Source organism: Carassius gibelio, chromosome A4 (genome assembly GCF_023724105.1).
Source record: "Carassius gibelio isolate Cgi1373 ecotype wild population from Czech Republic chromosome A4, carGib1.2-hapl.c, whole genome shotgun sequence".
NCBI lineage: Eukaryota > Metazoa > Chordata > Actinopteri > Cypriniformes > Cyprinidae > Carassius > Carassius gibelio.
This window is the reverse complement of record NC_068374.1, coordinates 15,153,177-15,713,305: the sequence shown is the minus strand read 5'-3', so window position 1 is coordinate 15,713,305 and position 560,129 is coordinate 15,153,177. Positions and strand designations below refer to the sequence as shown.

The window sequence follows — 560,129 nt, the reverse complement described above, 5'->3', positions numbered from 1 at the left end:
AACTGAAACTTGGTCCGGTCTCGTCAGTTAACTTTTATGGGTGAGAATATTGCCGACGTCAATTAAAATACTGACTCGTATGCCAGATGAATCTAAAAAAAATCATGACTCATCATTCTTGTATTTGATTACCGTTATTAATAAGTCTTTACATTTGTCCAATCCACAGGCCATTATGTCTCAAGGACTGAGGCGTGCACCAAAAAAGAAAAATTATGCAGACTACATCCAAGGTAAGTGCCATTTTCACCTTTCAGTTTCTTTTACAACTTTGTTGATGCAGGTCAAAATCGCAGAATAAATTTTATACCATGGCCATATTACAATTGTTTTTAGATATCAGCTCATCAGACTCCTTGATCCCATCACCACCACCACCACAGAACCACCGAGGTAGTTGTGCTGTTTTTTTTTTTTTTTCTTTAAATACATTAATGCTGATTGCATATTATATAATATAACAAATCAGTATACATTTAAATTTGTAAATAGGCCATTTTAATCACCTTATTTGTTATATTAAAGATCATCAGGTGGCATGTGAATATTTCACGAGCAATAACAGTCCTTTTTCTGTGCTGTCAGTCAGAATTCTGTGGCTGTTCCATTAAATGCTTTTGCATAATATATAATTGTTTTAAGAAATACTATAAAAAAAAACATAAGTGTTTACATCTCATTTACATTATTGTAATATATTCCTTTCATGTTATAGTTTGTACTTTCCCTGAGCCACCCAAAAAATATGATATGGCCTCCAAACCTAGCACTGCCTCAGGTACACAAAACACATTATAGTATATTTATTATTTTGGCAACGTGCACAGAAGTTTAATTTCAATTCACTTGTTTTGCTTTATATATATATATATATATATATATATATATATATATATATATATATATTTTATAATATAAAAAAATACTTATTTTATTTTTTAATTAATTATTGATGCTTATACTATTCTTTTTATTACCAAAAAATAAGAAGGGAAATAAGCCGATGAAGAGGGTCCATTCAAAAATGGGTAAGGTCATTAATCGTACTTGTAAAATAAGTGGTTATGGTATGGATATTGGCCATTTCATTCAAATGTGTTTGCCCTAAGAAATGCTCATGGATCATTGCTGCTTCAATCACTTGCCTTATAATAGTGAATAGTGTATGTAATAGAGCAAAAAAAAAAAAAAAGCTTAAATGCTCTTATTTTGAATGGGTGAATTTTAGGCATTCTGTGTAAAGCATTTTACTATAAAAAAAATATTATATTTCTTATTTATTTTGCTAGATCCAGCAATAATCTTTTCTGAGGACCTTTTTTCAACTCCACCTACTACAAATCCTTGTAAGTAGACTTTTTGAAAATATAAATTAGTAATTTTTTCACATTTTCTTGTCTAGAAAATTGTTTTAAAGTTTATACTTGCTTGCATAATATTCAAAGTGTAACCATAGTGTAGTATTGAGAACAATTATTTATTGAAATCTTTCACTAGGTGCTATGAGTCCATTGGATGACCACGAAATGTCTACACAATCAAGTAGGATATATAATGTAGACAGACCTAACTGTAAACTCAGTTTATTTTTTAATGTTGTGCAGTATTAACAGGGTGCAGTTAGCTTTATATGCTACACTCAGCTACCTTCTACTCATTTCTCAATTTATCAAATATGGAGTATGATTTAAATTTCAATACAAGCATTGACCACTTACAAATGACTTCTGACTGTGTTTCTTGCAATAAACCCAAGAAATACATGTACTGAAAATTATTAGCAATATTGTTTTTAAATTAACCGTGGATGGATATATTTAACACTCGATTGGATGAATGGAGAAATTAATGAAAGGTGACAGAGCACTGTATATAGAGTTAAATGCTCACTGTTAGGAGTTCAACAAAGCTCTCAGGCCATATAATTGTTTTTTTTTTTTTTAGGTTGTCAACAAACTCCACAACGCCTCTCTCCAATTATTGAACTAAGTAAAGAAAAATATTCAAATTAAATAATGAGTAGCCCTAAGTAGCATACTGGTATTTCATCCATAGCTGTTTTAAAATAATACATTATGCTTTCTGTGACTATAAAGGCACTCCACACTCCATGGACTCAACTAGAATTGATACGCCAAAAAGTAAGATGTGCTTTGATTATTGTTGTTTGTTGACTATAAAAGTCCTGTCGAGATAAATTGCATTCACTTGAGAAATTAACAAACTCATTATTTCAGAAAAATAGAGCTCTGTATTTCGAACTCAATGACTTCTCATTAATTCACAAAAACAGAGCAGCTTTATTTTTTATTAGATGAATGCAATACAATCTTGATGTACTGTATCTCTAATTCCAATGTTTTTTTTTCAGGGACTAAGCAGGCATTCAGGGGTCGTTTTTTGGATTTAACAATATGCACCTCAACCCCAGGTTAATGGAAAAAACAAAACTGATATGTCAGGACAAAGCATAACATATTTTTTATTTATTTTTTTGGGTGGTGAAATAGTACACTAGCAAATTTTTTAAATGTCATTACTCATTACAGCTTTCAGGACAGAGCGCCAATCCAGGACTCCTCAAAGCAGAATTTCCCAAGGTTAGTATGGACATGTTTTGCTAGAGTAGTCAGATTCTGATCTGAATAGTCCAAATAATAGTATATTGGTACTTAATTGCAGCTTCCAGGACTGAGCGCCAATCCAGAAGTCCTCAAGTCAGAAACCCACAAGGTTAGTATGGACATGTTTTGCTAAAGTAGTCAGATTCTAATCTGAATAGTCCAAATAATCATATATTGGTACTTAATTGCAGCTTCCAGGACTGAGCGCCAATCCAGGACTCCTCAAAGCAGAATTTCCCAAGGTTAGTATGGACATGTTTTGCTAGAGTAGTCAGATTCTGATCTGAATAGTCCAAATAATCATATATTGGTACTTAATTGCAGCTTCCAGGACTGAGCGCCAATCCAGGACTCCTCAAAGCAGAATTTCCCAAGGTTAGTATGGACATGTTTTGCCAGAGTAGTCAGATTCTGATCTGAATAGTCCAAATAATAGTATATTGGTACTTAATTGCAGCTTCCAGGACTGAGCGCCAATCCAGAAGTCCTCAAGTCATAAACCCACAAGGTTAGTATGGACATGTTTTGCCAGAGTAGTCAGATTCTGATCTGAATAGTCCAAATAATAGTATATTGGTACTTAATTGCAGCTTCCAGGACTGAGCGCCAATCCAGGACTCCTCAAAGCAGAATTTCCCAAGGTTAGTATGGACATGTTTTGCCAGAGTAGTCAGAATTTGATCTGAATAGTCCAAATAATAGTATATTGGTACTTAAATGCAGCTTCCAGGACTGAGCGCCAATCCAGGACTCCTCAAAGCAGAATTTCCCAAGGTTAGTATGGACATGTTTTGCCAGAGTAGTCAGATTCTGATTTGAATAGTCCAAATAATAGTATATTGGTACTTAATTGCAGCTTCCAGGACTGAGCGCCAATCCAGGACTCCTCAAAGCAGAATTTCCCAAGGTTAGTATGGACATGTTTTGCCAGAGTAGTCAGATTCTGATCTGAATAGTCCAAATAATAGTATATTGGTACTTAATTGCAGCTTCCAGGACTGAGCGCCAGTCCAGAAGTCCTCAAGTCAGAAACCCACAAGGTTAGTATGGACATGTTTTGCTAGAGTAGTCAGATTCTAATCTGAATAGTCCAAATAATCATATATTGGTACTTAATTGCAGCTTCCAGGACTGAGCGCCAATCCAGGACTCCTCAAAGCAGAATTTCCCAAGGTTAGTATGGACATGTTTTGCTAGAGTAGTCAGATTCTGATCTGAATAGTCCAAATAATCATATATTGGTACTTAATTGCAGCTTCCAGGACTGAGCGCCAATCCAGGACTCCTCAAAGCAGAATTTCCCAAGGTTAGTATGGACATGTTTTGCTAGAGTAGTCAGATTCTGATCTGAATAGTCCAAATAATCATATATTGGTACTTAATTGCAGCTTCCAGGACTGAGCGCCAATCCAGGACTCCTCAAAGCAGAATTTCCCAAGGTTAGTATGGACATGTTTTGCTAGAGTAGTCAGATTCTGATCTGAATAGTCCAAATAATAGTATATTGGTACTTAATTGCAGCTTCCAGGACTGAGCGCCAATCCGGAAGTCCTCAAGTCAGAAACCCACAAGGTTAGTATGGACATACTTATGAGATTAGCTTTTTGCCATGTCTGTTACATGTTTTTGCTTCCTTTTTCTTTCTTTTTTTTAACAGAAAAGAAAGACAGGTTTCCAATGACAGACAAAAGTAAGTATCAATACATTGTTACTATAATATTTTTTGAAATTTTCCTGAATCATGACCGTGGGAGTAATTAAAGATTATTCACTTTATCTTTTATCTTCTGGTTGATAGCTGGCCACAGTTCTTTTCCTTGATGTCCAATATAGATGAGAAGGCAGTGATTTGTTAAAATTCTCATTCAAAATTTTTGTTATTGATGTTTAGGAGTTGTCATACCTCAGTATTGTGATGCAATTTTTTATTGTACTTTAAATTAACACAATGCCTTTGTTGCATTTAGGATTTCAAAAAAAGGTTTTGACACAACTTTTAGAAATAAAAGATGAACTGCGAAGAATAGGGAAAATTGTGGAACCAGAAACTGGGTTCCACATGTCAACCTTGGGCACTGAAGATGAGTTCGAGTACTTAGAGAGGCAGCTTGAAAGTGGGAATACACGGGCAGCAATGGTAAAAAACTAACAAACCAAAAAACACTCCAAAGCAACTTTTCCACACTAAAATGCTCATCTTTGACAGTCTAAAATTAATTTGAAATATAATATGCAATGTATGACTGAACCATGGCTTGTTGCATACTATCAGACTATTGAGGCAAAAAAAAACACAATATCATTGTACATTAAGATTGAGTTGAAACAATTCGTTTTAAATGGGCAATAATTATAAAATAATAATTGATTTAAATTGAAAAATCATAAAAAGTATCCAGCACTATAAAAATTTTGATCTGCTGAAATAAGAGTTTTATAGGGTCAGTGATGGAAAACTTGCAGGTCAATGGGCATCAACCTTTAAGGTTGGTAAATACTTTGAAAATGAAGCATATACTGTAATACTAACTGCCAAGTACTGACATTGGCTTGTGTTGTTCAGGTGACACAGTTGTGTAAAATTGGAGGAAAAAACTTCAAAGACAGTACAAGAAGAATGCTGGACAGGTAAAGCCTACAAATTATGCAACATTTATCAAACAATCTGGTGTCGATACTGAATAAGAATTTTATGTGGTCAATACGCAAATTAGAGATTTAAAAAAGTCTTCCTTTAACGTTACTTTTGAAATGTCAGTTTTTAGCCGCAATAGTTAACCACTTTATTTTGTATTATACTGTAGTGTTTTCAAAAATTCCCTGATGTCTACATTCAACATGAAAGGAGGAGGTCCACTACAGAAGAAGTCCTTTCAATCAACTGCCTTATTCTCAGTCATCAGAGGTATGCATGTCTGTTTAGGCTAATTAACAGTGAAATTCTCTCTCTGTCTCTCTCACTGTGTGTGTGTGTGTGTGTGTGTGTGTGTGTATATACAGTGTTGGTCAAGTTACTTAAAAAAAAGTAATTAGTTATAGTTACTAGTTACTTCTCACAAAAAGTAACTGTATATGTGTGTGTATGTATGTATGTGTATATATATATATATATATATATATATATATATATATATATATATATATATATATATATATATATATATATATATATATATATGCCTTGTACAGAATTGTTCAATACGTGTATCGTTACACGCCGTATTGCATCACCATTACACGAGCAAAAATGTTCAATTATTGATATTAATTATAATATTGGTAAAAATTATTGTCTATATTGATATAAATTATATAGTCTCAATCTATATTCTGTTAACTCTATCAAATCATCCTAGCAAAAGTGATTGACTAATTAGTTAAAAAGGATTGTCAACAATGTTTTTCTTGAGCAATAATTCTTTCCTTTTTCTCATTTGGCAGACGCAGTGATGACTAGCTTTCCATCAGCTACGGAATTGGAAATAAAAACTGCAATTTCAAATCATTTCAAACAAGCAACAGGGAGGGCAGGGGGTGGGGGTTATGGGTCTAAAGTCAACAGTTAATTCTTAAAAATGAATTGTTTTACATATTTTTCCAGTGTTTTATTTGTTCATTTTTATGTTTGAATGTTGTCCAAGTTGTTGTTGTCTATATAATTGTTCAAAATAAATCCCTTTATATTCAATTAGTTTGGATGGATTTTCATTTATGAGAACCTGTTATATTTGAGTGAAAAGAATCCTTATGCCTCATTTTGTTGTCTATTACATGTATATGTAGTGTAATTGATGACTAGTCTATTCTTGGGCTATGTTTAGACGTCTATTGGACGTATAAATATAGTCGTTCAATAGCTGTCTGGTTGTCTATTCTTGGGCTATGGTTAGACGTCTATTAGACGTATATATGTAGTCATTCAATAGCTGTCTATTCTTGGGGTATGTTTAGACGTCTATTAGATTTTCACTGACAGCCCAAAATTAGCCTCGATTTAGCCTAGACGTCTGGGCTGTGTTTAGACGGCTATTAGACGTCTATTAGACGCGAAATTGCTTGCTGGGTTTGGTCTAAACATGTGAAAGTAACTGAGTATAATTATCATTTTAATAACTGTAATTAAATTAAACTGATACAACATACACCAGTGATCGTCGAGTTGCGATTTGACTGCTCACACTATATGTGGGGAATCAACCGAATCAACACGTAGGATCCATTAGAACACGGATGTTTGTGGCTGTTTCAGAATAAACATGCTTTCCCGGAATAAACGCACTGCTTTGGTGATATGCGCAATTCTGTGTGCTGAAACGTCAAAAAAGAAAAAAAGGCGTCGGCGTATCTAGACATGCAAGTGGCTCGGAAGACGTGGCCTATATGGTTTATCCATTTTGCAACACGAACTGGAGGTAAGCAGGCGTTTTCTTCCCTCTTTTATTTATTTTATTTTTCTTTGCCATAACTCCACAAGTTTTCCCTCCATTACTTCAGTCCACACTACACGCTGTGTCACCATGGTTTCGCGCATGCGCAGTGAGGGAAACGCGGAAAACGGTTCGTAGCCCTGCTTCAATAGTGTGATACCTCACGAGAGGCGACCAAAATTTCTGACATGTCAGAAATCCATCCGACCAACCAATTGCTGGTCGGGAGAGGTTAATCGCCTCTCGTTTCCCCTTGTACACTGCACGAACACTGCACGACAAATGACGCACGAAAATGCTGAAAATCGGCACGACCCGGAAAAAATTAGCACGATTCAGAATTCGGCTCAAAATCGGATGAAAATCGCACAGTGTATGCACAGTGATGAGCAGGTCGCACAGTGACCTGCTCATCACAACAGCTGTTTACATAACATTTATGCATTTAGCAGACACTTCTATCCGAAGCAACTTACAGTGCATTCAGGCTATACATTCTTTTATCAGTAAGCTCTCTTATCAGTATGCTCTCTTTTTGAGCAATGTTGCTTGGGCATTTTCCCACTGAGAGTGAACAATACATTTCTAGATTGGTTGTAGGCCTTCTGTCTCACCTGGTTGCACATTGATGGCATCAGTGAAGAAATTCATAAAGTTATTACTATTAAATGTTGGTGGAATATTTAAATTTTGTGGTGTCTGGTTATTTGTTAATTTAGCCACTGTGCTAAATAAAAACCTTGGATTGTTTTGGTTATTTTCTATGAGTTTGTGGAAATGCTCTGCCCTAGCAGTTTTTAGAGCCTGTCTATAACTGGACATACTGTTTTTCCATGCAATTCTAAAAACTTCCAAGTTAGTTTTTCTCCATTCGTGTTCAAGACTACGAGTTTCTTTCTTGAGAGAGTGAGTATTACTGTTATACCATGGCACAGTACGTTTTTCTCTAACCTTTTTCAATTTGATGGGGGCAACAGTTTCTAATGTATTAGAGAAGATAAAATTTTCATAAAACCCGAACTGAAACATAAAACTTATTAAAATGTGTATGTAATTGAAAATAATGTATGGAGCAACATGAAAACAACAGGGGTCTCATTCATAAGCGTTGCGTATGCACAAAATAGACATAGAAATTGCGTACGCATTTATTTATGCACATATCGGGATTTATAAAAAACTGTACGGACATTATAAACCATTCGTACGAACTCTTTTTCATGGAGTGAGAAAATGAAGTAAACAACGACTTTAAACTCTGTTTTCATGTCGATATATACATTTACATTAAATATTCCACTCACATTAAAAGAGATTAACACTGAAATTACATAATTTTACAAACATAAAAAAAGAATTTGCTTACAAAAAACGACCCGTTTGGACTACAGCCCTCTAGTTCCTGTAGTAATGACGTCACTAAAACAGTTTTTTGACTAACCTCCGCCCACATGAATTTACAACAGGGGGCGTGGTCTTGTTGTGCTCCGACGGAGAAGAAGGAAGAGCTGCGTTTGTTTTTGCCATGTCATTGAAACGCTGTTATTTTCATCTCTGAGTCCAATCATCTTTGTTTGGGCTTCCCAGGGACGCTGTACTTGGACATTAATGGTTACAATTTATGTTTAACTCGGTTCCGGAAATGTATAATCCACATGTAAAACTATGTGCAGCAAATTTTGCTGAGGACAGCCTGCTGAGGACAACTTTCTCAATCAGTTTAATGCCGGATTCGCACAAAGATTATTCTTGAAAGATGGAGCAGTTTCCTCTTTGTCTGGAGAAGGCGTTGTTTATGGACCACAACCGGTAAGTGTATTTTATTATTTAAGTTGGTGCGTTTAACAGTTTCTGTAATTTATTACACAAAGGGCAACGCTGTTTAGCTTTGTTAACTAGATGTTAGGGCTGTGCAAAAAACGAATGCGATGTTCATGCGCATCTCGTCAGTAAAAACACTCCTGTGATTATAAATACATCTGCAGCACGTGTGTTCTAGTCCAATCACGTTTCCAGGAGGGCAGCGTGCTCTAAGCTGCTGTCGAATCACAACACAGGAACCTCTGGCCCAATCAGAACTCGTTACGTTTTTCTGAAGGAGGGACTTATAGAACAAGGAAGTCATTTGCCCGTTTTTATGACAGTGAAAACAGCGGTATACAGATGAATTGTGTGAAAAATACTGTTTTTTTACACGCTAAACATGAACACATGTTATATTGCACACTGTAAACACAATCAAAGCTTCAAAAAAGTGCTTAAAACGGGACCTTTAAACTAAACTACAGACCACGTTATGATAAATATTTTAGTGAGAACAATGATCAATGATGCACGCTTACTGTGATATTATGGCGGACACTGCTGGATTACTGTATAACCGTAGCTGCACGGAGGTGTTAATATCATGTAAAGTCATCTTACTACATTATGGAAAATTCCACTATATTTGAAGGACAAAACTAGGAAAAAATGGTAAGATTTTAATGTTTCCTTTTTACAATACTTTATCAGTGATGCGCCGAATCAGACAATTCAATGCAATTAATATGCGTTTTATTTGTTTCCACTAAAATATGTTTATCTCATAAGCAAAACTGCATACAAAATATCTTAGAACTATTGGAAACCATTTTGTTTTAATGGGTATTTTCATGTATTTATTCTTAAACATAGCAGGGATACTATTTCCCTACTGTCTCTGTGTTAAACAGTGTCACGTGCATGGGAATTCGCATGGAAATGAGGTTATGGGTAGTAAAACAAGGCGTTGTAAGCTCCATATATGGTGATTTCGGGGAGGAGATGAGATGGAAATGCACGTACGCACAACCTTCCCTTGACTGGGATTTATAAAGAGATTTTTGCGCAGATTCTGGTGTGCGCATGGTTTTATAAATCTGAAAACTTTTGGCCATCTAATCTAGCTTTTGTGCATACGTAAAATTTTAGGATGAAATCTATTGAGAGTTTTATAAATGAGACCCCAGAAGATCAATGTATGACATGTATCAAGTGTATGCTTAAAAGTTCAGAATATCTATTTCTTTCTGTCTGCTGCCACCTATCCTTTTACATGCCATAGAATTATGAGGCTTGAAATTCCTTCCATGTCATTTCCAGTGTCATGCCTCTGACTTTTTATAAGGCGAGGACTTTAGCTGGGCAGTAAATGTATTTTCCTGCCACTCCTGGAAACCCTTTGTGAATATATTTGCTGTTTGGGCGCTGGTTTAGCTCTATGCAACAGAAACGGCACATTTTGCCCTGAGGTTGAGGGTCCGGGAGTTTTTCCTGTTTTTTTAGGCTTTGTCCTACACTCTGCGCTTTGTTAATTGCAGTTCAAGCTGGATTTGTCAGTCTCTCTGCAGAATAGGCTTTAAAAACCTTTGTGGAGCAGTAGAGTAACATCTAACAGGTCCTTGTTGATAAGTGATGAACTGAGGATCCATCACTTTGGTAGAGAAATTTTGGCTGCCCAGACGAAATCTTTTTGCATGTTTTTTGGCTGCTGCTGTTGCTACTCCTGCTGATGTGGCAATATGTCCTGTACTATTTTCTATACATTCTTCCGTGTAACTGGCTTTTCAGATGCTGGCTGTGCAGGATCTGCTGGATGCACAATGGCTGTTTGCAGTTCTACAACTGGCACATGGATAGTCTCACTGTCGTCAGTTAAACTTTGTTTTTGTGTCTCCAAAAGTTTTCTGGCCTGGTGTTCAGCGATGAACTTGTGTTTACCTGTTTAGCCAGGTGCTTTATTTACTGTGTTATATGGTATTTGGTTGTGGGCTGAAGCAGACTCTTTGGATCCTCTGGCAGACCAATGGACCATTGCTGCATAGTCATGATCCACAATCTACATGTCTTTCTGTTCATGGTAATTGTCTAGGAGGCCATCGATAGCCTCCTTCATTGGTGATGTCCAGGGTTTGTGTCCAAGACAGACACTCGTCCATCAGTCTTGACTGGCCAAGTGCAGACACTCCTTGGTGAGGACTGCAAAGGCAGAGGTGGAGTATTTGAGGTTTCTGGAGAAAGAAAATGTTATTTGTTAATTTACTAATTTATGGAGCTGATTTTGGTTCTGCAGTGCTCCTGTATGTGCTGTTTGGTGGGATTGGCCACAGAACCAATCCCAACCTTAGGTCCTCCTAATCCACCACTGAAAAAGCTGCAGAAGGAGAGGAGCTGGCAGAAAGTGCTAAAAAGTGGGTGCACTGTAAAAAGGTTGCTGTAAATTTTACAGTAACTTACTGGCAGCTGGATGTAACTGTAATTTTATTTACAGTAATAATAATGCATACTGTATTAATATTTACAGTATGAGTACTGTATTTTTATTTACAGTACTAGAATTGATTTCATATTACTCAATTAGACTTTTTTTGTAGATCTGAGTTTAGCTTCATTTGCTTTATTATTACAACATTAATTTAATTTTAATCTACATGTCACAGGTAAGGTTGCAATAAAGTTTATAAAACAGATTTAATCGCAGCAGTCAAAGTTTTATTTAACATAGAACTCAAAATACTCAAAAAAAAAACAAAGCAACAAAACCAAACAGAGTATAAAAAGACAAACCAATTAATGAAATTAACAACAGGTGTAACTGATGTTTAACGAATTAAAAACCACTAGCTGTAAACTATACGTTTTTTACTCCCCCAAAAATTCATAAGTTCTCATAAACATTTGTCATTTAAATATGCTGTTTCATTGTTTAACATTTAAGAAGTTCAACAAATTAACATTTAACCAATGTTACAAGTTTAACATTTTACAAGTTAATTAGTTCTCATGGACATTTGTCATAAAAATGTGTTTCATTGTTTAACCATTTCATTATTTAACATTTACTATCCATTTAATATCCATTTGATATTAACATTTAATATCCAAATCCGTTAAAGGATTTTTAGGCTGCATTAATTAGGTAAACTGGAACCGGAACACTTCACATAACACCGTACTTTCTACATCATTAGAAGAATGGCATCTATGCTAATATTTGTCTGTTTCTCTCTTGTTCCGAGGTCACCGTGGCCACCAGATCCAGTCTGTGTCCAGATCAGAGGGTCACTGCAGTCACCCGGATCCAGTACGTATCCAGACCAGATGGTGGATCAGCACCTAGAAAGGACCTCTACTGCCCTGAAAGACAGCGGAGACCAGGACAACTAGAGCCCCAGATACAGATCCCCTGTAAAGACCTTGTCTCAGAGGAGCACCAGGACAAGACCACAGGAAACAGATGATTCTTCTGCACAATCTGACTTTGCTGCAGCCTGGAATTGAACTACTGGTTTCGTCTGGTCAGAGGAGAACTGGCCCCCCAACTGAGCCTGGTTTCTCCCAAGGTTTTTTTCTCCATTCTGTCACCGATGGAGTTTCGGTTCCTTGCCGCTGTCGCCTCTGGCTTGCTTAGTTGGGGTCACTTCATCTACAGCGATATCATTGACTTGATTGCAAATTAAAACAGACACTATTTCAACTGAACAGAGATGACATAACTGAATTCAATGATGAACTGCCTTTAACTATCATTTTGCATTATTGAGACACTGTTTTCCAAATGAATGTTGTTCAGTGCTTTGGCGCAATGTATTTTGTTTAAAGCACTATATAAATAAAATAAAGGTAAAGGTGATTTACTTTAAAAAGTACATTCTACAAATGTGTTTGAATTGATCCTGTGTATTTGTAACATGGCTAAAAATGTAAACATGCTGAAAAGCAGAATAAGCCATTACAAAAATCAACAGTAGAAACATGTTTTAGTCGTGTTTTCTTTCAATAATTTTGCCAGTTGAATTCAACAAGCTCTCTGATGTAAGATGCCACAAGGGGATTCAGGCTGGCGATTTTTCTCTGCACCCTTTTTCCAGATGCCCGGCTGGTCTGTGAGTTTGATTTTGGTTTATTCTCAGAATGAACCTGCAAGCACAAGAAAAAACATATTTATCAAACCACTGATTTCCCAGCAGTCATAACATGGTGCTGTATGCACTTTGATGTTAATAAAAGCAACATGTACTATATATGTAGACAGATTATAAACAGATTAGACAGATTATAATGATATTTTGTGAGGTTGCAATTAAAATGAGGGACACTTTTTTAGTGATTATAAAGGGACAGCTCTTTGCGTGCTTTCTGCCATGTCAAATCAAACATAGTAGCCTATTTTTTAGTTTTTCTGTTAAAATTAACAGGGGTTTGTGGATTTAGATAATTTATTGGGAATGTTTATGCTCGGATGTGTTGTCACTAGACCACTGGTTCTCAAACATTTTAGAGTTGTACCCCATTAGGCTTTTAACATCCATCTGCGTAACCCCTCTCTGCAGTTACACCTTTTTCAGTAAGGGACAATATTTGCTCCTAATATTTAGTTTTTTTACATTTACAATCCCTTTATAAAATAAATAATGCTTTAAATAAAAAATAAAATTCAACAGAGAAATATGCAATGATGGTAAAAACAAAGTGATGCTTAAATATTAAATTAAAACCCCCAGTATGTGGCGACAAGTCACTATTATTATGAGTGAGGCATTCATTAATTCAGTAAGGAATCAAATGCCTTAAATTATGAATGAATAATTGAATTATTGGCTCTCAGAATTTATTCAAAGCCATATATTCATTCACAAACACTGCTGTGTGGTGCTGTTCTGCAATAGCTTTCGTTGGAGCTATTTTTTGTAGCGAAAAATACCGACTATTACTGTGTTTAAAATGAACATCACTTAATATTAATACCTTTCGTTTGTTGAACTGTTGTATAAATCAATGTCACATTAGCAATCGAGTGGATATTCGTATTAAACACAGGAACTCACGCAGGGAATTTTTTTGTATTGAAGAGAGTTTGAATCTTAAATCGTAAGCTAGTAAGTCAGTCAAGTCAAAATTTATATATGAAGAGCTCTTTTCCAAAAATAAAAAATAAAAAAAGTTTGTCATGTCATTTTGCTGTGTACTGAACCTATTTGCTGCTCCATCAACATGAACGAGTCATTATCTGGTTCAGCTCTGTGTTCATCTTCAGTTCTCTCTTCACATCAGTTCAGTCAGTGTACTGTTTGAGTAAATGAATTACTCCGGGATATTGGTTTATTTTAACTCAGATGGGATGTGGTGTTTTTCACATTAGAGCTTAAGATCTTTCCCCATACCCGATGGGACCCGACGGGTTTGGTCGGGTTCGGGCTTAATTTCTATCATGTTACTCGGGCCGGGCTCGGGCTTGCGCTCCGGTTTGCGAGGTAAACGAGCGGTCATGTGATGTGATTCGATTAGCGCGAGAAAGATGCGAAAATGGATGCTGAGTAGGTGAAACCAGGGGTGGTTCTAGGGTGAGTGGAGATCCGGGGCTTAGCCCAGAAAAATCCATGTATTTGACTTTTTATTTTAATAAATCAGAAAGATTTACCTTGTTTAAAATATACAAAAACAAAACAACAAAAAACTATTTTAAAACATTTTATTTAAAGTTTATCCCTTGTATCCTGACACATATGCTGATGTTGTGTCTCTATCTCACTTTTATTTTTTGTCTCTGTTTTATTTTATTTTCCAATCAAGTCTGACTGGCTACACTCGTCCTGGTAGAACAGGGATAAGAAGCAAACTATATGCTATACGCTAATGTTGGCATTATTCTTTTATTAAAGTCCACATGAAATCAAAATTGAGTATATATTTACTTTGTTCGCCTAAATTAATCGTTTTGTGCTGAACAATTCATCCATGCGAGTCAATCCACACAAAAAAAAATGTTGGCTTCATAAAATTGATTTAAATGCCCCTCCCCTTTGCATTGGAGGACCTTCACTGATGACGTAGGCTTGAGGAATTTGGTGTCTGCTTAATCCGTAATCACGCCCCTCCAACTGACAGTAGACAGGCTGCTATCGCAAGCCGTTTTATCATTTAAAACTTTTTTTTGACTATCCATAAATATAATTTCAGATATGAGCAATTGTAATTCAAGATATCTATATTGCATTTATGACTCGTCGTAATTGGAATAAAGATATCTACAATGTGATTATGACTAGTCATGATACACATTCCAGATATCTACAATGCTATTGCGACTAGTCATAATCTTCCATTGACTTCCATTGAAAAATATTTGCAGATATCTTCAAATGAGTTTTGACTAGTCGTAATTCCAATTCAAGATATCTTTAAATATGATTTGTCTAGTTGAAACTCCAATTAAAGATATCTCAAATTACAATTTGACTAGTGATAATTCAGTTAGAGATATCTTCAAATGAGTTTTGACTAGTCGTAATCCCAATTCAAGATATCTTTAAATATGATTTGCCTAGTCAAAATACAAAATACAATTTAAGATATCTTAATTTTTTTTTTTTTAAAGATATCCACAATACATTTGTAGATATCTGCAATTAATTTATGAATAGTCAAAATACAGCTGTAGATATCTAGAATTTGAATTTTGACTAGGCAAATCATATTTAAAGATATCTTGAATTGGTATTATGACTAGTCAAAACCCATTTAAAGATATCTTCAATTTAATTATGGATATCCAAATCAGATTTTTGACTAGGAAGATCTTTCTTTGTAGATATCTGCATTTAGCTTTGTGACTAGGACAAATCTCAATAGAGATATCTTGAATAAACATTCTGCCCAGTCAAAAAAAAAGAAGATATCTTTAATAGTGTATTCAAATCACCCTTTGCTAATCCCCGCCTTTTCTTTCTTGCCAGCCAATAGGCATATGCCATTTCAAAACACACCGGTCTTCAGGAGCGCGCCAAAGAAGTATGACGACTTGCATACTCTGGATTGATCTTTTACCGGTACGAAAATGACTGTAAAAATAATTGTATAACGTTACGTTATTAACACTTGAATTATAACTGTATTATTTGATAACGCAAATCACGGGCCTGTTTTGCGTTAATGTCAATTAACTCCTAGATTGTCTGAGAGGTAATTAGGCCGACCTATATTTGTCAGAATGCTGGCTTTTTGTTTTTCCTGGTGGATTAACGTTAACTCCTTATCGTAACCCGAAGTAATTCACATCCATTTTTTAAAGTTTGCTGTTGTAAGAATAATGTAGTTATACGATCAAATTAATATATCAGGAAGTGACTGGTTTTCTAATGCAATTGTAGGTTATGAATTAATGTTCATCCATATTTTTTTCATGTAACGTTAAGTTATATATGCTTCCGTTCTTTTCATTAAGCCATTAAAATTGGAAATGTCTTTAAAGGTTATACAGTTTTGTTCAAAATAATAGCAGTACAATGTGACTAACCAGAATAATCAAGGTTTTTCGTATATTTTTTTATTGCTACGTGGCAAACAAGTTACCAGTAGGTTCAGTAGATTGTCAGAAAACAAACAAGACCCAGCATTCATGATATGCACGCTCTTAAGGCTGTGCAATTGGGCAATTAGTTGAAAGGGGTGTCTTCAAAAAAATAGCAATGTCTACCTTTGACTGTACAAACTCAAAACTATTTTGTACAAACATTTTTTTTTCTGGGATTTAGCAATCCTGTGAATCACTAAACTAATATTTAGTTGTACGACCACAGTTTTTTAAAACTGCTTGACATCTGTGTGGCATGGAGTCAACCAACTTGTGGCACCTCTCAGCTGTTATTCCACTCCATGATTCTTTAACAACATTCCACAATTCATTCACATTTCTTGGTTTTGCTTCAGAAACAGCATTTTTGATATCACCCCACAAGTTCTCAATTGGATTAAGGTCTGGAGATTGGGCTGGCCACTCCATAACATTAATTTTGTTGGTTTGGAACCAAGACTTTGCCCGTTTACTAGTGTGTTTTGGGTCATTGTCTTGTTGAAACAACCATTTCAAGGGCATGTCCTCTTCAGCATAGGGCAACATGACCTCTTCAAGTATTTTAACATATGCAAACTGATCCATGATCCCTGGTATGCGATAAATAGGCCCAACACCATAGTAGGAGAAACATGCCCATATCATGATGCTTGCACCTCCATGCTTCACTGTCTTCACTGTGTACTGTGGCTTGAATTCAGAGTTTGGGGGTCGTCTCACAAACTGCCTGTGGCCCTTGGACCCAAAAAGAACAATTTTACTCTCATCAGTCCACAAAATGTTCCTCCATTTCTCTTTAGGCCAGTTGATGTGTTCTTTGGCAAATTGTAACCTCTTCTGCACATGACTTTTTTTTAACAGAGGGACTTTGCGGGGGATTCTTGAAAATAGATTAGCTTCACACAGACGTCTTCTAACTGTCACAGTACTTACAGGTAACTCCAGACTGTCTTTGATCATCCTGGAGGTGATCATTGGCTGAGCCTTTGCCATTCTGGTTATTCTTCTATCCATTTTGATGGTTGTCTTCCGTTTTCTTCCACGTCTCTCTGGTTTTTCTCTCCATTTTAAGGCATTGGAGATCATTTTAGCTGAACAGCCTATCATTTTTTGCACCTCTTTATAGGTTTTCCCCTCTCTAATCAACTTTTTAATCAAAGTACGCTGTTCTTCTGAACAATGTCTTGAACGACCCATTTTCCTCAGCTTTCAAATGCATGTTCAACAAGTGTTGGCTTCATCCTTAAATAGGGGCCACCTGATTCACACCTGTTTCTTCACAAAATTGATGACCTCAGTGATTGAATGCCACACTGCTATTTTTTTGAACACAACTAATTCAACTAATTGCCCAATTGCACAGCCTTAAGAGCGTGCATATCATGAATGCTGGGTCTCATTTGTTTTCTGAGAATCTACTGAACCTACTGGTAACTTGTTTGCCACGTAGCAATAAAAAAATATACGAAAAACCTTGATTATTCTGGTTAGTCACATTGTACTGCTATTATTTTGAACAATACTGTAAGTGCAAGTGACAATGTAAATTGGATATTTTATGTATTTATGATGAGTCCAATTCTCTCGTTAAAAATGCTATTGTGTCTGTCTGCATCGCCCTATTTCCTTTCACGGTTATGTATATCATTTTTACTTGTCTTTAGTTATGAAATTGTGGCATTTTTGCGAACGGATAAACCACAGAAAAGATCATGGCATTCTTAAAGATCAACCGTTCTTTAAGTCAACAAGATAACTTTAACTAAACAATCAGGGATCGATTTATGATAAATTTGTTAACAGGAATCAGTCATTTTTTCCATATGTTTTATGAAAACTCATCTTAGGGAGACTAATCATTAAGTCCAGTCTAGTTTATTTCAGAATAATTAATTAAACCTATAACAACGCTTTAGTTTTGTAAAATGTTTCTTATGTCTATGCAACAAATCTATGTGATTTTTAACTTTTCTTTTTATCTCTTTAATTGTTCTGTGAACAGGTTTCTGCATCTTTTGGTGTATTGCATTAGTACACAAAACAAAACTATTCTGCATAGGTGAATAGTTTTATTATTACTTTATTTAATGGACTGCCTAGGATAATATTTGTGGTCAAACTGAAATACATGATGGCAAGTTTTAATAATTTTTTGTCCTATATGGTTTGACCTATTTTAAGAAAATTTTCTAACGCATGTAATGTTTCTCTCAGTTTTCTGTCAGCCAACAAGACAGCTTACCATGTCATCAGAGCAAGAACCTCCGTCAGCTATATTTGACAGAGTTTTTAATACAATTTCAAGAGCCAGACGAGAGCTTTCAAATAACAATAATGATGACCTACTTTCTTCAACTAGACGCCTTTTCCTGCGTCAGGTGCATCAACTTCGCAGTAAGTTGGGGTGTGCTATGTTAGTATTAGCATAATTAACAGTGACTATGATATTAGTTAACTACCAGTGGTCATGATTTTAGTTAACTGTGTACTTCTGCATGTATGCCAGGAACACCGGGGAGGCCGGTGTCTGGCAGACCCACCTTTTCCTCCTTCCTGGCCCAGATATTGAGGTTTTACCCTCTACAACAGAGCTTGAACGGTTTGCACAGTTGGGTTTAGGTAAATGTGTAGTTGATACATAAGAATGTTAAAGATAAAACAGGGTTTTTCCTGGGCTTAAAAGAGCTACTGGGCTAGCAATTCCAAAATATATGGAAATAAACCTTTTGTAATAATAATTTATTCTGTATATTCATGAAATAAAAAGTAATCACTGTTGGGACAGTGGCATTAGAATCACAAAAGCTGTCTATTACTTAATGTGACAAATCTTAATGCAGCAGTCAGCTATTAAAAGGGGCAAAGATTAATATTGATAAATATTTTAAATGCAGGAAAAACTCTGTAGCAGCAAGTGTTTTTATTGTTAACCAAACTTTATAGTGATCTGCATTTTACATAACCTCAGGTTTTGCTACAGTGTATGATCAATTGATGAGCTCTGTTTTTTTTTGTTTTATGTTGTTAATATGTACAATCGATTTTATAGGTAGACCAGTGCAGGAAACATCTGGGACAGGAACCCAAAGATCAAAAATTCCACTAAATTGGACTCTGTCTGAATTAAATAACTTTGTCTGCCAGTGCTACCCAAATGTGAGTTTAAACTTAATAGGTTTCCATTTGGCAAGAGCAGGCAAAGGACGCAAGATCCAAAAAGTTCATGTAAATTCTATGAGGGATTTAAAAAAAGCAGTTGGCAAAAGCAGGCTCTATATTGTCCCACGAGCTGAAGTTTTGCAGGTATGACTTTGCAGAACAAAGGCACAATACTCAAATGAAAGATCCATTTCTTTATGATATGACAAATAGAATTGGATTTTAATTTAACCTTAATGTACATTTAAAGGGGTCTTATTATGCTCTTTTACAAAGTCTTGATTTAGTTTTGGGGGTGTACTGGAACAGGTTCTCATACTAGGTTGTTCGAAAAACACATTATTTTTCACATATTTTACATTATTAAAACACCTCTCTCCCCAGTCTGGCATGAACAGCTCGAAGAGTTCCTGCATCAAATGAAGGCCCGCCTTCTGAAATACGAAATGTGCTGTGATTGGTTAGTTGGGTCAGTGTGTGCTGTGATTAGTTAGCTGGGCAAGTGTGTGTTGTGATTGGCGCCTGCTTGGGAAATGTAATGCCCCTTACCATAACCGCCTGCCAGCTTCAGTGTAAATATTGTCAGAATCAAATCAATCTGAGCGTAATTTAAACCCGGATGATTGTAACCACTCTAAATTTGTCTGTCTTGGGAAAGCTAGCGTGTCTCTGACACAGTAATAACACTCAATAACCTTCTCTAGTTCAGCTCAACCAGGTTTTGTCCCATATGTCAATATCTGTGATATCACAAATCCCGGAAAATATGCGTTGTAGTCCAAACGAGTCATTCGTTGCACTTTTTGAAAAGTGATTTCTGTTAAATAAAATCTCCTTTTGAATTGGACTTTGAGCTTTGTAACTTTGCAGATCTTTCGTATGCTCAAACAGCATCATTACAGACTAACTAAAGATGAAAAAGTGAAAAAGCATAATAGGACCCCTTTAAAAGGTTACATTTTAGTTCACATTCTTTGCTTTCAATTAAAGCTGCAGTCCATAACTTTTGACGCTCTAGCGGTTAATAAACAGAACTGCGTGCATCTTGCGGAAGAACACTGTAGCTGGAGCTACTTCTCTGTTTATGGGTGTACTCACACTAGGCACGGTTGCCATGAACCGGGCCCGAGTACGATTGTCCCCCCTCCCCACTCCCCCTCTGGGGGCACGAGTCCAACTGAACCGTGCCCTGGCCCACCTCTTCCAAGCGGGCCAGGGCCGGCCAATCGAGCCGCGCCCGGGCACGATTCGGAGCACTCACACTAGTCAAACGAAAAACAAAAAAAATATATAAATTGTTTTGCAAAAAAAATGTCACCTATTAAGTCAGAGGCCACAATGACAGGTGGTCATTTTATTGCAAAACAATTTATATATTTTACATGGTTTATACATGTTATTGCCTGCCTGTTTTTTAAAAGTATTTCAAAATGAGAATTATTTGAAATTGAGAAATTGAGAAATTGATATTTGTAACCTAGCATTAGTGACTAATTCATAGTTTTTTTTATTGTTGTATTTTTGTCCTTTTTCATTTCAGGAAATACATTGTGACCCGATAAACTTTACCCAGCCATTAGAAGCTCCAACCTTTGCTCAGTCTTCAATGGATCTGTTGTCAGTCCAGGCTCCAGTTGTTCCACCCTCTAATGGCTCCGCCCTCTGTCCACCCTCTGGTGGCTCCGCCCTCTGCCCACCCTCTGGTGGCTCCGCCCTCTGTCCACCCTCTGGTGGCTCCGCCCTTTGCCCACCCTCTGGTGGCTCCGCCCTCTGTCCACCCTCTGGTGGCTCCGCCCTTTGCCCACCCTCTGGTGACTCTGCCCTCTGTCCACCCTCTAATAGCTAAGAGATGAGCACACCATTTAAAGATGCCTGTGTAGTGCCTTTTTACAAAGAAAAAAAATGTTAGATTGCAGTATAGTGGAACACAAAATAAGACTGAAACCTGTCCAATCTATATCTCTTGCAGGGTTGACCTACAAACCATTCTAAAAAAACTGCTAAGTAAAGTGGATGGAAACCTCTGCCCAACAGCGAACCAAATCAACATATGCAGAGAAAACATACTGCAGTGCAGTCTACAAGCATTCAAGCGGCGAAGATTTAACCCAGAAGCAAAACTGGATATAATTTTTGTTGATGCTGAGCAGAATGGTGAAGGGGCAGTGGATGAAGGTGGCCCGTCAAGAGAATACATGCGGCTGTTGATGCGAGCCATCCATCAGTCAAATATTTTCCAGGGCCATGAGAAAGATCGGAGTTTGGCTCTTGATACTCAAGGTCAGTACGCCTGCCAAAACAAAATACTGACTGATTTTAAATGAATCTAGTTAGTCAGTGATTCAATTACCCATTCATAAAGACAGTCAGTTTTATATTTAAAACATTAAGCCTGTGATGATTAGGGGAAATTTTGTAACTCTTTTTCTTCTTTTCTTTACTTAAGCTTTGCTGACTAGGTTATACACACTAATTGGGAAGATGATTGCTGTGTGTGTTGTCCATGGAGGAGTTGGCCCACATTTCTTCTCTGAAAGGCTTTTTCAGCAGATCTGTGGTATTCCAACATCCCCTGCCTTGATGGATGAGGTTGGAGATCATATATTGAGGGAGCAACTAATCAAGGTGACGGGATGCTTAAGAATTGAAATTAAACTTAACCAGTTAATACTTGTTTTGCCACCCCCCCCCCACCCCCCCACCCACACACACACACACACACACACACATTTGTTAAATTGCTTTTTTGGAACTGTTTTAGGTACAGGAAGCAACAACTGTTCTGGAGGCAAATTGTGCCATTTCAGAGGCAGCAGACAGTTTAAGTATCATTGGTGCCTTGAGATACGTATCAAGCCTGACAGAAAAGAACTCTCTTGTCCAGTCGGATGTGGAGTTCTTTGTGAATGGAAGACTGCAAGCTGCCTTGGAACAGTAACAGTGCCTCTCCTTTCCTGAAAATATATATAAGCATCATTATATAGCATCATTAGCTTGAAACTTATTTTGAATGCTATGCTTGTTACACAGGTTTTCAGAAGGGTTACTCTTGGTTTACTGGATGAGATGCAGAAAAATTCAGCATTGTTTTATGACTTGTTCGTCAGTGATGAGAAGCTCCTCCAGGCAAAGGACCTCTGCAGTCTTTTTAATGTAAACTTCTCCCCACAAGGCAGCAACAGCAGGGCTAGAGAAAACCAGACCATATGCCACAGGAGAGACTGGTTGATAGATGTTGAAGGTATGTCATGATTTGATGTAATGTTACAGGTACACTATGGTTTTTGGAAGCTTTAGGTAACTTTAGGTTTTTTTTTTTTTTTTTTCAAATTGATATAATGAGCAAGTAAATCATGAATCCATCTTCAAAACTGCATGCGTCTTATCCTGAATCACTATGACTATAGTAAGTGTTTATATTCAGACTGTGCTGATCCAAATGGGACTCTTACCCCTGTGGTGTAAGCCATTACCTGCATGACTTGTTATATACATAAACAGAGAGAAATATCTCCCGCTAGTGTTATTGCACAAGACAATGCAGTTTTATTAATCGCTTAGAGTGCCAAGGTTATGTAGTGTACCTTTTAAGCCTCTGATAATAATCAGATAATGAAATAGTGAAAAATCGAAAATCTTAAAAATCAGTGACCGATTTAAAGAAAGCAAACGTACATTTTGAAAAATGATCTTATTTGTGATCATTCTAACCATTGTGTAGAACAAACAACTTGAATTTTTCTAGAATCTAGAAATCTTGCAGTTAGATGTTATCATAACTAGAGACAGGCTATCTAGCTCTATTTATATTACAAATGTGAAATAATTGCACTTAACACACATTCTTTATGAAGTTAGAGTATTTCCTCTACATGTTTTGCAGAAGGGGAGTGTAATGCAGTCACTCTGGAGATGATCATGGAGTTTGCCACTGGAGCCTCCACAGTGCCACCGCTGCGTTTCCCCCACCACCCACAAATAGAGTTTCTCCATCAAGATGGAAAAATTTTCCCAGAGGCCAATACTTGCCTCATTGTACTTCGCCTGCCAATACACACCGATTATGAAATATTCAAGAAACACATGACAGAAGGAATTGTGCAGAGCCCAGGTTTTGGTGTTGCCTGAACTAGTTTTAATCTAGACTAGAAAAGTTTTTTTTTTTAAAAAGAGAGAGAGAGAAATTGGTCATGATCTACACAGTCATAATGGATATCTAATTTTTCGTAAAACTGTTTTAATGTTAGCTTTTCATATAAAGTACATAAAATAACTTTAGGTGCAGTTACTGCAGAGTGGACCTTATTGTTACCTTTAAGAAGCACTGTTACATCAAATACATGTTTGAAATGTGCATCCGTTCCTAAAGAAAAGTCATTGTTTTTCATTATGCTTGTTTCCTGTTACATTACTCAGATTATGGTTCAAGACATGTTTAATTTTTGTCCACTTTTCATTTAAACTTTGTTCAAGGTCATTGACTACTGAAAGTAAGAAATGTTCAAGAAACACATGACAGAAGGAATTGTGCAGAGCCCAGGTTTTGGTGTGGCCTGAACTAGTTTTACAAGTAAGACAGAAAAAAAAAAAATAGAAATTAGTCATGATTTGCACAGACATAATGGAAATCTCTTTTCTTTATTTTTGTACACTTGTTTTTCATTTGAACTTTGTTCAATGTATGACTACTAAAATCAAATCAAACTTAATGTTCAACAGACTGTTGCCATGTTACAGTTACAATCACATTAAAATGTTACAAAAGAAAGAGTCTAACTGTCACACACCTGGACTCATTTAGTGTTTTTGCCCCAGTGACCCAGTTTCTGTCTTCCGTGTTTAGTTTGATTAGTTCCCAGGTGTGTCTATTATCTTCCTCATGTGTTCCATGTCCCTGTTAATTTAGTTATTCCATCCACCTGTGTTTCCCCATTATCCTCTGTACATAAGCCTTGTCCTTTCAGTTCTGTTTTGTCGGGTCTACTTGTTACCAACTTGCTACTAACTCACTCACTTACGCGTGTCTATCGCTGTGCTCCATGAGTTGTATATATTAAAAGCCTTATTTCGTTTATCCTCGGCTCCGTGTTTCTTCCGGCAGCGTAAACCGTGACAGAAGACCCGACCCCCAAAAAAGAAAGTATAAAACTGTGTGTTTTTCCCTCCGTTTTGTTTTCGTTTGTTCTACAGTCTTTTCTTTTCGTAGTTTCTATGGATCCCCTCTATAGCCCCGGATTCCTCCTCCTCATGCTGGAGCAGGAAGGACGTTCTCTCGAGGATCATACCAGACGGTTTCTTCTATTAGCCAATGACACCAGCTACCCGGACGACGCGCTCTGCACCTTCTACAACACCAGCCTGAACTCCAAGTGCAGAGCGTTGTCGCCCGAAGATGGTCCTCGGGAGGATTTTGCCGCATTCGTGGAGTGGACTCTGGCGAGAAATGGCTCACCTTTCACCGTCTGCCCGATCGAGGATCTCGCCAGTCCCACTCCCTACCCAGAGACCAGCCAGCCACCAACTCGCTACACGGAGCCAGAGCCCGCCGCAGAGCCCGAGCCATCCACTGACAGGGAACAGGATCTCGAGAGCGCGACTGACCAGGTGTGTGAGCCGGCAACACCGTGCGTAGTGGGAGTCCTCGTGGAGATCGAGGGCGTGGAGGAAAGCCCTGCCCACACTCCTGCGACTGAGGGTGAGCTGTATGCAGTCTCTGAAAGTCATATGGAGCAAGTTCTGGATCTGATGGACTGGTCTATGGAGGTAATCCCTAATATTCCTGTTTCTCCGCTGGTTCCGCCCAGCCCTGAGTTTTCTGTTTCTCTGCTGGTTCCGCCCAGCTCTGGATCTTCTGTCCCTCCGCTGGTTCCGCCCAGCTTTGAATCTTCTGTGTGTCCGCTGGTTCCGCCCAGCCCTGAATCTTCTGTGTGTCCGCTGGTTCCGCCCAGCCCTGAATCTTCTGTGTCTCCATGGTTCCGCCCAGCCCTGAATCTTCTGTGTCTCCGCTGGTTCCGCCCAGCCCTGAATCTTCTGTGTCTCCGCTGGTTCCGCCCAGCCCTGAATCTTCTGTGTGTCCGCTGGTTCCGCCCAGCCCTGAATCTTCTGTGTGTCCGCTGGTTCCGCCCAGCTCTGAATCTTCTGTATCTCCTGTGTTCCCTCCCGGCCTCCCTCTCCCACCTCCTCCAGGACCTGCTGGTCCCTCTGCTCCACTTTCGCTGGTTCCGTCCGGCCCTGATCCTCCTGTCCTTCCTCCCATCCTTCTCCTCTCTCCTCCTCCTAGACCAGCCAGTTCCTCGTCATCCCTGCTGGTGCCAGGCAGTCCCGCAGCTCTCCCTCAGTCCGCGCCATCGGGGCGTGATGGTTCGCCGCTGGACTTCCAGTCTCCAGCTCCGCCATGGCGCGTTAAGGCCCTGTCTCCGCCTCCAGCCTCCGAGCCCTGGACTCCTCCTCGGTCCTTCGACCCAGCGGCTCCGCCTTGGCTCTTAGCTCCCTCGTCTCCACCGTGGCCTGTCATCCCACCTGCTCCACCGGGCTCCCTCGTCCCTCCGGCTCCACCTTGGTCAGTCGTCGACCATCCGCCGCCTCGGGACTCCACTCCTCTGGTTCCACCTCGTCATTCCATCCCTCCGGCTCTGTCAGGCTCCTCCTTCCCTCCGGTTCCACCTCCATCCTCGGTCACTCCGGCTCCACAGCGGTCTGCCAGGACCCCGCCTCCGCCTTGGTCGCCTGAGCCTTCTGCTCCACCTAGGCCCTCCGGAACCTCGACGTCACCCTGGCTCTGCGGCTGTGCTGCTCCATTTTGGGCTCCTCACCCACCGGTGCAGTCTCCGCCTGTCGGCCCCCTGGTGTCGTCGCCCCCTCCTTCACCATGGCTCCTCCCGCCGTCGACTCCACCTTGGATCTCCGTACTGGCTGGTCTCTGGTGGACCATCTGGCTCCTCCTGCTCCTTTCTCCTCCCTTGCTCCTCCCTCCGTCGTCTCCTCCCTGGCTCCTTCCTCTGTGGTCCCTGTCTACTGGCCCCCTCCTGGGAGTCCGTCCTCCACCGGAACCTCCTCCCAAGTTACCACACACGCCTTCCTTGGTTGTTTTCTACGGTGCGAGGACGCACCTACAGGGAGGGGGGAGTACTGTCACACACCTGGACTCATTTAGTGTTTTTGCCCCAGTGACCCAGTTTCTGTCTTCCGTGTTTAGTTTGATTAGTTCCCAGGTGTGTCTATTATCTTCCTCATGTGTTCCATGTCCCTGTTAATTTAGTTATTCTATCCACCTGTGTTTCCCCATTATCCTCTGTACATAAGCCTTGTCCTTTCAGTTCTGTTTTGTCGGGTCTACTTGTTACCAACTTGCTACTAACTCACTCACTTACGTGTGTCTATCGCTGTGCTCCATGAGTTGTATATATTAAAAGCCTTATTTCGTTTATCCTCGGCTCCGTGTTTCTTCCGGCAGCGTAAACCGTGACACTAACACTAATTTTCCAAAACATTTGCAATTTCTGCACAACACACATGAAACTTCATCTTCAAATCGGTAATATGGTCAAGAGCATAGGAAACAGTTTCCATTTGCTGCGGAGTAAGGCTTATTTGAGGCTGCTCTACAGTTACAGCTGGGATCTCTTCAGTTTCAGCCGTGGGCAAAGACTCGATGCCATGTTGAGCCAGGAGTTCCTGTAAATTTTCAGGCCTATAGGGATTGTCTCCAAACACATTGTTGATGGCTGTGCTGTCATTTTCCATCCTTGAGAGCATTCCCTCGGTCCATATTTGTGTTGGTGTTTTATTATTTTATGTGCCCAACGCATGGTGATTCCGTGCCTCTCTGAAGTGCTGAAGTCTACTTTGTATATGTGGCAGAAAAACAACGTGGAGTGAAAGTTTGTGAATGTCATTGCTGGGATCCGAAAGTTCAGAATCCTCAAGACTGTAGAACATGTTATAGATTGGTTGCAACACGTGTAAAAATACGTCCCTCCACAAACGCTCAATTCTTTGGTTGTGGACTGATTCAACGGTGATGTGACTCCGGCGCTGAAGTCCTAGTACAAGGTTCATGAAGAAGGCCACTTGTATGTTCTCACCTCCATGATCTGACCTTACCCGAGAGGGTAGGCCATAAAGGCATGTTGCCTGTATAAACTGAGAAAGTACGGTGCTGGCACAGTTATTGGTGTTGCAGTTTAGGTACGTAATCAGTCGTGAATATCCATCAATGGCACCGTGAATCACAAAGCCCCATCTAAAAGGGAATAAAAAGACAATGCAACTAAATTGTTATAAAAAATATATACATTGTGAAGACACTAAAAACAACAGGTTCCACTTTTTCCAGGTTTGCTGCTATGCTAGATGTCCCAAAAGACACTAAATATTTTATTGGAAACAGGTTACCCTATACAACTGTAATCACAAAGCAGGTTTTAATCAAGAAATCAGGAAGTACATATAACTGGAATCATAAGTACTATAGGAGTAATACATATACTACTGGCAACCTAGCATAATTATACTTATTACAATTTGTAATGTATTTATAATTAATATTGACAAAATGGCAGTTTTGTTTTAGTACAGTACACTTATCACAGTACACACTATTTTAAAGCAGCTTTACAAAAAGTCTTAGATCTAAAATGCCATAATGATTTAACTTAAAACAGTTTCGGGCAGGACTATATGTTGATTTATATACTGTAGTATCATGCAATACAACATACACAATGTCAGTTTAGGTACCCACTTTTTAATTCATGACTACACCATTCATTTATTTTTTTATCCATTACTTTAGATTGTAGTACATGATTATTTGTACACTTAGAATAAAGGTTTAGCAGTAAACTAAATTTATCACAACACTTAATAATGTACGAAGTCAATTTTGTTGTGCTGAGTGACAATGTGGCCAAATATTACTGCCTTCACCTACTCTTGTAATTCCAGACAGGCCAAATCTTACTGCATACATTGATATTCAGTTACAACAGCTTTGGAATGGCCTAAACAACAGTGAAAGGAGAACCAACTTTTAATTGAAATTAAACATTCAAGCCGCATATATGGTTGGGGTATTCAGGTGTGCATACACATTTGGCTATAGTTCCCATTAACCTGCAAGAATTGCCTAATGCAGGCCTGCACTGTAACACTATTTTTATGCTGCATTGAAAGAATCTCAACTACCTGTAATTTAACTAACCTTATGAGGTGCATGTTGCCATCAATGTGCCACAGACTGTTGGGAAAGGGCACGTGATACACTCTTCGATACACTCTTAATATAATAAAAATTATATTAATTACTTTATGACCTTTAAAAACAGACTTTAAAGTGAGACCAACAAGGCTTACCTCATTCCCAGAATTTGGATACTGGCACTGAAGTCGTCTTACTACATTTTCAAGTTCTTCATCATCCACTCCTGCCATTCTGCTCCTGACTGACAAACCAAGCAACTTGGACCTCTTGTACAGGAATGAGGAGGAGCACCCCAATATTCTTGCCATCCGCTTCACTGTGTGACCTTGTTTCATTAAAAATTAAATTTGGTCACGTGTTATTTGAATGGCTGGTCTACCTCGTGTACCTGCAATTGAATACAACATTTATTTGTTGTGCTGACATTCAGTTCCTAATGGCAACCAACAATAACATCAGAAAAATAATTACAACATTAGATGACGTTAGATACCAGAACTCATAACTGTTGTGTCACAAGCAGATTGTTTGTTATTTTGTGTGGCAAATTTCAATTACTTTGGCGGGGGTGTTGAATCATTGAACTTTGAATCATTGAACTTGGAAGGCAATATTGAAAAAAAAATAATGTTAAGTGCACTGATCTATAATATATATAGATCAGTGGTTAAGAGTCGCTGTTTCTGTTATTTTTTTAAAGGTAAATAAAATATACTAGAGTGTGATACAAAATGTGGAATGTAAACATGCAAATTAGGTTTTTATGGATTGATAAAATTGTGTGTACCATTTTTTCAGCAGTTTTCTCCATTCAAATAAACTGTTTCTTCACTCTTTATTCCATTCTAAATGTTAAAGCAATAGTTGACCCAAATTTGTCCTGATCCTAATAGCCCCAATCTAAATTCTGTCATCATTTATTAGTTCTTCTGTTGAACATAACATATATATATATATATATATATATATATATATATATATACATACATACATACATACATATATTTATATATATACATACATACATATATTTATATATATATACATATACATACATGTATATATATATATATTAGTGCTGTCAAAATTAGCGCGTTAACCCATTCGATTAATTTGAAATATTTAACGCGTTAAAAAAAAAATAACGCAATTAACGCGGTTGCAGGTTTTTTTTATTTCCGGTTGTGGCCTATGTGCGTTCAACGTGCAAAGAAATATGGATAAGACCAAGGAAGGACTTTTAGACGGAAAGTTTCAGTATAAAACTCTGCCGGATTACTCTTCAGTCTGCCACAAGAAACATTACTCTTCATTAAGTCTGCCACAAGAAACAGCAACATTAAAATCATGAACTCAAATGTCATGGTTTAAAAAAAAAAAAAAATGACTTTTGCAACAGTGCGTAAATCAGACCTTTCTGTGACGCTAACGTTAATAAACTTAAACGAAAATAACGAAATAATTGTGTAGCGGAGTATTTTTTGTACACAGTGCCGCGAACTGTCAATCACTCCTGTACGCGTGCATCACTGTCCTCCTCAGCTGCAGCAACTTGCGCTCTCTCTCTTCATCAAGCTTTAAAACAAAAAGGGGACAAAAAGATCATATTGTCTTTGTGCATAGGCTATAGATTAATTAGATAAATGAATATCTAAATTTGTGTCTTGCCGTCTACGGTATTTTTTTAGAACTTAGAAAAAAGATGCTGCATCCAATGAACAGCCAGCGGGGGCGACTCAACCTCCGCAGACAGTTTTTAATGTTTATCAGACAATAAATACTCAAGATTTTGCTTTAGTATAATTTTCGGGACAATAAGGGCCAGATTAGGGAGTTGGGACAACAGTTTAGATTTCGGGACTGTCCCGAATTTTTCGGTGACGTCTGGTCACCCTACCTGAAAGAGCTGCATTACTTCATTAGCTTGAGTCTGACCTGCAGTGATAGGATTCAAATTTGGTGAGGTGTCAGTCACCCAGCCGGCACATGACCGACCTTCAACGTTGAAATATGGTTGAAATAAGGTCAGTTGTGGTTTCAACGTTGAAACAACGTTGATTCAACGTTTAAAGCTGAATGGTTGAAAAACATCCAGCACATGACCAACTTTCAATGTTGAAATATGGTTGAAATAAGGTCAGTTGTGGTTTCAACGTTGAAACAACGTTGATTCAACGTTTAAAGCTGAATGGTTGAAAAACATCCAGCACATGACCAACTTTCAATGTTGAAATATGGTTGAAATAAGGTCAGTTGTGGTTTCAACGTTGAAACAACGTTGATTCAACGTTTAAAGATGAACTGTTGAAAAACTTCCAGCACATGACCAACTTTCAACATTGAAATATTGCTGAAATAAGGTCAGTTGTTTTAATGAAACAACGTTAAAAATGTTTAATGCTAAATGGTAGAAAAAGGTTAACAAGCTTTTAAATTATTTATATTAAATTATTTAAATTAATTAATTATTTTAATAGCATTTTAAAATATTTTAGTCATGATACCTATTCTAAAATCTAAAGGTATATGTTAAATATTATCATCATTAACAACAATAAAACTATATACATTTCGCTGCTTTATCACACTGAAACAACTCCCATTGGTAGTTTTATTTTATTACTTCTATCATGATTGGTTAATCTGGCTGTCATTCAGGAAACTGGACAATGAATCAGTTCGCGCCTTTCTTCATTTAAAAATATGACCGTTATTGTCGTCTTTCTGTGAGTGAGGCGGCTAACTGTGAGCTGCTGCTCGTTATAACTGACTGCTCTATCGGTCCCGAATTATTTCAAATTTGCCTGTACATTTTTTATTTATTTTGAGCGAATTTGAGTCGTGACATGTCAATGGAGAACAAAAACTGTGAACACAAGAAGGGTCAGGTGTTCTGCGAGGTCCTGAAAACATCCTGGCAAAATGAGGTAAGAAAATCGCTAACGTTATCTTTATTATCTTTTGAAAATAGCAAAGTATTACCAGAGTTTACAAATGGGTAGTTTAAAGGACATGTAACCTGCAGATAAATAAATACCCCTGTGTCTATTTTTGCATTGCTTTATCACAGCTGATCAAGTTAGGTGCTCACCTAATGTGTTGCTGGTAAGAGAGATTTAGAGATGGTTTAGAGATTTTCCCATATTTTCCTGATATGTATCCCATGCATTAGGTGTGTTATATATGTTTGTATTCTTATAATAGTTTCAAAGTGTTTTCTGAAACATATAAGTGCAAATGTCGGTATTTAAATAATATAATTTTGATGAATTAATGAAAATGAATAAATAAATAAAAGGATTGTTTAAAGCCATGTTTCTCAAAGTGTCAGGCCCCCTCTAGTTGTTATGCAGGTGAATCACTAAATTAAACTAATTAATGTTAATACATTTTAACTTAATCTTTGAGTAAGTTTTTTTTTTGCACATTTAAGTATGTTAGAGTTAAAGTACAGTACAGTTTTGTAACTTTTGTTACATAATTACATTTAAAATTACATTTTAATTTAAACTTTTTTTTTTATTTACCTGTGTATGTAAGCACAGTTGTAGTGTTAATGTTCAAACATGGTAAAGTGTCTGACAACAATTAATATTCTTATTAGAATAAAACTGCCTCTTTTTAACTGTAGACCTGTAGCTGAATAGTTTGGTCTACTACGCTGCTGAAATGTAATGTTGGTCATTATGGTGCAACTTAATATTTAATAACAAATATTTTCTGAAGTGGTACTTGGTATAAAAAGTTTGAGAACCAGTGGTTTAAAGAAATGGTATAATATGAAATCCTGCTTTTTAAGAACTTTTCAGTAAACCATTTCTTCTTTCCCCTTGTAGAGTCATCGAGGATCCAGCTTGTTCTTGAAACATTGGTAAGAAATTGTTCATCTGCTACATTGCACTGTCACTTCTGCTAGAGATGCTTTGACCTTTTGTGATAGGTTTTGATTGTACTTAGTTTATTAAAAATTTACTGAATTAGATTTTATTTGTTTTACTACACTGTATTACTAGTGTTCTGATTAAAACAGTGTAACTGGGGGCTCTGAAAACACTGCTTGTGAATAATTTGTTAATATTGTACATTTTCATCTGAATACATTAAATAAGTGTTTAATGAATAGTGTTGTCCACTTTGTTTCCAACCTCACTGTTACTGAACTGTAAAGTGAAAATATTGTGTGATTTATTTTGCATTCAGTTTTCAGTTAAATATATTTCACAATATCAAAGTTATTGTGAAACATTGTGAACATACCTAAACTCACTGGTTAAATCTTATGTTCCCTCCAGAAGTTTGCCCTCTGCAAGTGAACGACGCCTTGTGGTGCCATCCCAAAGAGGTTCAAAATCACTCTCACGGACCTTTTCCTGGACCGTGCCCAGCTGGTGGAATGACCTCCCAATCTCAATCCAAACTGCTGAGTCTTTACTCATTTTCAAGAAACATTTTAAGACTCATCTTTTTCACCGGAACTTAACCAACTAATGCTAGCACTTTTCCTTCTTTTCTTGTCTTTCATATTAAAAAAAAAAAAAAAAAACCTGGCTATGCGTTCTGTACTAGACTAACTGAGACTTGTCATGGCACTTGTATACTGTTGTTGTTCGCTTGTACACCTGACTGCTTCTGTTCTTCTCATTTGTAAGTCACTTTGGATAAAATCGTCTGTTAAATGATTTAAATGTAAATGTTTATACAGGACGGTACAGAAAGTGCACAAGTGGGAGAGAGTGGAGGGGACGGCGTCAGAAAGGACCTAGCGCTGGGACACTTTCAAGGATCACCCGAAGCACAACCACACTGTATACACTAAGGCTGCTGGTTCTAACATTTTAGAGTGCCCTGCGGTAGAAATCTCATTCTGCATTCCCCACGGTAAAGAAGACACAGTCCGGGGGGGTTCCCATTAGAAATCAACTGGTTGAAGGTTCCCTGCTCGTACTGTGCAACACATTTTCACGGCACAGATGTGCACAACTTGAAATGAGACACATTACTAAAACATGTTTTTGACAGAAACTGTAGTTTTCCACCAAAATAAAAGATCCACTGGTTTCAGTCATAAAGGTACAAGGGTTTGTCTTGTAAGTGCTGAAAAAAATATGCATTTTTGTGCCGAATTATTTTACAAAAACCTTTAAATATTATTGTATTTGGATTATTCTACTACATGTTTTTAGCATTACCTCCATGCATACTCTGCATAATAAAGTGTGGGATTATTTTAATCTGTTTTATACAGTATGTTTCCAAAATTGAACGGCTGTTTGACAATTTTGAGCATGTGGTAGTTTATTGAAGTTGTTTGTAAAGCCATTGCTGCCAGTCATTAGATTTTTAGCCTTGCATGTACATTGTTGATCTAAATGCCAACTAGGATCTAGGTGTATTTATACACGGTGCAAGGTACGACGGGGAAACAACGTCGTGTTATCAACGCTGATTAACTTTTCAAAATCAACACCTCATTCAGCTTTCATCCCAGGGCTGCAGCACGACCCTAATTCACACATCATGCAGGTAAGACGGTGAAACAGCGTCGCGATTTCAAGGGTGAATCCACGTCGTGATTTCAACGTTGATCCAATTTGCAAAATCGAAAGGTTATTCAACGTTGATTCAACGTCGGGATTTCAACAGTGAATCAGCGTTGTGATTTCAACCGTACATCAACGTCACGATTTCAACGGTGAATCAACGTCGTGATTTCAACGTTGATCCAATTTGCAAAATCGAAAGGTTTTTCAACGTTGATTCAACCATGGTACCTGACGTTGTTTCAACGTTGAATCAACGTTGAAATGCCGGCTGGGCAGCGAATCATCTGATTCTGATCTTGTTCTTGCAGTATTCAGAGTCTGAAGCCAAGTAAACATATTAAGTGTTGTTGTTAACTGTATTTGATTTTTAACCGAACCGAGTGTGGTGTACACTCACAACGAGTTTCACACACCTTCTCCGGCCACGTTGAGTTGTTGACACATGCGCTATTCACTTGTATAACTTAAGGGTGAATGGGTAATGTAGTTTCTGCTCTGGGTGGGATGAATTAGGAAGCTTGCATTGTGAAGGGCGCTTTGAAAATCGGCAGTGCAGGTAAAAGATTAAAACCTCTATTAAACAGATGTCCAAATGAGCGTACCGGTACGCTACAAGCACGTTCTGGGCGCACGGAGAGGTGGCGGTACGCTCAAGAGGTATATTTGGAAGTGGCGGTACTGAGTACTGGTGCATACCGGCCCACTTAAAGCACTGGCAATGACTATACTTTGGAATTTTTTTGCGGTCCACTTAGATTTCAACATGGAAATCATTTTTGTTTTTTATTGGCATTGATTGTTTTGAAATTCAAATGGCACTTACATGCCTGTGTTTTTATTTCTGTAATAAATATGGCTTTCAAGCCAACAGTTAATTTGGAGGATATTGATGGTTTATTGCAGGTATGTTGTTTACATGAGAAAATCTGTGTTACAAGTTAAACAAAAATTCCAATAAACAATCATATTTTGAATTTAAATAGTTTCTTTGTCTTGAGTTTACATTAATTATTTACATTTTACATTTACATATCCAAAAAGTTTCAGTCTTTTAGTTGCGATTAATCGCGATTAATTTAAAAAAATTGTGCGATTAATTAGTTAATTTTTTTTAATCGATTGACAGCACTAATATATATATATATATACATACATACATATATATATACATACATATACATACATATATATATATATATACATATACATACATATATATATATATACATATACATACATATATATATATATACATATACATACATATATATATATATACATACATATACATACATATATATATATATACATATACATACATATATATATATATATATATATATATATATATACACACACTTTTTATGTTCAACAGAAGAAGAAAAAACTCTTTGAAGGCAAGTGATTGGTCAGTAAGCTTTTATTTTATGCGAAATATCGCTTTAATAACATTATGTAGCCCTACAACTTGTTGTACAGTAATTATATTATCAATATCGAATATATAGGTTTTAACCAGTCTTATAAATCTTACCCGCATTACATTCATTTTCAATTTAGTTAAGCTAAGCGAATACACAGCGTGCACACCGGAGATATACTGTTGTAGGCCTAATGGTTACTTTTAATGCTTCAGTCTGAAGGGCACATGTACATTTTTGTCATTTTTCAGTCAGGATCTATATCATTAATGGTGACCATAAAGCCCAAAATTAAGCATAATAACCAAAGATGAATAAACAAATAGACTAAAAGGAAAACAGGAACTTTTGTAGATGCCTCCTGTATGAGGTTACTGCAAATAAACAAAGATTTTTAAAAGCTTGAAACTCACCTGATCTACTTCGAGGGATGGAGAAAGCACTAGTTCTCTCACTCTGTAAATGTGATGACACCATTGTTCTAATTTCATAGAGACTTGTGTTAAGTTGTTGAAATGTCTCAGGAGATAGGAAATTTGCAATTCGCTGTGCATTTCTTGAGCAATTATCAATCGCACGAAGTTCTCTCTCACCACAACTTCCCTGACGTCGAGCTCTTTCAATTTCTTGGCATTTTCTTGCGATTTTGTCGAGAACCGCAGCCGCCATGGTTTTATTTGCCAATCACATAAAATAAATTGTATGTTGAGAAAGATCTGGGGGGCGGTGGGGAGGAGCTGTGTAAATTTATTCTCACGTCACACAACAGCAGATTCAGGTACAATGGGCTAGTTGCATATCTCCGCCATCTTGGATTTCCGGTCTTGCGAGTGTGTGCGTAGATATTTCCGGTTGTGCTTAAAGTCAGTGCAGAGAACCAGAGAAGTCCAAATATTACCTTCTATATGTTTACAGGATTTATAATATCACTTCATATGCAAATAAGATATACACTGCTATTATCACTATACTACAAATGTTAACTGAGCCAGTGGATTTGAAACTTGTCTATGTTTGGGTCTGGTAAATGAATTAAATACACTAATGTTCACTTCACGAGATGAAAGTTGAACTCATGGTGTGTATACACAGCTATATAATGTATTTTATCTTACCAAATATGTAAATGTACAAATTACTTATTTCACGAAAATGTTTGCATTATTATTATTTTTTTATATATATTAAATATTTACCCCGTGAGACGTGGACTGCGATTTATCTTCAGAAGTATCCATTTCTCAATTGTACATATACATCAGTCTGTTTCATCGTTCATACCACTATCCCCTGTTAAATTTGAAAAACATTAATTATATACATCTAGCCAAGTTTCGTATGTAAGTTTCCCTTACAGTCAATGCGAGCATCACAAGACCGGAAATAAGTATGCTCACACTCGCGTCGCTGAAGCTCACCGGCGCCATCTTGTGCACCTAGCCCATTCAGATATCTTAAAATAGAATTGTGACTAGTCAAAATTGAATTAGAGATATCTCTAATTACATTTCCGTATGTCTGACGCGTCTATTGAAGATATCTGTGACGTAATTACAGATATCTTATATGGAGTTTTGACTAGTCAAATCATATTTAAAGATATCTCTAATCCGATTTCTTACTATTGCAATTATAATTGCAGATATCTCTAATTGTCATTGTGACTAGTCGAATTATAATTATGACTATCCGAATTACAAATGTGACTATCCGAAATTACATTTATGGATAGTCAAAACATGTTTTAAATGATAAAACGGCTTGCGATAGGCTGCCTGTGTGTTTGCTAGCATTGACAGCGCGTGAAAGCCAAGTAGGGGTAACTGTAGCCTGGAGCAATGGGCGTGGCAAAAGGTGGGCGTGTCGAAAGGTTTCTCATTGGTGGAAAGAAAGGTAGGGGGCGTGGCAAAAGGTTTAGCGAAAACTGGCTGTTCCGCCTACCCTTACGAAAATTAACCATGGTTTTACTACAAATAAAACCAAAAAACCATGGTTACTGTAGTTAAACCATGGTAACCACAAATTAACCATGGTTTTGCTATATTAACCATAGTTTAACCATGGTATTTGTAGTAAATCTGTGGTTTTACAAATGGCAGTCAATACGCCAAAAAACCATGGGTTACTACAGTTTTACTATAATAAAACCATGGTTATTTTTCGTAAGGGTAAAGGCGAGCCATACTCTTAATCGCTATTGGCCTATAGATTAATAGAAAGCGATAAATTAAACACATAATCCTATAAAACCAATTGAAATTCATCCAATGTAAAAACTGCGTTAATGATGTAAATAATATTATTTTAAATTACTTTCGAAAGTACCTTCAAAAGGGCTTACTTACGTAATCACCACCGCACTTTTAGGTCTTAGTTTATCAATAATCAAAAACAGATTACAATTATTTTTGAGAATACAAACGTCTCTAAACAAGGTTAGTCTTGCTGCTCTTAAATTAAAGTCATTTAAAGTCAGCAGTATTTGTAAACATTAGTGAACTAACAAGAACAAACAACGTACAGATGTATGTTTATTAACTAACAAAGTTTAATAAATACCATATCAAATGTATTGCTCATAGTTAATTTTAGTTAATACATCAGTCAACAAATGAACCTTTATTGTAAAGTGTTACACTAGAAAACCAGGTTTTGCCTGATAAAAGAAAAATTAGTAAAAATTAAAAACTAATAAATGTAAAAATTAGTCTGAAGAGTTTAGTAACCTTGTTTTAAGTGACATTAACCAATTAAGCAAACAGACACAGGTTTATCCACTAAAACATTTATTTAGCTTTCAGTTTCAGTCAACAATACAAGTAAAAACATAGATAGATAAAGATAGATAGATTCTGTAGTAGCAGTCCATAGAACAGAATTCAGCAAACTTCTGTTTTCTTTGTCTGAATAGAAAGCTGTGAAGACCACGGTATCTACAGCATCACACATCTGCTGAGCTCCAGCTCCACTCTGTATTTCTTCTTCACATCTGGACTGACAGACTTCCAGTAAACCATACCTACACAAGAGAAAAACAAATGTTGAGAGATTCAAAAAATAATTAACCAGTAAGTAGAATAAAATATCCAATAAAAAATGAAGCACAAGTGTCTGAGAGTGCACGTCTGCAGCCAGACCCTTCTCCATTATATTATAATACAACTGTACTACTGAGTCTTCACTGAGTACCAAAAGAACATATGCTTCCTGTGAATGGTTTCTAAAAGAATGGAATCAGGAATAAGTTGACTGGCACTCATCTATACCACAGGTTATACTAATATTTACATTTACATTTATTCATTTAGCAGACGCTTTTATTCAAATCGACTTAAAAATGAGGACAGAGTTGAAGCAATCAAAAACAACAAAAAGAGCAATGATATATAAGAGCTATAACAAGTCTCAGTTAGCTTAACACAGTACACGTAGCAAGGGCTTTTAAATAATATAATAAATAAAAAGAAAACAGATAGAATAGAAAAAGAATAGAGCAAGCTATTTGGTTAATGTGCATGTACCACTCCAACATGTTGAGTTAACTTCAAAAGAGTGAGTGTCCTTCGAGTGCACTTTGGGCAATGGTACAGTCAAGGCATGAGGATCTAATACAAGAGGCAAATCATTCAGAGTAAAGTTACTGACAGAGCTTGTCTCGTCTTCTAATGTTGACAATGTCCCTCTGAAGGAAAGTCATTGTCTTTCTCAGGTGTGGTGGATATGCAATGTTGAAAGCAGAATACATCCACAAGGCTGTTATGAAAGCTTCATCAAGGCTGGTGCACTGACACACATCTGTTCTATCTTCTGTCACCACACTGAGCCCTCGAACTATGATTGCCATTTTACAGTCAGTATCCATCAGGTTTATGGTAGGAAAGGTGTAGCCGGGTCCCCCTTTCATAAAATAAATAAATAAAAAGAATAATATCAACAATAATAATAATAACAATAATGAGAAAAAAAAGAAAACACTTTTCAGATTCATCAGATTCTGTTGCATCCTCTTTGGCTCAGACGGTGTAGCTACATACAGTGCAGAACTGCAGAAACTATCAGAAGCTAATGTATAAGGTTCACAATATACCATGCATTTCATGTTCTTGTATACACAGATAAATCTTACATTGTTTTCTAAAACTATTGCTTTAAATTTTTAACAGATGGGCTAAAAAGGTACAGAATAATAAAATACTACCTGAAAAGATTTGAAACAAGATATTTTACAGTTGATGAGTTTTTTCTTTAATATACTCACTCCAGCAGGTGTCCTTAAGTATGTGTATTTTTTGAGTACATCCTCCACAGACATTCCTTCTGTGCTTTCTCAGCGTCTCCAGGAGCATGTTCCTGTCGTGTGTGGTTTGGTCCATGTGTCTGGATGTGTTTTCTGATACTCACTTTATAAAACATTCAGATGTGCCTCAACAGACACTGAATCCTCCACAACACAAGCTTCCTTCATCAGAACAACAGAAACAGATCATGCTTAGACCGTGACTGATATGGAAAACATCTAAATACTTTTCTGAACAAGGTGTTTTAGGTGTTTTAGTAAAAAAATAATAAAAACATTGAACTTCATTAACATTAAGATGATGGTCAGGCAGTGAAAACTTGACTGATTGTCATTTTCCAGCAAATAAAGATTACAACATCTTGTTACTACAATATTGTGTATGATTATGTTGATAGAGATAAATCAATGGTTTAAAAACAATGTAACTTACAGTCATTTCTTTCTATATTTCTCTGGAAAGGGTTCTTCACATCAGTGTGTTGGCAGCTTGAATATACTCTGCATTAGCTGGAGACCTGGCAGAAAGGTAGAAACAAACTCCAAAATAGAGTTTTTTTTTTTTTGTCTAATCGTCTCCAGATTGTGAATTGATCTTCATACAGTTGCAATAGAGGTGGTAATAATTATTATACTTACAGGATGTATTCTGTACTCTCTTGTACAAAAAGGATGCAGATATAAACAATCATCTCTGAAGGATTCGCCGTCAGTGCGGTCATCGTTTTGTCTCACTGTACATATCTGTCAACAACGATAAACTAATTACTAAAGCTGCAAGATATAACGCAAAGGAAAAAATATCATTGTATTGTAACAAACTTATCTTAAAGGGGGGGTGAAATGCTCGTTTTCACTCAATATCCTGTTAATCTTGAGTACCTATAGAGTAGTACTGCATCCTTCATAACTCCAAAAAGTCTTTAGTTTTATTATATTCATAAGAGAAAGATAGTCTGTACCGATTTTTCCCGGAAAAACACGACTGGCTGGAGGCGTGACGTGTGGGCGGAGCTAAAGAATCACGAAAGCTAGTAGGCTTTTGTTGAGAGCATTTGGAAGCTGTGACACCGTGAGGACAGAACCAACCAAAACAAACCATGGCTAACAGTCAGATTCAGCATATATTTACGATCCAGAATCAGATCCCGAGGCTGAAACTGAACGAGAGCAGCAGCAGCAACGACTCGCTCCGAGGGGGATCGAACCCGGGTCTCGGCATGGGAGGGGACGCACTAACAAGGAGGCAGAGATATTTGAAGCAGTTTTACTCACCGCCTGCGGTTCCAACACGATCGTGACCCTTTTTCGTTGGGACTGCATTATCCTTAAGAAATAAACGATACGCAAATCCGTCGTCAAACTGGGCCATGTTTGTAAAACAAGCATCTTCGAAATGCAGGGAACAAACACAAACACTTGCACAACTCCGTTGATGCTCTGTAAAAATAAACTCCATCCACTGGTCCCTTAATGCTGTTTTTTTGGTAATCTGTGCAGGGTTGTCTTGCCCTGGCAACTACAAATACACTTCTTTTGTGACATTTCGCGACGCTCTCGCTCTGATCACTGAATGCCTCTGCTCTCAGTGCTCTGATCTACGGGTGCGCGCGCTCTTCCGGCAGACGTGACCTAGGACCCATATAAGGAAATTGCGCTCCATCTAACGTCACACAGAGCCATACTCGAAAAAAACTTTCCGAAACTTGTGACAAACCGGAAGGAGTATTTTTGGAACAGAAATACTCCTTCAAACGTACAACTTAATTTTTGAAACTTTGTCCATGTTTAGCATGGGAATCCAACTCTTTAACAGTGTAAAAAACTCAGTATGCATGAAATAGCATTTCACCCCCCCTTTAATATACATATTTGTGGTATATAAAGTATAGATCCACACATAAACGATGAATAATTACCTCAAGTCTTATCGCCGCCACCTTGTCTAAGGAAATTACGTAAATGTATATTTAGCTGCTGATTGGCCAGCAGTAAAACTCCTTCCACCAATGAGAAACCTTTTGTCATGCCCCTACCTTTTGCCACGCCCCAACCTTTTGGCGCACCCATTGCTCCAGGCTGCAGCTACCCCTGTCTCCGTGAAAGGAGAGATGGCGAGGAGGTGCATTTTTGGTTGTGGAACTCACGGAACACTTTTCCCTTTCCCTAAAATTCCCTCGTTACGGTCAAGATGACTCGATTTTTTACATTTCGAGGAAGGAGGGATAACAGAGTGGTCACGGATGTGCTCGAAGCACTTCACGCACGAATGCTTAAAAAATTGGACAGAACACGAAATGGGGTTCGTGAGATATTTGTCATTAACAGATAATGCTGTCCCGTCAGTGTACACCGTTGGTACCTCACAGAGTTTGACGACGGTGAGTTGAAATGAACCATGTCTCATGCAATTGAACACACCTACTTATCTAGATCCAATCAGGTGCTAGTTGGAAAATAAGCCACGCCCACTATTTTTCCTCTTTTATTATTCCGTTTCTCTCGGAAACACTGGAGAAAAGTCGTTTGCAACTTCTGTTTCACGGGGACTTTAATTGTCAGCTGCTAGTGGCGAAGCAAATCCGGAGCCTTTATCTTAATTTAGTTATTGCCAAATACCCATCTTAATTTAAAATTTATCCTAATTTAATTTGTTAAAAAGACTCGTTTTTATTGGTGCGTTGGTCTATTCATAGTCTAAAGGAGCCTATGTCTATTTAGAGTGCCGAGATGTTAAGCTGTCACAGAGGACTTATTTTATTTCTTTAAAAGAGGACGATATTACAAAGATTTTAGAAGTATCAAGTGACACTGAAGAATGGAGTAATGATAAAAGGAATACATTACATTTTAAAATATATTTAAATACAAAACAGTTATTTTAAATTGCAATCATATTTAAAAATATGACTGTTTCTGATCAAATAAATGCAGTCTAAAAGCTTTAGGATAAGAGCTTGTGATGTACAGCCTGGTTGGATTGGCTGCTGCCTAAAATAATTAAACATTATTTACCACTTTATTTACAAAATATTAATCTTCAACACGTTCACGAGAGCACCGCGATACATGTATGTTCTGTTGACACAAGAGCAGACGTTCAGTCAGCTCTCATGTGTCCGTCTGCTGGTAGATGATGACCAACTCTCAGCCATAGTATCAATTAAAAAAAGCATTTTAATAGACTTACCAAGTGCAATCAGTCTTGGGGTACTGGGCAGAGAGAGGCTTCTCTCTCCATCTGCTGGAGTTGCAGTGACCCAAAAGTAGAGAAATTAACAAAAGGGTGGGAGAAATGAATTACATATATAGAGAACATACTTGCATCTTGTTTTAAAATAATTCTCAGTGTGCTCTCCAATCAAGTTTATGCTTATATGTCACTTTGTGATATCTTGTGATACAACCCCTTGACCAGCACAAGTATGTCTGCCTATCTTGCAAAATAGAAGTGTGATCATAAATTGATGATGAAAATTAAAGTGTACCTCAAATGCATGACATATGAATACAAAAACAGTAATAGTCTTTTAGAAATGTCTTATACACTATAATCTTGCCATCTCTTACATCCCCCAGTTTGGTTGTGTGTGCTTACGACGCATGTGTGACTTTAGTGCAGACGGAGTCTGAAAACTACAAAGACAAGTCGGCAAACCTCAATTGAACCTAAAATTAGCCAGGTTCCTATGCATTATAATATGGTGGTTAAAATCTGTAATGCGTTCGCACAGATAACTTGCAGTGTTTGCACACAAACTGCGCAACCATCTTGACTGCTGCTTTTTTAAACAGTATGTTATAGATAGAAATGACAGTTTTCAGTTAATACTAACGTTTTAATATAAGAGTCAACGTTGGTATAATAATCACCAGCTTTTCCTCATTGAATTGATGTTAGCTTACCATTTTTCTCAGATGACTGTAACGTTACCATTGTCATTGGTCAGTTTTTTCGCGGGCATTGTCGCTACTGTAAATCGATTTACAGTAGAGAATATTTACAGAACTAAACTTATATTTTCCCATAATCCTTTGCTATTTACAGTATTATACTGTTGGCACATTTAACAGTATAATACTGTAGATATTACAGTAAAATACTGTTCAAATTACAAAAATCCGTTACAGTGTGATGCTCAGAGGTGCACTCACGTGAAAAACGCCTCAGGCAGTGGAACAAGTCCAGCTTCACCTCGATGTTGTGGTTGAAATGTGACCGTAAGGCACAGGTGTTCTCTAGTGGTCCAGAGGTGGCACCAGCAATAATGGAAGAGGTAGTCTTCCAGGCATCCCAATTTAGAAGTTCACCATGGATGCAGTCTGGGATCTTAAATGGAACACCTCAATCCATAAAATGCAAGGAATAACGATTAAGAAAAATATAGATTAAAAAAAAAAAAAGAAGAAAATAATTGATTTTAAAAAATCACTTGAAAAGAACTGATTTTTTATAAAGCAAAAATGCAAAAATTGCTACACAGGGTGTCAATATCTTGCTGCTCTTTGGGTATTAATATATTTGCTGATTTGGCCCTGCTTCAGCTCTGTGCGACAGAAACGGCCCATTCTGTTTGAGGGTCTGGGAGTTTTTCATTTTCTTCTTGTTGATGAGTATACAAAAGTAATTTACAATTAAATTTAAAATATTGGTCTTGGAAAGTGTTGACATTTCCCAACATCACAGCAGTAATGACTTTATGAACTACTTTACTTCTAAGATTGATACTTTTAGAGATAAAATTGTAACCATTCAGCCGTCAGCTACAGTATCGCATCAGACAGTGCACTATAGACCCCCTGAGGAACAGTTCCACTCATTCTCTACTATAGGACAGGAAGAATTGTATAAACTTGTTAAAACATCTAAACCAACAACATGTATTTCAATTTTATAAAAATACGCTTAAGACAATACAGACAGTAAACTTTATACAAGACATAACGGAATCCAAATGAGGGAGAGAGAGAATGACTGAGAGAGAAAGGACGAGAGAGAGGTTAGAGAGAGAGAGCGTGATCACAGACTAAGCTCAGTTATGCAAACTCACAGACAGTAAACCTTGAAAGACAACAACGAATCAAATCATAGACAAACTTTAAGCAGCATTTAAATCTCCATAGAGAATGATACTTGCACATGTCTCTTGTGACTCTTTGTGCGCTGGAGCAGCGTGAGCGTGGTCTTTGTGGCTAGACGTGTTCTCTCGTGTCTTCCGGGGCTGCAGCGGAATCGCGCGGTATTTGAAAGGTCCAACAAAGCAATGTTTCAGAATTCGTCTTCCTCGTGTGGAGAGGTGAATAGGTGAATAAACTTAGTAACGAAAAGAAACAAAAACAACGGAAATGAAAGCTCCCGAAGGAGCCATGAGAACGGCTGTCCTCTCAGCCACCGTGCTGAGAGGGACGGCGATAGGAGAGCGGACCAAGGCCATGAAGAAGGGCGAGCAGAAGTGCAGAAGAGGGGAAGCGAAGGAGGACTAAGAGTGGGCGGAACTTCCTTGGTCAGTCCTTTATAGCTCGACTGGTTCACGCCTCCATGAACCAATGAACGTCCGTGATCTGAAGCGGGAAAAAGTTCCTTTGTCTCTGGGGAAACACCCACTTTAATAAGTTATAGCTTATCAGATTTCAGCAGTGATATTCTAGCAAGTTTGTAATTCCAGATTAATACATTTTGCATTAATTTCCTTTATATAAGTGAGTCCCTCAAAGCATGATGATTAAACAGATACCAAAAATAACATATATAAAGGATCAAAACATGAAGTTACATTCAAATGCAGAATTACAAACATTTAAAGTTTGATTAACACATGATAAAACTGCAGATACTACAATTTATATGGGGAAACATCTACTGCACAAAAAGGCAAAACTAAATACTAAATACATTTAGAATACATTGAGAAAATGGTACCAGTTAAGCATACATTGAGAAAAGGTACCGGTGAACTGGCTTTTTCCTGTCCTGTTTTCCCAGTGGGATCATAAAGTTTTATGAGCCGGTCAGGGGTAGGGTTACAACCCATGGTTCTATTTGAGAACATTACTCCAAAAACATTTCCCATTTACAAGTCAGCAACTTATAATCCTCGCATAACAGGATTAACCATTTTTATGCAATACACAAACCTATTCAAAATACATATTATTAAGGACTTACATACAGATTGTAAAGAAAAGTTTGTGTGTGTGTGTTTAGGAATGTGGGTGTTTCGTTTCTCCTTTGAGGCTGCTCACGGGTATCCCTGGACAGTCTCAATAGGTGTAATAACTGTCACCCAAGGCAGGATGTTGACATCGCGGCGCTCCAAATGGTGAATTATGTTGTAAAACGAAGGTCCTTGTTTACTCACGTTCTGGTCTTTGAGTACAGAATGTGTTAGAGTCAGGATTCATTAATATGGAACAGATGGCTGAAATACCATCAGCTCATTAGTGTTACATCATGTTAACATATAGATAAATTGAATACAGACCAAAGATAACCTGTTAGATTGTATACGAAAATGTAAACAAATTATATTTTATGTTTAACCACTAAAGAGACATCAGAGTCAGCAGCACATTTCAGAAGGTCTAGCCGAGCTGAGGCTGCTCTTGGCGGATACATGAGGACTGAGCTCCCGTTGATCACGTGGAGCTCATGTCTCCGAGATCGACTGAACACTTTTTTAAATAGGTGCTGTCTTTATAAATAAACCACAAATTTGAGTTTTAAACAACTACATTATCGGCTGAAATACTTTTAAAATTAAATTTCATGACACAATAACAGTAATATTTTGAAAATGATCCGAATAAATGGTGGTTGAACTCAACCAATGGTGCGTGAACTCAACCAATCAGGATGTTTAGCGCCCAAGTCCTGCTTTGCAATGAAAAAGTGCTTTACAAATAAACTTAAATTGAAAAGAATTGAACTAGGAAAGGTAGTATCCTCACAACTAAATTCCTTCTTAGAGAAAAATGGTATATGTGAGGATTTCCAGTCAGGTTTTAGACCGTATCATAGTACTGAGACTCCTCTCCATAGTGTTACAAAAGACCTGCTCTTATCATCTGATCTTGGTTGTATCTCTCTATTAGTGCTATTGGATCTTAGTGCTGTGTTCGACACTATTGACCACAACATTATTTTGCATATAGACTAGAAAACTTGTTGGCATTAATGGAAGTGCATTAGCATGGTTTAAAGGGGGGGTGAAATGCTCGTTTTCACTCAATATCCTGTTAATCTTGAGTACCTATAGAGTAGTACTGCATCCTTCATAACTCCAAAAAGTCTTTATTTTTATTATATTTATAAGAGAAAGATAGTCTGTACCGATTTTTCCCGGAAAAATACGAGCGCCTAGAGGCGTGACGTGTGGGCGGAGCTAAAGAATCACGAGCGCCAGTAGGCTTTTGCGTCGAGAGCGTTTGGAAGCTGTGATATTACCCAGTGCCGTTGAAAAACATATTTAATGGCTCTGACATTGCCTTGAGGAAAAAAACATCATCCAAAATAAACCATGGCTAACAGTCAGATTCAGCCGTTTATTTATGATCCAGAATCAGATCCCGAGGCTGAAACTGAACAAGAGCAGCAGCAGCAACGACTCGCTCCGAGCGGGGCTCGAACCCGGGTCTCCGATGGGAGGCGGACACACTAACAAGGAGGCAGAGATATTTTAAGCAGTTTTACTCACCGCATGCGGTTCCAACACACGATCGTGACCCTTTTTCAATGGGACTGCATTATCCTTAAGAAATAAACGATACGCAAATCCGTCGTCAAACTGGGCCTTGTTTGTAAAACAAGCATCTTCGAAATGCAGGGAACAAACACAAACACTTGCACAACTCCGTTGATGCTCTGTAAAAATAAACTCCGTCCACTGGTCCCTTAATGCTGTTTTTTCTTTGGTAATCTGTGCATGGTTGTCTTGCCCTGGCAACCAAAAACACACTCCTTTTGTGACATTTCGCGACGCTCTCGCTCTGATCAGTGATTGTCTGTGCACAGCCTCTCTCTGCTCTGCTATACGGGAGCGCACGCTCTTCCGGGAGAAGTGCCCTCAGGACCCATATAAGGAAATTCCGCTCCATCTAACGTCACACAGAGCCATACTCGAAAAAAACTTTCCGAAACTTGTGACAAACCGGAAGGAGTATTTTTGGAACAGAAACACTCCTTCAAACGTCCAACTTAATTTTTTAAACTTTGTCCATGTTTAGCATGGGAATCCAACTCTTTAACAGTGTAAAAAACTCAGTATGCATGAAATAGCATTTCACCCCCCCCTTTAAATCATACTTATATGACCGCCATCAATTTGTAGCAGTGAATGAAGAGGTATCATATCGATCACAAGTCCAGTATGGAGTACCTCAAGGTTCAGTACTAGGGCCGATACTCTTCACGCTTTACATGTTACCTACCCTTGGGAGATATCATCAGGAAACACGGTATTAGCTTTCACTAATATGCTGATGATACTCAGCTCTATATTTCTTCGCAGCCTGGCGAAACATACCAATTTGAAAAACGAACAAAATGCATAGTCAATAGAAAAAAACTGGATGATGAGTTATTTTTTACTGCTAAATTCTGAAAAAACAAACAAACAAATGTGTTAATTATAGGACCTAAAAACTCATGTAATCTGCATGTAATAACCTAAGACCCAATGCTGCTCTGTCAATTCTTCGTCATCAGTTAGGAACCTATGTGTGCTATTTTATAACAATCTTTCCTTAGAAAGTTTCACATTTCATCTCAAAAAGAAGGCCTTTGCTCTCAATGTCAAAGGCAGAAATGTTAATCCATGCGTTTATGACCTCAAGATTAGATTATTGTAATGCTTTTTTTGGGTGGTTGTTCTGCACACTTAATAAACAAACTCCAGCTAGTCCAAAATGCAGCAGCTAGAGTTCTTACTAGAACCAGGAAGTATGACCATATTAGCCCGGTCCTGTCCACACTGCACTGGCTCCCTATCAAACATCGTATAGATTTTAAAATATTGCTTATTACTTATAAAGCCCTGAATGGTTTAGCACCTCAGTATTTGAATGAGCTCTTGTTACATTATATTCTTCCATGTCTGCTGCATTCTTAAAACTCAGGCAATTTGATAATACCTAGAATATCAAAATCAACTGTGAGCGACAGATCCTTCTCCTATTTGGCTCCTAAACTCTGGAATAACCTACCTAACATTGTTCGGGAGGCAGACACATTTTTGCAGTTTAAATCTAGATTAAAGTCATATCTCTTTAACCTGGCTTACACATAACATGCTAATGTGCTTATAAAATCCAATGGACTTTTAGGCTGCATTTATTAAGTAAACCGGAACCGGAAACACTTCCCATATCACCCGATGTACTTGCTACATCATTAGAAGATAGGCATCTACGCTAATATTTGTCTGTTTCTCTCTTGTTCTGAGGTCACCATGGCCACCAGATCCAGTCTGTATCCAGATCAGAGGGTCACTGCAGTCACCCGGATCCAGTACGTATCCAGACCAGATGGTGGATCAGCACCTAGAAAGGACCTCTACATCCCTGAAAGACAGCGGAGACCAGGACAACTAGAGCCTCGAATACAGATCCCCTGTAAAGACCTTGTCTCAGATGACCACCGGGACAAAACCACAGGAAACAGATACTTCTGCACAATCTGACTTTGCTGCAGCCTGGAATTGAACTACTGGTTTCGTCTGGTCAGAGGAGAACTGACCCCCAACTGAGCCTGGTTTCTCCCAAGGTTTTTTTTCTCCATTCTGTCACCGATGGAGTTTTGGTTCCTTGCCGCTGTCGCCTCTGGCTTGCTCAGTTGGGGCACACTTCATTTACAGCGAATAATTGCAAATGATTGCACAGGTACTATTAAAACTGAACTGAGATAATGACATCACTGAATTCAAAGATCAACTGCCTTTAACTGTCATTTTACATTATTTACATTTACATTTAATCATTTAGCAGATGCTTTTATCCAAAATCCAAAGCGACTTACAAATGAGAACAATAGAAGCAGTCAGCTCAACAAGAAAACAACAACAGTACACAAGCACCATGACAAGTCTCAGTTAGTCTAGTATAGAACGCATAGCCAGGTTTTTTTTTTATTTTATTTTTATTATTATTAAATGAAAAAGACAAGAAAAGGAAAAGTGCTGGTGTTAGTTGGTTAAGTGCAGGCGAAAAAGATGAGTCTTTAGATGTTTCTTGAAAATGAGTAAAGACTCATCTGTACGAATTGAGATTGGGAGGTCATTCCACCAGCTGGCCACAGTCCAGGAAAAGGTCCATGAAAGTGATTTTGAACTTCTTTGGGATGGCACCACAAGGCGTCGTTCACTTGCAGAGCACAAACTTCTGGAGGGCACATATGATTTAACCAGTGAGTTTAGGTAAGTTGGTGCTGTGCCAGTGGTCGTCTTGCAGGCAAGCATCAGTACCTTGAATTTGATGCGAGCGGCTACTGGTAGCCAGTGTAACCTGATGAGACACTGTTATTGACACACTGTTTTCATAATTAATGTTGATCAGTTGCTTTGACAAAATCTTTTTTGTTTAAAGCGCTATATAAATGAAGGTGACTTGACTTGACTAAAATGCTACCAAAGAAATATTGTGTCCAACCACAGCAGGCCAAAATGGTAAGTACAGTAGTGTGTTAACTGCCTCCTTATTTAATTGTATGAGTTATGACTAGATTTTAATACACATCTTACATTGCCTTCATCCTAAGCTTCATAATAATAAAGCTCAGTGCAATTAGACAGTAGAAATAGTGATTTTTTTCATAATCATTTACAATGGGAGAATGGGTTCAAACCATGTATGATTCAATAGCTATAAAAGAAAACATTGTAAACAAAAAGTGTCACAAAGTTTAATAATGGAACTTTACTTAAGTTTATTTAGACTTCACAGGTGGTCTTAACATACAATCGATTGGGTACCATTTCATGAGTGTGCTGATAAATAGATGAAAATGGATAATGTGGAAATGTGGTGTAAGAGAAAAATCTGATATTACAAAATACGTATGTGAAAGTGAAAGTGACGTGATATTCAGCCAAGTATGGTGACCCATACTCAGAATTCGTGCTCTGCATTTAACCCATCCGAAGTGCACACACAGAGCAGTGAACACACACACTGTGAACACACACCCAGAGCAGTATATTTAAGACTCTGACAAAATCATCCAGGATTAAACACTATATGTTTCGCCTGGAAAAGAAACAGTGATAATTGTATGCATTGTGGCTTTTAAGAAAATGCCCGGCATTTAACAATGCACTGTATTCAAGTAGAAGAACGAGACTTTTATTTTGGTCTGGTGATGTGACGTCATGAGGCTGCGCCGCGCTCCTGTCTCTGTTGTGATTCTTCTGCAGAAAGGTTTGTTTAATAGCGTTTATGGTGTTTAAGTCAATGAAAACTGTTCGTTCAGTTTTGTGGTGTATGCAATCTATGTGACATAAACGAATAATGGATGCAACACTGCAATGCTTAATCTAAAAATGAACAATGTTTTTTTTCACAAATACGTAAAATAAAAGATAACTCTTACTTTCATGCAAAAAGGAAGTCTATTATTCTTATTATTATTTTGCCTACTAATTCCATTAACTTCCACTCTGACTGATTCCCTTGTGTGCTTACTAACTACTGGACTAGGGAGCTAATCGAGATGCAACCAGAGATTTAGTTTATATCTCTGTTTATTATTCTCATCTTAAACAGGACAAAGTAACCAAACATAGGCAAAAGTGAGTGAGATCCACGTGACACACTTTTATAAAGATGGAGTTTATTAAAGAGGAGGGTGAAGATGTGAGGATTGAAGAAACATTCAGAATCAAACATGAAGATGAAGATACTGAGGAACAAACAGGTTGGTTTCATTCTTAAAACTGAACTGAGCAGAAGAGTAGTGCAGTAGAGAAACCCTGAATCACAATGTGGATAAAAAATGTTTTGTAGAGTCTTACTATAATAAATGTCTTAGATTGTTCGTGAAAATAAGTCCTAAGTTTTTTCTCTGATTGGTTACGTTTTCAAAAACTAAAAAAACGTTTTCTCTCTCTTCAAAAACGAAAAGAAGAAACAAATAAAGAAGCAACTAAACGTATAAAGAAGAAAAAAGACTGTCTAACATTAGCTTGTGGGTTTTTTGTTCTTACACACTTTAATACTTTTGTTTTCCTCTACATGTTGCAATTCAGAGCTTCTTCTGAAATAGTATTTTATTTCCCCATACAATTCTCCTAAAATGTTACTAATGATATATTTCTCCCCATCATTTGACCAAAACCTGCAATGGATTCAGTCAGTTTTTTTTTTTTACAAACACTCAATGGTGATTAATAGTTACTTTTAAATAAAAGTGTTGTATTAATTGCCATGTGTAGCTTGAAGCTAATTGTAGCTATAATTTCTATGTTGCCTAAATACGATTATATTTTCATGAAATATTTTATCAAAAGAAATCACACAAGTTTATAAGATTTTTAATTATAGTAATGTAATGTTGCTTTCTTGATGCACTGGTGCGTTTGATCAGGGAGACATCTACAATTGCAGCTGTTATTGGATTGGGAATTAGTGCATTATAATAAGTTTCTTTAAGTTTTGGGTCATAATCTGGAACCCAAAGGACTAGAAACAAAAAAATTTTTCCCTGAAACCTTGAGCTAAAGGGATAGTTTGTATAAAAATTCTAATTCAGTAATTTACTGCCCCTCATGTTCTTCCAGGATACTTTTTGATGTCTCTTGCTTTTTTCCCCTTTAAACTCAGTTAACTTTTATTTGTGTTTTTTCTTTCATCCTAGTCCTGATGCTGCTGAAAGAAGAGAATGAAATGGAAGAGAAAACCCAGTATGAGCAAGATCTTGATTTCATACCTGGAGAAAAATATTTTATTTGCTCACAGGCTCAAAAGTCCCCAAAAAAGGATTCTTCTCGAAAAAGAGCCCAAAATACAGACACTAGAAGTCATTTCACCTGTCAACAGTGTGGGAAAAGTTTCAGTAGAAAAGAAAGCTTTAAAGTCCACATGAGAACTCACACTGGAGAGAAACCTTACACCTGCCAACAGTGTGGAAAAGGTTTCTCTCGAAAAGTAAGCCTTCTAGTTCATATGGGAGTTCACACTGGAGCGTCTCCTTTCACCTGCCAACAGTGTGGAAACAGTTTCACTCAGAGAGGAAGCCTTAAAATGCACATGAGGATTCACACTGGAGAGAGCTCTTTCACCTGCCAACAGTGTGGGAAAAGTTTCATTCGAAAAGGAGGTCTTAAAAGCCACATGGGTGTCCACACTGGAGAGAAGCCCTACACCTGCAAACTGTGTGGAAAGAGTTTTACACACAAAAACACTCTCAATTCCCATATAAAATTTCACACTGGAGAGAGCTCGTTCATTTGCAATCTGTGTGAGAAGAGCTTCTCGCGAAAAGAAAGTCTTAAGAAACACATGCACATTCACACTGGAGAGAAGCCGTACGTATGTTATCAGTGTGGAAGAAGTTTCACACAAAAACCAACTCTTAGTACCCACGTGAGAGGTCACACTGGAGAGAAGCCTTACACCTGCAATCTGTGTGGAAAGAGCTTCTCGCAAAAAGGAAATCTTACCATTCATATGAGAATTCACACCGGAGAAAAGCCTTTTGTTTGTGTTCAGTGCGGCAAGAGTTACAGAAGTAAAGTAAACCTTAATTCCCACATGAAGAATCACTCGCGAAAACTGTTCTAAACGTCATCAATGTGGAAAATGTTTCACACTTACTCTTTGTCAGTGCCAGCTTCACCCAGCCTTCTGGCTCTGCTCCCTTCACTGATTCCATTGGGCTTCCTGGCTCTGTCCGTTTCGCCAAACTCCTCGGCTCCTTCCCTGCTAGCTACTCCCAACCTCCAGCTCTCCCTCGGGCTTCCCAGATCTATGGGACTCTGAGAGTCCCATAGATCTGCTCTACTATCAGCTCTACTATTTGGTAACAAACACTTTAACAGTTGGCCCTAAATTCAAATATTTCTAAATAATAAAGGAATATTATTGAAAAATAATGAATTACAGATAAAGACACAAGGTAAAAACTAGAAGAAGAAAAATTCTATAGAGGTTCTATAAACTCATTAATAATGTTTTCAAAGAAATTTGCAATAATTATATATATTAATTTTTTTTATTATATTGTAAAATAAAACGCATGTATTAAAACAACAATATTGTAACAATACAGTATGTACATTTTCTTTTTTTATATATGAATTATTATTTTCAAACCCAGTATCAGCATTTTGGTGGGTTGCGAGTAAGTAAAGGCCTATGCAGCACTGGTTTCGAAGCGTGTAAATGAATGAAATGAAGTGATCTCAAATGATGATCTAAAATGGTAATTGTGAATTAACAGCTGTTGGTATGCAAATGAGTGCTCTGAAAATGAGAACACTTGTGTCCATCCCTGTGTATGTGTACTAATACATACTCATTAAATGTATTCAAATAAAATACAAAAATATGGCTGTCAATATGTATTTAATTAAAAAACATGTAATTTGTCATTTAAAAAATACAAACAAAATGTACAAGATATAATTTCCCGTGCGAGAGTATTAGTGGTGTTATATAAATTTATATATTAGATCCATATATAAAAGAGAGAAGTGCTTTCCCCTACTATACTATAACATTGCAAAATTATTTTTTGTATTTGGTGTAATGCAATGTGTTTATGTGGTTTGAGGTAAGTAAGTAAATAAAAAATTTTTATATAGCACATTTCACAGATAAAAATCACAAAGTGCTTCACAACAATAGTTAGAATACACAACACTTATAAATACATTACAGCACATAATCAAAATAAACAGGAGTACACATAAGGCCACCCTGCAGTCTAGTTAAAAGCCTCTTTAAAAAGAAGAGTTTTCAACTGGGTTTTAAAATTTTCCACACAATCCAAGCAGCGTATGGAAGGAGGCAAAGCGTTCCACAACCGAGGTGCCACAGCTTGAAACGATCGGTCCCCTCTAGATTTAAAATGTGTAAGGGGGGCAACTAAAAATCTCTGGCCTGTTGATCTCAGACTATGTGAGGACGTACGCAGCTGTATCAGGTCAGAGTTGTATGGGGGCGCCTGTCCTTGTAAGGCTCTAAAAGTTAGAACCAAAATTTTAAAGTGTATTCTAAATTTCACTGGTAGCCAATGAAGAGAAGCTAAAATTGGAGTAATATGTGCCCTTTTTCTCGTGTGGGTTAAAAGCCTAGCAGCAGAATTTTGGACAGTATGGAGACGACAAAGATCCTTCTTATTAAGGCAAATAAAAAGACTGTTACAATAGTCTAAACGAGATGAAATAAAAGCATGAATAATCATCTCCAACTCGGCCTTTGACACCATTTTTTTTCAATTAAATTCAAGTTTATTTGTATAGCGCTTTTTACAATACAAATCGTTATAAAGCAACTTTACAGAAAATTATGTTTCTACAATATTTAGTAGGAGCTAGTAGTTTGTGCACGTTTGACAGGACTTTAGCAAAAATAAAAAATAATAATAATAATACAAGACGTAGTCAGCTAGACGATGAACTATCAATATTAGTAATTAATAGTTATTATATGAGGCAGTCACACATTTAGCAATAATGTTAGTTCTGTTTGTTGATTCAGGGTTAGCATCATTTGGGGTCCTCTGAGGGTCAGCATCATCTCTTCTCAGGTGTTCTGGATCCAGACTGGAGCTTGTGTAAATCCTAATTACAAAACATAGAAACAAAATACAGACATCATTAGCATAGCTGCTGATCCAACAAAGTAAAATTAGTTTAACCCAAGCTAATGAATAAAAATGCACATTTGATCAGATGCAACTACACTCACAATTAAAAAGATACATTATTCGAATGCTTGGCGAAAGAGATGTGTTTTTAATCTAGATTTAAACAGAGAGAGTGTGTCTGAACCCCGAACATTATCAGGAAGGCTATTCCAGAGTTTGGGAGGCAAATGTGAGAAAGCTCTACCTCCTTTAGTGGACTTTGCTATCCTAGGAACTACCAAAAGTCCAGCGTTTTGTGACCTTAGGGTGCGTGATGGGTTGTAACGTGGTAGAAGGCTAGTTAGGTACGCAGGAGCTAAACCATTTAGGGCCTTGTAGGTAAGTAATGATAATTTGTAACTGATATGGAACTTAATAGGTAGCCAGTGCAGAGACTGTAAAATTGGGGTAATATGATCATATTTTCTTGACCTCGTAAGGACTCTAGCTGCTGCATTTTGAACTACCTGTAGCTTGTTTATTGACGAAGCAGGACAACCACCTAGAAGTGCATTACAATAGTCCAGTCTAGAGGTCATGAATGCATGAACTAGCTTTTCTGCATCAGAAACAGATAACATGTTTCGTAGCTTGGCAATGTTTCTAAGATGGAAGAATGCAGTTTTTGTAACATTGGAAATATGATTTTCAAAAGAAAAGATGCTGTCTAATCTAACAGATTTCTGACTGTAGAGGAAGTAACAGTACATCCGTCTAGTTGCAGATGGTAATCTACAAGATTCTGTGTAGTGTTTTTTGGTCCAATAATTAATATCTCTGTCTTATCCGAATTTAATTGGAGAAAATTATTTGTCATCCAATCTTTTACATTTTTAACACACTCTGTTAGCTTAGATAATTGGGAAGTTTCATCTGGTCTTGTTGAGATATATAGCTGAGTATCATCAGCATAACAGTGGAAGCTAATTCCATATTTTCTAATAATATTACCAAGGGGCAACATGTATATTGAAAATAGAAGGGGACCTAGGACGGATCCTTGTGGCACTCCATATTTTACTGATGATAAATGAGATGACACCCCATTTAAGTAGACAAAATGGTAGCGATCGGACAAGTAGGATCTAAACCATCTTAGAGCCTGCCCTTGAATACCGGTATAGTTTTTTAATCGATCTATGAGTATGTCATCATCTATGGTGTCGAACGCAGCACTAAGATCAAGTAAGACTAGAAATGAGATGCAGCCTTGGTCTGACGCAAGGAGCAGGTCCTTTGTAATTTTAACAAGTGCAGTTTCTGTGCTATGGTGGGGCCTAAAACCTGACTGAAATTCTTCATACAGATAATTTTTATGCAGGAAGGTGCTCAATTGAGCAGACAAAACTTTTTCTAAAATTTTAGACATAAATGGAAGATTTGAAATAGGCCTATAATTTGCCAGTACACTAGGATCTAGTTTTGGTTTCTTAATAAGAGGCTTGATAACCGCCAGCTTGAATGGTTTTTGGGACGTGACCTAAAGATAACGAAGAGTTAATGATATTGAGAAGCGGTTCTTCGGCTACAGGTAACAGCTCTTTCAGTAATTTAGTGGGTACAGGATCTAATAATCATGTTGTTGGTTTACATACAGTGATAAGTTTATTTAGCTCTTCTTGTCCTATATTTGTGAAGCACTGCAGTTTATCTTTGGGTGCGATGGATGAGACTGAAGTGCTAGACGCTGTAGAATCTACATTCGCTATTGTATTTCTAATGTTATCTATTTTATCAGTGAAGAAATTCATAAAGTCATTACTATTTAACGTTGGTGGAATATTTGAATCAGGTGGCGTCTGGTAATTTGTTAACTTAGGCACTGTGCTAAATAAAAAACTTGGATTGTTTTGGTTATTTTCAATGAGTTTGTGTATATGCTCTGCCCTAGCAGTTTTTAGAGCCTGTCTATAGCGGGACATACTTTTTTTCCATGCAATTCTAAATACTTCTAAGTTAGTTTTTCTCCATTTGCGTTCAAGACTTACTTTCTTGAGAGAGTGAGTTATTACTGTTATACCATGGTACAGTACGTTTTTCTCTAACCTTTTTCAATTTGATGGGGGCAACAGTTTCTAATGTATTAGAGAAAATAGTGCCCATGTTGTCAGTCATTTCATCTAATTCATGTGTATTTTTGGGTACAAATAGCAGTTGAGATAGATCAGGCAGGTTATTTGCGAATCTTTCTTTGGTGGCTGGAACAATAGTTCTGCCCAGACGGTATCGCTGAGACATATAGTTAATATCAGTTATACGCAGCATGCACGATACAAGGAAATGGTCTGTAATATCATCACTTTGAGGTACAATATCTATAGCAGTAAGATTGATTCCATGCGATATAATTAAATCTAGTGTATGATTAAAACGATGAGTGGGCCCGGTGACATTTTGCTTGACTCCATAAGAGTTTATTAGGTCAGTAAACGCAAGTCCTAATGCATCATTTGCATTATCAACGTGAATATTAAAATCTCCCATGATTAGCACCTTATCAATATAGTGTATAAAGTGTAAGAGGAAGATCTGGAATAAATGAGGGGTTTACTGACAACAAAGGAGGATAAAGACAACAGACTAGATTACATTCAGCATTTAGGTTAGGTTTCTATTACATTGACACATCTACATACAAACATCTAAACACATCAACAATCACGGACGAGGGAGAACTCAACAGAACGGGTATTTAAACAATCAGGAGGTGATGAGGGAACTGGAAACAGGTGGGAAAAATCAATCACTTAACAAAAACAAGAACAGGAAGACCAAAAAAGGAAACAGAAGTTCGCACAGTTCGCCCCCTCCCGGAACGGTGCGTCCTCGCACCGCAAGAGGAATACCAGCGGAGGGAGGGTGGAGGTTCTGGAGGCGGGCGAGGAGCAGGCAGAGAGCAGGTGATGAGGGAGCATGGAGGTAGGGACCAGGGCGGAGTGGATGGAGGGAGGAGCCAGGGAGGAGCCCGGAGCAGGAGGAGCCAGATGGTCCACCAGAGACCAGCCAGGACGGAGATCCATGGTGGAGTTGACGGTGGAAGGAGCCATGGTGAAGGAGGGGTCAACAACACCAGGGGGCCAACAGGCGGAGACTGCACCATTGGGTGAGGAGCCCAAGATGGAGCAGCACAGCCGCAGAGCCAGGGTGACGTCGAGGATCCGGAGGGCCTAGGTGGAGCATAAGGCTCAGGCAACCAAGGCAGAGGCGGGGTTCTGGCAGACCGCTGTGGAGCCGGAGCGACCGAGGATGGAGGTGGAGCCGGAGGGAAGGAGGAGCCTGACAGAGCCGGAGGGATGGAGTGACGAGGTGGAACCAGAGGAGTGGAGTCCCGAGGCGGCGGATGGTCGAGGACTGACCAAGGTGGAGCCGGAGGGACGAGGGAGCTGGTGGAGCAGGTGGGATGCCAGGCCACGTAGCACTTAAGTGTCGGACGATGGAGTCTCCGATGATCACAGCATCGCGTCCTGTCTCGTGGAGGGGAGCGAAGCGGTTTCCGGATGGAGATCTCGAAGGCAGGAGGGGGAGAAGTCGTCGCCTGGGACCCGGCTCGCGTCCTCCGCTGTGGATGCACCCAGGGTCCGTGGTGTCCCGGCGTCGCAGTGAAGGACATCTGGGAAGATCGGATCCTGGGTGCACCAGGCCTGTGCAGAGAAACACACGGAGTAGACGTGGTGGGACTGTTAACAGCACGCTTTATACTTACCCCGGACTTGTGAGCGTCAGCCCGGGATGATTCCAGCGCGGCTCTCCGCTCTCTCAGCTGGGCCTGCCTTACCTCCAGGTCGCGAATCTGCTTCCCCATGGCCGAGCTCGAGCTGCACAGAGTGGAGACATTCATCCGCCATTGAAGCAAGTAACAGTGAGTACAGCAGTGGTAATGTGTGTGAATAGAGTATTAGCAATGTAAGCACAGTTAGCAGCAACCATGCTTGCTGATGCTAACGGGCTAAAAGCTAATAGCGGACCCGGGAGATCAAAATAAAAGTGATAGCGAGGCACTCTGATTGTTTTTGTTTTAGAATACAATAGAGGATATATTCACACGTTATATAAACGGAAACGATGATGTATAAAATTGATTTTTTAAGTTAAAAATAGTCAATGAAAAGAATATAGTGACGGAGCTCAAACGCAGTACAGCCGCCAACAACAAACAGGAAGACACCAAGGCTCTTATCTTAGAAATGTTCCTTAATTGAAAGAAACAGTTTTTAATAAGTTGATTCGAGTGTTTCTCCAGAGACATGGCCGCATCAAAAACAACACCTAAGCTCCTGAGATTCGGCTGAACAGACGAACCTACGGCACCGATATGTTGTTTTATCTGAGGGATGCTCTGCTCACGGGCAATGATTAAAGTTTCAGTCTTGGCTGAATTCAGAATTAGAAAGTTATCATTTAGCCAATTCTTGATCTTACTCAAACAGTTGATTAAAGATGACAATTTATATAACTCAGAAGGCTTAAAAGAACAGTATAACTGAATGTCATCTGCATACAAGTGATAAGAGACATCCTCAAACTGGCTTATTATCTGTCCTAGAGGAAGTATATACAGAAGGAAAAGAATCGGTCCCAGGACAGAACCCTGAGGAACACCACTCGACAAACCTACAGTATCTGACATGATCTGATTTATAAAAACACTAAAACTTCTACCGGTAAGGTAAGATTAAAACCATTTTAAAACTGATCCAGATATCCCTAATAGATCCTGAAGTTTATTAAGCATAATATTGTGATCAATAGTGTCAAAGGCAGATGTAAGGTCCAGTAAAACTAACACTGTATGTTTCCCAGAATCAGCCAGCATCAAAAAACTTTCACCAGTGCAGTTTCCGTAGAATGTTTTTTACGAAACCCTGACTGATATTTGTCGAAAATATCATTTATCTCTAAGAAAGTAGTAAGCTGCTCCGCTACCACTTTCTCTAAAATCTTAGCCATGAAAGGGAGTTTAGATATAGGCCTATAATTTATGGGTTGCAATGGGTCTAAACTGGGCTTTTTAAGAACAGGTTCAACAATAGCATGTTTAAAAAAGTCAGGAACCACACCAGTTAAAAGAGAAGTATTGATAATTTCTACAACACAAGGGCCAATACCATCAAAAACCTGCTTAAACAGCGAAGTCGGGAGAACATCACTATGGCCATAAGAGGGCTTCAACATATCTAGCAGAGTGGTAACATCATGTAATGTCACTAATTTAAAGGAAAAACACGGATGGGAAAGAGCAAAAGTGCAAGCCTTGAGTGCAGGATGAGGTAAAATGCTAACTCTGATATTCTTATTTTCTCAAAGAAGTCAAGGAATACATTACTTTTTGGCAGAGAGAGCTCTGCAATTGAAGAAACAGATGGCGAAACAATAGAATTAATGGTATCAAACAAGAATTTGGGGTTTTAGCACTTTTCAGGAGTTCATTTAGAGAAGCAGTTAATTCCCTAAGATAAAGCCTGTGAACTTCAAGTTTAGTTGTTTTCCATAAGCGCTCTATTTTCCGACGTTTACTTCTACAGCTCTGAATAGATGCATTTATCCACGGACAGGGCTTTTTAATAGAGACAGTATTTGATTTCATAGGAGCCACTTCATCTAAAATTGCTAAACATTGGCTGTTAAAAGACTCAGCATACACATCACTGCAACCCCTTAGCTGGCATGGATCAAACAAAACAGCAAACTTCCCAGCAACATCCTGATTAATAACTCTCCTTTGAGACTTAATTCTTAGAGGTGGGGGGTCCCGAGGGAAGTTCAGGTTAAAGAAAACACAACTATGATCACTCACATGTACATCCTCCACACACACATTTACTATCTCAAGACCTAATGAGAAAACAAGGTCTAGGGTGTGCCCCTTTAAGTGTGTAGGTCCTGAGACATGTTGCGTAAAATTAAAAGAGTAATGGATAAGAGATATCTGTAGCTGCAATACACAACATATCATCAATATGAAGATTAAAATCTCCAATAATTAAAACTTTCTCCAGCTTGATCATAGAGGTTAAAAAGTCAGTAAAATCAGTGAGGAAGATACCTGCAGGACCAGGAGGGCGGTAAATTAACACACAATGAAATATGTTAACAGAACCAACCTTAATCATCTGTGACTCAAAAGAGGAGAAGGTTTCATAGTGGATTTCTCTGCATAGAAATCTGTCACGATACACAACAGCAAGGCCACCGCCTCGGCGAGCCGTTCGAGGTGTCCCAATCACTGAGCAGCCTGCAGAGCACAGCTCATTTAAAAGAACAGCTTCCATATCCTTTTGCCACGTTTCTGTAAGGAACATAAAATCCATCTTTTCCATGGTGAAAAGATCGTTGATGGCATGCATCTTATTAGTGATGGAACGAGCATTGAGCAGCGCTAAACGGAGCGATGATGGCAGACCGGTCTCCTTATTAGCAAGTTGTAGTGGCCGCAAACACCTGGTACAGTCATGTGGTTTCCAGCGGTGTCGTGTGGCCAATCGCTGGTCAGGGAGGTCGGCCACAAGCTGCAGTTTCCTAACTGCGTCTCCACCTCCGCCCCACGATGACAAAAGGGGATCTCGTCCAATGGGCAGGACGAGCTGAGGGCGACCCTGGAACGGAGTGCCACTAGCACATATATCCGGGGGAAAACCGGCAGCAGCCACCGCGGCCGCTGCCCGTAGCGAAGCTTGGGCACCCCCGTCCGCAAAGACAGCCTCATCCCGACCCGAACGCCAGCTCTGCAACCCCTTCTCCTTCATCTCTTCTTGGTATTTCCACGGCCCCGAAGCAAAAGTCATATACACTCCAATGTTCATCAGGGTGTCACGATCGTATATCTGAACAGAGGTGACACAGTGGTTTAAAGGCAAGGAGAAAGTGACCATAAAAGAGACATACACTAACAAATAAAATTGACACATGTGACGCAGCAGCGGCCATGCCAGACAAAGGCGCCATCTTCCCCATAGGTGAATCATCAAATATATATATATATATATATATTCTAATACTATACATTATTGTTCCTCCTATATGCCCGCCTTAAACGCGTTGATTTTTACAAAGCTCTTCATTCTTAAACGAATAACTTTTCAGATAGCTTCGCCACAATGAAACAGCGCGTCTCCACGACAGGACATAAGTAAACGAACGTATTTACTTGATACAAAACTGATTCGGCTTTATTAAAATGTGTGCATGATCTATTCATTAGATAGTCTAAATAGGGTGATATCAGCTAAATTGGGCCACTTTTTGGTAAATCATTTGGGACAATAATACAATAACATATATGCCTATTCCATGTGTATTTATGATTAATAATGAATAACCCCAACCCTGTTTTTTATAATTTTGTGTTGAAATTATGTTATAAAATATAATTATTTAGGCCCTAGAGTTCTTGAAACATCAGTTGTGCCAAAATTTTTTGCATGAGCAGTTTCAGGTAAAATGGGCCAGTCAAACTGCAAAGGGAAATAATAATTTATCATCAATTTTCATTTAAAAAAACAACTGCTTATACAGCCACATAACATTTAATCTGCATTAAATAAACATATTCATATGTGCCATTAAAAGATAAAATACATTTTAGGTGCAAACCCACATATTCAAATGTGCAATTAAAAAAGTCCATTTTGGAACAACATAGATCAGTGAACTGAGGTCAGTTGTGTGTGTGTGTGTGTGTGTGTGTGTGTGTGTGAGAGAGAACAATACATTTAGAACGAAATGTGCAAATTATAAAAATTCACATTAGAAATTGATAACTGATAACTTGTTTGTGTGTGTGTGATGAAAACATTTTTCAAACACAGTCTTTGCAAATGAAACCATCGTCATCACAGATACCATTCTCTTCACCACAGCTCTCGTGAAACCAGGAAGAACATGGATCACATTTTACCCATTCCTCAGTAGCTTTAGGGTCATTTGGGTCACCATAGTGGGTGTTGCAGGCTTTGCAAGGTGATTTGCTTCTCTTGCCATACTTTTTTTTTCTCTTTTGGTTGCTTGCTGCCTGCGTACTTGCTGGCTTGCTTGGCTGATTGCTTGCTGGATTACTTTTTTGTTTAAGCTCCCTTTCCGCCTCCGGAAAGATAGGGCTTCCGCCCTGACGCATGTTCACTGCCAGTCACCTTTCCACTGATGTGTCTTTGCAGTGTGTGGATCGTGGCAAACCCCATGCCCGTGATAAGAGGTGCACACTCACTGTAATTCCTTTCTTCACTCCCTTCCTGTATTCATCTAAGGCCTCCTTCATCCTCTCCTCTTTTCACAGATTGTAGTTGTTTGGCCTTACTTTCCCTCCCTATTTTATCTTTGTATCCTTTCCTCTCTGGTCCTTGCTCCTCCTCTCTTTTCTCTCTTTCTGTCTCCTCTCATTTCCTCTGCATTCCTTTCTCCTCACCTGTTCTCTGACTTCCTGTTTCCTCTGCTTGTCTCCTCTCTCATCCTTCCTCCTCCTCTCTCTCTCCTCTCCTCTCGCTTCCTTCTCATTTGCCATTTTCACTGTAAATAAAATATCTACTACCATTACTACTGTTGGGGGGTCATGGTGAGTGTGTGTGTGTGTGTGTGTGTTTGTGAGTGTTAGGGTTTGACACACACACACACACACACACACACTCACCATGACCCCCGAACAGTAATAATGGTAGTACATATTTTATTTACACACACACTCAAACACATGTGTATCTGTGTTTGTGAGTGACACAGATGATGGCCCATTTTAGCTGAAACCATGTGGCCCATTTTACCTCAGTGGGTTAAGGTAAATTGGGCCGCCAAGAAAAACATCACTTTTTCAAAAAATATGTTCCTATACCACACTAACAACATTATTTCTGATTGATGCCATCAAGACAGATATTATGCATATTTTTTTTATGTGCGTGTTTGCTCTTTTATAGATTTATCATCCTTATAATGGTTTAGTTACATTTGGTATGCCAGGCTACTTACCATGCAACTCTCTTGAAAATAATTATTGCCCCGCCCACCATAGCAACCATAAATCAATTAAATCACCTGTTACTTGTCAAGCACAGTTATGACAATAGTTTGAAATAATTTGTAGTTATTGTTTCTAAATTCCAGAGGGGCTAGGACCCCCAAACCTTAAATGGCCCATTTTACCTGATGGCCCATTTTACCTGATATCACCCTAACTTGATTAATTCAAACTCTTATTTTATAACATTGTAAATCACATATAGTTATTTTTTGCATTTTATTCTATATATTATATTCTGATCCCAAACATTACCCTTTTGCCTTTGAACTCAAACTCTTTCATTAGAAGTACGGTAAATATTTGCAATATTTGCCCTCTTGTGACTTTAGACAGCGGCACGCGAATGGGACATTTATTTTGTTCTGACGTTATGACGTCATTCGTCTGCGCCACGTTCCTGCATGTGTTGTGATTTGGCTGAATAAAGGTTTTGACTTTTTACCGAGCGGCAACCTCACGCTCTCTCTCATGAAGCCAATAAGGAAGTGACTAAAACTGCAATTCATCGACTGGCCGCTTGAGGCTGGCTGCAAAAGGGAGTCAGTCCCATAGACTCCCCATGTTAAAATGCCCAACTTTACAGCAGAAAAAAACATGTTTACAGCCTGGTTCAAAAAATTATTTTGGTCTTTATTGCTAATTTTGCCCTTCATGACAACTGTGAGGGGGGTGAATTTTTTTATAACTCATCCGTTTAAATTATATTAAGCCTTAAAGTTCTGCATAATTAAGGGCGTGGTCACTTGAGTGACAGGTGGATTGCCGCTGCTGACAATTCCGTTGCGCTAGGTGGGCGTGGCTTCAGCAATCAGCTCCCGCCTTTTTGCCCATTTTCGATTATCCGGGAGAGTCGCGTGGTGACGTGCTGCCAAGATGGCGACGGCCCGCTCTGCACACTTTAGGCTTCAAAACCGCTATTGAGGAGTCTATGGGTGAAGTCATGGACACTACGTCCATATTTTTTTACAGTCTATGGTTTTTACACATTTAAAATGTTTAAATCAGTGAAACCCGTTCGTAATTGGGCTTTTTAACAAGCGATGTTAAATGGCTTAATTATGATTCATGTAACATTGAAATGCTTCAACTAACATTAATGAACGTTGTTTTTATGAGTAAAGTGCATGAGCAACAGAAAAGGTGCCTCTCATTTCGTACCACATACTGTTAATCTGTAAAGTAGACATGAAAACGGTTACTTCATTTAGTGATGGAGAAACGGAGCTTTTCGAAACCACGAGTCAAATGAATCAGTTTAATGAAATGATTCACTGTTTCGAATCACCGAACGCCGAGGAGACATGATTGGGTCAATGCAGTGTGAATGCAAACAACGAGTAATGAGCTGATCTGTACAGTAGAGGTCTTCACGGGTCCAAAAATTCTTGCCCGAACCCGACAGAGACCCGTAATGTACTACACCGAACCGACCCGGACCCGTCTATTATTTCAAAAGCTGGACCCGGACCCGTGTAGATCCGAGAAATGCCTACCCGGACCCGACCCGGACCCGTATATTACTTGAAATCTGGACCTGAACCCGCCGGGAAGACACAGACCCGACTGGACCCGACGTTGACATATTCCACCTTAAATTGCTATTACAAGTCAATAAACCTGTTGCGAAGAATACAGCTTTTTGTCTTACCTAATTTAAAGAGCCGTGGTCTCTCTTCCTTGTACCTGACTGCCTGTGATGCATTACAATCCTCCGACAAGAAAGTTATTCATGTTATTCCTCTCGTTATTCCAAGTCCAAGCTGAATCCACTCATTATTTCAGCTTCAAAAGTCCACTTGATGTCACGGTGACGGATGACAAATGCTACTGTGCACATGTACATTCTGACTCGAGTTAATTCGCATAATAACTTACACTGTTTGCCTTTTGAACTATAATAACGATCGCTCGTGCAATGCCATGGCCGCTGACATTATTTATTTACTATAATCTGATCTCTGTGCTCTCTGCTCTGCATCGAGTCTGAATCTGAACCACTAAAACTTTAAGATTAAACGGTTCATTTATAATATTATAAAAATGGGAGAAAATGTAAAACGCGGTTTGGCGGTCGAAGTGTCCCTCACTGCTTGCCATAGAAACATGACTGCACATGCGTGCTAGCTTTAAAATGCCTTAATGCAATTTGAGCGTAATAGAAAACATTCATGTGACAGTTCACCTCAGATTTTGTTGCTGATTTGAAATATATTAAACATGAGTGTGTCAAGTCTGCAAGCATTACCGTGTGTGCACTTGTATATTAACTCTTGAGTCTGCGAGAGAGAGAGAGATCACTTTTTTTGGCTCACTCTTTTCTTTTCCTAATTTTACAAGTTGCAAGTTACAAAAAACACAAGCAGTCTTTGATAACGGCCGGATGTTCTCCGAGTCCGATGACTCCGATCGGCGATCGCACGGGTATTACACACAATGTTAAACAGACCCGGGACCCGAGGTAATAGATTCGGACCCGACCCGGACCCGGCTGATGATTTAAAATATAGACCCGAACCCGTACGGGTCCCGGGTCGGGTCCGGGGTCGACGGGTCTCGGGTGCACTGTGAAGACCTCTACTGTACAGTGTCTTTTGCCAGTTTTCTATTCTAGATCAGTGATGTAATGACAACTTTTATAAACTGCTGTTTTAAAAAAAAATGCAATCTACAAATCTAGTGCTAGTTTACAGTGTTCTTGACTAATCAGGCCATCAACTTTCACTCTGACTGACTCCCCATACTAGTGTGCTGACTACTGGAAGCTGATTGAGATGCACCCAGAGATTTAGTTTCTATATAGTTTCTATATATATATATATATATTTTTTTTTTTTTCGGTTAATTCTCATTTTAAATAGCAGTGTGTCCAAACACAAACGTCTTGTGAAGATTCACGTGACACTATTATAAAGATGGCGATTTTTAATGAGCAAAACGAAGATGTGAAGATTGAAGGAACATTTAGAGTCAAATATGAAGATACTGAGGAGCAAACAGGTTGGTTTACATTCTCATACATAACATCAGTAAGGCTCAACCTCTTCATCAACACCTAATCAAAGATGTGTACCAAAAACTTACAATTTAATTAATATATGAGTAAAAGTAATTATAAAGATTAGTTTGTGATGTCACCATTATTACAGTGATGTGAAACATCAGATTGGATGGAACCATAAGTTTCAATTTTATGGACCGATATGATTAACTATTTTTAATAACAACAAAAAAATCCCTGATTGTGTTCTACAGAAGAAAAAGTATATAGTGGCATTAACGATTACTTGGTGATCGATTTATTGTTGAAAATAATGTAATCGATAAGACTCATTGATATTGATAGTCAAGATAATCACTAGTATCCATTCGTAATCAAAAAAGGGTCTATGTTTTCACCATAGCAAGAATGTTTCTGAAGAGAAGTTTCAGATGGTCAGATAGTGTTGACTTCACTGATCAGGCTTGGGAGGGTTACTTTAAAAATGTATTCCGTTACAGTTACTAATTACTTCATAAAAAAAGTATTCAGTAACGTAATCCAAGTACCACAATAAGAAAGTAATGTAACTGATTACTTTTGGATTACTTCTGGATTACTTCAAGGTCAAATATTATTTTTTTTAAAACAACAACATTTATTAATTAAGAATTTCACAGCCCTGAATTAATATATATGTAAAGGACTATACAGACATCTAGTGCATTGTATTGGTATTACAGATCATTTTGTTTTATTTTGAAGAAAATATAATAAGAAAGAATTTTAAGGAAATGTTTCTTTAACAGGAAAATAGAGAATACAAATTTTTTTTTCAAGCAAATATAATAAGAACACAATTTTTTGATAATGGAAAATGTTTCTTCAACAGGAAAATAGGGAATACAAATTCATTTTTTTTCAATGAAAATATAATAAGAACAATTTTTAGACAATGGGAAATGTTTCTTCAAAAGGAAAATAGAGAATACAAATATATATGTTTTAATCTTTGCAAATATAAAACTAATTTTTAAAAGTGCAAATGCTTCTTTAGGTTGGATGTTGAATCCTTCGCTGAAGAAAGTGTTTTCTTTGTTGGAAGGCACAGTTTGCACTGTTCAACGTTGTTTGCAATTTCTTCTTTTTAAACAAAATAGCAGGGGAATTTCCATGAAATGAACGCGTTTTTGCAGCAGTGATTCAATCTGCGTCTGAGGAGATTGTAGACAGCTGTTATTTGCGCATGCACCAGCGGGTGGCACACGTGACGTGCTTTATATAGTGTTATTATGCCAAAATACTGATTTATTTAGTTTTAAATGAAACCATTGTAATCCTGAAAGTATTCCCCATTTTTTCAAAATGTAACTATAATCTGATTACTAAGTTTTTTGACGTAACTGTAACGGATTACAGTTACTGGATTTTTGTATCCTGATTATCCGTTACATCCGTTACATGTATTCCGTTACTCCCCAACCCTGTCACTGATACCAAGCTCTTGACAGCAATGCTTTATCACTCTTGTGGGGAAGTCATTGCCTAATGGTTAGAGATTCAAACGTGTAGCCCAAAGGTTGTGGGTTCGAGTCTTGTACCGGCAGGGATTGTGGATGGGGGTATTCAGCGCTCTCTCCCATCTTCAATACCACGACTGAGGAGCCCTTGAGCAAGATACCGAACCCTCAACTACAGGCGCCGCAGAAAAACAAAAAAAGGCTGCCCACTGCTCTGGGTGTGTGTGCACTTAGGATGGGATGGACCACATGTCACGTCACTCACAAAACGGTTGGCCTTTTGCTTTTTTGTGTTGTTAAGCTCTGGAGGTGACTTTTAGAATTTTTGTGTTCTTTAAAAGCCCTTAAATTTTTTATTTTGTACAACAAAATGATTGGATTTGTGCTTTTATAATGCATATTTCCTGCAATCCTTACAGTTCATTATAATATTTTTTATTTTAGTTTTATAGTTTTTTTTTTCAGATTTTGTGGAAATATAAAAGTATCATTGTCAAAACAGTAAAACTTAATTAAAGCTGCGGTAGGTAACTTTTGACGCTCTAGCGGTTAATAAACAGAACTGCTTGCGTCTTGCGGAAGAACATTGTAGCCGGAACTACTTCTCTCTGTTTATGTCTATGAAGAATCACAAAGGTACTGGGTTACTCCGCCGCGGTACCCCCGAAGCAATCTAAAATAGTCCGAATATAAGCACTTATTATAGGTGTACCCTAGTGATTCAGGACAAGCTAAAAACACGGTTTGGAAAATGGATTCATGGTGTACTCGCTTATTATATAAATGTTTCTACATTTTGAACACAAACAAAGTTACGGACCGCAGCTCTGATTGGATGTTTCTTACGGGAGCGGATGAATTTCTGCAAATGGCAATAGGACCACTGGGAGGAGCCAGAGGAGCTTGATTTTTTCACAGATTATCTGTCTCATATTCTACTGTCAGGACATAATGACAGGTTTAACAAATATGTAAATAATATATTTTTACAAAAGTTACCTACTGCAGCTTTAAAGGAGAAAAGCATAGAACCTAATACTAAACCCTGTGGAACTCCATATTTCTAAACCTGTGCTATATGAACTTCCAGTCATGTAAAAATTCTGAGCTAGCTTTTCTTTTTTAGGAGCACTCGTAAATAAAAATAATAAAAATTAGGAACACAGTCAAAAAATTAAGGAGAATGTCAAAAATTCAGATGAAAAAAATAAATAGCCTTACCATTCTGAGGCGATTTTTAACTCTGTAATTTTATTACAGTAAAGACTATGTCAGCTTTTATGTCAAATTCAAATATTTATGTGCTTTTTATAATTAAAACAATAAGTAAGTAACAAGTAAGATTCATTTACCATTTATATGAAAACTGTATTAATGTTAATTTGTAGGCTACTAGGTGGGACAGAAGACAAAAATGTGTATTTTCAGATATTTAATGAGGCTCAGAGGTGGCATGAATGTAATTGGTAAATTTATGTTGAGAATAATTTTTTAAACATAATTATTTTAATATAGAAATATGAAACGACAGAAATGATACTTTAAATATTAAACTAAAACTGCCAGTAGGTGGTGGCAGGTCACTGATTTTATCATTGAATAATTATTCAAGTTGATTTGTTCGAATGCCTGATTCCTACAGGAATAAAGCAATTATGAATGGATAATCATGAATCACCGACTTGTTTTAAAACTCACATTTCTTTTAGAGATCCGCAACTGCTCAGCTGTGACTTTTTCAAGCTATTTTCGTTGCCAAAATATAGCAAAATCAGGCAATAAAGTTCCATTATAATCAATACACGTGCAAAAACAAACTTTAAGTAGAAACCAGACTCTTCCTTGATTGCAAACACCAATATGCTGATCGACTCAGTCCCACTGGTGCTCCTAGATATTTTTTCATAGTCGCGCACAGTTGTTTTTAGTGGCGAAACATAGGCTATATATATATTAGGTCCGGGACTCGATTAAAAAAATTAATCTAATTAATTAGAGGCTTTGTAATTAATTAATCGAAATTAATCGCATATAAATCTTTGACCTGAGAACAGTGAGAAGTAATTTTTTTCACATGCATTTATATTAGACCATTGAATAATGACTGAATACATAAGCTTAAGCAACAAAATATTGTTTATTTTTGTTCAACCAAGTCTAGCAGACCAGTGCAATTTTTGCCATGAAGTGTAGCAATAGCATATTTAGAAACAATTTAGAAATAGTACATTTCAGAAATTCAGGAAGCTTATAGGTGCTGGAACCTTCTGTAAAGTGTTTTTTTTTTAAAGTAAAACACAATACTGTTAATTACATTCAGAACATTGGAAACATCTCTCTGTTGCTTCAGAGGCCATAGCATACTAAGTCCAACTCTCAATAACCTTGGCCAAAACAATAAAGAGTTCAACATAAACTGTTGCACAAACAAAATAATACATAGTTCAACATAAAATGTAAAGTCCACGCTAGCAGCTATATGTTTTGCATTGAGGTGATACTTAAGGCTCGATGTGCTGCGCCTGCGGTGATATGCGAACGCGAGTTGGTGCTTCAGTATAATCGGTCCGCCGAAACGCATCCAGTGAGAAACGTTCCGCGGTGCAAAAATAAGTTATTAAAAATGAATTTTTTTTTCTGTAATTAATTAATCTTAGTTAACGCGTTATTTTTTGTGTAATTAATTAATCTCAATGAATATATATTAGTTGTTCCCCCCAGTGTTCAAAACACTGTTTACGACCTTTATTCCTAGAAAAAAGGGGCCCATGTTTGCTTTGGTGCTTTAAAATAATAGTCCACCCAAGAATAAAAATTCTGTCTTAATTTACACATCCTCCATTTGTGTATTGAAAAAAAATACTTTTTGAAGCCAATGGCTACAGTCAACTGTACATTTCACAAACACTGCACAAAATATCTTCTTTTGTGTTCAGTAGCAAAAAGACATTCATACAGATTTGGAATAACTTGAGGGTGAGTAAATTATAACAGAATTTTCATTTTCGAGTGAAACATTCCTTTAATGCATTCAGGTTGGTTTCGATGTCTGTTCCTGTGAGCCATTAAACTTGTGTTAACTTATATTTGTCTTCTTTTTTTTCACATCAGGCCTGATGGTGCTGAAAGTGGAGAGTCAAGAACTGAATAAGATGAAAGCGAAAGATCAATACAAGAAACATGACTTCATGACTGGAGAGAAATCCACTCATAATGAAAATAATTTCTCACAAAAAAGGGCTCAGAAATCCATATCTAATGATTCTTTCACTTGTCATCAATGTGGAAAAAGTTTCACTCAAAAACAAAATATTAAAGTCCACATGAGAATTTACACTGGAGAAAGGCCTTTCACCTGCCAACATTGTGGGCAGAGTTTTACACGTAAAGAAAACCTTAATGCCCACTTGAAAGTTCACACATTTAAATCCAGTTGTCACTCCTGAAAATTGCAGCGTGTATGTGACCATAGAGAAATGCCTTAAAGGGATAGTTCACTTTCAAATTAAATTTTGGTATGTTTTAGCTTACCTCAAGGGCACCAAAGATGTAGGTGTCAATGTGGAACTTTCTTTCCACAGTTCCACATTGAAACTCTGCAGCAGTTTAATTTTTTTATTTTTTAGGTCAAACCGTTCTTGTCTGTGACTCATATAATGGAGGTCTATGGTCACCACCTCAAAGAACCTGCACAGACAAGTCCAAATTAAACAATTCCCCATCGTAAGAACACACTGATGGTCTAAGACACGAAACAAGCGGTATGTGTGAGAAAACGAACAGTATTTATATCGTTTTTACCTCTTGTACACAACCACGTCCAAGTGATCTGAGGGCGCGCGTGCTTCCTGATGTGTGATGTGTGCGCGATCTGGCTTATTAGTCTGCGCAAGCGCGGAAAGTGCTGGAAGTGGTCTGTCTGAAATATAATGGAGAAATTGTAATTAATTAATTGGTTTATAATGCACCCTATAATCGTTGCAATTATAATTAACACAACACATTACTCACTCTATTGACAGCGTGCCATTGGGTCCCTCTGGCCTTAGACGTTGCCTCAAGTTTATACGTGGCAAACTAAACACAACGTGCAAAACGCTCCGTCTCAAAAGCGGAGAAAACTCAGGATCTTCCGTTAGGCAGGTGTGTGATGTGATACTGTCAATGTCCTCGTCGTCTTGTAGTTGTGGCTTTGCTATGTTCCATTCATGACAACATATGCTCTCCACTTCTGTTGGCATCTCACAACACTTGCTACTAAAACACCACCAATTTTGAAGAGATCTCTGTCTGTCTGTGGCTTGAAGACGTGCTGCTGCAGCGGATCGCTCCTGAGGACTTGATCTGTGTATTCTGGTTCAAATAAATATGGTTGTGGAAAAAAATCAACGTTGTCTGTTGATATATCAAAATAGTTTCCATTGCGATTTCCTGTACGTCTAAATATGTTTAGATCTTCAGAGTAAAAGGAAACACTACCGAAATCTCTGTGTAAACAATGAGTGACACGCGTGAGAGATCACTTCCGGCACTTTCCGCGCTTGCGCAGACTAATAAGCCAGAGCGCGCAAACATCAAACGACAACAGGAAGCACGTGCGCCCTCAGATCACATGGACGTGGTTGTGTACAAGAGGTAAAAACAATATAAATACCATTCGTTTTCTCACACAAACCGCTCGTTTCGTTTCTTAGGTCATCAGTGTGTTCTTACGATGGGGAATTGTTTAATTTGGACCTCTCTGTGCATGCTCTTTGAGGTGGTGACCATAGACCTCCATTATAGTCACAGACAAGAAAGGTTTTACCTAAAAATATCAAAATGGAAACTACTGCAGAAACAAAGAAACCTACATCTTGGGTGCCCTTGAAGTAAGCCAAAACATAAAAAAAAATTTAATTTGAAAGTGAACTATCCCTTTAAGAGATACTATACTGAAAGTCATAAAAATCCACAAATAATTTGCCTACTTAAGAATTTAATCTAAAAAAAAAAGTCTACAGAAACATCTTTCATTTCTCAACACAAATTTGTAATTTTCTTTACAAAAAAAATACAACAGAACATGTGACAGATTAATGATCATCTTAGCAGAACTGAAGGAGGAATGATGGAGGCAAAGAGATTGAAGGAAACAAAGCACATCATCACATCAGTCCATGATCAGACATCATGCCACTCATGATTAGAAAGCTCTTGAATCAATGTTAGCACTCTGGCATTTACGAGAGGACAGGCTGTGTTTGTCTTCTCCACTTTAGTCCTCTTCACTAAATTGATAGAAAAAAGTAAAAGTATGCTTTACTGTCAAATCTTCCACATGTACAGCACAAACAAACAGAGAATTGAAATTGTGTTTCTCTCAGACCCTTGGTGCAAACAGATAACACAAACAGTATAGCATAAAAATACAGATAGCTACAGATTAAATTTGAAATACAACTATAATAAAAATGCCTTGTGGTAGAATAAAACAGTCTTAGATGAATTTTGATGCAATGATAGCTCCCAAACGTGATGCACAGTCAGTAATGAGGGTGAAGTCAAGTATTACATTTCCATGCACACACAGCAGGTCCTGAGAAAAGAATCGAGTTGGCGAGAGATTATATATTTCATGTTCGTGCTCCATATTGTTTATTTTCTTCTTAAATTCAAATCCATTCCACATCACACTTGTCTACAGGCTCGTAATTCAAGTGTGCAGTATGCCCTCTACATAAGTCAAGTCAAGTGAACTTTATTTATATGAAGCTTTAAACAAAAAATATTGTGTCAAAGCAACTGAACAACATTCATTAGGAAAAAAGTGTGTCAATAATGCAAAATGATAGTTAAAGGCAGTTCATCATTGAATTCAGTGATGTCATCTCTGTTCAGTTTAAATAGTGTCTGTGCATTTATTTGCGATCAAGTCAACAATATCGCTGTAGATGAAGTGACTCTAACTAAGCAAGCCAGAGGCGACAGCGGCAAGGAACCGAAACTCCATCGGTGACAGAATGGAGAAAAAAACCTTGGGAGAAACCAGGCTCAGTTGGGGGCCAGTTCTCCTCTGACCAGACGAAACCAGTAGTTCAATTCCAGGCTGCAGCAAAGTCAGATTGTGCAGAAGAATCATCTGTTTCCTGTGGTTTTGTCCTGGTGGTCCTCCGAGACAAAGTCTTTAAAGGGGATCTGTATATAGGGGTACAAAACAAATCTATTGTATCTCTTGCTCTGGCTACTGTGTATAGACCACCAGGGCCGTATACAGATTTACAAAAATAATTAGCAGATTTCCTTTTAGACCTATTGGTTACTGTTGATGAAGCGCTAATTGTCAGAGATTTTAATATTCATGTTGATAATAAAAATGATGCATTAGGACTTGTGTTTACTAACCTAATAAACTCTTTTGGAGTCAAGCAAAATGTCACTAGGCCCACTCATTGTTTTAATCATACACTAGACTTAGTTATCTCAAATGCTTTTGAAGAGTGTTTAAATCCAGAGAAATAAAAGTTTTATCTAGTTACATAGACCATGTCCATAGTCGCATTGTGTCGCCTGCCAATGACATCATAACCCTGTGAGTTCCAATTTTGTTTTGAAAAAAAAACATGGAAACACCTAAAACGCTTGAATATATTGTGCATTTTAATAGACCTGTGATGACCGCAAAGAGTAGCGTTATAACAGAACTTTCAAACGTAACCTAGTATGATTAAAACAGCACTGCTTTTGTAGGCAAACATCAATGCCTTGAATTTTATGTGAGCAGCTATTGGTAGCCAGTGTAAACTGATAAACAGAGGTGTGACGTGTATTCTTTTCAGTATTCACGTCTTTCAGGGAAGACCTTGCATTTTCCATCATGACAATGCCAGACCACTTACTGTATGCTGCGTAGAAGGAGGATCCGGGTACAGAAATGGCCAGCTTGCAGTCCAGATCTTTCACCAATAGAAAACATTTGGCACATCATAAAGAGGAAGATGTGACAGAAGACCTAAGACAGTTGAGCAACTAGAAGCCTGTATTAGACAAGAATGGGAAAACATTCCTATTCCTAAACTTGAGCAACTTGTCTCCTTAGTCCCCAGACATTTGCAGACTGTTATAAAAAGAAGAGTGGATGCCACACAGTGGTAAACATTGCCTTGTCCCAACTTTTTTGAGATGTGTTGATGCCATGAAATTTAAAATCAACTTATTTTCCCCTTAAAATTATAAATGTTCTCAGTTGAAACTTCCACATCATTGCATTGTTTTTAATCACAATTTGTACAGTGTCCCAACTTTTTTGGAATCGGGTTTGTACATAATATGTATATATAAAAACACAAACATACATGTTTATATATATTTTTTAATATTTACGTCAATATCGAAATTGTATATAAACACATAATTACAATAAAAAAAGCTTGCAGAACAGTTTTAGATCCGTCACCCTAACATTTATAACAACCTAGTTGCTTTTTCCCCATTGTTTAGGGCCTGTCAAATCAGTTTTAGACAGGATCAGCAGTGACACACTTCTAAAACCAGCTTCCAGGTTTCATCAGATGACCCCCAACAGTCGCCATATTCAAGGCTAGATGAACCAAGATTTACCTGTGCCTTCTCTGACTAAAATCAAATAACAGTGCAATGTCCATTATTTTATTCAGTTTGACCTTTTATTTATAATTTTTCATTTACATTTGGTATATTTAGATGCACAATTTATTTTTTGAAAATCTTAATGAATCCAGTTCAATTTCATATTCTGAAAGTTCAGATTATGTACCATAAACTTTGCAATTCGATTCCCATTAATTTGTGTGTAATGGTCAGGCATGGCCACAAGTGTTCATATGCAAATAACAAAAGAAAATAAAAAGCTTAAAACCAAAATTATAAAAAGGTGGTAAATAAAAGTCAAGTTAAAGTAGACATATCACCCATTTAGAATGTATCTGATATTGGCCACATTAAGAATGTCATATATACATCCTCATCCAAAAGACCATATTTGAGCAGAAAATCTGATGGTGCATATTCAGCTGTAGTATGAATGCAACCTTGATTTCACATAGATGTATTTTCTTTTGCCATTTTAGATTTCCGAACCATTTAAAAGCACAAAAATAACGTCAGTGTTTTAGGTGTATCTGTAAATGGAATGGAAAAATACATTTATTAAACTGTTCATAATAAATCCACTGTCCAGGTGGAATCCGCAAGTTGTTTTTGAAATTGCCCTTTTTATGAACCTCTTACCACACTGAGAAACACTGCAATATCTTTCCAGAATGAGTTTGCAAATGACGAATCAAGTCTTTTTGATGTATGAAACTCTCCTTACATCGAAAACATGTGTAAGGCTTCTCTCCAGTGTGAATCCTCATGTGACTTTTAAGGCCTCCTTTAAGTGTGAAACTCTTTCCACAGTGATGGCACAAGAACGGCTTCTCTCCAGTGTGAATTTTCATGTGATAATTCAGATTTCCTTTTAGTGAGAAGCTCTTCCCACACAGTTCACAGGTGAAAGGGCTCTCTCCGGTATGACTTTTCAGGTGAGTCTTGAGACTGACTTTATGACTGAAGCTCTTTCCACACTGCTGGCATTTAAAAGGCTTCTCTCCAGTGTGAATTAGCATGTGAGTCTTCAGATTTCCTTTTTGTGAGAAGCCCTTCCCACATTGTTGGCAGGTGAAAGGTTTCTCTCCAGTATGAATGAGCATGTGGTAGTTAAGATTTCCTTGATGTGAGAAGCTTTTACCACACTGTTTGCAGGTGTAAGCGTCCTCTTCAGTGTGGATTTTCGTGTGTGTCTTTAAACTTATTTCATGACTGAAGCTCTTTCCACATTGCTGGCACTTGAAAGGCTTCTCTCCGGAGTGAATTATTTTGTGCCTGTCAAGGCGTTTCATGTTAAGAAAACTCCTTCCGCACTCAGGACATTTAAAACACTTCTCTTTTGGATTACCTGTAGTGTGAGAATTGAGGCTTCCTGTCTTTTCAGCTCTTTTTCTTGGGGAAGTCTTTTCAGTCTGTGAGAAGCTTAAAGGTTTTTCTTCAGTTATGAAATCATGATCTTTCTCTTCCATTACATTTACTACTTCACTCTCCTCTTTCAGCACTCTCAGGTCTGTGGATGAAAGAGACAAACAGAAGTTATTATATGATGATTATATGAAAGTATTTATGTGAAAGGGGTTATATGATGCTATTTAAACGTTTTCTTTCTCTTTGAGTGTTACAAGCCCTTGCTGCATGAAGAAGATCTGTAAAGTTGCAAAGACTGAAGTGTCGAATCCAAAGAGATATTCTTTATCAAAGTTAAGACTCTGCCACGCCCCCCATCCCCAAATGGTTCATTGAAACACACCCCCACATGTCTACGTCACTAAGTGGAAACATTTGCATAATGCCGCCCAAATCTTTACACCAAGAAAGAAGCCGTGGTTTCAGTAACCATAGTTAATGTTGAGGCAGCCAAAAGGAGGAGATGCTGTAGGGAGATGCTGTGTATATATAGGCGAAAGCACTTTATTTGGCCTTCTGAAAGTAGATGATTTTTAAGATTACTTACAACAGAACAGCAATGCATTTTATGGACGACCGTTTCGTGAACCTAGGAGAGGAGGTAATTCTGACTTTCCCACGACAATAAGGTGCTGTCGAATCAACTGCTGTAAGTATGTTTTATTAGTTTAAGTTTTTACTATTGACTGCTCAAATGCGGAGTTTTGTGTGTCGTGTGTGTGCAGGCGTATGAGAGAGAGAGAGAGAGAGAGAGAGAGAGACAGGGTCACACAGTGGTGTTAGCTGTCTTAACCGTCCATAACTTGTGTACTGCAAACACATATACGTTTCATCACTGTGTCTGTCACCACTCTGTTCCCCTTTACGGCTTGAATTGATAGTAAAACTATGGACATTATTAACATCTTTAAATTTATTTTGAAAGATGAAGCTTGCGATTATGGAAAAGGGCGTTACATTGCTGACGGTCAGTTGGCCAATCAGAGCAGACTGCGCTTGTCTGAAGGAGGGACTTTGTAGAAAATGACTCGTTTGAGAAAGGCGGGGTGTAGAGGACTACAATAATGTACAGTATTTAATAATGTTTTATTATATTGCCTTTAAGAGTATTTCTCAAAGCACTTAACAACAAAAGCAAACACAACAATTAAGAGCAATATACAAAAATAATGAATAACAATCAGTTAAATGGGACGAATAAAAAAATGTAAAGACTAGATTTGATTTGCTTCCCTGATGTCAGCCGGGAGAGAATTCCACAATTTGTTACAGGCTTAAGATAAAAATGCCTGATCACCCATACACTGTATTCCCGAACAGTATAAAACTTATAAAAAATAAGTGAACTATACTTAAAACTGTGAAATAGTTCATTCAACTTAAAACTTTTAAGTTTGTTCAACGATTTGGGCGTTTTAACTTCCAGAAACTTAAATAAAATAAGTAAAACATGACGTCATCTTATTACCATAGCCTTATTTTTGCCTCTTGGTGGCGGTAATGAGCTTTATTGCGTTCCAATCTGCCAATTCAACAAAGAAGAGTCTCTACACTCAAAAACATTTTAAAGCCTTTTTAATAGATATACAAATATCAATAGTAAAATTTTATCAAATTGAATTTAATGATCCTTACATATTTTAATTGAATAATTGATTAGGGATTGTTCAGTTATTCAATTAAAATATGTATGGGTTATTTAATTCAATTTGATGGAATTTTACTATTAATTGAAATGCATAAATCTAAATTGTAGTGCACTCGGTGCACTTTATTTGCTATTTTTAAAACATATTAGGTAAAACTCTCCAAAACAGACTAGTCAACATGACCATCATGATATGTCCGTTTATTTCATGACTGTAAAAATAACAACGAAGTAAAACGAATTACCAAAGCCTCATATTTGCCTCTTGGTGGCAGTAATGAGCTTTATCGCGTTCCAATCTGCCAACGAAAAGGAAGAGTCTACTTGGTGAACTTTATTTGCATGTTTTTAAAAACATAACATACCAGGTAAAACTATACAAAACGCAACAAAGAGTCAACATATCATTCCATGTCCGTTTATCTCATGTTTTACTCAAATGACTGTAAAAAATAACAACGGACTAAAAATAATTCCCATTTGAAATTGAGCGCTCGGATTTGAACTTGGAAGCCCGCCATGTCATGCAGGAGTCGTTGCCTCAACGTGGTTCTGTGGAATCAGTATCGTTCATCATCGTCATCGTTTCTGTCGTCTGCGGTTTGTTTAGCGCCTATAATCTGGTAAGTACTTCTTAAAACCTTTAAAAAAGTTATTCTAGTAATCTGCATCAGAATGTGACAATATAGTCATCAAACTGAAACTATTGTTGCGTTTAGCGACCTAAAATGATCAGGCACACGTTAGGCCTGATGTTATTTGTGGAGTGATTTATCTAAATTTTAACCATTTAGGGACATAGTTGATGTATGCTCGCAATCGCATTACACGGATATTAATTTGTGGTACTGCTGGTTATCACAGTGCTTGTATTGAAGCTTCTCGGTTACAGAACCTAAATTGAAACAGAAAAAAAATATAGATTAAAACCACTTTAATTCAATATTACTTGTTTTTTATCCAATGCTTAAAATTAAATTAGCTGCAATGGAAGCCACATGTTATAAATTCTGAAATTGTTGTATGACTTTGACATGTCTCTGCCTCACTATTAATTTGTGTTTTTATTTTCTCTACAGGTTAAAACTTGTGAGACCATTTGGGGGTGAAAATACATATGTAAAGACAAAGTATGCAGCATTTTAAAACTGATAACAACTGATTTTAGAGGTTGGCATAGCTCAGGGTTTGCTCATGTCTTGTCATTGTCATGATTTTTCATGATGGATTGGAAATACAGGTTATGTGATTCCTATCCTTGAATTCCTATGTGATTCTCTTACTTTTGTTTTCTTATTTATCGTTTGAATGCTTGCTTTCAGATTGCTGCAGAATTCCACAGAATTATTAATATCAGCTTCAGAAAAACAAGTTCTATGCAAAGCTGGACAAACATACTCCTCGACTGATTGCTGTTTACAGGCAGAAGGCTGCCCATACAGGCAAGGCAGCAGAAACACTGAGAAGCATCTGTAGTGCCTATGATCTTACGGTGAATTTTGTTAATTAAATTTATAGTACAAGTTAATTGGTTAATGGGCACAAGTATTTTACTGCTATCTGGTAATTGTTTAAACCTGGCTTTTAACTTTTTTTTTTTTGCTTTAAATGTCTTCCCTTCTTTCATCTGTACTTTTATCTCTATTTTATTATTTTCTCTTGCATCGCTAAGACTCTATCTTTTTTCATGATCACTACGATATTAACAACAGACGTACAGCTGCACTTCGAGCCCTCCCTGTCTACTTGCGCGAAGATGACTCTGTGATTTTCAAGATGTGGAATGTAGGTTTTTATACATCTCATTTGAATTTTAATGTTATTTATCTGATTATGCTTATTAAGTTCTCTAATGCTTTTCAGACTGAAGAGGTGGATGAGCCAGACATTGCAGTTTCAGCTGTAGCTCTTGTCAGCATGGTGAATGGAGACTCAGGTTCCAATCTTCAGTTTGACCCTGCTGGGATTGCTATTGTGCTGGAAGGTGACATTGTTCTAAGGGACATTTCCAGGTTGGCTGATGCCTTTCTTTTGATGTTTGGTTTGATATATGCATTACATCTCAACTATCCCAAAGAGCTGACCCACACCTTTAACTTCATCCAAAAAGTCTTACTGGGTTTGGATGACTCAAAGCCACTAACACCCAGATTGCTGAGTCTAAAAAATGAGCTACTGATTAAGGAGTAAGAGTAATGGATGTACGAGTGCGATACAATTTATTTTCTGTTCTTTTCAGTTGTTGTGACTACTGTATTTGCCCTATTAAACACTGAGCTCAAGCTTTTAAATTTCCCATTGAAGTGGAGAATTGCATTTTCATTTAAGTATTTACTGGGATTGCGTTACTGAATGCCACTAGCACCCAGATTGCAGTTTAAAAAAATAATTTACTTGTGAGAGTTTTTCCTGCATCTCTGGATGCACTAGTTTTTTACACCTCTGTCCTTTACATTTGTTGTCTCATACAGTTACATTCTAATGTATACAGAGGTCTGTTATAATGCTGCAAAAAATTCCTTTTGCTAAATAAAACGTACTTTCATATATGGAGTTTGAAATTGTCTTCCTTTCTAATGTTTAAGGAATAATACTGTTAATTTTGAGGTCAAATTTCTTTAAAAATTGCAAATTAAGTATTGTATTTATTTTTAAATGTAAAACAAAAATGTAGTACTTTTAATTTGTGATCAATATAAATTGATTCATAAAATACATAGAAGAAAAGTTTATTCAAATCAATAATTTTGAGTTAATCTGTTTTGTGGATTTAAGTGTAACTGACTTAAAACAATACATTTTATCAACTTAAAAGTTTTGAGTTATAAAATGCATACAAAAAGTGTATTCAAATAAATAATTTTGAGTTAATCTGTTCTATGAATTTAAGTGTAACTGACTTAAAACAATTAATTTAATCAACTTAAAAGTTTCGAGGTAATAAGTTTCCACAAATTTTTTGAGTTATCTTAACTTATCGGGGTTTACAGTGTAGAACGCAGATGCGTTTCAGGAACGCCTAAAAGACCACTTTGAGAAGATTGCAAATTACAACTAGGCACATAGGGAATTAAAAGCTCAGCCAAGTACTGAGGAGCCAGACCATGCAGTGCCTTGAATGTTAACATGAGAACTTAAAAATAAATATGAAATTTAAACGGGAGCAAGTGCAACAATTCCAAAACAAGGGTTGTATGATCAACATACCTGGCCCCTAAAAGATTTCTGCTGAATTTTGTAAATGTTGAAGTTTGTTAATAAAACATTTTGAGACTCCAATAAGAAGGGCATAGATGAGAAAAGATAAGTGATTTAACTAACCTTTCAGTGATAGAGAAAGACAGCACAGGTTGTAGCCGTGCATTCGATCTAAAATGAGAGTTTGAGGTCTTAACAGTGTTCAGCACGAAAGGCTCAAATGACAAACTGGGATCAAAAATAACACCCATATTTTTTTATTTACTTTGTAACTCCAGAGCAACACCATCAACAGACAAAGCTAAAGATCCAGCATTACGCAGTTTATGGGGAGAGACAAGAAACATAACTTCTGTTTTGGAACTATTCAAACACAAGAAATTTTCAGACATCCACAACTTAATCTCAGATAGGTAGTGTGAGAGATGGGAAATATTGACATTTTGTCCTGTATTAGAGTCGATGTAAATCTGCATTTGGTCAGCTAAAAATGGTAGTTCAGTTCGAGAGATAACTGCCCAAGAGGAAACAAATAAATGAGGAAAAGCAAGGGACCAAGTAATGAGCCCTGAGGGACACCAGTACAAGACCGACCTCAGATCTGAGTCCATCCATAAAAACAAAATAACTATGATCAGTTAAATAGGATCTGAACCAATCCAGAGCAATCTCAATCACCCCAAAGACAAATTCAAGTTGACTAAGTAATACCGTATGGTCGATGATATCAAAAGCAGTACTTAGGTCAAGAAGGCTAAGAATTGACAGAGATCCAGCATCAGATGCTAATAACAAGTCATTAGTAACTTTGACCAAGGCTGTCTCAGGACTGTGTAGTCTCCGAAAACCCAGACTGGTATGGCTCAAAAAGGTTGTTAACAGCCAGATGATTGTATAATTGAGAAGCAACAACAACCTCTAAATTGTTTTGCCAAAAATTGAAGATTTGATATTGGACAAAATTGTTTAGATTGGTCTACTTAAGTATTTTCCTTTTTTTAGAACAGGGGTGAGAGCAGCACGTTTAAATGCTGTTGGCACAACACCAGTTGACAAAGAATAATTTATAATTGAAAAGAACAGTAAAACAAAGAACACCAAAACAAGATTTAAATAAACTAGTTGGGGATCAACAGGGGATCAAGTACGCAAGTGGTAGCTTTAATTCTAGAAACCTGCACACTGAGTGATTCAGGATGAACTGAAGAAAATCTGGACAGAGGAGTACCAGAAAAAACATTTTAAAAAATTGCGGACACAAGCCGTGTTCGCACTAAAATCTGTGAGAAAAACATTACAGAACTGAACTGATGCTGTCTGAGAGTTAGCTTCTTAACTTTAAGACAGTTATTATGGTGAAAGAGCTGTCTGGGATTATTTTGGTTATTTACAACAATCTGAGAAATGAAAGATGATCTTGCTTTTTCAAGTGCTACTTTATATTGACCCAGTGATGATTTCCAAGCCTGATGAAAAACACCCAAGCTAGATTAACACCGCTTATGCTCCAGTTTGCGGCAAGCAACTTTATTTGAACACAGATCATCACTATACCAAGGAGCCAAGTGTACAAAAGAGACCCAGATACATGAGGAGAAGATGATGTTGAATATCTGCGTCCTGTACTCCGGTGAATGTACCACTTCTGGCGCAGCAGTCCGGCATAGCCAAAGCAATCATAGATGTCTTTGGCCAAAGGATAGTTCAGTTTTAAAGATAAAAGCTGGTGTGCAGTGTAACGTAAAAGCATGTTCAGCGAAGCCGCGTCCACTGTGGCAGAAACCTCATCATAGCATAAATCCTCAGCACATGGGAAAAGCCTCCAGGTCGACACCAGAAGCAGAGAAAATCCAGCGAACATAAACAAATGCCACCACATCACAATGTGAAATGCAAACAATTAAAACAGCAGAGATCATTTAAAACCCACCTGTGAAACGCGCCAGCATACACATTGAACCGGAGGTTCAATACAATACAAAATAATGAAATTCGAAAAATTATGTGTTTTTTGAACATTAAAGCATGTCAACATATTCTGTTGCACCAAATAAACACAATAATGATCTTTAAAAAAGCATCATATGACCCCATTAATAAAATAATGATCTTTTACACTAATGCGTTATCAATGTATGCTGTTTTATAATGTACTACAATACTCAGGTGCAAATATCTGAAAGAAGTTACCCTGTGTATCATTACCTTAACAGAGGCCAGAGACTATTTGCATTATGCCGTCCAAACATTCACGCAAAGCTTATAACAAAGCAAAAGAACTGACATTCACCAAATTCAAATCACAAATACTACTGATGGGGAGAAAAAACGGGTTGAATGTTAACTTTCATTTCCATATAACTATAAATTATTATATAAATTCATCAGAATGCACTGATAAATAAATACTGTGACTAAATCATGTGGTAGTGCGACCAAACTGAGAAAGTTAGTTGCAAAGGAGCGACCAGTGGGAAGAATGAGTCTGAAGCCCTGCACTGTTGATAAATTGTGGATTAATTGTTTTTTACTTAAAGATCCCCTTAAGTGCCTTGAAACAAGCAGCGTTATTCTATGTGGTGATGTAGTTACAAACTGAAACATATCGAGTAGCCCCACCCTTTATTAAAGTAGCCAATAGCATTTATATTATGTCTGCTCGGGTCAGAGACATTGAGCACGGTAAAGCCACATTTGACAGCCACAGTCTAATAGATTACCCGCTAGATTCAATATGAAGCTTGTAGTAAAACAAAATAGTGTTCATAACCATGCTGAGACTTTGTAGTTGCTAGGGATTAGGGCTGGGTTAAAATAATAGATTTTTCGATTAATGTTTTTTTTTAAATATGGTCGATTCACCACTTTTTTCCATATTTATTTCCGAAGACATTGAACACAATATTAGTGTTAATCTAATTACAAATCTTCTCCACTAGATGTCACCCTCTTATGTGCCTTGTGCGATGTTACCAACGAACTTGTCATTCATTCATTCAGTGCTTAAAGCAGTGGTTCTCAACACGCGGCCCGTCACGAATTCAAATGCGGCCCATCATAAGATGAACACACACACACAAAACTTATGCAACTCACTTGAAGAAATTCAGGCTATCAAAAAGCTGTCAATCAAAATGTACTTGTCGGGCTCAGGCCGAAACCTGTAGGGCTCGGGTCCTGTCGGGTTTTACTTTTAAGGCCCGATTACAGCTCTAACAAAAAATCGAATCGAGAATCAAAATCAAATCGATTTGAGAGCTTGTGAATCGAAATCGAATTGATCTGGAACATCTGAATCGATACCCAGCCCTACTAGGGATGCATGATAAATATTGCCTGATATTTAATGTGCATTTTGACTGACAAGCTGCGCCCAACCACAATCACATTTTGTGCATGTTTTGCACAGCTAGTCAGTGAACAATGGCTCTTTGTAGTAAATGCTGCTCCACATGAAATCACGCACGTGTAGAGATTTACCATTGATTACAGAACTGGCTTTACTGACAAAATGGGCATTAAATATCAGGCATGTTTATCGTGAAACCCTAGTAGTAGCAAAAGTTTTGAATAAATGCTGACTTCTCAAAACATTCCCAGAACGTTAGTTTTTGGTTCCCAGAATGTTATTTTTGATAGTTTGTTTATGGCTAGCCAGGAAAGTTTTCTTAACGTTCCCAGAACGTTAGTCTAACATTCTCATAACGTTATTCTAATGCTAATCTAACGTTCCCCTAACATTAGCTTTTGGTTCCCAGAACGTTTTTCTAATGTTTCCCTAACATTAGCTTTTTGTTCCCAGAATGGTTTTATAAACAATTTAAATTCTGCGAGCACGCAACTCTCTGTGGAAGACGGGTGAAAACGTGTGCTGGAGACGCGAGTGCAGATCAGAACACTCTATGCTTAACTCTGGCTCAACACTATAATTTAAATTGCGTTTTGATTGATCTAATTTCTGTATTTTAATAAATGCTGCATTAAACGAACTTCAGGGCTCTGTATAGGCCATTACTCATTAACATCTGTGACGTTTTCATTGGAAAGATTGGAAGTTTTATTGGGTTATAAAAATAATCTGAGAATAATCATAAGTCAACGTTTTGTATAAGTAATTTTTATGTTATTTTAAAAAGAACCACCCTGCATATTTTTTTGTTTACAAAAGAATATAACCTAAAAAAAACATTTCCCTAATGTTTGTATTTTGTTCCCAAAATAAATAAATAAATAAATAACCAAACAGGAACCAAAAACTAACGTTAGGGGAATGTTTTGTGTTTGCTGGATCTGTAGAGCAGTTTGTCTATTTAGGGCTACTGTAGAAACATGTTGACTACTTCCATGTAAGGGCACCCGCGATGTATGTAATTTCATTGGGACTTTAAGAAGAAAGTGGGTTTAACATAACTAAACATTTATTGTTTAAACTTCTTCTGTATTATGGTAATAAATTATTCAATTGTGACATGTCATTATAACAGGTGTCCAACAAAAGGCAGCATTAGTGTTTGTCTGGTCGTGTGAACTCAATATCTCTGTCCACATAAGGCGACCTGATCCATGTCAAATAAAACCACTTTAAGACACAATTAAATTATATTCTTGAATAAAATATTGTTAGGCATAATTTATGTAGAAGTCAAAATTTTAATACGGATCAAATGACAGTTCAGTTCTGAGAATGAAAAACCAACCTATTTGTTCCTCAGTATCTTCTTGTTTCACATTGAATTCTTCAATCTTCACTTCTTCACTCTCCTCTTTAATTAATGCCATCTTTATAATTGTGTCACGTGGATCTCTGCTGCTTCACCGGGAGTTTTTCTGTGTTTGGACGATTTGTCATTTTTAAGATGAGAAAAATTAACAGAAAGAAAAAATAAATCCAAATTAAATCTCTGATTCACGATATAGGGAGCAAAATAAGAAGCACATTTTCTGTTTACGTTACTCATGAGCGGATGCACATTACTCAAAAAAAATTATAATATTGCTGAATGTTAAATAAAATGTTACATTGTTATATTGAATAAGAATTTGTACAGCTTTTTAAAACAACATAAATCGTTTGATGGGGTTGTACGGATTTAAAGACAAGTTTAAATGTTTATAAATTAAAAACACAAACCTTGCATCAACCGAATCACAGACGCTGATACAGGACACAGCCTTATGACGTCATATCGACACACCAAAATAAAAGTCAAGTTCATGCGCTATTGGCACAAATGTTAAAATTACATGCATAAAAATGTAAATAATAAAAAAATACAAATGACAAACAAAAACAAACAAATCTAATTAAAATATCAATCTGTGCAGTTAGTAGCCAGAAGTTACTGTGAATCAGTTTCACCCACTTAAATAAATAATAATAAACCAGCACACACATATGTGCAAAATAACATGCAGAATGGATTAAAAGGACCAGCAAAGTAGCACTACTCCAAGAGTGGACTCATTCTCAGTGTGAAGAGTATTTTGATGAGGCTTGAAAACCTTGAGGCAATAAAATACAACAGTTCCTCCAATCTGATGAAAAAGGTGATGCTTAAATGTGAAACGCATTTTTTTTTTTAAAAAGTGCTTCCTCATGTATAGGGAAAACTGAAGAAGAAAAAAAAATCTTTCCTGAGTGACTCCGATGACTCGATCCCACATGCAGAGAACATCAACAAACTCAGAATGAGAAATTGGTACTGAGGTGTCCATGTGAAACCAATCTTTACTATCATAGAAGAAAAAGAACTCATCCGAAATTGTCATCATCTGGTATTTCCTCTGTTCCCCTGGGTATTTCTCCTGTTTTCTCCTCATGTTCTCCTGGTGTCTGTTTTTGGTCACCATTTCTTCTTTTTTTTCAGAAAGGACTATTGTTTTGTACTTACTATCTGTCAATACAACAGCATGTGGTGGACCCTAGCACAGTATAATGACTTTGTTCTGCAGTTGTGTGGATCCCCCTTCATCATGGGTCAAACAGTCCTAAATGCATTCGTTTGTCTGTTAACAGCTGAGTTGTCTAAGATATTGCATCACATATAACTGCCACTGGGAATACTTATTTCTGGGAATAATCATGAAATGGATGTATTGTAGATTGCATCAGTTTAAAGGTTTGAAACATAGACTGTATAAAAACATGGACGTAGTGTCCATGATGTCACCTGTAGATTCCTGAAGTACAATGTGGGCGCCATCTTGGCAGCGTGTCAACGCGATTTTCTCCTGGATATTCGGAAATGGGCAAAGAGGCAGGAGCTGACTGCTGAAACCATGCCCATCTAGCTTGATGCCAGTGACAGCAGCGGCTATCCATCTGTCGCTCAAGTGGCCATCCTTCCAGAACTTTATGTCTTAATATAATTTATAAGGATGGGTTATTAAAAATTCAAAATTTTTTTGTTAATTAATTCAAATTTATTTTTTTTACCAAGCTGTACAGGCATTTTAACATGGGGAGTCTATGGGGAGTCTAAGGACCCTTTTGGACCCAGCCTTTAGCGGCCATCAATGAATTGCAGTTTTAGTCACTTTCGTGTTAGTCTCAGGCATCACGCCCATGGACCATTGGCTAAATGTCTGATGCATATGGGACACAAAAGTAAAAGTTGACACAAAAGTCGTCATTGGATTGTTTGAATTATACAGAATCTCCTGGAGATGTGTGTGTTGCATTCTTTAACGTTCCACCTGTAAACAAAGATGACGTGCCGCCAAACACCCTCACGAAAGAAGAAAACTGTCCGGTTTACAACTGTGACGATGAAAACTTATCAGGATCAACTAAACGCTGGGTTTTCAAAAGTAGGTGAAATATTTAAAGTTCATGGCATAGAATCTTTAAAATGCTTCTGAGAGTTCTATACACCTGTAATTGTGGCAACATTCACATACCCCGAAGCTGAACAAAACGAACTGTCTGAAGGTCTGGCTACACAAGACTACTTCTGTATGGGCTTCACAAAAGAGAGCGGCAGGTTATTGCTCGGTTTGAAATGAATGGAGTTGGAGGAATCTCTTTATGTTTTTTCCACAGCTGTTGCATCCAGAGGTCCTAAAGAATTTTTATGGCAGCCATAGGCCAATATTTTAGAAATTAGTCTCTTGGCAGGTGAAGGGCAAAAACTGAATGTGGACCAATGAGGAGACCTGTCCTTCCTGGACTTGGTACCAGAGCTCTTCTTCTTGCTGTGGGAAAATATATGTTTTAATATGTTCAGTCTTTATTCTTTTCATTACTGTATAACATATATTATCCTAGTTGTATATGCAAGGCTGAACTACCTCCTGTGTTTCTGTTAAGAAGTGATAAAGAAGTACATGATGCATCTGGGAACTGGGATGTATCCCAATGCTTCAGCAGGCAGAGAGGGAGATTTATGTAGTTGTGATTTTTGTGTTATGAGCCACTTCTCATCTGACACTTGACTTGTAAGTGGCATTAATAATGAGGTATAATAAAGGAAAAGACACTCGTTCTTTGATTTGTTTTATTTTATAAAAGAAGGTGTAACATTAAAATATATTAAAGTGCACATAAACACAAAAAACTCAAGTACATATGGAGGAAGAGGTTCTAGTGGGACAAATCACAGTGCTAGCAGTCCATGTAGAGTTGACACACTGTTTGATTTTTGGAGAGGTGCACGTCAGGCTACAGCGTAGGCTACGGTTTAGGATGTGCTTATGCTTAGGCTACAGCTTGAGGCTACACTCCTCTCTTCCTTCTCTGCTAATGTCTCCACCGCTAAAAGGACATACTGCCATAACAAAATTAACAATTCGTCTAACTCTTGCATGCTTTTAAAACCTTTTTCTTGCTCCTTTGTCCTCCTCCCCCTCCTGCTTAATCTCTAATAGCTGACGACTTTGCCATGTTTTCCATTAATACAATAAAATATATCAGTGCACAATTTTCCATCCCACAATCCGTCAAGCACATCTCACCAGCAAACATTCATTCACATCCTTCTCTTCACTCTCTGAGGCAGAAGTCTCCAAACTTATCCTTTCTAATCATCCTACTGCTTGTCCTCTTGATCCTATTCCATCTCATCTCCTTCAAGCCATTTATCCTGCAGTTGTACCTGCACTCACTCATATCATCAACACATCCCCCCACACTGGTGTCTTTCCCTCATCATTTAGACAGGCACGTATAACTCCGCTACTTAAGAAACCCACCCTCAACCCATCTCTTTTAGAGAACTACAGACCAGTTTCTCTTCTTCCTTTCATTGCAAAAACACTTGAATGAGCTGTGTTCAATCAAGTCTCTGCATTTCTCACACAGAACAACCTCATTGACAGCAACCAATCTGGTTTCAGAAGTGGACATTAAACTAAGACTGCCTTGCTCTCAGTTGTTGAAGCCCTAAGACTGTTGTAACAAGAAATGACTCGAACCAGACAAATTAAAGAGTCCCAAGAAAGATAACCAACCTGTGGCGGAGGCATGGTTTAGCGAAGTCTGCAACGGGAGAGCGAGTGAAGAGACGAGCGGCGATAAGTGGTTCAGGTGAGAAACAAGTAACACCTGGATCTCGTTTCAGTGATTGGCGTGGGGAACCCGCATTTAAGGAGCACGACAGCCGGCGAAAGGAGAGAGAGACGGGGACTCGTGAGCTCAGGAAGCTGGAGAGCGATCGAGCAAGTCAGACGCAGTATTCGTGTCCGAAGTGCTGTTAGAGAGTGCGCGCACCTGCCGCGCTTGTTTGTTTATTTGTTTTGTTTTTGTTTTGGAATAAAGCCTCTCACGAGCCCCGTACGCCGACTCTGGTCTCCTTCCTCTACTCTGATTGAACTTTCATTACACTGGTGCCGAAACCCGGGAGGAAGGAGAGCGTTCGCCATGCGGACTCCGTCAGCTACATCAGCCTCGCCATTTGCGGACATCATATCATCGCTCACGGGCCTGCACCAAGAACACCACCAGGCCCTGCTGGACCTGCGGGCCGACCAAGACCACCGGTTCCAGGCGATGATGCGGGCCCAGCAGGAGGACCGCGAGCTGGTCCGGAGCTTGCTGGACCGGGAGGCTCGGACGGGGACGGCCTCCCCCAGCGCCCCGCCCCCTCACATGCCACTCACCAAGATGGGACCCACTGACGACCCGGAGACTTTCCTTGACTTGTTCGAGCGGACGGCGGAGGCGTGTGGGTGGCCGGTGGACAGCTGGCCCGTACGGGTGATCCCTCTGCTGTTGGGGGAGGCCCAGAAGGCGGCTCAACAACTACCCGTCTCGAACCTCCTGGTCTACGCCGACCTCAGACGAGCCATCCTCCAGAGGGTGGGCCTCAGCCCAGAACAACATCGCCAGCGCTTCCGGTCGCTGGAGCTGGCCGAGGCGGGCCGACCCTTTGTGTTGCCGCAGCAGCTCCGGGACTCGTGCCGCAAATGGCTGTTGGCCGGGGACGGCGACGCAGAATCCATCATCAACGCGGTGGTACTGGAGCAGTTCATCTCCCGCCTTCCAAAGAAGTCCGCCCAGTGGGTCCAGTGCCACCGCCCGGCGTCGCTGGATCTGGCCATCCAACTGGCGGAGGATCAGCTGGCGGCGTGCTCCGGGGTCAGCGAGCCCCTCCCTGCTGTCTCTCTCTCTCTCTCTGTTTCCCCCTCCCCCCCCACTCCGAAATCTCTCCCTCTCCCTAGGTCCCGTTGGGTGGGGCCACCGAGGGCTGCGCCCCGCTGGAGGGTGGCGATGGAGCCTGCAGCCGGGGCCCGAGGTCCCGCACGAGGGATGGCCGCTCCCCAGCGACGGGGGAGTGAAGACACTCCGGCTGCTTCCCCACGTCAATCCCCTGAGCCACTTCCCGCCACTAGGGCAGCGGGGAGACCCGGGCCAGCCTGCTGGCGTGGCGGGGATCCGGGCCACTTTGTGGACAGGTGCCCGATGATGGAGGTGGGGACACTGGTCCGGATCCCGGACGACCCGCAGGCTGCCCCCGATCAAGCCGGGCTGTACCAAATACCCGTGAGTATTAAGGGGGGTACCTATCAGGCTCTGGTGGATTCAGGTTGTAACCAGACCTCCATCCATCAAAGCCTGATACAATCCGGGGCATTGGATACGGGCCGCATGGTTAAGGTGAGGTGTGTGCACGGGGATATAAGGGAATATCCATTAAAAGCCATAGGTATTTAATTTCGGGGCCATAAGCATAGTGTGGAGGTGGCCGTTAGTCCGCGCCTCCGGCATCCGCTAATTTTGGGGACAAATTGGCCAGCGTTTCAGCATTTACTAGGGTGTTTGACAGCGGGTGCCGTCGGGGGAAAGAACCGGCCGGGGGGCGGGGCGAGTGCTCAGGTGGGAGAATCTGTCCCGGGGCCTAGCGGGGCGGTCTCAGGGGAACCGAGCGGCATGGCGAGGAGGCTAAACCTTGCCGGCCGCGATGACTTTCCCCTGGAACAATCCCAGGACGAGACGCTGAAGCATGCCTTCGAGCAGGTCCGCTCGATCGATGGGCGGGTCCTCCACCCTGAGCGTCCGCTATCCCACCCGTATTTTGCTGTTATTAAAGACAGGTTGTATCGAGTGACCCACGACGCTCAGACAAATGAAGATACAACCCAGTTGTTAGTACCGCGGAGCCGTCAGGAAATTCCTTTCCGGACGGCGCATTGTAATCCTATGGCAGGGCACTTAGGAGTAGCAGCAACACTAAATCGTCTAACGACCCGATTCTTTTGGCCGGGCATTCACGAGAACGTGCGCAGGTGGTGCGCGTCTTGTCGGGAAAGTCAGTTGGTAAACCCACCGGCCGTTCCAAAAGCGCCTTTGCGCCCTATTCCTCTAGTGCAGGTCCCCTCCGAGCGAATTGGTATGGACCTGATCGGGCCGTTAGAGCGATCCGCACGGGGACACCGTTTCGCGTTAGTCTTAGTGGATTACGCGACACGGTATCCGGAAGCAGTGGCGCTCCGTAACATCTCAGCCAAAAGTGTGGCGGATGCCTTGTTTCGTTTAATCTCCCGCGTGGGAATCCCAAAAGAGATTCTCACGGACCAGGGCACCGCGTTTATGTCGCGCACGTTAAACGAATTGTACGGATTATTGGGCATTAAAGCGGTGCGTACCAGCGTTTATCACCCACAAATTGACGGTCTGGTTGAACGGTTTAATCGCACATTAAAAACCATGATCCTGAAATTCGTACATGAAGACGCGAAAAATTGGGACCGTTGGCTAGAACCCCTCTTATTTGCTGTGCGCGAAGTCCCCCAAGCCTCCACGAGGTTTTCCCCCTTCGAGCTTCTCTATGGACGTCAGCCCAGGGGGGTGCTAGACGTTCTGAGAGAAACTTGGGAGGACGGACACTCGGATAGCAAAAATGAAATTCAATATGTCCTGGACCTGCGCGCAAAACTCCATACACTGGGGCGGCTCTCTATGGAGAATTTGCTTCAGGCCCAGGGCAGACAAAGCCAGCTATATAACCGGGGAACTAAGCTACGAGAATTTGCACCGGGAGATAAAGTGCTCGTTTTACTGCCAACCTCTAGCTCCAAATTGTTAGCCAAGTAGCAAGGACCATTTGAGGTCACACGGCGGATAGGAGATCTCAATTATGAGGTAGTACGGACAGATAGAGGCGACTCACGGCAAATCTACCATCTCAACCTCCTTAAAAAATGGAGCGGGGAGGAGTCAGTGTTGTTAGCGACGGTAGTGAGTGGGGAGGAGGATCTCGGGCCAGAGGCGATTATTAAAGGAAAACCCCTCGCACTGGCTCTAGGAGGGGACCACCTCTCGCCCTCGCAGCTCACTGACATCGCGCAGTTGCAGGTAGAATTTGCAGACGTGTTTTCGCCCCTACCCGGCCATACGGACCTGATTCAGCACCACATTGAGACAGAGCCGGGAGTCGTAATTCGCAGCCGGCCATATAGATTGCCTGAACACAAAAAAAAAGGTAGTTCAGACCGAATTAGAGGCTATGCTGGGGATGGGAGTAATCGAGGAGTCACACAGCGATTGGGCGAGCCCGATAGTTTTGGTGCCCAAAACGGACGGCTCGGTACGGTTCTGTGTAGACTATCGCAGGGTGAATGCAATTTCCAAATTTGATGCTTATCCAATGCCGCGGATTGACGAGTTGCTCGATCGGTTAGGCACGGCTCGTTTTTATTCGACATTGGACTTAACCAAAGGTTATTGGCAGATCCCCTTATCTCCCATTTCCAAAGAAAAGACCGCCTTCACCACGCCGTTTGGATTACACCAATTTGTTACGCTTCCGTTCGGCTTGTTCGGGGCCCCGGCTACGTTTCAGCGCCTCATGGATCGAGTGCTGCGGCCCCATGCTGCATATGCCGCCGCCTACCTGGATGATATTATCATCTATAGTGGGGACTGGCAGCGGCATATGGAGCATGTGAGGACGGTCCTCAGGGCGCTGAGACTGGCGGGGCTAACGGCTAACCCGAAGAAGTGCGCAGTTGGACGGGTGGAGGTAAAGTATCTGGGCTTCCACTTGGGCCACGGGCAGGTGCGTCCCCAAATTGATAAGACGGCAGCAATTGCAACCTGTCCCAGGCCCAAGACCAAAAAGGAGGTGAGGCAGTTCTTGGGGCTGGCGGGATATTACAGGAGGTTTATTCCTCATTATTCGGACCTCACCAGCCCGTTGACTGACCTCACTAAAAAGGAGGTACCAGATACGGTCCAGTGGACGGAGCCGTGCCAACGGGCCTTTACCCGAGTTAAAGCTGCCCTGTGTGGCGGGCCGCTCCTGCACTCTCCTAACTTTGCTCTCCCCTTTTTTTTGCAGACCGACGTGTCGGACAGGGGGCTGGGCGCGGTCCTGTCCCAGGAGGTGGGGGGGGAAGACCGCCCGGTGCTGTACATTAGTCGGAAGCTCTCCAAGAGAGAGACTAAGTACAGCACCATAGAGAAGGAGTGTTTGGCCATCAGGTGGGCGGTTCTCACCCTTCGTTACTACCTCCTGGGACGGGAGTTCACCCTCTGCTCGGACCACGCGCCCCTCCAGTGGCTCCACCGCATGAAGGATACCAACGCGCGAATCACCCGTTGGTATCTAGCTTTACAGCCATTTAAGTTCAAGGTGATTCACAGGCCGGGGGCGCAGATGGCTGTGGCCGATTTCCTCTCCAGGAATGGGGGGGGGGTGCTGCTGCAGGCCGGATGGCTCCCCGGCCTGAGTCGGGCGGTGGGGGTATGTGGCGGAGGCGTGGTTTAGCGAAGTCTGCAACGGGAGAGCGAGTGAAGAGACGAGCGGCGATAAGTGGTTCAGGTGAGAAACAAGTAACACCTGGATCTCGTTTCAGTGATTGGCGTGGGGAACCCGCATTTAAGGAGCGCGACAGCCGGCGAAAGGAGAGAGAGACGGGGACTCGTGAGCGCAGGAAGCTGGAGAGCGATCGAGCAAGTCAGACGCAGTATTCGTGGCCGAAGTGCTGTTAGAGAGTGCGCGCACCTGCCGCGCTTGTTTGTTTATTTGTTTTGTTTTTTGTTTTGGAATAAAGCCTCTCACGAGCCCCGTACGCCGACTCTGGTCTCCTTCCTCTACTCTGATTGAACTTTCATTACACAACCAACCAACGCTTTCACAGAACAGCTTTCAACATTTACACCACTAGAACAATTATTGACAATTTTTAATCCGCAGAAGAGACTGTCAAAGTTGTTGTTCGCAAGTGAAATGCAACGCTGGACATCACATGAAAAACCATGAGAGTACTACACAAGTTCCATTGACTTCCCCCACCTAGCAGAACCAGACTGAAATTACTAAAGGGGGGGTGGGACTTGTAACCTTTGGTCTCCACAGAATATTCCTATGTCAGAGAATGACAAAGAAACTGTCTTTTGTACATATATATGGACCAAAATGAACTCCAAAATGACTTCTAAATGAATATCATTCCATCGCTTAACTCCATATTAATTTACATGTAACCCACACATTTGACTGTCATGTTATAATCACTTATTGTGTATGTCTTTTGATAACTATGGGAACTTAAGGCTACATAGTCATGCCTAGTATCTATGTAATTGAATCTGCTTGCTTGATATTGTCCTGACAATCAATTATTGGTCAAATCTATCATATTCGTGTTATAGGAATCATGTCCAAAATTAGACCCTGCAAGAGCGTTAAAATTCGGACCCCATGCTTGGTAAGATAAACATATGATTTATGATGCCCCCGAGCCAAGACAATATCTGATTGGTCAAGACAACATTTGAGGTGTGGCCAACAGGCCAGTTTAAATACTTTGGACACCATAAAATCTTGCTTTAGTTGTTAGCTTTGCTTTTGCTACTAGTCATACCTGCTTTTAGTTGTAGCCTTGCTTTTGCTATTAGTCATGCCAGCTTGTAGCTTTGCTTCTTAGCTTTTAGCCATGCTGTTTGTCATCACTGTTCTTTGAGCGCGGCTCTTGCGTGCTTCAGCCTGCACGCCTGCTGCTACTTAGCCACGATGAGAAGAAACACCACCTTGTCAAACTTAATTTCTTTTCTTTTCCGTTTGAGAGTTTCGTGTTCTGAGTTAAGTTTTGTAACGTCGAGCCTCCGACGCCTGACCTCGGGTGCCCCTTCAACTTCAAACAGCCACACAACTCCATCTTCAGCCAACGTCCAACCACGGGCTTCCCAAGACGTCACTTCAGCGACTGGACTTCCAGACAATCAGCGACAACAAAGGGACACCTTCAGGCAATGTACCTTCAGACATTTGTGCTGGTGTATCTAATATAATTTTAATCTCATTGAGGAACTCAATGCGAGGGTTAATTAAGTGATTGATGGCTGTTCATGTCTATGCAATTTAACAAATTGCTGTAAACTTAGGATTCCAGATTTCCATTCTCTTAAACTCATCTTTCCCTAACATTCGATCTTCCTGCAACTTGTGTGAATGTGTGAGTGCGTGCGTTTGTGTTAGATTAGTTTATATGTCTTAGATTTATCTAAATAAAGCCTTATTCATATTGATGAGATATTAATATCCAGCACAGATTTGATGTTAAACGGCTCGTTCAGTGAATCGCAGGGCGTCTCCGTGACCAGCCGTGAAACAGTGATTCTGTTCAAATTCCATTTAAATTATTAAATTATTCACTTTGAGCTAAATTGACCTGTTTCCCTTACACTGTCAAGAGCGGAATCCAAATCTTCAATACTTCTATTGCTTGATCTGTCTGCTGCTTTTGACATGGTTAACCACCAGATCCTCCAATCAACCCTACTGGCAAAGGGCATCTCATGAACCACACTTCAGTTGTTTGAGACTTACTCATCAGATAGGTCCTTCAAAATATCTTTGATAGTTGAGGTGTCCAAGTCACAGTATCTAACAACTGGGGTGCCTCAGGGCTCAGTTCTTGGACCACTTCTCTTCTCTGTCTACATGGCATCATTAGGTTCTGTCATTAGGCTTTTCATACCACTGCTATGCTGATGACACTCAACTCTACCTCTCATTCCATCCTGATGATCCGACGGTAGCTTCTCGCATCCCAGCTTGTCTAACAGACATTTCTTGCTGGATGATGGACCATCACCTTCAACTCAACCTTGCTAAGACAGAACTGCTTGTGGTCCCAGCAAACCCATCATTTCATCACAATTTCACCATCAAGTTAGGCACATCAACCATAACTCCTTCAAAAACAGTCAGAAGCCTTGGAGTTATGATTGATGATCAGCTGACTTTCTCAGATCACATTGCTAAAACTGTCTGGTCCTGCATCTATATCTATCTATCTATCTATCTATATTGCAGTGTGGGGAGCAAACTAGACATGGTGGGTGTGGTGTCAGGCCTTGGAAAGGCTTGGAGCAAGGCATCGAACCCCCAACTGCTCCCTGGGCGCTGCAGCATAAATGGCTGCCCACTGCTCCAGGTGTGTGTTCACAGTGTGTGTGTGTGTTCACTGCTCTGTGTGTGTGCACTTTGGATGGGTTAAATGCAGAGCACAAATTCTGAGTATGGGTCACCATACTTGGCTGAATGTCACTTTCACTTTATTTAACAGAAAATCAAATATCAAACATTTCACAAAATGTCCAAAATGGGGAATAACGTGTCCAAATGTAAAGGAGCATTTAAAATAAGGGGGGCAACAGCGTCTTCACAGAACCTCATCTTCCCTGGCCCATGGCGCTTGAGGGAAAACAGCTTGGCATCCTGGTCCATCTACCTCTCTCACACACCCACTCCTGTCTGGAGCCTGGCTAAATATCCCACGACAGTTATCAAACTATGGAAAAGACAGAAAAAAGAGCAGTCCAAGATCACACCAGCACACTGTGAGAAACTAGTCATGTCCTGCGACCACAGATGTACTGAAGTCATTCAAAGCAAGGGCCTCTGCACTTCCTACTAATTTCTGACAGCTGTAACCCTAAAAAATCTTAGCTACATTTTTGTAATCTTTTGTGCTACAGTGGTTATTGTTCTCTAATTGAAATTCCTTGGTTATTTTTGCAAACATGTCAGTGGATCAGTGGTATGCCTACAGTTAATATTACTTACAATTTTGATGATGAAGATTAGTGTCTCTCCCTTTCGCGACTCATACTCAGAAAAATTTATCTATTAACGTCTTTTCCATTACGGCACTTTTCAACTACATGGTATGGATTGGCACGGTTCACTTTAGGTGGGTTTTTCACTGGGTACAGTACCTGGTACCTCATAAGTCCCAAGTGAATTGTAATATTACCAAAACTTGATGTTTAAACTTCGCTGATCACTGATTGGCCAGAGATAACCGAAATTGCAACACAAACACAACAGGACTACTAGATGTAAATCAGCAAATTTAATGAGAAAAATAAATGAGAATACAGTTAACTATGAATTAAGTCATGATATTAAATGCAAAATGAGATGCATCTTTTCTGATACTCATACATGGATATGCTTTACTCACAAAAATAAAATGTATTATTGCTAGATAAAGCATCACAATGTTATAATTAATTTATTAATTTTACCCAACTTGTAAACTCCATAAAATAGACTGAATGTTTTGTTTTGACAAACACTTTAAAAGCTTAAAATCACTAGCTGAAAAAAAGATGCAGGAAGCCGTGCGACATCACATCGCCAGACCAAAATAAAAGTCCTGCCATAATAGACTTAAATCAATATATAATGAAATACAAGACATACAGTATATATCAATATATATAAAAAATGTTTGTTATGCAAATAGCAATAAGAATTATTATTGTTGTTATTGTTATTATACACCTCAGAAAAAAAGACCATTAATGGGTCAGGCAGAATCAAGCAGAATCACTGAAGCAAAGAGGAACAGCACGAACAAGAAAAAAACAATTAATCTGGGACATGAACATGAAAAGCAACAAACAGCAACCTCAAAAGAAAACTCTCTGTCTGCTTCTTTGTGTCTTGTTGAAAAAATGAAAAGTGAAAACAATTAGCAATTTACCTGTACAAATATACAAACAATATCTCATGTCACTTTTCTTACCATTGTCATCTAAAGACTTCAGGTCATGATGCAAAAAGGTGATCATGATCTCTTTATTCATAAGTTATTATTAATTAATAATTTAATTTCAATATTATTTAACTGTGAATCCTAATTTTGGCTGGACAGTAATGAACCATATGTTCACAACTTATGAATCTTACCTATGTAAGTTAGCGAAAACTGTTTTGATTCAGATCCAAAAGTATGAATATTTATTAAATATTTACAACAAGCAATATTTGACAGATAAGGTTATAACCCCCTTTTTTTAAGATGTCACTTAAAAAGGTCTGTTTGTAACTTTTCCACCCCTGTGGCCTTGCATCCAAAAATGTCTCCTAAACAGCATCTCATATTCAGTACATGCTTAAGTATCTGTAATTCAAATATGAATACATCTGACGTGTTTTATTATGTACCTGTGTTTGTATGTGAATTCCTATGCACTTTTGTGTTTTCAGACAGCAGCGTGTGGTAAAGACTTTTAATTTGGTCTGACAATGTCACGTCATAATGCTGGGTAGCGCTCCTGTGTTTGTTGTGTTCTGGCTGAAGAAAGGTTTGTGCTGCGATTTGACAATTAAAAGAAATAAAAAAATAATCATAATGTAGTGCCTTTAAACATGTGGCTAAAATGTATATTCAATTTCATAGCGTTTCAAAATTACGTATAATGAATTAATTATTATTGAATGTATAGCAGTGCAATGCTTATAAAGATACGTTGATTTATTTGAGTAAAGAGCACCAGTATATAATTAATCGGTTAAAAGGTGCGTCTCATTTCGCTTCCCATCTCGAGAATCGGTTTACAGTAAACACGAATTGGCACTGGCAAAGTAACGTTACTGATGAGAGAATTAAAGACGTCCGAATGAATCGATTCGCAAAATGATTCACTGATTCACGACAGCGCAAATGCAGAGAACACAAACAAACACGTCACATAAACAAAAACAAAGAGTTAACTTTTTTTTTTCCACAAACCAAATGCATATGCTTTTATAAAATGTAATTAATAAGCATTAATATACACTAAAAGCTTACATACGAAATGTCGGTATAAACTGAGTTCTTATTAATGTGTAGCACTAGGTTTGAGTGTTGAGTTAATCAGAGATTTAGTTTGGATTTTTTTTCCTGTTAATTATTCCCATCTTATACATAACTGTCCAATAAAAAAACTCCCTGGTGAAGCAGATGAGATCCACGTGACACACTTTTATAAAGATGGCGTTAATTAAAGAGGAGAGTGAAGATGTGAAGATTGAAGAAGCATTCAGAGTAAAACAAGAAGATACTGAGGAACAAACAGGTTGGTGTTCATTCTCAAAGTGGAAATCTACAGAAATGAATGATATTGTTGAAGTATGTCAGTGTAATTAGAATGTTCATTGCGTCACATGATCATATGGTTCATTCAAATCTGCTTTCACACTTGACTGGTTCAGAGATGGACATGCTCAGTTCTTATATTCACAACAGTTTAGGGTTTTCAAATAGTGTTCAATATTTGTAAAACTTGTTGGACATTGTTAACATATTTCAAATAAAGGAAAAATGAAGTAAAACATACATCAGTCATACAGTAAATTCACCACATTGAGGCAAAGAACCACCACAGTTCTCAATATTAACGCTTGACCACTTGTTTAGGGTAAGTAGATTTTTGAAGGGCTGAGTGATAGAGAATATATATATATATATATATATATATATATATATATATATATATATAAAGTGGTTTTATAACTGCCAGCAATGTTTAAAAATGAAAGAAAGCGAAAATTTAATATTGAGAATATGTTCTGAGATTACAGGAAACACTTTTTTTTTTTTTTTTTTACTAAGTTTTGATACATTATGTTGGTTTTGATGTCTGTTGTTTTGTGCCTTTAAACTAGTGTTAACTTCTGACTTTTTTTTTTAACTTTAGACATGATGGCCCTTAAAGAGGAGAGTCAAGAACTGAATGAAATGGAAGAGAAATCTCAGATTGAGAAACCTTTTTTAATAACTGTAGAAAAATCCACACGGACTAAAAAGAGTTCTTCACGAAGAACAGCGAAAAAGACCAAAGCTAAGAGTTATTTCAGCTGCCAACAGTGTGGAAAAAGCTTCAATCAAAAACAAAACCTTACGATCCACATGAGAGTTCACACTGGAGAGAAGCCTTACAGCTGCCAGCAGTGTGGGAAGTGTTTCAGTCAGAAACAAAACCTTACAGTCCATATGAGACTCCATACCGGAGAGAACTCGGTTCATCTGCAAACAGTGTGGAAAACGTTTCACTAAAAGACAAAACCTTGATATCCACATGAGAATTCACACTGGAGAGAGCTCGTTCACCTGCCAACAGTGTGGGAGCAGTTTCACTCAAAAAGGAAACCTTAAAGTCCACATGAGAGTTCACACCGGAGAGAAACCTTACACCTGCCCTCAGTGTGGACAGAGATTTTCACATAAAAACACTCTTAATTCCCACATGAGAATTCACACGGGAGAGAAGCTGTTCACCTGTGATCAGTGTGAAAAGAGCTTCACAACAGAACTGAACCTTAGATATCACAAGAACGTTCACACTGGAGAGAAGCCGTTTGTATGTGGCCAGTGTGGAAAGCATTTCAGACGGAAAGTAACCCTTAATTACCACTCAAGGATTCACTCAGGAGAAAACTGTTTTAAATGCAAGCAGTGTGGAAAGCGTTTTTGTTATAAAAAAAGCCTCAGCACTCACATGAGTCTTCACACTGGAGAGAAGCCTTACACGTGCAAACGGTGTGGGAAGAGCTTCTCGCTTAAAGGAAATCTTAAGACTCACATGAGACTTCACACCGGAGAGAAGCCCTTTTCGTGTATGCAGTGTGACAGGAGTTTCACGTATCAAAGAGACCTGAAACGTCATTTGCAAACTCATTCTGGACAGAAATCGCAAAGTTCTAAATGTAAAAAGAGGTGTAGAAAAAACAGTAATTTTGAAAATCAACAGTGCATTCACTCTGGAGAAAGGCCATTTAGTGTAACAAAACATTTATTTTGCCATTGCACTTAAAGATACACATGAAAAATCATGAAAACGTGAAGTCCTATGTATGTGCTTTGTGTGGAAAGAGTTTTAAGTGGTTTGGCAAGTTAAAATTGCACCAAGAAAATACGGATCTGTGTCAAATTAAGGACACGTTCTCACCACAGCTGAATGTCTCAAATGTGATTTGTCCACATTTTATGGTCGCTTCGTTTATTTGCATTCTTAACTTTTTTTTTAACTTTGCTCTTTTTTTTTTTTTGCACATGAACACCTGACCATATATTTATGGTTTTAAATTTTGAGGGGTTGTGTTAGACACCCTCCTGTTTATATTGTTATAGAGGCGTCATTACATAAATTGATAAACTGATGTGTCACTAATGTAAATGAGAGATAAATAAAATGACAAACTGAGTGAAATGATGAACATTGGAATGTATTATTTCTAATATATAGTGAGAGAATGCCCTGTAAACATTTCAGTCTGGACTTGAATTTTACTACTTCTGGGGCTCATCTGTAAGAAAAGTCCTGAAGCCATGGATTATTCATATTTTTTTCTTGTAATAACGACTAAGTATATTGGGATCTTGATATAATAAAAGTTGTTTTCTCATGATCACTACATATTTTTTTTCTCATGATGTAGATATGACAAAAGTTTTTTCTCATTACCAGACCTTAATTTTCCTGTCATCTCAACATAACTTAAGTTTTTTACACATTATCACAATATTTTCTCATGATCTCGACATAAAGTTGTTTTCTCGTGATCTGGACATTGCAAAAGTTGTTCTCTTAAGTTACACCACTATGCCAACTGATGGGATTTTGCATATCCACATTTGGGACAGAATAAGGACCTTCTTCCTAATATTTACAAATTGTGCAGTATTTTTTATTATTGACATTTAGTTTATTCATAAATGTTAAATGCTTGAATCAATATTAATCATTTTTTATTGTTTACTCCTGAGAGCTGAGGTTTACATTGTGATTTTCTCAAATACATCAAGGTAAGTGCGCAAAGGTCTCTCTCACACATTCTCTCTCTCTCTCTCTCACACACACACACACACACAATATAATATGCTGTTATACTCCAAATAGCTTCATATACAAGTCAGAAATTAAGCTTTTTTTGCACAGGCCTATCTAAAGGGTTAACGGTCCCACCTAGTGATCAACTGTAAAAATAACAAATGTTACCTCTTCCCAACAGGGAAAACCCTCAACAATCAAGAATCTCACACACACACAAACACTACAATTTGCTGTTATACTCCATATAACTCCATATACAAGCCAGAAACCAAGCCTTTTTTGGCACAGGCCTATCTAAAGGGTTAATGGTCCCACCTAGTGGTCAACTGTAAAATTAACAAATTTTACCTCTTCCCAAAAGGGAAAACCACAAACAATCAAGAATGCATGATTACATGATGTCATGGCTTTGAAATCCAAAAATGTCATTATAATGGGAGTCAATGGGGCAAAAACAGCCACCAACAACAAATTAGGGAGAAAAAAATTAAATATTATGCTGGACAAAAACTAAAAATGCATCAAAGCCAATGTTGCTACTAATCTTTGACATGCCCAAGACAAAAAAAATGTTTTAATCCAGCCACAATTAAGTTTATATTGAAAATAAGTCATTTTGTCTGCAAATTGTGTATCTGTAATTCATAGGAGGGGATTATGCTAATTGTGAACGAGTGTGCAGGAGCGCCCTAATTAAGAATGACGAATTCATAAGCATACACGTTTAACTATCAAATCGGACATTTACAAAGTGTTTGTGAATCCGGAGTTTTCAGGAAGGTCTGATTTATGCCCAAATTACTCCAAATTTACTTAGTGTTTATTTCACTTTAGCAAGAACAAATAAAACATAGCAATTCCAGTTTTAACAGTTGTTTAATATAAAACGTATGGCAACTTTTGTTTGGTCCAAATAATTTGGTAATCGTGAACATATCTACGCACAAACAAAAAAATATATATAAAACAATTTCCAGGTTTCCCTTAAACAAAATAAAACAACATGTTCAATTTAAGAACATGGATTTTGATCCTCTGAACTGAATCCAGTGCTTTAAAACATATCTGAATAGGAATATCCATAGATTTAGTGTTGCCAAAAATGAATCAAATGGCACAAACCATGAGAAAAATATGTTTCCCAAGCTCTTTTGTGAGTAAATATGTGGTTTTACTTCCAAAAAAGAACACTGAAAACAATAAATTTCAACAACACTGGTTGTCCACCAAGCTAAAACTAACGCCGTTTTTTTTTTTTTTAAACATTAATTTTATCTAGGTGTTCCAAATAAACTGCTACTTGTCAAGCATACAACTGCTGTAATTGTACTTGAATTTGATGACAGCAACCTAATTCTTTACAGTTTTAATAGTTTGTTTTTTAGAGACATTACCTTCGGGCTAGCTTTCATATCATCCAGCTCAAGGAATATCTTTTGAAATGCCTCAAAAGTGTTTTTTAGTTCTTTTGGGTAGCTGAGGTTGAGTCCGTATATAAGTCCCATTAGCAATGCACAGGCCCTGGCTACGTCCAGGTCTTGCTGGATTTCCATTCCCTCAATCACAATTGTTGCTCTGGCTGGTTCTAACATTGTGGAACCTCTAGTTATAATAATCTTCATCTCTTCATTGCCAATATCCCCATCATCCTAAGAAAAATAAAACCAATGTCAGAGTTTGAAGTTATCATATTGAAAAACGAGATAAATAAAAAGTACAATGTGCCTGACTTACCAAATGTTCTTTAAACAGATCTTCCTCATTTTCTCTGAGAAATACCACCAATGAACGGATAGTAGCTTCTCTCCTTCCTTCCACAGAATAATCCTGTAAAGGAGAAAAATGTGTTAGACTACTCATCCATCAAAATGGGAGAAACAGTGACTTGTGACAAAATGGGAGAAACAGTGACTACACTATAACAATTATTGATCTCAACCCTCATTAAAATCAAATCGTCAAATAAATTTGTATCATTCATTTAAAAATAAAATTCTGACCACCCTTCAAATATTCCAATATTCACTCTATGGTGACTTCCTTAAAGAATTCACTGTTTTTCTGTAGTATCTAGTAGTGTTGATGAAGCTATGATTGTTGGTGAATTTCAACATTCATACTAAGAAAATTATGCATTATGATAAATATTTACTGGCATTCAAATAGTCAACAACAGACAGACGTCCTTAAAGAATTCTGTATGAGCTAATAGAACATATTTATGCCTTATTCTGCATGACATAATATATCATAACTATATGGTTCTATATACACAGCTATTGAAAAGGTGTTACTTGTAACCTCAGAAGCTCTGAGAGCACAAGTACATGTCAACACATCCCAAAAACTTTGAAGCTGGCTATTATCAAACCCCTTTACATAAAGCCCCAACAAGACCTGATATAACTGGTCAATTAGACTGATTTAAAACCTATTATCTATGGCCAAGATTTTAGAAAAAGTATGTGACGTAAAGCTGATTGCTGATTAGCTGCCTCTAAGGTTTCATTTCAAAGTTTTCTCTTTAGCATGCTACAGAGACAGTAAAGGTATATCTTAACCGAAAGGTATAACTTTTCTAGGGGAGTTCCCAGAAATACACCTTAAGAATCTGCTTAAGGTATACATTCTTACGTGTGACATAACCGGGTGCTGTCCATGGCAGTGGTGCTGAACTGGTTGATATCGATGGCTTGAGAATCAATTCACCCTATGCAGGGACTGCTTTAGTGCGTTATGTCAGAAAGCGGTGTTCTTTATAAAACCAGCACTTCAGAATAGTTGGAACTACATTTATCAAAAGGAAAAAAAAGAGGAGATCCGTCAGCAGCTGAATTACATGGCTGAGGGGGTAGCTGCTCAATTTGCTGCCATGGAAGGCGAAATGTTTTCAGAATTGCAGCTTCTGACAGGGTAAGCCAGAGTACTTGCGTTTTCACGGATGAAATGTGCACAATAAATTGCTACGCGGACAGTGACATCTTTGATTTAGCACAACTATTCCCTGTATCTGTGCCATAGTTAGACCAAACTCTGAACTAATGTACGAATACCAGTGTAATGATCATTTTATTCTTGGAATGAAAACACTTCAGTTAGCCTAATCAAACACTGGGTGAATTACAGCTTCAGAATTATATTCACATAGACTGAGATGTAAAGAAGCTTTCTGCACAGTGGTGGCCACTAGCGGAGTGAACTGTGATAAGTTAAAGCCAAGAGTGGCCCAAACCAACCTTATGAACATATGCCTAAAGGCAGGCTCACACCAATGATAACTATAAAAATAACACTAAAGTTAAATATATAGTTCTAAAACTCGTTCTTAATATTAAAGAATAGCAGAGTCCACACTACAACGATAAAGACACAGAGGTACGATATCGTTGGAATCACTTCCAAAATGATGAACGATACAAACATTGACAGCCAATAAGAATTAATTCTGCTATAACGAGCTCGAGAATTTTAAGTGGCAGATGCACGTGCACTTAGAATAAATAGACAATATGGTTATTTTTATTGTTATTGTTCTTAGTGTGAATATAGTTCTCATCTGAAGTTCTGTTCACTTTCAAACTTCTCTACTTCTGAAGCGATTTGTTGTCCTGATGTACGCTCTATACCTACTGTATACCTACTGTATCTAAGAACGTTTCAGGAAACACACATTAATGTCAAGTACAGATTAAAGTATACATTTCAGAATGACGTAGCATTAATGTGGTTTCGGGAAACACACCTTCTTATTACATTACTCTAAATGATTTAGGACAGGGTCGGACAACTAGCCCCTGGTGGGTCACTGACTTTAATCGGAGTTTAGTTTCCTCCCTAATAAAACACACCTGCCTGTAATTTCTTGAAGACTTCGATTAATATAATTATTTTTTGTGCTTTTGATTATGGATGGACCTAAACTCTACAGGACAGTGGCCCTCCAGGACCGGAGTTGCTCTCCTCTCGTTTATCTCCTTATTACTTATGTGACCTGTTGTGGCACTTTACTTTATCATGTTCACTATATCAATAAAACCTACAATATATGTGGATCCTTTTTTACTGATTGGCTTCTAAACTATGGCATAGCCTTCCTAGCACTGTTTGGGACTCAGACACGCAATTTAGACTAAAGACCAATTTTTTTTCTCAAGCATATATCTAATGATTTCCCACCACACAGCTCAAGCTTTCGTTGCGTTATTCAGGTCTGCTCATGCCGGGAATTAATTCAAATGCATCTACGTTAATATTAGTCTTGCTTCATTCTTTTCTACACTTGGAGGGCCCTTTTTAAAGATCTAAACGCAACATGTACTCAGGGTGTGTCCAAATCCACTTTTGCTATTGTAATGATGGAAAAACGGTTGGCGCACCGGGCGCATGGTCTAAACGGGTTGTCCCTTTTCTCTTGATGAGTAATGGGTGTTTTTTTGGGTGTAACGTGCAATAAACCAGAGTCTCATCTTCCATTCCCTTTAAGAGCCAGTTGCGCTTGTGCCATGACGGATTTGCTGTTTACACGGTGGAATTTGGCAAGCGCGAAGACAGAACGTGTCTCTGAGATGAAACGGAGCTGCTCATGTGCAAGCAAATAGAGCCTAATTCTGATACATGCGATGACTAGCCATTATGACATATATATATATATATATTATTTATTTATTTAGTTAGTCTACAAAAAAATCTTATGCATCGCAATCCTTTAATGTTTAATATTTGGCATGTTTGTGTGCTGCTGTGCATCCCTGTGTTTAATAAGCAGCGTGTACGCTCTTTAATAACGAAGAAAAAACATTGCTCCAGACATTAGACCAGGTTTGAGCTGATCTATGGCACAGTCTATTTTCAGCTCATTAAAATACTGAATACCTGAACTCACCTCTTTTTTTAGACCAGCATGCCCATGGGCGCAAAAATGAGCGCAAATGCATTTGCTAATTAAACGACGTGGCGCTGGACGGGAAAATGCGAAGGTGCCAGATTGAAACTAACAAACACACGTGCGCTGCGCCTTGCGCTGCATTGCGCCAGGTGTGTGATAGGGCCCAGAATATTTATCTTGTGGATACTAGATCCTGGCATATCCAACTCAGACCAAATTTGATGTTGCTTTCCAATGTCTTATAATCCCAACTATAATAAAAATGACAGCTATAATTTAATCCATGCATTTCTATACTTAAAACAAAACCTCACTGATTTCATTATCCACAATATCACAGCAACTTTATTTGACAACTATGATATGCTTATTCAACTTTATCCACAAACATACTTTTACTATAAGATTTCTCAACTGGATAATTGTTAGGGCTGTGTATCGGCAAGAATCTGGCAATACGATACGCATCACGATACAGTGGTTGCAATACGATATATTGTGATACACTGCGATACTGTAAGCAAGGCGATATATTGGGATATCTTATTTTAGGAATAGGATATATATTTTAGGAAAGCTGTCATTAAGAACACACCACCATATGCAAACCTTACCTTAGCAAAAAATAAATACAGAAATATTGTTTAACCAGAACACACTGGGATCTGCATTTGCAATAATCAGTCCCTGTAACAAAGCTGCCTTGAAAAAATGTGCACTCTAAAAAAAAAAAAAAAACTCTACAAATAAAATTCACATGAATTGACCCAACACAGCACCCCCCACCCAACCAACCCAATATCACCTACATGAAAAACACTTATGTTTCTATTTGTAACATTTATTCATACCTCTAGCAGCATGTTCTTAATACGCTGAATACTCATTTTTGAAGACTGTCTTCTTGACAACACCAAGGACATTATTTTAGGAGAGTATTGGTCCAGTTTTGCCATGAACACTGCCTCCAGATTAACAGTGGTGATCCTTTCGAATTCTTCATTTATCTGTAAAAATAAGACAATTTGTTTGCAAAATTTAATGCAATAAAACACATACTGCAAACTATTTTCTAAAAAATATATTTACCTGAGCTGCATGAAAAAGAGCAGGCCATCTGTATTTTATATCATTGACTGGTATTGCTTGACTGACAATTTCCTGCCTGCGAATAGAGAATGTCTTTGCCATTTTTTCACTGATGATCTGATAGTTCATATTCTTCTTCATTTCATTAAGGAGCTCCACCCTTTGATGTTCCAAGCTTTCCTCGGTTTCTCCTAGAGGGTGAGGGGGCAAAAAGTTCACCTCTGCCTTTCTTGGCTTTTTGATATTTTTTGCAGGTGCTTTTTCATGTGCACGCTTCTTTTTGACCGAGTTAACATCGAGTTCAAGGCATCCAAGTCCTCTCAGCTTTGCTCTGTAGTTGCCCATTTTATATTTCAGTCTCTGTCGCCATCCATAGCATCCATTATATGAGCCTGGTTCTTTAAGACAAGGATATTTCTGAATCAGCGCCTCTGCAACATCAGACAACTGCGCGCTTGTTGGGTAGGCAACATACTGAAAGATGTTTTCAGCCAGTTTCTCTAGGATGTCTGGAAGGATTGATGTAAAGTTGAGTTGAATTCCATTCTTCTTGAAAGCTTCACTTGCTGAAGCAAGCACAAGTTCTGTATCATAGGCAAAGCGAGGTACTGGGAATTCAGAAGGCCAACGCTGTGAACGCTGAGTCTTGTGTTCAGATAATGAAAGAATCGGTGTATCCTGCGATCCAGAATTGGAACTGCTGATAGAAGGATAGATGTCGGTCACTGAAGTGTGGACTGAGGTTTGGATGCAGGTCTTTGATGCACTTTTAATGGAACTCTCCACATCAGTAAAAGTCAGCGTAAGTGTGGGAGGTTCAACAATGTGGATCACCTTAACTGTGTCCTTGTCCTTGATGTCACTTGTTGAGGTAAGAGAAAAATATTCCTCTCCGAAATCAGCATCCTTATAATGCAAAGTAAAGTTCCCATTAAGGCCAAATGTCTTCCTCATAATAGACTCAAGTTCACTCACAGTTCCAGGGATTCCATGAGGCAAGTCAAGTTTGCGAATATCATGGTCTTGAAGAATTACGCGAAGTTTGGCTGGACAAGATTTTGGAACATCTGTAAGAGAAACCACATCAATTCAGTTTGAGATACAGAAAATCAAAGGGATGGGGATCGTGCCATATAAACTTCCCTTAGCAGGAAAATCTGCAAAAGTGTTGTCTAAAAGAGAAGAGGAAAGCACCCTTTTTGAAACAAGATTAGTGGTAGGACTGCTAGAATGTTTACAAAACTAGGTGCTGGAACCAACTTCCAGATGACTTAATGAGCCCCCAAAATTGCCATAAGTACAGGCTGAAACCATATGCTTACCTGTACATTCTCACACTATAAATCACTTATTTGCACTGAATATTCTATTCACACTGTGCAGAATGTAAATTCAAAAGTTCGAGTTTTTGTATTTTTTTAAGATTTATCTGCAAGTGTTTGTATAGAACATTCGCAAATAAGACATTTCCATCCAATGAGTCTATAGAACAAAAAATTGTCACTTCCACACTAAGAAAAGTAGGAGAAGCCAATGAATATAATCATTTTCATTAATTATTTGTGCCGTAGAGCAAGCAAATGAAACACAATAAATATGGTCATTGCTTTCATTTATGGATCCCTACTGTTTGACTTTGACAAGAGACTTTGCACTGGCATTTAGGAATGACCATTACAACATTTGAGATGCTGTTGAACAAGATCGGTCTGCTGGTTATTCAGTTTTTCCATCCCATGGCTCAAAGTCACATGATTTTTTTGATGCGTTATTCTGCAAATGCATTTCAATCTCCCATTATTCGCATTAACCCTTTTTCACACAAGTCAAAAACCACCTCAAGCGAGCATAAAAACTTTTCCTCAACATTTGCCATTTCCATCACTTGTTTCTGATGTGATACTTCAAAATGTGCATAAAAAGAGAACAATGGAAACATAGTTATAGACAGATGTCCTCTTGTGCACAAATTCATTACATCTCCAGTTGATTGGAATTTCTTTATTAGTGCTATGTTGGTGGGAATTAGTATTTTCAATGCTTTAGCTATTTTTTACAGACACTTTCAATTTAATGAAACTCAATCCTTTTGTTTGAAGTGTAATGGATATCCAGCAACAGTGATTGGTTCTGAGCAGGTTTTGCTCATCTTAAATGAGCCTAATCTCTGACTGACATTGTGTCTGCACTATGTTGGTTTTAAAGGGGTCATGAACAGAGAAATCAATATTACCTTGACCTTTTGAAATACAAGTGGCACACTGTAATTACATTGTAGTATAAAAACATCTTAAGTTTTAGAACTCAAAACTCTCTCATTAGTCAAGAAACTGCTAATATTAAAGCCAATCGGCCAAAACGAAAGGTTGGGGAATATGCCAATAATTCACACACATAGTGGGTAACCGCTGGTCTATCCAGAATCCAAACGATAAAGATGCCTCCAAAGACAACAAAACGCTACAGTGCAAAGTTGTTGAAAAATTTGCTTTTGCCTTCCTTTTGATCCTAACATTAAAAAAAGTGGATAAACCTTCTTTTTAATGAAGTTCCAGACCGCGTCAGTAAGAACTTGGTCCTTTAATAATAACAATACCTTTTATTTATAGGCGCCTTTCAAGACAATCAAGGACACTGTACAATAAAACAAAACATAAAATGCAAGCATTATAACAACACATTAAGCAAGAAAATAATTAAAAGCAATTCTAAACAAATATGTTTTTATCTGAACTTTAAAATGAGAAATAGAATCCAGCTTTCGAATGTGCAAAGGTAAAGAGTTCCATAGCTTCGGCGCTGCACAACTAAAAGCCCTACCACCAAAGGCACTCATCTTGGAGTTTGGAACAGACAATAAATGTGCAGTAGATGATCTCAATGAGCGCAAAGGAGTATACAGATGGAGAAGATCTGAAAGATAATGGGGTGCAAACAGACCTGTGCCGGTATTCGTAATACGATATATTGCGGTGATTAATATGCACGATATTGTTACCGTGGGCACTTCTAAATACAGTGAATAAATATACATAACAAATTATTCAGAATTTGGAATACATTTTAAGAATATTATTCCCATCAGCTGCTTAAAATGCACAACATCGCTGTATGATGCTTGAAAAAGCGCATGCGCTCTGATGTAAACAAGCACATATGAGAAGCACATGGAGGAACACGTGAGAGACCCGCTGAATGAAAACACATTCACTCTCTGGCAGCAGATGGCGCTTAACACATTGTTAAAATTGAAAGTTGCCACTGTGTTATTAAATGAACTAACATGAACTAAGACTTTTAAGATTTTTTAACAAATATTAATAACTTCTATAGTAAATGTAGCTATTGCTCATTGTTTAGCTGTGCATTTATTGAATGAGAACTATGCGATGTCCGAACTGATTACACTATATTTTATTTATTGCACTGTATTTTATGTAAAATCATTTTCTATTTTTTAAACTGTCAAATTCATTTTAAGTCAATTTTTAAATCATTTTCATTTTCAAGTTCTTAAATTGCTTGTTTTAGTTTTGTGATTATTTTTCTTTTTGACTTTTTTTTTACTTTCTTTTTGAATTACCATTGTGTACCAAATGTGCTATAAATAAACTTGCCTTGCCTTGAATCTTAATGCATTAACTAAGGTTAACTAATGAGGTCTTACTGTAAAGTGACATCTATTGGTTTTTATAGTTCTTTTGCACTTTAATGTGTAAAACATTTAACTTTTAAATATTTTTCTGTATTGCTTTATTTGTTAAAATGTTTAGTTAATTTTGCTATAAGAAAAAAAAAGTTATTAAACCTGTTATACTGTATTATGACCACTTTTTTTTTTTTTAAATGTAATACCGTGGCAATACCGTATACCTTGATAAAAGCATTATCAATTAACCGCAACAGGAAAATTTGATAACGGCATATCCCTAGTGCCAAATCATGAAAAGCTTTGTAGGTAAGAAGTAAAATTTTGTAATGTTCACGATAATAAACAGGAAGTCAATGCAACTTAAAAAGAATAGGAGTTATGTGATCGAAACTACATGAACGGGTAACTATCCTAGCTGCTGAATTCTAAATTAACAATGAATAGGCACTTCATTACTATGTTGAGAGAGTAAAGAACGAAGTCTAGCAATATTGCGTAAATGAAAAAATGCAGAACGTGAAATATTACTGATATGGGAACCAAAAGAAAGCAAACCACCCAGTATAACTCCAAGACTTTTCACCTGGGCAGAAAAATTAACTGAAAAATTATCAATGAACAAAGTAAAGGATTGAGTTTTATAAGACAGACCTTGAACTCACAATGAGGGCTTCTGTCTTATTGGTATTTAATTAAAAAAAAAATGTTAGTCATCCAAATATTAATATCCTGGAGACATTTAGTAAAGTCAGGAGGGGGATGAGAAACATTAGGTCTTGTAGAAATGTACACTTGTGTGTTATCAGCGTATTTTATACCATAGGAACGAAAAATACGACCAATAGGTAGAATAGAAATGATGAATAAAAGTGAACCCAACACCACTCCCTGTGGTATGCCATGATTAACAGAGACAGGATCTGAACGTGTATTTTTAATCTGCACAAATTGTTTGGGTTGAAAGCCTGACTGAAAATGCTCGTAAATGTCATTACTTTGTAAATGCGATTCAAGTTGTGCTGCTACTGTTCTTTCAAGTATTTCTGAAAAAAAAAAGGAGATTAGAAATAGGCCTGTAATTATTTAGATCATTAGGATCAGCGAAGTCTTTTTAAGAATTGGAGTGATAGAAGCTATTTTTAAAGATGAAGGAACAGTAGCAGTTGATAATGACGAACACACAATAGCTATAATAATAGAGGAAACTGAATGGCTACAGGACTTCACTAAAACAGTATGTAAGGGATCGAGTGAACATGTGGAAGTCTAAGACTTCTTGATCTGCTAAGTAATATAATCAACTGAAGGCAGCTCAAAATTAGAGAAAGTACTTGCAGACAAACAAATATAGTTAAGTCCATTTTGATAATCACTAGATATCAACACAGAATTAACCAATTCATAATGTATGCTGTCAATCTTAAGAGTTTAAAAATTAGATTAAGACACACATTGACTAGGAGAAAATAAAACAGTATTGTGAGGTTTCAACAGTAATGAACAAAGTCCATGTATTATACTGTCCATTAGCAATAATATTTGCATAAAATGATGATTTAGCTCTTTCCAATCCTGCCTTGTAGGAAATCAGATGCTCAGAATACATCTGCTTATGTACTCCAAGGCCAATTCTTTTGCACAGTCTCTCCACTTGACCAACCCAAGGCCTTCTGAAGGCGGAGTTCAGAAGTATACATAGGAGAAGGGTTAACAAATGATACATTGCGGGTTTTCAGAGGAGCCACAGTGTTAAGTATTTGAGACAGACTGTTGTTATAGGAGTGTACCAAATCAGATGTAGAAGTAGAAAAACAGCGCTGGTTTACAGCGTAATCAATCATTCCATCCAAAACATTAAGTTCAATATTTTTTATATTACGGAATGAAACAGAGCGTTAAGGTTCAACTCTTGCCAAAGAAAGAGAAATTAAAGAATATAGGCTTCTGATCTGAAATAGGAAATTCAATTGAAGTAAGGTTATGAGGTATAACACCTGAACAGCATACAAGATCTAAGATATGTCCCTTATTATGTATTGGAAAGTTAACATACTGCAAAAGCTTTGCACTGTCCAGAACCAATTTAAAGTCATTATATTGAGTGTTAGCAGTATTATCAAAATGAACATTAAAATCTCCCATCAACCTGGTGTTCTTTTTTATTTCACAGTGGATTCATTTAGAAACAAGGCACAATTTGATTGAGGATTTTCAGAAAGATTGAAACTAAAAGAAGATTCTGTGCCGACTATATTGGATCCGACATTAATGTTGCAACACACAAGTGTGAGTAACTTCTTTTATTATGTAGCCACAATTGCTTTGTCTATTACAGATTGTTTGATATGTACGGAGTATTTATTCGTTTTAAACCTAAAATCACAGCAGCGCCCATCTATGAAGTATGTAGGCTGTTGAAAACAAGTCTTTTATTTATAAATTAAATATATATAATATTAATAAATCCCACAATTATTATTTTAGCCCCTCAAGACACAAAAAAATGATGCATGACCCCTTTAAATGAAGATATAAAAACAAGGCCAGACCGAGTACAAAACACCTGTCAACAGAGAGTGGACTCAGAAAATGTACAGGCCAAAATATTTCTAACCCCCATTAAACAGTATTGAATTTATTTTCTTTAAAAGATAATTATAATATAGTTTACAACTGAGGTTTTAGAAGATGTGAAAGTTATGACAGATGTTTTCTTTAGTGTACAACTTGTGTCTTTGATTTGAACTGTTCGTGTAACTCACTAACAACCAAACAGTTTGATCAAACCATCTATTATGTTGCTGGCCACTGGCTTATTTATGGCTTGATTCGATTAATATTTACCTATATTTATGTCGAGGTATGTTAATATGCCAATATTTTACCTGTAAGCCAAGTGTTTTTTGGTCCTCAGAATTTTATGAAGCTCTGAATATTTTTGCTTCCATGTTGCATAACACAAAAAGTTGAATACTATTTTTCAATTGGATTTATTATGTTTCTTTGTAAAAAGAAGCATTTACAGATGATGCTAACACTGCAACACATAAAAGTTCACTAAAACAGTCAACCTGGAAACAGGTTTGCAAGACATTGGTTTGATACAGTGCTTTAAAAGGATTAGAAGAAAAATAACCACTCATAGACATTAAAAAAATGTAAAGGTAGTCACATTTTACAGATTTGTACAAAAAAAAAAATTTGCTAGTTGCATAGTTAAAAGACAGAAATGAATGGTTTTCATTGTTTTTAAGCTTTAAAGTTGCTATTGGGTAGTTAATAATTCGAAGTTAATAATCATTTTAAACTACTTTTGTCTTATTTTCCCTTAAAGCGTGACAAGTCACAATAACAAATGCCCAATTTGAAAGTAAGATCTTCTCAGGTGCACTTAAAGGTAGTTTTAGTATTTGGCCGCTCATGTGATCTCGACATGTCTGTCCACGAGTCAACCCACTCCAAAACAAACAAAACCGCTTTAATTACAGTGCTAATATGATTCATTACTGTACAGCTCAACAGTTTAGTATGGATCAAATGACTGATTAAGCTTGGAGAAGAAAAACCAACCTGTGTGTTCCTGGGCATCTTCATGTCTGACTCTGAATGTTTCTTCAATCCTCAAATCTTCACTCTCCTCTTTAATAAACTCCATCTTTATAAAAGTGTGTCACGTGGATCTCAGCCTCTTCAGCAGGAAAGTTTGTGTTTGGACACTCTGTTGTGTTTAACATGAGAATAGTTAACAGAAAGAAATGTAAATCCAAACTTAATCTCCATCTCAGTCAGCTCCCTAGTTTAGTAGTCCATGCACTTGTAACTGCCCGATTAGACAAAAATATATAAATAAATAAATAAAATAAACTCAAAACCAGAACTTAAATGAACAAGAACAGAAACTATACACACACGCCATGTTTAGTAATTATTTATATTTGTATTTAATGAACTGAAGATAACAACCCAGTACACTTTAAGAGATGGCACTTTCATGAAAACGTTTGCCATTGGTTTGTAAAAGCTGTAATTAAACGTTTACGTGCACGTTTTGACCAGGTGTCGTCAGAGTTCGGTGATTCGAACGCTTCGAAACACTGAATCATTCGAAGCATTTGGTTCAGTTGACTCTAATTCTCGAAAAGCTCCATGTCCCGTCTCTACTCAGCAGCGCTGAATTCATGTTTACTAGAAACCGAGACGCGCGTTTTCTGTTAACTCGTGCACAGATGCGCGTTACTCACACAAACTAACGATCATTAATGTTAGATAAATTATTGCAGTATTATGTTAAATAATAATAACATTGCTTGTGAAATGCTTATAAAAATATACTAAAGACTTTGCACACATTTAAAAACTTTAAATGGTTAAAAACACAAACCTTTCTCCAGCCGAGTCGCAACAGACGCTGCAGCGCGGCGCAGCTCTATGACGTCACACCACTAGCCCAGAATAAATGTCCCGCTCACACGCTGCTGTCTAAAATCACGAAGGTGCATAGTAATATGCGCACATGCATGCTAGTGATAAAACATATGGCAGCGTATATCAGGGTTTATTTCTTAGTGCAAAGCATATTTAAATACACATTGGGCAGTGATGTGCTTTGACATTCAGTCTAAAAGACAGAATTGTAGTAATGTTTGGGTCCTCAATTTACTGCACCAGGGTCTTATTCACTAACAATTTTTTTTTTATTTGGAAAGAGTATTGTTGAACAAACTAACTAAATATTTTGCAAATAAAATAAATCGTATAAATATTTGGGTCAGATGACTACTCAAAAACTAACAAAAAAAAGTGCAGCATTCAACAGGTAGCGGTGCTATGTTTTATTATTAATTGTACTCCAGGGTGGATAATGCCATGGTGACAGCAAGAACACAAATGTAAGTGGAGTGTTTATTAATTTTATAGTGCAGAGCTAAATGGCTGAAAACTGGTTTCAATTTCAGTTATTTGATTTTAGTTATTTGCAGCAGTAAAAAAAAAAAGGCTCACAAACAGACAGATGGTTGATGTTACAGGACATAAGGTGGTTTGTAAACCAGAGGTGAAACCTTTTATTTTAAATTGAGAGTAGGCACAGGAATCCACCCTATTTAACCAAAGTACACTCAAACTAAAGTACTATACCTTTTACAGTATGTAACATACCAGTAGGGATGCAAATTTCGACAGCTGAAAAGGGCATTATAAGATTTTTGGCTGAAAGGGAAAAAGGTCAAGATATAATAAAAAAAAAAAAAAATCCTATTTATATGTAACTAAATTGAATGTGATTTTGAATGTGATCTGTTAAGCATCATTCATAACAGATCTCAACTACTACAAGCATGGAAATGTTTAGGACTTTTTGATTAAAACAGTTTCATAACTGTTGATTGTTTGGAAATGTATTTTTATTTATTTGTTTTATGTTTATTTATTCTTCTTTATTTCAGTTCTAGTCCAACATATTCATTGCGTTGCATCACTAATAAAAATAAATTGATGATTAAGACTGGGTACCAAATGTGATTCATTGTCAGTAATCAATATCCACTAATAAATAAATATGATATAATCAAAAGCCGTAGAGATTTTGGACTTTTTGATTAAAAGGCTACATTTAAAGGTAGATTGCTGTCCTCAAAGTGTACCACGTTTTTCACAAGGCTTTTTTCTTGTGAAAAAAAAAGAAGAAAAAGCCTGGAGTTCAGGTACGTGTCCCGATTCACTTTCCCTTAACCATTAGCCAGGTTCTAGCAGGTCCACAGATGTCTTGCATGACTGTGCTTTCATTGCTAGCCTGGACCTGCACACTCAGGCATTACTTGAGATGAGAGTAGCAAATACAGCATGAACAAATGAACCCTGCAGGTGTCAATTTCTATGTACACAGCAGGTGACTAGTACATTTTAGTCTTTGACGGCCATTTCAGTTAATGTTAGGAGGCAAATGTTGTTAGGGAGACCAGTGAACAACTGTTGAGTGAAAATTCATGGCCAAAATTTTTACACATCATGGGGCTCCTAAGCACCTTATTTCTGATAGAGGGGCTCCATTTGTAGGTGCATTGTTCAACGAGGTGGTTGAGACACTGCAATTATAGGCTAACAACAGCATACCACTTGTTAACTAATGCTAACGAACGAGTAAACAGCACATTGAAAACTGCCTTCAGAGCCTATGGAGGAGATAAACATAGACCTTAACACAGAGATAAACAAATTTGTTTTACATATGGGGCCTGGGAATGTAATGGTCTGGATGTGCTGTATATCCCTTTAAAAACCTTGTTTTGGATTTTTCCGAGCCCTCTAAGGGTGGATGAGGTGACAGTAGCCTGAATCCTGTTGAGTGCTTATAACGCTATGTAGGTTACATCACATCCCACATAGCAAATGTTTTCTGGCCCAGCTCTGAAATGCTTTGGTAATGTACACACAAACTTTGCCAATAAAGTACACTAAACTAAATTGAAAATCAGCCTTAAAATCCACAAATCATGTAACTGTAATCATGTAACCATGTAAAAAGCGAAGCAGAGAAACATCCAAGATAAGTTTTCCAAAGCATGAAAGGAAAGAGTAAAGATATAAAGTAGCAAGTACGAAATATATGTTTCAAATAAATGTTCTAATTCTAAATATTACTTTTATTGTGTCATTATGTAATTTTAAAAGTATTTCAGGCGAGAACGTAGTTGTTTAAGGGTGTACTCACACTAGCCAGTTTGAACCGTGGCCGGGTGCGTTTGACCACCAAAGCGCGGTTCGTTTGACTAGTGTGAGTGCTCCGAATCATGCCCGGGCACGGCTCGATTAGCCGGCCCTGGCCCGCTTGGAAGAGGTGGGCCAGAGCACGGTTCAGTTGGACTCGGGCGCGGTTCGCATGCAGTGTGAGCGCTAACCGTGCCGGAGCACGGAAGAGGACGCGTTGCGTCACGGTTTTGCGACGCACCAAAACCAACATGGCAGGGAAAGGGTCGCTTTGGTCTAAGACAGTGGTGCAAAACGCATAAAAACTAAAAACTGCAAAGTCCTTGCTGCACTTAAGCTGGTACCTTGCAAACATCCTCATACGAGCAGCACGATTACGTGAACATTTTCGCGCCACTAAGGCGACACATCTGTTTAACAACAGGCTGTGGACCAAACAACACAAAACTATCCACAAAGAAAACAGAGCGATGCACTCCATTGTGTTCAGAGAGCGCCGCTCTTCCTGTTTATCCCGAAACCGTCGCACCATAATGACGTAAGCGTGCTCCGGCACGAATGCTGAAACCCTATATGTGAGTGCAGGCCAGAGGGGGAGTGGGAAGGGGGGACAATCGTACTCGGGCCCGGTTCATGGCAACCGTGCCTAGTGTGAGTACACCCTAAAACTCAAATCTGTGGTTTATTTATAAAGACAGCGCCTATTTAAAAATGTGTTTCGCCGATCTCAGAGACGGTCAGCTCCAGGCGATCAGCGGGAGCTCAGTGATCATGTATCCGCCAAGAGCAGCTAGCCTGGTAATACCAGACTCTGCTACTTCACTTTGCTTCGTAGACAGAGTCTGGAATGGCATAATAGAGAAGTGTTTTCTCTCTCGCTAGGGGGCGCTTGTCTGAAGTTTAAAATCATTGGTTACCCGTAAGCCAATCAGATACGTTTATGACATATATTATGCGCCTGTACAGCCGCATCGAAGCACAGACATCATGCATCGAACTCAAATCTATGATTGAACTTCCACTGTAAACCTGTTGTTAAACACTCTTCTTGTTCTGGCTTCAGTTTGAAAAAGAGTTGAATGTTCTCCATAACAGAGCGAATTGCATCCCGTGTCTCGTTTCCCATTTCCGTGGTCGTTTCGGTTTTTGATTTCTCAAACAGAAAGCTCTGACGCTGTATCAGACTGAGTACAGAAGCGAAATGTATTGAGCGGAAGTAGGAAGTCTGACGTAGTCAGGCTAAAGAGCAGCCTCACCTCGGCTAGACCTTCTGATATGTGCCGCTGGCTCTGATGTCTCTTTAGTGGTTAAACATAAAATATAATTCATTTTGGGTAAATCTAACAGGTTGTCTTTGGTCTGGATTCAATTTATCTATATGTTAAATTGAAAACGAAAAGAGGCAATTGATATAATATTTCATTTAATTGTAATGACTGTATATATACACATTTCCCTGAAATAAGTTCATTTCTGCAGCTGTTATTATGCTGAAATGAAAATGAAAGGAGGCAGTGGTATTTGATATCCCATTTTGTTTTATTGTAAATATATAGTGAGGAAAATTGCAGTAGCCATGGCGAGCTGACTGATGTTATCAAGTACGCTGAAGTTTGCAGATTTACCAGATTTGTGTTGTCACGGAAATCACACTTCCGAGTCAAATGTGCAAAAACCGAACTACGGAGGATGCAAGTCCAAAATACAGCGTACTTTGTATTGAGAAACGTGCAAAGTCCTACGTCACCAGACTATTTGCTTAATCTTCACGGTACTTTAGACTGCGGTGGAAACGCATAAAGCAACAGGTCTGGGGGAGAAATAGATCCTGGGGAAAAAATTCCTGGTACAATTGTTGCGGGTAACTTATGCCGCGTTTTTTGTGGAAACGCGGCATAAGTTGGACATCATAGACCTCTAACCACTCACACAAAACTCTCTAAATTTTGGGATTTTCAAAAAACTTAATTCTGTTTAATTTATAAGCTTGTTTCCTCAAAATACTTTGTTATTACACGGTGTTAGATTCATTAGTCATAACAGAACTTTGTGAGAACGCAATGAAAAAAGAGAGACAACTTTTTGGTTATTATGAGAGCTCTTTGCAAGCTTTCTAGGCAATCCATATAAATGTAGAACCTTGTTTTTCAGTCACACACATGTTGTAAAGTTTCAGGAATGACATCTGTATATTCATGCAGGATTTACTCTCGAAGTAGCAGTGTTTGACATAGTGATAACCGTTGCAGTAGACGGGACAAAATATGTGAAAATGTGCATTAAGACTAGAGCACCCTCAGTACTTTCAGAAGCACCCTCTGTGATTATTTCTGGAACCTGGTTGATGCACTTTTATTGTATAACTATATACAAAAACAACCAAAATACTAATCCACTAAATAAAATAATTGAATACATTTATGTGGCGATGGGGGCCGTGGTGAATTATCTTATTTTGCCTGTGGATATTAAATTTCGAGGGGAAAAACATAGAGTAGAGGTGGCCGTTAATCCGCACCTCAGGCATCCGATAATTTTGGGGACGAATTGGCAAGCGTTTAATAAATTACCGGGGTATTTGTGTTCGGATGTCTCTTGGGGGAAACAAGGGAGGGCTGGAGTAGCGGTTGCGCAGGTGGGAGAGGCTGAACCGGAACCTCCGGGGCCTGTTGCAGGGGAACCGAGTGCTCTCGAACGGAACATCCTCCCTGAGCGCGATGATTTTCCCCTGGAACAGTCCCGCGATGAAACGCTGAAAAATGCCTTTGACCAGGTTCGTTCGATCGACGGGCAGCTTCTCCACCCTGACCAGCCGCTCTCTTATCCTTATTTTTCAATTTTAAAAGATAGGTTGTATCGGGTGACCCAAGACGCCCAGACAAAGCAAGATACAACCCAGTTATTGATACCTAGAAGCCGTCGGGAAATGCTTTTCCAGGCGGCTCATTGTAATCCAATGGCCGGGCATTTAGGGCAAGCGGCTACACTAAACCGTCTCATGGCCCGCTTCTTCTGGCCGGGCATTCACGAGAATGTGCGCAGGTGGTGCGCGGCTTGTCGTGAATATCAGTTGGTGAATCCACCGGCCACCCCAAAAGCACCATTGTGCCCCCTTCCATTAATGCAGGTCCCCTTCGAATGAATTGGCATGGACCTCATCGGGCCATTAGAGTGGTCAGCACGGGGACATCGCTTTGCATTAGTTCTGGTGGACTATGCAACGCGATATCCTGAAGCAGTTTCAATTAATCTCCCGGGTGGGGATCCCAAAGGAGATCCTCACCGATCAGGGCACGGCGTTTATGTCACATACTATTCGCGAGCTTTATGAATTATTGGGCATTAGATCGATTCGAACAAGCGTCTATCACCCACAAACAGACGGGCTGGTCGAACGATTTAATCGCACGTTAAAATCCATGATTCGTAAGTTCGTTCAGGAAGACGCCAAAAATTGGGATAGGTGGCTAGAACCCCTCTTGTTCGCTGTACGGGAGGTCCCGCAAGCCTCCACGGGGTTTTCCCCCTTCAAGCTTCTTTATGGGCGCCAGCCCCGCGGGGTCCTCGACGTCCTTAAGGAAACTTGGGAGGACGGACCTTCTAATAGTAAAAACGAAATTCAATACGTCATGGACTTGAGAACAAAACTCCACACGTTGGGGCGGCTATCCATGGAGAATTTGTTGCAGGCTCAAGACAAACAGAGTCGGTTGTACAACAGGGGGGCTAGACTACGTCAATTTGCACCGGGAGATAAAGTGCTTGTATTACTCCCTACATCTAGTTCAAAGTTACTCGCGAAGTGGCAAGGACCCTTTGAGGTCACACGGCGGGTTGGGGATCTTAACTATGAGGTAGCTCGAACGGATAGGGGCGGGGCACATCAACTATACCACCTCAACCTGTTAAAAAAATGGTCTGAGGCGGAATCAGTGATGCTGGCGACGGTAGTGAGTGGGAAGGAGGATCTCGGTCCAGAAGTGAGTTCAAAATCCCAATCTCTCGCTCTGGCCCCTGGAGGAGACCACCTCTCGCCCTCGCAGCTCACTGACATCAAGTCCCTCCAAGCAGCCTTTGCTGATGTGTTCTCGCCCCTGCCTGGTCGAACGGATCTCATTCAGCACCATGTTGAGACCGAGCCGGGCGTGGTAGTTCGCAGCCGGCCGTATAGATTACCTGAACATAAAAAAAAGGTGGTTCAAGGGGAGTTAGAGGCCATGCTAGAAATGGGAGTAATAGAAGAGTCCAACAGTGACTGGGCGAGCCTGATAGTCTTAGTACCTAAAACAGACAACTCCGTGCGGTTCTGTGTGGATTATAGGAAGGTGAATGCTGTGTCGAAATTCTTTCGTTTGAGCAATCGTTTGCTGTCTATGCCCAGAGGGCATCGTGATTTATTGATTATAGTTAAATAAACGAGCGTCCCAGCAACAAGCCGACTCCTGCCTTCTTCCTTCCTATTAAGACTGTGTTGAACCTTGCTACAATTTACAATTCAAGCACTTACTAAAATAAGTATTAATAAAATAAATAACCACAAAAGGTTGACTGTAATCACTTTTGTGTAAGTGAAGGAAATCTGCTTACAATAGGAGATTAATGCTTGTGCATTACATGGATCACTTAAAATGATGCACACTCGACATTGTCATTAAGATAACGCAATAGAAATCGCCTAAAATTAAGCATAAAGAGAAAAGAAAAAGAAAGCGACCCTAGGCAGCCGCCTACACAGGCCAGGATCCACCACTGCCAGATGCAGTTAGAAATTTACTAAAACATATCGCAAGACATCTTGTAGGGGGGCACCTGGGGTGGCCAGCCAAATTTCAGGGGGGCCGGTGCCACCCATGCTTTTCATGGTGATGAAAAGAAATAAATAAAAAATGAGATAGAAAAAATTTTAAATCTAGTTTTGCATTGCATTTACACAATTAACTTGTGTGGCGAGTGGGGCGGGGCCGAGAGGCGTGGGAACGAGGAGTGAGGCCAGGTGTAGTGATTGGAGATGAGCTACACCTGCGCCCCACCGCCAGTATCGAGTCCCACGTAGGAGATGGAAGGATATAAAACTGGAGTGACGACCGTGAAGGACGAGAGAGGACCAGGCCTGGGACGTTATTTTATGTGTTTGCTTTTATTTGTGCGCCTCAGTCGCCGTGAGGGGCTGACGCGCTGTTTTGTTTATTTTTGAATATTAAAATGTTTTTGATTGTGCGCCGGTTCCCGCCTCCTTCTTCCCGATGAATATGGAGATGTGAATATCGTTACAGTGGTGCCGAAGCCCGGGAGAAGGAGGGACGCGCTGCTGAAGATCCCTCGCCGCTGTGGTGAATCCGCGGTGCCCTCGAGCAGGCGAGGTATGTGCCGCCATGGACGCTCGAGGTGGTGGGCTGGAGCGAGTTGCCGGGGACGGGCGAGCTCGCTGCCGACCGCCCACGATATGGAGGGGCGGCTGCCGTCCGTGAGGGAGCGGAGGAGTCGGCGCCGTTCGCCAGGGGGCCGGAGCCTGCCGCCTCCGTGACGGAATCCGGAGGGGCAGGGAACGGGGGACTCCTGCCGCTGCCCAAAATCGGAGGAGCCGTCGCCGTCCACCGGGCGGCGGAGGAGTGTCGTGCCATCCGCCGAGGGCCGTCCAGTGCCACCGCCGGTCACCGCGGAGGAGATCACCCAGCCGGTGGAGGGCCGAGCAGCAGTGCGTCTGGGAACCGGAATTTTTTTTTTTTTTTTTTCTCTCTCCCCTCTCTCGTCCTTGTCTCTCCTCCTTCCATCTCCTTTTCTCTCGCCTCGTCTGTCCTACCCCCAGGTTCCTGCAGGTCCCCGTGAGCGGTCCCCCCCGGAGGGAAGGGGGGGGGGGAGTAGAGCGCAGTCTCGAGGGTACCCCCCGGCCTGCGAGGGGCGATGGGGGTATGTGGCGAGTGGGGCGGGGCCGAGAGGCGTGGGAACGAGGAGTGAGGCCAGGTGTAGTGATTGGAGATGAGCTACACCTGCGCCCCACCGCCAGTATCGAGTCCCACGTAGGAGATGGAAGGATATAAAACTGGAGTGACGACCGTGAAGGACGAGAGAGGACCAGGCCTGGGACGTTATTTTATGTGTTTGCTTTTATTTGTGCGCGTCAGTCGCCGTGAGGGGCTGACGCGCTGTTTTGTTTATTTTTGAATATTAAAATGTTTTTGATTGTGCGCCGGTTCCCGCCTCCTTCTTCCCGATGAATATGGAGATGTGAATATCGTTACAACTTGTTTTTTAAAATCAGTGAAAAACAAACAAACAAACCAAAATCTAAAATTAAATTAAATATATTTTTGTTTGATATAGACAGCTGTTTGGGGATTTGGGTATATATTTTTTATCCTGAAATCATCACTTTTTTTATTTTTTATTTTTTTGAATCAAAAGTATCCCAATTTTACTAAACCAGAAACTGAGGATTTAATCCAGATCAACTGCATGCCCATTCAAATTCAGATTTTTAAATCAAGTGGATTTTGAATGCAGCTTCCAAAAGACATAAATAGTCATATTAATATTTTTTTTATATGTAATACAATCACACCAGTGTGATTACAACATTCAATGCATCACATTATCAGCTACTTAATTCAAATCTGCGTTCGCTGGCTGGTGCTGAACAAGAGACAGATGAGTTTTTACAGCACTGTGCATTAACCAATCACACACAATGCTGTTGAGCTTATAAATCTATTGACCAATCAGAGGTGTTTAGAAGAGTCATCGCTAAAATGGCAGGATTTTCTTCATTCTCACTGAATAGGCTACCTCTTTCTGGCCAATGTTCTCTTCAGAACCAACTAAAATCTGACCAGATTCATATTTTTATGTTATGAATATTTCAGACCTAAAAATAAAAATAAATAAATAAATCTAAAATATTTCTAAAATAAGTCTAAAATAGAAACTATTATTATTTTAGGATATTCAAAACTATGACATACGGGTTAATTTTTGGTAAGGTTTATTTGTTTATTATTTATTTATTTTTGACTGCTTTTCTTTACGCTTTACTGATTTTAGACACAGTGCATGCATACTATTAGGTTGGACTTTTATGTTGATTTGGCTTTGTGACGTCATGAGGCCGCGCCAGGTTTCTGCATCGATTGAGATTCAACTGAAAAAAGGTTTGTTTTATTTAAAAAAAACATTTAAAGTATTTGAATCGATTTAACTCTTTAGCCAATTTTATAGTTTTTACAAGCATTTTAAAATTAATGTATTTTTATTTAAAGTAAAATTGTAAGCTTTTATTTATCATTTGTGTTGTTTATTTAGGGGGAAAAAGGACAGTCACACACGAGTAACAGAAAAGGTGCGTCTCAAATTCGCTCCCTATATCGTGAATTAGTTTATCGTAAACACAAACTTGGACAGTGGCAAGTAGTGTTGGAAAAGCGGCCTTTTTTTTGTTTATTTTTTTTTAAAATAATTTAACAAATTGCTCCGCGAAAACGATGCGCTGTCCCGAAACGCTGGCGACACCTGCTGGTCACAAGCACTGATCTATTTATTATGTCATATTATATATTATATCTATATTATACATCACTGGTCACAGTGCTACGAATGCAACGTGTACATACAAGAGCAAAGAAAACACAAACATATATGACAAACAATAACAAATGTTTTCATTACATCTTAATCTATTAAAGTAATATTCAAATCATTAAATACCAAATATAAAAAAAAGTAACTAAATATGCAGTGTTCCTTTGCAGTGATAGTAGAACTATGGAGCTGATTGAGACACACCTACAGATTTAGTTTGGATTTATTTTTCTTTCTGTAAAATATTCTCATTTAAAACATGACAGTGTATCCAAATACAGAGAAAAACTCCTGGTGAAGCAGCTGAGGTCACACTTTTATAAAGATGGAGTTTATTAAAGAGGAGAGTGAAGACGTGAAGATTGAAGACACATTCAGAATCAAACAAGAAGACACTGAGGAACAAACAGGTTGGTTTTTATTCTCATTTAGTCCTTATTACAATGTCATCCTCTACAGAAATGTATATCATGAGCTTCTGAACTCAAAATAATGAAAACCATTCATCTATATTTAGGGCTGTCACGATTATGAAATTTGGCTGATGATTAATTGTCTAAAATTAGTCACGATTATTTTGATTAATTTTCTGTTCATAACCATTATTTCCTTATTTTTGGCCCAATGCTAAACTTTTTTTTCCATAACAAACGATGCTTTACTTAGAGGGGTCCTATTATGCTCTTTTACAAAGTTTTGGGGTGTATTAGAATATGCACTCATTCTTGGCGGTTCGAAAAACATTATTTTTTAAATTGTTTAAATTATTACAATGCCTTTCTCCCCAGCTTGGCACAAATGGCTCATTTAGTTCTGGGTTTGATGAAGACCTGCCTTTGAAACGAAGTGTGATGTGATTTGTTAGCTGTCCCAGTGCAATGTGATTGGCGAGCAGCTTAAATGGTGTTTCAGTACTAGGGCTGTGCAAAAAATCGAATGCGATTTTCATGCACATCTCATCAGTAAAGTCGCCCCTTTTATTAGAAGTATTATCTCCAGCACGTGTGTTCAGATCAGGGTTGCCAGGTTTTCACAACAAATCCTGCCCAGTTGCTTCTCAAAACTAGTCCAAAACTAATCGTGATTCCAGGAGGTTCCCCGATAAAAAAAAATTGCTTCCCGGGGTTAAAATATACTTTTTTTTTTGGCATGGTTGTCTTGGTAAAATTCGCATTTTAGGGGCTAAATATCACATCATTGGTATTGGGGTCGCTTCAAACCGTGCACATGAAAAACAACCGCAGACTTGGCAACACTGGTTCAGGTGGAGCAGCTGCTACTACACAGAGCCGTAGTCTACCAACAACTAACACAAAATCGCTTTCAAAATCGACAAAGAATCGCCACCGATTTTAACATTGATTTTGTGTAGTTTGTCAGTGAATTACGGCTCGTTGTAGTAAATGCCAACCAGTGTTGCCAAGTCTGTGGTTGTTTTTCATGTCCGCGGGTCGAAGTGACCCTAATACAAATAACGTGATATTTAGCCGCTAAAATGCGAATTTTACCAAGGGAACCATGCCATAAAACTTATATTTTAACCCCAGAAAGCAATTTTTAATCGGGGAACCTCCTGGAAACGCGATTGGGTTAGTTTGGACTAGTTTTGAGAAGCAACAGGGCAGGATTTGTTGTGAAAACCTGGCAACCCTGATCTGAACACATGTGCTGGAGATAATACTTCTAATAAAAGGAGCGTCTTTACTGATGAGATGTGCATGAAAATCGCATTCGATTTTTTGCAGAGCCCTAACTGTAGGCCTATATAAATTGCAGCCATCAGGGAGCCGCTATTATGCCTGCCATTGAAACTGCTTTTGAGTGTATGATCACTTTGTAGTTTCAGTTCCACTTTCCAGATTTGTGATCACACATACTCTGTTTATATGGAGCTGCAGTACTTACCACACATTTGATAAGATTAGAAGTTTTGTCAGTGGTGCCAAATCTACAAATCATTTGCCATCATCCTCAGTCATCTCTCCTACTGTGTTTATGTGTAAAGTAGGGCCGGGACTCGATGAAAAAAATTAATCTAATTAATTAGAGGCTTTGTAATTAATTAATCGAAATTAATCGCATTTTAATCGCAGCTAAATATTTGACCTGAGAACAGTGAGAAGTAATTTTTTTTTTCACATGGATTTATATTATACCATTGAATAATGACTGAATACATAAGCTTAAGCAACAAAATATTGTTTATTTTTGTTCAACCAAGTCTAGCAGACCAGTGCAATTTTTGCCATGAAGTGTAGCAATAGCATATTTAGAAACAATTTAGAAATAGTACATTTCAGAAATTCAGGAAGCTTATAGGTGCTGGAACCTTCTGTAAAGTGTTTAAGTAATACACAATACTGTCAATTACATTCAGAACATTGGAAACCCTGACTATTAGAAAACATCTCTCTGTTGCTTCAGAGGCCATAACATACTAAGTCCAACTCTTAATAACCTTGGCCAAAACAATAACGAGTTCAACATAAACTGTTGCACCAACAAAATAATACATAGTTCAACATAAAGTGTAAAGTCCACGCTAGCAGCTATATGTTTTGCGTTGAGGTGATACTTGAGGCTCGATGTGTGCTGCAGTGATATGCGAACGCTAGTTGGTGCTCCAGTATAATCGGTCTGCGGAAACTCATCCAGTGAGAAACGTTCCGCGGTGCAAAAATACGTTATTAAAAATGCGGGAATTTTTTTTCTGTAATTAATTAATCTTAGTTAACGCGTTATTTTTTGCGTAATTAATTAATCTCAATTAACGCGTTAAAGTCCCGGCCCTAGTGTAAAGTGAAATTTTATGTACTGTAATGTAACAGGCAACCTAGTGTTGTCAGAAGACCCACTACTTGAGTACCAAGTCGGTATGTACTGGTAGTACCGAGTACCCGGTCAAACCGGTTCTTGATGCACTATCCGAGAGGTGCGTAGATGCGCTCTCTTCATAAAAGCACTGAGACTTGGCAACATCAAAAGGAGGAAACACACCAAACTAACAAAATACTTTAAAGACAGACACCCAGATAAAATAAAAGTTCTAGCATATATTTGTGGCACTAGCCACAATATCAAAACCGATTTCATCACAAACACATTTTCCAAAAGGCTTTGACTTTGTTGAATAAACATGAGTGTCAAAGTTGAATGTTTATATATCACTGTATTTCTGAAGGAATCCGACTGTCTTCAGAAAATTTTGGATGACATTTTCATTTCATCATTCCTGTAATGCCTGAGCAGCATTTGTGTGTGCAGGCTCGGCGCTTGCTTTATTGCAGCCTTTACTGGGGAAACCTCTATCTCTCTCACTCTACAAGCTCCTCCTGATGGCAGAGAAGGAATTTGCCATCTTAAATGCAAGAGCAAGGCTGTGGGAAACTATTTATGAATAGTATTAAATATTTTAATTTGGATGTCGGATTCAAATTAACGCTGGTATTAGAGTGGTTCATTGTTAGCCAATATAATGAGCATTAGAATTAAGTTTCTTTATTAACTATTTAATGCTCCTATAACTTTTATCAGGGTAAAAATTATGTTAGATTTTTAAACACCAGATGCTTTTAAATACATTTTTAATCTAAAATATGTGTGCTAGAGAATGTACCAATGGTTAACATTGTGTCATATCAGTCAGAAAAGCAGTTCTGGGCTTTTATTTTATTATTATTATTATTTTTTACTTAGTTGTTATTCTTGGCTTTAATATCCAAAAGCCCTTTACAATTAAATATGTACACAGTTTGGATTTAATAAAAGTATAGTAAAAAAAAATATATATATATGTTTTTGTGTTTCGCTTTGGTTACCGAAATTGGTACCGAGAACCGTGGATTTTCACTGGGATCGGTACCAAATACTGAGTTTTTGGTACCATGACAACAGTAAGCTGACCGTTAGCAAATGTTATTTATTTTCTCTGCTTTTCTGACTACGGTCACGCTTCGGGCACACCCTCCAGCAGCTGAAAATACCTGCATTTACTATGTACAGATCAGTGCAACGGTAATAATGTAATGTTTATTTCAAAAGTTCTGAAATTCAAAAGGTACTGTAAATCTGCATTGCTGTCGATTTTAATAGTTCTTTATAAATTACTTTATGTATGTCAAAACATGAAGCACTAATGCTCTCAACCAAGTGTTCTAACCACGACCTCGCCCCTCCTCACCCCCAAACCATTCAAATTTATGTACGCAGGAATTATTTTAATTATATTCTAATGGGGTGCTTTGTGACATCACAAAACCCTGGAAAACAGCGCTGTAGTCCAAACGAGCTGTTTGTTGTAGTTCCTGAAAAGGTTTTTTTTTTTTTTAGAAAATGAAATATCTCCCTTTGGAGTGGACTTTGAGATTTGTAACTTAGTAGATTTGTTTTAATGCCCAATCTGGAGTTAACTTTTATGTGTCTTTTTTTGCCTTAGACTCGATGCTGCCAAAAGAGGAGAGTCAAGAATGGAATGATTTAAAGGAAGAGAAAGATCTGGTTGAGAAACAAAATGATTTCATGAATGGAGAAAGATCTTTTAACTGCTTACAGACTTTCACACAGCAAAGTGCTCAAAAAAATGGAACCAGTGTTTATTTAACCTGCCTGCAGTGTGGAAAGAGTTTCACTGAAAAGGGAAACCTTAATGTCCACATGAGAATTCACACTGGAGAAAAGCGTTTCAGCTGCCAACATTGTGGAAAAGGTTTCATTCAAAAAGAAAGTCTTAAAAGCCACATGAGAATTCACACCAGAGAGAAGCCGTACACCTGCCCTCAATGTGGAAAGAGTTTTTCACATAGAGGAACAATTAATGAGCATATGAGGATTCACACTGGAGAGAAGCCGTTCTCATGTGATAAGTGTGATAAGAGCTTCAGGCTTAAAGTAAATCTTTCTGGCCACATGAGGATTCACTCAAGAGAGAACTGTTTTCTATGTCATCAGTGTGGAAGGAGCTTCACAGATGATAAACACCTTCAGAATCATGTAATAACCCACATCGGAGAGCATCCTTTCATGTGCCATCACTGTGGAAAGACTTTATCAAACAATAGAAACCTTAAGATTCACATTAGAGTTCACACTGGGGAGAAACCTTTCACCTGCCTTCAGTGTGGAAAGAATTTCACAGTTAAAGGAAACTTAAAGAGTCACATGAGACTTCACACCGGAGAGAAGCCTTACACCTGTCATCAGTGTGAGAAGAGATTTGCATATCACACCGACTTCAAACGTCATTTGCAAACTCATTCTGGAAAGAAATTGCAGGGTTCCTCAGTGTGACAAGGTTTAGAAAACTGGAAGTCCGTTTAATTGTGATCAGTGTTATATTTACATTTACTCATTTAGCAGACACTTTTATCCAAAGCGTCTTACAAATGAGGATAATAGAAGCAGTCAAAACTAACAAAAGAGCAACAATATATAAGTGTAAATGACTAGTCTTGGTTAGCCTAACGCAGTTCACGTAGGAAGGTAGGTATATGCACATGAGCCTCTTTGAGATAGCACAATGATATGCCAATCACTTGCAGAACACAAGCTTCTAGAGGGCACATAAGTCTGAAGTAATTAATTTAGGTAAAGGGGTGCAGAGCCAGTGCTGGTTCTGTAGGCAGACATTAATGCTTTGAATTTTATGCGAGCAGCTACTTGAAACCAGTGAAAATTTATAATAAGTAATAAATTAATGAACAGAATTAATGAGGTTTCTTCTGTCATCACACTTAAAGAAACCTAAACCTCAAAAGTCATGCAGATGTGAGACATTAATTTTGTTCTTTGTGTAAAAAGAGTTTAACTGGCTCTGTGTTCTACGGAGCCCCACACATGACATGCAAGAAAAAAATGTATAAATTGTGTGCACGATTTACTAATTCTTTCCCTCAATGTACTAAAACGTCCTCTCGATTTACTATTGCATTCACTCGATTTGCTAAATCGTGCACACGATTCACCTAATCGAGGGAACGAATTAGTGAATCATGCGCACTATTAATCGAGGGAACGAAATAGTAAATCGTACACACGATTTAGCCTACTATTTTATTTCCCTGCATGTTATATGTGGGGCTCCTTAGTGTTCTGTGCAGTATTAGTTTTTTCTTTAGTTTCATTTTGATTAGTATACATAGTTCATGTGTGACACCTTTTGGTGAAAAACGTTATTACAGTACTCAATAGAACGCAACAGGAAGCACGTAAAACAATAGAAGAAGAGTCGTTTTCTGTGATCTCCGTTTTGGATGCTGTCTAAGGGCCGTTTCATAGTCAACGCGAGAAACGCGAGCAAGCATCGCGAGCGACGCGCTCCCTTTCATAGTCTAAACAGTGAATGCAAGCGTCACGGGCGATGCGTGTATGCAATACACCGCTCACGCAACAGGGGATAGTAGAGTCGGGTGATATTAGTAGAGTCGGGTGGCGTGATATTCAGATCACAATAGCAACTGAAGAGGAGTGTATTCTGTTGCTGATGAACTATCGTATAAATGTGGATGAATACGTATAAGTTCGCATAATTTTTCCTCTTCGCCCGCCATTGTATTCAAACCTTCTTCTTCTGTAAACACAATATACTTGAATTAATGTACAATACTTGCAATGTCACCCCCACCGACAACGCATAGTATTGCGTGAATCGACGCGTCGTGTATCAAAAACTAGGACGACACATTTGGCTACGCACCGACGCATAATGGCAGCGAAGCATAACGATGCGTAGCCTCGGGGACGCGTATGCGTAAAGATGCGTTGACTATGAAACGGCCCTAATCCTTGGAGTAGATACGACAGTAAGTTATACATTTCATATTGAAAATGACTGCAATAATGTTGTTTTAGTTTAATTAAAAGTTGGTCGTTATTAAGAGGTTTAGAGATTGATGTTTGAATCTGAAAAATAGCGCGATCTAACGGCTAATAAGGTTGCATAGTCACATTTTTCTTCAAAGACATAATTTGGTTGTTTATTTTGTTGTTTAATTCTGTAAATGGGTGTTTGTGAATGTGAAAATGTCCATGTTATTTTGTAAATTGTATTTTTGTGTTTCTTTCAGTTTTACGGTAAAGTGTCCATCACATAAGCACAACGAAGAACGTGTGATGGAGCTTTATTTCTATTAGCAATCTGTCAATCTTCAGAACCTTTTACTCGATCAACAAGAACTTCAAGGAGAGAGGTTCAACTTAAGTGAAGAAGACTTCAGGTCGTCCCAGAGTGTCACATTTTCTCTGATGAAGCTCCCTTCTCAATGTTTATGGCATCTGGAAAATCGGTTGTTCAGAGAAGACAAGGTGAACACTACCATGAGTCCTTTGTTGTGCCAACAGTGAAGCATCCTGAGACCATCCATGTGTAGGGTTGCTTTTCAACCAAAGGAGTGGGCTCTCATATAATAAAGATTTTATATTCTGGACGCTGTTATGCAGGGGCGTAGCCATCTTTTCAGAAGTGAGGGGGACAGAAATTACACACACACACATATTTATATATATATATATATATATATATATATATATATATATATATATATATATATAAAACATTATTATATAAAATTTCTGTAATCTATATAGCCTACTAGTCAACAGTTTTTTAACAGTAAGATTTTTAAAATCTTTTAAAATAGTTTTGAAATAAGTCTCTTCTGCTCACGAAGCCTGCCTTTATTTCGTCCAAAGTACAGCAGAAGCAGTAATATTGTGAAATATATTTACTATTAATAACCGTTTTCTATTTGAATATTTTTAAAAAAATGTAATGTATTCCTGTGATCAAAGGTGTATTTTCAGCATCATTCCTCCAGTCTTCAGTGTCACATTAATCAGAAATCATTCTTAATTTGCTGATTATCAATATTTAAAACAGAGGAGTACATTTTCTTCAGCATTTTTGGATGAATAATTTGAAGGATCCACAGATCAGCATTTTTTTTTTTTTAAATAAATAAATGATAAAAATTAATACTTGTATTTAGCAAGGATTTTTTTAATTGATCAAAAGTGATGATAAAGACAATTTTACAAGAGATTTCTATTTCAGATAAATTGTTCTTCTGAATTGTCTATTCATCAAAGAAACCTGAAAAATTATACTCTGCTGTTTTCGACATTATCATAGAGTTTTTTCTTTTCTTTTTTTAGCAGCAAATCAGAATATCAGAATTATTTCTGATTTTTTCTCTAATTTCTAGATTTTAATTGGCTTAGAAACTCTGAAGATTTCAGTTTAGTTTCAGTTTTCTTGCAAAACTGCTGGACAATAACAAATAATAATTATTTGTTTATACTACAAACAATTGTTATCACATAATAAGGCAGAATAGTTTATATACTGCAATAAATGCTATGTCAATTAGCACTGCATTGTTCATATACTTTGTCACCTGCTGGAGATTTTTTTGGACTTGAAAAAAACAAAACCGAAAACAACTGTTTTCATGCAGCGATAGCTGGAAGCTGTTGTCCATGTTAGGAGTTTCCTGTGCGCGAGTGCACCCTCCGGCTTCGAGTATGAATGAAACACACGCGCTCTGTGATGTTCATCTCGCCTTCTCGGTCCGAAAAACATCAGGTCATGCGTAGACTATCCTGTCTCTTTGAGTTTAAATCTATATTTATTCACACCATTTATTGAAAACCTCTATACTAACACATTTCCCGAAAAAGTGCGAGGGACGAATTTCTGTGATGATAAAAGTGGGGGGGACACGTCCCCCGTAATCTACGCCCCTGCAGTTTTGGACTATAAGACTACAGAGGCACACGTGAACCTTCAATCTTTTTTTTAGGTAGACTGAGTACATTTAAGATGTGTACAGCTGAAATAATGTGTACACAAGAACCCCAAACCATGGTTTTTGCTCCACATGTATATTAGTGTTTTCTTGGATCATGGGAAATTTGAAATGCGTGTGGCTTTCCACACCTAAGATATCGGCAAAAGGTGAGATTTTTATTTCATCACGTTCTTTCCACAACGAAAAGCTTATTCTTTATTTATTATCGTTAAACTTACTTTATGTCATTGCATAGAAACGTGCAAGTATGTCAGTAGTCTCAGTACTCAGATTGGTGTCCTATTGCTTCACATGCTGTTAAATTGTACAGTGTTATGATAATAGGATAAATTGATATTTCCTTGATTGTGATTGGTTGAGCCGTTTTTAAAGCTGTTGTAAGTTACACAACAAACAAACACCTTAGTTTACCTCTGTTTGTTGCTCTGCAGCTACTTTGTTGGAACCACAAATGTTTCTGAGGAACTACATTGTTTAATGGAACTATACTGTTTTATTTATATCATTCCACTTTATTTACTATGTTTTATTCTGTAAAAATGTACTACATATATGGAATAACCGTTTTATTTACACACATGCTACGCTAATTGTTCAAATAATCATATTTGTGATATTTCAACTGTCTATTATTAAAGGAAATTTTTTCTAACATGAATGTTAAAAGGATTATAGCATATATACAAGGTGGTAAAGGGGGTACAGTCGATACACTATAGGTCGCTTTATATACAGTAACGGTTAAATCATAGAAAATAAAATGCATATTCAGAGAATGTGTGTGTTTTGTGTACTGGTATTACCATATATTATGGGGAACAAATGTTCCCAAAAGTATAGTAATACCACTAAATTCTAACCTCATGGGAATTTTTTTTGTTTAATTATTAAAGTTTCAAGTAATGGGTAGATTCCCCAATTCGCTCAGTGCATCAGCATTAAAAGTGAATGATGCAATGCATCGGTTTAAAAAGTGTGCATCGAATACAGGTTGGCATTTGTATCACGATACAATGTTTCTAACATAATTGCAGCAGTAAAAAAAATATTTATTTATAATTACTACTGTATGCGCTTCATTTTATTTACCTGTGTTTGTAATTTGTATGTTTTTTTTTTTTTTACTGAAGAAGCATTTTTCTGAATAAGTACTTAAAGTGTAATTTAAAGGGTAACTAAACCATAAACTAACTTTTTTTAGTTAATGATCTGTAAATGGAAGGGTAAGCGTAAGTTCTACTAGGAAGACTAAATGGCACGTCACATTAAGTGCCAATTAAGGTCTAAACCAATCGGATCTCAACACAAGGTATATAAAAACGCACTACTTGCATTTCATTGTTTCTGCAGATACTGCCGCTGTCATTCAGCGTCTCATCCTAACCAAATGTCACAGCAACCTGTCGTAGTTTGTGATTACTCCGAATCAGATGACGATATTGTGCTACCATCTCCGACGGCTACCGGGCGTAGCATTCGTCTACAAAACCGCGATTCTCCATGGACCAGTGGTCCTCAGAAAAGATTATAAATACACTCCAGGCTGCCGGCATTCCTATTAACCAAGATCTATCAAGGGATGATCTGGTCATTCTGGCATTTAACACGCTGGGTTCCCCACACGATTCACCTGCAGATACAGCTCAGTCATTTTCGGCAACGTCAGGGCAATCCAAAACAACTGGTAGGAAGAGGCCAGCTAAATCTTCTTCTCCCTGCCCAGTAAAGGAACACATGACACTCGCACAGGCATCGCAACCTCCGACCAATTACAGTGCTATCGATGCCAATGCTCAACTTATTCAGGCTGTTCAGATACTGTTAAGGTTCTAGAATCCAAAATGGCTATCTTCGAGAATGCTGCGCCGGTTGCGCTCCAGGTTCTACTCCACCCATCTTTAGTCCAGTCTTCCCTACGGCTCCTCATCTTGCTTTCGGATCCAAAAACCAAATAAGTGCCCCCCTACATCCTCTGGATTACAGGCATCTAACCAGTCGGCTAGCACTTCAAGCCAGGACATCAATGCCCCACCATCGTTGTCACATTATAATCTATCTACTGCAGTTCCAGCACAAGCATTCGGTAGGCGTTTCGTTTCACCCATTGCAGTAACAGTGTCACCCCTAACAAGACAAAATATTTGTAATAATATAAACTCCCTAATCATCGGGAAGAAGGAGGCGGGAACCGGCGCACAATCAAAATACTTTAATAATTCAAAAATAAACAAAACAGCGCGTCAGCCCCTCACGGCGACTGACGCGCACAAATAAAAAGCAAACACATAAAATAATATCCCAGGCCTGGTCCTCTCTCGTCCTTCACGGTCGTCACTCCAGTTTTATATCCTTCCATCTCCTACGTGGGACTCGATACTGGCGGTGGGGCACAGGTGTAGCTCATCTCCAATCACTACACCTGGCCTCACTCCTCGTTCCCACGCCTCTCGGCCCCGCCCCACTCGCCACATACCCCCATCGCCCCTCGCAGGCCGGGGGGTACCCTCGAGACTGCGCTCTACTCCCACCCCCCCCCCTCCCTCCGGGGGGGAGGACCTGCAGGAACCTGGGGGTAGGACAGACGAGGCGAGAGAAAAGGAGATGGAAGGAGGAGCGACAAGGACGAGAGAGGGGAGAGAGGAAAAAAAAATAAAAAATTCCGGTTCCCAGACGCACTGCTGCTCGGCCCTCCACCGGCTGGGTGATCTCCTCCGCGGTGACCGGCGGTGGCACTGGACGGCCCTCGGCGGACGGCACGACACTCCTCCGCCGCCCGGTGGACGGCTCCTCCGATTTTGGGCAGCGGCAGGAGTCCCCCGTTCCCTGCCCCTCCGGATTCCGTCACGGAGGCGGCAGGCTCCGGCCCCCTGGCGAACGGCGCCGACTCCTCCGCTCCCTCACGGACGGCAGCCGCCCCTCCATATCGTGGGCGGTCGGCAGCGAGCTCGCCCGTCCCCGGCAACTCGCTCCAGCCCACCCACTCGAGCGTCCATGGCGGCACATACCTCGCCTGCTCGAGGGCACCGCGGATTCACCACAGCGGCGAGGGATCTTCAGCAGCGCGTCCCTCCTTCTCCCGGGCTTCGGCACCACTGTAATAATATAAACTCCCTAATCATCGGGAAGAAGGAGGCGGGAACCGGCGCACAATCAAAATACTTTAATAATTCAAAAATAAACAAAACAGCGCGTCAGCCCCTCACGGCGACTGACGCGCACAAATAAAAAGCAAACACATAAAATAATATCCCAGGCCTGGTCCTCTCTCGTCCTTCACGGTCGTCACTCCAGTTTTATATCCTTCCATCTCCTACGTGGGACTCGATACTGGCGGTGGGGCGCAGGTGTAGCTCATCTCCAATCACTACACCTGGCCTCACTCCTCGTTCCCACGCCTCTCGGCCCCGCCCCACTCGCCACAATATTATTCAAGGAAAAGACATTAATCTAGCTTCATTGCTGCTTCCTTCACCTGCAATAGACCTTCAAATGGTCGACTGTGGCGTCGTGGCAGTTTACCTCAAGACGTCTGATCCCAGACTGCAACGGAACCTCTCATTTGGTAAATTCGTAATTTCATTCTGTTTTTACAGAGATGTCTTATGTGAAGTGTTTCCTAAACGCAGAGAGGAATTAGACCTTTATTTGGCCATGATGGCAGATTTCAATCAAAGGTATGGTGGTACGCTATTCTACGAATATCATAAATCCCTCCCCGCAAAGTCTGCATCTCTCATTACAATCACGGATACTGAACTCTTAGTTCGTCATTTCAGAGGCCAGAAAATACTGGCATGTCCCATCTGCAGTTCGCACGGTCACTGCACCTTTTTGCCCTAAGACTTACAATAGACAAGAGTACAGACGCTGTCCATGGTCCTGCAGAAGTAAGCAAAATGTCAGATGCTAGAGGGCATCCCATTATGAAATTCAATGGTGAAATTCTACTTTATGCAATAATTTCAATGAATCTGTATGTTCCTTCCCTAACTGTAAAATTTGCTCATATATGTAGTTTTTGCAAGGATCCACACCCGAAATCGGTTTGCCACCGGCTGTTCAAGCCTTTTACCGGAGTGAAAGTCTCTACTCTGAAAAAATTCTGAGTGGTCACCCATCCACTCCTATAAATGTCTCAGTACTCTCTTCTTATCTCTTTTCTCAACCTGAGGATTGTGGATTTCTTAATTACTGGCCTTTCTCAAGGGTTTCGGGTAGGAGTTCTTTCCCCTCTCTCTACTACTTTCGTAGCAAAGAATTTACAGTCTGCTCTCAATGAAAAAAAGAGGTGGTCTCTTTTTTGTTCGAAAAAGAGTTGAATAAAGGTTATGTAATCGGTCCTCTCTCTTCTCCTCCATTTATTCCCTTTAGGGTTAATTCGCTTGGAATTGCTACCCGCAAATATTCAGGGAAAAAACAATTGATTTTCAACATGTCTTCTCCCCATTCTGAATCTATTGCTAGTGTTAACGAAGCAGATATCATGGATGCTTTTAAAATTATTCCAATTCATCCCTCTGATTGGGCTCTTTTTGGCGTCAAATGTAATGCAGAATTTTACTTTGCAGTCAGACTTGCGTTCGGATGCCAGAGTAGTCCAAATACCTCTCAGAAGCGCTGTGTTGGATCCAGATGAACATATGTAAGCTCCCCTTCGTCTTGCACTTACTGGACGATTTTTTTGCTTGTCGATTTTCCTTCTCCTAAAAAGTCCTTGAAACACTTAAACAGGTCTTTAGTGACGTTGGCGTTCCCCTATTTAAAGAGAAGACAGTGGGCCCATCAACATCTCTCTAATTCCTGGGCATCTTACTAAATACGTAAAAAATGCAAGCCTCTCTCCCAATTGAGAAGTTCCTCAGAATTGGATCGATCATGGAGAACTTTTTGTCGCTACGCACCGTTTCAAAATGTGACATGCTTTCGCTTCTCGGTCATCTAAATTATGCCATGAGCATAATCCCCCAAGGCAGATCTTTTATATCTCGTCTGTTAATTTTAGCTCATTCAGTACAAAACCTGTATGATTTGATTCGCTTAGACGAAGAATGTTTGTCCGATCTCAAATTCTGCACTCTGTTGCTAAATAATCAGAACGGCATCTCTTTTTTTCTATAATGACGTTTCAGAATCATCTAATGATTTACAACTTTTCACAGATGCAGCACCTTCTATAGTTTTTTTTTTTTCAAAGGGCAATGGTTCCCTGAAAACTGGCCTAATGATTTTCCTAAACTATCATCAGGTTTTGTCTCATCGGCTCTTCACGAAATCTATCCTGTTGCGATAGCTAGTATTCTTTGGGGCGCAGCTTGGCCCGGAAGCATATAATTATGTTTTGCGATAATGAAGCCACAGTTGCCATTATCAATAAAGGGAGATCTAATTGTCCTCTGATCATGTCAATTCTGAGAAGACTGACTTGGCAGTCAGTCATTCACAATTTTTTCTTTAAAGCTATTCACATTCCTGGTCACTGCAATATGATAGCGGGTGCACTTTCTCGTTTTCGTTTTCAGGTTTTCAGACGTCTATGCCCATCAGCCGAGCAGGATCCTACTCCCTGCCCAAACCTTTCAGAAATTCTGCTAAATTAGATCCCTCCCTTGATGATCTTCTCAATTAGGCCAGACATTATATCACTAAAGGCGTCGCTCCATCTACTCTGAAAGCTTATACATCGGCTTGGTCTCTGTGACTTTTTGTCAGTTTTTCCTATCCTTATTACAACCATCTGCTCGTTTCTATTTTATAACAACGAAACACGAAATTTAAAGATATCCTCTATCAGGAAACTGCTCGCAAGCATTCAGTTTTTTGCCAGATATCATAACCCCGATTATCCAAGTCTTTTTAACGTCCCAGCCGTGCGTTTGCTCCTTAAAGGCATAACAAAATCATCGGTTAAAACCCATGATAAACGCCTACCCATTACTTCTTACAACAGCTAATAACGTCACTACGCAACAGTTTATTTTGTAGTTACATTAGCGTCCTTTTAGAAGCTTTGTTCCTAACAGCTTTCTATGGCTTCATGCGTCCAGGGGAATTCACGTCCGAATCTAAGCATTTCGAATCCTCACGAGATCTGTCTCATTCAGACGTTCGCTTTTCACCTAATTTCTTTACTATTTTCCTTAAGCACTCTAAGAACGACTATATGGGATCAGGAGTATCTCTGTCGCTATATAAAAATTATTACCAGTTTTTCCCTTATTTCTCCATGATTAAATATAAAAAAATTTGTCTCCGCTCTTCTCTCCAATCCCCTCTATTTATTCTACTTAACGGCGCTCCCATAACTAAGGTCTGGTTCAGTTTTCATTAAGCTACGGTTATAAAAACTGCAGCCTGTCTCCACTTCATATCCCCTTTCTCAAATATTGTTATTACCTGAGGCTTAACTTAGCCTGTCTTCTGTGACTTCCCCTCCCCTCTAAGTGCCATTTCATTCTGCCATTTCATTCTGCCATTTCATTCTGCAGCCTGTTTCTCTGGCCTTCCCCTCGCGGCCCGCAGGGGCCGCTTCCATCTGTGGTATGCCTGGGGCCGTTCCCACTGTGTCCCGCTGGGGATTTTTCTGCAGCCTATCGTGGCCCGTATCACTGTCCGGCCTTTTGTTGCCCCTATCACTGTCCGGCCTATCGTGGCCCCTATCACTGTCCGGACTATCGTGGCCCCCATCACTGTCCGGCCTATAGTGGCCCCCATCACTGTCCGGTCTATCGTGGCCCCTGTCACTGTCCGGCCTATTGTGGCTCCTGTAACTTTCCGGCCTATCGTGGCCCCCATCACTGTCAGGCCTATAGTGGCCCCCATCACTGTCAGGCCTATAGTGGCACCCATCACTGTCCGGCCTATCGTGGCCCCTATCACTGTCCGGCCTATCGTGGCCCCTATCACTGTCTGGCCTATCGTGGCCCCTATCACTGTCCGGCCTATCGTGGCCCCTATCACTGTCCGGCCTATCGTGGCCCCCATCACTGTCCGGACTATCGTGGCCCCCATCACTGTCCGGCCTATCGTGGCCCCTATCACTGTCCGGCCTATCGTGGCTGCTATCACTGTCCGGCCTATCGTGGCCCCTATCACTGTTCGGCCTGTTGCGACCTCTCTCTCTCTGAGGCTCTGCGGTCCATTTTCCTTACATATAAGCTAATACTTTAGCTATAATCTGATGTTGTATTTTTATGTCTGGTTAATTATCTCAACTTTATATCTTTCGTTCACAGGATCCTCTAAGAAATACTTCATCAATGTGCGTATTAAATTTTTTATTCTTTCTTTTGGGGTAGGCAGGATTAGCTGGTATCTACAATCTTCAGATCCACGCTACGGATTGGGCCTACGCCAAATTAATTCAGTTTTTTTTTTGTACGTTTTGTAAATAAATACTTCAGTCTTATCTACACCTCCTTTCTTTCTGGCCTTTCTGGTAGAACTTTTTTGACATTTAAGTATAAAGTGTTTTAATTCTGCAATATACAGTGTAAAAACGTCTGAGTGCTGCCCTCTTCAGGTTGAATGGCTACTGGCTACTGCAGTTGATTTTTCCGGATGTTTGCAGTGGTACATGACGTAAGCGGTGGCAGGTGACCTAAGCAGTTTCCAGCTCACCATGCCCCTTGGTACCAACCTTCCTTTGTTTTTTTCCGGAAAGTCTCTTATGCTCACCAAGGCTATATTTATTTACTAAAAATACAGTGAAAACTGGAATATTATGAAATATTGTTCAAACTCATCATGTTTCAAAACTGTATACCATTCAATGTTCTGACGATATTGTTTTCATGTTTGCTTCACTGGGACAATGACAAATAAGAATCTTCAAGATGATAAAAATCTATTAAAAATAATAGTTTTTCAATGTAATCTTTGTATCCATTTTAAGATTTCTGAAATAAGTTTACAGGCCTACCATTTTCGTCAGAAATATGATTTAATGAGGGTCATCACTGAATAAAAAGTGCTGAAATACTCAATCTTGAAGTCCATTATTATTGTCAAAAAACTATATTTTCACCGTATTTGTTTATTAATGTTTTTAATATATAATAATATAATCAATTATTTAATTACATTTATTTTTAAATACTTTAATCATATAAATAATAATTAAGAATATTATTAATATTTGAACATGTGGCATAACCACCTTGCAGGAGCCATTGAAATCATTGCTATTTATAAAATCAAAGTAGCGTAAATTATTTTAAACTGTATAGAACCGAAATTAACTCAAATATTACATTTCAGAGAATGCGTTCACGTGTTTTCTACTAGAATGTTAAAAGATTGTTTCTTTTTATCATGTCTTTATTAATCTTGTCATTGACTGACACAGTTGTCTTATAAACACAAAGATATTTGGAAGAATATTTGTAACCAAGCAGATCTCACACCCCATGATCTACCATTGTAGGAAAAATGATTATGATCATAAAAAAAAACGAGATCTGCTTAGTTACAAACATTCTTCCAAATATCTTTGTGTTTAGCAGAACGTAGAAAGGTATACATGTTTGTAACAAGAGGGTGAGAAAATTATGACTATTTGAATTTTTGGGTGAACTATCCCTTAAACACATTACAGTTGTTTGGCTCATTTCTTGTAACCTCCACCCTCAGCTCTTCCTGGAGCGAGCTTCAGGTGTTCTGCCATCGCTGCATCCATCTCAGAGTCTCCACAGCATCTGAGGGAAGAGAATATCTTTATTTTTTAAATAAATAAAATACTTTTTTTTTTTTTTAGAAATTACATGCACTTATGGTCTACAGCTAAAAAAAAAACAACAACCTTGGAACAAGATGAATGAATAATGAATGAAACATTAGAAAAAGGTAATCAACATGCATTAGATTGTATTTTTATTGTATAAAGGATGTTGTGCTTTAATGTGCTGCCCTTGAGAAAGACCCTTAACTAGGTGTGTAACTGTGAGAAAGTGAACAGGACATTTATTATAAGACAGGTGGGCTGTGATGTCCCCTGAATAAGTAATTAAAACTTTACTTATTTACTTACTGTAAATAAAAATTACATCAATATAAGTAACTTTTAGCCTTCTAACGTTAGCTAACTTTAGCCATACTCAGTGAATTTCAGTTGACAATGTGGGCATCATTTCTCTCGGTTCCTTCGTGTCAAACAAGTAAAACTCAAGCACATTAATCAAACAATACAAAATTTGCTTACCCAACAGTAGATTTTATATCGATACATCTCCCTCCTCGAGTCCTCTCCTCTCCTCGTGGTTGCTCTTGCTCAATGTTCCGGAAGAATGCAAGAATATATAACTGTTTTGTGTTTACATCTTAGCAGCACCGTTTTGGCAATTACATCCAACTCAGACCGAAATGGTGACCGGATATATATCTGTTTTACATGTATATGCATAGTTTCCATAAAAATTATAACAACGAATACATAAAACAGGTTGAAATGATGACCAAATTGCAGAGTGGTTATGCAATCACTTATCCACACTGGGCACTTTGTGATCATAATTTATTTTAACAAGATAAAGTAAATATATTTACTTTGTATTCCATTTTTTTTTCCTGCTAGTCTTGCTTGGATGTCTTTTCACAACCATGACAAGGTGTGTAAGATTTCAGTGGACGTCTATTCACAACCTCTTTAAAACCTCTTAAAAACTACTTGGTGCACTTTAATTATTGCAGTATTAATCAAGGTGTAAGCACAGCTTTTGCATATTCCACAAGGATTTCACACATATTTCACAAGGAGGGTCATGAAGGACGTGTAATGCATGTGTAAAAGACATCCTCTCACAAACGATTCACAACACTGGTAATTATTGAACTATTTGTAGCTAAAAGTCAAAGTAACAATTATACACGAAACCCCATAGAACTATAGACATGTACAAGCGTATCTGAATGCATTAGGAAATGTTCTGTGTTACATATTTCTACCGATTTATGCCATCCTACCGTGACTATTTTTGGCTGGGCACACGACGTCGCCGTCGGACCAATGTTTGCTGGGATGGAGTAAAAAAAAACAAAGTTTGTATTTATGCACTTGCTGCCTTTTGATGGTGAGAAGGACAGAACAAACAAAAACAAGTGGATTTAAACACTTGCATGCCATGGTCATTTGATGGTGAGAAGAGCACCAAGCAACATGAAGTCATGGCTTGACTTGAGTTTTAGAAATTATTATACAGCCTGACCCCTCCAGCAAGTTTATTTGAAGTTGTTGCATTTTGGTTCATAATAAATTATGTTCAAAGTAGATTTTTTACAGAAAAAATGGAAAAGTCTAAGCTGGCTTTACCATCAAGGAAAGACAAGCATTTAACACATAGGCCAATCCATACTTTTCACCATCAAAAGGCACACGTTTTTGTTTACTCCATGTAGCTCTGAGAGCTGAGGTGCATATTTAGATTTTCTTAAATGCATCAAGGTAAGTGCGCAAAGGTCACTTCTGAACCCTTGCAATGGCATAAGGCTTTATCCCTGGAGTCACACCTCTGGCAGGCTGAAGGACGTGTTGTCTCAACCACACTTTGCCCTTTCTCCCAATCCACCCAGATACAGGATCCTCTGAATCCTCCTCCCCTTCAGTGGAACCTGGAGAGGATGATGAGGGTGCCACAACAAAATCAGGATCTGACTCTCCTGAGTCTGTGGTGTCAGTTTGAGAAGACAGTACACAATCTGCACAATCATTTCTAAAACTTTGGTACACATCACAAGCCCTTTCTCATGTTGCTTGCTGCTCTTCTCACCATCAAATGACCAGCAGGATGGCATGCAGTTCAATCCTCTAACCTTATTTTTCGGACTATAAGTCACACCTGAGTATAAGTCGCATCAGTCCAAATATACGTCATGAAGAGGAAAAAAACATAAGTCGTACCTGGACTATAAGTCGCATTCTTTTAGAACCAAGAACCAAGAGAAAACATTACCGTCTACAGCCGCGAGAGGGCGCTCTATGTCTTCAGTGTAGACTACAGGAGCACTGAGCAGCATAGAGCGCTCTCTTGCGGCTGGAGACGGTAATGTTTTCTCTTAGTTAATTTCTCTTGGTTCATGTCAAATTAATTTTGATAAATAAGTCGCACCTGACTATAAGTCGCAGTACCAGCCAAACTATGAAAAAAAGTGTGACTTATAGTCCGGACAATATGGTACCTTGTTTTTGTTGCTGCTTAATATTTTATATGTATAAAATAACACTGTATCTTCACTGTATAAATAGACAGTAGCAGGTTTATTTAGACGGCTGTCTCTTTAAGACCTCATGTACGGATCTAATATAATGTAACCCAGGGCTCTACGCTCACTTTTCTTTTTAGGAGTGCTTGTCCTGTGTTTTTCAATCTGTTCACCCTATTTTCCATGAATTCAATAATGTTCTATGAGTTATTTCTTATAGACATGAAATCTATTGTTTGGTAAAATGATGTATAGACAACAAATGTAAAACTGAATACTCACTTTAAACTATTTGCTTTCTAGAAAATAAATGTGATTAAAAAAAAACAATTCAAATATTTTGTCTATTGTTTAATCACGGTTTTATTTAGGCAAATTCTGTATTATGATTGCTGATTATTGTGTGACATGTCGTAATAACAAATGCCAAACTTGGAAGTAGGAGCTACTCGGGTGCACTTAAAGACAGTAGTTGTAGTATTTGCCTCGTCATTTGATCTCAACGTGTCTGTCCACGAGACACAGGATGTCTAATAGTGAACTCAATTCAGCTTTGAAAATGGAAACTAACCTGTTCGTGTCTCAGTATCTTCATGTTTGACTCTGAATGTTTCTTCAATCTTCATGTCTTCAGTCTCCTCTTTAACAAATGCCATCTGTGTGTTTTTCTGTGTTTGGACACTGTCATGTTTAAGATGAGAACAAATAACAGTAGAAAAAAGCATGTCAGGCAGAGTAAATATCAGTGGTCCTAAATTGATTAAACATTTGTAAAAAGAAAAATAAAAAAAATTCAAACCTACTACAAATTCAAAAGGAACACAAATTATAGACACTTAGGAATATATGATTTAGATTTCATATTTAATGATTTGTAGATTAAATGTAATAATTTATACTTACAAACCTTTGTTTGACATTACAAGTTTGTGATTCATTGTATTCACACCATTTTGACCAGCAGGTGTCGTCAGCGTGCGATGATTCGAGCGCTTCACAAGTGAATTATTTTGTGAAGAAATTGATTCAACTCACTCGCTTTGAAGATCTGTTTCCCCATCACTGCTGGCCAGTGACCAGGGGGCAAGGAACTCGACCGGAAGTTGAAGTCGGGTGGGGGCTGCCATCTTTTAGCAGAACTTCACTTGCGTTAGCATTCCCATTGACTCCCATTCATTTTGGCGTCACTTTGACAGCGAATAACTTTACATCTGAGGCGTTTAAAGACTCAGTTTGTCCATTATTTATTTCTAAAGATAAACGACAATGTATAAAGGGCTCCATTACCTTCTATGTTACATTATGGCCCCGTATAAACAGTTTTTGTAAAAAATAGGCTAACGATTGCATCATAACCACTCGTCTCTCTGTCGCATTACCGTACAGACAGGAGGAGAAGCTCGCAGGCAATTAACTTAATATGGCGTACTGGCGTTACATTTTAAAATACTATACAAAATAATGAATCAGAATACTTACTCCTGCTCACTCACGACAAAGAACTCCCCGCTCAAGCTCGCCGTCTCTGCAAGATTAACGATGGCAGTTTGCACGCACAGCCACTTAGAAGATTTACATCTGTCAGACAGGTTGCTGACGTCGTCAAGCTTCGTTTGAGTCTGCACGTCAGAAACGGAAGTGCTAAAAAAACGCTAAAACTGGGCTTCATTTGTCTCAATTGAGTTCCAATGGGGTCGCTGTGTCCATTTCTTTTACGGTCTATGCCAGTGACCGAAGGTGTATTTATAATAAAACAGATTCACGAAATTAAAAGCTAAATGAAACACACATTTTATGTTGATCATGTCTAAATGTGCTTCAAAAAATAAAAATAAAATATTGAAAAATAAAAAATAAAATAAAAATCTATAACACTGACTTAACTGTTTTGATCGATTTAAACAGCTTAAATGCTTAAGATACAAACTTTTCTTCAGCCGAATCACAAAAGATGCAGGAGCAGGACACCGTCTTATGACGTCATATCTCCAGAAAAAAATAAAAGTCCAATTCACGCGTTGCTATATGTATAAATGTAAATTGGGTCAGAGGAAATCAAAAGAATTTAAATACATGTTTTCCAATGATGTGCAGAAAATATTTGTATTGTAAAAATTAATAATGAAACCCAGATAGCATCTGCAAGATGCATGAAATAAATGTTAAAGCAGAATTAAGAATGCTGTAAACTGCATCTCTTATTCAAATTTACTAGCTCCTGCCCTCTCTTCTATGGAAGCATATGGGTAGCAAAATTCATTTTGAAATGTCATTTGCAAAAGGGAAATGCAATATGTAAAATGGCAATGCATTTCTTTATTTAAATTGAAATTTTTCCATACATATGTGCAACATTTAGTGCAAAATGAAAATTAAATTATATAATTTACATTTGCCATTTCCTACACAAGTTTTAATATGTAAATTACAAAGCATATTGTAACTCTTTATAAATTAGCTAAATTAAAATTTTATTATTTAAATTGATTAAATACGTTTAACATGTCCAAGCAGAAAACTGTAGCAAAATTATAATTTAAAGGCCATTTTTCTTAAATCCGTTTAGAATTACAGACTTGAGATTGCATTTTCATCATGTTACTGCAAGATAATTGTAGCAAAATGCAGTGTGACTTTAAAATGTCATTCTAAGTCAAAAGAGCAGCAAAATGGTTGAAGATGCTGAAGATGGCGCCAGTGTGTGTGGCCAGCCGTCTGTTGCAGCCAGTTGAATGGATGTTTGTCTTGTTTATATAGAAATACTGACTCTCTATTGGTGTATGACACTTACTGGCATTAGATCAGCTATGGAAAATACGGCGAGCTATGTTAATCGGGGTGGAAAAACGATTTACTCCCTTCTCCGCTCCTCCATGGATTACCTGCTTATGCTCTCTCGGGAGAAAGAAGCGATCCAGACGTAGCAGTAAACGAGGTGGTCTGTTGGTGAAAGTGAAGACTTTAATGGCTTTGTTTCCAATTGCGATCCTCGCTGGACTTAAGCAGATATTGACGTGGATTGTCCCTGATACAGCTTCTAGGAATTGTGTACAGATCCTTGCAACATGGGGCCATGCATTATCATTCTGCAACATGAGGTGATGGTTGTGGATGAATAGCACAACAATGGGCCTCAGAATCTTGTCACGGTATCTCTGTGCATTCAAAATGACATCAATCAAATGCACCTGTGTTCATTGTCCATAACATATGTCTGCCCATACCATAACCCCACCACCACCATGGTCCACTCGAATCACAACGCCGACATAAGGATATCGCTCACCCACACGACACCATACACGCTGTCTGCCATCTGCCCTGTACAGTGAAAACCGTGATTTATCCGTAAAGAGAACACATCTCCAGAGTACCAGATACCATTGATTATGAGCATTTTCCCACTCAAGTTGACGACGAGCATGCAGATGAGCTTCCCTGAGACGGTTTCTGACAGTTTGTGCAGAAATTCTTTGGTTATGCAAACTGATTGTTGCAGCAGTTGTCCGGGTGGCTGGTCTCAGACGATCTTGGATTGAAGAAGCTAGATGTGGAGGTCCTAGGCTGGTGTGGTTACACGTGGTCTGCGGTTGTGAGGCCGGTTGGATGTACTGCCAAATTCTCTGGTAGAGAAATGAACATTCAATTCAAGGGCAACAGCTCTGATGGACATTCCTGCAGTCAGCATGCCAATAACATGCTCCCTAAAACTTGTGAAATCTGTGTTTATAATTTATAATTATTTTTCAGTGCATCTTTACTGTTTTAAAGATCGTTATTTTGTGTAAAAGATTATGTTGACTAGAATTGTGCCGATAGACGATAGTATCGTGTATTGACGATAGTCAGAGATCTCGACCATAAGCAGATTTCTCTGTCCATAATCAAGACGGTATTAGGCTAATTTTCCTATTAATGTATTAGATTATAATAATAATAACTATTATTTTTATGTTTATTAGGCGGCTTATTATAATTTGGCTATCAAAAGCTATTTTACTTCAGCACTGCATTTCACACACACACACAGCACGCGAGCACAGGAGGATTAGACCCTGTAGTTGCTGAAGTTGTCCGGATAACGCGTTAAATCCATGAAATTAAAGAGATAGAAAATGAGGAGTTGGTGTCCCACACATTTAATGGCTGGTACACCACAACGCGCTTTTCTCAATCATGAGAGATGAATTCTTTCTTGGCTTACAAATAAAGTAAAGACAAAATAATAAGAAGGTGGCAGAGTGAATTTATCATCCATAGTGGTCCTCACGTAGTCTTTCTCTTAAAGACTGATCACTTAAATTATAACACTCACTATGTGGTGATGACATAGAAGGACTACGTGGGAACCACTATGGATGATGAATTCGCTTTGCCGCCTTGTTATTATTTTCATGCACACCGCACTATAATGTGATGTATGCAAAAAACATAGTTTTAGCCGTTACAAAGTTTCCATCGACAAACAGACTGCATCATCTGCAGATATAAGGTGTTGCACTTTAACAAGTAATCTGAACGGTCTATATATGTGTGCAATATTTTAAACGAGCCCTCACTGACTGAGTTAGTGATTACGGAGTATGTTTTAAAGTATATTTTTTTGGATTATTGGTGATTCCATAGGCTCTCTCTCTCTCGGGCACCTGTGTGGTTTAAAACACCAAATAGTTATGCTATGACAAGAACAAAGAGTCTCTCTCTTGCTCCACCCATGCAGGATAATATTGTGTATCGTCGATCTCACAGGCTGATGATTTGACGATTTGAAAAATGGCCATATTGCCCAATACTAATGTTGACATGCTCTAATGTTCAAAAACATATTATTTTTCAAATACTGTACATTATTGGAGGTCCTCTATAACACACCTCTCTCAAACGGTCACTGATTGGCAGAGTGACACTGTGATTGCATTGTGATTGGCCGATCACTGCAAGCACTTCTTTGAAAATAACACCCCTTTCCATAATTGTGAGCTTCTTCTTTCAAAATAAATGTAAAGGCAGTTAATTATGTCCTTAGTTTTACCAGTGGTGATTGGTGTGTGATTGGAGTAATAATTGAAATTGCATCATACGACCTCTTTAAACTGTTGATGTCTGCCATCTTAATCTTATTCCAGTTTTAAAGTCAGTATTTTTGAACTAAGTCTGGATATTCGGTGCTGTGCACTGTTGTTTATCACCCACCCAAATACAACAAGTACTTATCTATGATTTTTCTGATTTTCTGGCTTGAATCATGCCAAAATATGATCAGGTGTTAATTGCTGGGGATTTTAATATCCATGTGCGCTGTCCCACCAAGACTTTGGCTAAAGCTTTTTTCAATCTTGTGGAGTCCTTTAACTTAACTCAGTTTGTGGATAATTTCACACATAAATTTGGTTTTATCATATGGCTTGCCTATTGGTTATATTCGGTATGACCATATAAGCCCATATCTGTTAACACTGCACTGGCTTCCTATCAAACATCATGTAGATTTTAACATCTTGCTTATTACTTCTAATGACCCGAATGGTTTATCACCTTAGTAATTGAACAAGGTCTTATTGCACTATAGTCCTCCACGTCCTCTGTGTTCTCAAAAATTTGATAATACCTAAAATATCTAAATCAACTGCGGGCGGCAGATCCTTTTCCTATTTACCACCCAAACTCTGGAATAACCTACCTAACATTGTTCAAGAGGCAGATAATATCTAGATTAAAGACCCATTTCTTTAACCTGGCTTACACATAACACTAGGTACTGGGAACACTTCCCATAGCACACAATGTACTTGCTACTTCATTAGAAGAATGGTATCTACACTTATATAAGTCTGTTTCTCTTTTATTCCGAGGTCACCGTAGCCACCAGATCCAGTTTGTATCCAGCCTTGAATGTCAGCGGAGACCAGGATAACTAGGCTTAAAGCTCTTCACATCGGGTAACCACAAGCATGAGCGCTAATGAAGAGCAATGCAAGATAAAGCAAACGCCAAATTAAAAACACGTTTCAGGTTTCAATCGGCCAATATCCTGACGATTATTTTTAATTAATCGACAAAGGTGGATATCGTTATCGAGATTAAAATATGATTAATTGTGCAGCCCTTTCTCTAAAGACGCATCCATGCAGAGAGAGTCGGCAACGTGCATGTCATCTTGCAGCCGACAAGAAATCATTTGTTTATTAATAAATTATAAAAATGTAAACTTTTTCAGAGTTAATAGGTTACTTCTGCCTGAGCTTTGTTGCAAATTTAATGGGTGTGCTTGTTTGGCCACCTACTGTAAGAATGTGTAAGACATTAGGGGTTTTAGCACTTTGTAGTTCTAGGAACTAACCAGCAGGTTAGTTCCTAACATTTAAATTTTACATTTATGCATTTTGCAGATGCTTTTATTGCGTTCAAGCTGACTTTTAATTTATTTAACATGTGTTCCCTGGGAATCAAACATACAACCTTGCGCTGTTAACACAATGCTCTACCATTTGAGCCACAGGAACACTAAAAGAACCAATTTCTCCCTTGGGCCATTTTTCTGGTTGCATTCGCACAAGCAGCAGGAATTCTGGAGCGGCTGACAGCGATGTCTAATTATAACAGAGATGGAGATGTAAACGCACAATTTACATGATTGCAAGAGAAAAAATTTGGGCTAAGAGACTCATTTTTTCATGCCAACTTGCATTGTTATATATCATCGAAGAAGAGAAAAGAATACAACACTGCAGAAAACAAGGAAAATGCTGTTATCGCTGTTATCCATGTTTGTGGAGTAAATGTTTACATGGTTTTTTAAAGATGACGGGTGGCCGGTGTTTTGTGTGTGTTTGGCCAGTCAGCGTATTCTTACGTCACTGATAGTTCCTATAGAACTCTTTTAAACCCTGCTCTGAAGTAGATTTCTGGGGAACTAAAACAGTTCCTAGTACCTGTTGTTCAAAAACGCCAAAAAGGGGGTAGCTCCACAATTAGTTCAGGTACTATGAAAATGTTCCCGCTGTGCGAAAGGCCCTAGTGTTAAGCTATAAGGCAACCCCCAACGAGAAACAGCTCCAGTTGCCAACAGTAGCCAAATTCAGGTTCAGACTGAAAACATGTTTAAAGCAAAAGTTAAATCAGATAATACCACGTTCATTATTTCATTCAGTTTGTCTTTTAATTTCTGAATGCTCATTTACATTGTGGCATTTCACAGCAAGATATAATTTTGTAATAAATTAATATAAATATCATTAATACTAATAATAAAAAAATTAAGTTTAAAACAATCAAATATGAGTGATGAGCTATACATTTTACAAGTAATTTCGCACAATACATATTTCCTGGTGCCATTTTAAATTGCTGAGCCATTTAAAACACTTTCCACATATAGAACACAAATAGGATCTCACATATCCATGACTTTTCAGGTGCGTCTGTAAGTTTGATGCCAGTAGAAATTTTTTATTGCACTGAACATAATCAAATCTCTTTCCTCTGGAGTGAATGCGCAGATGCTTTTTAAAATTACTGCTGTTTCTAAACCTCTTGTTACCCTCAGAAATCGGCAGTTTCTTTAGAGAATGAGTTTGCAAATGACGTTTCAGGTCTCTTTGATAGGTAAAACTCATTTTACACTGAAGACACGTGAAAGGCCTCTCTCCAGTGTGAACCCTTACGTGAGTCTGAAGGTTTCCTTTACGTGAGAAGCTTTTTCCACACTGGAGACAAATATAAGGCTTCTCTCCAGTGTGAACTCTTATGTGAATCTCAAGGTTTGCTGCGTTTATGCAAGACTTGCCACAGTGATGGCACATGAAAGGGTTTGCTCCAGTGTTATTACAGTGGGTTATTACATGATTCTTAAGTTCTTTACTGTCTGGGAAACTCCTTCCACACTGATGACACAGAAAACAGTTCTCTCTCGAGTGAATTCTCACGTGGTAATTAAGCGTTACTTTATGTCTGAAGCTCTTTCCACACTGATCACACGTGTAGGGCTTCTCTCCAGTGTGAATCCTCATGTGAACCTTAAAGTTTCCATTAAGTGTGAAACTCTTTCCACAGAGATGGCACATAAAAGGCTTCTTTCCGGTGTCAGTTTCTACATGATTTTTAAGGCGTTTCCTGTTTGTGAAACTCTTTGGCTTCTCTCCAGTGTGAATTTTGACAGGAGTCTTAAGACCACCCTTTTGTGAGAAGTGAGGTCCAGTGTGACATTTAATGTGGGCATTAAGGGTTCCTTTACGTGTAAAATTCTTTCCACACTGAGAGCATGTGTAAGGCTTCTCTCTGGTGTGAATTCTCATGTGAGTCTTAAGACTTTCTTTTCGCGAGAAGGTGTTTCCACACTGTTTGCAGGTATAAGGCTTCTCTCCAGTGTGAATTCTCATGTGGGTATTAAGGGTTCCTTTGCGTGTAAAACTGTTTCCACACTGAGGGCAAGTATAAGGTTTCTCTCCAGTGTGAAATCTCATGTGAGTCTTAAGACTTCCTTTTTGTGAGAAGTGGTTCCCACACTGTTTGCAGGTGTAACGGTTCTCTCCAGTGTGAATTTTCATGTGGGTTTTAAGGTTGCCTTTATGGGTAAAACCTTTTCCACACTGAGGGCACGTGTAATGCTTCTCATCTGTGTGAATTTTCATGTGGACATTAAGGTTTCCTTTTTGAGTGAAACTTTTTCCACACTGAAAGCAGGTGAAATAACTTCCAGCTGTTTGAGCTCTTTTTTGTGAGGACGTCTGTGTGCAACTAAAAGATCTTTCACCATTTATAAAATCACGATGTTTCTCATACTGGTCTTTCTCTTCTATTTCATTCGATTCTTGACTCTCCTCTTTCAAGGCCATCAAATCTATGATGATGAAAAGGAAAAAAAAAAGACAAACACTAGTAAATGTCATTTTAATGGCACAAAACAACATACATCAAAGCCAACATAAAAACATTAAGGTATCAAAACTACCGTAAAATTTTTTAATTAATATTTATGCTAGATCTTATGAACTAAGCTACAGAAAGAGTTGTTACTAGAAATCTCAGAACCTTTTTTCAGTATTGTTAATTTTAGGACTTTATGAAAAACTGTTCAAACACAGCTTTCCCCAGGAGAACTGGTTTATTATAGAGGTATTACTGCCATTCATGTCTACATTATTTAAAAAAATAGTGTCCCCTTAACTGTTTAGTTTTGCAGAGAAACTATATTTGTGAACCACTTAAGTAGGAATTTAAGCCGAATCGTAATACAGAAGCTTATAACAGTTACATCTCTCTTCTAGTGCTATTAGATCTTTTGAAAACAGACCAGGGCTGTAAAAACAATTACCACATAGCACTTGTGCTACAGAGTTTGAAAGTTTTGTAGCACGACACACAATTGTGTGAATGTTACATCTCTGTAAACAACCACAAGTAGTGCAGTTTAAATAGGCATGTGGCCTTCAAAGGACATTAATATTACATACAGGACACACAAAACTAATAAATATTTTCAGAGAAACATTTATTCATTTGCCCAAAGCAGCAGACTGCAAAAAACATAAAATCTTATGCCTGACATTGTCAATTTTGTTTATATAGCCCGATATCACAATCCAAACAACATCCATTAATGAAAATGTCATGAAATGACCACTTTGACCAGTAGATGGCTGCAGAGGATCACTCATTAGCTCATTTGACAATTATTGTCATGTTTTGCTTTTGGATTACAAAATGACTATTAAAGCTGCAAGCAGCGATGAACGGGCCCTCGCACCCGGGCTCACCGCCATCGTGTGGCTTTAGTAAAAAGGTGAACGTTGAGAAATATGCATTTAATGTCCTAAATATAAGTGGAATATATCAAAGTATATCCCATATATGTGCCAATCTTACCGTTGCCAGCAGGTGGCGCTATCATTATAATGGAATATTGGCCTTCAGAGGTGTTCAGGCCAGGACTCTTATCAAACATGTGAAGTTTGGGGAAGATTGAACATTTTATGCTTGAGTTACAACAACTTCTCTTGCTGTGGCAAGACATCAAATTTTGTCATGGCGCCATGGAAATGCCCTTTAACAAAAACTCAAGATCTCCAAAAGTTAACATTGCACAGGCCTTTAGATTAGACTGACCACAAAATCTATGTTAATCTCAAAATAATTATAGGAGTAGTTTGTTGCAGCGTAAAACATGTCACTTCCTGTTGCCAATAGGTGGCGCTATGACTATAACTGAATGTGGGCATGTAGATCTGTTAAGGGCAGAAATTTTATCTAACATGTGAAGTTTGGGGCAGATTGGACATTGTATGTCTGAGTTACAGCAACTTCCTTTTTCATGGCGAAACATCGAAATTTGTCAGGCCGCCATGGACACGCCCTTTAACGAAATCTAAAGATCTTCGCAATTTAACATCGCAAAGGGCTTAAGATTACACTGACCAGGTTTGGTGTTGATCTGAATAAATCTCTAGGAGGAGTTCGTTAAAGTACAACTCCTGAAAATGGCAAAAACAACGCCAATTTTGCAGAGAAAATTCTAAATATCCGACTTCCTGTTGGGATTCGGATTTCGTACCAAGAGACTTTTTTGTAGGTATTGGTGTGTTACATGTGTATACTGATTTTTGTACATGTACGTGAAACATAGCTCGAGGCGCACTCTGTTGAAAGTGTATAGGTGGCGCTATCGAGCCATTTTGCCACACCTGATGGAATTTTGGCCTTCAGATGTGTTCAGGCCAGGACTCTTATCACACATGTGCAGTTTGGGGAAGATCGGACATTTTATGCCTGAGTTATAACATCTTTTATTCCCATGGCGAGACATCGAACTTCGTGACGGCGCCATGGACACGCCTTTTAACGAAAACTCAAGATCTTCACAACTTAACATCGCACAGGCCTTTAGATTAGACTGACCACAAAAAATACATTGATGTCATAAAATTTCTAGGAGTAGTTCATCGCAGTGTAAAATATGTCACTTCCTGTTGCCAGTAGGTCGCGCTATGACTATAACTGAATATGGGCATGTCAATCTGTTCAGGTCAGGAGTCTCATCAAACATGTGAAGTTTGGGGCAGATTGGTCATTGTATGTCTGAGTTATAGCAACTTCCTGTTTCATGGCGAATCATGGAAATTCGCCAGGCCGCCACGGACACGCCCATTAACGAAAACTCAAAAGCTTCGCAATTTAACATCGCAATGGCCTTCAGATTAGGCAAACCAAATTTGGTGTTGATCTGAATGAATCTCTAGGAGGAGTTCGTTAAAATACAACGCATGGAAATGACAAAAATGACACAAAATTTGCTCATAATATTAGTAATAACCGACTTCCTGTTGGGTTTCGGATTTTGCTCCAAGAGACTTTTTTGTAGGTATTGGAGAGTTACATGTGTATACCGATTTTCATACATGTACATGAAACGTAGCTCGAGGCGCACACCGTTGAACGTGTATAGGTGGCGCTGTTGAGCCATTTTGCCACACCCACTTCTGAAACCCATATCAGACGTAAATTTTCGCCAGTTCTGAGGTGTGTGCAAAGTTTCATGACTTTTTGAGTATGTTTTGGCCCTCAAAAATGCGATTCATTTTGGAGAAGTATAATAATAAATATAGCTGCAAGCAGCGATGGCGGGCTCAAGCCACCAATGCCATCGCCACCCCGGTGGCATCAGGTAAACTGTGCCCAGCGGGCACATGCATTCACAATATCCCTCTGGCAGTGAGGTTTTAAAGGATACGCCAGATAAAGGGTTAATCCGAATCATCTAGACTTTAAAATCACATTCACAGAACAATATATATTTAACTTTAGTAACACTTTACAATAAGATTTCATTTATAAACATTATGTTAATATGAACAATATTTATATAACATTCATTCATGTCAGTTCATATTCCAAAATTAAACATTAAAACATTGTTTTATTGTGATTTTTTTTCCAAGCACATTTGACCAATTCCAAACCATATCAATCTTAATAACTACCATTATTTTTCATTAAATCATTTATGAGTGCTATACAATAGTCCAGGAAAGCTGGAAGAGAAAACCTCCTTATATTCATGTGTGCAGAATTATTAGGCATGTTTTCTTTTACAGATGAAATGCGCTAAAAAAAGAGTTTTAACTCAAACTGTAAAGTCGAAAATTATGAAATACCCATGATAAATATCAAACACACATGCAATACAGAAATGGATAAGTTAAGACTTGACCATTGTACAAAAAATGCTGACTGGGTCATGAGGTCAGAAAAGAAGAAGAAAAAAACAGGTCAAGAAGAACTGACAAAAAGAATTGCAAAATAATTAGGAATTAATGTGAAGATTAATTTTTAGTCAATTCTGCAAGACAGACTTTCAGGAAAGGAGGTGGAATAAAAATGAGCTCCTAAATCTTAATCCCGGATTCTGGAAGATATATTCCTCAAACCATCGGACAAGAGGAGGTGCTGCTGGTCCTTCACGAGTCACTCTAATCTGTTCATAAAGCCTATATATAAAGTCTTAATATATAGTATTTCACAATACTTCATGGTATTCTAATTCAATCATTTTTTGGAATCTTAGATCTCTCAGAACCTGGCACATTGTAATTCTGAGACTCCAGGAAAGTGTCAGTTCTGTAAAATGTTGGCGCTGGAGACTAAATGCTCCCTGATAGTTTCACACCTAATTCATTTAACACACACACACACACACACACACACATTACCCACAGTGACAGAGGGACAGAGTGACATCAGATGTATGATAGTTTTTTTTAATTTTCTATCATCCATATAGTGTTGTATAGTCATGAAACTATGCATATTTCCTCAGAATGACTTGTCTTCTATGTGTACATTTTTTTGAAGTGTTTATAAGCTGCACTTTAAAAAAATAAAATACATTTACTGGTTACTTTTTTACTGTTATTTAAAAAAAAAATCACCACGACAAAACCATTCAAGCTATCCAAAATTCATTCGCACCTCTTCTGTAAGATAAATTCTTTAAACAGTGGTAAAAGAGGATGTGGTGCTGATCCTTCAAGAGTCTCTGAAAACGTATCTGTCCATAAAGCCTATAAAGAATTATTCTTAATATACGGTTCACAATACTTCAGCTTGTTTTTCTAATTAAGTGAGGGTCATTTTATCAGTAAAATACATAAAATTCATATTATTTTTCTTTGAAAGATTTCTATAAATGATTTAAATCATACTTGTTTCTACAATAATTATTTAAAAGTAATCCTATAGCTCCATCTGGTGGCCGTTATTGGTACTAAGAATTGCCAGCTTGATTTATAAGTTATGATAGTTTTAATTTTATGCTGGCTCTTGAAAATGATAAAGCTATGAAACTTACTGTGCTTCCTTCAAATGATGACTTCTACGTATATAAAAAATTATGAATAGTTGGAATTAAACATTTTAAAGATATAGTAAAATAACTATTGTATTTTTTTATGTTACTTTAATAAATCGCTATGGCCACACCATTTAAGGTATCCTAAACCCATTCGAAATTTAACATCTTCAGTATATGGCTTCATGTTAAAACAGTTTGGTGTGAACTACTTGTGTCTTCTTGGAGGAGAATTAATTCATTTACAGGCTGAGTTTATCATAAATCCACAATAACATTTCTGAGTTCTGTATCAATCTGTGTTGTTGTTTGTTTATTTTTATTTTATTTATTTTTCATAGGGAGATAACTGACCCTTTACTCTCCTTTTTAATAAATGTGCTTATAAACCAAGAACAAGCTATTTATAGCTGTATTTATAAACTGCTTACTACTGACTATTAATATTGGGACAAGGCTTTATAAAGAATGAACTGACTATTTACTAATGAGTGCAGTTATTATAAAGTGTTATCAATGCATTTGCTAATATTAACAAATTAGACATTATTTTACAGTGTTATCAAATCCCTTAAATGATTTGTAAATGTTTTGTAATGATTTTATTGACCTACAAGCATTTGTGAAAGTTCTGCTTGTATTACAGCTTAGTCTTGATCTGTGAGCTGAACAGATTTACTGTTACATCCATGAGATTATGTAAATTCAAATAAATATCATGTCACAGGATGTCAGAGGTCAGTATCAAATTAATTTGAAATTATTATTTGCAGCACAAATAAGGTTTGTTAGGATTTTTAAAAATCCCTAAAACTGTCAAAAAAGGATAAGGCCTAAGATTTCTATGTGAGTGGCTAAATTTATTTGTTTTTATAACTATAATGCATAAACTATAAAATTATACAAAATGTATAAAAAAGTACAACAGTTATTCTTTTCCAATGTTTTTTATTTATTTAAACTTTTTTTTTTTTTTTTTTTTGATTTACATTTAAAAAAATTAGCCTACTGCATTCATTCTAAACAGCTTGAATAAAACCTGTTAATATTTATTATAGACCACTGTAACTGTGTATAATCTAACAAACAAGTTTATTATGAAAATAAAAGTGTACACCAGATAAATTGGACGATAAAGAAATTGCTAACAATAGCATAATAGAGCATGTTTTAGGTTTTTAGGCGTTTAGATGCAGAAATGGACAAATCAAATGTAAAATAAAATGTAATTGATTTAATTAAATATAGATTAAGTCTTGTTAGAGCAAAATAATAAATAAATACGTACACATATTAAAAAAGCAGCCAAGATGAATGAGTTTAATTTTTTATATAGATTAAAATTGAAGACAGAAGCAGCTGGTATATGCGGTCACTTAATATTCAAATCCAGTAGATCCACTTCAGATTTATTTCTTAACAGTTTATGTCCACGTGGCTGTTTTCGTTTATATTCGCCAAGCTATTATGTATTTTGAAATAATCTTGTCCTTGATGTGTTCGTTCGTACGACGAAAGGCAGAATCCTGCAGCTCGAGAGATATTCTGCCAGTCGCGTTTTCAAGTAGTCTTGCACACTTAAACGGGTCACAAACACCTGCATTTAGCTCTTGTGTTATAATGGGTGTATTGTGTGCATTTATGGCAATATTTTATTTGAAAAAGCTCTTAAACAAGAATAAATTCGTTTGTTTTGAACTTGTGACACTGTAAGCGCTGATCGGAGGCGGTGATTTCAGATAGGCAGCCGCGAATATTTCATTTTCACACAAACAGTTCAAAAACATCTGAATTTAGCTCTTGGTGTGTTCTAATTGGTGAATTGTGTGATATCGCTTTAATTTTTTATTTGTTAAAGCTATAAAACAAAAATAAACTCGTTTTTCTGAGCTCGTCATTCCACACGCTCATGCTCAGAGCGGTGATTCATCTCTCGTGTTTCTCACGTATCACTGACCACACATCAATTATTAATGCGCCCTGACCCGGTAATAATCATATATGTTGGTTTAGCTTGTCAGTGTGAATTAAATCCAAGTATTATTTTGTATTTTAACCGATTTAAAAATGAAACTAAAAGAGAGTCTCCTCCCTTTCAGTCGAATTTCCCTTTAAGGAATTGAACCTGTAGGGGCGCATTTTCTCTCAGACAATGTAAGTCTCAGCACATAATACTCAAACAGAGGGACAGAGTGAGATGAGATGTCTGACAGTTTTTTAATTTTCTGTTATCCATACAGTGTTGTAAAGTCGTGAAACTATCCATATTTACTCAGAATGACTTTTTTTTTGTATGAAAAAAGGTTTTGAAGTGTTTGGAATTTAAAAATGCAGGACAATTAATAATTCCATTTTTACTGTCATTTATAAAAATCACCACGACAAAACCGTTCAAGCTATCCAAAATCCTTTGGCAATTTAAGTTGTTTAAAATGTTTTGGCATCATGTAGACAAAGTTTGGTGTGTATAGTGTTACTCTCCTCTGAGCAGTATGCATTAATTCACAGCTAAATGTAAAAAAAAATCCACATTCAAATCAAAATAGCTGACTTCCTGTTGATCGTAGCTGATGACTGTGAATTAGAAAGTTGTCCGTCTTGATAAGAACAATTTTTGTACCGAGTTTGGTGTCTGTAGCTAAAACTAACCCCCCCACTTTTGACAAAAGGTGGCGCTATAGAGTGTCTCTTCCATGCCCTCTTATGAACTTTTGCCAGTGTCTAGTTATCATAAATACTGATATGTGTTCTGAATTTCATGAAATTCTAAGTATGTTATATGCCTTAAAATCACCTGAGAAGTATTCAAGTTTGACATGTTGCCACGGCAACAATATTTTTAGATATCAATATCCCCCTAGCAGATTAATATAGGCTGTGTTTTAACATTATTCTGATGAAGTTTGAAGCAAATCGAGTAAAAATAAGATGCTGAATACAAAGCATTTTGAAAATGACACACTTCCTGCTGCCAGTTGGTGGCGCTATAACTTTGACTCCTAATAGTCACATATATGCGATCGACATCATACAATGAATAATCTGATGAAGTTTGATTAAAATCAGGAAATGTATGTGGATGGTATTAGACACTTCCTGTTTCTCATTTCTCGCCATAATTTCAACGCCTCGCCACGAGCAAACCGTTTGAGATATCAAAAATCCCCTGGCAATTTTTCATCCCCATTGTCTTGAGATCATGTTGACTGAGTTTGGCGGCAATCGAGTAAAAAACCTATGACAAGTATTTCAAATTCCAGAGCATATGCTTTTTACATAACTCTAAATAGCTGACTTCCTGTTGGGCGGAGCCTATAACATGCAATACGCAAGTTGTTCGGCACGATGAGATCTAAATGTGTACTGAGTTTCATATTAATACGTGCAAGTATGTGTGAGCTATACATCAACATTTATGACTGTGTTCCAGGGGGCGCTGTAGAGCCCCTGTGCCACGCCCAGGTCCCAGCCTCTGCAGGCTCCTTAAGGCCACAGATTCCAAAGTGTGCGCAAACTTTCAAGAGTTTTTGAGTATGTTAAGGACCCCAAAAGCCCCCACAACTTTGACGACAAATATGAATAATAAACCCCAAATAGCCAACTTCCTGTTGGGCGGAGCCTATGATATGCAATTCGAAAGTTGTTTGTATTGATGAGTTCTATATGTGTACCGAGTTTTGTGCGTCTACGTGCAAGTATGTATGATATATGGCCCTCAGCATTCCAGGGGGCGCTGTAGAGCCCCTGTGCCACGCCCGTGTATCAGTCTCTGCCCGGCCCTAATGGCCGCAGGTTCCAATGTGTGTGCCAATTTTCAAGACTTTTTAAGCATGTTAAGGGCCCCAAAAGCCCCCGAAACCTTGAAGAAAAATAATAATAATAAATAATAAATATAGCTGCAAGCAGCGATGGCGGGCTCAAGCCAACAATGCCATCGCCACCCCGGTGGCATCAGGTAAACTGTGCCCAGCGGGCACATGCATTCACAATATCCCTCTGGCAGTGAGGTTTTAAAGGATATGGCGGTTAAAGGGTTAATCCGAATCATCTAGACTTTAAAATCACATTCACAGAACAATATATATATATATATATATATATATATATATATATATATATATATATATATATATATATATATATATAGTAACACTTTACAATAAGATTTCATTTATAAACATTATGTTAACATGAACAATATTTATATAGCATTCATTCATGTCAGTTAATATTCCAAACTTAAACATTAAAACATTGTTTTATTGTGATTTTTTTTCCAAGCACATTTTACCAATTCCAAGCCATATCAATCTTAATAACTACCATTATTTTTTATTTAATCATTTATGAGTGCTATACAATATTCCAGGAAAGCTGGAAGAGAAAAACTCCTTATATTCATGTGCAGAATTATTAGGCATGTTTTCTTTTACAGATGAAATGCGCTAAAAAAGAGTTTTAACTCAAACTGTTTTAACTCAAAGTCGAAAATTATGAAATACCCATGAGAAATATCAAACACAAATGCAATACAGAAATAGATAAGTTAAGACGTGACCATTGTACAAAAATGCTGACTGGGTCATGAGGTCAGAAAAGAAGAAGAAAAAAAAACAGGTCAAGAAGAACTGAGAAAAATAATTGCAAAATAATTAGGAATTAATGTGAAGATTAATTTTTAGTCAATTCTGCAAGACAGACTTTCAGGAACGGAGGTGGAATAAAAATGAGCTCCTAAATCTTAATCCCGGATTCTGGAAGATATATTCCTCAAACCATCGGACAAGAGGAGGTGGTGCTGGTCCTTCACGAGTCACTCCAATCTGTTCATAAAGCCTATATATAAAGTCTTAATATATAGTATTTCACAATACTTCATGGTATTCTAATTAAATCATTTTTTGGAATCTTTGATTTCTCAGAACCTGACACATTGTAATTCTGAGACTCCAGGAAAGTGGCAGTTCTGTAAAATGTTGGCACTGGAGACTAAATGCTCCCTGATAGTTTCACACCTAATTCACTTAACACACACACAAACACACATTACCCACAGTGACAGAGGGACAGAGTGAGATCAGATGTATGATAGTTTTTTAATTTTCTATCATCCATATAGTGTTGTATAGTCATGAAACCATGCATATTTCCTCAGAATGACTTGTCTTCTATGTGTACATTTTTTTGAAGCGTTTAGAAGCTGCACTTAAAAAAATAAAAGACATTTACTGGTTACTTTTTTACTGTTATTTCAAAAAATCACCATGACAAAACCATTCAAGCCATTCAAAATTCATCCCCACCTGTACTGTTAGATACATTCTTTAAACAGTGGTAAAAGAGGATGTGGTGCTGAACCTTCAAGAGTCACTCAAAACGTATCTGTCCATAAAGCCTATAAAGAATTATTCTTAATATACAGTTCACAATACTTCAGCTTGTTATTCTAATTAAGTGAGGGTCATTTTATCAGTAAAATACATAAAATTCATATTATTTTTCTTTGAAAGATTTCTATAAATGATTTAAATCATACTAGTTTCTACAATAATTATTTAAAAGTAATCCTATAGCTCCAGCTGGTGGCCATTATTGGTACTAAGAATTGCAAGCTTGATTTATATGTTATGATAGTTTTAATTTTATGCTGGCTCTTGAAAATGATAAAGCTATGAAACTTACTGTGCTTCCTTCAAATGATGACTTCTACGTATATAAAAAATTATGAAGAGTTGGAATTAAAAATTTTAAAGATATAGTAAAATAACTATTGTATTTTTTATGTTACTTTAATAAATCGCTATGGCCACACCATTTAAGGTATCCTAAACCCATTCGCAATTTAATATCTTCAGTATATTGGCTTCATGTTAAAAAAGTTTGGTGTGAACTACTTGTGTCTTCTTGGAGGAGAATGGATTCATTTACAGGCTGAGTTTATCATAAATCCACAATAACATTTCTGAGTTCTGTATCAATCTGTTGTTGTTTGTTTATTTTCATTTTTTGTATTTTTCATAGGAAGATAACTGACCCTTTACTCTCCTTTTTAATAAATGTGCTTATAAACCAAGAACAAGCTATTTATAGCTGTATTTATAAACTACTACTGACTATTAATATTGGGACAAGGCTTTATGAAGCATGAACTGACTATTTGCAAATGAGTGAAGTTATTATAAAGTGTTATCAATGCATTTGCTAATGTTAACAAATTAAATATTATTTTACAGTGTTATCAAATCCCTTAAATGATTTGTAAGTGTTTTGTAATGATTTTATTTGCCTACAAGCATTTGTGAAAGTTCTGCTTGCATTACAGCTTAGTCTTGATCTGTGAGCTGAACAGATTTACTGTTACATCCATTAGATTATGTAAATTCAAATAAATATCATGTCACAGGATGTCAGAGGTCAGTATCAAATTAGTTTGAAATTATTATTTGCAGCACAAATAAGGTTTTTTAGGATTTTTAAAAATCCCTAAAACTGTCAGAAAAGGATAAGGCCCAAGATTTCTTTGTGAGTGGCTAAATTTGTTTGTTTTTATAACTATAATGCATAAACTATGAAACTATACAAAATGTATAAAAAAGTACAAGTTATTCTTTTCCAATGTTTTTTATTTAATTTATTTTTATTTTTTTATTTTTTTGGATTTACATTTTACAAAATTAGCCTACGGCAATCATTCTAAACAGCTTGAATAAAACCAGTTAATCTTTATTATAGACCACTGTAACTGTGTATAATCTAACAAACGAGTTTATTATGAAAATAAAGTGTGTACACCAGATAAATTGGACGATAAAGAAATTGCTAACAATAGTATAATAGAGCATGTTTTAGGTTTTTAGGCGTTTAGATGCAGAAATGGACAAATCAAATGTAAAATCAAATGTAATTGATTTAATTAAATATAGATTAAGTCTTGTTAGAGCAAAATAATAAATAAATACGTACACACATTAAAAAAGCAGCCAAGATTAATGAGTTTAATTTTTTATATAGATTAAAATTGAAGACAGAAGCAGCTGGTATATGCGGTCACTTAATATTAAAATCCAGTATATCCACTTCAGATTTATTTCTCAACAGTTTATGTTCACGTGGCTGTTTTCGTTTATATTAGCCAAGCTATTATGTATTTTGAAATAATCTTGTCCGTGATGTGTTCGTTCTTAGGACGAAAGGCAGAATCCTGCAGCTCGAGAGAGAAATGTTATTCTGCCAGTCGCGCTTTCAAATAGTCTTGCGCACTTAAACGGGTCACAAACACCTGCATTTAGCTCGTGTTGTGTTATAATGGATGTATTGTGTGCATTTATGGAAATAATTTATTTTGAAAAGCTCTTAAACAAGAATAAATTCGTTTGTTTTGAACTTGTGACACTGTGCGCGCTGATCGGAGGCGGTGATTTCAGACAGGCAGCCGCGAATATTTCATTTTCACACAAACAGTTCAAAAACATCTTAATTTAGCTCTTGGTGTGCTCTAATTGGTGAATTGTGTGATATCGCTGCAATACTTTATTTTTAATAGCTATAAAACAAGAATAAACTCGTTTTTTTCTGAGCTCATCATTCCACACGCTCCTGCTCAGAGCGGTGATTCATCTCTCGTGTTTCTCACGTATCACTGACCACACATCAATTATTAATGAGTCCTGACCTTATAATAATCATATATGTTGGTTTAGCTTGTCAGTGTGAATTAAATCCAAGTATTTATTTGTATTTTAACCGATTTAAAATCGAAACCAAAAGACAGTCTCCTCCCTTTTTTATTCCGGTAACTGCACCTGTAGGGGCGCTATTTCTCTCAGACAATGGAAGTCTAAGCACACACACTCAAACAGAGGGACAGAGTGATATGAGATGTCTGACAGTTTTTTAATTTTCTGTTATCCATACAGTGTTGTAAAGTCATGAAACTATGCATATTTACTCAGAATAACTTTTTTTCTGTATGAAAAAAGGTTTTGAAGTGTTTGGAATTTAAAAATGCAGGAAAATTAATAATTCCATCTTTATTGTCATTTTAAAAAATCCCCACGACAAAACCATCCAAGCTATCCAAAACCCATTCACAATTTAAGTTCCTCAATGTTTTTTCAACATGTACACCAAGTTTGGTGTGTATAGTGTTACTCTCCTCTGAGCAGTATGCATTAATTCACAGCTAAATGTAAAAAACAATCCACATTCAAATCAAAATAGCCGACTTCCTGTTGGTCGTAGCTGATGACTGTGAATTAGAAAGTTGTCCGTCTTGATAAGAACAATTTTTGTACTGAGTTTGGTGTCTGTAGCTAAAACTAACCCCCCCACTTTTGACAAAAGGTGGCGCTATAGAGTGCCTCTTCCACGCCCTCTTATGAACTTTTGCCAGTGTCTAGCTGTCACTAATACTGATATGTGTTCTGAGTTTGATGAAATTCTAAGCATGTTATATGCCTCAAAATCACCTGAGAAGTATTCCAGTTTGACATGTTGCCACGGCAACAATATTTTTAGATATCAATATCCCCCCAGCAGATTTATATCGGCTGTGTTTTAACATTATTCTGATGAAGTTTGAAGCAAATCGAGTAAAAATAAGATGCTGAATTCAAAGCATTTTGAAAATGACACACTTCCTGCTGCCACTTGGTGGCGCTATAACTTTGACTCCTAATAGTCACATATATGCGATCGACATCATACAATGAATAATCTGATGAAGTTTGATTAAAATTAGGAAATGTATGTGGATGGTATTAGATACTTCCTGTTTCTCATTTCTCGCCATAATTTCAAAGCCTCGCCACGAGCAAACCGTTTGAGATATCAAAAATCCCCTGGCAATTTTTCATCCCCAATGTCTTGAGATCATGTTGACCGAGTTTGGCGGCAATCGAGTAAAAAACCTATGACAAGTATTTCAAATTCCAGAGCATGCGCTTTTTACATAACTCTAAATAGCTGACTTCCTGTTGGGCGGAGCCTATGATATGCAATACGAAAGTTGTTCGGCACGATGAGATCTATATGTGTACTGAGTTTCATATTAATACGTGCAAGTATGTGTGAGCTATACATCAACATTTATAACTGTGATCCAGGGGGCGCCGTAGAGCCCCTGTGCCACGCCCAGGTCTCAGCCTCTGCAGGCTCCTTCAGGCCACAGATTCCAAAGTGTGCGCAAATTTTCAAGAGTTTTTGAGTATGTTAAGGACCCCAAAAGCCCCCACAACTTTGACGACAAATATGAATAATAAACCCCAAATAGCCAACTTCCTGTTGGGCGGAGCCTATGATATGCAATACGAAAGTTGTTTGTATTGATGAGTTCTATATGTGTACCGAGTTTCGTATGTCTATGTGCAAGTATGTATGATATATGGCCCTCCATATTCCAGGGGGCGCTGTAGAGCCCCTGTGCCACGCCCGTGTATCAGTCTCTGCCCGGCCCTAATGGCCGCAGGTTCCAATGTGTGTGCCAATTTTCAAGACTTTTTAAGCATGTTAAGGGCCCCAAAAGCCCCCGAAACCTTGAAGAAAAATAATAATAATAAATAATAATAATAATAATAATAATAACAAATAATCCTAAGGAAAACAATAGGGCTCTCGCCCTCCAGGCTTGAGCCCTAATAATAAATATAGCTGCAAGCAGCGATGGCGGGCTCAAGCCACCAATGCCATCGCCACCCCGGTGGCATCAGGTAAACTGTGCCCAGCGGGCACATGCATTCACAATATCCCTCTGGCAGTGAGGTTTTAAAGGAAATGGCGGTTAAAGGGTTAATCCGAATCATCTAGACTTTAAAGTCGCATTCACAGAACAATATATATATATATATATATAGTAACACTTTACAATAAGATTTCATTTATAAACATTATGTTAACATGAACAATATTTATATAGCATTCATTCATGTCAGTTAATATTCCAAACTTAAACATTAAAACATTGTTTTATTGTGATTTTTTCCCAAGCACATTTTACCAATTCCAAACCATATCAATCTTAATAACTACCATTATTTTTTATTTAATCATTTATGAGTGCTATACAATAGTCCAGGAAAGCTGGAAGAGAAAAACTTCTTATATTCATGTGCAGAATTATTAGGCATGTTTTCTTTTACAGATGAAATGCGCTAAAAAAGAGTTTTAACTCAAACTGTTTTAACTCAAAGTCGAAAATTATGAAATACCCATGAGAAATATCAAACACAAATGCAATACAGAAATGGATAAGTTAAGACTTGACCATTGTACAAAAATGCTGACTGGGTCATGAGGTCAGAAAAGAAGAAGAAAAAAAAAAACAGGTCAAGAAGAACTGACAAAAATAATTGCAAAATAATTAGGAATTAATGTGAAGATTAATTTTTAGTCAATTCTGCAAGACAAACTTTCAGGAAAGGAGGTGGAATAAAAATGAGCTCCTAAATCTTAATCCCGGATTCTGGAAGATATATTCCTCAAACCATCGGACAAGAGTAGGTGCTGCTGGTCCTTCACGAGTCACTCTAATCTGTTCATAAAGCCTATATATAAAGTCTTAATATATAGTATTTCACAATACTTCATGGTATTCTAATTAAATCATTTTTTGGAATCTTAGATCTCTCAGAACCTGACACATTGTAATTCTGAGACTCCAGGAAAGTGGCAGTTCTGTAAAATGTTGGCGCTGGAGACTAAATGCTCCCTGATAGTTTCACACCTAATTCACTTAAGACACACACACACACACACACACACACACACACACACACATTACCCACAGTGACAGAGGGACAGAGTGAGATCAGATGTATGATAGTTTTTTTAATTTTCTATCATCCATATAGTGTTGTATAGTCATGAAACTATGCATATTTCCTCAGAATGACTTGTCTTCTATGTGTACATTTTTTTGAAGTGTTTAGAAGCTGCACTTAAAAAAATAAAAGACATTTACTGGTTACTTTTTTACTGTTATTTCAAAAAATCACCACGACAAAACCATTCAAGCCATTCAAAATTCATCCGCACCTGTACTGTAAGATACATTCTTTAAACTGGTAAAAGAGGATGTGGTGATGATCCTTCAAGAGTCACTCAAAACTTATCTGTCCATAAAGCCTATAAAGAATTATTCTTAATATACAGTTCACAATATTTCAGCTTGTTATTCTAATAAAGTGAGGGTCATTTTATCAGTAAAATACATAAAATTAATATTATTTTTCTTTGAAAGATTTCTATAAATGATTTAAATCATACTTGTTTCTACAATAATTATTTAAAAGTAATCCTATAGCTCCATCTGGTGGCCGTTATTGGTACTAAGAATTGCAAGCTTGATTTATATGTTATGATAGTTTTAATTTTATGCTGGCTCTTGAAAATGATAAAGCTATGAAACTTACTGCGCTTCCTTCAAATGATGACTTCTACATATATAAAAAATTATGAAGAGTTGGAATTAAAAATTTTAAAGATATAGTAAAATAACTATTGTATTTTTTTAATGTTACTTTAATAAATCTCTATGGCCACACCATTTAAGGTATCCTAAACCCATTCACAATTTAACATCTTCAGTATATGGCTTCATGTTAAAAAAATTTGGTGTGAACTACTTGTGTCTTCTTGGAGGAGAATGAATTCATTTACAGGCTGAGTTTATCATAAATCCACAATAACATTTCTGAGTTCTGTATCAATCAGTGTTGTTGTTTGTTTATTTTTATTTTTTTTATTTTTCATAGGAAGATAACTGACCCTTTACTCTCCTTTTTAATAAATGTGCTTATAAACCAAGAACAAGCTATTTATAGCTGTATTTATAAACTGCTTACTACTGACTATTAATATTGGGACAAGGCTTTATAAAGCATGAACTGACTATTTACTAATGAGTGCAGTTATTATAAAGTGTTATCAATGCATTTGCTAATGTTAACAAATTAGACATTATTTTACAGTGTTATCAAATCCCTTAAATGATTTGTAAGTGTTTTGTAATGATTTTATTGACCTACAAGCATTTGTGAAAGTTCTGCTTGCATTACAGCTTAGTCTTGATCTGTGAGCTGAACAGATTTACTGTTACATCCATGAGATTATGTAAATTCAAATAAATATCATGTCACAGGATGTCAGAGGTCAGTATCAAATTAGTTTGAAATTATTATTTGCAGCACAAATAAGGTTTTTTAGGATTTTTAAAAATCCCTAAAACTGTCAGAAAAGGATAAGGCCTAAGATTTCTATGTGAGTGTCTAAATTTGTTTGTTTTTATAACTATAATGCATAAACTATGAAACTATACAAAATGTATAAAAAAGTACAAGTTATTCTTTTCCAATGTTTTTTATTTATTTAATTTTTTCTTTTTTTTTCTTTTTTTTGGATTTACATTTTAAAAAATTAGCCTACGGCAATCATTCTAAACAGCTTGAATAAAACCTGTCAATATTTATTATAGACCACTGTAACTGTGTATAATCTAACAAACAAGTTTATTATGAAAATAAAAGCGTGTACACCAGATAAATTGGACGATAAAGAAATTGCTAACAATAGTATAATAGAGCATGTTTTAGGTTTTTAGGCGTTTAGATGCAGAAATGGACAAATCAAATGTAAAATAAAATGTAATTGATTTAATTAAATATAGATTAAGTCTTGTTAGAGCAAAATAATAAATAAATACGTACACACATTAAAAAAGCAGCCAAGATGAATGAGTTAAATTTTTTATATAGATTAAAATTGAAGACAGAAGCAGCTGGTATATGCGTCACTTAATATTAAAATCCAGTAGATCCACTTCAGATTTATTTCTCAACAGTTTATGTTCACGTGGCTGTTTTCGTTTATATTAGCCAAGCTATTATGTATTTTGAAATAATCTTGTCCGTGATGTGTTCGTTCTTACGACGAAAGGCGGAATCCTGCAGCTCCAGAGATACATGTTATTCTGCCAGTCGCGCTTTCAAATAGTCTTGCACACTTAAACGGGTCACAAACACCTGCATTTAGCTCGTGTTGTGTTATAATGGATGTATTGTGTGCATTTATGGCAATAACTTATTTTAAAAAGCTCTTAAACAAGAATAAATTCGTTAGTTTTGAACTTGTGACACTGTGCGCGCTGATCGGAGGCAGTGATTTCAGATAGGCAGCCGCGAATATTTCATTTTCACACAAACAGTTCAAAAACATCTTAATTTAGCTCTTGGTGTGCTCTAATTGGTGAATTGTGTGATATCGCTGCAATACTTTATTTTTAATAGCTATAAAACAAGAATAAACTCGTTTTTTCTGAGCTCATCATTCCACACGCTCCTGCTCAGAGCGGTGATTCATCTCTCGTGTTTCTCACGTATCACTGACCACACATCAATTATTAATGAGCCCTGACCTGATAATAATCATATATGTTGGTTTAGCTTGTCAGTGTGAATTAAATCCAAGTATTTATTTGTATTTTAACCGATTTAAAAGTGAAACCAAAAGACAGTCTCCTCCCTTTTTTAGTCCGGTAACTGCACCTGTAGGGGCGCTATTTCTCTCAGACAATGGAAGTCTAAGCACACACACTCAAACAGAGGGACAGAGTGAGATGAGATGTCTGACAGTTTTTTTAATTTTCTGTTATCCATACAGTGTTGTAAAGTCATGAAACTATGCATATTTACTCAGAATAACTTTTTTTCTGTATGAAAAAAGGTTTTGAAGTGTTTGGAATTTAAAAATGCAGGAAAATTAATAATTCCATCTTTACTGTCATTTAAAAAAATCACCACGACAAAACCATCCAAGCTATCCAAAACCCATTCACAATTTAAGTTCCTCAATGTTTTTTCAACATGTAGACGAAGTTTGGTGTGTGTAGTGTTACTCTCCTCTGAGCAGTATGCATTAATTCACAGCAAAATGTAAAAAACAATCCACATTCAAATCAAAATAGCCGACTTCCTGTTGGTCGTAGCTGATGACTGTGAATTAGAAAGTTGTCCGTCTTGATAAGAAAAATTTTTGTACTGAGTTTGGTGTCTGTAGCTAAAACTAACCCCCCCACTTTTGACAAAAGGTGGCGCTATAGAGTGCCTCTTCCACGCCCTCTTATGAACTTTTGCCAGTGTCTAGCTGTCACTAATACTGATATGTGTTCTGAGTTTGATGAAATTCTAAGCATGTTATTTGCCTCAAAATCACCTGAGAAGTATTCCAGTTTGACATGTTGCCACGGCAACAATATTTTTAGATATCAATATCCCCCCAGCAGATTTATATCGGCTGTGTTTTAACATTATTCTGATGAAGTTTGAAGCAAATCGAGTAAAAATAAGATGCTGAATTCAAAGCATTTTGAAAATGACACACTTTCTGCTGCCAGTTGGTGGCGCTATAACTTTGACTCCTAATAGTCACATATATGCGATCGACATCATACAACGAATAATCTGATGAAGTTTGATTAAAATCAGGTAATGTATGTGGATGGTATTAGACACTTCCTGTTTCTCATTTCTCGCCATAATTTCAACGCCTCGCCACGAGCAAGCCGTTCGAGATATCAAAAATCCCCTGGCAATTTTTCATCCCCAATGTCTTGAGATCATGTTGACCGAGTTTGGTGGCAATCGGGTAAAAATCCTATGACAAGTATATCAAATTCCAGAGCATGCCCTTTTTACATAACTCTAAATAGCTGACTTCCTGTTGGGCGGAGCCCAATGACATGCAGTACGAAAATTGTTCGGCACAATGAGATCTATATGTGTACTGAGTTTCATATGAATATGTGCAAGTATGTGTGAGCTATACATCAACATTTCTGACTGTGTTCCAGGGGGCGCTGTAGAGCCCTTGTGGCACGCCCGGGTCACAGCCTCTACAGGCTCCTAAAGGGCAAAGATTCCAAAGTGTGTGCAAATTTTCAAGAGTTTTTGAGTATGTTAGGGACCCCAAAAGCCCCCACAACTTTGACGAAAAATATGAATACTAAACCTTAAATAGCCAACTTCCTGTTGGGCGGAGCCTATGACATGCAGTACGAAAGTTGTTTGGTTTGATGAGATCTACATGTGTACCGAGTTTCATGTGTCTACGTGCAAGTATGTATGATATATGGCCCTCAGTATTCCAGGGGGCGCTGTAGAGCCCCTGTGCCACGCCCGTGTATCAGTCTCTGCCCGGCCCTAATGGCCGCAGGTTCCAATCTGTGTGCCAATTTTCAAGAGTTTTCGAGCATGTTAAGGACCCCAAAAGCCCCCGAAACCTTGAAGAAAAATAATAATAATAATAATAATAACAAATAATCCTAAGGAAAACAATAGGGCTCTCGCCCTCCAGGCTTGAGCCCTAATAATAATAACAAATAATCCTAAGGAAAACAATAGGGCTCTCGCCCTCCAGGCTTGAGCCCTAATAATAATAATAATAAACGGAGCAATTCCAAGAGGGTCCTCACACCATCGGTGCTCGGGCCCTAATTAAAACAATTTTTAGCACTTTTGTTGTACTGAAGTATGAAGTACTTTCCAGCATAAGCATGAAAAGTCACTGTCTCATGCCATTTAGAATAAAAAAAATAAGTTAATCATTAATGCTAATAATATATATTATTTTCATAATGCGTTGAATTACTAAAATCAAATCATTTTTGCACAGGTTAATTTTAGAATATTATTTGTCCAGTCTGTTGCCACAGTTATCCCCGTCAATAACAGCAATTTCAGTAGTGACTCTCAGGAGAATTTAGCAGATTCACTACCGTAATCAAATGCATCTGTCACTTCTAAAACTCATCAGTTTACATGGCTGAACGAAACAGCTCTATTTCTGCTGTTCCATAAGCATCACTAACTGTCAGACAATGGATTCTCATGCAGCCTGTCTGGCAGTTTTATTCAGACCAATGTGAAAGCTGGACCAAATTATTGTTGTAAATATTGAATGGTGGATGATAAACAAGCTAATAGGCATTCTAAAAATCTCAACGCTTTGGAAAACAACTTGTTTTATAGCCTATGAATAGGGCTGTGACGGTGGCTGATTTTTACCACAGCGGTAGTCATGGACCAACAACCGCCAGTGGCACGGTGTTTGAAAAAAATGTCAAATATATATAAAATTATTTTACGTAGGGGCAGGGATGGCCATCCACTCACAACTGCTGCTTCTGTCACTTTTTCTCATGACAAGAAGTGTATTTATTCAGTCGCAGTCAGAATGACTGAACAGGAAACGTTTCAGACACGCGCTCCACTTCACTTTATTATCATGTGCAAGTTAAGCAAGCGCGGACGGTCCTGTGCTCAAAGGCGGTGCGCGCTTCCTTTGTGCGTATCCTTTCATATCAGACTGCGAAATAAACTATATGCAAGCAGTGTCGTGGTCAGTTAATTCATGGAATTACCAACAAAGGTGATTAAAGCTGACAAACTCTGCATGCATGTAATATATTTTATATATATTATATACAGGATATATTTATATGAATGACCGTCTAGAAATCACTCATCTAACACATCCTATTTAACCCGTCAGTTCGTGTTTATTTGAGCACTTCTGTCAGTGAACGCCGCCTGCATAACACTAAAATAAATATCAAATAAATAATGCTTATTTAGGCTACAAGAAAGTAGCTCAGGAGAATTTAGCAGATTCACTACCGTAATCAAATGCATCTGTCACTTCTAAAACTCATCAGTTTACGTGGCTGTTGCACGAAACAGCTCTATTTCTGCTGTTCCATAAGCATCACTGGATTCTCATGCAGCCTGTGAGGTAGGCTACTGACACAGAGTTCAAATGTCCTGTATAGACAGACTAAACCTGTCGCAACACGGTGGTGTTTCGTCCGGTTTACTTTTCCGCCACCAAGCAAGCTCAGTAGCTAACTCCTCATCTGCACGAGCTCTCTTTGAAATAGGAATCCGTTGGCATATTTCTTTTTACCATCTTTTATTTATCGCTGTCTCGTTTGTATTTGGCCAGTTTGGTTCACCAAACCTGACCAAGCCAGCGTTTGCGATCACGAGAACTTGTGCAAATGCTGATGGGTGACAAGAATGCAGATGACTCCAGATCGGCGATGTGGTATTTGCTTTCCCAACAAGATCCATCGCCCAACACTAAATTATTTTGCTGAATGCATAAACTGTATTTTCCTGCGCTCAAATCTTCCAATCTAAAGGAAACGCTGTGTTTGAGGTAATTTGTTAATTACCATAGACTTAGAATTTGCAACTATTACAGTTATTACACTTATATACAAATCTTTGTATTATGCTTGCTATAGAGTTTGTGACGTAGCAACTGACCACCGCGGTGCGTGGTTGTCACGGCAACCGTCACAGCCCTACCTATGAAGAATTCTGGAGCAGATAAAATGCTTTTATTTCTTCATTTTGACAACCTTTTCTTAAAATGATCTAAAGGCTAAATGTTAGGTTTAAAAATGTACAACTCTTTTTTTTGTCTATACTTTATTTTAATAGTTTGTAGATAACATTTTATTTTGTAAGTCATCCCCATCAATATTTTTTGTTTGTTCAAAATCTGGCCATGATTTTTAATGTTAATGCAAACAAAAAAGGGCATATTGCTGCTAATTTTATTTGTTTGTTTTCGGCATTAAACTTGGTGAATGGCTATGGTGGGCAACAGGGCTCAGTATTAGGTCCTCTGTTTTTCTCATTATATATGCTACTCCCAAAGGTTATTATGATTTCTTCAATGTTATGTCAGTGATATTCAGTTTTTTATTTCCTCACAACCTGAAAAAAAAAAAACTTAGAGTGAATTAATGATGTTCAAACTGTATTAACTAATCAATACAATCGACAGGGAAAAATAATCAAATTGATTATAGAATAAGTTGTGTCCACACGACACATGGAAAAACATCAAAGTCGTGTCATTTTACAGTAGAGAATAGTACATTTTAGTGGGAAAAAAGTGAAATTTTGAAATGGCTTAATGTGAAGATTAAACTTCAAAAGACTATTATGATTTCATTGAATAAATATGAGTGCTGCACATTTCAAACTATCTATGAGGGCAGAGCTGCTTTGTATACAGCAGTGTCATGTTTATGCTGCTCCAAAAGTGCCACTTACTGGGAGAGACTGAAAATTAATTTTTCAATCAGCCTGTCTGGTTTGTGTAAAATAAATGCATTCATTAGATACAGTTTCATATTTAAGTAACAGAAAATTAATGATTTGCATTCTGTTCAGTTCAGAAGTTGATACTGGGTTTAATTTTACACAAAATAACAAACTATGTTCTAAACTATTTTCTTTTTTTTCTAATTTATTACATAGCATGTTATAATAACTAATTCTTCTAAGGTGTACTTAAAGGCAGCATTAGTGTTTGTTGGGTAATGCAATCTCAACATGACTGTCCACGATGAGACCTGCTCCATATCAATTAAAACCCCTTTAATTAAGGCACTCATATGACATCCTTAAAAATGTCATTAAATACTGTTGAAGAAAACTTAATGAGGATCAAATGAGAGTTAGGCTTTGAGAATTAAAAAAAAACCAACCTGTTTGTTCCTCGATATCTTCATATTTCATTCTGAATGCTTCTTCTATCCGCATGTCTTCACTCTCCTCTTTAATAAACGCCATCTTTATAACTGAATGTCACGTGGATCCCGGTTGCTTCCCCAGGAGTTTTTCTGTTTGTTTGGACACATTGTTATTTTTAAGATGAGAACATAAAAAAGTTCCAAAATAAATCTTAAAAAGTTCTGTACACCACTGGCAGAGGGGGTCAGTCAGAGTGCTAAATAATGGGTCAAACTTAATGATTTACTAAATGAATAATGGACTACTTAACTGAGTGTTGTTTTGTTGTCATTTTTAACAATAGTTGGTGGATATATTTTGAATAAAGTAGAATAGAGTGAAAGTATCCATTATCAGCAGATGTACAAACATGTTCCTGGTGGGCCACTGTACTGATACAACCCTAATTAAACATATTTAAACTTCAGAATTAACAGAAATTTACACTAGAGTGTGCTGGAGCTGAACTCTGCAGGACACTGGCCCTGCAGAAACAGGTCTGGGCACACCTCATTAATGAGCTAAGGTATATATATATATATATATATATATAGTACAGACCAAAAGTTTGGACACACCATCTCATTAAAAGAGTTTTTCTTTATTTTCATGACTATGAAAATTGTAGAGTCACACTGATGGCATCAAGGGCTATTTTATGGAAGCATAGGGGTAGCATTATTCAATTTGGAATGTAATATGCAAAATGACAATGCAATATGTAAAATGGCAATGCATTTCTGTATTTACATTTACATTTTCCAATACATTTGTGCAACGTTTGGTGCAAAATGAAAATTAAATTACATAAGTTGAATTTGCCATTTCATACACCAGTTTTAATATGTAAAATGAATACTAATTTTAACGCTTTATAAGTTGCAAAATTAAAATTAAAATGTATTACAGATATGATTAGATATGTCTAACACGTTCAAGCAAAAACTGTGGCAAAATGATAATTTAAATGCTATTTTTCTTAAATGCATTAACACTCACAGTCAAGACACTTATGATTGCATTTTCATTCAATGACCCGCATTGAATGTAGCAAAATTCAATGTGCACATTGAAAATGCATTCCGAGCCGATCACATCTCCCCCCCCTCCCGTCCTGTCAATCACTGCGTGAACAAGGCGGGGCTTACAGAAGGTCAAGAGACTCAAGTGAGAGAAAATGGACAAGACAGTTGGCCCGTGTACGTTTTGATCATTTCGTTTTATGGCTTCAATATTTCATTCGCATTTGTGGGCGGAGCTGAAACGCTGCTTTCATCTGATTGGTCGAATCGCTCCACTTTCAGCTAGGTCTTTTTATTCTTTAAGGCAGAATAAGAGTCAGTGCGAGTGAAGCACTGTAATGTCTGAAACCACCGCTCACTGTTAATTAGCATAATATTTGAATCAGATATAGTAGCTGGCCACATAATTTGTGCTGCTGAGACCTGCAAGAGAACCCGTTAAATTATTGTATGAATATTGTCCCACTGATAAATACAGTGCAAATAGTTCTGTCTCCTTGGATAACAGTGAAGTGGAAATAAATATAGTTAAATTTATGAAATAAAATGAAATAGGATTTTTTGGGAAGGTAAGTCTGGCCAGTTATACAAGCAACACGAGTCGGACGAGTCTGAAGATCTGAGCTGAATTGGGTGAAACATTTAAGTTCTAGTCTGTGTCATTTAGCCTACTCTCATAATAAATAATAATAATAATGTTAAGTATAGGTATAAGTTGCATCAGTCCAAAAATACGTCATGACGAGGAAAAAAACATATATAAGTCGCACTGGACTATAAGTCGCATTTATTCAGGACCAAGAGAAAACATTACCGTCTACAGCCGCGAGAGGGCGCTCTGGGGTAGGCTACAGGAGCACTGAGCAGCATAGAGCTAATTTTACTATTTTTATTTAGAAATTTAACTATATTAATTTTTACAATTATTTATTATTGTCACACACACACATGACTTAAAAGATGAGAGTGGTTAATGTTACAGGCATGGAACTGTTCAGTCTATTATTGATGTTTATTTCCACTTAACTTTTATCCAAAGAGATATAACTATTTGCACTGTATTTATCAGTGGGACAATATTCATACAATACTACAACCTAGAAATAATTTGCAGGTCTCGACAGCACGAATTATGTGCCCAGCTACTATATCTGATTCAAATATTATGCTAATTAACAGTGAGCGGTGGTTTCAGACATTACAGTGCTTCACTCGCACTGACTCTTATTCTGCCTTAAAGAATAAAAAGACCTAGCTGAAAGCGGAGCGATTCGACCAATCATATGAAAGCAGCGTTTCAGCTCCGCCCACAAATGCGAATGAAATATTGAAGCCATAAACCAAAATGATCAAAACGTACACGGGCCAACTGTCTTGTCCATTTTCTCTCACTTGAGTCTCTTGACCTTCTGTAAGCCCCGCCTTGTTCACGCAGTGATTGACAGGACGGGAGGGGGGGGAGATGTGATCGGCTCGGAATGCATTTTCAATGTGCACATTGAATTTTGCTACATTCAATGCGGGTCATTGAATGAAAATGCAATCATAAGTGTCTTGACTGTGAGTGTTAATGCATTTAAGAAAAATAGCATTTATATTATCATTTTGCCACAGTTTTTGCTTGAACGTGTTAGACATATCTAATCATATCTGTAATACATTTTCATTTTCATTTTGCAACTTATAAAGCGTTAAAATTAGTATTCATTTTACATATTAAAACTGGTGTATGAAATGGCAAATTCAACTTATGTAATTTAATTTTCATTTTCATTTTGCACCAAACGTTGCACAAATGTATTGGAAAATGTAAATGTAAATACAGAAATGCATTGCCATTTTACATATTGCATTGTCATTTTGCATATTACACCCCAAATTGAATAATGCTACCCATATGCTTCCATACTATTTGACCAAGAAGGAGAGTGATGGGGTGCTGCTCCAGATGACCTGGCCTCTATAGTCACCGGACCTGAACCCAATCGAGATGGTTTAGGGGTGAGCTGGACCGCAGACAGAAGGTAAAAGGGCCAACAAGTGCTAAGCATCTCTCGGGGAACTCCTTCAAGACTGTTGGAAGACCATTTCAGGTGACTACCTCTTGAAGCTCATCAAACGAATGCCAAGAGTGTGCAAAGCAGTAATCAAAGCAAAAGGTGGCTACTCTGAAGAACCTACAATATGACATATTTTCAGTTGTTTCACACTTTTTTGTTATGTATATAATTCCATATATAATTCCAGATGTGTTAATTCATAGTTTTGATGCCTTCAGTGTGAATCTACAATTTTCATAGTCATGAAAATAAAGAAAACTCTTTGAATTAGGTGTGTCCAAACTTTTGGTCTGTACTGTACATATATATATATAAATTCTCTCGCACACTTTACTGTCAACTGATTTTACGCGAAATAAGATGAACCCTTTCTGTTAATCAAGCGTAGACTAGCTTTATAGTCACACAAATGATTACAATGCATTTACATCCAATAAATAATCATTTATTTTACATCACTTGTAAGAACAAACAAAAAAATGTCTGGTTTGTATTGATTAAAACGTTTAAAATCACAAACCTTTCTCAGCCGAATCACAACAGATGCAGAAGAGCGGCGCAGCCTTATGACGTCACATAGAAATACCAAAATAAAAGTCCTATACAGGTACATACAAATGTATAGCGCATATACATTGAGTGAGGAGGTTGAATACGTTAGGACACAATTGTCTGAGGTGTTCTGTTTTTTAAGGACGTTTAAATACATGTTCTCCAATTATAATTACTAGTAAAAGAGGTTCTAACTTAATTTAGAATCTTATCTGATTTTGTTCCTGTAAGAAAATAGGACTGGGGCTTGATTCCAAAAATAATTTGATTCAGAATCGATCCTTCTGTTCCAAGGAATTTGGAGTCGACTACACTGGTAGCACTAGCTGGACTTTTTTTCAATAAATATTTGTACCTGTTGCACAATCTAAAACTACAACTAGGTGCAGCTATGCACAGCATCCACACAGACACATTCTACAATTGATTCATGTTGTTGTTATGGTTACAAATTTAACACAATTCACTGGACATTCAACTTTTTTGCACATTATTTACTCCAAATCCTTTTATTACAATATTATTTACAATACTGATTGATATAATGGCATTAAGGTTAACAACAAGATATTGTCAATTGTTAACCCCTTCCATGATACCTCCCACACAGTTTAATAGCTCCTAATAATTACACATGATTTTTGACAACATAAAAATATGAAATGCAATAAAATAGGTGTATAGTAAGGCTGTGTATCACTAATAAAGTCACAAAACAATACGAATCATGATACAAATGCCACGATATGATACATATTACGATACATGACTGCACTGAATTTCACCTCAGCAGATTTGACTAAAACAGCTGTTTATTAAACACTGCATACTATAGCGCCATTGCTAACTAGGCAGAGCAGGCAGTATATTCTATATATTGTTGGGGTATGGGGGTTGTGAGGACCAGGATTAAGAGCCCCTGCAGTAGGAGAAATCTGATGGTAGGAGAAATAGTGATTGTCAAGGATAATGATCTAATCTGGCAAAAATGGCTATTAGGTAGGATTGTTGAAAGGACACTTGATTCAGATGGACTTGTGAGGAGAGTAAATGTTTGCCTGAGTGACAAAACTTTTGGGAAAGAAAATTGTCTGAGTGATAGTTCACCCAAAAAGGAAATCTCTGTCATTAATTACTCACCTTCATATTGTGACAAGACCTTTGTTCATCTTCAGAACACAAATTAAGATATAGACAGTTAGGGAACTACCGTGATTAAGGCACAGAAAAGTAGTAAGGATTTTGTGAGGTCCACGCGCTTGGCCCAAGGATAGTATCCAGTGGTGACTGAAGGTTTCTTGTGTGTTCAGTCTTTTCAGCATGCAGTTATTTAATTTAAAGGGGGGGGTGAAATGCTCGTTTTCACTCAATATCCTGTTAATCTTAAATACCTATAGAGTAGTACTGCATCCTTCATAACTCCAAAAAGTCTTTAGTTTTATTATATTCGTAAGAGAAAGATAGTCTGTACCGATTTTTCCCGGAAAAACACGACTGGCTGGAGGCGTGGCGTGTGGGCGGAGCTGCAGAATCACGAGCGCCTAGGGCTGTATTACTCGAGTCCGGTCTTGGACTCGAGTCCGGACTCGAGACATTTTTCTGTCGTCTCGGACTTGTCTCGGACTCGTTGAATTTGCACTCGGACTTGTCTCGGACTTGGCCATTGGACTCGCCAAGTCTTCTTGTTGGTCTCGACCGAGTCCAGCAAAAAAATAAAAGAAAAAATTTCTCCAAAACCACATTTGCATGATGTCGCGACTGAAAACGTGTGGAAAACGCTAGGAGCGCCGCTCTCCTTATTTCCAAAGCACTCTGTAATCTACGCTTGCGTGGCGTCTGCTGTTGCTGGGCAACCATGAGTTTCAGGAGTTTCAGCAAAGAATAAATGGAATTCCAGCACTTAAAATCACTTGCAGTAGCTCTGTTAATAGATTCATTTAAAAAAATGGCTATCCTTGTACAACTATGATAATCTGTTTCTCCATCTTGCCTTAGCTTTCAGTATTGTTCCGGGAAAGGATGTGCATGACCAGCGGTGCACTTACTGCGACCTGAAAAGTTTAGATGTTTCTAATTTAATTTTCTACCTGTTAGATTGTGTTTTATTTACGTCTACACCTAGATAGCCTTTTTTTTTATCAATAAACGCGTATTAATGTATAGCCTTGTGCAACAATTACATATGTAAATTTTAAAAACTTTATATATGACATTACATATTTACATTTTCATGTAACAGCCAGTATTTGTATCTGTAACAATCACAAAATTTTTCCTATCTGCATTCGGATACAACATCGTACAGTTACTTGATAAGACTGTTATGACTTTTTATACATTTTTTCGTAGTTATCACTGAACAAGTATGTCGTGTTAAACTGAAATAATTATTAATTTCTAAAATAATATTTATCATGCAAGCAGAGAGATGTCATAGTGATCATTTGAACACGACTGAATCCATTCAATGCACACATTCTCATTACGCAGAACACTTTGAGCGAGTCTTAATGTTAATGAACTTCACTAAACAGATGTTTGTGTTCCGCGCAAACCAGCAAAAGGTAAATATGCAAACATGTAGGACAAGTAGACAATGTATCCGTATCGAAGCTGATTATTAGCCTACTCTTGAGAGAGAACTGATTTGGTTTTTGAGAGACTGAGACGCGCAGCGGCTGTTTTGATTGGTGAGCGCGCTGTGCTTATTCCATTCATTCGTATCATATGGTAGCCTAAGCTTTCAATATTTGCCTTTTAAATATATACAAATAATATAACGTATAGCTATGATGTATTATTATAGGTAAAATTACTCTTGCAACGCTCTGATTTCTGAGAGATAAACAGAGAGGCGACAACAATGCGGTGTTTGATTTGCTCTCTTTTCACACATAAAGTTTACATTCATTCACTTCTGGCGCTGATGCCCTGGCTCACCTGTTATCTAGCAAACACCAGACTCTGTCAGCTTTAGCCGAGTATTCAGGCAGAATTATTCCTTGAGCGTTATTCGTTTTTTAAGCCATTATCCATGCCATTCCGAATAAGGAATTCGGCTTCAGGCACAACCCTAATTATTACATATTTTATTTTTACATGCAACATAGATAAGGTCATATAGTTACAGCTCCACGCAATATTGTAATTCTAAAATTCACGTCGTACTTGCAAACACTTTGTATTCATTATGGTTAATGCATGCTGGAGTAGTCGATTGTTTCCGACAGTGCTCGACTAGTCTATGCAAGCCCTAGTACAGTATGACAAAAATTTCGCTGTATTTATGTGCGCATGTCCAGTAGAGCCAAACGTATCCATTCTAGCCTTGCTGTGTGCATTTGTCATATCCCGAGCTTTGCGTGTGTCTGTGCACTGTGCCAATTACGCATTGTCATATACATTTTTGACCACAGATATAATGTCAACAAAAAATAAAGTACATAAAAATTATTTGACCTTACAGTTCCAAACTTTGTTTGTTTATCCAAGTTTAGCTCCCAGGGTCGGACTGGGGGTAAAACCAGTACTGATTACCAGGGCCCCAAAGGAAGAGAGGGCCCTTGAAAAGTATGAATCTGAAATATATATTTTTTACCTGGATATTTTCATGGGTGGGGGCCATGGGGGCCCATCAGGACTGCCTATGCATAGTGCCCAGGATCTTGTTTAACGCCCCTGTTAGCTTTAACCCTAATTATACACACTTGAACCTAATCAAGCTCTTACTAGACACACTAATCTTACAGGTGTTTTAAGGCCAGTTGGAGCTAAACTTTTCAGGACATTGGCCATCCAGGATGTAGTTTGGAGACCCCTGTCCTACAGAGTTGTTACTTTGCACATGCTTTTTGATCATTACAAATAATAATGTAAAATGATTTTCTTAGAATAGGAGATATGCTTTCTCTCACATCACAAACATTATCAGTAGTTAAGTATATGGTCTTGAAGAGGACCCTTTTTTCTTTCATTTGGACTCGGTCTTGGACTTGGACTCGAAACTTTTGGACTTGGACTTGACTTGGACTCGAACCTCTTTGGACTCGGTCTTGACTCGGTCTCGACTAGTCCTGGACTTGGACTTGACTCAACAAAGCCGGACTTGACTACAGCTCTACGAGCGCCAGTAAGCTTTTGCGTTGAGAGCATGTGAAAGCTGTGACATTACCGTGAGGGAAAAACCATCATCCAAAACAAACCATGGCTTACAGTCAGATTCAGCCATTTATTTATGATCCAGAATCAGATCCCGAGGCTGAAACTGAACGAGAGCAGCAGCAGCAACGACTCGCTCCGAGCGGGGCTCGAACCCGGGTCTCTGGCATGGGAGGGGACGCACTAACAAGTAGGCAGAGATATTTTAAGCAGTTTTACTCACCGCCTGCGGTTCCAACACACGATCGTGACCATTTTTCGTTGGGACTGCATTATCCTTAAGAAATAAACGATACGCAAATCCGTAGTCAAACTGGGCCTTGTTTGTAAAACAAGCATCTTCGAAATGCAGGGAACAAATGTGGTGTATTTTGCCGGTTCTCCAAAGAATCGAACTCAGTCAGGGATTTTTCTCTCAGAAGAAAAGACTTTATTTTAAGCAAAACAAAGCCGAGAGGTCCTTGCAAGGAGATCTCCCGAAATGCTAGGTTGCATCTCATTATATACCCTATACCGGGTGTTTCCAAGTAGTCAAACTTTTCCTTATGCTTGCAATTTTGATCCCTCCCTAGGGAGGAGAGGCCCTTACTTGTTTTGGTATAACGAAAGGCCCTTTCTGGCCATATGTTTCTCCTCAGTTCTGAACATTCCAGCACGTAAGCATATTCCTTTTTATATCCATTACCTATAGGATTATAATGGAAAAACAACTAGCAACAAAAATGGCTAGATTCACATTGATTATTCTTGATTGATTAAAATCTTACTAATAAAAATCTTCCACACAAACAAAAACGCTTGCACAACTCCGTTGATGCTCTGTAAAAAATAAACTCCATCCACTGGTCCCTTAATGCTGTTTTTTTTTTTGGTAATCTGTGCAGTGTTGTCTTGCCCTGGCAACCAAAAACACACTTCTTTTGTGACTTTTCGCGACGCTCTCGCTCTGATCAGTGAATGCCTGTGCTCAGCCTCGCTATACGGGAGCGCGCGCTCTTCCAGCAGAAGGACCCATATAAGGAAATTCCGCTCCATCTAACGTCACACAGAGCCATACTCGAAAAAAACTTTCCGAAACTTGTGACAAACCGGAAGGAGTATTTTGGGAACAAAAATACTCCTTCAAACGTACAACTTAATTTTTGAAACTTTGTCCATGTTTAGCATGGGAATCCAACTCTTTAACAGTGTAAAAAACTCAGTATGCATGAAATAGCATTTCACCCCCCCAAGTTCAATTCTAATCTTACTCCATTTTATTATTTAATCTGACTCCATTTTGTTATGAATTCAAATTTAGATTGTCATACAAATTGGTTACTTGACCATTTCTAATTATTTTTATTTTGACATTTAATTATTCTATTTAACTCTACTTCATATTTATTTGTTCATTAGGAATCTACGTCACACAGGGTGCATCCCGTTTTACGTGTGCTCTATCTATCTATGAACATTAGCCAGAGGTTATGTGTCACGGATCGGCAAGGAGGAACTCAAATGCAGACAGGAATCACAACACGAAGGGTTTATTAAACACAAAAAGGGGAAAACAAGGACTAGGGCAGATTCAAAATAACTTAACAGGACTATGTTGACATGATAAACAAAGACTCAAAACACTAGAACACTAACTACAAGTAAACACTCAGGGATATACAAAGACTTCTCAAAGGGGTGACAAGGATACACTCTCTCACAAGGCTGACTAGTAGAAACACATATAAGGAGACAATGAACCGACGAAAGACAGAGCACACTAGGGGATCTAAATAGGGGAACTAATTAAGACACAACAGGTGGCACAGATACTGCAATCACGGCAAGACTAGGATAACAAGGGGGGCGGGGCAAGGGAACGAGACAACACAAGCACATGGCCCAAAGACAAGGCCATGTGCTTGTACACAAAACACGGGTCTGTCATGATCCTGCCTCAAGACCAGAGAAAAGTCAGGACATGAAGGCAGAATCATGACATTATGACTAATACTATCTAATAGGTCGCCCATACTTACCATTCTTTAAATAGTAGTTATGTTAAGCCCCGTACAGTTACCCATGTACAACTTAGTTAAAGCCCAAACCATAATCAGTGCTTATGCTAGTACTATTTGTCAAGACCACGACATTTATATAACTATGTGCAACTTAACTACAGCTAAGACAATAATCAGCGGTTAGGGCTAGGTTTGAGGTTAGGTGTAGTAAGACTGATTTAACACTCATAACCCAAACATATTTCATGTACCGGTAATATATAAAAACTGAAAATATATTAGTCCAGAAATAAGTATTATATAAATATTATATCATTCTTTATGAAACTTAGATACAACCCAAATTCAAAAAAGGTACTTGCAGCAGATTAAAATTAAATATACATTGGACATTGTTCAAAGTGGAGAGTAATTGCAATGTCGCCTTTATTTTTCTGCAATATTTTTAAGCAACATGAAAATCAGTAAAACACTTGGAACCTTAAATACGTGTACTGTGCACTTTTAATTACAAATTAACTGAAATATTGTGCCGTTATAGCTTCTCTGACTGCTCTGCAAGTTAGATGGTCCAATCTAAAGGGGTCAGTCTCATCTGTGGGAGATTGCGGTTTGGAGGCACTTGCTCTTTTCTGATAGTGACTACAGTATATTGTGCAGGATAACACACACAACCACGATATGAGATGCAGACAATACATCCACTATTTTAACATGCAGGCAACTGAATCATGCTGAAATCTGAATCAAATGCTTACTGATGTTCTCAGCATCACTCCCTGCAAATATGTACCACTCGTAAAGAACCTCAATACAAGCAATACATGGTCCTGTCATGACTTCTGTTTAAAAAATATACGCATTTACATACTAGACACTCTGAATGTCGCAGATTCAACTTTCTACCATAGCATTTGCCTTTTTAAAACAAAATTTAATATATTAATCTTTGCATTAACCCCCCCCCCTTTTTTTTTGCCAAACTTGATTTCCCCCTCAACTTTTTGAAAGCTGTTGAAAATTCTTTATCAGTTGGCTTTGCATATACCCACTTCTAAATCCCCTCTGATGCACATCATTCAGTAGTGTCCTGCTTTAGCCAAAATCATGACACACGAATAGCTCATTTAATCGCATGTGAATAAATGCAAATAGGAGTGTGCTGCCATCTTCCTTTAAAATATGTTTGATGATTGCACCTGATGCGCCCACTCCGTCCACTCCTTCACCTGAGATGCTGCCTGTTCATATAAGAGAGCATGTCACAGGAGGCACACAGAGTAGTGCAATAATTATTACTGATTACTAATTGTCACGGTTTTCGCTGCCTGAAGGAACACGGAGCAGAGGATAAACGAAATAAGGCTTTTATTATATCCAACACAGGAGATATCCAACATGGAGCACAGAGGTAGGCACACGTTAGTAGCAAATGAAGCATCAAGTTGCAAGTGAGGAGACCCGACAAAACAGAACTGAAAGGTAAAGGCTTATGTACAGAGGATAATTGGGGAAACACAGGTGGATGGCATGACTAAATTAACAGGGACATGGAACACATGAGGAATAGAATAGACACACCTGGGAACTAATCAAACCAAACACGGAAAGACAGAAACTGGGTCACGGGCAAAAACACATTAAATGAGTCCAGGTGTGACAGTACTCCCCCCTCCCGGTAGGTGCGTCCTCGCACCGTAGAAACAACCGAGGGAGGCGTGGGTGGGAACTTGGGAGGAGGTTCCGGTGGAGGACGGACTCCCAGGAGGGGGCCAGCAGACAGGGACCACGGAGGAAGGAGCCAGGGAGGAGACGACAGAGGGAGGAGCCAGGGAGGAGACAGGAGCAGGAGGAGCCAGATGGTCCACCAGAGACCAGCCAGGACGGAGATCCAAGGTGGAGTCGACGGCGGGAGGAGCCATGGTGAAGGAGGGGTCGACGACACCAGGGGGCCGACAGGCGGAGACTGCACCGGTGGGTGAGGAGCCCAAGATGGAGCAGCACAGCCGCAGAGCCAGGGGGACGTCGAGGTTCCGGAGGGCCTAGGTGGAGCAGACGGCTCAGGCGACCAAGGCGGAGGCGGGGTCCTGGCAGACCGCTGTGGAGCCGGAGCGACCGAGGATGGAGGTGGAACCGGAGGGAAGGAGGAGCCTGACAGAGCCGGAGGGATGGAAAGACGAGGTGGAACCGGAGGAGTGGAGTCCCGAGGCGGCGGATGGTCGACGACTGACCAAGGTGGAGCCGGAGGGACGAGGGAGCCCGGTGGAGCAGGTGGGATGACAGGCCACGGTGGAGACGAGGGAGCTAAGAGCCAAGGCGGAGCCGCTGGGTCGAAGGACCGAGGAGGAGTCCAGGGCTCGGAGGCTGGAGGCGGAGACAGGGCCTTAACGCGCCAAGGCGGAGCTGGAGACTGGCAGTCCAGCGGCGAACCACCGCGCCCCGATGGCGCGGACTGAGGGTGAGCTGCGGGACTGACTGGCACCAGCAGGGATGGCGAGGAACTGGCTGGTCTAGGAGGAGGAGAGAGGAGAAGGATGGGAGGAAGGACAGGAGGATCAGGACTGGACGGAACCAGCGGAAGTGGAGCAGAGGGACCAGCAGGTTTGGGAGGAGGTGGGAGAGGGAGGCTGGGAGGGAATACAGGAGACACAGAAGATTCAGGGCTGGGCGGAACCAGCGGAGACACAGAAGATTCAGGGCTGGGCGGAACCAGCGGTGAAACAGAAAAATCATGGCTGGGCGGAACCAGTGGAGACACAGAAAATTCATGGCTGGGCGGAACCAGCGGAGACACAGAAGATTCAGAGCTGGGCGGAACCAGCGGAGACACAGAAGATTCAGAGCTGGGCGGAACCAGCGGAGACACAGGAAACTCAGGGCTGGGCGGAACCAGCGGAGAAACAGGAAACTCAGGGCTGGGCGGAACCAGCGGAGACACAGGAAACTCAGGGCTGGGCGGAACCAGCGGAGAAACAGAAGATTCAGAGCTGGGCGGAACCAGCGGAGATACAGGAAACTCAGGGCTGGGCGGAACCAGCGGAGAAACAGAAGATTCAGAGCTGGGCGGAACCCGCGGAGACACAGGAAACTCAGGGCTGGGCGGAACCAGCGGAGAAACAGAAGATTCAGAGCTGGGCGGAACCAGCGGAGATACAGGAAACTCAGGGCTGGGCGGAACCAGCGGAGACACAGGAAACTCAGGGCTGGGCGGAACCAGCGGAGAAACAGAAAATTCAGGGCTGGGCGGAACCAGCGGAGAAACAGAAGATTCAGAGCTGGGCGGAACCAGCGGAGATACAGGAAACTCAGGGCTGGGCGGAACCAGCGGAGAAACAGAAAACTCAGGGCTGGGCGGAACCAGCGGAGAAACAGAAAACTCAGGGCTGGGCGGAACCAGCGGAGAAACAGGAAACTCAGGGCTGGGCGGAACCAGCGGAGACACAGGAAACTCAGGGCTGGGCGGAACCAGCGGAGAAACAGAAGATTCAGAGCTGGGCGGAACCAGCGGAGATACAGGAAACTCAGGGCTGGGCGGAACCAGCGGAGAAACAGAAGATTCAGAGCTGGGCGGAACCAGCGGAGACACAGGAAACTCAGGGCTGGGCGGAACCAGCGGAGAAACAGAAGATTCAGAGCTGGGCGGAACCAGCGGAGATACAGAAAACTCAGGGCTGGGCGGAACCAGCGGAGAAACAGAAGATTCAGAGCTGGGCGGAACCAGCGGAGACACAGGAAACTCAGGGCTGGGCGGAACCAGCGGAGAAACAGAAGATTCAGAGCTGGGCGGAACCAGCGGAGACACAGGAAACTCAGGGCTGGGCGGAACCAGCGGAGAAACAGAAAATTCAGGGCTGGGCGGAACCAGCGGAGAAACAGAAAACTCAGGGCTGGGCGGAACCAGCGGAGAAACAGAAAACTCAGGGCTGGGCGGAACCAGCGGAGAAACAGAAAACTCAGGGCTGGGCGGAACCAGCGGAAATGGAGCAGAGGAAATGACTGGAGGAGGTAGGAGTGGGAGACTGAGAGGGTATACAGGGGAATCAGGGCTGGACGGAACCAGCGGGGAAACAGGAAAATTAGGGATTACCTCCATAGACCAGTCCATCAGATCCAGAACTTGCTCCATATGATCTTCAGAGACTGCATACAGCTCACCCTCAGTCGCAGGAGTGTGGGCAGGGCTTTCCTCCACGCCCTCGATCTCCACGAGGACTCCCACGATGCACGGTGTTGCCGGCTCACACACCTGGTCAGTCGCGCTCTCGAGATCCTGTTCCCTGTCAATGGATTGCTCGGGCTCTGCGGCTGCGGTGGGCTCTGGCTCCGTGTAGCGAGTTGGTGGCTGGCTGGTCTCTGGGTAGGGAGTGGGACTGGCGAGATCCTCTATGGGGCTGATGGTGAAAGATGAGCCATTTCTCGCCAGAGTCCACTCCACGTATGCGGCGAAATCCTCCCGAGGACCATCTTCGGGCGACAACGCTCTGCACTTGGAGTTCAGGCTGGTGTTGTAGAAGGTGCAGAGCGCGTCGTCCGGGTAGCTGGTGGCATTAGCTAATAGCAAAAACCGTCTGGTGTGGTCCTCGAGAGAGCGTCCTTTCTGCTCCAGCATGAGGAGGAGGAATCCGGGGCTAGAGAGGGGATCCATCAAACACTACAAAACAAAAAGACTGAGAAAAAACGAAAGCAAAACGGAGGGAAAGACGCAGTTTTAAACTTTCTTTTTTATGGTCGGGTCTTCTGTCACGGTTTTCGCTGCCTGAAGGAACACGGAGCCGAGGATAAACGAAATAAGGCTTTTATTATATCCAACACAGGAGATATCCAACATGGAGCACAGAGGTAGGCACACGTTAGTAGCAAATGAAGCATCAAGTTGCAAGTGAGGAGACCCGACAAAACAGAACTGAAAGGTAAAGGCTTATGTACAGAGGATAATTGGGGAAACACAGGTGGATGGCATGACTAAATTAACAGGGACATGGAACACATGAGGAATAGAATAGACACACCTGGGAACTAATCAAACCAAACACGGAAAGACAGAAACTGGGTCACGGGCAAAAACACATTAAATGAGTCCAGGTGTGACACTAATTTGAATCAGTACAGTAAATTATAATGAAATTAATTCCTTAAAAATCTAAAAAAGCATGTTTTTACAATGAGAAATTTCTTAAACCGGTAAACCTTGTCACATACATATCAGGATTTATAACCAGAACAGGCATAACTATGTGCACAGCGCATGGACAACATGCACTCTTCTAGTGTGTCTACACTGCCATTTACTAACATGCGCAACAGTTTGACAGTGGCTGTGGCAGGCTTTTAGATAGCGGTTAGATATGTCATTATAAACCCTTAAAAAGAGAAAACTTGAATACCGAAAAGCATTAGTTCAACGATAACTGGACAGAATGCATCTCGTTGTAAAAAGAATACAACTTGCATAGGCGCTTCAATACAAAGCATTCAAACTTTAATATCAACTAATACGTACTGTAAGGGATACAGGTCAATTTAGCTCAAAGGAATTCATTTATGATTTTAAAGGGAATTTGATCAGAATCACTGTTTTATGGCTGATCACTGAGACTGCCAGCAATTCATTGGATGAGCCATATAACACCACCTCTGCAATGGATATTAATATCCAAAGTATAGGGAAAACACTATTAATTAGCACAGTAACAAGATCGGCATTAACTTGTACCGTATTTTCCGGACTGTAAGTAACACTTTTTTTCATAGTTTGGCTGGTCCTGCGACTTATAGTCAGGTGCGACTTATTTATCAAAATTAATTCGACATGTACCAAGAGAAATGAACCAAGAGAAAACATTACCATCTACAGCTGCGAGAGGGTCAAATTCATGTCAAATTCATGTCACACCCATTTGGTCCCCACTTGCCTAAAGGGGTTTAAAGTGGGCTTGCACCCACTTTACTTGTTTGTTCTTTGGTGACTAGGGTGACTTGAAATTAATTGAATTGAATTGAATTGAAATTTATTTGACAAGATTATAAAATTGTACAAAATACAAGTATTCCATACACTTTAGAAAAAACTGTTGAGGATAAAAACACAATAAAGCCCTTGGCTTGTTTCCATTGCGGCCCTCGATGTTAAATATAAAGGTTATGTGTACGTGCAGAATAGACAGAACAAACAGTATCTCCTAATCATAATTTATCAATAAAAATCTACTTTTTAACAATATAGTAGAGATAATTCACCAAAAATACAAATCACAACTGATAATAAACATCCCATTAAATGACACAATTTACAATAAAAACTCCACAAAACACACTAACTACCCTCACCAAACAGCCATCTTTTTACCATTCTTTTAAAACTCAAAAAATCTTTTATTCCCTTTATTGAAACTGGTAATTTATTCCATGCTATAGCACTAGTATATAAAAAAGAATTTGTCCTATGTGTCAGACCCATTTTTAAAAATATCACCCTTTTTTCCACAGTCAATATCCCCAACTCCTTAAAACTTTCACTATGTAAATGCGCCCTAGAATGTACTTTCAAAATTATCCGAACTAATTTATTTTGAGCCTTTTGCAATTTATTCTTCAAAACTTGGGAACAACCATTATACCAAAAGGAGGAAGCATAATCAAAATGAGGTTGAATCAAGGCACCTGCTAATAATTTTAAAGAGTGAATGTCTAATAGACCGGCTTGCCTCGCTAAAAACTTAATTTCACCACATATTTTTATAAATGCCTTTCTAGCCATCAAATCACCCCTTAATTTATTATCTATCAAACAGCCCAAATAGTTTACTACAGATTTTACCTCTATGGCCTTACCATTTATCTTAATTAAAAAGGTATCATCCTTATTTAATTTCATTTTAGATGCAAAAAGAATGGCCTCAGTCTTTCCTGCATGTAGGGATAGTTTATAATCTAAAAACCATTTAGACATCTCCTCCTGCTGCAAAGTCATCTTTTCTTCAATGACCCCTTTGTCCTGATGAGATATTAAAACCGCTGCATCATCTGCGTACAGAATAAGTTCCTCTGAGCAAGCTGCTTTAAGATCATTTATATATAAAAGAAAAAAATAAGGGACCTAAAATACTCCCTTGAGGAACTCCAGAGTTAATAAATAAAGGACTAGACAAAATACCTTTAATGTCTACCCTCTGGCATCTATCATCAAGGTAGGACTGAACCCACCTAAGAGAATTCTCATCAAAACCAACTGCCTTTAACTTGTACAGTAAAATTGTGTGGTCTACAGTATCGAATGCTTTCTGTAGGTCCAACATAACCATTCCACAGAATTTACCATTGTCAACCGCTTTCCTTATTTTATCAGTCATATATAATATACAAGTCTCAGTTGAATGTAACTGCCTAAAGCCAGACTGTAAATCATATAAAATATTGTTTTAACTAATATATTTTCCAATTTGGTCATATACAACTCTTTCCAAAATCTTAGACATTGCACCCAAAACAGAGACATGCCTGTAATTAGCCATATTTAACTTACAACCCTTCTTATATAGTGGTATAACTCTTAAACTCCTTTGGTATTATTCCTTGTTCAACTGATAAATTTAAGATATATGCTACATATGAAGCAATTACTCTAGCGGAGTCCCTAAAAAAATTTGCAGGAATATTATCAATCCCAGAAGCTTTATTTGTTTTTATTTCATTTAAACATTTAAAAATCTCACTTTCAGTTACTGGTTTCAACTTCAAAGAATCTTGAATAATTCCACGCTTCCCATAAAAAGATTTCACTTGTGCCTTGTAATAAAAATCAGGCCTCTCTGGAAGTTGGTTATATAATTTATTAGCTAATGATATGAAATAATGATTAAAAGTTTCAGCAACCTCCTTTGGATTAGAAATGAAAACCTCAATTAAACCAATTAAAACCTTAGAAATTGAAATTTAGAGACTTTTTCTTAGAAGCATTTGAATAACCTAAATTCTTTAGCACACCCCATAGCTTTTTTGGCTCATGTCGATTTTCATTTATCTTATTTTTAAAATAATTTCTTTTTGCTTCTCTTATCAAATCCCTAACTTCGTTTCTTCTTAATTTATAAATCTCAAAACTCCTATCTTCCAAATCATTTTAAAACTTTTTAAAACTATCATTCCTTAATTTAATCCTCTGTCATATATCATCATTAATCCAAGGTTCTGATTGCTGTTTAATTCTTACATTCTTATACGGAGCTACCCTGTCTAGTACCTTACTAAATACTTCCTTAAAACCCACCCAAGCTTTATCAACATCTTTGCAATTCAATACACTAGACTAATCAACTTTTCCCAGTAAATCAGAAAATAACTCTGGACAATAATATTTCATCGCTCTCACCGATATTGTATTATGACCATTATATTTTATCTTCTGCACTTTTCTATATATATATATTAAACAATGATCACTTATACAACAATACAACAACACCACTACAGCCTATTATCTTTGTGTCAGATACTAATATCACATCAATAACTGCCTGCGTTTTGGCGTAATTCTAGTTGGCACCGTAATAATTTGTTTCAAAACAAAAAAATCACAAACATTTTAAAAAGACTTATACATCACAGAGTCACTTTTAAACATATCTGTATTTAAATCCCCGCAAATTATAACTTCGGAGTCATGGTGTTTCAAACAATCATTTAAGACCCCCTCCAACAATTCATAAAAATCCCTCTGATCCGGAGGACGATAAAGTGACCCAACTAAAATGGGCTTACTCTTAGGTAATAAAATGTCCACCCACAATAGGCCTCAATAGAAGCACTGGCCAAATCATTTCTATCATTAAACATCAAATCCGATCTGACAAATACACAAACACCACCACCTTTACGATTTCGATCTCTTCTTATCAAATTGTAATTTGCTATTTCAATTTCAGAATCCAGAATCGAACCGTCCAACCAAGTTTCACTACACCCTAGTACCGACAAATTAAGCTGCGAACATAACAGTCTTATCTCAGAGATCTTTGGAAGTATGCTCCTAACATTTAAATGAGCAATAATTAGACCATTTTTGGTCTTCCTTAAGTCAATATCACAAGCAACATCCCCCCGAAATGAGCTAACTGGCTCATCCAGATGCTTGTGCTGCTTTAACAAAACCTGTTTACGCAGCTGGTGGTCCTCGTGCTCCGGGCATGAAAATGCATCAACCAACCTGGAGCAGGCCTCAGTTCCAGCAACCTGATGAATCACCTCCTGCCGTGACACATCTCTAGAATCATCATGCAGGGAAGTTAAATTCTCCCAATGTTCATCAATATAATTCCAACCCGCTGTAATATATGTGTGGTATATTGATGTATATCACCGGACAGAAGTAAACACAGGAATATAATAGTCCCCTTATATCTCCGATTTCTATTTGCTCCACTCTTCCTCATACACGGAACTGACCATGAGTGGCAAATGAACGTCTCATAAACAACGCTTGAGCCAAAACCAAAAAACATTTTTACGTTTCCATTTTCTTGCATCCAAAATTTTAAATGTCCTTCAGTAGATTCCTTCTCACAATAAAATAAGATTAAAAAAACACTGATAAGTAGGAGAACTATTTGCACATAACACCTGCTTGCCACCATCTTGTTATGACGTACTTCAATTAAATGTATTGAGTTACAATTACTCAATCTCAGCATGCTTGATTAAGCTACATGTAAAGTTACTACAAGTTACAAAAAATTGTACAGTAAGTAATTACATAACTCAATAGGCCTACATAGTTACTTTGTGCCTCTGTCATGCAGGACCCATGTGTTCCCAGTTCAAACCCAACTTAGAACATAAATACGCCATGCAGGACCCATATATGTGTTCTCAGTTCAAACCCATGCCCACTTGGCCCATAAATATGCAGCACCCATAATGTAATCCAGTGATGTGCGGGTAAATGTATTAATAACCCACACCCGACCGACGTTTTCAACTAACCCGCCCGCAACTCGGACCGCAAAAAAATAAAAATAAAATATTCTACCTGACCCACTTCCTGACCCGCATTTTTAAAAAGCAGTAAATGCTCATCGTAGCGTCATTGGGCCATAGGAACATAGTCAAAAATAACTAGGCAAAAAAAATAAAAAATTCAGTCGACTTTTTACTTCTACTCCTTACATTTTCACGCAAGTATCTGTACTTTCTACTCCTTACATTTTAAAAATAGCTTCGTTACTGCTATTTCATTTCGGCTTGTTTTCATTCCGGCTTGTCATCATTCAAAAAAAAAAAAAAACTATCCAGATATCGCGCCATCCGGATGGAGTGAATTTGATTGTGGTTGGATGAGAAGCATAAACATATACCATTCCAACACCCTATTGGTTTGGACGCGATCCATCACGCCTGCACATGACACAAATCACATCACACTCCAGCAAGGACATAGCAAGTTTTGGGTTCGTTTATCAAAAAATATATTTCTTAAAAGTAGGGTTGGGTATGGAACCGGTATCCGATTGCCTCAGAGTCAGTCCGCTTAAATTTAATATGAAACCAACATCAGACCGGTCTCCTCCTCGTCTTTCAGCGCGCTCTTCAATCCGCAGACCGCGGCGAAGCAGCGTGAGCTCAAACAGAGACAGAGGACACAAGGTGTGTGTTTATCGATAGATTGTTAGAATATCCGTATCTGTGCAGTTCTTTGTCATAAATACAGTTTACAAAAGGTCACGAAGAAGCAGTCGCTTTCTCTTCTACTGTAAAGTTTTCGCTTGTCACCGCTCATCACACCACAGCTGTTTCCTCCAGCGAAAATCTTGCCCTTAACACATATGAACGAACACATACCTTAGTTACAATTATTTAAATATACTTAATTTAATCATACGTACTTTATACACTAGCTACTGTGCAAAAGTCTTAGGCATGTTAGTATTTTCCAGGGAACGACACTACTAAAGTCAAAGTCTTCTTGCTTTTGTACCGACAACAAATACATACAAAATATGTCAAAATATCCGTCTTGGAAAGTGTGTTCGAAAAAGTCTGTGGTTATGTCTTAATTGAAAGTAAAGAGTTGAGAAAGAAATCTGATGTGTATCCGGATGCACTTCTCTTAAAGTGACCGCGCCTAATTTACTAGCTCTACTGTCAGTGTCTTTAATGTATGAAAATGAAAGTAAATCACTCACTGCTCTTGATTGAATTACTTTGTAGTTTTAACAAGAATTTATCCAAAGTCAATCCAAAAATTAGATAGAATTGATTATATTGTTTTACTAGTGGGTGCAGGACACTAATTCATTTATGTAAGTGTCTGGCAAAATACAGTGATCTGTGAAATATTATACCCAAAATTCTTCATACTGTAGACTACCAGTGAAATTGATTTAAAAAAAAAATGTATTAGGGACCTGACCATGTTTTACTTGTGTTTCTTTCTTTAATTGCTAATGCAACCTTTTCACACCACAGACTGAACAAAATTAAGCATTGCTTGGTAACTGTTCAATAAAGTGTTGATAGTTGTGTAAATATTTTCATACTGACGGTTGTCTGAAGTTTTGGTTGATTCCATTACATATCTTTCTATCAAAGTTATCACACCGTTTAGGCGCTGGTACCGTTTTAAAAGTATCGAAAAGGCACTGAACCCTACTTAAAAGTTATTATTTCTCACTGGCTCATTTACCAAATGGGTGCTTTCTCTTCCTCCTCCACAAATTAAGCTACTGTAGGTAGTTCGGTAGCGAGACGTTTCAATAAATTATCGTTTTCTATTGATGACGCGATTGACAATGTTGTGATAAGTAGGCCCTACCAACTTTGTAACTCCCCTTAAGCTTTTGTTCTTAATGCCATTTTTTCCCTTAAATTACTTTTACATTTATACTTTAAGTAGTTTTTTAAACCAGTACTTTTACACTTTTACTTGAGTAAAAAGCTTGAGTTGATACTTCAACTTCTACAAAAGTTTTTTAAACCCTAGTATCTATACTTCTACTTGAGTAATGAATGGCAATACTTTTGACACCACTGGTCATTTAATTGTTTAGTAATAAACTGGTGTTTTCTGTGTCGCTGCAATGCATCTCGCCAGAACGCCAGAGAAAAATGCACATTTCCAATGGATTACATCATCCGAGAGTAGCCCATTTATTTTGGTTTGAATTTTTTCGTTTAAAAGAAGACATTTCATGCTGTCTGTAATATATAGTCTATATTTCTCAAATCTGTGAGGCATACGCTGAGTTTAGTTTACATGCAATGCGAGTGATCGTGCCGGCTCCTTATTAGCCTACATTGTCTGCTAGGCTATATATTTGCTTCTTATTTATTATAAACGGGCAACTGATTGATAAAACATTGATCAAAATTAAGATACATTTTATACAAAACGAAAATCTTTTAAAAAGAGTTTTCTATAAAACAAAACTTATGAAGTCGTCAAAATCATGTTTTACCAAAAACAGCGATGTTGCTCCCCATGTAGTCTTCTTTGGCACCTCAATCTCTACGTGCAGACTGAGCTCGTGCGTCATGTTCATGCCAGTTATTCAGCCAATATATTGTAGGCCTATGTATTTCAAAAATGTGTCTTGTACTATATAAATGACAAAGGTTTAATTGGCATTTTTATTTCAAAGGACCCGACTGACCGCAAAACGAATATCATTAAAAATATTTTTGGATGACTCGTAACCGCGGGCGACCACAGGCACCCGCTCATTTTGGATCAACCCGCGCATCACTGATGCATTCCCAGTTCAAACCCATGCCCACTTGGACCATAAATATGCCATTCAAGACCCATATATGTGGTCCCAGATAAAACCCATGCCCAATTGGCCCATGCCTGTCCCTTATGGGGCCCATGTAACATATCAGCTCATATGGGCTTGCTATGTGGGACTCATACTACAAAACCTACATGGGACCCGCTGATTTCACCCAGCCAAAGCCCATGCCCACACAGTAACCATGGAACCCGTACTTAACACATCTGGGCCCCACATGTCATTGCTGACTGGGCACATAGCAGTTCAAATACTGACTGATATCTTCCGAAGGTGTGATTTCATATAGTTTATTGTCTTGACCAAGGTGATTGTATGTAGACAGGTTTGCAACCCGTTTTTTTTAAGCAGTTGTAAACAGCGTAGTATAGCTCGATGTTCAGCAGCAGATATCACAGCTGAACAATGCTCTGTTTGAATTTGTTAATATTCTGACAATATATGTTGTTACTTTAATCAGAGGTGGACTGTAAGGAAGTACATTAGTTAAGGATACTGTACATATATGAAGTACTAAGTTATGTTTTATTTTTCTCACAGGAAAGCAGCACTACCAAAATATGGTCTTACACATCATGACGCAATGTTGTAGATTAAACTACCAAACATTATATTTACTAGGCAACTTTAAATTGAATAACCTTGAACATTCAGAAGTAAACTGGAAAATACACAGTGGTGCAGAAGTAATTTTAATGTAAAACCATCCTGACAAATCCTTTTTTAGAACAACACTGTATATACCTTTACTTTTACTCTCAATACCTTAAATGTGTTAGAGTATGCAAGATAACACTATTATTTAAAGAATAGTTCAGCCAAAAATGAAAATTCTGTGATCATTTACTCACCCTTAAGGTGTTCCAGGTTTGGAATTTTCTCTTTAGCTAAGGTTTTAAATGATTAGTAGTTTTTCCCCAATATGGTATTGGTAGTTAATAAAATAATTTTACTAAAGTATCTCAATATTTATTGTACTAATTATTTTGTCACAGCTCTAAACAATTTCTCTTTTCCTTCTTTCTTTAAATCAGAGCAGCCCCCTGTACTGCAGGATAAAGGTGAATGTGGCAGCGCTGGACAGGAGTTTAATGGTTTTGTCCTGAGCAGCGAGGCCCTGACAGTGCTGCTGGATCTTCTGAGAAGTGCCACAATCCAGACACTGGTGTTTCTCTTCTGTCTGCCAGTGGTACATCATACAGATGGTCTCCAGAGTGTTTGACATGTGCCTCATTCCACTGTCACAGCATTGTCCTCCGACTCTCTGAGGAGGTGCTGGTCATTCACCAAGAGATTGACCTCCTGAAGGCCCCAGAACACATGGTGGCAGTGCTGTAAATGGTTGTAAAAAGTACTTTCAGTTATAGAACAATTGTTTTAATGTGTAAAAATATTTACAGGTCAAAAGATAAACAAAAGAATGTTTTGTGAAAAAGTATAAGCTGCATTAAAAAATTTAAAACGTACATAGGTATTTCTCTTTTATTTACATGTGAATATGCAAAACAAAAATACAAAATGTACAGAAAAGTACTCAGGCTTATTTATTAATAAATTACTCACAAAAAAATAAATAATGTATACAACTCATGCATTTCATTTTTAACTTGCATCATAAGAATAAATAAACTACAGAAATTAGGTTGTTTCATTGACAACATCATATTTAAAAAAAAAATACAGAAAAACTGTAATGTACCCATTTTTTTCCCTCCGATTTCTCTTGGCTAATGAAGAATGGCTAATCAATAATGTATTTAAGCATTCTCTCAAGAAGAGAGCACACTCTCTCTGGAGTGATGTCCTCCTTGAGCAGCTTCCACTCACTCCCTCACTCCCGCTGTCCCGGGACACTTAGCAAATAAACCATGCCTGTTAACAACAACAGCACAATGAATTTCAGCAAAGATTTGTCTATTAACTTTGTATTTGTTTAAGTCTTTCCCCAGCAGACTCACTCTCTCCAGAATATTAATAAAACAAGAGAAAATGGAAACACTTATGAAAAATATAAAGCAATCTCAACATTAGAAAATATGAGTGCTTAAGTTTTGTTCAAACATTTGTAGACATATCTTGCATGACAGCACTATAAAAACACATCAAAGGGAAAGACCATTGCATTATATAGTGGCTATCTTATTGTTTGTTTGCTTTATGTAAAAAAACTGGCTTTTAACACTTTCGCTAGGTATTTGGGTAAATGAAATTACATTCCAATGCAAAGTGCTCCAAAAGAACTCTCACCTGGCCTGTTCTTTGAATATAAACACTGCCGTTATATGCGCACAAGTGATTCTGGGATATGGTAGGGTGCAAAGTGTCCATAAGATGTACACTTCATTTTCATGGGAAATGAAGGGCGCATATGAAGTCGCTTTCGAAATTCAATTCGCCACAGTGACGCATTCACACTTCAAATGCGCCCTTTGAAGTATGCATTCTGACTTTGGGACAGTTTACGTCATGGCGCTGTGACGCAATCACACTTCACATCCGCACTTCGGAGTCCACACACTTCAGTTTGGGACACCCTTCGTCACGCCACTTTGATGCATTCACACTTCAAATGCGCACTTCGGAGTCCATGCACTTAAGTTTGGGACACAGCTTATATTAGATGCACCAGTACAGATGTGAGATTGGAGGTGTAACTTGCATCTCCTGTGTAAAGGGGGTTCCATTTGTTGTTGTTGAAAGGGGGGGTGGGGGGTGATGGGGGGTCCCGATGTCGCTGATTGACTGGAAGTTCAGTAGTCGTTGAAGTGATGTCTTTGGAAGCCCATGGTTGGGAGTTGTCTGAAGACGCGGAGATGTTGGCTGGTTGCAGGCGGGCACTCGAGGTCAGACTCAGAGACACGGTGTTACAAAACTTAACTCAGAAGCTGAAACTCTCAACAGAAAAGTTAAATAATAGAAGTAAAGTTTGACGAGACTAGGTGGTGTTTTCTCCTCATCGTGCCTAAGTAGCAGCAGGTGTGCAGGCCGAAGCATGCTGGAACCACGCTAAAAGAATGATAAAAGTCATGACTAAAAGAAAAAGCTAAAAAGCTAAAGCTAAAAGCAAACTTAGATGGTGTCCTAACTTGACCAATTAGAAATAGTCTGCTTTGTCACCATGAGTCTACTGGTGTAAATGTTGAAAGCTGTTCTGTGAAAGAGTTGGCTGGTTAGCTTGCTTCTGACTTGTGGTGCTAGGAATTGATTTACAGCATCCTGTTTCTTGAGCTTTTCTGTGGAATTCGGCTCATCATGTTTCAGCCATGCTCCTGATCAAATCTTTAATTTGTCTGGTTCGGGTCTGATACCCTACACAAACTATAGTTTGAAACACTTTTGGACATATTACACAAAGCTGACTTCATTCCATTTTTTCGATGGGGACATGTTATGTGTATCTGTGTGATTAATTATTTCTGAGTCCGTAGGTGGCGTTGTGGGAGGATTTCTTATGCGAGAATTATGTGACGTCATCGGGGATACCGGATAAAAAGCTCAGAGACGGCAATGGCAGTGCTCTCTTTCTCTCCACTTCCCATTAATCAGCGTCTCTCATTGCCTCTTGGAGGCGGTTTTGTTTGTTTTATGTTAAGCTTAGGTTTAACGTATAAAGTTGTGTTTTGATATTTAGTATATTTCTTACTGTTCAGTTGTGGGTAGTGTATGTATTTATTTATTAGTTCACGTTTGCTTATTTAGTAAGAACTGAGCGAGGGAAGCAGATGTCCGGAAGACTCACCTGTTTTTATTTTTCGGTAGCCAGGTAAGAACTTTACTCCGAGAACAGGTGTAGTTAGGGAACTGTTTTCTTAGCTTCCCTACCCGTGAACTGATTGTTCTCTTTATTATCCATTAGAATGTTTTCTTTATTGTAAATATTATTTGTGAATGTTTGATTTTGAACTTTGTTAATTAAATAGAGACGTCTTGGAACTCACATCAGGGGTTGTGATTCTTCTTTGTTATATGTTCGGCCTGTGTCCTTAGAATTCACGAGCCTTGAAATGGTAATGGGCCGTAACAGGACATCTTAAGAGAAGACGTCTTGGGCCTAATTCCACTGAAAGGATTTTTTTTTAAAGTCAGTGGACTAAATCTGGAGCATGTGAATATGTAGAATATGTGAATACATGTGAAATTAGATTTTTCCATCACCTAAAATATCAGTTTTTGGGTGGCATTAGGAACCGTAGACTGGATGATCTTATCAGCATTCTCATCAAGAAAACAGATGGATAAACCAGGTTTATTCGTGATTTGCAGGCAGTTGGAAGAATGAAAAATGCCTCTTTAAAATCAGGAGAAAAACTTAAGTCAGCCTCTAGATTGGTGGAAAAAGGTTGGCAAGATAGCATTAATCGTATATCCCATGACTCATACCTTTATGAAGTTCCATCAGAACAAACCCCTGGTCTATCCTACAAAGTTTGTCCATCTGAAAGTTTCTGATTTCGCTTACTGATTTGCTGTATTTAATGATTTGATGAGTGAACATGATTCTCAGAAGTTTCCCGCTTTGAATTATCAAATAAGCGCACATGCTAGTGTAATTAAGCAAAATAAGCTTTACTCCATTCTGTGCTTTGACAGAAAAGAGGTAGATGTAAGTGTGCATATGAGAAATGAAGTGAAAGAGACTGCCGTGTTTTGGTTTAGTTTATTTTAATATGTATTGTTTTAAAACTAATCTGAAAAATTCTGTAATCTTTAATTGTAAATTACGCTAAATAAACCATGAACCTTTAACATTACTCTGCTGTCTGAATTAATTCTCTAACAGTGATGTTGTATATTTAAATCGGTTAACTGTAACATTACTTAATTGAGACGACAATGTTTGAAACAATTACAATTCATCTGTTATTGTGTTCACTGGCTCAGTTTACCTATACTTAAACTGACTGATTAAAAATTAGATGACAACATCTGCAACTTGTGGTCCAAATGTATGGGTCAGCAGACTAAAAGGTGATTCCTCGCCCAGTTTTTCCCTTAGCAAGCACTGGAGAGTACAGAGTGTATTCCTGTAAACATAAATGGACAGTTACATGGATTTGTAAGCAAGAATCAAGTATAAAAAATAAAATAAAAAAAATCTATAGATAGAGCTATAAAGAATGAAGTCCCTGGGTCAACATAAGATATTTCACTATTATTATTTTTATTATTATTAATAAAATAAAGTGATTAATTACTGTTTGTCTTATATTAGATGAGCTATAAAGAATAAAGTCCCTGGGTCAACACAAGAATATTTCATTATTATTATTATTATTATTATTATTATTATTATTGTTGTTGTTGCAGTATAGTGATAGATTACTCTTGGTCTTATATAAGATATTGTATTATTATTAAAATAAAATGATTAATTAAGACCAAGAGTACACATTTTAAATGGCACATTTTAAATAATTACTCACTTACCTTTGTGAAATGAAGGAGACGTCAAAGTGCACAATTCAAATAGTGGCGCGCAAGCTGAGGCTGGCACATGTCACTTGACGTGAGTAATCTGATTGGTTGATCAGTTTTACCTTAAGCACCTCCCTTGTTGACCCAGGAACGCATCGAACTCGGCAGAATCAGGACGTGCCTCCATGTCCCCACACTCCGTGATTTAATTAAATCATCCGCCAGTGCCAAAGTCACCCCAACAATGTCTGAATTTGTGAATAAATTGAGGGATAACTTTGCAACAAGATTTGACGAAGGTTCTCTGCAACTGGAAATCATTGACATACAAGTATCATCTGAACTGAAGCAATATGTGTGTGTATAATGAAGGAATGATAGGAAGTGATCACTCTCCAGTATTGTGTAAAATCAACATAAATGTATCTGAAATTAGATGTAGAATAATGTAGAATAAGAAATGGGTATTTGGGAAGGCTGATTGGGGAAAATTCCAGTGGGAAAGTGACAAATATCTGAATCAGATTGAAGATAATTGGGATATAGAAATTCTGGAAAATAAAGTAAGACTGGGTATTATAACAGCAGCATTAGCTCAATTGGGAACACAACTCAAAAAGGAGAAGTGTGGACAATGATTAAAAAGATGGATGGAGAGAGGAGAGATTGGAATTACCATTTCATATGGGAGAATTAAATAGAGCATTGAGAAAAACTTTGAAGACTGCACCAGGAACATATGAATTATGTTATAGCATGTTGAAGCAGTTAAGTGGGGAGGAGAAGAATAAGTTACTGATGCTATACATTAAAGTGTGGGAAGAACGAAGAGTGCCAAAGAGCTGGCAGGAAGCAGTTATTGTTCAAACAAGAAAACTGGGCAAAGATTCTAGTAAGCCAATGAATTACAGACCCATTGCCCTGACTTCTTTTTTTTTTTTACAGGCAAGTCATTAAGAACAGGTTCTTATTTACAATGGCAGCCTGACAAGTGGAATGACCCCTTAGGGAAAGGGAAGTAGGGCTAAAATAAATACAGAACATTAGAAATACATACAGGTTAGCATTTACACAAATACATTTCAAAACATCAAACATCATCATCAATGTATTTACTGTTAATTTTTTTTAAATAAATAAATAATTAATGTAGTGAAGCAACTGCATATGTCCATGAACAAGTATGATATACTAGTTTTGAAGGATGAAATTGGAACTAGTTTATCTAGTTTGAGAATGTTTTGCAGAGCATTCCAGTCGTGAGCGGCAGCAGATTGAAAAGATGTAAGACCAAACGTAGAATTTGGGAATGCTTATTGAACATGAAGTGAGGACCTAGTGTTGTATGTGACAGGCTATGGCTGCAGCAGGTGACCTAAGTAAGGAGGTGAGTGGCCGATATATCTGTAAACTAATGGGAAGGATGGTAAATGGGAGATTAATGTATATTATGGAAAAACAAGGTATGGTGACTGAATGCCAAAGTGGATTTAGGAGATAAAGGGTTACTATGGATGTAGTTATGCTTGGAAGATAAAATAAGAAAAGCTCAAATAAAAAAAGAGACAGTAGTAGCAGTATTTTTTGATTTTGAAAAAGCCTACAGTATTATATGATATTGGGAGAGGGGTTGATGATTAAGTTGCATAGAATGGGAATTAAAGGAATAATTTTTAATTGGGTAAGGATTTTTTGAAAGATAGAACAATTCAGGTTAAAATAGGAACAAATTTGACGAGCAAGCATGTAGCCGAGAATGGAATGCCCCAGGGGAGTGTAATAAGTCCAACATTATTCTCAGTACTGATAAATGACTTATATGTAAATGTTCAAACAGGCATGGGAAGATTGTTTGCGGATGATGAAGCAATATGGAAATAGGAAGAAATGTAGAATATATAATTGAGTAAGTTGAAGATGGTATTCAGCAGGTTGAGAAGTGGAGAATAAAATAGGGTTTTACATTTTCTGTTGAAAATTGAAAACAAGGACAAAAATCAATGAAGGTTTTAATTTAAAACTATACGGAAGTAATTTGGAGAGAGATAATACATTTTGCTTTCAAGAAGTACATTTGATCCAAGGTTAATGTCATGAGGTGACCGAGTCGAAGCGGAACCAAGCCCCGCTGAAGTTGTGTTCCCTCCGGGACGGCGTCATGGTAACATCAGGACGGTTCCGGTTGTGTATCTGTCATCATAACAATGGTGGATAATGACCGAATTGCATCAGGTGTGGAAGATTTAAGCTGGGCAATTGGAGTGTACAAAAGAAAAAGAGAAGAGACAGTTGGGGTGGTTCTCCCTCGAGATAAGTTGTTCTTGGGTGGTGTCGCTGATTTATGGAGGTTTTTGGAGAAGTTGTTGTGAGAGCTCGGCTGTATTAAGGGGGCAACGGCGATTGTGTGAGTACGAGTTGAATACGTCAAATGTTGGAAAGCGAGTGAGATATGGAGATTGAGTGAAGATTGGAGAACACTATCATCATTGGAAGGGATATAAGTAGTATGACATCAGTTTTGATTGAATGTATGCACCTGCACTGAGCTGAAGACGATGTTGTGAAGTGTATTAATTACGAGTGTAATCATCACTTGAGGGTGGTTGGATTGGGTTATCATTGAACTCTTGTTTTTCTTCTTCTGAGTGTGAGCGAGTGTTGAGGAAGCTCTGTATATTGTGCCAGTAAGGAGGCATCCGGATTCCCTCGTTATGTGATGAGAACTGACTCAGTACGACATTGAAAGGATTGATCGTTGGGTGAGTGCTGGTCTTATTGCACTGAGAGAGAGTGGATATGCAGTGCCTGATTTGATGTGTCACACCGTATGTGTGTGGGGATCATATTTACTGACCGCCGTGCACTCCCCATATTTTATTCTAATTCGCTGTCATTGGAGAGGGATTTCAGGTGCTGAATGTAGACATTTCACCTTTACATGTTGGAAGAATGTGCGCACTTTTATAACTTCCTCTGACTGTCTAATAGAGAATTCTTCTGCTAATCTCCCCTTGTGTGATGCCTGCCTGAAGGAGAGACACATTGGACACACCCTCGTCTGTTTTACAGAAATACACTCCAGCCGTGAGCTCTTGTATTGAGGAAAAGCATAAATGGACTTGTATAATTTCCTCTGTCTGTCGAATAGAGAATTCTTCTGCTAATCTCCCCTTGTGTGATGCCTGCCTGAAGGAGAGACACATTGGACACACCCTCGTCTGTTTTACAGAAATACACTCCAGCCGTGAGCTCTTGTATTGAGGAAAAGCATAAATGGACTTGTATAATTTCCTCTGTCTGTCGAATAGAGAATTCTTCTGCTAATGTCCCCTTGTGTGATGCCTGCCTGAAGGAGAGACACATTGGACACACCCTCGTCTGTTTTACAGAAAGACACTCCAGCCGTAAGCTTTGTATTGAGGAAAAACATACATGCACTTGGATAACTTACTCTGTCTATTCAATAGAGAATGCTTCTGTTAATGTCCTCTTATGTGATGCCTTCTAAAAAAGAGACACACATTGAACACACCCCCATTTGCTGTATAGAAACGCACGCTCCAGCCGTAAGCCCTTGCCCCTGTATCAAAAAAAAAATACATATACTTGTGTAACTTACCCTGTCTATTTAATAGAGAATTCCTTTGCCAACGTCCCCTTATGTGATGCCTGCCTGAAGGAGAGACACACATTGGACACATCCTCGTCTGTTTTACAGAAATACACTCCAGCCGTAAGCTCTTGTCTTTGTATTGAGGAAAAGCATAAATGCACTTGTATAACTTCCTCTGTCTGTCTAATAGAGAATTCTTCTGCTAATGTCCCCTTGTGTGATGCCTGCCTGAAGGAGAAACACATTGGACACACCCTCGTCTGTTTTACAGAAAGACACTCCAGCCGTAAGCTCTTGTCTTTGCATTGAGGAAAAACATACATGCACTTGGATAACTTACTCTGTCTATTCAATAGAGAATGCTTCTGTTAATGTCCTCTTATGTGATGCCTGCTTAAGGAGAGACACACATTGAATACACACCCGTTTGCTGTATAGAAACGCACGCTCCAGCCGTAAGCCCTTGCCCCTGTATCAAGAAAAAAATATACATATACTTGCATAACTTACCCTGTCTATTTAATAGAGAATTCCTTTGCCAACGTCCCCTTATGTGATGCCTGCCTGAAGGAGAGACACACATTGGACACATCCCCATCTGCTTTACAGAAACACACTCTAGCTATAAGCTCTGCCTCCGCACTGTGGGAAAGCATGTATGTACTTGGATAACTTATTCTGTTTGTTCGTAGAGGAATCCCTCCGCCAAAGCTCCTCTGGTGGAGTTCTGCTTGAAAAAAGAGACTCGTGTTGGAAGCATTCACGTTGTTCGCTTGGCAGAGGGCCGCTCCCCTTCCTTGTCCCGCTCCGTGCTTTAAAAAGGTATACATACCTGGACATTCACCTGCCTGGTAGAAGATCTCCCCCTTCTGTCCACTAGCTCCCGTGCCGGCCACGGCTTGACAGTCCGACGGTTCGAGAAGTGTTGCTTACCTGGATACTTACCTGTTGGTCGGGCCGGTGGCCGACTTCCGCCTCCCCTAGTCGTTACGTTCTGGCACGAGTTGCCTTGAAGAATTCCACACCTTCCCTTGGGTCAGAGGTTTGGTCCCCGCCCCTGTTGGGGGGCCCAGAAGCTTCATTAGGACTTTTAATTTATTCAGTAAAACTTGTTAAACTTTATTCCACCTGTCTGTCTGGTCTTTGGCACGCTCCTCAAGGTGGTCCTTGGTTTTAGGCGTGGATGCAGTCTGGCTAAATTAGTAGAAGATAGAAGGAATGTGGAGAATAAGTGTAAAAAAGTAATAAATATAATGAGATGATGCTGAATCGCTGAAATATATACATATGTAAGTTTTATAAGGTCAAGAATAGAGAACGGGAGTGTGGAAGATGGATCAGCAGCCAAATCTGTACATGCAAAATTTGATATATTACAGGCTCAAGCATTAAGATTATGCTAGGAGCAGTAAAAACATCACCAGTATGTGCAGTACAGGTGGAAGCAGGAGAAATGGACATTCAATGTGAACAATTGCTGTTAAATTATTGGATTGATCTAAAGAGACATAGAGATGGCCATCCTACTAAGATAGTACTACAAGCTAGCCTGGAAAAAGAAAGGGCTCCAAAGTTTAGTTTTGGATAGATAGGAGATGAGGCAGCTATAGATTTGGGAGTGAGCGAAAAAGAGTTCTGTCCTATTCCTTGACTTTCCAGTATTTAAGACTGAAACCATGGAAGTTGACTTTAAATTACATCAAATCAAAACAGTAACTATAGGTATAGACCTTGTAGCTGAATACTACAAATATGTGGATGATAATTACAGAGACTATATTCAAATGTATACCGATGGGTCAAAATATCCTGAAACAGGAGGGACTGGATCAGCAATTTTTATAGTTAATCAAGGAGGTGAGGAAAGCAAATGAACCACGAATGATCTTAGTCTATATACAGTTGAGTTATATGCTATCATGATGGCATTATAATTGATAAGGATTCCTTTACAGTTTATTAAACAAAGTAAGTAATAATATTGTTTAATTTATTTATGTATTCTCTTTTCATTGTAATGCAACAAAAGCCACAACCACAATCCAACAAACACTACAAAAATACATTCCATGACAAGAAGAACAGGAGTAGGATGAAGAAAGAAAAGCTTATAAACTCCTACCCCATTCTTATATTAAGAAAGTTACAAATTAATTGACCTCACCGACATGACAAAAAAAATAAAATAAAAAACATAACAACTGCAAAAAATAAAAAATAAATAAATAAAGTGGCCCAGACCAGATGTAATCTACTTAAAAAATATATTCTTTTTTTTTTAATCATTAATTCTGCTTAAAAAAAACTAAACAAACGAAAACAACAAAGATGCAATAATGACAACTCTAGCAATGAAAACAACTACGAGACCATTGTTGTTATGGTTTTAACAATTTTAACATTTATCTTTTTACAAGTTAAATATCTTCTGTTTAAACATATTTAAATTTAAGAATATTTGAACAACATTTTAGATCATTTTCTAGAAAATTCCATCTTTTCACACCAAAAATCATTAAAATCATTATTTCTTCTGCTTGTCTCACTATTTACAGTAAAAAAGGGTTTGCAGTCCATGCAGTAACAGGCAGTGTTTTGCTTTATCAACAGTTAATAAAGTTTGTAAAGAAACCCAGTCCTTCAATTTGAGTAGTCCTGACCTCAGAAACAGTCCTGTAGTATGTTCTCTTGGAGCAACTCCATTAATTATTCTTATAACCCTTTTTTGCAAAATTCTTATTGCCTTATAATTTAACATAATCTTTACTTTGCTCAAAATGGCAATGTTTTAACAAATCGTATTTCTTACATAGGCTATGTGTGATTTCCATTAAAATTTTTCATCAATGAGTACTCCTAAAAACCTAAATTCTGACACTCTCTCAATAGTTATTCCATTTAAAGTCAAACATTATCAGGACATTTTTGATTTGTAAACAACATAAATTTTGTTTTACTTAAGTTTAACGACAGCTTATTTTCATTAATCTATTTCTGAAGTAGGACCAATTGTTGTTCAGTAATTTTGATTACTTTTTTTAAATTCTTCCCCGATACAAAAAAATTTGTATCGTCCGCAAAAAGAACAAAACGTTAAATCTTTGATTCATCACAGGTCATTAAAATATAAAGTAAATAATTTAGGCTCCTGCACAGAGCCTTGAGGGACACCACACTGTCTTGTTTTCAACTTAGATTCATGGCCTATATACTCTACATGTTGTCTATTTTTTAAGTAACTAATATTCCAATCTAATACTACACCTCTAATTCCATATGTCTGTAACTTAGATATCAATATACCATGATCAAGAGTGTCAAAGGCCTTTTTAAGGTCAATTAAAATTCCAACTGTGTGATTTTTATTCGCCAATTCTGTAGTAATGTCCTCTGTGATTTTCATCAAAGCCATAGCTGTTGAGCGGATACTTCAAAACCCAAACTGATTATAATGTATCAAAAGCCCTATTCGGACGGGACTAGTTTTCTAAACTACGTTTGAGTTTCGATTCTTACCACCTGACGTCTGTGATTTTCATGTACCAATTCGGACGGGACTAACATCTCCGTGTTTTTTACAGAGGTGGGAGGGTCTGATTTGTGCATTTGGGCGTCACAGATCACGCGCTCTGTATGCGTGCATTGCCTTCATTCAGAATGATTGCCTTAGTATTATTACACAATAAATACTAAATGGCTAGTATAACAAAACCATGTTAATGTGTGGTTCCTTTGGTTTAACTTGTTTTCCTTTTTTGTGTGTGTGTGTAGTAGGCTAAACCTACCGTATGTTTAATTTTCATAAAGGTACATATGTAATTAAAACATTATGTAACATTATGAGTGCATAAATGAATGTGAGTAATCTTACCTGATGCTGATATTACAACAGACGGTATTAACAGTTTACGTGATCTTGCTCTTGATTTTATTAATTTTTTAAATTTATTTATTTGCCCCTAAGCAAATATATCAAACATCCGCGCGGTAAGAGCATCTACGGTAATTCACGTTGGCCAAAACACATGAGGAAATGCGTTGTGAAATAAAATATCACCGGCAATCACAGACATTCGCATTCGGACGGGATTAGTTTTCTCAACATTGACAAAAAAATTAATGAAATTCATCAGCCATTTTTTCACCACTTATCTCGGCGTTCTGTTCATTCATTAAGTATAATGTCTGATTATAATTCATTTTACTGCCCATAACCTCCCTTAAGACTTTCCACATTTTTTTTTATATTACTTTTGTTTTCCATCAACAAGTTTGTATAATCTTTCTTTGCATGTTTCATCATAGTAGCCAACTTATTTTTATAGGCTGATAATATAAGGTGTATATGTAAGTCAAGATAAGAATAGGTTATCTTTAACAGAATATTGCTGTGGCAGGAAGTAGCCATGTTTTTTTTCATTTGTAGTAAACACATGATTAATTTTCATAAGGGCGGGTTATGCCAGGTTGAAGAAACAATATATGTATTAGCTATTTGAATGTAGTAAGTATGAATGGGAAAGAGGACAAATGATAGAAAAAAGGAATTCAGGATCTCAACAAAATGTGCCAGATGTAATAAATTAAGTATTTTTTGATTTTAACTTTATATTATGAAAGTCAAGAACCAATCTACTTTTTTGGAAGACAAATTAACTTTAAATGAGCAGTTTAATTTTCTCCTTGCATCCCCAAATAGGTTTGCTCAGTTAAATTTGTTTCCTAATGCTCCTTGTTGACATCTCTAATGCTTTTAAATCCATGTACAATAAAAGCGCACTCCCAGTATCAACACTGGCACAACATTTTCCACCTTCAGATGGGTTATTTATAGGTTTTCCATTGTGTTAGGAAAATGGCAGGCATCTCTTAAGTTCAATTTAGTATTTGGGGAGCCAAACTTGCAGAACCTGTACTGACGTAAGGGGGTTTTTGTGCAGTAGCAGGTCAATTATAATTCTGAAAAATAATTGCCGAAATGACACTCAAATAGAACTAATGTTTGGACTCTCAGTGAATGACCTCTTTTGAAAACTGTTGGCTTGTGCAACATCTTGGGCGGTTTGTTTCTAGCACAGTTTCAATATTAAAGGGATACTCCACCCCAAATTGAAAATCGTCATCACTTGCCCCCAAGTCGTTCCCAACCCATAAGAGCTTCGTTCATCTTTGGAACACAACTTATTTTGGAGGAAAACCAGGAGGCTTGTGATTGGCCCACAGACTGCCAAGTAAAATGCACTGTCAAGGTCCAGAAAAGCATCCTTGGAGTAGTCAGACTGTGTACGTTCTTCTGTGTCAGCCGCGCCACAAGCTTGTGTTTTCTACATAAATTTACGCCTTGATTTGAAAGAGAACCGTGGCATCCACTAGCATATGCCGTTTGCGTTCAGCAGGTGTTTTTCAAAATGGCGCTAGGGTGATGTGGGGAGAGACAGAGGAGACCATCTGTTGAATAAAGTCTTTGTTTCATTTGTGTACAAAGTGTTCTCATCGCTTCCTAACGTTACGGTTCATCCACTGATGGCAGATGGGTAATTCTGACGGTGCTTTTCATACTTTTCTGGACCTTGACCGACGAGTGTTTTACTTGGGGATGGTCACAGGCCTCCCGGTTTTCATCCAAAATATCTTTAACCCCTTTGCTGTCAAGGATCGTCACCGGCCCCAGATTATTGTTTTACTTTCACAGCACGTTAAACATCACTCTCTTACTTGACCTGGAGAAACTGCGCATCAGTTGAAAGTTTAAAGACTGTAGCTTCAATATTTGACCAATGTTTTGATAAAACAGTGACCGTTATTTAGTAATTTATGTCAGGAGTACAAAATAGGAGCCATTTTTAGAATAGAAATTCACCAAGCATTCATATTCAGTCACGTCTGCAGTGGTTTGTGTTGTCATAGATTCACTGAAAAGCGTCAAATAGGGTTTATAGGCAAAAGTTGCATATACACAGAGATATATTTACTGATGTTTACTTTATATTTCTTCAGACAGAATCATAATTTCTATTCATTTTCCACTGGTTTACGCGATCTGATGGTAATGATCCGCTCCCAGCCCTGTCTCTGTGTGTATAGTCTTCCGTGTGTGCGCTGACAGAGACCGGATTCGCCCGTGTCTTGTCCATCATAACGGTGCATCATATGCCGCCCCGTCCTACCCATGATGCATTTCCTGTACACTTCCGTGTTGATATCTGACCACAACAACACAGAGAAACCTCTGTACCCATGAAATATCCAAATAATAAACACACGATTACGTTAGTTAATGGTTGGTATGCGATTTTCTTGAGATTTGGGGCGTTTTTATAACAATATTAAAAATGTACATCTGAAATGCTAACTTGTGCAGCGATGTAAAAGGCTATAAATAGCAAATTCCACATGTGATCGCAAAAGGAGGTTATTACAAACCTCAGTCAGGGTTTAAAGTGAGTTTTGAGTAAAAGTGTACTAATAATTTCATAAATAGTCTTATGTAGCTTGATGCTAACGTTAGGTCTAATGCAGCTACATAGCAGGTGCAGTTCTTCTTCATAATGCATTTTGTAATAGTTTTGTCAAAGGTTGTAAGAAAATGTTTTGTTGTATTTTTATAGTAAGGCTTTTGATAACAGTGGGGTAAATGTATACTGGAAGTGAAGCGATGTGGCTTGGTAAACCTTGAAATACCAGAACAAAGGCTAAAAGTAGCGAAATAAAAACAAAAGAATGATGATAAATGAAGAATGAGGATTTTGTGTCATACCTGGCCGATGTGTGAAAGGCTCGTTTCGGAAGAACAATAGAATCATGAATGGGGCAGTTTTGCCGGTCCAAACAAGAGATAATCAGGAGTCATAAATCAATTTTGTTAGCCTTTTATGAGCCTTCTCTAAAAACACACATGACATGGTCTTAGAAAAGGTTTCATAAAATTCACACTTTGTGAGATCATATTCTGAAATATCAAAGTATTAGTAGACTTGTGGCTTTAGCTTCATTATGTATCTAAAATCATATCCTACATCATTTAATACACTTCAATAGGTTTTTAATATTTTTATTGACATGTTTGAGCTTATCTCGATTATAACGGTCTGAGTAATTCTGATTCCTGAACAGTAAACTTTGAAGTGTCAGCTTTGTGAACATTATGTATCTAGTAAGAAAGACTCCTAAGCAGCAACCTTTTAATTTTGGTTATGTCATTTGTGTCTCCATGCTGAAAATGAGTGGTGACAAGTAAGGGGTTAAATTGTGTTCCGAAGACGAATGAAGTTTTTACAGGTTTGGAACAACACGGGGGTAGGTAAGTGATTAGTGACACAATTTTGGGGTGAAGTATCCCTTTAATATCACTACTTTGAGTTGCGGACAATTGACACCGTTTCGTGTTTGCTTCAAGACAGTCGAGAATTGATTTCCACTTAAAACTTGAGCTCAGCGATTTGAGTTGTATTTAAAACAAAAGCCGCAAGTAATCCACATAACTTTATATATTCTGAATGTCGGGAACCAAACTACTGTTTGGAAGACAAGTTAAAAAAAATAAAATAAATAATAATAAGGGGAGCCTTGTGCCGCCACAGGTTAGCAACTGGAGGAAGGATTAAGGAATGCACAACCTTACAAAAGGTTGTGGAACCTTGGTTTAATAGTGAGAGGGGAAAGAATAAAAACACTGGGAAGAGGCATGTAATCCCGCATTCTGCCGAACCAAAACAATACCAATAGACAAAAAGACACCTAAGGGTTCTGAAAAGTTTATTAAAAACACTAGATTTACATGACCAGAGTAACTTCTCCACTAGAAACCACAGTCTGCTCCCCAGAGACAGCCTTGATACGAGTGTCTCTTCCTGAAAGAGAGATGTTCAAAGTGAGAATGCACTTCTAAAATGCCCAGTTCCTCTTGTCAAGAGCAAGAACTCACGTTTCCTGGTGCAGCTTTGCTCACAAGAGCCAGATGATGGATGGCACACCTCTGTAGTGCAGTGGATGAAGATCTGACAGGGAAGAAAGAGGCTCAAGTCATAGAATCCACAAGTAGTAAATATACAGATGTTCAAGTAAAGGGGGGCATACGGTTTCCTGCAGAGCAGCCAGTGAGGCTGGATCTACAAATGTGAACATCTTCACAACAAAGCGCTTGTAGTGGGTTGGGAACTGAAGACCAGACGATCCAGTCACTGGAACCAGTGTGGTCAGATAGCGGTCGTCCTGGTAAGGGCATCTGAAAACAAGAGAAAAAAAAAGTTAGAAAGGGTCTCCCAGCAGACTAACTGGATAAAGATTGGCTGTACACTCACCCGTCGATCAGAAGGTCCCACTGGGGGAGACTGAGTGGACTGGGGGTTGAAGTCGTCCAACAACGTCCCAGCGTCAGGACAATGTTGGGGTCGGTCCTCTCCATAATGTGCACCTCAACATACACAGGCTCTCGCAGGACTTTTGTGATGGGATAATCAGCGTCACTGTAATAGGACGTGTAGGCCTCATCCCCTGAGGAACAACACTGGGGTTTAACCAGACTCCAGTTTGAAAGGCTTTAGGCAGACACAGGACAAGACCTTACCTTCAGCACAGCCTTTGGTGACGCATTGGCCATTGGCCAGTCTGAGCTCCACCCTGAGAGGTCCAGGAGCAGCTACTGGTGGAGGTGGAGGAACAGAGTTGACCTCCACAACCAGAGCTTCCACAGAAGTTCCCGAATATCTACACTGGAAGAGAAACCTGGACGACACACAGCGAGCTTGTAGCATTTATCAGGGATTAATGGTCACACCAAGACATGGATCACCTACTCAAAATGACTGTCCCTTGTGATAGAACCATATGGTCCAATCCCCACTTCATACGAGGAGGTCATTCGGTTTTCATACACCACATATCCGCTGTCCTCCTGTGAATAGGAACAGTGTCAGCATCCAGTCCATCACAAGCAAATGCAGAATAAAACCAGTAGCAGCTGCTCACCATCACGCTCGTGCCACATGCGGTCACAGGGAACTGGTATATAGCAAAGGAAGGTGTAGACCCCACAGGAGCACAAGGTGGGTCATTTCCACCCAGTAGATGAACCGTATCCAGACTCAGTCGAGGCAGAGTAACATCTCTAGACACCACTACCACAAACTGACCATCTCTAATACACTGGACGGTCACTAGAACAAGGTACAAGAGCAGGTTAAATTCAGAGAATCAGTTTGACACGAACGGAATAAGATTGAGAACACTTACCCGCCCTTCCATAGAAACACTGCTGTCCGTTAAAGCAGCAGTTGATAGCTTCACACTCAGCACCACTGATCCCAGGTAGACCACATTGGATCTGCTCAGAATCAGCTACAGCTACACATTTATCAAAGGGCTCTGCCTGCACTACTGGCTTCTGAAACTGCTGTTTAACTGGCTTCTGAATCGGAAACTGCGGCTTAGTTAACTGTTGAACAGGCTTCTGAAGTGGAAATTGCGGGTTAGGTAGGTGTTGAACTGGTTTCTGAAGTGGAAACTGCTGGTTAGTTAGCTGTTGAACAGGCTTCTGAAGCGGATACTGCGGCTTAGTTAACTGTTGAACAGGCTTCTGAAGTGGAAATTGCGGGTTAGGTAGGTGTTGAACTGGTTTCTGAAGTGGAAACTGCGGCTTAGTTAGCTGTTGAACTGGCTTCCGAAGCGGAAACTGTTGGTTAGTTAGCTGTTGAACTGGCTTCTGGAGCTGAAACTGCTGGTCAGTCTGCTGCATCATCAGAGCTTGAGCATCCTGAAGCGACTTACTCCACTGTGGAACAGCATGACAGAAAGCACAGACCAACGAAATCTGAACCAAACACCAACTTCCAGCCATTGTTCAACAGCTAAACACAAAGAGGAGACATTGCCCTTTGGTCTTTTTCTATTCTACAGATTTCAGCTAATTAACGATAGTCCCTCCCTCTTCATTAACAACTGAGTGGACAAATCCCAGGGTTGTAAATGGACATGTAAAACCGTTCTGGAGAATTTTTGCCCATACCCAAGCCACGTACCTTTTTATGTAGATATCATTTAAAATATTGTATCAATGCATTCTATGGCACCTTTAACTGGGATTATGAACTCATATTTTGGCCGGAAACAATAGTTTGAATTTCTTAACGATGGATTTGTTTCTTATAAACACAAAGCCTTTCACTTCAAAAGACAGTAATTGATGTGAATTACTTGTGGATTATATTGATATTTATATCAGCTCTTTGGACTTTCGTTCTGATGCCACCCATTCACTGCAGAGGATTCATTGGGGAGCAAGTGATGTAATTCTACATTTTTCCAAATCTTTTCCAATGATAAACTAAAAACCATTTAAAAAGAGAGAGATTTTTATGAATATTCTATATTATTTGAGTCATATCAGGGGCTTTTTTAATGACATTCATTGTCTATCATAGACACACAGTCAAACTTTAATTGTAAAATTGTGAATAAGTGTAGATGAAAATCTCAGATCCTTATCAAGCCTTCCATTGGCTAGTGACATTCCAGAACGTTCTCATTTGTTAATTTGTTGAATCAAAGGTAATCAATCAAGCTGAAAGGGGAGGAGCCGCTTAAATTCAAAGCTGTACTTAATGGCAAAGACGAGGACTGGTGGGTATTGTGTTAACGTTTGTCAGGATGGGTCTTTTGCAATATGTGTTAGTGCTGGTTGTGCTTGTGGTGTTTGATCTGAAGAATGCTTTTGGAAGTTTGAGATCCAGTCAAAGTCCAAAAAGCAAGAAGCATCAATCATATCCAGCTTCCAGAGTGCCTGTTTCTTCTCAAGTGCTCGGAAACACTTTGCAGAAGGCTTCTCTGTCTCAGAGTCTTGACTACAGAGGATTTGCACAAGAGCCTCTTGGTCTTCAGGAGAAGCAGGTGTTGCAGGGTCCAGTGAAGCCTTTGGACTGGAGGTTTCCCACTGTTCCAGAAGTGCCGAGTGAGATGGCGGTGGACTTCCATTTGAGGCAACCTGTGACTCCCAGTAGTGTAGCTATTCAATGCGGTGAGAACCGGGTTCATGTGGAGGTACAGCAGGACTTGTTTAGCAATGGTGAACTGATCCAGCCATCTGGTCTGACTTTGGGAGGATGTCCTGTTGTCGGTTTGGTCCCAGGCTCCAAGGTGCTCTTCTTTGACAATGAACTGCAGGACTGCAATAGTGTGTTGATGGTAAGAGCGGTTAAGTGTTACTAGATTTATTGAACCCTACTAAAAATGGGCCCTTGTTTTGGTATCGACGGTTCCCTGAATCTATATCTGGGGAAAAACTCTTAATAACCGCTTACTCGGGTAACCAAGTGTTATGGCATGACTTGCTAAGATGCCTTTAGGAATGGGGGGGGGGGGGGGGGGGGGGGTTTGGGGAGAATCCTCTAGGTAACAACGTCCGTCTCCTATAGATGACCAAGGATGAGCTTGTCTACACCTTTGCCCTTACCTACACTCCTGAGGCGTTTGCTGGCACTCCGATTACCCGTGCAGGTGGTGCAGTTATTGGTGTTCAATGCCATTATCAAAGGTAAGTGACCTTTTGTGACTCGTGGCATTGCTTGCGGTGGTGGAACTGGAAGCCCGTTTAATTGGTAACTTGAACGGCAGGTTTCAAAATGTCAGCGGTAATGCCTTGAAGCCAACTTGGGTCCCTTATGCCTCAACGGAGGCTGGTGAAGAAGTCTTGCTGTTCTCCCTGAAGCTCATGATGGGTTTGTGCAGTTTCTCTAGACCTCCTGCCTTCTGAACGAGGCTGTGCCTAAGCAGTTCTTCCCTCTTGCAGATGACTGGTCCTTTGAGAGGCCTTCAAACTCTTACTTCCTGGGTGACGTTATTAATGTTGAGGCATCTGTGAAGGTATACAACCACGTCCCTCTGCGTGTGTTTGTGGACAGCTGTGTGGCCACCCAAGTACCTGATGTGAACGCCCTTCCGAGATATTTGTTCATTGAGAATCATGGGTGTGTTCATGTCACCAGATGCTGCAGAGTTGACTTGTTCTCGCGTTTGCTCCTTGTAACCACTTTGTCCCCGACAACTACTTTTCACTCCTTTTTTTTAGATGTCTTGTGGATGCCAAGGTCACAGCTTCCAGCTCGCGCTTCATGCCTCGATCCCAGGAGGACAAAATCCGGTTCCAGCTGGAGGCCTTCATGTTCCAGGGGGGATCCAGTCCTTCTGTATGTATTATGAGTGTTTGGGAGAACGACCTCTCCCATTTGCTTTGGTTTGTGACCCCTTACCCGTGGTGTCTCTTGCAGATCTACATGACGTGTGTTCTGAAGGCCACTCTTGCTTCTGCACCTAGTGACGCGCTCCACAAATCCTGTTCCTTTGCCAATGGGTATGTTCATGCCACTTACGAATACATTAAAGGTGCCATGTCTGATTTTTCGTATTGCAGGTGGCTTGCTGCTGATGGGAACCACCAGGTTTGTGGTTGCTGTGACTCCACATGTGGTCCTGATGGTGGAACTGCTGCTTCTCCTTTTGGAGGTAGGAAGGTGCTTTTAAGCTTGGTTTTTGACCCTTCAAGCACTTAACTCTGGTGTCTGCTTTTTCTAGGCCTTCAGTGGGAAGGGAAGGCCTCGCTCGGTCCTGTAGTGGTTCAAGAGCACAAGAAGACTTTGGCTGGTCTTCAATAAATGTGGGGGAGCAAACTTATTCTTGCTTCGGTTTTTCTTGTCTAGTTTAACCAATTGATTTGAGCGAGGAAGCGGGTAGTCCTACTGTACCTATTCTCTTGCCAGAAGGAAAGGCTCCCTTTTCGCGTTAGGGAAGTTAATAACCCTTTTAAAGGGACCTGCTGTGAGCTCCCTTTTGATGAGTACTGTAAAGGTGGAATACATTGCCCATGATGCTGTAAAGGGACTGCTGTTAATTGGCACTTGTGCCAAGAGTTCTGCGTGAACGTCCACTTCCTTGAAGCACTGCAGATTTTGCGTGCCTCTTATGCAGTGAACTTGATTTCTTCGTGTTGGTAACTTCAAATGAGCAGTTTAATTTTCTCCTTGCATCCCCAAATAGGTTTGCTCAGTTAAATTTGTTTCCTAATGCTCCTTGTTGACATCTCTAATGCTTTTAAATCCATGTACAATAAAAGCGCACTCCCAGTATCAACACTGGCACAACATTTTCCACCTTCAGATGGGTTATTTATAGGTTTTCCATTGTGTTAGGAAAATGGCAGGCATCTCTTAAGTTCAATTTAGTATTTGGGGAGCCAAACTTGCAGAACCTGTACTGACGTAAGGGGGTTTTTGTGCAGTAGCAGGTCAATTATAATTCTGAAAAATAATTGCCGAAATGACACTCAAATAGAACTAATGTTTGGACTCTCAGTGAATGACCTCTTTTGAAAACTGTTGGCTTGTGCAACATCTTGGGCGGTTTGTTTCTAGCACAGTTTCAATATTAAAGGGATACTCCACCCCAAATTGAAAATCGTCATCACTTGCCCCCAAGTCGTTCCCAACCCATAAGAGCTTCGTTCATCTTTGGAACACAACTTATTTTGGAGGAAAACCAGGAGGCTTGTGATTGGCCCACAGACTGCCAAGTAAAATGCACTGTCAAGGTCCAGAAAAGCATCCTTGGAGTAGTCAGACTGCGTACGTTCTTCTGTGTCAGCCGCGCCACAAGCTTGTGTTTTCTACATAAATTTACGCCTTGATTTGAAAGAGAACCGTGGCATCCACTAGCATATGCCGTTTGCGTTCAGCAGGTGTTTTTCAAAATGGCGCTAGGGTGATGTGGGGAGAGACAGAGGAGACCATCTGTTGAATAAAGTCTTTGTTTCATTTGTGTACAAAGTGTTCTCATCGCTTCCTAACGTTACGGTTCATCCACTGATGGCAGATGGGTAATTCTGACGGTGCTTTTCATACTTTTCTGGACCTTGACCGACGAGTGTTTTACTTGGGGATGGTCACAGGCCTCCCGGTTTTCATCCAAAATATCTTTAACCCCTTTGCTGTCAAGGATCGTCACCGGCCCCAGATTATTGTTTTACTTTCACAGCACGTTAAACATCACTCTCTTACTTGACCTGGAGAAACTGCGCATCAGTTGAAAGTTTAAAGACTGTAGCTTCAATATTTGACCAATGTTTTGATAAAACATTGACCGTTATTTAGTAATTTATGTCAGGAGTACAAAATAGGAGCCATTTTTAGAATAGAAATTCACCAAGCATTCATATTCAGTCACGTCTGCAGTGGTTTGTGTTGTCATAGATTCACTGAAAAGCGTCAAATAGGGTTTATAGGCAAAAGTTGCATATACACAGAGATATATTTACTGATGTTTACTTTATATTTCTTCAGACAGAATCATAATTTCTATTCATTTTCCACTGGTTTACGCGATCTGATGGTAATGATCCGCTCCCAGCCCTGTCTCTGTGTGTATAGTCTTCCGTGTGTGCGCTGACAGAGACCGGATTCGCCCGTGTCTTGTCCATCATAACGGTGCATCATATGCCGCCCCGTCCTACCCATGATGCATTTCCTGTACACTTCCGTGTTGATATCTGACCACAACAACACAGAGAAACCTCTGTACCCATGAAATATCCAAATAATAAACACACGATTACGTTAGTTAATGGTTGGTATGCGATTTTCTTGAGATTTGGGGCGTTTTTATAACAATATTAAAAATGTACATCTGAAATGCTAACTTGTGCAGCGATGTAAAAGGCTATAAATAGCAAATTCCACATGTGATCGCAAAAGGAGGTTATTACAAACCTCAGTCAGGGTTTAAAGTGAGTTTTGAGTAAAAGTGTACTAATAATTTCATAAATAGTCTTATGTAGCTTGATGCTAACGTTAGGTCTAATGCAGCTACATAGCAGGTGCAGTTCTTCTTCATAATGCATTTTGTAATAGTTTTGTCAAAGGTTGTAAGAAAATGTTTTGTTGTATTTTTATAGTAAGGCTTTTGATAACAGTGGGGTAAATGTATACTGGAAATGAAGCGATGTGGCTTGGTAAACCTTGAAATACCAGAACAAAGGCTAAAAGTAGCGAAATAAAAACAAAAGAATGATGATAAATGAAGAATGAGGATTTTGTGTCATACCTGGCCGATGTGTGAAAGGCTCGTTTCGGAAGAACAATAGAATCATGAATGGGGCAGTTTTGCCGGTCCAAACAAGAGATAATCAGGAGTCATAAATCAATTTTGTTAGCCTTTTATGAGCCTTCTCTAAAAACACACATGACATGGTCTTAGAAAAGGTTTCATAAAATTCACACTTTGTGAGATCATATTCTGAAATATCAAAGTATTAGTAGACTTGTGGCTTTAGCTTCATTATGTATCTAAAATCATATCCTACATCATTTAATACACTTCAATAGGTTTTTAATATTTTTATTGACATGTTTGAGCTTATCTCGATTATAACGGTCTGAGTAATTCTGATTCCTGAACAGTAAACTTTGAAGTGTCAGCTTTGTGAACATTATGTATCTAGTAAGAAAGACTCCTAAGCAGCAACCTTTTAATTTTGGTTATGTCATTTGTGTCTCCATGCTGAAAATGAGTGGTGACAAGTAAGGGGTTAAATTGTGTTCCGAAGACGAATGAAGTTTTTACAGGTTTGGAACAACACGGGGGTAGGTAAGTGATTAGTGACACAATTTTGGGGTGAAGTATCCCTTTAATATCACTACTTTGAGTTGCGGACAATTGACACCGTTTCGTGTTTGCTTCAAGACAGTCGAGAATTGATTTCCACTTAAAACTTGAGCTCAGCGATTTGAGTTGTATTTAAAACAAAAGCCGCAAGTAATCCACATAACTTTATATATTCTGAATGTCGGGAACCAAACTACTGTTTGGAAGACAAGTTAAAAAAAATAAAATAAATAATAATAAGGGGAGCCTTGTGCCGCCACAGGTTAGCAACTGGAGGAAGGATTAAGGAATGCACAACCTTACAAAAGGTTGTGGAACCTTGGTTTAATAGTGAGAGGGGAAAGAATAAAAACACTGGGAAGAGGCATGTAATCCCGCATTCTGCCGAACCAAAACAATACCAATAGACAAAAAGACACCTAAGGGTTCTGAAAAGTTTATTAAAAACACTAGATTTACATGACCAGAGTAACTTCTCCACTAGAAACCACAGTCTGCTCCCCAGAGACAGCCTTGATACGAGTGTCTCTTCCTGAAAGAGAGATGTTCAAAGTGAGAATGCACTTCTAAAATGCCCAGTTCCTCTTGTCAAGAGCAAGAACTCACGTTTCCTGGTGCAGCTTTGCTCACAAGAGCCAGATGATGGATGGCACACCTCTGTAGTGCAGTGGATGAAGATCTGACAGGGAAGAAAGAGGCTCAAGTCATAGAATCCACAAGTAGTAAATATACAGATGTTCAAGTAAAGGGGGGCATACGGTTTCCTGCAGAGCAGCCAGTGAGGCTGGATCTACAAATGTGAACATCTTCACAACAAAGCGCTTGTAGTGGGTTGGGAACTGAAGACCAGACGATCCAGTCACTGGAACCAGTGTGGTCAGATAGCGGTCGTCCTGGTAAGGGCATCTGAAAACAAGAGAAAAAAAAAGTTAGAAAGGGTCTCCCAGCAGACTAACTGGATAAAGATTGGCTGTACACTCACCCGTCGATCAGAAGGTCCCACTGGGGGAGACTGAGTGGACTGGGGGTTGAAGTCGTCCAACAACGTCCCAGCGTCAGGACAATGTTGGGGTCGGTCCTCTCCATAATGTGCACCTCAACATACACAGGCTCTCGCAGGACTTTTGTGATGGGATAATCAGCGTCACTGTAATAGGACGTGTAGGCCTCATCCCCTGAGGAACAACACTGGGGTTTAACCAGACTCCAGTTTGAAAGGCTTTAGGCAGACACAGGACAAGACCTTACCTTCAGCACAGCCTTTGGTGACGCATTGGCCATTGGCCAGTCTGAGCTCCACCCTGAGAGGTCCAGGAGCAGCTACTGGTGGAGGTGGAGGAACAGAGTTGACCTCCACAACCAGAGCTTCCACAGAAGTTCCCGAATATCTACACTGGAAGAGAAACCTGGACGACACACAGCGAGCTTGTAGCATTTATCAGGGATTAATGGTCACACCAAGACATGGATCACCTACTCAAAATGACTGTCCCTTGTGATAGAACCATATGGTCCAATCCCCACTTCATACGAGGAGGTCATTCGGTTTTCATACACCACATATCCGCTGTCCTCCTGTGAATAGGAACAGTGTCAGCATCCAGTCCATCACAAGCAAATGCAGAATAAAACCAGTAGCAGCTGCTCACCATCACGCTCGTGCCACATGCGGTCACAGGGAACTGGTATATAGCAAAGGAAGGTGTAGACCCCACAGGAGCACAAGGTGGGTCATTTCCACCCAGTAGATGAACCGTATCCAGACTCAGTCGAGGCAGAGTAACATCTCTAGACACCACTACCACAAACTGACCATCTCTAATACACTGGACGGTCACTAGAACAAGGTACAAGAGCAGGTTAAATTCAGAGAATCAGTTTGACACGAACGGAATAAGATTGAGAACACTTACCCGCCCTTCCATAGAAACACTGCTGTCCGTTAAAGCAGCAGTTGATAGCTTCACACTCAGCACCACTGATCCCAGGTAGACCACATTGGATCTGCTCAGAATCAGCTACAGCTACACATTTATCAAAGGGCTCTGCCTGCACTACTGGCTTCTGAAACTGCTGTTTAACTGGCTTCTGAATCGGAAACTGCGGCTTAGTTAACTGTTGAACAGGCTTCTGAAGTGGAAATTGCGGGTTAGGTAGGTGTTGAACTGGTTTCTGAAGTGGAAACTGCTGGTTAGTTAGCTGTTGAACAGGCTTCTGAAGCGGAAACTGCGGCTTAGTTAGCTGTTGAACTGGCTTCCGAAGCGGAAACTGCTGGTTAGTTAGCGGTTGAACAGGCTTCTGAAGCGGATACTGCGGCTTAGTTAACTGTTGAACAGGCTTCTGAAGTGGAAATTGCGGGTTAGGTAGGTGTTGAACTGGTTTCTGAAGTGGAAACTGCGGCTTAGTTAGCTGTTGAACTGGCTTCCGAAGCGGAAACTGTTGGTTAGTTAGCTGTTGAACTGGCTTCTGGAGCTGAAACTGCTGGTCAGTCTGCTGGAGCTGAAACTGCTGGTCAGTCTGCTGCATCATCAGAGCTTGAGCATCCTGAAGCGACTTACTCCACTGTGGAACAGCATGACAGAAAGCACAGACCAACGAAATCTGAACCAAACACCAACTTCCAGCCATTGTTCAACAGCTAAACACAAAGAGGAGACATTGCCCTTTGGTCTTTTTCTATTCTACAGATTTCAGCTAATTAACGATAGTCCCTCCCTCTTCATTAACAACTGAGTGGACAAATCCCAGGGTTGTAAATGGACATGTAAAACCGTTCTGGAGAATTTTTGCCCATACCCAAGCCACGTACCTTTTTATGTAGATATCATTTAAAATATTGTATCAATGCATTCTATGGCACCTTTAACTGGGATTATGAACTCATATTTTGGCCGGAAACAATAGTTTGAATTTCTTAACGATGGATTTGTTTCTTATAAACACAAAGCCTTTCACTTCAAAAGACAGTAATTGATGTGAATTACTTGTGGATTATATTGATATTTATATCAGCTCTTTGGACTTTCGTTCTGATGCCACCCATTCACTGCAGAGGATTCATTGGGGAGCAAGTGATGTAATTCTACATTTTTCCAAATCTTTTCCAATGATAAACTAAAAACCATTTAAAAAGAGAGAGATTTTTATGAATATTCTATATTATTTGAGTCATATCAGGGGCTTTTTTAATTACATTCATTGTCTATCATAGACACACAGTCAAACTTTAATTGTAAAATTGTGAATAAGTGTAGATGAAAATCTCAGATCCTTATCAAGCCTTCCATTGGCTAGTGACATTCCAGAACGTTCTCATTTGTTAATTTGTTGAATCAAAGGTAATCAATCAAGCTGAAAGGGGAGGAGCCGCTTAAATTCAAAGCTGTACTTAATGGCAAAGACGAGGACTGGTGGGTATTGTGTTAACGTTTGTCAGGATGGGTCTTTTGCAATATGTGTTAGTGCTGGTTGTGCTTGTGGTGTTTGATCTGAAGAATGCTTTTGGAAGTTTGAGATCCAGTCAAAGTCCAAAAAGCAAGAAGCATCAATCATATCCAGCTTCCAGAGTGCCTGTTTCTTCTCAAGTGCTCGGAAACACTTTGCAGAAGGCTTCTCTGTCTCAGAGTCTTGACTACAGAGGATTTGCACAAGAGCCTCTTGGTCTTCAGGAGAAGCAGGTGTTGCAGGGTCCAGTGAAGCCTTTGGACTGGAGGTTTCCCACTGTTCCAGAAGTGCCGAGTGAGATGGTGGTGGACTTCCATTTGAGGCAACCTGTGACTCCCAGTAGTGTAGCTATTCAATGCGGTGAGAACCGGGTTCATGTGGAGGTACAGCAGGACTTGTTTAGCAATGGTGAACTGATCCAGCCATCTGGTCTGACTTTGGGAGGATGTCCTGTTGTCGGTTTGGTCCCAGGCTCCAAGGTGCTCTTCTTTGACAATGAACTGCAGGACTGCAATAGTGTGTTGATGGTAAGAGCGGTTAAGTGTTACTAGATTTATTGAACCCTACTAAAAATGGGCCCTTGTTTTGGTATCGACGGTTCCCTGAATCTATATCTGGGGAAAAACTCTTAATAACCGCTTACTCGGGTAACCAAGTGTTATGGCATGACTTGCTAAGATGCCTTTAGGAATGGGGGGGGGGGTTTGGGGAGAATCCTCTAGGTAACAACGTCCGTCTCCTATAGATGACCAAGGATGAGCTTGTCTACACCTTTGCCCTTACCTACACTCCTGAGGCGTTTGCTGGCACTCCGATTACCCGTGCAGGTGGTGCAGTTATTGGTGTTCAATGCCATTATCAAAGGTAAGTGACCTTTTGTGACTCGTGGCATTGCTTGCGGTGGTGGAACTGGAAGCCCGTTTAATTGGTAACTTGAACGGCAGGTTTCAAAATGTCAGCGGTAATGCCTTGAAGCCAACTTGGGTCCCTTATGCCTCAACGGAGGCTGGTGAAGAAGTCTTGCTGTTCTCCCTGAAGCTCATGATGGGTTTGTGCAGTTTCTCTAGACCTCCTGCCTTCTGAACGAGGCTGTGCCTAAGCAGTTCTTCCCTCTTGCAGATGACTGGTCCTTTGAGAGGCCTTCAAACTCTTACTTCCTGGGTGACGTTATTAATGTTGAGGCATCTGTGAAGGTATACAACCACGTCCCTCTGCGTGTGTTTGTGGACAGCTGTGTGGCCACCCAAGTACCTGATGTGAACGCCCTTCCGAGATATTTGTTCATTGAGAATCATGGGTGTGTTCATGTCACCAGATGCTGCAGAGTTGACTTGTTCTCGCGTTTGCTCCTTGTAACCACTTTGTCCCCGACAACTACTTTTCACTCCTTTTTTTTAGATGTCTTGTGGATGCCAAGGTCACAGCTTCCAGCTCGTGCTTCATGCCTCGATCCCAGGAGGACAAAATCCGGTTCCAGCTGGAGGCCTTCATGTTCCAGGGGGGATCCAGTCCTTCTGTATGTATTATGAGTGTTTGGGAGAACGACCTCTCCCATTTGCTTTGGTTTGTGACCCCTTACCCGTGGTGTCTCTTGCAGATCTACATGACGTGTGTTCTGAAGGCCACTCTTGCTTCTGCACCTAGTGACGCGCTCCACAAATCCTGTTCCTTTGCCAATGGGTATGTTCATGCCACTTACGAATACATTAAAGGTGCCATGTCTGATTTTTCGTATTGCAGGTGGCTTGCTGCTGATGGGAACCACCAGGTTTGTGGTTGCTGTGACTCCACATGTGGTCCTGATGGTGGAACTGCTGCTTCTCCTTTTGGAGGTAGGAAGGTGCTTTTAAGCTTGGTTTTTGACCCTTCAAGCACTTAACTCTGGTGTCTGCTTTTTCTAGGCCTTCAGTGGGAAGGGAAGGCCTCGCTCGGTCCTGTAGTGGTTCAAGAGCACAAGAAGACTTTGGCTGGTCTTCAATAAATGTGGGGGAGCAAACTTATTCTTGCTTCGGTTTTTCTTGTCTAGTTTAACCAATTGATTTGAGCGAGGAAGCGGGTAGTCCTACTGTACCTATTCTCTTGCCAGAAGGAAAGGCTCCCTTTTCGCGTTAGGGAAGTTAATAACCCTTTTAAAGGGACCTGCTGTGAGCTCCCTTTTGATGAGTACTGTAAAGGTGGAATACATTGCCCATGATGCTGTAAAGGGACTGCTGTTAATTGGCACTTGTGCCAAGAGTTCTGCGTGAACGTCCACTTCCTTGAAGCACTGCAGATTTTGCGTGCCTCTTATGCAGTGAACTTGATTTCTTCGTGTTGGTAACTTCAAATGAGCAGTTTAATTTTCTCCTTGCATCCCCAAATAGGTTTGCTCAGTTAAATTTGTTTCCTAATGCTCCTTGTTGACATCTCTAATGCTTTTAAATCCATGTACAATAAAAGCGCACTCCCAGTATCAACACTGGCACAACATTTTCCACCTTCAGATGGGTTATTTATAGGTTTTCCATTGTGTTAGGAAAATGGCAGGCATCTCTTAAGTTCAATTTAGTATTTGGGGAGCCAAACTTGCAGAACCTGTACTGACGTAAGGGGGTTTTTGTGCAGTAGCAGGTCAATTATAATTCTGAAAAATAATTGCCGAAATGACACTCAAATAGAACTAATGTTTGGACTCTCAGTGAATGACCTCTTTTGAAAACTGTTGGCTTGTGCAACATCTTGGGCGGTTTGTTTCTAGCACAGTTTCAATATTAAAGGGATACTCCACCCCAAATTGAAAATCGTCATCACTTGCCCCCAAGTCGTTCCCAACCCATAAGAGCTTCGTTCATCTTTGGAACACAACTTATTTTGGAGGAAAACCAGGAGGCTTGTGATTGGCCCACAGACTGCCAAGTAAAATGCACTGTCAAGGTCCAGAAAAGCATCCTTGGAGTAGTCAGACTGTGTACGTTCTTCTGTGTCAGCCGCGCCACAAGCTTGTGTTTTCTACATAAATTTACGCCTTGATTTGAAAGAGAACCGTGGCATCCACTAGCATATGCCGTTTGCGTTCAGCAGGTGTTTTTCAAAATGGCGCTAGGGTGATGTGGGGAGAGACAGAGGAGACCATCTGTTGAATAAAGTCTTTGTTTCATTTGTGTACAAAGTGTTCTCATCGCTTCCTAACGTTACGGTTCATCCACTGATGGCAGATGGGTAATTCTGACGGTGCTTTTCATACTTTTCTGGACCTTGACCGACGAGTGTTTTACTTGGGGATGGTCACAGGCCTCCCGGTTTTCATCCAAAATATCTTTAACCCCTTTGCTGTCAAGGATCGTCACCGGCCCCAGATTATTGTTTTACTTTCACAGCACGTTAAACATCACTCTCTTACTTGACCTGGAGAAACTGCGCATCAGTTGAAAGTTTAAAGACTGTAGCTTCAATATTTGACCAATGTTTTGATAAAACAGTGACCGTTATTTAGTAATTTATGTCAGGAGTACAAAATAGGAGCCATTTTTAGAATAGAAATTCACCAAGCATTCATATTCAGTCACGTCTGCAGTGGTTTGTGTTGTCATAGATTCACTGAAAAGCGTCAAATAGGGTTTATAGGCAAAAGTTGCATATACACAGAGATATATTTACTGATGTTTACTTTATATTTCTTCAGACAGAATCATAATTTCTATTCATTTTCCACTGGTTTACGCGATCTGATGGTAATGATCCGCTCCCAGCCCTGTCTCTGTGTGTATAGTCTTCCGTGTGTGCGCTGACAGAGACCGGATTCGCCCGTGTCTTGTCCATCATAACGGTGCATCATATGCCGCCCCGTCCTACCCATGATGCATTTCCTGTACACTTCCGTGTTGATATCTGACCACAACAACACAGAGAAACCTCTGTACCCATGAAATATCCAAATAATAAACACACGATTACGTTAGTTAATGGTTGGTATGCGATTTTCTTGAGATTTGGGGCGTTTTTATAACAATATTAAAAATGTACATCTGAAATGCTAACTTGTGCAGCGATGTAAAAGGCTATAAATAGCAAATTCCACATGTGATCGCAAAAGGAGGTTATTACAAACCTCAGTCAGGGTTTAAAGTGAGTTTTGAGTAAAAGTGTACTAATAATTTCATAAATAGTCTTATGTAGCTTGATGCTAACGTTAGGTCTAATGCAGCTACATAGCAGGTGCAGTTCTTCTTCATAATGCATTTTGTAATAGTTTTGTCAAAGGTTGTAAGAAAATGTTTTGTTGTATTTTTATAGTAAGGCTTTTGATAACAGTGGGGTAAATGTATACTGGAAGTGAAGCGATGTGGCTTGGTAAACCTTGAAATACCAGAACAAAGGCTAAAAGTAGCGAAATAAAAACAAAAGAATGATGATAAATGAAGAATGAGGATTTTGTGTCATACCTGGCCGATGTGTGAAAGGCTCGTTTCGGAAGAACAATAGAATCATGAATGGGGCAGTTTTGCCGGTCCAAACAAGAGATAATCAGGAGTCATAAATCAATTTTGTTAGCCTTTTATGAGCCTTCTCTAAAAACACACATGACATGGTCTTAGAAAAGGTTTCATAAAATTCACACTTTGTGAGATCATATTCTGAAATATCAAAGTATTAGTAGACTTGTGGCTTTAGCTTCATTATGTATCTAAAATCATATCCTACATCATTTAATACACTTCAATAGGTTTTTAATATTTTTATTGACATGTTTGAGCTTATCTCGATTATAACGGTCTGAGTAATTCTGATTCCTGAACAGTAAACTTTGAAGTGTCAGCTTTGTGAACATTATGTATCTAGTAAGAAAGACTCCTAAGCAGCAACCTTTTAATTTTGGTTATGTCATTTGTGTCTCCATGCTGAAAATGAGTGGTGACAAGTAAGGGGTTAAATTGTGTTCCGAAGACGAATGAAGTTTTTACAGGTTTGGAACAACACGGGGGTAGGTAAGTGATTAGTGACACAATTTTGGGGTGAAGTATCCCTTTAATATCACTACTTTGAGTTGCGGACAATTGACACCGTTTCGTGTTTGCTTCAAGACAGTCGAGAATTGATTTCCACTTAAAACTTGAGCTCAGCGATTTGAGTTGTATTTAAAACAAAAGCCGCAAGTAATCCACATAACTTTATATATTCTGAATGTCGGGAACCAAACTACTGTTTGGAAGACAAGTTAAAAAAAATAAAATAAATAATAATAAGGGGAGCCTTGTGCCGCCACAGGTTAGCAACTGGAGGAAGGATTAAGGAATGCACAACCTTACAAAAGGTTGTGGAACCTTGGTTTAATAGTGAGAGGGGAAAGAATAAAAACACTGGGAAGAGGCATGTAATCCCGCATTCTGCCGAACCAAAACAATACCAATAGACAAAAAGACACCTAAGGGTTCTGAAAAGTTTATTAAAAACACTAGATTTACATGACCAGAGTAACTTCTCCACTAGAAACCACAGTCTGCTCCCCAGAGACAGCCTTGATACGAGTGTCTCTTCCTGAAAGAGAGATGTTCAAAGTGAGAATGCACTTCTAAAATGCCCAGTTCCTCTTGTCAAGAGCAAGAACTCACGTTTCCTGGTGCAGCTTTGCTCACAAGAGCCAGATGATGGATGGCACACCTCTGTAGTGCAGTGGATGAAGATCTGACAGGGAAGAAAGAGGCTCAAGTCATAGAATCCACAAGTAGTAAATATACAGATGTTCAAGTAAAGGGGGGCATACGGTTTCCTGCAGAGCAGCCAGTGAGGCTGGATCTACAAATGTGAACATCTTCACAACAAAGCGCTTGTAGTGGGTTGGGAACTGAAGACCAGACGATCCAGTCACTGGAACCAGTGTGGTCAGATAGCGGTCGTCCTGGTAAGGGCATCTGAAAACAAGAGAAAAAAAAAAGTTAGAAAGGGTCTCCCAGCAGACTAACTGGATAAAGATTGGCTGTACACTCACCCGTCGATCAGAAGGTCCCACTGGGGGAGACTGAGTGGACTGGGGGTTGAAGTCGTCCAACAACGTCCCAGCGTCAGGACAATGTTGGGGTCGGTCCTCTCCATAATGTGCACCTCAACATACACAGGCTCTCGCAGGACTTTTGTGATGGGATAATCAGAGTCACTGTAATAGGACGTGTAGGCCTCATCCCCTGAGGAACAACACTGGGGTTTAACCAGACTCCAGTTTGAAAGGCTTTAGGCAGACACAGGACAAGACCTTACCTTCAGCACAGCCTTTGGTGACGCATTGGCCATTGGCCAGTCTGAGCTCCACCCTGAGAGGTCCAGGAGCAGCTACTGGTGGAGGTGGAGGAACAGAGTTGACCTCCACAACCAGAGCTTCCACAGAAGTTCCCGAATATCTACACTGGAAGAGAAACCTGGACGACACACAGCGAGCTTGTAGCATTTATCAGGGATTAATGGTCACACCAAGACATGGATCACCTACTCAAAATGACTGTCCCTTGTGATAGAACCATATGGTCCAATCCCCACTTCATACGAGGAGGTCATTCGGTTTTCATACACCACATATCCGCTGTCCTCCTGTGAATAGGAACAGTGTCAGCATCCAGTCCATCACAAGCAAATGCAGAATAAAACCAGTAGCAGCTGCTCACCATCACGCTCGTGCCACATGCGGTCACAGGGAACTGGTATATAGCAAAGGAAGGTGTAGACCCCACAGGAGCACAAGGTGGGTCATTTCCACCCAGTAGATGAACCGTATCCAGACTCAGTCGAGGCAGAGTAACATCTCTAGACACCACTACCACAAACTGACCATCTCTAATACACTGGACGGTCACTAGAACAAGGTACAAGAGCAGGTTAAATTCAGAGAATCAGTTTGACACGAACGGAATAAGATTGAGAACACTTACCCGCCCTTCCATAGAAACACTGCTGTCCGTTAAAGCAGCAGTTGATAGCTTCACACTCAGCACCACTGATCCCAGGTAGACCACATTGGATCTGCTCAGAATCAGCTACAGCTACACATTTATCAAAGGGCTCTGCCTGCACTACTGGCTTCTGAAACTGCTGTTTAACTGGCTTCTGAATCGGAAACTGCGGCTTAGTTAACTGTTGAACAGGCTTCTGAAGTGGAAATTGCGGGTTAGGTAGGTGTTGAACTGGTTTCTGAAGTGGAAACTGCTGGTTAGTTAGCTGTTGAACAGGCTTCTGAAGCGGAAACTGCGGCTTAGTTAGCTGTTGAACTGGCTTCCGAAGCGGAAACTGCTGGTTAGTTAGCGGTTGAACAGGCTTCTGAAGCGGATACTGCGGCTTAGTTAACTGTTGAACAGGCTTCTGAAGTGGAAATTGCGGGTTAGGTAGGTGTTGAACTGGTTTCTGAAGTGGAAACTGCGGCTTAGTTAGCTGTTGAACTGGCTTCCGAAGCGGAAACTGTTGGTTAGTTAGCTGTTGAACTGGCTTCTGGAGCTGAAACTGCTGGTCAGTCTGCTGGAGCTGAAACTGCTGGTCAGTCTGCTGCATCATCAGAGCTTGAGCATCCTGAAGCGACTTACTCCACTGTGGAACAGCATGACAGAAAGCACAGACCAACGAAATCTGAACCAAACACCAACTTCCAGCCATTGTTCAACAGCTAAACACAAAGAGGAGACATTGCCCTTTGGTCTTTTTCTATTCTACAGATTTCAGCTAATTAACGATAGTCCCTCCCTCTTCATTAACAACTGAGTGGACAAATCCCAGGGTTGTAAATGGACATGTAAAACCGTTCTGGAGAATTTTTGCCCATACCCAAGCCACGTACCTTTTTATGTAGATATCATTTAAAATATTGTATCAATGCATTCTATGGCACCTTTAACTGGGATTATGAACTCATATTTTGGCCGGAAACAATAGTTTGAATTTCTTAACGATGGATTTGTTTCTTATAAACACAAAGCCTTTCACTTCAAAAGACAGTAATTGATGTGAATTACTTGTGGATTATATTGATATTTATATCAGCTCTTTGGACTTTCGTTCTGATGCCACCCATTCACTGCAGAGGATTCATTGGGGAGCAAGTGATGTAATTCTACATTTTTCCAAATCTTTTCCAATGATAAACTAAAAACCATTTAAAAAGAGAGAGATTTTTATGAATATTCTATATTATTTGAGTCATATCAGGGGCTTTTTTAATTACATTCATTGTCTATCATAGACACACAGTCAAACTTTAATTGTAAAATTGTGAATAAGTGTAGATGAAAATCTCAGATCCTTATCAAGCCTTCCATTGGCTAGTGACATTCCAGAACGTTCTCATTTGTTAATTTGTTGAATCAAAGGTAATCAATCAAGCTGAAAGGGGAGGAGCCGCTTAAATTCAAAGCTGTACTTAATGGCAAAGACGAGGACTGGTGGGTATTGTGTTAACGTTTGTCAGGATGGGTCTTTTGCAATATGTGTTAGTGCTGGTTGTGCTTGTGGTGTTTGATCTGAAGAATGCTTTTGGAAGTTTGAGATCCAGTCAAAGTCCAAAAAGCAAGAAGCATCAATCATATCCAGCTTCCAGAGTGCCTGTTTCTTCTCAAGTGCTCGGAAACACTTTGCAGAAGGCTTCTCTGTCTCAGAGTCTTGACTACAGAGGATTTGCACAAGAGCCTCTTGGTCTTCAGGAGAAGCAGGTGTTGCAGGGTCCAGTGAAGCCTTTGGACTGGAGGTTTCCCACTGTTCCAGAAGTGCCGAGTGAGATGGTGGTGGACTTCCATTTGAGGCAACCTGTGACTCCCAGTAGTGTAGCTATTCAATGCGGTGAGAACCGGGTTCATGTGGAGGTACAGCAGGACTTGTTTAGCAATGGTGAACTGATCCAGCCATCTGGTCTGACTTTGGGAGGATGTCCTGTTGTCGGTTTGGTCCCAGGCTCCAAGGTGCTCTTCTTTGACAATGAACTGCAGGACTGCAATAGTGTGTTGATGGTAAGAGCGGTTAAGTGTTACTAGATTTATTGAACCCTACTAAAAATGGGCCCTTGTTTTGGTATCGACGGTTCCCTGAATCTATATCTGGGGAAAAACTCTTAATAACCGCTTACTCGGGTAACCAAGTGTTATGGCATGACTTGCTAAGATGCCTTTAGGAATGGGGGGGGGGGGGTTTGGGGAGAATCCTCTAGGTAACAACGTCCGTCTCCTATAGATGACCAAGGATGAGCTTGTCTACACCTTTGCCCTTACCTACACTCCTGAGGCGTTTGCTGGCACTCCGATTACCCGTGCAGGTGGTGCAGTTATTGGTGTTCAATGCCATTATCAAAGGTAAGTGACCTTTTGTGACTCGTGGCATTGCTTGCGGTGGTGGAACTGGAAGCCCGTTTAATTGGTAACTTGAACGGCAGGTTTCAAAATGTCAGCGGTAATGCCTTGAAGCCAACTTGGGTCCCTTATGCCTCAACGGAGGCTGGTGAAGAAGTCTTGCTGTTCTCCCTGAAGCTCATGATGGGTTTGTGCAGTTTCTCTAGACCTCCTGCCTTCTGAACGAGGCTGTGCCTAAGCAGTTCTTCCCTCTTGCAGATGACTGGTCCTTTGAGAGGCCTTCAAACTCTTACTTCCTGGGTGACGTTATTAATGTTGAGGCATCTGTGAAGGTATACAACCACGTCCCTCTGCGTGTGTTTGTGGACAGCTGTGTGGCCACCCAAGTACCTGATGTGAACGCCCTTCCGAGATATTTGTTCATTGAGAATCATGGGTGTGTTCATGTCACCAGATGCTGCAGAGTTGACTTGTTCTCGCGTTTGCTCCTTGTAACCACTTTGTCCCCGACAACTACTTTTCACTCCTTTTTTTTAGATGTCTTGTGGATGCCAAGGTCACAGCTTCCAGCTCGCGCTTCATGCCTCGATCCCAGGAGGACAAAATCCGGTTCCAGCTGGAGGCCTTCATGTTCCAGGGGGGATCCAGTCCTTCTGTATGTATTATGAGTGTTTGGGAGAACGACCTCTCCCATTTGCTTTGGTTTGTGACCCCTTACCCGTGGTGTCTCTTGCAGATCTACATGACGTGTGTTCTGAAGGCCACTCTTGCTTCTGCACCTAGTGACGCGCTCCACAAATCCTGTTCCTTTGCCAATGGGTATGTTCATGCCACTTACGAATACATTAAAGGTGCCATGTCTGATTTTTCGTATTGCAGGTGGCTTGCTGCTGATGGGAACCACCAGGTTTGTGGTTGCTGTGACTCCACATGTGGTCCTGATGGTGGAACTGCTGCTTCTCCTTTTGGAGGTAGGAAGGTGCTTTTAAGCTTGGTTTTTGACCCTTCAAGCACTTAACTCTGGTGTCTGCTTTTTCTAGGCCTTCAGTGGGAAGGGAAGGCCTCGCTCGGTCCTGTAGTGGTTCAAGAGCACAAGAAGACTTTGGCTGGTCTTCAATAAATGTGGGGGAGCAAACTTATTCTTGCTTCGGTTTTTCTTGTCTAGTTTAACCAATTGATTTGAGCGAGGAAGCGGGTAGTCCTACTGTACCTATTCTCTTGCCAGAAGGAAAGGCTCCCTTTTCGCGTTAGGGAAGTTAATAACCCTTTTAAAGGGACCTGCTGTGAGCTCCCTTTTGATGAGTACTGTAAAGGTGGAATACATTGCCCATGATGCTGTAAAGGGACTGCTGTTAATTGGCACTTGTGCCAAGAGTTCTGCGTGAACGTCCACTTCCTTGAAGCACTGCAGATTTTGCGTGCCTCTTATGCAGTGAACTTGATTTCTTCGTGTTGGTAACTTCAAATGAGCAGTTTAATTTTCTCCTTGCATCCCCAAATAGGTTTGCTCAGTTAAATTTGTTTCCTAATGCTCCTTGTTGACATCTCTAATGCTTTTAAATCCATGTACAATAAAAGCGCACTCCCAGTATCAACACTGGCACAACATTTTCCACCTTCAGATGGGTTATTTATAGGTTTTCCATTGTGTTAGGAAAATGGCAGGCATCTCTTAAGTTCAATTTAGTATTTGGGGAGCCAAACTTGCAGAACCTGTACTGACGTAAGGGGGTTTTTGTGCAGTAGCAGGTCAATTATAATTCTGAAAAATAATTGCCGAAATGACACTCAAATAGAACTAATGTTTGGACTCTCAGTGAATGACCTCTTTTGAAAACTGTTGGCTTGTGCAACATCTTGGGCGGTTTGTTTCTAGCACAGTTTCAATATTAAAGGGATACTCCACCCCAAATTGAAAATCGTCATCACTTGCCCCCAAGTCGTTCCCAACCCATAAGAGCTTCGTTCATCTTTGGAACACAACTTATTTTGGAGGAAAACCAGGAGGCTTGTGATTGGCCCACAGACTGCCAAGTAAAATGCACTGTCAAGGTCCAGAAAAGCATCCTTGGAGTAGTCAGACTGTGTACGTTCTTCTGTGTCAGCCGCGCCACAAGCTTGTGTTTTCTACATAAATTTACGCCTTGATTTGAAAGAGAACCGTGGCATCCACTAGCATATGCCGTTTGCGTTCAGCAGGTGTTTTTCAAAATGGCGCTAGGGTGATGTGGGGAGAGACAGAGGAGACCATCTGTTGAATAAAGTCTTTGTTTCATTTGTGTACAAAGTGTTCTCATCGCTTCCTAACGTTACGGTTCATCCACTGATGGCAGATGGGTAATTCTGACGGTGCTTTTCATACTTTTCTGGACCTTGACCGACGAGTGTTTTACTTGGGGATGGTCACAGGCCTCCCGGTTTTCATCCAAAATATCTTTAACCCCTTTGCTGTCAAGGATCGTCACCGGCCCCAGATTATTGTTTTACTTTCACAGCACGTTAAACATCACTCTCTTACTTGACCTGGAGAAACTGCGCATCAGTTGAAAGTTTAAAGACTGTAGCTTCAATATTTGACCAATGTTTTGATAAAACAGTGACCGTTATTTAGTAATTTATGTCAGGAGTACAAAATAGGAGCCATTTTTAGAATAGAAATTCACCAAGCATTCATATTCAGTCACGTCTGCAGTGGTTTGTGTTGTCATAGATTCACTGAAAAGCGTCAAATAGGGTTTATAGGCAAAAGTTGCATATACACAGAGATATATTTACTGATGTTTACTTTATATTTCTTCAGACAGAATCATAATTTCTATTCATTTTCCACTGGTTTACGCGATCTGATGGTAATGATCCGCTCCCAGCCCTGTCTCTGTGTGTATAGTCTTCCGTGTGTGCGCTGACAGAGACCGGATTCGCCCGTGTCTTGTCCATCATAACGGTGCATCATATGCCGCCCCGTCCTACCCATGATGCATTTCCTGTACACTTCCGTGTTGATATCTGACCACAACAACACAGAGAAACCTCTGTACCCATGAAATATCCAAATAATAAACACACGATTACGTTAGTTAATGGTTGGTATGCGATTTTCTTGAGATTTGGGGCGTTTTTATAACAATATTAAAAATGTACATCTGAAATGCTAACTTGTGCAGCGATGTAAAAGGCTATAAATAGCAAATTCCACATGTGATCGCAAAAGGAGGTTATTACAAACCTCAGTCAGGGTTTAAAGTGAGTTTTGAGTAAAAGTGTACTAATAATTTCATAAATAGTCTTATGTAGCTTGATGCTAACGTTAGGTCTAATGCAGCTACATAGCAGGTGCAGTTCTTCTTCATAATGCATTTTGTAATAGTTTTGTCAAAGGTTGTAAGAAAATGTTTTGTTGTATTTTTATAGTAAGGCTTTTGATAACAGTGGGGTAAATGTATACTGGAAGTGAAGCGATGTGGCTTGGTAAACCTTGAAATACCAGAACAAAGGCTAAAAGTAGCGAAATAAAAACAAAAGAATGATGATAAATGAAGAATGAGGATTTTGTGTCATACCTGGCCGATGTGTGAAAGGCTCGTTTCGGAAGAACAATAGAATCATGAATGGGGCAGTTTTGCCGGTCCAAACAAGAGATAATCAGGAGTCATAAATCAATTTTGTTAGCCTTTTATGAGCCTTCTCTAAAAACACACATGACATGGTCTTAGAAAAGGTTTCATAAAATTCACACTTTGTGAGATCATATTCTGAAATATCAAAGTATTAGTAGACTTGTGGCTTTAGCTTCATTATGTATCTAAAATCATATCCTACATCATTTAATACACTTCAATAGGTTTTTAATATTTTTATTGACATGTTTGAGCTTATCTCGATTATAACGGTCTGAGTAATTCTGATTCCTGAACAGTAAACTTTGAAGTGTCAGCTTTGTGAACATTATGTATCTAGTAAGAAAGACTCCTAAGCAGCAACCTTTTAATTTTGGTTATGTCATTTGTGTCTCCATGCTGAAAATGAGTGGTGACAAGTAAGGGGTTAAATTGTGTTCCGAAGACGAATGAAGTTTTTACAGGTTTGGAACAACACGGGGGTAGGTAAGTGATTAGTGACACAATTTTGGGGTGAAGTATCCCTTTAATATCACTACTTTGAGTTGCGGACAATTGACACCGTTTCGTGTTTGCTTCAAGACAGTCGAGAATTGATTTCCACTTAAAACTTGAGCTCAGCGATTTGAGTTGTATTTAAAACAAAAGCCGCAAGTAATCCACATAACTTTATATATTCTGAATGTCGGGAACCAAACTACTGTTTGGAAGACAAGTTAAAAAAAAAAAATAAAATAATAATAAGGGGAGCCTTGTGCCGCCACAGGTTAGCAACTGGAGGAAGGATTAAGGAATGCACAACCTTACAAAAGGTTGTGGAACCTTGGTTTAATAGTGAGAGGGGAAAGAATAAAAACACTGGGAAGAGGCATGTAATCCCGCATTCTGCCGAACCAAAACAATACCAATAGACAAAAAGACACCTAAGGGTTCTGAAAAGTTTATTAAAAACACTAGATTTACATGACCAGAGTAACTTCTCCACTAGAAACCACAGTCTGCTCCCCAGAGACAGCCTTGATACGAGTGTCTCTTCCTGAAAGAGAGATGTTCAAAGTGAGAATGCACTTCTAAAATGCCCAGTTCCTCTTGTCAAGAGCAAGAACTCACGTTTCCTGGTGCAGCTTTGCTCACAAGAGCCAGATGATGGATGGCACACCTCTGTAGTGCAGTGGATGAAGATCTGACAGGGAAGAAAGAGGCTCAAGTCATAGAATCCACAAGTAGTAAATATACAGATGTTCAAGTAAAGGGGGGCATACGGTTTCCTGCAGAGCAGCCAGTGAGGCTGGATCTACAAATGTGAACATCTTCACAACAAAGCGCTTGTAGTGGGTTGGGAACTGAAGACCAGACGATCCAGTCACTGGAACCAGTGTGGTCAGATAGCGGTCGTCCTGGTAAGGGCATCTGAAAACAAGAGAAAAAAAAAAGTTAGAAAGGGTCTCCCAGCAGACTAACTGGATAAAGATTGGCTGTACACTCACCCGTCGATCAGAAGGTCCCACTGGGGGAGACTGAGTGGACTGGGGGTTGAAGTCGTCCAACAACGTCCCAGCGTCAGGACAATGTTGGGGTCGGTCCTCTCCATAATGTGCACCTCAACATACACAGGCTCTCGCAGGACTTTTGTGATGGGATAATCAGAGTCACTGTAATAGGACGTGTAGGCCTCATCCCCTGAGGAACAACACTGGGGTTTAACCAGACTCCAGTTTGAAAGGCTTTAGGCAGACACAGGACAAGACCTTACCTTCAGCACAGCCTTTGGTGACGCATTGGCCATTGGCCAGTCTGAGCTCCACCCTGAGAGGTCCAGGAGCAGCTACTGGTGGAGGTGGAGGAACAGAGTTGACCTCCACAACCAGAGCTTCCACAGAAGTTCCCGAATATCTACACTGGAAGAGAAACCTGGACGACACACAGCGAGCTTGTAGCATTTATCAGGGATTAATGGTCACACCAAGACATGGATCACCTACTCAAAATGACTGTCCCTTGTGATAGAACCATATGGTCCAATCCCCACTTCATACGAGGAGGTCATTCGGTTTTCATACACCACATATCCGCTGTCCTCCTGTGAATAGGAACAGTGTCAGCATCCAGTCCATCACAAGCAAATGCAGAATAAAACCAGTAGCAGCTGCTCACCATCACGCTCGTGCCACATGCGGTCACAGGGAACTGGTATATAGCAAAGGAAGGTGTAGACCCCACAGGAGCACAAGGTGGGTCATTTCCACCCAGTAGATGAACCGTATCCAGACTCAGTCGAGGCAGAGTAACATCTCTAGACACCACTACCACAAACTGACCATCTCTAATACACTGGACGGTCACTAGAACAAGGTACAAGAGCAGGTTAAATTCAGAGAATCAGTTTGACACGAACGGAATAAGATTGAGAACACTTACCCGCCCTTCCATAGAAACACTGCTGTCCGTTAAAGCAGCAGTTGATAGCTTCACACTCAGCACCACTGATCCCAGGTAGACCACATTGGATCTGCTCAGAATCAGCTACAGCTACACATTTATCAAAGGGCTCTGCCTGCACTACTGGCTTCTGAAACTGCTGTTTAACTGGCTTCTGAATCGGAAACTGCGGCTTAGTTAACTGTTGAACAGGCTTCTGAAGTGGAAATTGCGGGTTAGGTAGGTGTTGAACTGGTTTCTGAAGTGGAAACTGCTGGTTAGTTAGCTGTTGAACAGGCTTCTGAAGCGGAAACTGCGGCTTAGTTAGCTGTTGAACTGGCTTCCGAAGCGGAAACTGCTGGTTAGTTAGCGGTTGAACAGGCTTCTGAAGCGGATACTGCGGCTTAGTTAACTGTTGAACAGGCTTCTGAAGTGGAAATTGCGGGTTAGGTAGGTGTTGAACTGGTTTCTGAAGTGGAAACTGCGGCTTAGTTAGCTGTTGAACTGGCTTCCGAAGCGGAAACTGTTGGTTAGTTAGCTGTTGAACTGGCTTCTGGAGCTGAAACTGCTGGTCAGTCTGCTGCATCATCAGAGCTTGAGCATCCTGAAGCGACTTACTCCACTGTGGAACAGCATGACAGAAAGCACAGACCAACGAAATCTGAACCAAACACCAACTTCCAGCCATTGTTCAACAGCTAAACACAAAGAGGAGACATTGCCCTTTGGTCTTTTTCTATTCTACAGATTTCAGCTAATTAACGATAGTCCCTCCCTCTTCATTAACAACTGAGTGGACAAATCCCAGGGTTGTAAATGGACATGTAAAACCGTTCTGGAGAATTTTTGCCCATACCCAAGCCACGTACCTTTTTATGTAGATATCATTTAAAATATTGTATCAATGCATTCTATGGCACCTTTAACTGGGATTATGAACTCATATTTTGGCCGGAAACAATAGTTTGAATTTCTTAACGATGGATTTGTTTCTTATAAACACAAAGCCTTTCACTTCAAAAGACAGTAATTGATGTGAATTACTTGTGGATTATATTGATATTTATATCAGCTCTTTGGACTTTCGTTCTGATGCCACCCATTCACTGCAGAGGATTCATTGGGGAGCAAGTGATGTAATTCTACATTTTTCCAAATCTTTTCCAATGATAAACTAAAAACCATTTAAAAAGAGAGAGATTTTTATGAATATTCTATATTATTTGAGTCATATCAGGGGCTTTTTTAATGACATTCATTGTCTATCATAGACACACAGTCAAACTTTAATTGTAAAATTGTGAATAAGTGTAGATGAAAATCTCAGATCCTTATCAAGCCTTCCATTGGCTAGTGACATTCCAGAACGTTCTCATTTGTTAATTTGTTGAATCAAAGGTAATCAATCAAGCTGAAAGGGGAGGAGCCGCTTAAATTCAAAGCTGTACTTAATGGCAAAGACGAGGACTGGTGGGTATTGTGTTAACGTTTGTCAGGATGGGTCTTTTGCAATATGTGTTAGTGCTGGTTGTGCTTGTGGTGTTTGATCTGAAGAATGCTTTTGGAAGTTTGAGATCCAGTCAAAGTCCAAAAAGCAAGAAGCATCAATCATATCCAGCTTCCAGAGTGCCTGTTTCTTCTCAAGTGCTCGGAAACACTTTGCAGAAGGCTTCTCTGTCTCAGAGTCTTGACTACAGAGGATTTGCACAAGAGCCTCTTGGTCTTCAGGAGAAGCAGGTGTTGCAGGGTCCAGTGAAGCCTTTGGACTGGAGGTTTCCCACTGTTCCAGAAGTGCCGAGTGAGATGGCGGTGGACTTCCATTTGAGGCAACCTGTGACTCCCAGTAGTGTAGCTATTCAATGCGGTGAGAACCGGGTTCATGTGGAGGTACAGCAGGACTTGTTTAGCAATGGTGAACTGATCCAGCCATCTGGTCTGACTTTGGGAGGATGTCCTGTTGTCGGTTTGGTCCCAGGCTCCAAGGTGCTCTTCTTTGACAATGAACTGCAGGACTGCAATAGTGTGTTGATGGTAAGAGCGGTTAAGTGTTACTAGATTTATTGAACCCTACTAAAAATGGGCCCTTGTTTTGGTATCGACGGTTCCCTGAATCTATATCTGGGGAAAAACTCTTAATAACCGCTTACTCGGGTAACCAAGTGTTATGGCATGACTTGCTAAGATGCCTTTAGGAATGGGGGGGGGGGGTTTGGGGAGAATCCTCTAGGTAACAACGTCCGTCTCCTATAGATGACCAAGGATGAGCTTGTCTACACCTTTGCCCTTACCTACACTCCTGAGGCGTTTGCTGGCACTCCGATTACCCGTGCAGGTGGTGCAGTTATTGGTGTTCAATGCCATTATCAAAGGTAAGTGACCTTTTGTGACTCGTGGCATTGCTTGCGGTGGTGGAACTGGAAGCCCGTTTAATTGGTAACTTGAACGGCAGGTTTCAAAATGTCAGCGGTAATGCCTTGAAGCCAACTTGGGTCCCTTATGCCTCAACGGAGGCTGGTGAAGAAGTCTTGCTGTTCTCCCTGAAGCTCATGATGGGTTTGTGCAGTTTCTCTAGACCTCCTGCCTTCTGAACGAGGCTGTGCCTAAGCAGTTCTTCCCTCTTGCAGATGACTGGTCCTTTGAGAGGCCTTCAAACTCTTACTTCCTGGGTGACGTTATTAATGTTGAGGCATCTGTGAAGGTATACAACCACGTCCCTCTGCGTGTGTTTGTGGACAGCTGTGTGGCCACCCAAGTACCTGATGTGAACGCCCTTCCGAGATATTTGTTCATTGAGAATCATGGGTGTGTTCATGTCACCAGATGCTGCAGAGTTGACTTGTTCTCGCGTTTGCTCCTTGTAACCACTTTGTCCCCGACAACTACTTTTCACTCCTTTTTTTTAGATGTCTTGTGGATGCCAAGGTCACAGCTTCCAGCTCGCGCTTCATGCCTCGATCCCAGGAGGACAAAATCCGGTTCCAGCTGGAGGCCTTCATGTTCCAGGGGGGATCCAGTCCTTCTGTATGTATTATGAGTGTTTGGGAGAACGACCTCTCCCATTTGCTTTGGTTTGTGACCCCTTACCCGTGGTGTCTCTTGCAGATCTACATGACGTGTGTTCTGAAGGCCACTCTTGCTTCTGCACCTAGTGACGCGCTCCACAAATCCTGTTCCTTTGCCAATGGGTATGTTCATGCCACTTACGAATACATTAAAGGTGCCATGTCTGATTTTTCGTATTGCAGGTGGCTTGCTGCTGATGGGAACCACCAGGTTTGTGGTTGCTGTGACTCCACATGTGGTCCTGATGGTGGAACTGCTGCTTCTCCTTTTGGAGGTAGGAAGGTGCTTTTAAGCTTGGTTTTTGACCCTTCAAGCACTTAACTCTGGTGTCTGCTTTTTCTAGGCCTTCAGTGGGAAGGGAAGGCCTCGCTCGGTCCTGTAGTGGTTCAAGAGCACAAGAAGACTTTGGCTGGTCTTCAATAAATGTGGGGGAGCAAACTTATTCTTGCTTCGGTTTTTCTTGTCTAGTTTAACCAATTGATTTGAGCGAGGAAGCGGGTAGTCCTACTGTACCTATTCTCTTGCCAGAAGGAAAGGCTCCCTTTTCGCGTTAGGGAAGTTAATAACCCTTTTAAAGGGACCTGCTGTGAGCTCCCTTTTGATGAGTACTGTAAAGGTGGAATACATTGCCCATGATGCTGTAAAGGGACTGCTGTTAATTGGCACTTGTGCCAAGAGTTCTGCGTGAACGTCCACTTCCTTGAAGCACTGCAGATTTTGCGTGCCTCTTATGCAGTGAACTTGATTTCTTCGTGTTGGTAACTTCAAATGAGCAGTTTAATTTTCTCCTTGCATCCCCAAATAGGTTTGCTCAGTTAAATTTGTTTCCTAATGCTCCTTGTTGACATCTCTAATGCTTTTAAATCCATGTACAATAAAAGCGCACTCCCAGTATCAACACTGGCACAACATTTTCCACCTTCAGATGGGTTATTTATAGGTTTTCCATTGTGTTAGGAAAATGGCAGGCATCTCTTAAGTTCAATTTAGTATTTGGGGAGCCAAACTTGCAGAACCTGTACTGACGTAAGGGGGTTTTTGTGCAGTAGCAGGTCAATTATAATTCTGAAAAATAATTGCCGAAATGACACTCAAATAGAACTAATTTTTGGACTCTCAGTGAATGACCGATTTTGAAAACTGTTGGCTTGTGCAACATCTTGGGCGGTTTGTTTCTAGCACAGTTTCAATATTAAAGGGATACTCCACCCCAAATTGAAAATCGTCATCACTTGCCCCCAAGTCGTTCCCAACCCATAAGAGCTTCGTTCATCTTTGGAACACAACTTATTTTGGAGGAAAACCAGGAGGCTTGTGATTGGCCCACAGACTGCCAAGTAAAATGCACTGTCAAGGTCCAGAAAAGCATCCTTGGAGTAGTCAGACTGTGTACGTTCTTCTGTGTCAGCCGCGCCACAAGCTTGTGTTTTCTACATAAATTTACGCCTTGATTTGAAAGAGAACCGTGGCATCCACTAGCATATGCCGTTTGCGTTCAGCAGGTGTTTTTCAAAATGGCGCTAGGGTGATGTGGGGAGAGACAGAGGAGACCATCTGTTGAATAAAGTCTTTGTTTCATTTGTGTACAAAGTGTTCTCATCGCTTCCTAACGTTACGGTTCATCCACTGATGGCAGATGGGTAATTCTGACGGTGCTTTTCATACTTTTCTGGACCTTGACCGACGAGTGTTTTACTTGGGGATGGTCACAGGCCTCCCGGTTTTCATCCAAAATATCTTTAACCCCTTTGCTGTCAAGGATCGTCACCGGCCCCAGATTATTGTTTTACTTTCACAGCACGTTAAACATCACTCTCTTACTTGACCTGGAGAAACTGTGCATCAGTTGAAAGTTTAAAGACTGTAGCTTCAATATTTGACCAATGTTTTGATAAAACAGTGACCGTTATTTAGTAATTTATGTCAGGAGTACAAAATAGGAGCCATTTTTAGAATAGAAATTCACCAAGCATTCATATTCAGTCACGTCTGCAGTGGTTTGTGTTGTCATAGATTCACTGAAAAGCGTCAAATAGGGTTTATAGGCAAAAGTTGCATATACACAGAGATATATTTACTGATGTTTACTTTATATTTCTTCAGACAGAATCATAATTTCTATTCATTTTCCACTGGTTTACGCGATCTGATGGTAATGATCCGCTCCCAGCCCTGTCTCTGTGTGTATAGTCTTCCGTGTGTGCGCTGACAGAGACTGGATTCGCCCGTGTCTTGTCCATCATAACGGTGCATCATATGCCGCCCCGTCCTACCCATGATGCATTTCCTGTACACTTCCGTGTTGATATCTGACCACAACAACACAGAGAAACCTCTGTACCCATGAAATATCCAAATAATAAACACACGATTACGTTAGTTAATGGTTGGTATGCGATTTTCTTGAGATTTGGGGCGTTTTTATAACAATATTAAAAATGTACATCTGAAATGCTAACTTGTGCAGCGATGTAAAAGGCTATAAATAGCAAATTCCACATGTGATCGCAAAAGGAGGTTATTACAAACCTCAGTCAGGGTTTAAAGTGAGTTTTGAGTAAAAGTGTACTAATAATTTCATAAATAGTCTTATGTAGCTTGATGCTAACGTTAGGTCTAATGCAGCTACATAGCAGGTGCAGTTCTTCTTCATAATGCATTTTGTAATAGTTTTGTCAAAGGTTGTAAGAAAATGTTTTGTTGTATTTTTATAGTAAGGCTTTTGATAACAGTGGGGTAAATGTATACTGGAAGTGAAGCGATGTGGCTTGGTAAACCTTGAAATACCAGAACAAAGGCTAAAAGTAGCGAAATAAAAACAAAAGAATGATGATAAATGAAGAATGAGGATTTTGTGTCATACCTGGCCGATGTGTGAAAGGCTCGTTTCGGAAGAACAATAGAATCATGAATGGGGCAGTTTTGCCGGTCCAAACAAGAGATAATCAGGAGTCATAAATCAATTTTGTTAGCCTTTTATGAGCCTTCTCTAAAAACACACATGACATGGTCTTAGAAAAGGTTTCATAAAATTCACACTTTGTGAGATCATATTCTGAAATATCAAAGTATTAGTAGACTTGTGGCTTTAGCTTCATTATGTATCTAAAATCATATCCTACATCATTTAATACACTTCAATAGGTTTTTAATATTTTTATTGACATGTTTGAGCTTATCTCGATTATAACGGTCTGAGTAATTCTGATTCCTGAACAGTAAACTTTGAAGTGTCAGCTTTGTGAACATTATGTATCTAGTAAGAAAGACTCCTAAGCAGCAACCTTTTAATTTTGGTTATGTCATTTGTGTCTCCATGCTGAAAATGAGTGGTGACAAGTAAGGGGTTAAATTGTGTTCCGAAGACGAATGAAGTTTTTACAGGTTTGGAACAACACGGGGGTAGGTAAGTGATTAGTGACACAATTTTGGGGTGAAGTATCCCTTTAATATCACTACTTTGAGTTGCGGACAATTGACACCGTTTCGTGTTTGCTTCAAGACAGTCGAGAATTGATTTCCACTTAAAACTTGAGCTCAGCGATTTGAGTTGTATTTAAAACAAAAGCCGCAAGTAATCCACATAACTTTATATATTCTGAATGTCGGGAACCAAACTACTGTTTGGAAGACAAGTTAAAAAAAAAAAAAAAAATAATAATAAGGGGAGCCTTGTGCCGCCACAGGTTAGCAACTGGAGGAAGGATTAAGGAATGCACAACCTTACAAAAGGTTGTGGAACCTTGGTTTAATAGTGAGAGGGGAAAGAATAAAAACACTGGGAAGAGGCATGTAATCCCGCATTCTGCCGAACCAAAACAATACCAATAGACAAAAAGACACCTAAGGGTTCTGAAAAGTTTATTAAAAACACTAGATTTACATGACCAGAGTAACTTCTCCACTAGAAACCACAGTCTGCTCCCCAGAGACAGCCTTGATACGAGTGTCTCTTCCTGAAAGAGAGATGTTCAAAGTGAGAATGCACTTCTAAAATGCCCAGTTCCTCTTGTCAAGAGCAAGAACTCACGTTTCCTGGTGCAGCTTTGCTCACAAGAGCCAGATGATGGATGGCACACCTCTGTAGTGCAGTGGATGAAGATCTGACAGGGAAGAAAGAGGCTCAAGTCATAGAATCCACAAGTAGTAAATATACAGATGTTCAAGTAAAGGGGGGCATACGGTTTCCTGCAGAGCAGCCAGTGAGGCTGGATCTACAAATGTGAACATCTTCACAACAAAGCGCTTGTAGTGGGTTGGGAACTGAAGACCAGACGATCCAGTCACTGGAACCAGTGTGGTCAGATAGCGGTCGTCCTGGTAAGGGCATCTGAAAACAAGAGAAAAAAAAAAAGTTAGAAAGGGTCTCCCAGCAGACTAACTGGATAAAGATTGGCTGTACACTCACCCGTCGATTAGAAGGTCCCACTGGGGGAGACTGAGTGGACTGGGGGTTGAAGTCGTCCAACAACGTCCCAGCGTCAGGACAATGTTGGGGTCGGTCCTCTCCATAATGTGCACCTCAACATACACAGGCTCTCGCAGGACTTTTGTGATGGGATAATCAGCGTCACTGTAATAGGACGTGTAGGCCTCATCCCCTGAGGAACAACACTGGGGTTTAACCAGACTCCAGTTTGAAAGGCTTTAGGCAGACACAGGACAAGACCTTACCTTCAGCACAGCCTTTGGTGACGCATTGGCCATTGGCCAGTCTGAGCTCCACCCTGAGAGGTCCAGGAGCAGCTACTGGTGGAGGTGGAGGAACAGAGTTGACCTCCACAACCAGAGCTTCCACAGAAGTTCCCGAATATCTACACTGGAAGAGAAACCTGGACAACACACAGCGAGCTTGTAGCATTTATCAGGGATTAATGGTCACACCAAGACATGGATCACCTACTCAAAATGACTGTCCCTTGTGATAGAACCATATGGTCCAATCCCCACTTCATACGAGGAGGTCATTCGGTTTTCATACACCACATATCCGCTGTCCTCCTGTGAATAGGAACAGTGTCAGCATCCAGTCCATCACAAGCAAATGCAGAATAAAACCAGTAGCAGCTGCTCACCATCACGCTCGTGCCACATGCGGTCACAGGGAACTGGTATATAGCAAAGGAAGGTGTAGACCCCACAGGAGCACAAGGTGGGTCATTTCCACCCAGTAGATGAACCGTATCCAGACTCAGTCGAGGCAGAGTAACATCTCTAGACACCACTACCACAAACTGACCATCTCTAATACACTGGACGGTCACTAGAACAAGGTACAAGAGCAGGTTAAATTCAGAGAATCAGTTTGACACGAACGGAATAAGATTGAGAACACTTACCCGCCCTTCCATAGAAACACTGCTGTCCGTTAAAGCAGCAGTTGATAGCTTCACACTCAGCACCACTGATCCCAGGTAGACCACATTGGATCTGCTCAGAATCAGCTACAGCTACACATTTATCAAAGGGCTCTGCCTGCACTACTGGCTTCTGAAACTGCTGTTTAACTGGCTTCTGAATCGGAAACTGCGGCTTAGTTAACTGTTGAACAGGCTTCTGAAGTGGAAATTGCGGGTTAGGTAGGTGTTGAACTGGTTTCTGAAGTGGAAACTGCTGGTTAGTTAGCTGTTGAACAGGCTTCTGAAGCGGAAACTGCGGCTTAGTTAGCTGTTGAACTGGCTTCCGAAGCGGAAACTGCTGGTTAGTTAGCGGTTGAACAGGCTTCTGAAGCGGATACTGCGGCTTAGTTAACTGTTGAACAGGCTTCTGAAGTGGAAATTGCGGGTTAGGTAGGTGTTGAACTGGTTTCTGAAGTGGAAACTGCGGCTTAGTTAGCTGTTGAACTGGCTTCCGAAGCGGAAACTGTTGGTTAGTTAGCTGTTGAACTGGCTTCTGGAGCTGAAACTGCTGGTCAGTCTGCTGCATCATCAGAGCTTGAGCATCCTGAAGCGACTTACTCCACTGTGGAACAGCATGACAGAAAGCACAGACCAACGAAATCTGAACCAAACACCAACTTCCAGCCATTGTTCAACAGCTAAACACAAAGAGGAGACATTGCCCTTTGGTCTTTTTCTATTCTACAGATTTCAGCTAATTAACGATAGTCCCTCCCTCTTCATTAACAACTGAGTGGACAAATCCCAGGGTTGTAAATGGACATGTAAAACCGTTCTGGAGAATTTTTGCCCATACCCAAGCCACGTACCTTTTTATGTAGATATCATTTAAAATATTGTATCAATGCATTCTATGGCACCTTTAACTGGGATTATGAACTCATATTTTGGCCGGAAACAATAGTTTGAATTTCTTAACGATGGATTTGTTTCTTATAAACACAAAGCCTTTCACTTCAAAAGACAGTAATTGATGTGAATTACTTGTGGATTATATTGATATTTATATCAGCTCTTTGGACTTTCGTTCTGATGCCACCCATTCACTGCAGAGGATTCATTGGGGAGCAAGTGATGTAATTCTACATTTTTCCAAATCTTTTCCAATGATAAACTAAAAACCATTTAAAAAGAGAGAGATTTTTATGAATATTCTATATTATTTGAGTCATATCAGGGGCTTTTTTAATGACATTCATTGTCTATCATAGACACACAGTCAAACTTTAATTGTAAAATTGTGAATAAGTGTAGATGAAAATCTCAGATCCTTATCAAGCCTTCCATTGGCTAGTGACATTCCAGAACGTTCTCATTTGTTAATTTGTTGAATCAAAGGTAATCAATCAAGCTGAAAGGGGAGGAGCCGCTTAAATTCAAAGCTGTACTTAATGGCAAAGACGAGGACTGGTGGGTATTGTGTTAACGTTTGTCAGGATGGGTCTTTTGCAATATGTGTTAGTGCTGGTTGTGCTTGTGGTGTTTGATCTGAAGAATGCTTTTGGAAGTTTGAGATCCAGTCAAAGTCCAAAAAGCAAGAAGCATCAATCATATCCAGCTTCCAGAGTGCCTGTTTCTTCTCAAGTGCTCGGAAACACTTTGCAGAAGGCTTCTCTGTCTCAGAGTCTTGACTACAGAGGATTTGCACAAGAGCCTCTTGGTCTTCAGGAGAAGCAGGTGTTGCAGGGTCCAGTGAAGCCTTTGGACTGGAGGTTTCCCACTGTTCCAGAAGTGCCGAGTGAGATGGCGGTGGACTTCCATTTGAGGCAACCTGTGACTCCCAGTAGTGTAGCTATTCAATGCGGTGAGAACCGGGTTCATGTGGAGGTACAGCAGGACTTGTTTAGCAATGGTGAACTGATCCAGCCATCTGGTCTGACTTTGGGAGGATGTCCTGTTGTCGGTTTGGTCCCAGGCTCCAAGGTGCTCTTCTTTGACAATGAACTGCAGGACTGCAATAGTGTGTTGATGGTAAGAGCGGTTAAGTGTTACTAGATTTATTGAACCCTACTAAAAATGGGCCCTTGTTTTGGTATCGACGGTTCCCTGAATCTATATCTGGGGAAAAACTCTTAATAACCGCTTACTCGGGTAACCAAGTGTTATGGCATGACTTGCTAAGATGCCTTTAGGAATGGGGGGGGGGGGGTTTGGGGAGAATCCTCTAGGTAACAACGTCCGTCTCCTATAGATGACCAAGGATGAGCTTGTCTACACCTTTGCCCTTACCTACACTCCTGAGGCGTTTGCTGGCACTCCGATTACCCGTGCAGGTGGTGCAGTTATTGGTGTTCAATGCCATTATCAAAGGTAAGTGACCTTTTGTGACTCGTGGCATTGCTTGCGGTGGTGGAACTGGAAGCCCGTTTAATTGGTAACTTGAACGGCAGGTTTCAAAATGTCAGCGGTAATGCCTTGAAGCCAACTTGGGTCCCTTATGCCTCAACGGAGGCTGGTGAAGAAGTCTTGCTGTTCTCCCTGAAGCTCATGATGGGTTTGTGCAGTTTCTCTAGACCTCCTGCCTTCTGAACGAGGCTGTGCCTAAGCAGTTCTTCCCTCTTGCAGATGACTGGTCCTTTGAGAGGCCTTCAAACTCTTACTTCCTGGGTGACGTTATTAATGTTGAGGCATCTGTGAAGGTATACAACCACGTCCCTCTGCGTGTGTTTGTGGACAGCTGTGTGGCCACCCAAGTACCTGATGTGAACGCCCTTCCGAGATATTTGTTCATTGAGAATCATGGGTGTGTTCATGTCACCAGATGCTGCAGAGTTGACTTGTTCTCGCGTTTGCTCCTTGTAACCACTTTGTCCCCGACAACTACTTTTCACTCCTTTTTTTTAGATGTCTTGTGGATGCCAAGGTCACAGCTTCCAGCTCGCGCTTCATGCCTCGATCCCAGGAGGACAAAATCCGGTTCCAGCTGGAGGCCTTCATGTTCCAGGGGGGATCCAGTCCTTCTGTATGTATTATGAGTGTTTGGGAGAACGACCTCTCCCATTTGCTTTGGTTTGTGACCCCTTACCCGTGGTGTCTCTTGCAGATCTACATGACGTGTGTTCTGAAGGCCACTCTTGCTTCTGCACCTAGTGACGCGCTCCACAAATCCTGTTCCTTTGCCAATGGGTATGTTCATGCCACTTACGAATACATTAAAGGTGCCATGTCTGATTTTTCGTATTGCAGGTGGCTTGCTGCTGATGGGAACCACCAGGTTTGTGGTTGCTGTGACTCCACATGTGGTCCTGATGGTGGAACTGCTGCTTCTCCTTTTGGAGGTAGGAAGGTGCTTTTAAGCTTGGTTTTTGACCCTTCAAGCACTTAACTCTGGTGTCTGCTTTTTCTAGGCCTTCAGTGGGAAGGGAAGGCCTCGCTCGGTCCTGTAGTGGTTCAAGAGCACAAGAAGACTTTGGCTGGTCTTCAATAAATGTGGGGGAGCAAACTTATTCTTGCTTCGGTTTTTCTTGTCTAGTTTAACCAATTGATTTGAGCGAGGAAGCGGGTAGTCCTACTGTACCTATTCTCCTGCCAGAAGGAAAGGCTCCCTTTTCGCGTTAGGGAAGTTAATAACCCTTTTAAAGGGACCTGCTGTGAGCTCCCTTTTGATGAGTACTGTAAAGGTGGAATACATTGCCCATGATGCTGTAAAGGGACTGCTGTTAATTGGCACTTGTGCCAAGAGTTCTGCGTGAACGTCCACTTCCTTGAAGCACTGCAGATTTTGCGTGCCTCTTATGCAGTGAACTTGATTTCTTCGTGTTGGTAACTTCAAATGAGCAGTTTAATTTTCTCCTTGCATCCCCAAATAGGTTTGCTCAGTTAAATTTGTTTCCTAATGCTCCTTGTTGACATCTCTAATGCTTTTAAATCCATGTACAATAAAAGCGCACTCCCAGTATCAACACTGGCACAACATTTTCCACCTTCAGATGGGTTATTTATAGGTTTTCCATTGTGTTAGGAAAATGGCAGGCATCTCTTAAGTTCAATTTAGTATTTGGGGAGCCAAACTTGCAGAACCTGTACTGACGTAAGGGGGTTTTTGTGCAGTAGCAGGTCAATTATAATTCTGAAAAATAATTGCCGAAATGACACTCAAATAGAACTAATGTTTGGACTCTCAGTGAATGACCTCTTTTGAAAACTGTTGGCTTGTGCAACATCTTGGGCGGTTTGTTTCTAGCACAGTTTCAATATTAAAGGGATACTCCACCCCAAATTGAAAATCGTCATCACTTGCCCCCAAGTCGTTCCCAACCCATAAGAGCTTCGTTCATCTTTGGAACACAACTTATTTTGGAGGAAAACCAGGAGGCTTGTGATTGGCCCACAGACTGCCAAGTAAAATGCACTGTCAAGGTCCAGAAAAGCATCCTTGGAGTAGTCAGACTGTGTACGTTCTTCTGTGTCAGCCGCGCCACAAGCTTGTGTTTTCTACATAAATTTACGCCTTGATTTGAAAGAGAACCGTGGCATCCACTAGCATATGCCGTTTGCGTTCAGCAGGTGTTTTTCAAAATGGCGCTAGGGTGATGTGGGGAGAGACAGAGGAGACCATCTGTTGAATAAAGTCTTTGTTTCATTTGTGTACAAAGTGTTCTCATCGCTTCCTAACGTTACGGTTCATCCACTGATGGCAGATGGGTAATTCTGACGGTGCTTTTCATACTTTTCTGGACCTTGACCGACGAGTGTTTTACTTGGGGATGGTCACAGGCCTCCCGGTTTTCATCCAAAATATCTTTAACCCCTTTGCTGTCAAGGATCGTCACCGGCCCCAGATTATTGTTTTACTTTCACAGCACGTTAAACATCACTCTCTTACTTGACCTGGAGAAACTGCGCATCAGTTGAAAGTTTAAAGACTGTAGCTTCAATATTTGACCAATGTTTTGATAAAACAGTGACCGTTATTTAGTAATTTATGTCAGGAGTACAAAATAGGAGCCATTTTTAGAATAGAAATTCACCAAGCATTCATATTCAGTCACGTCTGCAGTGGTTTGTGTTGTCATAGATTCACTGAAAAGCGTCAAATAGGGTTTATAGGCAAAAGTTGCATATACACAGAGATATATTTACTGATGTTTACTTTATATTTCTTCAGACAGAATCATAATTTCTATTCATTTTCCACTGGTTTACGCGATCTGATGGTAATGATCCGCTCCCAGCCCTGTCTCTGTGTGTATAGTCTTCCGTGTGTGCGCTGACAGAGACCGGATTCGCCCGTGTCTTGTCCATCATAACGGTGCATCATATGCCGCCCCGTCCTACCCATGATGCATTTCCTGTACACTTCCGTGTTGATATCTGACCACAACAACACAGAGAAACCTCTGTACCCATGAAATATCCAAATAATAAACACACGATTACGTTAGTTAATGGTTGGTATGCGATTTTCTTGAGATTTGGGGCGTTTTTATAACAATATTAAAAATGTACATCTGAAATGCTAACTTGTGCAGCGATGTAAAAGGCTATAAATAGCAAATTCCACATGTGATCGCAAAAGGAGGTTATTACAAACCTCAGTCAGGGTTTAAAGTGAGTTTTGAGTAAAAGTGTACTAATAATTTCATAAATAGTCTTATGTAGCTTGATGCTAACGTTAGGTCTAATGCAGCTACATAGCAGGTGCAGTTCTTCTTCATAATGCATTTTGTAATAGTTTTGTCAAAGGTTGTAAGAAAATGTTTTGTTGTATTTTTATAGTAAGGCTTTTGATAACAGTGGGGTAAATGTATACTGGAAGTGAAGCGATGTGGCTTGTTAAACCTTGAAATACCAGAACAAAGGCTAAAAGTAGCGAAATAAAAACAAAAGAATGATGATAAATGAAGAATGAGGATTTTGTGTCATACCTGGCCGATGTGTGAAAGGCTCGTTTCGGAAGAACAATAGAATCATGAATGGGGCAGTCTTGTTAGCCTTTTATGAGCCTTCTCTAAAAACACACATGACATGGTCTTAGAAAAGGTTTCATAAAATTCACACTTTGTGAGATCATATTCTGAAATATCAAAGTATTAGTAGACTTGTGGCTTTAGCTTCATTATGTATCTAAAATCATATCCTACATCATTTAATACACTTCAATAGGTTTTTAATATTTTTATTGACATGTTTGAGCTTATCTCGATTATAACGGTCTGAGTAATTCTGATTCCTGAACAGTAAACTTTGAAGTGTCAGCTTTGTGAACATTATGTATCTAGTAAGAAAGACTCCTAAGCAGCAACCTTTTAATTTTGGTTATGTCATTTGTGTCTCCATGCTGAAAATGAGTGGTGACAAGTAAGGGGTTAAATTGTGTTCCGAAGACGAATGAAGTTTTTACAGGTTTGGAACAACACGGGGGTAGGTAAGTGATTAGTGACACAATTTTGGGGTGAAGTATCCCTTTAATATCACTACTTTGAGTTGCGGACAATTGACACCATTTCGTGTTTGCTTCAAGACAGTCGAGAATTGATTTCCACTTAAAACTTGAGCTCAGCGATTTGAGTTGTATTTAAAACAAAAGCCGCAAGTAATCCACATAACTTTATATATTCTGAATGTCGGGAACCAAACTACTGTTTGGAAGACAAGTTAAAAAAAATAAAATAAATAATAATAAGGGGAGCCTTGTGCCGCCACAGGTTAGCAACTGGAGGAAGGATTAAGGAATGCACAACCTTACAAAAGGTTGTGGAACCTTGGTTTAATAGTGAGAGGGGAAAGAATAAAAACACTGGGAAGAGGCATGTAATCCCGCATTCTGCCGAACCAAAACAATACCAATAGACAAAAAGACACCTAAGGGTTCTGAAAAGTTTATTAAAAACACTAGATTTACATGACCAGAGTAACTTCTCCACTAGAAACCACAGTCTGCTCCCCAGAGACAGCCTTGATACGAGTGTCTCTTCCTGAAAGAGAGATGTTCAAAGTGAGAATGCACTTCTAAAATGCCCAGTTCCTCTTGTCAAGAGCAAGAACTCACGTTTCCTGGTGCAGCTTTGCTCACAAGAGCCAGATGATGGATGGCACACCTCTGTAGTGCAGTGGATGAAGATCTGACAGGGAAGAAAGAGGCTCAAGTCATAGAATCCACAAGTAGTAAATATACAGATGTTCAAGTAAAGGGGGGCATACGGTTTCCTGCAGAGCAGCCAGTGAGGCTGGATCTACAAATGTGAACATCTTCACAACAAAGCGCTTGTAGTGGGTTGGGAACTGAAGACCAGACGATCCAGTCACTGGAACCAGTGTGGTCAGATAGCGGTCGTCCTGGTAAGGGCATCTGAGAACAAGAGAAAAAAAAAAAGTTAGAAAGGGTCTCCCAGCAGACTAACTGGATAAAGATTGGCTGTACACTCACCCGTCGATCAGAAGGTCCCACTGGGGGAGACTGAGTGGACTGGGGGTTGAAGTCGTCCAACAACGTCCCAGCGTCAGGACAATGTTGGGGTCGGTCCTCTCCATAATGTGCACCTCAACATACACAGGCTCTCGCAGGACTTTTGTGATGGGATAATCAGCGTCACTGTAATAGGACGTGTAGGCCTCATCCTCTGAGGAACAACACTGGGGTTTAACCAGACTCCAGTTTGAAAGGCTTTAGGCAGACACAGGACAAGACCTTACCTTCAGCACAGCCTTTGGTGACGCATTGGCCATTGGCCAGTCTGAGCTCCACCCTGAGAGGTCCAGGAGCAGCTACTGGTGGAGGTGGAGGAACAGAGTTGACCTCCACAACCAGAGCTTCCACAGAAGTTCCCGAATATCTACACTGGAAGAGAAACCTGGACGACACACAGCGAGCTTGTAGCATTTATCAGGGATTAATGGTCACACCAAGACATGGATCACCTACTCAAAATGACTGTCCCTTGTGATAGAACCATATGGTCCAATCCCCACTTCATACGAGGAGGTCATTCGGTTTTCATACACCACATATCCGCTGTCCTCCTGTGAATAGGAACAGTGTCAGCATCCAGTCCATCACAAGCAAATGCAGAATAAAACCAGTAGCAGCTGCTCACCATCACGCTCGTGCCACATGCGGTCACAGGGAACTGGTATATAGCAAAGGAAGGTGTAGACCCCACAGGAGCACAAGGTGGGTCATTTCCACCCAGTAGATGAACCGTATCCAGACTCAGTCGAGGCAGAGTAACATCTCTAGACACCACTACCACAAACTGACCATCTCTAATACACTGGACGGTCACTAGAACAAGGTACAAGAGCAGGTTAAATTCAGAGAATCAGTTTGACACGAACGGAATAAGATTGAGAACACTTACCCGCCCTTCCATAGAAACACTGCTGTCCGTTAAAGCAGCAGTTGATAGCTTCACACTCAGCACCACTGATCCCAGGTAGACCACATTGGATCTGCTCAGAATCAGCTACAGCTACACATTTATCAAAGGGCTCTGCCTGCACTACTGGCTTCTGAAACTGCTGTTTAACTGGCTTCTGAATCGGAAACTGCGGCTTAGTTAACTGTTGAACAGGCTTCTGAAGTGGAAATTGCGGGTTAGGTAGGTGTTGAACTGGTTTCTGAAGTGGAAACTGCTGGTTAGTTAGCTGTTGAACAGGCTTCTGAAGCGGAAACTGCGGCTTAGTTAGCTGTTGAACTGGCTTCCGAAGCGGAAACTGCTGGTTAGTTAGCGGTTGAACAGGCTTCTGAAGCGGATACTGCGGCTTAGTTAACTGTTGAACAGGCTTCTGAAGTGGAAATTGTGGGTTAGGTAGGTGTTGAACTGGTTTCTGAAGTGGAAACTGTGGCTTAGTTAGCTGTTGAACTGGCTTCCGAAGCGGAAACTGTTGGTTAGTTAGCTGTTGAACTGGCTTCTGGAGCTGAAACTGCTGGTCAGTCTGCTGCATCATCAGAGCTTGAGCATCCTGAAGCGACTTACTCCACTGTGGAACAGCATGACAGAAAGCACAGACCAACGAAATCTGAACCAAACACCAACTTCCAGCCATTGTTCAACAGCTAAACACAAAGAGGAGACATTGCCCTTTGGTCTTTTTCTATTCTACAGATTTCAGCTAATTAACGATAGTCCCTCCCTCTTCATTAACAACTGAGTGGACAAATCCCAGGGTTGTAAATGGACATGTAAAACCGTTCTGGAGAATTTTTGCCCATACCCAAGCCACGTACCTTTTTATGTAGATATCATTTAAAATATTGTATCAATGCATTCTATGGCACCTTTAACTGGGATTATGAACTCATATTTTGGCCGGAAACAATAGTTTGAATTTCTTAACGATGGATTTGTTTCTTATAAACACAAAGCCTTTCACTTCAAAAGACAGTAATTGATGTGAATTACTTGTGGATTATATTGATATTTATATCAGCTCTTTGGACTTTCGTTCTGATGCCACCCATTCACTGCAGAGGATTCATTGGGGAGCAAGTGATGTAATTCTACATTTTTCCAAATCTTTTCCAATGATAAACTAAAAACCATTTAAAAAGAGAGAGATTTTTATGAATATTCTATATTATTTGAGTCATATCAGGGGCTTTTTTAATGACATTCATTGTCTATCATAGACACACAGTCAAACTTTAATTGTAAAATTGTGAATAAGTGTAGATGAAAATCTCAGATCCTTATCAAGCCTTCCATTGGCTAGTGACATTCCAGAACGTTCTCATTTGTTAATTTGTTGAATCAAAGGTAATCAATCAAGCTGAAAGGGGAGGAGCCGCTTAAATTCAAAGCTGTACTTAATGGCAAAGACGAGGACTGGTGGGTATTGTGTTAACGTTTGTCAGGATGGGTCTTTTGCAATATGTGTTAGTGCTGGTTGTGCTTGTGGTGTTTGATCTGAAGAATGCTTTTGGAAGTTTGAGATCCAGTCAAAGTCCAAAAAGCAAGAAGCATCAATCATATCCAGCTTCCAGAGTGCCTGTTTCTTCTCAAGTGCTCGGAAACACTTTGCAGAAGGCTTCTCTGTCTCAGAGTCTTGACTACAGAGGATTTGCACAAGAGCCTCTTGGTCTTCAGGAGAAGCAGGTGTTGCAGGGTCCAGTGAAGCCTTTGGACTGGAGGTTTCCCACTGTTCCAGAAGTGCCGAGTGAGATGGCGGTGGACTTCCATTTGAGGCAACCTGTGACTCCCAGTAGTGTAGCTATTCAATGCGGTGAGAACCGGGTTCATGTGGAGGTACAGCAGGACTTGTTTAGCAATGGTGAACTGATCCAGCCATCTGGTCTGACTTTGGGAGGATGTCCTGTTGTCGGTTTGGTCCCAGGCTCCAAGGTGCTCTTCTTTGACAATGAACTGCAGGACTGCAATAGTGTGTTGATGGTAAGAGCGGTTAAGTGTTACTAGATTTATTGAACCCTACTAAAAATGGGCCCTTGTTTTGGTATCGACGGTTCCCTGAATCTATATCTGGGGAAAAACTCTTAATAACCGCTTACTCGGGTAACCAAGTGTTATGGCATGACTTGCTAAGATGCCTTTAGGAATGGGGGGGGTTTGGGGAGAATCCTCTAGGTAACAACGTCCGTCTCCTATAGATGACCAAGGATGAGCTTGTCTACACCTTTGCCCTTACCTACACTCCTGAGGCGTTTGCTGGCACTCCGATTACCCGTGCAGGTGGTGCAGTTATTGGTGTTCAATGCCATTATCAAAGGTAAGTGACCTTTTGTGACTCGTGGCATTGCTTGCGGTGGTGGAACTGGAAGCCCGTTTAATTGGTAACTTGAACGGCAGGTTTCAAAATGTCAGCGGTAATGCCTTGAAGCCAACTTGGGTCCCTTATGCCTCAACGGAGGCTGGTGAAGAAGTCTTGCTGTTCTCCCTGAAGCTCATGATGGGTTTGTGCAGTTTCTCTAGACCTCCTGCCTTCTGAACGAGGCTGTGCCTAAGCAGTTCTTCCCTCTTGCAGATGACTGGTCCTTTGAGAGGCCTTCAAACTCTTACTTCCTGGGTGACGTTATTAATGTTGAGGCATCTGTGAAGGTATACAACCACGTCCCTCTGCGTGTGTTTGTGGACAGCTGTGTGGCCACCCAAGTACCTGATGTGAACGCCCTTCCGAGATATTTGTTCATTGAGAATCATGGGTGTGTTCATGTCACCAGATGCTGCAGAGTTGACTTGTTCTCGCGTTTGCTCCTTGTAACCACTTTGTCCCCGACAACTACTTTTCACTCCTTTTTTTTAGATGTCTTGTGGATGCCAAGGTCACAGCTTCCAGCTCGCGCTTCATGCCTCGATCCCAGGAGGACAAAATCCGGTTCCAGCTGGAGGCCTTCATGTTCCAGGGGGGATCCAGTCCTTCTGTATGTATTATGAGTGTTTGGGAGAACGACCTCTCCCATTTGCTTTGGTTTGTGACCCCTTACCCGTGGTGTCTCTTGCAGATCTACATGACGTGTGTTCTGAAGGCCACTCTTGCTTCTGCACCTAGTGACGCGCTCCACAAATCCTGTTCCTTTGCCAATGGGTATGTTCATGCCACTTACGAATACATTAAAGGTGCCATGTCTGATTTTTCGTATTGCAGGTGGCTTGCTGCTGATGGGAACCACCAGGTTTGTGGTTGCTGTGACTCCACATGTGGTCCTGATGGTGGAACTGCTGCTTCTCCTTTTGGAGGTAGGAAGGTGCTTTTAAGCTTGGTTTTTGACCCTTCAAGCACTTAACTCTGGTGTCTGCTTTTTCTAGGCCTTCAGTGGGAAGGGAAGGCCTCGCTCGGTCCTGTAGTGGTTCAAGAGCACAAGAAGACTTTGGCTGGTCTTCAATAAATGTGGGGGAGCAAACTTATTCTTGCTTCGGTTTTTCTTGTCTAGTTTAACCAATTGATTTGAGCGAGGAAGCGGGTAGTCCTACTGTACCTATTCTCTTGCCAGAAGGAAAGGCTCCCTTTTCGCGTTAGGGAAGTTAATAACCCTTTTAAAGGGACCTGCTGTGAGCTCCCTTTTGATGAGTACTGTAAAGGTGGAATACATTGCCCATGATGCTGTAAAGGGACTGCTGTTAATTGGCACTTGTGCCAAGAGTTCTGCGTGAACGTCCACTTCCTTGAAGCACTGCAGATTTTGCGTGCCTCTTATGCAGTGAACTTGATTTCTTCGTGTTGGTAACTTCAAATGAGCAGTTTAATTTTCTCCTTGCATCCCCAAATAGGTTTGCTCAGTTAAATTTGTTTCCTAATGCTCCTTGTTGACATCTCTAATGCTTTTAAATCCATGTACAATAAAAGCGCACTCCCAGTATCAACACTGGCACAACATTTTCCACCTTCAGATGGGTTATTTATAGGTTTTCCATTGTGTTAGGAAAATGGCAGGCATCTCTTAAGTTCAATTTAGTATTTGGGGAGCCAAACTTGCAGAACCTGTACTGACGTAAGGGGGTTTTTGTGCAGTAGCAGGTCAATTATAATTCTGAAAAATAATTGCCGAAATGACACTCAAATAGAACTAATGTTTGGACTCTCAGTGAATGACCTCTTTTGAAAACTGTTGGCTTGTGCAACATCTTGGGCGGTTTGTTTCTAGCACAGTTTCAATATTAAAGGGATACTCCACCCCAAATTGAAAATCGTCATCACTTGCCCCCAAGTCGTTCCCAACCCATAAGAGCTTCGTTCATCTTTGGAACACAACTTATTTTGGAGGAAAACCAGGAGGCTTGTGATTGGCCCACAGACTGCCAAGTAAAATGCACTGTCAAGGTCCAGAAAAGCATCCTTGGAGTAGTCAGACTGTGTACGTTCTTCTGTGTCAGCCGCGCCACAAGCTTGTGTTTTCTACATAAATTTACGCCTTGATTTGAAAGAGAACCGTGGCATCCACTAGCATATGCCGTTTGCGTTCAGCAGGTGTTTTTCAAAATGGCGCTAGGGTGATGTGGGGAGAGACAGAGGAGACCATCTGTTGAATAAAGTCTTTGTTTCATTTGTGTACAAAGTGTTCTCATCGCTTCCTAACGTTACGGTTCATCCACTGATGGCAGATGGGTAATTCTGACGGTGCTTTTCATACTTTTCTGGACCTTGACCGACGAGTGTTTTACTTGGGGATGGTCACAGGCCTCCCGGTTTTCATCCAAAATATCTTTAACCCCTTTGCTGTCAAGGATCGTCACCGGCCCCAGATTATTGTTTTACTTTCACAGCACGTTAAACATCACTCTCTTACTTGACCTGGAGAAACTGCGCATCAGTTGAAAGTTTAAAGACTGTAGCTTCAATATTTGACCAATGTTTTGATAAAACAGTGACCGTTATTTAGTAATTTATGTCAGGAGTACAAAATAGGAGCCATTTTTAGAATAGAAATTCACCAAGCATTCATATTCAGTCACGTCTGCAGTGGTTTGTGTTGTCATAGATTCACTGAAAAGCGTCAAATAGGGTTTATAGGCAAAAGTTGCATATACACAGAGATATATTTACTGATGTTTACTTTATATTTCTTCAGACAGAATCATAATTTCTATTCATTTTCCACTGGTTTACGCGATCTGATGGTAATGATCCGCTCCCAGCCCTGTCTCTGTGTGTATAGTCTTCCGTGTGTGCGCTGACAGAGACCGGATTCGCCCGTGTCTTGTCCATCATAACGGTGCATCATATGCCGCCCCGTCCTACCCATGATGCATTTCCTGTACACTTCCGTGTTGATATCTGACCACAACAACACAGAGAAACCTCTGTACCCATGAAATATCCAAATAATAAACACACGATTACGTTAGTTAATGGTTGGTATGCGATTTTCTTGAGATTTGGGGCGTTTTTATAACAATATTAAAAATGTACATCTGAAATGCTAACTTGTGCAGCGATGTAAAAGGCTATAAATAGCAAATTCCACATGTGATCGCAAAAGGAGGTTATTACAAACCTCAGTCAGGGTTTAAAGTGAGTTTTGAGTAAAAGTGTACTAATAATTTCATAAATAGTCTTATGTAGCTTGATGCTAACGTTAGGTCTAATGCAGCTACATAGCAGGTGCAGTTCTTCTTCATAATGCATTTTGTAATAGTTTTGTCAAAGGTTGTAAGAAAATGTTTTGTTGTATTTTTATAGTAAGGCTTTTGATAACAGTGGGGTAAATGTATACTGGAAGTGAAGCGATGTGGCTTGGTAAACCTTGAAATACCAGAACAAAGGCTAAAAGTAGCGAAATAAAAACAAAAGAATGATGATAAATGAAGAATGAGGATTTTGTGTCATACCTGGCCGATGTGTGAAAGGCTCGTTTCGGAAGAACAATAGAATCATGAATGGGGCAGTTTTGCCGTTCCAAACAAGAGATAATCAGGAGTCATAAATCAATTTTGTTAGCCTTTTATGAGCCTTCTCTAAAAACACACATGACATGGTCTTAGAAAAGGTTTCATAAAATTCACACTTTGTGAGATCATATTCTGAAATATCAAAGTATTAGTAGACTTGTGGCTTTAGCTTCATTATGTATCTAAAATCATATCCTACATCAATTAATACACTTCAATAGGTTTTTAATATTTTTATTGACATGTTTGAGCTTATCTCGATTATAACGGTCTGAGTAATTCTGATTCCTGAACAGTAAACTTTGAAGTGTCAGCTTTGTGAACATTATGTATCTAGTAAGAAAGACTCCTAAGCAGCAACCTTTTAATTTTGGTTATGTCATTTGTGTCTCCATGCTGAAAATGAGTGGTGACAAGTAAGGGGTTAAATTGTGTTCCGAAGACGAATGAAGTTTTTACAGGTTTGGAACAACACGGGGGTAGGTAAGTGATTAGTGACACAATTTTGGGGTGAAGTATCCCTTTAATATCACTACTTTGAGTTGCGGACAATTGACACCGTTTCGTGTTTGCTTCAAGACAGTCGAGAATTGATTTCCACTTAAAACTTGAGCTCAGCGATTTGAGTTGTATTTAAAACAAAAGCCGCAAGTAATCCACATAACTTTATATATTCTGAATGTCGGGAACCAAACTACTGTTTGGAAGACAAGTTAAAAAAAATAAAATAAATAATAATAAGGGGAGCCTTGTGCCGCCACAGGTTAGCAACTGGAGGAAGGATTAAGGAATGCACAACCTTACAAAAGGTTGTGGGACCTTGGTTTAATAGTGAGAGGGGAAAGAATAAAAACACTGGGAAGAGGCATGTAATCCCGCATTCTGCCGAACCAAAACAATACCAATAGACAAAAAGACACCTAAGGGTTCTGAAAAGTTTATTAAAAACACTAGATTTACATGACCAGAGTAACTTCTCCACTAGAAACCACAGTCTGCTCCCCAGAGACAGCCTTGATACGAGTGTCTCTTCCTGAAAGAGAGATGTTCAAAGTGAGAATGCACTTCTAAAATGCCCAGTTCCTCTTGTCAAGAGCAAGAACTCACGTTTCCTGGTGCAGCTTTGCTCACAAGAGCCAGATGATGGATGGCACACCTCTGTAGTGCAGTGGATGAAGATCTGACAGGGAAGAAAGAGGCTCAAGTCATAGAATCCACAAGTAGTAAATATACAGATGTTCAAGTAAAGGGGGGCATACGGTTTCCTGCAGAGCAGCCAGTGAGGCTGGATCTACAAATGTGAACATCTTCACAACAAAGCGCTTGTAGTGGGTTGGGAACTGAAGACCAGACGATCCAGTCACTGGAACCAGTGTGGTCAGATAGCGGTCGTCCTGGTAAGGGCATCTGAAAACAAGAGAAAAAAAAAGTTAGAAAGGGTCTCCCAGCAGACTAACTGGATAAAGATTGGCTGTACACTCACCCGTCGATCAGAAGGTCCCACTGGGGGAGACTGAGTGGACTGGGGGTTGAAGTCGTCCAACAACGTCCCAGCGTCAGGACAATGTTGGGGTCGGTCCTCTCCATAATGTGCACCTCAACATACACAGGCTCTCGCAGGACTTTTGTGATGGGATAATCAGCGTCACTGTAATAGGACGTGTAGGCCTCATCCCCTGAGGAACAACACTGGGGTTTAACCAGACTCCAGTTTGAAAGGCTTTAGGCAGACACAGGACAAGACCTTACCTTCAGCACAGCCTTTGGTGACGCATTGGCCATTGGCCAGTCTGAGCTCCACCCTGAGAGGTCCAGGAGCAGCTACTGGTGGAGGTGGAGGAACAGAGTTGACCTCCACAACCAGAGCTTCCACAGAAGTTCCCGAATATCTACACTGGAAGAGAAACCTGGACGACACACAGCGAGCTTGTAGCATTTATCAGGGATTAATGGTCACACCAAGACATGGATCACCTACTCAAAATGACTGTCCCTTGTGATAGAACCATATGGTCCAATCCCCACTTCATACGAGGAGGTCATTCGGTTTTCATACACCACATATCCGCTGTCCTCCTGTGAATAGGAACAGTGTCAGCATCCAGTCCATCACAAGCAAATGCAGAATAAAACCAGTAGCAGCTGCTCACCATCACGCTCGTGCCACATGCGGTCACAGGGAACTGGTATATAGCAAAGGAAGGTGTAGACCCCACAGGAGCACAAGGTGGGTCATTTCCACCCAGTAGATGAACCGTATCCAGACTCAGTCGAGGCAGAGTAACATCTCTAGACACCACTACCACAAACTGACCATCTCTAATACACTGGACGGTCACTAGAACAAGGTACAAGAGCAGGTTAAATTCAGAGAATCAGTTTGACACGAACGGAATAAGATTGAGAACACTTACCCGCCCTTCCATAGAAACACTGCTGTCCGTTAAAGCAGCAGTTGATAGCTTCACACTCAGCACCACTGATCCCAGGTAGACCACATTGGATCTGCTCAGAATCAGCTACAGCTACACATTTATCAAAGGGCTCTGCCTGCACTACTGGCTTCTGAAACTGCTGTTTAACTGGCTTCTGAATCGGAAACTGCGGCTTAGTTAACTGTTGAACAGGCTTCTGAAGTGGAAATTGCGGGTTAGGTAGGTGTTGAACTGGTTTCTGAAGTGGAAACTGCTGGTTAGTTAGCTGTTGAACAGGCTTCTGAAGCGGAAACTGCGGCTTAGTTAGCTGTTGAACTGGCTTCCGAAGCGGAAACTGCTGGTTAGTTAGCGGTTGAACAGGCTTCTGAAGCGGATACTGCGGCTTAGTTAACTGTTGAACAGGCTTCTGAAGTGGAAATTGCGGGTTAGGTAGGTGTTGAACTGGTTTCTGAAGTGGAAACTGCTGGTTAGTTAGCTGTTGAACAGGCTTCTGAAGCAGAAACTTTGGCTTAGTTAGCTGTTGAACTGGCTTCCGAAGCGGAAACTGTTGGTTAGTTAGCTGTTGAACTGGCTTCTGGAGCTGAAACTGCTGGTCAGTCTGCTGGAGCTGAAACTGCTGGTCAGTCTGCTGCATCATCAGAGCTTGAGCATCCTGAAGCGACTTACTCCACTGTGGAACAGCATGACAGAAAGCACAGACCAACGAAATCTGAACCAAACACCAACTTCCAGCCATTGTTCAACAGCTAAACACAAAGAGGAGACATTGCCCTTTGGTCTTTTTCTATTCTACAGATTTCAGCTAATTAACGATAGTCCCTCCCTCTTCATTAACAACTGAGTGGACAAATCCCAGGGTTGTAAATGGACATGTAAAACCGTTCTGGAGAATTTTTGCCCATACCCAAGCCACGTACCTTTTTATGTAGATATCATTTAAAATATTGTATCAATGCATTCTATGGCACCTTTAACTGGGATTATGAACTCATATTTTGGCCGGAAACAATAGTTTGAATTTCTTAACGATGGATTTGTTTCTTATAAACACAAAGCCTTTCACTTCAAAAGACAGTAATTGATGTGAATTACTTGTGGATTATATTGATATTTATATCAGCTCTTTGGACTTTCGTTCTGATGCCACCCATTCACTGCAGAGGATTCATTGGGGAGCAAGTGATGTAATTCTACATTTTTCCAAATCTTTTCCAATGATAAACTAAAAACCATTTAAAAAGAGAGAGATTTTTATGAATATTCTATATTATTTGAGTCATATCAGGGGCTTTTTTAATGACATTCATTGTCTATCATAGACACACAGTCAAACTTTAATTGTAAAATTGTGAATAAGTGTAGATGAAAATCTCAGATCCTTATCAAGCCTTCCATTGGCTAGTGACATTCCAGAACTTTCTCATTTGTTAATTTGTTGAATCAAAGGTAATCAATCAAGCTGAAAGGGGAGGAGCCGCTTAAATTCAAAGCTGTACTTAATGGCAAAGACGAGGACTGGTGGGTATTGTGTTAACGTTTGTCAGGATGGGTCTTTTGCAATATGTGTTAGTGCTGGTTGTGCTTGTGGTGTTTGATCTGAAGAATGCTTTTGGAAGTTTGAGATCCAGTCAAAGTCCAAAAAGCAAGAAGCATCAATCATATCCAGCTTCCAGAGTGCCTGTTTCTTCTCAAGTGCTCGGAAACACTTTGCAGAAGGCTTCTCTGTCTCAGAGTCTTGACTACAGAGGATTTGCACAAGAGCCTCTTGGTCTTCAGGAGAAGCAGGTGTTGCAGGGTCCAGTGAAGCCTTTGGACTGGAGGTTTCCCACTGTTCCAGAAGTGCCGAGTGAGATGGCGGTGGACTTCCATTTGAGGCAACCTGTGACTCCCAGTAGTGTAGCTATTCAATGCGGTGAGAACCGGGTTCATGTGGAGGTACAGCAGGACTTGTTTAGCAATGGTGAACTGATCCAGCCATCTGGTCTGACTTTGGGAGGATGTCCTGTTGTCGGTTTGGTCCCAGGCTCCAAGGTGCTCTTCTTTGACAATGAACTGCAGGACTGCAATAGTGTGTTGATGGTAAGAGCGGTTAAGTGTTACTAGATTTATTGAACCCTACTAAAAATGGGCCCTTGTTTTGGTATCGACGGTTCCCTGAATCTATATCTGGGGAAAAACTCTTAATAACCGCTTACTCGGGTAACCAAGTGTTATGGCATGACTTGCTAAGATGCCTTTAGGAATGGGGGGGGGGGGGGGGGGGGTTTGGGGAGAATCCTCTAGGTAACAACGTCCGTCTCCTATAGATGACCAAGGATGAGCTTGTCTACACCTTTGCCCTTACCTACACTCCTGAGGCGTTTGCTGGCACTCCGATTACCCGTGCAGGTGGTGCAGTTATTGGTGTTCAATGCCATTATCAAAGGTAAGTGACCTTTTGTGACTCGTGGCATTGCTTGCGGTGGTGGAACTGGAAGCCCGTTTAATTGGTAACTTGAACGGCAGGTTTCAAAATGTCAGCGGTAATGCCTTGAAGCAAACTTGGGTCCCTTATGCCTCAACGGAGGCTGGTGAAGAAGTCTTGCTGTTCTCCCTGAAGCTCATGATGGGTTTGTGCAGTTTCTCTAGACCTCCTGCCTTCTGAACGAGGCTGTGCCTAAGCAGTTCTTCCCTCTTGCAGATGACTGGTCCTTTGAGAGGCCTTCAAACTCTTACTTCCTGGGTGACGTTATTAATGTTGAGGCATCTGTGAAGGTATACAACCACGTCCCTCTGCGTGTGTTTGTGGACAGCTGTGTGGCCACCCAAGTACCTGATGTGAACGCCCTTCCGAGATATTTGTTCATTGAGAATCATGGGTGTGTTCATGTCACCAGATGCTGCAGAGTTGACTTGTTCTCGCGTTTGCTCCTTGTAACCACTTTGTCCCCGACAACTACTTTTCACTCCTTTTTTTTAGATGTCTTGTGGATGCCAAGGTCACAGCTTCCAGCTCGCGCTTCATGCCTCGATCCCAGGAGGACAAAATCCGGTTCCAGCTGGAGGCCTTCATGTTCCAGGGGGGATCCAGTCCTTCTGTATGTATTATGAGTGTTTGGGAGAACGACCTCTCCCATTTGCTTTGGTTTGTGACCCCTTACCCGTGGTGTCTCTTGCAGATCTACATGACGTGTGTTCTGAAGGCCACTCTTGCTTCTGCACCTAGTGACGCGCTCCACAAATCCTGTTCCTTTGCCAATGGGTATGTTCATGCCACTTACGAATACATTAAAGGTGCCATGTCTGATTTTTCGTATTGCAGGTGGCTTGCTGCTGATGGGAACCACCAGGTTTGTGGTTGCTGTGACTCCACATGTGGTCCTGATGGTGGAACTGCTGCTTCTCCTTTTGGAGGTAGGAAGGTGCTTTTAAGCTTGGTTTTTGACCCTTCAAGCACTTAACTCTGGTGTCTGCTTTTTCTAGGCCTTCAGTGGGAAGGGAAGGCCTCGCTCGGTCCTGTAGTGGTTCAAGAGCACAAGAAGACTTTGGCTGGTCTTCAATAAATGTGGGGGAGCAAACTTATTCTTGCTTCGGTTTTTCTTGTCTAGTTTAACCAATTGATTTGAGCGAGGAAGCGGGTAGTCCTACTGTACCTATTCTCTTGCCAGAAGGAAAGGCTCCCTTTTCGCGTTAGGGAAGTTAATAACCCTTTTAAAGGGACCTGCTGTGAGCTCCCTTTTGATGAGTACTGTAAAGGTGGAATACATTGCCCATGATGCTGTAAAGGGACTGCTGTTAATTGGCACTTGTGCCAAGAGTTCTGCGTGAACGTCCACTTCCTTGAAGCACTGCAGATTTTGCGTGCCTCTTATGCAGTGAACTTGATTTCTTCGTGTTGGTAACTTCAAATGAGCAGTTTAATTTTCTCCTTGCATCCCCAAATAGGTTTGCTCAGTTAAATTTGTTTCCTAATGCTCCTTGTTGACATCTCTAATGCTTTTAAATCCATGTACAATAAAAGCGCACTCCCAGTATCAACACTGGCACAACATTTTCCACCTTCAGATGGGTTATTTATAGGTTTTCCATTGTGTTAGGAAAATGGCAGGCATCTCTTAAGTTCAATTTAGTATTTGGGGAGCCAAACTTGCAGAACCTGTACTGACGTAAGGGGGTTTTTGTGCAGTAGCAGGTCAATTATAATTCTGAAAAATAATTGCTGAAATGACACTCAAATAGAACTAATGTTTGGACTCTCAGTGAATGACCTCTTTTGAAAACTGTTGGCTTGTGCAACATCTTGGGCGGTTTGTTTCTAGCACAGTTTCAATATTAAAGGGATACTCCACCCCAAATTGAAAATCGTCATCACTTGCCCCCAAGTCGTTCCCAACCCATAAGAGCTTCGTTCATCTTTGGAACACAACTTATTTTGGAGGAAAACCAGGAGGCTTGTGATTGGCCCACAGACTGCCAAGTAAAATGCACTGTCAAGGTCCAGAAAAGCATCCTTGGAGTAGTCAGACTGTGTACGTTCTTCTGTGTCAGCCGCGCCACAAGCTTGTGTTTTCTACATAAATTTACGCCTTGATTTGAAAGAGAACCGTGGCATCCACTAGCATATGCCGTTTGCGTTCAGCAGGTGTTTTTCAAAATGGCGCTAGGGTGATGTGGGGAGAGACAGAGGAGACCATCTGTTGAATAAAGTCTTTGTTTCATTTGTGTACAAAGTGTTCTCATCGCTTCCTAACGTTACGGTTCATCCACTGATGGCAGATGGGTAATTCTGACGGTGCTTTTCATACTTTTCTGGACCTTGACCGACGAGTGTTTTACTTGGGGATGGTCACAGGCCTCCCGGTTTTCATCCAAAATATCTTTAACCCCTTTGCTGTCAAGGATCGTCACCGGCCCCAGATTATTGTTTTACTTTCACAGCACGTTAAACATCACTCTCTTACTTGACCTGGAGAAACTGCGCATCAGTTGAAAGTTTAAAGACTGTAGCTTCAATATTTGACCAATGTTTTGATAAAACAGTGACCGTTATTTAGTAATTTATGTCAGGAGTACAAAATAGGAGCCATTTTTAGAATAGAAATTCACCAAGCATTCATATTCAGTCACGTCTGCAGTGGTTTGTGTTGTCATAGATTCACTGAAAAGCGTCAAATAGGGTTTATAGGCAAAAGTTGCATATACACAGAGATATATTTACTGATGTTTACTTTATATTTCTTCAGACAGAATCATAATTTCTATTCATTTTCCACTGGTTTACGCGATCTGATGGTAATGATCCGCTCCCAGCCCTGTCTCTGTGTGTATAGTCTTCCGTGTGTGCGCTGACAGAGACCGGATTCGCCCGTGTCTTGTCCATCATAACGGTGCATCATATGCCGCCCCGTCCTACCCATGATGCATTTCCTGTACACTTCCGTGTTGATATCTGACCACAACAACACAGAGAAACCTCTGTACCCATGAAATATCCAAATAATAAACACACGATTACGTTAGTTAATGGTTGGTATGCGATTTTCTTGAGATTTGGGGCGTTTTTATAACAATATTAAAAATGTACATCTGAAATGCTAACTTGTGCAGCGATGTAAAAGGCTATAAATAGCAAATTCCACATGTGATCGCAAAAGGAGGTTATTACAAACCTCAGTCAGGGTTTAAAGTGAGTTTTGAGTAAAAGTGTACTAATAATTTCATAAATAGTCTTATGTAGCTTGATGCTAACGTTAGGTCTAATGCAGCTACATAGCAGGTGCAGTTCTTCTTCATAATGCATTTTGTAATAGTTTTGTCAAAGGTTGTAAGAAAATGTTTTGTTGTATTTTTATAGTAAGGCTTTTGATAACAGTGGGGTAAATGTATACTGGAAGTGAAGCGATGTGGCTTGGTAAACCTTGAAATACCAGAACAAAGGCTAAAAGTAGCGAAATAAAAACAAAAGAATGATGATAAATGAAGAATGAGGATTTTGTGTCATACCTGGCCGATGTGTGAAAGGCTCGTTTCGGAAGAACAATAGAATCATGAATGGGGCAGTTTTGCCGGTCCAAACAAGAGATAATCAGGAGTCATAAATCAATTTTGTTAGCCTTTTATGAGCCTTCTCTAAAAACACACATGACATGGTCTTAGAAAAGGTTTCATAAAATTCACACTTTGTGAGATCATATTCTGAAATATCAAAGTATTAGTAGACTTGTGGCTTTAGCTTCATTATGTATCTAAAATCATATCCTACATCATTTAATACACTTCAATAGGTTTTTAATATTTTTATTGACATGTTTGAGCTTATCTCGATTATAACGGTCTGAGTAATTCTGATTCCTGAACAGTAAACTTTGAAGTGTCAGCTTTGTGAACATTATGTATCTAGTAAGAAAGACTCCTAAGCAGCAACCTTTTAATTTTGGTTATGTCATTTGTGTCTCCATGCTGAAAATGAGTGGTGACAAGTAAGGGGTTAAATTGTGTTCCGAAGACGAATGAAGTTTTTACAGGTTTGGAACAACACGGGGGTAGGTAAGTGATTAGTGACACAATTTTGGGGTGAAGTATCCCTTTAATATCACTACTTTGAGTTGCGGACAATTGACACCGTTTCGTGTTTGCTTCAAGACAGTCGAGAATTGATTTCCACTTAAAACTTGAGCTCAGCGATTTGAGTTGTATTTAAAACAAAAGCCGCAAGTAATCCACATAACTTTATATATTCTGAATGTCGGGAACCAAACTACTGTTTGGAAGACAAGTTAAAAAAAATAAAATAAATAATAAGGGGAGCCTTGTGCCGCCACAGGTTAGCAACTGGAGGAAGGATTATGGAATGCACAACCTTACAAAAGGTTGTGGGACCTTGGTTTAATAGTGAGAGGGGAAAGAATAAAAACACTGGGAAGAGGCATGTAATCCCGCATTCTGCCGAACCAAAACAATACCAATAGACAAAAAGACACCTAAGGGTTCTGAAAAGTTTATTAAAAACACTAGATTTACATGACCAGAGTAACTTCTCCACTAGAAACCACAGTCTGCTCCCCAGAGACAGCCTTGATACGAGTGTCTCTTCCTGAAAGAGAGATGTTCAAAGTGAGAATGCACTTCTAAAATGCCCAGTTCCTCTTGTCAAGAGCAAGAACTCACGTTTCCTGGTGCAGCTTTGCTCACAAGAGCCAGATGATGGATGGCACACCTCTGTAGTGCAGTGGATGAAGATCTGACAGGGAAGAAAGAGGCTCAAGTCATAGAATCCACAAGTAGTAAATATACAGATGTTCAAGTAAAGGGGGGCATACGGTTTCCTGCAGAGCAGCCAGTGAGGCTGGATCTACAAATGTGAACATCTTCACAACAAAGCGCTTGTAGTGGGTTGGGAACTGAAGACCAGACGATCCAGTCACTGGAACCAGTGTGGTCAGATAGCGGTCGTCCTGGTAAGGGCATCTGAAAACAAGAGAAAAAAAAAGTTAGAAAGGGTCTCCCAGCAGACTAACTGGATAAAGATTGGCTGTACACTCACCCGTCGATCAGAAGGTCCCACTGGGGGAGACTGAGTGGACTGGGGGTTGAAGTCGTCCAACAACGTCCCAGCGTCAGGACAATGTTGGGGTCGGTCCTCTCCATAATGTGCACCTCAACATACACAGGCTCTCGCAGGACTTTTGTGATGGGATAATCAGCGTCACTGTAATAGGACGTGTAGGCCTCATCCCCTGAGGAACAACACTGGGGTTTAACCAGACTCCAGTTTGAAAGGCTTTAGGCAGACACAGGACAAGACCTTACCTTCAGCACAGCCTTTGGTGACGCATTGGCCATTGGCCAGTCTGAGCTCCACCCTGAGAGGTCCAGGAGCAGCTACTGGTGGAGGTGGAGGAACAGAGTTGACCTCCACAACCAGAGCTTCCACAGAAGTTCCCGAATATCTACACTGGAAGAGAAACCTGGACGACACACAGCGAGCTTGTAGCATTTATCAGGGATTAATGGTCACACCAAGACATGGATCACCTACTCAAAATGACTGTCCCTTGTGATAGAACCATATGGTCCAATCCCCACTTCATACGAGGAGGTCATTCGGTTTTCATACACCACATATCCGCTGTCCTCCTGTGAATAGGAACAGTGTCAGCATCCAGTCCATCACAAGCAAATGCAGAATAAAACCAGTAGCAGCTGCTCACCATCACGCTCGTGCCACATGCGGTCACAGGGAACTGGTATATAGCAAAGGAAGGTGTAGACCCCACAGGAGCACAAGGTGGGTCATTTCCACCCAGTAGATGAACCGTATCCAGACTCAGTCGAGGCAGAGTAACATCTCTAGACACCACTACCACAAACTGACCATCTCTAATACACTGGACGGTCACTAGAACAAGGTACAAGAGCAGGTTAAATTCAGAGAATCAGTTTGACACGAACGGAATAAGATTGAGAACACTTACCCGCCCTTCCATAGAAACACTGCTGTCCGTTAAAGCAGCAGTTGATAGCTTCACACTCAGCACCACTGATCCCAGGTAGACCACATTGGATCTGCTCAGAATCAGCTACAGCTACACATTTATCAAAGGGCTCTGCCTGCACTACTGGCTTCTGAAACTGCTGTTTAACTGGCTTCTGAATCGGAAACTGCGGCTTAGTTAACTGTTGAACAGGCTTCTGAAGTGGAAATTGCGGGTTAGGTAGGTGTTGAACTGGTTTCTGAAGTGGAAACTGCTGGTTAGTTAGCTGTTGAACAGGCTTCTGAAGCGGAAACTGCGGCTTAGTTAGCTGTTGAACTGGCTTCCGAAGCGGAAACTGCTGGTTAGTTAGCGGTTGAACAGGCTTCTGAAGCGGATACTGCGGCTTAGTTAACTGTTGAACAGGCTTCTGAAGTGGAAATTGCGGGTTAGGTAGGTGTTGAACTGGTTTCTGAAGTGGAAACTGCGGCTTAGTTAGCTGTTGAACTGGCTTCCGAAGCGGAAACTGTTGGTTAGTTAGCTGTTGAACTGGCTTCTGGAGCTGAAACTGCTGGTCAGTCTGCTGCATCATCAGAGCTTGAGCATCCTGAAGCGACTTACTCCACTGTGGAACAGCATGACAGAAAGCACAGACCAACGAAATCTGAACCAAACACCAACTTCCAGCCATTGTTCAACAGCTAAACACAAAGAGGAGACATTGCCCTTTGGTCTTTTTCTATTCTACAGATTTCAGCTAATTAACGATAGTCCCTCCCTCTTCATTAACAACTGAGTGGACAAATCCCAGGGTTGTAAATGGACATGTAAAACCGTTCTGGAGAATTTTTGCCCATACCCAAGCCACGTACCTTTTTATGTAGATATCATTTAAAATATTGTATCAATGCATTCTATGGCACCTTTAACTGGGATTATGAACTCATATTTTGGCCGGAAACAATAGTTTGAATTTCTTAACGATGGATTTGTTTCTTATAAACACAAAGCCTTTCACTTCAAAAGACAGTAATTGATGTGAATTACTTGTGGATTATATTGATATTTATATCAGCTCTTTGGACTTTCGTTCTGATGCCACCCATTCACTGCAGAGGATTCATTGGGGAGCAAGTGATGTAATTCTACATTTTTCCAAATCTTTTCCAATGATAAACTAAAAACCATTTAAAAAGAGAGAGATTTTTATGAATATTCTATATTATTTGAGTCATATCAGGGGCTTTTTTAATGACATTCATTGTCTATCATAGACACACAGTCAAACTTTAATTGTAAAATTGTGAATAAGTGTAGATGAAAATCTCAGATCCTTATCAAGCCTTCCATTGGCTAGTGACATTCCAGAACGTTCTCATTTGTTAATTTGTTGAATCAAAGGTAATCAATCAAGCTGAAAGGGGAGGAGCCGCTTAAATTCAAAGCTGTACTTAATGGCAAAGACGAGGACTGGTGGGTATTGTGTTAACGTTTGTCAGGATGGGTCTTTTGCAATATGTGTTAGTGCTGGTTGTGCTTGTGGTGTTTGATCTGAAGAATGCTTTTGGAAGTTTGAGATCCAGTCAAAGTCCAAAAAGCAAGAAGCATCAATCATATCCAGCTTCCAGAGTGCCTGTTTCTTCTCAAGTGCTCGGAAACACTTTGCAGAAGGCTTCTCTGTCTCAGAGTCTTGACTACAGAGGATTTGCACAAGAGCCTCTTGGTCTTCAGGAGAAGCAGGTGTTGCAGGGTCCAGTGAAGCCTTTGGACTGGAGGTTTCCCACTGTTCCAGAAGTGCCGAGTGAGATGGCGGTGGACTTCCATTTGAGGCAACCTGTGACTCCCAGTAGTGTAGCTATTCAATGCGGTGAGAACCGGGTTCATGTGGAGGTACAGCAGGACTTGTTTAGCAATGGTGAACTGATCCAGCCATCTGGTCTGACTTTGGGAGGATGTCCTGTTGTCGGTTTGGTCCCAGGCTCCAAGGTGCTCTTCTTTGACAATGAACTGCAGGACTGCAATAGTGTGTTGATGGTAAGAGCGGTTAAGTGTTACTAGATTTATTGAACCCTACTAAAAATGGGCCCTTGTTTTGGTATCGACGGTTCCCTGAATCTATATCTGGGGAAAAACTCTTAATAACCGCTTACTCGGGTAACCAAGTGTTATGGCATGACTTGCTAAGATGCCTTTAGGAATGGGGGGGGTTTGGGGAGAATCCTCTAGGTAACAACGTCCGTCTCCTATAGATGACCAAGGATGAGCTTGTCTACACCTTTGCCCTTACCTACACTCCTGAGGCGTTTGCTGGCACTCCGATTACCCGTGCAGGTGGTGCAGTTATTGGTGTTCAATGCCATTATCAAAGGTAAGTGACCTTTTGTGACTCGTGGCATTGCTTGCGGTGGTGGAACTGGAAGCCCGTTTAATTGGTAACTTGAACGGCAGGTTTCAAAATGTCAGCGGTAATGCCTTGAAGCCAACTTGGGTCCCTTATGCCTCAACGGAGGCTGGTGAAGAAGTCTTGCTGTTCTCCCTGAAGCTCATGATGGGTTTGTGCAGTTTCTCTAGACCTCCTGCCTTCTGAACGAGGCTGTGCCTAAGCAGTTCTTCCCTCTTGCAGATGACTGGTCCTTTGAGAGGCCTTCAAACTCTTACTTCCTGGGTGACGTTATTAATGTTGAGGCATCTGTGAAGGTATACAACCACGTCCCTCTGCGTGTGTTTGTGGACAGCTGTGTGGCCACCCAAGTACCTGATGTGAACGCCCTTCCGAGATATTTGTTCATTGAGAATCATGGGTGTGTTCATGTCACCAGATGCTGCAGAGTTGACTTGTTCTCGCGTTTGCTCCTTGTAACCACTTTGTCCCCGACAACTACTTTTCACTCCTTTTTTTTTAGATGTCTTGTGGATGCCAAGGTCACAGCTTCCAGCTCGCGCTTCATGCCTCGATCCCAGGAGGACAAAATCCGGTTCCAGCTGGAGGCCTTCATGTTCCAGGGGGGATCCAGTCCTTCTGTATGTATTATGAGTGTTTGGGAGAACGACCTCTCCCATTTGCTTTGGTTTGTGACCCCTTACCCGTGGTGTCTCTTGCAGATCTACATGACGTGTGTTCTGAAGGCCACTCTTGCTTCTGCACCTAGTGACGCGCTCCACAAATCCTGTTCCTTTGCCAATGGGTATGTTCATGCCACTTACGAATACATTAAAGGTGCCATGTCTGATTTTTCGTATTGCAGGTGGCTTGCTGCTGATGGGAACCACCAGGTTTGTGGTTGCTGTGACTCCACATGTGGTCCTGATGGTGGAACTGCTGCTTCTCCTTTTGGAGGTAGGAAGGTGCTTTTAAGCTTGGTTTTTGACCCTTCAAGCACTTAACTCTGGTGTCTGCTTTTTCTAGGCCTTCAGTGGGAAGGGAAGGCCTCGCTCGGTCCTGTAGTGGTTCAAGAGCACAAGAAGACTTTGGCTGGTCTTCAATAAATGTGGGGGAGCAAACTTATTCTTGCTTCGGTTTTTCTTGTCTAGTTTAACCAATTGATTTGAGCGAGGAAGCGGGTAGTCCTACTGTACCTATTCTCTTGCCAGAAGGAAAGGCTCCCTTTTCGCGTTAGGGAAGTTAATAACCCTTTTAAAGGGACCTGCTGTGAGCTCCCTTTTGATGAGTACTGTAAAGGTGGAATACATTGCCCATGATGCTGTAAAGGGACTGCTGTTAATTGGCACTTGTGCCAAGAGTTCTGCGTGAACGTCCACTTCCTTGAAGCACTGCAGATTTTGCGTGCCTCTTATGCAGTGAACTTGATTTCTTCGTGTTGGTAACTTCAAATGAGCAGTTTAATTTTCTCCTTGCATCCCCAAATAGGTTTGCTCAGTTAAATTTGTTTCCTAATGCTCCTTGTTGACATCTCTAATGCTTTTAAATCCATGTACAATAAAAGCGCACTCCCAGTATCAACACTGGCACAACATTTTCCACCTTCAGATGGGTTATTTATAGGTTTTCCATTGTGTTAGGAAAATGGCAGGCATCTCTTAAGTTCAATTTAGTATTTGGGGAGCCAAACTTGCAGAACCTGTACTGACGTAAGGGGGTTTTTGTGCAGTAGCAGGTCAATTATAATTCTGAAAAATAATTGCCGAAATGACACTCAAATAGAACTAATGTTTGGACTCTCAGTGAATGACCTCTTTTGAAAACTGTTGGCTTGTGCAACATCTTGGGCGGTTTGTTTCTAGCACAGTTTCAATATTAAAGGGATACTCCACCCCAAATTGAAAATCGTCATCACTTGCCCCCAAGTCGTTCCCAACCCATAAGAGCTTCGTTCATCTTTGGAACACAACTTATTTTGGAGGAAAACCAGGAGGCTTGTGATTGGCCCACAGACTGCCAAGTAAAATGCACTGTCAAGGTCCAGAAAAGCATCCTTGGAGTAGTCAGACTGTGTACGTTCTTCTGTGTCAGCCGCGCCACAAGCTTGTGTTTTCTACATAAATTTACGCCTTGATTTGAAAGAGAACCGTGGCATCCACTAGCATATGCCGTTTGCGTTCAGCAGGTGTTTTTCAAAATGGCGCTAGGGTGATGTGGGGAGAGACAGAGGAGACCATCTGTTGAATAAAGTCTTTGTTTCATTTGTGTACAAAGTGTTCTCATCGCTTCCTAACGTTACGGTTCATCCACTGATGGCAGATGGGTAATTCTGACGGTGCTTTTCATACTTTTCTGGACCTTGACCGACGAGTGTTTTACTTGGGGATGGTCACAGGCCTCCCGGTTTTCATCCAAAATATCTTTAACCCCTTTGCTGTCAAGGATCGTCACCGGCCCCAGATTATTGTTTTACTTTCACAGCACGTTAAACATCACTCTCTTACTTGACCTGGAGAAACTGCGCATCAGTTGAAAGTTTAAAGACTGTAGCTTCAATATTTGACCAATGTTTTGATAAAACAGTGACCGTTATTTAGTAATTTATGTCAGGAGTACAAAATAGGAGCCATTTTTAGAATAGAAATTCACCAAGCATTCATATTCAGTCACGTCTGCAGTGGTTTGTGTTGTCATAGATTCACTGAAAAGCGTCAAATAGGGTTTATAGGCAAAAGTTGCATATACACAGAGATATATTTACTGATGTTTACTTTATATTTCTTCAGACAGAATCATAATTTCTATTCATTTTCCACTGGTTTACGCGATCTGATGGTAATGATCCGCTCCCAGCCCTGTCTCTGTGTGTATAGTCTTCCGTGTGTGCGCTGACAGAGACCGGATTCGCCCGTGTCTTGTCCATCATAACGGTGCATCATATGCCGCCCCGTCCTACCCATGATGCATTTCCTGTACACTTCCGTGTTGATATCTGACCACAACAACACAGAGAAACCTCTGTACCCATGAAATATCCAAATAATAAACACACGATTACGTTAGTTAATGGTTGGTATGCGATTTTCTTGAGATTTGGGGCGTTTTTATAACAATATTAAAAATGTACATCTGAAATGCTAACTTGTGCAGCGATGTAAAAGGCTATAAATAGCAAATTCCACATGTGATCGCAAAAGGAGGTTATTACAAACCTCAGTCAGGGTTTAAAGTGAGTTTTGAGTAAAAGTGTACTAATAATTTCATAAATAGTCTTATGTAGCTTGATGCTAACGTTAGGTCTAATGCAGCTACATAGCAGGTGCAGTTCTTCTTCATAATGCATTTTGTAATAGTTTTGTCAAAGGTTGTAAGAAAATGTTTTGTTGTATTTTTATAGTAAGGCTTTTGATAACAGTGGGGTAAATGTATACTGGAAGTGAAGCGATGTGGCTTGGTAAACCTTGAAATACCAGAACAAAGGCTAAAAGTAGCGAAATAAAAACAAAAGAATGATGATAAATGAAGAATGAGGATTTTGTGTCATACCTGGCCGATGTGTGAAAGGCTCGTTTCGGAAGAACAATAGAATCATGAATGGGGCAGTTTTGCCGGTCCAAACAAGAGATAATCAGGAGTCATAAATCAATTTTGTTAGCCTTTTATGAGCCTTCTCTAAAAACACACATGACATGGTCTTAGAAAAGGTTTCATAAAATTCACACTTTGTGAGATCATATTCTGAAATATCAAAGTATTAGTAGACTTGTGGCTTTAGCTTCATTATGTATCTAAAATCATATCCTACATCATTTAATACACTTCAATAGGTTTTTAATATTTTTATTGACATGTTTGAGCTTATCTCGATTATAACGGTCTGAGTAATTCTGATTCCTGAACAGTAAACTTTGAAGTGTCAGCTTTGTGAACATTATGTATCTAGTAAGAAAGACTCCTAAGCAGCAACCTTTTAATTTTGGTTATGTCATTTGTGTCTCCATGCTGAAAATGAGTGGTGACAAGTAAGGGGTTAAATTGTGTTCCGAAGACGAATGAAGTTTTTACAGGTTTGGAACAACACGGGGGTAGGTAAGTGATTAGTGACACAATTTTGGGGTGAAGTATCCCTTTAATATCACTACTTTGAGTTGCGGACAATTGACACCGTTTCGTGTTTGCTTCAAGACAGTCGAGAATTGATTTCCACTTAAAACTTGAGCTCAGCGATTTGAGTTGTATTTAAAACAAAAGCCGCAAGTAATCCACATAACTTTATATATTCTGAATGTCGGGAACCAAACTACTGTTTGGAAGACAAGTTAAAAAAAATAAAATAAATAATAATAAGGGGAGCCTTGTGCCGCCACAGGTTAGCAACTGGAGGAAGGATTAAGGAATGCACAACCTTACAAAAGGTTGTGGAACCTTGGTTTAATAGTGAGAGGGGAAAGAATAAAAACACTGGGAAGAGGCATGTAATCCCGCATTCTGCCGAACCAAAACAATACCAATAGACAAAAAGACACCTAAGGGTTCTGAAAAGTTTATTAAAAACACTAGATTTACATGACCAGAGTAACTTCTCCACTAGAAACCACAGTCTGCTCCCCAGAGACAGCCTTGATACGAGTGTCTCTTCCTGAAAGAGAGATGTTCAAAGTGAGAATGCACTTCTAAAATGCCCAGTTCCTCTTGTCAAGAGCAAGAACTCACGTTTCCTGGTGCAGCTTTGCTCACAAGAGCCAGATGATGGATGGCACACCTCTGTAGTGCAGTGGATGAAGATCTGACAGGGAAGAAAGAGGCTCAAGTCATAGAATCCACAAGTAGTAAATATACAGATGTTCAAGTAAAGGGGGGCATACGGTTTCCTGCAGAGCAGCCAGTGAGGCTGGATCTACAAATGTGAACATCTTCACAACAAAGCGCTTGTAGTGGGTTGGGAACTGAAGACCAGACGATCCAGTCACTGGAACCAGTGTGGTCAGATAGCGGTCGTCCTGGTAAGGGCATCTGAAAACAAGAGAAAAAAAAAGTTAGAAAGGGTCTCCCAGCAGACTAACTGGATAAAGATTGGCTGTACACTCACCCGTCGATCAGAAGGTCCCACTGGGGGAGACTGAGTGGACTGGGGGTTGAAGTCGTCCAACAACGTCCCAGCGTCAGGACAATGTTGGGGTCGGTCCTCTCCATAATGTGCACCTCAACATACACAGGCTCTCGCAGGACTTTTGTGATGGGATAATCAGCGTCACTGTAATAGGACGTGTAGGCCTCATCCCCTGAGGAACAACACTGGGGTTTAACCAGACTCCAGTTTGAAAGGCTTTAGGCAGACACAGGACAAGACCTTACCTTCAGCACAGCCTTTGGTGACGCATTGGCCATTGGCCAGTCTGAGCTCCACCCTGAGAGGTCCAGGAGCAGCTACTGGTGGAGGTGGAGGAACAGAGTTGACCTCCACAACCAGAGCTTCCACAGAAGTTCCCGAATATCTACACTGGAAGAGAAACCTGGACGACACACAGCGAGCTTGTAGCATTTATCAGGGATTAATGGTCACACCAAGACATGGATCACCTACTCAAAATGACTGTCCCTTGTGATAGAACCATATGGTCCAATCCCCACTTCATACGAGGAGGTCATTCGGTTTTCATACACCACATATCCGCTGTCCTCCTGTGAATAGGAACAGTGTCAGCATCCAGTCCATCACAAGCAAATGCAGAATAAAACCAGTAGCAGCTGCTCACCATCACGCTCGTGCCACATGCGGTCACAGGGAACTGGTATATAGCAAAGGAAGGTGTAGACCCCACAGGAGCACAAGGTGGGTCATTTCCACCCAGTAGATGAACCGTATCCAGACTCAGTCGAGGCAGAGTAACATCTCTAGACACCACTACCACAAACTGACCATCTCTAATACACTGGACGGTCACTAGAACAAGGTACAAGAGCAGGTTAAATTCAGAGAATCAGTTTGACACGAACGGAATAAGATTGAGAACACTTACCCGCCCTTCCATAGAAACACTGCTGTCCGTTAAAGCAGCAGTTGATAGCTTCACACTCAGCACCACTGATCCCAGGTAGACCACATTGGATCTGCTCAGAATCAGCTACAGCTACACATTTATCAAAGGGCTCTGCCTGCACTACTGGCTTCTGAAACTGCTGTTTAACTGGCTTCTGAATCGGAAACTGCGGCTTAGTTAACTGTTGAACAGGCTTCTGAAGTGGAAACTGCGGGTTAGGTAGGTGTTGAACTGGTTTCTGAAGTGGAAACTGCTGGTTAGTTAGCTGTTGAACAGGCTTCTGAAGCGGATACTGCGGCTTAGTTAACTGTTGAACAGGCTTCTGAAGTGGAAATTGCGGGTTAGGTAGGTGTTGAACTGGTTTCTGAAGTGGAAACTGCGGCTTAGTTAGCTGTTGAACTGGCTTCCGAAGCGGAAACTGTTGGTTAGTTAGCTGTTGAACTGGCTTCTGGAGCTGAAACTGCTGGTCAGTCTGCTGCATCATCAGAGCTTGAGCATCCTGAAGCGACTTACTCCACTGTGGCACAGCATGACAGAAAGCACAGACCAACGAAATCTGAACCAAACACCAACTTCCAGCCATTGTTCAACAGCTAAACACAAAGAGGAGACATTGCCCTTTGGTCTTTTTCTATTCTACAGATTTCAGCTAATTAACGATAGTCCCTCCCTCTTCATTAACAACTGAGTGGACAAATCCCAGGGTTGTAAATGGACATGTAAAACCGTTCTGGAGAATTTTTGCCCATACCCAAGCCACGTACCTTTTTATGTAGATATCATTTAAAATATTGTATCAATGCATTCTATGGCACCTTTAACTGGGATTATGAACTCATATTTTGGCCGGAAACAATAGTTTGAATTTCTTAACGATGGATTTGTTTCTTATAAACACAAAGCCTTTCACTTCAAAAGACAGTAATTGATGTGAATTACTTGTGGATTATATTGATATTTATATCAGCTCTTTGGACTTTCGTTCTGATGCCACCCATTCACTGCAGAGGATTCATTGGGGAGCAAGTGATGTAATTCTACATTTTTCCAAATCTTTTCCAATGATAAACTAAAAACCATTTAAAAAGAGAGAGATTTTTATGAATATTCTATATTATTTGAGTCATATCAGGGGCTTTTTTAATGACATTCATTGTCTATCATAGACACACAGTCAAACTTTAATTGTAAAATTGTGAATAAGTGTAGATGAAAATCTCAGATCCTTATCAAGCCTTCCATTGGCTAGTGACATTCCAGAACGTTCTCATTTGTTAATTTGTTGAATCAAAGGTAATCAATCAAGCTGAAAGGGGAGGAGCCGCTTAAATTCAAAGCTGTACTTAATGGCAAAGACGAGGACTGGTGGGTATTGTGTTAACGTTTGTCAGGATGGGTCTTTTGCAATATGTGTTAGTGCTGGTTGTGCTTGTGGTGTTTGATCTGAAGAATGCTTTTGGAAGTTTGAGATCCAGTCAAAGTCCAAAAAGCAAGAAGCATCAATCATATCCAGCTTCCAGAGTGCCTGTTTCTTCTCAAGTGCTCGGAAACACTTTGCAGAAGGCTTCTCTGTCTCAGAGTCTTGACTACAGAGGATTTGCACAAGAGCCTCTTGGTCTTCAGGAGAAGCAGGTGTTGCAGGGTCCAGTGAAGCCTTTGGACTGGAGGTTTCCCACTGTTCCAGAAGTGCCGAGTGAGATGGTGGTGGACTTCCATTTGAGGCAACCTGTGACTCCCAGTAGTGTAGCTATTCAATGCGGTGAGAACCGGGTTCATGTGGAGGTACAGCAGGACTTGTTTAGCAATGGTGAACTGATCCAGCCATCTGGTCTGACTTTGGGAGGATGTCCTGTTGTCGGTTTGGTCCCAGGCTCCAAGGTGCTCTTCTTTGACAATGAACTGCAGGACTGCAATAGTGTGTTGATGGTAAGAGCGGTTAAGTGTTACTAGATTTATTGAACCCTACTAAAAATGGGCCCTTGTTTTGGTATCGACGGTTCCCTGAATCTATATCTGGGGAAAAACTCTTAATAACCGCTTACTCGGGTAACCAAGTGTTATGGCATGACTTGCTAAGATGCCTTTAGGAATGGGGGGGGGGGGGTTTGGGGAGAATCCTCTAGGTAACAACGTCCGTCTCCTATAGATGACCAAGGATGAGCTTGTCTACACCTTTGCCCTTACCTACACTCCTGAGGCGTTTGCTGGCACTCCGATTACCCGTGCAGGTGGTGCAGTTATTGGTGTTCAATGCCATTATCAAAGGTAAGTGACCTTTTGTGACTCGTGGCATTGCTTGCGGTGGTGGAACTGGAAGCCCGTTTAATTGGTAACTTGAACGGCAGGTTTCAAAATGTCAGCGGTAATGCCTTGAAGCCAACTTGGGTCCCTTATGCCTCAACGGAGGCTGGTGAAGAAGTCTTGCTGTTCTCCCTGAAGCTCATGATGGGTTTGTGCAGTTTCTCTAGACCTCCTGCCTTCTGAACGAGGCTGTGCCTAAGCAGTTCTTCCCTCTTGCAGATGACTGGTCCTTTGAGAGGCCTTCAAACTCTTACTTCCTGGGTGACGTTATTAATGTTGAGGCATCTGTGAAGGTATACAACCACGTCCCTCTGCGTGTGTTTGTGGACAGCTGTGTGGCCACCCAAGTACCTGATGTGAACGCCCTTCCGAGATATTTGTTCATTGAGAATCATGGGTGTGTTCATGTCACCAGATGCTGCAGAGTTGACTTGTTCTCGCGTTTGCTCCTTGTAACCACTTTGTCCCCGACAACTACTTTTCACTCCTTTTTTTTAGATGTCTTGTGGATGCCAAGGTCACAGCTTCCAGCTCGCGCTTCATGCCTCGATCCCAGGAGGACAAAATCCGGTTCCAGCTGGAGGCCTTCATGTTCCAGGGGGGATCCAGTCCTTCTGTATGTATTATGAGTGTTTGGGAGAACGACCTCTCCCATTTGCTTTGGTTTGTGACCCCTTACCCGTGGTGTCTCTTGCAGATCTACATGACGTGTGTTCTGAAGGCCACTCTTGCTTCTGCACCTAGTGACGCGCTCCACAAATCCTGTTCCTTTGCCAATGGGTATGTTCATGCCACTTACGAATACATTAAAGGTGCCATGTCTGATTTTTCGTATTGCAGGTGGCTTGCTGCTGATGGGAACCACCAGGTTTGTGGTTGCTGTGACTCCACATGTGGTCCTGATGGTGGAACTGCTGCTTCTCCTTTTGGAGGTAGGAAGGTGCTTTTAAGCTTGGTTTTTGACCCTTCAAGCACTTAACTCTGGTGTCTGCTTTTTCTAGGCCTTCAGTGGGAAGGGAAGGCCTCGCTCGGTCCTGTAGTGGTTCAAGAGCACAAGAAGACTTTGGCTGGTCTTCAATAAATGTGGGGGAGCAAACTTATTCTTGCTTCGGTTTTTCTTGTCTAGTTTAACCAATTGATTTGAGCGAGGAAGCGGGTAGTCCTACTGTACCTATTCTCTTGCCAGAAGGAAAGGCTCCCTTTTCGCGTTAGGGAAGTTAATAACCCTTTTAAAGGGACCTGCTGTGAGCTCCCTTTTGATGAGTACTGTAAAGGTGGAATACATTGCCCATGATGCTGTAAAGGGACTGCTGTTAATTGGCACTTGTGCCAAGAGTTCTGCGTGAACGTCCACTTCCTTGAAGCACTGCAGATTTTGCGTGCCTCTTATGCAGTGAACTTGATTTCTTCGTGTTGGTAACTTCAAATGAGCAGTTTAATTTTCTCCTTGCATCCCCAAATAGGTTTGCTCAGTTAAATTTGTTTCCTAATGCTCCTTGTTGACATCTCTAATGCTTTTAAATCCATGTACAATAAAAGCGCACTCCCAGTATCAACACTGGCACAACATTTTCCACCTTCAGATGGGTTATTTATAGGTTTTCCATTGTGTTAGGAAAATGGCAGGCATCTCTTAAGTTCAATTTAGTATTTGGGGAGCCAAACTTGCAGAACCTGTACTGACGTAAGGGGGTTTTTGTGCAGTAGCAGGTCAATTATAATTCTGAAAAATAATTGCCGAAATGACACTCAAATAGAACTAATGTTTGGACTCTCAGTGAATGACCTCTTTTGAAAACTGTTGGCTTGTGCAACATCTTGGGCGGTTTGTTTCTAGCACAGTTTCAATATTAAAGGGATACTCCACCCCAAATTGAAAATCGTCATCACTTGCCCCCAAGTCGTTCCCAACCCATAAGAGCTTCGTTCATCTTTGGAACACAACTTATTTTGGAGGAAAACCAGGAGGCTTGTGATTGGCCCACAGACTGCCAAGTAAAATGCACTGTCAAGGTCCAGAAAAGCATCCTTGGAGTAGTCAGACTGTGTACGTTCTTCTGTGTCAGCCGCGCCACAAGCTTGTGTTTTCTACATAAATTTACGCCTTGATTTGAAAGAGAACCGTGGCATCCACTAGCATATGCCGTTTGCGTTCAGCAGGTGTTTTTCAAAATGGCGCTAGGGTGATGTGGGGAGAGACAGAGGAGACCATCTGTTGAATAAAGTCTTTGTTTCATTTGTGTACAAAGTGTTCTCATCGCTTCCTAACGTTACGGTTCATCCACTGATGGCAGATGGGTAATTCTGACGGTGCTTTTCATACTTTTCTGGACCTTGACCGACGAGTGTTTTACTTGGGGATGGTCACAGGCCTCCCGGTTTTCATCCAAAATATCTTTAACCCCTTTGCTGTCAAGGATCGTCACCGGCCCCAGATTATTGTTTTACTTTCACAGCACGTTAAACATCACTCTCTTACTTGACCTGGAGAAACTGCGCATCAGTTGAAAGTTTAAAGACTGTAGCTTCAATATTTGACCAATGTTTTGATAAAACAGTGACCGTTATTTAGTAATTTATGTCAGGAGTACAAAATAGGAGCCATTTTTAGAATAGAAATTCACCAAGCATTCATATTCAGTCACGTCTGCAGTGGTTTGTGTTGTCATAGATTCACTGAAAAGCGTCAAATAGGGTTTATAGGCAAAAGTTGCATATACACAGAGATATATTTACTGATGTTTACTTTATATTTCTTCAGACAGAATCATAATTTCTATTCATTTTCCACTGGTTTACGCGATCTGATGGTAATGATCCGCTCCCAGCCCTGTCTCTGTGTGTATAGTCTTCCGTGTGTGCGCTGACAGAGACCGGATTCGCCCGTGTCTTGTCCATCATAACGGTGCATCATATGCCGCCCCGTCCTACCCATGATGCATTTCCTGTACACTTCCGTGTTGATATCTGACCACAACAACACAGAGAAACCTCTGTACCCATGAAATATCCAAATAATAAACACACGATTACGTTAGTTAATGGTTGGTATGCGATTTTCTTGAGATTTGGGGCGTTTTTATAACAATATTAAAAATGTACATCTGAAATGCTAACTTGTGCAGCGATGTAAAAGGCTATAAATAGCAAATTCCACATGTGATCGCAAAAGGAGGTTATTACAAACCTCAGTCAGGGTTTAAAGTGAGTTTTGAGTAAAAGTGTACTAATAATTTCATAAATAGTCTTATGTAGCTTGATGCTAACGTTAGGTCTAATGCAGCTACATAGCAGGTGCAGTTCTTCTTCATAATGCATTTTGTAATAGTTTTGTCAAAGGTTGTAAGAAAATGTTTTGTTGTATTTTTATAGTAAGGCTTTTGATAACAGTGGGGTAAATGTATACTGGAAGTGAAGCGATGTGGCTTGGTAAACCTTGAAATACCAGAACAAAGGCTAAAAGTAGCGAAATAAAAACAAAAGAATGATGATAAATGAAGAATGAGGATTTTGTGTCATACCTGGCCGATGTGTGAAAGGCTCGTTTCGGAAGAACAATAGAATCATGAATGGGGCAGTTTTGCCGGTCCAAACAAGAGATAATCAGGAGTCATAAATCAATTTTGTTAGCCTTTTATGAGCCTTCTCTAAAAACACACATGACATGGTCTTAGAAAAGGTTTCATAAAATTCACACTTTGTGAGATCATATTCTGAAATATCAAAGTATTAGTAGACTTGTGGCTTTAGCTTCATTATGTATCTAAAATCATATCCTACATCATTTAATACACTTCAATAGGTTTTTAATATTTTTATTGACATGTTTGAGCTTATCTCGATTATAACGGTCTGAGTAATTCTGATTCCTGAACAGTAAACTTTGAAGTGTCAGCTTTGTGAACATTATGTATCTAGTAAGAAAGACTCCTAAGCAGCAACCTTTTAATTTTGGTTATGTCATTTGTGTCTCCATGCTGAAAATGAGTGGTGACAAGTAAGGGGTTAAATTGTGTTCCGAAGACGAATGAAGTTTTTACAGGTTTGGAACAACACGGGGGTAGGTAAGTGATTAGTGACACAATTTTGGGGTGAAGTATCCCTTTAATATCACTACTTTGAGTTGCGGACAATTGACACCGTTTCGTGTTTGCTTCAAGACAGTCGAGAATTGATTTCCACTTAAAACTTGAGCTCAGCGATTTGAGTTGTATTTAAAACAAAAGCCGCAAGTAATCCACATAACTTTATATATTCTGAATGTCGGGAACCAAACTACTGTTTGGAAGACAAGTTAAAAAAAATAAAATAAATAATAATAAGGGGAGCCTTGTGCCGCCACAGGTTAGCAACTGGAGGAAGGATTAAGGAATGCACAACCTTACAAAAGGTTGTGGAACCTTGGTTTAATAGTGAGAGGGGAAAGAATAAAAACACTGGGAAGAGGCATGTAATCCCGCATTCTGCCGAACCAAAACAATACCAATAGACAAAAAGACACCTAAGGGTTCTGAAAAGTTTATTAAAAACACTAGATTTACATGACCAGAGTAACTTCTCCACTAGAAACCACAGTCTGCTCCCCAGAGACAGCCTTGATACGAGTGTCTCTTCCTGAAAGAGAGATGTTCAAAGTGAGAATGCACTTCTAAAATGCCCAGTTCCTCTTGTCAAGAGCAAGAACTCACGTTTCCTGGTGCAGCTTTGCTCACAAGAGCCAGATGATGGATGGCACACCTCTGTAGTGCAGTGGATGAAGATCTGACAGGGAAGAAAGAGGCTCAAGTCATAGAATCCACAAGTAGTAAATATACAGATGTTCAAGTAAAGGGGGGCATACGGTTTCCTGCAGAGCAGCCAGTGAGGCTGGATCTACAAATGTGAACATCTTCACAACAAAGCGCTTGTAGTGGGTTGGGAACTGAAGACCAGACGATCCAGTCACTGGAACCAGTGTGGTCAGATAGCGGTCGTCCTGGTAAGGGCATCTGAAAACAAGAGAAAAAAAAAAGTTAGAAAGGGTCTCCCAGCAGACTAACTGGATAAAGATTGGCTGTACACTCACCCGTCGATCAGAAGGTCCCACTGGGGGAGACTGAGTGGACTGGGGGTTGAAGTCGTCCAACAACGTCCCAGCGTCAGGACAATGTTGGGGTCGGTCCTCTCCATAATGTGCACCTCAACATACACAGGCTCTCGCAGGACTTTTGTGATGGGATAATCAGAGTCACTGTAATAGGACGTGTAGGCCTCATCCCCTGAGGAACAACACTGGGGTTTAACCAGACTCCAGTTTGAAAGGCTTTAGGCAGACACAGGACAAGACCTTACCTTCAGCACAGCCTTTGGTGACGCATTGGCCATTGGCCAGTCTGAGCTCCACCCTGAGAGGTCCAGGAGCAGCTACTGGTGGAGGTGGAGGAACAGAGTTGACCTCCACAACCAGAGCTTCCACAGAAGTTCCCGAATATCTACACTGGAAGAGAAACCTGGACGACACACAGCGAGCTTGTAGCATTTATCAGGGATTAATGGTCACACCAAGACATGGATCACCTACTCAAAATGACTGTCCCTTGTGATAGAACCATATGGTCCAATCCCCACTTCATACGAGGAGGTCATTCGGTTTTCATACACCACATATCCGCTGTCCTCCTGTGAATAGGAACAGTGTCAGCATCCAGTCCATCACAAGCAAATGCAGAATAAAACCAGTAGCAGCTGCTCACCATCACGCTCGTGCCACATGCGGTCACAGGGAACTGGTATATAGCAAAGGAAGGTGTAGACCCCACAGGAGCACAAGGTGGGTCATTTCCACCCAGTAGATGAACCGTATCCAGACTCAGTCGAGGCAGAGTAACATCTCTAGACACCACTACCACAAACTGACCATCTCTAATACACTGGACGGTCACTAGAACAAGGTACAAGAGCAGGTTAAATTCAGAGAATCAGTTTGACACGAACGGAATAAGATTGAGAACCCTTACCCGCCCTTCCATAGAAACACTGCTGTCCGTTAAAGCAGCAGTTGATAGCTTCACACTCAGCACCACTGATCCCAGGTAGACCACATTGGATCTGCTCAGAATCAGCTACAGCTACACATTTATCAAAGGGCTCTGCCTGCACTACTGGCTTCTGAAACTGCTGTTTAACTGGCTTCTGAATCGGAAACTGCGGCTTAGTTAACTGTTGAACAGGCTTCTGAAGTGGAAATTGCGGGTTAGGTAGGTGTTGAACTGGTTTCTGAAGTGGAAACTGCTGGTTAGTTAGCTGTTGAACAGGCTTCTGAAGCGGAAACTGCGGCTTAGTTAGCTGTTGAACTGGCTTCCGAAGCGGAAACTGCTGGTTAGTTAGCGGTTGAACAGGCTTCTGAAGCGGATACTGCGGCTTAGTTAACTGTTGAACAGGCTTCTGAAGTGGAAATTGCGGGTTAGGTAGGTGTTGAACTGGTTTCTGAAGTGGAAACTGCGGCTTAGTTAGCTGTTGAACTGGCTTCCGAAGCGGAAACTGTTGGTTAGTTAGCTGTTGAACTGGCTTCTGGAGCTGAAACTGCTGGTCAGTCTGCTGCATCATCAGAGCTTGAGCATCCTGAAGCGACTTACTCCACTGTGGAACAGCATGACAGAAAGCACAGACCAACGAAATCTGAACCAAACACCAACTTCCAGCCATTGTTCAACAGCTAAACACAAAGAGGAGACATTGCCCTTTGGTCTTTTTCTATTCTACAGATTTCAGCTAATTAACGATAGTCCCTCCCTCTTCATTAACAACTGAGTGGACAAATCCCAGGGTTGTAAATGGACATGTAAAACCGTTCTGGAGAATTTTTGCCCATACCCAAGCCACGTACCTTTTTATGTAGATATCATTTAAAATATTGTATCAATGCATTCTATGGCACCTTTAACTGGGATTATGAACTCATATTTTGGCCGGAAACAATAGTTTGAATTTCTTAACGATGGATTTGTTTCTTATAAACACAAAGCCTTTCACTTCAAAAGACAGTAATTGATGTGAATTACTTGTGGATTATATTGATATTTATATCAGCTCTTTGGACTTTCGTTCTGATGCCACCCATTCACTGCAGAGGATTCATTGGGGAGCAAGTGATGTAATTCTACATTTTTCCAAATCTTTTCCAATGATAAACTAAAAACCATTTAAAAAGAGAGAGATTTTTATGAATATTCTATATTATTTGAGTCATATCAGGGGCTTTTTTAATGACATTCATTGTCTATCATAGACACACAGTCAAACTTTAATTGTAAAATTGTGAATAAGTGTAGATGAAAATCTCAGATCCTTATCAAGCCTTCCATTGGCTAGTGACATTCCAGAACGTTCTCATTTGTTAATTTGTTGAATCAAAGGTAATCAATCAAGCTGAAAGGGGAGGAGCCGCTTAAATTCAAAGCTGTACTTAATGGCAAAGACGAGGACTGGTGGGTATTGTGTTAACGTTTGTCAGGATGGGTCTTTTGCAATATGTGTTAGTGCTGGTTGTGCTTGTGGTGTTTGATCTGAAGAATGCTTTTGGAAGTTTGAGATCCAGTCAAAGTCCAAAAAGCAAGAAGCATCAATCATATCCAGCTTCCAGAGTGCCTGTTTCTTCTCAAGTGCTCGGAAACACTTTGCAGAAGGCTTCTCTGTCTCAGAGTCTTGACTACAGAGGATTTGCACAAGAGCCTCTTGGTCTTCAGGAGAAGCAGGTGTTGCAGGGTCCAGTGAAGCCTTTGGACTGGAGGTTTCCCACTGTTCCAGAAGTGCCGAGTGAGATGGCGGTGGACTTCCATTTGAGGCAACCTGTGACTCCCAGTAGTGTAGCTATTCAATGCGGTGAGAACCGGGTTCATGTGGAGGTACAGCAGGACTTGTTTAGCAATGGTGAACTGATCCAGCCATCTGGTCTGACTTTGGGAGGATGTCCTGTTGTCGGTTTGGTCCCAGGCTCCAAGGTGCTCTTCTTTGACAATGAACTGCAGGACTGCAATAGTGTGTTGATGGTAAGAGCGGTTAAGTGTTACTAGATTTATTGAACCCTACTAAAAATGGGCCCTTGTTTTGGTATCGACGGTTCCCTGAATCTATATCTGGGGAAAAACTCTTAATAACCGCTTACTCGGGTAACCAAGTGTTATGGCATGACTTGCTAAGATGCCTTTAGGAATGGGGGGGGGGGGGGGTTTGGGGAGAATCCTCTAGGTAACAACGTCCGTCTCCTATAGATGACCAAGGATGAGCTTGTCTACACCTTTGCCCTTACCTACACTCCTGAGGCGTTTGCTGGCACTCCGATTACCCGTGCAGGTGGTGCAGTTATTGGTGTTCAATGCCATTATCAAAGGTAAGTGACCTTTTGTGACTCGTGGCATTGCTTGCGGTGGTGGAACTGGAAGCCCGTTTAATTGGTAACTTGAACGGCAGGTTTCAAAATGTCAGCGGTAATGCCTTGAAGCCAACTTGGGTCCCTTATGCCTCAACGGAGGCTGGTGAAGAAGTCTTGCTGTTCTCCCTGAAGCTCATGATGGGTTTGTGCAGTTTCTCTAGACCTCCTGCCTTCTGAACGAGGCTGTGCCTAAGCAGTTCTTCCCTCTTGCAGATGACTGGTCCTTTGAGAGGCCTTCAAACTCTTACTTCCTGGGTGAAGTTATTAATGTTGAGGCATCTGTGAAGGTATACAACCACGTCCCTCTGCGTGTGTTTGTGGACAGCTGTGTGGCCACCCAAGTACCTGATGTGAACGCCCTTCCGAGATATTTGTTCATTGAGAATCATGGGTGTGTTCATGTCACCAGATGCTGCAGAGTTGACTTGTTCTCGCGTTTGCTCCTTGTAACCACTTTGTCCCCGACAACTACTTTTCACTCCTTTTTTTTAGATGTCTTGTGGATGCCAAGGTCACAGCTTCCAGCTCGCGCTTCATGCCTCGATCCCAGGAGGACAAAATCCGGTTCCAGCTGGAGGCCTTCATGTTCCAGGGGGGATCCAGTCCTTCTGTATGTATTATGAGTGTTTGGGAGAACGACCTCTCCCATTTGCTTTGGTTTGTGACCCCTTACCCGTGGTGTCTCTTGCAGATCTACATGACGTGTGTTCTGAAGGCCACTCTTGCTTCTGCACCTAGTGACGCGCTCCACAAATCCTGTTCCTTTGCCAATGGGTATGTTCATGCCACTTACGAATACATTAAAGGTGCCATGTCTGATTTTTCGTATTGCAGGTGGCTTGCTGCTGATGGGAACCACCAGGTTTGTGGTTGCTGTGACTCCACATGTGGTCCTGATGGTGGAACTGCTGCTTCTCCTTTTGGAGGTAGGAAGGTGCTTTTAAGCTTGGTTTTTGACCCTTCAAGCACTTAACTCTGGTGTCTGCTTTTTCTAGGCCTTCAGTGGGAAGGGAAGGCCTCGCTCGGTCCTGTAGTGGTTCAAGAGCACAAGAAGACTTTGGCTGGTCTTCAATAAATGTGGGGGAGCAAACTTATTCTTGCTTCGGTTTTTCTTGTCTAGTTTAACCAATTGATTTGAGCGAGGAAGCGGGTAGTCCTACTGTACCTATTCTCTTGCCAGAAGGAAAGGCTCCCTTTTCGCGTTAGGGAAGTTAATAACCCTTTTAAAGGGACCTGCTGTGAGCTCCCTTTTGATGAGTACTGTAAAGGTGGAATACATTGCCCATGATGCTGTAAAGGGACTGCTGTTAATTGGCACTTTTGCCAAGAGTTCTGCGTGAACGTCCACTTCCTTGAAGCACTGCAGATTTTGCGTGCCTCTTATGCAGTGAACTTGATTTCTTCGTGTTGGTAACTTCAAATGAGCAGTTTAATTTTCTCCTTGCATCCCCAAATAGGTTTGCTCAGTTAAATTTGTTTCCTAATGCTCCTTGTTGACATCTCTAATGCTTTTAAATCCATGTACAATAAAAGCGCACTCCCAGTATCAACACTGGCACAACATTTTCCACCTTCAGATGGGTTATTTATAGGTTTTCCATTGTGTTAGGAAAATGGCAGGCATCTCTTAAGTTCAATTTAGTATTTGGGGAGCCAAACTTGCAGAACCTGTACTGACGTAAGGGGGTTTTTGTGCAGTAGCAGGTCAATTATAATTCTGAAAAATAATTGCCGAAATGACACTCAAATAGAACTAATGTTTGGACTCTCAGTGAATGACCTCTTTTGAAAACTGTTGGCTTGTGCAACATCTTGGGCGGTTTGTTTCTAGCACAGTTTCAATATTAAAGGGATACTCCACCCCAAATTGAAAATCGTCATCACTTGCCCCCAAGTCGTTCCCAACCCATAAGAGCTTCGTTCATCTTTGGAACACAACTTATTTTGGAGGAAAACCAGGAGGCTTGTGATTGGCCCACAGACTGCCAAGTAAAATGCACTGTCAAGGTCCAGAAAAGCATCCTTGGAGTAGTCAGACTGTGTACGTTCTTCTGTGTCAGCCGCGCCACAAGCTTGTGTTTTCTACATAAATTTACGCCTTGATTTGAAAGAGAACCGTGGCATCCACTAGCATATGCCGTTTGCGTTCAGCAGGTGTTTTTCAAAATGGCGCTAGGGTGATGTGGGGAGAGACAGAGGAGACCATCTGTTGAATAAAGTCTTTGTTTCATTTGTGTACAAAGTGTTCTCATCGCTTCCTAACGTTACGGTTCATCCACTGATGGCAGATGGGTAATTCTGACGGTGCTTTTCATACTTTTCTGGACCTTGACCGACGAGTGTTTTACTTGGGGATGGTCACAGGCCTCCCGGTTTTCATCCAAAATATCTTTAACCCCTTTGCTGTCAAGGATCGTCACCGGCCCCAGATTATTGTTTTACTTTCACAGCACGTTAAACATCACTCTCTTACTTGACCTGGAGAAACTGCGCATCAGTTGAAAGTTTAAAGACTGTAGCTTCAATATTTGACCAATGTTTTGATAAAACAGTGACCGTTATTTAGTAATTTATGTCAGGAGTACAAAATAGGAGCCATTTTTAGAATAGAAATTCACCAAGCATTCATATTCAGTCACGTCTGCAGTGGTTTGTGTTGTCATAGATTCACTGAAAAGCGTCAAATAGGGTTTATAGGCAAAAGTTGCATATACACAGAGATATATTTACTGATGTTTACTTTATATTTCTTCAGACAGAATCATAATTTCTATTCATTTTCCACTGGTTTACGCGATCTGATGGTAATGATCCGCTCCCAGCCCTGTCTCTGTGTGTATAGTCTTCCGTGTGTGCGCTGACAGAGACCGGATTCGCCCGTGTCTTGTCCATCATAACGGTGCATCATATGCCGCCCCGTCCTACCCATGATGCATTTCCTGTACACTTCCGTGTTGATATCTGACCACAACAACACAGAGAAACCTCTGTACCCATGAAATATCCAAATAATAAACACACGATTACGTTAGTTAATGGTTGGTATGCGATTTTCTTGAGATTTGGGGCGTTTTTATAACAATATTAAAAATGTACATCTGAAATGCTAACTTGTGCAGCGATGTAAAAGGCTATAAATAGCAAATTCCACATGTGATCGCAAAAGGAGGTTATTACAAACCTCAGTCAGGGTTTAAAGTGAGTTTTGAGTAAAAGTGTACTAATAATTTCATAAATAGTCTTATGTAGCTTGATGCTAACGTTAGGTCTAATGCAGCTACATAGCAGGTGCAGTTCTTCTTCATAATGCATTTTGTAATAGTTTTGTCAAAGGTTGTAAGAAAATGTTTTGTTGTATTTTTATAGTAAGGCTTTTGATAACAGTGGGGTAAATGTATACTGGAAGTGAAGCGATGTGGCTTGGTAAACCTTGAAATACCAGAACAAAGGCTAAAAGTAGCGAAATAAAAACAAAAGAATGATGATAAATGAAGAATGAGGATTTTGTGTCATACCTGGCCGATGTGTGAAAGGCTCGTTTCGGAAGAACAATAGAATCATGAATGGGGCAGTTTTGCCGGTCCAAACAAGAGATAATCAGGAGTCATAAATCAATTTTGTTAGCCTTTTATGAGCCTTCTCTAAAAACACACATGACATGGTCTTAGAAAAGGTTTCATAAAATTCACACTTTGTGAGATCATATTCTGAAATATCAAAGTATTAGTAGACTTGTGGCTTTAGCTTCATTATGTATCTAAAATCATATCCTACATCATTTAATACACTTCAATAGGTTTTTAATATTTTTATTGACATGTTTGAGCTTATCTCGATTATAACGGTCTGAGTAATTCTGATTCCTGAACAGTAAACTTTGAAGTGTCAGCTTTGTGAACATTATGTATCTAGTAAGAAAGACTCCTAAGCAGCAACCTTTTAATTTTGGTTATGTCATTTGTGTCTCCATGCTGAAAATGAGTGGTGACAAGTAAGGGGTTAAATTGTGTTCCGAAGACGAATGAAGTTTTTACAGGTTTGGAACAACACGGGGGTAGGTAAGTGATTAGTGACACAATTTTGGGGTGAAGTATCCCTTTAATATCACTACTTTGAGTTGCGGACAATTGACACCGTTTCGTGTTTGCTTCAAGACAGTCGAGAATTGATTTCCACTTAAAACTTGAGCTCAGCGATTTGAGTTGTATTTAAAACAAAAGCCGCAAGTAATCCACATAACTTTATATATTCTGAATGTCGGGAACCAAACTACTGTTTGGAAGACAAGTTAAAAAAAAAAAAAAATAATAATAATAAGGGGAGCCTTGTGCCGCCACAGGTTAGCAACTGGAGGAAGGATTAAGGAATGCACAACCTTACAAAAGGTTGTGGAACCTTGGTTTAATAGTGAGAGGGGAAAGAATAAAAACACTGGGAAGAGGCATGTAATCCCGCATTCTGCCGAACCAAAACAATACCAATAGACAAAAAGACACCTAAGGGTTCTGAAAAGTTTATTAAAAACACTAGATTTACATGACCAGAGTAACTTCTCCACTAGAAACCACAGTCTGCTCCCCAGAGACAGCCTTGATACGAGTGTCTCTTCCTGAAAGAGAGATGTTCAAAGTGAGAATGCACTTCTAAAATGCCCAGTTCCTCTTGTCAAGAGCAAGAACTCACGTTTCCTGGTGCAGCTTTGCTCACAAGAGCCAGATGATGGATGGCACACCTCTGTAGTGCAGTGGATGAAGATCTGACAGGGAAGAAAGAGGCTCAAGTCATAGAATCCACAAGTAGTAAATATACAGATGTTCAAGTAAAGGGGGGCATACGGTTTCCTGCAGAGCAGCCAGTGAGGCTGGATCTACAAATGTGAACATCTTCACAACAAAGCGCTTGTAGTGGGTTGGGAACTGAAGACCAGACGATCCAGTCACTGGAACCAGTGTGGTCAGATAGCGGTCGTCCTGGTAAGGGCATCTGAAAACAAGAGAAAAAAAAAAAAGTTAGAAAGGGTCTCCCAGCAGACTAACTGGATAAAGATTGGCTGTACACTCACCCGTCGATCAGAAGGTCCCACTGGGGGAGACTGAGTGGACTGGGGGTTGAAGTCGTCCAACAACGTCCCAGCGTCAGGACAATGTTGGGGTCGGTCCTCTCCATAATGTGCACCTCAACATACACAGGCTCTCGCAGGACTTTTGTGATGGGATAATCAGCGTCACTGTAATAGGACGTGTAGGCCTCATCCCCTGAGGAACAACACTGGGGTTTAACCAGACTCCAGTTTGAAAGGCTTTAGGCAGACACAGGACAAGACCTTACCTTCAGCACAGCCTTTGGTGACGCATTGGCCATTGGCCAGTCTGAGCTCCACCCTGAGAGGTCCAGGAGCAGCTACTGGTGGAGGTGGAGGAACAGAGTTGACCTCCACAACCAGAGCTTCCACAGAAGTTCCCGAATATCTACACTGGAAGAGAAACCTGGACGACACACAGCGAGCTTGTAGCATTTATCAGGGATTAATGGTCACACCAAGACATGGATCACCTACTCAAAATGACTGTCCCTTGTGATAGAACCATATGGTCCAATCCCCACTTCATACGAGGAGGTCATTCGGTTTTCATACACCACATATCCGCTGTCCTCCTGTGAATAGGAACAGTGTCAGCATCCAGTCCATCACAAGCAAATGCAGAATAAAACCAGTAGCAGCTGCTCACCATCACGCTCGTGCCACATGCGGTCACAGGGAACTGGTATATAGCAAAGGAAGGTGTAGACCCCACAGGAGCACAAGGTGGGTCATTTCCACCCAGTAGATGAACCGTATCCAGACTCAGTCGAGGCAGAGTAACATCTCTAGACACCACTACCACAAACTGACCATCTCTAATACACTGGACGGTCACTAGAACAAGGTACAAGAGCAGGTTAAATTCAGAGAATCAGTTTGACACGAACGGAATAAGATTGAGAACACTTACCCGCCCTTCCATAGAAACACTGCTGTCCGTTAAAGCAGCAGTTGATAGCTTCACACTCAGCACCACTGATCCCAGGTAGACCACATTGGATCTGCTCAGAATCAGCTGATTTCTATTCTAAAAATGGCTCCTATTTTGTACTCCTGACATAAATTACTAAATAACGGTCACTGTTTTATCAAAACATTGGTCAAATATTGAAGCTACAGTCTTTAAACTTTCAACTGATGCGCAGTTTCTCCAGGTCAAGTAAGATGGTAATGATGGTAATGATCCGCTCCCAGCCCTGTCTCTGTGTGTATAGTCTTCCGTGTGTGCGCTGACAGAGACCGGATTCGCCCGTGTCTTGTCCATCATAACGGTGCATCATATGCCGCCCCGTCCTACCCATGATGCATTTCCTGTACACTTCCGTGTTGATATCTGACCACAACAACACAGAGAAACCTCTGTACCCATGAAATATCCAAATAATAAACACACGATTACGTTAGTTAATGGTTGGTATGCGATTTTCTTGAGATTTGGGGCGTTTTTATAACAATATTAAAAATGTACATCTGAAATGCTAACTTGTGCAGCGATGTAAAAGGCTATAAATAGCAAATTCCACATGTGATCGCAAAAGGAGGTTATTACAAACCTCAGTCAGGGTTTAAAGTGAGTTTTGAGTAAAAGTGTACTAATAATTTCATAAATAGTCTTATGTAGCTTGATGCTAACGTTAGGTCTAATGCAGCTACATAGCAGGTGCAGTTCTTCTTCATAATGCATTTTGTAATAGTTTTGTCAAAGGTTGTAAGAAAATGTTTTGTTGTATTTTTATAGTAAGGCTTTTGATAACAGTGGGGTAAATGTATACTGGAAGTGAAGCGATGTGGCTTGGTAAACCTTGAAATACCAGAACAAAGGCTAAAAGTAGCGAAATAAAAACAAAAGAATGATGATAAATGAAGAATGAGGATTTTGTGTCATACCTGGCCGATGTGTGAAAGGCTCGTTTCGGAAGAACAATAGAATCATGAATGGGGCAGTTTTGCCGGTCCAAACAAGAGATAATCAGGAGTCATAAATCAATTTTGTTAGCCTTTTATGAGCCTTCTCTAAAAACACACATGACATGGTCTTAGAAAAGGTTTCATAAAATTCACACTTTGTGAGATCATATTCTGAAATATCAAAGTATTAGTAGACTTGTGGCTTTAGCTTCATTATGTATCTAAAATCATATCCTACATCATTTAATACACTTCAATAGGTTTTTAATATTTTTATTGACATGTTTGAGCTTATCTCGATTATAACGGTCTGAGTAATTCTGATTCCTGAACAGTAAACTTTGAAGTGTCAGCTTTGTGAACATTATGTATCTAGTAAGAAAGACTCCTAAGCAGCAACCTTTTAATTTTGGTTATGTCATTTGTGTCTCCATGCTGAAAATGAGTGGTGACAAGTAAGGGGTTAAATTGTGTTCCGAAGACGAATGAAGTTTTTACAGGTTTGGAACAACACGGGGGTAGGTAAGTGATTAGTGACACAATTTTGGGGTGAAGTATCCCTTTAATATCACTACTTTGAGTTGCGGACAATTGACACCGTTTCGTGTTTGCTTCAAGACAGTCGAGAATTGATTTCCACTTAAAACTTGAGCTCAGCGATTTGAGTTGTATTTAAAACAAAAGCCGCAAGTAATCCACATAACTTTATATATTCTGAATGTCGGGAACCAAACTACTGTTTGGAAGACAAGTTAAAAAAAAAAAAAAATAATAATAATAAGGGGAGCCTTGTGCCGCCACAGGTTAGCAACTGGAGGAAGGATTAAGGAATGCACAACCTTACAAAAGGTTGTGGAACCTTGGTTTAATAGTGAGAGGGGAAAGAATAAAAACACTGGGAAGAGGCATGTAATCCCGCATTCTGCCGAACCAAAACAATACCAATAGACAAAAAGACACCTAAGGGTTCTGAAAAGTTTATTAAAAACACTAGATTTACATGACCAGAGTAACTTCTCCACTAGAAACCACAGTCTGCTCCCCAGAGACAGCCTTGATACGAGTGTCTCTTCCTGAAAGAGAGATGTTCAAAGTGAGAATGCACTTCTAAAATGCCCAGTTCCTCTTGTCAAGAGCAAGAACTCACGTTTCCTGGTGCAGCTTTGCTCACAAGAGCCAGATGATGGATGGCACACCTCTGTAGTGCAGTGGATGAAGATCTGACAGGGAAGAAAGAGGCTCAAGTCATAGAATCCACAAGTAGTAAATATACAGATGTTCAAGTAAAGGGGGGCATACGGTTTCCTGCAGAGCAGCCAGTGAGGCTGGATCTACAAATGTGAACATCTTCACAACAAAGCGCTTGTAGTGGGTTGGGAACTGAAGACCAGACGATCCAGTCACTGGAACCAGTGTGGTCAGATAGCGGTCGTCCTGGTAAGGGCATCTGAAAACAAGAGAAAAAAAAAAAAGTTAGAAAGGGTCTCCCAGCAGACTAACTGGATAAAGATTGGCTGTACACTCACCCGTCGATCAGAAGGTCCCACTGGGGGAGACTGAGTGGACTGGGGGTTGAAGTCGTCCAACAACGTCCCAGCGTCAGGACAATGTTGGGGTCGGTCCTCTCCATAATGTGCACCTCAACATACACAGGCTCTCGCAGGACTTTTGTGATGGGATAATCAGCGTCACTGTAATAGGACGTGTAGGCCTCATCCCCTGAGGAACAACACTGGGGTTTAACCAGACTCCAGTTTGAAAGGCTTTAGGCAGACACAGGACAAGACCTTACCTTCAGCACAGCCTTTGGTGACGCATTGGCCATTGGCCAGTCTGAGCTCCACCCTGAGAGGTCCAGGAGCAGCTACTGGTGGAGGTGGAGGAACAGAGTTGACCTCCACAACCAGAGCTTCCACAGAAGTTCCCGAATATCTACACTGGAAGAGAAACCTGGACGACACACAGCGAGCTTGTAGCATTTATCAGGGATTAATGGTCACACCAAGACATGGATCACCTACTCAAAATGACTGTCCCTTGTGATAGAACCATATGGTCCAATCCCCACTTCATACGAGGAGGTCATTCGGTTTTCATACACCACATATCCGCTGTCCTCCTGTGAATAGGAACAGTGTCAGCATCCAGTCCATCACAAGCAAATGCAGAATAAAACCAGTAGCAGCTGCTCACCATCACGCTCGTGCCACATGCGGTCACAGGGAACTGGTATATAGCAAAGGAAGGTGTAGACCCCACAGGAGCACAAGGTGGGTCATTTCCACCCAGTAGATGAACCGTATCCAGACTCAGTCGAGGCAGAGTAACATCTCTAGACACCACTACCACAAACTGACCATCTCTAATACACTGGACGGTCACTAGAACAAGGTACAAGAGCAGGTTAAATTCAGAGAATCAGTTTGACACGAACGGAATAAGATTGAGAACACTTACCCGCCCTTCCATAGAAACACTGCTGTCCGTTAAAGCAGCAGTTGATAGCTTCACACTCAGCACCACTGATCCCAGGTAGACCACATTGGATCTGCTCAGAATCAGCTACAGCTACACATTTATCAAAGGGCTCTGCCTGCACTACTGGCTTCTGAAACTGCTGTTTAACTGGCTTCTGAATCGGAAACTGCGGCTTAGTTAACTGTTGAACAGGCTTCTGAAGTGGAAATTGCGGGTTAGGTAGGTGTTGAACTGGTTTCTGAAGTGGAAACTGCTGGTTAGTTAGCTGTTGAACAGGCTTCTGAAGCGGAAACTGCGGCTTAGTTAGCTGTTGAACTGGCTTCCGAAGCGGAAACTGCTGGTTAGTTAGCGGTTGAACAGGCTTCTGAAGCGGATACTGCGGCTTAGTTAACTGTTGAACAGGCTTCTGAAGTGGAAATTGCGGGTTAGGTAGGTGTTGAACTGGTTTCTGAAGTGGAAACTGCGGCTTAGTTAGCTGTTGAACTGGCTTCCGAAGCGGAAACTGTTGGTTAGTTAGCTGTTGAACTGGCTTCTGGAGCTGAAACTGCTGGTCAGTCTGCTGCATCATCAGAGCTTGAGCATCCTGAAGCGACTTACTCCACTGTGGAACAGCATGACAGAAAGCACAGACCAACGAAATCTGAACCAAACACCAACTTCCAGCCATTGTTCAACAGCTAAACACAAAGAGGAGACATTGCCCTTTGGTCTTTTTCTATTCTACAGATTTCAGCTAATTAACGATAGTCCCTCCCTCTTCATTAACAACTGAGTGGACAAATCCCAGGGTTGTAAATGGACATGTAAAACCGTTCTGGAGAATTTTTGCCCATACCCAAGCCACGTACCTTTTTATGTAGATATCATTTAAAATATTGTATCAATGCATTCTATGGCACCTTTAACTGGGATTATGAACTCATATTTTGGCCGGAAACAATAGTTTGAATTTCTTAACGATGGATTTGTTTCTTATAAACACAAAGCCTTTCACTTCAAAAGACAGTAATTGATGTGAATTACTTGTGGATTATATTGATATTTATATCAGCTCTTTGGACTTTCGTTCTGATGCCACCCATTCACTGCAGAGGATTCATTGGGGAGCAAGTGATGTAATTCTACATTTTTCCAAATCTTTTCCAATGATAAACTAAAAACCATTTAAAAAGAGAGAGATTTTTATGAATATTCTATATTATTTGAGTCATATCAGGGGCTTTTTTAATGACATTCATTGTCTATCATAGACACACAGTCAAACTTTAATTGTAAAATTGGTGTAATTGTAAGACTGGTGGGTATTGTGTTAACGTTTGTCAGGATGGGTCTTTTGCAATATGTGTTAGTGCTGGTTGTGCTTGTGGTGTTTGATCTGAAGAATGCTTTTGGAAGTTTGAGATCCAGTCAAAGTCCAAAAAGCAAGAAGCATCAATCATATCCAGCTTCCAGAGTGCCTGTTTCTTCTCAAGTGCTCGGAAACACTTTGCAGAAGGCTTCTCTGTCTCAGAGTCTTGACTACAGAGGATTTGCACAAGAGCCTCTTGGTCTTCAGGAGAAGCAGGTGTTGCAGGGTCCAGTGAAGCCTTTGGACTGGAGGTTTCCCACTGTTCCAGAAGTGCCGAGTGAGATGGCGGTGGACTTCCATTTGAGGCAACCTGTGACTCCCAGTAGTGTAGCTATTCAATGCGGTGAGAACCGGGTTCATGTGGAGGTACAGCAGGACTTGTTTAGCAATGGTGAACTGATCCAGCCATCTGGTCTGACTTTGGGAGGATGTCCTGTTGTCGGTTTGGTCCCAGGCTCCAAGGTGCTCTTCTTTGACAATGAACTGCAGGACTGCAATAGTGTGTTGATGGTAAGAGCGGTTAAGTGTTACTAGATTTATTGAACCCTACTAAAAATGGGCCCTTGTTTTGGTATCGACGGTTCCCTGAATCTATATCTGGGGAAAAACTCTTAATAACCGCTTACTCGGGTAACCAAGTGTTATGGCATGACTTGCTAAGATGCCTTTAGGAATGGGGGGGGGGGGGGGGGTTTGGGGAGAATCCTCTAGGTAACAACGTCCGTCTCCTATAGATGACCAAGGATGAGCTTGTCTACACCTTTGCCCTTACCTACACTCCTGAGGCGTTTGCTGGCACTCCGATTACCCGTGCAGGTGGTGCAGTTATTGGTGTTCAATGCCATTATCAAAGGTAAGTGACCTTTTGTGACTCGTGGCATTGCTTGCGGTGGTGGAACTGGAAGCCCGTTTAATTGGTAACTTGAACGGCAGGTTTCAAAATGTCAGCGGTAATGCCTTGAAGCCAACTTGGGTCCCTTATGCCTCAACGGAGGCTGGTGAAGAAGTCTTGCTGTTCTCCCTGAAGCTCATGATGGGTTTGTGCAGTTTCTCTAGACCTCCTGCCTTCTGAACGAGGCTGTGCCTAAGCAGTTCTTCCCTCTTGCAGATGACTGGTCCTTTGAGAGGCCTTCAAACTCTTACTTCCTGGGTGACGTTATTAATGTTGAGGCATCTGTGAAGGTATACAACCACGTCCCTCTGCGTGTGTTTGTGGACAGCTGTGTGGCCACCCAAGTACCTGATGTGAACGCCCTTCCGAGATATTTGTTCATTGAGAATCATGGGTGTGTTCATGTCACCAGATGCTGCAGAGTTGACTTGTTCTCGCGTTTGCTCCTTGTAACCACTTTGTCCCCGACAACTACTTTTCACTCCTTTTTTTTAGATGTCTTGTGGATGCCAAGGTCACAGCTTCCAGCTCGCGCTTCATGCCTCGATCCCAGGAGGACAAAATCCGGTTCCAGCTGGAGGCCTTCATGTTCCAGGGGGGATCCAGTCCTTCTGTATGTATTATGAGTGTTTGGGAGAACGACCTCTCCCATTTGCTTTGGTTTGTGACCCCTTACCCGTGGTGTCTCTTGCAGATCTACATGACGTGTGTTCTGAAGGCCACTCTTGCTTCTGCACCTAGTGACGCGCTCCACAAATCCTGTTCCTTTGCCAATGGGTATGTTCATGCCACTTACGAATACATTAAAGGTGCCATGTCTGATTTTTCGTATTGCAGGTGGCTTGCTGCTGATGGGAACCACCAGGTTTGTGGTTGCTGTGACTCCACATGTGGTCCTGATGGTGGAACTGCTGCTTCTCCTTTTGGAGGTAGGAAGGTGCTTTTAAGCTTGGTTTTTGACCCTTCAAGCACTTAACTCTGGTGTCTGCTTTTTCTAGGCCTTCAGTGGGAAGGGAAGGCCTCGCTCGGTCCTGTAGTGGTTCAAGAGCACAAGAAGACTTTGGCTGGTCTTCAATAAATGTGGGGGAGCAAACTTATTCTTGCTTCGGTTTTTCTTGTCTAGTTTAACCAATTGATTTGAGCGAGGAAGCGGGTAGTCCTACTGTACCTATTCTCTTGCCAGAAGGAAAGGCTCCCTTTTCGCGTTAGGGAAGTTAATAACCCTTTTAAAGGGACCTGCTGTGAGCTCCCTTTTGATGAGTACTGTAAAGGTGGAATACATTGCCCATGATGCTGTAAAGGGACTGCTGTTAATTGGCACTTGTGCCAAGAGTTCTGCGTGAACGTCCACTTCCTTGAAGCACTGCAGATTTTGCGTGCCTCTTATGCAGTGAACTTGATTTCTTCGTGTTGGTAACTTCAAATGAGCAGTTTAATTTTCTCCTTGCATCCCCAAATAGGTTTGCTCAGTTAAATTTGTTTCCTAATGCTCCTTGTTGACATCTCTAATGCTTTTAAATCCATGTACAATAAAAGCGCACTCCCAGTATCAACACTGGCACAACATTTTCCACCTTCAGATGGGTTATTTATAGGTTTTCCATTGTGTTAGGAAAATGGCAGGCATCTCTTAAGTTCAATTTAGTATTTGGGGAGCCAAACTTGCAGAACCTGTACTGACGTAAGGGGGTTTTTGTGCAGTAGCAGGTCAATTATAATTCTGAAAAATAATTGCCGAAATGACACTCAAATAGAACTAATGTTTGGACTCTCAGTGAATGACCTCTTTTGAAAACTGTTGGCTTGTGCAACATCTTGGGCGGTTTGTTTCTAGCACAGTTTCAATATTAAAGGGATACTCCACCCCAAATTGAAAATCGTCATCACTTGCCCCCAAGTCGTTCCCAACCCATAAGAGCTTCGTTCATCTTTGGAACACAACTTATTTTGGAGGAAAACCAGGAGGCTTGTGATTGGCCCACAGACTGCCAAGTAAAATGCACTGTCAAGGTCCAGAAAAGCATCCTTGGAGTAGTCAGACTGTGTACGTTCTTCTGTGTCAGCCGCGCCACAAGCTTGTGTTTTCTACATAAATTTACGCCTTGATTTGAAAGAGAACCGTGGCATCCACTAGCATATGCCGTTTGCGTTCAGCAGGTGTTTTTCAAAATGGCGCTAGGGTGATGTGGGGAGAGACAGAGGAGACCATCTGTTGAATAAAGTCTTTGTTTCATTTGTGTACAAAGTGTTCTCATCGCTTCCTAACGTTACGGTTCATCCACTGATGGCAGATGGGTAATTCTGACGGTGCTTTTCATACTTTTCTGGACCTTGACCGACGAGTGTTTTACTTGGGGATGGTCACAGGCCTCCCGGTTTTCATCCAAAATATCTTTAACCCCTTTGCTGTCAAGGATCGTCACCGGCCCCAGATTATTGTTTTACTTTCACAGCACGTTAAACATCACTCTCTTACTTGACCTGGAGAAACTGCGCATCAGTTGAAAGTTTAAAGACTGTAGCTTCAATATTTGACCAATGTTTTGATAAAACAGTGACCGTTATTTAGTAATTTATGTCAGGAGTACAAAATAGGAGCCATTTTTAGAATAGAAATTCACCAAGCATTCATATTCAGTCACGTCTGCAGTGGTTTGTGTTGTCATAGATTCACTGAAAAGCGTCAAATAGGGTTTATAGGCAAAAGTTGCATATACACAGAGATATATTTACTGATGTTTACTTTATATTTCTTCAGACAGAATCATAATTTCTATTCATTTTCCACTGGTTTACGCGATCTGATGGTAATGATCCGCTGCCAGCCCTGTCTCTGTGTGTATAGTCTTCCGTGTGTGCGCTGACAGAGACCGGATTCGCCCGTGTCTTGTCCATCATAACGGTGCATCATATGCCGCCCCGTCCTACCCATGATGCATTTCCTGTACACTTCCGTGTTGATATCTGACCACAACAACACAGAGAAACCTCTGTACCCATGAAATATCCAAATAATAAACACACGATTACGTTAGTTAATGGTTGGTATGCGATTTTCTTGAGATTTGGGGCGTTTTTATAACAATATTAAAAATGTACATCTGAAATGCTAACTTGTGCAGCGATGTAAAAGGCTATAAATAGCAAATTCCACATGTGATCGCAAAAGGAGGTTATTACAAACCTCAGTCAGGGTTTAAAGTGAGTTTTGAGTAAAAGTGTACTAATAATTTCATAAATAGTCTTATGTAGCTTGATGCTAACGTCAGGTCTAATGCAGCTACATAGCAGGTGCAGTTCTTCTTCATAATGCATTTTGTAATAGTTTTGTCAAAGGTTGTAAGAAAATGTTTTGTTGTATTTTTATAGTAAGGCTTTTGATAACAGTGGGGTAAATGTATACTGGAAGTGAAGCGATGTGGCTTGGTAAACCTTGAAATACCAGAACAAAGGCTAAAAGTAGCGAAATAAAAACAAAAGAATGATGATAAATGAAGAATGAGGATTTTGTGTCATACCTGGCCGATGTGTGAAAGGCTCGTTTCGGAAGAACAATAGAATCATGAATGGGGCAGTTTTGCCGGTCCAAACAAGAGATAATCAGGAGTCATAAATCAATTTTGTTAGCCTTTTATGAGCCTTCTCTAAAAACACACATGACATGGTCTTAGAAAAGGTTTCATAAAATTCACACTTTGTGAGATCATATTCTGAAATATCAAAGTATTAGTAGACTTGTGGCTTTAGCTTCATTATGTATCTAAAATCATATCCTACATCATTTAATACACTTCAATAGGTTTTTAATATTTTTATTGACATGTTTGAGCTTATCTCGATTATAACGGTCTGAGTAATTCTGATTCCTGAACAGTAAACTTTGAAGTGTCAGCTTTGTGAACATTATGTATCTAGTAAGAAAGACTCCTAAGCAGCAACCTTTTAATTTTGGTTATGTCATTTGTGTCTCCATGCTGAAAATGAGTGGTGACAAGTAAGGGGTTAAATTGTGTTCCGAAGACGAATGAAGTTTTTACAGGTTTGGAACAACACGGGGGTAGGTAAGTGATTAGTGACACAATTTTGGGGTGAAGTATCCCTTTAATATCACTACTTTGAGTTGCGGACAATTGACACCGTTTCGTGTTTGCTTCAAGACAGTCGAGAATTGATTTCCACTTAAAACTTGAGCTCAGCGATTTGAGTTGTATTTAAAACAAAAGCCGCAAGTAATCCACATAACTTTATATATTCTGAATGTCGGGAACCAAACTACTGTTTGGAAGACAAGTTAAAAAAAATAAAATAAATAATAATAAGGGGAGCCTTGTGCCGCCCCAGGTTAGCAACTGGAGGAAGGATTAAGGAATGCACAACCTTACAAAAGGTTGTGGAACCTTGGTTTAATAGTGAGAGGGGAAAGAATAAAAACACTGGGAAGAGGCATGTAATCCCGCATTCTGCCGAACCAAAACAATACCAATAGACAAAAAGACACCTAAGGGTTCTGAAAAGTTTATTAAAAACACTAGATTTACATGACCAGAGTAACTTCTCCACTAGAAACCACAGTCTGCTCCCCAGAGACAGCCTTGATACGAGTGTCTCTTCCTGAAAGAGAGATGTTCAAAGTGAGAATGCACTTCTAAAATGCCCAGTTCCTCTTGTCAAGAGCAAGAACTCACGTTTCCTGGTGCAGCTTTGCTCACAAGAGCCAGATGATGGATGGCACACCTCTGTAGTGCAGTGGATGAAGATCTGACAGGGAAGAAAGAGGCTCAAGTCATAGAATCCACAAGTAGTAAATATACAGATGTTCAAGTAAAGGGGGGCATACGGTTTCCTGCAGAGCAGCCAGTGAGGCTGGATCTACAAATGTGAACATCTTCACAACAAAGCGCTTGTAGTGGGTTGGGAACTGAAGACCAGACGATCCAGTCACTGGAACCAGTGTGGTCAGATAGCGGTCGTCCTGGTAAGGGCATCTGAAAACAAGAGAAAAAAAAAAAAGTTAGAAAGGGTCTCCCAGCAGACTAACTGGATAAAGATTGGCTGTACACTCACCCGTCGATCAGAAGGTCCCACTGGGGGAGACTGAGTGGACTGGGGGTTGAAGTCGTCCAACAACGTCCCAGCGTCAGGACAATGTTGGGGTCGGTCCTCTCCATAATGTGCACCTCAACATACACAGGCTCTCGCAGGACTTTTGTGATGGGATAATCAGCGTCACTGTAATAGGACGTGTAGGCCTCATCCCCTGAGGAACAACACTGGGGTTTAACCAGACTCCAGTTTGAAAGGCTTTAGGCAGACACAGGACAAGACCTTACCTTCAGCACAGCCTTTGGTGACGCATTGGCCATTGGCCAGTCTGAGCTCCACCCTGAGAGGTCCAGGAGCAGCTACTGGTGGAGGTGGAGGAACAGAGTTGACCTCCACAACCAGAGCTTCCACAGAAGTTCCCGAATATCTACACTGGAAGAGAAACCTGGACGACACACAGCGAGCTTGTAGCATTTATCAGGGATTAATGGTCACACCAAGACATGGATCACCTACTCAAAATGACTGTCCCTTGTGATAGAACCATATGGTCCAATCCCCACTTCATACGAGGAGGTCATTCGGTTTTCATACACCACATATCCGCTGTCCTCCTGTGAATAGGAACAGTGTCAGCATCCAGTCCATCACAAGCAAATGCAGAATAAAACCAGTAGCAGCTGCTCACCATCACGCTCGTGCCACATGCGGTCACAGGGAACTGGTATATAGCAAAGGAAGGTGTAGACCCCACAGGAGCACAAGGTGGGTCATTTCCACCCAGTAGATGAACCGTATCCAGACTCAGTCGAGGCAGAGTAACATCTCTAGACACCACTACCACAAACTGACCATCTCTAATACACTGGACGGTCACTAGAACAAGGTACAAGAGCAGGTTAAATTCAGAGAATCAGTTTGACACGAACGGAATAAGATTGAGAACACTTACCCGCCCTTCCATAGAAACACTGCTGTCCGTTAAAGCAGCAGTTGATAGCTTCACACTCAGCACCACTGATCCCAGGTAGACCACATTGGATCTGCTCAGAATCAGCTACAGCTACACATTTATCAAAGGGCTCTGCCTGCACTACTGGCTTCTGAAACTGCTGTTTAACTGGCTTCTGAATCGGAAACTGCGGCTTAGTTAACTGTTGAACAGGCTTCTGAAGTGGAAATTGCGGGTTAGGTAGGTGTTGAACTGGTTTCTGAAGTGGAAACTGCTGGTTAGTTAGCTGTTGAACAGGCTTCTGAAGCGGAAACTGCGGCTTAGTTAGCTGTTGAACTGGCTTCCGAAGCGGAAACTGCTGGTTAGTTAGCGGTTGAACAGGCTTCTGAAGCGGATACTGCGGCTTAGTTAACTGTTGAACAGGCTTCTGAAGTGGAAATTGCGGGTTAGGTAGGTGTTGAACTGGTTTCTGAAGTGGAAACTGCGGCTTAGTTAGCTGTTGAACTGGCTTCCGAAGCGGAAACGGTTGGTTAGTTAGCTGTTGAACTGGCTTCTGGAGCTGAAACTGCTGGTCAGTCTGCTGGAGCTGAAACTGCTGGTCAGTCTGCTGCATCATCAGAGCTTGAGCATCCTGAAGCGACTTACTCCACTGTGGAACAGCATGACAGAAAGCACAGACCAACGAAATCTGAACCAAACACCAACTTCCAGCCATTTTTCAACAGCTAAACACAAAGAGGAGACATTGCCCTTTGGTCTTTTTCTATTCTACAGATTTCAGCTAATTAACAATAGTCCCTCCCTCTTCATTAACAACTGAGTGGACAAATCCCAGGGTTGTAAATGGACATGTAAAACCGTTCTGGAGAATTTTTGCCCATACCCAAGCCACGTACCTTTTTATGTAGATATCATTTAAAATATTGTATCAATGCATTCTATGGCACCTTTAACTGGGATTATGAACTCATATTTTGGCCGGAAACAATAGTTTGAATTTCTTAACGATGGATTTGTTTCTTATAAACACAAAGCCTTTCACTTCAAAAGACAGTAATTGATGTGAATTACTTGTGGATTATATTGATATTTATATCAGCTCTTTGGACTTTCGTTCTGATGCCACCCATTCACTGCAGAGGATTCATTGGGGAGCAAGTGATGTAATTCTACATTTTTCCAAATCTTTTCCAATGATAAACTAAAAACCATTTAAAAAGAGAGAGATTTTTATGAATATTCTATATTATTTGAGTCATATCAGGGGCTTTTTTAATGACATTCATTGTCTATCATAGACACACAGTCAAACTTTAATTGTAAAATTGTGAATAAGTGTAGATGAAAATCTCAGATCTTTATCAAGCCTTCCATTGGCTAGTGACATTCCAGAACGTTCTCATTTGTTAATTTGTTGAATCAAAGGTAATCAATCAAGCTGAAAGGGGAGGAGCCGCTTAAATTCAAAGCTGTACTTAATGGCAAAGACGAGGACTGGTGGGTATTGTGTTAACGTTTGTCAGGATGGGTCTTTTGCAATATGTGTTAGTGCTGGTTGTGCTTGTGGTGTTTGATCTGAAGAATGCTTTTGGAAGTTTGAGATCCAGTCAAAGTCCAAAAAGCAAGAAGCATCAATCATATCCAGCTTCCAGAGTGCCTGTTTCTTCTCAAGTGCTCGGAAACACTTTGCAGAAGGCTTCTCTGTCTCAGAGTCTTGACTACAGAGGATTTGCACAAGAGCCTCTTGGTCTTCAGGAGAAGCAGGTGTTGCAGGGTCCAGTGAAGCCTTTGGACTGGAGGTTTCCCACTGTTCCAGAAGTGCCGAGTGAGATGGCGGTGGACTTCCATTTGAGGCAACCTGTGACTCCCAGTAGTGTAGCTATTCAATGCGGTGAGAACCGGGTTCATGTGGAGGTACAGCAGGACTTGTTTAGCAATGGTGAACTGATCCAGCCATCTGGTCTGACTTTGGGAGGATGTCCTGTTGTCGGTTTGGTCCCAGGCTCCAAGGTGCTCTTCTTTGACAATGAACTGCAGGACTGCAATAGTGTGTTGATGGTAAGAGCGGTTAAGTGTTACTAGATTTATTGAACCCTACTAAAAATGGGCCCTTGTTTTGGTATCGACGGTTCCCTGAATCTATATCTGGGGAAAAACTCTTAATAACCGCTTACTCGGGTAACCAAGTGTTATGGCATGACTTGCTAAGATGCCTTTAGGAATGGGGGGGGGGGTTTGGGGAGAATCCTCTAGGTAACAACGTCCGTCTCCTATAGATGACCAAGGATGAGCTTGTCTACACCTTTGCCCTTACCTACACTCCTGAGGCGTTTGCTGGCACTCCGATTACCCGTGCAGGTGGTGCAGTTATTGGTGTTCAATGCCATTATCAAAGGTAAGTGACCTTTTGTGACTCGTGGCATTGCTTGCGGTGGTGGAACTGGAAGCCCGTTTAATTGGTAACTTGAACGGCAGGTTTCAAAATGTCAGCGGTAATGCCTTGAAGCCAACTTGGGTCCCTTATGCCTCAACGGAGGCTGGTGAAGAAGTCTTGCTGTTCTCCCTGAAGCTCATGATGGGTTTGTGCAGTTTCTCTAGACCTCCTGCCTTCTGAACGAGGCTGTGCCTAAGCAGTTCTTCCCTCTTGCAGATGACTGGTCCTTTGAGAGGCCTTCAAACTCTTACTTCCTGGGTGACGTTATTAATGTTGAGGCATCTGTGAAGGTATACAACCACGTCCCTCTGCGTGTGTTTGTGGACAGCTGTGTGGCCACCCAAGTACCTGATGTGAACGCCCTTCCGAGATATTTGTTCATTGAGAATCATGGGTGTGTTCATGTCACCAGATGCTGCAGAGTTGACTTGTTCTCGCGTTTGCTCCTTGTAACCACTTTGTCCCCGACAACTACTTTTCACTCCTTTTTTTTAGATGTCTTGTGGATGCCAAGGTCACAGCTTCCAGCTCGCGCTTCATGCCTCGATCCCAGGAGGACAAAATCCGGTTCCAGCTGGAGGCCTTCATGTTCCAGGGGGGATCCAGTCCTTCTGTATGTATTATGAGTGTTTGGGAGAACGACCTCTCCCATTTGCTTTGGTTTGTGACCCCTTACCCGTGGTGTCTCTTGCAGATCTACATGACGTGTGTTCTGAAGGCCACTCTTGCTTCTGCACCTAGTGACGCGCTCCACAAATCCTGTTCCTTTGCCAATGGGTATGTTCATGCCACTTACGAATACATTAAAGGTGCCATGTCTGATTTTTCGTATTGCAGGTGGCTTGCTGCTGATGGGAACCACCAGGTTTGTGGTTGCTGTGACTCCACATGTGGTCCTGATGGTGGAACTGCTGCTTCTCCTTTTGGAGGTAGGAAGGTGCTTTTAAGCTTGGTTTTTGACCCTTCAAGCACTTAACTCTGGTGTCTGCTTTTTCTAGGCCTTCAGTGGGAAGGGAAGGCCTCGCTCGGTCCTGTAGTGGTTCAAGAGCACAAGAAGACTTTGGCTGGTCTTCAATAAATGTGGGGGAGCAAACTTATTCTTGCTTCGGTTTTTCTTGTCTAGTTTAACCAATTGATTTGAGCGAGGAAGCGGGTAGTCCTACTGTACCTATTCTCTTGCCAGAAGGAAAGGCTCCCTTTTCGCGTTAGGGAAGTTAATAACCCTTTTAAAGGGACCTGCTGTGAGCTCCCTTTTGATGAGTACTGTAAAGGTGGAATACATTGCCCATGATGCTGTAAAGGGACTGCTGTTAATTGGCACTTGTGCCAAGAGTTCTGCGTGAACGTCCACTTCCTTGAAGCACTGCAGATTTTGCGTGCCTCTTATGCAGTGAACTTGATTTCTTCGTGTTGGTAACTTCAAATGAGCAGTTTAATTTTCTCCTTGCATCCCCAAATAGGTTTGCTCAGTTAAATTTGTTTCCTAATGCTCCTTGTTGACATCTCTAATGCTTTTAAATCCATGTACAATAAAAGCGCACTCCCAGTATCAACACTGGCACAACATTTTCCACCTTCAGATGGGTTATTTATAGGTTTTCCATTGTGTTAGGAAAATGGCAGGCATCTCTTAAGTTCAATTTAGTATTTGGGGAGCCAAACTTGCAGAACCTGTACTGACGTAAGGGGGTTTTTGTGCAGTAGCAGGTCAATTATAATTCTGAAAAATAATTGCCGAAATGACACTCAAATAGAACTAATGTTTGGACTCTCAGTGAATGACCTCTTTTGAAAACTGTTGGCTTGTGCAACATCTTGGGCGGTTTGTTTCTAGCACAGTTTCAATATTAAAGGGATACTCCACCCCAAATTGAAAATCGTCATCACTTGCCCCCAAGTCGTTCCCAACCCATAAGAGCTTCGTTCATCTTTGGAACACAACTTATTTTGGAGGAAAACCAGGAGGCTTGTGATTGGCCCACAGACTGCCAAGTAAAATGCACTGTCAAGGTCCAGAAAAGCATCCTTGGAGTAGTCAGACTGTGTACGTTCTTCTGTGTCAGCCGCGCCACAAGCTTGTGTTTTCTACATAAATTTACGCCTTGATTTGAAAGAGAACCGTGGCATCCACTAGCATATGCCGTTTGCGTTCAGCAGGTGTTTTTCAAAATGGCGCTAGGGTGATGTGGGGAGAGACAGAGGAGACCATCTGTTGAATAAAGTCTTTGTTTCATTTGTGTACAAAGTGTTCTCATCGCTTCCTAACGTTACGGTTCATCCACTGATGGCAGATGGGTAATTCTGACGGTGCTTTTCATACTTTTCTGGACCTTGACCGACGAGTGTTTTACTTGGGGATGGTCACAGGCCTCCCGGTTTTCATCCAAAATATCTTTAACCCCTTTGCTGTCAAGGATCGTCACCGGCCCCAGATTATTGTTTTACTTTCACAGCACGTTAAACATCACTCTCTTACTTGACCTGGAGAAACTGCGCATCAGTTGAAAGTTTAAAGACTGTAGCTTCAATATTTGACCAATGTTTTGATAAAACAGTGACCGTTATTTAGTAATTTATGTCAGGAGTACAAAATAGGAGCCATTTTTAGAATAGAAATTCACCAAGCATTCATATTCAGTCACGTCTGCAGTGGTTTGTGTTGTCATAGATTCACTGAAAAGCGTCAAATAGGGTTTATAGGCAAAAGTTGCATATACACAGAGATATATTTACTGATGTTTACTTTATATTTCTTCAGACAGAATCATAATTTCTATTCATTTTCCACTGGTTTACGCGATCTGATGGTAATGATCCGCTCCCAGCCCTGTCTCTGTGTGTATAGTCTTCCGTGTGTGCGCTGACAGAGACTGGATTCGCCCGTGTCTTGTCCATCATAACGGTGCATCATATGCCGCCCCGTCCTACCCATGATGCATTTCCTGTACACTTCCGTGTTGATATCTGACCACAACAACACAGAGAAACCTCTGTACCCATGAAATATCCAAATAATAAACACACGATTACGTTAGTTAATGGTTGGTATGCGATTTTCTTGAGATTTGGGGCGTTTTTATAACAATATTAAAAATGTACATCTGAAATGCTAACTTGTGCAGCGATGTAAAAGGCTATAAATAGCAAATTCCACATGTGATCGCAAAAGGAGGTTATTACAAACCTCAGTCAGGGTTTAAAGTGAGTTTTGAGTAAAAGTGTACTAATAATTTCATAAATAGTCTTATGTAGCTTGATGCTAACGTTAGGTCTAATGCAGCTACATAGCAGGTGCAGTTCTTCTTCATAATGCATTTTGTAATAGTTTTGTCAAAGGTTGTAAGAAAATGTTTTGTTGTATTTTTATAGTAAGGCTTTTGATAACAGTGGGGTAAATGTATACTGGAAGTGAAGCGATGTGGCTTGGTAAACCTTGAAATACCAGAACAAAGGCTAAAAGTAGCGAAATAAAAACAAAAGAATGATGATAAATGAAGAATGAGGATTTTGTGTCATACCTGGCCGATGTGTGAAAGGCTCGTTTCGGAAGAACAATAGAATCATGAATGGGGCAGTTTTGCCGGTCCAAACAAGAGATAATCAGGAGTCATAAATCAATTTTGTTAGCCTTTTATGAGCCTTCTCTAAAAACACACATGACATGGTCTTAGAAAAGGTTTCATAAAATTCACACTTTGTGAGATCATATTCTGAAATATCAAAGTATTAGTAGACTTGTGGCTTTAGCTTCATTATGTATCTAAAATCATATCCTACATCATTTAATACACTTCAATAGGTTTTTAATATTTTTATTGACATGTTTGAGCTTATCTCGATTATAACGGTCTGAGTAATTCTGATTCCTGAACAGTAAACTTTGAAGTGTCAGCTTTGTGAACATTATGTATCTAGTAAGAAAGACTCCTAAGCAGCAACCTTTTAATTTTGGTTATGTCATTTGTGTCTCCATGCTGAAAATGAGTGGTGACAAGTAAGGGGTTAAATTGTGTTCCGAAGACGAATGAAGTTTTTACAGGTTTGGAACAACACGGGGGTAGGTAAGTGATTAGTGACACAATTTTGGGGTGAAGTATCCCTTTAATATCACTACTTTGAGTTGCGGACAATTGACACCGTTTCGTGTTTGCTTCAAGACAGTCGAGAATTGATTTCCACTTAAAACTTGAGCTCAGCGATTTGAGTTGTATTTAAAACAAAAGCCGCAAGTAATCCACATAACTTTATATATTCTGAATGTCGGGAACCAAACTACTGTTTGGAAGACAAGTTAAAAAAAATAAAATAAATAATAATAAGGGGAGCCTTGTGCCGCCACAGGTTAGCAACTGGAGGAAGGATTAAGGAATGCACAACCTTACAAAAGGTTGTGGAACCTTGGTTTAATAGTGAGAGGGGAAAGAATAAAAACACTGGGAAGAGGCATGTAATCCCGCATTCTGCCGAACCAAAACAATACCAATAGACAAAAAGACACCTAAGGGTTCTGAAAAGTTTATTAAAAACACTAGATTTACATGACCAGAGTAACTTCTCCACTAGAAACCACAGTCTGCTCCCCAGAGACAGCCTTGATACGAGTGTCTCTTCCTGAAAGAGAGATGTTCAAAGTGAGAATGCACTTCTAAAATGCCCAGTTCCTCTTGTCAAGAGCAAGAACTCACGTTTCCTGGTGCAGCTTTGCTCACAAGAGCCAGATGATGGATGGCACACCTCTGTAGTGCAGTGGATGAAGATCTGACAGGGAAGAAAGAGGCTCAAGTCATAGAATCCACAAGTAGTAAATATACAGATGTTCAAGTAAAGGGGGGCATACGGTTTCCTGCAGAGCAGCCAGTGAGGCTGGATCTACAAATGTGAACATCTTCACAACAAAGCGCTTGTAGTGGGTTGGGAACTGAAGACCAGACGATCCAGTCACTGGAACCAGTGTGGTCAGATAGCGGTCGTCCTGGTAAGGGCATCTGAAAACAAGAGAAAAAAAAAAAGTTAGAAAGGGTCTCCCAGCAGACTAACTGGATAAAGATTGGCTGTACACTCACCCGTCGATCAGAAGGTCCCACTGGGGGAGACTGAGTGGACTGGGGGTTGAAGTCGTCCAACAACGTCCCAGCGTCAGGACAATGTTGGGGTCGGTCCTCTCCATAATGTGCACCTCAACATACACAGGCTCTCGCAGGACTTTTGTGATGGGATAATCAGCGTCACTGTAATAGGACGTGTAGGCCTCATCCCCTGAGGAACAACACTGGGGTTTAACCAGACTCCAGTTTGAAAGGCTTTAGGCAGACACAGGACAAGACCTTACCTTCAGCACAGCCTTTGGTGACGCATTGGCCATTGGCCAGTCTGAGCTCCACCCTGAGAGGTCCAGGAGCAGCTACTGGTGGAGGTGGAGGAACAGAGTTGACCTCCACAACCAGAGCTTCCACAGAAGTTCCCGAATATCTACACTGGAAGAGAAACCTGGACGACACACAGCGAGCTTGTAGCATTTATCAGGGATTAATGGTCACACCAAGACATGGATCACCTACTCAAAATGACTGTCCCTTGTGATAGAACCATATGGTCCAATCCCCACTTCATACGAGGAGGTCATTCGGTTTTCATACACCACATATCCGCTGTCCTCCTGTGAATAGGAACAGTGTCAGCATCCAGTCCATCACAAGCAAATGCAGAATAAAACCAGTAGCAGCTGCTCACCATCACGCTCGTGCCACATGCGGTCACAGGGAACTGGTATATAGCAAAGGAAGGTGTAGACCCCACAGGAGCACAAGGTGGGTCATTTCCACCCAGTAGATGAACCGTATCCAGACTCAGTCGAGGCAGAGTAACATCTCTAGACACCACTACCACAAACTGACCATCTCTAATACACTGGACGGTCACTAGAACAAGGTACAAGAGCAGGTTAAATTCAGAGAATCAGTTTGACACGAACGGAATAAGATTGAGAACACTTACCCGCCCTTCCATAGAAACACTGCTGTCCGTTAAAGCAGCAGTTGATAGCTTCACACTCAGCACCACTGATCCCAGGTAGACCACATTGGATCTGCTCAGAATCAGCTACAGCTACACATTTATCAAAGGGCTCTGCCTGCACTACTGGCTTCTGAAACTGCTGTTTAACTGGCTTCTGAATCGGAAACTGCGGCTTAGTTAACTGTTGAACAGGCTTCTGAAGTGGAAATTGCGGGTTAGGTAGGTGTTGAACTGGTTTCTGAAGTGGAAACTGCTGGTTAGTTAGCTGTTGAACAGGCTTCTGAAGCGGAAACTGCGGCTTAGTTAGCTGTTGAACTGGCTTCCGAAGCGGAAACTGCTGGTTAGTTAGCGGTTGAACAGGCTTCTGAAGCGGATACTGCGGCTTAGTTAACTGTTGAACAGGCTTCTGAAGTGGAAATTGCGGGTTAGGTAGGTGTTGAACTGGTTTCTGAAGTGGAAACTGCGGCTTAGTTAGCTGTTGAACTGGCTTCCGAAGCGGAAACTGTTGGTTAGTTAGCTGTTGAACTGGCTTCTGGAGCTGAAACTGCTGGTCAGTCTGCTGCATCATCAGAGCTTGAGCATCCTGAAGCGACTTACTCCACTGTGGAACAGCATGACAGAAAGCACAGACCAACGAAATCTGAACCAAACACCAACTTCCAGCCATTGTTCAACAGCTAAACACAAAGAGGAGACATTGCCCTTTGGTCTTTTTCTATTCTACAGATTTCAGCTAATTAACGATAGTCCCTCCCTCTTCATTAACAACTGAGTGGACAAATCCCAGGGTTGTAAATGGACATGTAAAACCGTTCTGGAGAATTTTTGCCCATACCCAAGCCACGTACCTTTTTATGTAGATATCATTTAAAATATTGTATCAATGCATTCTATGGCACCTTTAACTGGGATTATGAACTCATATTTTGGCCGGAAACAATAGTTTGAATTTCTTAACGATGGATTTGTTTCTTATAAACACAAAGCCTTTCACTTCAAAAGACAGTAATTGATGTGAATTACTTGTGGATTATATTGATATTTATATCAGCTCTTTGGACTTTCGTTCTGATGCCACCCATTCACTGCAGAGGATTCATTGGGGAGCAAGTGATGTAATTCTACATTTTTCCAAATCTTTTCCAATGATAAACTAAAAACCATTTAAAAAGAGAGAGATTTTTATGAATATTCTATATTATTTGAGTCATATCAGGGGCTTTTTTAATGACATTCATTGTCTATCATAGACACACAGTCAAACTTTAATTGTAAAATTGTGAATAAGTGTAGATGAAAATCTCAGATCCTTATCAAGCCTTCCATTGGCTAGTGACATTCCAGAACGTTCTCATTTGTTAATTTGTTGAATCAAAGGTAATCAATCAAGCTGAAAGGGGAGGAGCCGCTTAAATTCAAAGCTGTACTTAATGGCAAAGACGAGGACTGGTGGGTATTGTGTTAACGTTTGTCAGGATGGGTCTTTTGCAATATGTGTTAGTGCTGGTTGTGCTTGTGGTGTTTGATCTGAAGAATGCTTTTGGAAGTTTGAGATCCAGTCAAAGTCCAAAAAGCAAGAAGCATCAATCATATCCAGCTTCCAGAGTGCCTGTTTCTTCTCAAGTGCTCGGAAACACTTTGCAGAAGGCTTCTCTGTCTCAGAGTCTTGACTACAGAGGATTTGCACAAGAGCCTCTTGGTCTTCAGGAGAAGCAGGTGTTGCAGGGTCCAGTGAAGCCTTTGGACTGGAGGTTTCCCACTGTTCCAGAAGTGCCGAGTGAGATGGCGGTGGACTTCCATTTGAGGCAACCTGTGACTCCCAGTAGTGTAGCTATTCAATGCGGTGAGAACCGGGTTCATGTGGAGGTACAGCAGGACTTGTTTAGCAATGGTGAACTGATCCAGCCATCTGGTCTGACTTTGGGAGGATGTCCTGTTGTCGGTTTGGTCCCAGGCTCCAAGGTGCTCTTCTTTGACAATGAACTGCAGGACTGCAATAGTGTGTTGATGGTAAGAGCGGTTAAGTGTTACTAGATTTATTGAACCCTACTAAAAATGGGCCCTTGTTTTGGTATCGACGGTTCCCTGAATCTATATCTGGGGAAAAACTCTTAATAACCGCTTACTCGGGTAACCAAGTGTTATGGCATGACTTGCTAAGATGCCTTTAGGAATGGGGGGGGGGGTTTGGGGAGAATCCTCTAGGTAACAACGTCCGTCTCCTATAGATGACCAAGGATGAGCTTGTCTACACCTTTGCCCTTACCTACACTCCTGAGGCGTTTGCTGGCACTCCGATTACCCGTGCAGGTGGTGCAGTTATTGGTGTTCAATGCCATTATCAAAGGTAAGTGACCTTTTGTGACTCGTGGCATTGCTTGCGGTGGTGGAACTGGAAGCCCGTTTAATTGGTAACTTGAACGGCAGGTTTCAAAATGTCAGCGGTAATGCCTTGAAGCCAACTTGGGTCCCTTATGCCTCAACGGAGGCTGGTGAAGAAGTCTTGCTGTTCTCCCTGAAGCTCATGATGGGTTTGTGCAGTTTCTCTAGACCTCCTGCCTTCTGAACGAGGCTGTGCCTAAGCAGTTCTTCCCTCTTGCAGATGACTGGTCCTTTGAGAGTCCTTCAAACTCTTACTTCCTGGGTGACGTTATTAATGTTGAGGCATCTGTGAAGGTATACAACCACGTCCCTCTGCGTGTGTTTGTGGACAGCTGTGTGGCCACCCAAGTACCTGATGTGAACGCCCTTCCGAGATATTTGTTCATTGAGAATCATGGGTGTGTTCATGTCACCAGATGCTGCAGAGTTGACTTGTTCTCGCGTTTGCTCCTTGTAACCACTTTGTCCCCGACAACTACTTTTCACTCCTTTTTTTTAGATGTCTTGTGGATGCCAAGGTCACAGCTTCCAGCTCGCGCTTCATGCCTCGATCCCAGGAGGACAAAATCCGGTTCCAGCTGGAGGCCTTCATGTTCCAGGGGGGATCCAGTCCTTCTGTATGTATTATGAGTGTTTGGGAGAACGACCTCTCCCATTTGCTTTGGTTTGTGACCCCTTACCCGTGGTGTCTCTTGCAGATCTACATGACGTGTGTTCTGAAGGCCACTCTTGCTTCTGCACCTAGTGACGCGCTCCACAAATCCTGTTCCTTTGCCAATGGGTATGTTCATGCCACTTACGAATACATTAAAGGTGCCATGTCTGATTTTTCGTATTGCAGGTGGCTTGCTGCTGATGGGAACCACCAGGTTTGTGGTTGCTGTGACTCCACATGTGGTCCTGATGGTGGAACTGCTGCTTCTCCTTTTGGAGGTAGGAAGGTGCTTTTAAGCTTGGTTTTTGACCCTTCAAGCACTTAACTCTGGTGTCTGCTCTTTCTAGGCCTTCAGTGGGAAGGGAAGGCCTCGCTCGGTCCTGTAGTGGTTCAAGAGCACAAGAAGACTTTGGCTGGTCTTCAATAAATGTGGGGGAGCAAACTTATTCTTGCTTCGGTTTTTCTTGTCTAGTTTAACCAATTGATTTGAGCGAGGAAGCGGGTAGTCCTACTGTACCTATTCTCTTGCCAGAAGGAAAGGCTCCCTTTTCGCGTTAGGGAAGTTAATAACCCTTTTAAAGGGACCTGCTGTGAGCTCCCTTTTGATGAGTACTGTAAAGGTGGAATACATTGCCCATGATGCTGTAAAGGGACTGCTGTTAATTGGCACTTGTGCCAAGAGTTCTGCGTGAACGTCCACTTCCTTGAAGCACTGCAGATTTTGCGTGCCTCTTATGCAGTGAACTTGATTTCTTCGTGTTGGTAACTTCAAATGAGCAGTTTAATTTTCTCCTTGCATCCCCAAATAGGTTTGCTCAGTTAAATTTGTTTCCTAATGCTCCTTGTTGACATCTCTAATGCTTTTAAATCCATGTACAATAAAAGCGCACTCCCAGTATCAACACTGGCACAACATTTTCCACCTTCAGATGGGTTATTTATAGGTTTTCCATTGTGTTAGGAAAATGGCAGGCATCTCTTAAGTTCAATTTAGTATTTGGGGAGCCAAACTTGCAGAACCTGTACTGACGTAAGGGGGTTTTTGTGCAGTAGCAGGTCAATTATAATTCTGAAAAATAATTGCCGAAATGACACTCAAATAGAACTAATGTTTGGACTCTCAGTGAATGACCTCTTTTGAAAACTGTTGGCTTGTGCAACATCTTGGGCGGTTTGTTTCTAGCACAGTTTCAATATTAAAGGGATACTCCACCCCAAATTGAAAATCGTCATCACTTGCCCCCAAGTCGTTCCCAACCCATAAGAGCTTCGTTCATCTTTGGAACACAACTTATTTTGGAGGAAAACCAGGAGGCTTGTGATTGGCCCACAGACTGCCGAGTAAAATGCACTGTCAAGGTCCAGAAAAGCATCCTTGGAGTAGTCAGACTGTGTACGTTCTTCTGTGTCAGCCGCGCCACAAGCTTGTGTTTTCTACATAAATTTACGCCTTGATTTGAAAGAGAACCGTGGCATCCACTAGCATATGCCGTTTGCGTTCAGCAGGTGTTTTTCAAAATGGCGCTAGGGTGATGTGGGGAGAGACAGAGGAGACCATCTGTTGAATAAAGTCTTTGTTTCATTTGTGTACAAAGTGTTCTCATCGCTTCCTAACGTTACGGTTCATCCACTGATGGCAGATGGGTAATTCTGACGGTGCTTTTCATACTTTTCTGGACCTTGACCGACGAGTGTTTTACTTGGGGATGGTCACAGGCCTCCCGGTTTTCATCCAAAATATCTTTAACCCCTTTGCTGTCAAGGATCGTCACCGGCCCCAGATTATTGTTTTACTTTCACAGCACGTTAAACATAACTCTCTTACTTGACCTGGAGAAACTGCGCATCAGTTGAAAGTTTAAAGACTGTAGCTTCAATATTTGACCAATGTTTTGATAAAACAGTGACCGTTATTTAGTAATTTATGTCAGGAGTACAAAATAGGAGCCATTTTTAGAATAGAAATTCACCAAGCATTCATATTCAGTCACGTCTGCAGTGGTTTGTGTTGTCATAGATTCACTGAAAAGCGTCAAATAGGGTTTATAGGCAAAAGTTGCATATACACAGAGATATATTTACTGATGTTTACTTTATATTTCTTCAGACAGAATCATAATTTCTATTCATTTTCCACTGGTTTACGCGATCTGATGGTAATGATCCGCTCCCAGCCCTGTCTCTGTGTGTATAGTCTTCCGTGTGTGCGCTGACAGAGACCGGATTCGCCCGTGTCTTGTCCATCATAACGGTGCATCATATGCCGCCCCGTCCTACCCATGATGCATTTCCTGTACACTTCCGTGTTGATATCTGACCACAACAACACAGAGAAACCTCTGTACCCATGAAATATCCAAATAATAAACACACGATTACGTTAGTTAATGGTTGGTATGCGATTTTCTTGAGATTTGGGGCGTTTTTATAACAATATTAAAAATGTACATCTGAAATGCTAACTTGTGCAGCGATGTAAAAGGCTATAAATAGCAAATTCCACATGTGATCGCAAAAGGAGGTTATTACAAACCTCAGTCAGGGTTTAAAGTGAGTTTTGAGTAAAAGTGTACTAATAATTTCATAAATAGTCTTATGTAGCTTGATGCTAACGTTAGGTCTAATGCAGCTACATAGCAGGTGCAGTTCTTCTTCATAATGCATTTTGTAATAGTTTTGTCAAAGGTTGTAAGAAAATGTTTTGTTGTATTTTTATAGTAAGGCTTTTGATAACAGTGGGGTAAATGTATACTGGAAGTGAAGCGATGTGGCTTGGTAAACCTTGAAATACCAGAACAAAGGCTAAAAGTAGCGAAATAAAAACAAAAGAATGATGATAAATGAAGAATGAGGATTTTGTGTCATACCTGGCCGATGTGTGAAAGGCTCGTTTCGGAAGAACAATAGAATCATGAATGGGGCAGTTTTGCCGGTCCAAACAAGAGATAATCAGGAGTCATAAATCAATTTTGTTAGCCTTTTATGAGCCTTCTCTAAAAACACACATGACATGGTCTTAGAAAAGGTTTCATAAAATTCACACTTTGTGAGATCATATTCTGAAATATCAAAGTATTAGTAGACTTGTGGCTTTAGCTTCATTATGTATCTAAAATCATATCCTACATCATTTAATACACTTCAATAGGTTTTTAATATTTTTATTGACATGTTTGAGCTTATCTCGATTATAACGGTCTGAGTAATTCTGATTCCTGAACAGTAAACTTTGAAGTGTCAGCTTTGTGAACATTATGTATCTAGTAAGAAAGACTCCTAAGCAGCAACCTTTTAATTTTGGTTATGTCATTTGTGTCTCCATGCTGAAAATGAGTGGTGACAAGTAAGGGGTTAAATTGTGTTCCGAAGACGAATGAAGTTTTTACAGGTTTGGAACAACACGGGGGTAGGTAAGTGATTAGTGACACAATTTTGGGGTGAAGTATCCCTTTAATATCACTACTTTGAGTTGCGGACAATTGACACCGTTTCGTGTTTGCTTCAAGACAGTCGAGAATTGATTTCCACTTAAAACTTGAGCTCAGCGATTTGAGTTGTATTTAAAACAAAAGCCGCAAGTAATCCACATAACTTTATATATTCTGAATGTCGGGAACCAAACTACTGTTTGGAAGACAAGTTAAAAAAAATAAAATAAATAATAATAAGGGGAGCCTTGTGCCGCCACAGGTTAGCAACTGGAGGAAGGATTAAGGAATGCACAACCTTACAAAAGGTTGTGGAACCTTGGTTTAATAGTGAGAGGGGAAAGAATAAAAACACTGGGAAGAGGCATGTAATCCCGCATTCTGCCGAACCAAAACAATACCAATAGACAAAAAGACACCTAAGGGTTCTGAAAAGTTTATTAAAAACACTAGATTTACATGACCAGAGTAACTTCTCCACTAGAAACCACAGTCTGCTCCCCAGAGACAGCCTTGATACGAGTGTCTCTTCCTGAAAGAGAGATGTTCAAAGTGAGAATGCACTTCTAAAATGCCCAGTTCCTCTTGTCAAGAGCAAGAACTCACGTTTCCTGGTGCAGCTTTGCTCACAAGAGCCAGATGATGGATGGCACACCTCTGTAGTGCAGTGGATGAAGATCTGACAGGGAAGAAAGAGGCTCAAGTCATAGAATCCACAAGTAGTAAATATACAGATGTTCAAGTAAAGGGGGGCATACGGTTTCCTGCAGAGCAGCCAGTGAGGCTGGATCTACAAATGTGAACATCTTCACAACAAAGCGCTTGTAGTGGGTTGGGAACTGAAGACCAGACGATCCAGTCACTGGAACCAGTGTGGTCAGATAGCGGTCGTCCTGGTAAGGGCATCTGAGAACAAGAGAAAAAAAAAAGTTAGAAAGGGTCTCCCAGCAGACTAACTGGATAAAGATTGGCTGTACACTCACCCGTCGATCAGAAGGTCCCACTGGGGGAGACTGAGTGGACTGGGGGTTGAAGTCGTCCAACAACGTCCCAGCGTCAGGACAATGTTGGGGTCGGTCCTCTCCATAATGTGCACCTCAACATACACAGGCTCTCGCAGGACTTTTGTGATGGGATAATCAGCGTCACTGTAATAGGACGTGTAGGCCTCATCCCCTGAGGAACAACACTGGGGTTTAACCAGACTCCAGTTTGAAAGGCTTTAGGCAGACACAGGACAAGACCTTACCTTCAGCACAGCCTTTGGTGACGCATTGGCCATTGGCCAGTCTGAGCTCCACCCTGAGAGGTCCAGGAGCAGCTACTGGTGGAGGTGGAGGAACAGAGTTGACCTCCACAACCAGAGCTTCCACAGAAGTTCCCGAATATCTACACTGGAAGAGAAACCTGGACGACACACAGCGAGCTTGTAGCATTTATCAGGGATTAATGGTCACACCAAGACATGGATCACCTACTCAAAATGACTGTCCCTTGTGATAGAACCATATGGTCCAATCCCCACTTCATACGAGGAGGTCATTCGGTTTTCATACACCACATATCCGCTGTCCTCCTGTGAATAGGAACAGTGTCAGCATCCAGTCCATCACAAGCAAATGCAGAATAAAACCAGTAGCAGCTGCTCACCATCACGCTCGTGCCACATGCGGTCACAGGGAACTGGTATATAGCAAAGGAAGGTGTAGACCCCACAGGAGCACAAGGTGGGTCATTTCCACCCAGTAGATGAACCGTATCCAGACTCAGTCGAGGCAGAGTAACATCTCTAGACACCACTACCACAAACTGACCATCTCTAATACACTGGACGGTCACTAGAACAAGGTACAAGAGCAGGTTAAATTCAGAGAATCAGTTTGACACGAACGGAATAAGATTGAGAACACTTACCCGCCCTTCCATAGAAACACTGCTGTCCGTTAAAGCAGCAGTTGATAGCTTCACACTCAGCACCACTGATCCCAGGTAGACCACATTGGATCTGCTCAGAATCAGCTACAGCTACACATTTATCAAAGGGCTCTGCCTGCACTACTGGCTTCTGAAACTGCTGTTTAACTGGCTTCTGAATCGGAAACTGCGGCTTAGTTAACTGTTGAACAGGCTTCTGAAGTGGAAATTGCGGGTTAGGTAGGTGTTGAACTGGTTTCTGAAGTGGAAACTGCTGGTTAGTTAGCTGTTGAACAGGCTTCTGAAGCGGAAACTGCGGCTTAGTTAGCTGTTGAACTGGCTTCCGAAGCGGAAACTGCTGGTTAGTTAGCGGTTGAACAGGCTTCTGAAGCGGATACTGCGGCTTAGTTAACTGTTGAACAGGCTTCTGAAGTGGAAATTGCGGGTTAGGTAGGTGTTGAACTGGTTTCTGAAGTGGAAACTGCGGCTTAGTTAGCTGTTGAACTGGCTTCCGAAGCGGAAACTGTTGGTTAGTTAGCTGTTGAACTGGCTTCTGGAGCTGAAACTGCTGGTCAGTCTGCTGCATCATCAGAGCTTGAGCATCCTGAAGCGACTTACTCCACTGTGGAACAGCATGACAGAAAGCACAGACCAACGAAATCTGAACCAAACACCAACTTCCAGCCATTGTTCAACAGCTAAACACAAAGAGGAGACATTGCCCTTTGGTCTTTTTCTATTCTACAGATTTCAGCTAATTAACGATAGTCCCTCCCTCTTCATTAACAACTGAGTGGACAAATCCCAGGGTTGTAAATGGACATGTAAAACCGTTCTGGAGAATTTTTGCCCATACCCAAGCCACGTACCTTTTTATGTAGATATCATTTAAAATATTGTATCAATGCATTCTATGGCACCTTTAACTGGGATTATGAACTCATATTTTGGCCGGAAACAATAGTTTGAATTTCTTAACGATGGATTTGTTTCTTATAAACACAAAGCCTTTCACTTCAAAAGACAGTAATTGATGTGAATTACTTGTGGATTATATTGATATTTATATCAGCTCTTTGGACTTTCGTTCTGATGCCACCCATTCACTGCAGAGGATTCATTGGGGAGCAAGTGATGTAATTCTACATTTTTCCAAATCTTTTCCAATGATAAACTAAAAACCATTTAAAAAGAGAGAGATTTTTATGAATATTCTATATTATTTGAGTCATATCAGGGGCTTTTTTAATGACATTCATTGTCTATCATAGACACACAGTCAAACTTTAATTGTAAAATTGTGAATAAGTGTAGATGAAAATCTCAGATCCTTATCAAGCCTTCCATTGGCTAGTGACATTCCAGAACGTTCTCATTTGTTAATTTGTTGAATCAAAGGTAATCAATCAAGCTGAAAGGGGAGGAGCCGCTTAAATTCAAAGCTGTACTTAATGGCAAAGACGAGGACTGGTGGGTATTGTGTTAACGTTTGTCAGGATGGGTCTTTTGCAATATGTGTTAGTGCTGGTTGTGCTTGTGGTGTTTGATCTGAAGAATGCTTTTGGAAGTTTGAGATCCAGTCAAAGTCCAAAAAGCAAGAAGCATCAATCATATCCAGCTTCCAGAGTGCCTGTTTCTTCTCAAGTGCTCGGAAACACTTTGCAGAAGGCTTCTCTGTCTCAGAGTCTTGACTACAGAGGATTTGCACAAGAGCCTCTTGGTCTTCAGGAGAAGCAGGTGTTGCAGGGTCCAGTGAAGCCTTTGGACTGGAGGTTTCCCACTGTTCCAGAAGTGCCGAGTGAGATGGCGGTGGACTTCCATTTGAGGCAACCTGTGACTCCCAGTAGTGTAGCTATTCAATGCGGTGAGAACCGGGTTCATGTGGAGGTACAGCAGGACTTGTTTAGCAATGGTGAACTGATCCAGCCATCTGGTCTGACTTTGGGAGGATGTCCTGTTGTCGGTTTGGTCCCAGGCTCCAAGGTGCTCTTCTTTGACAATGAACTGCAGGACTGCAATAGTGTGTTGATGGTAAGAGCGGTTAAGTGTTACTAGATTTATTGAACCCTACTAAAAATGGGCCCTTGTTTTGGTATCGACGGTTCCCTGAATCTATATCTGGGGAAAAACTCTTAATAACCGCTTACTCGGGTAACCAAGTGTTATGGCATGACTTGCTAAGATGCCTTTAGGAATGGGGGGGGGTTTGGGGAGAATCCTCTAGGTAACAACGTCCGTCTCCTATAGATGACCAAGGATGAGCTTGTCTACACCTTTGCCCTTACCTACACTCCTGAGGCGTTTGCTGGCACTCCGATTACCCGTGCAGGTGGTGCAGTTATTGGTGTTCAATGCCATTATCAAAGGTAAGTGACCTTTTGTGACTCGTGGCATTGCTTGCGGTGGTGGAACTGGAAGCCCGTTTAATTGGTAACTTGAACGGCAGGTTTCAAAATGTCAGCGGTAATGCCTTGAAGCCAACTTGGGTCCCTTATGCCTCAACGGAGGCTGGTGAAGAAGTCTTGCTGTTCTCCCTGAAGCTCATGATGGGTTTGTGCAGTTTCTCTAGACCTCCTGCCTTCTGAACGAGGCTGTGCCTAAGCAGTTCTTCCCTCTTGCAGATGACTGGTCCTTTGAGAGGCCTTCAAACTCTTACTTCCTGGGTGACGTTATTAATGTTGAGGCATCTGTGAAGGTATACAACCACGTCCCTCTGCGTGTGTTTGTGGACAGCTGTGTGGCCACCCAAGTACCTGATGTGAACGCCCTTCCGAGATATTTGTTCATTGAGAATCATGGGTGTGTTCATGTCACCAGATGCTGCAGAGTTGACTTGTTCTCGCGTTTGCTCCTTGTAACCACTTTGTCCCCGACAACTACTTTTCACTCCTTTTTTTTAGATGTCTTGTGGATGCCAAGGTCACAGCTTCCAGCTCGCGCTTCATGCCTCGATCCCAGGAGGACAAAATCCGGTTCCAGCTGGAGGCCTTCATGTTCCAGGGGGGATCCAGTCCTTCTGTATGTATTATGAGTGTTTGGGAGAACGACCTCTCCCATTTGCTTTGGTTTGTGACCCCTTACCCGTGGTGTCTCTTGCAGATCTACATGACGTGTGTTCTGAAGGCCACTCTTGCTTCTGCACCTAGTGACGCGCTCCACAAATCCTGTTCCTTTGCCAATGGGTATGTTCATGCCACTTACGAATACATTAAAGGTGCCATGTCTGATTTTTCGTATTGCAGGTGGCTTGCTGCTGATGGGAACCACCAGGTTTGTGGTTGCTGTGACTCCACATGTGGTCCTGATGGTGGAACTGCTGCTTCTCCTTTTGGAGGTAGGAAGGTGCTTTTAAGCTTGGTTTTTGACCCTTCAAGCACTTAACTCTGGTGTCTGCTTTTTCTAGGCCTTCAGTGGGAAGGGAAGGCCTCGCTCGGTCCTGTAGTGGTTCAAGAGCACAAGAAGACTTTGGCTGGTCTTCAATAAATGTGGGGGAGCAAACTTATTCTTGCTTCGGTTTTTCTTGTCTAGTTTAACCAATTGATTTGAGCGAGGAAGCGGGTAGTCCTACTGTACCTATTCTCTTGCCAGAAGGAAAGGCTCCCTTTTCGCGTTAGGGAAGTTAATAACCCTTTTAAAGGGACCTGCTGTGAGCTCCCTTTTGATGAGTACTGTAAAGGTGGAATACATTGCCCATGATGCTGTAAAGGGACTGCTGTTAATTGGCACTTGTGCCAAGAGTTCTGCGTGAACGTCCACTTCCTTGAAGCACTGCAGATTTTGCGTGCCTCTTATGCAGTGAACTTGATTTCTTCGTGTTGGTAACTTCAAATGAGCAGTTTAATTTTCTCCTTGCATCCCCAAATAGGTTTGCTCAGTTAAATTTGTTTCCTAATGCTCCTTGTTGACATCTCTAATGCTTTTAAATCCATGTACAATAAAAGCGCACTCCCAGTATCAACACTGGCACAACATTTTCCACCTTCAGATGGGTTATTTATAGGTTTTCCATTGTGTTAGGAAAATGGCAGGCATCTCTTAAGTTCAATTTAGTATTTGGGGAGCCAAACTTGCAGAACCTGTACTGACGTAAGGGGGTTTTTGTGCAGTAGCAGGTCAATTATAATTCTGAAAAATAATTGCCGAAATGACACTCAAATAGAACTAATGTTTGGACTCTCAGTGAATGACCTCTTTTGAAAACTGTTGGCTTGTGCAACATCTTGGGCGGTTTGTTTCTAGCACAGTTTCAATATTAAAGGGATACTCCACCCCAAATTGAAAATCGTCATCACTTGCCCCCAAGTCGTTCCCAACCCATAAGAGCTTCGTTCATCTTTGGAACACAACTTATTTTGGAGGAAAACCAGGAGGCTTGTGATTGGCCCACAGACTGCCAAGTAAAATGCACTGTCAAGGTCCAGAAAAGCATCCTTGGAGTAGTCAGACTGTGTACGTTCTTCTGTGTCAGCCGCGCCACAAGCTTGTGTTTTCTACATAAATTTACGCCTTGATTTGAAAGAGAACCGTGGCATCCACTAGCATATGCCGTTTGCGTTCAGCAGGTGTTTTTCAAAATGGCGCTAGGGTGATGTGGGGAGAGACAGAGGAGACCATCTGTTGAATAAAGTCTTTGTTTCATTTGTGTACAAAGTGTTCTCATCGCTTCCTAACGTTACGGTTCATCCACTGATGGCAGATGGGTAATTCTGACGGTGCTTTTCATACTTTTCTGGACCTTGACCGACGAGTGTTTTACTTGGGGATGGTCACAGGCCTCCCGGTTTTCATCCAAAATATCTTTAACCCCTTTGCTGTCAAGGATCGTCACCGGCCCCAGATTATTGTTTTACTTTCACAGCACGTTAAACATCACTCTCTTACTTGACCTGGAGAAACTGCGCATCAGTTGAAAGTTTAAAGACTGTAGCTTCAATATTTGACCAATGTTTTGATAAAACAGTGACCGTTATTTAGTAATTTATGTCAGGAGTACAAAATAGGAGCCATTTTTAGAATAGAAATTCACCAAGCATTCATATTCAGTCACGTCTGCAGTGGTTTGTGTTGTCATAGATTCACTGAAAAGCGTCAAATAGGGTTTATAGGCAAAAGTTGCATATACACAGAGATATATTTACTGATGTTTACTTTATATTTCTTCAGACAGAATCATAATTTCTATTCATTTTCCACTGGTTTACGCGATCTGATGGTAATGATCCGCTGCCAGCCCTGTCTCTGTGTGTATAGTCTTCCGTGTGTGCGCTGACAGAGACCGGATTCGCCCGTGTCTTGTCCATCATAACGGTGCATCATATGCCGCCCCGTCCTACCCATGATGCATTTCCTGTACACTTCCGTGTTGATATCTGACCACAACAACACAGAGAAACCTCTGTACCCATGAAATATCCAAATAATAAACACACGATTACGTTAGTTAATGGTTGGTATGCGATTTTCTTGAGATTTGGGGCGTTTTTATAACAATATTAAAAATGTACATCTGAAATGCTAACTTGTGCAGCGATGTAAAAGGCTATAAATAGCAAATTCCACATGTGATCGCAAAAGGAGGTTATTACAAACCTCAGTCAGGGTTTAAAGTGAGTTTTGAGTAAAAGTGTACTAATAATTTCATAAATAGTCTTATGTAGCTTGATGCTAACGTCAGGTCTAATGCAGCTACATAGCAGGTGCAGTTCTTCTTCATAATGCATTTTGTAATAGTTTTGTCAAAGGTTGTAAGAAAATGTTTTGTTGTATTTTTATAGTAAGGCTTTTGATAACAGTGGGGTAAATGTATACTGGAAGTGAAGCGATGTGGCTTGGTAAACCTTGAAATACCAGAACAAAGGCTAAAAGTAGCGAAATAAAAACAAAAGAATGATGATAAATGAAGAATGAGGATTTTGTGTCATACCTGGCCGATGTGTGAAAGGCTCGTTTCGGAAGAACAATAGAATCATGAATGGGGCAGTTTTGCCGGTCCAAACAAGAGATAATCAGGAGTCATAAATCAATTTTGTTAGCCTTTTATGAGCCTTCTCTAAAAACACACATGACATGGTCTTAGAAAAGGTTTCATAAAATTCACACTTTGTGAGATCATATTCTGAAATATCAAAGTATTAGTAGACTTGTGGCTTTAGCTTCATTATGTATCTAAAATCATATCCTACATCATTTAATACACTTCAATAGGTTTTTAATATTTTTATTGACATGTTTGAGCTTATCTCGATTATAACGGTCTGAGTAATTCTGATTCCTGAACAGTAAACTTTGAAGTGTCAGCTTTGTGAACATTATGTATCTAGTAAGAAAGACTCCTAAGCAGCAACCTTTTAATTTTGGTTATGTCATTTGTGTCTCCATGCTGAAAATGAGTGGTGACAAGTAAGGGGTTAAATTGTGTTCCGAAGACGAATGAAGTTTTTACAGGTTTGGAACAACACGGGGGTAGGTAAGTGATTAGTGACACAATTTTGGGGTGAAGTATCCCTTTAATATCACTACTTTGAGTTGCGGACAATTGACACCGTTTCGTGTTTGCTTCAAGACAGTCGAGAATTGATTTCCACTTAAAACTTGAGCTCAGCGATTTGAGTTGTATTTAAAACAAAAGCCGCAAGTAATCCACATAACTTTATATATTCTGAATGTCGGGAACCAAACTACTGTTTGGAAGACAAGTTAAAAAAAATAAAATAAATAATAATAAGGGGAGCCTTGTGCCGCCCCAGGTTAGCAACTGGAGGAAGGATTAAGGAATGCACAACCTTACAAAAGGTTGTGGAACCTTGGTTTAATAGTGAGAGGGGAAAGAATAAAAACACTGGGAAGAGGCATGTAATCCCGCATTCTGCCGAACCAAAACAATACCAATAGACAAAAAGACACCTAAGGGTTCTGAAAAGTTTATTAAAAACACTAGATTTACATGACCAGAGTAACTTCTCCACTAGAAACCACAATCTGCTCCCCAGAGACAGCCTTGATACGAGTGTCTCTTCCTGAAAGAGAGATGTTCAAAGTGAGAATGCACTTCTAAAATGCCCAGTTCCTCTTGTCAAGAGCAAGAACTCACGTTTCCTGGTGCAGCTTTGCTCACAAGAGCCAGATGATGGATGGCACACCTCTGTAGTGCAGTGGATGAAGATCTGACAGGGAAGAAAGAGGCTCAAGTCATAGAATCCACAAGTAGTAAATATACAGATGTTCAAGTAAAGGGGGGCATACGGTTTCCTGCAGAGCAGCCAGTGAGGCTGGATCTACAAATGTGAACATCTTCACAACAAAGCGCTTGTAGTGGGTTGGGAACTGAAGACCAGACGATCCAGTCACTGGAACCAGTGTGGTCAGATAGCGGTCGTCCTGGTAAGGGCATCTGAAAACAAGAGAAAAAAAAAGTTAGAAAGGGTCTCCCAGCAGACTAACTGGATAAAGATTGGCTGTACACTCACCCGTCGATCAGAAGGTCCCACTGGGGGAGACTGAGTGGACTGGGGGTTGAAGTCGTCCAACAACGTCCCAGCGTCAGGACAATGTTGGGGTCGGTCCTCTCCATAATGTGCACCTCAACATACACAGGCTCTCGCAGGACTTTTGTGATGGGATAATCAGCGTCACTGTAATAGGACGTGTAGGCCTCATCCCCTGAGGAACAACACTGGGGTTTAACCAGACTCCAGTTTGAAAGGCTTTAGGCAGACACAGGACAAGACCTTACCTTCAGCACAGCCTTTGGTGACGCATTGGCCATTGGCCAGTCTGAGCTCCACCCTGAGAGGTCCAGGAGCAGCTACTGGTGGAGGTGGAGGAACAGAGTTGACCTCCACAACCAGAGCTTCCACAGAAGTTCCCGAATATCTACACTGGAAGAGAAACCTGGACGACACACAGCGAGCTTGTAGCATTTATCAGGGATTAATGGTCACACCAAGACATGGATCACCTACTCAAAATGACTGTCCCTTGTGATAGAACCATATGGTCCAATCCCCACTTCATACGAGGAGGTCATTCGGTTTTCATACACCACATATCCGCTGTCCTCCTGTGAATAGGAACAGTGTCAGCATCCAGTCCATCACAAGCAAATGCAGAATAAAACCAGTAGCAGCTGCTCACCATCACGCTCGTGCCACATGCGGTCACAGGGAACTGGTATATAGCAAAGGAAGGTGTAGACCCCACAGGAGCACAAGGTGGGTCATTTCCACCCAGTAGATGAACCGTATCCAGACTCAGTCGAGGCAGAGTAACATCTCTAGACACCACTACCACAAACTGACCATCTCTAATACACTGGACGGTCACTAGAACAAGGTACAAGAGCAGGTTAAATTCAGAGAATCAGTTTGACACGAACGGAATAAGATTGAGAACACTTACCCGCCCTTCCATAGAAACACTGCTGTCCGTTAAAGCAGCAGTTGATAGCTTCACACTCAGCACCACTGATCCCAGGTAGACCACATTGGATCTGCTCAGAATCAGCTACAGCTACACATTTATCAAAGGGCTCTGCCTGCACTACTGGCTTCTGAAACTGCTGTTTAACTGGCTTCTGAATCGGAAACTGCGGCTTAGTTAACTGTTGAACAGGCTTCTGAAGTGGAAATTGCGGGTTAGGTAGGTGTTGAACTGGTTTCTGAAGTGGAAACTGCTGGTTAGTTAGCTGTTGAACAGGCTTCTGAAGCGGAAACTGCGGCTTAGTTAGCTGTTGAACTGGCTTCCGAAGCGGAAACTGCTGGTTAGTTAGCGGTTGAACAGGCTTCTGAAGCGGATACTGCGGCTTAGTTAACTGTTGAACAGGCTTCTGAAGTGGAAATTGCGGGTTAGGTAGGTGTTGAACTGGTTTCTGAAGTGGAAACTGCGGCTTAGTTAGCTGTTGAACTGGCTTCCGAAGCGGAAACGGTTGGTTAGTTAGCTGTTGAACTGGCTTCTGGAGCTGAAACTGCTGGTCAGTCTGCTGGAGCTGAAACTGCTGGTCAGTCTGCTGCATCATCAGAGCTTGAGCATCCTGAAGCGACTTACTCCACTGTGGAACAGCATGACAGAAAGCACAGACCAACGAAATCTGAACCAAACACCAACTTCCAGCCATTTTTCAACAGCTAAACACAAAGAGGAGACATTGCCCTTTGGTCTTTTTCTATTCTACAGATTTCAGCTAATTAACAATAGTCCCTCCCTCTTCATTAACAACTGAGTGGACAAATCCCAGGGTTGTAAATGGACATGTAAAACCGTTCTGGAGAATTTTTGCCCATACCCAAGCCACGTACCTTTTTATGTAGATATCATTTAAAATATTGTATCAATGCATTCTATGGCACCTTTAACTGGGATTATGAACTCATATTTTGGCCGGAAACAATAGTTTGAATTTCTTAACGATGGATTTGTTTCTTATAAACACAAAGCCTTTCACTTCAAAAGACAGTAATTGATGTGAATTACTTGTGGATTATATTGATATTTATATCAGCTCTTTGGACTTTCGTTCTGATGCCACCCATTCACTGCAGAGGATTCATTGGGGAGCAAGTGATGTAATTCTACATTTTTCCAAATCTTTTCCAATGATAAACTAAAAACCATTTAAAAAGAGAGAGATTTTTATGAATATTCTATATTATTTGAGTCATATCAGGGGCTTTTTTAATGACATTCATTGTCTATCATAGACACACAGTCAAACTTTAATTGTAAAATTGTGAATAAGTGTAGATGAAAATCTCAGATCCTTATCAAGCCTTCCATTGGCTAGTGACATTCCAGAACGTTCTCATTTGTTAATTTGTTGAATCAAAGGTAATCAATCAAGCTGAAAGGGGAGGAGCCGCTTAAATTCAAAGCTGTACTTAATGGCAAAGACGAGGACTGGTGGGTATTGTGTTAACGTTTGTCAGGATGGGTCTTTTGCAATATGTGTTAGTGCTGGTTGTGCTTGTGGTGTTTGATCTGAAGAATGCTTTTGGAAGTTTGAGATCCAGTCAAAGTCCAAAAAGCAAGAAGCATCAATCATATCCAGCTTCCAGAGTGCCTGTTTCTTCTCAAGTGCTCGGAAACACTTTGCAGAAGGCTTCTCTGTCTCAGAGTCTTGACTACAGAGGATTTGCACAAGAGCCTCTTGGTCTTCAGGAGAAGCAGGTGTTGCAGGGTCCAGTGAAGCCTTTGGACTGGAGGTTTCCCACTGTTCCAGAAGTGCCGAGTGAGATGGCGGTGGACTTCCATTTGAGGCAACCTGTGACTCCCAGTAGTGTAGCTATTCAATGCGGTGAGAACCGGGTTCATGTGGAGGTACAGCAGGACTTGTTTAGCAATGGTGAACTGATCCAGCCATCTGGTCTGACTTTGGGAGGATGTCCTGTTGTCGGTTTGGTCCCAGGCTCCAAGGTGCTCTTCTTTGACAATGAACTGCAGGACTGCAATAGTGTGTTGATGGTAAGAGCGGTTAAGTGTTACTAGATTTATTGAACCCTACTAAAAATGGGCCCTTGTTTTGGTATCGACGGTTCCCTGAATCTATATCTGGGGAAAAACTCTTAATAACCGCTTACTCGGGTAACCAAGTGTTATGGCATGACTTGCTAAGATGCCTTTAGGAATGGGGGGGGTTTGGGGAGAATCCTCTAGGTAACAACGTCCGTCTCCTATAGATGACCAAGGATGAGCTTGTCTACACCTTTGCCCTTACCTACACTCCTGAGGCGTTTGCTGGCACTCCGATTACCCGTGCAGGTGGTGCAGTTATTGGTGTTCAATGCCATTATCAAAGGTAAGTGACCTTTTGTGACTCGTGGCATTGCTTGCGGTGGTGGAACTGGAAGCCCGTTTAATTGGTAACTTGAACGGCAGGTTTCAAAATGTCAGCGGTAATGCCTTGAAGCCAACTTGGGTCCCTTATGCCTCAACGGAGGCTGGTGAAGAAGTCTTGCTGTTCTCCCTGAAGCTCATGATGGGTTTGTGCAGTTTCTCTAGACCTCCTGCCTTCTGAACGAGGCTGTGCCTAAGCAGTTCTTCCCTCTTGCAGATGACTGGTCCTTTGAGAGGCCTTCAAACTCTTACTTCCTGGGTGACGTTATTAATGTTGAGGCATCTGTGAAGGTATACAACCACGTCCCTCTGCGTGTGTTTGTGGACAGCTGTGTGGCCACCCAAGTACCTGATGTGAACGCCCTTCCGAGATATTTGTTCATTGAGAATCATGGGTGTGTTCATGTCACCAGATGCTGCAGAGTTGACTTGTTCTCGCGTTTGCTCCTTGTAACCACTTTGTCCCCGACAACTACTTTTCACTCCTTTTTTTTAGATGTCTTGTGGATGCCAAGGTCACAGCTTCCAGCTCGCGCTTCATGCCTCGATCCCAGGAGGACAAAATCCGGTTCCAGCTGGAGGCCTTCATGTTCCAGGGGGGATCCAGTCCTTCTGTATGTATTATGAGTGTTTGGGAGAACGACCTCTCCCATTTGCTTTGGTTTGTGACCCCTTACCCGTGGTGTCTCTTGCAGATCTACATGACGTGTGTTCTGAAGGCCACTCTTGCTTCTGCACCTAGTGACGCGCTCCACAAATCCTGTTCCTTTGCCAATGGGTATGTTCATGCCACTTACGAATACATTAAAGGTGCCATGTCTGATTTTTCGTATTGCAGGTGGCTTGCTGCTGATGGGAACCACCAGGTTTGTGGTTGCTGTGACTCCACATGTGGTCCTGATGGTGGAACTGCTGCTTCTCCTTTTGGAGGTAGGAAGGTGCTTTTAAGCTTGGTTTTTGACCCTTCAAGCACTTAACTCTGGTGTCTGCTTTTTCTAGGCCTTCAGTGGGAAGGGAAGGCCTCGCTCGGTCCTGTAGTGGTTCAAGAGCACAAGAAGACTTTGGCTGGTCTTCAATAAATGTGGGGGAGCAAACTTATTCTTGCTTCGGTTTTTCTTGTCTAGTTTAACCAATTGATTTGAGCGAGGAAGCGGGTAGTCCTACTGTACCTATTCTCTTGCCAGAAGGAAAGGCTCCCTTTTCGCGTTAGGGAAGTTAATAACCCTTTTAAAGGGACCTGCTGTGAGCTCCCTTTTGATGAGTACTGTAAAGGTGGAATACATTGCCCATGATGCTGTAAAGGGACTGCTGTTAATTGGCACTTGTGCCAAGAGTTCTGCGTGAACGTCCACTTCCTTGAAGCACTGCAGATTTTGCGTGCCTCTTATGCAGTGAACTTGATTTCTTCGTGTTGGTAACTTCAAATGAGCAGTTTAATTTTCTCCTTGCATCCCCAAATAGGTTTGCTCAGTTAAATTTGTTTCCTAATGCTCCTTGTTGACATCTCTAATGCTTTTAAATCCATGTACAATAAAAGCGCACTCCCAGTATCAACACTGGCACAACATTTTCCACCTTCAGATGGGTTATTTATAGGTTTTCCATTGTGTTAGGAAAATGGCAGGCATCTCTTAAGTTCAATTTAGTATTTGGGGAGCCAAACTTGCAGAACCTGTACTGACGTAAGGGGGTTTTTGTGCAGTAGCAGGTCAATTATAATTCTGAAAAATAATTGCCGAAATGACACTCAAATAGAACTAATGTTTGGACTCTCAGTGAATGACCTCTTTTGAAAACTGTTGGCTTGTGCAACATCTTGGGCGGTTTGTTTCTAGCACAGTTTCAATATTAAAGGGATACTCCACCCCAAATTGAAAATCGTCATCACTTGCCCCCAAGTCGTTCCCAACCCATAAGAGCTTCGTTCATCTTTGGAACACAACTTATTTTGGAGGAAAACCAGGAGGCTTGTGATTGGCCCACAGACTGCCAAGTAAAATGCACTGTCAAGGTCCAGAAAAGCATCCTTGGAGTAGTCAGACTGTGTACGTTCTTCTGTGTCAGCCGCGCCACAAGCTTGTGTTTTCTACATAAATTTACGCCTTGATTTGAAAGAGAACCGTGGCATCCACTAGCATATGCCGTTTGCGTTCAGCAGGTGTTTTTCAAAATGGCGCTAGGGTGATGTGGGGAGAGACAGAGGAGACCATCTGTTGAATAAAGTCTTTGTTTCATTTGTGTACAAAGTGTTCTCATCGCTTCCTAACGTTACGGTTCATCCACTGATGGCAGATGGGTAATTCTGACGGTGCTTTTCATACTTTTCTGGACCTTGACCGACGAGTGTTTTACTTGGGGATGGTCACAGGCCTCCCGGTTTTCATCCAAAATATCTTTAACCCCTTTGCTGTCAAGGATCGTCACCGGCCCCAGATTATTGTTTTACTTTCACAGCACGTTAAACATCACTCTCTTACTTGACCTGGAGAAACTGCGCATCAGTTGAAAGTTTAAAGACTGTAGCTTCAATATTTGACCAATGTTTTGATAAAACAGTGACCGTTATTTAGTAATTTATGTCAGGAGTACAAAATAGGAGCCATTTTTAGAATAGAAATTCACCAAGCATTCATATTCAGTCACGTCTGCAGTGGTTTGTGTTGTCATAGATTCACTGAAAAGCGTCAAATAGGGTTTATAGGCAAAAGTTGCATATACACAGAGATATATTTACTGATGTTTACTTTATATTTCTTCAGACAGAATCATAATTTCTATTCATTTTCCACTGGTTTACGCGATCTGATGGTAATGATCCGCTCCCAGCCCTGTCTCTGTGTGTATAGTCTTCCGTGTGTGCGCTGACAGAGACCGGATTCGCCCGTGTCTTGTCCATCATAACGGTGCATCATATGCCGCCCCGTCCTACCCATGATGCATTTCCTGTACACTTCCGTGTTGATATCTGACCACAACAACACAGAGAAACCTCTGTACCCATGAAATATCCAAATAATAAACACACGATTACGTTAGTTAATGGTTGGTATGCGATTTTCTTGAGATTTGGGGCGTTTTTATAACAATATTAAAAATGTACATCTGAAATGCTAACTTGTGCAGCGATGTAAAAGGCTATAAATAGCAAATTCCACATGTGATCGCAAAAGGAGGTTATTACAAACCTCAGTCAGGGTTTAAAGTGAGTTTTGAGTAAAAGTGTACTAATAATTTCATAAATAGTCTTATGTAGCTTGATGCTAACGTTAGGTCTAATGCAGCTACATAGCAGGTGCAGTTCTTCTTCATAATGCATTTTGTAATAGTTTTGTCAAAGGTTGTAAGAAAATGTTTTGTTGTATTTTTATAGTAAGGCTTTTGATAACAGTGGGGTAAATGTATACTGGAAGTGAAGCGATGTGGCTTGGTAAACCTTGAAATACCAGAACAAAGGCTAAAAGTAGCGAAATAAAAACAAAAGAATGATGATAAATGAAGAATGAGGATTTTGTGTCATACCTGGCCGATGTGTGAAAGGCTCGTTTCGGAAGAACAATAGAATCATGAATGGGGCAGTTTTGCCGGTCCAAACAAGAGATAATCAGGAGTCATAAATCAATTTTGTTAGCCTTTTATGAGCCTTCTCTAAAAACACACATGACATGGTCTTAGAAAAGGTTTCATAAAATTCACACTTTGTGAGATCATATTCTGAAATATCAAAGTATTAGTAGACTTGTGGCTTTAGCTTCATTATGTATCTAAAATCATATCCTACATCATTTAATACACTTCAATAGGTTTTTAATATTTTTATTGACATGTTTGAGCTTATCTCGATTATAACGGTCTGAGTAATTCTGATTCCTGAACAGTAAACTTTGAAGTGTCAGCTTTGTGAACATTATGTATCTAGTAAGAAAGACTCCTAAGCAGCAACCTTTTAATTTTGGTTATGTCATTTGTGTCTCCATGCTGAAAATGAGTGGTGACAAGTAAGGGGTTAAATTGTGTTCCGAAGACGAATGAAGTTTTTACAGGTTTGGAACAACACGGGGGTAGGTAAGTGATTAGTGACACAATTTTGGGGTGAAGTATCCCTTTAATATCACTACTTTGAGTTGCGGACAATTGACACCGTTTCGTGTTTGCTTCAAGACAGTCGAGAATTGATTTCCACTTAAAACTTGAGCTCAGCGATTTGAGTTGTATTTAAAACAAAAGCCGCAAGTAATCCACATAACTTTATATATTCTGAATGTCGGGAACCAAACTACTGTTTGGAAGACAAGTTAAAAAAAATAAAATAAATAATAAGGGGAGCCTTGTGCCGCCACAGGTTAGCAACTGGAGGAAGGATTAAGGAATGCACAACCTTACAAAAGGTTGTGGAACCTTGGTTTAATAGTGAGAGGGGAAAGAATAAAAACACTGGGAAGAGGCATGTAATCCCGCATTCTGCCGAACCAAAACAATACCAATAGACAAAAAGACACCTAAGGGTTCTGAAAAGTTTATTAAAAACACTAGATTTACATGACCAGAGTAACTTCTCCACTAGAAACCACAGTCTGCTCCCCAGAGACAGCCTTGATACGAGTGTCTCTTCCTGAAAGAGAGATGTTCAAAGTGAGAATGCACTTCTAAAATGCCCAGTTCCTCTTGTCAAGAGCAAGAACTCACGTTTCCTGGTGCAGCTTTGCTCACAAGAGCCAGATGATGGATGGCACACCTCTGTAGTGCAGTGGATGAAGATCTGACAGGGAAGAAAGAGGCTCAAGTCATAGAATCCACAAGTAGTAAATATACAGATGTTCAAGTAAAGGGGGGCATACGGTTTCCTGCAGAGCAGCCAGTGAGGCTGGATCTACAAATGTGAACATCTTCACAACAAAGCGCTTGTAGTGGGTTGGGAACTGAAGACCAGACGATCCAGTCACTGGAACCAGTGTGGTCAGATAGCGGTCGTCCTGGTAAGGGCATCTGAAAACAAGAGAAAAAAAAAAAGTTAGAAAGGGTCTCCCAGCAGACTAACTGGATAAAGATTGGCTGTACACTCACCCGTCGATCAGAAGGTCCCACTGGGGGAGACTGAGTGGACTGGGGGTTGAAGTCGTCCAACAACGTCCCAGCGTCAGGACAATGTTGGGGTCGGTCCTCTCCATAATGTGCACCTCAACATACACAGGCTCTCGCAGGACTTTTGTGATGGGATAATCAGCGTCACTGTAATAGGACGTGTAGGCCTCATCCCCTGAGGAACAACACTGGGGTTTAACCAGACTCCAGTTTGAAAGGCTTTAGGCAGACACAGGACAAGACCTTACCTTCAGCACAGCCTTTGGTGACGCATTGGCCATTGGCCAGTCTGAGCTCCACCCTGAGAGGTCCAGGAGCAGCTACTGGTGGAGGTGGAGGAACAGAGTTGACCTCCACAACCAGAGCTTCCACAGAAGTTCCCGAATATCTACACTGGAAGAGAAACCTGGACGACACACAGCGAGCTTGTAGCATTTATCAGGGATTAATGGTCACACCAAGACATGGATCACCTACTCAAAATGACTGTCCCTTGTGATAGAACCATATGGTCCAATCCCCACTTCATACGAGGAGGTCATTCGGTTTTCATACACCACATATCCGCTGTCCTCCTGTGAATAGGAACAGTGTCAGCATCCAGTCCATCACAAGCAAATGCAGAATAAAACCAGTAGCAGCTGCTCACCATCACGCTCGTGCCACATGCGGTCACAGGGAACTGGTATATAGCAAAGGAAGGTGTAGACCCCACAGGAGCACAAGGTGGGTCATTTCCACCCAGTAGATGAACCGTATCCAGACTCAGTCGAGGCAGAGTAACATCTCTAGACACCACTACCACAAACTGACCATCTCTAATACACTGGACGGTCACTAGAACAAGGTACAAGAGCAGGTTAAATTCAGAGAATCAGTTTGACACGAACGGAATAAGATTGAGAACACTTACCCGCCCTTCCATAGAAACACTGCTGTCCGTTAAAGCAGCAGTTGATAGCTTCACACTCAGCACCACTGATCCCAGGTAGACCACATTGGATCTGCTCAGAATCAGCTACAGCTACACATTTATCAAAGGGCTCTGCCTGCACTACTGGCTTCTGAAACTGCTGTTTAACTGGCTTCTGAATCGGAAACTGCGGCTTAGTTAACTGTTGAACAGGCTTCTGAAGTGGAAATTGCGGGTTAGGTAGGTGTTGAACTGGTTTCTGAAGTGGAAACTGCTGGTTAGTTAGCTGTTGAACAGGCTTCTGAAGCGGAAACTGCGGCTTAGTTAGCTGTTGAACTGGCTTCCGAAGCGGAAACTGCTGGTTAGTTAGCGGTTGAACAGGCTTCTGAAGCGGATACTGCGGCTTAGTTAACTGTTGAACAGGCTTCTGAAGTGGAAATTGCGGGTTAGGTAGGTGTTGAACTGGTTTCTGAAGTGGAAACTGCGGCTTAGTTAGCTGTTGAACTGGCTTCCGAAGCGGAAACTGTTGGTTAGTTAGCTGTTGAACTGGCTTCTGGAGCTGAAACTGCTGGTCAGTCTGCTGCATCATCAGAGCTTGAGCATCCTGAAGCGACTTACTCCACTGTGGAACAGCATGACAGAAAGCACAGACCAACGAAATCTGAACCAAACACCAACTTCCAGCCATTGTTCAACAGCTAAACACAAAGAGGAGACATTGCCCTTTGGTCTTTTTCTATTCTACAGATTTCAGCTAATTAACGATAGTCCCTCCCTCTTCATTAACAACTGAGTGGACAAATCCCAGGGTTGTAAATGGACATGTAAAACCGTTCTGGAGAATTTTTGCCCATACCCAAGCCACGTACCTTTTTATGTAGATATCATTTAAAATATTGTATCAATGCATTCTATGGCACCTTTAACTGGGATTATGAACTCATATTTTGGCCGGAAACAATAGTTTGAATTTCTTAATGATGGATTTGTTTCTTATAAACACAAAGCCTTTCACTTCAAAAGACAGTAATTGATGTGAATTACTTGTGGATTATATTGATATTTATATCAGCTCTTTGGACTTTCGTTCTGATGCCACCCATTCACTGCAGAGGATTCATTGGGGAGCAAGTGATGTAATTCTACATTTTTCCAAATCTTTTCCAATGATAAACTAAAAACCATTTAAAAAGAGAGAGATTTTTATGAATATTCTATATTATTTGAGTCATATCAGGGGCTTTTTTAATGACATTCATTGTCTATCATAGACACACAGTCAAACTTTAATTGTAAAATTGTGAATAAGTGTAGATGAAAATCTCAGATCCTTATCAAGCCTTCCATTGGCTAGTGACATTCCAGAACGTTCTCATTTGTTAATTTGTTGAATCAAAGGTAATCAATCAAGCTGAAAGGGGAGGAGCCGCTTAAATTCAAAGCTGTACTTAATGGCAAAGACGAGGACTGGTGGGTATTGTGTTAACGTTTGTCAGGATGGGTCTTTTGCAATATGTGTTAGTGCTGGTTGTGCTTGTGGTGTTTGATCTGAAGAATGCTTTTGGAAGTTTGAGATCCAGTCAAAGTCCAAAAAGCAAGAAGCATCAATCATATCCAGCTTCCAGAGTGCCTGTTTCTTCTCAAGTGCTCGGAAACACTTTGCAGAAGGCTTCTCTGTCTCAGAGTCTTGACTACAGAGGATTTGCACAAGAGCCTCTTGGTCTTCAGGAGAAGCAGGTGTTGCAGGGTCCAGTGAAGCCTTTGGACTGGAGGTTTCCCACTGTTCCAGAAGTGCCGAGTGAGATGGCGGTGGACTTCCATTTGAGGCAACCTGTGACTCCCAGTAGTGTAGCTATTCAATGCGGTGAGAACCGGGTTCATGTGGAGGTACAGCAGGACTTGTTTAGCAATGGTGAACTGATCCAGCCATCTGGTCTGACTTTGGGAGGATGTCCTGTTGTCGGTTTGGTCCCAGGCTCCAAGGTGCTCTTCTTTGACAATGAACTGCAGGACTGCAATAGTGTGTTGATGGTAAGAGCGGTTAAGTGTTACTAGATTTATTGAACCCTACTAAAAATGGGCCCTTGTTTTGGTATCGACGGTTCCCTGAATCTATATCTGGGGAAAAACTCTTAATAACCGCTTACTCGGGTAACCAAGTGTTATGGCATGACTTGCTAAGATGCCTTTAGGAATGGGGGGGGGGGGGTTTGGGGAGAATCCTCTAGGTAACAACGTCCGTCTCCTATAGATGACCAAGGATGAGCTTGTCTACACCTTTGCCCTTACCTACACTCCTGAGGCGTTTGCTGGCACTCCGATTACCCGTGCAGTTATTGGTGTTCAATGCCATTATCAAAGGTAAGTGACCTTTTGTGACTCGTGGCATTGCTTGCGGTGGTGGAACTGGAAGCCCGTTTAATTGGTAACTTGAACGGGAGGTTTCAAAATGTCAGCGGTAATGCCTTGAAGCCAACTTGGGTCCCTTATGCCTCAACGGAGGCTGGTGAAGAAGTCTTGCTGTTCTCCCTGAAGCTCATGATGGGTTTGTGCAGTTTCTCTAGACCTCCTGCCTTCTGAACGAGGCTGTGCCTAAGCAGTTCTTCCCTCTTGCAGATGACTGGTCCTTTGAGAGGCCTTCAAACTCTTACTTCCTGGGTGACGTTATTAATGTTGAGGCATCTGTGAAGGTATACAACCACGTCCCTCTGCGTGTGTTTGTGGACAGCTGTGTGGCCACCCAAGTACCTGATGTGAACGCCCTTCCGAGATATTTGTTCATTGAGAATCATGGGTGTGTTCATGTCACCAGATGCTGCAGAGTTGACTTGTTCTCGCGTTTGCTCCTTGTAACCACTTTGTCCCCGACAACTACTTTTCACTCCTTTTTTTTAGATGTCTTGTGGATGCCAAGGTCACAGCTTCCAGCTCGCGCTTCATGCCTCGATCCCAGGAGGACAAAATCCGGTTCCAGCTGGAGGCCTTCATGTTCCAGGGGGGATCCAGTCCTTCTGTATGTATTATGAGTGTTTGGGAGAACGACCTCTCCCATTTGCTTTGGTTTGTGACCCCTTACCCGTGGTGTCTCTTGCAGATCTACATGACGTGTGTTCTGAAGGCCACTCTTGCTTCTGCACCTAGTGACGCGCTCCACAAATCCTGTTCCTTTGCCAATGGGTATGTTCATGCCACTTACGAATACACTAAAGGTGCCATGTCTGATTTTTCGTATTGCAGGTGGCTTGCTGCTGATGGGAACCACCAGGTTTGTGGTTGCTGTGACTCCACATGTGGTCCTGATGGTGGAACTGCTGCTTCTCCTTTTGGAGGTAGGAAGGTGCTTTTAAGCTTGGTTTTTGACCCTTCAAGCACTTAACTCTGGTGTCTGCTTTTTCTAGGCCTTCAGTGGGAAGGGAAGGCCTCGCTCGGTCCTGTAGTGGTTCAAGAGCACAAGAAGACTTTGGCTGGTCTTCAATAAATGTGGGGGAGCAAACTTATTCTTGCTTCGGTTTTTCTTGTCTAGTTTAACCAATTGATTTGAGCGAGGAAGCGGGTAGTCCTACTGTACCTATTCTCTTGCCAGAAGGAAAGGCTCCCTTTTCGCGTTAGGGAAGTTAATAACCCTTTTAAAGGGACCTGCTGTGAGCTCCCTTTTGATGAGTACTGTAAAGGTGGAATACATTGCCCATGATGCTGTAAAGGGACTGCTGTTAATTGGCACTTGTGCCAAGAGTTCTGCGTGAACGTCCACTTCCTTGAAGCACTGCAGATTTTGCGTGCCTCTTATGCAGTGAACTTGATTTCTTCGTGTTGGTAACTTCAAATGAGCAGTTTAATTTTCTCCTTGCATCCCCAAATAGGTTTGCTCAGTTAAATTTGTTTCCTAATGCTCCTTGTTGACATCTCTAATGCTTTTAAATCCATGTACAATAAAAGCGCACTCCCAGTATCAACACTGGCACAACATTTTCCACCTTCAGATGGGTTATTTATAGGTTTTCCATTGTGTTAGGAAAATGGCAGGCATCTCTTAAGTTCAATTTAGTATTTGGGGAGCCAAACTTGCAGAACCTGTACTGACGTAAGGGGGTTTTTGTGCAGTAGCAGGTCAATTATAATTCTGAAAAATAATTGCCGAAATGACACTCAAATAGAACTAATGTTTGGACTCTCAGTGAATGACCTCTTTTGAAAACTGTTGGCTTGTGCAACATCTTGGGCGGTTTGTTTCTAGCACAGTTTCAATATTAAAGGGATACTCCACCCCAAATTGAAAATCGTCATCACTTGCCCCCAAGTCGTTCCCAACCCATAAGAGCTTCGTTCATCTTTGGAACACAACTTATTTTGGAGGAAAACCAGGAGGCTTGTGATTGGCCCACAGACTGCCAAGTAAAATGCACTGTCAAGGTCCAGAAAAGCATCCTTGGAGTAGTCAGACTGTGTACGTTCTTCTGTGTCAGCCGCGCCACAAGCTTGTGTTTTCTACATAAATTTACGCCTTGATTTGAAAGAGAACCGTGGCATCCACTAGCATATGCCGTTTGCGTTCAGCAGGTGTTTTTCAAAATGGCGCTAGGGTGATGTGGGGAGAGACAGAGGAGACCATCTGTTGAATAAAGTCTTTGTTTCATTTGTGTACAAAGTGTTCTCATCGCTTCCTAACGTTACGGTTCATCCACTGATGGCAGATGGGTAATTCTGACGGTGCTTTTCATACTTTTCTGGACCTTGACCGACGAGTGTTTTACTTGGGGATGGTCACAGGCCTCCCGGTTTTCATCCAAAATATCTTTAACCCCTTTGCTGTCAAGGATCGTCACCGGCCCCAGATTATTGTTTTACTTTCACAGCACGTTAAACATCACTCTCTTACTTGACCTGGAGAAACTGCGCATCAGTTGAAAGTTTAAAGACTGTAGCTTCAATATTTGACCAATGTTTTGATAAAACAGTGACCGTTATTTAGTAATTTATGTCAGGAGTACAAAATAGGAGCCATTTTTAGAATAGAAATTCACCAAGCATTCATATTCAGTCACGTCTGCAGTGGTTTGTGTTGTCATAGATTCACTGAAAAGCGTCAAATAGGGTTTATAGGCAAAAGTTGCATATACACAGAGATATATTTACTGATGTTTACTTTATATTTCTTCAGACAGAATCATAATTTCTATTCATTTTCCACTGGTTTACGCGATCTGATGGTAATGATCCGCTCCCAGCCCTGTCTCTGTGTGTATAGTCTTCCGTGTGTGCGCTGACAGAGACCGGATTCGCCCGTGTCTTGTCCATCATAACGGTGCATCATATGCCGCCCCGTCCTACCCATGATGCATTTCCTGTACACTTCCGTGTTGATATCTGACCACAACAACACAGAGAAACCTCTGTACCCATGAAATATCCAAATAATAAACACACGATTACGTTAGTTAATGGTTGGTATGCGATTTTCTTGAGATTTGGGGCGTTTTTATAACAATATTAAAAATGTACATCTGAAATGCTAACTTGTGCAGCGATGTAAAAGGCTATAAATAGCAAATTCCACATGTGATCGCAAAAGGAGGTTATTACAAACCTCAGTCAGGGTTTAAAGTGAGTTTTGAGTAAAAGTGTACTAATAATTTCATAAATAGTCTTATGTAGCTTGATGCTAACGTTAGGTCTAATGCAGCTACATAGCAGGTGCAGTTCTTCTTCATAATGCATTTTGTAATAGTTTTGTCAAAGGTTGTAAGAAAATGTTTTGTTGTATTTTTATAGTAAGGCTTTTGATAACAGTGGGGTAAATGTATACTGGAAGTGAAGCGATGTGGCTTGGTAAACCTTGAAATACCAGAACAAAGGCTAAAAGTAGCGAAATAAAAACAAAAGAATGATGATAAATGAAGAATGAGGATTTTGTGTCATACCTGGCCGATGTGTGAAAGGCTCGTTTCGGAAGAACAATAGAATCATGAATGGGGCAGTTTTGCCGGTCCAAACAAGAGATAATCAGGAGTCATAAATCAATTTTGTTAGCCTTTTATGAGCCTTCTCTAAAAACACACATGACATGGTCTTAGAAAAGGTTTCATAAAATTCACACTTTGTGAGATCATATTCTGAAATATCAAAGTATTAGTAGACTTGTGGCTTTAGCTTCATTATGTATCTAAAATCATATCCTACATCATTTAATACACTTCAATAGGTTTTTAATATTTTTATTGACATGTTTGAGCTTATCTCGATTATAACGGTCTGAGTAATTCTGATTCCTGAACAGTAAACTTTGAAGTGTCAGCTTTGTGAACATTATGTATCTAGTAAGAAAGACTCCTAAGCAGCAACCTTTTAATTTTGGTTATGTCATTTGTGTCTCCATGCTGAAAATGAGTGGTGACAAGTAAGGGGTTAAATTGTGTTCCGAAGACGAATGAAGTTTTTACAGGTTTGGAACAACACGGGGGTAGGTAAGTGATTAGTGACACAATTTTGGGGTGAAGTATCCCTTTAATATCACTACTTTGAGTTGCGGACAATTGACACCGTTTCGTGTTTGCTTCAAGACAGTCGAGAATTGATTTCCACTTAAAACTTGAGCTCAGCGATTTGAGTTGTATTTAAAACAAAAGCCGCAAGTAATCCACATAACTTTATATATTCTGAATGTCGGGAACCAAACTACTGTTTGGAAGACAAGTTAAAAAAAATAAAATAAATAATAATAAGGGGAGCCTTGTGCCGCCACAGGTTAGCAACTGGAGGAAGGATTAAGGAATGCACAACCTTACAAAAGGTTGTGGAACCTTGGTTTAATAGTGAGAGGGGAAAGAATAAAAACACTGGGAAGAGGCATGTAATCCCGCATTCTGCCGAACCAAAACAATACCAATAGACAAAAAGACACCTAAGGGTTCTGAAAAGTTTATTAAAAACACTAGATTTACATGACCAGAGTAACTTCTCCACTAGAAACCACAGTCTGCTCCCCAGAGACAGCCTTGATACGAGTGTCTCTTCCTGAAAGAGAGATGTTCAAAGTGAGAATGCACTTCTAAAATGCCCAGTTCCTCTTGTCAAGAGCAAGAACTCACGTTTCCTGGTGCAGCTTTGCTCACAAGAGCCAGATGATGGATGGCACACCTCTGTAGTGCAGTGGATGAAGATCTGACAGGGAAGAAAGAGGCTCAAGTCATAGAATCCACAAGTAGTAAATATACAGATGTTCAAGTAAAGGGGGGCATACGGTTTCCTGCAGAGCAGCCAGTGAGGCTGGATCTACAAATGTGAACATCTTCACAACAAAGCGCTTGTAGTGGGTTGGGAACTGAAGACCAGACGATCCAGTCACTGGAACCAGTGTGGTCAGATAGCGGTCGTCCTGGTAAGGGCATCTGAAAACAAGAGAAAAAAAAAGTTAGAAAGGGTCTCCCAGCAGACTAACTGGATAAAGATTGGCTGTACACTCACCCGTCAATCAGAAGGTCCCACTGGGGGAGACTGAGTGGACTGGGGGTTGAAGTCGTCCAACAACGTCCCAGCGTCAGGACAATGTTGGGGTCGGTCCTCTCCATAATGTGCACCTCAACATACACAGGCTCTCGCAGGACTTTTGTGATGGGATAATCAGCGTCACTGTAATAGGACGTGTAGGCCTCATCCCCTGAGGAACAACACTGGGGTTTAACCAGACTCCAGTTTGAAAGGCTTTAGGCAGACACAGGACAAGACCTTACCTTCAGCACAGCCTTTGGTGACGCATTGGCCATTGGCCAGTCTGAGCTCCACCCTGAGAGGTCCAGGAGCAGCTACTGGTGGAGGTGGAGGAACAGAGTTGACCTCCACAACCAGAGCTTCCACAGAAGTTCCCGAATATCTACACTGGAAGAGAAACCTGGACGACACACAGCGAGCTTGTAGCATTTATCAGGGATTAATGGTCACACCAAGACATGGATCACCTACTCAAAATGACTGTCCCTTGTGATAGAACCATATGGTCCAATCCCCACTTCATACGAGGAGGTCATTCGGTTTTCATACACCACATATCCGCTGTCCTCCTGTGAATAGGAACAGTGTCAGCATCCAGTCCATCACAAGCAAATGCAGAATAAAACCAGTAGCAGCTGCTCACCATCACGCTCGTGCCACATGCGGTCACAGGGAACTGGTATATAGCAAAGGAAGGTGTAGACCCCACAGGAGCACAAGGTGGGTCATTTCCACCCAGTAGATGAACCGTATCCAGACTCAGTCGAGGCAGAGTAACATCTCTAGACACCACTACCACAAACTGACCATCTCTAATACACTGGACGGTCACTAGAACAAGGTACAAGAGCAGGTTAAATTCAGAGAATCAGTTTGACACGAACGGAATAAGATTGAGAACACTTACCCGCCCTTCCATAGAAACACTGCTGTCCGTTAAAGCAGCAGTTGATAGCTTCACACTCAGCACCACTGATCCCAGGTAGACCACATTGGATCTGCTCAGAATCAGCTACAGCTACACATTTATCAAAGGGCTCTGCCTGCACTACTGGCTTCTGAAACTGCTGTTTAACTGGCTTCTGAATCGGAAACTGCGGCTTAGTTAACTGTTGAACAGGCTTCTGAAGTGGAAATTGCGGGTTAGGTAGGTGTTGAACTGGTTTCTGAAGTGGAAACTGCTGGTTAGTTAGCTGTTGAACAGGCTTCTGAAGCGGAAACTGCGGCTTAGTTAGCTGTTGAACTGGCTTCCGAAGCGGAAACTGCTGGTTAGTTAGCGGTTGAACAGGCTTCTGAAGCGGATACTGCGGCTTAGTTAACTGTTGAACAGGCTTCTGAAGTGGAAATTGCGGGTTAGGTAGGTGTTGAACTGGTTTCTGAAGTGGAAACTGCGGCTTAGTTAGCTGTTGAACTGGCTTCCGAAGCGGAAACTGTTGGTTAGTTAGCTGTTGAACTGGCTTCTGGAGCTGAAACTGCTGGTCAGTCTGCTGGAGCTGAAACTGCTGGTCAGTCTGCTGCATCATCAGAGCTTGAGCATCCTGAAGCGACTTACTCCACTGTGGAACAGCATGACAGAAAGCACAGACCAACGAAATCTGAACCAAACACCAACTTCCAGCCATTGTTCAACAGCTAAACACAAAGAGGAGACATTGCCCTTTGGTCTTTTTCTATTCTACAGATTTCAGCTAATTAACGATAGTCCCTCCCTCTTCATTAACAACTGAGTGGACAAATCCCAGGGTTGTAAATGGACATGTAAAACCGTTCTGGAGAATTTTTGCCCATACCCAAGCCACGTACCTTTTTATGTAGATATCATTTAAAATATTGTATCAATGCATTCTATGGCACCTTTAACTGGGATTATGAACTCATATTTTGGCCGGAAACAATAGTTTGAATTTCTTAACGATGGATTTGTTTCTTATAAACACAAAGCCTTTCACTTCAAAAGACAGTAATTGATGTGAATTACTTGTGGATTATATTGATATTTATATCAGCTCTTTGGACTTTCGTTCTGATGCCACCCATTCACTGCAGAGGATTCATTGGGGAGCAAGTGATGTAATTCTACATTTTTCCAAATCTTTTCCAATGATAAACTAAAAACCATTTAAAAAGAGAGAGATTTTTATGAATATTCTATATTATTTGAGTCATATCAGGGGCTTTTTTAATGACATTCATTGTCTATCATAGACACACAGTCAAACTTTAATTGTAAAATTGTGAATAAGTGTAGATGAAAATCTCAGATCCTTATCAAGCCTTCCATTGGCTAGTGACATTCCAGAACGTTCTCATTTGTTAATTTGTTGAATCAAAGGTAATCAATCAAGCTGAAAGGGGAGGAGCCGCTTAAATTCAAAGCTGTACTTAATGGCAAAGACGAGGACTGGTGGGTATTGTGTTAACGTTTGTCAGGATGGGTCTTTTGCAATATGTGTTAGTGCTGGTTGTGCTTGTGGTGTTTGATCTGAAGAATGCTTTTGGAAGTTTGAGATCCAGTCAAAGTCCAAAAAGCAAGAAGCATCAATCATATCCAGCTTCCAGAGTGCCTGTTTCTTCTCAAGTGCTCGGAAACACTTTGCAGAAGGCTTCTCTGTCTCAGAGTCTTGACTACAGAGGATTTGCACAAGAGCCTCTTGGTCTTCAGGAGAAGCAGGTGTTGCAGGGTCCAGTGAAGCCTTTGGACTGGAGGTTTCCCACTGTTCCAGAAGTGCCGAGTGAGATGGCGGTGGACTTCCATTTGAGGCAACCTGTGACTCCCAGTAGTGTAGCTATTCAATGCGGTGAGAACCGGGTTCATGTGGAGGTACAGCAGGACTTGTTTAGCAATGGTGAACTGATCCAGCCATCTGGTCTGACTTTGGGAGGATGTCCTGTTGTCGGTTTGGTCCCAGGCTCCAAGGTGCTCTTCTTTGACAATGAACTGCAGGACTGCAATAGTGTGTTGATGGTAAGAGCGGTTAAGTGTTACTAGATTTATTGAACCCTACTAAAAATGGGCCCTTGTTTTGGTATCGACGGTTCCCTGAATCTATATCTGGGGAAAAACTCTTAATAACCGCTTACTCGGGTAACCAAGTGTTATGGCATGACTTGCTAAGATGCCTTTAGGAATGGGGGGGGGGGGGGGTTTGGGGAGAATCCTCTAGGTAACAACGTCCGTCTCCTATAGATGACCAAGGATGAGCTTGTCTACACCTTTGCCCTTACCTACACTCCTGAGGCGTTTGCTGGCACTCCGATTACCCGTGCAGGTGGTGCAGTTATTGGTGTTCAATGCCATTATCAAAGGTAAGTGACCTTTTGTGACTCGTGGCATTGCTTGCGGTGGTGGAACTGGAAGCCCGTTTAATTGGTAACTTGAACGGCAGGTTTCAAAATGTCAGCGGTAATGCCTTGAAGCCAACTTGGGTCCCTTATGCCTCAACGGAGGCTGGTGAAGAAGTCTTGCTGTTCTCCCTGAAGCTCATGATGGGTTTGTGCAGTTTCTCTAGACCTCCTGCCTTCTGAACGAGGCTGTGCCTAAGCAGTTCTTCCCTCTTGCAGATGACTGGTCCTTTGAGAGGCCTTCAAACTCTTACTTCCTGGGTGACGTTATTAATGTTGAGGCATCTGTGAAGGTATACAACCACGTCCCTCTGCGTGTGTTTGTGGACAGCTGTGTGGCCACCCAAGTACCTGATGTGAACGCCCTTCCGAGATATTTGTTCATTGAGAATCATGGGTGTGTTCATGTCACCAGATGCTGCAGAGTTGACTTGTTCTCGCGTTTGCTCCTTGTAACCACTTTGTCCCCGACAACTACTTTTCACTCCTTTTTTTTAGATGTCTTGTGGATGCCAAGGTGACAGCTTCCAGCTCGCGCTTCATGCCTCGATCCCAGGAGGACAAAATCCGGTTCCAGCTGGAGGCCTTCATGTTCCAGGGGGGATCCAGTCCTTCTGTATGTATTATGAGTGTTTGGGAGAACGACCTCTCCCATTTGCTTTGGTTTGTGACCCCTTACCCGTGGTGTCTCTTGCAGATCTACATGACGTGTGTTCTGAAGGCCACTCTTGCTTCTGCACCTAGTGACGCGCTCCACAAATCCTGTTCCTTTGCCAATGGGTATGTTCATGCCACTTACGAATACATTAAAGGTGCCATGTCTGATTTTTCGTATTGCAGGTGGCTTGCTGCTGATGGGAACCACCAGGTTTGTGGTTGCTGTGACTCCACATGTGGTCCTGATGGTGGAACTGCTGCTTCTCCTTTTGGAGGTAGGAAGGTGCTTTTAAGCTTGGTTTTTGACCCTTCAAGCACTTAACTCTGGTGTCTGCTTTTTCTAGGCCTTCAGTGGGAAGGGAAGGCCTCGCTCGGTCCTGTAGTGGTTCAAGAGCACAAGAAGACTTTGGCTGGTCTTCAATAAATGTGGGGGAGCAAACTTATTCTTGCTTCGGTTTTTCTTGTCTAGTTTAACCAATTGATTTGAGCGAGGAAGCGGGTAGTCCTACTGTACCTATTCTCTTGCCAGAAGGAAAGGCTCCCTTTTCGCGTTAGGGAAGTTAATAACCCTTTTAAAGGGACCTGCTGTGAGCTCCCTTTTGATGAGTACTGTAAAGGTGGAATACATTGCCCATGATGCTGTAAAGGGACTGCTGTTAATTGGCACTTGTGCCAAGAGTTCTGCGTGAACGTCCACTTCCTTGAAGCACTGCAGATTTTGCGTGCCTCTTATGCAGTGAACTTGATTTCTTCGTGTTGGTAACTTCAAATGAGCAGTTTAATTTTCTCCTTGCATCCCCAAATAGGTTTGCTCAGTTAAATTTGTTTCCTAATGCTCCTTGTTGACATCTCTAATGCTTTTAAATCCATGTACAATAAAAGCGCACTCCCAGTATCAACACTGGCACAACATTTTCCACCTTCAGATGGGTTATTTATAGGTTTTCCATTGTGTTAGGAAAATGGCAGGCATCTCTTAAGTTCAATTTAGTATTTGGGGAGCCAAACTTGCAGAACCTGTACTGACGTAAGGGGGTTTTTGTGCAGTAGCAGGTCAATTATAATTCTGAAAAATAATTGCCGAAATGACACTCAAATAGAACTAATGTTTGGACTCTCAGTGAATGACCTCTTTTGAAAACTGTTGGCTTGTGCAACATCTTGGGCGGTTTGTTTCTAGCACAGTTTCAATATTAAAGGGATACTCCACCCCAAATTGAAAATCGTCATCACTTGCCCCCAAGTCGTTCCCAACCCATAAGAGCTTCGTTCATCTTTGGAACACAACTTATTTTGGAGGAAAACCAGGAGGCTTGTGATTGGCCCACAGACTGCCAAGTAAAATGCACTGTCAAGGTCCAGAAAAGCATCCTTGGAGTAGTCAGACTGTGTACGTTCTTCTGTGTCAGCCGCGCCACAAGCTTGTGTTTTCTACATAAATTTACGCCTTGATTTGAAAGAGAACCGTGGCATCCACTAGCATATGCCGTTTGCGTTCAGCAGGTGTTTTTCAAAATGGCGCTAGGGTGATGTGGGGAGAGACAGAGGAGACCATCTGTTGAATAAAGTCTTTGTTTCATTTGTGTACAAAGTGTTCTCATCGCTTCCTAACGTTACGGTTCATCCACTGATGGCAGATGGGTAATTCTGACGGTGCTTTTCATACTTTTCTGGACCTTGACCGACGAGTGTTTTACTTGGGGATGGTCACAGGCCTCCCGGTTTTCATCCAAAATATCTTTAACCCCTTTGCTGTCAAGGATCGTCACCGGCCCCAGATTATTGTTTTACTTTCACAGCACGTTAAACATCACTCTCTTACTTGACCTGGAGAAACTGCGCATCAGTTGAAAGTTTAAAGACTGTAGCTTCAATATTTGACCAATGTTTTGATAAAACAGTGACCGTTATTTAGTAATTTATGTCAGGAGTACAAAATAGGAGCCATTTTTAGAATAGAAATTCACCAAGCATTCATATTCAGTCACGTCTGCAGTGGTTTGTGTTGTCATAGATTCACTGAAAAGCGTCAAATAGGGTTTATAGGCAAAAGTTGCATATACACAGAGATATATTTACTGATGTTTACTTTATATTTCTTCAGACAGAATCATAATTTCTATTCATTTTCCACTGGTTTACGCGATCTGATGGTAATGATCCGCTCCCAGCCCTGTCTCTGTGTGTATAGTCTTCCGTGTGTGCGCTGACAGAGACCGGATTCGCCCGTGTCTTGTCCATCATAACGGTGCATCATATGCCGCCCCGTCCTACCCATGATGCATTTCCTGTACACTTCCGTGTTGATATCTGACCACAACAACACAGAGAAACCTCTGTACCCATGAAATATCCAAATAATAAACACACGATTACGTTAGTTAATGGTTGGTATGCGATTTTCTTGAGATTTGGGGCGTTTTTATAACAATATTAAAAATGTACATCTGAAATGCTAACTTGTGCAGCGATGTAAAAGGCTATAAATAGCAAATTCCACATGTGATCGCAAAAGGAGGTTATTACAAACCTCAGTCAGGGTTTAAAGTGAGTTTTGAGTAAAAGTGTACTAATAATTTCATAAATAGTCTTATGTAGCTTGATGCTAACGTTAGGTCTAATGCAGCTACATAGCAGGTGCAGTTCTTCTTCATAATGCATTTTGTAATAGTTTTGTCAAAGGTTGTAAGAAAATGTTTTGTTGTATTTTTATAGTAAGGCTTTTGATAACAGTGGGGTAAATGTATACTGGAAGTGAAGCGATGTGGCTTGGTAAACCTTGAAATACCAGAACAAAGGCTAAAAGTAGCGAAATAAAAACAAAAGAATGATGATAAATGAAGAATGAGGATTTTGTGTCATACCTGGCCGATGTGTGAAAGGCTCGTTTCGGAAGAACAATAGAATCATGAATGGGGCAGTTTTGCCGGTCCAAACAAGAGATAATCAGGAGTCATAAATCAATTTTGTTAGCCTTTTATGAGCCTTCTCTAAAAACACACATGACATGGTCTTAGAAAAGGTTTCATAAAATTCACACTTTGTGAGATCATATTCTGAAATATCAAAGTATTAGTAGACTTGTGGCTTTAGCTTCATTATGTATCTAAAATCATATCCTACATCATTTAATACACTTCAATAGGTTTTTAATATTTTTATTGACATGTTTGAGCTTATCTCGATTATAACGGTCTGAGTAATTCTGATTCCTGAACAGTAAACTTTGAAGTGTCAGCTTTGTGAACATTATGTATCTAGTAAGAAAGACTCCTAAGCAGCAACCTTTTAATTTTGGTTATGTCATTTGTGTCTCCATGCTGAAAATGAGTGGTGACAAGTAAGGGGTTAAATTGTGTTCCGAAGACGAATGAAGTTTTTACAGGTTTGGAACAACACGGGGGTAGGTAAGTGATTAGTGACACAATTTTGGGGTGAAGTATCCCTTTAATATCACTACTTTGAGTTGCGGACAATTGACACCGTTTCGTGTTTGCTTCAAGACAGTCGAGAATTGATTTCCACTTAAAACTTGAGCTCAGCGATTTGAGTTGTATTTAAAACAAAAGCCGCAAGTAATCCACATAACTTTATATATTCTGAATGTCGGGAACCAAACTACTGTTTGGAAGACAAGTTAAAAAAAATAAAATAAATAATAAGGGGAGCCTTGTGCCGCCACAGGTTAGCAACTGGAGGAAGGATTAAGGAATGCACAACCTTACAAAAGGTTGTGGAACCTTGGTTTAATAGTGAGAGGGGAAAGAATAAAAACACTGGGAAGAGGCATGTAATCCCGCATTCTGCCGAACCAAAACAATACCAATAGACAAAAAGACACCTAAGGGTTCTGAAAAGTTTATTAAAAACACTAGATTTACATGACCAGAGTAACTTCTCCACTAGAAACCACAGTCTGCTCCCCAGAGACAGCCTTGATACGAGTGTCTCTTCCTGAAAGAGAGATGTTCAAAGTGAGAATGCACTTCTAAAATGCCCAGTTCCTCTTGTCAAGAGCAAGAACTCACGTTTCCTGGTGCAGCTTTGCTCACAAGAGCCAGATGATGGATGGCACACCTCTGTAGTGCAGTGGATGAAGATCTGACAGGGAAGAAAGAGGCTCAAGTCATAGAATCCACAAGTAGTAAATATACAGATGTTCAAGTAAAGGGGGGCATACGGTTTCCTGCAGAGCAGCCAGTGAGGCTGGATCTACAAATGTGAACATCTTCACAACAAAGCGCTTGTAGTGGGTTGGGAACTGAAGACCAGACGATCCAGTCACTGGAACCAGTGTGGTCAGATAGCGGTCGTCCTGGTAAGGGCATCTGAAAACAAGAGAAAAAAAAAAAGTTAGAAAGGGTCTCCCAGCAGACTAACTGGATAAAGATTGGCTGTACACTCACCCGTCGATCAGAAGGTCCCACTGGGGGAGACTGAGTGGACTGGGGGTTGAAGTCGTCCAACAACGTCCCAGCGTCAGGACAATGTTGGGGTCGGTCCTCTCCATAATGTGCACCTCAACATACACAGGCTCTCGCAGGACTTTTGTGATGGGATAATCAGCGTCACTGTAATAGGACGTGTAGGCCTCATCCCCTGAGGAACAACACTGGGGTTTAACCAGACTCCAGTTTGAAAGGCTTTAGGCAGACACAGGACAAGACCTTACCTTCAGCACAGCCTTTGGTGACGCATTGGCCATTGGCCAGTCTGAGCTCCACCCTGAGAGGTCCAGGAGCAGCTACTGGTGGAGGTGGAGGAACAGAGTTGACCTCCACAACCAGAGCTTCCACAGAAGTTCCCGAATATCTACACTGGAAGAGAAACCTGGACGACACACAGCGAGCTTGTAGCATTTATCAGGGATTAATGGTCACACCAAGACATGGATCACCTACTCAAAATGACTGTCCCTTGTGATAGAACCATATGGTCCAATCCCCACTTCATACGAGGAGGTCATTCGGTTTTCATACACCACATATCCGCTGTCCTCCTGTGAATAGGAACAGTGTCAGCATCCAGTCCATCACAAGCAAATGCAGAATAAAACCAGTAGCAGCTGCTCACCATCACGCTCGTGCCACATGCGGTCACAGGGAACTGGTATATAGCAAAGGAAGGTGTAGACCCCACAGGAGCACAAGGTGGGTCATTTCCACCCAGTAGATGAACCGTATCCAGACTCAGTCGAGGCAGAGTAACATCTCTAGACACCACTACCACAAACTGACCATCTCTAATACACTGGACGGTCACTAGAACAAGGTACAAGAGCAGGTTAAATTCAGAGAATCAGTTTGACACGAACGGAATAAGATTGAGAACACTTACCCGCCCTTCCATAGAAACACTGCTGTCCGTTAAAGCAGCAGTTGATAGCTTCACACTCAGCACCACTGATCCCAGGTAGACCACATTGGATCTGCTCAGAATCAGCTACAGCTACACATTTATCAAAGGGCTCTGCCTGCACTACTGGCTTCTGAAACTGCTGTTTAACTGGCTTCTGAATCGGAAACTGCGGCTTAGTTAACTGTTGAACAGGCTTCTGAAGTGGAAATTGCGGGTTAGGTAGGTGTTGAACTGGTTTCTGAAGTGGAAACTGCTGGTTAGTTAGCTGTTGAACAGGCTTCTGAAGCGGAAACTGCGGCTTAGTTAGCTGTTGAACTGGCTTCCGAAGCGGAAACTGCTGGTTAGTTAGCGGTTGAACAGGCTTCTGAAGCGGATACTGCGGCTTAGTTAACTGTTGAACAGGCTTCTGAAGTGGAAATTGCGGGTTAGGTAGGTGTTGAACTGGTTTCTGAAGTGGAAACTGCGGCTTAGTTAGCTGTTGAACTGGCTTCCGAAGCGGAAACTGTTGGTTAGTTAGCTGTTGAACTGGCTTCTGGAGCTGAAACTGCTGGTCAGTCTGCTGCATCATCAGAGCTTGAGCATCCTGAAGCGACTTACTCCACTGTGGAACAGCATGACAGAAAGCACAGACCAACGAAATCTGAACCAAACACCAACTTCCAGCCATTGTTCAACAGCTAAACACAAAGAGGAGACATTGCCCTTTGGTCTTTTTCTATTCTACAGATTTCAGCTAATTAACGATAGTCCCTCCCTCTTCATTAACAACTGAGTGGACAAATCCCAGGGTTGTAAATGGACATGTAAAACCGTTCTGGAGAATTTTTGCCCATACCCAAGCCACGTACCTTTTTATGTAGATATCATTTAAAATATTGTATCAATGCATTCTATGGCACCTTTAACTGGGATTATGAACTCATATTTTGGCCGGAAACAATAGTTTGAATTTCTTAACGATGGATTTGTTTCTTATAAACACAAAGCCTTTCACTTCAAAAGACAGTAATTGATGTGAATTACTTGTGGATTATATTGATATTTATATCAGCTCTTTGGACTTTCGTTCTGATGCCACCCATTCACTGCAGAGGATTCATTGGGGAGCAAGTGATGTAATTCTACATTTTTCCAAATCTTTTCCAATGATAAACTAAAAACCATTTAAAAAGAGAGAGATTTTTATGAATATTCTATATTATTTGAGTCATATCAGGGGCTTTTTTAATGACATTCATTGTCTATCATAGACACACAGTCAAACTTTAATTGTAAAATTGTGAATAAGTGTAGATGAAAATCTCAGATCCTTATCAAGCCTTCCATTGGCTAGTGACATTCCAGAACGTTCTCATTTGTTAATTTGTTGAATCAAAGGTAATCAATCAAGCTGAAAGGGGAGGAGCCGCTTAAATTCAAAGCTGTACTTAATGGCAAAGACGAGGACTGGTGGGTATTGTGTTAACGTTTGTCAGGATGGGTCTTTTGCAATATGTGTTAGTGCTGGTTGTGCTTGTGGTGTTTGATCTGAAGAATGCTTTTGGAAGTTTGAGATCCAGTCAAAGTCCAAAAAGCAAGAAGCATCAATCATATCCAGCTTCCAGAGTGCCTGTTTCTTCTCAAGTGCTCGGAAACACTTTGCAGAAGGCTTCTCTGTCTCAGAGTCTTGACTACAGAGGATTTGCACAAGAGCCTCTTGGTCTTCAGGAGAAGCAGGTGTTGCAGGGTCCAGTGAAGCCTTTGGACTGGAGGTTTCCCACTGTTCCAGAAGTGCCGAGTGAGATGGCGGTGGACTTCCATTTGAGGCAACCTGTGACTCCCAGTAGTGTAGCTATTCAATGCGGTGAGAACCGGGTTCATGTGGAGGTACAGCAGGACTTGTTTAGCAATGGTGAACTGATCCAGCCATCTGGTCTGACTTTGGGAGGATGTCCTGTTGTCGGTTTGGTCCCAGGCTCCAAGGTGCTCTTCTTTGACAATGAACTGCAGGACTGCAATAGTGTGTTGATGGTAAGAGCGGTTAAGTGTTACTAGATTTATTGAACCCTACTAAAAATGGGCCCTTGTTTTGGTATCGATGGTTCCCTGAATCTATATCTGGGGAAAAACTCTTAATAACCGCTTACTCGGGTAACCAAGTGTTATGGCATGACTTGCTAAGATGCCTTTAGGAATGGGGGGGGGGGGGGGTTTGGGGAGAATCCTCTAGGTAACAACGTCCGTCTCCTATAGATGACCAAGGATGAGCTTGTCTACACCTTTGCCCTTACCTACACTCCTGAGGCGTTTGCTGGCACTCCGATTACCCGTGCAGGTGGTGCAGTTATTGGTGTTCAATGCCATTATCAAAGGTAAGTGACCTTTTGTGACTCGTGGCATTGCTTGCGGTGGTGGAACTGGAAGCCCGTTTAATTGGTAACTTGAACGGCAGGTTTCAAAATGTCAGCGGTAATGCCTTGAAGCCAACTTGGGTCCCTTATGCCTCAACGGAGGCTGGTGAAGAAGTCTTGCTGTTCTCCCTGAAGCTCATGATGGGTTTGTGCAGTTTCTCTAGACCTCCTGCCTTCTGAACGAGGCTGTGCCTAAGCAGTTCTTCCCTCTTGCAGATGACTGGTCCTTTGAGAGGCCTTCAAACTCTTACTTCCTGGGTGACGTTATTAATGTTGAGGCATCTGTGAAGGTATACAACCACGTCCCTCTGCGTGTGTTTGTGGACAGCTGTGTGGCCACCCAAGTACCTGATGTGAACGCCCTTCCGAGATATTTGTTCATTGAGAATCATGGGTGTGTTCATGTCACCAGATGCTGCAGAGTTGACTTGTTCTCGCGTTTGCTCCTTGTAACCACTTTGTCCCCGACAACTACTTTTCACTCCTTTTTTTTAGATGTCTTGTGGATGCCAAGGTCACAGCTTCCAGCTCGCGCTTCATGCCTCGATCCCAGGAGGACAAAATCCGGTTCCAGCTGGAGGCCTTCATGTTCCAGGGGGGATCCAGTCCTTCTGTATGTATTATGAGTGTTTGGGAGAACGACCTCTCCCATTTGCTTTGGTTTGTGACCCCTTACCCGTGGTGTCTCTTGCAGATCTACATGACGTGTGTTCTGAAGGCCACTCTTGCTTCTGCACCTAGTGACGCGCTCCACAAATCCTGTTCCTTTGCCAATGGGTATGTTCATGCCACTTACGAATACATTAAAGGTGCCATGTCTGATTTTTCGTATTGCAGGTGGCTTGCTGCTGATGGGAACCACCAGGTTTGTGGTTGCTGTGACTCCACATGTGGTCCTGATGGTGGAACTGCTGCTTCTCCTTTTGGAGGTAGGAAGGTGCTTTTAAGCTTGGTTTTTGACCCTTCAAGCACTTAACTCTGGTGTCTGCTTTTTCTAGGCCTTCAGTGGGAAGGGAAGGCCTCGCTCGGTCCTGTAGTGGTTCAAGAGCACAAGAAGACTTTGGCTGGTCTTCAATAAATGTGGGGGAGCAAACTTATTCTTGCTTCGGTTTTTCTTGTCTAGTTTAACCAATTGATTTGAGCGAGGAAGCGGGTAGTCCTACTGTACCTATTCTCTTGCCAGAAGGAAAGGCTCCCTTTTCGCGTTAGGGAAGTTAATAACCCTTTTAAAGGGACCTGCTGTGAGCTCCCTTTTGATGAGTACTGTAAAGGTGGAATACATTGCCCATGATGCTGTAAAGGGACTGCTGTTAATTGGCACTTGTGCCAAGAGTTCTGCGTGAACGTCCACTTCCTTGAAGCACTGCAGATTTTGCGTGCCTCTTATGCAGTGAACTTGATTTCTTCGTGTTGGTAACTTCAAATGAGCAGTTTAATTTTCTCCTTGCATCCCCAAATAGGTTTGCTCAGTTAAATTTGTTTCCTAATGCTCCTTGTTGACATCTCTAATGCTTTTAAATCCATGTACAATAAAAGCGCACTCCCAGTATCAACACTGGCACAACATTTTCCACCTTCAGATGGGTTATTTATAGGTTTTCCATTGTGTTAGGAAAATGGCAGGCATCTCTTAAGTTCAATTTAGTATTTGGGGAGCCAAACTTGCAGAACCTGTACTGACGTAAGGGGGTTTTTGTGCAGTAGCAGGTCAATTATAATTCTGAAAAATAATTGCCGAAATGACACTCAAATAGAACTAATGTTTGGACTCTCAGTGAATGACCTCTTTTGAAAACTGTTGGCTTGTGCAACATCTTGGGCGGTTTGTTTCTAGCACAGTTTCAATATTAAAGGGATACTCCACCCCAAATTGAAAATCGTCATCACTTGCCCCCAAGTCGTTCCCAACCCATAAGAGCTTCGTTCATCTTTGGAACACAACTTATTTTGGAGGAAAACCAGGAGGCTTGTGATTGGCCCACAGACTGCCAAGTAAAATGCACTGTCAAGGTCCAGAAAAGCATCCTTGGAGTAGTCAGACTGTGTACGTTCTTCTGTGTCAGCCGCGCCACAAGCTTGTGTTTTCTACATAAATTTACGCCTTGATTTGAAAGAGAACCGTGGCATCCACTAGCATATGCCGTTTGCGTTCAGCAGGTGTTTTTCAAAATGGCGCTAGGGTGATGTGGGGAGAGACAGAGGAGACCATCTGTTGAATAAAGTCTTTGTTTCATTTGTGTACAAAGTGTTCTCATCGCTTCCTAACGTTACGGTTCATCCACTGATGGCAGATGGGTAATTCTGACGGTGCTTTTCATACTTTTCTGGACCTTGACCGACGAGTGTTTTACTTGGGGATGGTCACAGGCCTCCCGGTTTTCATCCAAAATATCTTTAACCCCTTTGCTGTCAAGGATCGTCACCGGCCCCAGATTATTGTTTTACTTTCACAGCACGTTAAACATCACTCTCTTACTTGACCTGGAGAAACTGCGCATCAGTTGAAAGTTTAAAGACTGTAGCTTCAATATTTGACCAATGTTTTGATAAAACAGTGACCGTTATTTAGTAATTTATGTCAGGAGTACAAAATAGGAGCCATTTTTAGAATAGAAATTCACCAAGCATTCATATTCAGTCACGTCTGCAGTGGTTTGTGTTGTCATAGATTCACTGAAAAGCATCAAATAGGGTTTATAGGCAAAAGTTGCATATACACAGAGATATATTTACTGATGTTTACTTTATATTTCTTCAGACAGAATCATAATTTCTATTCATTTTCCACTGGTTTACGCGATCTGATGGTAATGATCCGCTCCCAGCCCTGTCTCTGTGTGTATAGTCTTCCGTGTGTGCGCTGACAGAGACCGGATTCGCCCGTGTCTTGTCCATCATAACGGTGCATCATATGCCGCCCCGTCCTACCCATGATGCATTTCCTGTACACTTCCGTGTTGATATCTGACCACAACAACACAGAGAAACCTCTGTACCCATGAAATATCCAAATAATAAACACACGATTACGTTAGTTAATGGTTGGTATGCGATTTTCTTGAGATTTGGGGCGTTTTTATAACAATATTAAAAATGTACATCTGAAATGCTAACTTGTGCAGCGATGTAAAAGGCTATAAATAGCAAATTCCACATGTGATCGCAAAAGGAGGTTATTACAAACCTCAGTCAGGGTTTAAAGTGAGTTTTGAGTAAAAGTGTACTAATAATTTCATAAATAGTCTTATGTAGCTTGATGCTAACGTTAGGTCTAATGCAGCTACATAGCAGGTGCAGTTCTTCTTCATAATGCATTTTGTAATAGTTTTGTCAAAGGTTGTAAGAAAATGTTTTGTTGTATTTTTATAGTAAGGCTTTTGATAACAGTGGGGTAAATGTATACTGGAAGTGAAGCGATGTGGCTTGGTAAACCTTGAAATACCAGAACAAAGGCTAAAAGTAGCGAAATAAAAACAAAAGAATGATGATAAATGAAGAATGAGGATTTTGTGTCATACCTGGCCGATGTGTGAAAGGCTCGTTTCGGAAGAACAATAGAATCATGAATGGGGCAGTTTTGCCGGTCCAAACAAGAGATAATCAGGAGTCATAAATCAATTTTGTTAGCCTTTTATGAGCCTTCTCTAAAAACACACATGACATGGTCTTAGAAAAGGTTTCATAAAATTCACACTTTGTGAGATCATATTCTGAAATATCAAAGTATTAGTAGACTTGTGGCTTTAGCTTCATTATGTATCTAAAATCATATCCTACATCATTTAATACACTTCAATAGGTTTTTAATATTTTTATTGACATGTTTGAGCTTATCTCGATTATAACGGTCTGAGTAATTCTGATTCCTGAACAGTAAACTTTGAAGTGTCAGCTTTGTGAACATTATGTATCTAGTAAGAAAGACTCCTAAGCAGCAACCTTTTAATTTTGGTTATGTCATTTGTGTCTCCATGCTGAAAATGAGTGGTGACAAGTAAGGGGTTAAATTGTGTTCCGAAGACGAATGAAGTTTTTACAGGTTTGGAACAACACGGGGGTAGGTAAGTGATTAGTGACACAATTTTGGGGTGAAGTATCCCTTTAATATCACTACTTTGAGTTGCGGACAATTGACACCGTTTCGTGTTTGCTTCAAGACAGTCGAGAATTGATTTCCACTTAAAACTTGAGCTCAGCGATTTGAGTTGTATTTAAAACAAAAGCCGCAAGTAATCCACATAACTTTATATATTCTGAATGTCGGGAACCAAACTACTGTTTGGAAGACAAGTTAAAAAAAATAAAATAAATAATAATAAGGCGAGCCTTGTGCCGCCACAGGTTAGCAACTGGAGGAAGGATTAAGGAATGCACAACCTTACAAAAGGTTGTGGAACCTTGGTTTAATAGTGAGAGGGGAAAGAATAAAAACACTGGGAAGAGGCATGTAATCCCGCATTCTGCCGAACCAAAACAATACCAATAGACAAAAAGACACCTAAGGGTTCTGAAAAGTTTATTAAAAACACTAGATTTACATGACCAGAGTAACTTCTCCACTAGAAACCACAGTCTGCTCCCCAGAGACAGCCTTGATACGAGTGTCTCTTCCTGAAAGAGAGATGTTCAAAGTGAGAATGCACTTCTAAAATGCCCAGTTCCTCTTGTCAAGAGCAAGAACTCACGTTTCCTGGTGCAGCTTTGCTCACAAGAGCCAGATGATGGATGGCACACCTCTGTAGTGCAGTGGATGAAGATCTGACAGGGAAGAAAGAGGCTCAAGTCATAGAATCCACAAGTAGTAAATATACAGATGTTCAAGTAAAGGGGGGCATACGGTTTCCTGCAGAGCAGCCAGTGAGGCTGGATCTACAAATGTGAACATCTTCACAACAAAGCGCTTGTAGTGGGTTGGGAACTGAAGACCAGACGATCCAGTCACTGGAACCAGTGTGGTCAGATAGCGGTCGTCCTGGTAAGGGCATCTGAAAACAAGAGAAAAAAAAAGTTAGAAAGGGTCTCCCAGCAGACTAACTGGATAAAGATTGGCTGTACACTCACCCGTCGATCAGAAGGTCCCACTGGGGGAGACTGAGTGGACTGGGGGTTGAAGTCGTCCAACAACGTCCCAGCGTCAGGACAATGTTGGGGTCGGTCCTCTCCATAATGTGCACCTCAACATACACAGGCTCTCGCAGGACTTTTGTGATGGGATAATCAGCGTCACTGTAATAGGACGTGTAGGCCTCATCCCCTGAGGAACAACACTGGGGTTTAACCAGACTCCAGTTTGAAAGGCTTTAGGCAGACACAGGACAAGACCTTACCTTCAGCACAGCCTTTGGTGACGCATTGGCCATTGGCCAGTCTGAGCTCCACCCTGAGAGGTCCAGGAGCAGCTACTGGTGGAGGTGGAGGAACAGAGTTGACCTCCACAACCAGAGCTTCCACAGAAGTTCCCGAATATCTACACTGGAAGAGAAACCTGGACGACACACAGCGAGCTTGTAGCATTTATCAGGGATTAATGGTCACACCAAGACATGGATCACCTACTCAAAATGACTGTCCCTTGTGATAGAACCATATGGTCCAATCCCCACTTCATACGAGGAGGTCATTCGGTTTTCATACACCACATATCCGCTGTCCTCCTGTGAATAGGAACAGTGTCAGCATCCAGTCCATCACAAGCAAATGCAGAATAAAACCAGTAGCAGCTGCTCACCATCACGCTCGTGCCACATGCGGTCACAGGGAACTGGTATATAGCAAAGGAAGGTGTAGACCCCACAGGAGCACAAGGTGGGTCATTTCCACCCAGTAGATGAACCGTATCCAGACTCAGTCGAGGCAGAGTAACATCTCTAGACACCACTACCACAAACTGACCATCTCTAATACACTGGACGGTCACTAGAACAAGGTACAAGAGCAGGTTAAATTCAGAGAATCAGTTTGACACGAACGGAATAAGATTGAGAACACTTACCCGCCCTTCCATAGAAACACTGCTGTCCGTTAAAGCAGCAGTTGATAGCTTCACACTCAGCACCACTGATCCCAGGTAGACCACATTGGATCTGCTCAGAATCAGCTACAGCTACACATTTATCAAAGGGCTCTGCCTGCACTACTGGCTTCTGAAACTGCTGTTTAACTGGCTTCTGAATCGGAAACTGCGGCTTAGTTAACTGTTGAACAGGCTTCTGAAGTGGAAATTGCGGGTTAGGTAGGTGTTGAACTGGTTTCTGAAGTGGAAACTGCTGGTTAGTTAGCTGTTGAACAGGCTTCTGAAGCGGAAACTGCGGCTTAGTTAGCTGTTGAACTGGCTTCCGAAGCGGAAACTGCTGGTTAGTTAGCGGTTGAACAGGCTTCTGAAGCGGATACTGCGGCTTAGTTAACTGTTGAACAGGCTTCTGAAGTGGAAATTGCGGGTTAGGTAGGTGTTGAACTGGTTTCTGAAGTGGAAACTGCGGCTTAGTTAGCTGTTGAACTGGCTTCCGAAGCGGAAACTGTTGGTTAGTTAGCTGTTGAACTGGCTTCTGGAGCTGAAACTGCTGGTCAGTCTGCTGCATCATCAGAGCTTGAGCATCCTGAAGCGACTTACTCCACTGTGGAACAGCATGACAGAAAGCACAGACCAACGAAATCTGAACCAAACACCAACTTCCAGCCATTGTTCAACAGCTAAACACAAAGAGGAGACATTGCCCTTTGGTCTTTTTCTATTCTACAGATTTCAGCTAATTAACGATAGTCCCTCCCTCTTCATTAACAACTGAGTGGACAAATCCCAGGGTTGTAAATGGACATGTAAAACCGTTCTGGAGAATTTTTGCCCATACCCAAGCCACGTACCTTTTTATGTAGATATCATTTAAAATATTGTATCAATGCATTCTATGGCACCTTTAACTGGGATTATGAACTCATATTTTGGCCGGAAACAATAGTTTGAATTTCTTAACGATGGATTTGTTTCTTATAAACACAAAGCCTTTCACTTCAAAAGACAGTAATTGATGTGAATTACTTGTGGATTATATTGATATTTATATCAGCTCTTTGGACTTTCGTTCTGATGCCACCCATTCACTGCAGAGGATTCATTGGGGAGCAAGTGATGTAATTCTACATTTTTCCAAATCTTTTCCAATGATAAACTAAAAACCATTTAAAAAGAGAGAGATTTTTATGAATATTCTATATTATTTGAGTCATATCAGGGGCTTTTTTAATGACATTCATTGTCTATCATAGACACACAGTCAAACTTTAATTGTAAAATTGTGAATAAGTGTAGATGAAAATCTCAGATCCTTATCAAGCCTTCCATTGGCTAGTGACATTCCAGAACGTTCTCATTTGTTAATTTGTTGAATCAAAGGTAATCAATCAAGCTGAAAGGGGAGGAGCCGCTTAAATTCAAAGCTGTACTTAATGGCAAAGACGAGGACTGGTGGGTATTGTGTTAACGTTTGTCAGGATGGGTCTTTTGCAATATGTGTTAGTGCTGGTTGTGCTTGTGGTGTTTGATCTGAAGAATGCTTTTGGAAGTTTGAGATCCAGTCAAAGTCCAAAAAGCAAGAAGCATCAATCATATCCAGCTTCCAGAGTGCCTGTTTCTTCTCAAGTGCTCGGAAACACTTTGCAGAAGGCTTCTCTGTCTCAGAGTCTTGACTACAGAGGATTTGCACAAGAGCCTCTTGGTCTTCAGGAGAAGCAGGTGTTGCAGGGTCCAGTGAAGCCTTTGGACTGGAGGTTTCCCACTGTTCCAGAAGTGCCGAGTGAGATGGCGGTGGACTTCCATTTGAGGCAACCTGTGACTCCCAGTAGTGTAGCTATTCAATGCGGTGAGAACCGGGTTCATGTGGAGGTACAGCAGGACTTGTTTAGCAATGGTGAACTGATCCAGCCATCTGGTCTGACTTTGGGAGGATGTCCTGTTGTCGGTTTGGTCCCAGGCTCCAAGGTGCTCTTCTTTGACAATGAACTGCAGGACTGCAATAGTGTGTTGATGGTAAGAGCGGTTAAGTGTTACTAGATTTATTGAACCCTACTAAAAATGGGCCCTTGTTTTGGTATCGACGGTTCCCTGAATCTATATCTGGGGAAAAACTCTTAATAACCGCTTACTCGGGTAACCAAGTGTTATGGCATGACTTGCTAAGATGCCTTTAGGAATGGGGGGGGGGGGGGTTTGGGGAGAATCCTCTAGGTAACAACGTCCGTCTCCTATAGATGACCAAGGATGAGCTTGTCTACACCTTTGCCCTTACCTACACTCCTGAGGCGTTTGCTGGCACTCCGATTACCCGTGCAGGTGGTGCAGTTATTGGTGTTCAATGCCATTATCAAAGGTAAGTGACCTTTTGTGACTCGTGGCATTGCTTGCGGTGGTGGAACTGGAAGCCCGTTTAATTGGTAACTTGAACGGCAGGTTTCAAAATGTCAGCGGTAATGCCTTGAAGCCAACTTGGGTCCCTTATGCCTCAACGGAGGCTGGTGAAGAAGTCTTGCTGTTCTCCCTGAAGCTCATGATGGGTTTGTGCAGTTTCTCTAGACCTCCTGCCTTCTGAACGAGGCTGTGCCTAAGCAGTTCTTCCCTCTTGCAGATGACTGGTCCTTTGAGAGGCCTTCAAACTCTTACTTCCTGGGTGACGTTATTAATGTTGAGGCATCTGTGAAGGTATACAACCACGTCCCTCTGCGTGTGTTTGTGGACAGCTGTGTGGCCACCCAAGTACCTGATGTGAACGCCCTTCCGAGATATTTGTTCATTGAGAATCATGGGTGTGTTCATGTCACCAGATGCTGCAGAGTTGACTTGTTCTCGCGTTTGCTCCTTGTAACCACTTTGTCCCCGACAACTACTTTTCACTCCTTTTTTTTAGATGTCTTGTGGATGCCAAGGTGACAGCTTCCAGCTCGCGCTTCATGCCTCGATCCCAGGAGGACAAAATCCGGTTCCAGCTGGAGGCCTTCATGTTCCAGGGGGGATCCAGTCCTTCTGTATGTATTATGAGTGTTTGGGAGAACGACCTCTCCCATTTGCTTTGGTTTGTGACCCCTTACCCGTGGTGTCTCTTGCAGATCTACATGACGTGTGTTCTGAAGGCCACTCTTGCTTCTGCACCTAGTGACGCGCTCCACAAATCCTGTTCCTTTGCCAATGGGTATGTTCATGCCACTTACGAATACATTAAAGGTGCCATGTCTGATTTTTCGTATTGCAGGTGGCTTGCTGCTGATGGGAACCACCAGGTTTGTGGTTGCTGTGACTCCACATGTGGTCCTGATGGTGGAACTGCTGCTTCTCCTTTTGGAGGTAGGAAGGTGCTTTTAAGCTTGGTTTTTGACCCTTCAAGCACTTAACTCTGGTGTCTGCTTTTTCTAGGCCTTCAGTGGGAAGGGAAGGCCTCGCTCGGTCCTGTAGTGGTTCAAGAGCACAAGAAGACTTTGGCTGGTCTTCAATAAATGTGGGGGAGCAAACTTATTCTTGCTTCGGTTTTTCTTGTCTAGTTTAACCAATTGATTTGAGCGAGGAAGCGGGTAGTCCTACTGTACCTATTCTCTTGCCAGAAGGAAAGGCTCCCTTTTCGCGTTAGGGAAGTTAATAACCCTTTTAAAGGGACCTGCTGTGAGCTCCCTTTTGATGAGTACTGTAAAGGTGGAATACATTGCCCATGATGCTGTAAAGGGACTGCTGTTAATTGGCACTTGTGCCAAGAGTTCTGCGTGAACGTCCACTTCCTTGAAGCACTGCAGATTTTGCGTGCCTCTTATGCAGTGAACTTGATTTCTTCGTGTTGGTAACTTCAAATGAGCAGTTTAATTTTCTCCTTGCATCCCCAAATAGGTTTGCTCAGTTAAATTTGTTTCCTAATGCTCCTTGTTGACATCTCTAATGCTTTTAAATCCATGTACAATAAAAGCGCACTCCCAGTATCAACACTGGCACAACATTTTCCACCTTCAGATGGGTTATTTATAGGTTTTCCATTGTGTTAGGAAAATGGCAGGCATCTCTTAAGTTCAATTTAGTATTTGGGGAGCCAAACTTGCAGAACCTGTACTGACGTAAGGGGGTTTTTGTGCAGTAGCAGGTCAATTATAATTCTGAAAAATAATTGCCGAAATGACACTCAAATAGAACTAATGTTTGGACTCTCAGTGAATGACCTCTTTTGAAAACTGTTGGCTTGTGCAACATCTTGGGCGGTTTGTTTCTAGCACAGTTTCAATATTAAAGGGATACTCCACCCCAAATTGAAAATCGTCATCACTTGCCCCCAAGTCGTTCCCAACCCATAAGAGCTTCGTTCATCTTTGGAACACAACTTATTTTGGAGGAAAACCAGGAGGCTTGTGATTGGCCCACAGACTGCCAAGTAAAATGCACTGTCAAGGTCCAGAAAAGCATCCTTGGAGTAGTCAGACTGTGTACGTTCTTCTGTGTCAGCCGCGCCACAAGCTTGTGTTTTCTACATAAATTTACGCCTTGATTTGAAAGAGAACCGTGGCATCCACTAGCATATGCCGTTTGCGTTCAGCAGGTGTTTTTCAAAATGGCGCTAGGGTGATGTGGGGAGAGACAGAGGAGACCATCTGTTGAATAAAGTCTTTGTTTCATTTGTGTACAAAGTGTTCTCATCGCTTCCTAACGTTACGGTTCATCCACTGATGGCAGATGGGTAATTCTGACGGTGCTTTTCATACTTTTCTGGACCTTGACCGACGAGTGTTTTACTTGGGGATGGTCACAGGCCTCCCGGTTTTCATCCAAAATATCTTTAACCCCTTTGCTGTCAAGGATCGTCACCGGCCCCAGATTATTGTTTTACTTTCACAGCACGTTAAACATCACTCTCTTACTTGACCTGGAGAAACTGCGCATCAGTTGAAAGTTTAAAGACTGTAGCTTCAATATTTGACCAATGTTTTGATAAAACAGTGACCGTTATTTAGTAATTTATGTCAGGAGTACAAAATAGGAGCCATTTTTAGAATAGAAATTCACCAAGCATTCATATTCAGTCACGTCTGCAGTGGTTTGTGTTGTCATAGATTCACTGAAAAGCGTCAAATAGGGTTTATAGGCAAAAGTTGCATATACACAGAGATATATTTACTGATGTTTACTTTATATTTCTTCAGACAGAATCATAATTTCTATTCATTTTCCACTGGTTTACGCGATCTGATGGTAATGATCCGCTCCCAGCCCTGTCTCTGTGTGTATAGTCTTCCGTGTGTGCGCTGACAGAGACCGGATTCGCCCGTGTCTTGTCCATCATAACGGTGCATCATATGCCGCCCCGTCCTACCCATGATGCATTTCCTGTACACTTCCGTGTTGATATCTGACCACAACAACACAGAGAAACCTCTGTACCCATGAAATATCCAAATAATAAACACACGATTACGTTAGTTAATGGTTGGTATGCGATTTTCTTGAGATTTGGGGCGTTTTTATAACAATATTAAAAATGTACATCTGAAATGCTAACTTGTGCAGCGATGTAAAAGGCTATAAATAGCAAATTCCACATGTGATCGCAAAAGGAGGTTATTACAAACCTCAGTCAGGGTTTAAAGTGAGTTTTGAGTAAAAGTGTACTAATAATTTCATAAATAGTCTTATGTAGCTTGATGCTAACGTTAGGTCTAATGCAGCTACATAGCAGGTGCAGTTCTTCTTCATAATGCATTTTGTAATAGTTTTGTCAAAGGTTGTAAGAAAATGTTTTGTTGTATTTTTATAGTAAGGCTTTTGATAACAGTGGGGTAAATGTATACTGGAAGTGAAGCGATGTGGCTTGGTAAACCTTGAAATACCAGAACAAAGGCTAAAAGTAGCGAAATAAAAACAAAAGAATGATGATAAATGAAGAATGAGGATTTTGTGTCATACCTGGCCGATGTGTGAAAGGCTCGTTTCGGAAGAACAATAGAATCATGAATGGGGCAGTTTTGCCGGTCCAAACAAGAGATAATCAGGAGTCATAAATCAATTTTGTTAGCCTTTTATGAGCCTTCTCTAAAAACACACATGACATGGTCTTAGAAAAGGTTTCATAAAATTCACACTTTGTGAGATCATATTCTGAAATATCAAAGTATTAGTAGACTTGTGGCTTTAGCTTCATTATGTATCTAAAATCATATCCTACATCATTTAATACACTTCAATAGGTTTTTAATATTTTTATTGACATGTTTGAGCTTATCTCGATTATAACGGTCTGAGTAATTCTGATTCCTGAACAGTAAACTTTGAAGTGTCAGCTTTGTGAACATTATGTATCTAGTAAGAAAGACTCCTAAGCAGCAACCTTTTAATTTTGGTTATGTCATTTGTGTCTCCATGCTGAAAATGAGTGGTGACAAGTAAGGGGTTAAATTGTGTTCCGAAGACGAATGAAGTTTTTACAGGTTTGGAACAACACGGGGGTAGGTAAGTGATTAGTGACACAATTTTGGGGTGAAGTATCCCTTTAATATCACTACTTTGAGTTGCGGACAATTGACACCGTTTCGTGTTTGCTTCAAGACAGTCGAGAATTGATTTCCACTTAAAACTTGAGCTCAGCGATTTGAGTTGTATTTAAAACAAAAGCCGCAAGTAATCCACATAACTTTATATATTCTGAATGTCGGGAACCAAACTACTGTTTGGAAGACAAGTTAAAAAAAATAAAATAAATAATAATAAGGGGAGCCTTGTGCCGCCACAGGTTAGCAACTGGAGGAAGGATTAAGGAATGCACAACCTTACAAAAGGTTGTGGAACCTTGGTTTAATAGTGAGAGGGGAAAGAATAAAAACACTGGGAAGAGGCATGTAATCCCGCATTCTGCCGAACCAAAACAATACCAATAGACAAAAAGACACCTAAGGGTTCTGAAAAGTTTATTAAAAACACTAGATTTACATGACCAGAGTAACTTCTCCACTAGAAACCACAGTCTGCTCCCCAGAGACAGCCTTGATACGAGTGTCTCTTCCTGAAAGAGAGATGTTCAAAGTGAGAATGCACTTCTAAAATGCCCAGTTCCTCTTGTCAAGAGCAAGAACTCACGTTTCCTGGTGCAGCTTTGCTCACAAGAGCCAGATGATGGATGGCACACCTCTGTAGTGCAGTGGATGAAGATCTGACAGGGAAGAAAGAGGCTCAAGTCATAGAATCCACAAGTAGTAAATATACAGATGTTCAAGTAAAGGGGGGCATACGGTTTCCTGCAGAGCAGCCAGTGAGGCTGGATCTACAAATGTGAACATCTTCACAACAAAGCGCTTGTAGTGGGTTGGGAACTGAAGACCAGACGATCCAGTCACTGGAACCAGTGTGGTCAGATAGCGGTCGTCCTGGTAAGGGCATCTGAAAACAAGAGAAAAAAAAAGTTAGAAAGGGTCTCCCAGCAGACTAACTGGATAAAGATTGGCTGTACACTCACCCGTCGATCAGAAGGTCCCACTGGGGGAGACTGAGTGGACTGGGGGTTGAAGTCGTCCAACAACGTCCCAGCGTCAGGACAATGTTGGGGTCGGTCCTCTCCATAATGTGCACCTCAACATACACAGGCTCTCGCAGGACTTTTGTGATGGGATAATCAGCGTCACTGTAATAGGACGTGTAGGCCTCATCCCCTGAGGAACAACACTGGGGTTTAACCAGACTCCAGTTTGAAAGGCTTTAGGCAGACACAGGACAAGACCTTACCTTCAGCACAGCCTTTGGTGACGCATTGGCCATTGGCCAGTCTGAGCTCCACCCTGAGAGGTCCAGGAGCAGCTACTGGTGGAGGTGGAGGAACAGAGTTGACCTCCACAACCAGAGCTTCCACAGAAGTTCCCGAATATCTACACTGGAAGAGAAACCTGGACGACACACAGCGAGCTTGTAGCATTTATCAGGGATTAATGGTCACACCAAGACATGGATCACCTACTCAAAATGACTGTCCCTTGTGATAGAACCATATGGTCCAATCCCCACTTCATACGAGGAGGTCATTCGGTTTTCATACACCACATATCCGCTGTCCTCCTGTGAATAGGAACAGTGTCAGCATCCAGTCCATCACAAGCAAATGCAGAATAAAACCAGTAGCAGCTGCTCACCATCACGCTCGTGCCACATGCGGTCACAGGGAACTGGTATATAGCAAAGGAAGGTGTAGACCCCACAGGAGCACAAGGTGGGTCATTTCCACCCAGTAGATGAACCGTATCCAGACTCAGTCGAGGCAGAGTAACATCTCTAGACACCACTACCACAAACTGACCATCTCTAATACACTGGACGGTCACTAGAACAAGGTACAAGAGCAGGTTAAATTCAGAGAATCAGTTTGACACGAACGGAATAAGATTGAGAACACTTACCCGCCCTTCCATAGAAACACTGCTGTCCGTTAAAGCAGCAGTTGATAGCTTCACACTCAGCACCACTGATCCCAGGTAGACCACATTGGATCTGCTCAGAATCAGCTACAGCTACACATTTATCAAAGGGCTCTGCCTGCACTACTGGCTTCTGAAACTGCTGTTTAACTGGTTTCTGAAGTAGAAACTGCTGGTTAGTTAGCTGTTGAACAGGCTTCTGAAGCGGAAACTGCGGCTTAGTTAGCTGTTGAACTGGCTTCCGAAGCGGAAACTGCTGGTTAGTTAGCGGTTGAACAGGCTTCTGAAGCGGATACTGCGGCTTAGTTAACTGTTGAACAGGCTTCTGAAGTGGAAATTGCGGGTTAGGTAGGTGTTGAACTGGTTTCTGAAGTGGAAACTGCGGCTTAGTTAGCTGTTGAACTGGCTTCCGAAGCGGAAACTGTTGGTTAGTTAGCTGTTGAACTGGCTTCTGGAGCTGAAACTGCTGGTCAGTCTGCTGGAGCTGAAACTGCTGGTCAGTCTGCTGCATCATCAGAGCTTGAGCATCCTGAAGCGACTTACTCCACTGTGGAACAGCATGACAGAAAGCACAGACCAACGAAATCTGAACCAAACACCAACTTCCAGCCATTGTTCAACAGCTAAACACAAAGAGGAGACATTGCCCTTTGGTCTTTTTCTATTCTACAGATTTCAGCTAATTAACGATAGTCCCTCCCTCTTCATTAACAACTGAGTGGACAAATCCCAGGGTTGTAAATGGACATGTAAAACCGTTCTGGAGAATTTTTGCCCATACCCAAGCCACGTACCTTTTTATGTAGATATCATTTAAAATATTGTATCAATGCATTCTATGGCACCTTTAACTGGGATTATGAACTCATATTTTGGCCGGAAACAATAGTTTGAATTTCTTAACGATGGATTTGTTTCTTATAAACACAAAGCCTTTCACTTCAAAAGACAGTAATTGATGTGAATTACTTGTGGATTATATTGATATTTATATCAGCTCTTTGGACTTTCGTTCTGATGCCACCCATTCACTGCAGAGGATTCATTGGGGAGCAAGTGATGTAATTCTACATTTTTCCAAATCTTTTCCAATGATAAACTAAAAACCATTTAAAAAGAGAGAGATTTTTATGAATATTCTATATTATTTGAGTCATATCAGGGGCTTTTTTAATGACATTCATTGTCTATCATAGACACACAGTCAAACTTTAATTGTAAAATTGTGAATAAGTGTAGATGAAAATCTCAGATCCTTATCAAGCCTTCCATTGGCTAGTGACATTCCAGAACGTTCTCATTTGTTAATTTGTTGAATCAAAGGTAATCAATCAAGCTGAAAGGGGAGGAGCCGCTTAAATTCAAAGCTGTACTTAATGGCAAAGACGAGGACTGGTGGGTATTGTGTTAACGTTTGTCAGGATGGGTCTTTTGCAATATGTGTTAGTGCTGGTTGTGCTTGTGGTGTTTGATCTGAAGAATGCTTTTGGAAGTTTGAGATCCAGTCAAAGTCCAAAAAGCAAGAAGCATCAATCATATCCAGCTTCCAGAGTGCCTGTTTCTTCTCAAGTGCTCGGAAACACTTTGCAGAAGGCTTCTCTGTCTCAGAGTCTTGACTACAGAGGATTTGCACAAGAGCCTCTTGGTCTTCAGGAGAAGCAGGTGTTGCAGGGTCCAGTGAAGCCTTTGGACTGGAGGTTTCCCACTGTTCCAGAAGTGCCGAGTGAGATGGCGGTGGACTTCCATTTGAGGCAACCTGTGACTCCCAGTAGTGTAGCTATTCAATGCGGTGAGAACCGGGTTCATGTGGAGGTACAGCAGGACTTGTTTAGCAATGGTGAACTGATCCAGCCATCTGGTCTGACTTTGGGAGGATGTCCTGTTGTCGGTTTGGTCCCAGGCTCCAAGGTGCTCTTCTTTGACAATGAACTGCAGGACTGCAATAGTGTGTTGATGGTAAGAGCGGTTAAGTGTTACTAGATTTATTGAACCCTACTAAAAATGGGCCCTTGTTTTGGTATCGACGGTTCCCTGAATCTATATCTGGGGAAAAACTCTTAATAACCGCTTACTCGGGTAATCAAGTGTTATGGCATGACTTGCTAAGATGCCTTTAGGAATGGGGGGGGGGGGGGGGGGGTTTGGGGAGAATCCTCTAGGTAACAACGTCCGTCTCCTATAGATGACCAAGGATGAGCTTGTCTACACCTTTGCCCTTACCTACACTCCTGAGGCGTTTGCTGGCACTCCGATTACCCGTGCAGGTGGTGCAGTTATTGGTGTTCAATGCCATTATCAAAGGTAAGTGACCTTTTGTGACTCGTGGCATTGCTTGCGGTGGTGGAACTGGAAGCCCGTTTAATTGGTAACTTGAACGGCAGGTTTCAAAATGTCAGCGGTAATGCCTTGAAGCCAACTTGGGTCCCTTATGCCTCAACGGAGGCTGGTGAAGAAGTCTTGCTGTTCTCCCTGAAGCTCATGATGGGTTTGTGCAGTTTCTCTAGACCTCCTGCCTTCTGAACGAGGCTGTGCCTAAGCAGTTCTTCCCTCTTGCAGATGACTGGTCCTTTGAGAGGCCTTCAAACTCTTACTTCCTGGGTGACGTTATTAATGTTGAGGCATCTGTGAAGGTATACAACCACGTCCCTCTGCGTGTGTTTGTGGACAGCTGTGTGGCCACCCAAGTACCTGATGTGAACGCCCTTCCGAGATATTTGTTCATTGAGAATCATGGGTGTGTTCATGTCACCAGATGCTGCAGAGTTGACTTGTTCTCGCGTTTGCTCCTTGTAACCACTTTGTCCCCGACAACTACTTTTCACTCCTTTTTTTTAGATGTCTTGTGGATGCCAAGGTCACAGCTTCCAGCTCGCGCTTCATGCCTCGATCCCAGGAGGACAAAATCCGGTTCCAGCTGGAGGCCTTCATGTTCCAGGGGGGATCCAGTCCTTCTGTATGTATTATGAGTGTTTGGGAGAACGACCTCTCCCATTTGCTTTGGTTTGTGACCCCTTACCCGTGGTGTCTCTTGCAGATCTACATGACGTGTGTTCTGAAGGCCACTCTTGCTTCTGCACCTAGTGACGCGCTCCACAAATCCTGTTCCTTTGCCAATGGGTATGTTCATGCCACTTACGAATACATTAAAGGTGCCATGTCTGATTTTTCATATTGCAGGTGGCTTGCTGCTGATGGGAACCACCAGGTTTGTGGTTGCTGTGACTCCACATGTGGTCCTGATGGTGGAACTGCTGCTTCTCCTTTTGGAGGTAGGAAGGTGCTTTTAAGCTTGGTTTTTGACCCTTCAAGCACTTAACTCTGGTGTCTGCTTTTTCTAGGCCTTCAGTGGGAAGGGAAGGCCTCGCTCGGTCCTGTAGTGGTTCAAGAGCACAAGAAGACTTTGGCTGGTCTTCAATAAATGTGGGGGAGCAAACTTATTCTTGCTTCGGTTTTTCTTGTCTAGTTTAACCAATTGATTTGAGCGAGGAAGCGGGTAGTCCTACTGTACCTATTCTCTTGCCAGAAGGAAAGGCTCCCTTTTCGCGTTAGGGAAGTTAATAACCCTTTTAAAGGGACCTGCTGTGAGCTCCCTTTTGATGAGTACTGTAAAGGTGGAATACATTGCCCATGATGCTGTAAAGGGACTGCTGTTAATTGGCACTTGTGCCAAGAGTTCTGCGTGAACGTCCACTTCCTTGAAGCACTGCAGATTTTGCGTGCCTCTTATGCAGTGAACTTGATTTCTTCGTGTTGGTAACTTCAAATGAGCAGTTTAATTTTCTCCTTGCATCCCCAAATAGGTTTGCTCAGTTAAATTTGTTTCCTAATGCTCCTTGTTGACATCTCTAATGCTTTTAAATCCATGTACAATAAAAGCGCACTCCCAGTATCAACACTGGCACAACATTTTCCACCTTCAGATGGGTTATTTATAGGTTTTCCATTGTGTTAGGAAAATGGCAGGCATCTCTTAAGTTCAATTTAGTATTTGGGGAGCCAAACTTGCAGAACCTGTACTGACGTAAGGGGGTTTTTGTGCAGTAGCAGGTCAATTATAATTCTGAAAAATAATTGCCGAAATGACACTCAAATAGAACTAATGTTTGGACTCTCAGTGAATGACCTCTTTTGAAAACTGTTGGCTTGTGCAACATCTTGGGCGGTTTGTTTCTAGCACAGTTTCAATATTAAAGGGATACTCCACCCCAAATTGAAAATCGTCATCACTTGCCCCCAAGTCGTTCCCAACCCATAAGAGCTTCGTTCATCTTTGGAACACAACTTATTTTGGAGGAAAACCAGGAGGCTTGTGATTGGCCCACAGACTGCCAAGTAAAATGCACTGTCAAGGTCCAGAAAAGCATCCTTGGAGTAGTCAGACTGTGTACGTTCTTCTGTGTCAGCCGCGCCACAAGCTTGTGTTTTCTACATAAATGTACGCCTTGATTTGAAAGAGAACCGTGGCATCCACTAGCATATGCCGTTTGCGTTCAGCAGGTGTTTTTCAAAATGGCGCTAGGGTGATGTGGGGAGAGACAGAGGAGACCATCTGTTGAATAAAGTCTTTGTTTCATTTGTGTACAAAGTGTTCTCATCGCTTCCTAACGTTACGGTTCATCCACTGATGGCAGATGGGTAATTCTGACGGTGCTTTTCATACTTTTCTGGACCTTGACCGACGAGTGTTTTACTTGGGGATGGTCACAGGCCTCCCGGTTTTCATCCAAAATATCTTTAACCCCTTTGCTGTCAAGGATCGTCACCGGCCCCAGATTATTGTTTTACTTTCACAGCACGTTAAACATCACTCTCTTACTTGACCTGGAGAAACTGCGCATCAGTTGAAAGTTTAAAGACTGTAGCTTCAATATTTGACCAATGTTTTGATAAAACAGTGACCGTTATTTAGTAATTTATGTCAGGAGTACAAAATAGGAGCCATTTTTAGAATAGAAATTCACCAAGCATTCATATTCAGTCACGTCTGCAGTGGTTTGTGTTGTCATAGATTCACTGAAAAGCGTCAAATAGGGTTTATAGGCAAAAGTTGCATATACACAGAGATATATTTACTGATGTTTACTTTATATTTCTTCAGACAGAATCATAATTTCTATTCATTTTCCACTGGTTTACGCGATCTGATGGTAATGATCCGCTCCCAGCCCTGTCTCTGTGTGTATAGTCTTCCGTGTGTGCGCTGACAGAGACCGGATTCGCCCGTGTCTTGTCCATCATAACGGTGCATCATATGCCGCCCCGTCCTACCCATGATGCATTTCCTGTACACTTCCGTGTTGATATCTGACCACAACAACACAGAGAAACCTCTGTACCCATGAAATATCCAAATAATAAACACACGATTACGTTAGTTAATGGTTGGTATGCGATTTTCTTGAGATTTGGGGCGTTTTTATAACAATATTAAAAATGTACATCTGAAATGCTAACTTGTGCAGCGATGTAAAAGGCTATAAATAGCAAATTCCACATGTGATCGCAAAAGGAGGTTATTACAAACCTCAGTCAGGGTTTAAAGTGAGTTTTGAGTAAAAGTGTACTAATAATTTCATAAATAGTCTTATGTAGCTTGATGCTAACGTTAGGTCTAATGCAGCTACATAGCAGGTGCAGTTCTTCTTCATAATGCATTTTGTAATAGTTTTGTCAAAGGTTGTAAGAAAATGTTTTGTTGTATTTTTATAGTAAGGCTTTTGATAACAGTGGGGTAAATGTATACTGGAAGTGAAGCGATGTGGCTTGGTAAACCTTGAAATACCAGAACAAAGGCTAAAAGTAGCGAAATAAAAACAAAAGAATGATGATAAATGAAGAATGAGGATTTTGTGTCATACCTGGCCGATGTGTGAAAGGCTCGTTTCGGAAGAACAATAGAATCATGAATGGGGCAGTTTTGCCGGTCCAAACAAGAGATAATCAGGAGTCATAAATCAATTTTGTTAGCCTTTTATGAGCCTTCTCTAAAAACACACATGACATGGTCTTAGAAAAGGTTTCATAAAATTCACACTTTGTGAGATCATATTCTGAAATATCAAAGTATTAGTAGACTTGTGGCTTTAGCTTCATTATGTATCTAAAATCATATCCTACATCATTTAATACACTTCAATAGGTTTTTAATATTTTTATTGACATGTTTGAGCTTATCTCGATTATAACGGTCTGAGTAATTCTGATTCCTGAACAGTAAACTTTGAAGTGTCAGCTTTGTGAACATTATGTATCTAGTAAGAAAGACTCCTAAGCAGCAACCTTTTAATTTTGGTTATGTCATTTGTGTCTCCATGCTGAAAATGAGTGGTGACAAGTAAGGGGTTAAATTGTGTTCCGAAGACGAATGAAGTTTTTACAGGTTTGGAACAACACGGGGGTAGGTAAGTGATTAGTGACACAATTTTGGGGTGAAGTATCCCTTTAATATCACTACTTTGAGTTGCGGACAATTGACACCGTTTCGTGTTTGCTTCAAGACAGTCGAGAATTGATTTCCACTTAAAACTTGAGCTCAGCGATTTGAGTTGTATTTAAAACAAAAGCCGCAAGTAATCCACATAACTTTATATATTCTGAATGTCGGGAACCAAACTACTGTTTGGAAGACAAGTTAAAAAAAATAAAATAAATAATAATAAGGGGAGCCTTGTGCCGCCACAGGTTAGCAACTGGAGGAAGGATTAAGGAATGCACAACCTTACAAAAGGTTGTGGAACCTTGGTTTAATAGTGAGAGGGGAAAGAATAAAAACACTGGGAAGAGGCATGTAATCCCGCATTCTGCCGAACCAAAACAATACCAATAGACAAAAAGACACCTAAGGGTTCTGAAAAGTTTATTAAAAACACTAGATTTACATGACCAGAGTAACTTCTCCACTAGAAACTAGGGATGCACCGAAATTTCGGCCACCGAAAATTATCGGCCGAAAATGGCCTTTTCGGTTTTCGGCCGATAGACTTTTATCACCGAAACAACACGGCCGAAATGTTGTGATGACGCAAACAGAAACCGCGACCTGCACGTGCACCAGCATAGCGCAGACCACGAGCTCCACGCGACATTCACTTAACACCAGTGAGAACATTCTCTTCTTATTCCTTTATTCGCAGCACTAAAGCGTCTCCTAACAAAGAGATTAAGACGGACCACGAAGTAAAAACAAAGAAAAGTACAGTCTTATAAAGTCTGTGAGCACACGTCTCACTGAGATCTTTACGGATCCTCTGCACTTCATCGCGAATGTGTTTGATCCGCGTTATAAAGACCATTACTTGGATGCGGAAATAAGGCAGCGCGCACGAGAAATGATCCAGGCCGCGCTGGATGCGGAGAACCCGCGTGGAGACGGAGAAGCGCCAAGCGCAGGAGACAGATCAGAGCGCAGAAAAGACTCGTCTCTGCACCAGATGAGTGGCATGCACCATCGTTGTCTGATATGTTCAGTGGAATTCTGCAAGAAAGTGCCTCAAATAATAATAATAGGTTGGCTATTTTGTTCTAAGGCTACTATACACACACACACACACACACACACACACACACAGACATATATACATACATAATATCAGATTGTAGCCATATTTATGCTAGATTTTCTGCTAGATTTCTGCTTTAATTTGATAAAAATGTTTAATTATGCCCTGGCCCTATTTAAATACACTCTCTCAAATATTTCTCAAATGTCAGGCAGATGACAAGCTCAACTGCTCAACAGCTAGATGGTTATCTGTCTGAAGTCCCCATCCTCAGAAGTGATAACAGTCTTGCCTACTGGAGAAGTAATGCACTTTCTAGTCCTACATAGAAAAATTTCAAATTTCACTTCACCTAAATGCACTTTGTTTTTATGAGAGAACTGTTCATTTTAAAACCTTTCTGCAGGCCAGTAGGCCTGTACATTATTATTAAATATACACGAGTGGGATACATTTTTAGTTTGAATTTTATTTTCTACTGTGCATTGTTGCAATGTGCTTAATAAATATTTGCATCATTTGTAATTATGTATTTTTATGTTTTTTTTTTTAAAAATAAGTTATGTAATTGTAATTATTTTTGAAACTTTAATATTAATTTATGCAATTGCAATGTCTTAATTTTAGTAAAGTTAGTACACGGTCATAGCAATAAATGCAACGGTACTAATAATTGGCATATTTTCTTTCGGTGTTTCGGTTTCGGTTTTCGGCCTTGGTTTTCTCTTTTTCGGTTTTGGCCAAGAATTTTCATTTCGGTGCATCCCTACTAGAAACCACAGTCTGCTCCCCAGAGACAGCCTTGATACGAGTGTCTCTTCCTGAAAGAGAGATGTTCAAAGTGAGAATGCACTTCTAAAATGCCCAGTTCCTCTTGTCAAGAGCAAGAACTCACGTTTCCTGGTGCAGCTTTGCTCACAAGAGCCAGATGATGGATGGCACACCTCTGTAGTGCAGTGGATGAAGATCTGACAGGGAAGAAAGAGGCTCAAGTCATAGAATCCACAAGTAGTAAATATACAGATGTTCAAGTAAAGGGGGGCATACGGTTTCCTGCAGAGCAGCCAGTGAGGCTGGATCTACAAATGTGAACATCTTCACAACAAAGCGCTTGTAGTGGGTTGGGAACTGAAGACCAGACGATCCAGTCACTGGAACCAGTGTGGTCAGATAGCGGTCGTCCTGGTAAGGGCATCTGAAAACAAGAGAAAAAAAAAAGTTAGAAAGGGTCTCCCAGCAGACTAACTGGATAAAGATTGGCTGTACACTCACCCGTCGATCAGAAGGTCCCACTGGGGGAGACTGAGTGGACTGGGGGTTGAAGTCGTCCAACAACGTCCCAGCGTCAGGACAATGTTGGGGTCGGTCCTCTCCATAATGTGCACCTCAACATACACAGGCTCTCGCAGGACTTTTGTGATGGGATAATCAGCGTCACTGTAATAGGACGTGTAGGCCTCATCCCCTGAGGAACAACACTGGGGTTTAACCAGACTCCAGTTTGAAAGGCTTTAGGCAGACACAGGACAAGACCTTACCTTCAGCACAGCCTTTGGTGACGCATTGGCCATTGGCCAGTCTGAGCTCCACCCTGAGAGGTCCAGGAGCAGCTACTGGTGGAGGTGGAGGAACAGAGTTGACCTCCACAACCAGAGCTTCCACAGAAGTTCCCGAATATCTACACTGGAAGAGAAACCTGGACGACACACAGCGAGCTTGTAGCATTTATCAGGGATTAATGGTCACACCAAGACATGGATCACCTACTCAAAATGACTGTCCCTTGTGATAGAACCATATGGTCCAATCCCCACTTCATACGAGGAGGTCATTCGGTTTTCATACACCACATATCCGCTGTCCTCCTGTGAATAGGAACAGTGTCAGCATCCAGTCCATCACAAGCAAATGCAGAATAAAACCAGTAGCAGCTGCTCACCATCACGCTCGTGCCACATGCGGTCACAGGGAACTGGTATATAGCAAAGGAAGGTGTAGACCCCACAGGAGCACAAGGTGGGTCATTTCCACCCAGTAGATGAACCGTATCCAGACTCAGTCGAGGCAGAGTAACATCTCTAGACACCACTACCACAAACTGACCATCTCTAATACACTGGACGGTCACTAGAACAAGGTACAAGAGCAGGTTAAATTCAGAGAATCAGTTTGACACGAACGGAATAAGATTGAGAACACTTACCCGCCCTTCCATAGAAACACTGCTGTCCGTTAAAGCAGCAGTTGATAGCTTCACACTCAGCACCACTGATCCCAGGTAGACCACATTGGATCTGCTCAGAATCAGCTACAGCTACACATTTATCAAAGGGCTCTGCCTGCACTACTGGCTTCTGAAACTGCTGTTTAACTGGCTTCTGAATCGGAAACTGCGGCTTAGTTAACTGTTGAACAGGCTTCTGAAGTGGAAATTGCGGGTTAGGTAGGTGTTGAACTGGTTTCTGAAGTGGAAACTGCTGGTTAGTTAGCTGTTGAACAGGCTTCTGAAGCGGAAACTGCGGCTTAGTTAGCTGTTGAACTGGCTTCCGAAGCGGAAACTGCTGGTTAGTTAGCGGTTGAACAGGCTTCTGAAGCGGATACTGCGGCTTAGTTAACTGTTGAACAGGCTTCTGAAGTGGAAATTGCGGGTTAGGTAGGTGTTGAACTGGTTTCTGAAGTGGAAACTGCGGCTTAGTTAGCTGTTGAACTGGCTTCCGAAGCGGAAACTGTTGGTTAGTTAGCTGTTGAACTGGCTTCTGGAGCTGAAACTGCTGGTCAGTCTGCTGCATCATCAGAGCTTGAGCATCCTGAAGCGACTTACTCCACTGTGGAACAGCATGACAGAAAGCACAGACCAACGAAATCTGAACCAAACACCAACTTCCAGCCATTGTTCAACAGCTAAACACAAAGAGGAGACATTGCCCTTTGGTCTTTTTCTATTCTACAGATTTCAGCTAATTAACGATAGTCCCTCCCTCTTCATTAACAACTGAGTGGACAAATCCCAGGGTTGTAAATGGACATGTAAAACCGTTCTGGAGAATTTTTGCCCATACCCAAGCCACGTACCTTTTTATGTAGATATCATTTAAAATATTGTATCAATGCATTCTATGGCACCTTTAACTGGGATTATGAACTCATATTTTGGCCGGAAACAATAGTTTGAATTTCTTAACGATGGATTTGTTTCTTATAAACACAAAGCCTTTCACTTCAAAAGACAGTAATTGATGTGAATTACTTGTGGATTATATTGATATTTATATCAGCTCTTTGGACTTTCGTTCTGATGCCACCCATTCACTGCAGAGGATTCATTGGGGAGCAAGTGATGTAATTCTACATTTTTCCAAATCTTTTCCAATGATAAACTAAAAACCATTTAAAAAGAGAGAGATTTTTATGAATATTCTATATTATTTGAGTCATATCAGGGGCTTTTTTAATGACATTCATTGTCTATCATAGACACACAGTCAAACTTTAATTGTAAAATTGTGAATAAGTGTAGATGAAAATCTCAGATCCTTATCAAGCCTTCCATTGGCTAGTGACATTCCAGAACGTTCTCATTTGTTAATTTGTTGAATCAAAGGTAATCAATCAAGCTGAAAGGGGAGGAGCCGCTTAAATTCAAAGCTGTACTTAATGGCAAAGACGAGGACTGGTGGGTATTGTGTTAACGTTTGTCAGGATGGGTCTTTTGCAATATGTGTTAGTGCTGGTTGTGCTTGTGGTGTTTGATCTGAAGAATGCTTTTGGAAGTTTGAGATCCAGTCAAAGTCCAAAAAGCAAGAAGCATCAATCATATCCAGCTTCCAGAGTGCCTGTTTCTTCTCAAGTGCTCGGAAACACTTTGCAGAAGGCTTCTCTGTCTCAGAGTCTTGACTACAGAGGATTTGCACAAGAGCCTCTTGGTCTTCAGGAGAAGCAGGTGTTGCAGGGTCCAGTGAAGCCTTTGGACTGGAGGTTTCCCACTGTTCCAGAAGTGCCGAGTGAGATGGCGGTGGACTTCCATTTGAGGCAACCTGTGACTCCCAGTAGTGTAGCTATTCAATGCGGTGAGAACCGGGTTCATGTGGAGGTACAGCAGGACTTGTTTAGCAATGGTGAACTGATCCAGCCATCTGGTCTGACTTTGGGAGGATGTCCTGTTGTCGGTTTGGTCCCAGGCTCCAAGGTGCTCTTCTTTGACAATGAACTGCAGGACTGCAATAGTGTGTTGATGGTAAGAGCGGTTAAGTGTTACTAGATTTATTGAACCCTACTAAAAATGGGCCCTTGTTTTGGTATCGACGGTTCCCTGAATCTATATCTGGGGAAAAACTCTTAATAACCGCTTACTCGGGTAACCAAGTGTTATGGCATGACTTGCTAAGATGCCTTTAGGAATGGGGGGGGGGGTTTGGGGAGAATCCTCTAGGTAACAACGTCCGTCTCCTATAGATGACCAAGGATGAGCTTGTCTACACCTTTGCCCTTACCTACACTCCTGAGGCGTTTGCTGGCACTCCGATTACCCGTGCAGGTGGTGCAGTTATTGGTGTTCAATGCCATTATCAAAGGTAAGTGACCTTTTGTGACTCGTGGCATTGCTTGCGGTGGTGGAACTGGAAGCCCGTTTAATTGGTAACTTGAACGGCAGGTTTCAAAATGTCAGCGGTAATGCCTTGAAGCCAACTTGGGTCCCTTATGCCTCAACGGAGGCTGGTGAAGAAGTCTTGCTGTTCTCCCTGAAGCTCATGATGGGTTTGTGCAGTTTCTCTAGACCTCCTGCCTTCTGAACGAGGCTGTGCCTAAGCAGTTCTTCCCTCTTGCAGATGACTGGTCCTTTGAGAGGCCTTCAAACTCTTACTTCCTGGGTGACGTTATTAATGTTGAGGCATCTGTGAAGGTATACAACCACGTCCCTCTGCGTGTGTTTGTGGACAGCTGTGTGGCCACCCAAGTACCTGATGTGAACGCCCTTCCGAGATATTTGTTCATTGAGAATCATGGGTGTGTTCATGTCACCAGATGCTGCAGAGTTGACTTGTTCTCGCGTTTGCTCCTTGTAACCACTTTGTCCCCGACAACTACTTTTCACTCCTTTTTTTTAGATGTCTTGTGGATGCCAAGGTCACAGCTTCCAGCTCGCGCTTCATGCCTCGATCCCAGGAGGACAAAATCCGGTTCCAGCTGGAGGCCTTCATGTTCCAGGGGGGATCCAGTCCTTCTGTATGTATTATGAGTGTTTGGGAGAACGACCTCTCCCATTTGCTTTGGTTTGTGACCCCTTACCCGTGGTGTCTCTTGCAGATCTACATGACGTGTGTTCTGAAGGCCACTCTTGCTTCTGCACCTAGTGACGCGCTCCACAAATCCTGTTCCTTTGCCAATGGGTATGTTCATGCCACTTACGAATACATTAAAGGTGCCATGTCTGATTTTTCGTATTGCAGGTGGCTTGCTGCTGATGGGAACCACCAGGTTTGTGGTTGCTGTGACTCCACATGTGGTCCTGATGGTGGAACTGCTGCTTCTCCTTTTGGAGGTAGGAAGGTGCTTTTAAGCTTGGTTTTTGACCCTTCAAGCACTTAACTCTGGTGTCTGCTTTTTCTAGGCCTTCAGTGGGAAGGGAAGGCCTCGCTCGGTCCTGTAGTGGTTCAAGAGCACAAGAAGACTTTGGCTGGTCTTCAATAAATGTGGGGGAGCAAACTTATTCTTGCTTCGGTTTTTCTTGTCTAGTTTAACCAATTGATTTGAGCGAGGAAGCGGGTAGTCCTACTGCACCTATTCTCTTGCCAGAAGGAAAGGCTCCCTTTTCGCGTTAGGGAAGTTAATAACCCTTTTAAAGGGACCTGCTGTGAGCTCCCTTTTGATGAGTACTGTAAAGGTGGAATACATTGCCCATGATGCTGTAAAGGGACTGCTGTTAATTGGCACTTGTGCCAAGAGTTCTGCGTGAACGTCCACTTCCTTGAAGCACTGCAGATTTTGCGTGCCTCTTATGCAGTGAACTTGATTTCTTCGTGTTGGTAACTTCAAATGAGCAGTTTAATTTTCTCCTTGCATCCCCAAATAGGTTTGCTCAGTTAAATTTGTTTCCTAATGCTCCTTGTTGACATCTCTAATGCTTTTAAATCCATGTACAATAAAAGCGCACTCCCAGTATCAACACTGGCACAACATTTTCCACCTTCAGATGGGTTATTTATAGGTTTTCCATTGTGTTAGGAAAATGGCAGGCATCTCTTAAGTTCAATTTAGTATTTGGGGAGCCAAACTTGCAGAACCTGTACTGACGTAAGGGGGTTTTTGTGCAGTAGCAGGTCAATTATAATTCTGAAAAATAATTGCCGAAATGACACTCAAATAGAACTAATGTTTGGACTCTCAGTGAATGACCTCTTTTGAAAACTGTTGGCTTGTGCAACATCTTGGGCGGTTTGTTTCTAGCACAGTTTCAATATTAAAGGGATACTCCACCCCAAATTGAAAATCGTCATCACTTGCCCCCAAGTCGTTCCCAACCCATAAGAGCTTCGTTCATCTTTGGAACACAACTTATTTTGGAGGAAAACCAGGAGGCTTGTGATTGGCCCACAGACTGCCAAGTAAAATGCACTGTCAAGGTCCAGAAAAGCATCCTTGGAGTAGTCAGACTGTGTATGTTCTTCTGTGTCAGCCGCGCCACAAGCTTGTGTTTTCTACATAAATTTACGCCTTGATTTGAAAGAGAACCGTGGCATCCACTAGCATATGCCGTTTGCGTTCAGCAGGTGTTTTTCAAAATGGCGCTAGGGTGATGTGGGGAGAGACAGAGGAGACCATCTGTTGAATAAAGTCTTTGTTTCATTTGTGTACAAAGTGTTCTCATCGCTTCCTAACGTTACGGTTCATCCACTGATGGCAGATGGGTAATTCTGACGGTGCTTTTCATACTTTTCTGGACCTTGACCGACGAGTGTTTTACTTGGGGATGGTCACAGGCCTCCCGGTTTTCATCCAAAATATCTTTAACCCCTTTGCTGTCAAGGATCGTCACCGGCCCCAGATTATTGTTTTACTTTCACAGCACGTTAAACATCACTCTCTTACTTGACCTGGAGAAACTGCGCATCAGTTGAAAGTTTAAAGACTGTAGCTTCAATATTTGACCAATGTTTTGATAAAACAGTGACCGTTATTTAGTAATTTATGTCAGGAGTACAAAATAGGAGCCATTTTTAGAATAGAAATTCACCAAGCATTCATATTCAGTCACGTCTGCAGTGGTTTGTGTTGTCATAGATTCACTGAAAAGCGTCAAATAGGGTTTATAGGCAAAAGTTGCATATACACAGAGATATATTTACTGATGTTTACTTTATATTTCTTCAGACAGAATCATAATTTCTATTCATTTTCCACTGGTTTACGCGATCTGATGGTAATGATCCGCTCCCAGCCCTGTCTCTGTGTGTATAGTCTTCCGTGTGTGCGCTGACAGAGACCGGATTCGCCCGTGTCTTGTCCATCATAACGGTGCATCATATGCCGCCCCGTCCTACCCATGATGCATTTCCTGTACACTTCCGTGTTGATATCTGACCACAACAACACAGAGAAACCTCTGTACCCATGAAATATCCAAATAATAAACACACGATTACGTTAGTTAATGGTTGGTATGCGATTTTCTTGAGATTTGGGGCGTTTTTATAACAATATTAAAAATGTACATCTGAAATGCTAACTTGTGCAGCGATGTAAAAGGCTATAAATAGCAAATTCCACATGTGATCGCAAAAGGAGGTTATTACAAACCTCAGTCAGGGTTTAAAGTGAGTTTTGAGTAAAAGTGTACTAATAATTTCATAAATAGTCTTATGTAGCTTGATGCTAACGTTAGGTCTAATGCAGCTACATAGCAGGTGCAGTTCTTCTTCATAATGCATTTTGTAATAGTTTTGTCAAAGGTTGTAAGAAAATGTTTTGTTGTATTTTTATAGTAAGGCTTTTGATAACAGTGGGGTAAATGTATACTGGAAGTGAAGCGATGTGGCTTGGTAAACCTTGAAATACCAGAACAAAGGCTAAAAGTAGCGAAATAAAAACAAAAGAATGATGATAAATGAAGAATGAGGATTTTGTGTCATACCTGGCCGATGTGTGAAAGGCTCGTTTCGGAAGAACAATAGAATCATGAATGGGGCAGTTTTGCCGGTCCAAACAAGAGATAATCAGGAGTCATAAATCAATTTTGTTAGCCTTTTATGAGCCTTCTCTAAAAACACACATGACATGGTCTTAGAAAAGGTTTCATAAAATTCACACTTTGTGAGATCATATTCTGAAATATCAAAGTATTAGTAGACTTGTGGCTTTAGCTTCATTATGTATCTAAAATCATATCCTACATCATTTAATACACTTCAATAGGTTTTTAATATTTTTATTGACATGTTTGAGCTTATCTCGATTATAACGGTCTGAGTAATTCTGATTCCTGAACAGTAAACTTTGAAGTGTCAGCTTTGTGAACATTATGTATCTAGTAAGAAAGACTCCTAAGCAGCAACCTTTTAATTTTGGTTATGTCATTTGTGTCTCCATGCTGAAAATGAGTGGTGACAAGTAAGGGGTTAAATTGTGTTCCGAAGACGAATGAAGTTTTTACAGGTTTGGAACAACACGGGGGTAGGTAAGTGATTAGTGACACAATTTTGGGGTGAAGTATCCCTTTAATATCACTACTTTGAGTTGCGGACAATTGACACCGTTTCGTGTTTGCTTCAAGACAGTCGAGAATTGATTTCCACTTAAAACTTGAGCTCAGCGATTTGAGTTGTATTTAAAACAAAAGCCGCAAGTAATCCACATAACTTTATATATTCTGAATGTCGGGAACCAAACTACTGTTTGGAAGACAAGTTAAAAAAAATAAAATAAATAATAATAAGGGGAGCCTTGTGCCGCCACAGGTTAGCAACTGGAGGAAGGATTAAGGAATGCACAACCTTACAAAAGGTTGTGGAACCTTGGTTTAATAGTGAGAGGGGAAAGAATAAAAACACTGGGAAGAGGCATGTAATCCCGCATTCTGCCGAACCAAAACAATACCAATAGACAAAAAGACACCTAAGGGTTCTGAAAAGTTTATTAAAAACACTAGATTTACATGACCAGAGTAACTTCTCCACTAGAAACCACAGTCTGCTCCCCAGAGACAGCCTTGATACGAGTGTCTCTTCCTGAAAGAGAGATGTTCAAAGTGAGAATGCACTTCTAAAATGCCCAGTTCCTCTTGTCAAGAGCAAGAACTCACGTTTCCTGGTGCAGCTTTGCTCACAAGAGCCAGATGATGGATGGCACACCTCTGTAGTGCAGTGGATGAAGATCTGACAGGGAAGAAAGAGGCTCAAGTCATAGAATCCACAAGTAGTAAATATACAGATGTTCAAGTAAAGGGGGGCATACGGTTTCCTGCAGAGCAGCCAGTGAGGCTGGATCTACAAATGTGAACATCTTCACAACAAAGCGCTTGTAGTGGGTTGGGAACTGAAGACCAGACGATCCAGTCACTGGAACCAGTGTGGTCAGATAGCGGTCGTCCTGGTAAGGGCATCTGAAAACAAGAGAAAAAAAAAAGTTAGAAAGGGTCTCCCAGCAGACTAACTGGATAAAGATTGGCTGTACACTCACCCGTCGATCAGAAGGTCCCACTGGGGGAGACTGAGTGGACTGGGGGTTGAAGTCGTCCAACAACGTCCCAGCGTCAGGACAATGTTGGGGTCGGTCCTCTCCATAATGTGCACCTCAACATACACAGGCTCTCGCAGGACTTTTGTGATGGGATAATCAGCGTCACTGTAATAGGACGTGTAGGCCTCATCCCCTGAGGAACAACACTGGGGTTTAACCAGACTCCAGTTTGAAAGGCTTTAGGCAGACACAGGACAAGACCTTACCTTCAGCACAGCCTTTGGTGACGCATTGGCCATTGGCCAGTCTGAGCTCCACCCTGAGAGGTCCAGGAGCAGCTACTGGTGGAGGTGGAGGAACAGAGTTGACCTCCACAACCAGAGCTTCCACAGAAGTTCCCGAATATCTACACTGGAAGAGAAACCTGGACGACACACAGCGAGCTTGTAGCATTTATCAGGGATTAATGGTCACACCAAGACATGGATCACCTACTCAAAATGACTGTCCCTTGTGATAGAACCATATGGTCCAATCCCCACTTCATACGAGGAGGTCATTCGGTTTTCATACACCACATATCCGCTGTCCTCCTGTGAATAGGAACAGTGTCAGCATCCAGTCCATCACAAGCAAATGCAGAATAAAACCAGTAGCAGCTGCTCACCATCACGCTCGTGCCACATGCGGTCACAGGGAACTGGTATATAGCAAAGGAAGGTGTAGACCCCACAGGAGCACAAGGTGGGTCATTTCCACCCAGTAGATGAACCGTATCCAGACTCAGTCGAGGCAGAGTAACATCTCTAGACACCACTACCACAAACTGACCATCTCTAATACACTGGACGGTCACTAGAACAAGGTACAAGAGCAGGTTAAATTCAGAGAATCAGTTTGACACGAACGGAATAAGATTGAGAACACTTACCCGCCCTTCCATAGAAACACTGCTGTCCGTTAAAGCAGCAGTTGATAGCTTCACACTCAGCACCACTGATCCCAGGTAGACCACATTGGATCTGCTCAGAATCAGCTACAGCTACACATTTATCAAAGGGCTCTGCCTGCACTACTGGCTTCTGAAACTGCTGTTTAACTGGCTTCTGAATCGGAAACTGCGGCTTAGTTAACTGTTGAACAGGCTTCTGAAGTGGAAATTGCGGGTTAGGTAGGTGTTGAACTGGTTTCTGAAGTGGAAACTGCTGGTTAGTTAGCTGTTGAACAGGCTTCTGAAGCGGAAACTGCGGCTTAGTTAGCTGTTGAACTGGCTTCCGAAGCGGCAACTGCTGGTTAGTTAGCGGTTGAACAGGCTTCTGAAGCGGATACTGCGGCTTAGTTAACTGTTGAACAGGCTTCTGAAGTGGAAATTGCGGGTTAGGTAGGTGTTGAACTGGTTTCTGAAGTGGAAACTGCGGCTTAGTTAGCTGTTGAACTGGCTTCCGAAGCGGAAACTGTTGGTTAGTTAGCTGTTGAACTGGCTTCTGGAGCTGAAACTGCTGGTCAGTCTGCTGGAGCTGAAACTGCTGGTCAGTCTGCTGCATCATCAGAGCTTGAGCATCCTGAAGCGACTTACTCCACTGTGGAACAGCATGACAGAAAGCACAGACCAACGAAATCTGAACCAAACACCAACTTCCAGCCATTGTTCAACAGCTAAACACAAAGAGGAGACATTGCCCTTTGGTCTTTTTCTATTCTACAGATTTCAGCTAATTAACGATAGTCCCTCCCTCTTCATTAACAACTGAGTGGACAAATCCCAGGGTTGTAAATGGACATGTAAAACCGTTCTGGAGAATTTTTGCCCATACCCAAGCCACGTACCTTTTTATGTAGATATCATTTAAAATATTGTATCAATGCATTCTATGGCACCTTTAACTGGGATTATGAACTCATATTTTGGCCGGAAACAATAGTTTGAATTTCTTAACGATGGATTTGTTTCTTATAAACACAAAGCCTTTCACTTCAAAAGACAGTAATTGATGTGAATTACTTGTGGATTATATTGATATTTATATCAGCTCTTTGGACTTTCGTTCTGATGCCACCCATTCACTGCAGAGGATTCATTGGGGAGCAAGTGATGTAATTCTACATTTTTCCAAATCTTTTCCAATGATAAACTAAAAACCATTTAAAAAGAGAGAGATTTTTATGAATATTCTATATTATTTGAGTCATATCAGGGGCTTTTTTAATGACATTCATTGTCTATCATAGACACACAGTCAAACTTTAATTGTAAAATTGTGAATAAGTGTAGATGAAAATCTCAGATCCTTATCAAGCCTTCCATTGGCTAGTGACATTCCAGAACGTTCTCATTTGTTAATTTGTTGAATCAAAGGTAATCAATCAAGCTGAAAGGGGAGGAGCCGCTTAAATTCAAAGCTGTACTTAATGGCAAAGACGAGGACTGGTGGGTATTGTGTTAACGTTTGTCAGGATGGGTCTTTTGCAATATGTGTTAGTGCTGGTTGTGCTTGTGGTGTTTGATCTGAAGAATGCTTTTGGAAGTTTGAGATCCAGTCAAAGTCCAAAAAGCAAGAAGCATCAATCATATCCAGCTTCCAGAGTGCCTGTTTCTTCTCAAGTGCTCGGAAACACTTTGCAGAAGGCTTCTCTGTCTCAGAGTCTTGACTACAGAGGATTTGCACAAGAGCCTCTTGGTCTTCAGGAGAAGCAGGTGTTGCAGGGTCCAGTGAAGCCTTTGGACTGGAGGTTTCCCACTGTTCCAGAAGTGCCGAGTGAGATGGCGGTGGACTTCCATTTGAGGCAACCTGTGACTCCCAGTAGTGTAGCTATTCAATGCGGTGAGAACCGGGTTCATGTGGAGGTACAGCAGGACTTGTTTAGCAATGGTGAACTGATCCAGCCATCTGGTCTGACTTTGGGAGGATGTCCTGTTGTCGGTTTGGTCCCAGGCTCCAAGGTGCTCTTCTTTGACAATGAACTGCAGGACTGCAATAGTGTGTTGATGGTAAGAGCGGTTAAGTGTTACTAGATTTATTGAACCCTACTAAAAATGGGCCCTTGTTTTGGTATCGACGGTTCCCTGAATCTATATCTGGGGAAAAACTCTTAATAACCGCTTACTCGGGTAACCAAGTGTTATGGCATGACTTGCTAAGATGCCTTTAGGAATGGGGGGGGGGGGGGGTTTGGGGAGAATCCTCTAGGTAACAACGTCCGTCTCCTATAGATGACCAAGGATGAGCTTGTCTACACCTTTGCCCTTACCTACACTCCTGAGGCGTTTGCTGGCACTCCGATTACCCGTGCAGGTGGTGCAGTTATTGGTGTTCAATGCCATTATCAAAGGTAAGTGACCTTTTGTGACTCGTGGCATTGCTTGCGGTGGTGGAACTGGAAGCCCGTTTAATTGGTAACTTGAACGGCAGGTTTCAAAATGTCAGCGGTAATGCCTTGAAGCCAACTTGGGTCCCTTATGCCTCAACGGAGGCTGGTGAAGAAGTCTTGCTGTTCTCCCTGAAGCTCATGATGGGTTTGTGCAGTTTCTCTAGACCTCCTGCCTTCTGAACGAGGCTGTGCCTAAGCAGTTCTTCCCTCTTGCAGATGACTGGTCCTTTGAGAGGCCTTCAAACTCTTACTTCCTGGGTGACGTTATTAATGTTGAGGCATCTGTGAAGGTATACAACCACGTCCCTCTGCGTGTGTTTGTGGACAGCTGTGTGGCCACCCAAGTACCTGATGTGAACGCCCTTCCGAGATATTTGTTCATTGAGAATCATGGGTGTGTTCATGTCACCAGATGCTGCAGAGTTGACTTGTTCTCGCGTTTGCTCCTTGTAACCACTTTGTCCCCGACAACTACTTTTCACTCCTTTTTTTTAGATGTCTTGTGGATGCCAAGGTCACAGCTTCCAGCTCGCGCTTCATGCCTCGATCCCAGGAGGACAAAATCCGGTTCCAGCTGGAGGCCTTCATGTTCCAGGGGGGATCCAGTCCTTCTGTATGTATTATGAGTGTTTGGGAGAACGACCTCTCCCATTTGCTTTGGTTTGTGACCCCTTACCCGTGGTGTCTCTTGCAGATCTACATGACGTGTGTTCTGAAGGCCACTCTTGCTTCTGCACCTAGTGACGCGCTCCACAAATCCTGTTCCTTTGCCAATGGGTATGTTCATGCCACTTACGAATACACTAAAGGTGCCATGTCTGATTTTTCGTATTGCAGGTGGCTTGCTGCTGATGGGAACCACCAGGTTTGTGGTTGCTGTGACTCCACATGTGGTCCTGATGGTGGAACTGCTGCTTCTCCTTTTGGAGGTAGGAAGGTGCTTTTAAGCTTGGTTTTTGACCCTTCAAGCACTTAACTCTGGTGTCTGCTTTTTCTAGGCCTTCAGTGGGAAGGGAAGGCCTCGCTCGGTCCTGTAGTGGTTCAAGAGCACAAGAAGACTTTGGCTGGTCTTCAATAAATGTGGGGGAGCAAACTTATTCTTGCTTCGGTTTTTCTTGTCTAGTTTAACCAATTGATTTGAGCGAGGAAGCGGGTAGTCCTACTGTACCTATTCTCTTGCCAGAAGGAAAGGCTCCCTTTTCGCGTTAGGGAAGTTAATAACCCTTTTAAAGGGACCTGCTGTGAGCTCCCTTTTGATGAGTACTGTAAAGGTGGAATACATTGCCCATGATGCTGTAAAGGGACTGCTGTTAATTGGCACTTGTGCCAAGAGTTCTGCGTGAACGTCCACTTCCTTGAAGCACTGCAGATTTTGCGTGCCTCTTATGCAGTGAACTTGATTTCTTCGTGTTGGTAACTTCAAATGAGCAGTTTAATTTTCTCCTTGCATCCCCAAATAGGTTTGCTCAGTTAAATTTGTTTCCTAATGCTCCTTGTTGACATCTCTAATGCTTTTAAATCCATGTACAATAAAAGCGCACTCCCAGTATCAACACTGGCACAACATTTTCCACCTTCAGATGGGTTATTTATAGGTTTTCCATTGTGTTAGGAAAATGGCAGGCATCTCTTAAGTTCAATTTAGTATTTGGGGAGCCAAACTTGCAGAACCTGTACTGACGTAAGGGGGTTTTTGTGCAGTAGCAGGTCAATTATAATTCTGAAAAATAATTGCCGAAATGACACTCAAATAGAACTAATGTTTGGACTCTCAGTGAATGACCTCTTTTGAAAACTGTTGGCTTGTGCAACATCTTGGGCGGTTTGTTTCTAGCACAGTTTCAATATTAAAGGGATACTCCACCCCAAATTGAAAATCGTCATCACTTGCCCCCAAGTCGTTCCCAACCCATAAGAGCTTCGTTCATCTTTGGAACACAACTTATTTTGGAGGAAAACCAGGAGGCTTGTGATTGGCCCACAGACTGCCAAGTAAAATGCACTGTCAAGGTCCAGAAAAGCATCCTTGGAGTAGTCAGACTGTGTACGTTCTTCTGTGTCAGCCGCGCCACAAGCTTGTGTTTTCTACATAAATTTACGCCTTGATTTGAAAGAGAACCGTGGCATCCACTAGCATATGCCGTTTGCGTTCAGCAGGTGTTTTTCAAAATGGCGCTAGGGTGATGTGGGGAGAGACAGAGGAGACCATCTGTTGAATAAAGTCTTTGTTTCATTTGTGTACAAAGTGTTCTCATCGCTTCCTAACATTACGGTTCATCCACTGATGGCAGATGGGTAATTCTGACGGTGCTTTTCATACTTTTCTGGACCTTGACCGACGAGTGTTTTACTTGGGGATGGTCACAGGCCTCCCGGTTTTCATCCAAAATATCTTTAACCCCTTTGCTGTCAAGGATCGTCACCGGCCCCAGATTATTGTTTTACTTTCACAGCACGTTAAACATCACTCTCTTACTTGACCTGGAGAAACTGCGCATCAGTTGAAAGTTTAAAGACTGTAGCTTCAATATTTGACCAATGTTTTGATAAAACAGTGACCGTTATTTAGTAATTTATGTCAGGAGTACAAAATAGGAGCCATTTTTAGAATAGAAATTCACCAAGCATTCATATTCAGTCACGTCTGCAGTGGTTTGTGTTGTCATAGATTCACTGAAAAGCGTCAAATAGGGTTTATAGGCAAAAGTTGCATATACACAGAGATATATTTACTGATGTTTACTTTATATTTCTTCAGACAGAATCATAATTTCTATTCATTTTCCACTGGTTTACGCGATCTGATGGTAATGATCCGCTCCCAGCCCTGTCTCTGTGTGTATAGTCTTCCGTGTGTGCGCTGACAGAGACCGGATTCGCCCGTGTCTTGTCCATCATAACGGTGCATCATATGCCGCCCCGTCCTACCCATGATGCATTTCCTGTACACTTCCGTGTTGATATCTGACCACAACAACACAGAGAAACCTCTGTACCCATGAAATATCCAAATAATAAACACACGATTACGTTAGTTAATGGTTGGTATGCGATTTTCTTGAGATTTGGGGCGTTTTTATAACAATATTAAAAATGTACATCTGAAATGCTAACTTGTGCAGCGATGTAAAAGGCTATAAATAGCAAATTCCACATGTGATCGCAAAAGGAGGTTATTACAAACCTCAGTCAGGGTTTAAAGTGAGTTTTGAGTAAAAGTGTACTAATAATTTCATAAATAGTCTTATGTAGCTTGATGCTAACGTTAGGTCTAATGCAGCTACATAGCAGGTGCAGTTCTTCTTCATAATGCATTTTGTAATAGTTTTGTCAAAGGTTGTAAGAAAATGTTTTGTTGTATTTTTATAGTAAGGCTTTTGATAACAGTGGGGTAAATGTATACTGGAAGTGAAGCGATGTGGCTTGGTAAACCTTGAAATACCAGAACAAAGGCTAAAAGTAGCGAAATAAAAACAAAAGAATGATGATAAATGAAGAATGAGGATTTTGTGTCATACCTGGCCGATGTGTGAAAGGCTCGTTTCGGAAGAACAATAGAATCATGAATGGGGCAGTTTTGCCGGTCCAAACAAGAGATAATCAGGAGTCATAAATCAATTTTGTTAGCCTTTTATGAGCCTTCTCTAAAAACACACATGACATGGTCTTAGAAAAGGTTTCATAAAATTCACACTTTGTGAGATCATATTCTGAAATATCAAAGTATTAGTAGACTTGTGGCTTTAGCTTCATTATGTATCTAAAATCATATCCTACATCATTTAATACACTTCAATAGGTTTTTAATATTTTTATTGACATGTTTGAGCTTATCTCGATTATAACGGTCTGAGTAATTCTGATTCCTGAACAGTAAACTTTGAAGTGTCAGCTTTGTGAACATTATGTATCTAGTAAGAAAGACTCCTAAGCAGCAACCTTTTAATTTTGGTTATGTCATTTGTGTCTCCATGCTGAAAATGAGTGGTGACAAGTAAGGGGTTAAATTGTGTTCCGAAGACGAATGAAGTTTTTACAGGTTTGGAACAACACGGGGGTAGGTAAGTGATTAGTGACACAATTTTGGGGTGAAGTATCCCTTTAATATCACTACTTTGAGTTGCGGACAATTGACACCGTTTCGTGTTTGCTTCAAGACAGTCGAGAATTGATTTCCACTTAAAACTTGAGCTCAGCGATTTGAGTTGTATTTAAAACAAAAGCCGCAAGTAATCCACATAACTTTATATATTCTGAATGTCGGGAACCAAACTACTGTTTGGAAGACAAGTTAAAAAAAATAAAATAAATAATAATAAGGGGAGCCTTGTGCCGCCCCAGGTTAGCAACTGGAGGAAGGATTAAGGAATGCACAACCTTACAAAAGGTTGTGGAACCTTGGTTTAATAGTGAGAGGGGAAAGAATAAAAACACTGGGAAGAGGCATGTAATCCCGCATTCTGCCGAACCAAAACAATACCAATAGACAAAAAGACACCTAAGGGTTCTGAAAAGTTTATTAAAAACACTAGATTTACATGACCAGAGTAACTTCTCCACTAGAAACCACAGTCTGCTCCCCAGAGACAGCCTTGATACGAGTGTCTCTTCCTGAAAGAGAGATGTTCAAAGTGAGAATGCACTTCTAAAATGCCCAGTTCCTCTTGTCAAGAGCAAGAACTCACGTTTCCTGGTGCAGCTTTGCTCACAAGAGCCAGATGATGGATGGCACACCTCTGTAGTGCAGTGGATGAAGATCTGACAGGGAAGAAAGAGGCTCAAGTCATAGAATCCACAAGTAGTAAATATACAGATGTTCAAGTAAAGGGGGGCATACGGTTTCCTGCAGAGCAGCCAGTGAGGCTGGATCTACAAATGTGAACATCTTCACAACAAAGCGCTTGTAGTGGGTTGGGAACTGAAGACCAGACGATCCAGTCACTGGAACCAGTGTGGTCAGATAGCGGTCGTCCTGGTAAGGGCATCTGAAAACAAGAGAAAAAAAAAAGTTAGAAAGGGTCTCCCAGCAGACTAACTGGATAAAGATTGGCTGTACACTCACCCGTCGATCAGAAGGTCCCACTGGGGGAGACTGAGTGGACTGGGGGTTGAAGTCGTCCAACAACGTCCCAGCGTCAGGACAATGTTGGGGTCGGTCCTCTCCATAATGTGCACCTCAACATACACAGGCTCTCGCAGGACTTTTGTGATGGGATAATCAGCGTCACTGTAATAGGACGTGTAGGCCTCATCCCCTGAGGAACAACACTGGGGTTTAACCAGACTCCAGTTTGAAAGGCTTTAGGCAGACACAGGACAAGACCTTACCTTCAGCACAGCCTTTGGTGACGCATTGGCCATTGGCCAGTCTGAGCTCCACCCTGAGAGGTCCAGGAGCAGCTACTGGTGGAGGTGGAGGAACAGAGTTGACCTCCACAACCAGAGCTTCCACAGAAGTTCCCGAATATCTACACTGGAAGAGAAACCTGGACGACACACAGCGAGCTTGTAGCATTTATCAGGGATTAATGGTCACACCAAGACATGGATCACCTACTCAAAATGACTGTCCCTTGTGATAGAACCATATGGTCCAATCCCCACTTCATACGAGGAGGTCATTCGGTTTTCATACACCACATATCCGCTGTCCTCCTGTGAATAGGAACAGTGTCAGCATCCAGTCCATCACAAGCAAATGCAGAATAAAACCAGTAGCAGCTGCTCACCATCACGCTCGTGCCACATGCGGTCACAGGGAACTGGTATATAGCAAAGGAAGGTGTAGACCCCACAGGAGCACAAGGTGGGTCATTTCCACCCAGTAGATGAACCGTATCCAGACTCAGTCGAGGCAGAGTAACATCTCTAGACACCACTACCACAAACTGACCATCTCTAATACACTGGACGGTCACTAGAACAAGGTACAAGAGCAGGTTAAATTCAGAGAATCAGTTTGACACGAACGGAATAAGATTGAGAACACTTACCCGCCCTTCCATAGAAACACTGCTGTCCGTTAAAGCAGCAGTTGATAGCTTCACACTCAGCACCACTGATCCCAGGTAGACCACATTGGATCTGCTCAGAATCAGCTACAGCTACACATTTATCAAAGGGCTCTGCCTGCACTACTGGCTTCTGAAACTGCTGTTTAACTGGCTTCTGAATCGGAAACTGCGGCTTAGTTAACTGTTGAACAGGCTTCTGAAGTGGAAATTGCGGGTTAGGTAGGTGTTGAACTGGTTTCTGAAGTGGAAACTGCTGGTTAGTTAGCTGTTGAACAGGCTTCTGAAGCGGAAACTGCGGCTTAGTTAGCTGTTGAACTGGCTTCCGAAGCGGCAACTGCTGGTTAGTTAGCGGTTGAACAGGCTTCTGAAGCGGATACTGCGGCTTAGTTAACTGTTGAACAGGCTTCTGAAGTGGAAATTGCGGGTTAGGTAGGTGTTGAACTGGTTTCTGAAGTGGAAACTGCGGCTTAGTTAGCTGTTGAACTGGCTTCCGAAGCGGAAACTGTTGGTTAGTTAGCTGTTGAACTGGCTTCTGGAGCTGAAACTGCTGGTCAGTCTGCTGGAGCTGAAACTGCTGGTCAGTCTGCTGCATCATCAGAGCTTGAGCATCCTGAAGCGACTTACTCCACTGTGGAACAGCATGACAGAAAGCACAGACCAACGAAATCTGAACCAAACACCAACTTCCAGCCATTGTTCAACAGCTAAACACAAAGAGGAGACATTGTCCTTTGGTCTTTTTCTATTCTACAGATTTCAGCTAATTAACGATAGTCCCTCCCTCTTCATTAACAACTGAGTGGACAAATCCCAGGGTTGTAAATGGACATGTAAAACCGTTCTGGAGAATTTTTGCCCATACCCAAGCCACGTACCTTTTTATGTAGATATCATTTAAAATATTGTATCAATGCATTCTATGGCACCTTTAACTGGGATTATGAACTCATATTTTGGCCGGAAACAATAGTTTGAATTTCTTAACGATGGATTTGTTTCTTATAAACACAAAGCCTTTCACTTCAAAAGACAGTAATTGATGTGAATTACTTGTGGATTATATTGATATTTATATCAGCTCTTTGGACTTTCGTTCTGATGCCACCCATTCACTGCAGAGGATTCATTGGGGAGCAAGTGATGTAATTCTACATTTTTCCAAATCTTTTCCAATGATAAACTAAAAACCATTTAAAAAGAGAGAGATTTTTATGAATATTCTATATTATTTGAGTCATATCAGGGGCTTTTTTAATGACATTCATTGTCTATCATAGACACACAGTCAAACTTTAATTGTAAAATTGTGAATAAGTGTAGATGAAAATCTCAGATCCTTATCAAGCCTTCCATTGGCTAGTGACATTCCAGAACGTTCTCATTTGTTAATTTGTTGAATCAAAGGTAATCAATCAAGCTGAAAGGGGAGGAGCCGCTTAAATTCAAAGCTGTACTTAATGGCAAAGACGAGGACTGGTGGGTATTGTGTTAACGTTTGTCAGGATGGGTCTTTTGCAATATGTGTTAGTGCTGGTTGTGCTTGTGGTGTTTGATCTGAAGAATGCTTTTGGAAGTTTGAGATCCAGTCAAAGTCCAAAAAGCAAGAAGCATCAATCATATCCAGCTTCCAGAGTGCCTGTTTCTTCTCAAGTGCTCGGAAACACTTTGCAGAAGGCTTCTCTGTCTCAGAGTCTTGACTACAGAGGATTTGCACAAGAGCCTCTTGGTCTTCAGGAGAAGCAGGTGTTGCAGGGTCCAGTGAAGCCTTTGGACTGGAGGTTTCCCACTGTTCCAGAAGTGCCGAGTGAGATGGCGGTGGACTTCCATTTGAGGCAACCTGTGACTCCCAGTAGTGTAGCTATTCAATGCGGTGAGAACCGGGTTCATGTGGAGGTACAGCAGGACTTGTTTAGCAATGGTGAACTGATCCAGCCATCTGGTCTGACTTTGGGAGGATGTCCTGTTGTCGGTTTGGTCCCAGGCTCCAAGGTGCTCTTCTTTGACAATGAACTGCAGGACTGCAATAGTGTGTTGATGGTAAGAGCGGTTAAGTGTTACTAGATTTATTGAACCCTACTAAAAATGGGCCCTTGTTTTGGTATCGACGGTTCCCTGAATCTATATCTGGGGAAAAACTCTTAATAACCGCTTACTCGGGTAACCAAGTGTTATGGCATGACTTGCTAAGATGCCTTTAGGAATGGGGGGGGGGGGGGGGGTTTGGGGAGAATCCTCTAGGTAACAACGTCCGTCTCCTATAGATGACCAAGGATGAGCTTGTCTACACCTTTGCCCTTACCTACACTCCTGAGGCGTTTGCTGGCACTCCGATTACCCGTGCAGGTGGTGCAGTTATTGGTGTTCAATGCCATTATCAAAGGTACGTGACCTTTTGTGACTCGTGGCATTGCTTGCGGTGGTGGAACTGGAAGCCCGTTTAATTGGTAACTTGAACGGCAGGTTTCAAAATGTCAGCGGTAATGCCTTGAAGCCAACTTGGGTCCCTTATGCCTCAACGGAGGCTGGTGAAGAAGTCTTGCTGTTCTCCCTGAAGCTCATGATGGGTTTGTGCAGTTTCTCTAGACCTCCTGCCTTCTGAACGAGGCTGTGCCTAAGCAGTTCTTCCCTCTTGCAGATGACTGGTCCTTTGAGAGGCCTTCAAACTCTTACTTCCTGGGTGACGTTATTAATGTTGAGGCATCTGTGAAGGTATACAACCACGTCCCTCTGCGTGTGTTTGTGGACAGCTGTGTGGCCACCCAAGTACCTGATGTGAACGCCCTTCCGAGATATTTGTTCATTGAGAATCATGGGTGTGTTCATGTCACCAGATGCTGCAGAGTTGACTTGTTCTCGCGTTTGCTCCTTGTAACCACTTTGTCCCCGACAACTACTTTTCACTCCTTTTTTTTAGATGTCTTGTGGATGCCAAGGTCACAGCTTCCAGCTCGCGCTTCATGCCTCGATCCCAGGAGGACAAAATCCGGTTCCAGCTGGAGGCCTTCATGTTCCAGGGGGGATCCAGTCCTTCTGTATGTATTATGAGTGTTTGGGAGAACGACCTCTCCCATTTGCTTTGGTTTGTGACCCCTTACCCGTGGTGTCTCTTGCAGATCTACATGACGTGTGTTCTGAAGGCCACTCTTGCTTCTGCACCTAGTGACGCGCTCCACAAATCCTGTTCCTTTGCCAATGGGTATGTTCATGCCACTTACGAATACATTAAAGGTGCCATGTCTGATTTTTCGTATTGCAGGTGGCTTGCTGCTGATGGGAACCACCAGGTTTGTGGTTGCTGTGACTCCACATGTGGTCCTGATGGTGGAACTGCTGCTTCTCCTTTTGGAGGTAGGAAGGTGCTTTTAAGCTTGGTTTTTGACCCTTCAAGCACTTAACTCTGGTGTCTGCTTTTTCTAGGCCTTCAGTGGGAAGGGAAGGCCTCGCTCGGTCCTGTAGTGGTTCAAGAGCACAAGAAGACTTTGGCTGGTCTTCAATAAATGTGGGGGAGCAAACTTATTCTTGCTTCGGTTTTTCTTGTCTAGTTTAACCAATTGATTTGAGCGAGGAAGCGGGTAGTCCTACTGTACCTATTCTCTTGCCAGAAGGAAAGGCTCCCTTTTCGCGTTAGGGAAGTTAATAACCCTTTTAAAGGGACCTGCTGTGAGCTCCCTTTTGATGAGTACTGTAAAGGTGGAATACATTGCCCATGATGCTGTAAAGGGACTGCTGTTAATTGGCACTTGTGCCAAGAGTTCTGCGTGAACGTCCACTTCCTTGAAGCACTGCAGATTTTGCGTGCCTCTTATGCAGTGAACTTGATTTCTTCGTGTTGGTAACTTCAAATGAGCAGTTTAATTTTCTCCTTGCATCCCCAAATAGGTTTGCTCAGTTAAATTTGTTTCCTAATGCTCCTTGTTGACATCTCTAATGCTTTTAAATCCATGTACAATAAAAGCGCACTCCCAGTATCAACACTGGCACAACATTTTCCACCTTCAGATGGGTTATTTATAGGTTTTCCATTGTGTTAGGAAAATGGCAGGCATCTCTTAAGTTCAATTTAGTATTTGGGGAGCCAAACTTGCAGAACCTGTACTGACGTAAGGGGGTTTTTGTGCAGTAGCAGGTCAATTATAATTCTGAAAAATAATTGCCGAAATGACACTCAAATAGAACTAATGTTTGGACTCTCAGTGAATGACCTCTTTTGAAAACTGTTGGCTTGTGCAACATCTTGGGCGGTTTGTTTCTAGCACAGTTTCAATATTAAAGGGATACTCCACCCCAAATTGAAAATCGTCATCACTTGCCCCCAAGTCGTTCCCAACCCATAAGAGCTTCGTTCATCTTTGGAACACAACTTATTTTGGAGGAAAACCAGGAGGCTTGTGATTGGCCCACAGACTGCCAAGTAAAATGCACTGTCAAGGTCCAGAAAAGCATCCTTGGAGTAGTCAGACTGTGTACGTTCTTCTGTGTCAGCCGCGCCACAAGCTTGTGTTTTCTACATAAATTTACGCCTTGATTTGAAAGAGAACCGTGGCATCCACTAGCATATGCCGTTTGCGTTCAGCAGGTGTTTTTCAAAATGGCGCTAGGGTGATGTGGGGAGAGACAGAGGAGACCATCTGTTGAATAAAGTCTTTGTTTCATTTGTGTACAAAGTGTTCTCATCGCTTCCTAACGTTACGGTTCATCCACTGATGGCAGATGGGTAATTCTGACGGTGCTTTTCATACTTTTCTGGACCTTGACCGACGAGTGTTTTACTTGGGGATGGTCACAGGCCTCCCGGTTTTCATCCAAAATATCTTTAACCCCTTTGCTGTCAAGGATCGTCACCGGCCCCAGATTATTGTTTTACTTTCACAGCACGTTAAACATCACTCTCTTACTTGACCTGGAGAAACTGCGCATCAGTTGAAAGTTTAAAGACTGTAGCTTCAATATTTGACCAATGTTTTGATAAAACAGTGACCGTTATTTAGTAATTTATGTCAGGAGTACAAAATAGGAGCCATTTTTAGAATAGAAATTCACCAAGCATTCATATTCAGTCACGTCTGCAGTGGTTTGTGTTGTCATAGATTCACTGAAAAGCGTCAAATAGGGTTTATAGGCAAAAGTTGCATATACACAGAGATATATTTACTGATGTTTACTTTATATTTCTTCAGACAGAATCATAATTTCTATTCATTTTCCACTGGTTTACGCGATCTGATGGTAATGATCCGCTCCCAGCCCTGTCTCTGTGTGTATAGTCTTCCGTGTGTGCGCTGACAGAGACCGGATTCGCCCGTGTCTTGTCCATCATAACGGTGCATCATATGCCGCCCCGTCCTACCCATGATGCATTTCCTGTACACTTCCGTGTTGATATCTGACCACAACAACACAGAGAAACCTCTGTACCCATGAAATATCCAAATAATAAACACACGATTACGTTAGTTAATGGTTGGTATGCGATTTTCTTGAGATTTGGGGCGTTTTTATAACAATATTAAAAATGTACATCTGAAATGCTAACTTGTGCAGCGATGTAAAAGGCTATAAATAGCAAATTCCACATGTGATCGCAAAAGGAGGTTATTACAAACCTCAGTCAGGGTTTAAAGTGAGTTTTGAGTAAAAGTGTACTAATAATTTCATAAATAGTCTTATGTAGCTTGATGCTAACGTTAGGTCTAATGCAGCTACATAGCAGGTGCAGTTCTTCTTCATAATGCATTTTGTAATAGTTTTGTCAAAGGTTGTAAGAAAATGTTTTGTTGTATTTTTATAGTAAGGCTTTTGATAACAGTGGGGTAAATGTATACTGGAAGTGAAGCGATGTGGCTTGGTAAACCTTGAAATACCAGAACAAAGGCTAAAAGTAGCGAAATAAAAACAAAAGAATGATGATAAATGAAGAATGAGGATTTTGTGTCATACCTGGCCGATGTGTGAAAGGCTCGTTTCGGAAGAACAATAGAATCATGAATGGGGCAGTTTTGCCGGTCCAAACAAGAGATAATCAGGAGTCATAAATCAATTTTGTTAGCCTTTTATGAGCCTTCTCTAAAAACACACATGACATGGTCTTAGAAAAGGTTTCATAAAATTCACACTTTGTGAGATCATATTCTGAAATATCAAAGTATTAGTAGACTTGTGGCTTTAGCTTCATTATGTATCTAAAATCATATCCTACATCATTTAATACACTTCAATAGGTTTTTAATATTTTTATTGACATGTTTGAGCTTATCTCGATTATAACGGTCTGAGTAATTCTGATTCCTGAACAGTAAACTTTGAAGTGTCAGCTTTGTGAACATTATGTATCTAGTAAGAAAGACTCCTAAGCAGCAACCTTTTAATTTTGGTTATGTCATTTGTGTCTCCATGCTGAAAATGACTGGTGACAAGTAAGGGGTTAAATTGTGTTCCGAAGACGAATGAAGTTTTTACAGGTTTGGAACAACACGGGGGTAGGTAAGTGATTAGTGACACAATTTTGGGGTGAAGTATCCCTTTAATATCACTACTTTGAGTTGCGGACAATTGACACCGTTTCGTGTTTGCTTCAAGACAGTCGAGAATTGATTTCCACTTAAAACTTGAGCTCAGCGATTTGAGTTGTATTTAAAACAAAAGCCGCAAGTAATCCACATAACTTTATATATTCTGAATGTCGGGAACCAAACTACTGTTTGGAAGACAAGTTAAAAAAAATAAAATAAATAATAATAAGGGGAGCCTTGTGCCGCCACAGGTTAGCAACTGGAGGAAGGATTAAGGAATGCACAACCTTACAAAAGGTTGTGGAACCTTGGTTTAATAGTGAGAGGGGAAAGAATAAAAACACTGGGAAGAGGCATGTAATCCCGCATTCTGCCGAACCAAAACAATACCAATAGACAAAAAGACACCTAAGGGTTCTGAAAAGTTTATTAAAAACACTAGATTTACATGACCAGAGTAACTTCTCCACTAGAAACCACAGTCTGCTCCCCAGAGACAGCCTTGATACTAGTGTCTCTTCCTGAAAGAGAGATGTTCAAAGTGAGAATGCACTTCTAAAATGCCCAGTTCCTCTTGTCAAGAGCAAGAACTCACGTTTCCTGGTGCAGCTTTGCTCACAAGAGCCAGATGATGGATGGCACACCTCTGTAGTGCAGTGGATGAAGATCTGACAGGGAAGAAAGAGGCTCAAGTCATAGAATCCACAAGTAGTAAATATACAGATGTTCAAGTAAAGGGGGGCATACGGTTTCCTGCAGAGCAGCCAGTGAGGCTGGATCTACAAATGTGAACATCTTCACAACAAAGCGCTTGTAGTGGGTTGGGAACTGAAGACCAGACGATCCAGTCACTGGAACCAGTGTGGTCAGATAGCGGTCGTCCTGGTAAGGGCATCTGAAAACAAGAGAAAAAAAAAGTTAGAAAGGGTCTCCCAGCAGACTAACTGGATAAAGATTGGCTGTACACTCACCCGTCGATCAGAAGGTCCCACTGGGGGAGACTGAGTGGACTGGGGGTTGAAGTAGTCCAACAACGTCCCAGCGTCAGGACAATGTTGGGGTCGGTCCTCTCCATAATGTGCACCTCAACATACACAGGCTCTCGCAGGACTTTTGTGATGGGATAATCAGCGTCACTGTAATAGGACGTGTAGGCCTCATCCCCTGAGGAACAACACTGGGGTTTAACCAGACTCCAGTTTGAAAGGCTTTAGGCAGACACAGGACAAGACCTTACCTTCAGCACAGCCTTTGGTGACGCATTGGCCATTGGCCAGTCTGAGCTCCACCCTGAGAGGTCCAGGAGCAGCTACTGGTGGAGGTGGAGGAACAGAGTTGACCTCCACAACCAGAGCTTCCACAGAAGTTCCCGAATATCTACACTGGAAGAGAAACCTGGACGACACACAGCGAGCTTGTAGCATTTATCAGGGATTAATGGTCACACCAAGACATGGATCACCTACTCAAAATGACTGTCCCTTGTGATAGAACCATATGGTCCAATCCCCACTTCATACGAGGAGGTCATTCGGTTTTCATACACCACATATCCGCTGTCCTCCTGTGAATAGGAACAGTGTCAGCATCCAGTCCATCACAAGCAAATGCAGAATAAAACCAGTAGCAGCTGCTCACCATCACGCTCGTGCCACATGCGGTCACAGGGAACTGGTATATAGCAAAGGAAGGTGTAGACCCCACAGGAGCACAAGGTGGGTCATTTCCACCCAGTAGATGAACCGTATCCAGACTCAGTCGAGGCAGAGTAACATCTCTAGACACCACTACCACAAACTGACCATCTCTAATACACTGGACGGTCACTAGAACAAGGTACAAGAGCAGGTTAAATTCAGAGAATCAGTTTGACACGAACGGAATAAGATTGAGAACACTTACCCGCCCTTCCATAGAAACACTGCTGTCCGTTAAAGCAGCAGTTGATAGCTTCACACTCAGCACCACTGATCCCAGGTAGACCACATTGGATCTGCTCAGAATCAGCTACAGCTACACATTTATCAAAGGGCTCTGCCTGCACTACTGGCTTCTGAAACTGCTGTTTAACTGGCTTCTGAATCGGAAACTGCGGCTTAGTTAACTGTTGAACAGGCTTCTGAAGTGGAAATTGCGGGTTAGGTAGGTGTTGAACTGGTTTCTGAAGTGGAAACTGCTGGTTAGTTAGCTGTTGAACAGGCTTCTGAAGCGGAAACTGCGGCTTAGTTAGCTGTTGAACTGGCTTCCGAAGCGGAAACTGCTGGTTAGTTAGCGGTTGAACAGGCTTCTGAAGCGGATACTGCGGCTTAGTTAACTGTTGAACAGGCTTCTGAAGTGGAAATTGCGGGTTAGGTAGGTGTTGAACTGGTTTCTGAAGTGGAAACTGCGGCTTAGTTAGCTGTTGAACTGGCTTCCGAAGCGGAAACTGTTGGTTAGTTAGCTGTTGAACTGGCTTCTGGAGCTGAAACTGCTGGTCAGTCTGCTGCATCATCAGAGCTTGAGCATCCTGAAGCGACTTACTCCACTGTGGAACAGCATGACAGAAAGCACAGACCAACGAAATCTGAACCAAACACCAACTTCCAGCCATTGTTCAACAGCTAAACACAAAGAGGAGACATTGCCCTTTGGTCTTTTTCTATTCTACAGATTTCAGCTAATTAACGATAGTCCCTCCCTCTTCATTAACAACTGAGTGGACAAATCCCAGGGTTGTAAATGGACATGTAAAACCGTTCTGGAGAATTTTTGCCCATACCCAAGCCACGTACCTTTTTATGTAGATATCATTTAAAATATTGTATCAATGCATTCTATGGCACCTTTAACTGGGATTATGAACTCATATTTTGGCCGGAAACAATAGTTTGAATTTCTTAACGATGGATTTGTTTCTTATAAACACAAAGCCTTTCACTTCAAAAGACAGTAATTGATGTGAATTACTTGTGGATTATATTGATATTTATATCAGCTCTTTGGACTTTCGTTCTGATGCCACCCATTCACTGCAGAGGATTCATTGGGGAGCAAGTGATGTAATTCTACATTTTTCCAAATCTTTTCCAATGATAAACTAAAAACCATTTAAAAAGAGAGAGATTTTTATGAATATTCTATATTATTTGAGTCATATCAGGGGCTTTTTTAATGACATTCATTGTCTATCATAGACACACAGTCAAACTTTAATTGTAAAATTGTGAATAAGTGTAGATGAAAATCTCAGATCCTTATCAAGCCTTCCATTGGCTAGTGACATTCCAGAACGTTCTCATTTGTTAATTTGTTGAATCAAAGGTAATCAATCAAGCTGAAAGGGGAGGAGCCGCTTAAATTCAAAGCTGTACTTAATGGCAAAGACGAGGACTGGTGGGTATTGTGTTAACGTTTGTCAGGATGGGTCTTTTGCAATATGTGTTAGTGCTGGTTGTGCTTGTGGTGTTTGATCTGAAGAATGCTTTTGGAAGTTTGAGATCCAGTCAAAGTCCAAAAAGCAAGAAGCATCAATCATATCCAGCTTCCAGAGTGCCTGTTTCTTCTCAAGTGCTCGGAAACACTTTGCAGAAGGCTTCTCTGTCTCAGAGTCTTGACTACAGAGGATTTGCACAAGAGCCTCTTGGTCTTCAGGAGAAGCAGGTGTTGCAGGGTCCAGTGAAGCCTTTGGACTGGAGGTTTCCCACTGTTCCAGAAGTGCCGAGTGAGATGGCGGTGGACTTCCATTTGAGGCAACCTGTGACTCCCAGTAGTGTAGCTATTCAATGCGGTGAGAACCGGGTTCATGTGGAGGTACAGCAGGACTTGTTTAGCAATGGTGAACTGATCCAGCCATCTGGTCTGACTTTGGGAGGATGTCCTGTTGTCGGTTTGGTCCCAGGCTCCAAGGTGCTCTTCTTTGACAATGAACTGCAGGACTGCAATAGTGTGTTGATGGTAAGAGCGGTTAAGTGTTACTAGATTTATTGAACCCTACTAAAAATGGGCCCTTGTTTTGGTATCGACGGTTCCCTGAATCTATATCTGGGGAAAAACTCTTAATAACCGCTTACTCGGGTAACCAAGTGTTATGGCATGACTTGCTAAGATGCCTTTAGGAATGGGGGGGGGGGGGGGGTTTGGGGAGAATCCTCTAGGTAACAACGTCCGTCTCCTATAGATGACCAAGGATGAGCTTGTCTACACCTTTGCCCTTACCTACACTCCTGAGGCGTTTGCTGGCACTCCGATTACCCGTGCAGGTGGTGCAGTTATTGGTGTTCAATGCCATTATCAAAGGTAAGTGACCTTTTGTGACTCGTGGCATTGCTTGCGGTGGTGGAACTGGAAGCCCGTTTAATTGGTAACTTGAACGGCAGGTTTCAAAATGTCAGCGGTAATGCCTTGAAGCCAACTTGGGTCCCTTATGCCTCAACGGAGGCTGGTGAAGAAGTCTTGCTGTTCTCCCTGAAGCTCATGATGGGTTTGTGCAGTTTCTCTAGACCTCCTGCCTTCTGAACGAGGCTGTGCCTAAGCAGTTCTTCCCTCTTGCAGATGACTGGTCCTTTGAGAGGCCTTCAAACTCTTACTTCCTGGGTGACGTTATTAATGTTGAGGCATCTGTGAAGGTATACAACCACGTCCCTCTGCGTGTGTTTGTGGACAGCTGTGTGGCCACCCAAGTACCTGATGTGAACGCCCTTCCGAGATATTTGTTCATTGAGAATCATGGGTGTGTTCATGTCACCAGATGCTGCAGAGTTGACTTGTTCTCGCGTTTGCTCCTTGTAACCACTTTGTCCCCGACAACTACTTTTCACTCCTTTTTTTTAGATGTCTTGTGGATGCCAAGGTCACAGCTTCCAGCTCGCGCTTCATGCCTCGATCCCAGGAGGACAAAATCCGGTTCCAGCTGGAGGCCTTCATGTTCCAGGGGGGATCCAGTCCTTCTGTATGTATTATGAGTGTTTGGGAGAACGACCTCTCCCATTTGCTTTGGTTTGTGACCCCTTACCCGTGGTGTCTCTTGCAGATCTACATGACGTGTGTTCTGAAGGCCACTCTTGCTTCTGCACCTAGTGACGCGCTCCACAAATCCTGTTCCTTTGCCAATGGGTATGTTCATGCCACTTACGAATACATTAAAGGTGCCATGTCTGATTTTTCGTATTGCAGGTGGCTTGCTGCTGATGGGAACCACCAGGTTTGTGGTTGCTGTGACTCCACATGTGGTCCTGATGGTGGAACTGCTGCTTCTCCTTTTGGAGGTAGGAAGGTGCTTTTAAGCTTGGTTTTTGACCCTTCAAGCACTTAACTCTGGTGTCTGCTTTTTCTAGGCCTTCAGTGGGAAGGGAAGGCCTCGCTCGGTCCTGTAGTGGTTCAAGAGCACAAGAAGACTTTGGCTGGTCTTCAATAAATGTGGGGGAGCAAACTTATTCTTGCTTCGGTTTTTCTTATCTAGTTTAACCAATTGATTTGAGCGAGGAAGCGGGTAGTCCTACTGTACCTATTCTCTTGCCAGAAGGAAAGGCTCCCTTTTCGCGTTAGGGAAGTTAATAACCCTTTTAAAGGGACCTGCTGTGAGCTCCCTTTTGATGAGTACTGTAAAGGTGGAATACATTGCCCATGATGCTGTAAAGGGACTGCTGTTAATTGGCACTTGTGCCAAGAGTTCTGCGTGAACGTCCACTTCCTTGAAGCACTGCAGATTTTGCGTGCCTCTTATGCAGTGAACTTGATTTCTTCGTGTTGGTAACTTCAAATGAGCAGTTTAATTTTCTCCTTGCATCCCCAAATAGGTTTGCTCAGTTAAATTTGTTTCCTAATGCTCCTTGTTGACATCTCTAATGCTTTTAAATCCATGTACAATAAAAGCGCACTCCCAGTATCAACACTGGCACAACATTTTCCACCTTCAGATGGGTTATTTATAGGTTTTCCATTGTGTTAGGAAAATGGCAGGCATCTCTTAAGTTCAATTTAGTATTTGGGGAGCCAAACTTGCAGAACCTGTACTGACGTAAGGGGGTTTTTGTGCAGTAGCAGGTCAATTATAATTCTGAAAAATAATTGCCGAAATGACACTCAAATAGAACTAATGTTTGGACTCTCAGTGAATGACCTCTTTTGAAAACTGTTGGCTTGTGCAACATCTTGGGTGGTTTGTTTCTAGCACAGTTTCAATATTAAAGGGATACTCCACCCCAAATTGAAAATCGTCATCACTTGCCCCCAAGTCGTTCCCAACCCATAAGAGCTTCGTTCATCTTTGGAACACAACTTATTTTGGAGGAAAACCAGGAGGCTTGTGATTGGCCCACAGACTGCCAAGTAAAATGCACTGTCAAGGTCCAGAAAAGCATCCTTGGAGTAGTCAGACTGTGTACGTTCTTCTGTGTCAGCCGCGCCACAAGCTTGTGTTTTCTACATAAATTTACGCCTTGATTTGAAAGAGAACCGTGGCATCCACTAGCATATGCCGTTTGCGTTCAGCAGGTGTTTTTCAAAATGGCGCTAGGGTGATGTGGGGAGAGACAGAGGAGACCATCTGTTGAATAAAGTCTTTGTTTCATTTGTGTACAAAGTGTTCTCATCGCTTCCTAACGTTACGGTTCATCCACTGATGGCAGATGGGTAATTCTGACGGTGCTTTTCATACTTTTCTGGACCTTGACCGACGAGTGTTTTACTTGGGGATGGTCACAGGCCTCCCGGTTTTCATCCAAAATATCTTTAACCCCTTTGCTGTCAAGGATCGTCACCGGCCCCAGATTATTGTTTTACTTTCACAGCACGTTAAACATCACTCTCTTACTTGACCTGGAGAAACTGCGCATCAGTTGAAAGTTTAAAGACTGTAGCTTCAATATTTGACCAATGTTTTGATAAAACAGTGACCGTTATTTAGTAATTTATGTCAGGAGTACAAAATAGGAGCCATTTTTAGAATAGAAATTCACCAAGCATTCATATTCAGTCACGTCTGCAGTGGTTTGTGTTGTCATAGATTCACTGAAAAGCGTCAAATAGGGTTTATAGGCAAAAGTTGCATATACACAGAGATATATTTACTGATGTTTACTTTATATTTCTTCAGACAGAATCATAATTTCTATTCATTTTCCACTGGTTTACGCGATCTGATGGTAATGATCCGCTCCCAGCCCTGTCTCTGTGTGTATAGTCTTCCGTGTGTGCGCTGACAGAGACCGGATTCGCCCGTGTCTTGTCCATCATAACGGTGCATCATATGCCGCCCCGTCCTACCCATGATGCATTTCCTGTACACTTCCGTGTTGATATCTGACCACAACAACACAGAGAAACCTCTGTACCCATGAAATATCCAAATAATAAACACACGATTACGTTAGTTAATGGTTGGTATGCGATTTTCTTGAGATTTGGGGCGTTTTTATAACAATATTAAAAATGTACATCTGAAATGCTAACTTGTGCAGCGATGTAAAAGGCTATAAATAGCAAATTCCACATGTGATCGCAAAAGGAGGTTATTACAAACCTCAGTCAGGGTTTAAAGTGAGTTTTGAGTAAAAGTGTACTAATAATTTCATAAATAGTCTTATGTAGCTTGATGCTAACGTTAGGTCTAATGCAGCTACATAGCAGGTGCAGTTCTTCTTCATAATGCATTTTGTAATAGTTTTGTCAAAGGTTGTAAGAAAATGTTTTGTTGTATTTTTATAGTAAGGCTTTTGATAACAGTGGGGTAAATGTATACTGGAAGTGAAGCGATGTGGCTTGGTAAACCTTGAAATACCAGAACAAAGGCTAAAAGTAGCGAAATAAAAACAAAAGAATGATGATAAATGAAGAATGAGGATTTTGTGTCATACCTGGCCGATGTGTGAAAGGCTCGTTTCGGAAGAACAATAGAATCATGAATGGGGCAGTTTTGCCGGTCCAAACAAGAGATAATCAGGAGTCATAAATCAATTTTGTTAGCCTTTTATGAGCCTTCTCTAAAAACACACATGACATGGTCTTAGAAAAGGTTTCATAAAATTCACACTTTGTGAGATCATATTCTGAAATATCAAAGTATTAGTAGACTTGTGGCTTTAGCTTCATTATGTATCTAAAATCATATCCTACATCATTTAATACACTTCAATAGGTTTTTAATATTTTTATTGACATGTTTGAGCTTATCTCGATTATAACGGTCTGAGTAATTCTGATTCCTGAACAGTAAACTTTGAAGTGTCAGCTTTGTGAACATTATGTATCTAGTAAGAAAGACTCCTAAGCAGCAACCTTTTAATTTTGGTTATGTCATTTGTGTCTCCATGCTGAAAATGAGTGGTGACAAGTAAGGGGTTAAATTGTGTTCCGAAGACGAATGAAGTTTTTACAGGTTTGGAACAACACGGGGGTAGGTAAGTGATTAGTGACACAATTTTGGGGTGAAGTATCCCTTTAATATCACTACTTTGAGTTGCGGACAATTGACACCGTTTCGTGTTTGCTTCAAGACAGTCGAGAATTGATTTCCACTTAAAACTTGAGCTCAGCGATTTGAGTTGTATTTAAAACAAAAGCCGCAAGTAATCCACATAACTTTATATATTCTGAATGTCGGGAACCAAACTACTGTTTGGAAGACAAGTTAAAAAAAATAAAATAAATAATAATAAGGGGAGCCTTGTGCCGCCACAGGTTAGCAACTGGAGGAAGGATTAAGGAATGCACAACCTTACAAAAGGTTGTGGAACCTTGGTTTAATAGTGAGAGGGGAAAGAATAAAAACACTGGGAAGAGGCATGTAATCCCGCATTCTGCCGAACCAAAACAATACCAATAGACAAAAAGACACCTAAGGGTTCTGAAAAGTTTATTAAAAACACTAGATTTACATGACCAGAGTAACTTCTCCACTAGAAACCACAGTCTGCTCCCCAGAGACAGCCTTGATACGAGTGTCTCTTCCTGAAAGAGAGATGTTCAAAGTGAGAATGCACTTCTAAAATGCCCAGTTCCTCTTGTCAAGAGCAAGAACTCACGTTTCCTGGTGCAGCTTTGCTCACAAGAGCCAGATGATGGATGGCACACCTCTGTAGTGCAGTGGATGAAGATCTGACAGGGAAGAAAGAGGCTCAAGTCATAGAATCCACAAGTAGTAAATATACAGATGTTCAAGTAAAGGGGGGCATACGGTTTCCTGCAGAGCAGCCAGTGAGGCTGGATCTACAAATGTGAACATCTTCACAACAAAGCGCTTGTAGTGGGTTGGGAACTGAAGACCAGACGATCCAGTCACTGGAACCAGTGTGGTCAGATAGCGGTCGTCCTGGTAAGGGCATCTGAAAACAAGAGAAAAAAAAAGTTAGAAAGGGTCTCCCAGCAGACTAACTGGATAAAGATTGGCTGTACACTCACCCGTCGATCAGAAGGTCCCACTGGGGGAGACTGAGTGGACTGGGGGTTGAAGTCGTCCAACAACGTCCCAGCGTCAGGACAATGTTGGGGTCGGTCCTCTCCATAATGTGCACCTCAACATACACAGGCTCTCGCAGGACTTTTGTGATGGGATAATCAGCGTCACTGTAATAGGACGTGTAGGCCTCATCCCCTGAGGAACAACACTGGGGTTTAACCAGACTCCAGTTTGAAAGGCTTTAGGCAGACACAGGACAAGACCTTACCTTCAGCACAGCCTTTGGTGACGCATTGGCCATTGGCCAGTCTGAGCTCCACCCTGAGAGGTCCAGGAGCAGCTACTGGTGGAGGTGGAGGAACAGAGTTGACCTCCACAACCAGAGCTTCCACAGAAGTTCCCGAATATCTACACTGGAAGAGAAACCTGGACGACACACAGCGAGCTTGTAGCATTTATCAGGGATTAATGGTCACACCAAGACATGGATCACCTACTCAAAATGACTGTCCCTTGTGATAGAACCATATGGTCCAATCCCCACTTCATACGAGGAGGTCATTCGGTTTTCATACACCACATATCCGCTGTCCTCCTGTGAATAGGAACAGTGTCAGCATCCAGTCCATCACAAGCAAATGCAGAATAAAACCAGTAGCAGCTGCTCACCATCACGCTCGTGCCACATGCGGTCACAGGGAACTGGTATATAGCAAAGGAAGGTGTAGACCCCACAGGAGCACAAGGTGGGTCATTTCCACCCAGTAGATGAACCGTATCCAGACTCAGTCGAGGCAGAGTAACATCTCTAGACACCACTACCACAAACTGACCATCTCTAATACACTGGACGGTCACTAGAACAAGGTACAAGAGCAGGTTAAATTCAGAGAATCAGTTTGACACGAACGGAATAAGATTGAGAACACTTACCCGCCCTTCCATAGAAACACTGCTGTCCGTTAAAGCAGCAGTTGATAGCTTCACACTCAGCACCACTGATCCCAGGTAGACCACATTGGATCTGCTCAGAATCAGCTACAGCTACACATTTATCAAAGGGCTCTGCCTGCACTACTGGCTTCTGAAACTGCTGTTTAACTGGCTTCTGAATCGGAAACTGCGGCTTAGTTAACTGTTGAACAGGCTTCTGAAGTGGAAATTGCGGGTTAGGTAGGTGTTGAACTGGTTTCTGAAGTGGAAACTGCTGGTTAGTTAGCTGTTGAACAGGCTTCTGAAGCGGAAACTGCGGCTTAGTTAGCTGTTGAACTGGCTTCCGAAGCGGAAACTGCTGGTTAGTTAGCGGTTGAACAGGCTTCTGAAGCGGATACTGCGGCTTAGTTAACTGTTGAACAGGCTTCTGAAGTGGAAATTGCGGGTTAGGTAGGTGTTGAACTGGTTTCTGAAGTGGAAACTGCGGCTTAGTTAGCTGTTGAACTGGCTTCCGAAGCGGAAACTGTTGGTTAGTTAGCTGTTGAACTGGCTTCTGGAGCTGAAACTGCTGGTCAGTCTGCTGGAGCTGAAACTGCTGGTCAGTCTGCTGCATCATCAGAGCTTGAGCTAGGGATGGCTGACGCGAAACTAACGTTTCGACACAGTGTCGAGATCCCGAAGCGTAGATGTTTCGAAACACTGCTCCGAACTGTGATTCAAAACACCCATGTCACGTGACTATGGCTAAACGAAGCTTCTGCGCGTTTCATAAGTGTCTCGACCGACAGGTGGCACGCTTGCCGAGTCTGCGTTTGATTGACAGGGGCGGGAACAAACCACACAATCGCACATCTGTCTCAACTGCCACAAAGTTTAAAAGAGGAGTTAATGCACCTTCACCTCGTGGGTTTTTGTGAGAGGAGAAAGATTTTGAGATAGCGTTTACGATTTATTGACATTTATAGTGCGATTTAGTTAGTTATATTTAGGTTACATTTAAGTTAAATATATTTACTGATAAACTAAAGACAGTGACAGATAGTTAGGATAGATATAGTGACACATTTATATAGGCTAAGTTAGATATTGACAGATAGCACAGTAGTTAGAGATATAGAATTTAGATAGATTCATATATATATAGATAGATAGATTCATAGATATATAAATTTATATATAGATTCATATATTAATATATATATATAGAGAGAGAGAGAGAGAGAGATTCATATATATATATATACTTTCATAAATATATAGATTCATAGATAGATAGATATATATAGACATTAATAGAATAGATAGAAATGGAGGCTCCACAGAAGAGATGCCGTAAATCTGTGGTGTGGGAGCATTTCCATTTGGAAACCCCAAATAAAGTGAGATGTATGTATTGTGATAGGCAGCTAGCCTACTTCAACAATACATCATCCATGATGCGCCATTTGAGGAGCACTCATCCTGCCATTTTGCAGTGTGCAGAGGATGGTAACATTCCCCCTGTACCTAGGCCTGCTACTGACACTGCTGGGCCATCTAAACAAGGTATACATTGTTTGATATAATATGTACTTCATGTAACACTGTTTAGAAAGTCCATAGTTTTAAATAGACTTAGGCTTGTGTCCACCAGCCTTACAACGTAACGTCAATCTTTTCCAAAACTCCCAATCATGTTGAAAACAGCTTCACTCTGAATATGTAAATGTAACATCTCACAAACTTAGTCACTGTATTACATAGATATTTTTATAGGCTTGAAGACAACATTTTGGTTTTCCTAATTGTTGTAATTTTATATTGTATTTGATCTGTCTTTGCACACTGAGCATAAACTTTTCCAAACTTGAAAAAGCTTTTATTTTTTTTTAAATTTAGTTTTGTGAAAGTACTTTTAATCTTTTATCTTTATTTTCTTTTAAAAGGCAGACAGAGGGAATTGGATGAGGCTCTTGTAGACATGGTGGTAAAGGATTTGCAGCCCTTCACTATCGTGGAGGATGAGGGTTTCATGGCTTTTGTGAACAAACTTGATCCAAGCTATGTCCTCCCATCCCGGAAGGCACTTAAAACGATGGTAACCGAAAGGTACAACATTTCTAAGGAGAAGACAATGGAGGACCTAAAAAAGGCAGATTTTGTTAGCCTTACAGCTGACATGTGGTCCTCCATTAATATGGACGGATACCTTGGTGTTACTTGCCACTACATAACACCAGAGGCAAAGCTGGCAACTGTTGTACTGGGTGTAAGGAGGTTTTACCAAACACACACAGCCCAGCATCTCATGGAGGCTAAAGCTTTGCTAATGGCCGAGTGGGGAATAACCACCAAAGTTCAGTGTATGGTGACTGATAATGCATCCAACATGATCTTAAGTGCCCAGCTACTGAACCTTCGGCATGTCCCATGTTTTGCCCACAATTTAAATTTAATTGTAAAAAAGGCCCTAGATCAAACCCCACTCATCAATGAAATACGACAGAAAGCCAGAAAGATAGTGGGGTTATTTAGATCCAGCTGCAAAGCAAAGGACAAGCTTGTGGAGATGCAGGGCTTGATGGGCAGACCAGCTCTGAAACTGATGCAGGAGGTGGACACAAGATGGAACAGCACTTACGACATGTTGCAGCGCTTGTATGAGCAACGAGAGCCAGTGGGTGCAGCGCTATCAAATTTAAACAGTGATACTGCTCCGCTGACAAGTTTTGAGTATAACATTATACAAGAATCATTGTCACAACTGCAGCCTTTCAAACTCGCAACGACAGAGTTGTCAGAGGAACAGAGAGTGTCTGCTTCAAAGCTCATACCACTTTACAGGATGTTGCAGCACAAGCTATCGCAGAAAAAAGGCCAATCAGCACAGGAATCAACTGCACAATTAGGTAGGCCACAATGACCATACTACTGTATGTAATGTATTGGCCACAACTGTCATATTATTTTTTATCAATATAACCAATATGGTTTGCTTGTGTTTTGAACAGGCACACACCTGCAAGAAGGTCTGCACTCAAGATGTGGTGGGTACGAGTCATTCAGAGCCTTGGCTCTGGCTACACTGCTGGACCCAAGGTTCAAAAATGTGGGTTTTGGAAATCCTGCCAAAGCCCAGGAGGCTGAAAAGCAGATCACACTGGAGTGTGCTTCGCTGATGCGTTCAAACACAGCAACTCCTGGTAAGCAGTTTCACTCTTCATCTGACATTATGGAGTTATGTCATCTGAATAATTATGTGACTTATACTTCATATATGCTGTCAGTTTAGACTTAGTAACTAATTGTTGTTTTTACTTTCATTCAGAGCCACAGTCAACATCAGGCCCATCATCATCATCATCAACAACAACATCAACAACAGAAACCCAGGACAGTTTATGGGAACTTTTTGATAGTCGTATCCATGAAACCCAGGCGATACACAGTGCCACAGCAGATGCCACAGTAGAAGTTAAAAAGTACCTAAAAGATGCATTTTTGCCAAGAACCCATGATCCACTAAGTTACTGGAAAGAGAGAGCTGTGATTTTTCCTCATTTGTATGTCCTTGCTAAAAAATATCTATGCATGCCAGCAACAAGTGTCCCTTGTGAGAGGATTTTTTCTAAGGCTGGAGAAATTATCAGTAAAAAAAGAAGTAGGCTAAGCCCTTCCACAGCAGAGCAATTAATATTTTTGAATAAAAATCTTTAAAAAAAAAAAAAAAATTAGACCATTGTGGATTTATTTGTTTTATTCATTTTTCATGACCAAAATAACCTAGTTATTATTATGATATAGGATTATATAGGATATTATTATAGGATTTTAAAATATCACCACATTAACGAAAACAAAATATTTTTATTTATTTTTAAATGGCTTGTTGTCAAAGTTGTTTCAGATAACATGGGCAATTGGCCACTAGGTGTCACCGTGGAGACGGGTGTCGGTAAAGTTTCGAAGCCTCGAAACAAATACGGCACTTTGCTTCAACTGTTTCAGTGTTTCATGAAGCCTCGCTCTGCCCACCACTAGCTTGAGCATCCTGAAGCGACTTACTCCACTGTGGAACAGCATGACAGAAAGCACAGACCAACGAAATCTGAACCAAACACCAACTTCCAGCCATTGTTCAACAGCTAAACACAAAGAGGAGACATTGCCCTTTGGTCTTTTTCTATTCTACAGATTTCAGCTAATTAACGATAGTCCCTCCCTCTTCATTAACAACTGAGTGGACAAATCCCAGGGTTGTAAATGGACATGTAAAACCGTTCTGGAGAATTTTTGCCCATACCCAAGCCACGTACCTTTTTATGTAGATATCATTTAAAATATTGTATCAATGCATTCTATGGCACCTTTAACTGGGATTATGAACTCATATTTTGGCCGGAAACAATAGTTTGAATTTCTTAACGATGGATTTGTTTCTTATAAACACAAAGCCTTTCACTTCAAAAGACAGTAATTGATGTGAATTACTTGTGGATTATATTGATATTTATATCAGCTCTTTGGACTTTCGTTCTGATGCCACCCATTCACTGCAGAGGATTCATTGGGGAGCAAGTGATGTAATTCTACATTTTTCCAAATCTTTTCCAATGATAAACTAAAAACCATTTAAAAAGAGAGAGATTTTTATGAATATTCTATATTATTTGAGTCATATCAGGGGCTTTTTTAATGACATTCATTGTCTATCATAGACACACAGTCAAACTTTAATTGTAAAATTGTGAATAAGTGTAGATGAAAATCTCAGATCCTTATCAAGCCTTCCATTGGCTAGTGACATTCCAGAACGTTCTCATTTGTTAATTTGTTGAATCAAAGGTAATCAATCAAGCTGAAAGGGGAGGAGCCGCTTAAATTCAAAGCTGTACTTAATGGCAAAGACGAGGACTGGTGGGTATTGTGTTAACGTTTGTCAGGATGGGTCTTTTGCAATATGTGTTAGTGCTGGTTGTGCTTGTGGTGTTTGATCTGAAGAATGCTTTTGGAAGTTTGAGATCCAGTCAAAGTCCAAAAAGCAAGAAGCATCAATCATATCCAGCTTCCAGAGTGCCTGTTTCTTCTCAAGTGCTCGGAAACACTTTGCAGAAGGCTTCTCTGTCTCAGAGTCTTGACTACAGAGGATTTGCACAAGAGCCTCTTGGTCTTCAGGAGAAGCAGGTGTTGCAGGGTCCAGTGAAGCCTTTGGACTGGAGGTTTCCCACTGTTCCAGAAGTGCCGAGTGAGATGGCGGTGGACTTCCATTTGAGGCAACCTGTGACTCCCAGTAGTGTAGCTATTCAATGCGGTGAGAACCGGGTTCATGTGGAGGTACAGCAGGACTTGTTTAGCAATGGTGAACTGATCCAGCCATCTGGTCTGACTTTGGGAGGATGTCCTGTTGTCGGTTTGGTCCCAGGCTCCAAGGTGCTCTTCTTTGACAATGAACTGCAGGACTGCAATAGTGTGTTGATGGTAAGAGCGGTTAAGTGTTACTAGATTTATTGAACCCTACTAAAAATGGGCCCTTGTTTTGGTATCGACGGTTCCCTGAATCTATATCTGGGGAAAAACTCTTAATAACCGCTTACTCGGGTAACCAAGTGTTATGGCATGACTTGCTAAGATGCCTTTAGGAATGGGGGGGGGGGGGGGGGTTTGGGGAGAATCCTCTAGGTAACAACGTCCGTCTCCTATAGATGACCAAGGATGAGCTTGTCTACACCTTTGCCCTTACCTACACTCCTGAGGCGTTTGCTGGCACTCCGATTACCCGTGCAGGTGGTGCAGTTATTGGTGTTCAATGCCATTATCAAAGGTAAGTGACCTTTTGTGACTCGTGGCATTGCTTGCGGTGGTGGAACTGGAAGCCCGTTTAATTGGTAACTTGAACGGCAGGTTTCAAAATGTCAGCGGTAATGCCTTGAAGCCAACTTGGGTCCCTTATGCCTCAACGGAGGCTGGTGAAGAAGTCTTGCTGTTCTCCCTGAAGCTCATGATGGGTTTGTGCAGTTTCTCTAGACCTCCTGCCTTCTGAACGAGGCTGTGCCTAAGCAGTTCTTCCCTCTTGCAGATGACTGGTCCTTTGAGAGGCCTTCAAACTCTTACTTCCTGGGTGACGTTATTAATGTTGAGGCATCTGTGAAGGTATACAACCACGTCCCTCTGCGTGTGTTTGTGGACAGCTGTGTGGCCACCCAAGTACCTGATGTGAACGCCCTTCCGAGATATTTGTTCATTGAGAATCATGGGTGTGTTCATGTCACCAGATGCTGCAGAGTTGACTTGTTCTCGCGTTTGCTCCTTGTAACCACTTTGTCCCCGACAACTACTTTTCACTCCTTTTTTTTAGATGTCTTGTGGATGCCAAGGTCACAGCTTCCAGCTCGCGCTTCATGCCTCGATCCCAGGAGGACAAAATCCGGTTCCAGCTGGAGGCCTTCATGTTCCAGGGGGGATCCAGTCCTTCTGTATGTATTATGAGTGTTTGGGAGAACGACCTCTCCCATTTGCTTTGGTTTGTGACCCCTTACCCGTGGTGTCTCTTGCAGATCTACATGACGTGTGTTCTGAAGGCCACTCTTGCTTCTGCACCTAGTGACGCGCTCCACAAATCCTGTTCCTTTGCCAATGGGTATGTTCATGCCACTTACGAATACATTAAAGGTGCCATGTCTGATTTTTCGTATTGCAGGTGGCTTGCTGCTGATGGGAACCACCAGGTTTGTGGTTGCTGTGACTCCACATGTGGTCCTGATGGTGGAACTGCTGCTTCTCCTTTTGGAGGTAGGAAGGTGCTTTTAAGCTTGGTTTTTGACCCTTCAAGCACTTAACTCTGGTGTCTGCTTTTTCTAGGCCTTCAGTGGGAAGGGAAGGCCTCGCTCGGTCCTGTAGTGGTTCAAGAGCACAAGAAGACTTTGGCTGGTCTTCAATAAATGTGGGGGAGCAAACTTATTCTTGCTTCGGTTTTTCTTGTCTAGTTTAACCAATTGATTTGAGCGAGGAAGCGGGTAGTCCTACTGTACCTATTCTCTTGCCAGAAGGAAAGGCTCCCTTTTCGCGTTAGGGAAGTTAATAACCCTTTTAAAGGGACCTGCTGTGAGCTCCCTTTTGATGAGTACTGTAAAGGTGGAATACATTGCCCATGATGCTGTAAAGGGACTGCTGTTAATTGGCACTTGTGCCAAGAGTTCTGCGTGAACGTCCACTTCCTTGAAGCACTGCAGATTTTGCGTGCCTCTTATGCAGTGAACTTGATTTCTTCGTGTTGGTAACTTCAAATGAGCAGTTTAATTTTCTCCTTGCATCCCCAAATAGGTTTGCTCAGTTAAATTTGTTTCCTAATGCTCCTTGTTGACATCTCTAATGCTTTTAAATCCATGTACAATAAAAGCGCACTCCCAGTATCAACACTGGCACAACATTTTCCACCTTCAGATGGGTTATTTATAGGTTTTCCATTGTGTTAGGAAAATGGCAGGCATCTCTTAAGTTCAATTTAGTATTTGGGGAGCCAAACTTGCAGAACCTGTACTGACGTAAGGGGGTTTTTGTGCAGTAGCAGGTCAATTATAATTCTGAAAAATAATTGCCGAAATGACACTCAAATAGAACTAATGTTTGGACTCTCAGTGAATGACCTCTTTTGAAAACTGTTGGCTTGTGCAACATCTTGGGCGGTTTGTTTCTAGCACAGTTTCAATATTAAAGGGATACTCCACCCCAAATTGAAAATCGTCATCACTTGCCCCCAAGTCGTTCCCAACCCATAAGAGCTTCGTTCATCTTTGGAACACAACTTATTTTGGAGGAAAACCAGGAGGCTTGTGATTGGCCCACAGACTGCCGAGTAAAATGCACTGTCAAGGTCCAGAAAAGCATCCTTGGAGTAGTCAGACTGTGTACGTTCTTCTGTGTCAGCCGCGCCACAAGCTTGTGTTTTCTACATAAATTTACGCCTTGATTTGAAAGAGAACCGTGGCATCCACTAGCATATGCCGTTTGCGTTCAGCAGGTGTTTTTCAAAATGGCGCTAGGGTGATGTGGGGAGAGACAGAGGAGACCATCTGTTGAATAAAGTCTTTGTTTCATTTGTGTACAAAGTGTTCTCATCGCTTCCTAACGTTACGGTTCATCCACTGATGGCAGATGGGTAATTCTGACGGTGCTTTTCATACTTTTCTGGACCTTGACCGACGAGTGTTTTACTTGGGGATGGTCACAGGCCTCCCGGTTTTCATCCAAAATATCTTTAACCCCTTTGCTGTCAAGGATCGTCACCGGCCCCAGATTATTGTTTTACTTTCACAGCACGTTAAACATCACTCTCTTACTTGACCTGGAGAAACTGCGCATCAGTTGAAAGTTTAAAGACTGTAGCTTCAATATTTGACCAATGTTTTGATAAAACAGTGACCGTTATTTAGTAATTTATGTCAGGAGTACAAAATAGGAGCCATTTTTAGAATAGAAATTCACCAAGCATTCATATTCAGTCACGTCTGCAGTGGTTTGTGTTGTCATAGATTCACTGAAAAGCGTCAAATAGGGTTCATAGGCAAAAGTTGCATATACACAGAGATATATTTACTGATGTTTACTTTATATTTCTTCAGACAGAATCATAATTTCTATTCATTTTCCACTGGTTTACGCGATCTGATGGTAATGATCCGCTCCCAGCCCTGTCTCTGTGTGTATAGTCTTCCGTGTGTGCGCTGACAGAGACCGGATTCGCCCGTGTCTTGTCCATCATAACGGTGCATCATATGCCGCCCCGTCCTACCCATGATGCATTTCCTGTACACTTCCGTGTTGATATCTGACCACAACAACACAGAGAAACCTCTGTACCCATGAAATATCCAAATAATAAACACACGATTACGTTAGTTAATGGTTGGTATGCGATTTTCTTGAGATTTGGGGCGTTTTTATAACAATATTAAAAATGTACATCTGAAATGCTAACTTGTGCAGCGATGTAAAAGGCTATAAATAGCAAATTCCACATGTGATCGCAAAAGGAGGTTATTACAAACCTCAGTCAGGGTTTAAAGTGAGTTTTGAGTAAAAGTGTACTAATAATTTCATAAATAGTCTTATGTAGCTTGATGCTAACGTTAGGTCTAATGCAGCTACATAGCAGGTGCAGTTCTTCTTCATAATGCATTTTGTAATAGTTTTGTCAAAGGTTGTAAGAAAATGTTTTGTTGTATTTTTATAGTAAGGCTTTTGATAACAGTGGGGTAAATGTATACTGGAAGTGAAGCGATGTGGCTTGGTAAACCTTGAAATACCAGAACAAAGGCTAAAAGTAGCGAAATAAAAACAAAAGAATGATGATAAATGAAGAATGAGGATTTTGTGTCATACCTGGCCGATGTGTGAAAGGCTCGTTTCGGAAGAACAATAGAATCATGAATGGGGCAGTTTTGCCGGTCCAAACAAGAGATAATCAGGAGTCATAAATCAATTTTGTTAGCCTTTTATGAGCCTTCTCTAAAAACACACATGACATGGTCTTAGAAAAGGTTTCATAAAATTCACACTTTGTGAGATCATATTCTGAAATATCAAAGTATTAGTAGACTTGTGGCTTTAGCTTCATTATGTATCTAAAATCATATCCTACATCATTTAATACACTTCAATAGGTTTTTAATATTTTTATTGACATGTTTGAGCTTATCTCGATTATAACGGTCTGAGTAATTCTGATTCCTGAACAGTAAACTTTGAAGTGTCAGCTTTGTGAACATTATGTATCTAGTAAGAAAGACTCCTAAGCAGCAACCTTTTAATTTTGGTTATGTCATTTGTGTCTCCATGCTGAAAATGAGTGGTGACAAGTAAGGGGTTAAATTGTGTTCCGAAGACGAATGAAGTTTTTACAGGTTTGGAACAACACGGGGGTAGGTAAGTGATTAGTGACACAATTTTGGGGTGAAGTATCCCTTTAATATCACTACTTTGAGTTGCGGACAATTGACACCGTTTCGTGTTTGCTTCAAGACAGTCGAGAATTGATTTCCACTTAAAACTTGAGCTCAGCGATTTGAGTTGTATTTAAAACAAAAGCCGCAAGTAATCCACATAACTTTATATATTCTGAATGTCGGGAACCAAACTACTGTTTGGAAGACAAGTTAAAAAAAATAAAATAAATAATAATAAGGGGAGCCTTGTGCCGCCCCAGGTTAGCAACTGGAGGAAGGATTAAGGAATGCACAACCTTACAAAAGGTTGTGGAACCTTGGTTTAATAGTGAGAGGGGAAAGAATAAAAACACTGGGAAGAGGCATGTAATCCCGCATTCTGCTGAACCAAAACAATAGACAAAAAGACACCTAAGGGTTCTGAAAAGTTTATTAAAAACACTAGATTTACATGACCAGAGTAACTTCTCCACTAGAAACCACAGTCTGCTCCCCAGAGACAGCCTTGATACGAGTGTCTCTTCCTGAAAGAGAGATGTTCAAAGTGAGAATGCACTTCTAAAATGCCCAGTTCCTCTTGTCAAGAGCAAGAACTCACGTTTCCTGGTGCAGCTTTGCTCACAAGAGCCAGATGATGGATGGCACACCTCTGTAGTGCAGTGGATGAAGATCTGACAGGGAAGAAAGAGGCTCAAGTCATCGAATCCACAAGTAGTAAATATACAGATGTTCAAGTAAAGGGGGGGGGCATACGGTTTCCTGCAGAGCAGCCAGTGAGGCTGGATCTACAAATGTGAACATCTTCACAACAAAGCGCTTGTAGTGGGTTGGGAACTGAAGACCAGACGATCCAGTCACTGGAACCAGTGTGGTCAGATAGCGGTCGTCCTGGTAAGGGCATCTGAAAACAAGAGAAAAAAAAAAAGTTAGAAAGGGTCTCCCAGCAGACTAACTGGATAAAGATTGGCTGTACACTCACCCGTCGATCAGAAGGTCCCACTGGGGGAGACTGAGTGGACTGGGGGTTGAAGTCGTCCAACAACGTCCCAGCGTCAGGACAATGTTGGGGTCGGTCCTCTCCATAATGTGCACCTCAACATACACAGGCTCTCGCAGGACTTTTGTGATGGGATAATCAGCGTCACTGTAATAGGACGTGTAGGCCTCATCCCCTGAGGAACAACACTGGGGTTTAACCAGACTCCAGTTTGAAAGGCTTTAGGCAGACACAGGACAAGACCTTACCTTCAGCACAGCCTTTGGTGACGCATTGGCCATTGGCCAGTCTGAGCTCCACCCTGAGAGGTCCAGGAGCAGCTACTGGTGGAGGTGGAGGAACAGAGTTGACCTCCACAACCAGAGCTTCCACAGAAGTTCCCGAATATCTACACTGGAAGAGAAACCTGGACGACACACAGCGAGCTTGTAGCATTTATCAGGGATTAATGGTCACACCAAGACATGGATCACCTACTCAAAATGACTGTCCCTTGTGATAGAACCATATGGTCCAATCCCCACTTCATACGAGGAGGTCATTCGGTTTTCATACACCACATATCCGCTGTCCTCCTGTGAATAGGAACAGTGTCAGCATCCAGTCCATCACAAGCAAATGCAGAATAAAACCAGTAGCAGCTGCTCACCATCACGCTCGTGCCACATGCGGTCACAGGGAACTGGTATATAGCAAAGGAAGGTGTAGACCCCACAGGAGCACAAGGTGGGTCATTTCCACCCAGTAGATGAACCGTATCCAGACTCAGTCGAGGCAGAGTAACATCTCTAGACACCACTACCACAAACTGACCATCTCTAATACACTGGACGGTCACTAGAACAAGGTACAAGAGCAGGTTAAATTCAGAGAATCAGTTTGACACGAACGGAATAAGATTGAGAACACTTACCCGCCCTTCCATAGAAACACTGCTGTCCGTTAAAGCAGCAGTTGATAGCTTCACACTCAGCACCACTGATCCCAGGTAGACCACATTGGATCTGCTCAGAATCAGCTACAGCTACACATTTATCAAAGGGCTCTGCCTGCACTACTGGCTTCTGAAACTGCTGTTTAACTGGCTTCTGAATCGGAAACTGCGGCTTAGTTAACTGTTGAACAGGCTTCTGAAGTGGAAATTGCGGGTTAGGTAGGTGTTGAACTGGTTTCTGAATCGGAAACTGCTGGTTAGTTAGCTGTTGAACAGGCTTCTGAAGCGGAAACTGCGGCTTAGTTAGCTGTTGAACTGGCTTCCGAAGCGGCAACTGCTGGTTAGTTAGCGGTTGAACAGGCTTCTGAAGCGGATACTGCGGCTTAGTTAACTGTTGAACAGGCTTCTGAAGTGGAAATTGCGGGTTAGGTAGGTGTTGAACTGGTTTCTGAAGTGGAAACTGTGGCTTAGTTAGCTGTTGAACTGGCTTCCGAAGCGGAAACTGTTGGTTAGTTAGCTGTTGAACTGGCTTCTGGAGCTGAAACTGCTGGTCAGTCTGCTGGAGCTGAAACTGCTGGTCAGTCTGCTGCATCATCAGAGCTTGAGCATCCTGAAGCGACTTACTCCACTGTGGAACAGCATGACAGAAAGCACAGACCAACGAAATCTGAACCAAACACCAACTTCCAGCCATTGTTCAACAGCTAAACACAAAGAGGAGACATTGCCCTTTGGTCTTTTTCTATTCTACAGATTTCAGCTAATTAACGATAGTCCCTCCCTCTTCATTAACAACTGAGTGGACAAATCCCAGGGTTGTAAATGGACATGTAAAACCGTTCTGGAGAATTTTTGCCCATACCCAAGCCACGTACCTTTTTATGTAGATATCATTTAAAATATTGTATCAATGCATTCTATGGCACCTTTAACTGGGATTATGAACTCATATTTTGGCCGGAAACAATAGTTTGAATTTCTTAACGATGGATTTGTTTCTTATAAACACAAAGCCTTTCACTTCAAAAGACAGTAATTGATGTGAATTACTTGTGGATTATATTGATATTTATATCAGCTCTTTGGACTTTCGTTCTGATGCCACCCATTCACTGCAGAGGATTCATTGGGGAGCAAGTGATGTAATTCTACATTTTTCCAAATCTTTTCCAATGATAAACTAAAAACCATTTAAAAAGAGAGAGATTTTTATGAATATTCTATATTATTTGAGTCATATCAGGGGCTTTTTTAATGACATTCATTGTCTATCATAGACACACAGTCAAACTTTAATTGTAAAATTGTGAATAAGTGTAGATGAAAATCTCAGATCCTTATCAAGCCTTCCATTGGCTAGTGACATTCCAGAACGTTCTCATTTGTTAATTTGTTGAATCAAAGGTAATCAATCAAGCTGAAAGGGGAGGAGCCGCTTAAATTCAAAGCTGTACTTAATGGCAAAGACGAGGACTGGTGGGTATTGTGTTAACGTTTGTCAGGATGGGTCTTTTGCAATATGTGTTAGTGCTGGTTGTGCTTGTGGTGTTTGATCTGAAGAATGCTTTTGGAAGTTTGAGATCCAGTCAAAGTCCAAAAAGCAAGAAGCATCAATCATATCCAGCTTCCAGAGTGCCTGTTTCTTCTCAAGTGCTCGGAAACACTTTGCAGAAGGCTTCTCTGTCTCAGAGTCTTGACTACAGAGGATTTGCACAAGAGCCTCTTGGTCTTCAGGAGAAGCAGGTGTTGCAGGGTCCAGTGAAGCCTTTGGACTGGAGGTTTCCCACTGTTCCAGAAGTGCCGAGTGAGATGGCGGTGGACTTCCATTTGAGGCAACCTGTGACTCCCAGTAGTGTAGCTATTCAATGCGGTGAGAACCGGGTTCATGTGGAGGTACAGCAGGACTTGTTTAGCAATGGTGAACTGATCCAGCCATCTGGTCTGACTTTGGGAGGATGTCCTGTTGTCGGTTTGGTCCCAGGCTCCAAGGTGCTCTTCTTTGACAATGAACTGCAGGACTGCAATAGTGTGTTGATGGTAAGAGCGGTTAAGTGTTACTAGATTTATTGAACCCTACTAAAAATGGGCCCTTGTTTTGGTATCGACGGTTCCCTGAATCTATATCTGGGGAAAAACTCTTAATAACCGCTTACTCGGGTAACCAAGTGTTATGGCATGACTTGCTAAGATGCCTTTAGGAATGGGGGGGGGGGGGGGGTTTGGGGAGAATCCTCTAGGTAACAACGTCCGTCTCCTATAGATGACCAAGGATGAGCTTGTCTACACCTTTGCCCTTACCTACACTCCTGAGGCGTTTGCTGGCACTCCGATTACCCGTGCAGGTGGTGCAGTTATTGGTGTTCAATGCCATTATCAAAGGTAAGTGACCTTTTGTGACTCGTGGCATTGCTTGCGGTGGTGGAACTGGAAGCCCGTTTAATTGGTAACTTGAACGGCAGGTTTCAAAATGTCAGCGGTAATGCCTTGAAGCCAACTTGGGTCCCTTATGCCTCAACGGAGGCTGGTGAAGAAGTCTTGCTGTTCTCCCTGAAGCTCATGATGGGTTTGTGCAGTTTCTCTAGACCTCCTGCCTTCTGAACGAGGCTGTGCCTAAGCAGTTCTTCCCTCTTGCAGATGACTGGTCCTTTGAGAGGCCTTCAAACTCTTACTTCCTGGGTGACGTTATTAATGTTGAGGCATCTGTGAAGGTATACAACCACGTCCCTCTGCGTGTGTTTGTGGACAGCTGTGTGGCCACCCAAGTACCTGATGTGAACGCCCTTCCGAGATATTTGTTCATTGAGAATCATGGGTGTGTTCATGTCACCAGATGCTGCAGAGTTGACTTGTTCTCGCGTTTGCTCCTTGTAACCACTTTGTCCCCGACAACTACTTTTCACTCCTTTTTTTTAGATGTCTTGTGGATGCCAAGGTCACAGCTTCCAGCTCGCGCTTCATGCCTCGATCCCAGGAGGACAAAATCCGGTTCCAGCTGGAGGCCTTCATGTTCCAGGGGGGATCCAGTCCTTCTGTATGTATTATGAGTGTTTGGGAGAACGACCTCTCCCATTTGCTTTGGTTTGTGACCCCTTACCCGTGGTGTCTCTTGCAGATCTACATGACGTGTGTTCTGAAGGCCACTCTTGCTTCTGCACCTAGTGACGCGCTCCACAAATCCTGTTCCTTTGCCAATGGGTATGTTCATGCCACTTACGAATACATTAAAGGTGCCATGTCTGATTTTTCGTATTGCAGGTGGCTTGCTGCTGATGGGAACCACCAGGTTTGTGGTTGCTGTGACTCCACATGTGGTCCTGATGGTGGAACTGCTGCTTCTCCTTTTGGAGGTAGGAAGGTGCTTTTAAGCTTGGTTTTTGACCCTTCAAGCACTTAACTCTGGTGTCTGCTTTTTCTAGGCCTTCAGTGGGAAGGGAAGGCCTCGCTCGGTCCTGTAGTGGTTCAAGAGCACAAGAAGACTTTGGCTGGTCTTCAATAAATGTGGGGGAGCAAACTTATTCTTGCTTCGGTTTTTCTTGTCTAGTTTAACCAATTGATTTGAGCGAGGAAGCGGGTAGTCCTACTGTACCTATTCTCTTGCCAGAAGGAAAGGCTCCCTTTTCGCGTTAGGGAAGTTAATAACCCTTTTAAAGGGACCTGCTGTGAGCTCCCTTTTGATGAGTACTGTAAAGGTGGAATACATTGCCCATGATGCTGTAAAGGGACTGCTGTTAATTGGCACTTGTGCCAAGAGTTCTGCGTGAACGTCCACTTCCTTGAAGCACTGCAGATTTTGCGTGCCTCTTATGCAGTGAACTTGATTTCTTCGTGTTGGTAACTTCAAATGAGCAGTTTAATTTTCTCCTTGCATCCCCAAATAGGTTTGCTCAGTTAAATTTGTTTCCTAATGCTCCTTGTTGACATCTCTAATGCTTTTAAATCCATGTACAATAAAAGCGCACTCCCAGTATCAACACTGGCACAACATTTTCCACCTTCAGATGGGTTATTTATAGGTTTTCCATTGTGTTAGGAAAATGGCAGGCATCTCTTAAGTTCAATTTAGTATTTGGGGAGCCAAACTTGCAGAACCTGTACTGACGTAAGGGGGTTTTTGTGCAGTAGCAGGTCAATTATAATTCTGAAAAATAATTGCCGAAATGACACTCAAATAGAACTAATGTTTGGACTCTCAGTGAATGACCTCTTTTGAAAACTGTTGGCTTGTGCAACATCTTGGGCGGTTTGTTTCTAGCACAGTTTCAATATTAAAGGGATACTCCACCCCAAATTGAAAATCGTCATCACTTGCCCCCAAGTCGTTCCCAAACCATAAGAGCTTCGTTCATCTTTGGAACACAACTTATTTTGGAGGAAAACCAGGAGGCTTGTGATTGGCCCACAGACTGCCGAGTAAAATGCACTGTCAAGGTCCAGAAAAGCATCCTTGGAGTAGTCAGACTGTGTACGTTCTTCTGTGTCAGCCGCGCCACAAGCTTGTGTTTTCTACATAAATTTACGCCTTGATTTGAAAGAGAACCGTGGCATCCACTAGCATATGCCGTTTGCGTTCAGCAGGTGTTTTTCAAAATGGCGCTAGGGTGATGTGGGGAGAGACAGAGGAGACCATCTGTTGAATAAAGTCTTTGTTTCATTTGTGTACAAAGTGTTCTCATCGCTTCCTAACGTTACGGTTCATCCACTGATGGCAGATGGGTAATTCTGACGGTGCTTTTCATACTTTTCTGGACCTTGACCGACGAGTGTTTTACTTGGGGATGGTCACAGGCCTCCCGGTTTTCATCCAAAATATCTTTAACCCCTTTGCTGTCAAGGATCGTCACCGGCCCCAGATTATTGTTTTACTTTCACAGCACGTTAAACATCACTCTCTTACTTGACCTGGAGAAACTGCGCATCAGTTGAAAGTTTAAAGACTGTAGCTTCAATATTTGACCAATGTTTTGATAAAACAGTGACCGTTATTTAGTAATTTATGTCAGGAGTACAAAATAGGAGCCATTTTTAGAATAGAAATTCACCAAGCATTCATATTCAGTCACGTCTGCAGTGGTTTGTGTTGTCATAGATTCACTGAAAAGCGTCAAATAGGGTTTATAGGCAAAAGTTGCATATACACAGAGATATATTTACTGATGTTTACTTTATATTTCTTCAGACAGAATCATAATTTCTATTCATTTTCCACTGGTTTATGCGATCTGATGGTAATGATCCGCTCCCAGCCCTGTCTCTGTGTGTATAGTCTTCCGTGTGTGCGCTGACAGAGACCGGATTCGCCCGTGTCTTGTCCATCATAACGGTGCATCATATGCCGCCCCGTCCTACCCATGATGCATTTCCTGTACACTTCCGTGTTGATATCTGACCACAACAACACAGAGAAACCTCTGTACCCATGAAATATCCAAATAATAAACACACGATTACGTTAGTTAATGGTTGGTATGCGATTTTCTTGAGATTTGGGGCGTTTTTATAACAATATTAAAAATGTACATCTGAAATGCTAACTTGTGCAGCGATGTAAAAGGCTATAAATAGCAAATTCCACATGTGATCGCAAAAGGAGGTTATTACAAACCTCAGTCAGGGTTTAAAGTGAGTTTTGAGTAAAAGTGTACTAATAATTTCATAAATAGTCTTATGTAGCTTGATGCTAACGTTAGGTCTAATGCAGCTACATAGCAGGTGCAGTTCTTCTTCATAATGCATTTTGTAATAGTTTTGTCAAAGGTTGTAAGAAAATGTTTTGTTGTATTTTTATAGTAAGGCTTTTGATAACAGTGGGGTAAATGTATACTGGAAGTGAAGCGATGTGGCTTGGTAAACCTTGAAATACCAGAACAAAGGCTAAAAGTAGCGAAATAAAAACAAAAGAATGATGATAAATGAAGAATGAGGATTTTGTGTCATACCTGGCCGATGTGTGAAAGGCTCGTTTCGGAAGAACAATAGAATCATGAATGGGGCAGTTTTGCCGGTCCAAACAAGAGATAATCAGGAGTCATAAATCAATTTTGTTAGCCTTTTATGAGCCTTCTCTAAAAACACACATGACATGGTCTTAGAAAAGGTTTCATAAAATTCACACTTTGTGAGATCATATTCTGAAATATCAAAGTATTAGTAGACTTGTGGCTTTAGCTTCATTATGTATCTAAAATCATATCCTACATCATTTAATACACTTCAATAGGTTTTTAATATTTTTATTGACATGTTTGAGCTTATCTCGATTATAACGGTCTGAGTAATTCTGATTCCTGAACAGTAAACTTTGAAGTGTCAGCTTTGTGAACATTATGTATCTAGTAAGAAAGACTCCTAAGCAGCAACCTTTTAATTTTGGTTATGTCATTTGTGTCTCCATGCTGAAAATGAGTGGTGACAAGTAAGGGGTTAAATTGTGTTCCGAAGACGAATGAAGTTTTTACAGGTTTGGAACAACACGGGGGTAGGTAAGTGATTAGTGACACAATTTTGGGGTGAAGTATCCCTTTAATATCACTACTTTGAGTTGCGGACAATTGACACCGTTTCGTGTTTGCTTCAAGACAGTCGAGAATTGATTTCCACTTAAAACTTGAGCTCAGCGATTTGAGTTGTATTTAAAACAAAAGCCGCAAGTAATCCACATAACTTTATATATTCTGAATGTCGGGAACCAAACTACTGTTTGGAAGACAAGTTAAAAAAAAATAAAATAAATAATAATAAGGGGAGCCTTGTGCCGCCCCAGGTTAGCAACTGGAGGAAGGATTAAGGAATGCACAACCTTACAAAAGGTTGTGGAACCTTGGTTTAATAGTGAGAGGGGAAAGAATAAAAACACTGGGAAGAGGCATGTAATCCCGCATTCTGCCGAACCAAAACAATACCAATAGACAAAAAGACACCTAAGGGTTCTGAAAAGTTTATTAAAAACACTAGATTTACATGACCAGAGTAACTTCTCCACTAGAAACCACAGTCTGCTCCCCAGAGACAGCCTTGATACGAGTGTCTCTTCCTGAAAGAGAGATGTTCAAAGTGAGAATGCACTTCTAAAATGCCCAGTTCCTCTTGTCAAGAGCAAGAACTCACGTTTCCTGGTGCAGCTTTGCTCACAAGAGCCAGATGATGGATGGCACACCTCTGTAGTGCAGTGGATGAAGATCTGACAGGGAAGAAAGAGGCTCAAGTCATCGAATCCACAAGTAGTAAATATACAGATGTTCAAGTAAAGGGGGGGGCATACGGTTTCCTGCAGAGCAGCCAGTGAGGCTGGATCTACAAATGTGAACATCTTCACAACAAAGCGCTTGTAGTGGGTTGGGAACTGAAGACCAGACGATCCAGTCACTGGAACCAGTGTGGTCAGATAGCGGTCGTCCTGGTAAGGGCATCTGAAAACAAGAGAAAAAAAAAAGTTAGAAAGGGTCTCCCAGCAGACTAACTGGATAAAGATTGGCTGTACACTCACCCGTCGATCAGAAGGTCCCACTGGGGGAGACTGAGTGGACTGGGGGTTGAAGTCGTCCAACAACGTCCCAGCGTCAGGACAATGTTGGGGTCGGTCCTCTCCATAATGTGCACCTCAACATACACAGGCTCTCGCAGGACTTTTGTGATGGGATAATCAGCGTCACTGTAATAGGACGTGTAGGCCTCATCCCCTGAGGAACAACACTGGGGTTTAACCAGACTCCAGTTTGAAAGGCTTTAGGCAGACACAGGACAAGACCTTACCTTCAGCACAGCCTTTGGTGACGCATTGGCCATTGGCCAGTCTGAGCTCCACCCTGAGAGGTCCAGGAGCAGCTACTGGTGGAGGTGGAGGAACAGAGTTGACCTCCACAACCAGAGCTTCCACAGAAGTTCCCGAATATCTACACTGGAAGAGAAACCTGGACGACACACAGCGAGCTTGTAGCATTTATCAGGGATTAATGGTCACACCAAGACATGGATCACCTACTCAAAATGACTGTCCCTTGTGATAGAACCATATGGTCCAATCCCCACTTCATACGAGGAGGTCATTCGGTTTTCATACACCACATATCCGCTGTCCTCCTGTGAATAGGAACAGTGTCAGCATCCAGTCCATCACAAGCAAATGCAGAATAAAACCAGTAGCAGCTGCTCACCATCACGCTCGTGCCACATGCGGTCACAGGGAACTGGTATATAGCAAAGGAAGGTGTAGACCCCACAGGAGCACAAGGTGGGTCATTTCCACCCAGTAGATGAACCGTATCCAGACTCAGTCGAGGCAGAGTAACATCTCTAGACACCACTACCACAAACTGACCATCTCTAATACACTGGACGGTCACTAGAACAAGGTACAAGAGCAGGTTAAATTCAGAGAATCAGTTTGACACGAACGGAATAAGATTGAGAACACTTACCCGCCCTTCCATAGAAACACTGCTGTCCGTTAAAGCAGCAGTTGATAGCTTCACACTCAGCACCACTGATCCCAGGTAGACCACATTGGATCTGCTCAGAATCAGCTACAGCTACACATTTATCAAAGGGCTCTGCCTGCACTACTGGCTTCTGAAACTGCTGTTTAACTGGCTTCTGAATCAGAAACTGCGGCTTAGTTAACTGTTGAACAGGCTTCTGAAGTGGAAATTGCGGGTTAGGTAGGTGTTGAACTGGCTTCCGAAGCGGAAACTGCTGGTTAGTTAGCGGTTGAACAGGCTTCTGAAGCGGATACTGCGGCTTAGTTAACTGTTGAACAGGCTTCTGAAGTGGAAATTGCGGGTTAGGTAGGTGTTGAACTGGTTTCTGAAGTGGAAACTGCTGGTTAGTTAGCTGTTGAACAGGCTTCTGAAGCGGAAACTGCGGCTTAGTTAGCTGTTGAACTGGCTTCCGAAGCGGAAACTGTTGGTTAGTTAGCTGTTGAACTGGCTTCTGGAGCTGAAACTGCTGGTCAGTCTGCTGGAGCTGAAACTGCTGGTCAGTCTGCTGCATCATCAGAGCTTGAGCATCCTGAAGCGACTTACTCCACTGTGGAACAGCATGACAGAAAGCACAGACCAACGAAATCTGAACCAAACACCAACTTCCAGCCATTGTTCAACAGCTAAACACAAAGAGGAGACATTGCCCTTTGGTCTTTTTCTATTCTACAGATTTCAGCTAATTAACGATAGTCCCTCCCTCTTCATTAACAACTGAGTGGACAAATCCCAGGGTTGTAAATGGACATGTAAAACCGTTCTGGAGAATTTTTGCCCATACCCAAGCCACGTACCTTTTTATGTAGATATCATTTAAAATATTGTATCAATGCATTCTATGGCACCTTTAACTGGGATTATGAACTCATATTTTGGCCGGAAACAATAGTTTGAATTTCTTAACGATGGATTTGTTTCTTATAAACACAAAGCCTTTCACTTCAAAAGACAGTAATTGATGTGAATTACTTGTGGATTATATTGATATTTATATCAGCTCTTTGGACTTTCGTTCTGATGCCACCCATTCACTGCAGAGGATTCATTGGGGAGCAAGTGATGTAATTCTACATTTTTCCAAATCTTTTCCAATGATAAACTAAAAACCATTTAAAAAGAGAGAGATTTTTATGAATATTCTATATTATTTGAGTCATATCAGGGGCTTTTTTAATGACATTCATTGTCTATCATAGACACACAGTCAAACTTTAATTGTAAAATTGTGAATAAGTGTAGATGAAAATCTCAGATCCTTATCAAGCCTTCCATTGGCTAGTGACATTCCAGAACGTTCTCATTTGTTAATTTGTTGAATCAAAGGTAATCAATCAAGCTGAAAGGGGAGGAGCCGCTTAAATTCAAAGCTGTACTTAATGGCAAAGACGAGGACTGGTGGGTATTGTGTTAACGTTTGTCAGGATGGGTCTTTTGCAATATGTGTTAGTGCTGGTTGTGCTTGTGGTGTTTGATCTGAAGAATGCTTTTGGAAGTTTGAGATCCAGTCAAAGTCCAAAAAGCAAGAAGCATCAATCATATCCAGCTTCCAGAGTGCCTGTTTCTTCTCAAGTGCTCGGAAACACTTTGCAGAAGGCTTCTCTGTCTCAGAGTCTTGACTACAGAGGATTTGCACAAGAGCCTCTTGGTCTTCAGGAGAAGCAGGTGTTGCAGGGTCCAGTGAAGCCTTTGGACTGGAGGTTTCCCACTGTTCCAGAAGTGCCGAGTGAGATGGCGGTGGACTTCCATTTGAGGCAACCTGTGACTCCCAGTAGTGTAGCTATTCAATGCGGTGAGAACCGGGTTCATGTGGAGGTACAGCAGGACTTGTTTAGCAATGGTGAACTGATCCAGCCATCTGGTCTGACTTTGGGAGGATGTCCTGTTGTCGGTTTGGTCCCAGGCTCCAAGGTGCTCTTCTTTGACAATGAACTGCAGGACTGCAATAGTGTGTTGATGGTAAGAGCGGTTAAGTGTTACTAGATTTATTGAACCCTATTGAACCCCGACGGTTCCCTGAATCTGTATCTGGGGAAAAACTCTTAATAACCGCTTACTCGGGTAACCAAGTGTTATGGCATGACTTGCTAAGATGCCTTTAGGAATGGGGGGGGTTTGGGAAGAATCCTCTAGGTAACAACGTCCGTCTCCTATAGATGACCAAGGATGAGCTTGTCTACACCTTTGCCCTTACCTACACTCCTGAGGCGTTTGCTGGCACTCCGATTACCCGTGCAGGTGGTGCAGTTATTGGTGTTCAATGCCATTATCAAAGGTAAGTGACCTTTTGTGACTCGTGGCATTGCTTGCGGTGGTGGAACTGGAAGCCCGTTTAATTGGTAACTTGAACGGCAGGTTTCAAAATGTCAGCGGTAATGCCTTGAAGCCAACTTGGGTCCCTTATGCCTCAACGGAGGCTGGTGAAGAAGTCTTGCTGTTCTCCCTGAAGCTCATGATGGGTTTGTGCAGTTTCTCTAGACCTCCTGCCTTCTGAACGAGGCTGTGCCTAAGCAGTTCTTCCCTCTTGCAGATGACTGGTCCTTTGAGAGGCCTTCAAACTCTTACTTCCTGGGTGACGTTATTAATGTTGAGGCATCTGTGAAGGTATACAACCACGTCCCTCTGCGTGTGTTTGTGGACAGCTGTGTGGCCACCCAAGTACCTGATGTGAACGCCCTTCCGAGATATTTGTTCATTGAGAATCATGGGTGTGTTCATGTCACCAGATGCTGCAGAGTTGACTTGTTCTCGCGTTTGCTCCTTGTAACCACTTTGTCCCCGACAACTACTTTTCACTCCTTTTTTTTTAGATGTCTTGTGGATGCCAAGGTCACAGCTTCCAGCTCGCGCTTCATGCCTCGATCCCAGGAGGACAAAATCCGGTTCCAGCTGGAGGCCTTCATGTTCCAGGGGGGATCCAGTCCTTCTGTATGTATTATGAGTGTTTGGGAGAACGACCTCTCCCATTTGCTTTGGTTTGTGACCCCTTACCCGTGGTGTCTCTTGCAGATCTACATGACGTGTGTTCTGAAGGCCACTCTTGCTTCTGCACCTAGTGACGCGCTCCACAAATCCTGTTCCTTTGCCAATGGGTATGTTCATGCCACTTACGAATACATTAAAGGTGCCATGTCTGATTTTTCGTATTGCAGGTGGCTTGCTGCTGATGGGAACCACCAGGTTTGTGGTTGCTGTGACTCCACATGTGGTCCTGATGGTGGAACTGCTGCTTCTCCTTTTGGAGGTAGGAAGGTGCTTTTAAGCTTGGTTTTTGACCCTTCAAGCACTTAACTCTGGTGTCTGCTTTTTCTAGGCCTTCAGTGGGAAGGGAAGGCCTCGCTCGGTCCTGTAGTGGTTCAAGAGCACAAGAAGACTTTGGCTGGTCTTCAATAAATGTGGGGGAGCAAACTTATTCTTGCTTCGGTTTTTCTTGTCTAGTTTAACCAATTGATTTGAGCGAGGAAGCGGGTAGTCCTACTGTACCTATTCTCTTGCCAGAAGGAAAGGCTCCCTTTTCGCGTTAGGGAAGTTAATAACCCTTTTAAAGGGACCTGCTGTGAGCTCCCTTTTGATGAGTACTGTAAAGGTGGAATACATTGCCCATGATGCTGTAAAGGGACTGCTGTTAATTGGCACTTGTGCCAAGAGTTCTGCGTGAACGTCCACTTCCTTGAAGCACTGCAGATTTTGCGTGCCTCTTATGCAGTGAACTTGATTTCTTCGTGTTGGTAACTTCAAATGAGCAGTTTAATTTTCTCCTTGCATCCCCAAATAGGTTTGCTCAGTTAAATTTGTTTCCTAATGCTCCTTGTTGACATCTCTAATGCTTTTAAATCCATGTACAATAAAAGCGCACTCCCAGTATCAACACTGGCACAACATTTTCCACCTTCAGATGGGTTATTTATAGGTTTTCCATTGTGTTAGGAAAATGGCAGGCATCTCTTAAGTTCAATTTAGTATTTGGGGAGCCAAACTTGCAGAACCTGTACTGACGTAAGGGGGTTTTTGTGCAGTAGCAGGTCAATTATAATTCTGAAAAATAATTGCCGAAATGACACTCAAATAGAACTAATGTTTGGACTCTCAGTGAATGACCTCTTTTGAAAACTGTTGGCTTGTGCAACATCTTGGGCGGTTTGTTTCTAGCACAGTTTCAATATTAAAGGGATACTCCACCCCAAATTGAAAATCGTCATCACTTGCCCCCAAGTCGTTCCCAACCCATAAGAGCTTCGTTCATCTTTGGAACACAACTTATTTTGGAGGAAAACCAGGAGGCTTGTGATTGGCCCACAGACTGCCAAGTAAAATGCACTGTCAAGGTCCAGAAAAGCATCCTTGGAGTAGTCAGACTGTGTACGTTCTTCTGTGTCAGCCGCGCCACAAGCTTGTGTTTTCTACATAAATTTACGCCTTGATTTGAAAGAGAACCGTGGCATCCACTAGCATATGCCGTTTGCGTTCAGCAGGTGTTTTTCAAAATGGCGCTAGGGTGATGTGGGGAGAGACAGAGGAGACCATCTGTTGAATAAAGTCTTTGTTTCATTTGTGTACAAAGTGTTCTCATCGCTTCCTAACGTTACGGTTCATCCACTGATGGCAGATGGGTAATTCTGACGGTGCTTTTCATACTTTTCTGGACCTTGACCGACGAGTGTTTTACTTGGGGATGGTCACAGGCCTCCCGGTTTTCATCCAAAATATCTTTAACCCCTTTGCTGTCAAGGATCGTCACCGGCCCCAGATTATTGTTTTACTTTCACAGCACGTTAAACATCACTCTCTTACTTGACCTGGAGAAACTGCGCATCAGTTGAAAGTTTAAAGACTGTAGCTTCAATATTTGACCAATGTTTTGATAAAACAGTGACCGTTATTTAGTAATTTATGTCAGGAGTACAAAATAGGAGCCATTTTTAGAATAGAAATTCACCAAGCATTCATATTCAGTCACGCCTGCAGTGGTTTGTGTTGTCATAGATTCACTGAAAAGCGTCAAATAGGGTTTATAGGCAAAAGTTGCATATACACAGAGATATATTTACTGATGTTTACTTTATATTTCTTCAGACAGAATCATAATTTCTATTCATTTTCCACTGGTTTACGCGATCTGATGGTAATGATCCGCTCCCAGCCCTGTCTCTGTGTGTATAGTCTTCCGTGTGTGCGCTGACAGAGACCGGATTCGCCCGTGTCTTGTCCATCATAACGGTGCATCATATGCCGCCCCGTCCTACCCATGATGCATTTCCTGTACACTTCCGTGTTGATATCTGACCACAACAACACAGAGAAACCTCTGTACCCATGAAATATCCAAATAATAAACACACGATTACGTTAGTTAATGGTTGGTATGCGATTTTCTTGAGATTTGGGGCGTTTTTATAACAATATTAAAAATGTACATCTGAAATGCTAACTTGTGCAGCGATGTAAAAGGCTATAAATAGCAAATTCCACATGTGATCGCAAAAGGAGGTTATTACAAACCTCAGTCAGGGTTTAAAGTGAGTTTTGAGTAAAAGTGTACTAATAATTTCATAAATAGTCTTATGTAGCTTGATGCTAACGTTAGGTCTAATGCAGCTACATAGCAGGTGCAGTTCTTCTTCATAATGCATTTTGTAATAGTTTTGTCAAAGGTTGTAAGAAAATGTTTTGTTGTATTTTTATAGTAAGGCTTTTGATAACAGTGGGGTAAATGTATACTGGAAGTGAAGCGATGTGGCTTGGTAAACCTTGAAATACCAGAACAAAGGCTAAAAGTAGCGAAATAAAAACAAAAGAATGATGATAAATGAAGAATGAGGATTTTGTGTCATACCTGGCCGATGTGTGAAAGGCTCGTTTCGGAAGAACAATAGAATCATGAATGGGGCAGTTTTGCCGGTCCAAACAAGAGATAATCAGGAGTCATAAATCAATTTTGTTAGCCTTTTATGAGCCTTCTCTAAAAACACACATGACATGGTCTTAGAAAAGGTTTCATAAAATTCACACTTTGTGAGATCATATTCTGAAATATCAAAGTATTAGTAGACTTGTGGCTTTAGCTTCATTATGTATCTAAAATCATATCCTACATCATTTAATACACTTCAATAGGTTTTTAATATTTTTATTGACATGTTTGAGCTTATCTCGATTATAACGGTCTGAGTAATTCTGATTCCTGAACAGTAAACTTTGAAGTGTCAGCTTTGTGAACATTATGTATCTAGTAAGAAAGACTCCTAAGCAGCAACCTTTTAATTTTGGTTATGTCATTTGTGTCTCCATGCTGAAAATGAGTGGTGACAAGTAAGGGGTTAAATTGTGTTCCGAAGACGAATGAAGTTTTTACAGGTTTGGAACAACACGGGGGTAGGTAAGTGATTAGTGACACAATTTTGGGGTGAAGTATCCCTTTAATATCACTACTTTGAGTTGCGGACAATTGACACCGTTTCGTGTTTGCTTCAAGACAGTCGAGAATTGATTTCCACTTAAAACTTGAGCTCAGCGATTTGAGTTGTATTTAAAACAAAAGCCGCAAGTAATCCACATAACTTTATATATTCTGAATGTCGGGAACCAAACTACTGTTTGGAAGACAAGTTAAAAAAAATAAAATAAATAATAATAAGGGGAGCCTTGTGCCGCCACAGGTTAGCAACTGGAGGAAGGATTAAGGAATGCACAACCTTACAAAAGGTTGTGGAACCTTGGTTTAATAGTGAGAGGGGAAAGAATAAAAACACTGGGAAGAGGCATGTAATCCCGCATTCTGCCGAACCAAAACAATACCAATAGACAAAAAGACACCTAAGGGTTCTGAAAAGTTTATTAAAAACACTAGATTTACATGACCAGAGTAACTTCTCCACTAGAAACCACAGTCTGCTCCCCAGAGACAGCCTTGATACGAGTGTCTCTTCCTGAAAGAGAGATGTTCAAAGTGAGAATGCACTTCTAAAATGCCCAGTTCCTCTTGTCAAGAGCAAGAACTCACGTTTCCTGGTGCAGCTTTGCTCACAAGAGCCAGATGATGGATGGCACACCTCTGTAGTGCAGTGGATGAAGATCTGACAGGGAAGAAAGAGGCTCAAGTCATAGAATCCACAAGTAGTAAATATACAGATGTTCAAGTAAAGGGGGGCATACGGTTTCCTGCAGAGCAGCCAGTGAGGCTGGATCTACAAATGTGAACATCTTCACAACAAAGCGCTTGTAGTGGGTTGGGAACTGAAGACCAGACGATCCAGTCACTGGAACCAGTGTGGTCAGATAGCGGTCGTCCTGGTAAGGGCATCTGAGAACAAGAGAAAAAAAAAAGTTAGAAAGGGTCTCCCAGCAGACTAACTGGATAAAGATTGGCTGTACACTCACCCGTCGATCAGAAGGTCCCACTGGGGGAGACTGAGTGGACTGGGGGTTGAAGTCGTCCAACAACGTCCCAGCGTCAGGACAATGTTGGGGTCGGTCCTCTCCATAATGTGCACCTCAACATACACAGGCTCTCGCAGGACTTTTGTGATGGGATAATCAGCGTCACTGTAATAGGACGTGTAGGCCTCATCCCCTGAGGAACAACACTGGGGTTTAACCAGACTCCAGTTTGAAAGGCTTTAGGCAGACACAGGACAAGACCTTACCTTCAGCACAGCCTTTGGTGACGCATTGGCCATTGGCCAGTCTGAGCTCCACCCTGAGAGGTCCAGGAGCAGCTACTGGTGGAGGTGGAGGAACAGAGTTGACCTCCACAACCAGAGCTTCCACAGAAGTTCCCGAATATCTACACTGGAAGAGAAACCTGGACGACACACAGCGAGCTTGTAGCATTTATCAGGGATTAATGGTCACACCAAGACATGGATCACCTACTCAAAATGACTGTCCCTTGTGATAGAACCATATGGTCCAATCCCCACTTCATACGAGGAGGTCATTCGGTTTTCATACACCACATATCCGCTGTCCTCCTGTGAATAGGAACAGTGTCAGCATCCAGTCCATCACAAGCAAATGCAGAATAAAACCAGTAGCAGCTGCTCACCATCACGCTCGTGCCACATGCGGTCACAGGGAACTGGTATATAGCAAAGGAAGGTGTAGACCCCACAGGAGCACAAGGTGGGTCATTTCCACCCAGTAGATGAACCGTATCCAGACTCAGTCGAGGCAGAGTAACATCTCTAGACACCACTACCACAAACTGACCATCTCTAATACACTGGACGGTCACTAGAACAAGGTACAAGAGCAGGTTAAATTCAGAGAATCAGTTTGACACGAACGGAATAAGATTGAGAACACTTACCCGCCCTTCCATAGAAACACTGCTGTCCGTTAAAGCAGCAGTTGATAGCTTCACACTCAGCACCACTGATCCCAGGTAGACCACATTGGATCTGCTCAGAATCAGCTACAGCTACACATTTATCAAAGGGCTCTGCCTGCACTACTGGCTTCTGAAACTGCTGTTTAACTGGCTTCTGAATCGGAAACTGCGGCTTAGTTAACTGTTGAACAGGCTTCTGAAGTGGAAATTGCGGGTTAGGTAGGTGTTGAACTGGTTTCTGAAGTGGAAACTGCTGGTTAGTTAGCTGTTGAACAGGCTTCTGAAGCGGAAACTGCGGCTTAGTTAGCTGTTGAACTGGCTTCCGAAGCGGAAACTGCTGGTTAGTTAGCGGTTGAACAGGCTTCTGAAGCGGATACTGCGGCTTAGTTAACTGTTGAACAGGCTTCTGAAGTGGAAATTGCGGGTTAGGTAGGTGTTGAACTGGCTTCCGAAGCGGAAACTGCTGGTTAGTTAGCGGTTGAACAGGCTTCTGAAGCGGATACTGCGGCTTAGTTAACTGTTGAACAGGCTTCTGAAGTGGAAATTGCGGGTTAGGTAGGTGTTGAACTGGTTTCTGAAGTGGAAACTGCTGGTTAGTTAGCTGTTGAACAGGCTTCTGAAGCGGAAACTGCGGCTTAGTTAGCTGTTGAACTGGCTTCCGAAGCGGAAACTGTTGGTTAGTTAGCTGTTGAACTGGCTTCTGGAGCTGAAACTGCTGGTCAGTCTGCTGGAGCTGAAACTGCTGGTCAGTCTGCTGCATCATCAGAGCTTGAGCATCCTGAAGCGACTTACTCCACTGTGGAACAGCATGACAGAAAGCACAGACCAACGAAATCTGAACCAAACACCAACTTCCAGCCATTGTTCAACAGCTAAACACAAAGAGGAGACATTGCCCTTTGGTCTTTTTCTATTCTACAGATTTCAGCTAATTAACGATAGTCCCTCCCTCTTCATTAACAACTGAGTGGACAAATCCCAGGGTTGTAAATGGACATGTAAAACCGTTCTGGAGAATTTTTGCCCATACCCAAGCCACGTACCTTTTTATGTAGATATCATTTAAAATATTGTATCAATGCATTCTATGGCACCTTTAACTGGGATTATGAACTCATATTTTGGCCGGAAACAATAGTTTGAATTTCTTAACGATGGATTTGTTTCTTATAAACACAAAGCCTTTCACTTCAAAAGACAGTAATTGATGTGAATTACTTGTGGATTATATTGATATTTATATCAGCTCTTTGGACTTTCGTTCTGATGCCACCCATTCACTGCAGAGGATTCATTGGGGAGCAAGTGATGTAATTCTACATTTTTCCAAATCTTTTCCAATGATAAACTAAAAACCATTTAAAAAGAGAGAGATTTTTATGAATATTCTATATTATTTGAGTCATATCAGGGGCTTTTTTAATGACATTCATTGTCTATCATAGACACACAGTCAAACTTTAATTGTAAAATTGTGAATAAGTGTAGATGAAAATCTCAGATCCTTATCAAGCCTTCCATTGGCTAGTGACATTCCAGAACGTTCTCATTTGTTAATTTGTTGAATCAAAGGTAATCAATCAAGCTGAAAGGGGAGGAGCCGCTTAAATTCAAAGCTGTACTTAATGGCAAAGACGAGGACTGGTGGGTATTGTGTTAACGTTTGTCAGGATGGGTCTTTTGCAATATGTGTTAGTGCTGGTTGTGCTTGTGGTGTTTGATCTGAAGAATGCTTTTGGAAGTTTGAGATCCAGTCAAAGTCCAAAAAGCAAGAAGCATCAATCATATCCAGCTTCCAGAGTGCCTGTTTCTTCTCAAGTGCTCGGAAACACTTTGCAGAAGGCTTCTCTGTCTCAGAGTCTTGACTACAGAGGATTTGCACAAGAGCCTCTTGGTCTTCAGGAGAAGCAGGTGTTGCAGGGTCCAGTGAAGCCTTTGGACTGGAGGTTTCCCACTGTTCCAGAAGTGCCGAGTGAGATGGCGGTGGACTTCCATTTGAGGCAACCTGTGACTCCCAGTAGTGTAGCTATTCAATGCGGTGAGAACCGGGTTCATGTGGAGGTACAGCAGGACTTGTTTAGCAATGGTGAACTGATCCAGCCATCTGGTCTGACTTTGGGAGGATGTCCTGTTGTCGGTTTGGTCCCAGGCTCCAAGGTGCTCTTCTTTGACAATGAACTGCAGGACTGCAATAGTGTGTTGATGGTAAGAGCGGTTAAGTGTTACTAGATTTATTGAACCCTACTAAAAATGGGCCCTTGTTTTGGTATCGACGGTTCCCTGAATCTATATCTGGGGAAAAACTCTTAATAAGCGCTTACTCGGGTAACCAAGTGTTATGGCATGACTTGCTAAGATGCCTTTAGGAATGGGGGGGGGGGGGGGGGTTTGGGGAGAATCCTCTAGGTAACAACGTCCGTCTCCTATAGATGACCAAGGATGAGCTTGTCTACACCTTTGCCCTTACCTACACTCCTGAGGCGTTTGCTGGCACTCCGATTACCCGTGCAGGTGGTGCAGTTATTGGTGTTCAATGCCATTATCAAAGGTAAGTGACCTTTTGTGACTCGTGGCATTGCTTGCGGTGGTGGAACTGGAAGCCCGTTTAATTGGTAACTTGAACGGCAGGTTTCAAAATGTCAGCGGTAATGCCTTGAAGCCAACTTGGGTCCCTTATGCCTCAACGGAGGCTGGTGAAGAAGTCTTGCTGTTCTCCCTGAAGCTCATGATGGGTTTGTGCAGTTTCTCTAGACCTCCTGCCTTCTGAACGAGGCTGTGCCTAAGCAGTTCTTCCCTCTTGCAGATGACTGGTCCTTTGAGAGGCCTTCAAACTCTTACTTCCTGGGTGACGTTATTAATGTTGAGGCATCTGTGAAGGTATACAACCACGTCCCTCTGCGTGTGTTTGTGGACAGCTGTGTGGCCACCCAAGTACCTGATGTGAACGCCCTTCCGAGATATTTGTTCATTGAGAATCATGGGTGTGTTCATGTCACCAGATGCTGCAGAGTTGACTTGTTCTCGCGTTTGCTCCTTGTAACCACTTTGTCCCCGACAACTACTTTTCACTCCTTTTTTTTAGATGTCTTGTGGATGCCAAGGTCACAGCTTCCAGCTCGCGCTTCATGCCTCGATCCCAGGAGGACAAAATCCGGTTCCAGCTGGAGGCCTTCATGTTCCAGGGGGGATCCAGTCCTTCTGTATGTATTATGAGTGTTTGGGAGAACGACCTCTCCCATTTGCTTTGGTTTGTGACCCCTTACCCGTGGTGTCTCTTGCAGATCTACATGACGTGTGTTCTGAAGGCCACTCTTGCTTCTGCACCTAGTGACGCGCTCCACAAATCCTGTTCCTTTGCCAATGGGTATGTTCATGCCACTTACGAATACATTAAAGGTGCCATGTCTGATTTTTCGTATTGCAGGTGGCTTGCTGCTGATGGGAACCACCAGGTTTGTGGTTGCTGTGACTCCACATGTGGTCCTGATGGTGGAACTGCTGCTTCTCCTTTTGGAGGTAGGAAGGTGCTTTTAAGCTTGGTTTTTGACCCTTCAAGCACTTCACTCTGGTGTCTGCTTTTTCTAGGCCTTCAGTGGGAAGGGAAGGCCTCGCTCGGTCCTGTAGTGGTTCAAGAGCACAAGAAGACTTTGGCTGGTCTTCAATAAATGTGGGGGAGCAAACTTATTCTTGCTTCGGTTTTTCTTGTCTAGTTTAACCAATTGATTTGAGCGAGGAAGCGGGTAGTCCTACTGTACCTATTCTCTTGCCAGAAGGAAAGGCTCCCTTTTCGCGTTAGGGAAGTTAATAACCCTTTTAAAGGGACCTGCTGTGAGCTCCCTTTTGATGAGTACTGTAAAGGTGGAATACATTGCCCATGATGCTGTAAAGGGACTGCTGTTAATTGGCACTTGTGCCAAGAGTTCTGCGTGAACGTCCACTTCCTTGAAGCACTGCAGATTTTGCGTGCCTCTTATGCAGTGAACTTGATTTCTTCGTGTTGGTAACTTCAAATGAGCAGTTTAATTTTCTCCTTGCATCCCCAAATAGGTTTGCTCAGTTAAATTTGTTTCCTAATGCTCCTTGTTGACATCTCTAATGCTTTTAAATCCATGTACAATAAAAGCGCACTCCCAGTATCAACACTGGCACAACATTTTCCACCTTCAGATGGGTTATTTATAGGTTTTCCATTGTGTTAGGAAAATGGCAGGCATCTCTTAAGTTCAATTTAGTATTTGGGGAGCCAAACTTGCAGAACCTGTACTGACGTAAGGGGTTTTTGTGCAGTAGCAGGTCAATTATAATTCTGAAAAATAATTGCCGAAATGACACTCAAATAGAACTAATGTTTGGACTCTCAGTGAATGACCTCTTTTGAAAACTGTTGGCTTGTGCAACATCTTGGGCGGTTTGTTTCTAGCACAGTTTCAATATTAAAGGGATACTCCACCCCAAATTGAAAATCGTCATCACTTGCCCCCAAGTCGTTCCCAACCCATAAGAGCTTCGTTCATCTTTGGAACACAACTTATTTTGGAGGAAAACCAGGAGGCTTGTGATTGGCCCACAGACTGCCAAGTAAAATGCACTGTCAAGGTCCAGAAAAGCATCCTTGGAGTAGTCAGACGGTGTACGTTCTTCTGTGTCAGCCGTGCCACAAGCTTGTGTTTTCTACATAAATTTACGCCTTGATTTGAAAGAGAACCGTGGCATCCACTAGCATATGCCGTTTGCGTTCAGCAGGTGTTTTTCAAAATGGCGCTAGGGTGATGTGGGGAGAGACAGAGGAGACCATCTGTTGAATAAAGTCTTTGTTTCATTTGTGTACAAAGTGTTCTCATCGCTTCCTAACGTTACGGTTCATCCACTGATGGCAGATGGGTAATTCTGACGGTGATTTTTATACTGTTCTGGACCTTGACCGACGAGTGTTTTACTTGGGGATGGTCACAGGCCTCCCGGTTTTCATCCAAAATATCTTTAACCCCTTTGCTGTCAAGGATCGTCACCGGCCCCAGATTATTGTTTTACTTTCACAGCACGTTAAACATCACTCTAATACTTGACCTGGAGAAACTGCGCATCAGTTGAAAGTTTAAAGACTGTAGCTTCAATATTTGACCAATGTTTTGATAAAACAGTGACCGTTATTTAGTAATTTATGTCAGGAGTACAAAATAGGAGTCGTTTTTAAAATAGTTCACCAAGCATTCATATTCAGTCACGTCTTCAGTGGTTTGTGTTCTCATAGATTCACTGTCATAATTTCTATTCATTTTCCACTGATTTACGCGATCTGATGATAATGATCCGCTCCCAGCCCTGTCTCTGTGTGTATAGTCTTCCGTGTGCGCGCTGACAGAGACCGGATTCGCCCGTGTCTTGTCCATCATAACGGTGCGTCATATCCCGCCCGTCCTACCCATGATGCATTTCCTGTACACTTCCGTGTTGATATCTGACCACAACCACACAGAGAAACCTCTGTACCCATGATATATCCAAATAATAAACACATGATTACGTTAGTTAATGGTTGGTATGTGATATTCTTGAGATTTGGGGCGTTTTTATAACGATATTAAAAATGTACATCTGAAATGCTAACTTGTGCAGCGATTTTAAAGGCTATAAATTTTATTCATTATTCATATTTTTACAACCGTAAACTACCAAATTCCACAAGTGATCGCAAAAGGAGGTTATTACAAACACTCAGTCAGGGTTTAAAGTGAGTTTTGAGTAAAAGTGTACTAATAATTTCATAAATAGTCTTATGTAGCTTGATGTTAAAGTTAGCTATAATGCAGCTACATAGCAGGTGCAGTTTTTCTTCATAATGCATTTTGTAATAATTTTGTCAAAGGTTCTAAGAAAATGTTTTGTTGTATTTTTATAGTAAGGCCTTTGATAATTTAATGCAGAATGTAAATTCACATTTTTTTAATAAGTGAAAAAATAAAATAAAAATACTGCACCAGCTGTAGCACCAAAAAAAGATTGCAGATTGGTGCCACCGATAGCTGCCCTTTCCCATCACCTTCCAACGTCCAACAAAACACAGAGTGTGCGCATACATCACGTGATGCTCTAGACTAGACTAGTTCTCATACGCATTTATAGTGGGTTCTGTCACTGAAAATTTAGAATTATCGTATTTTTCAAGGTATGTGACAGAAAATGTATAGATCTATATAATTTATATAGTTTCCAAAAGTCAGCATAATTACAAGTGTGATACACTGTAAAAATGACATCAAACCGTAAACATACTACATGCGACTTTTACATTTTAAACATGTATATTTAACATTGGATATCAGTAATATTAACATCATTGTTACACTGAAGTGAACAAGTTTGTTGAGTAAATGTAACATTTTAAACATGTGAATTCAACATTGGGATTCCGTGATATCTATGCACTGACGAGTTTGCTCAGATAAATTTACATCTGGCTGTTTATTTAACATAACATCAGGGCTTATTTTAATTAGATTATACATAAAGCCTTTTCTGTCGATTTCTCCATAACATAACTATATTGTGAAATATATTGTTATTGTGAAACAGAACCGTGAAACAGAGTTTTGGGTCATACCGCCAAGCTCTAGTCTAGTCTTAAAATGGCATAGCAACCTGTGCTTTAAAAAATATATAGTTATATAAAAATCGAGAATCGAATTGTGACCTTAGAAATTAAAATGTAATCGAATCGAGGATTTGGAGAATCGTGACACCCCTATTGTTGACAAATAAAAACGAGACTAAATAGTGGTTTACAAAAATAAAAACTATGCTAAAATGCCTCTTCATTTTCGTTGACCAAAACTAGACGAAATGTTATAACGTCACGACTCAAGAAGAATGAGCGTGTCGTGCGTGATCCAATAAATTTGAGCTTTGCCAGCTTTGAATTATTGTTTGCGATCTGGTCACCCGATTATCAGCGAATTTAACAATATTATTCCATTAGTTATTCCATTAAAATGTCTCATTGATATTTGACACATTCATAATTAGCATACTTTTGCTGGTTCTTTGTGATAGTTATGTGCGTTATTGGCAGTCACCCTCCGGTTACATGAACGCGTCACCACCACATCAGCACCGAAAACATGGAGATTTTATTTTAGAGAATAATCACACAACCTATTTGATATTTTATAATTAAATAAACTATTGAATATTTTAAAAATCATGACTCATCCCAGCATGGAATCTCGTTTCTTTTCCCAAATCTTCACTCACGTCTCACCATTTTCTAAGGGGATTAATAAATGTTTCTTCTTTGATTCGCTTTTATGTACTTGCATGTCAAATTCTTCTTAACACAGTCTGTGCTTGTAATTAGACATGGCAAGGCCCTGAAGGTATTTGTATGTGCAAGTTACTTTGAATTAAAGCCTAAGCCAAATGACCACTTAAATAAATATTATTTTTTGCACACAAAAAAAAAAAAAAAACGTACCTCTGTAGAAATTCCAGGGTTGATGCAAGTGTAGGTGGATAATTGATGTTAAAGCAATAGTAGCTGGCAAACATCATGCAGAAGGAAGTGATGAAGGAAGAGATGTTCTCGTTCACAATGACTTGATCTACACTCAGCATCATCCTTCTGGAGGAATAACATGACTGTCCTAAAAAAATAAAATAAAACACAGAATCCAACAACAATGTTAACATTTAACATGTCTGTCACTAACTCAAGTGTCAAGTGTAAAAACAGGTGTGTGTGTGTGTGTGTGTGTGTGTGTGTGTGTGTGTGTGTACATGTGAGTGACAAATCCACACAAAAACAAAAAATGAGAGATTGAGGTGCATGTCAGCGTGTGAATGAGAGAGCATGTGTTTGGAAGGCAGGTGTGTGAGATAGACAGGGAGAGAGAAAAAAGTGTGTGAGTGGGGGCGTTTGATGTGAATGGCTGAGACAGACAGCTGCCGCATGAACATTATGAATTCTGGGATAGAAATAAAGAAATCTGGGACAGATTTACATTATTTCTATCCCAGAAATCATCATGTTCATACACCCATCTGTGTCTCTGCCGTTCATCTTAAACGCAGGTGAGTGAGTAAGGTTAACTTACCACACACAACAATTGTGGGAGTCAAGGAAACTCGGTCCATGTCCACTTCGCCAGCCAGACAAGTGTCCTCCACATAATGGAAAATCACATCTTCTTTCTCATCAAAATAAGCCAGCAGAAGCAGCACCATCACCATTGATTAGCAACCAAATTATATTTTAGGATAAAGTAACAGTATTGTATATTGGTGTAAACTGCCTGAAATTATGAAGCTGTTTCATTAAAGCTGCAGATTTACCTAATGCAAAACCATTAATCTATTTGAATATCACATGAAAACATCTTTGATTTTGAGTTGTACCGTTTAGAACTGTTAAGTTTGATACTTTTTCAGGAATATGAATGTTTACCTAATAAATCTGCTAGCAGGAGATGGGATACAATCCAATCTTGTGACAAGCAGTTATGCTGTGGACTACAACTCAATGTATGATCAATGTCAGCATGATTAAGGGTGTGCTTCTCTTTCTTTAATTATCCATCCTCATCAGCCTTAACCCCTCCTACTGAATGCCTTGGAGTAATTGTAGAGTAAGAGAAACATATGCTATGTCAAGTTTAATATTCATGCTCATGAGCTCCTAGAGATCAGCTAAATATTGTAGAATTTTATCAATCAAGGCTAAAGATGAATTGGAGATAATTTTTCATCACCCACTTCCATTTTGGCTCTTGCCTTTAAATAAAATTGACTGAGCTACACCTGTCTGATGTCGACGAAGTCAGCTAAATAACTTGATGAAATGAGAAAAATCAAGTTAAAGTTTTCAGAAAGTTATAAAGCAAAGTCACCTAGCAACATTGCATCTTTGTCTCCACTTTCTTTCTTAATATTAATTACTATATTAAAAATCACAGTATAGCCATTTTATATTTTATTATAAATATTAAATATTAAATATATTAAATTAATATTATTAAAAAAAGAGTAGATCCAAAAAAACAACGACAATAGAAAAAATATAAGAGAAACAAATGCATTACTTTTTATTTTATATCTAAATAAAAAGCATTCAAGCAAGAAAAACAAATTATAAAACTTCAGAAAGTTAATTACTAATAAATTGAATAATAAAACTACAAAAGCAGTTCAATCAAGAGCAGCGATCTTTTCTTTTATTGTTAGATTAAATTTAATTTCCCATTCACACTCATTTTGCCAGCATGGGTCACATACTGTATGTGTGTGTATGTGTGTGTTAGTGTGTGATATTGTGTTTAATAAAAATAACAACAACAATGTTAATAATAGCAATAGTTGTAGTGAAAATTTAAGTCACCAAAAACTTTGATATCCTCTTACAGTACATTAGTGTAAAAAAAGCCACTACAATTATTGTAACATCAACCATCCATTCATCCAGCCGCCAGAGGGCGCCATCTCCTCATTACTGACTGTGCTCTTCTTCTTCCTCCACTTCCTGTAGCTTCCTGTTTAAATCCAGCTCAGTTGTACAACAGATTGCGAAGTATTGCCAGCTAACCCCTGTCTCTACCAAGCGTTTTCTCATTGCCACATTGATTGCCTCGTGTATGTTCTTTGCCTGTTCTTGACCTTGTTTGTTGGATTACGATTTGGATTTGTTTGCTGTACGGACTGCTTGCTGTGATATTGACCTTGCTTGTTATTTGACCACGATTATCTGCCTTATCCTTGTGTGTGGTTTTCTCCACAATAAACATCTCCGCAAATGGATTCAAATACTCAACCGAGTCAGTCATCCTTACAGAATACTTCGCCTGACCAGAATCCAGCGGAGATTTCACAACTTCAGGCCGCCTTTGCTTATCAAAATGAGAGGATTACGGAGTTCCAAGCTCAACTTTCATCTCTGCGAGCCGCTAATGAACATCTCACCCGCTACATACAATCTCTCCCAGCGACTCGACCTGAGGCGGTAAGATTTTCTTTACCAGATAAATTTGATGGCACAGCGGAAAGGTGCAAGGGGTTTCTTCGTCAATGTTCCATTTATTTTGAGAACCAGCCTGAGGCCTTTCTACGTGATACCACTAAATGTTCATTTATGATGTCACTGTTTACTGGCAAAGCTCTCGAATGGGCATCTGCTGTGTGGGATCAAGATGATATGATACGGACCTCATTCGATTATTTTTCGAAGCAGATTACTGAGGTTTTTCAGTACCCAGCTGGAGGGAGAGATGTATCTATGCAGTTGTTGGATTTGTGTCAAGGAAATCGTACTGCTGCAGAATACGCAGTAGATTTTCGCACCATAGCAGAGCAAAGTGGCTGGAATGAGACCGCGCTTAAACCAATCTTTAAGCGAGGTCTTCACCCCAAATTACAATCAGAGATTGCTTGTAAGGACATGGATATGGACTTACAGCAACTTATAACCACCACGATCCGTATTGATAATCTGATACGTAACCATCCCACCTGTCCCCTAACAACTTCAATGTCTGCCACAACTGCTAGTGGCCTGGAACCTGTTGAACCCATGCAAATCGGCCTTACCAAAATCTCAATGGAGGAACGTGAACGACGGCGTGTACAGAGACTATGTTTTTACTGTGGGCAACCAGGTCATCAATGCCGTCACTGCCCCAACAAGCCCACACCATCTAAAGTGAGTATACATTCAGGTAATCTATTCACCAAGTGCTTGACTCTCGTTATGACCATCACTTATGCAAGTTACGTACAATGTGTTTCAGCATTAATTGACTCAGGATCGGCACTGAACCTAATTCACCATGAATTGGTGGCTAAACTCAACATCCCTGTGATCCCTTGCATACCACCGATTCACATCACCGCCATCAACACTCAACCCATTGGCAAAGGTATCACTCATCAAACCATCCCTATTACAGTCAAGATTGGTGTGTTCCACTCTGAAACCCTCTCATTTTATGTTACAACTACACCCCAGCATCCAATAATACTAGGAAATCCCTGGCTAACCATTCACGACCCACAGATTTCTTGGGGTTCCAGAGAACTTACCAAATGGTCACCGTATTGCCACAGTCATTGTCTACAAGGTCATATACCACTTCCATGTCTAACCACAAGTGTTGAAAGTCCAATAACTAACGAAGCAGTTAAGATTCCCCCAGAGTACATTGAATTCCAGGAAGTCTTCAGCAAAGCCAAAGCTGCTACGTTACCTCCACACCGCCATTGGGACTGTGCCATAGACCTATTACCTAACACAGCACCTCCTAAAAGCAAGGTATATCCATTAACTATACCAGAAACGCAGGCCATGGAACAATACATTGAAGAAGCTCTGGAGTCAGACTTTATCCGCCCATCCACATCACCAGCAGCATCTGGATTTTTTTTTGTGGAAAAAAAGGATGGTGGCCTACGCCCCTGTATCGATTATCGTGGTCTAAACTCCATCACTATCAAGAACAGGTACCCACTCCCATTAGTTCCCTCAGCCTTAGAACAATTACGTGAAGCCAAGATTTTTACTAAGCTTGATCTACGAAGTGCCTATAATTTAATCAGGATCAGAGAAGGTGATGAATGGAAGACAGCATTTATCACCACCAGGGGGCACTATGAATACTTGGTAATGCCGTACGGCCTATCCAATTCACCATCTGTGTTTCAATCATTTATCAATGAGATCTTTCGGGACATTCTAAATGACCACATTATCGCCTACATTGATGACATTCTAATATATTCGAAGACACGTGAGCAACATATCCAACATGTGAAAGATGTTCTGTCTCGATTACTGGCAAACCACTTATATGTTAAGACTGAAAAATGTGAATTTCATGTCTCACATACCACTTTTTTAGGCTACAAGATCAGTCATCATGGAGTGGAGATGGACGCAAGGAAGGTTGAGGCAGTTACAGAGTGGCCACGTCCCTCTACGGTAAAGGAAATACAGAGATTCTTAGGATTTGCTAACTTTTACAGGAGATTCATCAGAGACTACAGTACCATTGCAGCACCACTCACTGCTTTGCTTAAGGGGAAACCAAGGAAACTATCATGGACAACGCTTGCCCAGACCGCATTTGATACCCTGAAGACAAGCTTTACCACTGCTCCAATTCTGAAACACCCAAACCCTGACCTACCATTCATAGTGGAAGTAGATGCTTCTGACGTCGGCATCGGAGCAGTTCTATCCCAGAGACAAGGAAACCCTGGTAAAGTTTTTCCATGTGCTTTCTTTTCCAGAAAACTAACCACAGCAGAGAAAAACTATGATGTAGGAAACAAGGAACTACTTTCCATCAAGGAAGCACTGTCTGAGTGGAGACACTGGTTGGAGGAAGCACATCATCCATTTCAGGTGATTACAGATCACAAAAATTTGGAGTATATCAAGAGTGCTAAACGTCTGAACCCGAGGCAGGCTCGGTGGTCATTATTCTTCACAAGATTTCATTTCACAGTAACATATCGCCCAGGAAGCAAGAATGGCAAAGCCGACGCGTTGTCACGAATATATGAGTCAGAGGAAACTTCTTGCTGCCAAGGACCAATTCTACCCCCATCAGTCATTTTGGCACCTATTCGTTGGGATATAATGGAGGAAATTCAAAGAAAACAACTAACAGAACCCACACCATCAGGTTGCCCCCCTAACCGCCAATACGTTCCAGGATCTCTTCGGCAGCGCATCATGCAATGGGTCCATACATCTCTGAGCTCCGGACATCCTGGCATTCAGCGGACAGAGGAACTGGTACGCAATTCATTTTGGTGGCCTAATTTAACAAAGGATGTCTCTTTGTATGTCAAATCTTGCAGCATGTGTGCACAGTCAAAAACACCACGAAAACTTCCAGCTGGTCTCTTGGAACCCTTGCCTATCTCTCGGCGGCCCTGGTCTCATCTGGCAGTGGATTTCGTCACAGATCTACCCAGCTCTAACGGCTGCACCACCATACTGGTAATTGTTGATAGATTTTCTAAGTCCTGTCGTTTGGTTCCACTAAAAGCATTACCCACAGCTATGGAGACAGCACAAGCTTTATTTCAACATGTTTTTCGAATTTATGGCATACCAGAGGATATTGTTTCTGACAGAGGCCCACAATTCACGTCCCGAGTATGGCAAGCCTTCTGCAAACAATTAGACATTAATGTCAGTTTAACATCAGGTTATCACCCTCAAGCAAATGGACAGGTGGAGAGAGTAAACCAAGAAATTGGGCGATATCTTAGATCCTACTGTAGTCAAGAACAGGAACGTTGGAATGAATTCCTACCCTGGGCAGAATATGCAAGAAACTCCCTTACTCACTCATCTACAGGACTCACCCCCTTCAAGTGTGTTTTAGGATATCAACCCCCCATGTTCCCTTGGTCGGGTGAACCTTCAGAAGTTCCGGCAGTGGATGACTGGGTCAGAAGAAGCGAAAGAGTCTGGGACAGCGCTCATGTGAGGCTACAGAGGGCAATCAGAGCCCAGAAAACCCAAGCAGATCGTAGGAGAAGTCCCCACCCAAACTATCAGCCGGGTCAGAGGGTATGGTTATCGACTCGAGATCTACAGTTACGGCTACCCTGCAAAAAGCTCAGTCCACGGTATGTAGGCCCATTTCGGATAATAAAGCAAATTAATCCAGTAACATACAGGATAGAGCTCCCAGCTCATTATCGCATTTCTCCTTCATTTCATGTATCTCTGTTAAAACCCGCTCATCCTGCTTCCGGTCCTGCCTCCGAGGAGAGGGAGCCCCCCCCACCACTGGATGTTGATGGAGCTCCGGCTTACCTGGTCAAGGATATCATAGATTCCAGACGTTGGGGGGGGGCAGACTACAATACCTAGTGGACTGGGAGGGCTACGGCCCAGAAGAAAGATCTTGGGTGGCCGCCAAGGACATATTAGACCCATCATTGACCCGGGATTTCCATCATGCACATCCGGATCGTCCAGCACCTCGACCAAGGGGACGTCCACGAAGAACACCTGGAGGTGTTCCTAGGGGGGAGGAATCTGTAACATCAACCATCCATTCATCCAGCCACCAGAGGGCGCCATCTCCTCATTACTGACTGTGCTCTTCTTCTTCCTCCACTTCCTGTAGCTTCCTGTTTAAATCCAGCTCAGTTGTACAACAGATTGCGAAGTATTGCCAGCTAACCCCTGTCTCTACCAAGCGTTTTCTCATTGCCACATTGATTGCCTCGTGTATGTTCTTTGCCTGTTCTTGACCTTGTTTGTTGGATTACGATTTGGATTTGTTTGCTGTACGGACTGCTTGCTGTGATATTGACCTTGCTTGTTATTTGACCACGATTATCTGCCTTATCCTTGTGTGTGGTTTTCTCCACAATAAACATCTCCGCAAATGGATTCAAATACTCAACCGAGTCAGTCATCCTTACAATTATAATGTTGTGACAGAATTGTTGGTGAGTTTATAATGGAATCCTTTTTTTAATTACATTTATGTGTTCAAGATTTTGAGAAATTTATCACACTATATAAACTTCATTACAGGCAGTTATTACATACTGTATGTGTTATTACACTGAGTTCTACAAAACTGAAATGCTTTTAGTGAATGATTAACACAACATCAGCAATTAGTGTTCACATCTGTAACAAACCTTATTCTTAGTTCATAATTAAAAAAATAATATTTTTAACATATTTTGTTGGTGTTTTAGGGCATTCCAGCAAAACTAGGGAGCGCTCCAACTCTTCCGGTCACCAATCACACCATGGAAGTGATGGAAGGCACTCCACTTCTACTTCTAGACATGGTGAGATAATAAACTTGTTACATAACAATTTTTGTCAACTGATTTTCAGGACAACTGTCCGCAACCTCGGACCGCAAAAAAATTAAAATAAAATATTTTACCCGACCCTCATTTTTTAAAAGTAGTAAATGTGTCGCCCCTTTATATTAATATAATTACTTAAATAGGCTTTAGCCTACAGGATAATTAGCGTTATGACTGCACACATAAGGTTAAAGTAATGATTATGCATGTGTCTAAATTAGCAAGGAGACATTTAATTGTTTAGTAATAAAAAAAAAAAGTTATTCAGCCAATAAAGTGTAGGCCTATATATTTCAAAATCGTGTATAGTACTATATAAATTACAAAGGTTTAATTGTGTATATATATAAATTATGAAATAAGAATAAAGTTTGTTACAGATGTGAACACTGATTGTTATTGTTGTTAAAATCAATTACCACAAGCCTTTTAGTTTTGTAGAACTCAAGTGTAATAACACATGCAATATGTAATTACTGCCTAAAATGAAGTTTATGAAGTGTATATGTGATAATTTTCTCAAAATCTAATAAAATCTTGAGCATATAATGTAATTAAACAAACTATGACAAAAGTATTCCATTATAAACTCACCAACAATTCTGTCACAAAATTGAAATTGTAATTTTTTTTTTACATGTAAAAAACATTTTTATTCTCTTACAGTACCTTTGTGACTTATCATTTATAATACATTTGTTGCTATTGTTTTAGGGCATTCCAGCAAAACTAGGGAGCGCTCCAACTCTTCCGGTCACCGATCACACCATGGAAGTTATAGAAGGCACTTCACTTCTACTTCTAGACATGGTGAGATAATAAATTTGTTTGATTAAATTTGTTGATCAGTTTGATTGTTGATTCCTGTACGGTAATCCCCACTTCACAGTTGTGAAATCTTGGTGTCATTTTTGATCCACAATTATCATTTGAAGCACACATAAAACACATCTCTAAAACTGCATTTTTCCACCTGAGAAACATAGCTCGACTTAGACCTTTTCTCTCTTTTGCAGACACAGAAAGGCTTATACATGCCTTCATAACAACTAGGTTAGATTATTGTAATGCCTTGTTCTCTGGCCTTCCAGCTAAATCGTTGAGCAAGCTTCAGTATATACAAAATTCTGCCGCTCGTGTGCTCACTTGTACTTCTCCTCATGAACACATTACACCGGTTCTTTCATAATTACACTGGCTTCCTGTAAATGTGAGAATTGATTTTAAAATTCTTATTTTAACATACAAGGCACTTCATGGGACTGCACCTGAGTATCTTTGTGAACTCATCAGTCCTTATATTCCATCACGCTCTCTTCGCTCTACTAACTCTCTTTCACTTCACCAACCATAATGTGAGCTAAAGACCATGGGGGAAAGAGCCTTTTCATACAAAGCCCCTAAGCTATGGAATGTACTTCCTCTGCACGTCAGAAATGCACCAACGTTGGGTGATTTTAAAACGTTGATTAAGTCACATTTATTCAAGACTGTCTTTCTCTAATGAATTGTTGTATTGCTTTTGGGGTTTTGTTTTATTTTATTTATTACTTTATTACTGTAGAGCTTTGGGTTCAAGAAAAGCGCATTACAAATAAAATGTATTATTATTATTATTAATATTATTATTATTGTTGGTAACAATTATTGTCAATTGATTTTCAAAACAACTTCAAGAAGTGCTTGACTGTGGTGTGAGATTCCTGTATATCCCAAAGGGGAAACAGAAAGACACCACTTAAGACACGCTATAATGCATACACTTACAGTACTGTTGCAGAAACAGTGTTACATAGTATGTACATCCCCATGAAGATGCCACTGCATATAAAAGGATATGTGCCTACATGTGGCAAGCTGTCTTTATATTGAAATATGAGGTTTTAAAATGTGTAGCAAATAATAATTTATTAACAGAGCAATGTAATATGAATAACAATGTTGATGTAGTAAGGTGCCCATATTGTAAATACAGTTTACATTTATTATTGTTATTTTTGTTGTTTTTATTGTTATTTATTTATTACACTACACTGCCCAGCATAAAATTAAAATTAAAATGATCTATTAATGGATTCATTTTAACAGTTATTATTATATTTCTACCATGTTATATGTTTGGAAACAGTTTTTTTTTTAACTAACAGATGGAGTGTGTAGCTTTTCATTTCTTAACCGTGTCAGTATCATCAGCCGTATAATCAGTATGTTAGCAATTTTTTTGGCTGGGCAGTGTATAATTGTCATAAAAAAGAAGAATGCAATACAGGGATATCTGTACAACAGTCTTATTGCATGTTATGACAGATACATATGGATATCAGCTGGTGAGTTAGTGGTAAAAGGATCAGTGCAGAGGTATGGGAGATAATGGCCACATCTTTTGCAGGTTTGGATTCAGAGGTGTTTGTGTCCCGGATCGGGAGGTTGGATGCAGATTCGTAAGTGACTGAAGAAGGTTGAAGGGATCACTCAGGTAAGTACATACAGGTAGGTCGTCAGGTAAGTGTCCAGAAACGTGCAACAATATCAGGCAATTGATTACTCAGAGCAGGTCAAAAAGGATGTGGTCTTTGGCAGTGACAGGTGCAGGCGATTAAAACTTAGGAGGCTGGGAACAAGTGGGCGGAGTGTGGGGGTCTGGTGCTGAGGATGTTGCTGATTCCACAGGCAGCTCCTGATGATCAAGGTGGATGACGACAGGGATAGCCTCTGCCTCCTGGTGCTAGTATTAATTTCCTCCAGCCAATGTAGCCATTCCTCTAAAGCCAGTTCATAGTCACTGATGTAGTCACGTTCATCAGTGACAGCTTCTTTGAGTAAAAGGCACAAAGATGGCGTTTGTGAGGCTCACCCTGCTGCTGAGATAGTATGGTTACCTACCCCAGAGGTGGATGCATCGACCTCGACGATGAAGAGGAGTCAGAATACACTAGGGTAGGAGCGGTACAGAATCTATCTTGAGTTGGTTGAAGGTGCTGGTATCGTTGGAGTTCCATGTCAGAGGCCCCATGTTTCAACAAGGATATTAGAGGTGAGCAGATCTTACTGAAGTTGTCCTGTAGAAGTTTGCAAACCCCAAGAAGCATTGCAGTTCCTTGATGGATGTGGGCTGTGGCCAATTCTAAACTCGGATCGTATAATTAATTTAACTCTTAGTTTTGCATTAATTTTGATTCATTTTTAACACCAGATTCAGTGACATAAGAGCTGATCTGCGCATTACTGCACATGTCTTCGATGCATTACGGCTCTGACACAGCCACTGGAGCAGATCACGTGTTGTGTTTAAGCCAGCCATGCTGCGACTTGTATCAGAAGTGTCCCAGAAGCAGCTCTCCGTGCTGATTTGCTAATAGTCTTTTTGTGAGTTGGCACCGCGTGGAGGACGGAACAAAATCTCATCAGAGCCGTAAGGGGTAACAGTAACATAATATGCTGATCGTGGGCTGCTTTTAAATTAACATTTATTTATAAAACAAAAAATATTTTTTTGCCAGCTTACTCAGCTTTTTTCACATGTTATACATAAATATTAATACGTAATATTTACAAACACAAAACATTTTTTTAAATATTTTTACTGATGCTAAAATGTACCCTTTAGACATTTTTCAACATTTAAAATGTACAAATCGCTATGTATATTTAGATAAAAAAAATTACAAATATTTACATATCTTTTGTATAATTAAGATGTTCGTATCAATGCATTTTTAGCATTTAATCAATAATTTCGATTTTAGACCTCTTAACCTAACGTTACCCCCCCCCAAACCTAAACCTACCCATTTTACAGCGAATATGCATTTTATCATTTTATTTATAAGCAATTTAGATTTTTACTATTTTAGTAACAATATAGCATTGAAATATTTTTATAGTCGCTAATCCCATTCCTCTAAACCTCAACATAACTATTTCTGTACAGTATAAGCAAAACATGACTGACAGATAAATGCAATTACTATCATTTATTTGTTGCAAAAATGTCAAAAGCAGTACCAAAAGTAATCCAAATGACCATACATTGCAGCCGCAGTCACCTCTAGTGGAATTCAATATGTTTGTGTAAGGTGCAGACTAGAATTGGTTGTTAATCCCTGAAAATATTAAGATATTATATACATTTTGAACATATTTTGTTGGTGTTTCAGGGCATTCCAGCAAAACAAGGGAGCGGTCCAACCCTTCCAGTCACCAGTCAAGCCATGGAAGTGATAGGAGGCACTCCACTTCACATTTTCAATCAACCTTGGATTCATCTCCTGAGTGTTATTCTTCAAGATCTGGTAAGATGTTCAACTTTCATATCAGATTGAAATAGGCCAGGGATAGTCAACGTCTAGGGTGGTTGTTATTCACGTCATTAAATTTTTCTCTCCAGAAAAAAAAAAAGTCTGTATGCATGGGTCAAAGTTTGTATGCATGTGCAAAAATTTTCCTGTCAAGTTTGTTTTTATATAAATCACACCTTTTTGTGTAGCAAGTGCACTATGCCTCCTTCAGGGCAGATTTTGTGCATATGCAACAGTTATAAATGAGGCCCCTGATGTGTTTTCAAAGTGTTCATTTAATTGTTTTGAGCAGTGTAGATACATCCCCATATGTGTAGTACATCATGGTTCCATAGAAAGAATGATCCTCCCTATAATTAGTCTACAAAATTATACGATTTGAGTTTCAAGCACTTTCTCTATTCCCAATGTTACAATTCAAGCCAGAGCAACAGCGGGACATCCCAAATTAAGAAAATGTATCAAATAAAAACGGAGTTATCAAGTATTCTAAATATGGTTTTATGCATAAGGTATAAATAGACAGAAGGCACTTCTACACATTTTAAATCACCCTTGGACTCATCTACTTGAAATCATTTTTCTAGATGTGGTGAGATGTGTAACTGACTTTTTGGGGGTACATAATTTCAAGAGGAATATGGCCAGGTATAACATTTTAATACAGTCAAAGAAGTGCATCTGGATAGTTTTAAGTTCCTGTCTTGAAAATGCAATATGAAAGGTGCAGCTAATTTATCTCTGTCTCTTTTTGTATGAACTGAGTTTTAAATGTTTATTTCAGAAACACCAAGGGCTCCAACTGGTGACAGCATGGATGTATTTCCAATGCCTGTGTCCAGTAAGTATTTACTTTTTCTTGTATGTTTGAAATATTTTTCAGTTCTGGTCTTGAGGACCACTTACTATTAAGAAAGAAGTAGTCATTTTTTAAATATATATCTGTAATAAAATCTTGATGGGAAGTCGTGGCCTAATGGTTAGAGAGTCGGACTCCCAATTGAAGGGTTGTGGGTTCTAGTCTCGGGCCGGACGGAACTGTGGGTGGGGGGAGTGCATGTACAGTTCTCTCTCCACCTTCAATACCACGACTTAGGTGCCCTTGAGCAAGGCATCGAACCCCCAACTGCTCCCCGGGCGCCGCAGCATAAATGGCTGCCCACTGCTCCGGGTGTGTGCTCACAGTGTGTGTGTGTGTGTTCACTGCTCTGTGTGTGTGCATTTCGGATGGGTTAAATGCAGAGCACAAATTCTGAGTATGGGTCACCATACTTGGCTGAATGTCACTTCACTTTCACTTTTTCACTTGATGCCTTTTCAAATGTAATTATTTGGTTTTTGAATATTCAAAAAGGAAGGTACCAATGACCTACTGTGAAGAAGTTGTACAATATTGCAAATAAATATATTACATTGATAAACATTAAATCCATTATTACAGAAGTAATTTTTACAGTTTGAAATACAATTTTTGATATTAATTTGTATTTCCAGAAGTGATTTCCCAAAGTTTGATACCAGGAATTCAAATATTTTCAAGTCAAATTGCACTACTGATATCAAGATTAATCATTTAGTAAAAATATATTTGTTTGTAATTAATTTACTTGTCAAATGTGTTTTTTTTTTTTTTTTTACATTTTAGAATTTCAGAAATGTGTCCTTAAAAAGCTGGTGGAGATCATGCAGGAAGTCAAGAGAATTGGAAGTGCAGAACCTAGTAATTCAACATACCACATTAGACGAATGGAGAAGATAGAAAATAATAATTGGAGGAGAAGCTTCAAAATAATGAAGAGAGACATGTTCTGGTAAAAATATAATTATTTACCAGTATGCTTATTTGTTTCTTTAAATATTAGCTTAATTACAATAAACAGTTATTTACTGTATGTCATTTGTTTAATTAGTCCTTTCAATTTTTTATTCTTCTCATTATTATTATTGTGGATTGAAATTACTGAATTTGCTGCAGGATAAAAAAAAAGTTGTTTTACAGTGAAAACCCACCAATACTCATGATGTATGCAATCATTGTTAGGGAAAGTACATGTAGCGCTTATTCTTTGGCTATTAACCTAATGAAATCTATGGACCAGCGTTTCAGAAGAAACAGATTCGCTGCTGAGAAAGATGCCACAACAACAGTGAATACTCGTTTGAACACACACTGTATTTGCAGGTGAATGACAACAGGTGAATTACATTGGTTGATAACAAATAAAATAAAATGAAATAAAATGTACATATGTATTTCCTTTCCAACCAGAATGTAAGATTTCAACACTTTAGATCTCAGTTTTTTTTTCCTTTGGGTTTCAACAGGGTAAATCCTAAATAAACAACATACAACCCAATTGCACAACAAATGGTTCTTCTCTTTTTTTCTTTTACAATGAAATCCAATCAGAATTAAAGTCCTTGTGAAAGAGTGCTTTGAAAAGTTTTAGGAAAAATAAAATAAAAAAATAAAATAAATAATTGTCCTTTATCTCTGGGTAATGAAAAAGGTCTTCATCCGGAAAAAAAAATAAAAAAAATTAAAAGATGAGGAAAGTTAGTCCTTTTCCTACCATTTGCAGTTGAATCAGTGCGAATACTTCTTCAACAGAAAGATCCAAAAACAACTCGAGGGAGGCTCGCCAGTCCAAACCCTCCTCAAAACCGCTGGAAGGCCAGGACAGATCCAGTATACACAGCAAATTTGGAAAAGACATAACAGAAGAAAAAAACCTGACCAAGGAAATCGTTTAACTCAGAATATTCCAGAATGATGCAGGCACAGCACGCCACATTACAATCGCTCCCTTTACCATCAATCCATCGACCAAACTCATCTATAAGGCTAATTTCTATATTTCTGTTTCCCGGAGCATCGAGACACAGCACTCATCAGGCATCCGTGCACACGAGAGAGAGTTGCCTCTTAACTTCACGCATATACCTCGTGCGAAAACCCGGAAATCAATTCTTACGCAGCGCCAGATACTGCGCTCGTATTGGCTCATCTCAAGTTCAAAACTAATCACCATTGGTCATAGTATTTCTCAAATGAAAATATATGTTTGTATGAAAGTAATATTTTTCTTTTTTTATTGAAATTACTAATTTTGAATACTTTTTAATAACTCTCACGTTATTATAGTGTTATATTAATAACAATATTTTTTCTGTTACTCCACTGGTAACCTGGGTTACATACAACTATCTGTAAATATAATAATATTGAATTTGTGTTCCTAGTCCCTCATGCTCGATGACAGTACACTGTAAAAACTAAAGGTTCCTGGAGGCACCTTTTGGGGTTCTTCACTTCGCCACACCGGTGGAACCGTCTGAAGAGCCTCTAGGCACCGCTCTAAATGGTGGTGGTTCTCTGAGGAACTTTCAATGGTTCCTGGAGGAACCCTTTTATTATGATGGCCAGGAACCACCTGGGGTGCTTCAAGGCACCATTTCAGTTCTTTAATCAACCCCCCAAACCCCCCCCCCCCCCCTCAGTTTATTTGTCCTGCTATTGACCTTTAGAATGATTAAAAATAAAACAAATGCGTATAAAACAGTTTATTGATAAACAACAACAATATCCATAATCACAATACTGCACATCACAGTCCCATTCATTAATACTGCTATAAACAACAACAAAAAAAGCATTTACACCTTGGTTAAAATTAGAAACAAATAAATGTGACTCAATAATCTTAGAACTTTAAAAAAACATTTTATGTACCTAAAACAATGATTTAAATTTTAGAAACAATGCAATTAATAGTAACATATTCTTTCCTGTTCTAAATAGTGGTGACTGATTGGGAGAATTCACACAGGACATTTCAAGAAATTGATAAGCCTCAAGATAGTTGTATTTAACTTAATAAACTAGTTTCTCAGCAGCGTAAGTGGTTATAGTTGGGTTAACTTCGAGAGCAGTGAATGGGAGAGTATCATAAATGTATTTTTGCATTCTCATTTACTCAAATAGCAAAATGAAAAACTCTACAATAGCATTTTCACAACTTTCAACCAAAGGAACAAATCTGACAGCGACTGATAACAGCAGTCAGAAGAGAGAACAATGTCAAATTTAGCATTCCTCTCAAAGACTCTGGATTAGAAACACCCTTGCATTAGCATTAACTATTTTTTTTCTGTAATTTTATATGAATGTGATATAATACAAAGTATAGTGTTATAAATGCACATAATAATAAAAAAAAATCAAAATATACAAACATTGTGAGGATTTACGATGAAAACACAGCTGAAACACATCATCAGTCTTGTGAAAATGGTCCATGATCTCCTCCTGAATGACCAACAGATACAGCAGAAAAACAGTGTGCTTTAGGGTACTTTTAATTGCTTTTCTATATAATGTTGAACAGAACACAGTTACTCATAGTAAGGTGAACTCATGTCGGCAGGTTCATCAGCAAGAAGCTCCTCACCATCAGTAAAGTCTGCAGTGCTGCTCTCATCTAATGGGTTTCCTGTTATTACCACAGCTGTTCTAAGATTATGTGTAGGCTGTTCATTGAAAAAAATAGTGATATACATCAAATTAAATAATAAAATATTTACATTTATTCATTTAGCACAGGTATTTTTTTATTATCTTAAAAATGAGGAACACTACAGGAATTATTTATGTCATATTATTGCATTGAATAATGGTTGTAGACTAATTAAGTACACAATGTGTCTATAATGTGTGTGTGTACACTACATATGTCTACACACATGGACAAACTCATACTTACCTCATCATATACAGTCCAGGACAGCAGGATCATCATGTAACAGGAAGGGCAATGGTATAATTTCTCTAAAATAAAAAAAATAAAAAAGAACTGTTAATAACCTATAAATAGGGTTAAGTGAGGTTAACTAAAGTTCGGGAGCAGGGCCACGCCTCAAACAATCACCTGACTTCCAAACCTCCATATATACCAGGCCACCTCACACCACTCTGCTAGTCTCGTTCTCGAGAACCCACCCTTCCCTCCCTTTCTCATCCATTCAACCAACCTTATCCCACATTATATTTCTATCAGGTTGTATCAGGGGGTCCTCATTGTCTGGCCTAAATATACGCTAGAGAAGGTACCCCCACCCTGAGTCTCCCTGAGCCATCAATTCAAGATTCCCTGATCAACCTGACCATCATCCCATTCCCTCGACCCCTTCATCCTCTTTCTACTCTTCCCCAGTTGCATAGTTGGTTTGTTGCGTGGTCCTAGCTAGTGAAATAATTGAATGTTTTAGAAGGGTTTCTGGTGTGTGTCTGCAACCGTTCACTTGTTTACACACCTGCAAAAGACGGGGTACGTCCAGAGAGGTCTGTTTATTGTCAGTCAGCATCAGACTTCAGCAGCTGTCTGTCCACTGCCTCACAGGTGTCCACTACAGAGCCACATTTCTTCATTAACTGCTGAATAAAAAATAACATATGGGTAGTTTTTTTATTGTTTAATTCAGTTCAGTGTAACAGTGTATCATATATAATTTTGGATTAGGCCAAGCTGAAACACTATTTCAGTTATTTCAATGTCAAATAAATAATTAAATACTTACATGGTGCTGCTCTGTGAAGCTTTTGAGACTTTCAGAGAAGTCATACTGGATTTTCTGAGGAGAGAAAATTATCAAAACCAGTTTAAGTACGTTATGTGCAAATGTAACGTACGTTAACATGGATGTGTAACGTTAACTATTTAACAAACGTAAACGAAAGAGTTACAATCAATAAACACGTAAACAGTGAATAAACACGTAAACATCATGCGTACACCAAACTAATAATTATTGTTTGTTACCTTGTGTTTTTGGTCCCCATTTCGTCCCACAAAGTGCATTAGACTCGTAAGCATCGCGGCTATTAAATTAATGGTTAAAACAAACATACAAAAAAAAAACAAAAAAAAACATACAGTCTAATGTGTCAGTGTAGGAATTAGTATACAAATAATAAACCTGTGTATTTATTTCGGAGTCTTTACTCACCTTGCGCAGCAGCTGTTTCTTACTCTCTTTGATGAATGGAGCCGTTACTTCTTTGTATTTGAAATCGCTCTTCCACGCACGCGCGCGCGAGCAAACAGTAGGAGCGCGAGGACGCGTCCAAACCTCATGCATTTTCTTCTTGACAACAGCTGAACAATTATTTCTGAATAATTTAAACTTATTTTATTAGGCAAATTAAAAAAAAAAAAAAAAAACTCTAAATATTACTATTGTACCGATTGTTATAATTAGAATATTTTTTTCAATCATATTTTTAATGTTTGCTTTAAAGTTTCAAGGTAAACTATCCACCTTCAAATGATTTAACATTTAGCCTATTTCAATGAAACTATTTTATTTATTTGTTTATTTATGTTTTGACAGAACAAGTGTGAAGATTTTTACACTTTTTTTTTTTTTCACATGGAAAGTGCCACAAAAGTCATTGTTCCATCACATTCCTAAAAAGTAATTATTAATAATAATAATAATCAGTCAAATTTCATTTTTGTCACATGAATCTCTTGGTTCTTCCAGATGCTGGCTTTTACAAGTGAGATCTTCCAGGAACCACTTTAATGTTAACAGAGCTTACAGTAACCCTTTTTTAAAATGTGAGTTCCTCCAGGAACCTTCAGAGCACGTTGAGGTCTCAGTGTAATGAAAGGGTGACTCCAGAACCTCAGAACTGGGAACAAAGTGCTTCAAGGATCCCATGAGTTCCTGCACGAACTGCAAAGACTCTAATGGTTCCTCCAGGAACCATATAATGAGAAAAAGAGCTTTGAGGCACTTAAAATACATTTTAAGGTTCCTGGAGTACTCAAAAGGATACCTGAGGCACCTTTAGTTTTTACAGTGGTATAAAAATTCTCTCTCTCTCTCTCTCTCTCTCTCTCTCTCTCTCTCTATATATATATATAGAGAGAGAGAGAGAGTATAAAATTTTGCTTTGCTGAAAATACAGAACTGTTTACTTTAGCACTGTTAACACACATTTGGACGTTTCTTTGAACAATAAAAGTTCGACGGATTAGGTTTGTTTACCATGATAAACTGAATATATTTGTTACCAATATATAGTGATATTTACTTTTTTTTCTACTTAGATTACCCATTTAAGTAAAGTAGGAGGAAAAAATGTCAGAGACTGCTCAACAAAGATTTTGGACAGGTATCCCTTGTTGAAAATCAATAGTACACTAATAAAAGCTTTGTTACTGATAATAAAATAAATTCCTGTTGCCTTGACTCATCACTTCTCTCATGTTCTGTTTGCCTGCTTTATTTTATTTTTCTGTTGTTGGTGGGGCTAGAGGAGGTCTCTAGAGGAATCCATTATACAAAATAAGTAGATGGGAGTCAATGTATCCCTCCATTTATCACTGCATCTCTTCTTAACACCTTTTCTCCCTATCTCCCTCTCACCCCCCACACCCTCTTCTTACAGACTGATGACCAACAATCTAATGTCACAGCTCAACATGATGGGCCATGGCTCAAAAAAAAAATATTTCAGTCAACAGCGCTGTACACCTCTGTGATAGGTATATTCTGATATTACTTTGATTGTGTTTAATGGAATTCACAGTGGTGTGCAAACCATTCAGAATAGACAATGACTAGGAGATTACATTGAACACTAAACAACGAAACAAAGGCCAGTTCACGTTTTCAGTCCTGTATTTGATTCCTTAATATGGTCATGTTCACACGTATGGTTATTTACGGGCGTGACAACTGCATTCTATAGAGGGTTTTCACGGCGCGTCATCAGACCGGAAGTCGGCCATGTTGGAGGCACTCCGCATCACAACAAAGCACGGGCACGGAAGTATATCCCTAACGTCGTCAAGGAAAATGGTTAATTATTGCCGTGTTTCAGGTTGTACTAATAAGACAGATCGAGAAAAACATTTGGAATATTATCGACTTCCAAAAGTTATTAAAAACCAGGGAGAGGAATGCCAGAAATTATTAGAGGAAAGGAGGCGCTTGTGGTTGGCAAAGCTCAACCAAGATCTACGAGGGAAAAATCTGGACAACATCCGAATTTGTTCGGCACATTTCTTGTCAGGTATTGTGAAATGTAACATAACAAATTTTCTATTGTAATGATAATAATATTTGTAATAGTAAATAGTAAAAAAAAATATTGCTTTTATTCTTTTTACTGTGTTCATTTTACTGTAAAGCACTTTGGTAGGACACTTGCTATTTTAAATTTGCAATATAAATAAAGCTGACATTGACATAATATAATCCATATCAAGCTACTGCATGTGGCATTAATGACTTATGTTATTCTTATCGTTCTTAAAATGTGCTGTATTTCTCATTATTTCCCAGGTAAAAAGTCTGACCTTTACCAAAAGGATGACCCAGATTGGGTGCCATCTGTTGGAATGACAGGTCAGCAAGGAGGTTCACCTCAGTCAACCAAAGAAACCAGGAACTCACGCTACAAGCGTAGCATGAACCGAACCCAGCAGAGACTGAAGGCTGAACATGCTGCTGCTGCTGCTGCTGCTGCTTATACTGATGATGACCCCACCACAAGTTATGTCAGCGATAATTTTTGCTGCACAGGGACTCAAACTGAATTGACTGGTGATGCCATTGAGGCTATGACCACTGAACTACAAATTCTTAGAACTGAAAACATTCAGTTGAGCTCTGATGTCGCACATGTGTCCACCTCCTATGACCAAAGTGCCTTTGTTGATAAGGATGAAAAGGTTTTATTTTTCACTGGCCTACCTACATACCAGATACTGCTAGTACTCTTCACATTCCTTAGTCCCCACCTCCCTGTGAGGAAGTCACTTGATAAGTTTAAGCAGTTGATGCTGACATCAATGCGTCTTAGGCTTAATGTTTCCTCAACCTTCCTGTCATATGCATTCAATGTGTCAATAGCCACTGCTTCAAGGATAGTCACTGATGTCATGTTTATTCGCATGAAGCCACTTATCATATGGCCAGACAGAGATCAATTGCAAAAAACCATGCCAATGCAATTCAGGAAACATTCTGGGAAAAAATGTGCTGTTATTATTGACTGTTTTGAGGTTTTTATAGAACGTCCATCTAACCTCATAGCCAGAGCAGAAACATGGTCTTCCTACAAGCACCATAACACAGTTAAATTCTTGATTGGTATTACACCCCAGGGCACAGTCTCCTACATTTCAAATGCATGGGGAGGGAGAGTAAGTGACAAATACATAACTGAAAACTGTGGCTTTTTGGACAACATACTTCCTGGTGATCTAGTTCTTGCTGACCGTGGCTTTAATATTCAGGCCACTTTAGGTTGTAGAATGGCTCATGTAGAAATTCCAGCCTTCACTCGTGGAAAGTCACAGTTAGCTCCTGTTGACTTAGAAACTACAAGGAAAATTGCCCACGTCAGGATTCATGTTGAGCGTGTGATTGGTTGTGTGCGCCAGAAATACACCATTTTGGGTGGAATATTGCCAATGGATTTCTTGATGTGCAAAGATAGTGATGGGTATTGTACCATAGGTAAGATTGGACTTGTCTGTTGTGCTCTGGTGAACTTTTGTCCATCAGTAGTTGATTTTGACTAAAGTATATTTTATATGCACTTTGCCAATAAAAATATAAATTAATCCATTTCTGGACTTGTCTATATAGCCTAAAATGATCTATAAATGATTGTTAATTTGCAGTTATTTGTTATTGTTTTGTTGTGGACAACAACACACAGCATATCACTATCATCAGAAAACAGATTTATTTATCAGAACACTTATAAACTACTATAAATTATACATTATAATATAGTGCAATACACTAACTGTAAACAATTTTGTATGTAACTTGAGTACAACTTTTTTTTTTGTCAGCATAGCTTTACAAAAATCTCAACAACTTGAAATCAAATGCCAGAAATATTTAAAGAGCATGTCACATTTTCAAAAAAAAAAAAAAAAAAGGTGCACAATTCTAAATTAATTAAATGTACTTTAACCTACATTAAAACAAAGTGCATGAAGTTCAAAACTTCACAGCAGCCAACTAAAAAAAGGTTTGTTTTATTACTTTGGAGGTTTCTCTCCTTTTTTTGGCAGAGACTGGGGTAGCTTTTGACACTGTGGGCAATACCATTTTCCCTTTGGTGCAATCTTAACATTAATGCATGAGTAATGAAACCACTTAATATGACATTTTGCATTATCACATAGAATCATCTTTCCAAACTCAACCTGGCCACAGAAACACCAGGTGTTTTCTTGGTCACTGGCACTTGCAGCACAATCAGAGCCATGTGATTCAGATGAGGTAAATTTTCCAGGTTGTGATGACACAGTGGCCATGGTAGAAGAAAGCCTTGTGTAAAACTTGCCAACTAACTCTGCCATAATGGCTGTGTCGAAAATGTTCTTGCTTTTCTGGCATATCATACCCCAGAACTCTTCATCAAATAAAATTTGCTCAACATGCAAATCCTTTTCGGTCCAAACCACAAAATAGGCAGATTCCAGTCTGCACACCCCAAGTTGAGTTTGCACCTGGTAGAAATACTGGTGGTTTCGGTTAAGTGTCAGTTTCCCTTCACTGTCCTTCTCCAAGTAAGATACACTCTCTAACTTGTCACTTTTCACGCAAATGGACATTTCACTTCAATTACACTAACACCACAACAATCACAAGAAACAAAGCCATCAGGAGAAGCACCCAAGAATGGCACACTTGGATTTATGAAGAAACCTGTGTCGTGTACTTTAACATTTTCATGAGATTCCTTATGTACATCTATAAACATGTCACGTGCTAATTTCTCATGATTACATCCCCAGGTAGTGGTTTTTGATGTGAATTTGTATGACTCAGGATAGCACACACTTTTGATAAAGCTTTGTGATGGTTGTTTTGGATCAGTGCAACATGCAGTTTTCATTTTAGATGCTGTAATTCGACCAGCACGAAATCGAAACCACAGTTTAGAGGAGGCTTGATCCCTTGTAGCGGCCTCAACTGCCTTTGCTTGCTCCTCTGATACTGAAATGTCAACATCTTTGCACATGGACAACAGATCACTATAGTCCTCATGAACTGCTTCATCCTTTCTCAATTCAGTCAACACAGGAGGGAAGTTTTCTCCAATCACTTTGGGGACAAAACTGTCAGAGTAAGGTTCAATCAGGGACAAAATAGCAGACTTTGATCCAGTTGCACTAAGAGCACTGAATAATGATGACAGTTCATCACTGGTTGGTGGTTGTGTTTTCCTAACTGTATCAGTAGACATATCCAGGCCCGTCACAACAAGGCAGGCAAACCAAGCAATTGCTTGGGGCCCCGAGCTGACCTGGGGCCCCAAGACAACGACTGGTTAAGAATAAAATGCAACGACACTGTGTGAGCGCCCCTTTGATCGTCAATGCAGTAACATGTAATGACACTGTTATCAGGATCCCCCTCATGGGGGCCCCTCTCAGTTGTCGCTGACAGCAGCAGGCCAACCAAGTCAAGTGATCTCTGCTTTTTTTTTTTTTTATCGAACGGAAGGAATATGGTTACTGTAATATGTTTTTTTTTTTTTTTAGGGGATAAGGAAAACGCAGATCAGAAATCGCAGACTGCAAGGAGTCAGCAGTGTTTTGATTTGAGGGCTCAGGCAAACATAAAGAGAACGTCGTGGCGTGTTTCGATTGCAAGAATCGCGGAATCCAGTCATAAAAATGGAATTTACAGTTTAACGCAGAATGACACGTAATTTGCCAAATTTTGAATGAATGAATTAAAAATAGGTCATTGCGCTTACATCAAACCACGATACGGACTAATATCTGTAAATATTAAGCAGGAACAGTCTGTTTAAATATGAATCCTGCATGTTCTGCGTGTCTCTGTTAATGAAAGGAGCAGCTTCTTCCTTGAAGACGCACTGAAGCGCGCGTGACGCTCGCGGTGATTTCAGTCTCGCGCCTGATGTCTCACTAAATAAGAATGTGAACACATGAACAACATCTACAGAACTGCTCTTAACAAAAACTTTAGTTTGCTTAATTTTCAATAATTAAAAGATAAATTAATGTTTGGTGTTCAATGTGCATCTCAGAAAATGCTTTATTTAAAAACCCACCTGAATGGCACTTAAATGCACTTAATTCATCTGTCAACTTTATTGTCATTGTTGAAAGTACAAGTACAGACAGAGAAACAATTATTAATAATTAAATGTTTTATTTTTTTATGTATGCATTGCATTCTATGCATTTAAAAAAAAAAATCTCAAAAAGGAAACTTAGTTGTTCATTTAACGCACCCCTGAGCTGGTAATAGTGACCTCTTTCAATATGCTAACAGTGAAATGGTAAAACATACTTCACAGGTAATTTCAGATTTTTGTTTCAATTATTTCCCAGCTACACCATCAACTTCATCCTCAACATCAACAGATGCATCACTTCTCAGTGCTGATTTTTCCTCTATAAAGCACAAGGTACCAAAAGCTCTATAATTATAGCTGATATCCTGCACAGCCCAGACTTTAAACTAAGTTTGTGCTGTCATATTATTAGAAGAAAAAAAAAAAACAGTGCAAATCACTATTGAATTCCCACCAAACTATTTATTCAAGCAGTATTTGCACTGTAAACTTTTTTTAATTTATATAAAGTGCGGGTGAACTTAAACTGTATGGCTATGCAGTGGTTCCTGTAGGGGATTGTCGGGGGGCCTCTATGTCCATTTTGCTTGGGGCCCCCAAATTCCTTCAAACGGCCCTGGACATATCACTAGCACTTTGTTCATCAAGTGACTGTCCATGAGCAGCATAATTCATCTTGCCAGCTTTTACTTGAGATCTCTTTGTCACAGTGAAGTCAATCTTCTGGCATTCCCTGTATTCCACCTTTGACAGTGCAGTAGGAAACAGCCAATATGCCTTTTCTTGCGTCACTGTCTTTGAGTCCCTCAACTTCACTGTTTCTTCAATGAGAAACAATAATGCAGCAACATGTGTGCATGTCTCTCCGAGGCCAGCCATACATGTGCAGTGGGCTCCAAGTACACGACCAGACTTTTCAGCGATTATCCAGGGTTTGAGGGGTGTTTCTCGGATTGATTGAGAATGGAGTACCTGAATAAAAGACAAGAAAACCAAATATAAGACTCTAAGAATAACAAAATAGTTTCTCACCACTTATTAAAAAAAAATAAACAAATAACATGTAGGCTTATCTGCATCACTGATTCACAGTTTGAGGCCCCCAGGTGTCTTTAACTGAAGGGTAGGCACATATAAGCTTGATAGCTTCAGCCTACTCTTTTTCAATCTAATTAATAGTGTGTGGTTTTTTGGGGTGTCAGATTGTACATGTGCATTTATATGATAGAATAAAATACTATGAAACTAACTCAGATAGTGTACAGTGTAGATAGCAAACTGGGAGTCTTTGAAATGAAAAAAAAAACATGATTGAGAGTCACTTGGCTACAGCTTGAGTATCGCAATGATATCATACAGTTAAGTATAGGTTGATTAAAGACGTTATTGCATTACTTACTTTGGCCTTCACAATACAATGGTCGTTGATAACTTGGTACTGCGTCTCCCTCACCCATCCACACACCATCTGGTTATAAGCCTCCAAACCCTTGTAAGATTTAAGGTCTTCCGCTGTGTATGGGCTCGGCGAGAAAACCAGGTAGTTGACTATATCGGGATATGCAACTGAAGGAAGAATCACCGGGTCGTCACGGATCCAAGAAGAGGGAGCTAACTCGTAGGGATCTGCACCGCCAATAAATCGTAATTTCTCGACATATCGCGCCTTTTCTTGTGGTCCAAGTCCTTCCCTATATGCCTTTGCATCTTGGGCACGTTTTGTTGAACTTTTCGGTTTATTAGACATGGCTACATTCACTTAAAGTATCCAAAGCGCACTGTACTCCATTGTACTCCGTTAAGTTTTTTACACCGAGTACCTCCACAATGGCCGCGCATCCGGGTTACCGCCCAGAACGTGACGTCAGTGAAAACCCTCTATAAAACATTCATAACTGCATCCTCAGAAATCATGCACTGTGTGAACTCCAGCACAGACGCGCGTCTACATTGTGTTGCGTGTTTTCGTATGTGGTTACGGTTACTTACAGTGCTGGAGAAATGAGCTGCGTCATATGAAAGTTTTAGATCCAGTCTACACCGGAGTTGCTCCCTCCCATCAGTTTAGTGTTCTGTATGCGACTCAAGTTCGCTCTCCACCCAAATTTAAAAGCTGCTGGCGGTTAATTAAGATATGAAGGCCTCCTATGCTCATTTTAACCGGTAAGGTAAGAATTTAGACCAATTAATACAATGTTTTTATGTATTTATTTTCATCTATTTTAAAAGGTGCATGTATATATATATATATATATATATATATATATATATATTTTTTTTTTTTTTTTTTTTTTTTTTTTTGTGGTTAGAAAAATACAACATTAGTCGCCTATTTCATTGAGAAAAGTCATAATGCCGACGCGAATTACAAACATAATACATTTAGTCATTTATATATATATATATATATTTTTAAAGAGTAGAATTAGAATAGTGAGTGCTAAAGTTAGAGGGTCAAATAAATATATGATTAATAATAATAATAATAATAATAAACAATGTAAACATAGGCTATTTAAGTTCCCCTCGCTACACAACAAATCATTTAGAAAATATAAATAAAAGATATAAGAAGCTATATAAATTCACAAGCCAAAACAAATGATCATTTTAGGCTAGAACAAAACTGAAACTAAAGTTGGGTCTCTCATTCGACACAAAATCAAATGTTTCTGTAAATATTTATGTACTTCATTCGCTTCCAATATCCACGTAAAACAAAAATGTTCTACATCAGGGCAGTAAGGTGATAACGCTTAACGGTACAGATTTTACTACATAAACTAACTGTGTATGTTTGTGTTTAAAGTTACTGTTTTTTATTGTGATAATGAACAGACAAACCTTAACTGCACGCACATACGGAGTCAGCGCAATCACTTAAAGATAGATGTTTTTGTTTGTGATTACAGAAGCAGTCAAAAAGTGGGACAGCAAGGCCACCTATCACGTCATTTACAGTGCCGTGGGAAACCTTAAACATACCAGATAGCAAACTGACATAGCAGGCCCGTCGTCAAGGGGGGGCATCGGGGGGCAGTGCCCCCCCAAATGACTTTTTGTGCCCCCCTAAGAGAAGGGTATTCCTGCACAACCGGAGGCTACAGTTACAGGACCGCAATTCTGTGACCGCAGCTTTAGGACCCTAGTATTTTTGTAACAGCGCCACCTACTGTACTGAATCAACACTAATTAAAGATGGACGACGTGGACAGCAACCAGACGGTGAGTATCGATATTTAATTAAGTTTTATTTTATAACGTTTAAACGGTGCAAAGTTTACATAGTGAGAACTGCTACCTATGAATTAATAATTAATTCCCACCAAATTAAGAATTTGTGAGCTAGTTTTATTAATTACTACGACGTTAATTCGTGGCTATGATTTCATAAATTATAATTGTGTTTTAATGACGAAGTATTATAAGTGAATCTAGCCTGCACATTAATTAAACTTATCAGATGACAAGAGCATGGTTGATGTAAGGTTTGTTAGATTTACCTGCAGCTTAATGTATTAGAGTGAATACTGGCTTAATAGTCGTTGTTTTACCATATTTAGGTATAAAATATATTTCATAATTAAACTTCACTGACTGCCTAGTTGCAGTATGTGTTAGCCTGTTGTTTTGGCATTATTTTGCAATGGTAAACTAGGCATTTGGCAATTTTAATAGTTTGTTACAATTTGGTCTAATCTGCAGGTCTATTCCACATACAGTTATACATTGCTATAATGTGTTAGTTTCTGTCATGTTCTGCATGGCCAATATGAAGTGATTTTATGGATTCGATTAGGCTCATTGTAGGACAGATGATTAAAAAAGGCACTAGGGATATTTTCATGATCTCAAAATATTCTAAACAAGTACACTCTCACTTTTCCAAGACACATATAACAATCAAAAAGGGAAATCCCTGCCCGAATTGAAGAGATGCACCACATGCTGCAAGGACTTTCACTTTTCATATATATATATATATATATATATATATATATATATATATATATATATATATATATTCAAGTTGAATATGTTAAACAAATGTTTCTTATTTATCTCTCTCTGTCTCTCGCTCTCTCTTTCTCTAGAGTTGAAGCCTACAGCCATTCTATCCATGCAGCAACTGATGGAAAAGGGGTTCACTTTGGTGCTGTTGTGATGTTGTCACAAAAATGACATGTAAATTCTGTACAGACCAAGAGTTTGGACACACCTTCTCATTCAAAGAGTTTTCTTTATTTTCATGACTATGAAAATTGTAGATTCACACTGAAGGCATCAAAACTATGAATTAACACATGTGGAATTATATATGGAATTATATACATAACAAAAAAGTGTGAAACAACTGAAAATATGTCATATTCTAGGTTTTTCAAAGTAGCCACCTTTTGCTTTTATTACTGCTTTGCACACTCTTGGCATTCTCTTGATGAGCTTCATGAGGTGGTCACCTGAAATGGTCTTCCAACAGTCTTGAAGGAGTTCCCTGAGAGATGCTTAGCACTTGTTGGCCCTTTTGCCTTCTGTCTGCGGTCCAGCTCACCCCTAAACCATCTGGATTGGGTTCAGGTCCAGTGACTGTGGAGGCCATGTCATCTGGCGCAGCACCCCATCACTCTCCTTCTTGATCAAATAGCCCTTGATGCCTTCAGTGTGACTCTATAATATGTATATAAATAAACATTCTTGAATCATTCTTGTGTCTTGTCTTGCTTCTCAACAACTTTTAAAATATTGGCAGTAATTTAGTGACTCCATACGCTGATTCCAACTTTAACTTACCTGATAATGAGCTAATTCACCTTAAGGAAGTGAATCAATATACTGTATAATTCAAGAGACATTTCAAGACTTTTAAGGTTCTTCATTTTTTACAATTGTTTTTAACATTGATATACATCAATTTTACAAAATTGATATTTCATTTATATTTTGTGTAAATTCATGTTTAAATTTAAAATTGTGACTCAAAGCACACTTAGTAATTTAACTCTGCTGCATTTTGAAGCTTACATTTAAAAACATGCTACTGAGATTAATATATTGATGCTATATACAAAGTAACGTGACTGCAAACGTGACTGCAGTTTCAGGAACGCAGTTTACAACAGGATACTAGAACTGCGTTCCTGAAACTGCAGCCATCGCTATATTGGCCAGTACGGTAGGTGGCGCTGTCAGGAAAAACTAGGGTCCTAGAACTGCGGCCCAGATCTGCGGTCCTGAATCTGCAGCCTCCGGTTGTGCAGGAACATACTATTGCCCCCTAAACGTAACGCACAGAACAATTAACCAAACTTGCATTACTGTGCATTCACAGCGCCGGCGTTGAGAGCGTCAAAGTGGCCGGAAGTCATTCATTTTCAATGTAAACCAGCGTCGAGGAGCGGCGCGGCGCGACTTGGCCTTTGAGAGCGTCGAGCAGAGTTGAAATCAAGGCAACTTTATGGTAATGAGCTATGACGCGGTTGGGCAGCAACCAATCGGAACGTAGAAGTCAACCGCTTGAGAGGATTCCAGAGGACGCAGCTCCGATCACGTTCCCAAGCAAAATAGAGGACAGGTTGATTATTGCTGTTTCGCGTTTGCAGTAATCTATGATGTGTCCCTGTTTGCATACCGGGACATAAAAAAAACTAATTAAAAGTGATACGTGGACCAAGGTGTCTGAGATCGTTCATTTTAAGTAAAGGATCTTAATATTTCGTCCACAACAACATTTAATGAGATTAATTAATAACGTTAACCTCCTTGTGGTTAGTCCGCATAAGATCAACAAGTCTGTTAGCTTTGCGGCCACTTTCAATACGCATTCGGTTAACGTCAGAGCGCTCACGAATCTTCCTGCAGTGTTATGAGCAGAACGGCAAGAGCGATTTTTGACGCTGCCGACGCCACTGGTGTGAACGCGCAGTCAGATTTCTGATATTGAATGTTATTAAAATTTAGATTATTGCTCTAATTACGTTGTTTCAGCAGAACTTGGCTCACAGGAACAGTAATCACTACAACGGTAACACTAGAAATGCATAACACATTACCTTCAGAAATGATTCAGACGATTCATTATTCAACGCATTATTACACAGAACATAATTTTAAATATAATTATATTCATAAATGACTGTTAAAACATCCCAAAACAGCACCCAAACCTTGCAAAGACCTACCTCATTAATTATTCAAATACAACAACCAATGGCAAGTCTCCAGCAGCAGACCTTTCAATATGTTATTTTTGTGTTAGTAGTTTTATTAATTCAAATTACAATATGCAGTTTGTGTGTAAGTATATGTATATATAAATCATGCAATTCATTTAGTTAAGCATACAGTATTGTATTGTTTATACGCAATTCCTTTGCGCAGCTGAGCTGCGCGTTGCATGCGATCTCAGAATACATTTTTGGCGGTTTTGGAAATGTTAAGAGACAATAAACAGAGACGTTGAGATCAAACGGTGAAGTATTTTATTTGAATAATTGAACAAAACCAGACTATTGGGGTCTATTTTAGTTATAGCCTAATATGGGTTTATGTTATGGTCCGTCTCAGATCATTAAAAAAAGTGTGCCCCCCTATGAAAATTAAATGCCCCCCCATTTGGTTTGTTCTGGCGACGGCCCTGTGACATAGAATCACCGTAGAATCGACGTTTCTCGCGGCGTTGAAACGACATTGATCTCCGACGTCGATCCAACATCGTTTTGCTCATCGGGTTAACGTTGATCCGACGTCAGGCGCGCCATTCAAAACTAATGGAAAATCGACGCAATTGGTTGTCTTCCCTAACGTTGGATCGACGTCGATTTTTAGTTAGTTGAAACGACGTCAGAGAATCAATACGTTTTCAACATAAAATCGATCTAATTGGTTTGCTTATCTAATGTTGAAACGACGTTGATTTCATTTGGGTAAAACTAATGTACTATTAACATTTTCTGCTTGTTTTACAAATCTAACATACTTACTACTAAATAAATTAGCCTGTATAAGTAAAACTTTATTAAACACATCACATTCAGTCACAATTTCTTTATTATTTATACAATACAGTTTATACACAGTTACAAATACATGTGTAGAGCACAACCCAAGTCTTGCAAATAAAATGCTTTTACACACAAATAGGTATAAAGTATATTATATGCTAATATAAATTGTGTCAAGTAACAAATTAAAAGCTATATGCACTGAATAAAAAAAATAAAAAAAAAGACCAAAGCCGCGTCCGAAATCGCATACTTCCATACTATATAGTAGGCGAAAAACAGTATGCGAAGCAAGTAGTATGTCCGAATTCTCAGTATTCGAAAAACAGTAGGTGAGATGTACCCGGATGGCCTACTACTTCCGGCCGAATTCCGTAGTATGCATAGGATATGTCACTACTCGATCCGTACCGGAAACACGATTTGTACTGCGCATGCGCGGAAATGCGTCTACTTCCGGTCTGTATGACGAAACAATTTACGGCAATTTCTGTAGTTTTAATAATACTGTTGTTATAATAACACTAATAATAAGTTAATGTTTTTATGTGATGTTGACACCTCCCGATCCGTCCCGGAAATAGTCCTTTACTAGTGAAGGACTCCCCAGGCGCTGGACATAGCTGCCACTGCTCCAGGTGTGTGTTCAAGCTGTGTTCACTTCTCACTGTGTGTGTGTGCACTTGGATGGGTTCAATGCAGAGCACCAATTCCGAGTATGGGTTACCATACTTGGCAAATGTCATGACTTTAACTTTGATTAAATATTCGATTAAATTTGCACTTATTAAATCAATTCAGAGAAAAAAAAAAAATACAAATGTGTATACAAGTGTGTGTTTTACATTTAATTATTAATTTTCTAAAGATATGTTTACTTATTTCAGCATACTTTAACAAATGACTGCATATAAGAAACACAAAAAGATATTTTTTCAAATTATTTATTCAAATTCATTCATTCGTTCATTCCCTTCCTCCCTCGTCTACTACAATAATTACTGATTGAGGAACTTGACATTGACTTTCAGGCCTTGTTTATCAACACAGTATGACAAAAATGTTTCCATGTCATCTTGAGACTGAAAAATAAACAAAAAGTCATCCTTTGCTTCCGGGAATTCACTGCTCAGGGCCTTTCTGAGTGCATTTTGTTGATCGTCACTGTTCATCTGCAGAAAAGCAGGCTCTGTCACCTCTCCACAGAATAAGTCTTTGTTATTTTGTACCCAGTACCAAGCTGTATGAAGGTCTCTCACAATGGTGGGCTGTTGCACCTGAATATACAAATATATAATGGCACAAAAAAAATTAAACTATTTATCCAACTTGCATGCAACTCCGTGATATATGACCACAAAAATAATTTACCTTATCAGTGTCCTCTTCAACCACAACTCTTCTGCTGGGTGACTGTTTGGTGGTGGTGGATTTTGACACCCTAAAGACAGGCTCAAGGGTTCCCTGAAGGAGCTGGGATGCTTCTTCGGTCCAGTGTGCAAACCTCTGTCCGTGCCTTTGTAAAATATGTAAATGTATATGCACTCAATTGCTATAACACCTTTCTAGTATAGTATCAGCCGAGTTACTGAAATTTTATCTGTAGAGTCTGTCATACCCTTCAAGGCAAAAGCTCTCCATCAATCACCACTTGCGAATCACTGGCACCTCTTCCTAAGAGTGGAAAACAAAAATAAAAACAAACAAAAAATGCCACATAAAAGTAATTTGGTATATTTTTGTGTAAATATAGCTTACCTCTGTTTTTTACCATCCATCGCTACAGTTATCACTGTCAATCACAGTAATGAATAACTCATGGAAAAATCTAGTGGACTACCTTGTGTTATTATATACACTCGCTTCTGTCATTCTTGAAACAGTATATGTGAGCGTTATGTCCTATACAAACAAAAATGTTCTTCAGATTGTTAATTGATTATGTAGAAAAACCGAGCAAAGTGCACTCCCCTTATAGCGCAGATGAGTTTGACAGTTCACTGTAAATTACTTAGCTGGCCTATCTAAAACCAGGAAATAACCGTAAAGTCCATTAGTAACAATAGGAATTACAAACAAATATCCAATATTTCTCAACCTGGTATTTGATTTCAAACTGTTTTATACAGAGTTTATCAAACACTCTTACTTTTCGATCTGTAGTATGTCCTCAGTCTTGACACATTGACCCTCTGACAAGCTGAGCCTTTGAGGATAGTGGCCACCCCTTTGGAAGAGATGCTGGACACAGTATATGGTCCCTGGTGCTGACTTGTAAATGTGTCTCCCGTCCGTCGTTTCTTGGGGTCCCGTGAGAGCAGAACATCATCACCGGCCTGAACTGAACATACTCGCACAAACTTGCGCTTGCGATTTTGGAATGACTTCTGTTGCATGCTCTGTGCTCTCTCTATGTTGTGAAGAACCTACAAAAAAAAAAAAAAAAACAGTACCCAAAATTAAAACTCATTGAAAAATCCAGAATTCTCTGGTCTCTTGATCTATGGAGTATCAGTCAGGCCAAAATAGAATAAGGAACAAGGTTTAATAATTACAATGTAACAGAGTGAGGGAGAGTGGATTCACATGAAGCAGCAAAAAAAAATTCCTAGGTCTCATTACTTCATTTACCTTTATTTATTCAAATACGTACTGTTTCATTGAGAAGTTTCATCTTATTGACTATGGTGTCTATGTCATCTTCTGGGTCGGCAACTTCAAATCCATCTCCCATGGGACAGGCATTCATGACCTCTGGCAGACGTGGGTGTCGATGGAAAAGGAGGAAGTAGGGACTGTGTCTAGTGGAGTACTGATCACATAAGGAAGCTTTCCATTAACTATTAAGTTTGTATTTATCTATAAGTTTGAAAAACTTCACACTTGACATTAAATAGTTAATAAATTCACCAATTCAGTTTTAACATTGACAACTAACCGTAAATATTATAAATATAATAAGTAAAACCAAACCTGCTTTGCAGTGTTGATTCCATACACCACAGCAGGAAGATGGAGGTCCCAGTCATTGTGGTTGTCATTCACGTACTTCCTGATGGTACACTTGATATTCTGATTAGTTCTTTTATCCTATACATAAATGCATTCATAAAGTTGATGAATAATCATAAGACAACAATAGATCTTACAAGACAGGTATCCAAAGAGCTACCTGCCCGTTGGTTTGGGGATGGTAAGCACTGGAGACGGCATGCTTGATTTTCAGCATACTGAAAATGCTGTCATTGAGCTGCAGAGGGATCATAAGTAAAATGTGCAAGACTCGAGTAACTGTATAAAAAAACATATCCACCTTATTTTTCAACGTGGAAGTAAGCCGTTTTCTGTGAATGTTTGAGACTTCTGCTTCACGGTAGGGAAATAAGGAGAAGAATAAAAATACAGAAAAAACACTTCACCTTGCAGACAAACTCCTTCCCTTGGTCTAATGATTTTCCTAACCATGCCAAACAAGTACAGCTTTGCGGTTATTATTAACGACACTTCAGCTATCGTCTTAGATTGCATAGGTTCCGCAATCACCCACTTGGTGTACAGGTCAGTCATGGTAAGGACATACTTGTTGTTACGTGCCATTTCTGGCAGTGGTCCAATCAAATCCAAACCAAGCACCTCCCACGGTCCTTTTACCTGCATGGCACAAAATAAGCATCAAACAAATGCTGGTAAAACTGTACACAAGGTTGAGACTAGTTTGTTAATCTCATCAGTTTGTTAAAACATTGTATGCAGTACCTTAATAGAATGCAAGACTGGCACAACAGTCTTGATGGGGTCATTCAACTGGCAGCGGTGACAGGATCGGACCTAAAAAAGCAACACAATTTTTTAAAAATTGTTTAAAAAACAGCCACTTGATATGATTTAGTGATGACAATAAATAAAACTTCTAAATCAAGGAGCTATCTAACAATCAGAGGTGGCAAAAATAGACATATTCTTAAATATAGATACTTGCAAGAAAAAAAGTGGAAGTGAAAATAAAGTACCAAATATGTAATACATTACCCATTCTTTCACATCCTGTATAATTGTAGGCCAGTAGTAGCCAGCAATAACCCTGTTTTGAGTGCCTCTGACGCCACTGTGATTGCCAGTGCCAGGGTTATTGTGGCACTCCGTAAGAGCAGACCTCTTCTCCTCCTCTGACAGGACAACTAGCCGCATGTACTGCCTACTGGGGCCGACGTAGAAGAGTCTGTCATCTATTTCAATTGGAAAAAAGAAAAGTCAGAAGAAGCTGCAATTCAATGTAAAAATATCAAAGTACATAAAAGGATACGGGAGCTAAACAAGTTACAGTGAAATACAGTTTTTTTTTTAAATTAAGCACATGGCGCAGGTTGTAAAAGAGTCAATTCTCTTTTTGATTATAAAATCCTTCGTGTACTAATAGTTACCTTTGATGATAAATTACTGCTCTGCACAGTTAAAAAACTATGCAGTTTTATTCCTAATAAGAATATTTATTGTTGTCAGCTACTTTAACATTGTAAATACACAGTTTGACCATTATCAAACTGTAGTAAAAGTAGAAAAAAAGTAAAAAAAAAAACATTTTAATACACGAACGAACTCGTACTCGTTTGGCTTGCGGTCCGTCCTACAGCGAAGCTCTTCTGCCGTCCGTCATGGCATTCACAATTCGCGCGAGCATAGGGTGATGTCATGTGCAAAGGGTCTATACTGTTGTTCTCTTATTAGTAGAATAGGGTTTGTGCACCTCAGAATATGAAATGGTGTAACTGTTGTGTTGTGTTTGCTGGAAAGAATTAGTTAAAAAGAAACATTGTTAGTACTAAAAAAAAATATCTGTGACTTTCAATTTACAAATATGAATGTGTGACTATTCATTACAACATTTCCACTGTCACAGGTGCTCAGGTTTCCTATAATAATACCTTCACAGAATATAATAGTAGTAGTCAGCTATCCATGCAAAGAAGTGTGGTGTACTGTAGGTACAGCTGTCCAGGCCAACATCTGATGTGCTGATCTCTTCAACGGTCATCCCAGGAAACCTTCAATAAAAACAAAATCCATCATATATTACCAATATAACAGGGCTGTACAATCCTGTTCTTGGAGATCTATTTACCTGCAGAATTCAGATCTGACCCTGATCCAACACACACGTCTGTAACTGTCAACTACTTTCACTGATGTGCTGTGAAGTCGATTTGCTGACAAGTTCCTCCCTGAAAGTACATTGATAACACTGTGAAACTGTATTTTCATAGAGGATCGTTTAATAAAGTGACAATATTACTGTAACGGCATCAGAAAGGTGGGAAGTGTCATGATTCTGCCCTCGTGTCCTTGATTTTTCCCTAGTCTTGAGGCAGGATCATGACAGACCCATGTTTTGTGTACAAGCACATGGCTTTGTCTTTGGGCCATGTGCTTGTGTTGTCTCGTTCCCTTGCCCCGCCCCCCTTGTTATCCTAGTCTTGTCGTGATTGTCCTATCTGTATCACCTGTCGTGTCTTAATTAGTTCCCCTATTTAGATCTCCTAGTGTGCTCTGTCTTGCGTTGGTTCATTGTACCACATATGTGATTGTTGCACTGAGATTGTTCCACATTTGTGAGTGTTTACCAGATCGTGAGTGTCTCTAGATGTTTCTGTACCTTTGAAGTCTTTGTATACCATGAGTGTTTATTTGTAGTTAGTGTTTAAGAGTTTGTTTATCGTGTCAATCCCGTCCTGTTAAGTTGTTTAGTTTCTGGCCTAGCCGTTGTTTTCCCCCTCGTGGGTTTTGTTTTCCCCTTTTGTATTTAATAAACCCTGTGTGTTGTGATCCCTGTCTGCACTTGAGTTCCTCCCTTGCCAACCCTGACAGAATGAACCGACCACCAAGGAACTCAGCAGGCAGGAGGGCCTCCGAGCTGCAGCGACAGGCGGATTTCCGGAGGCAGTGCTGGATGTCATCCCCCACCGACAGGAAGGGGGTCACCCTCCCATACTCGCCCGAGGGGGAGTGGATCCTCCAAAATTATGCCCGGCTGTGGGAGAGCCTCTCCCAGGAGGAGCCACAGAGGTCCCCTCCACCTACCCAGCTGCCAACGATTCCAGAGGGTCGTGTCCTGGCCGTGGCAACCCTGGGGGATCAGGCAAGTCCCTCCCAGAATCCTGAGGCACCTCCCACTACCTTCAGTCTCCCCAACAAGCGAGGGAGACGGTTTTCATGGGAGTCAGCCTCGGAATCGTCGGCGTCAGAGTCCGCCCTGCCTGAGACCGAACTTCCCCAACCCGTCTCTGTCCCAGCTGTGACCTCTGCACCGCGGCCTAGGAGGAAGAGGAGGAAGAAGGGGTCTCCCGGTCCTGCGACTCTGTCTCCTCCTGCAGCGGTGAGCGTGCCCGAGCCAGCAGCGGTGAGCGTGCCCGAGCCAGCAGCGGTGAGCGTGCCCGAGCCAGCAGCGGTGACCCTTGAACCCAAACCGGCAAATAAGAGAACTGTTTTCAAGTCTGCAGTCGTGAGGGCGGAGGAGAGAGCCGCGGCCGACTCTGCAGCAGAAACTCTCCTACAGTCTGTCTCCTCTCATAAGGAGATGCCGGTTATCCAACACAGTCTCACCCCTATCCGTCACATACTGCCGTTTGGTCATTTCCCCCTCACGTCCATAAGCAACGTTGAGGGTACCCCCTATTCGTCACTTGATAACGTAGAGGAGGGTCGTCCGATATTTGAATGCAAATCCCTCATCTTTGGATTTTGACGAACCTGGCTTATCCATCTAGCGGTTTTTCTGCGCTGGAAAGTATGGTTTCAGGCGATTAATTTTAATGCTGCTAATATTGTTAATGTATTTTGCAGTAGCATGCTGTGCAAATACTGTTACAATCATTAATTGGTGAAGTGACCATATATTTTATTGGAGCAGAAACCCTGTTCTAAATCGGAATCACGCCTTTTTTCTTTTTTAATATAATTTTGGGCTACATTAAAATGGCATAATTGCAGGACTGCATATTTGCTGTAGGCTTAAACATGCCTTAATTTAAGTGGGATATTTTTAATTGTCGATGGTGTATCTGTTTGCAATGGCTTATAGTGAGCCTACATTGTTTTTTTTTTTTTTTTTTTTTTTTTTTTTTTGCGACCAAAAAAAAAACCAATAGCATACTTTTATAGACCTTTCATCTCAATACTAATTATGAAGTTGTGATAAATAGCCTGCTGCGGAAATGTTTATATTACTTAATATGGACATATCCTTTGGCAAAGAGATGGATGCATTCTGGGGCGTGATGTGTTAAAATGTAATTGCTAACATATACCCATGTTTCCTTAGACATTTCTGCTGACCCCTTTAAAATTTTGAGCGAGGATATAAAATATTAAGACTGTACTTTTTCATTTATGATTTATATTTTGGCGCAATTTTGTGCAGCGCGTCACTGTGTGCGACCATCACAGAAACCATTGCCCAGCGCGATTCCACCATGGTAAGTCACTTACAACAGTCTAATAAGCAAGAGAAATGAATAGGCATTTAAACGGCCAAAATTAATACAATTACGAGTTTATATATATTAAAAAAACGTGGTGTGTACATATATATATATATATATATATATATATATATATATGTGTATATCTATTAATAAACTTATTTTGAACGTGTAAATGCTTATTAATGGATTATTGGGGGATATATATATATATATATATATATATATATATATATATATATATATATATATATATATATATATATATATATATATATATATGTATATGTAGTTTGTATAATATGTAGTCACACAATGACTTTTTAAAATCATTCATTTTTTTTATGATATTGTGATTGCATGTATCAACCAGAGCAGCATTTACTTTACATCTTAGCCTAGTAACGTTAGTTATTCATATTATAATATGTAGTTTGGTGATCTATTATTTTTTTATTTGTTCTTCTCTTTCTCTGCAAGTTCCTTAATCCCTCACCTTTAAAAAAAAAAAAAAAAACAGCACCTCACTACATTAAAAAGGCACTTTTAAGAGCCACATTTGTCTTGTATCTTGTTACTCTCTTTACTGTTGTATTGTTTTCTCTCTCTTGCTGTCTTACTGTCCCCCCCCCCCCCCCATTCCTCTGAGTGTGGTTTTTGTTTGTTTGTTTTGTCTTTTTTTTTTGTCCGTGTGTTTATAGTGTGTTTATCTTTTGTGCCATGTCTGATCCTGAGATGGACTGTCTCCTAAATGAGATGAGTGACCTTGTCGATCAGGCTGAACATCAAGCTCACCTCCAACAGCTCATTAGCATGCACGAGGAAGCAGAGCCATCCACCAGTCAGCCTTCCACCCGTAATCCATCCACCAGCCAGCCATCAAACAGCAAGCAAGATGTTAGGTGGATTAAGAGGGACAGTGATGGAAACATTATTTACAGCAGGCCCAGATCATCCCGGAAACAAGCAGGTACAATTTTTTTATTACATTAATGTTAATTAAAATGTAGACTGCAGATCTAGTTTTGCATCTTGGAATGGTATACAACATGATCAAGTCATGGGTCTGAATTAGAACATATCTGAGGTTATTACGTACCTGTGTCTAGCATCAGGTAAAGTTTGTTTTATTGAGTGTAAAAAGTAAAAAAAAATGTTGCTACAGCAGGTCACAGCCAGAGTCGAAAGACTGGTGTCTCTCATATCAGGGCTCCGGAAACCAGTGCGGAAATGACCAGTGACTTTCTTTCCATTACTGCAGGTGTGTTATTTATTTTGACTTCACTGGTTCAAACAGTATGTTCATTTATTATAAAATGGCCATTGTTCAATGCTATTCTCTTTTATTATAATAAACTACTGTTTTTAAATATTTTGCCTTGTTTTAACAGAGTCCTTCCTTCAAGAGCTTAAAAGCTCACTGTTTGAGGACATACATGAGGATGAAACGGCACTTCAAGCCTCAACAGACTGGTTGACCCGAAAGAACCTCATATCAGGGTGGTGGGAGAAAGAGAGACCCCGACTGGTCAACACCATGGTGGCTCGACAACATGTGGCAACCCGGATCTGCCAACATTGTGGAAATGGTCCAGCCGTTATCCGTTGTTGTGACTGCCGACCACACCCATTCCTCTGTGGCCAGTGTGATGTCAGGGTCCACCGAGGTCACGTGTTCCACAACAGGGATTCGATGACCCATGCATTCTTTAATCCATTGCCTCCCACAACTTGTGTTGTCGAGAGGGTTCTAACCCAGTGTGGTAAGTTGTAGTTCTTAAAAGTCACATTCTTAGACTTGACTGAAAAACTGATAGGTCGAAGAAGCCGTCAAGTACATCTTGTTTAAAATAGTTGCCAGTAAATAAATGTTATTCTTTAATGCTTATCCATGTTTTTTTTTTTTTTTTTTTTTTCAAGAGCGTCTTGTACCTTTGGAGATGCCAGAGACAATATGCGGTTGTCTACGAGTATCGTCCAGTGTCATCGCAGGACAGTCCATAGTTGTGGTTACAATGAATGGTAAGAGGAACTTACTAGGTTTGGGTGGGGGTCAGAATGTGTCTGCAGAATTTCACCCACAGCTATTTGCTGATCACACCTTGTATACTCCCTCATCACAATTATGCACATATACGGATCATGAATATGTTAAATTCATACATGTTACATTGCGCAAGAAATTTTCTTTATCATGGCTGCAAATCTAGAGGTGTCAATAGGTTGTGTGTTCATTTAGATTGGATGGGCCCAAGTATGAGATGGAAAACAATTAACCTTTGTTTGAATGGGGATAGTTAATTTGCCTGACAAAAGTATGACTTCCAATAGAGTGCCTTACAAAATGTTTGTAGAAGTGTCCTCCTGATTCACCTTAGTCACAGGTTCCCATATCAGTTGTCAGAATGACACACTTTGGTCTGTCAGAATTAACGTTGTGTATATATTTCCTTTTTCCAGGGCGATATGATCTCCGATTAGATGCAAAGCATGTGAAGCCACTTGGAGTCCTGGAGTGGATGACCTGATCTGTAATGACTACTGGCCGGCCACTTCTCACTATTCAACTGTGTATGAAACAGATGTCCTTTTTTCTTTTGAAGAGCTGAAGATGGCAGCACCAGGGATATCTAGCCAAGCATTTCTTAGAATGCTGGATCAACGCACTGTTCGCTTTGGCCGTGTAAGTATTTGTGGTAATTGCGTAAATCCATAAATTATACTATGAGGGCATGATGGTGATGATAGTACACATGAACATTTACACTGTTTAGGAAACAAATTGTTAAATTTAGACCCTTTATAAACAACCATAAACTCATGTTCTCTTATCAGCAGTTTGCACTGAGACATTTCTGAAAAAAAAAAACCCAGGTCATTCTGAAGATCTCAACTTCAACTCCATTGGCTACAGACTTTGACATCTCCTCAATTTTATTTCCTGATCCCAGAAATGTTCCCTTGGATTAATGGCCCAAACATAACACAGGCTATATGGAACAATATGGAAGCTGTTGTTGCTCTCTTTGTGTATAGATTTAGACTGAATGTCAAACAATATCCTGTATTTTTAATGGCCAGGTCCCCCAAATACATCAGTGTATAGTGTATGAGTGAAGTCTACACATTGTTTATTTCCTTTGATATGTAGTACTAACATTCCAAAATGTATTTGATCCGTTTTACTGTTCTCCTTTGTTCTCTTTTACTGAACTCTTCTTTGAAACAGAATGGAAACATCACAGCAGACAGCTTCCGGAAAAGCTTCTTGGAGTGGGAAGCTGTCCGATTCGAAGTGGACAAATTATGCCAGGAGGACCACTTTAACTGCCCAGCATGCAGCCCAGACATGCTTGCAGTATCCGTTGATGGAAACCGTAAGCACTACAGATTCAAGAGTGCAGCTAGGTACTGTGTGTGCATGGATGGTCCATTACTTTGAAACTAACTGCTGTGAATTGAAAATCATATGAATATTTAAACTTAACATGTATCTCTTTTATTTAGATCGGAGGAAAAAGCCATCTTTGATGGCGTGTTCATCACGAATGATGATGACGTCGCAAGATTCGTGGACTATGTCCATACCTCAACCAGTCATGTACACTTGCTCAACTTCACTATATTTACCCATAAAACACCAAGTCCTACAGAGCACTTTGTTTGAACAAGTTTGGACTGTTAACCATCTTCCATGTTTTAGGTCTCTGGAAGAGGTGTCTGTGGAGGGCAATGGTCAGCGGCTCATGAAACGTCTCAGAAGTCCTCAGGAAAAACAGACGAGGAGGGCCTGGAACTTGCTGTATGTCGTCATGGGGTTCTCCTTCGTGCCCTCAATATGTTCAGGGGCGAAATCTTTGCCTACCCCCTGTACCTCCAAAAGCAAATGGCCTGTAAGCCAGTTACATTTTTTGCAATGGATGTGGCATGCAAGTACTGGCCTTACCTCCAGAGAGTGACAGAGAAATGCCCTGAGCTTCAGGATCTCCTCAACATGAGGCCATTTCTTTCTGTTTTTCATGCCAAAGCTCATGATTTCAAATGTGAGGTAAGAAAAAATTATTGTCCATTACATTTTCTTTCCCTGAAATCCTGCATAAGATTGTTGCCACTTAGGTTTAGTTTTTTTTTTTTTTTTTTAAAGGTAAAATGGAGTGGAGCATATTAGGAGGGGGCTGGTTCGACTCTTGGCGAAGAGGTGGAGCAGTGCAACGCCTTCCTCTCGAGGATTGCTGTTACGACAAAGCACATGTCAAAAGCGGGTAAGGGAACCAGTAAATTTTGATCCTGATTACACTGGTGAGCCACTTTGAGCTTATGCATATATGCTGACTCTGAAAATATAAATATCTGAATATATTAAACACAAATGGATGGATCGATTACAAGACCATCATCCTATTTTATTTGATGTAAGGATAATAAGGTAGGGCAGTTCGAAAATAAAAACACATCAGAGTAACATTCACCTACTGTCCTGCCATAGTGCTCTATGCCATTTAAATACTGTCCTGCATCACTGTTTCATGCTTTGTCTTCCCTGTCCTGTGCAATTACCTCACCCTTTCATGGGACCGTAATCAAATGGCACAAGACAGCAGATTAGTACCATAGTACTGTAAGTTATGTCTGAAAAGTTTGTGATTCAAGTCTGCACATTTTCTTCTCCTACTGCTACTGGAAAGAAGGGTGAAAATCTCATATTTTTTTTTATTTTTGCAGGACGCATTGACATGCTGACAATCATGGCCATGCGCTGTAACCAAAAGTTTGACAACTTGGCTTCTACCTGTGGCAACCACAGGGACAAAGGACACAATAGATGTTATAGAATTGAGTTTAGACTACGCCACCCTGGGAATTTCACCCAGGGAATAATATACCCGCGCACAGGTTCCCCACTAAAGACAGAAAAACATGGAGACACAGGTATTTATACAAAATTACCAAAAAGTTTATTATAATTTATAATAAAAACCATGCACAGACAAATGACAAACCACAAACGCAATGTTCACAAAAAGGAAGCTGCGGCCTCACGAGAGATGTGTACGTTCCCCTCACACACACACTGCACACTCACTCGCACAGCACAAAGAGCCCCAGTGAAATGATCGGTCACAGCACACGTTGTAGACACCACCACCAAAGATAGGAGGGAAACGATCAATTTCCTAAGCCAAAAAGGCCGCAGCTCCTAAAAAATACAAACACCCACTCCACACCACACACACACAGAAAAGAAGAGATTAATACAAATCTTGAAAAATAAACTTAACAAAATCAACAAAACAACAGTTATTACGTTGTATACATAAATCAACACTTCAAATGAATAAACAATATATGAAATAAATAAATTCACAGATATTATACCAAAAATGACAATTTAGACATGAAAAGTTATACTAAATAAAGAAAACCCCAAAAGAAAGAAAACCACGAGTTGCTTGAGGTTTCAACAAAAAAAAATATAATTTGAGGTCTTATTATATGGGCAAAATATGCACTTAGGAAGTGTGTGTAGGCAAAGATGTACAGCAGTATGTATCAACACATTGTATTACAGCAGTATCAGATGGCCTATAAACAAAACAGCGGTGACACTGCACGAACTGTAGTTCTCCGTAGCTGCGAGGCCAGGCACCCAAAAGGACATTCCCTCAATAGTTTAATACAGTCGTCATTCTCCCACCAAATCACGAACCGTACCTGAAGTCCACAGATGCCCGCACAACAGTCATCCGAATGAAGCCAATTGTAATGAAACGCAAATGGGAAATTGTTGTCCGTCCGGAACGGTCACAGCCGCGTGCAGCAAGCAGGCGCGAGACCCCAAACGACACGCTGAAAGTGTTCACCGCAGCGCGCAGCATGAAGCAAACAGGTGGACGCAGGTTCACAGAGGACGCGCTAAAAAAATGGTCACAGCAGCGCGCAGCAAACAGGTGAGGGTTCACAGAGGACGCGCTGAAAACGGTCACAGCAGCGTGCAGCATAAAGCAAACAGGCGAGCGTTCACAAAAGACGCGCAAGGAGCCTATATGCCAGCGCAAATTAATGACGTCACGTAAACTGCGTGTGGGCTTTCAGCTCATTATGCCACAATCTACCCCACCCTTTTGCAACGTCGCCCCGACGTTGGACTCAACTCCAGGGTCTAAAGACGGAAACTGAACTAGAAATGGCTGCTGATCGAATAGCAGACCCAGAACCTCCTAATGCCCTAGGAAGGTGATGAGGGTTAGAGTGTTGTCCTGCAGTTGTTCGTCTTGGCCTCACCTGACCATTATCTGGCTCAGGGGGGTGTATGACCCCTGGCAAGATGGAAACCAAACTACCACCCCCCACTTCTACCGGATCAGGATCAGGCTCGCTTGGGGCCACTAATGGCATTGTATCAGTAGTGGATGACTCAACCAACGCATTACCTTCTAAGGCTGGCACACCTGCTTCTTGATGCTCCCTTGGGACCACATGCCAGCAATCCACCTCGTCTACCTCCTCATACACCGTCTCTAACAGGGTTGAAGACACCTCACTAGGACTCGACTCTTGAGTTACTACCTGACTCCGTCCTTTCAACAGGGAACGATGGACATGTTTAACCCGATCGGGTTCTTCCCGTGATGCAATAGAGTACACGGCACCGTTATCCTCTGGTGCTTTCACCACATAATAGACTACAGGACTCCACACATCTTGGATTTTATGGCGTCCTCGTCTACCACACTCCTTCAAATACACCATCTGGCCAACCGTCAATGGGACATCCCGAACATGCTGGTCATGGTTCACCTGTCGATGATCTGCCGCAAGCTTTAACCGTGCACTGGCCCCTTCAAAAGCAGCCTGTAGCCTTGCTTGATGTTCTACAATCCACTCATGCACATCTCCAGGAACGACGTCCTGGACCCCTCCAAGCAGGAAATCCACCGGAAGCCGTGGCTCCTGCCCAAACATAAGAAAATATGGGGACTCACCGGTGGTTTGGTGGGGGGTGGTGTTGTAGTAATAGACCACTTGCGGGAGACAAGACGCCCAATCCCTCTTCCTTGAGGGAGGAAGGGTGCGCAACAGATTATGCAAGGTGCGATTAAATCGCTCGCATTGGCCATTACCTGCCGGATGGTAAGGCGTTGTGCGCGACTTCTTGATGTTGTACAATCTACATAACTGCTGAACCAGGATGGACTCAAAGTTACGGCCCTGGTCAGAATGGATTCGACCAGGGACTCCCAACCTATAAAACCATTCCCCTACTAACACCCTAGCAACGGTTTCAGCACGCTGGTCTCGAGTTGGGACAGCCAATGTATATTTAGTAAACACATCTGTCATCACCAAAACGTTCTCTATCCCTGTCCGAGATGCCTCCAAGACAGTGAAATCAATTGCTAGAATCTCATTGGGCCGAGATGCCAACAGATGGCCCATATGACTACGAGCAGCTGGTTGTGTATCTTTAGCAACCTGGCACCGCTCACAATCTCGACACCACTGGGCCACTTCTGCTGCCATACTTGGCCAATAGCAGCGCTGCCTCACCAGTTCAAGAGTGCGCTCTATCCCTTGATGTCCATGCTCCTGATGCAACAGGGTCAACACTTCACTGCGCAGGGAAGAAGGGAGAAGAATTTGAAGAATTTCTTCTCCTCCATCAGAACGAAAAACACGGCGGTACACTACACCTTCTCGATCTACCAACCTATTCCACTGGCGGAGTAAGACCCGTGCTGACTTAGAGAGCCCTCGGCGCTCCTCCCCATTAGGAAAGATCTTACCATCCCAAAACTCTAATACCTCACCAAGGACTCTGTCAGCATGCTGCTGGACTCTAATTTCCTTGGCAGAATAACTAGGTAGAGCGGACATCGCTGCCTGAAGAACGTGGGGACCTATTTCTCCCTGCCTCACAGAACACAGCATCTCCTCTGGTACACTAGTCCCAGGAAGTGCATGATCCAACCCATGACAGCCAGGTGGACCCTGTCTCGATAGAGCGTCAGCATTACGATTACTTCGGCCGGACCTATACTTTATCTCAAAGTCAAATGAGGCAAGCTGTGCGGCCCACCGCTGCTCTGTAGCACCAAGCTTTGCAGAATTCAGGTGACTCAGGGGGTTGTTGTCAGTGTAAACTACACATTTCTGTCCCAACAAATATTCCCTGAATTTCTCTGTCATGGCCCACTTGAGCGCAACAAACTCCAGCTTCATGGAGCTATAATTTGACATGTTGCGCTCAGTGGGCCGTAGACTACGACTCGCATAAGCGATGGGTCGTACCTTGCCCCCCTGCTCCTGAGAGAGCACCGCTCCCAGTCCTCTATGGCTGGCGTCTACTTCTAGAACAAAAGGTCGCGAGAAATCAGCATAGGCCAGGACCGGAGATGTCGTAAGCCTACCTCTCAAACCATCAAAACTTTGTTGGCACTGCTCGGACCATGCCATGCCAAAGCGTTCAACCGTATGCTTCCTGGATTTAGACCCTGCAAATTCTGCCACTAACCGATGTAGAGGGGCAGCCAATTGAGCAAAGCCCTCCACAAAGCGACGATAATAACTCGCGAAACCCAGGAATGAACGCAAGTCCTTGACGGTCTCTGGTCTTCGCCACTGGGCCACTGCCTCAACTTTACTGGGGTCGGTGGACACTCCCTCAGCCGAAATGACATGTCCCAGATATTTCACCTCCTTCTGGAAAAAGGAACACTTCCCTAACCTAGCCTTTAACCCTTCAACCTCCAGACGATGCAAAACCACCTCTAGACGCATCAAATGTTGTGCTACTGATGACGAGAACACTACAATGTCATCAAGATATAGTAATAACGACTGGCACTGCTGGTCTCCAAACAAGCGTTGCATTAGTCGCTGGAAGGTACTGGGGGCATTGCAGAGCCCAAACGGCATACGATTGTACTCAAATAGGCCAAATGGGGTACAAAAGGCGGTCTTCGGCCGATCCCCCTCAGCTACCGGGACTTGGTTATATCCATTAGCCAAGTCCATGGTTGAGAACCAGCAGGCCCCTGACAAGGCATCTAAAGATTCCTCTATGCGAGGCAAGGGAAATGCATCTTTTCGGGTTTTGGCATTTAATTGACGGTAATCTACGCACATGCGTAGGGTACCGTCCTTTTTCTTTACCAGGACTATCGGTGAAGCGTAGGGGCTACAGCTCTCTCTAATCACCCGTGCCTCAAGCAATTGATTAATATGTGCTTTAACCACCTCATACTCAGAGGGCGGGATTCGGCGATAACGCTGCCGAACTGGAACATCGTCCACGAGGGGAATATCATGAGCCAACAAACCAGTGCATCCCAAATCCCCCTCATGGGCTGAGAATACCGACTGGTATCTATGAAGCAACGCCCTCACTTGACTTACCTCCTTCTCCGATAATCCTGGCAATTCTAGAACATTAATCTGTTCCTCCATAGTGAGAACCACCTGGGGACCCGGAGTCTGGACAGTGGCGGCAACAGATCGAATCTCTGCCACATCTGGGGGCAAGCTGACCACAAGCACCTGATCCAACGTTCCTAAAGGGCTACGGGGATAAAGCATGACATCAGAAATCCCAACGTTCACAATGGGCACATATGCAGTACCCCGGATTACTTGAATTAACGCAGGAGACGCCAATAATCCCGCAGGTAACCCCTGCTCGAGTGGCTCAAAGAGCACAGGAGAATCAGAATAGTGCTCAGAGCATGTAGCAGCGACAAATTTCACTGTGCCACCGGGTATACAGCAAGCCCGGTGGCCACGAACTCTGACCCTACCAGCACGACCCTCTACGGGTTCAGTATTAACGTGACAGCAATACTGAAGTGCATGAACCATAATGCTCGGGGCCTGTTTAACAAAAGGCACACTAAACAATGCAGGGCCATGTTGACCAAAGAGCTCCTGGTAACATCGGCGCAAGACATTCATCCCCAATACACCGGGAACTTTGTCACCCATGCCACCAGGAGGATCTCTGACCACCAGAACCCCACACTTAGGCACCAAGCACCCACACAGCTCAATGTCTAACTCTACATAACCAATATATGGAATCTCAAGCCCATTTGCTGCACGCAGCTGCAACCAATGACACATCTTAAGCGCTTCTTGCTCTCCTGGTGCAATATCTCTACGGAAACAGCTCTCTGTAATAGTGGACACCATTGAACCAGTGTCCACCAAACAGGGAACTGAAACCCCACCAAAGACGGCAACAAGATGGGGACAGGACGAAATTAGTAGAGGCATGTTTTCAACGTGATTTAAAACAGAGCCCATTGACACCCCAACCGGACTGTGGCTCTGCAGCCCGGTGGGAACTAGTTTTCCGACTGTTGTGCTGGGCGGGGCTGTCTTCCCCCAGATACGGGTACTACCGCGGAAGGAGGCCAAGGGCGCGGAGAAACCCGGTCACCATCGCATTCTCTAGCGAAGTGACCAGCACGTTGACATCGTCTACATATTACAGGTCCCCTGCGAGGGGAGGGCTTTTGCAAGGAAGAACCCTGTAACTGGGCAAGCCCTTGAGTAAGCTGGCCCAACTGTTCCTGTTGAAGTTTTAACATCTCTTTTCTCATCAAATTCCGATCTGGCCACCAAGCCTCCACCCTCTAACCCAGAACGCCCCTGCATTCCATATTGGACACCATACGCTAACGGGAGGGACTGGCTCCGAGCTCTCGTACCTCCCAACATCCCTTCCCTTTCCCACCTTATCGCTTCACTACGCACATGTAAAAAATTACAGGACGGCTCACGACGAACCAATTGTTTAAGCTCACGGCGCAATGCTGGATCTAAAACAAATTCAACAAACTGGTCACGTAGCAAAACCCCTGCATTTGGCATCGCAGCCGGTGACTGTTGCTTCACCTTCTCCTGAAGGCTCATTAAGGCGAGGGAGAACTCCAACAAGGTCTCCCCCTCCTGTTGCCTACGGGAGAAGAAAGCTTCTTGTAGTGCTACATACGACAAGGAACAACCATACAGGTCACGAAGTGCCACAATAATTTTATCAGGGTCTCCCTTTTCTGCATCAGGACGATGCCTAATTTCCTCTCGAGCTTCCCCCTCTAAATGATCAAAAAGGAAAAAAGCTTTATCGGCCGTGGACAGACAACGGACCCGCATACAGGCCTGTGCTTCCTCAACCCACTCATTAATACCCACTCCTGATTTACCACTAAACTTTGGGCACTTACGGTCCCTGGGGACAAAAACAAACCTATCAACAGCTTCAGTGCCAGCACCGGCCTCTAAAGGCCTAGATGTTGCTGCGTTACTACCCTGCGCATCACTAATGGCACTTACTGAAGGTTGCTGTCCCTGTAGCCTTTCGTTCTCACTCCTCAATTGGGCCACCAGGTCCCGCAGCTCCTGCAACTCAACATCCATATCTAATAATTTTAATTGAGAAAAGAATTATGAATTAAATGCATAAACCTAAACGTAGGGATGTTAGAGAGAAACAGTTTATGACACCGCTGTTTTGTCAAAATGCATACAATCACAAGAAAACAAAATAAATACCCATGTCTCCAAAATCCTGTCAAAATAATAAGCAGACCCTGCCGACTACGCCAAATATGTGGCAACCACAGGGACAAAGGACACAATAGATGTTATAGAATTGAGTTTAGACTACGCCACCCTGGGAATTTCACCCAGGGAATAATATACCCGCGCACAGGTTCCCCACTAAAGACAGAAAAACATGGAGACACAGGTATTTATACAAAATTACCAAAAAGTTTATTATAATTTATAATAAAAACCATGCACAGACAAATGACAAACCACAAACGCAATGTTCACAAAAAGGAAGCTGCGGCCTCACGAGAGATGTGTACGTTCCCCTCACACACACACTGCACACTCACTCGCACAGCACAAAGAGCCCCAGTGAAATGATCGGTCACAGCACACGTTGTAGACACCACCACCAAAGATAGGAGGGAAACGATCAATTTCCTAAGCCAAAAAGGCCGCAGCTCCTAAAAAATACAAACACCCACTCCACACCACACACACACAGAAAAGAAGAGATTAATACAAATCTTGAAAAATAAACTTAACAAAATCAACAAAACAACAGTTATTACGTTGTATACATAAATCAACACTTCAAATGAATAAACAATATATGAAATAAATAAATTCACAGATATTATACCAAAAATGACAATTTAGACATGAAAAGTTATACTAAATAAAGAAAACCCCAAAAGAAAGAAAACCACGAGTTGCTTGAGGTTTCAACAAAAAAAAAATATAATTTGAGGTCTTATTATATGGGCAAAATATGCACTTAGGAAGTGTGTGTAGGCAAAGATGTACAGCAGTATGTATCAACACATTGTATTACAGCAGTATCAGATGGCCTATAAACAAAACAGCGGTGACACTGCACGAACTGTAGTTCTCCGTAGCTGCGAGGCCAGGCACCCAAAAGGACATTCCCTCAATAGTTTAATACAGTCGTCATTCTCCCACCAAATCACGAACCGTACCTGAAGTCCACAGATGCCCGCACAACAGTCATCCGAATGAAGCCAATTGTAATGAAACGCAAATGGGAAATTGTTGTCCGTCCGGAACGGTCACAGCCGCGTGCAGCAAGCAGGCGCGAGACCCCAAACGACACGCTGAAAGTGTTCACCGCAGCGCGCAGCATGAAGCAAACAGGTGGACGCAGGTTCACAGAGGACGCGCTAAAAAAATGGTCACAGCAGCGCGCAGCAAACAGGTGAGGGTTCACAGAGGACGCGCTGAAAACGGTCACAGCAGCGTGCAGCATAAAGCAAACAGGCGAGCGTTCACAAAAGACGCGCAAGGAGCCTATATGCCAGCGCAAATTAATGACGTCACGTAAACTGCGTGTGGGCTTTCAGCTCATTATGCCACATACCCTTGCCCGCCGATATCGGAAGGTAAAGACACCAGTTTTCCCTTATGCAAAAATATAGACAACACTTGCCCAGATATTCAATATATATTAAATGTACGGATGTGTCGTGTCAGTTGTATTTTTTAGTGTCTTGATATACAATATTACATGTTCATATCACATATATTGATAGTCCATGTATATAAGAATATACTGTATTTTATTAGTTCTGTAATAGTGAAGGTACTTCACAACCCTTATCAACAATAGTCAAAATGGTAGGCGTTTCCCTCATTGTCATTTATGTTTGAAGGCCACAATAGCCCTGCAATGCCAGTTGCATAACCTGGAGGCCATGAAAACAGAAATGGACGTCTCCGACAATCAACTGGAGAGGTGGATCATTGATATCAAGGAGTGGGCAGAAGGTAGGATATACTGTTTTATACTGTTTGATATGTGCTTGATGTATCACTTCTGACTTATCTTGGCTGCAATTGCAGACAATAAAGAACCTAACTATACTCAACCTTAGCTACAATTGTAGCCTCTCAGTTACAGAAAAATATAAAAGGGTTTTGAATTTTGCTCATACACAACAAATAAAATTTTTTCATTGAATCAAGAAGCATATTTCTTATTTCTTAATTTCTTCCTCTCAGCAACAACATCCCCAAATGATGCTGATGTTGCCGCTGTTGCCAGCCGAATTGAGGAGCTGGTGGCAAGTGTTAAGAGGAAGTCCCAGCGTCTTTACAAGGATAGTGACGGATGCAAAGGACGTGCCCGAATCCGCCGAAAGATCAGGGAGAAAAAAAAAATCTTAAATTCTGTAGTGGAAAAATATAACACCTTGGTTCCTAATGCAGAAAAACTGACATTGGACACCATTCTATGTGATTCTATGTGTGTTACAATATTTCTGAATGTTTCTAATTAATAAAGGCTCAATGTGTTTTAACATGTAAGGTGAAACGTGGGGCCTGCTTCAAGATGGTATCCGAGGTCTAAAGAGCTTGACATTGAAGAGAACAAGCGAGCAACAGCCTGGCAAAGCATGCAAAGAAATTTTATGTTCAAGTTCTGACTGAAACAGAAATTAACTTTGATAGTCATACAATACGATACCAGTAGTGACTCTGAGCAAGATTAAACATGGCCAGAGTCCTTTTTTCTGCTGTTGTGTGCTGGGGAGGGCCGCTGGGACAGGTTGGTAAGGAAAGCTGGTTCTGTGTTTGGCATGGAGCTGGAGTTAAGTAGCAGTCTTCTGTCATGCTCAACATTGAGGAGGTCCTTTGTCCCCAGGGCAAACCAGCAACTCAATTTCACAGAAAAGGTTAGGGGAGAAATTGACTTTTCAGCATGAGTCTCACCCTGCGCCAACCATTACATCACTTTGTCTATTATCTAGTATCCACTATCCATTTGACTCTTCTTTTTTATATATATATATATATATATAACAACAGAAACTTTATATATCTATTTTAACTTCTTTGTGTTCTTTTTGTTAAGCAGTACTATTATGCTCAGACTCTTTTTTCCATAGTCATATGAAATAGCAAAGTTTTGCACTGATTAAATCCCTGCATTGTTTACTTTTGCACTACCACCACTGCAAATCACTCCACAGCTGCCCATCTTTTATCACAGGGTCAGTCCCTACCAGGTCTTTGTATTCACTTGACATGCTCTTCACTTTTTACATTTGTGATTTTTATGTGTCTGATTTTTGTTATGTGTCTGAGCTATGTATGTTGTTTTTGTGATTGTATAAGCTAATAAATGCTTTCATGCTTTAAGCTTTCATCATGACAATTTTTCCAATTCCTAGATGCATCTTACATCAGAGATAGGCAACTCCGGTCCTGGAGGGCCACTATCCTGCAGAGTTTAGCTCCAACCCTAATTAAACACACCTGAACAAGGCAATCAGTGTTTTCGGGATTACTAGATAGATACAGGCAGGTGAGTTTTTCTGAGGGCTGAAGCTAAACTCTGCAGGATAGTGGCCCTCCAGGACCAGAGTTGCCTATCTCACATGGATACACAGATAACATTTATTCAAAAAGATAATATGACTAAATCTATCAATATTTATGTAGATGTTTACAAGGTATTCAATACATTATTTTAATATAATTTCAGTCTTATTATTGGTAAAACATTACAGTATGCTGTAAGACAGAACACTACAATGTGGGCAGAGTGGGTCACATGTGAGTCCCATATCCTGCAATGCAGGCCAGGGGGTCTTCAACGCCAGTATAGCTTCAATGTACATATTTAGTCAACGGTTTTGTCACCAGCAACAACACTTTGCTCAGTTTTGAACTTTTTGAGTGTAGTTGAAGCCCATTCACAGCAGTCCACCCATCCCAGCCCGGAAGAACTACAAATAACACTAGCCTTGTAACTTGTGTTCTGTGGTGCGCAGCGTTTCTAGTGGAAGCTGTAGTTTTAAAATATAGTGATATTTTCCTCATAAGCAGAAGTTGGCAATGTAGAATTTTGGATATACCCTGTTTTTTTTTTTGGGGGGGGGGGGGGGGGGGGTGGTAGGATGGGGAACACACTGGTGTCATCAGATTTTAAAAATGTAATCGTTAGGTCAAAATAGCTTATTACCATATATGACAGTGTTTACGGTTAAACATTGGACACCATATCTGCATGACAGCTAAGGTCCAAAGCTTTCTATAAAAGCTGGTACTGTGTGTGTAGCCTTCAAACATGTACTGGGTTCAAGGTTCAGAGCAGAGGTCAGTAATTCAAATCAGGAGTAATGTATTCTCTTCAGACTCACATATGTTACTGTTGAGGCTGAGACCTTTCCAGTGATGTGCTTGCTATAGTCCTATGGCAATGTTTTAATTTTTACATATCATGAAGTCCACTTTGCAGGCAATATCCTCCTTTATGGTCCCCAGAGGGATGCCTTGAGTTCAAATGCTTCACACATAAGACTTAAAATATTATTTTATCATACACCCAACATATTAAACAACACAAAGTAAGATGTAGCCAGATTGAAACACATCAAAGCCACAGTCTATTGCTCATCTTTCAACCTACACACAACGCATTATATCATGAAGCTATTGCACAACCACTGCAGCTTAAAGCAACATTATTTACATTTTTTTAACTGAGGTAGGTTTAAATTAGAGCTCATACTTGCAGAGTTGTAAAAAGGTATCAAAAATTTTACTCAAGTGAAAGTACAAGTTTACTCAATTAAAAGAGAACGAAAAATGCAATGGCACAGGTCAAACATGTATATTTAGTTCAACAACAACAATTAAAATGAAACCGCGGGACACTAAAAAATACAAATAGAAGGGAAAGGGATTAAAAGGAAACTCCATCATTTCAACCCTCATGCCATCCTATATGACTTTTATTTATCAGATGAACACAAACTAAGTGTTTAAATTGTGTAAAAATAATTTCTCTTTATATAATGCAAGTGTATGGGAAATCCAAAAATGACACTTGAAAAACTATACACAAAGAAAATATGACAGACCATGCAACCCCATTAATGAATCACTGTCTTCTGAAGTGAAACTATAGGCATATGTAAGAAAAATACAAATACCAATATTTAAATCTTTACCGTCATGTTCCCTTCGTGTGGTTTCTGAAGTGGTCCTGTCCCCTTGCATTATATGGACAAAAAATCTTGCTTGTGTTCATGTGAAGAAAGAAAGTCATGAACATCTGGGATGACAGAGGTTAAGCAAAAAGTGAGAGAATTTAAATTTTTGGGTAAACTATCCCTTTAAAGAGCAAGATGTGATGGAGAGGCTAGAAATATATTCCAGACAGAATACAAGAATGTGTTGAATTAATGAGGAGAGTCCTAGAATTAAAACATACAACGTTAAAGTTTTTAAAGGCCACTTTATATGTGTTGTCTATTCAACAATGTCACTGCTAAAAGGACAATTCATCTTTTAAATGTTTGTTTGGGGCATTTAGAGATTTTTTCTTAACAAATTTTGATAAATAATTATTTGTGACCAATTAGATTAATGAGAAAAGCATGTAATTATTAAGATTAAAAAAACTAGTCACTGACAGTCCTAATTCCTACTTAATGATTCACATAATGACATTGTAAATACAACTTATCCACCACCTGATAAAAACATTACTAAACATGAACAATTAATTTAGCATATAATGTTTATTTAAACACTTTTTTGGAGATTTGTAACATTTAATAAAAAAAATTCCACCAAAAAATTATCATCACAGATTTTATTTGCACTCAGTTTTGTGCATTCAGCTAATAATATAACATAGCTATTGGCTATATCAAAACAGAACAAATTATCAATAAACCTTTTTGGGCGGGAAAATGCAACTTTGCTATATCAATATGCTTCCTCAGATTCGATGGTGAACTTTTGAAGCCAGACATTTACCTGATGAAAGTCATAATTGAAGTAGAAATATGTGTGTTTGATGCATGAAAACAATGATCATAAGTTCTCACGTCAGGCACACGTTTGAGCTTCTGTTTACCATATTTAATGTGCATAAGATAATGTAAAAATATAATGTACTTTTCAATATGAAATAAAATTGTAAGGAGTAAAATGTAGTTGTTTCTTCAGAAATGTAATCAAGTTCAAGTAGTCAGTTTAAACTGTACTTGAGTGAAGTACAAATCCCCAAAAATAATACTTACCTGTAAGTACAGTAATCAAGTAAAATTACTCAAGTATTTTACACCTCTGCATACTTGGCATGGAATAAAAACAAAACCGAGTTAGGGTTAGAATAAGTGGGGACTGAGTGTATTTTATGTATAATGCAACATTTTCCTGATAATTAAGATCAGAAGCCTTTGATCATGAAGACATGAGGCCCACATTGCACAACCAGGCCTTAGATTTCCTACCACTGTCATGGGCCTTAGTAAACCGGCCCACAGTCAAGTCATTCAGTGTGAACAGATTGAGGTCCTTAGTGTCCTGGAACGCTCCCTATTGTCAGGGTAACATAGGAAACCTACCTCTCTCCCTGGTTTTATGACAAGAAAACAATAGACTTTAAAATTATACTGATGGCCAAGCTGGAATTGTTTCTGGCTTTAACAGTTTCCCAGGCTCATGTCTCCGGTCTTTCTGATCTCTTAAGTCTGATCTCTTTATGTCATGCACATACTGTATGTTGATTGTTGACACAGAGGAAGGCTGTCTTTGTATGAGGCAAAGGATATGAAAAAATGGCCTGAGTCTGAAAAATCATTGCTGACCTAGGTACCATTGACGAAAATTGATAAATGTGCCTCTTCTCTTCATTGGGAATGTTTGAAATGTCTTAAGAACTCTCATAATTGTTCTGAACAGACAACCATGAGAACAAAAACAAACAGTGTTGTATGCTAGCGATCAGAGGTAAAAAAGGATTCAGTAATACATCCTGTCACCAGGGATAGGAGCCCATTTACTTTGCTCCAAAATTACCATCAATACTAACTAAAATTTTCATCATAAGTTAGTATAATGCCAATTTGGTACTTGTTCTGGTTGCCTTGGCTTTAGATTTTTTTAGTTGCTAAGATTGGCTTGCTAATCTGCCTTAAGTTGGACGAGGATGTAATTTTCTTCTAAAAAGAAACTTTGTTGTATTATTTTCCTGTTATCACTGTGAAGCTGCTTTGATACAATCTGTATTGTAAAAAGTGCTATAAGCTGTAAATAAAGGTGACTTGACTGTCACTACATGCAACTTTCGTCTCACTTTTCCCATCAAATACAGCACAAAGTCATGACACATTAATTATTCAGTGCAGTCAATGATTGACAGACAAATCATAAAATGTAACAATAGTGAATTTAATTATTGAGAAATATATACAAAACAAATAGTAAAACAGTATTAGTCATCAGGCGAATTTGCTGGGCGGCTCCCAGGTGTCCTCCCAGACTCTGCCACTGTAAAGAGTCCAAAAGTCATCTTACACACAGCATATACAGTACAGCTCACAACTAGTCTTCTGGCTCAAGTTTGAAGATATGTCATCTAAAATAAAGGTTTCCCCTTTTTCTGTGGGATAATTTATTTTGGTTTATTTTATATGGTGTTTGTCAAGCAGCAGTCATTTTGTTCAAGTGAAAACTGGACTCAGTCGCTTGGACACAGTCATCCCTACAGTCAACCATTTTTAAATGGTTAAGCCGTTTTAAAATTGGCTTAACCTTGTTGCTATACAAATACTCACCACAACGGGGTGGGAACAGAAATGTGATTAAAGGCCTCTATGTCGGCCGCAGAGGGGGTCAGCAAAGACGCAATGGCACAACAAAGGCATCTGCATTTAACTATGAATTGGGCTTAAGACCCCCTCAGAGCTGAAGTGGACTAGAAAGTGATTTGCATCATCTCTAAGTGAACTCATAATGTGAACACAAAGAAAGAGTTGTTCACAGGCCTTTTAAATTGGACTACATTTGGTTCATAATGGGAGGTTTCACTTTGTAAAAAGAACTGTATGCTGTTTATCTAACTGTACAGCAAACACTTTATAAAATAGCCCAAACAGAGTGAGCAAATGTATAGGGCAAACAGGTTAGAATGTATTTGCTTCAGATGTCATATGACCAAACTTGAGCCAGATGACTACTTGAAGGCTGGTGTGCACATGTTCTCATGTGTTTAGTTCAGTTCACTTAGATAGTTCCTTGTGCCCAAAACAATTAGCGGTCCCACTTTTACTTCAAAATTCACTTTGAAGGCTGAAAGTTACCAGGTTTTAAAACACTAAGACTGTGTAGCTATTGACTAAATTACATCAGCCATCACTTACCAGGAAGAGCAAGGTAGCCAACGCACTTTCACCTCTGCTGCCTTCCCCTGCAGAAACATGCACACACACACACACACACACACACACACAAACACACGCACACACACACACACACACACACACACACACACACTTAATCAGTTTAGTGAAGTTACTGTAATGGTTTTACCATTCAAATAATGATGTTTTTACTTAGCTCTCTATACTGCTGTTCTTACTTGGAACATCATTAAGTTGACAAGAGTACTTATGTATTTTTTGTAAGCTCAATAAAAAATAAGAATATGCTGTTGCATTCTATTTGCATTGTTGTTTTTGTTTAGGATTTACAGCATGTCCCTTACAAAAAATAAGTTAATTCAAGTTTTCTATTAGTATACTTATTTTAAACAAACAATAAAAAAAGTATACTTTATGCTTAAATTTTATAATTCTCAAAAATATACTTTATGTACTTTGTAGAAGTACAATTATTACACTTAAGTGTACTTGACTTATACTGAGAGAAAAGTCCAATTATATTTGGCCTTTACTTGTACTCTATCTTTTGATCGAGATATACTTAAACTTATAATTAAGTATTCAAAGTATAATTGGCTTTTAGTTTTGTTAACGGTTTTTATCGAGTAGCCTATTAAATAAACTTTTTTTCTGTACATAGTTTTCATATACAGTCTTATGAAACTTGTGAAAATATAATTAAGTTGGCTTGAGAGAGCCAACTTACTGATATTCTATTTAAACTTATTATTATTAAGTTGGCTTGAGAGAGCCAACTTACTGATATTCTATTTAAACTTATTATTATGTTGGCTTGGCAACAAGCCAACATACTGTTATGCTATTTAAACTTCTTCTTTTTCTTCTTATTATTTTTCTGACAGAAATTCTGAACGCAACTCCTCCTAGGGCTTTAAAGCCACAAGCCCCAAACTCGGCAGATACCTGCGGGATAGAGCGGTGGTGTGTGCTATATCTTTTCAGACTGATCAGACTTAAAGTTTTTTTTTTATTAATTTTTAAATGTCAAAATACATTACCCATAGACTTACATTGTCTGAGAAAAATTGCGCCCCTACAGTTGCAATGACATAGGGGCGGAGTCGGGTTTCGTTTCACTTTTAAACTGGTTAAAAATACTGCTGCTCAGCCCAGGCTGTCTACACGGAGCCGAGAACTAGCGAATTCATTCTTATTTAAGACCTTTTAAAAACGCGATTACACGCAATCCACACGTTAGAACACACCAAGAGCTAAATTCAGATGTTTCTGAACTGTTTAAAGTAATAACATGATATATTCGCGGCAGCCAACTGCTCGCGAGCTGGCGATGTATTTCTCTGAACACTTGAAGTCCACAGAGAATTTACAGCCTTTCGCATTAAAACACTGCAGCGAAACGGCACAAAACAATTAGAATAATATATTATATGGTTTTAAAGTAGTTTTGGCCACTGTCACGCTGGTCTTAGCTGGTTTCTAACTGAATCATCATGCTGAACGTCACAGATGAGCTCGGGATGTATTCCTCTGAACACTTGAAGTACACATTTACAGCCTTTCACATTAAAACACTGCAGCGAAACGGCACAAAACAATTAGGAGAATATATTACACATATGAAAATGAGTGTTTATATGTGCTTGTGTTGTGAGATTTCTCTGTCAGGCTTAACGTCGCAGCAATTGCTCAGCGTTGCATAACATGGTAAAGCAGGGAGCTACACTGAGACCATGCATCACTGATTATTTTTGTACCTACTTATGTGTTATGCTATGATTTAATATGACCATTTATTAAAACAGAAATGTGTATTTTAAGAATACGTTTTATAACGTGCTCCGAGCATTCAACACATCAAGTTGGCTTCAGCCCCGAGCTGCGGGAAACTAAACTGAGCCGCTGATGGCGCGTGTGCACGAGAGAGAGCCGCGCGTATCGCGGACAGGGACAGCAACACTGAACAGAGCTGTCGTTCAGGACGTTCACTTCCTCCTGGACCTGAACGAACAAATTCAAATCGCAGTTTAAATAAACAGAAAAAAGAGCGAAAAGCAAAAGAGCTCAATTCAGCAGCGCGGTGTTGTTCAGGGAGCAAGCAGAGACGCGTCTCAAAGTCTTCTTGCTTTTGTACCGACAACAAATACATACAAAATATGTCGAAATACCCGTGTTGGAAAGTGTGTTCGAATAAGTATGTGGTTATGTCTTAAGTGAAAGTAAAGAGTTGCAAAAAAAAATCGGATGTGTATGATCATAATGGATGCGTTTGTCTCTTAAAGGGACCGCGCCTAATTTACTAGCTCTGCTGTCAGAGTCTTTAATGTATGAAAATGAAAGTAAATCACTCACTGCTCTTGACTGATTTACCTTGTAGTACAAGAATTTATCCAAAGTCAATCCAAAAATCAGATAGAATTGTTTTACTAGTGGGTGCAGGCCACTAGTTCATTTATGTAAGTGAGTATGGCAAAATAGTGATCTGTGAAATATTATACCCACAAATTCTTAATACTGTAGGCTACCAGTGAAATTGATTAAAAAAATAATAATTAAGGACCTGCCCATGTTTTCCTTAAGTGTTTCTTTCTTTAATTGTTAATGCAACCTTTTCACACCACAGACTGAACCAAATTAAGCATTTCTTGCTTGGTAACTGTTCAACAAAGTATTGATAGTTGTGTAAATATTGTCATACTGACAGTCTGAAGTTTTGGTTGATTCCATTACATATCTTTTTATCAAAGTTATCCGAAATTATCAATATGAATTTGTTCTGAGTTATTGTCATATATTATTACCAGTTTCTAAACTACAGCAAATAAACTGTGATTATGTGAGAAATGTTGAAGGTGTCTGAATACATTTTGGTTTGATTGTGTATTTTATCTTACAGTGAAGACTATGCAGTGCTATTTTAAATTAACATAAACAAACTTAAAAAAATGTAAACATTATGTAAATAGCACAAATAAATAAATAGAATGAACATACAGTACAAATTAAACAATTTTAAACAGTGTGTAACTGCATCATCTATACAAACCATTGTGCTTGGACCCCTTATGATCTCCTTGATTTAAAATGCATTGTTTCAGTAATCTTGTGTGTCGTTGCCCACAACGCAACGGTGGCAGGACTGTGAAATACATACACGAGAAAAATAGGCATGACTTATTTCACATCCAGCTAGACAACCCTGTCATAGCTGTTATCATAGCCCAGGCTTTTTATTAAAAAAAGAAAACAGCAAGGGAGCATGGAAAAAGACTGTTGCAGGTGTATTTTTTATGGCATTATTATGTGTATTAATTTTGCAGCGGGGCAACTCAATGTTGGGCACACAAGTACTTTGGCTCTTTTGCTCCATGGCCAAGATGGCCAAGCCAACATCAAAGTTAGTTCACTAACTTTTAATTCTAGTTATTATTATTCTTCTGAGACTAAATTTTCTGACTCTAACTCCTCCTAGACCGTTAACTCTACAGACTCCAAACTCAGCCCAGCTCTTCAGACTGATGTCGCCGGGTGTGCTATATCTTTTCTAACTGATCGGACTTATACTTTTCATAAAACTGAAGATTAAAAATCATAAAAATCCCATAGACTTGCATTGAAAAGCCTCTGCTCATCTGAACATTCCGTGAACTCCAACTGTCAAAAATTCAAATCTAAACACACTGAAGCCCATTAGACTCAATCAGACTAACCTATGTACTATTACTAACCCATTCAAACTCATTCAAACTCATCTATCTATCTATATTCAAACTCTATCTATCTATCTATCTATCTATCTATCTATCTATCTATCTATCAAACTCATCTATCTATCTATCTATCTATCTATCTATCTATATTCAAACTCATCTATCTATCTATCTATATTCAAACTCATCTATCTATCTATCTATATTCAAACTCATCTATCTATCTATCTATCTATCTATCTATCTATCTATCTATCTATCTATCTATCTATCTATTCAAACTTATCTATCTATCTATCTATCCTAACAACATGCTAGTCATGCTAAAAATCATGCTAGCAACATGCTAGTCGCATGCTAATCATGCTAAAATCATGCTAGCAACATGCTAATCATGCTAAAATCATGCTAGCAACATGCTAATCATGCTAAAATCATGCTAGTCGCATGCTAATCATGCTAAAATCATGCTAAAATCATGCTAGCAACATGCTAATCATGCTAAAATCATGCTAACAACATGCTAGTCGCCTGCTAATCATGCTAAAATCATGCTAGCAACATGCTAATCATGCTAAAATCATGCTAGCAACATGCTAGTCGCATGCTAATCATGCTAAAATCATGCTAGCAACATGCTAATCATGCTAAAATCATGCTAGCAACATGCTAATCATGCTAAAATCATGCTAGCAATATGCTAGTCGCATGCTAATCATGCTAAAATCATGCTAGCAACGTGCTAGTCATGCTAAAAATCATGCTAGCAACATGCTAGTCGCATGCTAATCATGCTAAAATCATGCTAGCAACATGCTAATCATGCTAAAATCATGCTAGCAACATGCTAATCATGCTAAAATCATGCTAGCAACATGCTAGTCGCATGCTAATCATGTGCTAGTCATGCTAAAAATCATGCTAGCAACATGCTAGTCGCATGCTAATCATGCTAAAATCATGCTAGCAACATGCTAATCATGCTAAAATCATGCTAGCAACATGCTAATCATGCTAAAATCATGCTAGCAACATGCTAGTCGCATGCTAATCATGCTAAAATCATGCTAGCAACATGCTAATCATGCTAAAATCATGCTAGCAACATGCTAATCATGCTAAAATCATGCTAGCAACATGCTAGTCGCATGCTAATCATGCTAAAATCATGCTAGCAACATGCTAATCATGCTAAAATCATGCTAGCAACATGCTAATCATGCTAAAATCATGCTAGCAACATGCTAGTCGCATGCTAATCATGCTAAAATCATGCTAGCAACATGCTAGTCATGCTAAAAATCATGCTAGCAACATGCTAGTCGCATGCTAATCATGCTAAAATCATGCTAGCAACATGCTAATCATGCTAAAATCATGCTAGCAACATGCTAATCATGCTAAAATCATGCTAGCAACATGCTAGTCGCATGCTAATCATGCTAAAATCATGCTAGCAACATGCTAATCATGCTAAAATCATGCTAGCAAAATGCTAGTCGCCTGCTAATCATGCTAAAATCATGCTAGCAAAATGCTAATCATGCTAAAATCATGCTAGCAACATGCTAGTCGCATGCTAATCATGCTAAAATCATGCTAGCAACATGCTAATCATGCTAAAATCATGCTAGCAACATGCTAATCATGCTAAAATCATGCTAGCAACATGCTAGTCGCATGCTAATCATGCTAAAATCATGCTAGCAACATGCTAATCATGCTAAAATAATGCTAGCAACATGCTAGTCGCATGCTAATCATGTTAAAATCATGTTAGCAACATGCTAGTCGCATGCTAGAAACATGCTAATCATGTTAACATCATGCTAGCGACATGCTAGTAACTTGCTAATCATGCTAGCGACATGCTAGTAACTTGCTAATCATGCTAACGACATGGCTAGTCACTTGCTAATTATGCTAGCGACATGCTAGATACCTTGCTAATCATGCTAAGTACATGCTTGTCACATGATAGTCACTTGCTTGTAATGCTAACAATATGTTAATCACTGTCATTTTTATACTTCTTAAACTTAAATCTTTTTAAACTTTTTAAACTTTTCACATTTTCAAACTATCTATCTACCTATATATCTATCTAACTATCTATCTATCTTCTGACTGTCTGTCTATCTATCTATCTATCTATCTATCTATCTATCTATCTATCTATCTCTCTATCTATCTATATATCTATCTAGCTATCTATCTATCTTCTGACTGTGTCTATCTATCTATCTATCTATCTATCTATCTGTCTATCTGTCTATCTATCTATCTATCTCAGACTGAAAACCATCAAACTTAAAACTTTTTAAACTTAAACTTTTCAATCTTTTCAAACTTTTCAAACTTTTCAAACTTTTTCAGACTTTCTGGTCAGGCTTTCTCAAGCCAACTTAAAGTTTGTCTTGACGAACTTTTTTATCTAGTTATTATTATTCTTCCTTTTCTGAGACTAAAACTTCTGACTCTAACTCCTCCTAGAGCTTTAACTCTACAGACTCCAAACTCGCCCCAGCTCTTCAGACTGATCTCCCCGGGTGTGCTATATCTTTTCTAACTGATCGGACTTACGGTTTTCATAAAAATGAAGATTAAAAATCATAAAAACTCCCATAGACTTACATTGAAAAGCCTCTGCTCAACTGAACATTCCGTCAAACTCCAACTGTCAAAAATTCAAATCTAAACACACTGAAGCCCATTAGACTCAATCAGACTAACCTATGTACTATTACTAACCCATTCAAACCAATTCAAACTCATCTATCTATCTATATATCTATCTATATAATCTGACTATTTATATCTATCTATCTATCTATCTATCTATCTATCTATCTATCTATCTAAAATCTGACTGTTTATATCTATCTATCTATCTATCTATCTATCTATCTATCTATCTATCTATCTATATATCTTCATAGCAACACTCTAGCAACTATCCAAACCAACCTAGAAACCACACAGGGTATCCTAGCAACCTCATACCATAAACTTAGCAACCACCCCGGGTACCCTAGCAACCGCATAGCAACACCTTAGCAACCACTCAGGGTACACTAGCAACCGCATAGCAACACCCTAGCAACCATCCCAGATACCCTAGCAACCGCATAGCAACACCCTAGCAACCATCCCAGATACCCTAGCAACCGCATAGCAACACCTTAGCAACCACTCAGGGTACCCTAGCAACCGCATAACAACACCCTAGCAACCATCCCAGATACCCTAGCAACCGCATAGCAACACCTTAGCAACCACTCAGGGTACCCTAGCAACCGCATAGCAACACCCTAGCAACCATCCCAGGTACCCTAGCAACCGCATAGCAACACCTTAGCAACCACTCAGGGTACCCTAGCAACCGCATAGCAACACCCTAGCAACCATCCCGGATACCCTAGCAACCGCATAGCAACACCTTAGCAACCACTCAGGGTACCCTAGCAACCGCATAGCAACACCCTAGCGTACCATCCCAGGTACGCTAGCAACCGCATAGCAACACCTTAGCAACCACTCAGGGTACCCTAGCAACCGCATAGCAACACCCTAGCAACCATCCCAGGTACCCTAGCAACCACATAGCAACACCCTAGCAACCATCCCAGGTACCCTAGTAAACGCATAGCAACACCCTAGCAACCACTCCGGGTACCCTAGCAACCACATAGCAAAACCTTAGCAACCACTCCGGGTACCCTAGCAACTGCATAGCAATTATCAAACTTTTTAACTTAACTTAAAATTTAATTTTAAACTCTTTAAACTGGCCAGGCTTTCTCAAGCCAACTTAAAGTTTGTCTTGACGAACTTTTTTATCTAGTTATTATTATTATTCTTCTGAGACTAAAATTATCAACTCTAACTCCTCCTAGAGCTTTAACTCTACAGACTCCAAACTCGGCCCAGCTCTTCAGACTGATCTCGCCGGGTGTGCTATATCTTTTCTAACTGATCGGACTTACGGTTTTCATAAAACTGAAGATTAAAAATCATAAAAATCCCATAGACTTGCATTGAAAAGCCTCTGCTCATCTGAACATTCCGTGAACTCCAACTGTCAAAAATTCAAATCTAAACACACTGAAGCCCATTAGACTCAATCAGACTAACCTATGTACTATTACTAACCCATTCAAACTCATTCAAACTCATCTATCTATCTATCTATCTATCTATCTATCTATCTATCTATCTATCTATCTATCTATATTCAAACTCATCTATCTATCTTTCTATCTATCTATCTATCTATCTATCTATCTATCTATACATCTTCTGACTCTATTCTTTCTTCTGACTCTATCTATCTATCTATCTATCTATACATCTTCTGACTCTATTCTTTCTTCTGACTCTATCTATCTATGTATCTATCTATCTATCTTCAAACTCATCTATCTATATTAAAACTTATCTATCTATCTATCTATAATCTGATTATATCTATCTATCTATCTATCTATCTTCAAACTCATCTATCTATACTAAAACTTATCTATCTATCTATCTATCTATCTATCTATCTATCTATCTATCTATCTATAATCTGACTATTTATATCTATCTATCTATCTATCTATCTTCAAACTAATCTATCTATATTAAAACTAATGTACCTATCTATCCATCTTCTGACTCTATTCTTTCTATCTATCTTTCTATCTATCTATCATCATCTAACTATCTTTCTTCTGACTCTATCTATCTATCTATCTATCTATCTATCTATCTATCTATCTATCTATCTATCTACCTTCAAACTCATCTATCTATCTATATTAAAACTAATCTATCTATCTATCTATCCATCTTCTGACTCTATTCTTTCTATCTATCTATCTAATACTTCTAATCTATCTATCTATCTGTCTATCTTCTGACTGCGAATCTATCTATCTATCTATCTATTCAAACTCATCTATCTATCTATCTATCTATCTATCTATCTATCTATCTATCTATCTATAATCTGACAGTTTTTAACCTATCTATCTATCTATCTATCTATCTATCTATCTATCTATCTATCTATCTATCTATCTATCTATCTTCATAGCAACACTCTAGTAACTATCCAAACCAACCTAGAAACCACCCAGGGTATCCTAGCAACCTCATACCAAAATCTTAGCAACCACCCCGGGTACCCTAGCAACCACATAGCAACACCTTAGCAACCATTCAGGGTACCCTAGCAACCGCATAGCAACCCCCTAGCAACCATCCCAGATACCCTAGCAACCGCATAGCAACACCTTAGCAACCACTCAGGGTACCCTAGCAACCGCATAGCAACACCCTAGCAACCATCCCAGATACCATAGCAACCGCATAGCAACACCTTAGCAACCACTCAGGGTACCCTAGCAACCGCATAGCAACACCTTAGCAACCACTCAGGGTACCCTAGCAACCGCATAGCAACACCCTAGCAACCATCCCAGTTACCCTAGCAACCGCATAGCAACACCTTAGCAACCACCCCGGGTACCCTAGCAACCGCATAGCAACACCCTAGCAACCATCCCAGATACCCTAGCAACCGCATAGCAACACCTTAGCAACCACTCAGGGTACCCTAGCAACCGGATAACAACACCTTAGCAACCACTCCTGGGGACCCTAGATCTATCTATCTATCTTCTGACTGTGTCTACCTATCTATCTATCTATCTATCTATCTATCTATCTATCTATCTTATCTATCTCAGACTGAAAACCATCAAATTTAAAACTTTTTAAACTTCTTAAACTTTTCAATCTTTTCAAACTTTTCAAACTTTTTCAAACTTTCTGGTCAGGCTTTCTCAAGCCAACTTAAAGTTTGTCTTGACGAACTTTTTTATCTAGTTTAGAATATTGATATAAAACAGATATGTTTCTTATTCAGCATATCTGAAATTTTGTCTAGGCTAGTCCACTGGCATCAATACATCAGAATTTACTTTAATTGTACTTTACTCTTTCCCCACCATTGACTGAATTTTCCAGCTATCCATGTTTTCACAGTCATACGATAGGATCCGCTATGGCACATAATTTAGTACAGAAACTCCAGATCAAAACACACGAGAAGAAAAAGCTGAACCAAGTGATAGTAAATTACTCACACAAATGTAAAATAACATGATCATCAAATATTAAACAGCTTGTAAATCAAAACTGCTTAAAACTGCTTGATCATCGTTCTGAATCTAATCAAGTCGCAGTCTTTAACACAAATTTGATTTTCTCAAATTCTTTGTTTAAAATGTTGCCTTTATGAAACTTACAGACATTCACGTGTGGACAAAAAAGAAAGCATGAAGCTAATAAAATGTTATTAAAATTAAAGTACAGTTAAATGTATAATTCATAAAATTAACTTGAAGTATACTTTTTTTTCTTGTGAGAGGGTTGATAGTTGAAAAAGTTTGATACCTACTGCTCAGTTTCTGTTTTGTCACATTTGGATTGAAAGATGAGACAATATGAGATAATCAGCCTAATGAAAAATATGGTTCTACATCTTACCCCATTCATCCGTCTTTCCAATATTTTATCATATGGATAAATTGTCTGTTGACTGCATTTGCAACCTTAAATGACAAAGGCAAAAAAAAAACTTTGGTTCACTTCAAATGGGTCTGTTTGATTGATTGAGGTGTTCATATATGAATCACTGTTCTTAGTTCACTTTGAGGGCTGAAAGAGACCAAGTGTGAATACACCCTGAGTTTGGTCCAATTAAAAGGGGGCTACATGCAGAAACAACTTTACACCCAATGATATACACATGGGGTACAAAGAATAGAAACAAATATACACATGGGGTGCAAATAATGTCTACTTGCTTTTTGTTTTCTTCTTTTTGGCCAGGGTCGAGGGTGGGGCTTGTGTGGCTCCTGTACCTGTGGCTTAAGGTGCAAGGGGAAAAGATTAAGAATTATATATTCAGTATCTTGGAGAAGTGGCTTAATTAATAGAAGGGGGTGAAATTCACATTGGTTAACTTATTTTATATTAAAGCTGCGGTAGGTAACTTTTGACGCTTAATAAACAGAACTGCTTGCGTCTTGTGGAAGAACATCGTAGCCGGAACTTCTCTGTTTATGTCTATGAAGAATCTCAAAGGTACTGGGTTACTCCGCCGCAGTACCCCCGAAGCAATCTAAAATAGTCCGAATATAAACACTTATTATAGGTGCACCCTAGTTATTCAGGACAAGCCAAAAACACGGTTTGGAAAACGGATTCATGATGTACTCGCTTATTATATACACTTTTCTACATTTTGAACACAAACAAAGTTACGGACCGCAGCTCTGATTGGTTGTTTCTTACCGGGAGCGGATGACTTTTTGCAAATGGCAATAGGACCACTGGGAGGAGCCAGAGGAGCTTGATTTTTTCACAAATTATCTGTCTCATATTCTACTGTCAGGACATAATGACAGGGTTAACAAATGACAGGGTATATATTTTTACAAAAGTTACCTACTCCAGCTTTAATACAATGATACAAAACCATGGGGCCAATTTACAGATGGCGTGTAAGGCAAGATTACTTACTTTGTCTTTTCTTTAGTTGAGGTTGGATGGATGGTGGGGCTTGTCTGTCTTGGCCTGGGCTGGATGGTGGGGCTTAAGGTGCAAGGGAAAAAGGTTGAGAATTTTATATTCAGTATCTTGGAGGAGTGGCTTAATTAATTAAAAGAGGTGAAATTCCCCATTTGTAACTTGTTTTATATTGTGCAGTAATTGCAAAAAAAACATAGGACAAATTTACAGATGTGGTGGAATGCAAGCTTACTTACTTTGTCTTTTCCTTGGTGGTAGAGGCTCCACATGCTGCTGAGCCTGAGAGACGATTGGACATAGTTCAAGTGTAATCAGTTGGTGGTCTTGTGGGATTAGCTGGTCTAGGGGCTGGTCTTGCTGGGGCTGGTCTTGCTGTGGCTGGTCTAGGGGCTGGTCTTGCTGGGGCTGGTCTAGGGGCTGGTCTTGCTGTGGCTGGTCTAGGGGCTGGTCTTGCTGGGGCTGGTCTAGGGGCTGGTCTTGCTGGGGCTGGTCTAGGGGCTGGTCTTGCTGGGGCTGGTCTAGGGGCTGGTCTTGCTGGGGCTGGTCTTGCTGGGGCTGGTCTAGGGGCTGGTCTTGCTGGGGCTGGTCTTGCTGGGGCTGGTCTAGGGGCTGGTCTTGCTGGGGCTGGGGCTCATCTGTTTTGAAGATAGCAAAAATATGACTTCAGTACAAATTGTCAAAGAAATCAACGACAAACACTAATGAACTATACATAAAACTTATCTTACCATCCAGATTGATCATGAAGTCATATGCCCTCTTCATGCTGGTTAAGAAACGTGTGTTGTTTTGCGTCGGTGGCAGATGCGTTACTACATCTGCCATCAACTTGCCTGTGCCCTTGTGCCTCTGGCTGATAAATAATATGGGCATATAGCCCAAGGCAGAAAGTTTTTGGACCTGAAATGAAACAAAGTAATTAACACATTTCCAATATATTTTGTTGCTACATTACTACATATATGGCAGTCCATTTACTATTTAAATACCTAATCTGGCAAAATAATATTTATTAATGCTTTCAAAAAGTGTTAAGTATGTGATGATTAAAGACATATTGTGAAATTAATAAACAGAAATATTAATTCATGTGTATTTCTTAAATTGTAACTGTCAGTAATCGATTTTATTTGAAAATAATTAATCAGATGTTGTGACAGTAATGAAGATGGCGTCTACTCCACACTGACTTTGAATCAGAAACAGAGGACAGTTTACTTGGTGTACTACTTGATTCATAGTTCATCCCTATCCCTAGTCCCTGCCATCAGTTACACAAGTATTTTAAGATAAGTATAAGTCTAGAATATTACCTACTTATGTACATACACCAATGCATTTTCAATATTTTTTTTCACAACAGAAGTACACCTGCATATTGTGTATTGAGAGCTTTTTGGCAAACTGTTTATCAGAGCAGCTTGAATGTGATGTACATTTATCACTTGAGTGTCATGTGTTGCAAAATAAATTTAATAGGGATGTATGGTGTGGTTTTCAAAGTGACTGTCTCTCTAAAATTTCATACTGACAAGATGTGCCAACTTCCAACATCCAGGCACGCATGTGAAGCTTGATACATAGCACACAGCATGGCTGCTATGTCTTCTGTCCATCAACAAACACGGTACCAAATATTGTATGTACTTTAGGCTTAATATTGATTATCACTCAATAAATGAGGCATGAGCATTTTTACTTACAGCTATTTGGGCAGAGGCCACCACCCGAGATGCATTTTTGTTTTTGATGACCCTCTGGCCCCAGTCATCATTAATTTTTGCAGTTTTCAATAACCGCTTGCTTGGCAGTGTGGCAAAACAAGCATTGCAGGTTTTGCGGTTAGCCTGCTGACGGACCTGGCAGCTTGGGCAAGGCCTGAATTTTGGCTTTGTCATTCTGAAATGTACACCCATATAAAAAATATAAATATTAAATATCATACAGGGATCCAAACACACATGAGTACAAGACAGAGCTAGTCAATCTATTAGCATGTGTCATTCAGCAGTAGGCTTTGCTTAACGTATCACTTTTCTAACATTATCAAAGGTAATATATTAGATCTGAATGTTTGCAAGCTGGCAAATTATTTAAGTGCAGAAAAACTATGAAACATAAAGATGCCAAGCGAGCTGTTTGCTTTCCTGTAGTCATAAAACATATTTGAATACCGGCATTCCTCACAAAACTTAAGTTTGATTTACTTAGACTTCATGCAAGCAGCAATATTATCTTATAGGTTGGCCTATATTGTGCAGACTCCTGCAAATTTAATTTGGTGCAATAATCAGGTATTATATGCCAGTCTCTATCCATTAAATTGGTATATTGTGCACTTAAAACAACACCAACAAATTAATCTATATTCTTTGATTCCGACCTTTACACTTTCAGTTGATTAAAGTGACTGAAGAAGAGGCAGCAACCCAGTTCCTCCGTCCCTCTAAAAAACAACCACCACTCAGATGGTAGGGGAGAGAGTCAGGGATGGAGAGAGAGTGAGAGATAGAGAGAGAGTGTGAGAGAGAGAGAGAGTGAGAGATAGAGAGAGAGAGAAATAACAAGACAATAAAAAAATACAAATAAGACAATAAACAAGACAAATGTGGCTCTTAGAAGTGCCTAATGTAATGAGGTGCTGTTTTTTTAAAGGACAGGGATTGAGGAATCTGCAAAAAAAGAGAAGAACAAATCAAAAAAATAGTAGATCACCAAACTACATATTATAATGGATGGATAAACAAAAAGGAATAACACACACACACACAGAGAGATATACGGTATATATATATTTATATATCGCAATAATCCATTAATAAGCATTTACACGTTCAAAATAAGTTTATTAATAGAATGTATATATCTACACACACACCATGTTTTTTAATATATATAAACTCGTAATTGTATTAATTTTGGACGTTTAAATGCCTATTCATTTCTCTTGCTTATTAGACTGTTGTAAGTGACTTACCGTGGTGGAATCGCGCTGGGCAATGGTTTCTGTGATGGTCGCGCACAGTGACGCGCTGCACAAAATTGCGCCAAAATATAAATCATAATGAAAAAGTACAGTCTTAATATTTTATATCCTCGCTCAAAATTTTAAAGGGGTCAGCAGAAATGTCTAAGGAAACATGGGTATATGTTAGCAATTACATTTTAACACATCACGCCCCAGAATGCATCCATCTCTTTGCCAAAGGATATGTCCATATTAAGTAATATAAACATTTCCGCAGCAGGCTATTTATCACAACTTCATAATTAGTATTGAGATGAAAGGTCTATAAAAGTATGCTATTGGTATTTTTTTGTTGTTGAGGTTTTATTTTGAATTTTTTTTTTGGTCGCAAAAAAAACCAACAAAGTAGGCTCACTATAAGCCATTGCAAACAGATATACCATCGACAATTAAAAATATCCCACTTAAATTAAGGCATGTTTAAGCCTACAGTAAATATGCGGTCCTGCAATTATGCCATTTTAATGTAGCCCAAAATTATATCAAAAAGAAAAAAGGCGTGATTCCGATTTAGAACAGGGTTTCTGCTCCAATAAAATATATGGTCACTTCACCAATTAATGATTGTAACAGTATTTGCGCAGCATGCTACTGCAAAATACATTAACATAATATTAGCAGCATACTTTCCAGCGCAGAAAAACCGCTAGATGGATAAGCCAGGTTCGTCAAAATCCAAAGATGAGGGATTTGCATTCAAATATCGGACGACCCTCCTCTACATTGTCAAGTGACGAATAGGGGGTACCCTCAACGTTGCTTATGGACGTGAGGGGGAAATGACCAAACGGCAGTATGTGACGAATAGGGGTGAGACTGTGTTGGGTTATCATAGCTGCTAAAGCCTTGTCTGATTATTTGTCTCGTCTTGTCCAGATCCTAGAAGTCCCCGCCAGTCCTGTCTTGTCCCCAGACCCTGTCCCCAGAAATCCCGGGTGTCCAGCCGTTGTCCCCCCATGTCCTGTTATCCCCCCGTGTCCTGTTATCCCCCTGTGTCCAGTAGATGTTGTCTCACCGTGTCCAGTAGATGTTGTCTCCCCGTGCCCAGTAGATGTTGTCAACCCTTGCCCAGTGGATGTCGTCTCCCCGTGTCCAGCTGTTGTCGTCTCCCCGTGTCCAGTAGATGTTGTCTACCCGCGTCCAGCTGTTGTCCCCCCGCGTCCCGTAAGTGTTGCCCCGCGTCACGTAAGTGTTGCCCCGCGTCCTGTGTCTGCTCCTGTCATGTCCTCTGTCAGTTGTCCCGAGACCCCTCCCCACCCCTCACCACCCAGACCTGCCCGGACCCCTCGTCGTCAGCCTTCGTTCCATCCTCCTAAGACTCCTGCTCCACCCACCCACCCTGGTCTGTCCCCCATGAACTTTGTGGTCCCGCCTCCTCCCCTTTCCTGTTTGTTTTTTTGATTTGTCACCCTAACCCTGCCATTGTGTATTCATGTTTGCCGTTGTTACTATTTGTCATGTCTTGTTGGTTTGTGTCTGTGTCCCAGTCTGTCATGTCAGTCATGTCCCGTGTTTGATGTTCCCTTGAGGAGCGTCTGGAAGCCGCTCCTTAAGGGAGGGGTTCTGTCATGATTCTGCCCTCGTGTCCTTGATTTTTCCCTAGTCTTGAGGCAGGATCATGAGACCCGCGTTTTGTGTACAAGCACATGGCCTTGTCTTTGGGCCATGTGCTTGTGTTGTCTCGTTCCCTTGCCCCACCCCCTTGTTATCCTAGTCTTGTCGTGATTGTCCTATCTGTATCACCTGTCGTGTCTTAATTAGTTCCCCTATTTAGATCTCCTAGTGTGCTCTGTCTTGCGTCGGTTCATTGTACCTCATATGTGATTGTTGCACTGAGATTGTTCCACATTTGTGAGTGTTTACCAGATCGTGAGTGTCTCTAGATGTTTCTGTACCTTTGAAGTCTTTGTATACCATGAGTGTTTATTTGTAGTTAGTGTTTAAGAGTTTATCGTGTCAATCCCGTCCTGTTAAGTTGTTTAGTTTCTGGCCTAGCCGTTGTTTTCCCCCTCGTGGGTTTTGTTTTCCCCTTTTGTATTTAATAAACCCTGTGTGTTGTGATCCCTGTCTGCACTTGAGTTCCTCCCTTGCTAACCCTGACAGGGAAGTGGGAACCGGCGGACAATCAAACATAGCTTTAATAATAAAATAAAGACAAAACATCGTGCCAGCCCCTTGCAGACGACTGTCGCGCACAAACACAAAATAAAGCCCAGGCCTGGTCCTCTCTCGTCCGTCACTGTCATCGCTCTTCTTTGTTTCCTTCGATCTCCTCCGTGGGATGCGAGATCGGTGAGTGGAGCAGGTATCCCTCATTTGTAGGGTTGGGTATCATTTGAATTTTATCGATTTCGATTCCGATTCTGCTTATTGATTCCGATTCTTATCGATTCCTAGTTTAGATTCCAATAAGATAAAAATAAAAAATAAAGTCAAACATTTAAATGTCAAACATGTATTCTATTTTTTACAAAGCATTCTGTTGCAGCTGAATAACATGAGAAAAAATCAGCAGCCTACAAAAAACTGCAAGAGGAATTTTGCCTGTGCGTTAAAAAAAAATACCATAGCAAAAACAACTAGATTATTATACATTTCAAATATTAAAGTGTTAAAGACAAGTAAACAGTCAGTAATAAGATAGGAACAAACAAATCAATAAGCAACATCAAAATTTCAGGTATAGAAACTGTAATTAAAAGTTTAAAAACACCTCATTGTTTTCTTTTTATAAATAAAATAAAGATTAATCAATTAAAGTTATTAAATATATTCAGTCAAGATCAGTGAATGGTTTTCTTTCTCATCTGTTTACGTTCACGTAAGACGAAAACGGCTGTGTTTATGATGATATACTGATGTAGTTTTCTGTTTATTGCTTGACAAATATGAAAGAAGTCAGTTTAGACTCTGAACAACCTTTTCTACAGTGGAAATACACGGAAAAGTCCAAGAACGGACACAAACCAAGAACCCACAGCGCGACTGCTGCTGTCTGTGCACGAGCTTGCGCTTCATGCACGCTGCACACAAACAGGACGCTAATTCTTTCCATTCCTGCACTTAATCGTTTTTAATCAAATTGGAATTTGAAAGCTAGAATCGTTAAGCAGAATCGAAAATGCACACGTCTTATCGAATAAATACATAGGAATACAAGCAGAAAATGAAGGAGCACACCTTAAATCACCCTGAAAACTTACCTTTTAGGGCAATGATTACAATATAAGGATTATTAAGCAGCTTTGCATGTTCATCTATAGTTTCCATCATCTGAAACCTTTGTGAGGTCTGGCATCTTCTGAAGTCTCCACACGCGAGGCTGGAGAAACAGGAAAACAAAAGGAGAAAGATTAGCATAGCTGTTCATATTTCAAACTAAATATTTATTTCATCACATTTAACAGAAGTGAAACATGAGATGTTTTCTTGTGAATACATGTTAAAATGTAATTTAACATTCACAGTGAGCTTGATTGACAGGTGATCTGACCTATCATAACGCCAATACTGCCATCTTGCCTGACAAACAAATTACTATATTTTCTATATTTCGCATCTAAGAGCCTTTCATTTTCTCAAAAATAGGGTGTGCACCTGATAATCCAGTGTGCTTTATGTGTACACTGAGTTCCAAAATCTGTAAAAATGTTGGTGTGCGACTTTGGTAAGCGCTCCGTTTACCTGACTGTCGGACCATTTCCCGCTGACACAGGGACGTAATACGTACACTACGTACACTGGCAGCGATCAACCATGATGAGAGGGAACCCGGCATGTTTGATGAAGAAAGCTGTTCAAAAGCTGTTGCCCAGCTGTTCAATTTCAGACACAGAAGATGAGGACTTTGAGGGATCTGTGGGAGAAGATTGATTAAAAAATAATGTGAGTGTATTGTTAAATAGTAGAATAAAGTTCAACTAAACTCACAGTTTGAGACTGTGCCTTATAATCCAGTGCACCTTATGATGCATAAAATATGGTAGACAGGAAAGTAGATTAACTTCGGTGGACTTAAACTTGAAAAATGTTGTATAAAGACGTGTGACATCTTTTATTTTGTGCTTCAATTAAATATGAATCAATCGGTTCATGTGTGCTGCTTGAACTGAGACACTACAGTGATCTGTAACACATTAAAACAGCACAAAACACTATAGTTTGAATTTCTTAAAAAAAAAAAAAAAAATCCAAATTTAAAAGCTGAAAACTTGTTTCATACCAGAAGTGACCTTCTCTGTCTTCTTCTGTCAGTGTGTTGTCAGTTTCCTCTTTGGTCCAGGATGTATTTTTCGCTGTGTGAGAACAAGGTGTGTACTCTGAGAGCAGCATGGCGTGTTAGACATAGCTACAGTTTTTAAGGAGGGACGGTTGTTTTGCGAAGGGTCAGTTGATTGCTATGATCAAAGCAGATTTTTCAGCATCATTACATCAGTCTTTAGCGTCATATGAACCTCCAGAAATCATTATAATATGCTGCTCTTTGCCAAAGAAACACTTCTGATAAATATGAATGTTAGACTAATGTAGACTACATTTTTAAAAATAAATTCATATTTTTATTCAGCAAGGACACATTAAATTAATCAAAAGTTAGTGTCAAGAAGAATTTTCTATTTATCAAAGAATTCTCTCTCTCTCTCTCTATATATATATATATACACACACACATTCATATATTGAGCAGCACAACTGTTTTCAACATTGTTAATAATCAGAAATGTTTCTTAAGCAGTAAATCATCATATTAGAATGATTTCTGAAGCTCATGTGTCACTGAAGACTGGAGTAATGATGCTGAAAATACAGCTGCACATCACAGAAATAAATTACATTTCACAAAAACTGCTATTTTAAATTGTAATATTATTTCAGAAATTGGTAAGGATAGCATTAGTGTATGTTTGGGGTAAACCTGATAGTCATATGGATCAGTGTGCCTTGGAGATGTTGTTGGACAGGAGGTTTGCTCATCATGGGATGCAGAAGGCCATCAAGCACTAGAAGAATCTAGAAATATAACAAGCAATCTGTCACAGAGCCAACAATATTCAGTATACAATTACCGTTTTATCACAAGAAACCAAGCTACTAGACATGTAGAAAAGAGAAAGAATATGTATTTAATAAATATCCTGAACAGTTTTTATAAATATTTGTTAATCATTAAACGAGATCAAAATGCGTTTGAACTGTGACGCTGATGTAATGACGTCACTGAATAACTGTAACGTTAGTGTATATTTAGGTTAAATAAAAAATCCTATTTTCAATCATCCATTGAAAAACGACAAGCAAATAGTTTACAGAACTGTCAATGCCTCTCATCTACACATAAATGTGTTATTAAAATCCCAATCTCTTTATAAAAGCTCAGTCTATGGAGTTAGCATACATTACCTCCTCTGATAACGGTTAAAATGCTCACGGACTTGTTCGAAAACACTAAACCATTTCTATGAAGTAAATTCAACAGATGCGGGTCAAATACAAGCAAGAGAGATGTCAGGAACAGTGACATATGATATTTGTGCAATTTTAATTTACTAAACTTACCGAAATCAGTGAAAACAGCAGCGAGAAACAGAGCTGCAGCTTGCCAGTCTTGTCGATCGCCCGTTTCCATGCCAACTCCCTCCGCTCCAGTGTTAGAATCTGAATGAACGCGCTCCAATCTTCAGCGCGCGCTCATTAAAACACCCAGAATTTACAGAAACACTCAATCCCCGATGAGCTCATTAAACTAGAAAAAAATATTAACAGGTCCTCCATCCATGACACTGACTCACTGCTGAGCTGCAAGTTTTAATCTGTACAGCTCTTAAAGCTGAGTGGGATTTTTTTAGGCCATATGATATTACCCTACTTTAAAAGCAAGTAAAGAAGGTTCCCTTTTTTTTTTTTACATCATGTGAATGTTGTTGATTATAATGAGAGAACTGGCGTTTAATTGTGAGGACATTTTATTAATTCTTTAGAGTTTCAAAGATTTAATCGTGCCGGTTTAATTTTATTCGTTTCTTGTTTTAGGCAAATTAGGCCTAAATAATGGGAACGAAATTATACACTGCTTCACATTTAAACATGCAACAATTTCTTAATCAGTTTCCAGACAAATGTCTTTTTCCCAATAGGTTATGTCAAAATAAAGGGCAGGTAACGAATAACAAAAATGCATGTTGTTTTATTAAAGGAAAAAATATATATATAAAATATAAATTAAAATATAGGCATAATATATTAAAATATTGACATTTTGCATATTAATCCATGTAGCCTACCCCCCTAAAATAGGCTACCACTTTTAATTCTCGGATGCAAAGTAAACCACAATTTATTTCGAATAATATAACGCATAATTAATATAATATAAATAATACTTCACACCTTTTAAATGTGTCCAATCTTAAATATGGTTTAATACCATGTAGCTTAGAAAATATAAGCACAGACTCTTTCTCTTTCTCGTTCTAAGAAATGCATATAACTTCATAAATACCAAACTTTCTTCTGTGAGTATTAAATATTAAATATATTAAATATTTAAACTATAGTGTTTTTCTTTCATTTTCCGTGACTGAAGCATTCAAATGTAACACATCAGCGAGGCAAAACTGACGTCTATTTGCGAAAATGTGCTTTGATGCGCTTGTTTGATAACTTGTGGTTAAAGCGCCACGCAGCGGTCAAAGGCTGCAAATGCACTTTACACCGCCACCGCGGCGGTAGGAGTGGCGGTAAAAGCGGTGTTTTGGATGTCTAGTTAGTGTTTAGACCCGATATAGTCCAGCTATGTGTAACCCACTTTTAGCCCAAATAACATTTAATCTGGATAAATTTATTTTTTTTGCAAAATAACTTGTGAGATGTATGATATTCCATCATGTACGCAGAGTCTACCGTGATTACAAGTTGTTTGGTTTACTTTATTTTACATGTTATATGTGTAGGCTGTGCGTAGCCACGATTTAGCTCGTATTCAGACCCGGCTATTGTAGCCCACTTTTAGTCAAAACTGATCAATTTTATTTTTTTGCCAGGCAGTGCATGAAATGGTTAATATTCAATCATGTTCGCATTGGTATGATATCAAGGTTCAATATGTCATTTCACGACATGGTCGATCTGTAGTCACGATTTAGCTCCGAATTGGATGGGCTATATGCGGTCTGCTTTAGCCCACCTGGCGAAATCAAGGCAATCTGGTCTACGTACGGCTTGGCTATAACCCAGATTCAGACCAGCGACCTAGTAGGGGTGTCAACAATAATCGATTCGGCAATGCATTGCGATGTGGGGCATGAACAATTCAGCATCGATGCGGCAAAGTGCCATAATCGATTATGTCACTGTTTATTTTCTGGCGGACAATAAAGTTGTGAAGTTTAAATACTTCCGGTTCCGGGAGAATAACAACAACAACAAGCAAGATGGCTGAGGCGGAGGGAGATGACCGTCATAGACGGACTATTACAACAACAACACAAAAAGTCGACACATCCCAGCCAAGAATTGACGAGTCGCTAGTGTCAACATTGCCACACAACTCCGAGAGAGCAAAGAGGATCACACGATCGGTGGCATGTTTTATAGTGAAGGATCTACGCCCCTATTCTGTGTATTGCCTCATCACTGATGAAAAATTTGCCTTGTGTGCAGTAGAATTGTGATGCATCGTAGAATCGAATTGAATCGAATCGTTACCTGGTGAATCGTAATCGAATCGAATCGTGAGGGCAGTGCCAATGCACACCCCTACGACCTAGTATATTAGTCTTTGAAATGTTTTCGCTTACACAGCTTAATATATATTTTCTGTCAAACATTCATACACAATCTACAATAAAAAAATCTAATCAAATGCAATTGCATTTCCCAACCGCTAGATGGCACAATCGAAACACTACTGAGACATGTCTACTGGGACTACTGCCATTGCGCGACTAGATCACTTTAGCCAAATTTCGCGATAAACATTTCCGCCATTTTATTTTACACGAGGCAGCTGTCGGAGAGCAACGGGTGAGCAACAGTCTGAGTGAAAACCTTCACATTTCTACTTCGATCTTGTAAGTATGCGTGTTATTTTTGATATGTTCATTGTTTAAATTAGTTAGCAGTTATAATGTGTAGAAACCGTGTCATTTTAACATTAACATTGCAGAGTACTACTTTTCTCCAAAAAGTTAACGTTACCTGCACGTGTTATTGCAAATGTATCTAAATTCAACGAATGTGGTAAGCATGAAACTATGAAACTTATCATTACTATTTTTTATTATTATAAAGATACCAGTATATTTTTGTTTTTAAATTAGAGTTGATTTAAAGCAAATTTTGTAAGTACTCTACATAAAATTTAACAGCAGCATAGTGCAACATGAAAAAAAAAAAAAAAAATCCCTCTCCATTTAATAAAAGGTAGTGGCAAACATAAAGTCTTTAAACTTGTTTGTAAATAATTAAAAAATGCAGCATACATTCAGTTTTCAGTGAATTTGTTTCAGATATAAATCTGAATGCTGCTTCTCCATGTTTTGTTTTGACTTTGGAGATATAAAAGTAGCTGGCTACTGTCCCAGATGTCCTGAGAGGTCTGCTCTGGATGGTTCATAGTGCATCAGAAGATTAGAAATTTACTTTGGCCTTAAAATGTTAATTTAATAACCAACTGTAGTTTTTGGATATGAATTTTTTGACAGACAGATAGCCAGTGTAAAAACCTCAGAACTGGAGTGATGTAATCCACTTTATTTGATTTAAAGACACTGTTTATTGCAAATTATCCTGCAATCAGTCAACAAAGTACAGCAATTGAATATACAGAACACTTGTCAATGACTACCATTAAATGTCTTGTTACCAACATTCATCAAAATATATATTTTTTGTGTGTGTTCAACAGAAGAAAGCCATACAGGTTTGGAACCAAGTGAAAGTGAGTAAATGATTAAGTTTTTTTTTTTTTTTTACGATTTTTATTTATATCGTTTTACCTCTTATAACACAGCCACGTCGAAGTGATCTGAGGGTGCGCGTGCTTCGGTGTGTGCGCATTCTGGGCTGGCTTAGACTAAGTGCGGCGCTTGCGCAAATTAAGACAGAACGCGGATGCATCACACACCTGGAAGCATGCGAGCCCTCATATCACTTGGACGTGGCTGTGTACAAGAGGTAAAAACGATATAAATACTGTTCATTTTCTCACACAGACTGCTCCTTTCGTGTCTTAGGCCATCAATGTGTACTTACGATGGGGAATTGTTTAATTGGGACTTCTCTGTGCATGGCCTTTTTAGGTGGTGACCATAGACCTGCATTATATGACTGACAGACAAGAATAGTTTGACCTAAAAAAATCAAAGTTGAAACTACTGCGGAAACAAAGACACCTACATCTTGGACGTCGCTGCATCAAGTAGCAGCTTGGATGAATATCTAGATTTTCTAGAACACATGGACATACACTTCCAAAAGATAGCAGAACACTGCTACAAACCACTTCTGGATTTGAAATTAAAAACATATGTGGTGGCCAGTACACATAGCATGGCTTAGAGCCGGGTATTCTCCAGTTCCTTTCACAAAACACATGGTTTACAGGTCCTGTAGACCTTACTATCAATATAGATGGTCTGCCAATATTCAAGTCCAGTAAAACTCATTTTTGGCCTATTCTAGCTAAATTTGCTACTTTTGATCCATTTCTGGTTGCTCTTTATTATGGCAACAGCAAGCCTGACCCTGTTCATGACTATCTTCGTGATTTAATAGCAGAATTGCAGGTGCTTATGGAAAATGGTGTCCCTCACAAAACCACAGTGCACAAAGTAACTCTGCGAGCATTCATATGTGATGCTCCAGCAAGAGCATTTCTGAAGTGCATCAAAGGGCATAATGCATTGCATGGATTTGAGCGTTGTTTGTCAGTTGAGGGAAGGGTTGTCCACTTGAATAAAGTGTCTTGTGAGAAACTCACTGATGATAAATTCAGGCAGTTGCAGTATCCAAACCATCAGAAGGAACCTACACCTCTAGCCCAACTTGGAATTAAATGTGTCTCACAATTTCCTCTAGACCACATGCACCTAATTTTTCTAGGATCTGTGAAAAGATTACTTACCTTTTTGTTGCGCGGCCCAGTTATTTGCAGGTTGAAAAAAGAACAGAGTGAAAAAATCAACAATCAGTTGGTACAACTGAAAGGTGCAATGCCGGCAGAGTTTGCCAGGCAGCCAAGATCTCTGACCGAACTAGATCGCTGGAAAGCAACTAAACTACGGCAATTTCTGCTGTACACAGGACCACTTGTTTTGCAGGATGTTCTGTCTCAGGACCATTATCATCACTTCCTGTCATTAACAGTTGGTATGTCTATTCTCTTGGATGATGATGATGCCAGAAGAGAACACTACCTAGGATATGCCCAAAACCTGCTGGAACACTTTGTGGATACCTGTTCTGAACTATATGGGGAAACTTTCCCCATATATTTTCCCCAAAATGTCTCAAGGACTGAGGCGTGCACCAAAAAAGAAAAATTATGCAGACTACATCCAAGGTAAGTGCCATTTTCACCTTTCAGTTTCTTTTACAACTTTGTTGATGTAGGTCAAAATCGCAGAATAAATTTAATACCATGGCCATATTACAATTATTTTTAGATATCAGCTCATCAGACTCCTTGATCCCATCACCACCACCACCACAGAACCACCGAGGTAGTTGTGCTGTTATTATTTTGTTTTTCTTTAAATACATTCATGCTGATTACATATTATGTAATATAACAAATCAGTATACATTTAAATTTGTAAATAGGCCATTTTAATCACCTTATTTGCTATATTAAAGATCATCAGGTGGCATGTGAATATTTCACGAACAATAACAGTCCTTGTTCTGTGCTGTCAGTCAGAATTCTGTGGCTGTTCCATTAAATTTTTTTGCATAATATATAATTGTTTTAAGAAATACTATATTTTAGATAAAAACATCAGTGTTTACATCTCATTTACATTATTTTAATATATTCCTTTCATGTTCTAGTTTGTACTTTCCCTGAGCCACCCAAAAAATATGATACGGCCTCCAAACCTAGCACTGAATCAGGTATTATTTTGGCAACGTGCACAGAAGTTTAATTCCAATTAACTTGTTTTGCTTTATATGAATATATATATATATATATATATATATATATATATATATATATATATATATATATATATATATATATATATATATATATATATACACACATTATGTATGTATGTGTGTGTATATAAAAATTATAAAAAAAAAAAATTCTTATTATTTTATTTTTTTATTAATTATTGATGCTTATACTATTCTTTTTAGTACCAAAAAATAAGAAGGGAAATAAGCCGAGGAAGAGGATCCATTCAAAAATGGGTAAGGTCATTAATCGTACTTGTAAAATAAGTGGCTATGGTATGGATATTGGCCATTTCATTCAAATGTGTTTGCCCTAAGAAATGCTCGTGGATCATTGCTGCTTCAATCACTTGCCTTATAATAGTAAATAGTGTATGTACTAGAGCAAAAAAAAAAAAAGCTTAAATGCTCTTATTTTGAGTGGGTGAATTTTAGGCATTCTGTGTAAAGCATTTTACTATAAAAAAATTATAATATTATATTTCTTATTTATTTTGCTAGATCCAGCAGAAATCTTTTCTGAGGACCTTTTTTCAACTCCACCTACTACAAATCCTTGTAAGTAGACTTTTTGAAAATATAAATTAGTAATAATTTTAAGTTTAAACTTGCTTGCATAATATTCAAAGTGTAACCATAGTGTAGTATTGAGAACAATTATTTATTGAAATCTTTCACTAGGTGCTCTGAGTCCATTGGATGACCACGAAATGTCTACACAATCAAGTAGGATATATGTAGACAGACCTAACTGTAAATTCAGTTTATTATTTGATGTTATGCAATATTAACAGGGTGCAGTTAGCTTTATATGCTACACTCAGCTACCTTCTACTCATTTCTCAATTTATCAAATATGGAGTATAATTTAAATTTCAAAACAAGCATTGACCACTTACAAATGACTTCTGGCTGTGTTTCTTGCAATAAACTCAAGAAATACATGTACGGAAAATTATTAGCAATATTGTTTTTAAATTAATCGTGGATGGATATATTTAACACTCGATTGGATGAATGGAGAAATAAATGAAAGGTGACAGAGCACTGTATATAAAGTTAAATGTTCACTGTTAGGAGTTCAACAAAGCTCTCAGGCCATATAATTTTTTTTTTTTTTTTTTTAGGTTGTCAACAAAATCCACAACGCATCTCTCCAATTATTGAACTAAGTAAAGAAAAATATTCAAATTAAATAATGAGTAGCCCTAAGTAGCATACTGGTATTTCATCCATAGCTCTTTTAAAATAATACATTATGCTTTCTGTGACTATAAAGGCACTCCATACTCTATGGACTCAACTAGAATTGAAACGCCAAAAAGTAAGATGTGCTTTGATTATTGTTGTTTGTTGACTATAAAAATCCTGTCGAGATAAATTGCATTCACTTGAGAAATTAACAAACTCATTATTTCAGAAAAATAGAGCTCTGTATTTCGAAATCAATGACTTCTCTTTAATTCACAAAAACAGAGCAGCTTTATTTTTTATTAGATGAATGCAATACAATCTTGATTTACTGTATCTCTAATTCCAATGTTTTTTTCAGGGACTAAGCAGGCATTCAGGGGTCGTTTTTTGGATTTACCAATATGCACCTCAACCCCAGGTTATTGGAAAAAACAAAACTGATATGTCAGGACAAAGCATAACATATTTTTTATTTATTTTTTTGGGTGGTGAAATAGTACACTAGCAAATTTTTTAAATGTCATTACTCTGCTTTCAGGACAGAGCGCCAATCCGGAAGTCCTCAAGTCAGAAACCCACAAGGGTATGGACATGTTTTGCAAGAGTAGTCAGATTCTGATCTGAATAGTCCAAATAATAGTATATTGGTACTTAATTGCAGCTTCCAGGACTGAGCGCCAATCCAGAAGTCCTCAAGTCAAAAACGCCCAAGGTTAGTATGGACATACTTATTGAGATTAGCTTTTTGCCATGTCGGTTACATGTTTTTGCTTCCTTTTTCTTTCCTTTTTTTTACAGAAAAGAAAGACAGGTTTCCAATGACAGACAAAAGTAAGTATAAATACATTGTTACTATAATATTTTTTGCAATTTTCCTGAATCATGACCGTGGGAGTAATTAAAGATTATTCACTTTATCTTTTATCTTCTGGTTGATAGCTTGCCACAGTTCTTTTCCTTGATGTCCAATATAGATGAGAAGGCAGTGATTTGTTAAAACTCTCATTCAAAATTTTTGTTATTGATGTTTAGGAGTTGTCATACCTCAGTATTGTGATGCAATTTTTTATTGTCCTTTAAATTAACACAATGCCTTTGTTGCATTTAGGATCTCAAAAAAAGGTTTTGACACAACTTTTAGAAATAAAAGATGAACTGCCAAGAATAGGGAAAATTGTGGAACCAGAAACTGGGTTCCACATGTCAACCTTGGGCACTGAAGATGAGTTCGAGTACTTAGAGAGGCAGCTTGAAAGTGGGAATACACGGGCAGCAATGGTAAAAAACTAACAAACCAAAAAACACTCCAAAGCAACTTTTCCACACTAAAATGCTCATCTTTGACAGTCTAAAATTAATTTGAAGTATAATATGCAATTTATGACTGAACTATGGCTTGTTGCATACTATCAGACTATGAGGCAAAAAAACCCCACAATATCATTGTACATTAAGATTGAGTTGAAACAATTAATTTTAAATTGGCAATAATTATAAAATAATAATTGATTTAAATTGAAAAATCATAAAAAGTATCCAGCAGTATTACAATTTTTATCTGCTGAAATAAGAGTTTTATAGGGTCAGTGATGGAAAACTTGCAGGTCAATGGGCATCAACCTTTAAGGTTGGTAAATACTTTGAAAATGAAGCATATACTGTAATACTAACTGCCAAGTACTGACATTGGCTTGTGTTGTTCAGGTGACACAGTTGTGTAAAATTGGAGGAAAAAACTTCAAAGACAGTACAAGAAGAATGCTGGACAGGTAAAGCCTACAAATTATGCAACATTTATCAAACAATCTGGTGTCGACACTGAATAATAATTTTATGTGGTCAATACGCAAATTAGAGATTTAAAAAAGACTTCCTTTAACGTTACTTTTGAAATGTCAGTTTTTAGCCGCAATAGTTAACGACTTAATTTTGTATTATACTTTAGTGTTTTAAAAAATTTCCTGATGTCTACATTCAACATGAAAGGAGAAGGTCTACTACAAAAGAAGTCCTTTCAATCAACTGCCTTATTCTCAGTCATCAGAGGTATGCGTGTCTGTTTAGGCTAATTAACAGTGATTTTCTCTCTCTCTCTCTCTCTGTGTGTATGTGTGTGTGTGTGTGTGTGTGTGTGTGTGTATATATATGTGTATACAGTGTTGGTCAAGTTACTTAAAAAAAAAGTAATTAGTTATAGTTACTAGTTACTTCTCACAAAAAGTAACTGCGTTAGTAACTGAATTACATCATTACAAAAGTAACTAATTACCAGGGAAAGTAATTTTAGCATTACTAAAAAAAAAAAAGTTTAAATATAAGAAATTTCTCGGATACCCACAATATGAAATGTTAAAATGAATGAATGAAGTCACACACCTTTACAACTGGTAGTCATTCTGTAATAGCCTATTGGCCTACATGAAGTATTTTCTTCCTCAGATTAAGTTTAACAAAAAATGCTCTCAATATAATACTGAACAATGTATCAACATAAATAATAATAATACAATATAATCTTTTGGGGGTTTATTTTTATAACCTACAGAGAACCCTCATCATCAGAGGTTATTTATTTTAGCCAAATTCTAGTAATGTTTGCCGCACGTGTTCACAACCGTCAAACAAATATGTTTGAACGTTCCCTGCAGGTTATTTTGGAGTTTAGGTTATATGCTACAGAGAGTATTCTAATACTCTAAATAAAGTATTTATTCTCTGACAAACTCGTTCTCTCTCGCGCACTGTTGAGCGCGTTCTCTGACACACAGCCGGTCTCTTTCACGCACTGTCGAGCGCGCTCGCGGCATTCGCCTCACTTTTGGCCAGTCCGTCGATTCATAAACACTCACACACCACAGAAAAAAATGTGCAGCTCCTATGGTTGAGAGAAAGCCTACTCGTATGATAAACGCTTCAGTGAGCTCAATTACAGTAACGCCGCATTTTTATTGACAGTAACGGGAACGGCGTTGTAATGGAGGAAGCAATAATTTGTTTGATTACTGAAAAAAATAACGCCGTTTATTTATAACGCCGTTATTCCCATATATTATATAAATAAAGAGTTCAGATGCAAAAGCCTCAAAGTGCCATCTGAAATTTTCTTCTCAAATGTTCATTTGTATCAAGCTCATATATGTAAGTTCAGTAATTTCACTTAAATGAAATAAAATTAATTAATTTTCATTGCTATTTAAGTGAAATTACTGAACTTGCATATATGAGCTTGATAAAAATGAACATTCTAGAAGAAAATTTCAGTTATATATATGTATGTATGTGTGTGTGTGTGTATATAGCCTATATATGTATATATATCAGAGGGGTTACCAGGATGTCATGTTTGGGGGGGCATTTGGCTTTTTTGGGGGGGCAACATAAACAACTGAAAAAATCGGCGCAAAATAATCTATAGCCTACTACACACAACACAATGGTTTTATTTTTATTTTATTTGCTTATTTAATTTTATTTATTATTAGTGGTGCATGACATAGGCAAATGTTATTATTATTTTACAGGGGTGTGGAGTCTGTATGGGTTTGTTCTCCCTCAGGGGGTGGGGGATATAATAAAAATCTAATAAGTCTGTTTTTATTTTGTTTTTGTTTTTCTAGAAATCATGATTTTATCCTGATTCTTTGTCATGTTGGTTTTTCTATTTTGCAAGCTGTTTGAGCATCACAGCCAATCTAATTTCCCTATTATAAAGCATTTTAAGGTAACAAAATATGAAAAAGTATGGCGGATATTTAGGCCAAAGTGCATGGGTGAAGATAAAAATCTTTGTAATTATTTTATCTTTGTTATTAAAAAATGAGAACAAAGATACACATTAAAAATACAGATATAATACAAATAAAGTGTTTTATTTTCAGGTACAAGAGATGTATTTAGCAGAAGCATTAAAAAAAATTATGAACAAATATAAAAATAAAACACTATATACACTGATTCCTATTAAAGCAACTGTATTATTATTATTTTTTTCAGTCAAGAGTATTGAGTGATTTTTCTCTGTGGGTTTGGTGTTTTATTAACATTAAAGGAATAATTCACCCAAAAATTTTAATAGTGAAGAAAAAAACCTGAATGAGTTTCTTTCTTCTGCTAAAAATAAGCATTATTTTGAAGAAAACCAAACAGTTGCTGGTTCACAGTGACTTCAAAGTCAATGTGAACCAGAAACCGTTTGGTTACACAGATTCTACAAAATTTCTTCTTTTGTGTTCAGCACAAGAAAGAAGTTAATAGGTTTTGGACAACATGTGAGTGTACAAACAATGACAGAAATTAAATTTTAGGGTGAACTATCCCTTTAATTCACACGGCAGCATGTATCCTACTGTCCCTTTAAGACCTGCATGCATACAGACATGCATCCTCTTTCAGTTGTTTACTTTCATTTTAGACATATCCAACTTAGTCTATACATAAACCTTGTGTGTTTCGACAGTATTAGCACAGAACATAACTTAGAAATCAGGCACAGTTTGAAGGGCTTTTTCGTTTTCGTGCCGCACTTTGATTGTGCTTAGAAGAACCGAACGTCAGAAAAGCACACGAATGAAACTTTTAAATAAGCAGTAAGGATTTAAACAGATGCAAAAAAAAAAAAAAAAAAAACGTGAATAAGTGAAGTATTCTGTTTGAGTAACTCTACCGCTGAGTTATCACTTATGTTAATGTATTATAGGCCTAATAGTTCCGTGGCGCCAGAACTGCAGCTGATAGAATGTGCGCTGCGGCACAATGCAACAATATTTCTTCAAAAGCAGATAGTGGAGACATTTTTATCGTCAACAACCAAAAATATTAATATACTACCCTCGGCAGAAATTGAAGACGTTTAGCGTTGGACCTCAAAGTCGTAGTCGCAAGTCGCAGAATTCTCTGACTTTCAAAAAACCCTGTTTCAGTCAAAATCACGATGTTCCGCTCTCAATGCACTTCGATCCCATACGCTGTTTTGGGGTGGCAACTGGAGTGGCAAAGCTCATTTGTGCCACCCTTGTGGACACGCCACTGCTCTAAGGCTCTGCCAGGTAAACATTTAATTGGCGTTCTATTCTCACATGATGCACTTTTTCTGAGCCCGTAAGCCTGAAGCGCGCGCGCACTGTCAAACAGCGCCAAACTGGATTTTTGGGTCAGACTCAGGGCCGTCGCCAGAACAGACCAAATGGGGGGGCATTTAATTTTCATAGGGGGGCACACTTTTTTTAATGATCTGAGACAGACCATAACATAAACCCATATTAGGCTATAACTAAAATAGACCACAATAATCTTGTTTTGTTCAATTATTCAAATAAAATACTTCACCGTTTGATCTCAACGTCTCTGTTTATTGTCTCTTAACATTTCCAAAACCTCCAAAAATTTATTCTGAGATCGCATGCAACGCGCAGCTCAGCTGCGCAAAGGAATTGCGTATAAACAATACAATACTGTATGCTTAACTAAATGAATTGCATGATTTATATATACATATACATATACTTATTGTAATTTGAATTAATAAAACTACTAACACAAAAATAACATATTGAAAGGTCTGCTGCTGGAGACTTGCCATTGGCTGTTGTATTTGAATAATTAATGAGGTAGGTCTTTGCAAGGTTTGGGTGCTGTTTTGGGATGTTTTAACAGTCATTTATGAATATAATTATATTTAAAATTATGTTCTGTGTAATAATGCGTTGAATAATGAATCTTCTGAATCATTTCTGAAGGTAATGTGTTATGCATTTCTAGTGTTACCGTTGTAGTGATTACTGTTCATGTGAGCCAACTTCTGCTGAAACAACGTTATCAGAGCAATGATCTAAATCAATAACAATCACTGTTAAACATCTAACTGCGCGTTCACACCGGCGGCGTCGGGAGCGTGAAAATCGCCCTTGCTGTTCTGTTCACGTCGCTGCAGATTCAGAAAGATTCGTGAGCGCTCAGATGCTCTGACGTAGTCAAGTAGACCGAATTCTTATTTGTATTAAGTGGCCGCAAAGTAAACAGACTTGTTGATCTTATGCAGACTAACCACAAGGAGGTTAACGTTAAAAGTTGATCTCATTAAATGTTGATGTGGACGAAATATTAAGATCCTTTACTTAAAATGAACGATCTCAGACACCTTGGTCCACGTATCACTTTGAATTATTTTCTTATGTCCCTGTACGCAAACAGGGACACATCATAGATTACTGCAAACGCGAAACAGCAATGATCAACCTGTCCTCTATTTTGCTTGGGAACTAATGTGATCGGAGCTGCGTCCTCTGGAATCCTCTCAAGCGGTTGACTTCTACGTTCCAATTGATTGCTGCCCAACCGCGTCATAGCTCATTACCATACAGTTGCCTTGATTTAAACTCTGCTCGACGCTCTCAAAGGCCAAGTCGCGCCTCGCCGCTCCTCGCCGCTGGTTTACATTGAAAATGAATGACTTCCGGCCACTTTGACGCTCTCGACGCCGGCGGTGTGAATGCACAGTAATGCAATTTTGGTTAATTGTTCTGTGCGTTACGTTTAGGGGGGCACTAAAAGTCATTTGGGGGGGCACTGCCCCCCAATGCCCCCCCTTGACGACGGGCCTGGTCAGACTCATCTGCTACTGATGGAAAAATATGCACAAAACAATCAACTTTTAAATGTTTATTTATCATCATATATATATATATATGCCTTGTACAGAATTGTTCAATACGCGTATCGTTACATGCCATATTGCATCACCATTACGCGAGCAAAAATGTTCAATTATTGATATTAATTATAATATTGATATTAATTATTGTCTATATTGATATAAATTATATAGTCTCAATCTATATTCTGTTAACTCTATTTATTAAATCATCCTAGCAAAAGTGATTGACTAATTAGTTAAAAAGGATTGTCAACAATGTTTTTCTTGAGCAATAATTCTTTCCTTTTTCTCATTTGGCAGACGCAGTGATGACCAGCTTTCCATCAGCTACGGAATGTGAAATAAAAAATGCTATTTCTAATCATTTCAAACAAGCACCAGGGAGGGCAGGGGGTGGGGGTTATGGATCTTAAGTAAACAGTTAATTCTTAAAAATTAATTGTTTTACATATTTTTCCAATGTTTTATTTGTTCATTTTTATGTTTGAATGTTGTCCAAGTTGTTGTTGTCTATATAATTGTTCAAAATAAATCCCTTTATATTCAATTAGTTTGGATGGATTTTCATTTATGATAACTTGTTATATTTGAGTGAAAAAAATCCTTATGCCTCATTTTGTTGTCTATTACATGTATATGTAGTGTAATTGATGACTAGTCTATTCTTGGGCTATGGTTAGACGTCTATTAGATTTTCACTGACAGCCCAAAATCAGCCTTGTTTTAGCCTAGACCCATATTGCCTGTCTATTAGACGTATGTCGTTTAGCAGTCTAATTGATGACTAGTCTATTCTTGGGCTATGGTTAGATGTCTATTGGACGTATAAATATAGTCGTTCAATAGCTGTCTGATTGTCTATTCTTGGGCTATGGTTAGACGTCTATTAGACGTATATATGTAGTCATTCAATAGCTGTCTATACTTGGGGTATGTTTAGACGTCTATTCGATTTTCACTGACAGCCCAAAATTAGCCTCGATTTAGCCTAGACGTCTGGGCTGTGTTTAGATGGCTATTAGACGTCTATAAGACGCAAAATTGCTTGCTGGGATGTTACCATGCTGTCTGGGTTATGCAGTTTCAAAAGTCTTTGACATGCTTCAACTGGCTCTGCAGGATACCAGCTGGGGACGAGGGGGTTTTCTAGCGAAACGATCAGTTATTTTATATGAAATAACTGATTGTTTCACTAGAAAACACCCTACTATAAAATAACTGATAGTTTCGCTAGATAAAACCCTCGTCCTCAGCTGGTATCCTGCAGAGATAAATCCAGAAATGTTTTCCTCAAAAAACTTCATTTCTTTTACACTGAAGAAAGACATGGATATCTTGGATGGCATTGGGTGAGTAAATTAAGAAATTTCCATTTTGAGGTGAACTAATCCTTTAAGGCTAAATTTATAATTCCATTCACCATTTCTGGCCAACTATAACTAATAATATTTTAAATTATTCAAACATGGCCAAGATCACTATGACAAAACGCTGTGTTTCAGTGGAATGACTGTGTGTTCATCAATGATGTATGATGTCAATGGATAAAAATCTACCTAGTCATTAATGTTAACACACTGCATTCCTGTACTTTGTTGTATCACAGAGTACAGGTGGTATTTGGGAAGATGGTCAGATTTGTGTTTGTCTATAAGAAAATACACAGTGGCATTATCCTTAACTAAAATGATGACAAGCTCCCCAAATTTCATGGACTCATCATTATTCAAGACTAGGAAATTGCCCTTCTTGTATGATGTACTTTTGTACTGAATTTCTGTGGAGACGATGGTATCATTTTCTGAAAATCCAAATTTACTAACAGCATGATTGAGTGTGTCACTGTAAAGGTTGGGAATAAAAGCACAACCATTTTTAATTTGCAGAAGCACACTGCATCCTGGTCCTGCCGAGACATATGCCTGAAACATCTGATGCCTTTCAGAAAAAAATTGGCAAATGTTCTTGAAGTTTTTCAAATGCCTGGCACATCTCTTGAAATAGCTTTGTTTATTTTCAAAACGCATCGTCCATAATCTGATAAGGGGGCCAAATTTCAGAATTAGCGAGGGATAATGCCTTAAGTAATGGTGTTTTGGTTTTAGAGTACTCTGAGGAAAAAAACATTTTCTTGAATCCAGGGGCCCGTTCTTTGTACGTCGCTAACTCAGTTAGCTGGATTTGATTGTTGACGATTTGGCGTGATATTGGATCGTTTGGTTCTTCGAAGCTCATCCCGTAGCTGCTGTCATAGCAACAGGTCCGTAAACTTAAACCTGCTCGGGAGCAGCTTATTCCATGTAAACAGGATTAGATCGCTTCTCTTCAACCAGAACTGATACTCAAAATATGCCTGCTACCACCGCTACTTTATTACAAGAGTATCGTACTGATCCAGGGACAATAATAAAAAAAATAATCATTAAAAAAATTATTTAAAAATAATATAAAAATGTTGTGTAGTCCATAACAGCCTACTATAGACACAGCCAGTTTTACTCACTGAAATATTTATTTGTCATAAAATTATTACTTCATAATTGTATTAGAGTCTTACACACATGCTATACAGATAATAGAGTCGTGCATTATTTTGAGTGATGACTGCTATTATAAGAGTGGCTTGATGCAGATAACATGATATTGACCCTTAAGAAACTTTCATTAATGCTGTCACGTAACAAATCTTTCCAAATATAAAATGAAATGAATATATAATTTCTACATTGAAATAAAAATGTAAAGACCACAAACTATTATAAATTGCGAATCTAAATAATTGGGGATCATGAAAAAAATTCTAATAAAATAAAAACATGTATTTATTATCTGTTTCATGTATCTATTATAACATTTATGTAGTTTTGTTTGCTTGGCTGTTTCCTTATAAAAGTCCTGAAATTTGTCAAGTTTTTCGTCAGGTGTTGTTTTAAATTATATGATGTCATTACATTGCCGTCTTGCCACCAGCCAGTCGCTGCACTGCTGATCATGGTTTCGTTTATCGATACATATCCCCTTTTAAGCCAACACATGAACGCGCAATTATCTCAGATAACTCAATCCAGCGATACTAATCATTCACAACAGGTGTGTTCGAAGAACCGAATTAGCCGGATCAGGATTTAGCACGATGATATCAACTTGGATGTGTCATTTGATCTCGGATGTAATAAGCGACTCTGATACTCTTTGATTATGATGTCAAGATAAGCTACCTGTGATAACGAAATATTTTGCGCTCAAACCATATCGACAATATCTTTGAGCAGGAGAGTCAACTGCCACACGTCATCATCTGCATTTTGCACTTTGTTGCCAATTAGAACAGGAAGCAACCTCAAAAAATTCCAGTTCTGGACAGCTTGACCAGAGAGTTTGAGTGCACCAGATTTGACAGAGCATGGCTTTGTGAAAGCATCAGAACCTTTGTACTTGAATTGTTTGATTTGTCTGTTCAATTGGGTATATGTGAACCATTTTCTTTCATTAATGAAATACTTCAAGTACAGAGCAAGATCATAGGACAAAACACCCTCAAAATGTCATGGTATAAACAAGGTGGGAGACCAGGTTGGCATACATGAAAGTTTGGCAAATCATTGCAAACTGACCTCTGTTTTATTCCTTTGACTTCTCTGCTCTCCTCAGAGAGGCGACAGCAGCGTTGTAGGTATCATTCTCGCCACACAGCAAGACTAGGGACATATGATCCGTGTTGGACCGCACATTAACAGGCAAATTTGCCACAGAGAGATAAACAGCGAGAACTTTGTGTGTCTTTTTTGCTGAGCCTAGAGGATTGACTACTTCAAATGCATCTTGGTATAAAATAAGTTTCAGGCCTCCTGGGTTTGCAATGCAGAACTGGTTGGACTTGAAGGCTTTTCCATCACAAATGTCACTAAGAACGCATGCATCCGTTTCATTTGACTGTTGCAGAACTGAATTCTTCCAAAATTCAGATTCTAGTAAGCTAATCAATGTTTGCTTACCAGGTATGTAATAAGCATTCCTTTGTCTCATATTTTCCTCATATCATAATCTAACTACTTTGGGCTCTACATATTTAAACATGCGTTTGAATGTCTGAGCTCTTGCATGGGTTGTTCTCAGTGGGCCTTTGTGAGATGAAGAGAACAGATCAGAATCCTTAATACAATCACATACTTTTCCCATGACATCATCAGTTAGATTTAACTCATCTTTCAAGAGTGAGTGTAATTTGCTCAAAGTGTAATCAAGGCATAATTCATGTACATTTTGCATTTCTTCAACAATTATTTGTATTGTTGAAGCTGAAGTAGGAGCTGCCCTTGCAGTTTAAGATAGAACAAGCAAACATTCCTAAGAAATGTTTCATTGAAATTCGGTGGCAATTCAGTACCTTCTTCTGTTGCACCATCTAAAGTCTGGGAAGCCTCATCACAAGCAGTGGCAGAGCACTGGGGTGTGATGTCTCTGTAAATAACATTTATGTTGTAAATGATGACTTCAAAGTAAATGTGCTTTGACAACCGGCCATTGGACATGTCACAGATCTTCCCTCCACTAAATGCCTTTTTAAAAAAGCAAAACTCTGATGTGAAAAATCTGTCAAATTATCGCCCAATCTCAAATCTATAATTTCTGTCTAAAATCTTGGAGGGTGTGGTTGCAGCTCAATTAAACAAACACTTAATTGAAAATAAACTATTTGAGCCACATCAATCAGGTTTTCGAAAATTACACAGCACTGAGACTGCGTTGGTGAAAGTCGCTAATGACTTACTAATTGCCTCCGACACGTCCATTCTCATTCTTTTGGATCTCAGTTCAGCCTTCAACACTATTGAACATGCCCTACTACTTAATCGCCTCGAATATGTATTTGGCTTGT

At 40.5% G+C, this 560,129-nt stretch overlaps 55 protein-coding genes, 8 long non-coding RNA genes and 3 pseudogenes across 66 annotated transcripts; 35 read left to right on the top strand and 31 right to left on the bottom strand.

The window, feature by feature from the left end:
- Window positions 1-1,306: 1,306 nt before the first annotated feature.
- Window positions 1,307-21,429, top strand: LOC127970752 (uncharacterized). The gene is made up of 24 exons (XM_052573462.1): window positions 1,307-1,346; window positions 1,498-1,542; window positions 1,945-1,989; window positions 2,097-2,141; window positions 2,372-2,431; window positions 2,550-2,600; window positions 2,683-2,733; window positions 2,816-2,866; window positions 2,949-2,999; window positions 3,082-3,132; window positions 3,215-3,265; window positions 3,348-3,398; window positions 3,481-3,531; window positions 3,614-3,664; window positions 3,747-3,797; window positions 3,880-3,930; window positions 4,013-4,063; window positions 4,146-4,196; window positions 4,282-4,314; window positions 4,592-4,761; window positions 5,188-5,252; window positions 5,429-5,529; window positions 6,066-6,178; window positions 21,124-21,429. The coding sequence occupies exons 2-24, from the start codon at window positions 1,503-1,505 to the stop codon at window positions 21,427-21,429; spliced, it is 1,641 nt and encodes a 546-aa protein (XP_052429422.1). The 5' UTR covers window positions 1,307-1,346; window positions 1,498-1,502.
- Window positions 21,430-30,762: 9,333 nt separating this feature from the next.
- Window positions 30,763-33,988, top strand: LOC127971836 (uncharacterized). Its single transcript, XR_008156934.1, has 4 exons — window positions 30,763-31,712; window positions 32,622-32,656; window positions 33,078-33,127; window positions 33,488-33,988. It is a non-coding gene; the product is annotated as an uncharacterized LOC127971836 (long non-coding RNA).
- Window positions 33,989-51,388: 17,400 nt separating this feature from the next.
- Window positions 51,389-54,592, top strand: LOC127971802 (gastrula zinc finger protein XlCGF8.2DB-like). The gene is made up of 3 exons (XM_052575036.1): window positions 51,389-51,455; window positions 51,801-51,951; window positions 52,891-54,592. The coding sequence occupies exons 2-3, from the start codon at window positions 51,861-51,863 to the stop codon at window positions 53,814-53,816; spliced, it is 1,017 nt and encodes a 338-aa protein (XP_052430996.1). The 5' UTR covers window positions 51,389-51,455; window positions 51,801-51,860; the 3' UTR covers window positions 53,817-54,592.
- Window positions 54,593-76,725: 22,133 nt separating this feature from the next.
- Window positions 76,726-88,455, bottom strand: LOC127971810 (gastrula zinc finger protein XlCGF8.2DB). The gene is made up of 3 exons (XM_052575049.1): window positions 88,381-88,455; window positions 87,947-88,076; window positions 76,726-78,506 (listed from the first exon to the last, which is right to left on the bottom strand). The coding sequence occupies exons 2-3, from the start codon at window positions 88,026-88,028 to the stop codon at window positions 77,632-77,634; spliced, it is 957 nt and encodes a 318-aa protein (XP_052431009.1). The 5' UTR covers window positions 88,029-88,076; window positions 88,381-88,455; the 3' UTR covers window positions 76,726-77,631.
- Window positions 88,456-101,245: 12,790 nt separating this feature from the next.
- On the top strand, window positions 101,246-104,178 carry LOC127971795 (gastrula zinc finger protein XlCGF52.1-like; annotated as a pseudogene).
- A 1,426-nt stretch (window positions 104,179-105,604) lies between these two features.
- LOC127971776 (uncharacterized) lies at window positions 105,605-118,916 on the bottom strand. The gene is made up of 6 exons (XM_052575005.1): window positions 118,810-118,916; window positions 117,999-118,146; window positions 110,777-111,843; window positions 110,539-110,694; window positions 106,537-106,629; window positions 105,605-106,451 (listed from the first exon to the last, which is right to left on the bottom strand). Exons 2-6 carry the CDS (start codon window positions 118,081-118,083, stop codon window positions 106,161-106,163), a joined length of 1,692 nt encoding a protein of 563 aa, XP_052430965.1. The 5' UTR covers window positions 118,084-118,146; window positions 118,810-118,916; the 3' UTR covers window positions 105,605-106,160.
- A 10,059-nt stretch (window positions 118,917-128,975) lies between these two features.
- On the top strand, window positions 128,976-134,549 carry LOC127971818 (gastrula zinc finger protein XlCGF7.1-like). The gene is made up of 2 exons (XM_052575059.1): window positions 128,976-129,115; window positions 133,141-134,549. The coding sequence occupies exons 1-2, from the start codon at window positions 129,031-129,033 to the stop codon at window positions 133,989-133,991; spliced, it is 936 nt and encodes a 311-aa protein (XP_052431019.1). The 5' UTR covers window positions 128,976-129,030; the 3' UTR covers window positions 133,992-134,549.
- Window positions 134,550-155,820: 21,271 nt separating this feature from the next.
- On the bottom strand, window positions 155,821-184,291 carry LOC127971785 (gastrula zinc finger protein XlCGF57.1). Its single transcript, XM_052575014.1, has 3 exons — window positions 184,225-184,291; window positions 180,598-180,732; window positions 155,821-157,541 (listed from the first exon to the last, which is right to left on the bottom strand). The coding sequence occupies exons 2-3, from the start codon at window positions 180,680-180,682 to the stop codon at window positions 156,001-156,003; spliced, it is 1,626 nt and encodes a 541-aa protein (XP_052430974.1). The 5' UTR covers window positions 180,683-180,732; window positions 184,225-184,291; the 3' UTR covers window positions 155,821-156,000.
- A 36,202-nt stretch (window positions 184,292-220,493) lies between these two features.
- Window positions 220,494-230,539, bottom strand: LOC127970746 (uncharacterized; annotated as a pseudogene).
- On the top strand, window positions 222,818-225,356 carry LOC127971530 (zona pellucida sperm-binding protein 3-like). Its single transcript, XM_052574604.1, has 8 exons — window positions 222,818-223,402; window positions 223,633-223,751; window positions 223,832-223,935; window positions 224,007-224,184; window positions 224,286-224,403; window positions 224,485-224,567; window positions 224,628-224,719; window positions 224,789-225,356. The coding sequence occupies exons 1-8, from the start codon at window positions 222,869-222,871 to the stop codon at window positions 224,866-224,868; spliced, it is 1,308 nt and encodes a 435-aa protein (XP_052430564.1). The 5' UTR covers window positions 222,818-222,868; the 3' UTR covers window positions 224,869-225,356.
- A 6,708-nt stretch (window positions 230,540-237,247) lies between the features above and the next one.
- Window positions 237,248-247,363, bottom strand: LOC127971717 (zonadhesin-like; annotated as a pseudogene).
- On the top strand, window positions 239,699-242,211 carry LOC127971746 (zona pellucida sperm-binding protein 3-like). Its single transcript, XM_052574973.1, has 8 exons — window positions 239,699-240,267; window positions 240,488-240,606; window positions 240,687-240,790; window positions 240,862-241,039; window positions 241,141-241,258; window positions 241,340-241,422; window positions 241,483-241,574; window positions 241,644-242,211. Exons 1-8 carry the CDS (start codon window positions 239,734-239,736, stop codon window positions 241,721-241,723), a joined length of 1,308 nt encoding a protein of 435 aa, XP_052430933.1. The 5' UTR covers window positions 239,699-239,733; the 3' UTR covers window positions 241,724-242,211.
- LOC127971693 (zona pellucida sperm-binding protein 1-like) lies at window positions 245,677-246,319 on the bottom strand. Its single transcript, XM_052574898.1, has 2 exons — window positions 245,974-246,319; window positions 245,677-245,900 (listed from the first exon to the last, which is right to left on the bottom strand). Exons 1-2 carry the CDS (start codon window positions 246,158-246,160, stop codon window positions 245,704-245,706), a joined length of 384 nt encoding a protein of 127 aa, XP_052430858.1. The 5' UTR covers window positions 246,161-246,319; the 3' UTR covers window positions 245,677-245,703.
- A 724-nt stretch (window positions 247,364-248,087) lies between the features above and the next one.
- LOC127971513 (zona pellucida sperm-binding protein 3-like) lies at window positions 248,088-250,612 on the top strand. The gene is made up of 8 exons (XM_052574567.1): window positions 248,088-248,669; window positions 248,889-249,007; window positions 249,088-249,191; window positions 249,263-249,440; window positions 249,542-249,659; window positions 249,741-249,823; window positions 249,884-249,975; window positions 250,045-250,612. Exons 1-8 carry the CDS (start codon window positions 248,136-248,138, stop codon window positions 250,122-250,124), a joined length of 1,308 nt encoding a protein of 435 aa, XP_052430527.1. The 5' UTR covers window positions 248,088-248,135; the 3' UTR covers window positions 250,125-250,612.
- Window positions 250,613-253,545: 2,933 nt separating this feature from the next.
- Window positions 253,546-254,593, bottom strand: LOC127970740 (zona pellucida sperm-binding protein 4-like). Its single transcript, XM_052573437.1, has 3 exons — window positions 254,586-254,593; window positions 254,110-254,346; window positions 253,546-254,031 (listed from the first exon to the last, which is right to left on the bottom strand). Exons 1-3 carry the CDS (start codon window positions 254,591-254,593, stop codon window positions 253,830-253,832), a joined length of 447 nt encoding a protein of 148 aa, XP_052429397.1. The 3' UTR covers window positions 253,546-253,829.
- A 169-nt stretch (window positions 254,594-254,762) lies between these two features.
- LOC127971729 (zonadhesin-like) lies at window positions 254,763-264,125 on the bottom strand. Its single transcript, XM_052574951.1, has 2 exons — window positions 263,546-264,125; window positions 254,763-255,653 (listed from the first exon to the last, which is right to left on the bottom strand). Exons 1-2 carry the CDS (start codon window positions 264,086-264,088, stop codon window positions 254,994-254,996), a joined length of 1,203 nt encoding a protein of 400 aa, XP_052430911.1. The 5' UTR covers window positions 264,089-264,125; the 3' UTR covers window positions 254,763-254,993.
- Window positions 256,472-259,015, top strand: LOC127971488 (zona pellucida sperm-binding protein 3-like). Its single transcript, XM_052574514.1, has 8 exons — window positions 256,472-257,071; window positions 257,292-257,410; window positions 257,491-257,594; window positions 257,666-257,843; window positions 257,945-258,062; window positions 258,144-258,226; window positions 258,287-258,378; window positions 258,448-259,015. Exons 1-8 carry the CDS (start codon window positions 256,538-256,540, stop codon window positions 258,525-258,527), a joined length of 1,308 nt encoding a protein of 435 aa, XP_052430474.1. The 5' UTR covers window positions 256,472-256,537; the 3' UTR covers window positions 258,528-259,015.
- A 721-nt stretch (window positions 264,126-264,846) lies between the features above and the next one.
- On the top strand, window positions 264,847-267,370 carry LOC127971496 (zona pellucida sperm-binding protein 3-like). Its single transcript, XM_052574528.1, has 8 exons — window positions 264,847-265,431; window positions 265,647-265,765; window positions 265,846-265,949; window positions 266,021-266,198; window positions 266,300-266,417; window positions 266,499-266,581; window positions 266,642-266,733; window positions 266,803-267,370. The coding sequence occupies exons 1-8, from the start codon at window positions 264,898-264,900 to the stop codon at window positions 266,880-266,882; spliced, it is 1,308 nt and encodes a 435-aa protein (XP_052430488.1). The 5' UTR covers window positions 264,847-264,897; the 3' UTR covers window positions 266,883-267,370.
- Window positions 267,371-270,303: 2,933 nt separating this feature from the next.
- Window positions 270,304-457,319, bottom strand: LOC127971401 (uncharacterized). Its single transcript, XM_052574394.1, has 20 exons — window positions 456,638-457,319; window positions 439,838-440,047; window positions 367,816-368,025; window positions 359,387-359,596; window positions 350,995-351,204; window positions 342,573-342,782; window positions 334,176-334,385; window positions 325,776-325,985; window positions 317,348-317,557; window positions 309,092-309,301; window positions 288,912-289,037; window positions 280,515-280,724; window positions 271,797-272,250; window positions 271,533-271,720; window positions 271,361-271,458; window positions 271,132-271,289; window positions 270,866-271,058; window positions 270,642-270,789; window positions 270,490-270,562; window positions 270,304-270,415 (listed from the first exon to the last, which is right to left on the bottom strand). The coding sequence occupies exons 1-20, from the start codon at window positions 457,274-457,276 to the stop codon at window positions 270,339-270,341; spliced, it is 4,254 nt and encodes a 1,417-aa protein (XP_052430354.1). The 5' UTR covers window positions 457,277-457,319; the 3' UTR covers window positions 270,304-270,338.
- On the top strand, window positions 274,099-275,847 carry LOC127971767 (uncharacterized). Its single transcript, XR_008156913.1, has 2 exons — window positions 274,099-274,242; window positions 274,323-275,847. It is a non-coding gene; the product is annotated as an uncharacterized LOC127971767 (long non-coding RNA).
- Window positions 281,717-284,241, top strand: LOC127971439 (zona pellucida sperm-binding protein 3-like). The gene is made up of 8 exons (XM_052574453.1): window positions 281,717-282,301; window positions 282,517-282,635; window positions 282,716-282,819; window positions 282,891-283,068; window positions 283,171-283,288; window positions 283,370-283,452; window positions 283,513-283,604; window positions 283,674-284,241. The coding sequence occupies exons 1-8, from the start codon at window positions 281,768-281,770 to the stop codon at window positions 283,751-283,753; spliced, it is 1,308 nt and encodes a 435-aa protein (XP_052430413.1). The 5' UTR covers window positions 281,717-281,767; the 3' UTR covers window positions 283,754-284,241.
- Window positions 287,175-288,905, bottom strand: LOC127971554 (zona pellucida sperm-binding protein 4-like). The gene is made up of 7 exons (XM_052574641.1): window positions 288,404-288,905; window positions 288,232-288,329; window positions 288,003-288,160; window positions 287,737-287,929; window positions 287,513-287,660; window positions 287,361-287,433; window positions 287,175-287,286 (listed from the first exon to the last, which is right to left on the bottom strand). Exons 1-7 carry the CDS (start codon window positions 288,404-288,406, stop codon window positions 287,210-287,212), a joined length of 750 nt encoding a protein of 249 aa, XP_052430601.1. The 5' UTR covers window positions 288,407-288,905; the 3' UTR covers window positions 287,175-287,209.
- LOC127971736 (zona pellucida sperm-binding protein 3-like) lies at window positions 290,046-292,558 on the top strand. The gene is made up of 8 exons (XM_052574963.1): window positions 290,046-290,614; window positions 290,835-290,953; window positions 291,034-291,137; window positions 291,209-291,386; window positions 291,488-291,605; window positions 291,687-291,769; window positions 291,830-291,921; window positions 291,991-292,558. The coding sequence occupies exons 1-8, from the start codon at window positions 290,081-290,083 to the stop codon at window positions 292,068-292,070; spliced, it is 1,308 nt and encodes a 435-aa protein (XP_052430923.1). The 5' UTR covers window positions 290,046-290,080; the 3' UTR covers window positions 292,071-292,558.
- LOC127971759 (uncharacterized) lies at window positions 297,291-448,474 on the top strand. The gene is made up of 3 exons (XR_008156909.1): window positions 297,291-297,439; window positions 439,838-440,047; window positions 448,399-448,474. It is a non-coding gene; the product is annotated as an uncharacterized LOC127971759 (long non-coding RNA).
- Window positions 299,214-300,962, top strand: LOC127971764 (uncharacterized). The gene is made up of 2 exons (XR_008156910.1): window positions 299,214-299,541; window positions 299,613-300,962. It is a non-coding gene; the product is annotated as an uncharacterized LOC127971764 (long non-coding RNA).
- Window positions 303,897-305,074, bottom strand: LOC127971580 (zona pellucida sperm-binding protein 4-like). Its single transcript, XM_052574690.1, has 5 exons — window positions 304,728-305,074; window positions 304,462-304,654; window positions 304,235-304,382; window positions 304,083-304,155; window positions 303,897-304,008 (listed from the first exon to the last, which is right to left on the bottom strand). The coding sequence occupies exons 1-5, from the start codon at window positions 304,912-304,914 to the stop codon at window positions 303,932-303,934; spliced, it is 678 nt and encodes a 225-aa protein (XP_052430650.1). The 5' UTR covers window positions 304,915-305,074; the 3' UTR covers window positions 303,897-303,931.
- On the top strand, window positions 310,167-312,674 carry LOC127971423 (zona pellucida sperm-binding protein 3-like). The gene is made up of 8 exons (XM_052574429.1): window positions 310,167-310,726; window positions 310,951-311,069; window positions 311,150-311,253; window positions 311,325-311,502; window positions 311,604-311,721; window positions 311,803-311,885; window positions 311,946-312,037; window positions 312,107-312,674. Exons 1-8 carry the CDS (start codon window positions 310,193-310,195, stop codon window positions 312,184-312,186), a joined length of 1,308 nt encoding a protein of 435 aa, XP_052430389.1. The 5' UTR covers window positions 310,167-310,192; the 3' UTR covers window positions 312,187-312,674.
- LOC127971596 (zona pellucida sperm-binding protein 4-like) lies at window positions 315,608-316,786 on the bottom strand. The gene is made up of 5 exons (XM_052574715.1): window positions 316,439-316,786; window positions 316,173-316,365; window positions 315,946-316,093; window positions 315,794-315,866; window positions 315,608-315,719 (listed from the first exon to the last, which is right to left on the bottom strand). Exons 1-5 carry the CDS (start codon window positions 316,623-316,625, stop codon window positions 315,643-315,645), a joined length of 678 nt encoding a protein of 225 aa, XP_052430675.1. The 5' UTR covers window positions 316,626-316,786; the 3' UTR covers window positions 315,608-315,642.
- LOC127971524 (zona pellucida sperm-binding protein 3-like) lies at window positions 318,580-321,103 on the top strand. Its single transcript, XM_052574594.1, has 8 exons — window positions 318,580-319,161; window positions 319,380-319,498; window positions 319,579-319,682; window positions 319,754-319,931; window positions 320,033-320,150; window positions 320,232-320,314; window positions 320,375-320,466; window positions 320,536-321,103. Exons 1-8 carry the CDS (start codon window positions 318,628-318,630, stop codon window positions 320,613-320,615), a joined length of 1,308 nt encoding a protein of 435 aa, XP_052430554.1. The 5' UTR covers window positions 318,580-318,627; the 3' UTR covers window positions 320,616-321,103.
- LOC127971586 (zona pellucida sperm-binding protein 4-like) lies at window positions 324,037-325,214 on the bottom strand. The gene is made up of 5 exons (XM_052574703.1): window positions 324,867-325,214; window positions 324,601-324,793; window positions 324,375-324,522; window positions 324,223-324,295; window positions 324,037-324,148 (listed from the first exon to the last, which is right to left on the bottom strand). The coding sequence occupies exons 1-5, from the start codon at window positions 325,051-325,053 to the stop codon at window positions 324,072-324,074; spliced, it is 678 nt and encodes a 225-aa protein (XP_052430663.1). The 5' UTR covers window positions 325,054-325,214; the 3' UTR covers window positions 324,037-324,071.
- Window positions 332,438-333,468, bottom strand: LOC127971637 (zona pellucida sperm-binding protein 4-like). The gene is made up of 5 exons (XM_052574806.1): window positions 333,267-333,468; window positions 333,001-333,193; window positions 332,776-332,923; window positions 332,624-332,696; window positions 332,438-332,549 (listed from the first exon to the last, which is right to left on the bottom strand). The coding sequence occupies exons 1-5, from the start codon at window positions 333,451-333,453 to the stop codon at window positions 332,473-332,475; spliced, it is 678 nt and encodes a 225-aa protein (XP_052430766.1). The 5' UTR covers window positions 333,454-333,468; the 3' UTR covers window positions 332,438-332,472.
- On the top strand, window positions 335,378-337,902 carry LOC127971479 (zona pellucida sperm-binding protein 3-like). The gene is made up of 8 exons (XM_052574504.1): window positions 335,378-335,962; window positions 336,179-336,297; window positions 336,378-336,481; window positions 336,553-336,730; window positions 336,832-336,949; window positions 337,031-337,113; window positions 337,174-337,265; window positions 337,335-337,902. Exons 1-8 carry the CDS (start codon window positions 335,429-335,431, stop codon window positions 337,412-337,414), a joined length of 1,308 nt encoding a protein of 435 aa, XP_052430464.1. The 5' UTR covers window positions 335,378-335,428; the 3' UTR covers window positions 337,415-337,902.
- Window positions 343,802-346,325, top strand: LOC127971413 (zona pellucida sperm-binding protein 3-like). The gene is made up of 8 exons (XM_052574420.1): window positions 343,802-344,386; window positions 344,602-344,720; window positions 344,801-344,904; window positions 344,976-345,153; window positions 345,255-345,372; window positions 345,454-345,536; window positions 345,597-345,688; window positions 345,758-346,325. Exons 1-8 carry the CDS (start codon window positions 343,853-343,855, stop codon window positions 345,835-345,837), a joined length of 1,308 nt encoding a protein of 435 aa, XP_052430380.1. The 5' UTR covers window positions 343,802-343,852; the 3' UTR covers window positions 345,838-346,325.
- Window positions 349,256-350,287, bottom strand: LOC127971620 (zona pellucida sperm-binding protein 4-like). Its single transcript, XM_052574766.1, has 5 exons — window positions 350,086-350,287; window positions 349,820-350,012; window positions 349,594-349,741; window positions 349,442-349,514; window positions 349,256-349,367 (listed from the first exon to the last, which is right to left on the bottom strand). Exons 1-5 carry the CDS (start codon window positions 350,270-350,272, stop codon window positions 349,291-349,293), a joined length of 678 nt encoding a protein of 225 aa, XP_052430726.1. The 5' UTR covers window positions 350,273-350,287; the 3' UTR covers window positions 349,256-349,290.
- LOC127971700 (zona pellucida sperm-binding protein 3-like) lies at window positions 353,603-354,716 on the top strand. The gene is made up of 2 exons (XM_052574908.1): window positions 353,603-353,927; window positions 353,988-354,716. Exons 1-2 carry the CDS (start codon window positions 353,689-353,691, stop codon window positions 354,124-354,126), a joined length of 378 nt encoding a protein of 125 aa, XP_052430868.1. The 5' UTR covers window positions 353,603-353,688; the 3' UTR covers window positions 354,127-354,716.
- Window positions 366,077-367,108, bottom strand: LOC127971632 (zona pellucida sperm-binding protein 4-like). Its single transcript, XM_052574792.1, has 5 exons — window positions 366,907-367,108; window positions 366,641-366,833; window positions 366,415-366,562; window positions 366,263-366,335; window positions 366,077-366,188 (listed from the first exon to the last, which is right to left on the bottom strand). Exons 1-5 carry the CDS (start codon window positions 367,091-367,093, stop codon window positions 366,112-366,114), a joined length of 678 nt encoding a protein of 225 aa, XP_052430752.1. The 5' UTR covers window positions 367,094-367,108; the 3' UTR covers window positions 366,077-366,111.
- LOC127971537 (zona pellucida sperm-binding protein 3-like) lies at window positions 369,022-371,548 on the top strand. The gene is made up of 8 exons (XM_052574617.1): window positions 369,022-369,602; window positions 369,825-369,943; window positions 370,024-370,127; window positions 370,199-370,376; window positions 370,478-370,595; window positions 370,677-370,759; window positions 370,820-370,911; window positions 370,981-371,548. Exons 1-8 carry the CDS (start codon window positions 369,069-369,071, stop codon window positions 371,058-371,060), a joined length of 1,308 nt encoding a protein of 435 aa, XP_052430577.1. The 5' UTR covers window positions 369,022-369,068; the 3' UTR covers window positions 371,061-371,548.
- Window positions 374,482-375,511, bottom strand: LOC127971627 (zona pellucida sperm-binding protein 4-like). The gene is made up of 5 exons (XM_052574779.1): window positions 375,310-375,511; window positions 375,044-375,236; window positions 374,820-374,967; window positions 374,668-374,740; window positions 374,482-374,593 (listed from the first exon to the last, which is right to left on the bottom strand). The coding sequence occupies exons 1-5, from the start codon at window positions 375,494-375,496 to the stop codon at window positions 374,517-374,519; spliced, it is 678 nt and encodes a 225-aa protein (XP_052430739.1). The 5' UTR covers window positions 375,497-375,511; the 3' UTR covers window positions 374,482-374,516.
- On the bottom strand, window positions 382,884-383,913 carry LOC127971611 (zona pellucida sperm-binding protein 4-like). The gene is made up of 5 exons (XM_052574755.1): window positions 383,712-383,913; window positions 383,446-383,638; window positions 383,222-383,369; window positions 383,070-383,142; window positions 382,884-382,995 (listed from the first exon to the last, which is right to left on the bottom strand). The coding sequence occupies exons 1-5, from the start codon at window positions 383,896-383,898 to the stop codon at window positions 382,919-382,921; spliced, it is 678 nt and encodes a 225-aa protein (XP_052430715.1). The 5' UTR covers window positions 383,899-383,913; the 3' UTR covers window positions 382,884-382,918.
- LOC127971574 (uncharacterized) lies at window positions 384,099-385,048 on the bottom strand. The gene has a single exon (XM_052574678.1). It carries the CDS (start codon window positions 385,005-385,007, stop codon window positions 384,330-384,332), a length of 678 nt encoding a protein of 225 aa, XP_052430638.1. The 5' UTR covers window positions 385,008-385,048; the 3' UTR covers window positions 384,099-384,329.
- Window positions 385,769-388,300, top strand: LOC127971457 (zona pellucida sperm-binding protein 3-like). Its single transcript, XM_052574471.1, has 8 exons — window positions 385,769-386,350; window positions 386,577-386,695; window positions 386,776-386,879; window positions 386,951-387,128; window positions 387,230-387,347; window positions 387,429-387,511; window positions 387,572-387,663; window positions 387,733-388,300. Exons 1-8 carry the CDS (start codon window positions 385,817-385,819, stop codon window positions 387,810-387,812), a joined length of 1,308 nt encoding a protein of 435 aa, XP_052430431.1. The 5' UTR covers window positions 385,769-385,816; the 3' UTR covers window positions 387,813-388,300.
- LOC127971560 (uncharacterized) lies at window positions 393,819-394,818 on the bottom strand. Its single transcript, XM_052574652.1, has one exon. The coding sequence runs from the start codon at window positions 394,782-394,784 to the stop codon at window positions 394,050-394,052; it is 735 nt and encodes a 244-aa protein (XP_052430612.1). The 5' UTR covers window positions 394,785-394,818; the 3' UTR covers window positions 393,819-394,049.
- On the top strand, window positions 395,543-398,069 carry LOC127971465 (zona pellucida sperm-binding protein 3-like). The gene is made up of 8 exons (XM_052574480.1): window positions 395,543-396,127; window positions 396,346-396,464; window positions 396,545-396,648; window positions 396,720-396,897; window positions 396,999-397,116; window positions 397,198-397,280; window positions 397,341-397,432; window positions 397,502-398,069. Exons 1-8 carry the CDS (start codon window positions 395,594-395,596, stop codon window positions 397,579-397,581), a joined length of 1,308 nt encoding a protein of 435 aa, XP_052430440.1. The 5' UTR covers window positions 395,543-395,593; the 3' UTR covers window positions 397,582-398,069.
- LOC127971601 (zona pellucida sperm-binding protein 4-like) lies at window positions 401,003-402,179 on the bottom strand. Its single transcript, XM_052574727.1, has 5 exons — window positions 401,832-402,179; window positions 401,566-401,758; window positions 401,341-401,488; window positions 401,189-401,261; window positions 401,003-401,114 (listed from the first exon to the last, which is right to left on the bottom strand). Exons 1-5 carry the CDS (start codon window positions 402,016-402,018, stop codon window positions 401,038-401,040), a joined length of 678 nt encoding a protein of 225 aa, XP_052430687.1. The 5' UTR covers window positions 402,019-402,179; the 3' UTR covers window positions 401,003-401,037.
- LOC127971518 (zona pellucida sperm-binding protein 3-like) lies at window positions 403,955-406,500 on the top strand. The gene is made up of 8 exons (XM_052574581.1): window positions 403,955-404,554; window positions 404,777-404,895; window positions 404,976-405,079; window positions 405,151-405,328; window positions 405,430-405,547; window positions 405,629-405,711; window positions 405,772-405,863; window positions 405,933-406,500. Exons 1-8 carry the CDS (start codon window positions 404,021-404,023, stop codon window positions 406,010-406,012), a joined length of 1,308 nt encoding a protein of 435 aa, XP_052430541.1. The 5' UTR covers window positions 403,955-404,020; the 3' UTR covers window positions 406,013-406,500.
- On the bottom strand, window positions 409,434-411,669 carry LOC127971722 (zona pellucida sperm-binding protein 4-like). The gene is made up of 8 exons (XM_052574938.1): window positions 410,945-411,669; window positions 410,664-410,868; window positions 410,492-410,589; window positions 410,263-410,420; window positions 409,997-410,189; window positions 409,772-409,919; window positions 409,620-409,692; window positions 409,434-409,545 (listed from the first exon to the last, which is right to left on the bottom strand). Exons 1-8 carry the CDS (start codon window positions 411,640-411,642, stop codon window positions 409,469-409,471), a joined length of 1,650 nt encoding a protein of 549 aa, XP_052430898.1. The 5' UTR covers window positions 411,643-411,669; the 3' UTR covers window positions 409,434-409,468.
- LOC127971508 (zona pellucida sperm-binding protein 3-like) lies at window positions 412,386-414,933 on the top strand. Its single transcript, XM_052574554.1, has 8 exons — window positions 412,386-412,985; window positions 413,210-413,328; window positions 413,409-413,512; window positions 413,584-413,761; window positions 413,863-413,980; window positions 414,062-414,144; window positions 414,205-414,296; window positions 414,366-414,933. Exons 1-8 carry the CDS (start codon window positions 412,452-412,454, stop codon window positions 414,443-414,445), a joined length of 1,308 nt encoding a protein of 435 aa, XP_052430514.1. The 5' UTR covers window positions 412,386-412,451; the 3' UTR covers window positions 414,446-414,933.
- On the bottom strand, window positions 419,082-420,081 carry LOC127971566 (uncharacterized). Its single transcript, XM_052574665.1, has one exon. The coding sequence runs from the start codon at window positions 420,045-420,047 to the stop codon at window positions 419,313-419,315; it is 735 nt and encodes a 244-aa protein (XP_052430625.1). The 5' UTR covers window positions 420,048-420,081; the 3' UTR covers window positions 419,082-419,312.
- Window positions 420,824-423,337, top strand: LOC127971469 (zona pellucida sperm-binding protein 3-like). Its single transcript, XM_052574494.1, has 8 exons — window positions 420,824-421,390; window positions 421,614-421,732; window positions 421,813-421,916; window positions 421,988-422,165; window positions 422,267-422,384; window positions 422,466-422,548; window positions 422,609-422,700; window positions 422,770-423,337. Exons 1-8 carry the CDS (start codon window positions 420,857-420,859, stop codon window positions 422,847-422,849), a joined length of 1,308 nt encoding a protein of 435 aa, XP_052430454.1. The 5' UTR covers window positions 420,824-420,856; the 3' UTR covers window positions 422,850-423,337.
- Window positions 426,271-428,400, bottom strand: LOC127971707 (zona pellucida sperm-binding protein 4-like). Its single transcript, XM_052574917.1, has 8 exons — window positions 427,781-428,400; window positions 427,500-427,704; window positions 427,328-427,425; window positions 427,099-427,256; window positions 426,833-427,025; window positions 426,609-426,756; window positions 426,457-426,529; window positions 426,271-426,382 (listed from the first exon to the last, which is right to left on the bottom strand). Exons 1-8 carry the CDS (start codon window positions 428,377-428,379, stop codon window positions 426,306-426,308), a joined length of 1,551 nt encoding a protein of 516 aa, XP_052430877.1. The 5' UTR covers window positions 428,380-428,400; the 3' UTR covers window positions 426,271-426,305.
- Window positions 429,056-431,476, top strand: LOC127971408 (zinc finger BED domain-containing protein 4-like). Its single transcript, XM_052574406.1, has 4 exons — window positions 429,056-429,308; window positions 429,689-430,651; window positions 430,754-430,945; window positions 431,071-431,476. Exons 1-4 carry the CDS (start codon window positions 429,071-429,073, stop codon window positions 431,457-431,459), a joined length of 1,782 nt encoding a protein of 593 aa, XP_052430366.1. The 5' UTR covers window positions 429,056-429,070; the 3' UTR covers window positions 431,460-431,476.
- Window positions 432,621-435,168, top strand: LOC127971500 (zona pellucida sperm-binding protein 3-like). The gene is made up of 8 exons (XM_052574542.1): window positions 432,621-433,220; window positions 433,445-433,563; window positions 433,644-433,747; window positions 433,819-433,996; window positions 434,098-434,215; window positions 434,297-434,379; window positions 434,440-434,531; window positions 434,601-435,168. Exons 1-8 carry the CDS (start codon window positions 432,687-432,689, stop codon window positions 434,678-434,680), a joined length of 1,308 nt encoding a protein of 435 aa, XP_052430502.1. The 5' UTR covers window positions 432,621-432,686; the 3' UTR covers window positions 434,681-435,168.
- Window positions 438,096-439,130, bottom strand: LOC127971644 (zona pellucida sperm-binding protein 4-like). Its single transcript, XM_052574819.1, has 5 exons — window positions 438,929-439,130; window positions 438,663-438,855; window positions 438,437-438,584; window positions 438,282-438,354; window positions 438,096-438,207 (listed from the first exon to the last, which is right to left on the bottom strand). The coding sequence occupies exons 1-5, from the start codon at window positions 439,113-439,115 to the stop codon at window positions 438,131-438,133; spliced, it is 678 nt and encodes a 225-aa protein (XP_052430779.1). The 5' UTR covers window positions 439,116-439,130; the 3' UTR covers window positions 438,096-438,130.
- LOC127971447 (zona pellucida sperm-binding protein 3-like) lies at window positions 441,052-443,598 on the top strand. The gene is made up of 8 exons (XM_052574463.1): window positions 441,052-441,651; window positions 441,875-441,993; window positions 442,074-442,177; window positions 442,249-442,426; window positions 442,528-442,645; window positions 442,727-442,809; window positions 442,870-442,961; window positions 443,031-443,598. The coding sequence occupies exons 1-8, from the start codon at window positions 441,118-441,120 to the stop codon at window positions 443,108-443,110; spliced, it is 1,308 nt and encodes a 435-aa protein (XP_052430423.1). The 5' UTR covers window positions 441,052-441,117; the 3' UTR covers window positions 443,111-443,598.
- Window positions 446,533-448,180, bottom strand: LOC127971547 (zona pellucida sperm-binding protein 4-like). Its single transcript, XM_052574628.1, has 7 exons — window positions 447,765-448,180; window positions 447,593-447,690; window positions 447,364-447,521; window positions 447,098-447,290; window positions 446,873-447,020; window positions 446,719-446,791; window positions 446,533-446,644 (listed from the first exon to the last, which is right to left on the bottom strand). Exons 1-7 carry the CDS (start codon window positions 447,765-447,767, stop codon window positions 446,568-446,570), a joined length of 750 nt encoding a protein of 249 aa, XP_052430588.1. The 5' UTR covers window positions 447,768-448,180; the 3' UTR covers window positions 446,533-446,567.
- On the top strand, window positions 449,445-451,966 carry LOC127971433 (zona pellucida sperm-binding protein 3-like). The gene is made up of 8 exons (XM_052574439.1): window positions 449,445-450,044; window positions 450,242-450,360; window positions 450,441-450,544; window positions 450,616-450,793; window positions 450,896-451,013; window positions 451,095-451,177; window positions 451,238-451,329; window positions 451,399-451,966. Exons 1-8 carry the CDS (start codon window positions 449,511-449,513, stop codon window positions 451,476-451,478), a joined length of 1,308 nt encoding a protein of 435 aa, XP_052430399.1. The 5' UTR covers window positions 449,445-449,510; the 3' UTR covers window positions 451,479-451,966.
- Window positions 454,900-456,076, bottom strand: LOC127971608 (zona pellucida sperm-binding protein 4-like). Its single transcript, XM_052574740.1, has 5 exons — window positions 455,729-456,076; window positions 455,463-455,655; window positions 455,238-455,385; window positions 455,086-455,158; window positions 454,900-455,011 (listed from the first exon to the last, which is right to left on the bottom strand). The coding sequence occupies exons 1-5, from the start codon at window positions 455,913-455,915 to the stop codon at window positions 454,935-454,937; spliced, it is 678 nt and encodes a 225-aa protein (XP_052430700.1). The 5' UTR covers window positions 455,916-456,076; the 3' UTR covers window positions 454,900-454,934.
- A 718-nt stretch (window positions 457,320-458,037) lies between the features above and the next one.
- LOC127971393 (zona pellucida sperm-binding protein 3-like) lies at window positions 458,038-460,567 on the top strand. Its single transcript, XM_052574383.1, has 8 exons — window positions 458,038-458,619; window positions 458,844-458,962; window positions 459,043-459,146; window positions 459,218-459,395; window positions 459,497-459,614; window positions 459,696-459,778; window positions 459,839-459,930; window positions 460,000-460,567. Exons 1-8 carry the CDS (start codon window positions 458,086-458,088, stop codon window positions 460,077-460,079), a joined length of 1,308 nt encoding a protein of 435 aa, XP_052430343.1. The 5' UTR covers window positions 458,038-458,085; the 3' UTR covers window positions 460,080-460,567.
- Window positions 460,568-469,462: 8,895 nt separating this feature from the next.
- LOC127971384 (uncharacterized) lies at window positions 469,463-490,673 on the top strand. The gene is made up of 9 exons (XR_008156834.1): window positions 469,463-470,874; window positions 471,133-471,228; window positions 471,967-472,062; window positions 473,642-475,544; window positions 476,335-476,391; window positions 477,196-477,361; window positions 482,666-482,730; window positions 483,007-483,103; window positions 490,611-490,673. It is a non-coding gene; the product is annotated as an uncharacterized LOC127971384 (long non-coding RNA).
- LOC127971389 (uncharacterized) lies at window positions 480,205-481,184 on the bottom strand. The gene is made up of 3 exons (XR_008156842.1): window positions 481,128-481,184; window positions 480,864-480,981; window positions 480,205-480,378 (listed from the first exon to the last, which is right to left on the bottom strand). It is a non-coding gene; the product is annotated as an uncharacterized LOC127971389 (long non-coding RNA).
- A 4,992-nt stretch (window positions 490,674-495,665) lies between the features above and the next one.
- Window positions 495,666-496,340, bottom strand: LOC127970244 (structural maintenance of chromosomes protein 5-like). Its single transcript, XM_052572644.1, has 3 exons — window positions 496,318-496,340; window positions 496,071-496,215; window positions 495,666-495,976 (listed from the first exon to the last, which is right to left on the bottom strand). The coding sequence occupies exons 1-3, from the start codon at window positions 496,338-496,340 to the stop codon at window positions 495,698-495,700; spliced, it is 447 nt and encodes a 148-aa protein (XP_052428604.1). The 3' UTR covers window positions 495,666-495,697.
- A 6,554-nt stretch (window positions 496,341-502,894) lies between these two features.
- Window positions 502,895-504,702, top strand: LOC127970723 (uncharacterized). Its single transcript, XM_052573417.1, has 4 exons — window positions 502,895-503,144; window positions 503,340-503,435; window positions 503,566-503,937; window positions 504,635-504,702. Exons 1-4 carry the CDS (start codon window positions 502,895-502,897, stop codon window positions 504,700-504,702), a joined length of 786 nt encoding a protein of 261 aa, XP_052429377.1.
- LOC127971369 (uncharacterized) lies at window positions 504,693-515,975 on the top strand. 4 transcript variants are annotated; one of them, XM_052574330.1, is made up of 6 exons: window positions 504,693-504,857; window positions 505,404-505,582; window positions 505,682-505,775; window positions 505,878-506,222; window positions 506,319-506,436; window positions 515,744-515,975. In XM_052574330.1, the coding sequence occupies exons 1-5, from the start codon at window positions 504,786-504,788 to the stop codon at window positions 506,340-506,342; spliced, it is 714 nt and encodes a 237-aa protein (XP_052430290.1). In that variant the 5' UTR covers window positions 504,693-504,785; the 3' UTR covers window positions 506,343-506,436; window positions 515,744-515,975. The 4 variants fall into 4 exon arrangements, with proteins under 4 accessions (XP_052430290.1, XP_052430300.1, XP_052430310.1 ...); XM_052574340.1 differs by lacking the exon at window positions 515,744-515,975 and adding an exon at window positions 506,897-506,923; XM_052574350.1 differs by having other exon boundaries at window positions 504,738-504,857; window positions 505,013-505,582.
- Window positions 515,976-532,447: 16,472 nt separating this feature from the next.
- LOC127970232 (uncharacterized) lies at window positions 532,448-537,539 on the bottom strand. The gene is made up of 6 exons (XM_052572619.1): window positions 535,582-537,539; window positions 534,902-535,097; window positions 533,927-534,098; window positions 533,435-533,833; window positions 533,190-533,261; window positions 532,448-532,534 (listed from the first exon to the last, which is right to left on the bottom strand). The coding sequence occupies exons 2-6, from the start codon at window positions 535,094-535,096 to the stop codon at window positions 532,464-532,466; spliced, it is 909 nt and encodes a 302-aa protein (XP_052428579.1). The 5' UTR covers window position 535,097; window positions 535,582-537,539; the 3' UTR covers window positions 532,448-532,463.
- A 1,340-nt stretch (window positions 537,540-538,879) lies between these two features.
- Window positions 538,880-540,508, bottom strand: LOC127970229 (uncharacterized). Its single transcript, XR_008156567.1, has 3 exons — window positions 540,449-540,508; window positions 539,911-540,082; window positions 538,880-539,548 (listed from the first exon to the last, which is right to left on the bottom strand). It is a non-coding gene; the product is annotated as an uncharacterized LOC127970229 (long non-coding RNA).
- Window positions 540,509-544,242: 3,734 nt separating this feature from the next.
- LOC127970225 (uncharacterized) lies at window positions 544,243-555,642 on the top strand. Its single transcript, XR_008156566.1, has 3 exons — window positions 544,243-544,295; window positions 545,132-545,164; window positions 555,551-555,642. It is a non-coding gene; the product is annotated as an uncharacterized LOC127970225 (long non-coding RNA).
- The last annotated feature ends 4,487 nt before the right edge of the window (window positions 555,643-560,129 follow it).

What these genes read in the sequence shown, in the direction of transcription:
- LOC127971644 (XM_052574819.1), bottom strand. Translation starts at nt 439,115, where the DNA reads ATGCTACAAGCTCGCTGTGTGTCGTCCAGGTTTCTCTTCCAGTGTAGA. An exon ending in CACCAAAGGCTGTGCTGAAG is followed by an intron (nt 438,856 to 438,928) that starts GTAAGGTCTTGT and finishes GTTGTTCCTCAG; the next exon opens with GGGATGAGGCCTACACGTCC. An exon ending in TGGGACCTTCTGATCGACGG is followed by an intron (nt 438,585 to 438,662) that starts GTGAGTGTACAG and finishes TCTTGTTTTCAG; the next exon opens with ATGCCCTTACCAGGACGACC.
- LOC127971547 (XM_052574628.1), bottom strand. An exon ending in ACAAGGGACAGTCATTTTGA is followed by an intron (nt 447,522 to 447,592) that starts GTAGGTGATCCA and finishes TGTGTCGTCCAG; the next exon opens with GTTTCTCTTCCAGTGTAGAT. An exon ending in TGGCTGCTCTGCAGGAAACC is followed by an intron (nt 446,792 to 446,872) that starts GTATGCCCCCCC and finishes CTTCCCTGTCAG; the next exon opens with ATCTTCATCCACTGCACTAC.
- LOC127971530 (XM_052574604.1), top strand. Translation starts at nt 222,869, where the DNA reads ATGGGTCTTTTGCAATATGTGTTAGTGCTGGTTGTGCTTGTGGTGTTT. An exon ending in TTGTTCATTGAGAATCATGG is followed by an intron (nt 224,185 to 224,285) that starts GTGTGTTCATGT and finishes CCTTTTTTTTAG; the next exon opens with ATGTCTTGTGGATGCCAAGG. An exon ending in AGGGGGGATCCAGTCCTTCT is followed by an intron (nt 224,404 to 224,484) that starts GTATGTATTATG and finishes TGTCTCTTGCAG; the next exon opens with ATCTACATGACGTGTGTTCT.
- LOC127971457 (XM_052574471.1), top strand. Translation starts at nt 385,817, where the DNA reads ATGGGTCTTTTGCAATATGTGTTAGTGCTGGTTGTGCTTGTGGTGTTT. An exon ending in GTTCAATGCCATTATCAAAG is followed by an intron (nt 386,696 to 386,775) that starts GTAAGTGACCTT and finishes CTTGAACGGCAG; the next exon opens with GTTTCAAAATGTCAGCGGTA. An exon ending in TTGTTCATTGAGAATCATGG is followed by an intron (nt 387,129 to 387,229) that starts GTGTGTTCATGT and finishes CCTTTTTTTTAG; the next exon opens with ATGTCTTGTGGATGCCAAGG.
- LOC127971810 (XM_052575049.1), bottom strand. Translation starts at nt 88,028, where the DNA reads ATGGCATTAATTAAAGAGGAGAGTGAAGAAGTGAAGATTGAAGAATTC. An exon ending in AGATACTGAGGAACAAATAG is followed by an intron (nt 78,507 to 87,946) that starts GTTGGTTTTTCA and finishes TTTCATCCACAG; the next exon opens with ACCTGAGAGTGCTGAAAGAG.
- LOC127970723 (XM_052573417.1), top strand. Translation starts at nt 502,895, where the DNA reads ATGTCTGATCCTGAGATGGACTGTCTCCTAAATGAGATGAGTGACCTT. An exon ending in ATCATCCCGGAAACAAGCAG is followed by an intron (nt 503,145 to 503,339) that starts GTACAATTTTTT and finishes ATGTTGCTACAG; the next exon opens with CAGGTCACAGCCAGAGTCGA. An exon ending in GAGGGTTCTAACCCAGTGTG is followed by an intron (nt 503,938 to 504,634) that starts GTAAGTTGTAGT and finishes TCCTTTTTCCAG; the next exon opens with GGCGATATGATCTCCGATTA.
- LOC127971802 (XM_052575036.1), top strand. Translation starts at nt 51,861, where the DNA reads ATGGAGTTTATTAAAGAGGAGGGTGAAGATGTGAGGATTGAAGAAACA. An exon ending in AGATACTGAGGAACAAACAG is followed by an intron (nt 51,952 to 52,890) that starts GTTGGTTTCATT and finishes CTTTCATCCTAG; the next exon opens with TCCTGATGCTGCTGAAAGAA.
- LOC127971580 (XM_052574690.1), bottom strand. Translation starts at nt 304,914, where the DNA reads ATGCTACAAGCTCGCTGTGTGTCGTCCAGGTTTCTCTTCCAGTGTAGA. An exon ending in CACCAAAGGCTGTGCTGAAG is followed by an intron (nt 304,655 to 304,727) that starts GTAAGGTCTTGT and finishes GTTGTTCCTCAG; the next exon opens with GGGATGAGGCCTACACGTCC. An exon ending in GCAAAGCTGCACCAGGAAAC is followed by an intron (nt 304,009 to 304,082) that starts GTGAGTTCTTGC and finishes TCTCTCTTTCAG; the next exon opens with GAAGAGACACTCGTATCAAG.
- LOC127971620 (XM_052574766.1), bottom strand. Translation starts at nt 350,272, where the DNA reads ATGCTACAAGCTCGCTGTGTGTCGTCCAGGTTTCTCTTCCAGTGTAGA. An exon ending in CACCAAAGGCTGTGCTGAAG is followed by an intron (nt 350,013 to 350,085) that starts GTAAGGTCTTGT and finishes GTTGTTCCTCAG; the next exon opens with GGGATGAGGCCTACACGTCC. An exon ending in TGGGACCTTCTGATCGACGG is followed by an intron (nt 349,742 to 349,819) that starts GTGAGTGTACAG and finishes TCTTGTTTTCAG; the next exon opens with ATGCCCTTACCAGGACGACC.
- LOC127971776 (XM_052575005.1), bottom strand. Translation starts at nt 118,083, where the DNA reads ATGGAGTTTATTAAAGAGGAGAGTGAAGATTTGAGGATTGAAGAAACA. An exon ending in AGATGCCCAGGAACACACAG is followed by an intron (nt 111,844 to 117,998) that starts GTTGGTTTTTCT and finishes TTTCTCTTACAG; the next exon opens with ATGTTCCAAAATCTTGTCCA. An exon ending in ATCTGTTTAAAGAACATTTG is followed by an intron (nt 106,452 to 106,536) that starts GTAAGTCAGGCA and finishes TATTTTTCTTAG; the next exon opens with GATGATGGGGATATTGGCAA.
- LOC127971433 (XM_052574439.1), top strand. Translation starts at nt 449,511, where the DNA reads ATGGGTCTTTTGCAATATGTGTTAGTGCTGGTTGTGCTTGTGGTGTTT. An exon ending in CTCCCTGAAGCTCATGATGG is followed by an intron (nt 450,545 to 450,615) that starts GTTTGTGCAGTT and finishes TCCCTCTTGCAG; the next exon opens with ATGACTGGTCCTTTGAGAGG. An exon ending in TGCTGCTTCTCCTTTTGGAG is followed by an intron (nt 451,330 to 451,398) that starts GTAGGAAGGTGC and finishes TGCTTTTTCTAG; the next exon opens with GCCTTCAGTGGGAAGGGAAG.
- LOC127971818 (XM_052575059.1), top strand. Translation starts at nt 129,031, where the DNA reads ATGGAGTTTATTAAAGAGGAGAGTGAAGACGTGAAGATTGAAGACACA. An exon ending in AGACACTGAGGAACAAACAG is followed by an intron (nt 129,116 to 133,140) that starts GTTGGTTTTTAT and finishes TTTTTGCCTTAG; the next exon opens with ACTCGATGCTGCCAAAAGAG.
- LOC127971722 (XM_052574938.1), bottom strand. Translation starts at nt 411,642, where the DNA reads ATGGCTGGAAGTTGGTGTTTGGTTCAGATTTCGTTGGTCTGTGCTTTC. An exon ending in CACCAAAGGCTGTGCTGAAG is followed by an intron (nt 410,190 to 410,262) that starts GTAAGGTCTTGT and finishes GTTGTTCCTCAG; the next exon opens with GGGATGAGGCCTACACGTCC. An exon ending in TGGCTGCTCTGCAGGAAACC is followed by an intron (nt 409,693 to 409,771) that starts GTATGCCCCCCT and finishes CTTCCCTGTCAG; the next exon opens with ATCTTCATCCACTGCACTAC.
- LOC127971408 (XM_052574406.1), top strand. Translation starts at nt 429,071, where the DNA reads ATGGAGGCTCCACAGAAGAGATGCCGTAAATCTGTGGTGTGGGAGCAT. An exon ending in GGAATCAACTGCACAATTAG is followed by an intron (nt 430,652 to 430,753) that starts GTAGGCCACAAT and finishes TGTTTTGAACAG; the next exon opens with GCACACACCTGCAAGAAGGT. An exon ending in TTCAAACACAGCAACTCCTG is followed by an intron (nt 430,946 to 431,070) that starts GTAAGCAGTTTC and finishes ACTTTCATTCAG; the next exon opens with AGCCACAGTCAACATCAGGC.
- LOC127971518 (XM_052574581.1), top strand. Translation starts at nt 404,021, where the DNA reads ATGGGTCTTTTGCAATATGTGTTAGTGCTGGTTGTGCTTGTGGTGTTT. An exon ending in AGGGGGGATCCAGTCCTTCT is followed by an intron (nt 405,548 to 405,628) that starts GTATGTATTATG and finishes TGTCTCTTGCAG; the next exon opens with ATCTACATGACGTGTGTTCT. An exon ending in TCCTGTTCCTTTGCCAATGG is followed by an intron (nt 405,712 to 405,771) that starts GTATGTTCATGC and finishes TTCGTATTGCAG; the next exon opens with GTGGCTTGCTGCTGATGGGA.
- LOC127971566 (XM_052574665.1), bottom strand. Translation starts at nt 420,047, where the DNA reads ATGGCTGGAAGTTGGTGTTTGGTTCAGATTTCGTTGGTCTGTGCTTTC.
- LOC127971785 (XM_052575014.1), bottom strand. Translation starts at nt 180,682, where the DNA reads ATGGCGTTTATTAAAGAGGAGAGTGAAGACATGCGGATAGAAGAAGCA. An exon ending in AGATATCGAGGAACAAACAG is followed by an intron (nt 157,542 to 180,597) that starts GTTGGTTTTTTT and finishes TCATCATCATAG; the next exon opens with ATTTGATGGCCTTGAAAGAG.
- LOC127971500 (XM_052574542.1), top strand. Translation starts at nt 432,687, where the DNA reads ATGGGTCTTTTGCAATATGTGTTAGTGCTGGTTGTGCTTGTGGTGTTT. An exon ending in GTTCAATGCCATTATCAAAG is followed by an intron (nt 433,564 to 433,643) that starts GTAAGTGACCTT and finishes CTTGAACGGCAG; the next exon opens with GTTTCAAAATGTCAGCGGTA. An exon ending in CTCCCTGAAGCTCATGATGG is followed by an intron (nt 433,748 to 433,818) that starts GTTTGTGCAGTT and finishes TCCCTCTTGCAG; the next exon opens with ATGACTGGTCCTTTGAGAGG.
- LOC127971537 (XM_052574617.1), top strand. Translation starts at nt 369,069, where the DNA reads ATGGGTCTTTTGCAATATGTGTTAGTGCTGGTTGTGCTTGTGGTGTTT. An exon ending in CTCCCTGAAGCTCATGATGG is followed by an intron (nt 370,128 to 370,198) that starts GTTTGTGCAGTT and finishes TCCCTCTTGCAG; the next exon opens with ATGACTGGTCCTTTGAGAGG. An exon ending in TTGTTCATTGAGAATCATGG is followed by an intron (nt 370,377 to 370,477) that starts GTGTGTTCATGT and finishes CCTTTTTTTTAG; the next exon opens with ATGTCTTGTGGATGCCAAGG.
- LOC127971469 (XM_052574494.1), top strand. Translation starts at nt 420,857, where the DNA reads ATGGGTCTTTTGCAATATGTGTTAGTGCTGGTTGTGCTTGTGGTGTTT. An exon ending in GTTCAATGCCATTATCAAAG is followed by an intron (nt 421,733 to 421,812) that starts GTAAGTGACCTT and finishes CTTGAACGGCAG; the next exon opens with GTTTCAAAATGTCAGCGGTA. An exon ending in CTCCCTGAAGCTCATGATGG is followed by an intron (nt 421,917 to 421,987) that starts GTTTGTGCAGTT and finishes TCCCTCTTGCAG; the next exon opens with ATGACTGGTCCTTTGAGAGG.
- LOC127971608 (XM_052574740.1), bottom strand. Translation starts at nt 455,915, where the DNA reads ATGCTACAAGCTCGCTGTGTGTCGTCCAGGTTTCTCTTCCAGTGTAGA. An exon ending in TGGGACCTTCTGATCGACGG is followed by an intron (nt 455,386 to 455,462) that starts GTGAGTGTACAG and finishes TCTTGTTCTCAG; the next exon opens with ATGCCCTTACCAGGACGACC. An exon ending in GCAAAGCTGCACCAGGAAAC is followed by an intron (nt 455,012 to 455,085) that starts GTGAGTTCTTGC and finishes TCTCTCTTTCAG; the next exon opens with GAAGAGACACTCGTATCAAG.
- LOC127971439 (XM_052574453.1), top strand. Translation starts at nt 281,768, where the DNA reads ATGGGTCTTTTGCAATATGTGTTAGTGCTGGTTGTGCTTGTGGTGTTT. An exon ending in TCCTGTTCCTTTGCCAATGG is followed by an intron (nt 283,453 to 283,512) that starts GTATGTTCATGC and finishes TTCGTATTGCAG; the next exon opens with GTGGCTTGCTGCTGATGGGA. An exon ending in TGCTGCTTCTCCTTTTGGAG is followed by an intron (nt 283,605 to 283,673) that starts GTAGGAAGGTGC and finishes TGCTTTTTCTAG; the next exon opens with GCCTTCAGTGGGAAGGGAAG.
- LOC127970752 (XM_052573462.1), top strand. Translation starts at nt 1,503, where the DNA reads ATGAGTCCATTGGATGACCACGAAATGTCTACACAATCAA. An exon ending in TCAAAGCAGAATTTCCCAAG is followed by an intron (nt 3,931 to 4,012) that starts GTTAGTATGGAC and finishes ACTTAATTGCAG; the next exon opens with CTTCCAGGACTGAGCGCCAA. An exon ending in CTTATTCTCAGTCATCAGAG is followed by an intron (nt 5,530 to 6,065) that starts GTATGCATGTCT and finishes CTCATTTGGCAG; the next exon opens with ACGCAGTGATGACTAGCTTT.
- LOC127971401 (XM_052574394.1), bottom strand. Translation starts at nt 457,276, where the DNA reads ATGGCTGGAAGTTGGTGTTTGGTTCAGATTTCGTTGGTCTGTGCTTTC. An exon ending in TTCAGAAACCAGTTCAACAC is followed by an intron (nt 351,205 to 359,386) that starts CTACCTAACCCG and finishes CCAGTTCAACAC; the next exon opens with CTACCTAACCCGCAATTTCC. An exon ending in TTCAGAAACCAGTTCAACAC is followed by an intron (nt 334,386 to 342,572) that starts CTACCTAACCCG and finishes CCAGTTCAACAC; the next exon opens with CTACCTAACCCGCAATTTCC.
- LOC127971707 (XM_052574917.1), bottom strand. Translation starts at nt 428,379, where the DNA reads ATGATGCAGCAGACTGACCAGCAGTTTCAGCTCCAGCAGACTGACCAG. An exon ending in ACAAGGGACAGTCATTTTGA is followed by an intron (nt 427,257 to 427,327) that starts GTAGGTGATCCA and finishes TGTGTCGTCCAG; the next exon opens with GTTTCTCTTCCAGTGTAGAT. An exon ending in GCAAAGCTGCACCAGGAAAC is followed by an intron (nt 426,383 to 426,456) that starts GTGAGTTCTTGC and finishes TCTCTCTTTCAG; the next exon opens with GAAGAGACACTCGTATCAAG.
- LOC127971393 (XM_052574383.1), top strand. Translation starts at nt 458,086, where the DNA reads ATGGGTCTTTTGCAATATGTGTTAGTGCTGGTTGTGCTTGTGGTGTTT. An exon ending in ACTGCAATAGTGTGTTGATG is followed by an intron (nt 458,620 to 458,843) that starts GTAAGAGCGGTT and finishes CGTCTCCTATAG; the next exon opens with ATGACCAAGGATGAGCTTGT. An exon ending in AGGGGGGATCCAGTCCTTCT is followed by an intron (nt 459,615 to 459,695) that starts GTATGTATTATG and finishes TGTCTCTTGCAG; the next exon opens with ATCTACATGACGTGTGTTCT.
- LOC127971627 (XM_052574779.1), bottom strand. Translation starts at nt 375,496, where the DNA reads ATGCTACAAGCTCGCTGTGTGTCGTCCAGGTTTCTCTTCCAGTGTAGA. An exon ending in CACCAAAGGCTGTGCTGAAG is followed by an intron (nt 375,237 to 375,309) that starts GTAAGGTCTTGT and finishes GTTGTTCCTCAG; the next exon opens with GGGATGAGGCCTACACGTCC. An exon ending in TGGGACCTTCTGATCGACGG is followed by an intron (nt 374,968 to 375,043) that starts GTGAGTGTACAG and finishes TCTTGTTTTCAG; the next exon opens with ATGCCCTTACCAGGACGACC.
- LOC127971479 (XM_052574504.1), top strand. Translation starts at nt 335,429, where the DNA reads ATGGGTCTTTTGCAATATGTGTTAGTGCTGGTTGTGCTTGTGGTGTTT. An exon ending in ACTGCAATAGTGTGTTGATG is followed by an intron (nt 335,963 to 336,178) that starts GTAAGAGCGGTT and finishes CGTCTCCTATAG; the next exon opens with ATGACCAAGGATGAGCTTGT. An exon ending in TGCTGCTTCTCCTTTTGGAG is followed by an intron (nt 337,266 to 337,334) that starts GTAGGAAGGTGC and finishes TGCTTTTTCTAG; the next exon opens with GCCTTCAGTGGGAAGGGAAG.
- LOC127971554 (XM_052574641.1), bottom strand. An exon ending in ACAAGGGACAGTCATTTTGA is followed by an intron (nt 288,161 to 288,231) that starts GTAGGTGATCCA and finishes TGTGTCGTCCAG; the next exon opens with GTTTCTCTTCCAGTGTAGAT. An exon ending in TGGGACCTTCTGATCGACGG is followed by an intron (nt 287,661 to 287,736) that starts GTGAGTGTACAG and finishes TCTTGTTTTCAG; the next exon opens with ATGCCCTTACCAGGACGACC.
- LOC127971596 (XM_052574715.1), bottom strand. Translation starts at nt 316,625, where the DNA reads ATGCTACAAGCTCGCTGTGTGTCGTCCAGGTTTCTCTTCCAGTGTAGA. An exon ending in TGGCTGCTCTGCAGGAAACC is followed by an intron (nt 315,867 to 315,945) that starts GTATGCCCCCCT and finishes CTTCCCTGTCAG; the next exon opens with ATCTTCATCCACTGCACTAC. An exon ending in GCAAAGCTGCACCAGGAAAC is followed by an intron (nt 315,720 to 315,793) that starts GTGAGTTCTTGC and finishes TCTCTCTTTCAG; the next exon opens with GAAGAGACACTCGTATCAAG.
- LOC127971611 (XM_052574755.1), bottom strand. Translation starts at nt 383,898, where the DNA reads ATGCTACAAGCTCGCTGTGTGTCGTCCAGGTTTCTCTTCCAGTGTAGA. An exon ending in CACCAAAGGCTGTGCTGAAG is followed by an intron (nt 383,639 to 383,711) that starts GTAAGGTCTTGT and finishes GTTGTTCCTCAG; the next exon opens with GGGATGAGGCCTACACGTCC. An exon ending in GCAAAGCTGCACCAGGAAAC is followed by an intron (nt 382,996 to 383,069) that starts GTGAGTTCTTGC and finishes TCTCTCTTTCAG; the next exon opens with GAAGAGACACTCGTATCAAG.
- LOC127971632 (XM_052574792.1), bottom strand. Translation starts at nt 367,093, where the DNA reads ATGCTACAAGCTCGCTGTGTGTCGTCCAGGTTTCTCTTCCAGTGTAGA. An exon ending in CACCAAAGGCTGTGCTGAAG is followed by an intron (nt 366,834 to 366,906) that starts GTAAGGTCTTGT and finishes GTTGTTCCTCAG; the next exon opens with GGGATGAGGCCTACACGTCC. An exon ending in TGGCTGCTCTGCAGGAAACC is followed by an intron (nt 366,336 to 366,414) that starts GTATGCCCCCCT and finishes CTTCCCTGTCAG; the next exon opens with ATCTTCATCCACTGCACTAC.
- LOC127970232 (XM_052572619.1), bottom strand. Translation starts at nt 535,096, where the DNA reads ATGACAAAGCCAAAATTCAGGCCTTGCCCAAGCTGCCAGGTCCGTCAG. An exon ending in TGGCCTCTGCCCAAATAGCT is followed by an intron (nt 534,099 to 534,901) that starts GTAAGTAAAAAT and finishes GTTTCATTTCAG; the next exon opens with GTCCAAAAACTTTCTGCCTT. An exon ending in ACCACCAAGGAAAAGACAAA is followed by an intron (nt 533,262 to 533,434) that starts GTAAGTAAGCTT and finishes TTGCACCTTAAG; the next exon opens with CCCCACCATCCAGCCCAGGC.
- LOC127971574 (XM_052574678.1), bottom strand. Translation starts at nt 385,007, where the DNA reads ATGGCTGGAAGTTGGTGTTTGGTTCAGATTTCGTTGGTCTGTGCTTTC.
- LOC127971560 (XM_052574652.1), bottom strand. Translation starts at nt 394,784, where the DNA reads ATGGCTGGAAGTTGGTGTTTGGTTCAGATTTCGTTGGTCTGTGCTTTC.
- LOC127970740 (XM_052573437.1), bottom strand. An exon ending in TGGGACCTTCTAATCGACGG is followed by an intron (nt 254,032 to 254,109) that starts GTGAGTGTACAG and finishes TCTTGTTTTCAG; the next exon opens with ATGCCCTTACCAGGACGACC.
- LOC127971496 (XM_052574528.1), top strand. Translation starts at nt 264,898, where the DNA reads ATGGGTCTTTTGCAATATGTGTTAGTGCTGGTTGTGCTTGTGGTGTTT. An exon ending in TTGTTCATTGAGAATCATGG is followed by an intron (nt 266,199 to 266,299) that starts GTGTGTTCATGT and finishes CCTTTTTTTTAG; the next exon opens with ATGTCTTGTGGATGCCAAGG. An exon ending in TGCTGCTTCTCCTTTTGGAG is followed by an intron (nt 266,734 to 266,802) that starts GTAGGAAGGTGC and finishes TGCTTTTTCTAG; the next exon opens with GCCTTCAGTGGGAAGGGAAG.
- LOC127971637 (XM_052574806.1), bottom strand. Translation starts at nt 333,453, where the DNA reads ATGCTACAAGCTCGCTGTGTGTCGTCCAGGTTTCTCTTCCAGTGTAGA. An exon ending in CACCAAAGGCTGTGCTGAAG is followed by an intron (nt 333,194 to 333,266) that starts GTAAGGTCTTGT and finishes GTTGTTCCTCAG; the next exon opens with GGGATGAGGCCTACACGTCC. An exon ending in TGGCTGCTCTGCAGGAAACC is followed by an intron (nt 332,697 to 332,775) that starts GTATGCCCCCCT and finishes CTTCCCTGTCAG; the next exon opens with ATCTTCATCCACTGCACTAC.
- LOC127971488 (XM_052574514.1), top strand. Translation starts at nt 256,538, where the DNA reads ATGGGTCTTTTGCAATATGTGTTAGTGCTGGTTGTGCTTGTGGTGTTT. An exon ending in ACTGCAATAGTGTGTTGATG is followed by an intron (nt 257,072 to 257,291) that starts GTAAGAGCGGTT and finishes CGTCTCCTATAG; the next exon opens with ATGACCAAGGATGAGCTTGT. An exon ending in TCCTGTTCCTTTGCCAATGG is followed by an intron (nt 258,227 to 258,286) that starts GTATGTTCATGC and finishes TTCGTATTGCAG; the next exon opens with GTGGCTTGCTGCTGATGGGA.
- LOC127971513 (XM_052574567.1), top strand. Translation starts at nt 248,136, where the DNA reads ATGGGTCTTTTGCAATATGTGTTAGTGCTGGTTGTGCTTGTGGTGTTT. An exon ending in AGGGGGGATCCAGTCCTTCT is followed by an intron (nt 249,660 to 249,740) that starts GTATGTATTATG and finishes TGTCTCTTGCAG; the next exon opens with ATCTACATGACGTGTGTTCT. An exon ending in TGCTGCTTCTCCTTTTGGAG is followed by an intron (nt 249,976 to 250,044) that starts GTAGGAAGGTGC and finishes TGCTTTTTCTAG; the next exon opens with GCCTTCAGTGGGAAGGGAAG.
- LOC127971729 (XM_052574951.1), bottom strand. Translation starts at nt 264,088, where the DNA reads ATGGCTGGAAGTTGGTGTTTGGTTCAGATTTCGTTGGTCTGTGCTTTC. An exon ending in AACAGCAGTTTCAGAAGCCA is followed by an intron (nt 255,654 to 263,545) that starts GTAGTGCAGGCA and finishes CAGTGGAGTAAG; the next exon opens with TCGCTTCAGGATGCTCAAGC.
- LOC127971447 (XM_052574463.1), top strand. Translation starts at nt 441,118, where the DNA reads ATGGGTCTTTTGCAATATGTGTTAGTGCTGGTTGTGCTTGTGGTGTTT. An exon ending in CTCCCTGAAGCTCATGATGG is followed by an intron (nt 442,178 to 442,248) that starts GTTTGTGCAGTT and finishes TCCCTCTTGCAG; the next exon opens with ATGACTGGTCCTTTGAGAGG. An exon ending in AGGGGGGATCCAGTCCTTCT is followed by an intron (nt 442,646 to 442,726) that starts GTATGTATTATG and finishes TGTCTCTTGCAG; the next exon opens with ATCTACATGACGTGTGTTCT.
- LOC127971524 (XM_052574594.1), top strand. Translation starts at nt 318,628, where the DNA reads ATGGGTCTTTTGCAATATGTGTTAGTGCTGGTTGTGCTTGTGGTGTTT. An exon ending in TTGTTCATTGAGAATCATGG is followed by an intron (nt 319,932 to 320,032) that starts GTGTGTTCATGT and finishes CCTTTTTTTTAG; the next exon opens with ATGTCTTGTGGATGCCAAGG. An exon ending in TGCTGCTTCTCCTTTTGGAG is followed by an intron (nt 320,467 to 320,535) that starts GTAGGAAGGTGC and finishes TGCTTTTTCTAG; the next exon opens with GCCTTCAGTGGGAAGGGAAG.
- LOC127971508 (XM_052574554.1), top strand. Translation starts at nt 412,452, where the DNA reads ATGGGTCTTTTGCAATATGTGTTAGTGCTGGTTGTGCTTGTGGTGTTT. An exon ending in ACTGCAATAGTGTGTTGATG is followed by an intron (nt 412,986 to 413,209) that starts GTAAGAGCGGTT and finishes CGTCTCCTATAG; the next exon opens with ATGACCAAGGATGAGCTTGT. An exon ending in TCCTGTTCCTTTGCCAATGG is followed by an intron (nt 414,145 to 414,204) that starts GTATGTTCATGC and finishes TTCGTATTGCAG; the next exon opens with GTGGCTTGCTGCTGATGGGA.
- LOC127971601 (XM_052574727.1), bottom strand. Translation starts at nt 402,018, where the DNA reads ATGCTACAAGCTCGCTGTGTGTCGTCCAGGTTTCTCTTCCAGTGTAGA. An exon ending in TGGCTGCTCTGCAGGAAACC is followed by an intron (nt 401,262 to 401,340) that starts GTATGCCCCCCT and finishes CTTCCCTGTCAG; the next exon opens with ATCTTCATCCACTGCACTAC. An exon ending in GCAAAGCTGCACCAGGAAAC is followed by an intron (nt 401,115 to 401,188) that starts GTGAGTTCTTGC and finishes TCTCTCTTTCAG; the next exon opens with GAAGAGACACTCGTATCAAG.
- LOC127971423 (XM_052574429.1), top strand. Translation starts at nt 310,193, where the DNA reads ATGGGTCTTTTGCAATATGTGTTAGTGCTGGTTGTGCTTGTGGTGTTT. An exon ending in GTTCAATGCCATTATCAAAG is followed by an intron (nt 311,070 to 311,149) that starts GTAAGTGACCTT and finishes CTTGAACGGCAG; the next exon opens with GTTTCAAAATGTCAGCGGTA. An exon ending in TCCTGTTCCTTTGCCAATGG is followed by an intron (nt 311,886 to 311,945) that starts GTATGTTCATGC and finishes TTCGTATTGCAG; the next exon opens with GTGGCTTGCTGCTGATGGGA.
- LOC127971586 (XM_052574703.1), bottom strand. Translation starts at nt 325,053, where the DNA reads ATGCTACAAGCTCGCTGTGTGTCGTCCAGGTTTCTCTTCCAGTGTAGA. An exon ending in CACCAAAGGCTGTGCTGAAG is followed by an intron (nt 324,794 to 324,866) that starts GTAAGGTCTTGT and finishes GTTGTTCCTCAG; the next exon opens with GGGATGAGGCCTACACGTCC. An exon ending in TGGGACCTTCTGATCGACGG is followed by an intron (nt 324,523 to 324,600) that starts GTGAGTGTACAG and finishes TCTTGTTTTCAG; the next exon opens with ATGCCCTTACCAGGACGACC.
- LOC127971693 (XM_052574898.1), bottom strand. Translation starts at nt 246,160, where the DNA reads ATGCTACAAGCTCGCTGTGTGTCGTCCAGGTTTCTCTTCCAGTGTAGA. An exon ending in CACCAAAGGCTGTGCTGAAG is followed by an intron (nt 245,901 to 245,973) that starts GTAAGGTCTTGT and finishes GTTGTTCCTCAG; the next exon opens with GGGATGAGGCCTACACGTCC.
- LOC127971746 (XM_052574973.1), top strand. Translation starts at nt 239,734, where the DNA reads ATGGGTCTTTTGCAATATGTGTTAGTGCTGGTTGTGCTTGTGGTGTTT. An exon ending in TTGTTCATTGAGAATCATGG is followed by an intron (nt 241,040 to 241,140) that starts GTGTGTTCATGT and finishes CCTTTTTTTTAG; the next exon opens with ATGTCTTGTGGATGCCAAGG. An exon ending in AGGGGGGATCCAGTCCTTCT is followed by an intron (nt 241,259 to 241,339) that starts GTATGTATTATG and finishes TGTCTCTTGCAG; the next exon opens with ATCTACATGACGTGTGTTCT.
- LOC127971736 (XM_052574963.1), top strand. Translation starts at nt 290,081, where the DNA reads ATGGGTCTTTTGCAATATGTGTTAGTGCTGGTTGTGCTTGTGGTGTTT. An exon ending in CTCCCTGAAGCTCATGATGG is followed by an intron (nt 291,138 to 291,208) that starts GTTTGTGCAGTT and finishes TCCCTCTTGCAG; the next exon opens with ATGACTGGTCCTTTGAGAGG. An exon ending in TTGTTCATTGAGAATCATGG is followed by an intron (nt 291,387 to 291,487) that starts GTGTGTTCATGT and finishes CCTTTTTTTTAG; the next exon opens with ATGTCTTGTGGATGCCAAGG.
- LOC127971369 (XM_052574330.1), top strand. Translation starts at nt 504,786, where the DNA reads ATGGCAGCACCAGGGATATCTAGCCAAGCATTTCTTAGAATGCTGGAT. An exon ending in GCACTGTTCGCTTTGGCCGT is followed by an intron (nt 504,858 to 505,403) that starts GTAAGTATTTGT and finishes TCTTTGAAACAG; the next exon opens with AATGGAAACATCACAGCAGA. An exon ending in CTCATGATTTCAAATGTGAG is followed by an intron (nt 506,223 to 506,318) that starts GTAAGAAAAAAT and finishes TTTTTTTTAAAG; the next exon opens with GTAAAATGGAGTGGAGCATA.
- LOC127970244 (XM_052572644.1), bottom strand. Translation starts at nt 496,340, where the DNA reads ATGGAGAGCTTTTGCCTTGAAGG. An exon ending in GAGAGCTTTTGCCTTGAAGG is followed by an intron (nt 496,216 to 496,317) that starts GTATGACAGACT and finishes TATTTTACAAAG; the next exon opens with GCACGGACAGAGGTTTGCAC. An exon ending in TTGAAGAGGACACTGATAAG is followed by an intron (nt 495,977 to 496,070) that starts GTAAATTATTTT and finishes TTGTATATTCAG; the next exon opens with GTGCAACAGCCCACCATTGT.
- LOC127971413 (XM_052574420.1), top strand. Translation starts at nt 343,853, where the DNA reads ATGGGTCTTTTGCAATATGTGTTAGTGCTGGTTGTGCTTGTGGTGTTT. An exon ending in ACTGCAATAGTGTGTTGATG is followed by an intron (nt 344,387 to 344,601) that starts GTAAGAGCGGTT and finishes CGTCTCCTATAG; the next exon opens with ATGACCAAGGATGAGCTTGT. An exon ending in GTTCAATGCCATTATCAAAG is followed by an intron (nt 344,721 to 344,800) that starts GTAAGTGACCTT and finishes CTTGAACGGCAG; the next exon opens with GTTTCAAAATGTCAGCGGTA.
- LOC127971700 (XM_052574908.1), top strand. Translation starts at nt 353,689, where the DNA reads ATGCCTCGATCCCAGGAGGACAAAATCCGGTTCCAGCTGGAGGCCTTC. An exon ending in TCCTGTTCCTTTGCCAATGG is followed by an intron (nt 353,928 to 353,987) that starts GTATGTTCATGC and finishes TTCGTATTGCAG; the next exon opens with GTGGCTTGCTGCTGATGGGA.
- LOC127971465 (XM_052574480.1), top strand. Translation starts at nt 395,594, where the DNA reads ATGGGTCTTTTGCAATATGTGTTAGTGCTGGTTGTGCTTGTGGTGTTT. An exon ending in TTGTTCATTGAGAATCATGG is followed by an intron (nt 396,898 to 396,998) that starts GTGTGTTCATGT and finishes CCTTTTTTTTAG; the next exon opens with ATGTCTTGTGGATGCCAAGG. An exon ending in TCCTGTTCCTTTGCCAATGG is followed by an intron (nt 397,281 to 397,340) that starts GTATGTTCATGC and finishes TTCGTATTGCAG; the next exon opens with GTGGCTTGCTGCTGATGGGA.